Source organism: Schistocerca gregaria, chromosome X, assembly GCF_023897955.1.
Source record: "Schistocerca gregaria isolate iqSchGreg1 chromosome X, iqSchGreg1.2, whole genome shotgun sequence".
Lineage (NCBI taxonomy): Eukaryota > Metazoa > Arthropoda > Insecta > Orthoptera > Acrididae > Schistocerca > Schistocerca gregaria.
This window is the reverse complement of record NC_064931.1, coordinates 275,298,795-275,875,510: the sequence shown is the minus strand read 5'-3', so window position 1 is coordinate 275,875,510 and position 576,716 is coordinate 275,298,795. Positions and strand designations below refer to the sequence as shown.

At 41.3% G+C, this 576,716-nt stretch overlaps 1 protein-coding gene, 1 long non-coding RNA gene, 1 other non-coding gene and 1 pseudogene across 3 annotated transcripts; all 4 read right to left on the bottom strand.

Moving 5' to 3' along the window:
- Positions 1-132,384: 132,384 nt before the first annotated feature.
- LOC126298706 (uncharacterized) lies at positions 132,385-152,653 on the bottom strand. Its single transcript, XR_007552655.1, has 3 exons — positions 152,076-152,653; positions 151,638-151,738; positions 132,385-135,167 (listed from the first exon to the last, which is right to left on the bottom strand). It is a non-coding gene; the product is annotated as an uncharacterized LOC126298706 (long non-coding RNA).
- On the bottom strand, positions 133,067-133,139 carry Trnat-ggu (transfer RNA threonine (anticodon GGU)). Its single transcript has one exon. It is a non-coding gene; the product is annotated as a tRNA-Thr (tRNA).
- Positions 152,654-265,125: 112,472 nt separating the features above from the next.
- On the bottom strand, positions 265,126-574,776 carry LOC126298757 (transforming growth factor-beta-induced protein ig-h3-like). Its single transcript, XM_049990203.1, has 14 exons — positions 574,601-574,776; positions 442,397-442,495; positions 414,868-414,932; positions 370,732-370,877; positions 363,145-363,303; positions 354,203-354,334; positions 349,123-349,291; positions 319,611-319,820; positions 317,024-317,161; positions 316,824-316,939; positions 311,251-311,441; positions 288,483-288,741; positions 279,062-279,184; positions 265,126-265,829 (listed from the first exon to the last, which is right to left on the bottom strand). Exons 1-14 carry the CDS (start codon positions 574,720-574,722, stop codon positions 265,740-265,742), a joined length of 2,019 nt encoding a protein of 672 aa, XP_049846160.1. The 5' UTR covers positions 574,723-574,776; the 3' UTR covers positions 265,126-265,739.
- On the bottom strand, positions 323,184-323,301 carry LOC126299743 (5S ribosomal RNA; annotated as a pseudogene).
- Positions 574,777-576,716: the final 1,940 nt, after the last annotated feature.

The following is a 576,716-nucleotide window of genomic DNA, read 5'->3' as shown; positions in this document are numbered from 1 at the left end:
TCATCTCTTGGTCTCCCTCTACGATTTTTACCCTCCACACTGCCCTCCAATACTAAATTGGTGATCCCTTGATTCCTCAGAACATGTCCTACCAACCGATCCCTTCCTCTGGTCAAGTTGTCCCACAAGCTCCTCTTCTCCCCAATCCTATTCAATACCTCCTCATTAGTTATGTGATCTACCCATCTAATCTTCAGCATTCTTCTGTAGCACCACATTTCGAAAGCTTCTATTCTCTTCTTGTCCAAACTATTTATCGTCCATGTTTCACTTCCATACATGGCTACACTCCATACAAATACTTTCAGAAATGACTTCCTGACACTTAAATCTATACTCGATGTTAACAAATTTCTCTTCTTCAGAAACGCTTTCCTTGACATTGCCAGTCTACATTTTATATCCTCTCTACTTCGACCATCATTAGTTATTTTGCTCCCCAAATAGCAAATCTCCTTTACTACTTTAAGTGCCTCATTTCCTAATCTAATTCCCTCAGCATCACCCGACTTAATTCGACTACATTCCATTATCCTCGTTTTGCTTTAGTTAATGTACATCTTATATCCTCCTTTCAGGACACTGTCCATTCCATTCAACTGCTCTTCCAAGTCCTTTGCTGTCTCTGACAGAATTACAATGTCATCGGCGAACCTCAAAGTTTTTATTTCTTCTCCATGGACTTGGATACCTACTCCGAAATTTTCTTTTGTTTCCTTTACTGCTTGCTCAATATACAGATTGAATAACATCGGGAAGAGGTTACAACCCTGTCTCACTCCCTTCCCAACCACTGCCTCCCTTTCATGTCCATCGACTCTTATAACTGCCATCTGGTTTCTGTACAAATTGTCAATAGCCTTTCGCTCCCTGTATTTTACCCCTGCCACCTTTAGAATTTGAAAGAGAGTATTCCAGTCAACATTGTCAAAAGCTTTCTCTAAGTCTACAAATGCTAGAAACGTAGGTTTGCCTTTCCTTAATCTTTCTTCTAAGATATGTCGTAAGGTCAGTATTGCCTCACGTGTTCCAGTGTTTCTACGGAATCTTCCCCGAGGTCGGCTTCTACTAGTTTTTCCATTCGTCTGTAAAGAATTCGTGTTAATATTTTGCAGCTGCGGCTTATTAAACTGATTTCTCGGTAATTTTCACATCTGTCAACACCTGCTTTCTTTGGGATTGGAATTATCATATTCTTCTAGAAGTCTGAGGGTATTTCGCCTGTTTCATACATCTTGCTCACCAGATGGTAGAGTTTTGTCAGGACTGGCTCTCCCAAGGCCGTCAGTAGTTCCAATGGAATGTTGTCTACTCCCGGGGCCTTGTTTCGACTCAGATCTTTCAGTACTCTGTCGAATTCATCACGCAATATCATATCTCCCATTTCATCTTCATCTACATCCTCTTCCATTTCCATAATATTGTCCTCAAGTACATCACACTTGTATAGACCCTCTATATACTCCTTCCACCTTTCTGCTTTCCCTTCTTTGCTTAGAACTGCGTTTCCAGCTGAGCTCTTGATGTCCATACAAGTGGTTCTCTTATCTCCAAAGGTCTCTTTAATTTTCCTGTAGGCAGTATCTATATTACCCCTAGTGAGATAAGCCTCTATATCCTTACATTTGTCCTCTAGCCATCCCTGCTTAGCCATTTTGCACTTCCTGTCGATCTCATTTTTGAGACGTTTGTATTCCTTTTTGCCTGCTTCATTTACTGCATTTTTATATTTTCTCCTTTCATCAATTAAATTCAATATTTCTTCTGTTACCCAAGGATTTCTACTAGCCATCGTCTTTTTACCTTGATCCTCTGCTGCCTTCACTACTTCATCCCTCAAAGCTACCCATTGTTCTTCTACTGTATTTCTTTCCCCCATTCCTGTCAATTGTTCCCTTATGCTCTCCCTGAAACTCTGTACAACCTCTGGTTCTTTCAGTTTATCCAGGTCCCATCTCCTTAATTTCCCACCTTTTTGCAGTTTCTTCAGTTTTAATCTACAGGTCATAACCAATAGATTGTGGTCAGAGTCCCGTCTACATATTCTAAATTTCGAAGCGTAAATGACTCGATGGTTCCCTTGAAAACCAGCATCCATTTCATTTCCTAACCCGATCTTGCGTTTCATCTGCAATGACCTCGTCATCAATGGAACGTAAAATCCGAATCTTCCTCTTTTTTTTCCTTTAATACTCAAGGATATCTCGAAAAGTGTGTCTACAATGACCAGCACATAATTTTACCAATATTTCTTCCCTCTCATTTCGGTTTAAGAGACAAAACTCTCTCGTTAGTTTTTGATTCCTACCTTCCACCTACGATTGCATTCTGGCCTCCCATTACGATCTGTTATTCCCTATGATATATTTTACTATTTCATGTGTTCTAGTAATCAATCATTCTTCGTACCATAACATGTCAGTGAGGATATTATGCGGCTATGTCATCAGTTCATAATTTTGCGCAGTTTTGACCACCTTTCGGGAATCTACTATTTGAAACATGTTGTGTTTAAATAAAGTGACTTAGGTTTCATACAAGTCTTCCCGATCCTGCGATAAAATAGTTGAGAGAATGTTCCTTTCCTGCAGGGATTTCAATATTTGAACTTAAAATATTCTCTCAAATCCAAGAGCACTCGGAAAACAAAGATAGTCGTCTGTAATTTAGTTAACATACGAGTCGACCGTTTCCAAAGTACCTTATCTCCTTGTAACAAAAATTTCAGAAACGAGAAAAAAACTGTCAGTCGGTAGTTATTTGGTTTTTATTGTTATTCTTTATTTATTACAATTTTATTTTATATTCCGCATTTATGTTTATGCTTCCCATAAATCATACCATAATATTTTTATTTAAAATAAATAGTTTACTTTGAAAATTACGACTTTTGAAACTGTAATCTGTACATAACGGTTTCTGGAAATGTTTTGGTTTTAAAATGAGTACAAATGAAAAATAACGTATATATTTCATAATATTTATTCCAGTTAAAAAATTATTAGTCACCACTAGAAAGAATGATAAATGCATATCTACTAATTAATTTTTTTTTTTTACAGTTGCTGTCAACTTTGCTTTAAAATAGCATGTCATTATGAGAGCACTACTTTTTTTATATCAAGTACTGATTTGGTTGCTCTTCAGCCTCATCAGGTAGGGTTGGGATGGGTTGTTTTGGAGGAAGAGACCAAACAGTGAGGTCATTGGTCTCATCGTATTAGGGAAGGACGGGGGAGGAAGTCGGCTGTGCCCTTAGAAAGGAATCATCCCGGCATTTGCCAGGAGCAATTTTAGGGAAATCACGGAAAACCTAAATCAGGATGACCGGACGTGGGATTGAACCGTCGTCCTTCTGAATGCGAGTCCAGTGTGCTAACCAGTGCGCCACCTCGCTCGATCCTCATCAGGTAGCTCTCCAACATTAGAGTCTGCATCCACTTCAGCTTCAGACTCCTGTCTCAAGACATTCTTGGAGAATAAGAGTTCATTAATGTCCATCTAGCCTATTCCATAGTGGTTCAGTAAAAGGACTGTTACATCTTTGAGTTTTTTTCTGGTTTTACCATAACACCCTCATGTATCTCTCCTGATTTTACTCTTATCCAGCATGTACCCTTTTTGCAGACACTTTTACAACATGCTGTATCAGTGTTTCAACTTTGTTCTCCTCGAACAGTAATAGTGCTCTGACCTTTCTTTTTAAGCAATAAAGTTTTTGAATTCTTGAACTGAACATGCAGGTTTTGTGGTTTCTTTAAGAGACGTCTTCCAGTCAGCAACATCTATGTCTGATCCAAGTTTGTGAATAGTCCCAAAGTTTCCAATGATGTCATAATAATCACAGGTGTTCAAGATAGTGCTTTCTGAACACACTTCGTTTTCAATCCGGCCAACCAGCTGTAACTCATTAATAAGTATTTGCGCCAAAATGTCCGCCCCGGTAGCTGCGTGGTCAGCGCGAAAGTGTGTCAATCCTAAGGGCGCAGGTTCGATTCCTGGGTGGTTCGGGGATTTTCTCCACTCAGGGACTGGGCGTTGTGTTGTCCTAATCATTGTCATTTCATCCCCATCGACGCGCAAGTCGCCGGCGTGGCGTCAAATCAAAAGACTTGCACTTGGCGAACGGTCCAACCGACGGTAGGCCGTTGTCACATGACATTATTATTATTATTATTATTATTATTATTATTACTATTACTATTATTATGCACCACAAACCAACTTGATAGGTATTCCAATGTGAAAAATACATAATACAGAAAGTTAAACAAAATAGTCACAATTACCTCACAAAAAAGTAATATAATGTTTAAAATATATTTTAAATACAGTTTGTGTACTGAGATAATGGGTTTTGGAAATGTATATTTTTCAGAGCATTGAATATAACGGTTCTAGGTCCTATATTCTTGTTGGGATTTATTGTCTACTGGAACTGTAGACATCATATATATAATTGAGTCTGGAACTTCAACTTTGGAACTACTTTTATGACAGAAGTAACATCTACTGGAACTTATATTATGTTCTACATTCAATCATTAATCCTTGTTCCATAGATCATGAATACGACATTTCGTAATTATGTGGAATGTGCCTCTTTAACATAAGTTTTCTTTACACAAAATAATTAATTAATCAATTTTTTTTACAGTTACTACTTCATATCCAAGAATTCATCTACTGAGTAGAGGGAGTTGTCATTCAGAAATTCTTTTAATTCGTTTTTAAATGTTGGTTGACAGGAAAGTTAAAGGAGGGATGTCAGGAAAGTTAGAGATGTGAGGCACCGTCATGAGTGATAAAATCCCAGTGGTTATAGGGTTCAGAAAAGACCCTTTTTTAAGGTAGGGAGGACAGAAAGGAACCAAGCTTTAAGAGAGGTTAAGACTGAGACCAACCTTCAGTTTGAGAAAGAGACCAAAAAACATAATTCTAGCTTATTACATCAGCATAAACAGCTATTGCTTAAGAATGTTTAACATTCAGCAGAAATTTCAACTCTACCCAATTTTAACTCAGTCGATGTGAAATGTCAGCTATCTTTATTGCCTCAAAATATTCGAGGGCTGAGAAATAAAATGAATGAATTAATTATCTGAATAGATAAATTATCGTCCTCAAACTCGGCTGACATAATCTGCCTCTCTGAACATCATGTGACCACTGGTATAGAACTTTTAAGTGTTACAGGATTTAGGTTAGCATCTCAGTTTTGTAGAGCAGAAATGGGGAAAGAAGGAGTTGCCACATTTGTCAGGAACTATCATAAATTTAAGAACATAGACATACATAAATTTTGCCTAGAACAGTGTATGGTAGCATGTTCAACAGAAGTAGAATTTCACAAAAAATCCTTGATAATATTAAGTTATATCAAGCACCTGCAGGTAACATGAATCTGTTCATAAACCACCTTGAAGCTTTACTAGCCCATTTAACAACCAAAAACAAAGAAACAGTGGTTGCTGGTGACTTCAGTGTAGATTTCCTTAAAGACTCTCCCAATAAAAACTTATTGGAGTTAGTAACACTATCATTCAACTTAATTCCCACTGTAAAGTTCCCAACTAGGGTAGCCAATTGTTCAAAAACAGTCATTGATAATATCTTTATAGAAAAGTCCAATGAACAAAATTATATTACAAAATCAATAGTTTAGTGGCTTCTCAGACCATGACATGGAGTTCTTTCTGTTAAATGCTAATACTGAACAGGATATAAAATCTGTTAAATCTGAGCTCAAGAGGGTAATCAATAAGCCAAAAATTGATTATTTTAGGACACTCCTCAGAGACATTCACTGGAGTGATGTTTACAGTACTCATGGCATGAATGAAAAATATAGCACTTTTGCTAATAAAGTGCTTGCCTTATTTGAACTCTGTTTTCCTCCAAAACTAACCAAGGTTAGAGCAAAGTCTACAAAGAAGCCATGGTTTACTCAAGGAATAGAGGTATCTTGTAAAACTTGATGCTATAGTACATTAAAAGAAATACTGCAAAACATTAAAGACTGTAATACGGACACCAAAGCAAATATATTACAAGGAAATAATAGTCATATCAGATAAGAAAATAAAGACAATATGGGATATAGTGAAGGAGGAGACCGGTAGAACCAGACATGAACAGGACTAATAACATAAAGAGTAAATGATACATAGATGACACATGTGTGTAGTGTTGTAGAACTTTTTAACAAACATTTTATAACTGTTACTGAAAAGATGGGGTTGTCAGGTCCTGTAGATGCTGCTATGGAATACCTCAGACCAGACATTTCAAGTAACTTCCATAATATGAATTTGACACTCACTACCCCAGCAGGAGTAATGTCCATCATAACTTTAAAATCAAAAACATCTAGTGGGTATGATGAAATATCAACAAAGTTAATTAAAGAATGTGATTCTGAGTTAAGTAAAATATTAAGCTATGTGTGTAACCAGTTGTTTATCAGTGGAATATATCCTGATGGTTGAAATATGCCGAAGTTAAGCCACTGTTTAAGGAGAGAGATAAAAAATAGCACCAAATTTCTGCCCAATTTCACTTTTGCCAGCATTCTCAGAAATTTTAGATGAGGTGATGGACAATCGGCTTTAGAACCAACTTATCACAAATAACATACTGTCGAAGTTGCAGTTCGGATTTCTAAATGGTTCTGATATCGAGAAGGCTATCGACACTTACAGTGAAAATGTACTTAATTCATTAGACAAAAATTGCAGACAGCTGTTATATTTTGTGATCTGCCAAAGGCATTTGACTGTGTAAATCACAATATCCTTTTAAGTAAATTAAATATTATGGTGTAACAGGAAATGCTGCAAAATGGTTCAAATCTTGTATCCTTGGCAGGAAACAAAGGGTGTTGTTAGGGAAGAGACATGTATTAAGCTATCAGGCATAATCCAAGTGGGAACTAATTACATGTGGGGTCCCACAGTTCAGCATTTGTAAGGAGTGTCCCACGAGTATATGCCTAACAGGCGATGACAAGCAGAAGGTAACAAAGTTGGGAACAGTTAGTCGCTCTGCGTATGGAAATACTGCTTTCTGATGAGAGAAGATCAGTGTAGGTTACAAGCAGTGTTATGGGGAGACTATAGAAACAATCAGCTTGTGTACCCCTTCACACAAGGGAAAACTTAGGCAAATAACTTTAACCCCAAAAAAATCTTGAGGACAGATTTGGATGCTTGCTGAATAAGACAAGCAAGATTGAGCCAATTAGATATCTAATTTTGTAAACTGTACAATGAATGTCACTTGAAAATAAGGGAACCTGCCTTGTAGAGGAATGCTGAAGTGTTGATTACTAGGATAGGGCAAGACAAGTAGTCGATGATACCCAAATCCTACAGACCAGTTTCTCTTCTGAATGTTCTCAGTAAGATATTTGGAAAACAGCTACACACTATCAGCCCTCAACATTATGGATCTAGAAGAGGTAAATCAACTGAAGACACAATAAGTCAATATCAGTAGCAATGATCTCTCATTCTATGCATGCTCCAGCAATGGTGCTCAATGTCATTGGCACTATCAGTAAACTATGGTGGCTGTTTGTTTGGTTGCCTTTGGATATAGAGTGTTCAGAGGTATTGTACGACTGGCCGAGAAACTACTGATGTGGGAGCCATGCACCGTTAATATTCTCAGGAAAGAAAATGTTGAAGACCATACCAAAAGTATGTCTGAAGAGATGAGTGTGTGTGGTCCAGAGTTAATTTTGTGTGTTTCCAGTGAGAAAGGAACTTCTTGCCACTGTTATTAACAAGTACTCTTTGTTTTCTGTTTGCCAAGTATGATGACATCCAACAGAGATTTTCCTTGAAAACGATAGCTAGTCAGTTTTTAAAGAAGCGAGTCATGATTTACAGTGTCAAAGGCTTTGATAACATCACAAAAGATGCCTGATATACACATTCTATTACGTAGACAATTGCCAACCCTTGTGACCAATTCATTCATTGTGTGGGTTGTGCTGCAGCCTTTCCTGAAACCACACTGATTGCATAAAATAATATTGTGGGATGAGTTATAGTTTTCTGTCTGGTCACAGGCAGCTCCTTCAAATATTTTTGAAAAAAATGGTAACATTGAGATAGTCCTACAGTTTCCCATTTCACCTTGTATGACCTTTTTATGAATCGGCTGAACTTCAGAATATTTTAACTGATCTGTAAACCATCCCTCTTCAAATGACTGATCGATTATGAGGGAGAGTGGATGTGCGACACTATGACGTACCGACATTATTTTAGTGGGGACCTCACCACTACCCATAGAGGTTAAATTTTTTAGGGGCATTATGATTTTAATGACATCAGAGCTTTAAACAGGTGAAAAATTAGAACCTGACCAATTTCCCTCTGCCATACTAGAAATTTTATTTGATGGTGAGCATCACCAATTTTGTTGCAACTAATGAAGAAATTATTGAAGGGTTCACATATGGTGTTGGGATCTGTAAGTCTCCTACCTTTTATTATTAGTTTAGAGGGATGTTTTCTCTCCATTTTCTGCGAACCTTACTTCTCATAACAGACCAAACATCTTTGTATTCGTTTTTTGCCTTTAAAATGAATGTATTGTTTGCAGTACACTTAGCTAGTTCAACTACTTTGTCAATTTCTTTTGTGTGTGCTTACATATATAAGAAATTTAGGACTTCAATTAACTTACATGACAGTTCTAACTTAAGCAGACAAGTGAAAGATGATGTGTTGTTCATCATAAGCATTTACTCCAGAAGAATTCTACAAGACAAATGTAATTCAGTGCTCCATGAACTTGATGGACAGTGCTGAAGTGTTTGTCACTAGCACCTTACTAAAATACATACTTCCTGCTGAAAGGGAACCCAGCAAGAAATCCCAAAATAAAATTCAAAAGTTTAACACTGAGAAGAAGCATAGTATTGAGATATCTAGGTGTATTTCTGTACGAATTCCATAATTTTGAACATCATATAGAGAAGGGAGGCACAAAAGGTATGAAAGTTATGTACAAAATTACAACATTCACAAACAGGTAATTTTGACTTACCTTGAGAACAGTCAGAGCATACAACGAGGCCATATTAGTACCAGTTATAGGACGTGCTGAACATGTTTGGCTCATAGATTGCACCTTGTGAAGTCAGCTTCATTAGTCAGATGAGTTCAACAAGGAGTGCTACTAAGATTAAAGGGTACCTACTACACACCTCCAAAGGATGCACTTTCAGTAATTCTAGGAATACGATCATTGGGCTTCAAAATCAGGAGAAGGGAGACCCTCTATTGGTTAAAGAAAGGCAATCAAGTATAAGTACAAAGGACACTTGGAATTGAGGTCAATAGATAAACACAATACGAGATCACATATTACAACTGTGGCAAAATGAGACACTTCACGCACTAGTGGGAGAGCATATGAATTTCTCCCTAATGACATGGAGAGACTAAATATGAGATTTCTTAACCCATCAAGTAGACTGATGCATTACCTGGCCATTCATGGCCCATATGCTTTGTACCTGTACAAAATCAAAAGAAAGGATGATAGTTAAAACTGTGGCAAGGTGGTCACTTCAGAGAACACTCTACGGACATGCAATGGGTAATGGTTGTCAGGCATTAAGGATACTAAATCTGAAAGCAGAGCTGAGGGGTAAGTCAACCTGATGCATCTTGAATGATACAGCAACTTCAGGCCTACCACGAGTTCACAAGGCACTCAGTCACACAATGTGCTGCCATACTGGCTACTCAGTATACTCTGCAAATGGAGAGAAGACAACTGAGGTCAGTAACCACTGAAGAAATAGTTCAAGGCTTTACATCACACCGATGCAGGTGATCACTGAAGTGCGATGGAAATGTGGATAGTAAGACATTATAGTGAATCTTGGAATCACTTGTTACAATGGAAACACTGCTGACATGCTGCCCTGTGCCCAAGGAATCCAGCAGATGATGGCCACTGACTGCTGTAGTATGAGGGCAAATCCAGTAGCAGAAACAACCATCTACAATTTAGATGCACCCCAGTAAATAAACATAAACATAACTGAATCTGTAGTGCTAATAGTAGTCTTGGTAGTTGGGTAATTGGTAAATCGATTTACATTAGTTTTGTAGTAGTAGAAAATATTTTCAGTATTAGCATATTTGTAGCATCACTATTGTACTGTTTATAATGTACCATAAATAAATAAAATGTGACTTATACAGACTACATTAGTTTCAAAGATAACAGCTGTAATTTTGAAGAATAAATAATCACAATGTTTATAATGAACATGATTTATGGAACAATTAACTAAGTAATTAACAAACTTTATCCCTATTAAACTCTTTCAAGACTTACTTATGAAAGCAAATACAGCTTTGTCAGTGGAGAAGTCCTTACACAAGCAAAATGGACAGTCGTTAGTAAATTACTTGCAGAAAAGTAGGTCTTAATTCTATAGTAGGCTTGTTCTGAAAGATCAGAGCAAAAATTTGAAGTAATGAGTTGGGTCGGTAATTGAATGGTACTTGGTTAATTATCCTTTGATAATTGAGTATTACAAGTATACTTCAATCTTTTATAAAATGTGTCTATGGTCATTAGTCAACAGGGTGTCCCATTTATCTTGACCACCCTAAATAACTGTTTGTCCAGATGCAAATTACCAAATGTTTCAAGCAAATGTTCTTTAGCCACCAGGGAATTATCAATCAGCATGATTGCCTTTGTTGTAGCCTTGGTTTTTGCAGAGATATGAACAGTGGTATGACTTTTTTAAATGGCACCCTGTATTTTTTATTTGATAATTCAAATTTAGGGTGGTCAAGTTAAATGGGATGCTCTGTATATGGGTGTTTTCAAGATGACAAAGTATTTCATTTCTAGACTGGACACATTTTCACAACTGAAAACTCATTGTTTTTAAGTGATTTTACACTTGTAGCAATTTCTTTGCTGAGAGTGTACTAGAAGTCAACAACTCTTAATGGTGCTTGCACAGTATGTATTAGTAAATCTATATTTACCCATTATTTTTAGTTCCTATTTCTTCTACCACCACTAAGAAGTAGTCATTGAATTTAATGGTCAATAATTTCATTTCATAGTAATATAACTCATATTACAGTCAAGGACCTGAGTCTCCTTTGAGGTTTTCTGCAAAAAAAAAAAAAAAAAATGTTGTTGTGTAGTCCTTTAACATTTTGGTAACTCAATTAAGGACATTATTAAGGACATTACTTTACTATTCTTAATGTAGCTTCTGTTCTTAATTACAGATAATCTATGAATGAATTTGATTTCTCTTTTCTTGGAACTTCATACTCAGATTCCATTTCTTCATTGTCTTGTCTTCCCAGTTTTGTCTCATTTTAAGCTCATGTGACAAAATCGAAAATTAACTTTAAAACACTGCAAAAATCTTCTCACCTATAGTTTTTGCTTCATTTACTTCATTCTGAAGATTTGTGATATTTCTCTAAATATTATAACTGAGACATTGCATATGACACATAGGAGAATAATTTGCTTTTCGTGCTCAAAATTAATGAGTAGAGTTCTTTTACTACAGTAATGTTATCATTACAATTTCATCTAGTTTATGTATCTTTTGCAACTATATTTTGTCTTTATTTTGCACAAATATCTTGTGATTCATCTCAATACTTTGCTAAAATTGTTCTATCAAGTGCTGGCATTAGTTTTTTGTCAAACATAACATTTAAGTATGTGGTTGCATTGTTTAGCTGAATAATATTCCTGCATAAACAATACAAGTTAAAAACCATCATTTCCAGACTTCAGCAAGGTTGCACACCTTTTTTATGTTTTTTGCATTGTTGTATGCAGTAAAAACTGAATGAAGAGTCATCCACAAACACAAAGGAATTTCAGATGTGCCCCCAGCAAAAGGTGATGATCATTACATGTTAGTGTTCTATATAATGACTTAGCACATATTGTCAGTTGCAATCTCAGACTATCCACAGTGATATGGCAACCTATGATTAAGTATTACCTGATAAAAATTATTGCAGTAGTGACTTTGATGTGGGCAAAATATTAACACACAATAAAGATTGGCAACTATATCTTAATGAAGAGAAGTTTATACTTGTGAGCCTTACAAACTCTAAAAATTTAGTATCCTTTAACTACAAGCTTGATGCATCACAGCTGTAGTCACCCATAAGATACACATAGAATGACAGTGTGAATTATCACAAATCTGGTTACCTTACAAAAGAGGGTAACATAAATTTTTAGAAATCTCATCTGACAGACCCTTGAAAAAAAAACGCATTGAATACCTCACAAAAATCTGCTCAGAACATTCCAGTAACTGCTGTCTGGATGGAACCTACAAGTATCTTCCAATCCACAGGGTTACCACTTCCATAGACTACAGAAACAATGTTATGACTAATAACAGCATACAGGGAGGCATGTAAGCAATTATTTGTCTAACAGGCTATTCAGATGAAATGGGGCAAAAGCTTAATACATGGTACAATAAAAATACTCCATGCATTTTACAGTTAGCCACAGAGTATAGACATATATCTACCCTTATGTACTAATAAATATAATTCACCTGAATCTATACAGTTAATCCTTGTCTGTCTTATTTTGAAAATAAGGCCTTGTCAAAACATTGACAACCACAAAGGCATAAAAAAGTTGTGTTCTGGTTAGTGAATGATTTCGGCAAGTAGTTGTGCAAATAGTCTCAGCTCAGAAGCACTCAAATGCACGCCACAATGAGTATGATGCAAGAGTAAACAGTCACACACTGGTGACAGATTATTCAAGTTCTGGTTCTGCATGTCCAAATAAAAGTTATAACAGTACTTCACTGGTGGAACAAGATGAAATATGTGGTAAGAACACAGGTGAACTTCATTACCATGATTATCTGTGTTGGATGGCTCAACAATCCATGTGTTGGTCTGGATGAAGATGAAGATGACTAATTATTTTCTGAGAAAATAATGTAGACAGTGATGCACGGAGTTTGTCCACATAACATCATTTCTGCAGGGTTCCATATTATTCACGTCGTGCTTTGCTGCCAGACAAATGGGAATACCTGGTATGTTCCCATCAACTTGATTAGGAACTGTGAGCAAAGGTCTGACATATTCCCTGGGATTGGTGGAGGCTGAGACCTCATGCTGGGGCAAAGACAGCAAGAAAAGGCTGTATACCAACCAACAGACAACATCTCCAAATTTTCATAAAAAATATATATAATTTGGTTTCATGTACATGCTTAAGTATTAATGTGAGATATGCTGTGATTAGGTTTTTTCCCTTCGTAAAGAATCCTTCCAGAAGCTCACAGGAAGATAGACAGAATGTGAAATGAAGTCTCAAGTTCCTTATAACACATCCCAATGAAAACCATTTCTTATTACTTTTTGTTAGATGATCACTTCCTGTCATTGTTTTATATGACTTCATTAAAACTAGAAAACTTGCAAAGCACTATAAATAGAACAAGAAGTAATTTAATTATGAACAATGGTTTGACTGAAGAGTTTATATGGAAACACCTCTTCATTACATGTCCATTGGCCTCTGTTGTGTACAGACAACAATGGTGATGGAGCTGTGACTAGGCGGCATCTGTGTAAGTCCCTGTAGTGACGTGGCTCCGAACCCAATTGGGCTGCATCACTACCAGTGGCTGTCCCATATCATGGTCTGGAGCCACTGGAGGCACAGCTCAGTGGGCGCACACAACTGGGTCCACCAGATCCTGTGTGACTGCTGTCAGCGTCTGACTAAAACTTGCACTTCTGTTGCTATGATGCCCATGGAGTGGTATTGCTATGTGATACCACAGCCTCTGTTTCCTTTCTTCTTTTCTCTGTAAAGCAGTTAATATAGCCTGTGCATGTCTTTGTGTAGTCTCCTATTATAGTTGTGTTCCAATGGCCCTGCTACTATATTTCCATCACTTTTATGTCTTGATAAAAGTGCTCAATTTGTTCCTCACTGACATCAAAATTTTCAGGGAAGAAGCAAGGTGGCTTTCAAAAATCTGAAGGTTGATCAATCAGCCTAACTACTTCAACTTTTCTAGAAGGTTCCCTACAGCAAAAATATAATGTGGTTCCTCTTTGTTCCATGAGAACTAAATAACAACCTCCTTGAGTGAGATCCAAGCCTCTCTCACACACAGTCATGTTTGATTCAAACCTAGAATTAAAAATCATTTTTTTAAATGTTGGGTCCAACAAACACACCTTCTTTCAATTTCACTTATGACAGGCAACGGAACTTCTGAAAGAGACATTTGAAACATTTTCTACCTTTGGAAAGGGCTTTCCCATATGACGTCTTTACACCAAGCACAATCTTTAGAGATGGTAATAAGTGATTTCCTTTTATCCATGAGATTCTTACCCAAAAAGAGGAAAACTCAAGTAGTTTGTAATAACAGTTATGATATATATTGACCAGAGCAACCACTTCCACCAAAATTTCAACTACATGTTACCATTAAGTAAAATAGTATGACACACTTTATAATTAAAATCACTAAAACTGCATTTTTAAAAGTATTAAGTGTTAACTGCAATAAATTGTGAGAAATATGGCGTTATTGTTAAAAATGTTTTCATGGTTGCCTCTGTACTTGGTGAAAGAACCCCCTCCCCCCCCACCTCTTATGGGGGAGATATCACTGATATCTTACTAATGACACCTACCATGAGTTGCTCCAAAGAGCCATCCACACTCCTCCAATTATATTCCTGAATTACCTGTCATGGCTTGCTCCAGCATAGAGTTTCATTAGGGTGCCTGACAGTGATGAAGTAAATTATGTACATATAAGCATAACTACTATACTTTATTTTCCCACAATAATCATGGGACAACAAGATGGTCCCATTCACCAATTAATTCTGTGGAACAGTTTTATACTCTTCCCTGTCTTTGTCACTTCTTTTTTATTCCAAGAAGAATTTATGGGGGCACATAAGGACATTCTGAACCAAATATGCCAAACAATATTTTCCAACAATTCTTGGAAAACATGAATCACATTTTATTTAATAATGCACACAACTTCTGTATGAGAAACACACATTTATTTACAACTTCTGTTCAACCAAAACATAATGACAATAAAGAGACAATGACCTTCTTCCTTAAAAATGTATTTCATAAGAGTTTGTTTTTAAGCAGTGATCCATAAATCAAATTATTTTTCAATTTTGTCTTTCGTGAGAATGATTTTGTAATCTTCTAATCTTGGATGAGTTTGATACCTCTTTCCACATGGGTCTCTCTCCTAAAATTTTTCAATTTCAACTTTGCAACCAGGAGCTTTCTTCCATGTTAAAAGGTTTTGTCAAGGAAGTCAATGGTGATAGAAAAATTCTTGATGAAAGTTTTTGTGCCAAGAGCTGGTAACTTGAATTATGGTACCAGAGGACAGTGTAACAGAGCCAAATGTTCTCCAGGACATCAATGTATCTGAAGAGTATAATCCATTGTGGTGTCGCATTATACAATACCACACCAGGTGAAATAAATTGCTCCAGAACCAGCATTTAAGAATAAACTAAAGACATTCCTAATACAACAGTGCTTTTATTCTGTAAAAGAATTTCTAAGCACCAGTATGTAGAAAAAAAATTTTAAAAGTAATTTTTCTTCAACTGTAAAGTGTGTCTCTAATTAGAGTTCACCTCAAAATGCTGTAGAAAGAAAACCTCTGCTCAGAATTATGTCAAATTTGAGCAGCATATTATTGACCCAGAGGGTGACATCACGGGGGGGGGGGGGGGGGGGGGGGGGAGGGGGGGGGGGCACGTAAATTTGACCAATAGATGGTGCTGTAAGCATCAGAATATGCACACCAACAGATGCAGAGCACACAACTGCTCCTCATTTTGTGTCCGAGGCATCAAACATGACTGTCCCCATGAAGGATTTTGTGTTGCTAGTAAAGCTCTTTTACAAGAACAGTGACTCTGCACCAGGAGCCCTTGCGAACTTCTGGACACTTAAGGGTAGGAAAAGAGGGCATTGGTCTAATGTCTGCTAAGGGTCTGGACAAAATTGTTACAAAATTTTAAGACAGGTTCTTCCAATGCGCAGTGCAAGAGAAGGAGGAAAGTAGCTGATCTGACATCTGTCGAGCGGTGGTGTGCAGACAAGTAGTGTACAGAAAATTGCCTGAACTTTTGACATACCTGTGAGTATGATGCATAAAATGCTATTAAACATGTTGCATCAATATCCACACAAAATCACCCATGTTCAGGAGTTGCTTCCTGCTGACCTGCCAGCAAGACAAATTTTTACTCTGGAATTTCTTGCTCACACGGAAGTGGACAATGGATGGCCACGGAACATTCTGTGGACAGGTGTAGCCTATTTCAATCTCCAAGGACATGTGTATACACAGAATCACAGAATGTGGGAAGTGGAAAATCTGCATGCACATCAACCGGTACCGCTTCATTCTGCAAAGGTGACTGTGTGGTATGGATTGACAGTATCATTTATTGTAGGGCTCGATTTTTTCAATGAGAAGTCCTGAAGGTCCTGTTGTATGTACCATCACTCATAAAAACAATGAGAGTCTTTCATACACCAACATCTTTCCAGCCCTTCAACAGTGTGGATGTGACAGTAGGATCACTGTTTCGTAAGATGGTGCTCCTCAACAATTTGCACAGCCAGTGAAAAGGCTACTGCAGAGACATTTCAGAAATCCTAGAATTAGCAGCCATCATTTCCCAACAGCCTGGCCATCCAGATCACCTGCTCTTAATCTGTATGACTTCTGGCTGCAAAGTTATCTGGAAGATGTTGTGTTCAGTTCTCCAATTATGAACATAGCTGAATTGACGGCACACATTGTGTAAAGTATTCTGAAGGTGACCTCCAAGACACTCTGATCTGTTGTGGAACATGCTCTTTCTTGATTTCAGCTTGTGACAGAAAATGGTGGACAGCATATTGAACATGTCTTGCACCAGTCTTGTGAAAATTAGAAACCACTGTCATTTTGTTTTTTATGTGGTTTTTACCCCAGGACAATTAAGAACTGATTTTTCCCATCCGATGTGGTTACAGTCTTGCTGTGGTGGATGGGCTTACCTAATTCACAGTGCCACAACTGTTGACTGCCAAACTTGAGCAGTCATGCACATCAGACAGTACAGATGGTGTAATATGCAACTCACACCATAGCTGTCATATTGCAATACATCTGTCATTTTTAGCCAACCTCATTTATGTTAAGATGCATACAACGCAATCTACTGGCAATTTCCCCCCTTCTGTGACATTCCCCCTGCATCAACAGTACTGAGCGAGGTGGCACAAAGGCTAGCACACTGGACTTGCATTCGGGAGGATGATGATTCAATCCCGTGTTCAGCCATCCAGATTTAGGTTTTCCGTGGTTTCCCTAAATTGCTCCAGACAAATGTCGGGATGGTTTCTTTGATAGGGCATGACCGACTTCCTTCCCAGTCCTTCCCTAATCCTATGAGACTGATGACCTCGCTGTCTGGTCTCCTCCCTCAAACAACACAAGCCAACTGCATCAACAGCATGCTGCTCAGATTTTGCATTTCTCTGAGCAGTGGTTCTCTTTCAACAGCTTTTTGAAATGGAGAATTTCATTATGAACACCCTGTATATCAACCAACTAAATTTAAAATGAAAAAGATGTTAACAGATTTCTATTTTGTGTTTGTACTCTGTGTTAAGTTATTTTGTTTTTTGACTTTTCCAATAGCATTTGTACATCCTGCACTGTATGCAAAAGCTGGATCAACAAATATGCAATACAATACAAGAGAACCAGCTAACATGACTTACTGCTCCTACTACACAAAATAAGTGTTTTTTGGAACCCCACCACTTAACTCCAGACATTATTGCTAATAATCTCCCTGTTGTTTTTGCTTGGACAAAGTAGTGTTCATGTAAACTAGGAATGGTAAAGTGGACAACAGGAACATCAGATAACCAGTCATTTACAAAGTGTTATTGAGTTTGATACAGGTTTCTCTAATTGTTTAGGAATGTATTGTGTCTGAGTGAGACAAAACAGCTCCTCCTCCTCAAAACTAATTAAAAATATAATGGCAGGAAGGGAGATGCAATAGATGATGATTAAACCATTTTTACACAGTTGTACAGGAGCCATTATGTTGATCTGTGTTGCTTACTGTTGTCATTACAAAGTGCCTCAATTTTGTCAATTATATCTTGTTTCTTCAATGTTTGATAGACATGGCTTGTTCAACACCATTGCTAGGTGTTTTGCTACACTGGGTAAGGAGGGAATAATGAAAAACCTTTTTCTTTTTTTCTTTTTACTACCATCAGTCTCCCAAATATCCCCCCTCCATCCACCACTACCAACATCCAAAGGCACAACAACACAAATCTCATATTATATTTTTAATCATTAAACTAAGGTGACAAGATGTCCCCATTTTCTGCAGAGAGGTCTCAATTTTCATAATTTGTCCTCAATTCCTTTAAAACTAATGTTCCAAAATAAATGAACTAGGAAGAATGTACTCAGCATTTTAAACTAGAACTCAACTGAATATACCAGTGCAACCAAATTTGGCATCAATTGCTTATTGCAAGAAAATGGACTAATAAAGATGTGGAGCTATTTTCTGGTGTGAATGCATTTTTTCTTGAATTCAGAAATTATGCAATACTGATGGGAACATGCTGAGGCTTCAAACAAGGTCATCTCGTTAATCATAGAGTTATTTAATTTTTTTAATTGAAATATTTTTTAGAATGAGGGATAACTCTCATCTTTTTTAGCATCAATTTTCATCAAAGTAAATACATACTTATTAAGTAACTGTTCTGTATGCATTCAAAAACAGTTCAGTGTTTTAATTTTTCCTCATTTTCATTTTTTCCCCTCATTTGCTCAATTTTTTCACTGTTTGATTTGAAATTAATTTTTTTCTGCTCCTTGTCACCCTTAAAAAATTTTACCAGCCTAAGCAGCTGCCTAGTCTTGCCTGACGATGGAAATGGCCCTGGGCTTGCTCTTCTCCTGAAGATGTTGGGATTTTGGGGACTGCCATCAAGTGCTCCTTACCGTGAAAAGTTACTATTATTGAGCGTATCAACCTTTTCAACACCTGTGAATACTGGAAGAATCATTCCATTGTAGTGCAACACTAATACTTGGCAATCTTTAATTTAAATGATATGTTTTTTGATGCACCAAGCTGACGTGTGGTAAAGCATTGTTCCATTTCTTCATGAGTCATTTTCCTCTTCCTTGTTTTTAGATTTCCTTGATGTCAGAGACAAGTTAGGCAGTCTATTGGACAGGTGCAGAACAGTCCAGGTAATTCCAGCTGGTATAATTTCAAATTTTTAATTGTTTCATTTTATTAGGAATTTAGGTCATTTCATGCCAGATGAACAAAGTGCCAAACACAACTTTATTGGATTTTCCTGAAATTTTCGTTGCTTATCCCAGCAACATTTGAAATAAAGGAGCCAAAAAATTATTTTTGTAAATCTTTTAATTTCTGATAAGTTCTGTGTCAAAAAAAGGTGTATTTCTTTCACTCGTCATCTTATTTTAAGAAAAAAATGGTGCATTTCTTTCACCCATCATCTTATGTACACTGTCTCATTTCTAAATAAAGCTAGAAATATGACATTTGGTTCAATCTCAGATGAAAGTTCAGGATTGTCACTAGTTGCGTAAGGGAAAAAAGAATAAAAAGAGGGGAGGGTTAATGAGAAACAAATGGGAATAGTAGTTATAATATTGCCCTCTTGGCTTATTCCTTGCCCTCCACTTCACTGTATTTTAAGGAGGCAAGAGAAAGAGACAGGAGCTGCATTTGATAGAAAAAAAGTTTATTCATGCTGGTTTTAATTACAGATATTGGTTGAAAGAGATATTATTGTGTGGGATATATTCAGTGCTGAAGACAATGGTAAGCAGTTTTACTCATATATGAGGGAACTGCTGTGAGCATGGTAAGTCATAAGTTCTCAAATTTTGACTGTTCAAGATCCTCCACAATTTCTAAGAGTGATAAATAATACACGATCAGAGTCAAGTATGTGCTAATGTGTGTGTTGCACCTATGACCCTCCAACATTTTTAGTGACAAAGACTAATAATGTCTTTCCCATAACTAATGAGCATTGATGGGAGTGGCAATACAGTGAATGCTCAACAGATTTTGCCTATACCTAGGTCCGTGTCTTGAGAGTCTCAAGATACAGTCAATGAAGTGAGATGTGAAATCATTTCTAAAGTTAGGGAAGCCACTGAACAGAATTAGTGTGCTATAAAATGTCGTTTTAACTGACAGCTGTCTTAAGATAAAAAACCTATAGTCACAGCTAGCGTTATTATTGATTATGGGGACAGGTGAAAACTTGGAAACAATGGTGGGGGGAGAGATCCCTCAATTGCAAAAATGCAAAATGACTGACTACATGTGAATAATTGCTGTTGAAGTTGTGGAAGACAGTTTGGCAACATACTGGAAATTGGGCAATGAATCCAGTACCAACAATCAAGCCAGCAAAGATGTTCAATAATGTGATTGATCACTGGACAGAAGACATGACACCATGCCAAAGCCTTCATACGAGATGTACGGCAATGCGGTGCATAGGGACTGGAAAATGTAGCATTGATTTTTGGCAAAATTCACATCTTGCAAAATTTGCGTCTATTTTTGTCAAAATTTGCATCTTTTTTGTAAGTGATTAGACACACAAATTTAAAAGTGAAGATGAACAAATCCTTAGTTCTTTGAACAGATTTGTGGATTGGGAACTTTGTGTCTGGAATGCTTGCTTTTGCAAAAACTTCAGCACCATTTTCTTGCAAAATGGTTTTTGTTTTCTGCTTTCAGTTGTACATGAGCTTTCAAGTGTAATTGTTCTGTCAAAAAGCAGCAGCATTTTGCTGCCAGTTAACTGAATGTCTCTGGTGTTTCTGGGCATTATTTGTCTTTCTACACCCAATTTTATAACTACAAAATCTGCAGACTATCAATTTAGACCTTTTGGGGTCATTCATGGCCATGCAACCCATGCTTGACAATGCTACAGATAGAACTGACAAGGTAGTTAGCATAGAAGTAGAACTAAACTTACAGCAAATCTGTTTTGATGTTAGGGAAAGAATTTTGATGCAGTTGAAAAATGTTAAAGATTTTGTTTTCCATTCACAATAGCACAGACTGCAGGTGCTATAGGCTATAGTAGCAGATGGACATGAGTGCAAACAAATTAGAATTTTGACAGCCAAAGGGGAGAGGAGCAGTGCGTGCAAACAAACTCCCCCTCCCTTTCGCAGGACAGCAGCTCACAGCAGAACTGACAGACATTAAGGATCACAGATCTCTTCTGGTGTTGTAAGGGTCATAATCCGAATTCATAATGGACCAGGTTTAGTCACTTCAATTATTTCAAAATAAGAAAAGAAAACAATGAGCAACACAGAATACAAAGCCCTTGGGAACGGTTACCACACAACTGCTTGTTGAGATTTGCAGAGTATTGTTAATGACATAGTTGAGGCCCAACTTCTAGTTATATTAAATGTAACCACAGTTCAAAACATCCGCCACCTAATTTGCCACTTTAAAAGTGCCCACTGAGCTTTACCTAACATACAAATGTACACATTTCTTTGTTACAAAATGCTAGGTCCTATGTCCAAGACACTGGACTCGCTTTCAGGAGGACGACGGTTCAATCCCGTCTCCAGCCATCCTGATTTAGGTTTTCCATGATTTCCCTAAATCGTTTCAGGCAAATGCTGGGATGGTTCCTTTGAAAGGGCACGGCCGATTTCCTTCCCAATCCTTCCGTAACCCGAGCTTGCGCTCCGTCTCTAATGACCTCATTGTCGACAGGACGTTAAACACTAACCACCACCACCACCTATGTCCAAGTACTACATCATATTACGTGATATGTATCTTAAATAGACCATTAAACCACCCACAGTTAACATGGCACCAGATCACTGGGTGCACTGGTACATTGTTGTGTTCATACACTTCTTATTTTGAAAACAGGTTCTTACCCACATTATCTTTCCAAATTGGGCTTTACCAGATGATATAAAATACCAGTAACTGAAAATTGGTTACAGTTTCAATGTTTATATGCAGAAAATAAAGCAATTTCAAACTATCTCTGATAAAATAGTTGATCTGGATGCAGTTCACTATGAAATAGTATCTATTAAGTAATTTGGTTTTTTCGCATTGTGAGGCAAAATTTGCATCTACATTGCATTTATCACGAAACTTTTTTTTTTCCCTAGCAATGCAAAAAGCAGCTGGAGAATGCAAGGACATGGGGCTGTACAGACTATCAATTGGCAGCTTTGCTACTCCATGGCAAGCATGAGGAGTCCCCGGACAATGTGAAGTCAGTCACACATCAGGGAAAATCCACACCTGAAGGAGTGTGCTCGGGCTATCCCATCTGGACTACTGAGATGATTTTCTGGAAAAGCAGGTTAGTAGCCATGGCAGAAGTGACCTCCCAGGCCACCAAAGGAAAATATAGCTATATCTGCTGCAAGGTACCACTCAATGTGAAAATGAGAGCATCTTGTCAATTGGATCAGATCACATTGGCAACCCCAATAGCGCATTTGCATTAGTGTGCTGGGCAGTAATGAATATCATAGTAATAATCACCAACAAAGAAATTTTATTTCCTTAACAGGTTTCAGCACCTAGTGCCCTTCTTCAGAATGTTATAACTATAGCATTATTTGTGAGTGTCAAAAATTAGATGTATGCAGCATATTGATGTGGTCTTGTAGTTCTTAGCCACTATGAACCATGCGACCAGAGCAATATGCTGAATGCATCTTATTTTTGACACTTGCAAGTAATGTGATAGTTATAACCTTCTGAAGAAGGGCACTAGGCTCCTGAACAAGGGAATAAAATTTCTTTCGTGTAAGTGGTTGCTTAGTATTTCAATAAATACAAATAAAGTTGCTAAAGACAAATAAAATGTTATACTGAGAAAGAGTGCCCATCTCTGCAATGAATGTGCAGTCCTATCCTGTACCTTAGAATGAGATTTAAATAATGAAATCAGTGGCTTTTGGTTGGTGATGAGTAGCAACTTTGCCCCATAAAAAAAACTTGAAACTTTTTAATGCTGAAAATGGTAGCCAGTGGCTTCATTTCCACCTGTGAATGGCTAAATTGCACCACTGAAAGTGTCTCTGATGTGTAAGTGATGAGCTTCTCAGTGCCATTTAGGTTTTGATGTGACAGGACCACACCTACGCCATACTGGAATGTGTCAGTGGCCAGAGTTAACAAAATACCTGGCGTAAAAGAAGCGAAAGAAGGAGCAGAGCATGAACACTACTGTTTTAGGGACTGAGAAGCCTATTTACAGTCTGTGGACAATACAACTTACTTAGCATAATAAGATATTTTGCCCAAAAAGGACTCCAGTTCCTTCATGTTCTTCGTCCATAGGGATGAGGTCATCTTTGATAAGCACATGACCCAAAAAAATGTACCTTTCACATAAAAACCATATTTTTTTCCAATCTACAGTTGTAAATCTGCTTGCAGATTTTGCAAATGCTGCTCATGATCCAGATGTCACTGAGTTAATTGATACAAAAGGAAATGCCCTTAATGAAATGCTCCAAATACCTTTGATAAATTCCTGTGACAGACAGACTTCCAAAGGGCAAGTGATTAAACTGGTGAAGCCCAAAGAGAGTGTTGAGCATTAAGAAATGATGAGAACTGGCATCCAACAGGAATTGCAGATACACATCACACAAGTCAATGTGGGAAAAATACTTACCCACTGAAATTTCATCAATAGCTTCTCCAGATGTGAAATGGGATATAAATCTGCAAAACATTGTGCACCAACTGACTGTTTAAAACTGCCACAAAGTCATATGGTCCCATTTGACTTCTGAGTCACCACCAAATGGATTGGCCCACTGACTAGACAAAATAGGACAAATGACACCAAGTTCCTACCAATTCTGTAACTAAGTCTTGACATTGTCACAATGGGGAAGGGAATGGAATGGGGGCAACATAATTTATGTATTGCTGAGAGCTTAAGGACCTCAAAATTTTCTACCAGATCCAAGGTATTCTCAAACAGTGGGCCATATGACAATAGTAAAGAGTCCAGATCTTGAAAGGGGACCAATTGGGATGTCACATGGACTGTCGACGATGTGGAAGCCAACAACAGAAAAAGTGTCTAGCACAAAAATATTCTGCACAAACTGTGAATTGATCACTAACAATGTAATCTACTGTTCCATTTTCTTATAACACTCTAAGATGGAGAACTGCTCCCACATTGGAATATACTGTTTACTTTTATGGGGAAACCGAGTGTCCAAACACTGCATAGAGATCAGTACAAACACCCAGGGTGAAAGACTGAACAACTAGTATGTGGAATCAAGAGCATAGCACAATGCAAAAGCCAGGTCCAAACTGGTCAATGGCAGTGTAAGAATTGATGAGCCCAGCCAATCACTGACAGCAAGTGAACATCTGAGTTGTCTGTTCTGTGTGCACCATGCATGAAAGCTTGCAACACTACTGTTGTGAGACCCAAGCCAGTTCATCTGTATCCATACTGATGTCCGCTGGCAGGGATACTGAACATAATTATGGTAGAAGAGGAAGAATATCCCATGATCTTTCCAGTACAGAAGTTTTAGAACTAGCATTCATCAGTTTATAAATACAAAGATGAACTTCAGACATGCTTAAACATGGATGATCCAGGTGATGAGAGAGAGCCCCTACACAATCCTACCAGTTATGCAAGGAGTGGAAGAAATTTTAGCTGTATTGGCCTAGTTGTATCAGAAAAATGCCATTTAATTTATAACAAGAAGATGGACAAGTGAATTATTTTATAAAGACAATCTTGTCTTAAGATGTAAAACTGAAATTGTCTTTGTAAGTAGTCCACAGTTACATAATATATGAGTGCATGCTGAAAAATAGTGCCTCCAAATTTTTTATATGATAACTCTTAAGGCTCTTTGAATAAAACAGATGTTATCAACATTCTACATCTTTATTCTTCATGTCTACATATTTGTTTATTTCTCACCCTGGTGACAAATACATTTCTCCCTATAAGAGACCAGTTTGTTGATGTCATCACTGTAGAATGTTTGACTTTGTTGATGGAGCCATAACCTTACCTCTGCTTGCATCACTTCATCACTGTCAAAGTGAAGTCCTCAGAGATGTTATTTAAGTATTGGGAACAGATTAAAATCAGAGGGAGCTAATTGGGACTGTATGGAGGATGATTGATGACAGCGAAACCGAGGTGTCAGATTTTTGCAGATCTTTGCAGTGCTTGCGTATGGTCTGGCATTGTCATGCTGAAGAAGAGGGTGCTCCATGTGTGAATGAACTCTTCAGATTTGAAACGTGATTACAGCATACTGTTTCTCATCCATCAACATAGCTATGTCACACACCACCATAGCCCTTCAGAGGCAGTGGGCCCAAGATACATAGACATGAAGAATAAAGATGTAGAATTATAATAAAATTTGATTTATCGAAAAAATTTTAAGAGTTTCCACACGAATTCAGAGGTATTATTTTTCAGCATGCCTTTATGCATGTAATGTACATTTTTGTGTTCTGAAGTTAATTTTACCAGTATATGAGGGGCATTCAAATGAAATCCATACACCTGCCACAGTGGGACCATGGAATAGTTTCATTCAAAAGTAATCACACATTTTAAGACATTAATTCCACTGGGAGAAAAGATGATCAATTCTTGTTTCATAGAATGTGGTCAGCTGCTGATGGGTCCCCAACCCCACCCACTCTTGCACTTCCTTATTGACTGAATCTGATGTCCACATATGTCTTTCTTCAGGTCACCGCAGATGGGAAAATATGACACTGAAAGATCTCAGCTGTAATAAGGATGTTGCAGTGTTTTCCAATCAAATCACTGAAGTACAGTCTTTATCCAATTGGGAGTGTGGGGCCGGACGTTATCATGCAACAGGATGATTCGTGCGACAGCATTCCTGGATGTTTACACTGAATGGCACATCACAATTTCTGCAAAGCATTTTCATAGGACTGCACACTGACTGTGGTTCCATGCTCAAGGAACTCGAACATCAGAGGGCCCATGCAGTTGAAGGAGGAGGTCATCATGACTTTACTGGAACCTGTGTGAACAACTCTGGATTTATTTGACAGGGGAGATGTGGGTTGTTTCCACTATTGGCTTTTGATATTTGCCCTCAGGCTGTCAGAATGCTGTCAGATGGAATCATTCTGTTTCATGATAATGCCTGCCCTCACACTGCCAATCAGAAAAAGGCTATGCTTCAGTGAGTTGGCTGGGAAACAAAGCAACATTGTCTATACAGACCACATCTTTCACTTGTGATTTTCACATCTTTGTTGAGCTGAAGAAAGACATGTCTGGATGTTGGTTTCAGTCAGAAAAGAAGTGCAAGAGAGGGTGCAGTTGTGGATCTTTTAGTGGCTGATCATGTTCTACGAAACAAGAATTGATTGTCTTGTTTCCTAGTGGGATAAATGCCTAAACACATGTGGTGATTACTTCTGAATGGAATCATTCCAAGGTCCCACTTTGACAGATGTTTCATTTGACTGCCTCTCATATAAGTTTTATCTTAGGCACACAGCAGTCATGTAGTATGTTACTTTATCTTGGACCACTACTGTATCTAAATAATGGATTATATTTTGTATTTTAGTTATTTTTTAGTTTAGATACCTTAAAAATATAATTTCTTCGATTTAACAAGCAAGAGATAACTTCAAAACTTGTGTACGTTCACAGAAACCAGAATTTTGACTGTAGACACTTGCTCAATGCACAAAAATGTGGCTGATATTACAGTATTTAGAAACTAGTTGTTGGGCTTTATTTAATGGTAGTGACTGGATGCATGGGGCAGGTTTTACTGTGTAAATTGTTCATGGATAGAAAACTAGGGGTAGGGATCATGGAGTGTGAATTAAACCTCACATGAGTTTCTTCTAGTCAATCAGTTACTTCAAAGACTCAGTTAGTTTCTACAAAGCTGATCAAAGTCACATTTCGTTAATTTATGAAAGTTTGTGTGTAATACAGTTATGTATATCAAAATTGTGCTTTTTATGTTTAGTTAGAATGTAAAATTTGGTTTCAGTCCATTATCCATTTGGAAAGCGATTTGTCTTTTACCTCCAGTTCCAACAACGGCCATTTAATCTGGGTAAATATAAGTACTTTGTAAACCATTATTACTTGCTTAAAAGCACATTTTGTGAATGTGAAACAGTGTTAAGATAACTGCAGTAAACCATTTCTGTGCTAACACAGATAACAACTTCACTGTATGTGCAGACTGTTTAGTTCAAGCTCTACATTAGACTGCAAGTGTAATCAACCTGTGTGCCTGTAGCACATCATTTAAAGCATTGGCAGATGAAAATGAAGTGAAATGTCATGCGACGAGGGCCTCCCGTCGGGTAGACCGCTTGCCTGGTGCAAGTATTTCGATTTGACGCCACTTCGGCGACCTGCGCGTCGATGGAGATGAAATGATGATTAGGACAACACAAATCCCAGTCCCTGAGTGGAGAAAAATGTCCAACTCAGCCGGGAATCAAACCCGGGCCCTTAGGATTGACAGTCTGTCGCACTGACCACTCAGCTACCAGAGGCAGACATTGGCAGATTGTTTACATCTGTTGTAAGGTATATTTATTTTTGAGGGATGCATTATATAATATTTCCCAAGCCTAAAAATTATTTTTACTCCCTATGTAGATTATGTTGAAATGGAAACTGCTTTCTGTTGTTCAAATAAGATACACATATATTTTACTCTGTAATATTTGAAATGTTCATGGACAATACTTCTAATTTATTTATCATGGTGTAACAGGTATGGATCACTTCCACCCTAGATAAGGAATCAGATGAAGATTAATTTTCATTTTTATCCCCTTAATCATTCTCCCAGATAGTTTGCTACATGCTTGGAACACAGTATTATTCAAGAAGCACCAAGAGTGGCAGCGAGGTGAGCATCCAAGCTGGGAACTTGAAATAACAGGAATTAGGTCTAAGAAAAGAGCATATAATTAAGTATACAGGAGACATAAAGCTCACCAAAGGAAATGATTGGGAAGAGGGAGGGAGGGGGGGGGGCTGAGGAGACCAATGGCTTGGTGGGATTATTTGCACTAGAATGTCAAGGAGCAAGGGGAGGTAGCATGCTTTAGTGGCTGGTAGAAGAGAGAGCCATTCTCAGTTCCACACTCTGCCTGTGACATTCAGGGCCTCATTTTACGTTATTTATTTGTTAATTTATTTGCTATTTTTTTAGTCTGTTATCTATAGAAAAGAACAGATCAAGTTCTGCACATTAATTTATATGAATAAAACACATACTATTTTAAAAAATTTCAAGTGTGTTTGTAATAACACACAGGAGTACATATTTCTGTGCTTGCCATGGAGCCTGTGCTGTCCTTACCTTTCTGGCTGTATGAGCCTAAATGCTCAACCCATAGCTCACAATAACGAGAAAGATTGTCTTGTGGTACATTATTATTGCACTTAGTGGCAACTGTAAACGTCTTTGGCCAATTGTTGTTATTTTATTTAGGATTCTAATGCCTCTCTGGCAGGTGATTTCTACATGTGGATGAAAGTTTTGCTTTTTGTTGATGGTAATTCCAATATTTCTATATACATTCTTTCTTTTCACAGGTGGAAATTTCTCATTCTTGATAACATTCCTTTTAGTAACATACAGACACGTGCACTGCTATCATTAGGTTGTTTTCTGTGCACCAGTCATTTAGTCTTTCAAGAAATACCCTACTGTTTTCCTCTAATTTAGCCCTTGTGTTAGCAGATACTATAATTAGCAGATTGTCTGCATAGGCAATGTGGCCTCTGATATTTGTTATACTCTGAAGATAATTCAGTGATGGCTCTATGCCAATATCCCTAAGTTCTGAATGACAAACGAAGCCCTGCAGGCAGCCTTTCTTTCAGAATTTTCTTTCCAGAACATTCTAATTGCACCTGCCTGTGCCTGTGCAATAATCTCATAGACTGTTATAGAGACACCACAGACAGTCCATATGTTTCAGTCTTTTGAACAGGGCAGGCCACAACAATTTATCAAATGCCCCATCAATGTCATCATTATGCCTGTAGCATACTTGTCATCTGAGCTGTTCACAATATTTATCACATCCTTAGTGGATTTCCCTTCCTGAAAGCATACTACATGGAGCTCCTGCCTACTGACTGTCTGTGGTCCCTCAGACAGTGGCAAAGAAGATTTTCCTGTACTTTGACCTGTAGGATTTTGATTGTCTTGGGTCTTCATCTTCTCCTTTTCTTTAGTACAGTGATATTCAAGATTTTCCATATTCTGGGCACTCACCCATGCAAAAGACATTCACTTAATAACACTGTTACAAACCTCACATTTTGGCCCCCTACCTGATGCAACACTTCTGCCAGTATTCTATCAGGTCCTGGTGCTTTCTTCTTCTTTAATTTCATTATTACCAGTCTTACTTCCACCTGGGCAAGTGGTATCACAACACTGTTTTTTACATGCTGCTCTAGTAATTCAGAGTGAAGAGACTTATGTAACTCTGTCTTCCATCTTTGTATTATCTGGAACATAGTTCTGAGTAGGTATTGCACTGCACTGCCTCATGTGACATTCTCCTGTGATTACTACAGAAGGCTACTGTACATGAATTTAGCATACTTACATTGCCACAGGATCCAACTGTGACAACCTCAATACTACAGCTGTAGGAACAAGCTTTACATTCAAAGAAAATTACAATAAATTTTTCCACTGTTGTCCACAGGGGAAGCTGTGCCTGTACACCCTTCCTCCCTTCCACAGGAGTGTGACTCCCAGTGTTTATAAAAGGGTTCATCCATTGCCTGGAAAGATGGATTGTCATGGTGGGAAACTTAGAGACTATTATAGGGTGCATTATTACATACTATGATATTCATGTGTAAACCAGGCTGTTTTCTTCACACTGGTAAAAAGTTAACACCTGCAAGGTGAGATGTGGAGTAATAAGTGGAATTGTATCTTGGCCTTTACAGTTAATTGCTGGAAGATTGTAGCATTGCAGAACAAAGGCCAGATGGCAGGCCTGGGAATAAGCTGAACAGTTAAGCAAGGAACATATGCAATTATTCATCTCTACTTTCCAAATATTGGTATGTAGCTAAATATGAAGTAGTCTTAAGGGAAACTTGACATATCAGGACATCATTTATGTTGTTTGGAACTACCTTGTAGAGCTACAATAAAAAGCTACTTTGCAAAATTGGGGGACCAATGGCCTCAGCAGTTTGGTCCCGTAGGAACTTACCACTTCAACAACCTTGGGTTGATAATGTGCATGTGAAGTACATGAATGGCTGCTGAACTTAACAGTTATTATACACCTGCTTACACTTGTACAAGGAAGGTAGCATCTGTTTGTTTAAAGCATATGTTGTCAGACACACTATTATTTTTGCAGTCTTTGAAAAACCAGTGGGGTTAACATCTGTTGACCTAATTTCTGATGTAAGAGAAATGTTTTGTAATCATCATATTAGTAAATTCATACTAATTAGGGAAATGCATCTGGTTTACAGGTACCAAAATTCTTCTGAGCAAGTTTAATTTCTACCAGCTGTGAGAAAATTGTATAAGAACCTTGAACTCTTTGTTATATGAAAAAACATTTTATTTGGAATTGCAGTTGTACAGAAGCTAAAAGTGGTACTATCAACATGCACTTGGTGAAATAATGAAAGTTTCATGAGAGAGTAATATATTGTTGAATTGAGGTGTTGTGCAGGCTAGTACCATTGCTGTAATATTCATAATACCATTAGATGCTACTTACTCTGACATCAGTTCAATCTTTCTTCTTTTTTGTTTTCTTTCCTTTTCCCTAATACATGCTATGATTATTACACTCTAATTGATTCAGTAAGCCATACTTTATTTCTGAACAGTGGTGACAGAAACTACACCCATATCAAGCACATGCTAAGAAGAACATAAATTCCATTATTCTGTTATTACTATCTACAACACCAAGTTTTATAACAATTACTTTATTGCTCAACTATGCAAATGGAGGCTCATTAAATGTGAAAGTGAGCCACATGAAATTAATCCATAGTGGTTTAAGGGAATGTCAAATTGCAGAATATCACAGGGATTGTAACAGAAAGTTGATTTAGACAAGTTGATTTAGGACTTACATGGCTAAAATTTCATTACCTAATCCAGCAAACCCATCTAAGCTCCATTAAAGAAAATAATTCTAATAATGCTTGTAAGTGTCAGCCAGTTCATAATGGTTCCTATGTTTATACCAAGTTATATTTTTCTGAGTGTATCTTACTATTGGGAATATGAGGTCTCTTCAAAAAATTCTGAAACTTTTTCCACAAAATTTTTCTACACTTATCTCTACTTATATGCATGGTCTCCTTCAAAACACTCTCCTCCACAACTGATATACTGCTCTCAATTCCATTTCCACTTCCAGAAGCAGTCTTGGTACACCTCTTGCTGGATTGTACAAAGTACCAAATTTTCTTTTATCTTGTCTATTGTTGAAAATCTTCATCCTTTCCATTGGGATTTTCAACTTCGGAAATATAAAAAATTCACAAGGGATTGAGAGTACAGAAGATGGGGCAGTGCAGTGATTTTTTTTACTTTTTATTTTTTATTTTTATTTATTACTTTTTTTTTCAAAAGTCATGCACGAATGGGAATGAATGTGTGGGTGTGTTGTTATGATGCAAGAGCCATGAACTGTCTCACCTCATTTCAAGCTGTTTCCTTCTCACATTTTCTCACAGATGTTGCAACATATCCTGTTAGTACCATCGATTAACAGTTTGTCCCTGTGGCATGAATTTTATGAGGAACTAATCCTTCAAAGTCAAAGAAAACTATCAGCATGTCTTTGACATTTGGCCTGGCCTGACAAGCTCATTTTGGTCTTGGAGGACCTTTCCTGATCCATTGCGAAGATTGAACCTTGGTCTCAACATCATAACCGTAGACCCATGCCTCATCACAAGTTATGATTCTCTTAAGGAACATCTCATTATCATTCGCACAGTCCAAAAGCTCTTCACAGATTGTGAGGTGAAGGTCTTTCTAGTCTTGACTTGTGAGCCATGGGACAAATTTGGTGGCAACATGATGCATTGCAAAATGCTAAGTCAGGATTTCATGGTGATTGAAATTTATATTCCTCTGCAATCTCTTGGACAGTCAGCCTTTGATTGGCATGCACAGTTTTGTTGACATTCCTGCCATGAGCAGTGTCAGTAGACATTGAAGGGCATCCTGAACAAGTGTCATCTTTAACATACTTCCAACCACTTTTAAACCATGCAAACCATTCATGAGACTGAGTGTGACTTAAGCACTCATCACCATATGCTACTGGCATCGTTTGGTGTGTCTCTGTAAAGGTTTTCTTTAGTTTCATGTGAAATTTAACGCAGACACATTACTCCTCTAACTCTGCCATCTCGAAATTTGCAAACTGTATGACACAACATTCTACTCAATACTGCACTGAACAATAACTAACTAACATACAACAATGAAACTTTGGGCAGTTACACATCAAAGACAGGCATGTGCAGGTATGCCAACCACATTTCACTCCAACACACCATTGGCACAAAATTATGAAACGTCTGGAATTTTTTGAACAGACATAATATAGTTGAATGCTACAGCACATTATGTGAACTGGTACATTAACCCAACCACTTCTCTTAACATTGGTCCAATAATAAACTCTATAATTTTTGTCCTCCCATTATGGAGTGTAAATTATGCCAAGACAGTGGAATTGATGTTCCATTTGTTACACACAAGAGCATTTCCAAAGCTCTAGAAACATGTAATCAGTGTGACACACACAAAACTTCAAAGTGAAACTTGTCTGTAGACACAAAGTGACATTATAGAGTAACATCACACAGAGTACCTCTACTAGTCACACCAATAACCAAGAGAATAAAGTTAATATTGATTGAGCCTTCACACAGACCCTGTCACCCAGGTAAAATGTAGTTAATATTTACACAAAATTAGCATTCACATTCAGAAAAAATTGAAGGCATTAAAAACACTGTTAACACCACTAGGTGGTCCTCAAATTAAGTAAAAGTTCATGTTATTCATCCTAACATACAGTGAAAAGATACATCATAAGCTTTCATTGTTTGTGTCCATCAAAAATATGGCGAAATAATCAAAATATTAAGTGATTATTAGCTGGTAACAACTGGTATAGTCAAAATGATAACAGGTAGTATAAGGGGGAGTCCTCTGCTCAAAGCATTTTACACACAATTAATTTGGATATGAGGGACTTTCTCTCAATCCTCACAAAACATTATAATTATTGGGGCAGGGAGTCTATGAATTTACTGGCCTTCATATGCAGGATGTAAATAATTCTTCATAAAATGTAACAAACACATCCAGGTGGTCACTCAGAAGTACATGTGGACATAAGTCACATCACAATGATTTATAAACATTAAGTACATAACTATTCAAAATTGCTAGTTGTACAAGCAGTGGCTACTGTATCAAACATCTTCCGGCTTTATTCTACAAGCAGTATTCCACAATACACACTGTCCTTTCACTAACAAAACTGCCTCCTTTCTAAATGCTCATCCACAGATTCACTGTATCACAGAAATGTAGAAGGTTTTTACTTTACACTTTCTGTTTAAGACATTTCAATAATTCTTAAACCACTGGAGCATTTATATCTACATCTACACCTACATCTACATCCATACTCCACAAGCCACCTGACAGTGTGTGGCGGAGGGTACATTGAGTACCTCTATCAGTTCTCCCTTCTATTCCAGTCTCGTATTGTTCATGGAAAGAAGGATTGTCGGTATGCCTCTGTGTAGGCTCTAATCCCTCTGATTTTATCCTCATGGTCTCTTCACGATATATATGTAGGAGGGAGGAATATACTGCTTGACTCCTCGGTGAAGGTATGTTGTCGAAACTTCAACAAAAGCCCGTACCGAGTTACTGAGCATCTCTCCTGCAGAGGCTTCCACTGGAGTTTATCTATCATCTCCATAACACTTTCACGATCACTAAATGATCCTGTAACAAAGCGCGCTGCTCTCCGTTGGATCTTCTCTCTCTTTTCTATCAACCCTATCTGGTACGGATCCCACACCGCTGACCAGTATTCAAGCTTCAAGCTGTGGGCAAACAAGCGTACTGTAACCTACTTCTTTTGTTTTCAGATTGCATTTCCATAGGATTCTTCCAATGAATCTCAGTCTGGCATCTGCTTTACCGACGATCAACTTTATATGATCATTCCATTTTAAATCACTCCTAATGCGTACTCCCAGATAATTTATGGAATTAACTGCTTACAGTTGCTGACCTGCTATATTTTCTAAATGATAAGGGATCTATCTTTCTATGTATTCACAGCACATTACACTTGTCTACATTGAGATTCAATTTCCATTCCCTGCATCATGTGTCAATTCGCTGCAGATCCTTCTGCATTTCAGTACAGTTTTCCGTTGTTACAACCTCTCGATATACCACAGCATCATCCGCAAAAAGCCTCAGTGAACTTCCAATGTCATCCACAAAGTCATTTAAGTATATTGTGAACAGCAATGGTCCTACAACACTCCCCTGCGGCACACCTGAAATCACTCTTACTTCGGAAGACTTCTCTACATTGAGAATGACATGCTGCATTCTGTTATCTAGGAACTCTTCAATCCAATCACACAATTGGTCTGATAGTCCATATGCTCTTACTTTGTTCATTAAATGACTGTGGGGAACTGTATCGAACGCTTCGCAGAAGTCAAGTAAAACGGCATCTACCTGTGAACTCTTGTCTAAGGCTCTCTGAGTCTCGTGGCCGAATAGCGCGAGTTGGATTTCACACAATCATCTTTTTGAAACCCATGCTGATTCCTACAGAGTAGATTTCTAGTTTCCAGAAAAGTCATTATACTCGAACATAATACGTGGTCCAAAATTCTACAATGATCGACGTTAGAGATATAGGTCTATAGTTCTGCACATCTGTTTGACGTCCCTTCTTGAAAACGGGGATGACCTGTGCCATTTTCCAGTCCTTTGGAACGCTATGCTCCTCTAGAGATCTATGGTACACCACTGCAAGAAGGAGGGGGCGAGTTCCTTCGCGTACTCTGTGTAAAATCGAACTGGTATCCCATCAGGTCCAGCGGCCTTTCCTCTTTTGAGCAATTTTAATTGTTTCTCTATCCCTCTGTCATCTATTTCAATATCTACCTTTTTGTCATCTGTGCAACAATCTAGAGAAGGGACTACAGTGCAGTCTTCCTCTGTGAAACAGCGCACACACACACACACACACTAGCACCACTACACAACCAAAGATAACAGATGTCAGAAGTTATTGACAGTGCATATTAATAACAAACAGAGGAGACAGCATTAACCCCGTTCCTCTGTTTTTTGGCATGGGGAAGAGTGGGATCCCATGCAGAATTTAATCAAAAACCTCAACCTTTTTCTGAAAAGGTTACTTGCTAATTTAATTTCAACTGTTGCCTTAATAATACTATCCCAATATCTAAGAGAGGGAGTTAGGGCAGGAGGGGCTGAGCAAGCAAGTGAGGGTGAGTGAGTGAGTGAGTGAGTGAGTGAGTGAGTGGGTGGATGTGTGTGTGTGTGTGTGTTACCTTTCTGCAATTGCTCTGCAAACCAAGGTCTTAAATTTCAATGCCATTACTTGCCCCTGTTTTGCCTTGAAAATGACAGTCGAATGTTGTATATGCTGGGACAGACTTTCATCTCACAGGAGCATTGGTAAATAATAGACCACAGGGTAGCGTCACTGCGCATCTTGGTAAAACATGACATTTGACGGTATTACCTTCATCCATTCATAAGAAAACAAAGGCAGGGAGCCAAAATTGGCCACATGCAATGCTTAGTGCAGAACAGGAGGATACTTTGTTCATGGAGTGATGTGCTTTAAACACATGGAGGTCCAGTTAACAGAACTGATTAAAAAAAAAAAGCTATAGAGCTATGATGTAATGGCTGTTGTGGTAGGTGTACACATACTACCAATTTGGGCTTCTGCTGACACAGCACCTAAAAGTTTCTGTATATCCACCTTTATACAGATGGTTGCAGGACCTTGGCTGTTCATTACAGAATGTCAGATCTAAACACCTTTCAGCCATCTAAATTTCCAAAATGTTATTTATTGAGCAACCTGTTTCAGTGATATATTAAGCCATCTTCAGGCCCCCTGACCAATGTGTATGAAGATTTCCACCTATGGTCAGTCACAATAGGGCTCATTGCCTGTTGGCAGGTGATGATTGAAGTGATCACTGTCTCAAAAATCTACGTATTCCGGTCACTGAATGTTGGCCCCTATTTTGACGGGACCAGAGGTGGGAATCTTCCTACACATTGGACAGGGGGGCAGAAGATGGTATAATATATTATGGAAACTGGTTGCTCAATAAATAACAATTTGGAAATTTGGATGGCTGAAAGGTGCTTTGATATGACAGTTTCATCACCTGAAAGGTTATAGATGGCAAATAGGCCACAACAGGGTGGAGGGGGTGGTGTGACTGTTAATGCAGACTTTGAGTCTGTCTAGCTTCATTCTGGCAAGTGGATCGACCAAGAATGAAATTTTGTTAGGGTCTCACATTCTGATTGTCATCCAGATAATGGTTCCAGTTCTGCCATATACTGTTAAAGGGGAGATTGCCTTTAACACCAAGTTACATGGTGTATTGAAATTTCTAGGAAATAGGCCCCTTACTTGGATGTCCTCGTATCTGCAAGGTGCTGTCATGTCAAAACCATGAAGTGCTCCACTGAATCAGACAGCTTGTAAATGGTGCAGAATCTCCCCAGATAACATCAAAATCTGGCCTCCAGCTCACCGGTGTGCCTGAGTCTACTACCAAAACCAGAGCCAGTTTAACTGTGATTGTGCCAGTCAGTCACATTTGTCATCTCTTGCATGCCTGCTGATGCATGTGAATAGAAGTTATAGTCCTTATTGGGAATGGAAGGAGGCGTGGGGAGGTGGTGACAGGGGGGAGGGGGAGGGAGGAGGGGGAAGCAGTGGGCTACAGCTCTGCACCTTGATTATCTCTTGGATGAACTCTTCAATTGCTGCTACTACTAGAAGGACTCATATGGAAATGGTTTTGTCTATTTCACCTTGTAGTCAAGCAGCAATGCCAAGATTGCTGACAGGTGGGGCAGTATGGGGCCAAACACTCCTTGGCCGTGTGGTCAGCTTTCCTACATAGTCGACATGTACTGTTGTCATTAGTTATGGGGTTGCGGTTTGTTATTCTGAATAGCTGCAGCAACAATGAGTTCTGTTTCTTTGCATAATGAATACCTACTGCTCTTATCTGTGCCTGTTGTAGTGGTACCTCATTCCATGTAGCGTCTCCTGACAGGCATATGTGCAACAAGAAATAGGCCAAATTCTATTGGCAAACACATCAAAGTCTTCTCCTGGCATCTGATGGAGTGTGTGGTGGAGAGGGGGGGGGGGGGGGGGAGGAAGGGACTTTGTTGCAGTAACAGCAGATTGTTTATTTTGTCTGTGTACCACTCTGTTATGCCTTTTGCTAGGATGTCAAATCTCTCAGCATTATACTGTGTGGCAACTGAGTCAACAAAACTTAGTGCACCTTCTGACAAATCTGGTTGTGTCACATCTAATAAAAAGGTATCTGTCCATACTCAAAGGCACCCCTTATTGTGGACTTTTGCAAGAATTTGTTTTCATCCAGTCTTCCTGAAAAAGATGGGATTGGGGCAACAGCTGGAAGGCTGTTTATAATGGCTTGTCGTATTTGGTATAATGCCCATCCCTTGATTTAGCAACAAGAAATTTGTGTTTGTAGTTAATGTTGACAATGTGTAAGAACATTTACTGTTTAACAGGAAATGTACATTCAAGTTCAAGAAAGATGATATCAAACAATTTTTATAAGTCTACTGGGCTGTTTATGATGTCATCTGTATCCAGGGGCATTGAAACTTCCTTTATGTTACATTGATTAAAAATCAATATAAGAAATATGATGTAAGAATATAAATGGTGGCATAGAGTTTCATTTGCAATTGAAATAGTATGTTAAAATTATATCTAAGGTCCAGGATGTTAAATGAAATGGCACAGAGTTGGTTGTTTTAATACAGTAAATGTGATTTATTTATCATTCCACATAAAATTTCACATGTAGTTTCACAGTTCCCCTTGAAAATCTCAACACATAAAACATAGAACTCTTTTCATTGTCTATCTGCCATGCACATTGCAAAGAGCTTCACAGGTGTTAAGTCAATCCATATCAAAAACAGTATAATGCAGTTAGCGTCTGGGAACAGCAGTATGTGATAAGATGTTTTCTCTCAAAACCACTTTCGATAATGTGATTTCTGTTTTTAGACTATTCATCAAATTTAGTTTATTGAAATTTTCTTGAGGACATATATTTATATGAAGATTTTTAGTAGTAACAGTTGATAACAAAGGTTAAGACATGTTCAAATGTTAAAACTGGAAACTTCCTTTATGTTACATTGATTAAAAATCAATATAAGAAATATGATGTAAGAATATAAATGGTGGCATAGAGTTTCATTTGCAATTGAAATAGTATGTTAAAATTATTAATATATAATGTAGTTTTGTTTAAAAAGGATTTTCTGTTGAATTTTTATAAACTAATCCTCAAAGTGGATCTTTGATAATGTGAACACAACGACGCATAATCAAAAAATATATTTAGCATATAATTTATGCTTGACAGTTAGAAAAATTCATCATAAACATCCACAGTTGTGGATTATATACTTTATAAAGAAAAACAAGACCAAATCTGATAAGAATTTAAGTGATATCGCATACTTCACTAATTGAGAAAAGGTTCTATTAGACTCAGTTTTCTTACAGTAGGACTCTCAGACTATGCAGACATGAAACATGGAAGAACTGCACTATTGCCTGCATCATGGACAATTTCACCTTCTAGCAGTTTGCCAGGTAGGTAGGCCCAGTAGTGCACCAGTGAACTAGGTGGTGTCGGGTCGGCCACACCAACCAAATGTAGTTCTGTGTGATCTTAGACTTTCCCGGCGAATTAACTGTTTGTACTGTTGCAAGCTCTGGACCCCATGCCACATGAAGCTGCTACACCAGTTATACCGCCATGTGACAGTGAGGCCAGCAATATGGTGTTGGGAGTAGTGCCAGTCAGCTGTGGCAGCGGCACATTGTAATCTAACACTCCCACACATCACCATTAAATTTTTCAGTCTCTTCAAAAGTTTTGAAAGCTTTGAGCAGTGTAAGATATACAAAAAAAAACTATTTTTTACTTATCTTCATTTTCTTGTTGTTGGCTGTAATACGTCTAGAGGTAGATTCTTGAGGCTGAAATTTTTTAACTTTGTGGGTTCCAGATGACTAGATGAATATTAAGAATATCTGTTGCATGGTTTCTGATTACACCTGTATTTTTTTATTATGTCACATTCTTCTATATCACATTGACTTCACTATCTCCACTTCCATAAAACCAACAATTACATTGTTATCGACAAAATTAAAAACACGTCTGATTCCATTAGAGGTATGCCCACTACTACTGCTTTCTGTGGTACTAACCATGTTCCAAGGAGTTTACAAAACAAAACTGTTTACAAACTCTCTTGACAAAAGAAGAATCTTCACCAAGTTATATCATTATTTTGTAAATGAATACAGAAATAAGTTTAATAATTACCATTAGATTGTGCAATTAATAATATGAAATTTAAGTATGCCAGATATTTTGTACTTTCAAATATTTCTAAAAGAAGAGAAATTTTAGTTATATCAATTGTAACAAATTAATTTCTTTTTATAAATTTCACCATGAAGTATAATAAATCATAAAATTCTTTTAGTGAACAGCCGAGATAATGTTCACATATACAAGATTCAAAATACTTTTTGGTATCAGCTATTTCGACAAGGAAGGGTAATGTTAAAGGAGGGTGTCCCATTATGATGTGCACCTTACATGATGCTGGATTTGGATGGCAGCACATACGTGAACACCACCTTGCCTCACTCTGTGATGCATTATGGATGTACTTTACTTCAGCATGGTGTCAGTTTCCATGCTCGTGCCCAGCAGCAAGCACAGTTACGCTGCTCTGACCATGACAATGGAGTAGGTACTTCAGCATCTAGCTATAAAATAAAGGTGGTTTCTGGACTGTAAGATGGGTCAGATCCCACTCCTGGCACCAATTTGTACAAGAAGGACTGAGCTTGGTGGCAAGGGGAGATGTCTAAGTTGGGAACCTGAAATACTAACAGGAATTTGGTAAAAGAATAGAGCTCAAAAGAGGAAAGGCCACTGGACCTGATGGGATACCAGTTTGGTTTTACACAGATTATGCAAAGAAACTTGTCCCCCTTCTTGCAGTTGTGTACCATAGGTTTCTAGAAGAGCGTAGCGTTCCAAAGGATTGGAAAAGGGCACAGGTCATCCCCGTTTTGAAGAAGGGACGTCAAACGGATGTGCACAGCTATAGACCTATATCTCTAGCGTCGATCAGTTGTAGAATTTTGGAACACGTATTATGTTCAAGTATAATAACTTTTCTGGAGTCTAGAAATCTACTCTGTAGGAATCAGCATGGGTTTCAAAAAAGATGATCGTGTGAAATCCAGCTCACGCTATTCGTCCACAAGACTCAGAGGGCCATAGACACGAGTTCCCAGGTAGATGCCGTGTTTCTTGACTTGTGCAAGGCATTCGATACAGTTCCCCACAGTCATTTAATGAACAAAGTAAGAGCATACGGACTATCAGACCAATTTTGTGATGGGACTGAAGAGTTCCTAGATAGCAGAATGCAGCATGTCATTCTCAATGGAGAGAAGTCTTTCAAAGTAAGAGTGATTTCAGGTGTGCCACAGGGGAGTGTTGTAGGACCGTTGCTATTCACAATGTACATAAATGACCTTGTGGATGACATCGGAAGTTCACTGAGGCTTTTTGTGGATGATGCTGTGGTATATTGAGAGGTTGTAACAATGGAAAATTGCACTGAAATGCAGGAGGATCTGCAGCGAATTGATGCGTGGTGCAGGGAATGGCAATTGAATCTCAATGTAGATAAGTGTAATGTGCTGCGAATACATAGAAAGAAAGATCCATTATCATTTAGCTACAATATAGCAGGTCAGCAGTGCGCTTCATTACAGGTTCATTTTGTAATCGTGAAAGCATTACGGAGATGGTAGATAAACTCCAGTGGAAGACTCTGCAGGAGAGATGCTCAGTAGCTCGGTACGGGCTTTTGTTGAAGTTTTGAGAACATACCTTCACCGAGGAGTCAAGCACTATATTCCTCCCTCCTACATATATCTCGCAAAGAGACCATGAGAATAAAATCAAAGAGATTAGAGCCCACACAGAGGCATACCAACAATCCTTCTTTCCACGAACAATACAAGACTGGAATAGAAGGGAGAACCAATAGAGGTACTCAAGGTACCCTCCGCCACACACCGTCAGGTGGCTTGCGGAGTATGAATGTAGATGTAGATGTAGACATACAAGAAAGCAGCAAGTGAGAGACATTTGGCTTGCAAGACTACCTGAATTTTGGAGATGTTCTTAAGCAATTAGGCTGTCCTATATTTTACAAGAATTGTGTGGCAAGTGCCTAGAGACATACTAGCATTTGATTCTGATAATCTGCAACCAGGAACTGCTTTTACAATGGATAACCATCAAGCAATGTGTGACACTGCCAATGGCCAGTCTGGAGTAGAGCTGATAATGTAAGCTGTGGCCACACTGCCCAGCATCCCCAATGTCGCCACACTCATGAAAACTGAGGTGAGTACTGTGCTCCAGTCACAAGAAATGCTCAGGCTTGCTTTACAGACCATCACTGACGCTGTCACTGCAGCATGGTGATCAAATCACAGGAGACTCTGGAGGTGAATGTGAGTGGGAACCATGTTCTAAACAAATCTTTAAAAGAAACTGACAACAGGACATGGTTTCTTGAACAGTTGCTGATTGAGAAATTTGACAAAGTTGAAAAATACCAAAGATATAGTAATCTCAGACTCTTCAGGATTCCTGAGAACAAGAGAGAGAATACTGACAACTGGTGATCAATCCTGTACAAGACAAGCTAGGCCTGCAGGTGACATTGAATGACATAGACGGAAGCCATGGGGGTGGCAGACGAGATGCCAGGATCACCAAAACATATATTCATAATAGTGAAGTTTGTGTCATAGAGGGAAAGATCTGAAATCTTCAGAGTGAAGGAGAAACTTCTGAAGTCACATCTGACAATACACAAGGATTTCACTACCAAAAGACTAAAGATTTGGGCTACAAAACATGTGGATGATTAATTTATCATCTTAGTTTCATTTTTATTCAGCAGTTTATTATTAAATTACTGTTGTTACTGATCATTAGAACTATTAATAATACACTCCATTTTTATTCTGTTTATCTTGCTTTCAGTACTGCTGCACACAGGTCATTCTAGCTCTGTTTAGTGAGTTTCTTCTCCTGTCTCCATTCAACTGTTCAACGACCAGTGCAAAGCCTGCTGGTCTTGGTCACAATCTCTCTCTTCTCCCTGAAGATACCTTCTGCTTTTCGCATCTGAGAACCCAATTCTTCTACCTCAGAGCTCTCTGGTATCGTATGTCTCCCCAGCCTCATTGGACCAGAGTCACTAATGTCTACCAGTGGCATCCTTATGAGCTTTGTTCCCGAGCACACTATGCTACATACTGCACAAGCAAATGTCCAATTTTTGACAGCTTACCTCAACAAGATTCATCATATATTTAAAGTATTCCCACAAGTTTGGCAAATGAAGACAGCTACTTCTTTTTAAGACACAACAGGTGTAACAGACAAGGGGGTGGGGTAGGGGTGTACATACACTCTGATTTATCAGCTACTGTGCTACATACATACAATATTAATGAATATAAACAAGTGGAACATATGTTCATAGAGATCGAATTCCTTATCAGGAAGTGCCTGATATGTAACCTCTACAAACTGTCTAAAGTGGATGAGTTTGTCTGTTTGAAAACTGCTCTTTCAAGTCTTGAATCAACACATGAGCGTATATTTATAGCTGGTGACACTAACATAAATTTTCTACACAGTAGTTCTTCCAGTGTGAAATTTAAATGGATATTTTCTTCTTAAAATGTGTTGCTACTTCAGCTTGCTCCTACCCACCATATGAACAGTAGTCACACTCTCATAGATATATTTGCAATGAAATCCCCAAACCGAGTAATTTGGACCTCTAAAATATCTGCACCTTGCATGTCCACCCATGACATAATTTTTATGATTTACTCGCTAGAATGTCCCAGAAAGAAACTGCATCTGACTACATTATGAGACTTCAAAGACATTGATTTATCTGAACTTACAACTGAGGTGCAAGAAATAGTCTGGGAGATGTATTTCATTCCATTCTTGGACATAAATGAAAAACTGGCTTCATTTCTCTCCAGGGAAGAGTAAAAAATTTGTCTGATGCATGATGATTATCAAACAATAATGTGGAGGTGGCCAGGTATCAAAGCACATTTCAGGTATGCAGTCTCATGGGTTCATTCGGGAGATGGTTCAGTTACTTTGGACAGATAACCTGTGTGCATATCAGACACCTCTCATCACTATTGTGGATAATTTGAATACTGCATAGTATTGAGATAGAATCCTCCAACCTGTTGTTCAAACCTACAGACAACATTTCAGCAATTAATTCATCTTCCATGGTGTTAGTGAACAAGTATGCCACGTACATCTTGTGGACACCTTCTGCCAGGAGGCAGGTGTCAGCTGAATGTAATTGCCTGAATGGTCTGCAGTATCTGGTGACATGAAACCAGCTGAGCCTTCTTGGAACTAGCTGAAACTTGCAGTGTGTTATTGCAGGAACCCCCGTCACATACTGGAAGACCTCAGGAGGGAAACCATTGAAATGTGGGACAGGCTTGAGAACAGCATGCCAAGTATGATCCAAGCGTATTACAATGCATGAAGTGGAGCAATATGGTACTGAACATAAGTATGCTGGCTTTTGTGGTTGTCATCACTGAAGGTACGATACTCTGGGTTTTCAGGAAGTGCCATTTGCCATTCAAAACAGAACATTATTCGGAAGTTGCAGGATATGAACAGCCACAACTGGATAGCTACAAGTAAGTATCACATTACTACAAGCACAATAAAGGAGGGAGGGAGCAGTTACATGCTCAAAGTGCTGAGTAAATTCCTTGGTTACAGACCTAAATGAGAACTGCATAAAAGAGCTGTATGAGGACTGTATTTCAGTAATAGTCTCAAAAATAAACATGGTAGTAGTTCTGAGTGTACCAATAGGAACTGTTTTAACATTGTTAAGGAATGAGACAGGATTTTAATAACAGTTATTTTTACTGAGAAGTCATTGTATGTGGACATTTCAGTATTGATTTCAATGTAATGCTAGAGGAAACGTAAAGAATTTCCAACTTCCAACTTTAGCTTCTTCCCCACAATAACATTTCAAACAATAGCAGTATATAATGCAATAGAAATTGACAGTTTATTTACAATCCCCATTATCTCCCATTAAAGAGATGCAAGCACATACTATATGGTTTATTTGACCATGATTGTCATATGACAACAATAAATTGTTCCAGTCAGAGTGAGCTAAGAAGAGAAAAGCATTGTTTCACAGAATTATAGAGGCAAAGGTCATGTACTATGCAAAAATAATACGAAATTCCAAGAACAAAGTAAAGGCAGTTTGGTGCATTGTGAGATAAATGAATAAACTCAGTAAGGTAAAAGATATGCAGTTTCCTGATGAGAGATGGTGTTAAATTCAATAAGTTCTTTGTAATATAAGCTGTAAACACAAGGATAAAAAAATTGATCATTTGGAATCCATACAGAGTAAGTTATTAAGTATTTTGCACAAATCTGGTTGACCACTAAAAGATAATTTCCCAGTAGTATTATGTTAAGGACACACTTTCTGTTGTGTTCTTTCTTCACAAAATACCATATAATTGTTATTTTATTTTAAGGGCTCCTGTTTTCTTATGTTGATGAATGGTTTTTATCCTAAGTTATGACAGCCTTCAGCACTCTGCAGTATTATCTGTAGTGGAATTTAGCACTGGGCTGTTACTCCACCTTCATATTATGATACAATTTCTACCTCTTTTTACAAGATTCATTCTATTTGTTGTTCTGATTGAACCTGTACATCATTTCCTACTTGTAGAGTAAAAGTGTTTCAGCAGATGAAACATATACAACACCAAACATATAACTGCACAGTGCTATGTGTATAAGTGCACTAGTGTAGACAGGAAGATAAGAATGTGTTGCAAATCAGTTTTGCACCAATACTGATTATTAGATTTCCATGTACACTAGTAAATTTACTTCCTATTCCTACTTTCTGGTGCAGTGTTCACTGAAGTCTGTAAGAACTGAACACCTACTAAAAACACCTAATAATATTATAATAGCAGAAATATGAAGAACAGTCAAATTTTTGGCACTGCAGTCTGCATGTTTGTTATATGTCTTAGAAAGATAAAATTAAATTTTTTCCGGATACACTTTTATCATTATGAGTGATAAACACCATAAGAAAACATAAGACTTTAAATCACTCATACACATGTTGGCTTTGAAGTATGTACTAATTATTGGACAAAGTGTAGAGATGTGTGTGTTTTTTTAAGGTTTTGTCATATGACTCTGTGTTAACACAGCTTTCAGCTATGTAAGTTTAGTGTATTGCTGTTAACTACAGCAAAATCTCATAGCAGTGCTGAAGTGATTGGGAGTGGAGAAATGTTAACCAAGGTCGCCCCTTTAATACAGGAAGATGTGTGTTCTTGGTGATCACCTCATTCAAAATTTTGAGGGGGAAGGTAAGAAGGTTTGGTGCAGCACCAATATATGAGGCAAAACTGCTGTGTCATAAAAGAAGAGGCCCACATAATACAATGGCTGACAAAAAAGTGAATCACTCAGAAGGGGAGGAGGAAACAAAATGAAACTTCACTGCTTGAGTGGATATGTGACAGTCTTTCAGTAATTACAAAACTGGGTAAAATTTTCAAGGATGTTGACAGTATGAACTCACTTATCTGTATGAAATTGCACCCTCTGAGCTGTATATGTGCACTGATTTGGTTGAGATGAGAGTGATAAGCCTTTGAATCCCCTTGTGAGGCAAGCTGGCCCACAACTGTTGTAACTGGTCAATGATATCCCTCATATTGGCACTGGGATGGACATGACATCTGAGCTGGTACTACACTTGTTCTGTCAGGGACAGATCTGGAGATCTTGCTGCCTACGGGAGTACCTCAACAACACACAAATAGTTGCAAAACATTATAAGAATGAAACTTCTCCCCAGGATGCCACCATATTCCCCATTGATGGTCATGAGGTGCAGTGCACAACTGCAATTCATTGCTGAACAAAATGTGATACCACTCATCAGCAGCCTAAGCTTCCTGGTCATGGCACCACTCCAAACACAACCATTTGTGTTGTCATGTTGCCTACACATGGGATAGTCATTCCCTAATCGGACTACTGCTAGTCTCTGGCCAATGATTCAAGATGACAAAATAATGTTGCAGGGAGTCCATTGCTTGTTCTTCGATGGCAGGCACAGCTGTGAAGGGGTTACGATGTAGTCGATGCGCAATATGGTGATCCTCTCTTGTGGTGGTCAGACATTGTCGACTGGGACCTAGATGAAGAATATGCTTGCCCTCATGTTCCCATGCAATCCTCCAGACCACTGTCACATCTGCATGCTCCACAAACATTGCAGAATTCAATCCACCAGCCAAATGGTGAACAATAATGAAGCCCGCTTGAAGCATGGCCATGACCCAACTGTGCAGTCTGTCACAAGTGTGTGGCATCTCTACCTCCTTCACAGTTATCATTCAACATCTGATGCTGTTCACACCCCTACCACGCCAGGTAACAGTACTAAACATGAACAAAAATAATGCACTCTGGTGGCTGCTCTACTTGTCACAGAGAATTGTAGCTCTAATAATTTATATCCCTGCCAATAGTTTGTATGTGTAGGAAGTTACATTGACCTCCAACCTAGATGATGAGTATCCCTGCTCTCACATTCCTGTGCAGTCCATCAGACCACTGTTACATCTGAATGCTCCACAAATCAGGATATTACAGAATTCAACCTGCCACCTTTGTCAGGTACCGTACATAACAGTTTCTAGAGGTCTTAAGTCTACTTCGTTAATTAGACAAAGGGGATTAAAAAAACAGAAACAAAAACAAAAATAATTGCTTTTTGTAAAAATTCTCTTTGTGGTTTTGATAAGCTTCTGATCTTCATGATTTTTAATTATGAAATGAGCTTATTGTATGTTTAGAAGATTTGTAGAGAACACCAGATAGGGACAGAGAAAGATACAAGTGATTAAGGGCTGTCATTATCACTACCATTATCAAACTACCACCACCACCAAGATCTCCACTGAGAAACTTTCAGTTAGTTATGATAAATCTGGATTCATTGTTGTTGTACATGTCAGACAAGATGAAACAATTCTTGGAGGTTTCAGTGTAGATTTATTCTAAAAAACTTCTGACAGAATAATGAGCTGGGAGCATTATTCAGCTGTTTCAATCTGATTTCAGTAGTGTAAGCTTTGTAACTCATGTGTAATAACTCAAGTGTAGTAACTCATGTATAGTAAAATAGCATTAAAATAACATTTTTATATATAGTTTTCAGCCTGGGAAAAAATTATCCACATTAATAATATGAAAAAATGGGGTTAACAGTTCAGAGTGGGACCAGAAAGGCTTCAAAGAAGAGCTCTAGAATGTACTGAATCTGTGTGAAGACTCATTAAAATACCACGAATAGGGTGGAGATACCAGGTTAAGGATGATGTGAATTGCAGAGGACTGCTGTGGGAGGAGATGCTGAATGATATAGACTGTGGGAGAGAAGAGAAGCTTGGAAGAGGCTCTGTGAATAACTTGCATAATCAGAAATGTTTCAGGAATAATAATAATAATAATAATAATAATAATAATAATAATAATAACTTGTAGGAGCAAGGAGATACATTTAAAAAAGTTACACATGAAACATATGAGCCTCTAAAAGTAGTGCCAATATCATTTACTGAAATAAATGTACCTACCTATAAAAGTTATCAAAAGCTGCAGTGGAGTTAATGGAATTTTAGCAGAATTCTGATGAGTTATTGTGAATTTAAAACAAAAGTAGGTAATGTCTTTGGTGATACATGTAATGCATCACTAAATAAGTTAACAAATGTTGTGTTGCACAACAGCCTGGTGCAAGTGTTTCAATTGGATCCATTCTGCAGCTTGTGTGTCCTGAAAAGCAATGGCACCCAGTTCCTGCCAAACTGTCACCCAGCCAAGTACTAACTGGACTCAACATTGCTTAACTTGTTTATGTAGTACATATTTCACAGCATTTTCCACAGAGATTCAAATATGACTTTGTTTTTCCATATAATAAGTCTTGTCTTATTAGAAATACATAACACGTTACTAATGACTTTTCCAGAGAGACTGAAATATGCTGTTGTTACACCCAGCTTTGAGAAAGATTATAGGAGAGTTAACAGTAACTACTGGACTGTTTCATTACTGACGTTTGTCAAACCTTTTGAGAAGCTGATGTATTCTAGAGTAGTCTCTCACCTGAGCAACAATGTCGTCTGCAGCAAATAATAGTTTGGATTCCAGAAGAGTTGCTCTCCTGAGGATGCCATTTACATGCTCACTCAACAAATTTTACAAGTATTGATTAACAAAATAGTGGCAGTTGGTATTTTTGTGACTTATCTGTAGCAGTTCTGTGAATCACAATATTCTCCTAGGTATTCTGAGGTCTTATAATGTCATATCTATCTAAAAGAATGCAGAAAGTTGTACTTAGATATTCAAAAAATGTAGTCTGGTGACGTTATTCTGATTGAGGAGAAATCATGTATAGGGTTCCCCAAGGCTCAATCTTAGGTCTGCTATTGTTCCTCATATGTGTAACACTACAACAAGCAGAATTAGTTCATTTTGCAGATGACACTAGAATTGTAATCAATCAAAGCATATGTACAGCAATAGAAGATTTGGTAAACCATGTGTGTAAAGGTGTGACTGGCTGGTTTTCTGCTAATGGGCTCACCTTCAGTTTTAAAAATATGCAACATGTTCAGTTTATCTATGTAGGCTACACCAATGACAAGTGTAATTCATGGTTATAAAATAGTAAATAGGATGGAAACTTCAGAATTGTTATTGATGAGAATTTAAACTGGAAAAAGAACATTTTGGAATGACTAAAACAATTTAGCTCAGCTAAAACTTCACTTTGAATCATTGCAGATCTTGGGGACAGATAAGTCAGTAAGTTCACATATTTTGCATATTTTCATTCAATGATGTCATGTGAAATAATGTTCTGGTGCAGCTCAACTTTAAGAAAGTAAGTTTTTATTGCTCAAAAATGTGCTGCAAGAATAATATGTGGTGCTCACCCACAATCATCTTGTAGACATCTGTTTAAGGAGTTTGGCATTCTGACTACTGCTTCACAATATATTTGTTCATGAAGTTTGTTGAAAGTAATCCACTGCAGTTCAATAGGAACAATGATGTACATGATTACAATACCAGAAAAAATATCATTCATTACATCACATTAAGGTTGCCTTTAGCACAAAAAGGGGTGCACAATGCTCCAACCAAAAATTTTTACCACTTACCAGTGATATAAAATGTCTGACAAACAGCAAAGTAAAATTTGAAAATAAAATGAAAAAAGTTTCTCCTTGACAACTCCTCTGATTCCACAGAAGAATTTCTGTTATTGTAATGTAACAATATGTGTATAAGATGATGGGTACTCACATCAATATGACGTCTTTTTTATTGAAAAACTTGTCAATGATCAGCATGTAGACATATTTATAAAATAATTTGCCACATGAATATAAAATGACTCATTCCACATCAGTATGATTTACTTTGCAAATAATCTATGGAGCATGAAACTAACTAACTAAAATGACTAATTACCTGAGAATGTTCATTTATATATTTGATCATTAAATATTGCAAGTGTTACATAGCAAAACAGCACCACTTGACATTTTCTTATGATCTGGTGAAAATATTCAACTGTTTGAATCTTGGTAATTTCTTAGAAAAGCTTCAACGTTTTGGTATCAATGGCACTACAAACAAGTGATTCAAATCACACTTAGCAAACATAAATCCAACAAATGATTTTGTTGATTCAAACAATGCTGAAAGGTGAGGAAATTTCAGTGGATGGGTAAAAAAAATCTTGTCTTGCATTGAGCTCTATATGATTCTATTTTGAGTCCACTCTTCCTCATCATATTTGTAAATGACCTTCCACTTAACATAAATCAAACTTATACTTTCTTGCAAAGAATGAACATACATATTATAAGTACTCCTGCTGAAATCTAATTGAATAAATTGTGAATAATGCCTTGCATGAAATTTACAAGTGGTTCTCAGCAAATGGACCTTCCCTTATTTTTGGAAAAAAAGCACACAGTAAATTCAGTTCCAAAAAACAACTGATTAAATAACATCAACAGTGGAAAAAGCATATGAACAGGAATCAGTGAATAGAGTAGAATGTTCTCATGTTTTATGTGCACACATTGCTGATTATATGAGCCAGAAGAAACATGAATGATTTTCCTCTACAGCTCAAGTTCACCTAGTTTTACTTCTCAAATATTCTCTAGTTTTGCAAATAAGCACATCAACATTGTCCTTATATTTCCACTCAGTGTGTTTTTGCATGATTTTCTATTGCAACTTAGCTATATTACTTACCAAACATTTTATGTTTATGGGAAATGATGAACGATTTTTGTGCCTGCCTACTGAAAACTTTTCTGAGCCACTGTGGGATCTGGTGGTGTGCAGTAAAGGTACTATTTTCTTCAAATGTTGTAGCTGTGGATATTACTTTTATTTATGATTAGTGATTAATAGACTAAACAGTGAAGTCATCAGTTCCTCTTTCATGGGATAGTCCATTTATACTTAATGACGTCAGCCATAAACTGGATCAAATTGTAATAGTATGTAAAAGTGCTCAAATGGAGTCACTAAGTGCAATATTGATGCTAGAGTTGAGAAGTAATTGCACGAGATAAAAATATATAGCTCAGACTGGTCTGCAGACCAGTGGGCACTTCTTCCACATCAAACCCTCACTGACATGGGATAAGGCTATGTCATTGATAGAATAAATAATTCCTTCTAGGTGGGTGGCAAGAATATCTGTGGTAGCAAAAGTGAAAAAGCTGAAAGAATAATGAACACCAATATGATAGACAATAGTAAGAAAAAGGTAAGAAAACAATCAGGTCGGTAGGTGGTGCAGTCGAAAGCCCCCAGAGCTCAGTGTATGACTGGAGGTGTTCTCCCACAACAATCCTACCCCCAATCCAATGTAGTTAAAATGTTAAAGATAGGAACAGTGCCCACTCCCTCAGAGGAGGCATGAATACCTGTTCAACTGTTCTTTCATTGTTGGCTAGTATCAAGACTAATGAATACTCATATGAAGGTACTTTCGTAAAAAAGTAAAATAGGGTGTGATAGAAAAAAGACTAAACATCTAAAAGTAATTAAAAAACAGAGTAAAAGAGATGTTGTGCCATACAAAAATACACTTGCTGGCACAATGTTGAGTTCTTTGTTTTGCTCCAGAAAGAGACTGAATGGAAATATAATACACAAAATATTAATCCATTTTATTACAATACAGAGATGAAGATTTACCTAACTTCATAAAATCCATTTCCACAGGAATGTTCTGGGTATTTATAACTGTCTCCGAATATTAAAGAATCACTTGATACAGACAAATTTGCCACACTTTTCACTTGAAGAATAACTGACATGATGTTCACATTAAGTTCTACCTAAGACATTTAATACCGTGGTGGCCTATCTAAGATGATGCTATCATTTTGATCTTTGACTGTGATCTGGGGAGCGTGTTCCACTATTCAGCCTTAAGTAGACAGGTGGCATAGCAAAGTTCTAGGAGTCATAGCCATGTCTGCATCATCCATTTGTTGGTGTGGCACGCAGTAACTATATTCTTCTGTGGTTTTGTTGTGAGATGCCAACCTTGCTTTGCAGTGCCATCCTTTGGATGATACCAAAGCAACTGGTGAGGAGGTAATGATGAGGACTCCTGTCCCCTACCCCCCCCCCCCCTCCTCCCCACCTCCTCTTCTCAGGCCCAGCATGCAGCTGCAGACACATTAAACCCAACAAAGCTGCAGACACATTAAATCCAACAAATTTGTGCCTGTCCTGAAGACAGTTTAAAAAGCTAGTTCTGAGACTAAGAACCACTTTCTTGGAGAAATGAAGAACCATTTCAACTGTCCATACTTTAGCTGTCAAGAATAGAAGGAATGAAGATAAGAGTTTAAAGTCTCATCCACACATGAAAAAAAATCTGCACCTGCACATGTACAAGACACACACACACACACACACACACACACACACACACACACAGACAGACAGAGACAGAGAAATTGTTTGAGTACTTTGAGGTTTTCCCTTCCTTTCCTTTCTAATTCTAATTATATCTTTATTCTCCACGAAAATACAAGATTTGTCTGGACTGCTGATAGGTGCTACAATTCATGTCTAACCTTTGTCAAAACAGCTACAATAACAGAATATACCTCAATGAGTTATAAATAACATGATATAAATGATGGTGACCTACTCCTTTAAAGAGTTCTTTAACAATATAAAACACTTTTTAATAAAAAAAACTCCTTTCACACCACTTCAAAGTAGCTTCCTTTTAATCTTATTAGTATGAGTGCATTTGTATTCATTTGTACCTTGGCAGTGTGAACTATTGTCCGAATATACTGTTTGTGTTTGGGTACCTGCCTGTGAAGTCAACAGCTTTGATATTGTCTTTGTTGTGACAGAAAAGCACAGCATGCTTACTGCATCTATTTGAGAAGCTATCACAGAGCTGGTAACATTACCAATACCGGCTATACCAGGGGCTGAATCAATGGTATGGTCCTTACACTCTATGCTACAACATTTTATGCCACAAGCAAGATGGCACAAATGGGGACAGATCTTGTATCCTTCTCACACACTCCTTATTTAGTGTCAATGTATAATGCAGAAGTGGAGGCAGAAGTAACAGTGCCAATTGTCAACTGAGATTACTCACTACCTATTGTCAGCAACAGCAACAACATGGATCAGCAATGGCAGTTCCTTGTCAAGCAACCAAGGTGAGCAATGCAACCTTGACAGCTAAGTGACATTCTGAGCATACTGTAACTGCTTGTAGGCCCTTTCTTCTTGTGTTCCAGGTTTTGCATCTGTCCTCTTTCCATCCTTTGCAGTGGTATGCCATAAGCAAATATGCCAGAAATAGACCTAAGTTTATTTCAGTGAAAAGGGCCAAACCATGACATTATGAAACCCAAAATTTGCACTCTGTGTAACATAATACGTCATGCAGTTCCTTGTATGGAGCCCCATGACATAATATGATTTACTTCTTGACAAACAGGGCACTGAAGCCAACACTGCAAAGCGAGGATGTGGATATAGTGTGAGAAGCCATGACCATAGGAAAATGTATACAGGGGTAAGTTATATTTGGGAAAAGTAGAGTTGTCCTGTCAGGCATTATTTCATTTAATTTGTTCCATGGATGTTGAGTTGGATTTTGATAATATGTTAGTTCTGAGTTCAAGAGTTCTTCAGGAATCTACTTTACTAATTATGTGGGTTGACTTCAGCAGTGTGCCAAGTAGATTGTAGAGCTCTTTTATCATTTAGTTTCTGCATTACATTCATTTTACTTATGTCTGTAATTCTTTCCTTTCATTAGGCAAGGAGAAGCAAAATGCAAAATTAAAACTGACTGATGGGCCCTTAATAATATTTAATAATACATGTATACTACTCTAATTGGAACTGAAGGAAAAATAGGCATCAAGAGCATACCAGCATTTATCACAAATGCTGCACAGTTGTGGCATTATGTTCAGATAGGATTCTCTGAGTTCTCATCACATTAGAGCTGGTTGAAAGCAGCACACTGAAGAGCTTGTTACAGTTGAGATACTGAACAAATATCAGGTCATTGCACCATTGCTATACCATGATCAAAGGTCCCCCCAAGTTCAGCTAACTTTATAGCAGAAATCTACCTCAGATGGATGTCAGAAACAGTGTAGTACATGATGAGGAAGGGTTAAAAATCAAAATTGTGCAAACAGTAGAACATTGCATGATGATTACAGATTCAATTGAGAAAGTGCAGGTTCAGGCCAAGAGAGTGCCCCCCCTCCCCATCACTCCCTCCCTCCCTCCCCCTCCCCCCTGCTCTCTCTCTCTCTCTCATACCTGCCCCCTTCATCTTTGTATCCTCTTGTCCTCATATCAGGTGGATCCCTCTCATCCTGGGGTCTGAACAATATGCCCTTGCCTCCTAACTTTCTGAAGCCTATTCCCCTTTCCTCTTTGATGGAGAAACAAACTGTTTCAAAACCCAGGAGCAGATTCTTTTTCTATTTATATTGTGTCTTATCACCAGTACTAGAATTTCACCTTCTGAGGAAAAGTAATGGTCAGCCACACTGACCACTTGTAAAAAAATTCTCAAGGGATTTCTGGCAAACTAACAAACTGGAAGAAAATGATAAGAAGCAGAAGGGTTATGTGTATGTTCTGGCACTACTGCATGTCACAGAAAATAAGAGTCCTGACAGATCTGAAACAGAGATCTTGAAATACAATATATGTGTTTTCTAGGAAGATACAAGATATGTTCAAAGTTGTGACAGTGCAACTCTCCATCAGATACAATTGGAACAGTCAAGGTGTGGATCCAAGGAGGTGGGGGGAGATCTTGAGAGTCACAACTCCTCTCCCGTAATGAACAGTGTTTTCATTTGTACATACACCAATTTCCAAATTTCACTGCAGCCTTTTGGGGAATAAAGTAGTATGAAAACTAGTCTTATATATTTGTTACTGGTACTGTGTGAAATCCGGCATTCTATAGAATTATTCGGTAATATAATGAATGCCTAAAATTGAACATCAAAGTTTGAAAAGATTGATATTTTATACATTGCCTTGGCATTGTATACTTTGCCAGTTCGTCTCTTGGCAAAGTACATAATACACCTAATCCTGCCATTTTTTCCAACACCACTGTTTGCAGTGGTGTTTTAGTCTTTGTTTAATGGTTTCAAAGACAGTGTATTGTTGTATGATGTTCAAATATCATGCCAAAGATGTTGCCATAATAGTTCTCCAGTGTATAGCATCCAGATGAAGTCCCATAGACATTCCTCTGTCATCCTTTCCCATTGTTATTGTATCACCATGTCGGAAGGGAGTGTACTGCCATGCCAATGTCCAACAATAGTTCTGCAATGAATTATCTCAAGTAAGAGCCAATGTTGCTAAAAACTGTGTTTTCCTAACCAAAACCAGTTGCCAAAAGTTAGTCAACAGTGCGAAAAAGGCTAATACGATTGTGAAGAAGGAACCATGGGATTATTGGCAGCTGAAACACTATGGTGTAATGGTGGTAGAGAATAAGACTAAGTTGATCTACCCTGTTAAAGAAGGTATGAGTGGTATCCAATTTTACATCATGGACTCTGAGTTATGTGACATACTCTATAAGGCCCATTTGGCTATTCGTATGGAGGGCAGGACAGGATGTTGAAAGAAATTGCACTCAAGTATAAGAATATTACCCGTCATGATATTGAGTTGTACATTCACCTCTGAAAGCCTTGCCAGAAGAAGCAAAAGGTGTTAAAAAAGATGTTGTGGTCAACCCAGTAGTTTTTTTGGATTTCAGTTCCCCATTTTCAGGTCAATCTCATTGATTGTCAGTTCCATACTGAGAGAGAGTACAGGTTCATAATGGTCTACCAAGATCATCTCACTAAGTTTGTAGTTCTCAGTGCTCTGAAATCAAAGATGGTGGAAGAAATAACCTACAACCTCATCAACATATTTACATTGGTTGGTGCTTCAATGATTCTACAGTCCAATAATGGCAGGGAATTTGCAAACAATGTGATAATGAGCCCAAAGAAGTATTGGCCTACCTTGAAGATCAACCATGCTAAGCCTCGCCACTCACAAAGTCAGGGGAGCAATAAAAGAGCAAATCAGGACATTGAAAATATACTATGTGCTTGGACACAAGATGAAAAAACAGAATGTAGTTCATCCAACTTATGAAAAACAGGGCTCTTAATTCTGGGATTAAGAAGTCACCACATGAACCTCCATTTGACTGCAAAGATAGAGTAGGTCTCTCAATGTTGTCCCTGCCTAATGATGTTTTATGAAACACAGAGTCTGAAAAAGAACTGGAAAAAACAATATACAGCATACAAATAATGAAACATCAGAAAGGAAGATGAGATGAATTGATGCATGAGCACAACTCCCTGTAGAAGACATAGATGAGAATGCAATCCAGGCTGGAGGAAACCAAACCAGTGATGACACCATGATTATCAAAGAGCCTTCCATTTATTTGATTACCAAAATTCTTCCTTTTCTCATATCTGTTGTGTCTGCTTAAACGAAACCAGCAGTGCTCATACATGTCAAAAATGTGGCCAAAAGTTCATGTCATCTGTGGACATTCACCTAAAGACAATGACAGTGACAAAGTAGGTTATGGGGCTAGCATTTTGTGCAGCACTTGCTTCAATATTGAGAAAGCTATCCAAAGAAAAATGGATTCAAAATTCAATCTAGTGATTCAGGCAAAAAAGGGGGGATGGGATTCTAACAAGAACATTCCTCCTGTTCCTTTGGGTGCCACTGTATGAGTCCCAATTCCTGAAGTCAACAAAGGGTGAGGTGACTCACACAATCTGTTGGCAGTTGTTATAAATGTGATGGAAGGTGACTTTTACTGACTTGGAACTGCAAAAGGAATCTTGAAGCAGTTCTATGCAAGATCAGAATACACCATATGTTCAAAGAACTTAATGACCACAAAATACATCTCTGATCTGCAGCTACTTTTACATCCCCAGAAAGCAGCTAAGGATTTATCAGGTGCATGTGCAACATGAATTGCCAAATAAGAAAATGAAGTAGAATTCAAAATTTCACTCTAGCCTTCAGTGCTGAAAGAAGTAGATGATGCCAGCTCTGCTTTGTATTTTATCAGAAACAATATTCCATTCACATTCTTCTTTGAAATGTGAAATTTGTGTACAAGATCAAATTGCCAAAATGTAAAGCATTTTTTTGTGAACAAGAAAAGTGAGTACTTACTGTAACAAGTACTTCAATCCCAGTTCTGCTTTCATTGTCTTCTGGTAAGAATAACCTGTGCTTTATGCTGTAGTTTTGTTCTTTCAGTTTGAAATGCATATTAATTAATAAATGCTTCTTATCTTGTGCCCTTTACACACACTGCGTAAATGGTACTGGCCATTCTGTACAATGCATAGGAACTGGAATTGTATAGAATGCTTACAAAAAGCATGGAACATTTTCACAGAACACTCATATTTCATAATTTGCCAAAAACTATCAAGCATTCTATACATTACATAGGCATACTACAGATTAATAGTATTTCACACACTGCTGGTAACATATACAAGGAATTTTATGAATTACAAGCTATGTTTAATGTAAGATAAATTTCAGTTGCTTGCATGAGGACTTGCCAGCATGGGTGGCCTGATGGCCTGACTGCAGATAACACTCCATCCAGGACAAGGCACCATTTCACTGACTGACGGTATCTACTGTCAACAAGTCTGACATAATTCACAAGTCTGCCATTAGAGCTGGCAAACCACATGAAGCTTAGCATGCCAAGACAGGAATTGACAGCCCTTCCACTAAGAAAATATAACATAAAGGCTTATTTTTCTAAAATGGGCAGAAATGACTGAAATAAACAGCATTCCCTTCATTTACTTGCTAACATAGTCATAGTCAGAACAACTATGTTCACAGTCATGCGGCTAAGTGAAATTCTGACAATAGTAAGAGCACACTTCCAATTTTATATCATGTAAATTATTATGTCAAAGTTTTGAGAGTTTGTTGCTGTTATTTTTTTTAAATCAGCTGAATGACACATGTACTTCACAATTTTTTTACACAATTTTTTTCAAATGCTGTATTTCTCCTTATTGCAATTTCTTGGAAGTTTTCCTAAAGCAATTAACTAAGCACTGATGTAAAAAAATTATATTGAAACATTTTAAATATTTTATTGTAAATCATTAAACATTTTACACATTTTATTGTTATCATTATTAAACGTAGACTTGGGAATATGTGTCATGTTGAAACTGGGGGTGATCAACAATTATATCTGAAGTGATGGTGAAGATTGGGTGGAGGTAGAGGGGGATGTTAGTAAAAAACTATGAACCCCATTGAACCTAACCCTGGAATTTTAGATGGAATATTGAAACAGGCAACAGTATCAATTATCTATATATATAAGCCAATGAACCGAGCAATGCTTCACAGTTGCTAAATGTGAATAGGAACTGCTTATATGTCTTACTCTCCTTCTCCTCCTCTCTTTGTCCATCTTCTCCTCCTCCCCCTCTCTGTTCATCTCATTTCACCCCCCCCCCCCTCCTGGTCCAATCCTCCCCCCTCCCCCTCCCCACTCCCACCCCCTCTCCCACCCGGCTTGGAACTAGTTTAATTCTAACCATAAGCCATAAATACAGCTTTCCTATTTTCAGTGAAAACTAACTCTGTGGAAGAAATCAAAACAGCGCTGTTGTATATACAATTTTTGTTTCAAATTATATATAATAAGAATGAATACACACTCTGACATTTAAAATTCATGTACCATGAGGGAATTATCCATATGGGATGGAAATCAGTAGGTGCAATGCACATGCACAGACAAACAAATGATTACAATTTCATAAAAATTGGATGATTTATTCAAGAGAAAATAGTTCAAAAATTGAGCAAGTCGGTAAGACATTGGTCCACCACTGGCTCTTATGCAAGCAGTTATTCAGCTTGGCATTGATTGACAGTTGTTGGATGTCTTCCTGAGAGATATCATGCCATATTCTGTCCAATTGGTATGTTAGATCATCAAAATCCTGAGATGGTTGGAGGGCCCTGACCATAATGCAGCAAACATTCTCAATTATGGGGGAGATCTGGCGATGTTGCTGGTCAAGGTTGGGGTTTCCAAGCACAAAGACAAGCAGTATAAACTTTCGCCATGTGTGGAAAGGCATTATCTTACTGAAATGTAAGCCCAGGTTGGCTTGCCCTGAAGGGCAACAAAATGGAGCACAAAATATCATTGAACTACCACTGTGCTGTATGGATGCAGCTGATGACAACTGAGGGAGCCCTGCTATGAAACACAATGGCACCCCAGACCATCACTCCGGGTTGTCGGGCTGTATGGCAGGGAACGTCTCCAGACCAGTGAACTGGTCATCGGGGCTCAGTTCAAAGTGAGACTCATCACTGAAGACAATTCTACTCCAGTCAATGAGAGATTCCATGTCAAATGTTCTTAACACCACTGCAAATGGGCTTGTTGGTGTACAGAGGTCAATGTTAGTCAGTGCATGATGTGCCATGAGCTCAGGCCCCTTTCTGTGGGCCACCTATTAATGGTCCTTGTGGTCACTGAAGCAACAGTTGCATGCCAAATTGATTATAATGATGAATCTGGGCTCTGACAATTGCTAAATCCTCATGTTCTGTTATCTCATCAGGTCAACCGCTTCCTTCTTGGTGCTGTGTTCAGCCATGGTTCACACATTCCTGCCAACATCATCAAATATTTAGTGATTTTAAATATTTTTTGGTGGAAATTACTTTTTCTATTGTAGTGAGGGTCATGTTCATATTAGTGAAGTTATTTGTAAAAGTTGTCTGAGATATACAGTACCATGGCAGCACCTGATGAACCTGATAACCCCATCTCCTTAGATATCATTATGAAATGCGATGTAGTCGCGTTATATCAGGTGATGCTGAGGGAATTAGATTAGGGAGTGAAAATTTTGCTATTTTGGCAGTAAATTAACTGATGATGGCCAAAATAGAGAGTATATAAAATGTAGACCGGCAATGGCAAGAAAAGTGTTTCTGAAGAAAACAAATTTTATACACTGACTCAAGATTTAAGTACACACACAAAAAAAAGTTTTGCACCAACCCGTTTTCCCAAGCTCCTGAAGATAGATGTCGGCTCCGGATATTGCATCACAGACACAGTGCTTTTGACTGTTCAGAGATGTCGCTAAACTTGCCCAAAGGTGTAAACAGCCATGCATAAGCAGTGCCTATTAGACAGAGGGGTTCCAATAACTGTTCAGTTCCATTCGTTCCATCAGGAAGGAGGTACACGGCTCGTTTTGTCTGTAGTTCAACCATGCCTAGATGGTCAATACTGTGGTTCAATTGTGTCCACATTATTACTTTGTGCCAGGTAGGGCTCCTATCAAGGGAAGTGTCCAGACATCATGGAGTGAGCCAAAGTTATGTTGTTCAGACATGGAGGAGATACAGACAGACGGGAACTGTCAATGACATGCCTTGCTCAGGCTGCCGAAGGGCTACTACTGCAGTGGATGACCATTACCTATGGATTGTGGCTTGGAGGAACCCTGGCAGCAATGGCACCATGTTGAATAATGCTTTTAGTGCAGCCACAGGACATTGTGTCATGACTCACACTGTGTGCAATAGGTTGCATGGTGCACAACTTCACTCCGGATGTCCATGGCGGGGTCCATCTTTGCAACAACAACACCGCGTAACACAATTCAGATGGGCCCCACAACATGTCGAATGGACAGCTCAGGATTGGCATCATGTTCTTTTCATCGATGAGTGTCACATATGACTTCAACCAGACAATCGTTGGAGACATGTTTGGAGGCAACCTGGTCAGGCTGTACGCTTTAGACACATTGTCCAGCAAGTGCAGCAAGGTGGAGGCTCCCTGCTGTTTTGGGGTGGCATTATGTGGGGCTGATGTACACTGCTGGTGGTAATGGAAGGCACCGTAATGGCTGTACAATACGTGAATGCTATCCTCTGACCAATAGTGCAACCATATTGGCAGCATATTGGCGAGGCATTCGTCTTCATGGACGACAATTCACACCACCATTGTGCACACCTTGTGAATGATGTCCTTTAGGATAATGACATCACTCAACTAGAGTGGCCAGCATGTTCTCTAGACATGAACCCTATCAAACATTCCTGGAACAGATTGAAAAATGCTGTTCATGGACGATGTGATGCACCAACCACTCTGAGGGATCTACACCAAATCGCTATTGAGTAGTGGGGCAATCTGGATCAACAGTGCCTTGATGAACTTGTTTATAGTATGCCAGGATGAATTCAGGCATGCGTCAATGCAAGAGGACATGCTACTGGGTATTAGAGGTAGTAGTGTGTACAGCAATCTGGACCCTCTGAAGGTCTTGCTGTATGGTGGTACAACATGCAATGTGAGGTTTTCATGAGAAATAATAAGGGCAGACATGATGTTAATGTTGATCTCTATACTAATATACCAATATGCTGCCAATATGGTTGCACTATTGGTCAGAGGATAGCATTCACGTATTGTACAGCCATTACGGTGCCTTCCATTACCACCAGCAGTGTACATCAGCCCCACATAATGCCACCCCAAAACAGCAGGGAGCCTCCACCTTGCTGCACTTGCTGGACAATGTGTCTAAAGCGTACAGCCTGACCAGGTTGCCTCCAAACATGTCTCCAACGATTGTCTGGTTGAAGTCATATGTGACACTCATCGATGAAAAGAACATGATGCCAATCCTGAGCTGTCCATTCGACATGTTGTGGGGCCCATCTGAATTGTGTTACGCGGTGTTGTTGTTGCAAAGATGGACCCCGCCATGGACATCCGGAGTGAAGTTGTGCACCATGCAACCTATTGCACACAGTGTGAGTCATGACACAATGTCCTGTGGCTGCACTAAAAGCATTATTCAACATGGTGCCATTGCTGCCAGGGTTCCTCCAAGCCACAATCCATAGGTAATGGTCATCCACTGCAGTAGTAGCCCTTCGGCAGCCTGAGCAAGGCATGTCATTGACAGTTCCCGTCTGTCTGTATCTCCTCCATGTCTGAACAACATAACTTTGGCTCACTCCATGATGTCTGGACACTTCCCTTGATAGGAGCCCTACCTGGCACAAAGTAATAATGTGGACACAATTGAACCACAGTATTGACCATCTAGGCATGGTTGAACTACAGTAGTGAGACAGTGTGTGTTTCAGAAGTTAACAGAAGCCATGAACCCCCTTGAAGATGTCCTCCACAGATGGGGACGAAACGTTGGGCTACAATGCGAAATCCATCAGACCACGGCATAAAAGCCCGGAAAAGAATTTTATTAATCATGAACCATACCTTTCACCAGGGTTTTGATTATCTATCACCTCTCCCCCCCCTCTACCCCCACCCCCCCCAAAGTGGTATTCTATGGCTCACCCAGCAATCTAAACCTACAGAACATCTTAGTCCATCCCTATGCCACTCACACTCCTGAAGTCCTGCCACAGGCTTATCCTATCCCATCAGAGGCTGTGCCATCAGCCATGTCATATACTGACTTTGCAGCAATCATTGCACAATTTTGTTTTGGTATGACTAACAACCAGCTGTCCACCAGTATGAATGGCCACTGCCAAACTTTAGCCAAGGACAAAGTTAACCACCTGGTAGCACAATGTGCACCTGACATAAAATGCTCAATCTCAATGGCTGCTTCACAAATTGGGTTATCCAAATCCTTACCTCTGCCATCAGTTTTTCTGAACTACACAGGTGGGAGTCATTCTTGCAACACATCCCTCACTCTGGTAATCCTCCTGGCTTCAATTTCCTTTAACCAACTGACCCCCCCCCCCACACACACACAATGTGCCCAGCAGATCTGCTCCAGCACCCATCTGTCACATCACTAGCCCAGGCACCCGTTATCCTATCCTCCCACATATCTAATCAGTGAAGCTGCTGCCTGCATGCCAGCTGCTAGCTACCCACCCTAAACCCTCTTCCTGCCTCTAACCTCTGTTCCCCATGCCCATCCTACCCAACACATCCCCATCCCACCTTAGTCTACCTGCCAGGATTGAATTTTGCGTCCAGCCAGTAACATGTGTGGGCACAGTCGTGCACATATGCATTTCTGTGCACTCGTGTGTGTATGTGTGCGTGTGTGTGTGTGTGTGTGTGTGTGTGTGTGTGTGTGTGTGTGTGTGTGTCCTCTTTATTCTTAAGGTTTTCCTTCTCTTTTGTATGTGACAGTGAACTACTCAATGCTTCTGCTATTTGGAGAGTGGTCTCCAGCTGTTCTAAATTATTCTGATGTGATTTGATGTTGAGCTAGCAAACTTGATTCTTGCTTCAAGGGACATTATCCTTTATGAAAGTTTCAACTATTTGTTATGGGACATCCTCCTCCAGCATTACTTTTCCTCAACAGTAGTTGTCGATACCAGTATTTTTTTTAATTTTAGACTGATCACTATTACCTCAGTTGTCTTTCTGAAAACTTTAATATAATTTTATATGCAGTATGTTATATTTGAAGCCAAAATTTATGAAAAATAATTACTTTATAAAATATTTTAGTTTCAATGTTATAATCAGTAAGTACTAGTTTTGAATGTAAAGTAAAAATTATTTTTTTTGGAAACATTTGAAATTACGAATAGTGGCACTTAAAATTTCTATTATTAATTATGCAATCTTGTACTGTTCACTATGTTTATTTCTAGATTCATTTATGAAATAATAATCGAAATTAATAATGTAATGGAAACTAGTAGAAATTCATTTGTTAACAAAAATTGTATACCCTTTGGAATATTGTTATTTCAGCAGTGTGTGGGAGTCATAAGCTTGCCTCTGATGCGATCAGAGGTATTTGTGTGAAAAAATGTAATTTCGCCTTTGTTAATGTGAAAAATCAAAAATACTGTATGCTATACTAAAATGTCAGAAATATATTTACGTAGAAAATGCTGCAACAATCTCCACATTTATTTAGTTCGAACCAACCAAGAAGACCTTATGTGAGATTTTCAGCTTCAAGAATCAGACCCCTAGACAAGAAGAACTGGAGCCATCTCAACATGACAAGCTGAAATTGTTTTATTTCGTTAATTTTTGAAATTTATGTATGAATAAATTTATGCTCACATGGAGCAAAACTGAAGACTGCTCAACAAACAATATTTATACCAACAGTGACGATGCACTGCCAATAATGATGGACCAGATCTAATGAAAGTTAGGAGGACTTTACAGCTACAACCAGGGACATCAAAAAGGAAAGATAAGTGCAAATTATTTGTGAGGTTAATTTGTATGTGGGCTCGTGTGCTTGTTTACAAAATGTATATGGATGAAAGCAAATGTGAGGTGGAAATGAAAGCTGTAGGATCCAGTCAGGACATGTTTGAGCCGAGTGAAACTGTAGACAGTAAAGAAACAGTAAAGACTGATGTTTTGCAGTTAATTTTGGAAAAACCACAGGAAATGAAGACAGATAAAAATAGCAAATTTAGTGCAGTTAATGATCAGTTAACTGAAATAAGAATAGGTAATGACAGCAAATTTCCTTCACTACAAATACAATTAAATGACTTGAAAACTGAAAACAATAGTAAAATGGACAGGATACAAGATGAGAAAGGGCAACTTAGTAATCAAGTTTCAGAGCTACAAATGGGTTGTCAGAATGGTTAAAAAGTGTAAATGAAAATAGTTGATGTTTTAGAAAATAAATTTATTGTTTTTAAAAATAAATTTATTGTTTTAGAAAATTAAGTTGTAGTTAAGTCAGCAAAAGAATCAAAAAATGTTCATGATGTCAGAGTTGAACAGAAGGCCATAGCAGAAAATCTGTGTGAGTTGGGAGCTACCACCAAACAAAATCTCACCAATTTAAACCAAAAAATTTTTAATTTAGACAATCATAAAAAATTTCTGCAGTTTACAAAAGTTGTATTAAGAAAAATATGTGTGCAAACAATGGTATTCCATGGTGCAACACTCCTGTCAAAAGTTTTCTATCAGATAATTTACATCCAGTGGATTTTCTGCACTACTGCAAAGATAGCTTTCTGTGAGGCATGAATGACAATCAAAAAATTAAATTTGTTAGAAGATTTCTTGATAGTGAAGCTCTGTCCTGGGTAAATTTAAATTTAAGTTAGTGGGGAACATATCAAAGTTTCAAGAAAAGTTTTTAAAATAAATTTGGTCAGAAGCAGAACAGAGAAAATCAAAAGTGGATTTTTGAATGGTCCTAATTATAGGAATAGGGATGGCACTTTGAAAGAGTTTTGTAAGAACCAATGTAAAAAATTAACACATCTTGACAAACCACTCAATGAAATGACCTTGACTGAGGCACTTAAAATGACTGCAGTGGGATTTGGTACACAGACATGACGATAGTCTAGTACAGTTTTTACAATATGTCGACAGGCTAGATAGGGCAGTAGAAAGAAGAATGCACCACAATAATAGGAATGATAAAAATAACAATGGCAGTAATCATGGAAACAGAGATAATGGTAACTACCATCAGAGTCAAAGTGTCAATAGAGAGAAAAATTCTGAACATCAGCATGACAGGAATAATGGGAATAATCATCGGCATTTTAATAGAAGAAACTACCCTGGAAATGGCAGTTCGCCTCAATGAAGGTCCATAGTTTTGGGGCGAGAAAACATAACAAGCACAGGACCCCTAAGTTACATTTTGAATTAGACACTAATAACAGTGTTAATGATATGGACCATGTATCTGAAACTGAACAGAAAGAATATCAGTGCTCTTGCCCGTGAAAGGAAAAGGTCCTGAGTTTGTGTCTCGGACCAACATGCAGTTTTAATCTGCCAGGAAGATTCATATCAGTGCACACACCACTGCAGAGTAAAAATCTCTTTCTGGAAACATCCCTCAGGCTGTGGCTAAGCCATATCTCTGCAATATCCTTTCTTCCAAGAGCGCTAGTTCTGCAGGGTTCACAGGAGAGCTTCTGTGAAGTTTGGAAGGTAGGAGATGAGGTACTGGCAGAAGTGAAGCTGTGAGGATGGGTGTGAGTCATGCTTGGGTAGCTCAGATAGTAGAGGACTTGCCCACGAAAGACAAGGGTCCCGAGTTCGAGTCTCAGTCCGGCACACAGTTTTAATCTGCCATGAGGTTTCATATCAGCACACACTCTGCTGCAGAGTGGGAATTTTATTCTATGATCCATAAGTATCTAATTTTGTTTTCTTTCTCGTCTTTCAGGGATTTAGTATGTAAGTTTATACAATTTCTAAAGTTCTGTCTTATCTATTGACTGAGTTTATATCTTTGGTCACACTATATTTGCATGTTCATGCAAGTATATAACTCTATTGTGTAATAGATTTGTGCTTTAGCTTTTGATAAATATATGCCATGTAACTAAATGGGTAAATCTTTTACAGTTTTGAAATGTGAGAGTGCCATTAAACATCTAGTGATAGATTTCTAATTTTAGAATACTATTAGTGTTAATCATTACTATTATTCTTGTGTACTCTGCAGAAGATGATTTAATTTAATTGTCAGGAACTCTTTTGTGTAAAGTCATGAGTGTTATAGTAAATTGAGTGAAAACTCATTTTATTCATGTTTACTGTAAATGTTAGGAATAGAATCTTGAAATTTCATATGTGCAAACCAAACACTTGTGTATGTTAAACACAGAATTCTTTTGTGAGTACACTGTGGACAATGTAAATAATTTCTTTTAATCTGCTAATTGGAAAGTGAATGTTACCTTGAGATATCTTTAGTATATAGGTTTATATTACCTCACTAGTTCATTTTCATTACATTTCACTCTGATTATTAATGTACCATATGTGTTAACAGTTTTTAATCCATTCTGACATAAATCCTGTATACTTATTTTTTCAATATAGACAGGCAAATCATATTCCATGTGATGTAAAGGAGATATTGAACAGCATACTTAGTACATAAAACAATGTTTGAGGATTTGATCTGAAAGCTAGACAGGAAGTTGCCTATCTGTTAGAGTGTGTGATGAGAAATCTAGGAGGCAACTGAAAGATGTGGGTGGATCTGCTCCCACACTACTGTATGGCTGCACCGTTGTTGGTCCAGTCAACTTTCAAGAGATCATAGGTGCTGGGTAACATACTTAAGCATCTGTCAACTACATCAGTCTTGTGATTGAAATTTGTAAACTGTTAGCCAAGAAATTATCCTGTATGGAGAAGTCTTGTATTTATATAAATTTCAAGGAACTATTTGTTTAGAAAAGAAGTCACTGGTATGGACATTATTATTCCACATAAATGGATGTTTTTTCAAGTAGGGGGATTAACTTCCCAACACATTTTGTAACATTAAATCTTGTTTGACTTGGGTATAAATCTGTGGAACGTTTATGTCCTATGACTGATTATTTCTTATGTTTAACACAGAAATGTGAAAACTTGAGAAGTTCAGGAGTATGTTCTATGAACCATGTTATAAACAATTACCTGAATCTGCTAAATTAGCTACTGTTAGGTTAGTAGTCATACAGTTCAATGAATTTTCTTATCTCAACACTCAGCACGTATTTTTTAAATTGTAAATGGCTCTTCTAGGCTTCTATATATGAAGGTTAGTTTGTATGAACAATTAGCAAATAGTGTGGAAGGCATTCACATTTGTGAGCATAAATTGTGGAACCATGGACGTTGCCGTTGGGGGGAGGCTTGCATGCCTCAGCGATACAGGTAGCCGTACCGTAGGTACAACCACAATGGAGGGGCATCTGTTGAGAGGCCAGACAAATGTGTGGTTCCTGAAGAGGGGCAGCAGCCTTTTCAGTAGTTGCAAGGGCAACAGTCTGAATGATTGACTGATCTGGCCTTGTAACAATAACCAACACGGCCCTGCTGTGCTAGTACTGCGAACGGCTGAAGGCAAGGGGAAACTATGGCTGTAATTTTTCCCGAGGGCATGCAGCTTTACTGTATGATTAAATGATGATGGCACCCTCTTGGGTAAAATATTCTGGAGGTAAAATAGTCCCCCATTCGGATCTCCAGGCGGGGACAACTCAAGAGGATGTCGTTATCAGGAGAAAGAAAAGTGGCATTCTATGGATCGGAGCATGGAATGTCAGATCCCTTAATCGGGCAGGTAGGTTAGAAAATTTAAAAAGGGAAATGGATATGTTAAAGTTACATATAGTGGGAATTAGTGAATTTCGGTGGCAGGAGGAACAAGACTTCTGGTCAGGTGACTACAGGGTTATAAACACAAAATCAAATAGGGGTAATGCAGGAGTAGGTTTAATAATGGATAGGAAAATAGGAATGAGGGTAAGTTACTACAAACAGCATAGTGAACGCATTATTGTGGCCAAGATAGGTACGAAGCCCACACCTACTACAGTAGTACAAGTTTATATGCCAACCAGCTCCGCAGATGACGAAGAAATTGAAGAAATTTATGATTAAATAAAAGAAATTATTCAGATAGTGAAGGGAGACGAAAATTTAATAGTCATGGGTGACTGGAATTAAAGTGTAGGAAAAGAGAGAGAAGGAAATGTAGTAGGTGAATATGGATTGGGGCTAAGAAATGAAAGAGGAAGCCGCCTGGTAGAATTTTGCACAGAGCACAACTTAATCATAGCTAACACTTTGTTTAAGAATCATGAAAGAAGGCTGTATACATGGAAGAACCCTGAAGATACTAAAAGGTATAAGATAGATTATATAATGGTAAGACAGAGGTTTAGGAACCAGGTTTTAAATTGTAAGACATTTCCAGGGGCAGATGTGGACTCTGACCACAATCTATTGGTTATGACCTGTAGATTAAAACTGAAGAAACTGCAAAAAGGTGGGAATTTAAGTAGATGGGACCTGGATAAACTGAAAGAACCAGAGGTTGTACAGAGTTTCAGGGAGAGCATAAGGAAACAATTGACAGGAATGGGGGAAAGAAATACAGTAGAAGAAGAATGGGTAGCTTTGAGGGATGAAGTAGTGAAGGCAGCAGAGCATCAAGTAGGTAAAAAGATGGGGACTAGTAGAAATCCTTGGGTAACAGAAGAAATATTGAATTTAATTGATGAAAGGAGAAAATATAAAAATGCAGTAAATGAAGCAGGCAAAAAGGAATACAAACGTCTCGAAAATGAGATCGACAGGAAGTGCAAAATGGCTAAGCAGGGATGCCTAGAATACAAATGTAAGGATGTAGAAGCTTATCTCACGAGGGGTAAGATAGATACAGCCTACAGGAAAACTAAAGAGACCTTTGGAGAAAAGAGAACCACTTGTATCAATATCAAGAGCTCAGATGGAAACCCAGTTCTAAGCAAAGAAGGGAAAGCAGAAAGGTGGAAGGAGTATATAGAGAGTCTATGCAAGGGTGATGTACTTGAGGAGAGCCAGTCCTGACAAAACTCTACCATCTGGTGAGCAAGATGTATGAGACAGGCAAAATACCCTCAGACTTCAAGAATATAATAATTCCAATCCCAAAGAAAGCATGTGTTGACAGATGTGAAAATTACCGAACAATCAGTTTAATAAGCCACAGCTGCAAAATACTAACACGAATTCTTAACAGACGAATGGAAAAACTATTAGAAGCCGACCTTGGGGAAGATCAGTTTGGATTCCGTAGAAATACTGGAACATGTGAGGCAATACTGACCTTACGCCTTATCTTAGAAGAAAGATTAAGGAAAGGCAAACCTACTTTTCTAGCATTTGTAGACTCAGAGAAAGCTTTTGACAATGTTGATTGGTATACTCTCTTTCAAATTGTCAAGGTGGCAGGGGTAAAATACAGGAAGCGAAAGGCTATTTACAATTTGTACAGAAACCAGATGGCAGTCATATGAGTTGAGGGACATGAAACGGAAGCAGCAGTTGGGAAGGGAGTGAGACAGGGTTGTAGCCTCTCCCCAATGTTATTCAATCTGTATATTGAGCAAGCAGTAAAGGAAAAAAAAAAAAGAAAAATTTGGAGTTGTTATTAAAATCCAGGGAGAAGAAATAAAAACTTTGAGATTTGTCGATGACATTGTAATTCTGTAAGAGATGGCAGAGGATATAAAATGTAGACTGGCAATGGCAAGGAAAGCGTTTCTGAAGAAGAGAAATTTGTTAACATCGAGTATAGATTTAAGTGTCAGGAAGTCGTTTCTGAAAGTATTTGTATGGAGTGTAGCCATGTATGGAAGTGAAACATGGACAATAAATAATTTGGACAAGAAGAGAGTAGAAGCTTTCAAAATGTGGTGCTACAGAAGGATGCTGAAGATTAGGTGGGTAGATCATGTAACTAATGAGGAGGTATTGAATAAGATGGGGGGGGGGGGGGGGGAAGAAGTTTGTGGCACAACTTGACTAGAAGAAGGGATCAGTTGGTAGGACATGTCCTGAGGAATCAAGGGATCACAAATTTAACATTGGAGGGCAGAGTGGAGGGTAAAAAAACCTTGAGGGAGACCAAGAGATGAATACACTAAGCAGATTCAGAAGGATGTAGGTTGGAGTAGGTACTGGGAGATGAAGGAGCTTGCACAGGATAGATTAGCATGGAGAGCTGCATCAAACCAGTCTCACGACTGAGGACCACAACAACAACAGTTTTGATCATCATGCAAGTGTTACAGGGATGCTTTATGAACTCAAATGGGAATCCTTTGAGGCAAGACAACATTTTTTGCACAAGACACTATTGAGGAAATTTAGAGAACCAGCAATTGAGATTGATTCCAGAAGGATTCTATAGCTGCCAACATACTGTACATTTCATATAACAACGACAAAGATAAGATGAGAGAAATTAGGATCTGTATGGAGGCTCATAGACTCCATGACCATATTTGTGAGTGGAATAGAAAAGGAAATGACTAGTACTGGTGCGAAGTACCCTCCGCCATGCACCGCACAATGACTTGCGTAGTATTTATGTAGATGCATACAAGGCACCCTCCACCATGCACCATACAGTGGCTTGCAGTGCATGCATGAAGAATTTTTTTCCATTTATCACTTATCTTTAATTACTTTATAAACTTCTTTTTTAACATACTTCCCAGTTTACCTTCTAATTACTCTCCATATTGTTGTAATTTTATTTTCAAAATTATTAATTCATAATACAACCTGCAAGCATTTTGATTTTTTACAAGCCTTCTCACTTAAGAACAAAGATACTGTGAACTAAAAGAACAAGAGGAGACAAGTAAATCATGAACTGTATATTCTGATAGAAAGGCTATTGGATACCAGCAGGAAAAGTACTACTGTGTTATTTAGACACATTAATAGATTGGACTAGGGGAGATTGACACAATAGATACTGCAGTTTTCGTTAGCGAGAAAAATAAAGTATACTGGATTCAAGTGGCGCAAATGGATTTGAAATGGGAATATAGAAAACGAAGACTTACACAGTTTAACTTTCAAATTAAAATCTGAAACATAGGGCTAGGCAGAAAAAATCTTGTACCAGACAAGCAAAGATCATTTCAAAGTGTGGGAATGTAAAATACTGGACAAGATATCTATCCTGACAATTTTGTAATGGTCTCTTTTCCTGTTGCACAATACTCACTTGCGAAATTTTTGCCCTAGATAATTGGTGGTCTATTTCATAGCTTTCATTTGCCTCAGTCATTAAAAAGTACTTATTTTATTTTACATGATCAGGCCCAGAAGACTGTGTGATGGCACAGTCTGCTTTTGTCTTTTTCTATCTGCTTACAATTCTCCAAGCCTACCAGGTGCAGTAAGTCTTTTGTTATTCCAACCATCCATACCTTCCTAGTCTTGTTACTGGTCTGCTGTCTCATAGTTTCCAGTCAATTACAATTTTGGGCCATCTCATTTCTTCCATTCTCACTACATGTCCATCCAATTGAAGCCTTTTGCTTTCAACCATTTCAGTAGTGTTTGGCTCTTTGCACAGCTCTTTCGGTTTGTGATGCCTTGCCCATTCTCCAGTGGTTGGATCCAAGACTGATCTATATATTTTTTCCAGATTACCTTTCTCTGAAATGTAAGCAGTCAGTTAAGGTCTTGCTTAGTGCTCCAGCTTTGACAAAAATATAGTACCATTGGCATCATTATTGTTTTAAATAGTTTTAATTTTAGTTGATGTTTCTGTGTCTTGCCTACTGTCTTGCCTTGATCACCACTTCAGTTGATGTTATTTCAGTTAAAACTGATCCAAGATACTTGAACTGTCATTAAACTTGAATAAATAACTTTCCTTTTTGCAGTTTAGTAGGTCCCTGAAGTAATCCATCCATTTTCTCCCAGTCCTCTGATCTTCCATTACCATCTTTTCACTGTCATCTTTTATGAATTTGTGTTAGTGGTTTGACCCTCTTTTAAACATTGTTATTTTTCTATAAAGTTATAACACCTTTTTTTCATGACATTCTTGCTGAGATTCCCCCATGATACCTTCTACATATCTTCTCTTTGCTTTCGTTAGTGTGGCTTGAGCGTGCCATCATACTTCTCTGAATTATGATTTTCCTTCTCGCTGTATATTATTTTGTACCTATTGTAATTTGGCCTGCCATATCTATCACATAGCTTATTCACATTGCTCATCAAACCACCCTTCTTTATCTTAATTTGGTTTGAAATTATTTCTTGTCCTATTTCTTTAACTGTATCTGCAGTTACCTCTGAATTCTGATCTTATCTCAGTATTTCTGTCATCTTCATTTTCCAATACTTCAATATGATTGGTCAGTTTGATCCAGAAAGTACCTCTTAAATTATCTTTGCTCATGCTGCCCTGATCATATAGAGTGATTTATGTTTTTTTGTATTCCTTCACAATTTCTGGGTTTCCAGATCATCTTCATTGCTATTCTGACAAGGAAGTTGTCCAATCCACGTTCAGCATTGCTTGTCACCTGGACATTCAGTATCCATTTCTCTATTCTTGCCTCTACCAATACATGGTTAATTTGGTTCAATGTTTTCCCAGCAAGGGGTAAACAAGTTCCTTGATATACTTTCTTCCTGTCAAAATCAGTACTACTTACGAACATGCTTATTGCAGTTATAAAATTAGACAACCTAATGCTGTTATTATTGCTCACATCATTTAAGGTGTGCTTTCCAGTGGTTTTGTTGAAGGCTACTTCTTTTCCTACTTTTGTATTAAAATATTTGAAGATGATTTTGTTACATCGTTAAAGACTCTCTCTATCTCCTCAGAGAATACATATTTTTTATCTCATCACTCTCTTTGGTGGGGGTATGAACAATTTATGCATGTGATTGTGTTTACTGGTGTCTATTGTTACAAGTGAGATTTTTAGATTTATAAACGTAAAATTTACAAGACCAGTATGCAATGATTTCTTCACCACAAACCCATGCACCTAGTTCATGATTTGCTTCTTAGACTCCATGGTTGGTTGGTTGGTTGGTTGGTTGGTAGCTTAGTTTCATGTTCCATGGAGCATTTGCATTATAAATTGTAATGATGTGGAACAAGATTTTGCATTCACATAACAAATGATTTTGTAAATATGCCTACATGCTGATCATTCACAAGGTTTGTTTGTTTTATTACTATTATTATTAAATATACATATGTGAATAATTCCCATCCACCACCTTTTACACTTTACTATAACAGAAATTCTACAGAACAGGAGGAGTTTTCAAGGAGACACTTTTTCAATTTCTTTTCAAATTTTACTTTGCTGTCAAACATTTTATATCACTGGATAAGAGATTTAAAGTTGTAACTACATCATTGTCCACACTTTTTTCTATTGCTGTAGACCTGGTTTTAACTATGAAAAATGGGGAGAAATTACTTAGAAATGAATTAAATTTTATTTTTACATCTACTGCATTATGTACAATTAACACCACAAAAACTGACCATTAGCAGCTGCAGCCAGAGTTAAATTCTTATACAATTCTACTTTAAATAAACTGCATCATGTCAGTTTTTTTTTTCATTTATATTGGGATTAGCCAAGTACCTAGCATTGCCCAGGTATGTATTTATTTGTCTTCTAGTAGTCCACCTCCTCCTCCTGCCCCTCTCTCTTTCCACATCATCCTTCCCCTCTCTCTGTCCATTTCCTCCTCCTCCCCCCTCTCTCTGTCCACCTTCTGCTCCCTATCTCTGTTCTCATCTGCCCCCATCTCTCTGGTCCACTCCTCTTTCCCTTACTCTGTCCACATCTCTCTCTCTTGGTGTCCAACGCCTCTCCTCCTTCTCCCCTCTCTCTCAGTCCACATCCTCCCTCTCTCTCCCTCTGTCCTCTCCTTCACGCTCATCCCTCTGTCCACCTCATCCCTCTCTCTGACCATCACCTCCTCCTCCCCCCTTTCTCTGTTCCTCTTCGCCTCGCCCCTCTTTCTGTCCATTTCCAGGTTTCCCATCTTTTTGTCCATTTGCTCCTTCCCCCTCTCTCTGTTCACATCCTGCTCCCTATCTCTGTCCTTATCTGCCCCCTTCTCTCTGTCCACTCCCCTTTCTCTCTCTCTCTCTGTCCACATCTCTCTCTCTTGGTGTCCAACGCCTCTCCTCCTTCTCCCCTTTCTCTCAGTCCACATCCTCCCTCTCTCTCCCTCTGTCCTCTCCTTCACGCTCATCCCTCTGTCCACCTCATCCCTCTCTCTGACCATCACCTCCTCCTCCCCCCTTTCTCTGTTCCTCTTCGCCTCGCCCCTCTTTCTGTCCATTTCCAGGTTTCCCATCTTTTTGTCCATTTGCTCCTTCCCCCTCTCTCTGTTCACATCCTGCTCCCTATCTCTGTCCTTATCTGCCCCCTTCTCTCTGTCCACTCCCCTTTCTCTCTCTCTCTCTGTCCACATCTCTCTCTCTCTTGGTGTCCACCTCCTCTCCTCCTTCTCCCCTCTCTCTCAATTCACATCCTCCCTCTCTCTCCCTCTGTCCTCTCCTTCACGCTCATCCCTCTGTCCACCTCATCCCTCTCTCTGACCATCACCTCCTCCTCCCCCCTTTCTCTGTTCCTCTTCGCCTCGCCCCTCTCTCTGTCCATCTCCAGGTTTCCCATCTTTCTGTCCATTTCCTCCTTCCCCCTCTCTCTGTCCACTTCTTGCTCCCTATTTCTGTCCTCATCTGCCCCCTTCTCTCTCTCCACTCCCCTTTCTCTCTCTCTCTCCACATCTCTCTCTCTTGGTATCCACCTCCTCTCCTCCCACCTCCCTTCTCTCTCTCAGTCCACCTACTCACTCTCTGTCTCTGTCCTCTCCTTCACACCAATCCCTTTGTCCACCACCTCCTGCCCCTCTCTTTGTCTGTCTATTCCTCACCCCTCTCACTGTCCATCTACTCCTCCACTCTCACTGCTTATCTCCTCCTCCCTCTCACTGTCTGCCTCCTGCCCTCCTCTTGCTGTATGCCTCCCCCCCTTGTCTATCTGCGCCCCCCCCCCAACCGTTTGTCTCCTCCTCCCCCTCTAACTGTCTGTCTTGTCTCTTCCTCACTCTCTAACTGTCCATCTCCTATTTTGTCTGTCTGCTCTCCTCCCCCACTCTTTCTTCCTCCTCCTCTTTTATCTCCCCTGCCTCTCCCTGTGTCCATCTCCTCCCTTTTCTATCCATTTCCCTCTACTCTCATCTGTGTTCATCTCTACCTCCTTCCTTCTCTCTCTACACTATCAGCCCCACCCCAATAGGAGGTTGCTTGTTCTTACCCTAATAGTATTTCTTTCCAGATTCTAAGTAATAAGTGTAACAAGTTTGGGTGAAATTGATTGAGGAGTTTAGGAGGAACGTTTTACCCAAGGCTTTTGCCCTTGTACACACATCACATATATTTCACCTGTATCTTTCACAAATTTCACCGTGCATTGCAAACTGCTTAGTGCTCTCATTCTCAAATACTGGATGGATATAGTCTGGCTATTACCCATCATTAGCAACACATTTTTTTCACCCCCACTCCAACTCCTTTGAGAGGTTGGTGTTTGTTAACACACAGTGATTCTTTCCTGAGAGTGAAATATGTTTGGTTGAAGTTTATCCTGTGGTTTAGGAGGATATTTGGAACATAAATACATCTACTTTTATAATATATATGTATTACAAGGAAGACAAAATATAACTTCAAGAATTTTATGAAACTGGTCCTATAAGTATCCTAGACCTACTCCAAGAAGAAACAAATAATTTTCTGGAAATTGAATGTACTTTTATTATTTGTAATAATAATGTGTGGCAACTATATAGAAAATATTCTATCACTGGTTTTGCAACTTAGTGGTCAACATGCAGACATTCCAGATAAAGAGTGCCAGATTCAGCTGTAGATTATTCACCCCTATCCCACCCCACCCCACCCCACCCCACGCCTCCATCCTCCTGCCCTCTCAGCAAGGTATGATAAAACTGGTGCAACTCTTACTTTTAGCAAACCCATACAGGGTTGCTCTGACTTCTGCAAAATAATAATTAAAATTTAAGTCTGTTGCAGTAGAGTAGAAAATTGCAGATGATCGAAAACTGATTATTCAATCTACACAACAACAACAGCAACAAGAATGCTGAAGTTTTCTTATGATTGTGTTACAGAATTTCATTCCTACCACTAGCGACTGGTTTAAAAATTGTTGAACTGGTATAGCCAAGTTAATGAGACATCAATGCCTGGAGAAGACTCTCATTGCCATAATGGTGTCTAAGCCAAATTATTTGCAACCATAATGTTGAAACATGTAATCTCCCCTCCTTCCTAATTCCATCTATTGTCCACATTAAACTATGTCCTGTACAAGTAATTAATAAGCAAAGTCTTTTATGAAGATTTCAGAGGAGCAAAGATTACAATACACTTTCTTGCTTACTTAGCTTGTCATGTTGAGATGGCTCCAGTTTTTCTTGTCTAGGGGTCTGACTCTTGAAGCTGAAAATCTCATATCAAGTCCTCACAGTTGGTTTGAACTAAATAAATCTGAAGATTGCTACTGCATTTTCTAATTAGATATACACTCCTGGAAATTGAAATAAGGACACCATGAATTCATTGTCCCAGGAAAGGGAAACTTTATTGACACATTCCTGGGGTCAGATACATCACATGATCACACTGACAGAACCACAGGCACATAGACACAGGCAACAGAGCATGCACAATGTTGGCACTAGTACAGTGTATATCCACTTTTCGCAGCAATGCAGGCTGCTATTCTCCCATGGAGACGATCGTAGAGATGCTGGATGTAGTCCTGTGGAACAGCTTTCCATGCCATTTCCACCTGGCGCCTCAGTTGGACCAGCGTTCGTGCTGGACGTGCAGACCGCGTGAGACGACGCTTCATCCAGTCCCAAACATGCTCAATGGGGGACAGATCCGGAGATCTTGCTGGCCAGGGTAGTTGACTTACACCTTCTAGAGCACGTTGGGTGGCACGAGATACATGCGGACGTGCATTGTCCTGTTGGAAGAGCAAGTTCCCTTGCCGGTCTAGGAATGGTACAACGATGGGTTCGATGACGGTTTGGATGTATCGTGCACTATTCAGTGTCCCCTCGACGATCACCAGAGGTGTACGGCCAGTGTAGGAGATCGCTCCCCACGGCATGATGCCGGGTGTTGGCCCTGTGTGCCTTGCTCGTATGCAGTCCTGATTGTGGCGCTCACCTGCACAGCTCCAAACACGCATACGACCATCATTGGCACCAAGGCAGAAGCGACTCTCATCGCTGAAGACGACACGTCTCCATTCGTCCCTCCATTCACGCCTGTTGCGACACCACTGGAGGCGGGCTGCAGGATGTTGGAGCGTGAGCGGAAGACGGCCTAACGGTGTGCGGGACCGTAGCCCAGCTTCATGGAGACGGTTGCGAATGGTCCTCGCCGATACCCCAGGAGCAACAGTGTCCCTAATTTGCTGGGAAGTGGCGGTACGGTCCCCTATGGTACTGCGTAGGATCCTACGGTCTTGGCGTGCATCCGTGCGTCACTGCGGTCCGGTCCCAGGTCGACGGGCACGTGCACCTTCCGCCGAACACTGGCGACAACATCGATGTACTGTGGAGACCTCACGCCCCACGTGTTGAGCAATTTGGCGGTACGTCCACCCGGCCTCCCGCATGCCCACTATACACCCTCGCTCAAAGTCCGTCAACTGCACATACGGTTCACATCCACGCTGTCGCGGCATGCTACCAGTGTTAAAGACTGCGATGGAGCTCCGTATGCCATGGCAAACTGGCTGACACTGACGGCGGCCGTGCACAAATGCTGCGCAGCTAGCGCCATTCGACGGCCAACACCGCGGTTCCTGGTGTGTCCGCTGTGCTGTGCGTGTGATCATTGCTTGTACAGCCCTCTCGCAGTGTCCAGAGCAAGTATGGTGGGTCTGACACACCGGTGTCAATGTGTTCTTTTTTCCATTTCCAGGAGTGTATATTCTCACACTGCAGTATATCACACAGTATTTTTGATTTTTCAAGCTGAAGTTACATTGTCCACACAAAAATACAAAAATACAACTGATCAAATCAGAGGCAACCTTATGACTTCCACACGCTGCTGAAATAACAATATTTCAAAGAGTATACAATTTTTCTTCCCACTACATTATTAATTTCAATTATTATTTCACAAACGAATCCAGTAATAAATGTAGTAAACAGTACAGGATTGCATAAATAATAACAGAAATTTTGTGTGCCAATAATTCATAATTTCAAATGCTTCTAAAAAAATAATTTTGACTGTACATTCATCGATTGTAACATTGAAACTAAAATATTTTATAAAGCCACTCCTTTTCATAAATTTTAGCTTGAAATATAACATACTGTGTATAAAATTACATAAAAGTTTTCAGAAAGTCAACTGAGATAGTAATGACCTGTCCAAAATTTGAAAAATAATACTGGTATTGACAACTACTGTTGAGGAAAAGTAATGCCGCAAGAGAACGTCCCATTACAACACCCCCCCCCCCCCCCCCCTCACATAATATGGAAACAATGTGTTGACAACATTTTGTGACCTACAATAAGGTTTGCCAAATGGTGCACAAAATGATGCCAGAAGACAGAATACAGATTGTCAGAGTTAAATTCCAAAAATACAAGAAAATTTTAGGTTGTATAGGTTAGCTTGGAAAAAACTGCAAAAAGCATCTGACAAATTTTTGATTACAACAAACAGAGTTCTTCTTGCTTACAGATTGTCTATAGTCCAAGTGTGAAACCTGGGTAGTGAAATGGCAAAATTGATATATGGTGACAATTTTCAAAATTCCCATGAAGTTGCTCTAATATGTCTAGCTTCATATAGAATGGTCTAATGTAGTGTAAGCTTAAATGTCTGTTAATGTTATGTAAAAAAGAATAATAAAATATTATAGAAAAATGTTACCATAGTAACATAATGTAAATGAATATAATACAAAGTTGAAACATATTAGTGAAAAGGGAAACATAGTAAATACCACAAGTATAAGCATAGTAACCATCATGAAGTAGAATTCAGATATGTAGTAGTATGTGATACATAACATATTACAGAAAACGTAAGAAAAATATCTACTATACTGTTCATAATCTATACATATATGAGGAGATGGCATTCAGGTTTTCAGAACTGTGGAACATAATGCCCAAAGACAAATGATAAAAAGTCAAAACCACAACATTACAACAGTTAACTATAAAAATAAGTGCAGAGACAATGTAAAGTACTGTAATTACAAATTGCAAGTTTACATCTATAAAGTCACACCTTCAAAATCATCAAAACAGAAGAAAAAAAATTTCAGAGCCTAAGTGTATGACAAATTAGCTGACTTGAAAAACTCACAACAATGGGTACTGACCAGAAGAATATATCATTCACAACTAAGAGTATACCACAAGATCAATCAGCCACATAAACCAGAGTATTTAAGAATATTTCACTCATGAAAAGAGAAAATAATGAAAAAATATTAGAGTCTATGCTTACAATGTGGGGAGCGACCCATGAATCCAAACCACACTGGGTATACACCAGTAGAAATGAATATAGTTCATAATCATATATCAATAAGTTCAATCATACGTAAAGAATAATTAGAGAAAGCATCAAGCCTCAATCAATAGTTGCACACTCTCCTCAAGTACACACATGCACAGTTGCGATTACCAGTGGTACCCAAAACAGAGTTAATCATGAGTTTGCACACAACTAGGGTTCCAATGAGATACAATAATGAAGTACACAGGATAAATACAGGCAATCAGAGTCATTAACAGCTTGGAATGTAGACATGATCAACTAGCATGAGGACCAAAATCAGTGTGTGAAATCAGAAATGTATACATCTTGTTATACAGTCTATACACATTTGTTGTTGTTGTGGTCTTCAGTCCTGAGACTGGTTTGATGCAGCTCTCCACGCTACTCTATCCTGTGCAAGCTGCTTCATCTCCCAGTACCTACTGGAACCTACATCCTTCTGAATCTGCTTAGTGTATTCATCTCTTGGTCTCCCTCTATGATTTTTACCCTCCACACTGCCCTCCAATACTAAATTTGTGATCCCTTGAGCCTCAGAACATGTACTACCAACCGGTCCCTTCTTCTGGTCAAGTTGTGCCACAAAGTCCTCTTCTCCCCAACCCTATTCAATACTTCCTCATTAGTTATGTGATCTACCCACCCTAATCTTCAGCATTTTTCTGTAGCACCACATTTCGAAAGCTTCTATTCTCTTCTTGTCCAAACTATTTATCGTTCATGTTTCGCTTCCATACATGGCTACACTCCATACAAATACATTCGGAAATGACTTCCTGACACTTAAATCTATACTTGCTGTTAACAAATTTCTCTTCTTCAGAAACGCTTTCCTTGCCATTGACAGTCTACATTTTATATCTTCTCTACTTCGACCATCATCAGTTATTTTGCACCCCAAATAGCAAAATTCCTTTACTACTTTAAGTGTCTCATTTCCTAATCTAATTCCCTCAGCATCACCCAACTTAATTCGACTACATTCCATTATCCTTGTTCTGCTTTTGTTGATGCTCATCTTATATCCTTCTTTCAAGACACTGTCCATTCCATTCAACTGCTCTTCCAAGTCCTTTGCTGTCTCTGACAGAATTACAATGTCATTGGCGAATCTCTAAGTTTTTGTTTCTTCTCCATGGATTTTAAAACCTACTCCGAATTTTTCTTTTGTTTCCTTTACTGCTTGCTCAATATACAAATTGAATAACATCGGGGAGAGGCTACAACCCTGTCTTACTCCCTTCCCAACCACTGCTTCCCTTTCATGTCCCTCAACTCTTATGACTGCCATCTGGTTTCTGTACAAATTGTAAATAGCCTTTCGCTCCCTGTATTTTACCCCTGCCACCCTTAGAATTTGAAAGACAGTATTCCAGTCAACATTGTCAAAAGCTTTCTCTAAGTCTACAAATGCTAGAAACGTAGGTTTATATTATATTCTTCTTGAAGTCTGAGGGTATTTCGCCTGTCTCATACATCTTGCTCACCAGATGGTAGAGTTTTGTCAGGACTGGCTCTCCCAAGGCCGTCAGTAGTTCCAATGGGATGTTGTCTACTCCCGGGTCCTTGTTTCGGCTCAGGTCTTTCAGTGCTCTGTCAAACTCTTCACACAGCATCGTATCTCCCATTTCATCTTCATCTACATCCTCTTCCATTTCCATAATATTGTCCTCAAGTACATCGCCCTTGTATAGACCCTCGATATACTCCTTCCACCTTTCTGCTTTCCCCTCTTCGATTAGAACTGGGTTTCCATCTGAGCTCTTCATAGTCATACAAGTGGGTCTCTTTTCTCCAAAGGTCTCTTTAATTTTCCTGTAGGCTGTATCTATCTTACCTCTAGTGAGACAAGCCTCTACGTCCTTACATTTGACCTCTAGCCATGCCTGCTTAGCCATTTTGCACTTCCTGTCGATCTCATTTTTGAGACGTTTGTAATCCTCTTTGCCCGCTTCATTTACTGCATTTTTATATTTTCTCCTTTCATCAATTAAATTCAATATTTCTTCTGTTACCCAAGGATCAAAACTACCGGTAACAAATCTAACAGCATACCTCCGAATTGCTACAATATCTTCCTTGAAACAGACATGGTGGGGACCCAAAACATTCAAGCCATAATCAAGAGTGGGTTGCACTTATGTTCTACACAGGGTATCATTTATTGATGAGATACACTTTTTCAAAACTATCCCAAAAAACAAAACCAACTATTCTCCTTCCCTATTATCAATCCAACATACTCCTTCTATTTCATATTGCTTTTCAACATTATGCCTAGATATTTAATCACTGTGACTGTATCAAGCAGCACATTACTAATGCTGTATTTGAATGTTACACGATTGTTTTTCATATGCATCCATTTTTTTCCATGTTTAGAGCAAGCTGTCACTCATCGCACCAACTAGAAATTCTTTCAAAGTCACCCTGCATCCTACTACAGTCACTCAACAATGACAAATCATGCACACCACAGTGTAATCTGCAAACAGTTGCAAATTTCTGCCCACGCCGTCTATCAGATCATTTTGTATGTAGGAAATAAGAGTGGTTCCCTCATACTTCCCAGGGGCACTCCTAGTTATACCTTTGTTTCTGATAAACACTCTTCATTGAGGAAAATGTACTGCTTTCAATTACTTCAGAAATAATTCCTTGACATTGTCAGTGGGGCAACACACAATCTGTTGATTTAAAACATGTGTGGATAAAAATCATACTTCAAGATCATCAAGTTTTTCTTTATTGATTACCAGTTTTGGATCGCTGCCTAGCCATCTTCAGATCTATAATACAGAAAATTGTGTATAAAAAGTGAACGATACAAAATATATCAAATATTTGAATTTCAGTTATGCAATACATATTAGTCTAAAATTTTGTTCGGAGAGTGACAGTCATTACATGTCATCATATTCTTAGAGCTTAGTTGCCCTAGCAAATAAAAAGAAATCATATGGGCATAATGCAAAAAATATTAAAATGTGCCAAATAAAAACATGTAAAAATATATTGTGAGTGATATGAAATTCCTTACCTTAAATAAAAAATGTAAATTGACGGCATTAATCGTAAAATCAAAATTTATTCAGACAGTTGTGCCAGAGGATTAGCACCTATTTTAATGGAAAGCGGACCTCTTGTGATTTACGAGCTTGAAATAGAAGGCACCATTAAATCAGGAGCTAATTTACGAGATGTTTCAACATCAATCAAGAAAGAAAGCCCAGCCCTCGTGGACAGAGAGTTTGCAGTGGTAATGGCCGGAGCAAACGACATCAGCAGAAATGAAAGGATGATAGCTACTGTGACACCGAAGAAGACTCTCAGCATGTTAATCCACACCAACGTGATTGTCATTAATGTGCCTCATCGACATGATTTGCCCCAGTGGTAATGTATGAATAAGGAAGTGGAGCAGACCAACAAGGAGTAAAAAGCTATCTGTAAGCACTTTAAGAACATTTCCTTAATTAACACCAGTAGTTGTAGCAGAGAATGGCATACTAAGCATGGTCAACATTTCAATAATCTAGGTAAATGTGTTTTAAGTGATACAATTCTTGGAATAGTATCTGACCAGGCTGGGTGTTCTAGTAACATAAGGATACAACCTGGTCAACTTTCAGGTGGTAACATTAGGTCATGTCAACTAAGAGAATATGCAAAAAAAGAAATGCCCAAAGTAGAGTTTAAAATATGCTACCTCAGTATTCAGGGTATGGCAGATGAAAATTTAATAGTCAATGAATTTTCAAATGAAAACGTGGTAGATATTCTATGTTTAAATGAACATTGGTGTATAGAGGATGAGCTTGGGTACAAAGTATTGGATGATTACACACTACTTAGTTGCTATTGCAGAAAACAGCACTTACATGGTGGGGTAGCAATATATGCAAAAACATCTCTTGCACCAAACTGTGGTAGGATGGATCTCAATACCGTTTGTGATGAAATGCATTTTGAAATATCAGGTCTAGTAATTGAGAACCTTAAGCTAATGGTAGTAGTAGTAGTGTACAGGCCACCTAGTGGTGACCCCCATATCTTTCTGGAGAAACTTGAACTCTTAATGTACATATGTATACCAAAATGGAAAAAATACAATATTGTCATTGGACAGGATATCAATTCGAGGTTTGATGTCCTGAAGGACAGAAAAACTGTGAAAGAGCTCAAAAATGTGCTTCAACAATTTAACCTGTACTATGTGAACTGCAAACCTACCAGAGGCTCATCCTGTCTAGACAATATATTTACAAATATTAAGAGAACTTGTATGTCCACTGATGTAATTAGTTTCCCTTACTCAGACCATGATATAGTATATCTTAGACTTAATAATGTAACTTCAGACTGCGCCAAACCAGAATCTAAAATTGTGATTACTAGACCAGTGAACAGAGAGAGGATGGATAGGTTGAGACATGCCCTCACTTATTTCAGTTGGGACACACATTTTATTAGGCTTCAACACTGTTCAGCTGATATTGTTTTCACGAAGTTTTTCTCCATATTTTAAAATATTTTTGAAAATAACATCCCTCTGAAAAAATGTACAATGATTATTAGTAGTAATTACAAGAAAAGGAAAATGCAGGAATGGTATACTCCACAGTTAGGGCAACTGAAAAATACTGTTATGCTGTATTCTAGCCTCTAGAAAACCAGTAAATCATAACTGTATAAAGAACTGTATGATAAAGCTAAATACAAGAATAGGAAGGCAATAAATGAAGCAAAGAAACTGCATAACATAGTAAACATTGAAAAATCTAACAATAAATGCAAAAAGGCCTATAGTGTAATAAACTCCATTGCTCAGACTAAACACAAAGAAAAAATCACCATTACCCCAGAAGAATTTAATAAATATTGCATTCAGTCCATTGAAGAAATTAGTAGCTCAGTAAACAAACCTCCTAAAAAATGCATTTAGTATTATGGACAGCTGCTTTGAAAAGCTTCCCCCAAGCACCTTCACTTTCACAGAAGTGAGCCCAAATAACATCCTAAAAAAAGTGAAAAATTTCAAACCTTAAATTAGTGTTAATTGCTATGATATGTCATGTAATTTGTTGAAAGATGTTGTTGATGTGTGATTTATCCCTTAACTTTTTGTATTAACAAATGTCTAGTTGAAAGTAAGTTCCCCGACATACTAAAAATTTCTAGAGTTGTGCCCATATATAAAAAAGGGGAAAAGAACTGTTCCACTAGTTACAGACCTATCTATATCCATAACTCCAGTTTTTTCAAAGTTTTATAAACAATTATGTATGAGCAAGTTATTGCCTACTTGGGTAAAATAAATATAATTAGTGATGAACAGTTTGGATTTAGGAAAGGTAAATCCACAACGGATGCAATGGACTCCCCGTAAAATTAGTACTAGATGTGTTTGAGGCTAAGGACTATGCCCAGGCTACATTTTGTGACCTGAGCAGAGCCTTTGACTGTGTAGAGCATGACACTGTGCTGAATAAGCTAGTTTACTATGGTTTTGATGACAACAGTATAAATATGTTCAGGTCTCTTCCAGAGAACCGTCAACAAGTTGTGTGCATTGGTAGGGAGAAATCAAATTTGGTTAATGTTAGGTACGGAGTGCCTCAAGGGTTGGTGCTTCGACCTTTACTGTTTATACTAATGATTAGTGACCTTCCTTGTTCATAAATTCTCACACAATATTGTATGCTGATGACACAACTTTTATACATAAACACTCTGATCTAGGCACACTGAAAACACTGACCGAAAATACCCTTGCTCAGTCCTCATTATGGTTCAAAGCTAATGGCTTCTTACTAAATTAAAACAAAACCCAGACACTTTACTTTAACCTCAAAGAGATTCCTAACTACCAAGAACTAGAAACTGTCAAATTTTTAGGTGTTACTAATGACAATAAATCGACATTGGAACAACACATTAAAAATATAATGGCTAGGCTTTCAAGACTTATTTATCTAATTAGAAATTAAAAAAGACATGTTCCCAATGGCTATGTGAGAGTGGCATATTTTACCTCCTTCCAAAATATCATCTCCTATGAAATCATACCGTGGGGTGGTAGCTATCATGTTAATGACATCTTACTTTTACAGAAGAAAGTAATAAGAATAATAACAGATTCTGATAAAACAGAACATTGTAAACACCTGTTTATTAAATTGCAGTGTCTTACAGTAGTACCGAGCGAGGTGGTGCAATGGTTAGCACACTGGACTCGCATTCAGGAGGACGACGGTTCAATCCCGTTTCCGGCCATCTTGATTTAGGTTTTCCGTGATTTCCCTAAATCGTTTCAGGCAAATGCCGGGATGGTTCCTTTGAAAGGGCACGGCCGATTTCCTTCCCAATCCTCCCCTAACCCAAGCTTGCGCTCTGTCTCTAATGACCTCATTGTCGACGGGACGTTAAACACTAACCACCACCACCTCTTACAGTAGTAAACTTATTCATCTACAATGTTTTATTGTACATTAAAAACAATGTCTCTAATTTTGTGTTGAGAAGTGATATTCATAGCCACAATACTAGAAACAGAACATCTGTAGACGTGCCATATCATAGATTATCAAAATCGCAGAAATCCTACCTAGTTATTGGACTAAGAATGTTTAACAGACTAAGTGCTGACTTTAAAGAACTGCATGTAATTATTTTTAAAGCTAAATTATACAAGCTATTAGTGAACAATCCGTTTTACATCATTGACGAATTTTTTGAAGATGAGAACACTGTATTCTAATGTGTACCTATTTTATGTAAACCAATTTACATCAGTATATTAGTTTATGTAGAAATATATGCCCTTGACTTTGTCTGTTGCTGTAATCAGCCAAATGACAATAAAATTTTTATTATTATTAGTCAAATATTGTTACAGTGCCCATATTGCCACACATGTGCACAAACTATTAACAGCAATGATGAGTGCATCACCCATGAGTGGACGTAAACAAGATATAACTTCTAATATTCACAGCAGGAAGTAGAAAGTGTCTGTGTGACAGCCATCAGCCAACTGCCAGAAGAGTAACGTCAAGGCTACACGAAAACACTAACTGTCAGATTGCGCTATCATCCACTTAATTTAATACAAATGTGACTCTAATATGACAAAGGATGTTAATACAATAAATTTTTTTATAAATTTACATTGAATAAATTCAAGAAATTATATTCATATCTCTATGTTTGTGGTAAATACACACTGAGCATTATCTGTTCACTGAATAATGAAAAATAAAAAGCAGGAAGTACCAAATGTCACAGAATCATGCCCAAAGGTAGAACTGGAGAGAGTACATTATTTTAAAGATAGAAAATAACAATACTGCTGATCAAAAAACATAAATGTGTAATACTGAATACCAGGACAAAATAATATCAAAGCCCGAGGTATAGGTGCCAGATGCAACCTGCTCAACCAATGGACGTGATAACCACCCAGTATATATGTGGCTAACCAACAGAATTACGGCTGAGACATTAAATGTTACAGGTCATAGAATATGATATCAAAAGTCAAGAATTTTGTCAAAGTGCTCTTATACTTGCGTGTTTGTTATAGAACATAGCATGAACTGCTGCATGTGTCAAAATACAATGAGCCGATCACTAACGAGCAATATTCCAGTTTATTTTGCAATATGTTTGTCAAGTCAATCACATTCGAAGACTGAAATCAGGAAGCCATAAAATACATATACGGAGTGTAAATTTTAAGTTGACAAACCTGAATAACTCGAAAAATAAGCTTAACACGAAAAAATGTGTAGAATCCAAAATTGATTATTTTCGAGGGGGACATCTGCTGCCGATAAAATTAGCCTGCCACCCCAGCCCCCTGGGGTTGGGGCAAGAGGCAACTTTAAAATTTAAAATGGGAACCCCCATTTCTTATTCCAGAATCAGATTCTACATAAAAAAAACTAGGTACATTTTGGCTTAAACATTTATTTTGATTCTTGGTAGTTGGCGCTGTAATTCAAGAAAATCTAGGTTCTCATTTTTGCGTGGAAAATGATTACGGATAAATAAAAATTACTTATTTAATTCATAAATTATGATTCACTAAAACTAAAACTCTCCCTCTCTCCCCACAGGGAGGAGTTTGAGAGAGAGGAATAAGAGTTTTACAAATGTTGACCCAAATATTAATTATGTCTGCAGATTCAAATAAGTTTTGTTTGTTTCATGGTCAACATATGTAAAACTCTAATTCCTCTCTCTCAAACCCCACCCTATGGGGAGAGAGGGAGAGTTTTAGTTTTAGAGAATCAAAATTTATGAAGTAAATAACTATTTTTTATTTATCTGTAACCATTTTCCACACAAAAATGAGGACATGGATTTTCTTGAATTACAGTGCCAACTACCAAGAATCAAAACAAATGTTTAAGACAAAATGTATGCAGCTCTTTATGTAGAATCTGACTCTGCAATAAAAAATGGTGGTTCTCATTTGAAATTTTAAAGTTGCCTCCTGCCCCGCATCCAGAGGGCTGGGGTGGCAGGCTAATTTGAGCACCAACAGATGTCCCCCTCAAAAATAATCAACTTTGTGTTCTAAACATTTTTTTTTGTGTGAAGCTTATTTTTCGAGTTATTCTGTTTTGTCAACTTAAAATTTACACCCTGCATAGTACACATCTCGCTTAAGGTCTAGGTGTTCAATATGAGGGTCATCCACAAAGTAAGTTCTATTTCTATCCACAGCAGAGCTACAATCGAGTTCTGATCATGTGCAGCAGTTACTCTGACTCGAGGAGAAGACATGTACATTATTTTCAGATTGCTGCTGTCAAAGTGTGCTTTGTAGTGCTTCTTTATAATGTCAGCTGTAATTGAAGATGCTGCCGCGTGTGAAATCAGATCTGTGATTCATTTTCTAAATACAAAGAAAGTTAAATCAAAGGAAATTCATTGGCAAATCTGCAAGGTTTACAGACAAATGCTGTGAGTGATTCAATGGTTATAAGATGGGTCAGACTGTTCAATGAAGGATGTGATCAAGTGCACAATGAAGAATGAAGTGGACACCCATCTATGTTTACTGATGAGCTGGTTCACACAATTGAATAGAAGATAAAGCACAATGGTAAGTTTACAATTAGTGCTCTTGCTATGGAATTTCTGCAAATCTCATGATCACTAATTCATGAAATTGTTACTCAACGATGATGACAAGCTGAAAGAACATGTTACCACATGGCTTAATACACAGGAGGCAACCTTCTATGAAGAAGGCATACAAAAACCTGTGCCGCGCTATGACAAGTGCCTACAAAATTTCAGAAGCTATGTAGAAAAGTAGTTTAACAGTTGTAGATTTTTATACAATAAATATTTTTTCTGTATCTGTACACACTTGTTTTATATAACCAAATGGAACTTACTTTGTAGACATACTCTGTACATTGCATGCCATGTAAAGTACTTCAAGAATTTATGCTTCACACACAAGCAGTGAATAGCTAAAATTTCCATAATGAGGTTAGTCACATGTGGGATAGTCACATGCAGCACATTAGTGGATATATATTAGGATGTACTTATACCTTATGTTGCTGGTTTTTCTGTTACACTTTTATGCAAATATTGTAATTTTGTATTAAATCTTAACACAGAGCATCCATTGTTTGAAGCACCTAGACCATGAATTACTACTAGAGGCTTATGCATGTAACATATTGACCTTGAGATACATTTGGCTGATTATCTGCCCTTTGTTTTTTATACCTCCCAGATCTTGCCGTAACTTCAGGATTGAACTAGTTATGTGTTATCCTTTAGCTTACAATCAGCTGATAATTTTTTTTCTGTGTATAAGGCACTGATGTAAGGCTACTTATAATTGTAATTGACACCCAATGTTTTTTCTACCATTTACATATCTATTTCATTAATTATTGCTGTTTTAGTAATGGATATATTAGTGACATTTATACTTCACACCCAATACTCAGGTTACAACATTGTGTAACTTTTAGCTATTCACAGCTTTTATATGAAGCATAGCCATGATGCTACACCTCAATGAGTTGACTGATGGCTGTCATGCACACACTTCCTTGTTCCTGTTATTAATATTAGAAATGATATCTTGTTTACATCCTCTCACAGGTGATACACCTATCACTGCCGTCAACCCTTCACACACATGTTTGCAATATGAGCACTGTAACAATATTTGATTGGAGATTAATGTTGTCAATTTACATTTTTCATATCACTCACCATACATTTTTGCATGTTTTTATTGTGGCACATTTTAATATTTTCCCATTATGCCTGTGTGATTTTTTATTCAACTAAGGCAACTTGGAACATGACAATGTGTAGTGATTGTCACAAACTGAACAACATTTAGACTGGTATGTATTGCATAATGGAAATTAAAATATTGAATGTATTCTGTATTGTTCATTTTTATATGCAATTTTCTGTATTTTAGATCTGAAGATGGTGTGCCAGTGGTTGAAAACTGTTAATTGATAAAGAAAAAATTATGATATTGACGTATGATTTTTATCCACATAGGTTTTATTTAAGAAGTCTTTGAGTGACTCCCATATCAGGGAAACTAATCCATATCCTCAAACCTTCATTAACAGACTGCAGTGGGGCACCATATCACATGTTTTCCAGAAATCTATTAATACATAATCTACCTGATGCTCTTTATCCATGGTTCTCAGGGTATCACGTGAGAAAATGGCAAGCTGAGTATCACACAAGTGATACTTTTTTAATCCATGCTGATTTGCAGACATAAGCTTTTATATCTCAAGGAAATTTTCTTCTATTCCAACTTAGAATATGTTCAAGAATTCAGCAGAAACCAGTGTTAAAGATATTGGTCTGTAATGATGCAACTCTATTTTTTAATCTTTCTTATATACAGGAGTCATCTGCACTTTTTCCAGTTACTTGGGACCTTGCACTGGGTGAGAGATTCATGTTAAATGCAAGGCAAGTAAAGGGCCACTGCTGCAGAGTACTCTCTGTAAAACCAAACTGGGATTCAATTGGGACCTAGAGATGCCTTTGTTTTCAACTCTTTCAGTGGGTTCTCTATGCCAGGTATGCCTATTTTTGTGTGTTTCAAGTATGGGTCTGTGCAACAGTCAAACAACAGTTTGTTTGTATGATCCTCCTGTGCGGATGGTTTCTTAAATGTGAAATTTAAAACTTCATGGTTCCTTTTGCTGGCTTGTACTGCACACATGAAGGTCGATGACTTACTGGATAGAAACCTTTCACTCACTTGGTGATTTTACAGACGAGCACAATTTTCACAGGTTCTTGGCAAGATCTTTCCCTAAGTACTGCTGGTGGAAGTTGTTGTGCACTTTGTGCATTGATCTTGTTATGGAAGCATGAATCACTACTAACTTTTTCATAGCAACATTTGCACTTTATTTTTTAACCTGAATGTAACAATCTCTGATTCCTCAGCATTTTTCAAATTTGTATCACTGCAGTGTACAGGTGAATTAGTACCACAAGCATTCGGTCAATCTGATTTCAACTCCTACTGTGGAAACAAAGAATATAATGAACTCTCCTAAAAGAAAAAATGCATGGAGGTTTATAATATTTCAAACAAAATATTCAAATTTTGTGTTTCTGGTGTAGTTATATTCACAATGTATCTCTGACAACTAAAGTAAGGCATTGCGCATTTCCATGTGGGAGAAAAATGTTGGAAGAGGTTAACATTCAATACAATGATCAAGACTTAATGAGTGTGGAATCTAAAAAAGTTTAGTTCATCCTCTTCTGCTGTCCATATTTTTACTTCTATTTATGATACTGATTCTGTCAGGAACTGCATACTTCAGCTACTTCCACTCAGTGTTACATTATGGCATTATATTCTGGGCAACCCAGCTACAGGCAACAAAAAAATGATGTTCACTACTCAAAACAGAGTAATAAGAATCATGTGCATGGTTCACCACAGAACTTCATGCAGAAACCTGTTTAGAAAATCAGGAATTTTGATGACATTATCCCAATATATAGACTCCCTGATGAGGTGGTTTGTAAGAATCAGTCTCTGTACAAATCAAACATCTCATATCGCAACCACAATATAAGGAGAAAGCTTGACCTACATTGTGAATTAAAGAACCTTAGCATGATGCACAAAGGAGTGCACTGCACTATCACACAAGTCTTCAACACTCTTTCTCTCCACATTACATCTGTTGTCGATGAACAGTCAAAAATTAATATGCCTTCTTAAATAATTCCTAAAAGAAAAATCTATATATACTTCAGATGATTATCTAAACAAAAAGGGAAAACATCTACTAATTGTTGTTAAATCTGCAGTGCTGTACCTCTGAGTAATGTCATCCTCATTAACTTTGTTACCTAATTTTGATGGTTAAATGGAATCAACCTTATGCCAGCACACTTTTGACTATAACCCATACAGTTATTTAATACAATATAATCTAATGTAATTCAGTAGAATCTACTAATTATTGACTAATTATTCATGCTTTATTTTTACAAAGTCTCAATTTTCTTTTAAATGTCTGTTAACCTATCTTATTTGTTCATGTAACACTCTTTATTTCATTATCACTGTGTTAAGTATCTTCTGCCATGTACCATGTTGAATGAACAGTTTCTTACTTTATATTTCTTATATTCTATGTACCTCATAATAATATTTGAAATAATTTTTGTAAGTATTTTTTGACTCTTCCTACATCCAAGTGTCTCACTAACTAAGTAGGTATGCATGACTTGAAATATATAAATCAATAAACATAAATAGACTAATCTTTAAGGCAGTTATAATAATGGATGTTAATAATTATGAACTCTTACCACTTACTTACTCCTCAAAGGCCTTGGAAAAGGTACTTCAGAATGGATGAATATATCGGCAACTATGAAATTCTCAGTCAGTCACAATTTGGGCTACAAAAGAGCGCCTTTGCTGAACATGCCATCTATCATTTTATCAACTATGAATTAAAATAAATGATGGTTAATTGAAATGCTCAGCTGCCAACAGGTGTTGTTGATATACCTCAATGGGGATAGCCGAAAATGTGTGCCCCGACTGGGGCTCAAAGCCAGGATCTCCTGCTTACATGGCAGATGCTCTATCCATCTGAGCCACCAAAGACATAGATGAATAACGTGACTGCAGGGACTTATCTCTTGCACACTTCCAGTGAGACCCACATTCCCAACTTTCCACTATCTACATACATAATGTTCCTAACAGATATTTGCCCATCCACTCATTACTCGCACCAACTATGTGACGATTCCCGTAAGAGTTCAGGCAACCTGTGCGCACTCACACAGATAAAGTTCAATGGCTGGGTAGCCTTTAACTATATATGAAGATAATAACTGTCCTCGAAAGAACAGATACCATTGATGCCCATGCAGTTTCTCTTAGAATAAATGATAATTAATTGAAACCCTCAGCTGCCGGTGCCGGGCTGAGACTCGAACTCGGGACCTTTGCCTTTTGCGGGCAAGTGCTCTACCAACTGAGCTACCCAAGCATGACTCACACCCTGTTCTCACAGACGAAGTACTGGCAGACATAGAGCTATGAGGACGGGGTGTGAGTCATGCTTGGGTAGCTCAGTTGGTAGAGCACTTGCCCGCGAAAGGCAAAGGTCCCAAGTTTGAGTCTCGGCCCGGCGCACAGTTTTGATCTGCCAGGAAGTTTCATTTCCGCTGCAGAGTGAAAATCTCATTCTGGTAATTATCATTTGTTCTAAGAGAAGCTGCATGGCCATCAATGGTATCTGTTCTTTCGAGAACAGTTATTATCTTCATATATAAGTAAAGGCTACCCAGCCATTGAACTTCGTCTAGGCGAATGTGCACAGGTTGCCCGAACTCTTATGGGAATCATTACCTAGTTGGCATGAGTAATGAGTGGATGGGAAAATATCTGTTAGGTACATTACGTATGTAGGTTGTGGACAGTTGGGAATGTGGGTCTCATGGGAAGCATGCAAGAGATAAGTCCCTGCAGTCACGGTATTCATTTGTGTCCTTGGTGGCTCAGATAGATAGAGCATCTACCATGTAAGCAGGAGATCCCGGCTTCGAGTCCCAGTCGGGGCACACATTTTCAACTGTCCCCATTGAGGTATATCAACAACACCTGTCGGCATCTGAGGGTTTCAATTAATTATCATTTATTCTAAGAGAAGTTGCACAGTCATCAATGGTATCTGTTCTTTCAAGAACAGTTACTATCTTCATATGAATTAAAAGACGTGAATGACAAAATTTTTCCTTCTTAGAATTTTTGTAACCTCTCTATGGCACTCTACTACCCAACTGATAACATTCTTTTAGGGAAACTCAATGTGTATCATTCTGAAGATACAATGAGTAAATGGTTCACTTCATTTTAACCCATAGTAAGGCAACAGGTATTCTTATGTAGCTCTTGCAGTTTCCACAGTAAATCTGGGTAGAAGCAAATTACTACTTGTATTACAAGTGTACAACATGCGGTCATAGTAAAGAAACTTCTATGGAAACCGATTACTGCATAATAGATATAAAATATACCATAGAGCTACGGACAGAAATATGCTGAATGAAACATATTTGCCTGCAAGGTGGCAATGCGTGAAGGGTTCAACAAATAATGTAGCAGATTACTATTAAAAAATCTTTCATAACACCCAAAATTAGTGTTTTAGACACTCATGGAGGAGACAGGAACTGCAATTGAGAGCAGCCAAACAAAAGCAAAAATTGTGACCTTTATTTTCAATTCAGGACTTTTGCTAAGTTTAATTCTCACACAAATGAAAATATTAGGGAAATAGGTATTAGTGTCAGCTGTGTTGAGAAATGGCTGATATTATTAAAACTGAGCAAATCTCCACAGTCCAAAGAAATACCTATCACATTCAATACCAAATTTACAACTAATGTAACACCTATTTTAACCACAATATACCACAGATGCCTCAAACAAAAAAACTGCACTCAGCAGTTGAAAGAAGGAATAGGTCACCTTAGTCTACAAGAAGGGTAGCAGAAGTGACCCACAAAACTACTGATCAATATCTTTGCCACCAGTTTGTTGTAGAATCTTAGACCATATTCCAAGCTTAAATGTAATGAGATATCTCCTACAGAATGACTACCGTGCCAACCACAAAAGATTCTAAAAACATGAATCATGTGAAATACAACTCCTGCCTTTGTCACATGACATCCTGAAAGCCATAGATCATGCCAGTCACACAGATGCCATATTTCTTGACTTACAAATGTCTTTGACTCAGTACCACACCTATGCTTATTATTGAAAGTAAAATCATATAGAGTATCAAGTGAAATTTGTGACTGGACTGTGGACTTATTTTTACAGTCAACATAGTACATTATCTGGATGTGTAGTCATCAACCAATGTAGAAGTAATTTCAGGTGTGTTCCGGGAAAGTTTGTTCTGATCCTTTCTGATTATGTTGTTTATTAATGGCCTTGCAGACAATATCAATAGTAGCCTCAGGCTTTTCACAGATGGTGTAGTTACTTCCAATGAAAGACTGCCTGAAAACAGTTGTGCAAATCTTCAGACAGATCTTGATAAGATTTCAAAATGGTGTAAAGATTGACTACTTGCTTAAAGTTTTAATAAATGTAAAATTTTGTACTTCACAAATAGAAAAATAAACAACAACACAGTATCCAGCATCCAGGACTTACAGGTGGAATTGGATGACTTATAAAAACACCTTGGAGCAACAATCTGGAGGGATATGAAATGGAATAATCAAGGAGGCTCAATCATAAGTAGAACAAGTGGCAGACTTTGGCTCATTAGTACAATTCTATGACAATCAGTCAGTCTACAAATAAGACTGCTTACTTAACAGATATGTGACCCATTCCTGAATATTTATCATGACTGAGGGATCAGTACAAATTAAAAGAGTGGCAATACAAATAGTGACATGTTTGTTTGACTCATGGGAGAGTATATTGAGATGCTGATAAACACTGAATAGTAGATGTTTAAAGATAAAAGTATGATTCAAATCATCTTGTGAGAATCTACTTTCAAAGTTTCAGCCATAATCTTTAATTGAGGACCCTAGTAATTTACTATGACCTGCCATGTATTGCTCCCATTGGGATCATGAAGAGAAGATTAGTTACACCATGCAAATAGGGGTTCAAGCAATCTTTCTTCCCATGCTCCAAACCTGGTACAATGGGAAGTAGACTGTGACATGAACATCATGGTGATGTGCAGAGAATGGATCTTGATGGGGATCACTCATGTATTTCCTGTCAAACATGGCCTTCCATCTTGAACTGATGAAACAGAAATATTGCCCTTCATTGAATGATGCAAGCAACATAATCTAGCTCAATAGCAGTGGAATAAAAGGAGGTGTAATAAGAGAAATATTAAGAAAAAATACTGATTGGTTCTCAATAGGTGGCTTAACATCCAACTTAGTTCTGTGTTAGTCAGCTAATACCAATCATCAATAGTAATAGAGCATTAAGAAAATTAAAATTTTAAAATTCAATATCCAGAAATCTTGGGTGTGCACACTAGTCAGGACTTTAATTGGAAAACACATATTAGAGATGTCCTTAAACACTTGTGCTCAGCAACATTTGCTCTGCATGTGATTATAATTTGGATAGAGAAAGCATCAGAAAATTGGTTTACTTCCTTTCATTAATGGCATATGAAAAAATTTTCTGGAGCAAGTCATCACTTATACACACAAGGTGCTACACAAACTGTCCGAGAATTTCATTGTGCCAGTCAAACCAGTAACAGTACGACATTCGGATGCTAGCTGTCTCTAGGTACACATCTCAATTACTGTGGCACACCAAGTTGTGTCATCTGGTGCAGGCAGTTGTGAGTTTTTGTGGTGCATGTCAGCACATGTGTCAGTGCTTCTCCAAATTGTGAAATGGATGATGTGAAGGAGCAACGGTCTTGCCTTATATTCTGTTTCAAGTTGAAGAGAACTGCATCTGAAACCTGCCACAAGCTGACAGAGGCATTTGGTGAGAGTGCAGTGAATCAAGCAAGAACATTAAATTGTTCAAGCACTTCAAGGAAGGCCTAGAATCTGTAGAAATGACAAACATTATGGTTGACCGTCGACATGCACAACACCAGAAATGATCATGAATGTGCGCGACATGAGTCGTGAAGACTGGCATGTCAACAAATTCCAGCTGTTGAACTGAGCTCGAGAGAAATTGCTATGAGGTTTGTCTATCACCTTCTCAGCATTAACCAAAGAAATCTCAGGATTTAGACATGCACTGAGCTACAGCAAAGAGATCGGAAGTGTCCAAAATTCTTATCCAGAGACATAACAGGTGATGAATCTTGGGTTTGTGGTTATGACCCTGAAATGAAGCAGTAATTACCACAATGGAAAATCCCATCCTCTGCTAGACTGAAGAAAGCTTGACACATTCACAGCAACAAGATGTTCATGCTGTTTTTTTTTTTTTTTTTTTTTTTTTTTCATTCGGAGAATAGTCAATAAGGAGTGCGTTCCACCGGTTCAGACTCAACAGGCAATTTTATTGTGAGATTTTGAGGTGACTGAAGGAAAATGTTCAGCACAAATGGCTAGAGTTGTGGAAAAAGAAAGATGAGTGTTGCACCATAACAATACACTCTCGCACATCTCACTTGTTGTGAAGGAATTCCTGGCCAAAATCAACCCCACCCTCCCCACTCACCAAATCTAACTCTGTGTGACTTGTGCCTCTTCCTGAAGATGAAAATCACGTTGAAAGGGCACTGTTTTAACTCGACTGAAGACATTCAAGTGGAATCACAAATTATCATTTGTGGGGATTTCAATGTTGATTCCCTGAAAGAGTGTGATAGGAAGAATGACCTTGTAGTATTACTCAGTTCTTTCAATTTGAGCTCCGTCATTGATTTTCCTACTCGGATAACAAAGAACAGCAGGACATTGATAGATAACTTTTTTATAGACCAAGATAAGTTTAAGGACATAAATGCTTATCCTGTTGAGAATGGTCTTTCAGATCACGGTGCACAGCTAGTTACAGTACATGGCATAGCTCCATGCAGTATATCAAATCAGAATTTCAAAGCACTGCATTCAATTAACAATATAAATACTGCAAACTTTAGGGAAAGACTAAAGGAGCTAGACTGGGATAAAGTGTATATGGAACCCGATGCAAACTTGAAATATAACTTATTTCACGATACATTTTGAAGGGTATTGGAAAATTGTTTTCCCAAGAAAACAGTGAAACATAATTCCAAGAAAACATATAAAAAACCTTGGCTAACTAAAGGAATAAGAATATCTTGCAACCGTAAAAGAGAACTGTATCTAACAGCAAGAGGGAGTACTGACCCCGAAATTGTTCAATATTATAAAAACTATTGTGCAGTACTAAGAAAAGTTATTAGAAAGTCCAGAAGCATGTGTATCATGTCTGAGATCAGTAACTCTGAAAATAAAATTGAAGCAATTTGGAATATTATTGAAAGGGAAACAGGGCAACCAAGAGCACAGGAAGACTTCAGTGCCATAAAACTGAATGACAAGTGTACTAACAAACAATCTGAAATTGGAAATATTTTCAATAATCATTTTTTAAATGTTGTGGAGAAAGTAGGATCTAGATCTTCACTAGAAGAGGCAAGGCTTCTAATAGAAGAGGCCATACCTGTGCAGTTTGAAACAACTGTATTTCCACAAACCTCTCCCTCTGAAATTAGTAAAATAATAAACTCACTGAAAAGTAAAAGCTCTTACGGAATTGATGGCATTTCCAGCAAGATACTTAAAGCTTGTTCCCCACAGATAAGTAGGATTCTCAGCCACATATCTAATACCTCTTTGGAGCAGCGTGTTTTCCCCGATAGACTGAAATATGCCATTGTAAAACCATTGCATAAAAAGGGGGATACGTCGGATGTCAACAACTATCGCCCAATCTCTCTTCTGACAGCTCTATCAAAAAATTTTGAGAAAGTAATGTATTCAAGAGTAGCCTCCCATATACGTAAAAATAAAGTACTAACAAAATGTCAGTTTGGTTTTCAGAAAGGCTTTTCAACAGAAAATGCTATCTACGCTTTCACTGATCAAATATTAAATGCTCTGAATAACCGGACATCACCCATTGGTATTTTTTGTGATCTCTCAAAGGCCTTTGACTGTGTATATCATGGAATTCTTTTAGATAAGCTAAATCATTATGGTTTGAGGGGGGCAGTGCAAAAATGGTTTAATTCATACTTAACTGGAAGAATGCAGAAAGTTGAAATAAGTGATTCATGTAATGTTAATACAACAGCTGATTCCTCAGACTGGGGGGCTATCAAGCACGGGGTCCCACAGTGTTCGGTCTTAGGTCCTTTACTGTTCTTGATATACATTAATGACTTACCATTCCATATTGATGAAGATGCAAAGTTAGTTCTTTTTGCTGATGATACAAGTATAGTAATAACATCCAAAAACCAAGAACTAAGTGATGTAATTGTAAATGATGTTTTTCACAAAATTATTAAGTAGTTCTCAGCAAACGGACTCTCTTTAAATTTTGATAAAACACAGTATATACTGGAGCCCACCCATGGTCATCTTGCAGACATCTATTTAAGGATCTAGGGATCCTCACAGTAACCTCACAGTATATATATTCACTTATGAAATTTGTTGTTAATAATCCAGCCCAGTTCAAAAGTAATAGCAGTGTGCATAGCTATAACACCAGGAGAAAGGATGATCTTCACTATGCAGGGTTAAATCTGACTTTGGCACAGAAGGGGGTAAATTATGCTGCCACAAAAGTCTTTGGTCACCTACCAAACAGCATCAAAAGCCTGACAGATAGTCAACCAACATTTAAAAATAAATTAAAAGAATTTCTATATGACAACTCCTTCTACTCATTGGCTGAATTTTTAGATATAAATTAAGGGAGGGAAAAAACTAACTTAAGCATTAGTGTCATGCAATATTTTGTGTAATGTAATATCTTGTACAGACATCTTCATTAACCTGACACGTTCCACATCATTACGAAGTGTCGTATTCATGATCTATGGAACAAGTATTAATCTAATCTAATCTAATCTGGGTCCTCAACACCCTTCACCTTGTGGACTTCCAAGAGTGATTCCAAATTTGAGAACAATGTTGGGATCATTATATACATGCCCAAGGTGACTACTTTGAAGGTGATAAAGGACATTAGAATATATGTATAGTTTTATGATTTTTAGAATAAAATTCAAAGATATTTTGGGTAGCACCTCAGTAAATTATTAATTGCACAGAAACATGTTGTAAGGTATCCAGCAATGAAGGTTATGCAGGCAAGCTTAACAATACATTTACTCTCTTATGAAATTTACTGAGAAAAATGTGGCATGATTTAAAAATAATAGTAACATCCATAAATACAACAACAGAATCAAAAATGGCTGAACTATCTACAACTTAACCTTATTACTATATGGAAAGGAGCAAGGTACACATTCATAAAAATATTTGAAGATCTCCATTGTAAATTAATGGTAATGAGGCAATAAAAACAATTTTAAAAACCAACTGAAAAAATTTTATCTGAGAATTCCTTCTACTCCAAATATGTATTTATGATTAGACAATATTTACATATGATTGAGTTATATTTTGTAAATTGTTTAGTGGATTAAAATTAAAGTAAACTTGAACCATGCAAATCATCAGCATGTACGCTTCCTTTCACTGAGAAAGATGTATAATGTTTGTGTATCTGCAAACATGTTCCACACTGCAGCAAGTTCTTACACATACAAATATGTATTTATGATTAGACAATATTTACATATGACTGAGTTATATTTTGTAAATTGTTTAGTGGTTTAAAATTAAAGTAAACTTGAATCATGCAAATCATCAGCATGTATGCTTCCTTTCACTGAGAAAGATGTATAAAGTTTGTATATCTGCAAACATGTTCAACACTGCAGCAAATTCTTAGACATACAGTCCAGCATGCAAATTACTAAACACAATGGAATCATCCTACATAAATAATCAAATAACCAAAGGTAACAAATTATGTGATTTAATTAGCAAAAATTTTAAAACTATAAAAGTGACAGTGTCTATGAAAGCAAATTACACAACCATGGTAAGTTGTTTGTCAAATGTGCCATTGCTTTAGAACAAACCCTACAAAACACTGTCAGTACCTAAGTGAACTAGAAATGTCTACAAAAAGCAAGAAAACACTCAATGTAGGAACATATGTATTGGGTCAATGTAATAAAGCATTGTGTACACTCCAGGAATAAAACACTGCAGGAGGCTACTAACATGGACAAAATCTAATACAGGTAGGAACTGGTCAAAATATAATAAAAATATTAGAGAACAACACACAGTGAGTATATACAAACATAATGGACCGAATGACCTGAAACTACAATTATCTAGTAATAATTATGCTGTTTTTCTCCATATGTATGTACAGTCTGTTACAGGAAAACCTAAAGAACAGCAATAGTAACTAGAGAGAATTGATTGCAGCGTCTCTTATAAAATGATGACTGAATGAAAAACATTAGAGTATCTTCTTTGCTACTTGCTGCTGTTAAGTGCTGTAGAATAAGTATCACACATTGTCAGGTATCATTTTGCATTAAAAATGACCTACATTTGCATTATCCAGACATAGGCTTCAGCAGAATACACCTTGAAGGCATATTTTAAGTAGTAGATACAGTAATTCACACACGAAAAATTGTTTTACTTTCTCGGACCATTTTATAAGAAGTTGTAAGACAGTGATGATGAACTGAATACTTTAATATTCCACTTTTTTAAACATCAAGTGCATAAACATATCATTGTGAGTGATACTATCATCAATACAAGCAAAGAGAAAAAAAAGAGATAAATTGCAGATTTAGAAACATCCAACTGTGTACATTACTAAATGAAATAAGAAACTCAGTTCTGACTACAAGATGAAGATTTAACACATAATATTTGATCACATAATAAGGGAGGCCAGTTAATGGTAGTTAGTCAGTATAACTGTTAAGAAAGTGAAGTAGAAGAAGAAGTAGAAGTTTATTGTCTCACAACATGAAGTTTCAAGCCATTGACTTCAAAGTACAGGAGACTCGTCAAAACACAAAAACTGGTTTACAATTTTCCTTATAACACCATTAATATAATATACAGTACTGAATAATTACTTAATTAATCAGTTAATAATTTTTCTTCAAAAGTAACAAACTTTTAAGATTAACAGTCCTAAGCACTTGCACTCTCCTGCTCAAATTTTCAGGTTATCATTTATGAATTCTTCTACTGAATAGTAACATTTCTGCACTAATTTCTCATATAAGGTTTTTTTCAGTGTTTTTAATTTTATGCTGGGCAATTCTCTTCCTTTCACTTTGTTATAAATTTTCATACCCATATAATGTGGAGTTTGAGCATAAAATTTTAAATGGTGGGTGCGCAGCGTAAAATTATTTTGATTTCTGGTGTTGTAATCATGTTGAAAATGATTTGCTACAAATAAATCAAGGTTACTGTGTACAAAGATAAACAGATTTATATATATATATTTGATGGAACACTTAGCATACTCAGATTTTTTAGGAGTGGGTGACATGATTTTCTTTGTCCTACATTGCAGGTGTCAGAGGGATGCCTTTTTTAGGATAGGAAAGGGGGATAGAAAATGAGTTTTAAGAGAGATTGGCAGAAAAGACTCAGTTTGAGAAAATAGATGAACAGAAGTCAGATTTTACCATACAGTCTCCATTTAAACAATGTTTAACAGAAAGTAATCAGAAACTGCCAGTTCATCTTCACCAAAGCAGTTATAATCACATTAGTATGCAGTATCAGTTATCTTTATTACACCAGAACATTCTGGGACTCAGAAATAAAGTTGATGAACTACTCATTTGTATTGATGAAATGAATTCATCTAACAAAATTGACATAATCTGCCTCTCTGAACATCAAGTGACCACTGGTATAGATATGTTAGACATTTCAGGATTTAAGCTAGCTTCCTACTTCTGCAGAGTAGATATGGAGGGAGGAGGAGTTGTCACATTTATTAAAAACTGCCATAAATTCAAGAACATTGACATTAATAAATTCTGTTTAGAGCAGCATCTAGAAGCATGTGCAACAGAAGTAGAGTTCCATAACAGATCCTATATAATAGTAACTATTTACCGAGCACCTGCAGGAAATTATAATCTATTCATAAATTATCTAGAAGCTCTTTTAGGTTATTTAACAGTAAGAAACAAAGAAATTTTGATTGCTGGTGACTTTAATACAGATTTTCTAATTCAATCTTCCAGTAAACATTTACTGCAGTTAGTAATGTTGTCTTTCAATCTAACTGACACTGTAAACTTTCCAACTAGGATCACTAAATCCTCAAGGACAGCCATTGATAACATTTTTATAGACAAATGAAAGGAACAAAATCATATCATAAAACCTGTAATAAATGGACTATCAGAACATGACATGCAGCTCCTTGTTTTAGACGTAAATTCTAAGCAGATTATCAAGACTGCTAAATCTGAGTACAGGAGAGTATTCAATCAACCAAAAATTAAGTGTTTTAGAAAACTGCTCAAAGATATGAACTGGAAAGATGTTTATAGTGCTCATAACATGAATGAAAAACATAACACATTCATGAACAATGTCACTACCATGTTTGAAAACTGTTTTCCTCTAAAAGTTACTCAAATTAAACAGAAGTCTATAATAAAACCATGGATCACCCAAGGAAAAAAGATTTCCTGTAAGAGAAAAAGGAAAATGTATCTCTCGACCAAGAATAGCTCCAATGCTGATGATTTAGCTAAATACAAGGAATACTGTAAAATATTAAAAAAAGTAATTCAGGCATCTAAACAAATACACTACGAGAAGAAGATAGCAATGTCAGGGAACAAAATAAAAAAATATGGGATATAGTGAAAGAGGAGACTGGTAGAACCAGAAAGGAACGGGAGCAAATAGCACTAGGGGTAGATGACACATTAGTAACCGATGGGCATAGTGTGGCAAATCTATTTAACAAGTACAAGTACAAGTTCTAGTACTCCGTTACTGATAGAATGGGATTGTCAGGATCAGTAAATAATGCCCTTGAATATCTGAAACAAGCCTTTACAAATAGCTTTAGGGACATGAATATGTCACTCACATCACCAAAAGAAATAACTTCCATAATAAAATCTTTAAAAACAAAGCATTCTAGTGGTTACGATGAAATATCAACAAAGTTAATTAAGGCATGTACTTGTGAGTTTAGTACAATTCTAAGTTACTTGTGTAACCAGTCAATTATAACTGGGACACTTCCTGACTGGCTGAAATATGCAGATGTTAAGCCTCTATTCAAGAAAGGGGATAAAGAGATGCCATCAAACTACAGACCGATTTCACTTTTGCCAGCATTCTCAAAAATTTTAGAAAAAGTAATCTACAGGCAGCTTCTCAACCATCTGACCACAAAGAACATATCATCAAGAACACAGTTTGGATTTCTGAAGGGTTCTGATATCGAAAAGGCTATTTACACCTACAGTGAAAATGTACTTAATTCATTAAATAACAAATTACAAGCAGCAGGTATTTTCTGTGATTTGTCAAAGGCATTCGATTGTGTAAACCACAACATCGTTTTAAATACATTAGAATTCTATGGTGTCACAGGCAGTGCTGCAAAATGGTTCAAGTCATACCTCGCTAACAGGAAACAAAGGGTATCAGTGCAAGGGACTAGTGAATTAAGTCAACAGTCATCATTGGAATGGGAAGAAATTACATGTGGTGTCCCACAAGGATCCATCTTAGGGCCATTGCTTTTTCTTGTGTACATTAATGATCTCTCATCAGTTACACTGCCAGAAGCAGAGTTCGTTTTGTTTGCAGATGACATGAGTATTGCAATAAATAGTATGTCGAGTGTAGTTCTAGAAAGACTCACTATTTGCAATTCAGAGCCTGTAAGAGCTTTCCACCCAACATATGCATAAAGTACGAAGAAGAGCAGATAGAAGAGGTTGACAGTCTTAAATTCCTGGGATTACAACTTGATAATAAATTCAGTTGGGATGAGCACACCACAGAACTGCAGAAACGCCTTAACAAATCTGTATTTGCAATTCGAGTGTTAGCAGACATAGGCGACATAAAAGTGAAAAAGCTTGCATACTTTGCCTACTTTCATTCCATAATGTCATATGGTATAATATTTTGGGGTAACTCTTCAAGTCAAACAAAAGTTTTCAGAGACCAAAAGCGTGTAATACGTATTATTTGTGGAGTAAACTCACGGACGTCTTGTAGAAACCTCTTCAAAGAACTGGGTATACTAACTACTGCCTCTCAGTATATTTACTCCTTAATGAAATTTGTCCTAAATAATATATTTCTTTTTCCAACAAACAGCTCAGTTCATACAGGGTGTTTCAAAAATGACCAGTATATTTGAAACGGCAATAAAAACTAAACGTGCAGCGATAGAAATACACCGTTTGTTGCAATATGCTTGGGACAACAGTACATTTTCAGGCAGACCAACTTTCGAAATTACAGTAGTTACAATTTCCAACAACAGATGGCGCTGCAAGTGATGTGAAAGATATAGAAGACAACACAGTCTGTGGGTGCGCCATTCTGTACGTCGTCTTTCTGCTGTAAGCGTGTGCTGTTCACAACGCGCAAATGTGCTGTGGACAACATGGTTTATTCCTTAGAACAGAGGATTTTTCTGGTGTTGGAATTCCACCGCCTAGAACACAGTGTTGTTGCAACAAGACGAAGTTTTCAATGGAGGTTTAATGTAACCAAAGGACCGAAAAGCGATACAATAAAGGATCTGTTTGAAAAATTTCAACGGACTGGGAACGTGACGGATGAACGTACTGGAAAGGTAGGGCAACGCGCAGCTAGTGCAGCACGTGATCCAACAGCGGCCTCGGGTTTCCGTTCGCCATTTTGCAGCTGCGGTCCAAATGACACCAATGTCCACGTATCGTCTCATCCGCCAGAGTTTACACCTCTATCCATACAAAATTCAAACGCGGCAACCCCTCAGCGCCGCTACCATTGCTGCACGAGAGACATTCGCTAACGATATATTGCACAGGATTGATGACGGCGATATGCATGTGGGCAGCATTTGGTTTACTGACGAAGCTTATTTTTACCTGGACGGCTTCGTCAATAAACAGAACTGGTGCATATGGGGAACCGAAAAGCCCCATGTTGCAGTCCCATCGTCCCTGCATCCTCAAAAAGTACTGGTCTGGTCCGCCATTTCTTCCAAAGGAATCATTGGCCCATTTTTCAGATCTGAAACGATTACTGCATCACGCTATCTGGACATTCTTCGTGAATTTGTGGCGGTACAAACTGCCTTAGACGACACTGCGAACACCTTGTGATTTATGCAAGATGGTGCCATGCCACATCGCACGGCCGACGTCTTTAATTTCCTGAATGAATATTTCGATGATCGTGTGATTGCTTTGGGCTATCCGAAACATACAGGAGGCGGCGTGGATTGGCCTCCCTATTCGCCAGACATGAACCCCTGTGACTTCTTTCTGTGTGGACACTTGAAAGACCAGGTGTACCGCCAGAATCCAGAAACAATTGAACAGCTGAAGCAGTACATCTCATCTGCATGTGAAGCCATTCCGCCAGACACGTTGTCAAAGGTTTCGGGTAATTTCATTCAGAGACTACGCCATATTATTGCTACGCATGGTGGATATGTGGAAAATATCGTACTATAGAGTTTCCCAGACCGCAGCGCCATCTGTTGTTGACAATTGTAACTACTGTAATTTCAAAAGTTTGTCTGCCTGAAAATGTACTGTTGTCCCAAGCATATTGCAACAAACGGTGTATTTCTATCGCTGCTCGTTTAGTTTGTACTGCCGTTTCAAATATACCGGTCATTTTTGAAACACCCTGTACATACAACACCAGGAACAAAAATGATCTGCACAAGGACTTAAAAGCACTTACTTTAGTTCAAAAAGGGGTCCACTACTCAGGAACACTCATCTTCAATAATTTGCCAGCAAACATAAAAAATTTAGTTACAAATAGAGATCAGTTTAAAAGGAGCCTGAAAGACTTACTAGTGGCCAACTCCTTCTACTCCATTGACGAATTTTTTAATAGAAACAAATGATGTGTTGTATATATTTATACTATTAGTATTGTTATTTCAGCTTAAAAAATAAAATTAAAAAAAAAAAGGTGACATGTTCCACATCCACGAGGGTCTCCTCAACACGGATCTATGGAATGAAAACTAATCTAATCTGCATATATCTCTAATAATGGTTTTCTGAAGTTTTAGTATTTGACACATAGGGTTTGAGGTACCCCAAAATACAATTCCGTACCTTATTACTGACTCAAGTAGCTGTGATATACTTCTTTTCTTATGCCCATACTGGTAGCATTGTACAATATTTTCATTGCATGTGCTACACTATTTAATTTATTTACAAGGTACTGTATGTGTGACCCCCATGATAGATTTTTATCTAGTTGCATTCCTAGGAATTTCACACAACTAGCTTCCTGCAAATCCAGGTTTCTGTCACTGACCTGAATATCATTTAATTTTGCTTGTTTTGTTTTAAATTGCATTAACTGAGTCTTTTCCATGTTTAATTTTAACCCATTTTAATCAAACCAGGTATCTAAGTTTTCTAGAGTATTTAATACAGTTTGTGGAATTTGATCTGTAATGTTACTTTCAATGATTAAAGATGTGTCATCTGAAGAGGTGGCATAAAATAATGTAACTGATAGAAATAACCAGTTATTGAGAAGTAATGGTTACTGCGATAACTATTCCTCTGATACTGGTAGTTATTTCAATAACTGTCAACAGTGCCTCATGCCATCTGTTGACCGAAGATCATACTAAGCTTTCGCATCAACTCATCGGAGATCTGGCTGCAAATGAAGGAGAGGTATAGACCATTTGGAAGGCATTTTATAGGCCATAGGATAACTGTGAGACTGCGTGCCATCTGTTGATAAGAACTGTGTACTATTTCGTGCACCTGCATTACTTTTAGCACAAACAATGAAATAAAGTTAATGTCCGAGTGGTGGCTGATAGGAGCTGCAGTACAGTCATTAACAATTACGGTCGTTCCCATGAGACACTGCCTTATATGTCAATTTAGCTTGGGCGGGTAGTATAAAGAGAGTTACCATAAGGAATTCAAGCGACTATGGAAACAACTGTCAGAGATCGGTATTTTTCTCTGGCAGTTATCATTATTGACTCACAGTTCTCATTCTCTGGCAGTTATCAGTCTGCCACTACAGGTAACCTGGAAGCTGGTAACGGAATAACTGTGTGTCTTTGTTCCTGACTCAGTGACTCCAGTCGTAGGCCCTGGTTATATTTCCAGAGAGGATAGTTACTGGAGCGAACAAATATTTTCGTACTGCTTTGAAACAGCTGCTCGCCATTGCGAATCACAAATAACATGTCAGAAATTATAACATAATACATTTGAATACAATAATTATTATCCTCATCATTTGTCAGGAGATTGTCAAAATATGTGAATATATAACTGCTAATATTTACAGAATTGATACACTGTCAGAATAAAACAAAGTTATGCACTTTTAATAAATTTATCATACACAGAATACCCGATCTTGACTGTTGTGACCAAGTGCTGTCAAAACTGAAATATAGCAGAATTTTTACTTAAGCTGGTCTAACAGTCTCTGTTAAGATACTCATTTACAGAGTAGAAGGAGGTGTTGTGGTGTGTGAATGTTATTATGGCACAGTGTTTATAAGTTGGTTTTGTGTGTGTGTGTGTGTGTGTGTGTGTGTGTGTGTGTGTGTGTGTGTTTGGCGGCAGTAATTGTAGTTCCAAACATAAGATTTGGAAGTTTTTTCAATGAATTATCAAGTTTTGTTGTGTATATGTGTGGCGTTTTCGTTAGGTGTTGTTGGTTTGTTATTTGTAGTGTGGTAAGTCATTTAATGTGAGTGCTTCTGTGTGTGGGGAGGGGGGGGAGAGGGGTTGGGCTGGCTGATCTACTTTGCAGTGCCAGAATTTTCTAGAGGTAACTAACCTTTTTTTTCTACTTGTGATGTTTTGTGTATTTATGGAGTATTGAATGTGTTTTAATTAATCTAGGGATGTTTGATTTGTGGATTTTTGAGGTTGTGGTTTTGGTTTTATTTTTCGAAGTTGTAGGTGTTGGTTTTTTGGCATCAGTAGTTGTGGTGGACCTATATAGGTTACTGGAAATGACCGATTCCCATTTTCATAGTTGTAGGTGTTGATGTTTTGGTATCGTCATCTAAGGTTGACCTATGTACGTCAAGGGAAATGTCTGATTGCAATTTTTGTACTTTTAGTTGTGGGTATTGGTATTTTGGTATGGTCACTTATGGTTGACCTATATTGTTTAAGGGAAGTGTCTGATTCCTGCTGATTTTGTTAGTGTAGCAGAAAGCTGTATTTTTTTTCTTTTTGTTCTTCATTTTGTGTTTTGGGATCATGTGTTGTTTTTATTAACGTGTCTTCACCCTAAAACCCCCAACTTCCCGCAGTTGTCCCAGTGGTTTGATTGTATTCTAGGTGAGAGATGTTATTGTATTATTTATGTGTATCTTCATGTTTGTTGCCATGTGTATGTAGTGACATCATAGACACACTTAAAAAAGCCGTTTCCGGCATATTGATGACTTCCTGCGTCAAAGAAAACAGATGGAATCGGACACTTCTGTATCAAAAAGTCTTTCAAACACTCTGTTAACCGTGCTTTATCCGAAACCAAGTTTTTAATGGTTGCTGACTTCCTGGCAGTTTATTGAAAATGCATTTTCCTGAATATTGGACCCCTTTTGGACCAAGGTAAGTGATTTTAGGTCTTTATGTGGATTGCTGTTCCTATTTCTAGTACTGATATTATGTATTGAGCTATTGGTTGGAAATACTTGCAACAAATATAATTAAGGAATAAATATACTAGGAAGCAGTGGTTAGAATACAAAGTTCCTGAAACAGGTTCCTACATGATGTTCTTGAATTTATACCACAAACAATTTTTATTACACAATTTTACATGCGAAAAACTTTTGCTACATTTGATGAGTTACCACAGAATATCAGAATATGATCCCTTATGAAATAATAGAGTGAGAATATGTAATCTTTTCTATATTTATGTCTCCTACATCTGACATCATTCTCACTGCAAATACAGACTTGGTTAGGCGCTTCATCAATTCTGTGGTATGCCCTTCCCAACTGAATTTATTATTGAGTTGTAGTCCCAAAAATTTAACATTGTCAACCTTTTCGATCTGCATGTCTACGCTATAAAACATGCTGTAGCTGGAGAAATCGAGCAGTTTTCCAAATCTCACATAAAACTTGGATTAGTGTACTCACACTTTCCCCAATAGGACTATCTTGCAGAGGACAAGTGTAAACGAATCTGTCACATTACATATATTTTTTGTTGTATTACAAGGCTGTACACTTATTCAGCACAAGAAATTAAGCTTCAAATCTAACCTACAGAATTCAGTTTACATATTACTTCATACTTAAAAACGCACGCTGTTAACATTTTGCTTAAACAGTGCTGTGGCGAAGTTCTGCGTACTTTCTGTTGCAGCTGCGAAGATAATATTTCTAATAGTGACAGATAACCTACATACATATAAAATGAAACACTAATAATCGTTCTAACATCAACTAAAATGTACCTGGAGTTAATTAGCTAAGGTTATGACACGATTCATATGACATTCCTGCCATTTCACACTACTCACAGTTGTACTGATAACTAAACTGATGGATTCCAACTATGTCGTTATTTAACTGTAACCCCGTCAGAGTATTCAGTATTTGGTAGCGAAAAATAACTTGACAGTTATTGATAACTGTTAAAAATAATGGTTATTAAAGAATAACTGGAACTGTGATAACAGTTACTCCAGAATAACCATTTGGTCCATCTATAGTCATCTGCATATAATACTGAGCGACACTCAATATTAATTGGCAGATCATTTATGTACAACAAAAACAGAATGGGACCTAAGACAGAACCTTGGGGTACTCCTTGTAAAATGGTTGTCCGCTACAAAGTATAAGTTCCTCTCTCTGATATTATAACCACTTTTTGTCTTTGGTTGGTTAGATAGGATTTAAACCATTCTAATACCATGCCCCTAATTCCATACTTTTCCATTTTACAGAGTAGCAATGAGTGATTCACACTATCAAAGGCCTTTGATAGGTCACAAAAAATTCCTGTGGCATGCAGTGAGTTGCCTAAGATGAGCTAATTTTATCAACAAAATTATTTACAGCAGATATTGTGGTTTTGCCTTTCTGAAATCCATACAGATTTTTTGAGTTTATTTTAAATTTTTCTATGAAATTTTGAATTTGTATGGTGACTACCTTCTCAAATATTTTTGACAGTGATGGAAGAAGAGAGACTGGATGATAGTTTCCCATGTGTTCTTTTGTGCCTTTTTTGAATAGTAGCTTAACTACTGCATACTTCAGTGTTACTGGAAAATAACCTTCTTGAAGGGACTGGTTAACTATTGTAGTTAGTGGCTGCGTAATTATTTTAGAGACTGTTTTTAACACTTTTGTTGGTATCCCATCCCATCCTGCTGATGTTTTACATTTTAGTGACAGTATCACATTTTATATATAGTTTACTGAAGTTTTTTTAAAGGTACTCAAAAATTCACCATCAAGTTGCTCACTGTTGAAGAAATTTACCATTACTGGATACTCTGCAACATTGACATTAGATTTGTTTACATTTATAAAGAATTCATTAAACAATTTGGAAATTTGAGCAGGATTTACAATAGTTTTATCCTCTATCTTGATTTCAGAAACATAGTGGCCTCTACCTGTGGCACCGGTTTCAGCTTTGATCACTGATCATAATGCCTTTGATTTGTTTTCACTATACAATATAAATATATTATTTGCCAGTTCTTTGGCTGCCTTTACAACTTTTTTAAAAATATTTTGGTAATCTTTTGCATAGGTAACAAAATCAGGACTCTTATGATGTTTTAGTTCCCTATGTAGCCGTCTTTCTCTTGCACTCGAGATTTTTATTATTTCAGTAATCCACTTTAAAAAAGAAGGATTTTTTCCAAAAAAGTAGCAAAATTTTCAGAGCATGAAATACTATGATCTATAGACCTTACTTAATCTATGAGAGGTTTTTTTTTTTTTGAGCAAGGTTCTATTGTTTTGGCAACTCCATAAACAGAGCACAATGATAAAAAATATATATATTTGCCTCATTATAAGTGTAATTGGTTCAAATATTATCTATACATGTTGCAGACAGTTCGTATACTCGAGTGAAATCAGTAAAATTTGTGCTGTTTGAGTCATATTAATGAATTTTCTTGTGTTATTTGCTTCACTGGCTAGATCTACGTTGAAATCAGCGATTATTATGATTCTTTTCTTGGTTTCTCTTTGAAGTTTTTGCAGCAGACACTGGAATTTTGACAAAAAATGTTTAGTTATTTCTGCGCCTGGAATTCTGTACACAGATAAAATTACAATATTTTGCCCTAACTCTACGCAGCAGCTTTCAAATATACATTCTTCATCAAGGGAATTGAAATCAAGTCTTGCTTTACATTCCACTGATCTTTCCACTAGTATGCATGATCTTGCTTGAGTTAAATTACTTCTACAAAATCTGCTGGCAACATAAAAATTATCAAGGTTATTTAAGATTTTGATCCTATCCTTTGACATTACGAACTTACTAGATGGCACATGTACAAGTGTCACCAAAAAATGTTACATTCATATTGCACACAGACAGCATTGTACCTACAAATGGTACAATCCACAACAAAATGGACATAGGTTGCAGATAATGATTCTGAATGTTATGCCTCAGGGAAGTGGGAAGGACAAAGTAAGGTATATAAATATGAGGAAACAATACTAATCTAAAATTACTGAGTGTGAAGCAAATGAGTATACTTTAAATTCCAAAAACAATTGGAAAGTAGCTTGGAATGTTAAAATGGTAGTGACTATTTCCAGTACAAAACACCGTAGTCCCAACTGTGATAGTCTCAATGAAAACAATGTTAATGCTATCACTGGCAGTGCCACTAAGAGTTACAGAATACAGTTTTCTGAAATTCCTTCACGAAAGATAAAGTAAATATTCCAGAATTCGGATCAAAAATAGCTGCCAATAGGAGTAAGTTAGAAGTAGATAACCTCACGGCAGCAAAGCAGCTTAAATCACTTAATCAAGGAAAATAGCTTCCTTTCACAGTCTGCTGATGTAACACCTCCATACATAGGAATCATAACCGCTCTTTCCACAAAAGATCATTTGCTAAGGAGTGCAAAGTTACAAAGGTCACACCAAAGCATAAGAAAGGAAATGGGAGAAATCCACTAAATTATATACCAACATCACTGACATCAGTTTGCAAGAGGATTCTAGAACATATAGTGTGTTTGATCATTATGAATTATCTCAAAGAAATCCATTTATTCACACATAGTCAGCATGGATTCTGAAATTGTCATCTTGTAAAACACAACTAGCTCTTTACTCATATGAAGTAATGAGTGCTATTGACACGGGATCACAAGTTAATTCAAGCAATATTTTTTTCTGTCGACAAAAATGTGTACCATTTCTGAGAAAAGACATAAATTAATGAAATATTTCAAATATTACATTATAGCGGAGATGCTTAGTCACACATAGGCACACAAAAAGACTCTCACAATTATAACTTTCGGCTGTTAACGCCTTTGTCAACAATAGACAGACATATGCACACACACCCTCACTCAAACACAACTCACTCACACGCATTTGTGTGTGTGTGTGTGTGTGTGTGTGTGTGTGTGTGTGTGTGTGTGTGTGCATGCGCGCACACATATGTCTATCTATTGTTGATGAAGGCCTTAATGGCCGAAAGCCATAATTTTGAGAGTCTATTTGTCAGGCCTGTCTGTGAATCAGCATCTCCACTATATGGTCAGTAGCAACTCCTTCTAAATATCGTAACATTCCATCCCGGATTTTCCATTGTTTGACTCAAACATTGCATTTTGATTTTTAGGCTAATTTTCGTGGGCTTTCATAGTAAATGTAGGGGGTGACCTGCACACCTAAATATCTGCTTATAAAACTAGAGCCTATGTTAGTGGCAGTTAAAGAATAGTAAATCAAAATAACTTACAAGTACTGCCAACAATTCCTGTATTTCATGATATTACTAATATGTAACACCCCTATATTTTAACATTGTGTAAAAACTTCCATACAGTAGTCTTTAATTGTCACCACTGAAAATGCTACATTAAGTCCCTGTTAAGCATTCATTGAATGGTGTTCTGATAGTCACCTGTGGCCATCACTAATCATTCTGTAATGAAAAATCCACAGTTACTCAGTGCCGAGTTACAGATGAGGTCAGGCAGTACTAACTGGACAGTCAATCAATCATGTTTCACAGAAAGTTCTGTTTGACAGTCTGTTTCTTGTGCCTATCTCCAACTCAACATCTCTGTTATATGGTCAGTTGCAACTACCCTTTCCATACTATTGTTATTATTTCATCATAGTTTTCCACTTTTCCATAAATGTTTGAAAAACAGAAGTGAAAAATAGCAATAAATGCTACTGAAATACAACAGAAAATGCTGGCTACAACAATACTAAACTGAAAATCACTTTCAACAATTAAAAAGCCCCATAAGTCTTAAGAATACTTTTTCTTTTCCTTGGTGATCATGTTCTTCTTTTCCACATTGGCTGCTTTTCTCACTTCCTGGATGCAGTTTTTGGATTTCCATACCCCATCCTCTACAGGACTTCCATTATGCGAGTATGATAGTGACAACAATATCTTCTTCTCACCCTTTTCAAAAGCCATCACTTACTGAGCAGTTATTTTGAAAGGTATCTTAGGCTTTTAGTATATTGGACTTGATATCCTGTGCATTCTGATATTTATTTAGTATCTTAGCAATGCCATGTTGTTCCAGCACTTTATAGTATTGTATCAGTGAAAGAATATCTTTGCTCCAGTGGTCTTTATTTGCTCTACCAAACTCTTTGTCAGGAGTAAAGCTATGACCAAGAACATGCAAATAATGTATCAGCTTATTATTATCTGCTTTCTTCCATAAAGGCCATTAGTGTGCACATAAATGCTGTTTATTTATTTTGACTGGTACATGAGAAAGAAATTAAATAAAATTTCATTCAGACCATTTTCTGGCTGGGATACTTCAGGGTTCCTGAGAAAATCCAACTGGGGCTACTTGACTGTATCCTTTCAGCCTTTACATTTTAAGCTAAGTATACAGAACAGTCCTTTCCGTTGCCTGTGCTCTGAAATATATCATAAGGCACAACTTGTATAACCAAACCTTGCTTGAATAGATTGCTTCACCTATGGAGAACTCCAGTATTGGTTGATTCTGTTGTATATCAAAACATACTTTAATGACATTTGGACTTCCCTCATTCATAATTTCATACAATTTTCATGCTACATGTGGTTTGTTATTATCTGATTCTTTTTCTCCAGATCTTGTTCCTTTTGAGAATCTGCCTTTGGATATCCTTCATGTTGCTTGAAATGTTGCAGCACATACAGGTATTGTGAGGCCATCTTTTGTCATTTTGATGTAGATTATTGAAACAATAGTCTTCATTTTTTATTCTTTCTTGGCAGTTCTTCTCCATGAAAAAGCTGGCTAAAACTGGTCAATATGCCAAAGCTAAATGTTCTGTAAACCACTCATTTATTTCTATTGTTGGATCCAGCAGCAAGTACTTGCCTAAAGTTCAAGGTTCTTTTTTTTTTTCCTCTCACATTATCATTGACAATGATGTCCTTAATTTTTATTCTCCCGACAGGTCTCTCAGAAGGAAAGCACAGTCTGCATTTATCGACTTTTGCTTGAAATGGCTGAGGGGAAATATTGAGTTTTGCAAACATTTATAGGTTTTAATACCCTCTACTGACAGCAAATATTGGTTTTTGACAAAATGGTTTACAACAGCACCCACTTGCTACAAGCTTGATTTGTAACTACAAAAATGTAAATTTTGAACAATTGAAGATTTATCAACTTTGGAGGAAATGCTTCTCAATCATGAGTGACAGAAGGTAGGTCCATATAAGTATATCAATGATATGTACAAATGCTCTTCATGTCATAAAATGAAACTCACTGTACAAGTTACAAAACTACTAATATTACATTGCCTGCCCCGTTGGCCGTGCGGTGTAACGCACGGCTTTCTGGGCGGGAAGGAGCGCCTGGTCCCTGGAACGAATCCGCCCAGCGAATTTGTGTCTAGATCCGGTGAACCGGCCAGTCTGTGGATGGTTTGTAGGTGGTTTTCCATCTGCCTTGGCAAATGCGGGTTGGTTCCCCTTATTCTGCCTCACTTACACTATGTCAGTGATTGCTGCACAAACAAGTTCTCCATGTACACATACACCACCATTACTCTACAACGCAAACATAGGGGTTACACTCGTCTGGTGTGAGACATTCCCTGGGGGGGCCCACTGGGGGCTAAACTGCACAATAACCCTGGGTTCGGCGTGGGGTGGTGGAGGGGTGAAGTGGACCGCGGTAGTCGTGGGGTTGTCGACCACTGCAGCTGCGGCAGGGACAGAGTCTCTCCATTGTTTCTAGGTACCCTGTTAACATACAATACAATACGATACAATATCATATGACTCACACAATATGCCTACCTAACATAAAGCGTGCAAGGGATATGTCCCTGCAGTCGCACTATTCATCTGTGTCCTCGGTGGCTCAGATGGATAGAGAGTCTGCCATGTAAGCAGGAGATCCCGGGTTCGAGTCCTGGTTGGGGCACACATTTTCAGCTGTCCACATCGAGGTATATCAACAACACCTGTCGGCAGGTGTGGGTTTCAGTTATTCATAATTTATTCCAGGGAAAAGCTGCATGGTCATCTACAGTATCTGTTCTTTCGAGAACAGTTACTGTCTTGATATATATAAATGATTTCTGTGGGAAATTACTTTTTACAAAGTATCTGACATGCACCTAGTATTAAACCTCTGAGGATGTATTGGGAATTATGTCATTTCCTGACAATAGAACTCAATGTGCCATTTGCAAAACATACATGGCAGGCACCTCTGTTCACTGACACACTTATTAATATTATGTGCTTCTCTCATAACAGAAAAACACAAATCAGTATGCAAATAAAATACCTTGCACCATATGAACACAGTGTCAATGACTCTCAAATTTCACCTTTGTTAAAATGGCCTTCTACCCCAAAACACTAGGATCTGCAAAGACTAGATATTAATAATAAACATATTTTACTCTCCAACCATTCTTTTTTGATAGCTAATTCTCAAATAATGACTGTGTATCACACTTAATAAAGGCAAATATTAAATATCTTCCATGCCTTATTAAACATTACTGTACCCAAGGTATATTATATGCTCATAACTTGTAAGGGCATAACAGCATCACTGAATATATCTAAATTGCTGCTCGTATTGCACATTTCTCAAACAATAATTGAGATTTAAAAAGACAATAGATTTTAAAGTGATCATAAGTGACTTGTGAATGTTACAGTTTCCTATACCATGGACAACTTGTGTACTGTGGAGCTTTTCAAGCTCTGCATTATAGATATGCATAATAATAAGATTATTATAATCATTCATTCTACTTTTATCAGGTATAAAGCTTCAAAGCACCTGGCAACTATTGGCCTTTGGAATTACACATGTGATTTGGGTGATGAAGTACTTGATTAGAGTAGAAGAACAAATTCACTTTTTACAGATGTAACTTACGCCTTGCTTTTCCTCACTTCAATTACAGTATGTACATTATATTCTGAACAGACTTTACAACTCTAGGTTTGTCAATTACTGAATCACAGTGTTTGAGGCAATTAGTTTCAGTTTTATACACGTAAAAAACAACACCAAAAATACCTGCTTTCACTGAACTCAGAATCAGCAATGTTTTCTTTACATGGTTCAGGATCCTGCAAATGTAACATAATAGAATAAAAGATAGCCAAGGTCAACTGCAAAGCCAAACTGGAATTATGTAACAGTCTAGGAACTTGCAAACCCATTGGACAGTCTGTTCTCTATTTGCATTAATGAGGTCAATTACATACCACAGTGTTTCACTAGCATTATACATGAGCATCTCAAAACACCCTATACAGACTGAAATGAGAATCTTTCACTCAGATTCTTGTTTCTGTGTTTGTATCCTTAATGTACAGAAGCTCAATGGATGTAATTTTACATTACACCATGACTAATTAACCTGAAGCACTCATGACTGTTCCTGCTCAACAAGAAGCATACAAGATCTCTTGTGAAGACATATATAAGCACAGCAAACATTTCTTAATCAACAACATAACATACAACATGTAGAAAAACCCAAAAATCACAATTCACGGATGCCAATGCAACATGGCTGGACATTTAAATCTGGTTCAAAGTGTAAGCAGTTGCCCATTTACTGACTGAATGATTAAATATGTGCTTACTTGTCTTCTGGAGTACTTTGGCCTCAGCACATAAGAATATTTACATCATGAAATGACAACTCCACTATAAGCAAGAACAAAAATGCTTGTTACTGCACATCTGTATTATCGTGTAATTAAACCATAAGCTAGACTAGATGTCTGACAATAATTTGATAAGAGACAATGTATTAGCTCAATAGTTATGAGTATATGAAAGATTTTCACAATAGTTTGATAGACGAACAGGGGTGTATTACAATGCACAAAGGAGGAACTAGATAGGCTGAGAAGGGTGAAGGGTAGCGGGGAACGGGAATTGGCGGTTAGCAAGAATGCAGCTAAGAGGAGGAGGTATTCAGACAGTTATACTTTGCGTATATGCAAAAGATTTGACCAAATGTCAGAGTTGAATGAAGAGGAGCCTCTTGTAGCTATAGATGTAGGGCACATGAAACAGTCCTTAGCAGTCAGGAGGCCTAGATCAGTTGCAAAGTATAACAGAAAGAAGAAGGTTCTGTTGCTAGGTAGTCTGCATGGTAGAGTTGTGGGCCAGCAGGTGCAGGAAGTGTTGGGGAGTGAGTGCCAGGTCAGCAGCATTGTGAAGCCTAGAGCAGGGTCAGCTCAGATGACGGACAGCATAGGGGAGTTATATAGGAATTTTAGGAAGGAGGATAGTGGGTGTAGCAGGGAAAAGTCTTGATAGGGGTGGGGAATATCATGTACGTGGTGACCTGGTAAAGATAGCTACTCAACTGGTGGCACTAATGTGCATTTCGTGCAACTGTTTCAGCATCATGACAAGCCTCATCTTGATGTGGCTATTACGTGTTTTAACAAGGGGCTGGAGAGGGCGCTGATGGCAGAGGGCATGGGTCACATTTCGGTGGTGCCAGTTGGGTCTATCAGTAGATCGGGTTTCACTAGGCATGGCCTGCACCTCAATAGGTATGGGAAGGGGAGTCTGGCAAAGCTTATGGCTAAATGTGTAGTGGTTGGTGATAGGATCAGTCATGGAAAAATTCCTGTAATAGTTGGTGTTAGAGCTGCACCTTTTTTAGATTGAAGTCAGCTGATAGGTATACCTGCTTAAAGGAAGACCCTCTAACTAAGGGCTCACCTTCAGAGGACATCATGTTTCCAAGTAGGGAAGATATTAGCATATTTCATGAAAATATAAGAGGTAGTAAGAGATAAAGTTAGTGAACTGCTTATAGATATTGACTCTGAAATTATTGGTATATCAGGGCACCACTTATATAATTTGACAATTTAGAGGCTTCCTTTACCGGGATACAGATTAGCTGGCTGTTTTTCAGGGAGTTCCTTGCAGGGTGGGAGAGTGGCTATGTATGTAAAAACAGTTTTCCATTTGAGCCCATAGACACATCACGGCACTGCACTGAACTGATATTTGAATGATGTTCAGGGGCAGTTGAATTTAGTGAAATTAAACTTCTAATTGTTGTTGTTTATAGGTCCACTAACTCTGACTTCAGAGCATTTCTGCTCAAGCTAGAGAGGGTTCTTGATTCACTTTGTAGGAAGTACAAGAAGTTAGTTATATGTGGTGACCCCAATATAAATTTTGTATATGATGGTGCAAGAAAAAGGATATTGGTAGATCTCTTAAATTCATATGATCTGATGCAGTCAGTGCTCTTTCAAACTAGGGTGCAGGAGAACAGTAGTACAGACATAGACAATATTTTTATTCATTCTTCATTACTAGATGGGCATTCTGTTAGTAAAAGGGCAAATGGCGTTTCAGAGAATGATGCACAAATTTTAACACTAAATGCTTTTGTACTCAAACAAGTGTCACACATAATTACAAACTATGTAGGAAAGTTAATCCAACAGGAATAGAGAGTTTTTTAAACCTCGTCAAGGAACAAGAGTGGCAGTATGTTTATAGTGGTGATAACACAGAAGACAAATATAACGTTTCCCTTAACACATTTCTCATGCTCTTTGAGATTTTATTTCCATTAGAACATTCTAAACAGGGTATTAGCAGTAATAGGCAGCCTGGGTGGCTGATGAGTGGGATAAGAATATCATGTAGAACAAAGTGGGAATTATATCAAAATGTTAGAAGTAATCACAGTAGGCCATTACAAACAGAATTGTAAGGTGCTTAAAAATGTTGTTAGGAGGGCAACGGGTATGTGGTATGCAAAATCGCATAGCTAATTCAAAGGATAAAATTAAAACCATATGGTCAGTTGTGATGAAAGTGTCTGGTCAGCAGCACAAGGTCAACAAGATAAAGTCAGTTCACAGTAAAAATATTTCTGTTACTCATAAATCAGACATATGTACAGTATTTAATAATCATTTTCTGAGCATTGCTGTTGAATTAAATAAAAATTTAGTTTCTACAGGGAATCATATAACTTTCTTGGCTCATGCCTTCCTGAGATTGATGTCCGAAATACTCCTCATAGATACAGAGAAGGGGGAGATTGAGTCAATAATTAAATCACTGAACAGTAAGGACTTTCATGGATATGATGGAGTGCCTAGCAGAATTTTAAAGTACTGTGCTGCACATGTTAGCCCTGTATTTAGCCATATTTGAAATTTTTCCTTTAGGAATGGTCAGTTTCCTGAATGATTAAAGTACTCAGTAGTAAAACCGCTTTATAAAAAGTGTTTGCTAAAGTTATTGAAAAGGCTGTGTATGTAAGGATAATTGATCATTTTATATCACACGATTTACTGTCACATGTACAGTTCAGCTTTAGAAGTTGTTTAACAACTGAACATGCTATATTCTATTTTCTCTCTGAGATACTGGATGAATTAAACTAAAGGTTTCGAATGCTAGGCACATTTTTTGAGTTAACTAAGGTGTTTGATTGTGTTGATCATAAAATATTGCTCCAGAAGTTGTACCATTACAGAATACGGGGAGTAGCTAACAATTGGTTCACCTCTTACTTTAGCAACAGACAGCAAAAGGCCATTATTCACAATGTCGAGAATGGCTGTGATGTGGGGTCTGGTACTATGAGTAACTTTAAAATATTTCTGTTTGATGGTGACACTAGCTTGGTAGTAAAGGCTGTTGTGTGCAACATTGACCTGGCTTTAAATAGTGCAGTTCATGACCTAAGTTCATGGCTTGCAGAAAATAAGCTAATGCTAAATCAGAGTAAGACTCAGTTTTTACAGTTTCTAACTCACAATTCAACAAAACCTGACTTTTAATTTTACAGAATGGGCACAGGGTTTTAGTTAAACTGAACAGTTCAAATTTCTAGGTGTTCAGATAGATAGTAAACTGTCGTGGAAAGCCCATGTTCAGGATCTTGTTCAAAAATTTAATGCTGTCTTTTTTACTATTCAAACGGTATCTGAAGTGAGTGATCGTTCGACATGAAAATTAGTCTACTTCGCTTATTTTCATTCACTTACGTCATATGGTATTATATTTTTGGGTAACTCTTCCCATTCTAAAAGGATATTTTTGGCTCAGAAACAGGTGGTTCGGGCAATAAGTGGTGTAAGTTCATGAATCTCTTGTCGACCCTGGGTTTTTTGTCATTGGCCTCTCAATATATATATATATATATTTCTTACTGTTATTTCTTGTTAACAATATTAGCTTATTCCCAAGAATAAGTAGCCTTGACTCAGTTAACACTCGGCAGAAATAAAACCTGCATTTGGATCAGACTTCCTTAACTCTTGTACAGAAAAGTGTGCAGCATACGGCTGCATCCATTTACAATAAGCCACCACTCAAATTCAAAAATCTTAGCAGTAATCCATGTGCTTTCCAATCAAAACTGAAGAGTTTCCTCATGGGTCACTCCTTCTATTATGTGGAGGAGTTCCTTGAAAATTTAAGCTGATTCTTATAGTATGGTTGATTGCATTTACTTAAACTTATGGCCTGACTTTTTTCAGGTTCATAAACATTTAATTTTTATGTGTTATTACTTTTATGTTGTAATTTCATGTACTGACATGTTCCATGACCTAGGAGATTTGCTCCCCAGTTTGACCCTATGGAACCTGACATGTAAATAAACAATTAAAAACCTTTTGATAAATATACCAACAAGTAATACACTTCCAGTAGAAGGAACCTAACTCACACCACTGAATTTCACACACACACACACACACACACACACACACACACACGCACACACAAAGAAAGAAAAAAGAAAGAGTGACCATGCAAACAATTTGAAGGTACTGATGTTAAATGAATGTGAATAATGTGATGAGAAAGTTTTTGATAGTGTTGACTGGAAAATACTCTTTGAAATTATGGAGGTAGAAGTGGTAAAATACAAGGAGTGAAAGTATGGTGACAGTACTCATGCCTTCAGAGAGTACCACACCATAATCAATAAGCTGTGCTCAAAACACTTGTGGTGCACCAGCTATATGGGTTGGCAGTATGAACTATACCGAGGTCCGCCAGGGGCCACAGCTGCCAACCCATGGGCATCACATGTGTGCATAGCAACTAGTCAGTGGCTCATTAAATACTGGAGCACTGAGTTCTAGCACACAGTTCTCTTCAGTGCTGAGTTGTGAACAGTTTCCAGTTACTGCCAAGTCTAAAATCTGCAGTGTTTGTCAGTTGTCTCTGAGACTTAAGCTCTGTAGGCATCATAGGCCACCTCTGGACTCAGAGGCACAATGACAAGACTTTAATATTCTAGAGAAGATGGAATAATTTCAAACATCTAATGGTACTGGACATTTCACATGAAGAAGCAGTATCTAAGTTGAGTATTTCTTCATATTTAATAACTATCATTTTGTTACTAATTGTTGGCACTCTTCCTGAATGAAGATAACTGACGCCATCCTCCTGCATTCCCAACAGTTTGGATATTTAAAACTTATACAGAAACCAAATGGCAGTTATAAGAGACGACAGGCATGGAAGGGAAGAAGTGGTTGAGAGGGGAATGAGACAGGGGTGTAGCCTACCCCGAATGTTATTCAAGGATACACTGAGCAAGCAGTAGAGGAAACAAAAGATAGATTTGGAGCATGGATTAAAGTTCAGGGGCACGAAATAAAGACTTTGAGGTTTGCTAATGACATTCTGTCAGAGACACCTAAGGACCTGGAAGAGTAGTTCAGTTGAATGGACAGTGTCTTTAAAGGAGGATATAAGATGAAGATCAACAAAAGCAAAACAAGTGTAATGGAACATAGTCAAATTAAATCAGGTGCTGCTGAGGAATTAGATTAAGAAATGAGGCACTTAAAGCAGCAGATACGTTTTGGTGTTTGGGCAGTAAATTAACTGATGCTGGCCAAAGTAGAGAGGACATACAGATTTGACTGGCAATTGCAAGAAGAGCAATTTATTAACATCCATTACGGACTTAAGTGTAAGGATGCCTTTCCTGAAGGTATTTGTATGGAGTGTAGCCATGTGTGGAAGTGAAGCATGGACAACTAACAATTTAGACAAGAAGAGAAGAGCAGCTTTCGAAATGTGCCACTACAGAAGAATGCTGAAGATTAGATAGGTAGGTTGTGTAATTAATAAGGAGGTACTGAATTGAACTGAGGACAAAAGATATTTGTGACACAGCATCACTACAACAAGGGATCAGTTGACAGAGCACATTCTGAAATGTCAAAGGATCACCAATGAAATATTTTATGGGAGTGTGGGGTGGTGGTGTCAAGATAATAGAGGGACACCAAGAGATGAATACAGTAAGCAGATTCAGAAGGATCTTGGTTACAGTAGTTATTTGGAGATGAAGAGTCTTGCACAGGAAAGAGCACCATCGAGAAATGCATCAGAACAGTCCTTGGACTGAAGACTCCAATGACAACAGTGTGCTAATCAGGAAGGTTAACTAGTGACAAAACTTCACAGATCCTTACCCAAAGAATAAGAAGACTAACATTTTGTGCAGGCATTACAAGAATGTATTTCAGCTTTTCAGCTGCATCAGAAATGCCTTTCGCTATGGTGATCAGGGCACCAGCCACAGTTTCATTTCCTGTGGATGTAAATTATATATATATGAATGCCTGAAATATTACTGCAATCAGTAACATTAGTCTCACTAAGTCAAATGATTGTCTAAAACTAGTCCATTAGCAAGAACATGCAACTGAGGGCATACCTAGTAGAAAACATGTGACACTTCATGTTGAAATAATTGAAATGATGCAGTTTACCTGCTTCTTTCATATAATGTCATTTTCCATTTGACACACTACATTGAGTCATTGTTTTATTGTTTTGTCAAATGTTGTTTTACAGCTGCTCAGTGTTTTCTGTAAGATTATACAGCAAAAACACATTATTCTCAGTTATCCACTAACAGAAAAAAACAGAGAAACTAAAAAATAATTAATGTAGAATCAATTGGTTGGTCAATACAAGGACTGTTAGTGCTGGTGAGGCATAGCGCCATAACGATCCTGCCTTGGAGGCGGTTGAGTGGGAGATGTGTCTCAGAGCTGGATAGTGACAGATGATGACGCGAGACTGGATGCGCATGTAGTTTATGTATCAAATGATAGAGGACAGTATTGGATAGGGGCTGATTTAGTTTCGATTGTGCCCAGTAGAGTGCACTAAAGTAATAGAATGTTTTCATAAACTGTTCTAGTATTTTCATAAAGTGTTATTATGTCTTTTTGTGTATGTTAAATGTTATAAATGTGTTTTAGCAGTATGAATGATGTGCGAGTGTGATTTAAAGTTAATATGAATATAATTGTTTAACAAGTTGTGTAGTAGGATTTAGTGTGGGAACATTTCAAAGAAGTATGGATATGAACAAAGGGGATTTTTGTAGAATAGAATTGTAAAGTAAGTTTATGGTAAAGGGAAATTTAAGTCACGTATAAATAACAATAGTAAATAACTTTATGCATAAACAAAACTTCAGCATATTAAATAATTACATTGGTAAAAAGTGCAGTCGTGAGGTTTACTATTTTGCAATTTGTTACGGATGAAAAGCGTGGACTGACGCAGGAGAATGTTGTTGTGCTATTGGCTGTTAAGTAAACTGAACAATGGTAAAGCAATATTCTTTGCACACATTTCTCTGCTGATAGAGAAGACTTAGAGTATTCTAAAGAGAGTCGAAACCTAGCTATGAAAGAGATCGGATGTGTGCAGTAGTAGTTCCGATGGAAATGATAAGTTGCCGGATCTAGCAGTGTTTCATACATCAAAAGTGTTGGAAAGTGATGGTATAATTATTCCGATGGGTGTGTAGAGATTTCAGGATTTTTAAGTGAATTTTGTGATGAGATAAGACATATATTCTGCATGGCATATTGAGCAGGTCGGTGGCTAAAAACTGTGACTGCATTTGCTACCGACAGACTTAATATTTGGCGAGCATTATCGATCGAAAACAATCAGTATTTTTGTAGCTATTACATTTTCAGGAAATGCAACACCATAAAATAGCTAACATGAGTGAAAGGGTTTGTGAGTGACTGTGTTAAGACTAGCACGGGCTTGGCTGTGATACTTAATCACCTAAGTTTCAGAATATATTAATTGAGGACAACATTTCCAAACTTCCATTTCGTGTTTATCTCGAAATGTAGATTAGTGACTTAAACTGCAGCCTGGTTCACTTCGAAGTACAGTAGGTTTCACTCGGCTTTCCTACTGGTGATCTGCTGAGACAATGTTCACAGGTAAGTGCAGGTCCGTCGTAAAGGGACGGAAAGAACCACACCGCTGCACTGGTTGTGGATGATGCTGGAGTTGTCCTATGATGTTCCATATGCACTCAATTGGAGGCAGATCTGGTTATCAATCAAGCCAAGGCAACATTTTGGCACTCTGTGGAGCATGTTGGGTTACAACAGCAGTATGTGGGTGAGTGTTATCCTGTTGGAAAACACTGCCTGGATCGCTGTTCATTAATGGCAGCACAGTAGGTCGAATCATCAGACTGACGTACAGATTTGCCATCAGGGTGTATGGGGTGACTATGAGAGTGCTCCTGCTGTCATATGAAATTGTACCCCACACCATAACTTCAGGTGTAGATCCAGTGTGTGCGCCATGCAGACAGGTTTGGTTGTAGGCCCTCACCTGGCCTCCTCCTAACCAATACAAGGCCATCACTGGCACCGAGGCAGAACCAGCTTCCATCAGAAACCACAACAGACCTCCACCCTCCCGTCCAATGAGCTCTTGCTTGATCCACTGAAGTTACAAATGGTGGTGGTTCAATTTCAGTGCAATGCATCTTACAGGACTTCTGGCTTGGAACTGCCCTTGAAGAAACCAATTTGTAACAGTTTGTTGTGTTACTGTGGTGCCAAATGCTGCCAGTGACATATGCCAAACATGATGGTCTTCCATCTTGGTAGTGGTATGTGGCTGTCTGGATCCCAGTCTTCTCGTGATGGTATAGTCTTATGACCACTGCTGCCAGCAAACATATACAGCAGCTACATCCCTACAAGTTTTACAGCAATATCACAGTAGGGACATTCAGCTTGTCATAGCCATGTTACATGACTTCATTCAAACTCAGTGAGGTGTTGATAATGGTGTCTCTGTCACCCTAAAGGCATTCTTAACTAACATTGGCTCGACATGTACAATCTCAAAGGTAACTTAACACTCATGACCATTACAGTATGTGTTTAAAGGAAACCTAATTTTTATCCTCACAGTGACATTACTAGCGCCACACTTATTTGACTGGTGTGAAATTTGAACAGCCTTCATCTTTCAGGTGTAGTAACACACCTACCAGCTTTTGTTTGAGTTGCACAATTCCTTCTTGATGTTGTGATTTTTTTCTGTCACTGTATCTACCTCAAACATTTGACTTCTATGGAAAAAAATTACTTTTGGCAAAGGACCTGACATGCACCTAGTATTACAACATTGAGGATGTATTGAGAGTGATGTTATTGCCTGTAAACAGAAATTGATGTGTCACCCATAAAACATACATGAGAATAGTGTTTAGCACATCTACTATCCTATCAGCTCTTTTCATTGACACACCCATTAACACTATGCATTATTTCTCTCATGACAGAAAAGCACAAATAACCATGCAAATAAAGAACCTTGCACCACAAGAATGACTTTCAAGTTGCACTGTAGATTGAAATGACCATCTACTCCCAAAAAACAGTATCTTCAGAGAGTAGATTTAATTATACACATATCTGAATGTAAAAAAAAAAAAAATTCACAGATAATTAATAGCTGTGTATCACACTTAATGTAGCAACACAAAATCTTAAATGTCTCTCACACATTAGCAGAAGGATGTTATACTCTCATGACTTATAAGTGACTCTTTTTATCTCGACAACTGCTCATATTGCACAGCTCTCAAAGAATAATTCAGATTTGAATAGGCAGTACATTTTAAAATGAGCATAAGTGACTTGTGAATGTTTCAGTGCTCTACACTGTGAAGAACTTGTCAATGTGGAAGCTTTGGAGCTCTGCAGTGTAGAAATGCATAATGGTGAGACTTTTATTGCTCTCCAGTCAGCTGGCAACTATTGGTCTTTGGAATGGCAATATTGTATGGCTGATGTGCTTGAGAAATGTAAAAGATCTAATACACTATTCCCAGATGTAACTTAAGTCTTGCTTTTCCTATGTTCAAGCACAACATGTGTAGCATATCTGCAACTGACTTTCTACCTGTAGGGGATGTAAATTATTAAATCATCTTCTTTGAGGCAATAAGTTTCAGTTTTACAAGCTACTGTATAGTGCATGGTGGAGGATACCCTGTAACACTACTAGTCATTTCCTTTCCTGTTGCACTTGCAAATAGTCAGGGAAAATGACAATCTATTTGCCTCCATATGAGCCCTAATGTCTCATATCTTATCTTCATGTTCTTTACGTGAAATGTGTGTCAGAAGCAGTAGAATTGTTTTGGCATCAGCTTCAGATACTGGATTCTTAATTTTCTCCATAGAGTTCCTTGAAAAGAACATTGCCTTTTCTCCAGGTTACCCATTTGAGTTCCAAAAGCATTTCTGCGACACTTGCATGTTTTTTGAACCAACTTTTAAGTAATCTAGCAGTTTGCCTCAGAGTTGTTTTCATGTCTTCCTTTAATCCAGCCTGGTATGGATCCCAAACACAGTACTCAAGAATAGGTCAAAGTAGCATCCTATATACCGAGTGATCAAAAAGTCAGTATAAATTTGAAAACTTAATAAACCATGAAATAATGTAGATACAGAGGTAAAAATTGACACACATGCTTTGAATAACATGGGGTTTTATTAGAACCAAAGAAAAAAAAAGTACTGCTAGACACATGAAAGATCCCTGGCGCACGTCGTTTGGTGAGGGCATGTGCTCAGTCGCTACTTTCATTGTACTTGGCCTCCCAGGTCCCCAGACCTCAGTCTGTGCAATTGTTGGCTTTGGGGTTACCTGAAGTCGCAAGTGTATTGTGATCGACTGACATCTCTAGGGATGCTGAAAGACATCATCCGACACCAATGCCTCACCATAACTCCGGACATGCTTTACAGTGCTGTTCACAACATTATTCCTCGACTACAGCTATTGTTGACGAATGATGGTGGACATACTGAGCATTTCCTGTAAAGAACATCATCTTTGCTTTGTCTTACTTCGTTATGCTAATTATTGCTATTCTGATCAGATAAAGCGCCATCTGTCGGACATTTTTTGAATGTTTGTATTTTTTGGTTCTAATAAAACTCCATGTCATTCCAAGCATGTTAGTCAATTTGTACCTCTCTATCTACATTATTCCGTGATTTATTAAGTTTTCAAATTTATACTGACTTTTTGATCACCCCGTATAGTCCAATTTACTGTTAAATCACACTTACCCAAAATTTTCCCAATAAACTAAAGTCAGATATTTAAACAACATGACTGTGTCAAGCAGGACACTACTAATCATATATTCAAATGTCACCATTTTCCCCCTATTAATCTGCCTTACCTTATATTCTTTCTACATTTAGAGTTCACTGCCATTCATCACACCAACTAGAAATTTTGCCTAAGTAATTTTATATCTTCTCACAGTCACTAACCTTCCACATCTTCCCGTACACCACAGAATCAATACCAAACAACTGATGATTGCTGCCAAACCTGCCTACTAGATCAGTTCCCCACATAGAAAATAACAACAGCACTACAACACTTCCCTGGGGCACTCCTGATGATACCCTCGGCTGATAAATACTTATTGTCAAGCAACATATTGGGTTTTATTACTTAAGAAGTCTTCGAGCCACTCACGTATCTGGGACCATAGGCTTTTACCTTCATAAACAGTCTGCAGTGAGGCAACTGTAAAAAGCTTCCTGGAAATCTCGAGATATGGAATCTGCCTGCTGCCCTTCATCCATAGTTCACAATATATCATGCACATAAGCTTTTCTGTCTCAAGGAAATTTATTACATTCAGAATCAGTCTGTGTTCACAAATTCTGTAGCAAACCATTTAAGGAAATTGGCCTAAATTTTGTGAGTTCATTCTTTTACCCATCTTATATATAGTGGTCACCTGCCCTTTTTCCAGTTGCTTGAGACTATGTGATGAGCGAGATATTCATGATAGCTGTAAGCTAAGTGAGGGGTGAATTCCAAGGAGTACTCTTTGTAAAACTGAATTCAGAACCTGTTAACTTATTTGTTTTCAACTCGCTCAGGTGTTTCTCTATGGCGGGGATCCTTATTACTATGTTGTCCACACGAGAGTCTGTTCGATGGTCAAATGATGTTATGCCTTTATGATTCTTTTGCATGATTGGTTTGAAAATGTGAATTTAAAAACTTCATAAAACTTCATCTTTCATTTTCCTACCTTTAGGTGCCTTACCAGACTGTTCAATGAGTGACTGGGTGGAAGCTTTAAATTTGCTTAGCAGTTTTACATAGAACAAGAATTATCTTGGTCTCTCAGCCAGATCTTTTGCTAACGTTTGACAGTGGAAGTAGTTGTACACTTTGCACATAGAACTTTTCTCAGATGCACAAATCTTATCTTTGCCTGTCATCATTTGCATGTTCTCTTTTGAACCAAGAGTCCAACAGCCTTGGCTTCATCAACATTTGCTGAATTTCATTGTTAAATGATGGTGGCTCTTTTCCATCCTTAATCCACTTACAAGACACATAGTTCTGCAGATCAGAATTCACAATCTGATTAAACTTTGCCCATACTTCCTCTATTGGAAATAAGTGACATCAGTTCATTGTATAAGTGAGATGCTAACAGATACTAATCTGCTCTTTCTAATACAAGCACTCTCCTAGCCTTCTTCACTGATTTATCAACTTCTGTAACCATAGTTGCTATAAAGACATCGTAATCACTAACACCCATCTCTATACTGACACTGTTGACAGGGTCTGACTGGTCTGCAGCTGCAAGGCCTAAGATATTTCCATTGAGTTTGTGCTGCTGAACTAGCTTCTCAAGACATGTCCAAAAGTTGTTCACAAGAATTATCTTGGTCTCTCAGCCAGATCTTTTGCTAACGTTTGAAAGTGGAAGTAGTTGTACACTTTGCACATAGATCTTTTCACAGATGCACAAATCTCTACCTATCTTTGCCTGTCATCATTTGCATGTTCTCTTTGGAACAGAGAGTGCAACAAGAGCCTTTGCTTCTTCAACATCTTCTGAATTTTCTTCTTAAACCTTGGTGGCCTGTTATTGACCATGTGTATTAGGGCATTATTAAAGTCAACAAATACAAGTGAGAGACAATTTGTTTTAACTCAATAATTGTAAGACGATGGAAGCTTCTCACAAAATAAATCACACATTTTGATAAAATGTATGATAACAGCAAGTAACCCATTTCCAATAGCTTGGACCTGCATCTTCCTGACAAATGAATCCACATTTCAACTACACAAAGCCATGATAAAAACTATGGAAGATTCCCATCTAACAAATATGGTGTGAAAATTAGGAAATGGATGTCCTATTTTAACCAATAAAATATCATATGTGTAATACTACATACATGTTGGGAGTACTTGCAAACATCTTAAAATATAGTAGAAGTTTTAGATGGATGAAAATTTTCATATATGCATTACCAACAACACTACCCTTTATCTCCTGGAGTATACAGATGACAACACAGTGTATCACCAATTACAGTGGGCGTAGGGTACAAAAAATCATGCACTAAAAATAATGCCACAGTAGCATCTGAGAGTAATATTCCTCAAAATATAATGCATTCTCATGAACAGCATCTGAGGCAACATTTGTGACTGACAGGATAAGTGTAAATATATCAGTGATATCTATAAATACTCTGTGTATCATAAAATGTATTTCACTTTACATGTTACAGGAACTGCTAACATCAAATGACTCACACAAGACACCTACCTCAAATAATTGACTCATTTGGGAAAAGTTACTTTGAACAAAGGACCTGACATGCATATAGTATGACAACAATGAAATGTATTGCGAATGGTATCATTACCTTAAACAGAAATAAATGTGCCATTAGCAAAACATACATGACAAAGGGTTCAGTAAATTCCTGTGAGCAGCGCTCCTCACTGACAAACTTATAAACATTATAAATTACTCTCACAACTGAAAAGCATTAATTACTGTTCAAATGAAGAACCTTACACTACAAGGACACTATAAGAATGACTCTCAAATTGCACCTTATATTAAAATGAAAATATACTCCAAAATATTATATCTTCAAAGACTAGATAGTAATGATAAACATATTGGCTCTCAGACCATTCTTTTCTGATAGATAATTCTCAAAAAATAGCCATGTATCACACTTAAGACACAAAGGAATTGATGACAGTAGCTGCCAGTGGTCGTTGATTTAAATCAATGTGGAAAGTTGAAAATTTCTGCTGGATTGGGATTCAAACCCAGATCTCCTGCTTACCAGGCAGATGTGCTGACCACTGCACCATCCAGACACAGTGGTCATTGTAACTGCACGGACTGCCCTAGCATACCTGCGTCAGATGTAAATTGTTAACTTAAACACACACTACCGATGCAGTGCCCCTTGCTTGTTAGCCTCATTACTTGTGGGAGTTCACCAATTCCCTTAAGGGTTCAAGTGTGGCGTGCATCTGCACTGAAGTGATCATTGGCTGCCCTTATCTTAATTATAAAAGTGGCATGTGTCCTCTTGGTCATGTTTGCAAGACCAAAAATGACATATATAATAACTACCTAATTAGCAGATCACATTCTTTGTGCTCTCACTGAACTCTGCATCAATAGCATTTTCTTTATAGGGTATAGAATCTTGCATCCAAAAATTATAGAATAAAAGATAGTCAAGCTTGATTGCAAAGCCAAACTGGAATTACATAACAGTCTAGTAACTTTGCAAACACATGGGATAGTCTCTTGTCTATTTGCATTAATGAAGTCAATTATATACCACAGTGTTTCACTTTTATTATATGCGTGCATCTCAAAATAACCCATTTTTTACTCAGATTCTAGATTCTGTGTATGTAACCTTTTTCTACAGTAGCTCAATGGATATAATTTTAGACTATACTTATAGCACTCATGACTGTTCCTGCTGAGCACAAAGCATACAAGATCTCTTATGAAACATATATAACCATGGCAAACATTTCATAATCGATAACATAGCATACAGTGTGTTGAAAACCTAAAAATCAAAATTCACAAATACCAATGCAATGTGGCTGGACTGTTGGCAATACTGAGAACAACATGTAAATCTGGTTCCATGTGTTATCATTTGATATCTGACGTGTTACATATGTACTTCCTTGCCTTTGAGTTACTTTGGCCTCATCACATTAGAACACTTACAAGGGGTTATTCCCCAAGTAAGGCCTCCTATTTTTATTCATGGAAACTACAGGGTATACATAAATCACAACAGTATAGCTAAATAGAGCAATATGTCAGCTACAGACTGTCATTTTTCCACATAGACACCACCATTTGTTATGCACTTTTGCATACCAGACTTGTAAAAATTAGAACCACTTGAGGCTTACCACTTCCTTACAGCTTTGACAACAGCATCTGAGTCTTGAAAATGTTCACCATGTAGTCAATCTTTTAGATGTCCAAAGAAATGGAAGTTTGAAGGTGCTAAATCCAGACTGTATGGTGCAGGCGGTAAGACAGTCCAGCCAATTTTTCAGTGAGTTGTGTGGTTGAAAAACTGGTGTGGGGTGTGGTGTTATGACGTTGCAGTTGAAAGCGGTCTTCTTCTCTGACCTCACCCTGGAAATTCAGGCTTTCAGCTTAGTCACTGTCACCCTGTAGCATGCTGAATTGAAAGTTTCTACAGGATCCAGGACATCCAAAAGAACCACATCCTGGCTATTGCAGAAGACTGTGAACATCACTTTGCCTGCAGATGGCTGTGACTCGAATTTCTTCTTTGACAGAGAATTCACATGTCACCATTCCAGGGACTGTCGTTTGGATTCTGGCTTGAAGTGGTGATGCCATGTCTCATCTCTGGTGACGATTCTTTTCAGAAAACTGTCACCTTGAGCTTCGTATTGATCCAGCAGGACGCATGTCGCACAGATCTTGAAATAACCAAGATGTTCCAACACTGTTTCCAAGGCATTACAGCTGACATTCAGCTTTCTACACAATTCTCTGGTCATTAGCTGCCAATCAGCATGGATAAGTTAGTCATGATGCTCTTGTGAGGGATGCGAGCGATGATAGCTGTACAAGGTCGACCTGGCCATTGCTTGCCATGCAAAACCTTTCCACCACCTCGAAAAAGCTGCACCCATCACCTCACATTTTTCACGTCTATTGCATTGTCTCCATACGCCTTTAGCAAGTGTTACTGGATTTCAGTTGGTGTGATTTCTTCAGCAGTGAGGAATTTAATCATACATAGCTGTTTTATATGCATGTTCATATCAGACTCCATTTAGGAAGACTCCTCTGCTGGCGCCCACTACTGCAGGACAACAAAACCACCTGCAAATGAAAGAGGAAGGTTCAAGAATTAACACTATACCAATTACAACTGGCATGGACATCAAAAATCACCAAAAAAATTGGAGGCATATCTTGTGGAACAATCCTCATACATCACTGTCAATTTTTTCAAATAACAATTCCACTAAAAACAAGATCAAACAGGCTTCTTATTGCATATCTGTATTTGTGTGTCATTATGCCATAAGGTAAATTAGATGTCTGGCGATGAATATGAGTTAGAGCCAATGTATTGGCCCAATAGTTATGAGTAGATGAAAGCTTTTCACAATGCAAATCACACCTTTTGATAAAATATATATCAACAAATAATCCATTTCATGTAGAATGAACCTACCTCACACAAAAATTAGGTTTTTTTAAACATATCAGAAATGACAAGCAACCACAATTTTATACTGTGTATTTGTTATTGATGACTACCAACCACAAAACTGAAATCATGGGTTTAAATTAAGAGTGACTGTGCAAACAATATGAAGGTATTTGTGGCAATTGAAAGTGTATAATGTGATGAGAATGCTTTTCACAATGTTGACTGGAAAACTCTCTTTGAAGTTCTGAAGGTAGCAATGGTAAAATACAGGGATTGAAAGGATATTTACACCTTGTACATAAACCAAATGGCAGTCATAGGATTTGATGGGCATTAAAAGGAAGCCACCTATCATAAATGCTATTCAATGCATACATTAAGCAAGCAGTAAAGGAAACCAAAAATACATTTGGAGCAAAGATTAAGGTTCAGAGACAGGAAATAAAGAATTTGAGATTTCCTGATGACATTGTAATTCTGTCAGAGACAGCAGATTAGATTAGATTAGATTCAGTTTTCATTCCACAGACCCAAAACATTAGATGATTCTCATGGATGTGGAACATGACAGAAAGTATACCATAAAAACATAAAGCATTTGAATATAATATTTATTACACTGATCATTTGTCAGGATATTGTAGAAATAGGTGAATGCAATGTGAAATGTGGTAAACTGGAACAGCTAATATTTACAGAGTTAACACGCTGTCAGAATGAAACATTGTTATGCACTGTTAATAAATTTATCATACACAAAATACCTAATCTGGCCTACTGTGATCAAGTGCTATCAAAACTGAAATCTAACAGACATTTTTACTTAAGCTTGTCTAAAAGTCCCTGTTAAGATGTTCATCCATAGAGTAGAAGGAGTTGCCTATCAAAAAGTCTTTCAGACTCTGGCTATTTGAAACCAGGTTTTTAATGGTTGCTGGCAATTTACTGAAAATGTGTGAAAGTTCTTGAATATTGGACCCCATTATGGACCAAGGTAAGTGATTTTAGGTCTTTATGTAGATTGTTCTTATTCCTAGTATTGATACTATGTATTGGGCTATTGGTTGGAAATAAAGATATGTTACTTGCAACAAATTTAATTAAGGAGTAAATATACTGAGAAGCAGTAGTTAGAATACCAAGTTCCTTGAACAGGTTTCTACATGATGTTCTTGAATTTACACCACAAATGATTCTTATCATTGCTTTTGCACCCTAAAAACGTTTGATCAGTTTGGTGAGTTGCTCCAGAATATGATCCCATATGACATAATAGAATGAAATTAAGCAAAGTATGCTACTTTTTTATATTTATGTCTCCTACATTTGACATCATTCTCACTGCAAATACAGACTTGTTTAGGCACTTAAGCAATTCTGTGGTGTGCCTCTCCCAACTGAATTTATTATCGCGTTGTACTCCCAGAAATTTAACACTGTCAACTTCTTCGATCTGCATGTCTTCATATGTTATACACATGCTGCAAGGAAATCTCTTACAGGTTCTGAACTTCATATAGTGGGTCTTCCCAAAGTTTAATGACAGTGAATTAGCTTTAAACCACTTATTAATGTCAGTGAAAATTTAATTAGCACCTATTTCTAAATCTGTACTTGACTTGCTACTTATTGCAATGTTTGTATCATCTGCAAAAAAAAAAAAAAAAAAAAAAACCTTTGCATTTGGCAATGTAACAGATGAAGGTCATTAATGTACACAAGAACACAAGATGAAGCAATGGACCCAAGATGGAACCTTGAGGAACACCACATGTAATTCATTCTGTCAGATGAAGACTGACTGCTTACTTCACAGGAATTTCCTGATGACACCCTTTGTGTCCTGTAAGATAGATAAGACTCAAACCATTTCACAGCATTGCGCGTAACACCACAATATTCTAATTTATTTAAGAGAATGCTGTGGTTCACACAGTCAAAGGCTTTTGACATGTCACAGAAAATGCCAGTAGCCTCTAATTTATTATCTAATGAATTAAGCACATTCTCACTGTAAGTGTAAATAGCTTTCCCTGTATCAGAACCCTTAAGAAATCCCAACTGTGACAAGGACAAAATATTATTTGTAGTCAGATGCTTAATGATACACTTGAACATAAACTTTTCAAATATTTTTGAGAAAGCCAGCAAATAATTGGTCAATAGTTTGATGGTATCTGTCTATCCTCATTCTTCTAAAGAGGCTTAACTTAAGCATATTTTAGCTAGTCTGGAAATGTTCCACTGATAAGAGACTGATAACACGAATAACTTAATAGAACACAATTCACATGAGCACTCTTTGATTAACTTCGTTGATATGTTATCATACGCAGTGGAATACTTAGATTTTAAGCATTTTAGGATGGATAGAACTTATTTGGGAGACGTGAGTGTCATTTCCATTTTACTGAAGTTATTTTTAAAGACTGGTCTCAGATACTCCATTGCACTGGTCAATGAACCTGATTACCCCAAGCTGTCACTGACAGAAACGAAGTTCGTGTTTAAGAGGTTTGCAACACTGCATGCACTTGTTATCAAAGTCTAATTTATTTTTAGAGCTATGTGTTCCTCTTCCTTATTGGCCCCACCTGTATCTGTCTTCACTGTATCCCATACAGTTTTTCTTTTGTTGACTGATGTAATTATCTTTTTTCGTAATAAAGCTGCTTCGATTTCTGGATTACTTGCTTCAATATTATTGCTATATTCTTTGTAATGCTTTACAATTCTAACATCAAAGCTGTTTCTAGAGAGTAGATACACTCTCCTTCTCATCCCACATTATATCTTTATTTCTTTTGTAATCCACAGTTTATTTTTTGCCTTCCTTGTGATTTGAATCACTTTTAGGGGAAAACAATTTTCAAACATGGAGGTAACTTTATTAATGTTCGCTTTGTATTTTCCATTTGAATAAGAAGTATTGCAAACATCCATCCAGTTCACGTCTTTGAGCAGTTTCCTGAATTTCTCTATTTTTTACTTATTTATTACCCTCCTGTACTCAGATTTACTAGTTTTTTTTCCTAACAAGTTTTAACAGTTAACAAAAGATGCTGTATGTCATGATCAGATAGCCCATTTAATATTGGTTCTGTGATGTGACTTTTTTTCCTTGATGTGTCTACAAAGATTTATCAATAGCAGTCTTGTTGCATTTACATATCCTAGTAGCAAAGTTCACAGTAGGGTGGTATGTCTATACTTATTATTATAAAGGACTTATTATGAAATACTGTTTGTGTTGCACAAGCTTCTAAGTGCTGCTCTGAGCAAAATTTATTAATATCAATATTCTTGAAATCAAAACAGTTTCTGACAAATGTGGCAACTCCTCCTTTATCCATTTTTTTTAACAGAAGTAAGAAGCTAACTAGAATCCTGTAACATTTAACATATCTATACCAGTGGTCAGATAATGTCCAGAGAAGTAGAGTGTATCAACTGGTTTGCTCAACTCTAATTCTTCAACACAAATAAGCAACTCATTAAGCTTACCCCTTTGGTCCTCGGATATTTTGATGCAATAATGATAACTGATTTTGTACACTGGCTGAATTACAACTGGATGAACCTAATTTTCCTGCCAGTTTTTAAGTATCTCTAGTTTCAATCAGAGGCATGAATTGTGTACATTAAAATTTGCTTTCTGGCTGCCTGTTTTATCAATGTGAATGTCATTTTCAGCCTGTCTCTGAACATCTTTTATTTCTGTTCTCCATACCCTGAAAAAACTGCTGATCTGTCACTTGTACTCAATGGTACTTTATCACTTGTGACATTAACCCCCCCCCCTGCCCCTTATGTTATTTGCTGTTAGCCCATACAGTTTTCCCTTCCCGTTCCTGTTGATGTGAATGCCATGCCTAGTATAGTCCCACCTGCTGATAGAGTCAGCAGGAACCACATTGATATGAGACCCCATATCTGATCCAAGCAGCCATTCCACCCCCTAAATTAACTCTCCTAACAGAAGAGTTTAAATGAGGCCAGTCATGGTGCCTGAGAACAGTCCCAAGTCCAAACCAGTATGTCTCATTGCTGAAGCTATCTTTACCAGGTTACTCTCAACTGAATAATTATGGTTCCCATCTACGCTGTTGCCTGCCCCACCCATTATTACCATGGTGTCTTCCTTTGTGAAGTCTTTGCAAATTGAACCTACATCCTCTATCACCTGAACCAGACTTGCAATAGGTTTAAAAGAATTTGTGACCTGGTAGTCTGACCCTGGTTCATCCTGCAACAGTTGGCCAACACCTCTACCATGTGAACTACTTAACAACATAACTTCCTTCTTCTTTACAGCTTTTTCTGACTTCATACTTTTCAAACACTTTTTGAAAGTTTGTTGTGTCCTGTCTACTCCTACCTCTATTTGTGGCTCATAAGTTTCCTATTGTGACAACAGATCAAACCTGGTTTCCACATTCACAAACACACTGCCTGAGAATGTCGTATTCCTATTTCTTCTATAATCTCTCCTTTCCCCTTTCCTCCATTAGCATTTCCAAATCTTGTTTTGCCGAGGACCTGGAAGAGCAGTTCAGTGGAATGGACAGTGTCTTGAAAGGAGGATATAAGATGAATACCAACAAAAGCAAAACAAGTGTAATGGAATGTGGTCAAATTAAATCAGGTGATGCTGAGGAATTAGATTAGGAAATGATACATTTAAAGTAGTAGATGAGTTTTGGTATTTTGGCAGCAAATTAACTGATGATGGCCATAGTAGAGAAGATATACAATTTTGACTCACAATTGCCATAAGAAGAGAAATTGGTTAGCATCCAATACATACTTATGTGTAAGAATGCCTATTTTGAAGGTATTTGTATGGAGTGTAGCCATGTGCTGAAGTGAAACTTAGACCATAAATAATTTAAACAAGAAGATAAGAGCAGCATTCAAAGTGTGCTGCTACAGAAGAATGCTGAAGATAAGAAGGGTAGGTTGCATAACTATTGAGGAGATACTGAATAGAATTGGAGCCAAAAAAAATTGTGGCACAACTTTACTAAAACAAGAGATCAGTTGATAGGACACATTCTAAAACATCAAAGTATTACCAATGTAGTATTTTATGAAAGCATGGGGTGCAGGTGTAAAAATCACAGAGGGACACTAAGAGATGAATACAGCAAGCAGATTCAGAAGGATGTAGGTTGCAGTAGTTATTTGGAGATGAAGAGTCTTGCACAGGAAAGAGCAGCATGGAGAGATATATCAAAACAGGCTTGTACTGAAGACCCCACCAACAGTAATGTGGTTGTCAGAAAAGTTAACTAGTGGCACAACTTCAAAGATCTGTACCCAAAGAACAACAAGACAAATGTTCTGTACAGGTACTACAAAAAAGTATTTCAGGTTTCATCTGAATTCTGCTTTGGGGACAAATGACACCAGCCACCGTTTTGTTTCCTGTGGATATAAATTATACTTATGAACACCTCAAATATTACTGCACTCAGTAACTATAGTCTCATAAAGTCAACTGATGGTCTAAAACTAGTCCATTAGAAAGAACATGCAACTGAGGATATACCTATGTGACATTTCGTGTTAAAATAATTGAATTGATTCAGTTTTCCAGCTTCTTTCATATAACATCATTTTCCATTTGGCACACTCCACTGAGGCATTGTATTGCTGTTTTGTCAAATGTTATTTTACGACTGGTCATTGTTCTTTGCAAGATTACAAAGCAAAAACATACTGTCCTTTGATATACACTGATGGGAATAAAAATTGCAAAACAAAAAAAATTGCATGGCCAATACAAGGACAGTTAACACTGGTTGTGAATGTCACTGGAGTTGTTGTCCAATGATGCTGCATATGTGCTTGATTGGAGACAGTTTTGGTGATCAAGCAAGCCAAGGCACATGTGGGCCATGTTGGGTTACAAAATTGATAATGGGCAAGTGTTATCCTGTTGGAAACACCCCCAGAATGCTGCTCATTAATGGCAGAACAATAGGTCGAATCACCAGACTGTCTTACAAATTTGCCATCAGTGTCGTACAAGATTGCATCCTAGACCACGACTGCAAGTGTATGTCCAGTGCTATATATGCAGACAGGCTGGTTACAGGCCCTCAAATAGCCTGCTCATTACCAATACATGGTCATCACTGGCGCTGAGCATCAGGGAATACAACAGATCTCCAATCACACAACAGACCTCCATTCTGCTCTCCAATGAGCTTTCACTTGACCCCATTGAAGTCGCAAATTGTGGTGCTTTGGGGTCTGTTGAAAGCATGCAACAAGGCTTCTGGCTTGGAGCTGCCCTTTAAGTAACTGATTTGTAACAGTTTGTTGTGTCACTGTGGCGCCAACAGCTGCGCAAATTGCTGTTGCAGATACAGTATGATGTGCAACAGTCATATGCCAAAAAAGATGATTTTACCTCTCGGAAATGCCACATGACCATATGGAGCCCAGTCTTCTTGCAACCAAATGTTCCCATGACCACTGATACCAGTAATCATGTACAGTGGCTGCATTCCAGCAAAGTCTTTCTGCAATATTGCAGAAGGAACATCCAGCTTTCCATAACCTTATTACATGACCTCGTGGAAACTCAGTGAGGTGTTGATAATGGCATCTTTGCCACCTTGAAGACATTTTTGACTAACATCAACTCACCACATCCAATCTCATAGGCAACTAATGCTCACAACAATTTCAGTGTGTATTTAAAGCCAACATGATTTCCATTCTAATGGTGGTGCTACTAATGCCACTTTTATGTGACTGGCACCAAATTTTATTAGACATCACCTTTTAGATGTAGAAACATGCCTTCCAACTTTTGTTTATGTTGCACAACTCCTCCTTCGTGATGTGATTTTTTTTTCTGTCTCTCTATATACAACACCTCTTACTAAAAATTAGTCCACATTTGAACTCTTCAATGTCATGACAAAAGCTATAAAAAATATCTATCTAACTTACATGATGTGAAATTTACAAGTGTATGTACTATTCTAACTAGTACAAGACAATAAATGCAATGTCATTTAACTGTTGGGAATTCTTGCAAATGGCTTAAAATCTGATTGCTGTTATAGACAGTTAAATATTTTGATTTCTGTATTACCAACAATGCCACCTTTTATCTCCTGGGCCGAACACCAGACAACTCTGTGCTTCATCTGTTACAATGCACATAGGGTACAATAAATCATTTTCTGCAAGATAATGCTGATGCATTATTTCAGAATTTAAGTTTTTCAAGAATACTGATATCTCAAGAGCAGTATCACATGCAAAAATTGTGACTCACCAGATATGTCTAAGTATAACACTAATATGTACAAATACTCTTCATGTCATAAAATGTATTTCATTTTACAAGTTACAGAAACTACCAACGTCACTTGATACACAAAATTTAACTAACTCCAAGAACTGACTGCTATGGGGAAAAAATCACTTTTGGCAAAGGACCTGATATGCACCTAGTATTACAACACTGGGGATATTATGAGAATGATGTTATTGCCTGTAAACAGAATACAATGTGTCATTTGTGAAACAAGCATGAGAGTAGGATTTAGTACATCTACTATCCTACAGCAGCTCTTTCCACTGAGACACTTATTAATATTGTGCATTACTCTCATGACAAAAAAGCACAAATTACTATGCAACTAAAAAACCTTACACTACAAGAGTGATTTTGAAATTGTGCCTCACATTGAAATGACCTACTACTAAAAAAGAGAAAAGGAGAGTACCTTAAGAGATAGATATTAATTACTGAATCTCAAACCATTGTTTTTTGATAGATAATTGTCAAATAATGGCTGTGTATCATACTTAAGAACACTAAATCATAAATATCTTCCATGTCTTATAAAATATTACAGTATCAGAAGGACATTATACTATCATGACTTATAAGGGAATAACAAACTAATTGTTCTTATCAAGACAGCTGCTCATACTGCACATCTTTCATAAACAGTTCAAATCTAAATAGACAGTACATTTTAGGGTGACCATTAGCGCCTTGTAAATGTTACAGTGCTCTACAATGTTGAAGAACTTGTGCAATATGGAGGCTTTGGAGATCTGCTGCATAGAAATGCATAATGGAGAGATTTTCTTGCTCTGTATTCAAATTTCATCGGGTATAAAGGCCCACCAGCTGGCAACTATTGGACTTTGGAAATGCACATGTAGTTTGGCTGATGAAGTAGTTGAGATGTGTCCAACATCAAAGGCACTTTTTTCAGATGTAACTTATACCTTGCTTTTCCTCTGTACAAGCACAACATGTATCACGTACCTGCAACTGACTTTGGACCTATAAGTTCCTTTTGTATAAGTAAGAAAGCAACACCAAGAATACTTGCTCTCATTGAACTCAGCATCAATAATATTTTCTTTACGTTGGGGAGGATCCTGCAGTCTACATTCACATATGTATTCCACAAGCTAAGATATGGTGGATGGTGGAGGCTACTCTGTACCATTACTAGTCATTTCCTTTCCTGTGGCATTTGCAAATAGAATGAGGGAGAATCAACCATCTTCATGACTCAATATGAGCCCTAATTTCTTGTATCTTATCTTTGTGGTACTTATGTGAAATGTATGTTGGGGGATGTAGAATCATTCTGACATCAGCTTCAGATGCTCATTCTCTAAATTTTCTGAATAGACATCCTAAAAAAGAATGTGCCTTTCCTCCAGGAATATCCATTTGAGTTCCAAAAGCATCTCTGTAACACCAGCAAGTTTTTTGAACCTATCTGCAAATAATCTAACAGCCTGCCTCTGAATTGTTTTTATACCTTCCTTTAATATGACATGGTGTGTATCCCAGACACTCAAAGATTACTCAAGAATAGGTCATACTAGCATGTTACATGCAGTCTCATTTACAGTTGAACCACACTTTCCCAATATTTTCCCATTAAACCAAAGTCAGTCATTTGTGTTCCCTACCACAATCCTCACATACTCATTTGATTTCATATCACTTTGTAACGCTACACCCAGATATTTAAACAACATGATTGTGTCAAGCAGGACACTACTAATCATATATTCAAATGTCACCATTTTTCCCCTATTAATCTGCCTTACCTTATATTCTTTCTACATTTAGAGTTCACTGCCATTCATCACACCAACTAGAAATTTTGCCTAAGTAATTTTATATCTTCTCACAGTCACTAACCTTCCACATCTTCCCGTACACCACAGAATCAATACCAAACAACTGATGATTGCTGCCAAACCTGCCTACTAGATCAGTTCCCCACATAGAAAATAACAACAGCACTACAACACTTCCCTGGGGCACTCCTGATGATACCCTCGGCTGATAAATACTTATTGTCAAGCAACATATTGGGTTTTATTACTTAAGAAGTCTTCGAGCCACTCACGTATCTGGGACCATAGGCTTTTACCTTCATAAACAGTCTGCAGTGAGGCAACTGTAAAAAGCTTCCTGGAAATCTCGAGATATGGAATCTGCCTGCTGCCCTTCATCCATAGTTCACAATATATCATGCACATAAGCTTTTCTGTCTCAAGGAAATTTATTACATTCAGAATCAGTCTGTGTTCACAAATTCTGTAGCAAACCATTTAAGGAAATTGACCTAAATTTTGTGAGTTCATTCTTTTACCCGTCTTATATATAGTGGTCACCTGCCCTTTTTCCAGTTGCTTGAGACTATGTGATGAGCGAGATATTCATGATAGATGTAAGCTAAGTGAGGGGTGAATTCCAAGGAGTACTCTTTGTAAAACTGAATTCAGAACCTGTTAACTTATTTGTTTTCAACTCTCTCAGGTGTTTCTCTATGGCGGGGATCCTTATTACTATGTTGTCCACATGAGAGTCTGTTCGATGATCAAATGATGTTATGCCTTTATGATTCTTTTGCATGATTGGTTTGAAAATGTGAATTTAAAAACTTCATAAAACTTCATCTTTCATTTTCCTACCTTTAGGTGCCTTACCAGACTGTTCAATGAGTGACTGGGTGGAAGCTTTAAATTTGCTTAGCAGTTTTACATAGAACAAGAATTATCTTGGTCTCTCAGCCAGATCTTTTGCTAACGTTTGACAGTGGAAGTAGTTGTACACTTTGCACATAGAACTTTTCTCAGATGCACAAATCTTATCTTTGCCTGTCATCATTTGCATGTTCTCTTTTGAACCAAGAGTCCAACAGCCTTGGCTTCATCAACATTTGCTGAATTTCATTGTTAAATGATGGTGGCTCTTTTCCATCCTTAATCCACTTACAAGACACATAGTCCTGCAGATCAGAATTCACAATCTGATTAAACTTTGCCCATACTTCCTCTATTGGAAATAAGTGACATCAGTTCATTGTATAAGTGAGATGCTAACAGATACTAATCTGCTCTTTCTAATACAAGCACTCTCCTAGCCTTCTTCACTGATTTATCAACTTCTGTAACCATAGTTGCTATAAAGACATCGTAATCACTAACACTCATATCTATACCGACACTGTTGACAGGATATGACTTGTTTGCAGCTGCAAGGCCTAAGATATTTCCATTGAGTTTGTGCTACTGAACTAGCTTCTCAAGACATTTTCAAAAGTACTTCACAAGACTGTCTATTTGTATCCCCCCTCCCCCTAAACAATGAATTTATAGATGTCCCAATCTGTACATGGTTGGTTAAAGTCACCTCCAACAAGTATTCCACAATCTCAGTATTTACGTGCTACTGAGAGTAGAATTTCTTTGAATGACTCTAGAACTGTCACTGAAGAATTGGGTCACTGGTAAAAGCTTCCAACAATTAACTTGGTTTCACCTACAGCTGTTATAAGTGACCAGATAACTTCACTATCACACTCAACTTTGACCACAATAGAGACAATATTTTTGTCATCTGCAATGACACTGAGCCTTCTGTGGTATCTCATCTGTCTGTCCAATATACATTCCATGACTCACTAAATGTCTCAGAGCTTCTTACTTAATGTTTAGGCTAGTTCTCAGTCCTGTGAATAATTTGAGTGTGAGAACTTACCTGAATGGCAGTAAATTCAGAAACTTTGTTGAATGTAGTCTGACTTCCCTTTCTGTGTACCGACTGGTGAGCACTCATCAGAATACCTAAAACTACCACCTAGCCTAAAGAACCTCTGTGTCTTCTCCACAAGTATCTGCTATCCACGTAGCTGCTGTCTTTGTGTAGTGAAACCCTGACATATCAGGGTGAGTCCTAAAAATCCCCGCTCAATAATGCAGGTATAGAAATCTGCAGCCAAGACTCACAGAGTCGATAAAGCCACTGGTTGAGACCTTTCATTTGACTGCAAACCAAAGGTACTGCCCAACTCTGGGAACAATGCTGCAAATTGTGAGCTCTCCAAGCACCACGCATGAGAGACCAGCAGCCTTCACTACCTCCACCAGATTCTTATATGAACAGAGAATGGCCTCAGTCCCCATATGACAGGCACTGTTAGTGCCAACATGTGTAACAACTTGCAAACATATGCTGCCTGCATGCTCAATAGCCACAGGCAAGGCTGTCTTCACATCTCTGATGAGGCCCCCCAGCAGGTGCACTGAAAACACATAGACTCTCTTTCCAGTCCTGAACATTATCTTCCTAAGGTGGCTCCATAATGCACCCGCCCGGACTCTGCTGAAGGAGCAGCGAGCTGCTCACCCACAGGACAAATAGGTGACGACAGATGGCCAACCTCCACATTTGCATTCAGCTGTTTGTGAACTGCAGCCAGCCCCTCCTACCACACCTACCAAAGCAGAATAAAGGGAAGACAAACTTGACTTTAAGCTAAAATGGAATTATGTAACAGTGTAGTAACTTCCGACCTCAAGGTTTGCAGTAGGGTTTTGGAGCATATACTGTATTCAAATATTATGAATCACCTCGAAGGGAATGATCTATTGATATGTAATCAGCATGGTTTCAGAAAACATAGTTCTTCTGCGACGCAGCTAGCTCTTTATTCGCATGAAGTAATGGCCGCTATCGACAGGGGATCTCAGGTTGATTCCGTATTTCTGGAAAGCTTTTGACACCATTCCTCACAAGCGACTTCTAATCAAGCTGCGGGCCTATGGGGTATCGTCTCAGTTGTGTGACTGGATTCGTGATTTCCTGTCAGCAAGGTCGCAGTTCGTAGTAATAGACGGCAAATCATCGAGTGTTCCCCAGGGAAGCGTTCTGGGACCTTTGCTGTTCCTGATCTATATAAATGACCTGGGTGACAATCTCAGCAGTTCTCTTAGTTTTTTCGCAGATGATGCTGTAATTTACCGTCTATTAAGGTCATCCGAAGACCAGTATCAGTTGCAAAGCGATTTAGAAAAGATTGCTGTATGGTGTGGCAGGTGGCAGTTGACGCTAAATAACAAAAAGTGTGAGGTGATCCACATGAGTTCCAAAAGAAATCCATTGGAATTCGATTACTCGATAAATAGTACAATTCTCAAGGCTGTCAATTCATCTAAGTACCTGGGTGTTCAAATTACGAACAACTTCAGTTGGAAAGACCACATAGATAATATTGCGGGGAAGGCGAGTCAAAGGTTGCGTTTCATTGACAGGACACTTAGAAGATGCAACAAGTCCACTAAAGAGAGGGCTTACACTACACTTGTTCGTCCTCTGTTAGAATATTGCTATGCGGTGTGGGATCCTTACCAGGTGGGATTGACGGAGGACATCGAAGGGGTGCAAAAAAGGGCAGCTTGTTTTGTTTTATCACGTAATAGGGGAGAGAGTGTGGCAGATATGATACGTGAATTGGGATGGAAGTCATTAAAGCAAAGACGTTTTTCGTCACGGCGAGATCTATTTACGAAATTTCAGTCACCAACTTTCTCTTCCGAATGCGAAAATATTTTGTTGAGCCCAACCTACATAGGTAGGAATTATCATCAAAATAAAATAAGAGAAATCAGAGCTTGAACAGAAAGGTTTAGGTGTTCATTTTTCCCATGCACTGTTCGGGAGTGGAATGGTGGAGAGATAGTATGATTGTGGTTCGATGAACCCTCTGCCAAGCACTTAAATGTGAATTACAGAGTAGTCATGTAGATGTAGATGTAGAAGGGATGGACTGCTGGCTACATGCATTAATGTGGTCAACTATATACCACAGAGTATCTCTTTTATTGTAACAGTGGACCTCAACACAAGCTATAAAAACTGAAATGAGAATTTTTTATGTCTTGGTCACATTTTTCTGTGTTTGTACTGTTGGAAACTGAGAACAACATCAAAATCTGGTTGAATATGCGCTCAGATATCCTGTTTAATGTCTGCACTGTTAAATATGTACCTCCTTATCTTCTGGAGTACATTTCTTCCAGTGCATTCCAACACTAAAATCATTAGTCAATTGAAAAACAAACTCAACTACAAAAAAGGACAAAAAAGCCTGTTACTGAACATCTGTATGAGTGCATTATTATACCATAAACTAGATGTTAGGCATAAATATAAGTAAGAGACAATGTATTTTAACTCAATAGTTGTAAAAGAATGAAATTTTTTCACAACACAGATCACACCTGTTTATAAAATATGTTTCCAACAAGGAATCCGCTTTCAGTAGCTTGAACCTACCTGTTTCTGACAAATGAGTCCACATTTCAACTATACAAGGCCACAATAAACGTTATGGAAAATTTCTATCAAACACACATGATATAAAAGTTATGAAATAGATGTCCTATTTTAGCCAATAAGATACCCTAAGTGTAATGCTACGTATATGTTGGGCATATCTGCAAAAATCTTAAAAATCTAGTTGAAGTTTTAGTTAGTTAAAAATTTCATATCCACGTTACCAACAATGCCACATTTTATGTCCTGGAGTGTACAGCAAACAACACAATGTATCACCAGTTATAGTGGGCATAGGATACAATAAATCAAATCCCTCAAAATAGTTCCAAAGTAGCATCTGAAAGTTACATTTCTCCAAACATAATGCATTCTCAAGAGCAGTATCCCAGGCAACAACTGAAGGGTCTCATTCGTGCAAGACAGCGACAACTATTTTTTTATTTTTATTTATTTTATTTTATTTTTTTTTTTTTTTTGTGGGGGGAGGGGGTGGCAGAATACTGATTAATGTATTTCATACAGCTGGAATAGTTCAGAGAGATGTATTCTCGAAGCACCTACTTTGAGGTGGTAATGTGAGGGTACAATTTGAAAGTTCAGGCCAATTAGTATTATTTATATTAATATAAATAATAACATGGAGTTACATCTGTCTTTGACCAAAATATTAGAAATATTTTTAAATATTTGATTATCCAAATCATTAAAGTGGAAGATGACAAAGCAAATGTAGAATGAAAACTTATGCTCTTTGAATCCAAATATGCAAACACAATAAAACAAAACTAGTCACCACTGCATGATGAAGGTTATATACTGAAGTGTTATCTTTCTTTTCTGCAAGACAGTCAGTACAGTCTGCACTTCCCTTATGTAATGTACACTTCAGTGCTTCGTAAAACTGCTTGTCATTATGTGGTATGCACTACTCTGCCAATGTCATTATGTCTTTTAGTTTTGTGAGTTTTAATGGCAGTTTTCCTTAATATGCACATTGAGCAGTGAGGGTAATATTCTGAGATTGCTTCAGCAGCTTGAACTTGCAAAAGATAGGGATGCTTGCAGATACACTACATTCTATGACATCACTGTTGTGAATGACACAAAGTACATTACTCAGTAAATAGACACTAGAAATCTATCTTTGGTGTCACCTTTAAAGGTTTCTAGGAACTTAATGATTTTGGTGACTCACAAAGTCACTATTTATAATAGTAGTAGTAGTAGTAGTAGTAGTAGTAGTAGCAGTAGTGATTACATGGGACTTTGATGGTGATGTATTTTTCACTATTTTCTTATATTCCTTCCCCCCCCCCCCCCCCTCTCACAACAGTTGTCTGAGAATGTGTATAGATGTCTAATATCTCCATTCAGTATATTCTCAAAGTAGTGTTTCAGAAAGCTGATTGTCTCATTTGTACTTTTCTTTCCAGTCGATTCATCATACATATATAAGAGTGCTGTCTAATTCTTGGTTCCACAGACATAGAAGTTATACATCAAAAGTTGACAACACTAAAATGCATCAGTAGATGGTTCAAAAAATGGTTCCTTTTGTCCCATCCTAACCTAAAAAGAAACAATATAGAATGAAACTCCACTACCCTACATAGCAACACATAAACAGACATTCATTTCTGAAAATGTTGCATTTCACATGTACCTTAAACTTGTAACTGAAATCTCAACAACCCCTTGCCCTGTTGTTGGTCTACATCTCATGATACTTCATACTGTTATTGAACCACTTAAGTATTGATGTTATTGATTTTCTATTCCACAGAACAATGTGAAGACATCAGTTTTCTCATCATCTGTAAGAATCAACAAGCAGTTTCCCTTGCATCTGCAGTCTTTAGCAGGCTTCCTGCTTAGTAGAACTTTTCCAGTAAAACCTATACATTCTTCACTCCTTGCACTTCTCAGCTTCCTCAGATTCTTTTTCCACGTCATTGGATTTCTCAACCACTTTCACCTGCTTTCATAACTCACATTTACATTTTTCTGTGAAGATTCATTTCCTGTGTCATTGCCTGAATCTGCTCAAGGTTCACTCACATCACTACTCTCCAATATTTAACCAACTACCAGCTGGAGAACTCAAAGCAACATGCACAAGAGTCAGAATGTGCTTCTCTCTACTGAGTAACTGCTGAAACACATTGGGGCAAGTGAGAGGTACATCTTGGAAGAGTCTCTTTTTTGCCCAAAATGCAAAAGGTATTAAAGTTTTAATCACATGTATTACCATCAGTTTCCAGTGAATCTGCCTCATTGTTGCATCAGATAGGCAACTAATTTTATGGCATACACAGATGCAATAAGCAGATTTTCATGACTTTTGGAGTTACCACCCTCTTGCACCAAACTCTTCAATTGTGACTGACTGGAAACATGCTAGTATAACGCTGATATGTAGGAATACTCTTCATGTCATAAAATGTATTTCATTTTACAAGTTACAGAAACTACTAATATCACATTACTCACATAAGATACCTACCTCAAATAATTGACTTGTAATAGAAAAAATTACTTTGGACAAAGGACCTGACATGCACATAGTACCACAACACCAAAATGTATTGAAAATGACATCATTACCTGTAAACAGACATCAATGTGCCATTAGCAAAACACACATGACAGAAGGACTCAGTACATGTACCATACTACAAGCAGCTCTTCTTTACTGACACACTTATTAACATTATGCATTACTTCCATGACAAAAAAGTACAAATTACTATGCAAATGCAGAACCTTACACTACAAGGACACTATAAAGAATGAATCACAAATTGCGTCTTATATTAAAATAAACATATAGCCCAAAATACTAATGTCTTCAAAGACTATATGTTACTGATAAATACATTGGCTCTCAAACCATTCTTTTTTGATAGATAATTCTCAAATAATAGCTGTGTGTCATACTTACGGCGCAAAGGAATTAATGACAATAGCTGCCAGTGATCATTGATTTAAATCAAAATTGAAAGTTGAAAATTTATGCTGGATTGGGATTCAAACTCAGGTCTCCTGCTTACTAGGCAGATGTGCTGACTACTGCGCCATACTGACGCAGTGTCATCATAACTGCACGGACTGCCCTAGGACACCTGCATCAGATGTAAATTGTTAACCTAAACACACAATACTGATGCAGTGCACCTTCCCTGTTATCCTCATTACTTGTGGGAGTTCACTGATTCCCTTATGAGTTCGAGTGTTGTGCACATCTGCAGTGAAGTGATCATTGGCCATCCTTGCCTTAATTATATATATGGTGTGTGTCCTCTTGTACACATCTGCAAGAACAGAAACAACATATATAATAACTACATGATTAGTGAATCACATTATTTGTCCTCTCACTGAACTCAGCATCAATAAAATTTTCTTTACACGGTGTAGAATCTTGCAATACAAACATACTAGAATAAAAGATAGTCAAGCTTGATTGCAAAGCCGAAACAGAATTACGTAACAGTCTAGTAACTTTGCAGACCCATGGGATAGTCTCTTGTCTATTTGCATTAATAAAGTCAACTATATACCACAGTGTTTAACTGTTATTATACGTGTGCATCTCAAAACAATGTATACAGATTGATATGATAATTTTTTTACTCAGATCCTTGTTTCTGTGTATTTAACTTTAGTGTACAGTAGCTCCATGTATATAATTTTACACTATAGTTGGAGCACTCATGAGTGTTCCTGCTGAGAAAGATGCTTATGAGATCTCTTATGAAAATTATATAAGCACAGCAAGCATTCCATAGTAACATAACATACAACATGTCGAAAACCTAAAAATCATGAATGCCATGTGGCTGGACTGTTGGGAATACAGAGAACAACATCTGAATCTGGTTGAAAGTATACTCATTGCCCATTTAATGTCTGAACTGTTAAATATGTACTTAATTGTCTTCTGAAGCACTCTGGCCTCAGCATATTAGAATATTTATATCACTGTCAGTATTTTGAAATTACAACTCCTTCTTTTTAGAAGATCAAAAAAGCTTGTTATTGAACACTTGTATTGGTGAATAATTATACCATCAAACAATGGAAAATTGAGGATGGAATGTAACAATATTATGAGAAGGAAACTTGCTACTCACCATATAGCAGAGATGTTGAGTCACAGATAGGCACAACAAAAAGACTCTGACAATTAAAGCTTTCCGCCATTAAGGTCTTCGTCAACAGTAGACATGCATAGTCACACACACACACACACACACACACACACACACACACATACACACACACGCACACAAATGCACCTCACACACACAACTGCAGTTTCAGTGGACGAGAAATTCGTTAATGTCCAATTTAGACTTTAGTGTTATGATGTCTTTTCTGAAGGTATTTGTATGGAGTGTAGGCATGTGTGTATGTGAAGCATGGACAATAAACAATTTAGACAAGCAGAGAAGGACCTTTCAAAATGTGCTACTACAGAAGACTGCTGAAGATTAGATGGCTAGGTTGTGTAACTAATGAGGACATACTGAATGGAATTGGGGGAAAAACAAAAAATGTGGCACACCTTCACAAAAAAAGGAATCAGCTGGTAGGACACATTCTGAGACATCAAAGGATCACCAATTTAGTATTTTATGAAAGTGTGGGGTGGGAGTGTAAAAATCATAGAGGGACACCAGAGATGAATCCTGTTGGGAAGCTACCCCAGAATGCTGTTAATTACTGGTGCACTACAGGTCAAACCACCAGATTAATTTACAAATTGGCCATCAGCATGCATGGGAGAACTGTGAGTGCACTCCTGCTGTCATATATCATAACTCCAGGTGTGGGTCCGGTGAGCCTAGTATGCAGACAAGCTGGCTGCAGATCCTCAAATCTCCTGCTCCTAACCAATACATGGCCAGCACTGGCACTGAGGCAGAACCAGCTCTCTTCACAAAGCACAACAGACCTCCATCCTGCCCTCCAATGAGCTCTTGCTTGACACCACTGAACTCGCAAATTGCAGTGGTTTGGGGTCAGTGGAATGCACACAACAAGGCTTTTGACTTGTTACTATCCTTGAAGTAACTGATTAGAAATAGTTCATTGTGTCACTGTGCTGTCAACTGCTGCACAAATTGCTGCTGCAGATACAGTATGATTTGCAACAGCCATATGCCAAACACAATGGTCTTACCCTTCGGAAGTGCTACATGGTCATACGGAGCTATCTTCTTTCGATCATATGTTCCCCTGATGACCGCTACCAGTAGTCATGTACAGTGGCTACATTCCTAACAAGTCTTTCTGCAGTATCGCAGAAGGAACATATAGCCTCCCATGGCCCTATTATGTGACCTCGTTCAAAGTCAATGAGGTATTGCTAATGGCGTCTTCATCACCTTGATGTCCTTATAAGTCATGCTAGTATAGCATCCTTCTGCTGCTGTAATCACATCACAAAAACAGAGTTGTGCGATGTAAACGAAAGTTGCAAAATGTGTTTCTACATCTAAAAGATGATGTCTATTAAATTTTTTTCCACTCAAAAGAGTGCAAAAGGATGCAAATCAAGTTTAAACACACACTGAAATAGTCATGAGCATTAGTTGTCTATGAGATTGGATGCAGTGAGTTGTTTGTAGAGTGTTTTGTGTGTACAGGTCACCATGTGGCAATATTAGCATCTTTCTGAAAAAAATTGCTAGCTTATTGAGAATGAATATGAAGAGAAATCTTATTATATGTGGAGACTTCAATATTGACATGGGAAAAGGCACAAAAATAAGACAAGATTTTGAAGAACTGTTAATACAGCATAGCATGAAAGTAACAATAACTGCACCAACAAGAGTGACTTCACACAGTGAAACAGTTATTGACAACATAATTACTAATATGTGTAACTATGAGCCACATGTAGTTCATACAGCAATATCTGATCATCATGGACAACTAATCAGCTTTTGCAGAAGTAATGACACAGTATCAGAACCAAAATGAACAACCAAAGAAATTAGGATCATCAGGGAATGAAATATCAACATCTTTAGAACACTGTTAAGTAAGGAAACCTGGAATGAAACCCTACAGGCCCAGAGTGTAAATGAAAAATATGATGCATTTATTTCAACAATTAAGTACTATTTTAATGAAGCATTTCCCAAAGTAAAGAGACAAGAAAGGCAGCAAGATCAAACACAGTGGATTACCAGTGAAATACTAGAACAGCGAAGGAAGCTTCAGGATCTGAGATGGATGGGCAAAGCTGAAAACTATAAAATGTTAAAAAAGAAGTATAAAAAAACAATAAGAGAAGCCAAAGCAAGAGCAATTGACACCACCATAATGAACTCAAACAACAAGACAAAGGCACCTTGGAATGCAATCAATGCTGAAAGAAAGGAAAAAGATGGGCCAAACAAAGAAGAAGGTATTAGGTCAATTAAAGTAGACAACACAGTGGTCACAGGTGGCATGGAAATAGCAAACATACTGAATAATAACTATATCAGTGTAGTAGAAAACTTAAAATTGGAAAGAAATAGTCAAAAACATAAGGGTATTAAGGTACCAAAAAGCTCATGCAGTACTATGTTCTTGAGACCAGTCACGGAAGATGAATTACGGAAAACTATACAGAAACTGAAGTCCAAGAAATCAGCTCGCGATGATGAAATATCAAATCATGTAATAAAGCTCGTAAGTGAGCAGATAATAACACCACTGCTGAACATGGCAAACTATTCTTTCAGAGATGCAATTTTTCCAAGAAAACTGAAGATAATGAAGATGGTGCCAGTGTACAAGAAAGGGTATAAGGATGACCCCAAAAACTACAGACCAGTTTCACTGATATCAGGTTTCTCGAAAATCCTAGAAATGCTTATGTATACCAGATTAGTTAATTATTTGGACAAACATAACATTCTCATACCCTCACAACATGGTTTCAGAAAGGGTAAATCTACAGAATCAGCAATTGCCAGTCTAACAGAATACATTTTACAGCCCATAGATGAGAAAAAGGTTGTGTCTGCAATGTTTCTGGATCTTTCAAAAGCATTTGACACCCTTGACCATGAAATACTGATACAAAAATTGGGCAACTACGGCATTCGAGGGCAACCAGGTGAATGGATAAAATCATACTTGTGCAACCGCAAGCAGTATGTATCATTAGGAAACTCGTACCAATCAGAACCAAACCCATCAAATAAGGAGTGCCGCAGGGTTCGGTAATGGGGCCATTGTTATTTAATGTGTTTGTTAATGTTATAGGTGTTGAGGAGGAAGAAAAGAAAATATTGTATGCTGATGACATGGCAATAAAAAATAGTGACCAAAATATGGAACAGCTTGAGAGAAGAGCATACATGTCTGCAAATGTCACAGTTCAATGGCTGTTGGAAAATGAACAGGTTATAAATCTAAAAAAGACTATTTATGCAGTGTTTAAAAACAAGGAGAAAGCTGTAGGCATTGATTTAGAGGTTGATGGAACAAGGTTGGAAGAAGCAGAATCTGCTAGATTCTTAGGTATTCTTGTGGATAATGAACTGAAATGGAAAAAAAAAACATATTAATAATGTCTGTAAGAAACTGAGCTCTGTCATATTCTTAATGATGCAGCTATCACAGTATTCAGACACGAACCTTCTGTGTACAGTGTATCATCGACTTTTTGAACCATACTTACAGTATGGAGTGACTGTGTCGGGAAACTCAAACAAACAAGAGACAAAACAAGTGTTCACATCACAAACAAAAAGCAATTAGGACCATTTTAAGAAGAAAGACCTCTGAAATGTGCAGAAACTGTTTCAAGAAGTTAGGTATCTTAACTTTTTCATCGTTGTGTATATACAAAACAATAATGTACATCCCAAAAGTAGTGAGGACTGGATTACAAATGCTAGTGTACACACCCTCAATACAAGAAGGAAGAATGAAGTATGGAGCATACCCCACCGACTGGCAATGCTAGAAAAAGGACCCCAGTACTCTGGTATCACACTACTAAGAAGTCTGCCTAAAAACCTGCAAGATAGTGTACTTGACAATGACTTTTCAAAGATACTTAAAGACCATCTCATTGAAAACGAGTTTCACAGTGTTGCAGAATACTTATGCCATTAAATTTGTATATATTGTTATTCATTATCAATTATGTAAAAATGTAAGATAAAGGTGTAGAAAAATAAGTGATAATGAATGTTAATACTTTGACATGTCCTATATTACAAATACATTTACTGTACACTATGTAATCTTACAGGATCAAATAAAATTCAATTCAATTCAATTCAACAGTTATATCTACTTACATAGCCAGGAGCCTGGCAACAGCATGAGGTCACTGGCTGCACCAAAAAATCACGCTTCCATCTGGTCATGAGACACAAGGAGCAGCACATCCCTTTTTGAAGGGAGACTATTTAAGCCAAACCAGGAACCACTGCAGACAGTTCCTGCCAATGAAAGCTGACCATGTCATGTGCCAACTGGTTACAGTCCAACACTTAAGCTCATGTCAAAGTGCCATCGGGGAAGACTGGGTTAGGAGTTAGGCTTTGTAGTAGGCAACACTTCTTCAAGTGCTTGTTTTTCCTGTACTAGTTCCAGTGCCTGGGAGTTTGTTGGTGACTCTACCACATAACTGTATTTAGTTGTATTTTAGTTTTTTTCTTTTTGCAATGCCAGCTAATAAAGAAGCTGTTTGTAACATTTCAATTAGTAACAAAAAGTAGGATTTATTTAAATTTCATTCCTTGCAAATGTAATGTACATACATGAACACCTCAAATGTTGCTGCACTCAGTAACATTGGGCTCATAAAGTCAAATTATGGTATAATACTGATTTATCAGCAAGAACATCAACTCAGAACATATCTGGTATAAGACTTGTCAAAATAATTGAAATGGTGCAGTTATCCTGCTTCTTTTATTTAATGTCATATTCCGTACTTGTGAGACATTCCTTTGAGGCACTGTTTTGATAATTTGTTAAATGTTCTTTTACAGTTATATACATTGTTCTCTGTACAACTATAAAGCAAAACCATATATCTGTAGATATATATGACATGTATCACTGACAAATGAGTCAACATTTCAATTATACAAAACTACAACAGAAGCTATGGAAAATTCCTATTTAACACATAAGATGTGAAAATTATGAAATGGATGTCCTGTTCTAACTAATAAGAGATCCTAAGTTCAGCATTATGTGAATGTTGGAAATACTTGCACACACCTTAAAATCTGTTTAAAGTTGTAACTAGTTAAATATTTTTATTTTTGCATCACCAACAATTCCGCACTTTATCACCTGGAGTGTGCGACAGACCACATGGATCATTATCAGTAATAATGTCCATAGCTGGACTCTTGAGAATACTGAGAACAGCATCTAAATTTTGTTCAGTGTGTACTCAGCTGCCCCATTTAATGTCTGCACTGTTGAATATATATATTTCCATGTCTTCTGCAGTGCAATGGAAACAGCACAATCCAACACTTATATCACTGGTCAACTGAAACAATAACTCCACTGCAAACAAGAACAAAAACCCTGTTATTACACATCTGCATTACTGCATAATTGTGCTGTAAACTACATGACTGGCAATGATTATGTGTAAGAGACAATGTATTAATTCAATAGTTATAAGTACATGACAGCTTTTCACAATACCAATCACAGCTTTTGATAAGATACATGATACCTACAAGTAATCCATTTCCAGTAGCTTGACCTAACTTGCTCCACTGACTTTCACAATAAAATATTATCCTGACATATCACCAGTTACAACTCGCCTGAATTTTGCACTGAGACTGTGCTATGGGCGACTACCAACCACAAAAATGAAATTGTGGGTTTAAAGTAAGAATTACTGCATAAACAGTCTGCAAGTACTTGTGCTGATTGAGTGCATATAATGTGATACAAAGGTTCACTAGTGATCAACTTCACAAATCCACACCAAAAACATTTAAAAAAAAGATTAAAATTCTCTGTAGGCACTATAAGAATGTGTTTTAACTTTCAGCTGAAACGGAAATTAATTTCATTTCCTATCAATGTAATATATTGCTGTACTCAGTAACATTGGGTTCATAAAGTCAAATGATAGTATAAAACTAATCCACCAGCAGGAACATGCAATTCAGGATGTAGCTAGTACATAAAATGTGACACTTCATGTTGAAATACTTGAAATGATGCAGTTTACCTGTTTATTTCATATAATGTAATTTTCCACACTTGTGACACAGTTCTTTGATGCACTGTTTTATCTACTCATTGTTCTCTGTAAGATTATAAAGCAAAATCATATTATCCTTAGATATATATGAACCTCTTATTGACAAATGAGTCCACACTTCAACTACACAAAGCCGCAATAAGGCTCTGGGAAACTGCTACCAAATATGGTGAGAAAATTATGAAATAGATGTACTATTCAAATCAATAAGAGACCCTAAGTGCAGGCCTATATACACGTTGGGAATACTTGCAAACATCCCAAACTCTAGTTGAATTTGCAGTTAGATAAATATTTCCATTTCTCCATCACCAACAAAACTTCACTTGGTTTTATGAGCTTGGTGTTCTTGAGTGAAGGTATGTTTTAAGTGTTCATATGCATAAAAATTCACGTTCATCCCAGCCAAAAGATGAAATACAGTCTAACAGTGCCTACAAAGAATATGAATCTTTTTGTTCTTTCGGTATGGATCTGTGAAGTTTTGCCTCTAGCTAACTTTCCTGACTATCACATTGTATGATTTTGTGCTGATGTGCTACAGTGCATGCACACTCACCACTCATCTGGTTCAGCAGATGACAACAGCAGATGATGCAGATAGGCCGTGAGCAAAGCGGACTGAAGTAGTGGAACTTCTCTCTGCCATGCTCTGCCTTGCTGCAGCCCGAGGGGTTTTCCTGGAGAGAAGTATGAGACAGAAAGAGCTCCCTGAATGGTACTTCCCATGCTGACATCAAATGATTGACATGCTTGTCCGAGCAAGATAGTGTTTTACAATGAATGTCTTTTGTGCTGTGTGACCTTGAAGATGTGACTTGCCATGATGTGCAGTGACAATATTCTGGACATGTACACTTGCAGAGAAGCCAACACTGGTATGTCTGTATTGTACACATTAGCTGATTGTGGGCATTTACAAAGCCTTAGAATTTTGAACATACAGATCAATTCGACATTGGTGTTTTTCATGCTACCCCCAGCTTCATGGGATCAGTAGGCTGCTTCTGCACCACAGAATTCTCAGTGATGATTGTATCACAGTGGTCAGTGTGCTGTGAAGTGCCTGAGCCATAGTCTACCATGTGCATGTCCACAAACTTTCTTTTCTTGTATTTGCTAGGTATGGAATAGCTGTCTATAACTTTCAACTTTTATGATTCATTACTTGCCAAACCCTGTCTGCTATAGGAACTGTGTCTACTGTGTCCATCTTTACTGCTAAGTTATTTTACTGTGTTAATGTCCCCTGTTAATTTTTATGTAGTTGTGTCCTGCCCCAATAAATAAACTAAAAAGTCAAAGGTACTTTCTGTGTCCTGTTTCCCTTTTTTTCCACTAATATTCAGATGTACAAATGTACTATAGGGCTACGTGTGCTAGGTTAATGAGGAACATATTTTCCACATTGGTGACCCTCGGCTGAACCACTTCCCCCCCCCCCCCCCCCCCCATATGGCTTCCGATCATTGTACTGGGTCACGTGCATTGCACAGCTGCATTGTGCATCCACCCCCACCCCTCTGCCTGCCACTGCTAGTGAAGAGAGCAGTATGCCATGGTACAGACAATTCCACAACACCGCCTCAATCAGGTCCGGCCCCCTCCAATGGCCAAATCCCCCCTCACAAACCTGCACACACAGATGGGCGAAGTCCAAGCATTCCTAAGTCACTTCACACAGCTTGCACATGCTGCCAATGGGTGTGCACATGCACTTTCTCCCACCTCTTCACCTGTCCACCCCACTGTGCACTTGCTGCCATGCAACGTGTGTGACCCACACCTGCGGTTCACTTCTGCAGAGGCAATATTTGCAGGCTCTTCCATTATGAATGATACAACACATTTTGCACTTGCCATAGGGACATGTGACATAATTACAAACCTGACACAATTTGGCAACATCAGTGCCCTATGTGCCAGGCTCACAGAGTGGACTCGCCATGTTGGAGCTGCAATGCATGCGTGCGACCAGCATTCTCATCGAAGCTATGCACTGACAAGTGGCCCTTGCAACACCTCCAGTACCTCCTCACACTGTCTGTAACAACTTGGCATGCTTTTCCCCACCGTAGTATGCATAGTATTAGCCACACAGAAGTTTCAGACTGCTGACACAATGGCCACCACTGCTGACAGGGTTTCCCCGCCCTCGACTCGCACACTGTGGACACCACCCTGCAGTGGCAAGCCCACGCACTGCACCATCCCACACACCTCGAGCTCTTTCAATTAACATAAGGTGTTCATATGTATACATGAAATTCACTTTCATCCCAGCCGAAAGATGAAATACATTCCTATAGTGCCTACAAAGAATCTTAGTCTTTTTATTCTTTTGGTATGGATCTGTAGTTTTGCCTCTAGTTAACTTTTCTGACTATCACATTATATGCTTTTGCGCTGATCTGCTACAGTGCACATGCACTTAACACTCATCTGGTTCAGCAGATGACAACAGCAGACGATGGAGATAGGCCGTGTGCTTTAAAATCATGATATTAGTTTAGTTGTTGGCAGTAATCCATAGCAGTCACAGAGGGAGTTTGTGGAGGTTTTTATCTGCTGATATGTCAGAATAACATTTTATTGTGTAAGTAAGAGGTGCGAGGTAGATTAAAGCTACTGGAAATGATTTACTTGCTGGTATCATATGCTTTATCAAAATGTGGGATTTATCATATATTTGTATTGTGAAAATCTTTCATGTTCTTATAACTATTGAGTTAATACATTGTCTTTTACTAACTCTCATTTCCAGACATCTAGTTTATGATACAATTATGCATTAATGTAGATTTGCTACAAAAGGCTATTTTGATCACGTTTGTAATGGAGTTATTCTTTTAACTGACAAATGATATAAATGTTGGAATACACTGAGGTCAATATATTCCATGAAGATAAGGAGGTGCATATTTAACAGTGCTGACATTAAACGGTGAAGCTGTGCATGTATTGAAGATTTAGGAGCTATTCTCAGCATTTCCAACAGTGCAGCCACATTGCATTGGTGTTCATGAATTTAATTTTTAGGTTATCATCATGATGTAAATGCTCTACACCGTATGTTATGTTATTAATTGTGCAATGTTTGCTGTCCTTGTATATGTTGAACATAAGACACTTCTGCTCCTTCTGGTTTGTTAAAATGCCTAATAAGATTTAGGAGATACTTTTTCTTTTCCTTGCTGACCATGTTGTTCTTTTCCAGAGTGGTTGATTTCCTCACTACCTAGCTACAGTTTCTGGATTTCAGTACCTCAACCTCATCATAATTGTTTGATGCTAACAACAATACCATCTGCTTACATTTTTCTTAATCCACCATATGCTGAGCAGTTATTTTGAAATGCATCTCAGATCATATGGCTTTTAGCGAATTGGGCTTGAAATTCTTTGCTTCCCAATATTTTAAGTATCTTGACAACAACATACTGTTCCAGCAGTTTATAGTATTCTGTTAGTGAAAGAATGTCTTTCTTTTTCTAGTAATAATTATCTATCCACTCTACCATACACTCTGTCTGGATTATAGCTGGGTCCATGAATAGCAAAATAATGTACCAGCTTATAAGATTTTCTGCTTTCTTCCATAATGGCCATTAGGATGCACATAATTACTGTATTTTCATTTTGACTGACATAGGATTTGGGCAATAAACAACTTACATTTGAACCATTTTTTGGTTGGGTCGAGGTTTCTGAGAAAACAGACTACAGTAGAGGCTAGTTGGTTGCATTCTTTCAGTCCTTCTGTTTCAAGCCAAGTATTAAAAGCAATCCTTTCCTTTGTCTATGACTGGGAATGAATCAAATGTACAAACTGTGTATCCAAACCTGTCTTGAATAGAATAATTCAGAGCTTTGGTATTGGCAAATTCTATTGTAAATCAAAACATACTTTAACCACATTTCAGTTTTCCTCCTTCATTACTGCATAGAACTTCTTTTCATGAATTTTTTGCTGTCTTTGGGGCTCTCAGGTGTTTCTTGAAATGTTCTAGTGTATACTGGGACTGCCTAGTCTTCTTTTTTCCTTATGCTGTATTTTATCAGAACAGTACACTTCCTTTTTGATTCTTTCTTAATGTTCTGTCTCCCTGACACAGATGGCTTGAACTGAGCAATAAAGTGAAGTTAATGTTGTCACATAAACCACTAATTTATTTCTACTGTTAGTTCTGGTGGCAAGTACTTGCCTACAGTTTTTTTTTTTTTTTTCAGAAAAATCTCTCTCGTTATCATTGTCAGTGATGTCCTACATTGTTATTCTCCCATCAGGTCTCTCAGAATCAAATCACAATTTGGGAGTTTTGCTCTAATTGACTGACAGCAAATATCAAGTTTTGCAAAACTTGTATTTTTCAATACCTCATAACAACAGCAAATACTGGCTTTGACAAAACTGTTTCAACACATTATGCATGGAAACAAACTTGATTTACAACTACAAAAATATGAATTCAGAACAACTGAGCATTTATCGACTTTTGAGAAAATGCTCATCAATTGCATACACTATTTCTGTTGTCCTGAGACTATGTTGACTCAGAGTCCTGCCCTATCCCTCCTCTCCTGACACAACTATAGGCTGCCTGTGATGAAGTAATTACTATATAAAGATTTTTATTTCTTGTATAGTTGCTGGTGTGATCACATCACCATGCTGCAGGTGCAAATTAGCATAGTCAGGACTCAGATGAACCTGCAATAACATTCACATAAATCAAATCTTCTATTTAAAAACAATTGTTCTATATCAGATACTTTTCACTAACAAGGAGTAGACTCATGGACAATTTGGATGTTTAATGTTGAATTACACTCGTGGGAAAAATTTGCGATATTATGAAATAAAGGAAACCTCCATATATCAATGTTCCAATGACATGATAATCTCTGGTATCAATGTCATCTTTCATGTACTTTTGTAATGAAAGTATTTAACAATATACCTTTTCTTGAGTGCATAAGCATTTAAATAATTCACTTCAAATGCTACCATTAACTGCACCTCATCAGTACAGTTACAAAAGTCACAATAACATTGTGTAAGTTCTTTAAAAATGCCTAAGTGTCATTAATAATTCCATTTAGTTCACTCAGCATAGCTGATATACACGGAATCCACAATCATAGTAATATCATTCACAGATTTTCCTCTAACCATCAAGTCACTATTAAGATGGTTAAACAAGGATTAGAGTTCAATACATATTGAATACTGAAGTGTAAAATAATGTCTAAGTAATCACTATATTAACTGTCAGAGATATTTCTGCAAAATGGTTCAAATGGCTCTAAGCACTATGGGAATTAACATCTGAGGTCATCAGTCCCCTGGACTTAGAACTACTTAAACTTAACTAACCTAAGGACATCACACACATCCATGCCCAAGGCAGGATTCGAACTTGCGACCATAGCAGCAGTGCAGTTCTGAAGTGCCTAGAACTGCTCGACCACACTTCCAGTCTTATTCTGTGTATAGTAACATTTTTTGTCATTTAACTCAGTTTAAGCTTCTAATAAATTCCCTGAGTTATAAAAATAGTCATTTATAGTTGCCTGGCTAATCTTCATGCAACTAGAAAGTCTCAAAATTAAGGCTGCTGTATCAACCAATTCTATCAACTGTACTATCTTACTGTGTCTGCTCAGAACTTATTATGTACAATCAATCACCAGCACATACAGATCTGATATATCACAATTTTTTAATGTTAATAGTTGGACATCAGATACAAAAATGAAACAATTTTATGTTCATTTATTAGCAAGACATTTTTAATAATTAAATTCAGTCTTGACAATGTGCATCCAGGTCATCTGCCACCAGCTCAGCTGGCCAGTGGATGGACCCCTACAGCACCTGCTGCGTCATCAGAACAGCACTGGAACATCTTGCTGAACAGGATCGTGGGTCATGAAACACATACAAAACAAACATTTTCAGTACATTTGCTCATATAATATCGATAATACAAAATTATAACATATATTCCTACTTGGCTTATGTCACTCAGTTGAACATATAAGTGTTTGTCACGGTATACCATAAATACTTCACACTAGCTGAGATACTTCAGTTTTAAACTAAATAAAAGTTAATAGTTTATGTTGGATGATTAATCATCTTGCTCAATTTTATGGCTTTATTTGACTACACAGGTTACGCCATCTCATACTCATTTGCATTACTATATCTTAACTCTTTTACTCACACCATTTGAGCTTATGACATGTACCTCCATATGGCCACAACTTCCTCATTGTACTATCTTACAGTTCCTTTATGTCACTAGGATGTATTAACCATTACTGTTTCATTAACATGAAGACTTATTATTTTTAGGTGCATTAGCATTGCTTTGTGTATTATGTTTGCCATAGTACAATAAATAATTACACACTTTGTTATTCCCTAACAATACTAAATCTAGTTCTGTAATCACCTCTTTCCATACATGATTAAATAATAGCATCTCATTATTGTTTGTAAATATTAAGCTATTTTAAATCATAGCAGTCTTCCCACTGACTGACATTCCCTTAAACTATCTGCCTTTTTATTAGTATTACATAATTGATGAACATTCACATTTTCTTTTATCCAAAGGTCATCTTGTGCTTCTACATTAGTGTTTGGTGAAACAGATGACTTGTCATATTATCCATCACATGATCATCTTCCATGCTCTATTAGGATTCACAGATCCATAGTTTTACTTACTAGGTTCTATAAAGTGTAGTTAAACCTTTGTTTTTCATTATACAGGAATAAAACTTGAAAGCAAAATTTATGATAGACAGACATTTATCTGTGACTTACTGTCAATGCCCGCCATGTGCTATCACTTGTATTGTTAGAATCTCTCTCAAGCAGGGCTATTAGTTTCCCACTGGATAATAATACATCTACCCCCTTTACGTTTTTCTGAGAGAACATGTAAGACATTACTTCCCCTCACATTGTCAGCCTCAAACTACTACTTAACTATTTTCTCTTCATAATATTAACAGAGCTCCAGTTTTTGGTCCTATTTTAAGCATGTTCAATGCTAGATACACAGGAACATTTAATAATACATCCTATGCGATACTGTGACCCCCCAGTATCATATTACCAACAGCTCTACATGAACACAAGGGTCAATGACAACATTACATATGCGCATGTCAATCAGGTCTGTCTACCATACAGCCCTGGTGCTAAGTACCTAAACTTAGAGATTACAACTTCAGTAGATCAGTAATACTATGCTGCCCATGGGATAATAGGATATTTTAAAATCATTTCCTTCTACCACTTAATTTGAGACATACTTTTTTATGGACTACTTCAATTATACCTGCTACTGACTTAAGGTTACTGATTTATATACTTCTGTTGTTATCATAGATGTTTACAGCATCATGGTTCTTTTGTTAAAATGAACATTAGCAATTATTATTGTTCTATACTTGGGGTTTCAACGCTACTTACTACTTACTGTTTCTGTCTACATTTCTACCTGATCATTCAATTGCTATGCAGCAGCTAGTTTACCATGTTGTATCCAAGATAATCTACTACAACTCTATGCATTCCTTTTCCCTCATTAGTTGTCACTAGAATCAACTGTGTTTAACTTGCAACATTCTTCATACATCTACTACTATAGTATTTCCAGGCAGTTAGCTTATTTTAGATGCTTCTTTAAGGTGAACATTACTTATAGTTCCTCATGATACTTACATATCTTTGATATATTATATAAGCTTTTTATTTATCCACTGTTTGGGTCCCACAGCACAACTGCTTTGGGATGGGGTACTTCTAACATCTCCCATGGCACTTGGAAAAGCTGAAAGAATTTCTCAATTTCTTTACATAATTTGGAACTTCATCCACTGGTCTGAACCATCATTTTATCTCCTACTTTAAAACTAAACAGTAGTGCTACTTCATTATGTTTCCTTAATCAGCAAACACCACCATGCTCATTCTCTAGCATGCTGAAGTCAGATTCACTCAAGCTTTTTGTCTCACAGGTAGTCAAACAAGGACAAAAATGGCTCTCCTACAAACTCCTTTGCTATAATGTCCATGGGCACTAATCCTGTATTGATATGAGGTATTTCCTTCAACATGTTCTCAAATTCAGAGACAAGGTCCATCCACGGAATATGTTGTTCAGAGCAATACATCCTGTGGAGCCTTTCCTATGAAGTCTTGCATAATACATGCTGTTGGGTTACTTTGTGAATAATATTTCAAAATCATTACATGTTTGAAGTCATATCTTTCCAACAACTCCTTAAAGTCCTTGCTAACAACTTGGCTAACATTATCAGACAAAATCCATTTTAAACACCATTTACCAAGTAATCCTTTCCTATACATCATACCACACTTTTGGTGGTAACTACTTTTAACAGATATAGCCACACCTATTTAGACCAACATACACTCGTGACAAATATATATTATAATTTTATTGGCCACCCAGTTTCCTTCTCTCACTCGTAGCTCTAAAATCTTCTGTACTAATTTACTCATGTTCTTGAAGTAATGATACTTAATCTTCCTACAATTTAGATGCCATTCAAAGAATTTTCCGAATCCACTCCAACTTCCATAATATGGATTTGGGTCAAGTAATTTTGAAGCCAACTTTTGTTGTTCACCTTCTGATCAAAACTTTCTTTGAACTGTTGGTATAATTCTTCCAACTACGAAACTAATCTGTAACTTCCCATTCAGAGACTTCTTTTTCTAAATGACCCACTGCAAATCTAACTCTCCTCTTATCAGCCCATGAGGTTGGTATTGTGTTCTCAAATGCTCTCACTAAAATAATAGGAGGTACATCACTCTCAGGTTTAAAATTTTGAATTGATTTGCTAAAGGACCTCTGCTTTCTATGCAGAACTCTTTCCACAAGTCTAAAGCAGAAGTAATAGATGGTTGTTCCATGCAACTATACCACCGTCACATTCTATTACCTCCCCCATTTAAACCATTTCCTACTGTTCTTTACAACCCATGTACCTTACCGGTTAGCCATATGATAGGCCAAAGTGAAGGTTTTCTGTTACATATGGGCAAGACCATCTGACCATTCATATTTGATACAACATCTCTGACTTTAACTAACTGCCTTATCACTTTTATTTGTTTGTCTAGGTGCACGTGAACTTGTAGCAAACTGTAAGCCCTCACTAACCTTATTTTGTTACAACTCAGCAATCCTCCTTCCATCTAATTATACCTTCTTCCTTACAGCTTTGATTTATTCATGTTCTTCCTTCATCAAATTTGAAAAGTTTTCTTCCTGTTTTTTTCTGAAGGCTTAACTCCACTTTTGTAACTGATTCAATAAGCCCATCTTGGACTAATTTATCACACATATCCTTTTGGATTTCTCTACTCTCATTACCTAGATCAACAAGTAAAGTGATTCTTAAATTAGATACCTCTGTAGTCAGTATTTGAATTTCCTGGTGCAACTGGTCTTTTTCAGCCTGAGATTCATAAAAATGATCTTCGAGTTTTTACTGATTTCATTCTTTTGAACCATTACCGCTTGCCTTAACTTGTGATTATCATTTCTAAGTTCCTTAGTATCCTTTTTAAGTCACTGACAATACTTTTTAATTTCTGTTACATCATTTTTAGATTACCTATTATCTTTTCTTAATTAACAGCTACTTTTGTCAAATTACTTCTTTAAATCTTTTTAACATTTGGTACACTTAAACCATCCATTCTCAACGCACTGGATTAAAATACTGTGTTATAAAGAAACACTTATTATACGCACCTTACAACACTTCTCCTAAATGACTCACAGTTAAACACCTTATATATTCCCACCGGTTCACGGCAGTGTGATGACCTCAAGTGGATCTCCGTCAACAATGCCCCTGGATGCTTGCCATCTGTACCCAGTTACTGGAAACCTGGCTGTAACTGCTACCAGTCTGCACCTGTACAAATTCAATACATGCAAATGCAAAAGGCTTCTTGACATCCACTGAACTCTTCTTGTTCCTAATCTTCCAACATTGATCAAACGATCATATAAATCTTCCCGGTCTGCTTCCTTTGCAGTTGTGGCAACCGGGTCGACACAATGCACTGGTCCTCTTCTCTGGATGTCAACTACAGGCCACCTGTGATGAATTAATTAATGGATCAGGAAGTTTATTTGTCATGTAATTGCTAGTGTGAATGCTTGTCACCATTCCACTGATGCAATTTGTAGTATAACTAGGACTCAGAAGAATCCACAATAATATTTGTGTAAGTCAAATCTTTTTCTATTTAAATATGATTCTTCTATAACAGATCCTTTTCACTAACTAGGAGTAGACTCACAGACAATTTGGACACATTGTGGTGAATTACATTCACGGGAAAAGTTCACAATATTCTGAAACAAAGGAAGACTCCATATATTGATGTTCCATGTCCTCTTTCATGCACTTTTGTAATGAAAGTATTTAATGATATACCTTTTCTTGAGTAGATATGTGTTTAAACAACTCACTTCCAAATGACACTATTAACTGCACCTCATCAATACAGTTTAAATATCAGTGTCCACGTCAGCAATGAATCAGAGTCAAATATAACACTCTTGTTTATAATTCAGGGGGATTTTTTCAAAAGTCAATAAATGCTTGATTGTTTAAAATTTAGAATTTTTTAATTACAAATCAATGTTGTTGACATGGATGATATGTTCAGAGGATTTTGGCAAAATCTCATATTTGCTGTTGTTATAGGCTGTTGAAACCTATGAGTTTTTGCAAAACTTGACATTTTCTCTCAGGCAATTAAAGCAAAAGTATGTTTGTAGGTTTTCCTTGTTAATATGCTGATTGAAAGTCTCTTGGGCATGTAGCCAAATTGATTGATCATTGTTGAACGAATTGTCTAGGGTGGAATGTACTATCATCACGAGATTATTCCTACCGACTTAAATCCTGGATCATTGGGTGCAGTATACATATGTCTGTCATCTTCCACCTCCACTGACCCCATGTAATGGACCACAAAATGTTCTGGCCGCAGTGATGGGGGTAGCTTGTGCTCAGGAGTTGAACTGTGGTCTCAGTCTGAACACCACCTCCACCATGCTCATTTTTCTGTTTACACTGTGTTTAGTGAATTTCCACTACCTGAGCCCATCCTTGACCAAGTTGAAATCCTTGTCCTTGTTGATGAGGTCCTCGTGTAGCTGGATTTCAATAGCATCCTTGTATACATAGTCCTAACAATAGGATGTGTTGTGCAGAACTTTGTATCTTTGTTTTGAATTTTATTGTTGGTTTCAAGGCAATCTTCAGCAACTGCTGATTTTGTGGACAGCCCAAGGTCAGTGTTCCATTTGTGTTACATGGACCGTTCTTCAATTGTGTGAATAGTTTGTCCGACATATGCATTCCTGCACTCACATGGTATGTAACATACTCCAGATTTATGGAGTCTCAGTTCATCTTTTACTGTACCTAAAAGGGACTAGGTCTTTGCCAGCAGGTGGTATACACAATTGAAGAAATGTGCATGGAACATAAACTGTACACCAGCCTCCAACAGCCCACGAAGTCAGCAACTGTAGAACATTGCCTTGAAACCAACTACAAAATGAAATTCGAAGATAAAAAAATTATGCACAACACACCCCACTATTGGGACTCTGTGTGCAAGGAGGCTACTGAACTGTGGCTATGAAAACCTCATCAACAAGGACAATGGATTTCAACTCAGTCAAGCATGGGCTCTGGCACTGAAAATTATCAAAACACAGCAGAAATGGAACACTGAGCATGGCAAAGGTGGAGTGCAGACTGTGGACCCCAACTCAAATCCAGAGTGCAAGCTATCTCCACCACCAAGGCTGGCATGTTGTGTGGTCCATATGTGGGGTCAGTGAAGGGGTGAGTGAACTGCACCCACTGGTCCAGGATATCAGTCAGCAAGAGTAACCTGATGATGATGGCACATTACATCATCAAAAATTCATTCTACAATGATCAATCAATCTGGCTGCATACCTAAGAGACTTTGAAGCAACATATTTGCTGGAAAAACCTACAAACACACATTAGTTTCCACTATGGGAAGGAAATGCTGCAGCAACTCAAAAAGCTTGATATACTCCAAAACAAGAAACAATGCCTTTTGAGTGCACTTGCCTTTTTGAAAATGTGCTGTGATATCTGCATTGTGTCAACCTTTTCTAAGATTATACATTGTATCCAGACACTAGTAGCAAACCGAATTACCAGAGGACCCACCCTAGCTTCAGTGCACGAACTGATCAGACACACATGGCACCAACTTGACTCCATAAAATGCAAGCTCATTGCCCTACATCTAGAATGCTCACCCCCATTACCTGGAAGTGAGTTGAATGTTCACCTGGGTGCAAGCAGGGGGTACAACAAAAGGCATCTATGAAACAGTCTTCATAATTCAACCGACTGTCAACAAAACAGCCAAAACAAGATACTAGATGATCCATAATGAATCTTGCAGGGAAAACAACCAATAATGCTGCCTTGTCTGTCCTTGAGAAAGGCTTAAACTGTGCCCCTATGGCAGCAGCATTAACTGCCACAGATATCATCATACGGGTGGAACAATTTGCGTCCACTCCACCACCAAATATGGTGGAGGAGATACAGTGGAAAATATGCTGTACTTTCGCCAGGTCTGCACCACCAAGGTATAATATCTCCAGATGAGAAAGTGCTGCACAGCATTCTTTGCGTGATGATCCGTGGAAGAATACAAAGAGAAAATATACAAATTCCTAGATGACGTAGCTTACAAGATGATGACGACATATTCTACCAGTTGGATGCAACACAAGACAATTTAACTTTACTGAAGTCTCACCCTCTTGGGTGAAGAAACTTTGGCAACATGCTGCTGCACCAACTAGTCTCTATGGGCTTCCAAAGGTACACAAAGGGGGTACACCTCTTAGACCAGTAGTGAGTACAATAAGAGTGCAAATGTACCAGCTTGCAAACACTTGATGTTAGTTTTGAGCCTGTTGGTTGGCAAATGTGAGCGCCACATCAAGAACTCAGCTCAGTTTGTGGTATGTGTATGGAAACTGAGATAGGCCAGCTCAGATCTCATGGTCAGATCCAATGTTGTGTCACTTTTCACCAGAGTGTCACTCTAGGAGTTGCTGGAACATATTGCAAAGAAATTTGGGCTCTCATTTACCAAACTTTTCAGTTTTCTGCTCAAGTCCACGTATTTTCTTTCTGATGGACATTACTATGATCAGACCAATGGCGTGTCAGTGGGTAGTTCTCTGTCACCTGTGGTGGCCAATATGTACATGGAAGACTCTGAGGACAAGGCACTAGACTCAGCACCATTAAAACCAATGTTTACAGATATATTGATGATATATTCATCATCTTGCCTCATGGGAAAGATGAGTTTCATTTTTTCTTACAACACCTTAACTCTATACACAACCAAATTCATTTCACCATGGAGTTGGAGCAAAACAGTCAGTTGTCATCCTTGGAAGTTCTGATACAGAGAAAACTGGGCAGAATATAGGGACACAGCATATATTGGAACAACACCCACACACAACAGTACCTTCACGCTTTCAGCTGTCATCACCCATCACAAAGGGAAGGAGTGCTAAACAGGTTGGTCCACAGAGCTTGTGAGATCTCTGACTAAGAAAGCCTTAAACCAGGACTAAATTACTTCAGGGATATGTACCTGAAAAACAGCTATAGTGACTACCATGTTTGACACACCTTCAAGCAAAAGGCCACACCACAGCCAAGACCCAATGAAGAACAGCTGAAAAAGAGAGCCACCAGTTCATACGCAAACAACATATGCAGAAAAATTGGTAGAATTTTATAATGACAAAATATCAAATGTATGTACTACCCACCAGCAATAACCAAATCCCTTTTAAGCACAGTAAAAGATGACCTGTGACTCTGGAAATCTGGAGTCTATTACGTAGTGAGTGCGGGAATGCATATGTCGGACAAAATATGTTACAATTGAAGAAAGACATGGGACACAAATGGCACACCGACCTCCAATAGCCCACAAAATTAGCAATTGCTGAATGTTGCCTTGAAACCAACCATAAAATGAAATACAAAGATACAAAAAAGAAATTTGTGCAACGCATCCCACTATTGGGACTGTGTATATAAGCAGAGCATTGAAATCTGATTACATGAGAACCACATCAAAAAGGCCCATGGATTTCAAATTTGTCAAGAATGGGCTCTGGCATTGAAAATTCTCCAGATGCTATACTAAACATGGTAAAGTGGAGTGCAGACTGTGGACCACAACCCAACTCCCGGGAACAAGCTACCCCCATCAAAGTGGCCGGCACATTGCGCAGTCCATACATGGTGTGAATGCAGAGGGGAGATGACTGGTATATATATTGCACCCACTGGTCCACAATGTCAGTTAGCAGGAATAACCTGATGATGATGACACATTACATTGAAAATTCATTCTACAATGATCCATCAATCCAGCTGCATGTCCGAGAGACATTCTACCAAAGGAAAAGTCGATAAACACAAACTGTGCTTTGATTCTGAGAGACCTGATGGCGAAATGAACAATATAGGATGTCACTGCCAACTGAAAAAGAAGGGGAGGGGGGGGGGGGGGGGGGGGGGGTGAGAAGAAGAAGAAACCATACACTGTAGGCAAGCACTTGCCAACAGAACTAAACATAGAAATAAATTACTGGTTCAATGAACAACATTAACTCCATACTACCGCTCAGTTTGAGCCAGCTTTGTCATGGAGAATGAACATCAAGAAAAAAGCAAGAAGGAACAATACTGTATTGATGAAGAGCAGCATAAGGAAAAAAGATGGCCGGACAGTATCTGTAGGGGTTCCACATTTCAAGCAACATCATGACTGTCCAAATACAGACACTAAAAAAAAAAAAAAAAAAAAAAAAAAAAAAAAAAAAAAAAAAAAAAAAAAAAAAAAAAGGAGAAATACAAAAATACAAAAAAAATTGTGCAAGCATCCCACTATTGGGACTGTGTAGTAACAAACCACATGCTGCACCAACTTCATGCAAAAAATTCTGTGCAATAATGAAGGAGAAAAACCCAAATATGGTTAAAGTAGATTTTAATATACAAAAGAATCAGCCAGTACCAAAGCTCTCCATAGGTGAAGTCATCCATTCAAAACAGGCTTGGTTATGCAATTTGTGCATTATGATTCATTCCCGAGCACATATGAAGAGCAGGACTGCTTTTTACACATGGCTTGAAACAGAAGGACTGAAAGGATGTAACCAAGAAGTAGCCTCTGCTATACGGACTTTCTCAAACTCCGACGCATCCAAGCCAGAAAATGGTCCAAATGAAATTCATTTATTTTCTAAATTCTGTACCAGTCAACATAAAAATCCAGTAATGATGTGTACACTAGTAACCTTCATGAAAAAAAGCAGAATATTTAATAAGCTGGTCCATTATTTCCCCACTTGTGGTCATAGCTGTAGTCTCGACAAAGTGTTTGGTAAAATTGATGAAGACTACCAGAAAAAGGGAGATATTCTTTTACTGACTGAATAATGTAAAGTGCTGGAACAACAGGACACCATCAAGATACTAAATAAAGACAGGGAGGCAAAGGGTCTCAAGTCCAGTGCACTAAAAGCCATACAACATAGAATGTCTTTCTAAATAACTGCTCTGTAACTGATTGTTTTTTAAAAGTGTAAGAGGAAAGTATCGTTGTCAGTATTGTACCCTTATATTGAAAGTTTTGTAGAGACTGAGGTATGAAAATTGAAAAACTGCAGCCAGGAAGTGAGAAGAGCAGCCAATTTGGGGGAGAACATAGCCAGAAAGGAAAAGAAAAAGTATGTCTTGAGACAAATGAGGCATTTTAAAGTACTCAAAAGAGCAAAAGAGTTTTATAGGAACATTCTTGAAAGTGATCAATAGATTTCCAGTTTAGTATTGTTGTAGTTGGTATTTTGTGTAGTATCAATAGTGTTCATTGCTATTTTGCACTTCTGCTTGTCCAACATTTATGTAGCTTTCTTTGTATTTAGTTTTATAGATACAAAAATTTGAATATGTATATCAACAAAACTTTTAATTTCCATCTTTGCATTTATAGACTTTGGAAGCATTGCCTTTCTATTGTGAAATAAACAATAAAAATTACTTAGACAGACAATTGGAATCATACCTACAAATGTTGTATAAATGATACATTATCTTGTTCATGTACTTAGTATTTTGGTATGATATTTAAGAAATGCATATCCTTAAAAATTTAAATTTTTGCATTTACCAAGTTTTGAAAAACCACTTCTTATTCATAATTGTAGATGTCCATTTTCCTTTTTACCATTATATATATAATACTGTGAAATAATACCAAACAGCTTGTTCACTTACAATGTTATTTTTATCCTGTGTTTGGCTCATAACTGATTAAAGTCCAAATGCCTGTTATAAACAGTAGCTTAGACTCCTTTCAGAGCCTTTTCTATGATGTAGTTTGGCATTTACAAGGCAAACACCCATGACTGGTCCTTCCAGGCAGTGAATCAAGGTTGCAATAAGACTTGTGAATTGTACTAACAACTGCATTGTTCTTCTTCAACAACAAAATTATCAGAAAATTTCTGTGTTCCTATAGCTGCTGTTGTGTAGGCTATGATGAGCTTTCAATAAACTGATTACATCAAAATTAATTCATTAGTAGCATATTATCATCACTATTATTTCTTAAAGTTGTTGGAGGCATCCTACAGCAGCAGAATAACAGCAGAAGTTGCTGTCAGTGAATTTCTATCTCAATGTCCATTTTATCATACCTTCCACTACACATAATCCTCCTTGCTTCATATACAAATAATTATCATCTCTGGTGTCAGCAATTAACTTCATGTTATCACAGAAGAGGTATAGTTTCATATAGTATAATGGACAGCAAAATATGCAAGTACAGAAACACACACAAAAATGTGTTTCAATTCAGTTACAGAAATCACTAGACAACACTTTCTTATTAAGTTACTATGTAATATTTCTTTTAACAATGACTGCATATTTTAATGGAAGGAAAACTTTTGTGCCTTTTTTGTATGAATCTAGAATACTATTGAGACCAATTTTCCTATTATTAGATATTATGGCAACAGTCTGAGAAACATACATTGCATTTAATTAATGTAAATTTTTTACACAATATTAATTCTGGCTGAGCTTTCTGCCATCAAATCTGTGTTGTTAAACATACTTAATTCCAACATTTAACTCTGGTACAAGGGAATATTGTCCAGACAAAGTTGCATGGCGCAATTTAACCAATGGGGATGTTTGCCCACAAGTTTACAGTATTCACTGGTGTGCTACTGCTGCAAATTTACCTTTTTTTTTCTTTTTTTTTTTTGGTCACGAGTCTTCTGACTCACTTGACGTGGCCTGCCATGAATTCCTCTGCTGTGCCAACCTTTCCATCCCAGAGTAGCACTAGCAACATATATCCTCAATTATTTGCTGGATGTATTCCAATCTCTGTCTTCCCCTACAGTTTTTACCCTCTGCAGCTTCCTATAGTACCATGGAAATTGTTTCCTGATGTGTTTTTCATACATTCCTTTCCTCACCAATTCTGCGGAGAACCTCTTCTTTCCTTACCTTATCAGTCCACCCAATTTTTGACATTATTCTGTATCACCACATCTCAAATGCTTTGATTCTGTTCTGTTACAGTTTACCTACAGTCCATGTTTCACTATCATACAATGTTGTGCTCCAAACATACATTCCCTGAAACTTCGACTGCTGACCTAAGATGTTAAGTCCCATAGTGCTCAGAGCCATTTGACCCATTTGAACCTAAAACTACTTCTTCAAATTTAAGGCCTATGTTTGACACCAGTACACATCTCTTGGCCGTGAATGCCCTTTTTATGTCTTCCTTGTTCCATCTGCCATTGGTTATCTTGCTGCCTAGAAAGCAGAATTCTTTAACTTCTACTACTTCATGATCCCCAATTCAGATGCTAAGTTTCTCGCTGTTTTCATTTCTGCTACTTCTCATTACTTTTGTTTTTCACTTTCAATACGCATTCTGTACTCATTAGACTGTTCATTCCATTCAGCAGGTCTTGCAATTCTTCTTCTTCACATCCACTGAGGATAGCAATGTCATCAATCAACCTTATCATTGATGTCCTCTCTCCCTGAGTTTTAATCCTGCACTTGAATCTGTCTTATTTCCATCGTTGCTTCTTCACTATATAAATTGAACAGTAGGGGCAAAACACTACATCCTTGTCTTACACTCTTTTTAATATGAGCTCTTCATTCTTGGTCTCCCATTCTTATTCTTTCCCTGTTAGTTCTTGTACATAATATATATTACCTGTATTCCTCTACACCTTACCCCTACTTTTCTCAAAATTTCAAACATCTTGCACCATTGTACACTGACAAATGCTTTTTTTAAGTTGACAAATTCTATGAACGTGTCTTGATTTTTATTCAGGCTTGCTTCGATTATCGACCACAGTGTCAGAACTGCCACTCTGGTGCCTTTACCTTTCCTTTTAACAGATCCTCATTCTTGTCAGCAACTTGGATGCATGAGCTGTTAAGCTGATCATGCAATAATTCTCACCATGAGGATGATATTTTTCTGAAAGTCTAATGTTATATCACGTCTCATACATTCTACGCACCAATGTGAATAGTCATTTTGATGACACTTCCCCCAATTATTTTAGAAATTCTGATCGAAGTTTATTTGTCCCTTGTACCTTATTTGATTTTAAGTCCTCCAAACCTCTTTAAATTTGGATTCTGATACTGGATCCAATATCTGTTCCTTGTGGACTCTGGTTTCTTCTTTTATCATGTCATCAGACAAGTCTTCACCCGCATAGACACCCTCAGTGTATTCTTTCACCTATTCACTCTCTCCTCTGCATTTAACAGTGGAATTCACACTGCACCATTAATGTTACCATCCTTGCTTTTAATTCCACCAAAGACTATTTTGACTTTCCTATATGCCGAGTCAGTCCTTCCGAAATAATTTCTTCTCCGGTTTCTTCACTTTTTTGTGCAGCCATTTCACCTCAGCTTCCCTACACTTCCTATTTTCTTAATTCCTAAGTGACTTGTATCTCTGTATTCCTTAATTTCCCTGAACATTTTTGTACTTCCTTCTTTAGTCATTTAGCTGAAGTATTTCTTCTGTTACCCATTGTTTCCTCGCAGTTAACTTCCTTGTAGCTACATTTTTCGTTCCAACTTCTGTGACTGCCCCTTTGAGAGATGACCATTCCTCTTCAACTGAACAGCCTACAGAGCTATTCATTATCACAGTATCTATAGCCTCAGAGAACTTCAGACGTATCTCTTCATTCTTAGTATTTCCATACCCTGCTTCTTTGCACATTATTTTTTCCTTAATAGTCTCCAGCTTCCTCTTCATCATTAATAAATTTTGATGTGAGTGTATGTCTGATTTAAGACCAAAATTAACTGTTTTTTGTGTACGTGAGTGGTAAGAAGCCACAACTGTGCTGCAGCAGAAGGAAGTTAATAGACTGTGGTGACTTCGGTGTTGATTTTCTAAAGGACTCTGATAGGAAAAACTATCAGGAAACCTTAATTGGATACTACAATTTGATTTTAGTGATTAACATTCCAATATTGGTGGGTAAAAACAGTAGAACCCTGATTGATCATGTTTTCTGTGGTGAAGCTCAAAGTAAGAAAATAACTGCTCACCCAGTAACAAGTGCTCTCTCTGATTACGGTGCACATTTAGTTATGATAAATAACATAGTGTCTTACAGTATGGATACTCTTCAGTGGAACTCAGTTTGAATAATTAATGATTGTAGGTCAAATGTTTTTAAGAATGGTTTACAAGAAATAACATGAGATGACATTTATAATGAACCAAATGCTGTCACTAAATTTAATTTATTCCATGATAGATTCATATCATTATTTGAAAGTAACTTTACACATTAGCTAATCAGAAAGGACATTAAACATCCATGTAAAAACTATGGATCACTAGAGGGACTAAAGCATCTTTTGAAAGAAAAAGGGAAATTCATTTGTTGGGTAGAAGAAGTAGAGATCCTGCAGTAGTTGCACACTACAAAACAACTCAGAATTACTAAGAAATGTTATTAGAAATCAATGAACATGCACATAATGTCATAAATCAGTAATTTCAATAATAGACTTAAGGCTAAAGGTAAGGCAACTAGCATCGCACACAGGGTGCAGGCTAAACTGTTTATTTGTAGCATCATACCCAGGATTGATTCAGATTCCAATAATTATTGTAAGAATAGTTTAGTCAGCAATGGTGGTGGTGGTGTGTTTATTGCAGTAAAGAATTCAATAAAATCCAGCAACGTTATCACAGATTCCGAGTGTGAATTAATCTGGGTGAAGTTAAGTATCAAAGATCTGTCAAAAATTATAATCAGATGCTTTTATATACTGCCTGGGTCAGGAGCTCTAGTGGTTGAACTCTTCAGATAGAACTTGCAGAATATTGTTAGTAATTTTCCTAATCAAGCTGTTGCAATAAGGGGTGATGTCAATCTACCAGGTATAGATTGGGAATATTATGCTATCAAAACTGTTGACAGAGACAGGGGTTCGTATGACATTGTTCTGGATGTCTTGTCTGAACATTACTTTGAGCAGATAGAGAACGATCTTATGAGGGTAACTCCAAGCAACAAACAGAGTAAACTTATCGAATCAGTTAACATAGACGAAGGTATCAGTGATCATAAGGTTGTGATAGCATCTATGACAACAACTCCTACAAAGAATGTTAAGAAAGGTAGGAAAAATTTTTGCTTAGCAAGAGTCACAGGATACAAATTTCAGGGTAACTGAGCAGTCAGCATCAAATACTTGGTGATGAGGACAAAGATGTGGAGAACAACTGGAAAAAATTCAAAGGCATCATGCAAAATGCCCTAGACAAGTATGTTCTGAGTAAGGTCTTAAAGAATGGGAAAGACCTGCCATGATTTAATAGCCATGTTAGAAAACTGCTAAGTAAACAAAGAGCACTTCAGCCTAATTTACACGGCAACACTAGGTTGCAGGCAACTGTGCTACTGGCCACTGCGCATGTGCACCACGTGTTTGCACAACTCGTTGGTGAGACTAAACACTTTTGGCGTGTTCCAACTTTGGCGACACTAGTTGCATGAGTTTTGAGGTTATGTGTGTTCGTAGAGAGAAATATGAAGTGGAGAATGGAAAATAATGTTCACTTTTCAGACATCTATGCTTTGCACAGGTGTTTGTGGAATTTCAGTGATGCTGATTACAAAAATAAGCAACATATTGCTGCCACTGAGACCATCATGTGCAATCATAACGTAGATGGTTTGACAATATTGGAACTGCATGGCAAAATTTATTGTATCAGGAGCACATACACAACTGAATTAAGAAAAATACAAGCAAGTGTAATTCTAGCTGTGGCAATGCTCTCGTCTACGAGACTAAAATCCCATCGTTCGAGTTGCTCAACTCTTTGTCAAGGAATTTTGTTGACAGGAGGGAAGGCTATACAAATTCAAGAAGCTGCATTCTTTATTCAATATTCATCTATTTAAAATGTCGCTGCAGTGCTCCCCATTCAGGTATGTTAGAAGTTTGAAATATTGCCACTGTACAGATCTATCTTCAAGAGAGTAGTTTGCAAACCATTCTCTTCTCAATTTGACCTGCTTCGAATAATTATGGTTGCTAATGTTAATAATTATTACTGTTAATGTTAATAATTATTGGTGTTAATGAAATAGCATCATCACCAACTAAAACCGTATCTTATAGCATGATGAGTGTTCGCCATTATAATGCAGTAATGCATGCAATATGATATGTAATTTCAGTTCTGGTGACAGAGCTTCATGCATTACAGTACCTTTATTCCTTATCACATTATTAACTCTATTTAGAAGAAACGTGAACAGTTCTGGTGACATTCTAAGATAATTGAAAGAACTTCTCGGGTCTCCCATTATAAATTATTTCAGCAAGGATGCTGAGCAACGGAGCTGATGTCTTTTCTTTATCCAGACACAAATCTAAACATTTTTTTCTTATGCAGCGATTCCACGCAACAAGCTTTAACTCCATCACATCTCGTGCGACGTGTAGTTGCCAAAACTTTCATTTCAGACACATCTCAGGCACCCACAAAACAATGACACTGATGTGTATACTGGTTTCGCCGTGTCTACAGTCAAATATGAAACTATTTGTGTGCAACTCATTCCAAACAACGAGTGGAGCAACCCAATGTCGTCATGTAAACTAGGCGTTCATCTCAGATTCAAGGGATGTAAAAACCTAGCTGACAAACAAAAGCTGAATGAAGAAAAAAGGAGTATAAAGAGAACAATGAGAGAAGTGTTCAATGACTTTGAAAGTAAAAATTTGTCAACTGATGTGAGTAAAAACCATTAGAGGTTTTGGTCATATGCAAAATCAGTAAGTGGGTCAAAATCATTTATTCATTCATTCAGTGACCATACTGGCATTGAAACAGAAGATAACACAGAAAATATTGAATTAGGTCTTCCAATATTGTTTCACAGTGGATGATCGTAACACAGTCCCTCCTTTGAATTGTCATACAAACATCAGAATGGCAGATATTGAGATAACCAATTGTGGAACAGAAAAACAACTAAAATCACTTAGTAGAGGAAAGGCATCAGGACCAGACGAGATACCTATAAGATTCTACAAAGATTATGCAAAAGAACTTGTTCCCCTTCTACAGTAATTTGTCACAGACTGCTTGAGCAATGAAGAGTACTTAGCAACTGAAAGAAAATGCAAGTCATTGCCATTTTTAAAAAGGGTTGTACACAGTTATAGACCTATATCATTGACGTCAGTCTGCTGTAGAATTATGGAACATGTTATATGCTCAAGAACTATGGTGTTTTTGTATTCCACAAACTGGGATCCTGTGAAACTCAGCTCACTCTGTTCCTCCATGAGGTCCACTGCACCATAGACAATGGCATTCAGGTTGATGCCATATTCCTTGACTTCAGTAAGGGATTTGACACCACCCCATGCTCCTGTTTAGTGAAAAAGAAGTGAGCTTCTCAAGTATTGTGGCAGATTTGTGAATGGTTTCAAGACTTCTTTGCAGGTAAAACTCAACACGTTGCTCTTAACAGAACAAAATTGACATATGTAAAGGTAATTTCTGGAGTACCCCAAGGAAGTATGATAGGACTGTTACTGTTTACAATGTACATATAAATGATTTAGTTGAAAGCACTGGTTGATCTGTAAGACTGTTCACAAATGATGCTGCTGTCTGTAACGAAGTAGCAACACCAGATGCCAGTAACAATTTGCAGAATGACCTCCAGAGAATTGATGTAAGATGTAGTCTCTGGCAGTTGACTCTGAGCATAAATAAATGTAACTTGTTGCGCATACATAGGAAAAGACATCGACTACTGTATAGCTGACAAACTGCTGGAAACAATATCTACAATAAAATATCTAGGATGAACTATCTCAAGTGGCCTTAAGTGGGATGACCACATAAAACAAATAGTGGGAAAAGAAGATGCCAGACTCAGATTCATAGGAAGAATCTTAAGGAAATGTAACTCATCCACAATGGAATTGGTTTATAAGGTGCTTGTTCAACCAATACTTAAGTACTGTACGTCTATCTCGGATACCTACCAGATAGGACTGATAGAAGAGATAGAGAAAATCCAAAGAAGATCAGCACATCTAATCATGGGATCGATTAGCTGACACGAGAGTGTTACAGAAATGCTCAGCAAACTCCATTGGCACAAGTTACAAGTGAGGCATTGTGCATCACAGAGAGATTTACTATTGGAATTTTGAAAGCACTTTCTGGAAGAATCAGGCAACATATTACTTCCCCCCCCCCCCCCCCCCCCCCCCCCACACACACACACACACACATATGTCTTGTGTAATGATCATGAGGAGAAAATATGAGAAATTAGAGCCAATACAGAGGCTTACCGACAATCTTTCTTCCCACAAGCTATTTGTGAGTTGAACACACAGTTGGAGGGCTCATTTAATGATACAAAATACCCTCTGCCACACATCATTGGGTGGCTTGCGGAGCATGATACAACTGTAGATGAATGTAGTGAAATAAGAGACATGATAACCAGGAACAGAACAGGATAACATGACTACTGAACTAAATGGAAGAAATGAAGAGCCAAAGGTAGCAAATAATCATTTCTTAAATATAGTGCAAAGTATAGGGACAGACAGATCAAAATTACAGCAGTATGTTGAGAAAATTAACTCTCATAAAATTCAGTCATATGACTATATTACCAGCTTCTCCTTCTGGAATTAAGAAAATTATATATTCTCTCCAGAATAAATGCTCAGCTGGTTTTGATGGTGTTTCCAATAGAGTACTAAACATTTTTTCACATACACGTCTTATCTGAAATATGTAATGCATCACGAACTCAAGGCATTTTTCCAGAGACTGAAATATGTCATTGTCAAACGCCTATTTAAGGAAGGAGATGGGGGAGATGTCAGTAACTACCTACCTCTTCCACTGCTGACATCATTATCCAAAATTTTTCAGATGGTGATGTATTCTAGTATCATATCTCACTGGAGTAAGAATAGTATCCTCAGCAATCCACAGATTGGATTTCAGAAGAGTTGCTCTACTGAGAATGCCATTTACATGTTCATTCACCAAATTTTACAAGCATTAAATAATAAAATAGTGCTGGTTGGTATTTTCTGTGACCTATCCAAGGGATCAGACTGTATGAATCACATTATTCTCCTATATAAATTAAAGTTTTATGTGACTGATGGTATAGCCAATTAATGAATACTGCCAGATAAAAAAAAGAGTATAAATATCTGACAGACAACAAAGTAAATTTTGAAAACAAACTGAAAAAGTTTCTCCTTGACAACCACCCTTATTCTGTAGAAGAACATATAGTATTGTAATATGCAAAAGATGGTGGGTAGGAAATTATTACTTCAAATATTTATGTTTATAAATAAATAAATGAAAATAAAAATGAATAAACAGGAGCATAATGTTCAGCTTGTAGCAATATTTACCAGTTAGTTAACAATGTGAATGTAGAATTACTCATTCCACATCATTAAGATTTTTCATGCAGTATCATCCATGGAACACAAAACTGACTAACTAACTATTACTCTAATTTGTGAATCTAATGTATGCCCTCCACGCAGGTCTCAAGACTCTGCTTGCAACAAATCACATTGTTTTGTTTAAACTTTAGTATGAGTTTTTCATTGTATGATGTATACATACATGGTGGGTTCTTTAACAATTTGTAACTGATTTGTAAGTGATAATGTGTTACTTATCAATTTATATGTATTTGTCTACTGAATAGATCAGTATTTTACAACGATATGTCTTTATGTAATCATCTATGGATTACAGTGATCAAATAAGATTGTCTGAGGCCCAAATAAATAAATAATTTAAAAAATGCCATTTCACCTCATGCGAACATCCAGAAATTTAAACTACTTGGACAGGAACACATATGCCTTAGCAAGCGAAGTAGACCCGGGGTGTGGCTGGTGTTGCTCAGATCATGATAAAAATGATGCTGATGATGATGTTGAAATCAGCATCAATCATCAATCATCATCAACATCATCGTCATCACCATCATCTCTGTCACGTCTGCAACTTCTTCTTCCATGATCAACAGTCTTGGGCAATATTGAAGCCAATTAACTCTAGCAATCTTCCACAGATGCCTCATCATTATGGTGTTCTTCATCGTGGTCCATCAGTCTCTTACCTCTTTCACTTCATTCCAGCAGTGCCTTTGTCTATCAGTTATCACTTTTTCTGGCAACATGCCCACCCTATCACCATTTCATAGTGGCTGTTCTCTCCACAATATAACCTGGGGTGTGAGGTGTTGTTCAGATCACGATAAAAATGATGCTGATGAGGATGATGTTGAAATCAGCATCAATCATCAATCATCATCAACATCATTGTCATCAGCATCTCTGTCACGTCTGCAACTTCTTCTTCCATAATCAACAGTCTTGGGCAGTATTCAAGCAAGTTAACTCTAGCAATCTTCCACAGATGCCTCATCACTATGGTGATCTTCATCGCGGTCCGTCAGTCTCTTACCTCTTTCACTCCATTCCAGCAGTGCCTTTGTCTATCGGTTATCACTTCTTCTGGCAACAAGCCCACCCTATCACCATTTCATAATGGCTGTTCCCTCTACAATACGACCTGGGGTGTGAGGTGTTGTTTAGATCACGATAGAAATGATGCTGATGATGATGATGTTGAAATCAGCATCAATTATCATCAACATCATCGTCATCACCATCATCTCTGTCACGTCTGCAACTTCTTCTTCCATGATCAACAGTCTTGGGCAGTACTCAAGCCAGTTAACTCTAGCAATCTTCGACAGATGCCTCATCACTATGGTGGTGATCTTCATCGTGGTCCGTCAGTCTCTTACCTCTTTCACTCCATTCCAGCAGTGCCTTTGTCTTTCAATTATCACTTCTTCTGGCAACATGCCCACCCTATCATCATTTCATAGTGCCTGTTCTCTCCACAATATGACCTGGGGTATGAGGTGTTGTTCAGATCATGATAACAATGATGCTGATGAGGATGATGTAGAAATCAGCATCAATCATCAATCATCATCAACATCATTGTCATCACCATCTCTGTCACGTCTGCAACTTCTTCTTCCACGATCAACAGTCTTGGGCAGTATTCAAGCCAGTTAACTCTAGCAATCTTCCACAGATACCTCATCACTATGGCGATCTTCATCGTGGTCCATCAGTCTCTTACCTCTTTCACTCCACTCCAGCTTACCTCTTTCACTCCACTCCAGCAGTGCCTTTGTCTATCAGTTATCACTTCTTCTGGCAAAATTCCCACCCTATCACCATTTCATAATGGCTCTTCTCTCCACAATACGACCTGGGGTTTGACGTGTTGTTTAGATCAGGAGAAAAATGATGCTGATGATGATGAAGTTGAAATCAGCATCAATTATCATCAACATCATCGTCGTCATCATCATCATCTCTGTCATGTCTGCAACTTCTTCTTCCACGATCAACAGTCTTGGGCAGTATTCAAGCTGATTAACTCCAGCAATCTTCCATAGGTCAATGGTTCATCAGTATGGCGATCTTCATCATGGTCCGTAAGTCTCTTGGCTCCGTCAGCCCATTCCAACAGTGCTCTGGTCCATCGGTTATCACTTCTTCTGGCAACATGCCCACTCTATCACCATTTCATAGTGCCTGTTCTCTCCACGATATGACCTGGGGTGTGACTTGTTGCTCAGATAATGATAAAAATGATGCTAATGATGATGTTGAAATCATCACCAATCATCAATCATCATCAACATCATCCCCATCATCATCATCTCAGTCACATCTGCAACTTCTTCTTCCATGATCAACAGACTTGGGCAATATTCAAGCCAGTTAACTCCAGCAGGTCTCTGCCTCATCAGTGTGGTGACCTTCATCATGATCTGTCAGTCTCTTGGCTTCTTCACTCTATTCCAGAAGTGCCTTTGCCTAATGGTTATCACTTCTGGAAACTTGCCCACCCTATCACCATTTCATAGTGGCTGTTCTCTCCACAATGTGACCTGGGATGTGAGGTGTTGTTCAGATCACGATAAAAATGATGCTGATGATAATGAAGTTGAAATCATCACCAATCATCAATCATCATCATCATCACCCCTCCCCCCCCCCCCCTCCGCACCCATCCTCATCTTGGTCACATCTGTAACTTCTTTTTCCATGATCAACAGTCTTGGGCTATATTCAAGCCAGTTAACACCAGCAATCTTCCACGGGTCTCTGCCTCATTAGTATGGCGATCTTCGTTGTGGTCTGTCAGTCTCCTCTTTCACTTCATTCCAGCATGACCATTGTCCATCAATTATCACTTCTTCTGGCAACATGCCCACCCTATCACCATTTCATAGTGGCTGTTCTCTCCACGATATGACTTGGGGTGTGACGTATTGTTCAGAACATGATAAAGATGATGGTGATGATGAAGTTGAAATCATCACCAATCATCAATCATCATCAACATCATCGTCATCATCATCAGTCACATCTGAAACTTCTTCTTCCATGATAAACAGTCTTGGGCAATAGTCAAGCCACTTAACTCCAGCAATCTTCCACAGGTCTCTGCCTCATCAGTATGGCGATCTTTGTTGTGGTCTGTGACTCCTGCCTCTTTCACTCCATTCCAGCATTGCCTTTGTCCATCATGACCACTCCATTGCCATTTTGTAGAGGCTGTTCTATCCATAATGCCTTTAACATTGGTAATTGATCTGTCTTCTGTCCCTTTTGTCTTTCCTTGTAAATCTTAACACAGACCTTTCCATACGTTGCTGCTCAGTTCTAAATTACTGTCTTGTATATTCATGAAATGTCCAGGTCTCATGGGCATAGGTCAAAATAGGAAGAACACACTGGTGGCAAGATATCTTTAATTATTTTTCAGTTTTGCTGCCACATTTAGTCTCAGAACAGCTGAATGTCTTCCAAATCTTGCTAGCCTAGATGAAATTGTGAAAAGATTTGTGATAATACATCTCCAGTCAAATTTACAAACTGGCCAAAATAGATATACTATTCTCTGACAGTGATAGTAGTCTGGTTTTGAGTTGTACATTTCCTACCATTTGCCACAATGTTTCACTTCCATTACCAATTTACCTTATTTGCATGTAGTTCACCTTAAAGGTGTGGATTTTCTCTCTCTTTCTTTGTAGAAATTTCTACCATCCTCACAATGTTTGGTTGGGACAGACTCACCATTCCCTGTAACACACAACATTCCATTCTAACTCATACTAGCAGTACCTGCTTCTACATTTATATATTTCACAAGTCACCACATAATTTACAAGTGTGTGTATCATACCAGTATGTCTCGATATCGTGCCTCTTCCCCCCTTTCCCTGTTCCATTCAAAGAGGAAGAACTGGATGAACGATTGACTGTATGCTTCCAGATATGCAGTGTTCTAATTCTGTCACCATGCAATCTGTGGAACCCTTATGTAGTTGGCAGTACACATTCTTACGATACTCGGTGAGGGCAGACTAGTCCGTCATGTGTTGTCTGATGTCATTCAAGTTAAAGCACATCATCAGAGTGCTATGTGCAACCACTGGTGATATTATTGTCTTATTAAATGTATGGTGACATACTGAATGCATGATGTAAAACAAACATTATTGGTGGATTATTTTTAATGTAAAGGGATTTCCGAAAAGCACCAACTGGTCTAGACTGTCACCTGCATGCAGAGAGGACAAATTGATTGTTTTGGTGTACACTTGTGTACTTATATCTGCAGTATGGGCTTCCACAGGAATTTATGCAAAGGAGGGGGCAAGGATTGAGTGTGCAAGATTCTAAAATCGCCATTTTTTATATGAATGAGTTGGTCAGATTCGAGAAGCCATAGTGTTGTCTCACTGCAATCAACCATGTAATACTACAGTCAGCTAAATGAGAGGCTTGAGCAGTGTCATGGGGAAAATCACTTTCATAAGTGTATGAGAATTCTGTAATCAATAAAAACTATGTGAAATTGAAACAAATGAGCCCTCGGTCGCTATTACTTTTAGTCTTATTGACAAAGTTTCAACACTTCTAAGAATGCCTTCATCAGAATTAAAACAATTAAAATGGCCTATAACATAGTTACAAATATTTTTATATAAAAAAAGTGTAAGTACTGATTAACAATAAAGACGCGTTAATGTGGGTGCCTCAGTCCGTTACAACCTGTGGCTGTACAGGTACGAGCAGCCCATAGTGGCTCGCCTTCACGCATTCCTTTTTATATATTATGAGACTAAAGCCGATCTGGCCTGTTAATTATTTTATATGTGACATGTAAATATTGCCTCTGTCTTTTATTGTTAGTCAGTACTTACACTCTTTTTAATATAAAAAATGTCTTTTCCTATAAATTTGTAACTATGTTATAGACTATTTTAATTGTTTTAATTATGATGAAGGCACTCTTAGAAGTGTTGAAAAACCTGGTCAGTAAGAGTAAAAATAATAGTGACTGAGGGTTCATTTGTTTCAATTTTAATTTAGATACGGTCACTGAACCAATGAACCAAGCAGTTATGTTTAAAGCTTTGAAAAACCATGTACTCCAGATCATGTGTGTGCGGGGGGGGGGGGGGGGGGGCAGGGGGTGGGAGCACTAGTGCCCCTACTTCCCCACTTGATCTACAGGCGACTAATAAAATTTCTATTGCTGCTTGTTCGTATAGACCATGATTTACTGGTGGTCCAGACCTTCAAAATCCACATCTCCGGGAAATATGCACCAGGTTTCATAATTCCCATGTGCACAACTAGTTTGCCTCTATAGCTGAGTGTTCAGAATAGATGGCTACTGTGCGGAGGACCTGGGTTCGAATCCAGGAACTGCCAAGGATTTCCCTTGATGAGAGGACTAGTATGGTGTGCACTAAGGCTCATGATGCCAACTGAGGGTCCACTTGATTAAGTAGTAGTGGCTACAAGATATGGAAAGCAGTGTATTGACCACATGACCTCCATACCATATCTGCAGGACACCTGATCGCCAAGGATGACATGAAAACTGGTGGCATCACTTGGGCTTTTAGGGCTTAGTTGACGAGTTCGTTTATATCTAGCATTATCTGGAATGTATTCCGTCAAATGCATTAATACTGAACGCAAACCTGGCAGTAGTTAGGCGTATTCTCAGTAGTTGTCTCACAAGCTACACTGGTGTCCAAAATTGAAGTAACAAACCAAATTTTGAAAGGTTGCGTTTATTTTGCCACAAAACAGTATAATCAGGTGATAGTAAACTAGAAACAATGCGAAGAATATAGAACGTAAACAACTGAAACATCCATTATGATAGACAAAAACGTTCTTCGTTTTTTCCAATATAACGGATTTACAGACACATTCTGACAACTGGTTAATGCGCTCATTATGGGATGTGACCGCCTCTGGCAGCAATACACAGCTGGCAAACGGCGTTGCATGCTGTGAAAGCAATCAATCTCATGTTGAGGTAGTAATGCCCATTCTTCCTGCTGCACTGCTTGCAAGTCTTGGAGAGTGGTTGGTGGATGCTGAGGTGATGCAACCCATGACCCTAGTGCATCCCAGACATGCTCTATGGATTTAAAATCGGGAAAGTGGGGGGGCCACACCATGCATGCAATATCTGTCATTTCCAACAAAATGTGAACCACGCATGCTCTACAAGGCCGAGCACTATCGTCCAGCAATACAAATTCTGAGCGCATAGCACCTAGTAACAGCTGCATGTGAGGTCCAAATATCTCTTCATGATACCTGACAGCAGTTAAACCTTGACAATTTAACTGTACAATTTCATGAAGAAGTATTCAAGTGGTCAACCTAATCCCTACCCTCGCCGTTACAGATAATCCTCGATAACAGTCTCTTTCCTTAATGTTTGGGTCCCGAAATAATATTTCCATATTCCCTCCAGATGCGAAACCGTCGAGAATCACTGTCCAGACGAAATCAGGACTCTTCTGAGGAAAGAACTAGGCCCACTGTTCCACAGTCAAGGTGGTATGTTGATGGCTCCACTCTAGACATTCCCTTCTGTGAAGACACGTCAGAGGTAAATATACGGTGGGTCTCTGACAATAAAGGCCACTCTGCCAAAGCCTTCTGTACGCCGTTTTCTCGATATAACACGTCCATTGCATGCTGCGAGGTCAGATGCCAGTTGCAGTGCAGTAATACGGTGGTACCATCGTGCCCTTACAGCCAAATAACGGTTCTCTCTTTCTGATGTTACATATGGCCAGTCACGCTCTGGTCTTTGGGATACAATTTCGATCGCTATAAACTGTCAATACATTCGAAAAACAACAGAATGATTCTTATTAAATCATCAGGCCACATCAGTTTGCGACTGCCCTGCTTCCATTCTTCCCATGGCCCACCACCGCAAAGAGCCTGGTAGGTGTCTTTTCTGTGCCATAATGCACCGTCTGTGTCTGTGTACACAGTGATTGTGGATGTAGGACTATCCGACAAACACTATCCCGTTTGACAGGTGCCCTAACGTCATCGTCGACATGGTTATATGTTAACCAGAATGCTATCATCCATGCAGGACACGATCGTACGGTCATCTTTTGACAGTTATTATGATTATATCGTGAATTAGATACAGGAAGGGGAAATAGTGATTTGTTGTTTTAATTTTGGACACCAGTGAGTAAGTGTACATTATATTATGTTACATACTGGGTGGCTATAGATAATATGCAGCTACTTACAAAGATTCAGTGTGGGCTGTAATTATCGTATGTCAGCGTAACTTGGTGGATATTCTAAAGTATAAATGTGGAGACGATTCACTCTGAAGAAAATTAGAACCAATTTTAGATGTGCTCTGAATGCAGGATGAGCGTATAGAAATGTTTCCATATCCAATGGACTAGGAATGGGATGTAGGCAGAAAAGGTCAAACAAGTGAGAACGGTATAATGTTGATTTCATTGTTAACCGCTACTTACACAATTTGTTCGATATGGGCACCGGAGATGACGTCGGGAGGTTGTACAGCGCTAGATTTTCTCCTGGCGGCCAAAACTGGAACTAATTTTCCTCTACCCTAAATCGATTTCCGTATTAGCATATCTATCGAGTTTCGCTGTCGTACGGTAATTACAGCCCACACTGGACCTCCGTGAATAGATACACTTTAATTATAGCCGCCAGGTATGAGAAATGAGACTTTCCACATGACTAAGCCAACTGATCCAATTTTGTCGTATAAAAATATTTATTGAAAAATGTTAAGATGCAAACTAGTCGCTGAGAGAAATAAGCTCATAACGTAAAAAGCGTTACAATTGTTCCAACTTTATTCAACCTACCATTCATAGTATTAAGTCATTATACGGGAAATGAAAGTTGTTAACCCGTAACTAACGAGGTGACTTTTCAGTAATGTATTCTACGAAATGGAGGTCTCTAGTAACAGAAAAACCTGCGGTAAAAAATTGCTAGTTTCCTAAATCTTTTTGACGTTAATTATAGGCGCTAAAAACTCGAAAATAGAGTTAATTTATTTACGATAAATAAGCAGGCATATAATATATACTCCTGTTGAAAGGGAAAACTAAATGTTGCACAATATGTTAGTTACAATATCTGATACTGCAACTAATCACCAACGCCGATTTAATACCACGAATTAGTTTATGCATAGGACAACGGTAACTTCCGTAAATTGTCAAAAATGTACGCTTATTTGCGTTGATATACGCTGACATACGCGGTGTTCTGTTCTTTTGCAGTAACTGTGAGTCACAAACGCTGATTTACTACGAAATAGAAGTTATCCACACCTCTCGTAACTTACGAAAATTTTCAAAAATATAATTTTGTAAGCGTCAAAAATCAGAAATGACCTATTTATTATTTTCAGCACATCATTCAATTAAATTTTACGAGAACAGCACGTTGAAACAGAAATTTAACACTACGCAGCAGTAATGGGTAATTAAGAAAGTTAAAGAACTGGTACGTACCGATATTTAAGATATTATTTGAGTTTTTTGTCGGTGCCTGGGTGGTAGATTAAGAATAGTGAGAATGTTTGCATGGTTCAGTACAGGTAGACTTGATAATACACACTGATATATGTTTATTCATAATAGATATTGATTGTAAACGTCACACCTGTTAGCAGTTTTTGTAAATCGGTACCGGACTTCTTGGCACTATACCACAACCCGAAAAAAGAACGAGTCTTGGATAGATCTTTAATGCGCTGTATCATTAAAACTACATATTTTCGGAATACGCCCGTATAAATACGAAAGCCACCAAGTACCGCACGACAGTTTCGCAAACCGTGAATCAATACTGCGTGCGTCTGTGCGGTGCGCCCCTGTTAGACAATCAGGGCCAGTGTTGCCAACACGGGAAATCAAAAACGCACCGAATCCTCTCAAAAGTACCAGAAAGGCGCCAGAGATATCAATTAACAAGCGCGGTTAGCATTCGCTACGTCTCCCGCCATGTAAAGAATGTTGACTAGAAAACTAGTTACAAACTTGAATCAATTTAAACGACCCTAGAGGTAGCGTTACAATTATACCACGACACATGACGGGGACTTATCGAATATTATCGCGTACAATTATGTAAGCTGTTTACGCTGTATGCCTACTCAATTTCAAAATCGCCCTTTTCGTCAGAATCTGCCACAAAAACTGCATTATCCTTCGACGATGATGATATGGTCGCAACAACATTTACCTGCATTTATAAGTATATATCTTATTGCCAAACGTGCAAGGTTCTCATCACTTTCAGTCTATTTTTTTGTTTTGTTTTTATTGCATTTACCTGGCTTAAGACCCTTTCAACATCGGCGTTCGGGAAAGGAAAGGATGGAAATTGCGATTTTCACAATTTCATAAAATGGGTTTTCTCCACTAGCACTTCTGTATGAAGCAACTTCACAATAAAATTCTACTGTGTGCATTACTTCGGTCCATTATACGTGGTGTAAATTTTTATACTGATTATATATTAACGTAATGATACCGGTATCCTGAACAAATTGCATTGCCACTTCTAAAACACGACATTTTACTGGTACTTGACACTCGTAAAGGAAAGAGCGACATATCTCAAGAACTTTAATGTTATCAGGAAGCCGTTGCCGCAGTTGTTTTATAAGTTGTGGAAGGAATTTAACACATCTCTGACGCAGCTGTTTAACTTCACTAACAAAAAGCTTCCCTGAAGGAAGTTTTGTCTCGCATTAAAATCCAAGCTAGGGAAGTGCCCGTAGGTGATCATCAACTTATGTTACTTAGTGGGTAAGGTCAGGTCATTCAATGGCTTTGTAGGATCCTGACTTTTCGATTCAAATTTATTATTTACATTCTGAACTTCCTGTACAAGGGGATTAAGAAAAAAAAAAAACAAGTAGTTAGATTGTCCTTACACATAGAAAACAAAAGCTCTGTCATATAATGCATTCTTTCAATCTTGAGACTTCAAAATGAGTTTTAAGCTCCAACCATTGCTGTAATATTCGGGTTACTGAACTTTCAATGGATAACCGTCTCGCGTCACTCATCTGAATTAGTTTTAATGGCAAATCACCGTCATCTGTTGTAGCACATAGTTCCTTATGTGTAATGTCCCCCACATCGGGATGTGTATGTCTCTTTAATTAAGAATACCAAATTCGTTTGCAGAAACTCACCTGCACAATGTGAAACCGCAGGTTTCAAGGAATGGCACATGCATTTAATTAATGCTAGATGGGGAATTTCTCCTCTCAGTTTAGCATAAACCCCATTGTCAATTCCTACCATGACAGAGGCATTATCTGTGCCTGTAGCAATGAGCTTATTTAAATTCATCTCTGTTTTAGGAATATGGTTTTTAAAAACCTTTATAATTCCATTTGCAGTAAGTTCGTCTAACTGTAAAATTTCTAGGTACCAACGGTACTAACGATTATATTTCTTGCAACAGAATAGTACCGAACCACAATTGTTAGTAATTTAGTTCTTGAAGTGTCATTTGTTTCCTCTAAAATTAAGCTATATCCTTGACCTCCTAAGTCACTTACTAACAATTGCTCAAATGTGGTGCTAACACGTTACGGACAATTCTACATCTACATCTACATCCATACTCCGCAAGCCACCTGACGGTGTGTGGCGGAGGGTACCCTGAGTACCTCTATCGGTTCTCCCTTCTATTCCAGTCTCGTATTGTACGTGGAAAGAAGGATTGTCGGTATGCTTCTGTGTGGGCTCTAATCTCTCTGATTTTATCCTCATGGTCTCTTCGCGAGATATACGTAGGACGGAGCAATATACTGCTTGACTCTTCGGTGAAGGTATGTTCTCGAAACTTTAACAAAAGCCCGTACCGAGCTACTGAGCGTCTCTCCTGCAGAGTCTTCCACTGGAGTTTATCAATCATCTCCGTAACGCTTTCGCAATTACTAAATGATCCTGTAACGAAGCGCGCTGCTCTCCGTTTGATCTTGCCGTGCATTGTTGTACTATAGAGTTATCCACTGCTCCTTTACTGCCAGAAAAAGAAGGATTTACACAGGTCACACATGTAGTGCGCGGTCAGAAATGAACAATGTTCTATAAACCGCCCTTCCACCAACTTCGGTGCTTGTCTGGTTGGCTTTATGGTAAAGCACGCTGCCGGATGCCACTGAATTGTTCCTCTGCTTTTATGTGTTTATTTGTTTTACTATACTTCTCTATATGCCCCAGCTTGGCAAGTAATTAGACCTTGCTATATTTGCAATAATATTTAGTATAGCTTCCCTTCACTCTTGTTACCCACCGTTTACATCTCCCTGACTTCGAAATCGTCGAGAATATTGCGGTTTCCACGTGACTGTTAGCTAACTAGTAGTATATATTTAATTATAACGATAATAAGTGTGTGTAGTTTCCTTTCCGCAAATGTCCACTTCACTGCACAATGTGTCTTGCAGACGTATGACATATTTGCGCAAACACCAACAAAAACTGTCTCACTATTCACTTTCCACCACATTCAAATATCAACTCAATAGCTCTGTCACGTATCAACTGATCAAACAATCTCGGGGAATCCCAGTCTGGTGAGGGGGAATAGGGGGAGAGGACTCTATGTCACCAACGTTCCATGTTAGATCACACGAATGTAGGTAATCTTACTTGGGAACGCTCTTCAGTCTGGAACCGCGCGACCGCTACGGTCGCAGGTCCGAATCGTGCCTGGGGCATGGATGTGTGAGATGTCCTTAGGTTAGTTAGGTTTAAGTAGTTCTAGGGGACTGATGACCTCAGATGTTAAGTCCCATAGTGCTCAGAGCCATTTGAACCATTTTCTTGGGAACGCGGTGCGGGCAGCAGATCCGTCGAATTGTGCCACATTTAAAAGTTTGTAACGAATACGCGTGGCAGACGGCGAAGAAAGGTTTCTATAAGAGCTGATTAGCCGTTGTTTTCAGTTGCTTGCAGTATCAGTTTAAATTGTTTATTTGATAATATCTTTTATTTTCAACAGCACCAGGTCCAGCGCTAATTATTTGAAAAAGTAGCACCCGATTTTCGCCATGAAGTTAATTACATAACTCTGGCATCAGATGCATTTAAAAAGCAACACGGAACAGAGCACAGGACAAGTGATCTCGCCAGCCAATCACAGCACAGAATCAGAGCATAGTACACGTTATGTAATCAGCCAATCATATCATCACATTTTCAATGCACAAACACAATCAACGAATAAGTATTAAGCATGAGGCAGAAACTACGTAGGTGTCCCAAAGTGTACAGTACCAACGGAAGCAATGGTATAACATACCAAGGCAATTGAAGGCATCGCTTTCCCCGAAAGGGCTAGCCATGTCTGCAGCATTCTTCGAGAGAATTATTGCATCCCAGTTCCGCCAGGTGGGTAAAGTTTACCCGCTCCAGTGAAACAGTGTTGTAATCTTTCTGTCGAAAGATATGCTCGATGGGACGTATACTCAGCTAGGTAATACACGAAATATTCGGTCTTCCTGCCATATCAAGGGATGGCACTTCTGCCTCTGCCACATTTTCTCCACATTCTGTGTGTGAATGAAACAGTCTTCAGACAATGATTCACTCTATGGTGTTGAAAATCTTCCGTACATAGTAGGCTGTTGTATGAACTGAAGCAGTCTCTGGCGATCGTCGTCCCAGGGAGGATCTTTTCTTTGATAATTCTTATCAACACTTCCTTGATCGGAAATTCAACACAGTAAAGGAAGCATTTTTTCAACCCACTCTGAATTCCATCAGACAGCCAATTTACGATGATATGTGTTGGAATCAGCTGTTCACAACGTCCGACCCCGGCAGCTGCGTGGTAGCCGGCACGGTAGCTCAGCGTGTTCGGTCAGTGTTAGCTGCCCTCTGCAATTAAATAATAATAATAATAATAATAAAACTGAGTTAACGGATCAACGACGAACTTAAACGGATATCTTATGACGTCCACCCCGAGCAGATGCAACGAACGAAAACGAACAAAATGAGATAAAAAAAAGTGGTCAGCGCAACAGAATATCAATCCTAGGAGCCGGGTTCGATTCCCGGCTGGGTCGGAGATTTTTCTCCGCTCAGGGACTGGTTGTCCTAATCATCATCGTTTCATCCCCATCGACGCACAAGTTGCCGACCCGGCGAACGGTCTACCTGACGGAGGGCCCTAGTCACACGACATTTACATTTACCTTTTCGCAACTACACTTCTATCTTCCATTCTAACCTAGACCTCGGGCTACACTACAGATTAGTCAGTCACCGCAGCCAGATGTTTTGCTTTCACTTTCATTCGCTTTACCAACTCACAGCCAAACTTCACCTTCTCGCCTAACTTACGCATCGAGCTAAGCTACAGAACAGTCTGTCACCACAGCCAGATTTTTTCCTTCCACGTTCATTCGTTTCGCTAACTCACGTCCAAACTGTTACGTTCCAACCTAATCTACGCTTCGGGCTACGCTACAGGTAAGTCTATAACGACAACCATATTTTTTGCTCTCACATTCGTTGGCTTCGCCAACTCACAACAGAACTGTTACCTTACAAACTAACCTAGACCACGGGCTACGCTACAGATCACTCTGTGACCTCAACCGGATTTTTTGCTTTCAAATTCATTCACTTCACCAACTTACAACTTTCCAATGTAATCTATGCTTCGGGTTACGCTACAAATAGGTCTGTCACCGCAACCAGTTTTTTGCTTGCATGTTTGTTCACTTCGCCTACCCACAACCAAACTGCCACCTTCCAACCTAAACTTGACGTCGGGCTACGCTACAGATAAGCCTGTCTCCACAACCAGATTCTTAGCAATCAGATTCTTTGGCTTCACCAGCTCACAACCAAACTGTTACCTTGCAACCTAACCAAGAACTCGGGCTATGCTACAGATCAGTCTTTCACTACAACTGTTTCTTTGGGGCACATCAAGTTGTGTACCAGCCTAACTACACCCTCAGAAATTGAAAGGTATTCTGAAAAAACAGCCGAAAACAGCCTCACCATGCTCCTGAAAATAGCGACCTATTCGGAGAATAACAGCCAAACATTTGTGACAACGAAAGTATAAATGTCACTGCTTCGCTCCCAGCAATTTGAGTTGTGTTGTTGTATCCAAGACCATCCATACTGTAGGAAATAAAAGTGTCTCTCATAATACTCCATGCAATATTAACTGCACAACATTTAACTGTTCACACTTCCTCTTAATTTCCAAAGCTGAACGGCTATGTAAAGCGACCATTTCAGTTCAAAATTAAGAAAAGCGTGTCCAATATTTTATAAGAAACAACGCTGAGTTATAAGTGCAAAATTATATGTTAATCACCATATACCAAATGACACACCATGTTTCAAATGCCTTAGTATTCACGACTTAAGACATGGCAAAAAAATCATTTCCATTTCCATTGTACTTACACGTATTTTACACTAGAGACTAAAAGTTAGTTCCTATTCATTTTCTCCTCTTTATGGTGTGGTATTTTGTGCTGACATTTCTGTCGTACCCCCCACATTTAATCTACACTGGCATTTCTGGCTATTTATTGGAACCACATTTGCAGGAGCAGAGACAATTTTATCTTCTGGTGGGGGGCGGAAGGTGATTTTTTTTTGGGGGGGGGGGGGACGGCTGTTCAGCTTTGTTCAATTAAAAGGTGTTCATTACCCCACAATATTAGCAGCTGAACTGGCATAAACTGTTACAGCTTTTAGAATTGGAAAACTTGCTGTATCCACTGAAAGTTCTGACACAAATAAATGGAAATGAAGGCACTGCAGTAGAAAAATTCTGATGCTTATTGATGTTGATGTAAATCGCTCCGTAAATCTCAAGTACTTACCGCCTGCAGGCTGCATTTTATACAACATTCCATTTCAAATTCTTCCTTTCTCAGCATAGTTACCCATATATTGTTTAACATTTCAAAAGCTTCCTTTCTCAGAATAGTTACCCTTGTTGTTGTTGTTGTCTTCAGTCCTGAGACTGGTTTGATGCAGCTCTCCATGCTACTCTATCCTGTGCAAGCTGCTTCATCTCCCAGTACTTACTGCAACCTACATCCTTCTGAATCTGCTTAGTGTACTCATCTCTCGGTCTCCCTCTACGATTTTTACCCTCCACGCTGCCCTCCAATGCTAAATTTGTGATCCCTTGATGCCTCAAAACATGTCCTACTAACCGATCCCTTCTTCTAGTCAAGTTGTGCCACAAACTTCTCTTCTCCCCAATCCTATTCAATACCTCCTCATTAGTTACGTGATCTATCCACCTTATCTTCAGTATTCTTCTGTAGCACCACATTTCGACAGCTTCTATTCTCTTCTTGTCCAAACTAGTTATTGTCCATGTTTCACTTCCATACATGGCTACACTCCAAACAAATACTTTCAGAAACGACTTCCTGATACATAAATCTATATTCGATGTTAACAAATTTCTCTTCTTCAGAAACGCTTTCCTTGCCATTGCCAGTCTACATTTTATATCCTCTCTACTTCGACCATCATCAGTTATTTTACTTCCTAAATAGCAAAACTCCTTTACTACTTTAAGTGTCTCATTTCCTAATCTAATTCCCTCAGCATCACCCGATATAATTTGACTACATTTCATTATCCTCGTTTTGCTTTTGTTAATGTTCATCTTATATCCTCCTTTCAAGACACTGTCCATTCCGTTCAACTGCTCTTCCAAGTCCTTTGCCGTCTCTGACAGAATTACAATGTCATCGGCGAACCTCAAAGTTTTTACTTCGTCTCCATGAATTTTAATACCTACTCCAAATTTTTCTTTTGTTTCCTTTACTACTTGCTCAATATACAGATTGAATAACATCGGGGAGAGGCTACAACCCTGTCTCACTCCTTTCCCAACCACTGCTTCCCTTTCATGCCCCTCGACTCTTATTACTGCCATCTGGTTTCTGTACAAATTATAAATAGCCTTTCGCTCCCTGTATTTTACCCCTGCCACCTTTAGAATTTTAAAAAGAGTATTCCAGTCAACATTGTCAAAAGCTTTCTCTAAGTCTACAAATGCTAGAAATGTAGGTTTGCCTTTTCTTAATCTTTCTTCTAAGATAAGTCGTAAGGTCAGTATTGCCTCACGTGTTCCAACATTTCGACGGAATCCAAGCTGATCCTCCCCGAGGTCTGCATCTACCAGTTTTTCCATTCGTCTGTAAAGAATTTGCGTTAGTATTTTGCAGCCGTGGCTTATTAAACTGATAGTTCGGTAATTTTCACATCTGTCAGCACCTGCTTTCTTTGGGATTGGAATTATTATATTCTTCTTGAAGTCTGAGGGTATTTCGCCTGTCTCATACATCTTGCTCACCAGCTGGTAGAGTTTTGACAGGACTGGTTGTCCCAAGGCCGTCAGTAGTTCTAATGGAATGTTGTCTACTCCGGGGGCCTTGTTTCGACTCAGGTCTTTCAGTGCTCTGTCAAACTCTTCACGCAGCATCGTATCTCCCATTTCGTCTTCATCTACATCCTCTTCCATTTCCATAATATTGTCCTCAAGTACCTCGCCCTTGTATAAACCTTCTATATACTCCTTCCACCTTTCTGCCTTCCATTCTTTGCTTAGAACTGGGCTGCCATCTGAGCTCTTGATATTCATACACGTGGTTCTCTTCTCTCCAAAGGTCTCTTTAATTTTCCTGTAGGCAGTATCTATCTTACCCCTAGTGAGATAAGCTTCTACATCCTTACATTTGTCCTCTAGCCATCCCTGCTTAGCCGTTTTGCACTTTCTGTCGATCTCGTTTTTGAGACGTTTGTATTCCTTTTTGCCTGCTTCATTTACTGCGTTTTTATATTTTCTCCTTTCATCAATTAAATTCAATATTTCTTCTGTTACCCAAGGATTTCTAGCAGCCCTCGTCTTTGTACCTACTTTATCCTCTGCTGCCTTCACTACCACATCCCTCAGAGCTACCCATTCTTCTTCTACTGTATTTCTTTCCCCTATTCCTGTCAATTGTTCCCTTATGCTCTCCCTGAAACTCTGTACAACCTCTGGTTCTTTCAGTTTATCCAGGTCCCATCTCCTTAATTTCCCACATTTTTGCAGTTTCTTCAGTTTTAATCTACAGGTCATAACCAATAGATTGTGGTCAGAGTCCACATCTGCCCCTGGAAATGTCTTACAACTTAAAACCTGGTTCCTAAATCTCTGTCTTACCATTGTATAATCTATCTGATACCTTTTAGTATCTCCAGGGTTCTTCCACGTATACAACCTTCTTTCATGATTCTTAAACCAAGTGTTAGCTATGATTAAGTTGCGCTCTGTGCAAAATTCTATTAGGCGGCTTCCTCTTTCATTTCTTAGCCCCAATCCATATTCACCTACTATGTTTCCTTCTCTCCCTTTTCCTACACTCGAATTCCAGTCACCCATTACTATTAAATTTTCGTCTCCCTTCACTATCTGAATAATTTCTTTTATTTCATCGTACATTTCTTCAATTTCTTCATCATCTGCAGAGCTAGTTGGCATATAAACTTGTACTACTGTAGTAGGTGTGGGCTTCGTATCTATCTTGGCCACAATAATGCGTTCACTATGCTGTTTGTAGTAGCTTACCCGCATTCCTATTATATTGTTTAATATTTCAAGTCGGTCACCATCTCTTAAGTTACTTCTGCCAACAGCTGAAGAATGTCACTTTTTACAGTCGAGTTGCTATTGGACAAACGTTAATACAATAGTACCTATCTTATGAACTGACTACATCAGACTGAGAAGAAGAAGTGAAACTAGAAATATTATCCTCTTCACCACTTTCTTTGAGGTCTTCATCGGATGATTCCAATTTTGCTTCTTTACTTTGAGAAAATGATTTAATTTATGCTTGCAAAGTTCCTTTTTGAGCTGTTGGCTACCGAGCGAGGTGGCGCAGTGGTTAGCACACCAGACTCGCATTCGGAAGGACGACGGTTCAATCCCGCGTCCGGCCATCCTCATTTAGGTTTTCCGTGATTTCCCTAAATCACTCCAGGCAAATGCCGGGATGGTTCCTTTGAAAGGGCACGGCCGACTTCCTTCCCTAATCCTATGAGACCGATAACCTCGCTGTTTGGTCTCTTCCCCCAAACAACCAACCAACCTGAGCTGTTGGCTCCGTGATAGTTCCTCAAAAGTGGCAATGAACAATGTTGTGGCACTGAAGATCTAAAATAATCATACAGGCTGTGTGTTAAGGAAAAAGAATGGCAGTAGTTTAAGGAGCGTGATTTTCCAGAATTTAATCTGAAAACTGTGAAATTTCGGAGAATGAAATGCTTAAAAATTCCACAGACTGACTTTGCTATTCCTCCTGAACAGGGGTCCCCAGACTTTTTGCAACTGCATACCACATATCATTTTTAGAAATTTGGGTCTATCACTGGCTGGTTCACTTTATATCAAACACTGAGGGGGGTAAGGGGTGGGGGTATGGTTGAGTGGCGACTGCGGCAGGGGTGAGGAACGGTACGAGAGTAATAATTTCACGATCTTGCTCATTACTGACAAGAAAGTGTGGATTTTGTGTCATGCTGATCAACCACTATGTGTGGTAGAAATGTGACACGCATTAGAAAGCACTGTTTTACAGGATCGTTCATGCTGGTATGTGGTACTCATTTGTGGCAAATAATATGAAATTAAATCAAGCCGATTCCGATACAAATATTCAATGAGAAAGGGAGGAGTAACATTAAAATACATATTAAACTTTTACATCATAAATAATATAAACCAGATGTTCAAGACAGCAAACTGAACATGGAGTGTGGTAAAACAGATTAAAAAAAATCAAGATCAAATCAAACCTCGATGCTAAATCACACTTCATAATCAGTTTTCTAAATTAGATGCTGATGAAAGAACATCTACTTGTTTCAGTTGGAAGCATGTTGTTCAGAGCTTTAAAGTCTGGCTCAGTTAAGGTCAACTTCACTCCCAAGGCTTCTTCAGCTTTAACACTGTTTCTGTATTTATTTTCAACGTACAAAAACTCAGAAACCCACTTTCACACATGTAAGTAGTAACAAACGGCGCCAAAAATCGGATTGCTTGTTCCATGAGAGAAGGTATCATATTCGGTTTTTATTCCCATCCAAAAAGAAAGCAGAGTTTTCTTTTTGAAAGCACCTTCCGTTGAACTGTCGCTAGTAATGTCGGTGAAAGTTTCTTTCGTGATTACTTCTTCTGATACTTTCCTGAAAATGTATTTCTTATCCAGTCATATTTTATGTAGTCTTCTGGAAAGTACTTTTCGTAACTTTTCTTGAAGGACCTCTAAATGCATAATAATATCTCGACCTAAATCTGCCTTGGAAGCTAGTTCATTGTCTTCCTACACTGATGTAAGAATAGGTAATAAGAAAACGTCATTGTTCATTGTTCAGCACTTGTGAACTAAAAAGAGTCAACTTTGTTTTGGAAGACTTTATTTTGTTATCTGCTAAAAAAAAATAGTTCAAATGGCTCTGAGCACTATGGGACTTAACTTCTGAGGTCATTAGTCCCCTAGAACTTAGAACAACTTAATCCTAACTATCCTAAGGACATCACACACATCCATGCCCGAGGCAGGATTCGAACTTGCGACCGTAGCGGTCGCGCTGCTCCAGACTGTAGCGCCTAGAACCGCTCAGCCACTCTTTATTTTCTTTTTGTTGTTGTTGATCGCTGTGTTTGTTCATTGCGGACGTCATATGACATCCGTTAAAGTTCGTTTGTTGATCTTTCGACTCAGTTTTTTTATTACAGAGGCCAACCAGCTCTCTGACCGAACACGTTGAGCTACCGTGCCGGATATATCAGCGAAGAAAGCTGTTGTGCCTCCTCCTTGTAGTCATATTCAAAATATTAAGCCTGTCAAAGATATAAGTGGAATAGGCCGATATCGATAGCCACTGATTATCAGTGAATAAATTCTTCATACGAGGCTTCGACCATAAATATAATAGACTGGCCCTGACGTCATTTTCGTGGCTCCAACATCTCTGGATCGAGCGAGGTGGCGCAGTGGTTAGCACACTGGACTCGCATTCGGGAGGACGACGGTTCAATCCCGTCTCCGGCCATCCTGATTTAGGTTTGCCGTGATTTCCCTAAATCGCTTCAGGCAAATGCCGGCATGGTTCCTTTGAAAGGGCACGGCCGATTTCCTTCCCAATCCTTCTCTTGCGCTCCGTCTCTAATGACCTCGTTGTCGACGGGACGTTAAACACTAACCACTGTGAACTAAAAAGAGTCAACTTTGTTTTGGAAGACTATATTTTGTTATCTGCTAAAAAAATAGTTGGTTCTGGGTTAAAGTCACGTGAATGTTGGCAAAACATGGTTGTTTCGTGTTGCGCTTATGGCTGTACTCAGCGTTTTGTCGGGGGAAATGACATTAAATTTCACGTGTGTTCCTATGATAGTGCAGATGCGTTTACTGAAATCAGCTGAAGTGACTTTTATATGTTTTTTTTAACACTTGAAATAGAGTATCACGTAAATTAAAGTGTTGAAAGTGATGCCTGTAAAGTCACACTCATATTACATTTTGGAAAGTATCTGTGATAATTCGGTTACAGAAATAAGTATAACTGTTTCTCGTTCCTACTCATAGGTTTCCTAAGGATGAAAACCGAAGGCAGCTTTGGATACAAGCCCTAAAACGGAAAAACTTTAAGCCATCTCCACATACGCGCCTTTCTGTATATACAGGTGAGATTATAATAAAGTAAGAGCACCTATAGTCGACACATTAAGAGAATGTTTTTCTACCTTCTAATACTATTAAATAAATGTAGACTCCAAAATTATTTTCTGAAACTTCAAAGTCTCACCTTTCATCTAAAATATCATTTTTTTTAAACTGATAGTTTAAACTTTTGTAAAAATAGTAGGAAATGAACCTATTAAGTGCACCTAAAATTGATACTCTAAAATGGACCTGCTCCTAAAGTCGACAATTTTGGCACCTTTAGTTGACATAATTCCCATATCCCATTTTCTTTTATAAGTGACTAGAGCTCGAAACACGGCGAATCCAATATTTAAAGTTTTGACACGAGCCCACTCTTACTGTTTAAAAGAATTTTACTTTAGTTGATAGTTTGTAGTAATTTCGTCCCACTGCCCACCAGAGGGGCGTTAGATCTATTTGTTAGATTTTATAAGTTTTGACACGAGCCCACTCTTACTGTTTAAAAGAATTTTACTTTAGTTGATAGTTTGTAGTAATTTCGTCCCACTGCCCACCAGAGGGGCGTTAGATCTATTTGTTAGATTTTATAATTGGTACTGTGAACAAATCCAGGTCAAATGTAGTTCTGACATAATTTTTCGCAAATAAAAAAGTAATTTTTGTTGGAAGCGTTTGGCAGCCAAATGAGAAATGTAGGTAAAATACGATACAAGCATAGGATGGCAGACCGCTGATTTGAAATCTCGCCATGTTTTGCCAACAGTCACGTGGTTTATGTTGGAGCCACACCAGCCCCATAGCTTCTGCACAGCAAGGCCAGTCTACTAGTATCTATGGTCGAAGATACGAGGCTGGTTTGAAAAGTTCTCGGAACCACCACGAGAGGTGAGCGCTAGCGCAACGAGTTGTTCACGTGATATTCATTGGACAGTTGCCTGTAAACACTTGCCACGTCAGTGCTCTTGGAAGAGGGCTGTGGAGGTGACGTGGCTCTGCTGTTGTTCCCGCGTAGTGATGTGCGAGGACGGAAAAAAATAGAGATTCGAGAAGTGATTAAGTACTTTCTAAAGAAAGGTATGAAAGCAAAGGACATTCATGCCGATTTCCACAATATACTGGGGGACTCTGCTCCTTCATATTCAACTGTTGCCAAGTGGACAAATGAATTTAAATTTGGTTGGGACAGTTTAGATGACGATCCGAGCAGTGGTCGACCAAGATGTGTCACTACTTCAGGAATCATAGCAAAAGTGCACAAATTGGTCATAGAGGATCGGCGATTGAAAGTGCGTGAAGTTGCTCACGCTTGCCAGATGCCATCTGGAAGAGTATATCACATTTTAACTGAAGAATTAGAAATGAAAAAATTATCTGCAAGTTGGGTGCCGCAACTTTTCACGCTGGATCAAAATTGCGCGGGAATGGACATATCGGATCAATGTTTGGCCCGTTTTAGGAGAAAGGAAGAAGATTTGTAGCGCCAATTTGTGACCACAGATGAAACTTGGTTGCACCACTATACTCCACAGACAAAACAACAGCCAAAGCAGTGGAAACATGCAGATTCTCCGCCACCAAAGAAAGCAATGACAATCCCTTCGGCGGGAAAGGTCATGGCATCATTGTTCTGGGATGCGAAAGGGATTCTGTTTGTAGATTATCTCCCCACTGGGCAAACAGTTACTGTAGAATACTATGCTAACCCCATTGGTGAAGGCGGCGAGCCTCGCTCGCGGGGTGGAGTATGAGCTAACTATTTGTAGTATCGTTCCCAGAACAGATCGCAGTCCTCTGGTTTGGAGCCGAGTATAAGGCTTAAACCAGAGGCTCAGACGATTCTGCGGAGATTTTGGGTGCAAATTTCTCGACCTCCGCTATCGGTTGGAGAAATGTAGGGTCCCCCTGAATAGGTCAGGCGTGCACTACACGCCGGAAGCGGCTACGAGGGTAGCGGCGTACGTGTGGAGTGCACATGGTGGTTTTTGAGGTTAGAGAATTCCCTCCCTAGGCCCGACAAGACGCCTCCTGAGACTCGGCAAGGTAGGGGAAGGCAAAATGCAACAGGGAATAACAATATTAATGTGCTAATAGTAAACTGCAGGAGCGTCTATAGAACGGTCCCACAACTGCTCTCATTAATAAACGGTCACAATGCCCACATAGTACTAGGGACAGAAAGTTGGCTGAAACCAGATGTAAACAGTAAAGGAATTCTAAACTCTGACTGGAATGTATACCGCAGAGACAGGCTGGACAGTGAAGGGAGAGGCGTGTTTATAGCGATAAGAAGAGCAATAGTATAGAAGGAAATTGACGGAGATCCGGAATGTGAAATAATTTGGGTGAAGGTCACGGTTAAAGCAGGCTCAGACATGGTGATTGGATGTCTCTATAGGCCCCCTGGCTCAGCAGCTGTTGTGGCAGAGCACCTGAAGGAAAATTTGGAAAATATTTCGAGTAGATTTCCCGACCATGTTATAGTTCTGGATGGAGATTTTAATTTACCAGATATAGACTGGGAGACTCAAACGTTTATAACGAGTGGCAGGCACAAATAATCCAGTGAAATTTTTTTAAGTGCATTATCTGAAAACTACCTTGAGCAGTTAAACAGAGAACCGACTCGTGGCGATAACATATTAGACCTTCTGGTGACAAACAGACCCGAACTATTTGAAACAGTTAACGCAGAACAGGGAATCAGCGATCATAAAGCAGTTACTGCTTCGATGATTTCAGCCGTAAATAAAATATTAAAAAAGGTAGGAAGATTTTTCTGTTTAGCAAAAGTGACAAAAAGCAGATCTCAGAGTACTTGACGGCTCAACACAAAAGTTTTGTCTCAAGTACAGATAGTGTTGAGGTTCAGTGGACAAAGTTCAAAAAAATGGTTCAAATAGCTCTGAGCACTATGGGACTTAACATCTATGGTCATCAGTCCCCTATAATTTAGAACTACTTAAACCTAACTAACCTAAGGACAGCACACAATACCCAGTCATCACGACAAAGTTCAAAACCATCGTACAATATGCATTAGATAAATATGTGCCAAGCAAGATCGTAAGAGATGGAAAAGAGCCACCGTGGTACAATAACCGAGTTAGAAAACTGCTACGGAAGCAAAGGGAACTTCACAGGAAACATAAACGTAGCCAAAGCCTTGCAGGCAATCAAAAAATACGCGAAGCAAAATGTAGTCTGAGGAGTGCTATGCGAGAGACGTTCAACGAATTCGAAAGTAAAGTTCTATGTACTGACTTGGCAGAAAATCGTAATAAATTTTGGTCTTATGTCAAAGCGGTAGGTGGATCAAAACAAAATGTCCAGACACTTCGTGGCCAAAATGGTACTGAAACAGAGGATGACAGTCTAAAGGCCGAAATACTAAATGTCTTTTTCCAAAGCTGTTTCACAGAGGAAGACTGCACTGTAGTTCCTTCTCTAGATTGTCTCACAGATGACAAAATGATAGATATCGAAAGAGATGACGGAGGGATAGAAAAACAATTAAAATCGCTCTAAAGAGGAAAGGCCACTGGACCTGATGGGATACCAGTTCTATTTTACACAGAGTACGCGAAGGAACTTGCCCCCTTCTTGCAGCGGTTTACCGTAGGTCTCTAGAAGAGCGTAGCGTTCCAAAGGATTGAAAAAGGACACAGGTCATCCCCGTTTTCAAGAAGGGACGTCGAACAGATGTGCAGAACTATAGACCTATATCTCTAACGTCGATAAGTTGTAGAATTTTGGAACACGTATTATGTTCGAGTATATTGACTTTTTCGGAGACTAGAAATCTACTCTGTAGGAATCAGCATGGGTTTTGAAAAAGACGATCGTGTGAGGCCCAGCTCTCGCTATTCGTCCACGAGACTCAAGGGGGGGGGGGGGGGGGGCATAGACACAGGTTCACAGGTAGAAGCCGTGTTTCTTTACTTCCGCAAGGCGTTCGATACAGTTCCCCACAGTCGTTTAATGAACAAAGTAAGAGCATATGGACTCTAAGACCAATTGTGTGATTGTATTGAAAAGTTCCTAAATAACAGAACGCAGCATGTCATTCTCAATGGAGAGAAGTCTTCCGAATTAAGAGGGATTTCAGGTGTGCCGTAGGAGAGTGTCCTAGGACCTTTGCTATTCACAATATACATTCCTGGAAATTGAAATAAGAACACCGTGAATTCATTGTCCCAGGAAGGGAAAACTTTATTGACACATTCCTGGGGTCAGATACATCACATGATCACACTGACAGAACCACTGGCACATAGACACAGGCAACAGAGCATGCACAATGTCGGCACTAGTACAGTGTATATCCACCTTTCGCAGCAATGCAGGCTGCTATTCTCTCGTGGAGACGATCGTAGAGATGCTGGATGTAGTCCTGTGGAACGGCTTGCCATGCCATTTCCACCTGGCGTCTCAGTTGGACCAGCGTTCGTGCTGGACATGCAGACCGCGTGAGACGACGCTTCATCCAGTCCCAAACATGCTCAATGGGGGACAGATCCGGAGATCTTGCTGGCCAGGGTAGTTGACTTACACCTTCTAGAGCACGTTGGGTGGCACGGGATACATGCGGACGTGCATTGTCCTGTTGGAACAGCAAGTTCCCTTGCCGGTCTAGGAATGGTAGAACGATGGGTTCGATGACGGTTTGGATGTACCGTGCACTATTCAGTGTCCCCTCGACGATCACCAGAGGTGTACGGCCAGTGTAGGAGATCGCTCCCCACACCATGATGCCGGGTGTTGGCCCTGTGTGCCTCGGTCGTATGCAGTCCTGATTGTGGCGCTCACCTGCACGGCGCCAAACACGCATACGACCATCATTGGCACCAAGGCAGAAGCGACTCTCATCGCTGAAGACGACACGTCTCCATTCGTCCCTCCATTCACGCCTGTCGCGACACCACTGGAGGCGGGCTGCACGATGTTGGGGCGTGAGCGGAAGACGGCCTAACGGTGTGCGGGACCGTAGCCCAGCTTCATGGAGACGGTTCCGAATGGTCCTCGCCGATACCCCAGGAACAACAGTGTCCCTAATTTGCTGGGAAGTGGCGGTGCGGTCCCCTACGGCACTGCGTAGGATCCTACGGTCTTGGCGTGTATCCGTGCGTCGCTGCGGTCCGGTCCCAGGTCGACGGGCACGTGCACCTTCCGCCGACCATTGGCGACAACATCGATGTACTGTGGAGACCTCACGCCCCACGTGTTGAGCAATTCGGCGGTACGTCCACCCGGCCTCCCGCATGCCCACTATACGCCCTCGCTCAAAGTCCGTCAACTGCACATACGGTTCACGCCCACGCTGTCGCGGCATGCTACCAGTGTTAAAGACTGCGATGGAGCTCCGTATGCCACGGCAAACTGGCTGACACTGACGGCGGCGGTGCACAAATGCTGCGCAGCTAGCGCCATTCGACGGCCAACACCGCGGTTCCTGGTGTGTCCGCTGTGCCGTGCGTGTGATCATTGCTGGTACAGCCCTCTCCCAGTGTCCGGAGCAAGAATGGTGGGTCTGACACACCGGTGTCAATGTGTTCTTTTTTCCATTTCCAGGAGTGTACATAAATGACATTGTGGATGACATCGGAAGTTCACTGAGGCTTTTTGCGGATGATGCTGTGGTACATCGAGAAGTTTTAACAATGGAACATTGTACTGAAATGCAGGAGGAACTGCAGCGAATTGACGCATGGTGCAGGGAATGGCAATTGAATCTCAATGTAGACAAGTGTAATGTGCTGCGAATACATAGAAAGAAAGATCCCATATCATTTAGCTACAATATAGCAGGTCAGCAACTGGAAGCAGTTAATTCCATAAATTATCTGGGAGTAAGCATTAAGAGTGATTTAAAATGGAATGATCATATAAAGTTGATCGTCGGTAAAGCAGATGCCAGAAAATGCAATCCGAAAACAAAGGAAGTAGGCTACAGCACGCTTGTTCGCCCACTGCTTGAATACTACCCAGCAGTGTGGGATCCGTACCAGATGTGGTTGATAGAAGAGATAGAGAAGATCCAACGGAGAGCAGCGCGCTTCGTTACAGAATCATTTAGTAATCGCGAAAGCGTTACGGAGATGATAGATAAACTCCAGTGGAAGACTCTGCAGGAGAGACGCTCATAGCTCGCTACGGGCTTTTGTTGAAGTTTCGAGAACAAACCTTCACCGAGGAGTCAAGCAGTATATTGCTCCCTCCTATGTATATCTCGCGAAGAGACGATGAGGATAAAATCAGAGAGATTGGAGCCCACACAGAGGCATACCGTCAATCCTTCTTTCCACGAACAATACGAGACTGGAATAGAAGGGAGAACCGATAGAGGTACCCAATGTACCCTCCACCACACACCGTCCGGTGGCTTCCGGAGTATGGATGTAGATGTAGATGTAGACAAATTGCAACAAAAGATACGCGAAAAAATGCCATGTTTAGCAAGAAAGAAAGTCATCTTCCATCTAGATAATGCGAGCCCGCATACATGTGCCGTCCCCATGACAAAATTACACGAACTAAGATATGAATTGTTACCACACCAGCCTTATTCACCTGATATTGCTCCGTCAGATTTCCACCTCTTCCCAAAACTGGAAATTTTTCGTGGTGGACGAAGATACACTGCAAACGAAGAATTGACAACTATTATGCAGGCCTGGAGGAAACACATTTTCGAGATGGGATCAAGGAAATGGAACATCGTTGCACGAAGTGCATTAATCTACAAGGAGAATACATTGAAAAATAAAAAAAAGTTTCAGAGATGTAAGTACTTTTTTTCTATTCCGTTTCGAGAACTTTTCAAACCACCCTCGTATTATATACCAGTGCTTTTGTCACTGGAAAACATAAAAACCTTAGCTCTCAGTTCAAATACTCTGCTTAAAATCTTCCCGCGAGAGCCCCCTTACTTCATTGTGCAGGAGCACTTTTAAATTTACCTCCCACATCTTCATACAATATCATGACTCTTCGTGACTTGAGAACCGTTGACTTGATGAAGTTTGTAATGTTTATAGCGTCTGCTAAAACAATGCAAAGTATAAAGAGTTTGGGGGCTAACGGGCATATACTTAGAAGCCAATGCTTCTCAGCGTATTGCTGTACAGTATGTACTTCGACAATCAAGTGCAACTTTCTTTGCTTTTGCTGCCAGCCCTGTTAAGACTATCCATTGCCTTGGCCCCATCTCTACTAATGCCAACTCATTTTTGTCAAGGAATACTAACTTAAAACAAATAAAGGTCAATCACATTGAAAATGTTTTTTGCTGTATCATTTGACTTAAGCGGTTTGAAAAAGAAAATCTCTTCTCTTTTACCTTCATGACGGTCAAAACATACATATTGTGAAGTCTGTGTTATAATATATCTGAAGACCGAATTAAATACACTCTTGCAGTTGTAATAACAAAATTTCTTCAATAATGGAAGGTATGTCTTCAGTTTACCTTATTGTTGGATAACGGAACTTTTTATATTTCTTTGGCAGCTTTTTCTCCCAGAGCTGTTTGGACTATGTCTCTAGCTCCAGGAAGTGAGAGAGACTCACCAACTGTGTGAGGTTTCCGTTTCCCTTCCTGTTTAATTCTAAAACGGCCCAGGTATGAGGTATTTATCGATTCCCTTGTCACTATCAGTGTTTTTGAAATTTTACATGCATTTGGAGCCTCTTTTACAAACCCCAGATTTATTTTTAAAAGAATTGATGGGTTTACAAACTAACTCACAGTGCTTAGAACTTTTATGACGTTTTAATAAAGAAGGCAACATGCTTTGATTTCAAAGCATCGTTAAGCATTTAACGAATTGGGAAATTAGCTTATCACTGACTTCTGTACCACCATTTACTGTAATGCAAAATTATAAGTAGCTCTCTTCACACTTGTGGCTAGGTGTTGTTTCAGGTTTTTTAACAGCATCCTAGGTGGTAGAAAGAGCTTCCTGGCTTAAACATCGCTTCATGGCTAACTTAAACACAATGACGTATAAGTCACAGAATCAAGCTAAACTTCACGTCACAATAAGAATCAGCTTGTTGTAATACGCACACTCCGGTTCCAGACGCAAGCTTCCTTCATATCACTATACCACTCAATATAAATCCTAAAAAAAGCGACAATGACAACAATAAACCGTTCACTTCGTAATGACTACCGCAGCCCCACAAATTGGTACACCACACAAGTTAGCAGCAGTTGCAATGCGGAACGAAAACTTTAGTATAACCACTGACAACGTTCGATCAAAATATCGCCAACGTCAAAACAAGATGAATAATTCCCGGCCAAAGCAGAGACGACTAACTAAGGGAGGTATGTGTGTGTGTGTGTGTGTGTGTGTGTGTGTGTGTGTGGTTGGGAGGTGGGAGGGATGGGAGAGGGGGGACAGTCCGACCTTCCTGTGTTCTCCGAACAGTCCGAAGCGAAAATTCTGCTGTAAATCCATTTTCTTTAACGTTATACTGCACTTATTTTATTAATCAATTTCCTATTATCGAATATAGTAACGTAAGCGAATAATTTTACTTCTAGCTCTACGTGTTATGCTCACTTTTACCCGAACTACCTGAAACGTCGTTGCATACCACTAGTGCTGAGCGTACCACTGCCTGGAAACCATTCCTCCATAACATAGACCCGTTCAAAGAAACTGCGTCACTGCAATATTTTATTCATCACAACATAAGTATTAACGTTGAAGGTGGTTCAAATGGCTCTGAGCACTATGGGACTTAACAGCTGTGGTCATCAGTCCCCTAGAACTTAGAACTACTTAAACCTAACTATCCTAAGGACATCACACACATCCATGCCCGAGGCAGTCGCACGGTTCCGGACTACGCCTAGAACCGCGAGTCCAACGCGACCGGCTAACGTTGAAGGTATTAATGTTGAAGTCAATAGACTATTTTTTTCATTGATCGATGAGCTCCGTCGCGTAAATTGAAGAGTGTGACTGGGGTGTGGCTAGTTACGTTTCTGATTTACACTTCTATTTTGAAGTTTTTTGGGTTTAAATGAAAAATTGCAGTTACCGTGCCGCTGCTCACATTTAACCCCGCTGTTTTTCTTTATTCATTTTTCTTTACATTCAAAATCAAAAAGCTTCCCTATCTAAGGGAAAGTAGTGGACATGTCACATACCATTCCGATTTTTTTCACGCTCATGTAGCGGCGAACCAAGCAATTGACCCGCATCATACGTAAATGTTTGCGTGAAGTAACCTTGCAGTTTATTACTTTGTCCGCTAAGGGCCACTGCATTCGCGTAATGTGGCTACACCGTACAGCTTTTCCAACTTATCTTGAAGCAATGTCCTCTAGTACAGCTGCGAGTTTGTCGACAGAGTTCGGAAGTTTTTGTGAGGCTTGCCACTGTGCATGCCAGTTTACACAAGCCGACACTAACTGTAAGAGGCATTGCAGCAGCTGTTACTCAGTGAACTCGTTAACTTTAAGCAGCTCCATTAATTTAATTTAATTTCATATTCATAGCTACAAATTAGAACATTGCCTTAAAATGCTTTCGCGACACCTTGTTACTTCCTTGTGTCGTTTCCATTACAAGAAGTGGTCAGATTGCAACGCGAGCTGCAAATGTCAACACTGTGGGAAATTTCCCCCATAACGTTCCACTGAACAGGCTATACTGCTATTGGCTTACGGCAAAAAACAGGTTCACCATTCTGGGGATTTACGTGATTTCGTCGTATTCAACAGTTTTCAGTTTGCAGCCTTCCAGATGGGCACAATTTGAAAAGACTTTCAAAATTGCGTATTTTAAGGCATAATTTGTAGGTGTGACAACCAGAGACAGGTCGGCAGCCCATTAGAGCTGTTTCCGAAATGAAATATTAGGCAAAATGATATATTTAGGTATATTAGGTATATTTAGGTGCCGGCCTATGTGGCCGAGCGGTTCTAGGCGCTACAGTCTGGAACCGCGCCACCGCTACGGTCGCAGGTTCGAATCCTGCCTCGGGCGTAGATGTGTGTGATGGCTGGCTCTGAGCTCTATAGGACTTAACATCTGTGGTCATCAGTCCCCTAGAACTTAGAACTACTTAAACCTGACTAACCTAAGGACATCACAAACATCCATGCACGAGGCAGGATTCGAATCTGCGACCGTAGCAGTCGCGTGGTTCCGGACTGAGCGCCTAGAACGGCTAGATCACCGCGACCGGCGATGTGTGTGATGTCCTTAGGTTAGTTATGTTTAAGTAGTTCTAAGTTCTAGGGGACTGATGCCCTCAGATGTTAAGTCCCACAGTGCTTAGAGCCATTTGAACCATCACCTCAGATGAACTGATCAAACAACACACTCTGTCACGCTAAGTACTGCAGCTCCCTTCTTGCTATCAGTGCAACGAAATTCCGCAAACTGTACTCGTATTTGTCATTTAACCCATAAGTAAGCAAACATGAACTCGATGATTGGTCAGTACCCTAGGAAGCAGACACCGTGTATTGTTATGCCATTGGAAACAGGTCCGGCTTATGTACGTATTAGGTATATTCATGGGCGTTTACAGAGATTTTTTGGGAGGGGCGGAGGGAAGCGGGCAAGACTTTAGAGTTCACATTTTTATATAACTGAGTTGGACAGTTCCGAGTCATGTCATGCCATAAGAGCTAAACTGAATATATGGTACAAAAAACATATAATATCACAGACTATTGACTGTTATCTACTCAATATATGACTAAAATTCCGTACGCCTGTATCCAGGGGAGAGGGGAGGCGCAAGTGCCCCCTATTGCATCCCCTTTCGGACGCCTATGGGTATACTGTTGTTACATCACAACAGATTAAACTCTGAAACGCTCTAAAGTCTAAAGTATTAAAAGCGTTCAAGTTTTTGGTAATCACTATCATGTTTAAACCATGTTTATTTTTTTTTTCAAGTATTATTATCTCAGACGTCATAACTGCGCTCCGTAGGTACCGACACAAGTCCATATAAGTTATCGGTGCTAAGTTAAGTTTCGAATTCAGCGGAGAGAGATATGCGCAGAAAGTAGCAAGGAGAATTTTGTCCCTATGTTGAGAAGCGACGTAAGACGGTGACTGTTACTTATCTGTCATACAATGATGTCGCTTTACGCATGCATGCGCGCAGAAAATCTGTGGCTATGGTGTAAATTACACATGGAAGTAGCAAGGTCATGTGAAGGCATACCGTAGAGTTGTTTGTGTTCAAGCACACCCGTTACCCTATTTCAAACACACAACACTTTACTGTAGAGCCACGACTGTTAGATCACAAGAGTTGCAAGTAGTAGTAGTAGTAGCTTTATTCATCGGTAGATCTCAGTTTACAAGGATATAGGACATGTCAGAGTATTTACAAATTTAGATCAATTTAAAATAAGCTAATTCCTGTACACACATATTTACAGACCTCTAGTTAGAGACAATCATTAGATTTACTCCTGGTATACAATACTTTTTTTACAAATAACTTATAAAATAATGTAATGCCACAGTGTTCACTCATATTTCACTATCAGTCACTGCACACACTATACACACATTGTTTCATAACACTACACTACACACACACACACACACACACACACACACACACACACACACACACACACACTAGTGATCTCTGGGCCATTTTCTGTACCGCAACTTCCCATTTGCTATCCTGAAGAACTGAGTCAGCACCCATCCATAATGAGTGAGATGTTGAGCTCAGAAAGAGGAAGAGGTGTTAGTATTGTGCTATGCATAGCTTGGGGGTAAGTATTTCTAGAAAGGAAAAAAGAAGGAAAAAAACATAAAGTGAAGCGGTTATGTGGAACGTTGGATATTTTATAATCATTATTATTAGTATTTATTTGTATACCATTTTTTGATCAAACCCCTACTCTATTTTAGCTAAGTATTCTTTCAATGTATAAAATGTGTTGCGTAACAGGTACTTTTTAGCTCCCTTTTTAAATGAGTGTATTTTTACAATTTCTTTCATGTCTTTTGGTAATTTATTGTACAGTTTTATTCCGCGGTAGAAAATGCCGTTTTGAGTTTTATGTTTGTTTTTTCTTGGTGAATGTAAGTTGAGTCTATCTCTTGTTGCATGATCATGGGTAGAGCTGTTTGTGCAGTAATTACCAATGTTATTTTTGATGTGTGCAACTGTCTGGTAAATGTATTTACATAGAGCCGTTAAAATCCCCAGTGTTTTGAACAGATCTTTACAATTAGCTCGACTAGTATTATTGGTTATTATTCTTAAGGCTCTTTTCTGGAGTTTGAAAATTGTGCTCATATTTTGTGTATTTGTTAGCCAAAAAAGGATAGTTAAGAATTGAGTGTACATGTGACTAATATGTAACTAAAAGACACTGCATGTTATACACTGATGATAGGCTTCTAAGGGCGTAACATGCTGATTACATTCTGTTTGCATGTACCTTTGCGTGTTCACACCACTTAAACTGAGAATCAATATTCATTCCTAGAAATTTTGCATTTGTTACACAGTCTATAGAGGTGCCATCTACATTTAATCTAACATTGTCATTTTTCCTCTTCAAACAGAAATTCATGGCATCAGTTTTCTTTATATTCAATGTCACTGTATTGATTATTGACCAATCATAAACTTCCTTGAGAGTTTCATTTGCTTTCTCTGCAAGGAGTTCTCAGTGACTATAATATTTCTGTCATCAGCGAAGAGAATTTTTTCACCATGAGTAACACTACTGGGAAAGTCAGTGATGTATATCAGGAACAGTGTTGGTCCTAATATGTTACCTTGCAGAACCCCTATATTTATGTATTTTGGTTCTGATAAATGTTTTACTAAATGTTTAGATCTATTTGAAGTATTTGTTATCTTCACTCTATGTATCCTATCTGTTGGTATGATCGAAACCAGTCATTAGCTACCCCACTTATTCCTAATGCTTCTAATTTATTTACTGTATCAAACGCCTTAGAAAGATCCAAAAGTATGCCTGTGACACATTTATCTTTACTAAGAGCATCAAGTACAACATTTGTGAATTTTACTGTGGCTGACTCCGTATTTTTGCCACTTCAGAAACCAAACTGTGATTCACTTAAAAGATTGTATTTACTCAGGTAAATCATTAATCTGTTTTTCATAATGCTTCTATTATTTTTGAAAAAGGTGACAGCAGGGAAATGGGCTGGCAATTTTCTATGTCTTCTGCATTACCTTGCTTAAGCGAAGGTACAAATCTTGCCTGTTTTAACTGCTCTTGAATTGTCCCTGATGTGAAGGATTCATTTATTATATTTGTTAAGGGGCCTTGTATAATCCCTATGCATTGTCTCACTACACACATTGGTACTTCATTTAAGCCTACTGACTTTTTATTTTTTGAACAGCTTTATTGACTTCATTCTCTGTGGTTAGAAGTAACATCATTGTATTTAGTGCAACATTATTTACAGGCGTTATATTTGTTTGGGGGAATTTTTGCTATAACTTCACTGGAATACTTGAAAAATGCTAGTTTACATAGTTTGCTAAGTGTTGGGGATCATTTATTACCTTATCCTTCTGCCTTAGCAGTATGTTGTTCTGCGTTTGTTTGGCTCTCCCCGTTTCCTTTTTTTATGACATCCCAGACAGCTTTGCTTTTATTCTCTGCATTATATATTATTTTTTCATTAAATGACTTTTTTGCAACAATCAGTCAAAACAGAAAGACAGTCATTAGTAAAACGTATCTACATAACAGCACTTGAATTGGTGATTATTAAATAGCCCAGTACCATTTCTACGAGTACTTTCGGCAACTTAAATATGTACTGTTAAAAATTATAGTGTTCCATTCAGAAACAATAACTGCTTAAACACACTGATGGAAAAAACACAGCACCTAGAAGGACTTGTGCGACATAAACTGTGGTGGTATGAATGGGACAGTGCTCAAATGGTTTAAATCATACCTAACCGGAAGAGTGCAGAAAGTTGAAATAAACAGTTCACATAATATGCAAAAAATTGGTGATGTTTCAAACTGGGGAACAATCAAGAATGGGGTGCCGCAAGGTTCGGTCTTGGGTCCTCTGCTGTTCTTAATATATATTAACGACTTGCCATTCTATATTCACGAAGATGCAAAACTGGTACGTTTTGCCGATGATACAAGTATAGCTATCACACCCAACAGACAAGAATTAAGTGGTGAAATTGTAAACGACGTTTTTCAGAAAATCATTAAGTGGTTCTCTGCAAATGGGCTCTCATTTCACTTTGGCAAAACACAGTATATACAGTTCAACACAGCAAATGGAATGACCCCATTAATAAATATAGACTTTGATCAGAAATCGATAGCTAAGGTAAAATAGTCAAAATTTCTAGATGTATGCATTGATGAGCGGTTGAACTGGAAACAACACACAGAGGATTTTTTGAAACGTTTGAGTTCAGCTACTTATGCTATTAGGGTCATTGCAAGTTTTGGCGACATACATCTGAGTAAATTAGCTTACCACGCCTATTTTCATCCTCTGCTTTCGTATGGCATCATATTCAGGGGTAACTCATCATTGAGTAAAAGAGTGTTCATTGCACAAAAGCGTGTAATCAGAATAATTGCTGGAGCTCATCCGAGATCATCCTGCAGACACTTATTTAAAGACCTAGAAATCTTCATTGTAGCCTCACAATATATATATTCACTTATGAAATTTGTTATTAACAATCCGAACGAATTCAAAAGTAATAGCAGTGTACATGGCTACAACACTAGGAGAAAAGATGATCTTCACTACTCAAGGTTAAATTGAAACGTCCCCTTTGAAAAATTAAACAAGACTGTGCTTAAGCTGACACACAATATTTTTAGCGCAACGCAATCTGACTTCCAAAAATCTCTACAAAAGAATGGCCCTGACTAACATTAACCTATACGTTTCACAAATCACTTACTTCAGAAAAATCTACGTTATTCGAACTACTGCAATACAGCGAGCGCCACTACTGCCAGCTAAATAAAAGACTCAAACTACGGAAGGCACTAACTACTGATAGGTATAGTTAGCAAATGAAAGATTTTAATAGAGAACAAACAGTGTATTTACCTTAATAGTCAAAATATATATATCACTTCATGACACCAATTCTTACAAATTTCAAAACTCCGCCATCTCTCTCCCCACGTCCACGACCGATGGCGGCTCACCTCCAACTGCGCAACGCTACGCGCTGTTAGCATCCATCTGCCGCTGCCCAACACTACAATGGCAGACAACAATGCAAACCAGCCACAAACTGCACACAGCACAACCAGTGATTTTCATACAGAGCACTACGTGGCGGCGGCGTTACCAATAAAAAAAACCTAAACAGCCTACTTACAAAATCTAACTTTGGCTCAGAAGGGGGTAAATTATGCTGCCACAAAAGTCTTTGGTCACTTATCTAATAGCAGAAAAAGTCTGACAGATAGCCATATAGCATTTAAAAGGAAATTAAAACAATTTCTTAATGGAAACTCCTTCTACTCATTAGATGAATTTTTGGATATAGTAAGTGGGTAATTTCCCAACCCCCACAAAAAAATATAAAAAATATTGAGTGTCATGCAATATTTTGTCTAATGTAATATCTTGTATAGACACCTTTTATTAACCTGACACGTTCCACATCATTACGAAGTGCCGTATTCATGACCTATGGAACAAGTACTAATCTAATCTAATCTAATCTAACGAAAGTTGATTGGCGTATTTCTACGTCTGAAAGATGGTGTCTATTAAAATTTTGCGCCAGTCGCATAATAGTGACGCTAGTAGCGCCACTATGAGGATGAAATTGAGGTTTGATTTAAATACACACAATAATGGTCGTGAGCAATAGTTACCGTTGAGAGTAGTCATGGTGAGTTGATGTCAGTCAAGAATGCCTTTAAGGAAACAAAGATGCCATTATCAGAACCTAACAGACTACAAGAAGCTTAATGTTCCTTTTACTTTACTGCAGAAAGACCTGGCAGTAATGTGGCCACTGTAGATGGTTGCTGGCAGCGGTGGACACGGGAATGTACGGCCGCAAGAAGACTCGGCTGCTGACGGCCACGTGGCACTGCTGCAAGGAAAGACCATTGTGTTCGGCGTATGGCTCCAGCGTATCGTACTGCAACTGCAGTAGCAATCTGAGCTTCAGTTGCCACCACAGTGACACAACGAACTGTTACAAACCGGTTACTTCAAGGACAGCTCCGAGCTACACGCCATGTAGCGTGCATTCCACTGACTCCAAATCACCGCTATTTGCGAATTCAGTGGTATCAAACGAGGTCAGGGTGGAGGTCTGTAGTGTTTTCTGATGAATACTGGTTATGCGTCGGTGGCAGTGATGGTCGTGTGTTGGTTACAAGGAGACCAGTTGAGGGCCTGCAACCAACCTGTCTGCTTGCTTGACACACGGGATGTACGCCTGGAGTTAAAACCTGGATACAATTTCGCATGGCGGCAACAGCACTTTCGTGGTTATCCCACCCACCAAGAACTACTGACAGCATTGGGAGAGACAGTCCTGACAAAACTCTACCATCTGGTGAGCAAAGTGTATGAGACAGGCGAAATACCCTCAGACTTCAAGAAGAATATAATAATTCCAATCCCAAAGAAAGCAGGCGTTGACAGATGTGAAAATTACCGAACTATCAGTTTAATAAGTCACGACTGCAAAATACTAACGCGAATTCTGTACAGACGAATGGGAAAACTGGTAGAAGCCGACCTAGGGGAAGATCAGTTTTGATTCCGTAGAAATATGGGAACACGTGAGGCAATACTGACTCTACGACTTATCTTAGTAGCTAGATTAAGAAAAGGTAAACCTACGTTTCTAGCATTTGTAGACTTGGAGAAAGCTTTTGACAATGTCTCTCTTTCAAATTCTGAAGGTAGCAGGGGTAAAATACAGGGAGCGAAAGGCTATTTACAATTTGTACAGAAACCAGATGGCAGTTATAAGAGTCGAGGGACATGAAAGGGAAGCAGTGGTTGGGAATGGAGTGAGACAGGGTTGTAGCCTGTCCCCGATGTTATTCAATCTGTATTTGAGCAAGCAGTAAAGAAAACAAAAGAAAAATTCGGAGTAGGTATTAAAATCCATGGAGAAGAAATAAAAACTTTGAGGTTCGCCGATGACATTGTAATTCTGTCAGAGACAGCAAAAGACTTGGAAGAGCAGTTGAACGGAATGGACAGTGTCTTGAAGGGAGGATATAAGATGAACATCAACAAAAGCAAAACGAGGATAATGGAATGTAGTCGAATTAAGTCGGGCGATGCTGAGGGAATTAGATTAGGAAATGAGACACTTAAAGTAGTAAAGGAGTTTTGTATTTGGGGAGCAAAGTAACTGATGATGGTCGAAGTAGAGAGGATATAAAATGTAGACTGGCAATGGCAGGGAAAGCGTTTCTGAATAAGAGAAATTTGTTAACATCGAGTATAGTTTTAAGTGTGAGGAAGTCGTTTCTGAAAGTATTTGTTTGGAGTGTAGCCATGTATGAAAGTGAAACATGGACGATAAATACACTCCTGGAAATGGAAAAAAGAACACACGCAACGATCACACGCACGGCACAGCGGACACACCAGGAACCGCGGTGTTGGCCGTCGAATGGCGCTAGCTGCGCAGCATTTGTGCACCGCCGCCGTCAGTGTCAGCCAGTTTGCCGTGGCGTACGGAGCTCCATCGCAGTCTTTAACACTGGTAGCATGCCGCGACAGCGTGGACGTGAACCGTATGTGCAGTTGTCGGACTTTGAGCGAGGGCGTATAGTGGGCATGCGGGAGGCCGGGTGGACGTACCGCCGAATTGCTCAACACGTGGGGCGTGAGGTCTCCACAGAACATCGATGTTGTCGCCAATGGTCGGCGGAAGGTGCACGTGCCCGTCGACCTGGGACCGGACCGCAGCGACGCACGGATGCACGCCAAGACCGTAGGATCCTACGCAGTGCCGTAGGGTACCGCACCGCCACTTCCCAGCAAATTAGGGACACTGTTGTTCCTGGGGTATCGGCGAGGACCATTCGCAACCGTCTCCATGAAGCTGGGCTACGGTCCCGCACACCGTTAGACCGTCTTCCGCTCACGCCCCAACATCGAGCAGCCCGCCTCCAGTGGTGTCGCGACAGGCGTGAATGGAGGGACGAATGGAGACGTGTCGTCTTCAGCGATGAGAGTCGCTTCTGCCTTGGTGCCAATGATGGTCGTATGCGTGTTTGGCGCCGTGCAGGTGAGCGCCACAATCAGGACTGCATACGACCGAGGCACACAGGGCCAACACCCAGCATCATGGTGTGGGGAGCGATCTCCTACACAGGCCGTACACCTCTGGTAATCGTCGAGGGGACACTGAATAGTGCACGGTACATCCAAACCGTCATCGAACCCATCGTTCTACCATTCCTAGACCGGCAAGGGAACTTGCTGTTCCAACAGGACAATGCACGTCCGCATGTATCCCATGCCACCCAACGTGCTCTAGAAGATGTAAGTCAACTACCCCGGCCAGCAAGATCTCCGGATCTGTCCCCCATTGAGCATGTTTGGGACCTGATGAAGCGTCGTCTCACGCGGTCTGCATGTCCAGCACGAACGCTGGTCCAACTGAGGCGCCAGGTGGAAATGGCATGGCAAGCCGTTCCACAGGACTACATCCAGCATCTCTACGATCGTCTCCATGGGAGAATAGCAGCCTGCATTGCTGCGATAGGTGGATATACACTGTACTAGTGCCGACATTGTGCATGCTCTGTTGCCTGTGTCTATGTGCCTGTGGTTCTGTCAGTGTGATCATGTGATGTATCTGACCCCAGGAATGTGTCAATAAAGTTTCCCCTTCCTGGGACAATGAATTCACGGTGTTCTTATTTCAATTTCCAGGAGTGTAGTTTGGACAAGAAGAGAATAGAAGCCTTTGAAATGTGGTGCTACAGAAGAATGCTGAAGATTAGATGGGTAGGTCACGTAACTAATGAGGAAGTATTGAATAGGAGTGGGGAGAAGAGGAGTTTGTGGCACAACTTGACAATAAGAAGGGATAGGTTGGTAGGACATGTTCTGAAACGTCAAGGAATCACCAATTTAGTATTGGAGGGCAGCGTGGAGGGTAAAAATCGTAGAGGGAGACCAAGAGATGAATACACTAAACAGGTTCAGAAGGATGTAGGCTGCAGTACGTATTGGGAGGTGACGTAGCTTGCACAGGATAGAGTAGCATGGAGAGGTGCATCAAACCAGTCTCAGGACTGAAGAGCACAACAACAACAACCACGCACCCTGACTACAAATTTGGAAGTCAATCTGGTGATTCGAACTGTTGTGCGGCTATTCCTGAACAACATTCGGGGTATGTCTTCCAACAGGATAACGCTCTCTCATATACCGATGTTGTAACCCAACATGCTCCACAGTGTGTCGACATGTTGTCTTGGCCTGCTCTGTCCCCAGATCTGTCTGGAATGGAGCACATATGAGACATCATCGGATGACAGCTTAAGCGTCATCTACAACCAGCATTAACCGTCGAAGTACCTACCGACCAAGGGCTACAGACATATAACTGCTCCCCACAAACTGACGTCCGGTTCTGTAAAATACAATTCATGCACGTTTGCACGCTTGCGTTCAACATTCTGGAGGTTACACCTGTTATTAATGTACCACCATTTCATATTTGCAACGGCTTCTCTCGCGCTTACATTAACCTGTGATCATGCAATGTTAATCACTGAAATATGTTACCTATAGAGATGTATTCCCGAAATTTCAGTACTCTATATTAATTATTTGTTGGTGTTTGTGTTTCCGTTTTTTCCACCAGTGGATATTCGGATGCAAAGCGTTACTTGCAATAGCAAAGAAGTACCAGTACGTAATAGCCATTATCTGGAAAATTGTCGAAAGTCTTTCCACCTGTAAAACCTATACTGAGACCTAGAATATCGGTAAATTTTTTGTTGGACCAGCACTATCTCAATACTTGACTTTTTTTTGTCAGAAATGTGTATACTCTGGTATTAAATAAAAATGAATGCTAAGTTAAAATTAATGAGATAAGTGAACTTCGCATTCGTTATCCATTACTTCTGATTCAAGACACAAAGAAATTACAGACATTGGCTGCGAGTGGGTATTGATTTAAATCAATGGGGAAAGTTGAAAATTTGTGCTGTACTGGGATTCGAACATGGGTCTCCTGCTTACCTGCTTACTAGGCAGATACTTTAACCGATTTTTTTTCTTTACCATAGTTTGATCGTTATTGTTCTTTGCATTTTTTCTGGACGGACGTCCCACGACACCCGTCCAAGTTCATTGTTGATCCAAGCAACACTGTTTATGTCAAGATGGTCGGCGATGCAGCATATGATACGATTACAGAAGCCGCCAAAAGGGGATTCCAGTTTCGACACTCTTGGTCGTATTAGTGATGTGTTAGTGGTTCACGCAGGCCTCAGCGTGCACACGATTCGAATCTTCGAGCTGCCCTTCGAAGTATCTGAATCACCGATAATTGAATCACTGCAGCCATTAGTCATACAGCCGAATGTTAGCCGAATTTAAGAGCTTATCCAGTGCTCAGCAGTGTTTGTCAGGTGCGAATCGCCCCTACAGGACATGTGCCCTCCTATTTAAATATGGGCTGTTGTAGAGCCGTTGTCATCTGTGATGGGTGGTCCTGGGCGTGCTCTGGGTTTGATGAAATCCTTCGATCTGAGTGCATGAAGAGGAGACTAGGGCACCACACGTCATTACCACTGACAAGGGGACGCTCCGTACTGTAAATCGCGGATTTTGTTGCGCTTCAAATGTTTTATAGAGGCACTTACCCTGAGTACCTGGCTATCCGGTTTTTTAGCGACGGTTTTTTTTTTTTTTTTTTTTAGAAAATCGATTTTCAAGTTCATTGCGTGTTTTGCATATCCATAACATTAGTTGTATTTAGAGCAAGTCAGGGTAGCGCAGCGGTGAAGGACAGTCGGCCTTTGGCTGTGGAGCGGTGCGGTACGTCCCGGCCGCTCCGTGTCGCGTTTCCGGGTGTGTTGTTGTTTACCGCGCCGGCGCGCTAGTGTTACGTATTGCCGTCACGTTCCTGACACACGATGGCTCTTTCGTATCGGAAAGCCACGATCAAGCTGCAGTTCGACACTACGTACTCTAGACCCAAGGCCCACGAAGTAGAGCGTTTTTTACGCGATGTGGTACATGTTGATCCTAACGAGCTGATCGGTATCCACTTATCTATTGTCTCCAGCGTCGTATATCTTAAGTTCACTGACGACGAAGCATGTGACAAACTTCTCAGACGCTCGACGGCAGGTTATCGGTTCTGCCACTCAGACGGAAACGTGGGTGTTGTACGCTTGAACGTGCTGGATTGGGAATCCAAAATGTGCGCGTGTTTGAGCTCCCTTTTGAAGTTCCAGCGGATTTGGTCACCCTTGCTCTTCGACCCTATGGAACAGTTCTCGGCCACACGGCCGAAAAATGGAAGACCTTCGACACCTACCCTGTCCTTAACGGGGTGCGACAAGTCCGTATTGACCTGCATCGCCATATTCCTTCGTATCTCACGATCGCTGGTTGCAGGGCAATAATTATTTACGACGGTCAGCCGAGAACCTGCTCCGGTTGTGGCCAGACGGGACACATGCGTACCGAATGCCTGCAACGCCGTCTCGCGCAGACACCCTCGACCGACCAGATTCGTCCGTCGACACCGACCTCTCTGCCGATTACGTATGTTGCGGCGGCGAGACGGGAGACGCCAGCTGTATATGACGACCCCACTGTATTGGTGCGAGCTTTGGAGGACCCTGCAGTAGCTTCCACGGAGCCCCAAGCGTCTTTCAGTGATGATGCTACTGATGTCCTTTCGTCGGACCCCGGCGCACCGTCACAACGGCTCGCCGACGGTGCGATGGAAGTTGAAGCACAGGATGCAGCGTCCTCCCCTTGCCCTACGTCGGAAACAGAGGCGCGGCAGCGTAAGCAGAAATCACCCAAGCGTCATAAGAAGCGGCGCAAGACAACCGACGACGTAGAACAGCCCGAGGCGACACCGCTGGATGACGAGGTGCCTCAACCGCTCCACCGCGCCGACACAGGCGACCCTACCGTCTCACACGGTTCGACGTCTTGTCCCACTACCGCTGGGTCTGGACCACATGGGGATGCGGGAGATCACCGCAGCTCCGACACCGGGGATGCACCCTTGCCTCCGTCTGCCTCTCGAGATCCAGTGGTGTCAACGTCCCTGGGCGACTGGGCGCAGGAGATGGAGTTGCAGGATGCGTTTCAGAACCAAGACGATGCACCGATGCCGATGGCACCGTCTACGCGGCCGGCGACAGACGCCTAGGACGGCATGAGCACCTCTCGTCGCTGCCTAGCACTTCGCAAGACCGGCGCTCCACGTCACGACTACTGCCCTCCTGTCATACCATGGTCACCTCCCGAGACTTGATGGACCAGGCATACCGCCTCGCCACGATCAACGTCAATGGCATTACATCTGATGTCAAGACCCGTATGCTGAAGGATACGTTACGCGCTGCGGATCTGGACGTTGTTTTCCTTCAAGAAGTCCGATCAGGACTCTGTCTCGATGCCTACGGATATGACGCCTACACTATGCCTGCAGATGTGGGCGGCGGAGGTACGGCGATTCTACTGCGGGAAGGAATAATGGCCACTGATGTCTCCTATTTACCGTCGGTCCGGGGGGTCGCACTCACGATTGGTACAGTACGTCTGGTGAACTTATATGCTCCTTCAGGCACCGGCAAAAGGAGAGAACGGCGCACCTTTTTTGCCGAAGATATAGCCCCGCTCTTCCAGGGCAATACCGACCACTTGGTAGTAGGCGGCGATTTTAATTGTGTGCTCCGCCCATCCGACCAGGAGCCACACTATACCACCTGCCCGGCACTCCAGGCACTTGTACAGGACTTGGCCTTGTTGGACACCTGGATCATCCAACACGGCGACCGTCGAGCACACACCTACTTTACTAGTCACTCCGCGAGCCGTTTGGATCGAGTCTACGTCACCCGCGGCCTACGATCGGCCGTTGTCGACGCTGAGATGTGGCCGGCAGCGTTCACGGATCACCTCGCATATGTGTGTACTCTCACCCTTCCCCGCCAGCGCGTCCGCCGAAGTAGGGGTCCGTGGCGCCTCAATGTGGCCCTTCTTGATGAGATAAATTGCAGACGCGCAGTCGAGTCCACATGGAGCAATTGCCACCGGCGTTTACCCGCCTACCGTTCTGTACTTCAATGGTGGTTACGGTGTGCAAAACCCGCACTGTGCCGAACATTAGTCAGCTATGGACGCGACCGAGCGCGCTGGTATACTGCGACTACTGATTTTTACTATACTGCGCTCCGCGAACTGGCTGTACAACCGCCGTCGCCAGAGCGACAATCAGCAGTACAACGCGTCAAGGCACAATTGCTTCGTATCAACGCCGTACGGCTTGCGGGTGTGCGGGTGCGAGCGAGGACGACTGATGATGTTCGTGGTGAACGACCTTCCCTCCACCATATCATTCAAGAACGCCGAAGACGCAAGAGGCAGCTCATTACCGAGGTTGAGACGGAGGACGGGCGACGCGTTGACGCACAAATGGATATCGTCCGAGCGTTCACACAGTCATATAAACTTCTTTACGAGAGGGAGTCCCACATGAATGTAGGGGTCAGGGAAGTCCTATCTGACCTACCAGTCTCTCGGAACCTACAAGATGATGCTACGCTCTTGTCGGCGGTGACTTTGGAAGAACTGCGAGAGGCTCTGTTGCGTGGCTCTCCCAACAAAACGCCTGGCCCTGACGGCCTCCCTCTTGAATTTTACAAGCGGTTCTTTGATCTCATGGGCCCAATGTGGGTCAGGATGTACAGTGAACTCCTGGACGCCGATTTTCAGGTACCATCTGACTTTACTGAGGGTCTCTTGATCCCTGTGCCCAAACCCGGCGGAGGCCGTCGCCCTCTTGATTTTCGCCCGTTGACAATGCTAAACACTGACTATAAGCTGTTGACACGCATGCTCCGTGAGAGGCTCAAACCTACGGTAATGGCGGCCATTCACACTGATCAAACCTGCCTCGGGGGCGACACTAATGTGTTTACGACTTTAAGCACCTATAGAGACGTGGTGGCGCTCATGCAAACTTGCCGCCTCCAAGGCGCTCTTGTTGCGCTGGACTTCGACCATGCTTTCGATCGCGTTAACCATGGTTTCCTGCGTGCTGTTATGGAACACATCGGTGTCCCGCGTCTGACGACGTCTGTTGTGCTTCGATTGATCCATGGGGCTGTCACGAGGATTATGATCAACGGCTGTCGGTCCGCCCCCGTCCGTGTCAACAGGTCCGTCCGGCAGGGTTGTCCTCTTTCTGCCATGCTCTTCGCCGTTGCCCTCGAACCAGCTCTTCACGGACTACGGCGACGCTTAGAAGGACTTACCCTCCGTTCCGTAACCTTTCGATGTGGTGCATACGCCGACGATGTGATGTTCTTAGCACGGTCTGGTGACGAAATACACACGGCGTTTTCCTGGCTCCACCAGTATGGGGCGGTGGCAGGCAGTGTGCTCAACCTTCGGAAATCACGCTACATGGAAGTAGGACGAGGAATGCCTGCAGGTCTGGCCGTACCTCTGACAAAGGTCCCGATGCTCAAGTGTTTAGGGATATCACTCCATCGACAAATACAACGCACGGCGGCCTTTACGTATCGTATGGTCTTACGACGACTCCGTTTAGAGGCTCGTCTCAATAAATTCAGATCATTGAACATTTTGCAACGCGCCCAATACGTTAATGTGTACATGGCTTCTCACCTTAACCATTACGCCCATGTACTGCCGATAACGGACACGATGGCTTCCAGGATACAGGCAGTGTTTGGACACGTGGTGAACGATGGTGCTGTTTTCAAGATCCGTTTTGTTACGCTTACTTTACCCTTCGACAAAGGCGGTGTTGGACTCACTCACGTCAAGCACAGAGCGCTGGCACTGTATCTCCGTTCCATGAGGCGACTCTGGCTTTCACCAACAGCCAGTCTCCCAGGCCTACTGATTGAAGAAGTGGCCCCACGTACGCTGTACCCACCGGTACCAGTTGGACATTTATCGCCCTCGCTGTCACACATTAGAACGTTTTTCGTAGAGCATAGCTATGTGTTGCGGGTTATATCGGAGACACGGAATCCGACAGCGAAGACTTATTATAGTGCTCTCCAGCACTGGACTCCGGATAACGACATTGTACGGCGCCACCCTACGGTCGACTGGCCACGAGTATGGCGAGCCATCCACGCGCCGTTCCTGTCTACTTTCGTGCGGTCGACGTGGTATGTGGTCGTTAACGAGAAACTTCCAACCCGACAACGGCTGCATGCCATTCACCTAATTGACGACCCTGTGTGCCCCCGTTGCACGACGTTAGACACGGACGAACATAGACTGAACTGTGGCCCCGCGCGTGAGTGCTGGAAACTGATCCGCCAGATCCTGGCTTTTCTGCTCCGCCGCCCCTACGTTTCGATTTTACCCCAAGAACTCTTTCATCCCGACGCTGTCTATTTCCCTATGACCCGGATGAATGCGGTCAATTGGGTACGAGGAATGGCGATACACTACATATACCGCGATGGAGACAAAGACGTCCTCGATTTATGGTACTATATGATCGACGAGTTTCTGATCTTAACGAACAGACAGGATTACCGGAACCTTTTTGCGAACTATTTGGGTTCGTCATTCATGGACCCACCACCCAGCTGGGGTGTGCCGGATGTGAGAAGACATTAACTTGTAGATGTGATCTTTCCACGATTCCCCTATGGTAACAGAAACAGTCTCTGACTGTGTGCAGCGGCCCCGGGCGCTCCAACGATTGGTGGCTGGTGATGTCCAATGCAATGACGACCGCCCGTTCCTGGCCGCCCGCCTAGCAATGTGACCGCGGCGAGCAAGATGGCCCCTTTTAGTTCACTTTATTGGCAAATTTTTCCGCATGGCTGCCTTGTATTTTTTATGCATTCTCAAAAAAAAAATGTAGTTAGTAGTTTGTGAAATAAGCATTGTAGGCTGTGATTATATTTTTTTTGAGCTTAATAATTAGTGTGTGTAGAAACACCATTTTCTTTAAGTATTCATTGACATATTTCTGCACATGTTATTTGCATAAGTGCCTTAGTACAACTTCAGTTTTGTGGCTTTGTCATCGCATTTCCATGAAAGTAACCAAAAAGATGGGAGGTTATTTTATGCACAGACTGATTTTTTCTTTTCTTTTTTTGTAATATTTTTATTTTCCATTTGAAGTGTAAAATTTGAGCTTAATTGTTATGTTCTGCACCACAAAGGTGAAGCTTTGTAAGACTTTTCCCAATAAGTTGTTTTCTTGTGTACTATTTTGTAATTGAATCTCATTTGTAAAAAAAAAAAAAAAAAAAAAAAGGTTCACGACTACGGCGCTGGAGGTACTGTGTTCGAAGCCTGCTCGTGTACTTTTTTTCAAAATAGATAGAAATTTTACAATTTTATTTTAAAGAATATCAACAAACAGTGTAAGGTGTGCGAAATTATAAAGTTGTATTCAGTTATTAATTTTCTCAAATATTCATTCCGTTTGTGGTTCGCAGCTGAAGTTACAAATGAACGTACAAAGGTCGCTTCTTGTATTACCTGAAACCGATCCCCGTCCACTATCGTCCCCTCTCCCGTGAATACCGTTAGACGTAACGGGAACCCCAGCTCCTAGCCCAATGAGGATGCGAAATAGCATCTAACTACAGCGTCAGTTGCTCGCAAAGCTTTTCTAGAGACGTGTGTTAGAAAAAAATATGTGAAATGGAAGAACCAAGTGTTTCTGCAGTAGGGCAGCCAGAAGAAGATCCACAAGTAGACAAGCTGAACAAAGAATTAAAAGGTGAAATCACAAATGCAATTAAATACGCCGAAAATCTACTCTGCGATTTGAATCTCGTAACGAATACACCGCCTAGAGTGATTTCTCCCAATTCCGTTGCAATTTGCGATGAGATATGTATAGCAATAGAGGGTCTCTTGGCCGAACGACAGGTTAATATTGATGATGTATTCATAGATTTCAACGAAGAAGATGAATTGGGAGAATATGATGCGAACCACAGACGGAGTGAATATTTGAAAAAATTAATAACTGAATATATCTTTATAATTTCACACACCTTACACTGTTTATTGATATTCTTTGAAACAAAATTGAAAAATTCGGTCGATTTTGAAAAAAAGGACACAAGCAGGATTCGAAAACAGTATCTCCACTGCGGTAGAGATGAACGTTTACCGCTGCGCTACGCAGACTTGCTCCAAACTCATCTAATGTTACGGGCATACAGAGCTCGCAATGAACTTCAAAATCGTTTTTCTCAAAAACCAAGGCCCGTCGCTGAAAAACCGAATAGCCAGGTACTCAGGGTAAGTGCCTCTACAACATATTTGAAGCGCATCAAAATCCGTGATTTACGGTATGGAGGGTCCCTTTGTGCGTTGCAAGAAATGGCGTCTCGTCTCTGTGGGTTCGCCCCATCCCCATAAAGAGACACCTGATGATTTTGGCAACATGGACCTTTCCGACATGGGCTAGTCGCCACCGGATGTCACTGAACAAATGCATTTGAATAGTCTAAGACTGTCGTGTAGTTCCGACAATCTGCCCTCTAAGGCGTCCATCGATCTTTCAGCAGTAGGGGATGATGCTGCGGAAAGTTCAAGAACACTGTATACCAGTACAGAACCTGGCGTAGTAGAGACCCCCGCTAGTACCGACTGGGCTGAGCAGGACGAAGATATCACCGATGTGACTTCCTGCACTTAGTGGAGACTCGTATCTCTCTTCCACAACTGAGGGCAACTTATGTCATGGGAAGACGTCGAACGGGCAACCTTCTGGGGACGTGTAATGAGACCACCGACTTCGTAGATGTTTGCCAGTTCAGCGTAGTGCGAAGATGGCGGATACTCGGAACCAGGCATCCAAAATAGGGACGGTTAATGTTAATACTATTAGATCGCCTGTGAAGCAACAGCTTTACCGGGAGATGCTGTATTTCTCAGATGTGGAATACTGATGGAGCAGAAGATCTGTACTACTGCGTTTCAGGAAGCATACGGCTACATCTCGTAATCAGAATCGAACTCGGACAAAGATAGTGGAATGGGGATATTGGTCCGAGAGGTGATCACAGTTCGTCACCTGGCTTATAGTCATTATGGAACTACACTGAAGCGCCAAAGAAACTGATATAGTCATGTGTACTCAAATACAGAGATATGTAAACAGGCAGAATACGGCGCGGTCGGTAGCGCCTATGTAAGACATCAAGTGTCTGGCACCGTTGTTAGATCGGTTACTGCTGCTACAGTGATAGGTTACCAAGATCTAAGTGAGTTTGAAAGTGGTGCTATAGTCGGCGCACGAGCGATGGAACACAGCATCTCCGATTTAGGGATGAAGTGGAGATTTTCCTGCATGACCATTTCATGAGTGCGCCGTGAATACCAGGAATCCGGTAACACAACAAATCTCCGACATCGCTGTATCCGAAAAAAGATCCTGTAAGAACGGAACCAACGGCGACTCAAGAGAATCGTTCAGCATGACAGAAGCGCAACCCTTCTGTAAACTGCTGCAGATTTCAATGCTGGGCCATCAACAAGTGTTATCGTAAGAACCATTCAACGAAATATTATCGATATGCGCTTTCAAATTCGAAGGCCCACTCGTGTACCCTTGATGACTGCACTACACAAAGCCTTACATCTCGCCTGTGCCCGTAGGCACCGATATTGGACTGTTGATGACTGGAAACATGTTGCCTGGGCGGATGAGTGTCGTTTCAAATTCTATCAAGCGGATGGACGTGTACGGGTATGGAGACAATCTCATGAATCCATGGGCCCCGCATGTCAGCAGGGGACTGTTCAAGCTAGTGGAGGCTATGTAGTGGAGTGGGGCGTGTACAGTTGGAGTGACATGGAACTCCTGATATGTCTAAATACGACACTGACAGGTGACACGTACGTAAGCATCCTGGGTGATCACTGCGTCCATTCATATCCATTGTGCATTCCGACGGACTTGGGCAGTTTCAGTAGGACAATGCGACAACCCACACGTCCGTAATTGCTGCTGAGTAGCTCCAGGAACACTCTTCTGAGTTTAAACACTTCCGCTGGCCACTAAACTCCCCAGACTTGAACATTATTGAGCATACCTGGGATGCCTTGCAACGTGCTGTTCAGAAGAGATCTCCACCCCCTCGTACTCTTACGGATTTATGGACAGCCCTGCAGGATTCATTGTGTCATTTCCCTCCAGCGCCACCTCAGATATTTGTTGAGTCCATGCCTCGTCGTGCTGCGGCACTTCTGGGTGCTCACGGGGACCCTATACGATATTAGACATGTGTACCAGTTTCTTCGGCTCTTCAGTGTACCTTCCGTACGGCGACTGGCGATAACAGTTCATGGCATCCGTATTGTCTTCGTTTACGCCTCATCCGTCAAAAGAAAACAGACGAGTATGTGCGAAATATTATTCATTTCCAGAATGAGATTTTCACTCTGCAGCGGAGTGTGCGCTGATATGAAACTTCCTGGCAGATTAAAACTGTGTGCCCGACCGAGACTCGAACTCAAGTTTCGCAGAAGAGCTTCTGTAAAGTTTGGAAGGTAGGAGACGAGGTACTGGCAGAAGTAAAGCTGTGAGTACCGGACGTGAGTCGTGCTTCGGTAGCTCAGTTGGTAGAGCACTTGCCCGCGAAAGGCAAAGGTCCCGAGTTCGAGTCTCGGTCGGGCACACAGTTTTATTATTCATTTACTGGCGGATATAGACTTCAACTGTGTTTTAGCTACGATGTATCAAACTCCTTATTACAATACATGTCGTGAACTACAAGCGATATGCTGGGTTATGGATTTGTCCGACACATGGGACACAATTCATGGGAATCGCGATAGATATACCTTTCTTACTGCCGACTTGATAAGATATATTTTTCTGTTGGCCTACTAGATAAGATTGTTGATGCTGAACGATGGCCTTTACCAACCATCAAGCCTACCTGTGTACCATTCTTGATTATTATTAACAGATAATTCGTGTGTTGTCATTTTGGAATTCGTCTCCAGAACATCATGCAGAAGCTCATAGTGTCAAGGCACGGATCCTACAGACCATGCGACGTCGACTGTGAGGCATCCCGTTCCCGGCAAGGTGTCTGGACAACATCACTGGGGAACACATCTCGATGAATCACCTGTCGCGAGAGCAAAAATGCTACCGCCGATCTTTAGTCACAGTGCTTCATTACTGAGAGCGACGTCAACTGATGACAGAAAAGGACATTGCCGCTGGAATTTTGGAGTATTTCCGCCACCTTTTTGGCGGAGCGCCGACGGATCAACGGATGGGGGAGAACATTTTGTAACAGTTGCCAGTGAGACTGACTGAAATGGATAAGGCTGTTCTAATAGAGCCACTCACAGAAGACGAAATAATGGGAGCACTCAAGAAAGGAGCAGCACATAAATCTCCAGGGCCGGATGGGTAACGTTAGAATTTTATAGTGAATTCGCGGAAATGATGACGCCACAGTGGGTGTTGATGTACAATGAGCTGATGCAACCTGACATGCGCGTGCCGCCGTATTTTGTGGCGGGTTTTACTCTTCCCATTGTAAAGTCGGAGGGAAGTCGCAATGCGAACCAATATCGGCCGCTCACCACGCTAAACAAGAATCTTTGCACGACTGCTAGTGTCTCGTCTTAAACTTGCGATATCGAGGACTATCTCTCGTGATAAGGCATGGCTAGAGGTGCGAAGCACCATTCACTCAGCTTAAAGTAAATATGGTGATGCCATAGCCCTTGCAGGGACATGTCGAATGCGAGAAGCTCTAATATCGATGGATTTTGATCGTGCATTCGACAGGGTAAACCATGACTTTATATTGTCAATTATGAGTCGAATGGCGGTTTCAACCGGCTTCGTCTCCATAGTTACGACGCTGATCCGAGGAGCTACATCAAAGGTGATGGTAAACGGCTGAGAAGCGGGCTCAGTTCACGTAAACAGCTCTGTGCGACAAGGGTGCCCGATTTCATTGGTGGCTTTTGTGATAGCACTCGAGCTTCTGATGTATGTTATACGACGCTCTCTCAATGAAATAAAACTACATGAGTCCTCATTCATTTGTCGTGCCTATGCGGACGACCTGATACTCCTCATCCGCTCAGGACATGAAGTGCGTCAGGCTGTCGGGCACCTCAATACTTACGGGATGGCGGCAGATAGTGTCGTTAACATGACGAAGTCCAGTATAATACACATTGGACGAGATCTGGAAGACGTGCCAGGACCTTTCCAGACGGTGGAAAGGCTGCAGTGCCTAGGCGATCACATTTATTCATTCTTTGAGGCGGTCAGCGACGGCGATTTGTCGGCGGCTGCTTCAGAATGTTCGGTTGTCCATATGCAACAATTAGTTTTGAGCCCTCGACACAGTACATCGTGTACCGTACACCAACGGCCACCTCGCGTCACCGCTGCCACATTTAGTACAGATCCTACAGGTACCGAAGGGTTTCGCGGACCGCCTCATGGCTGCCTTTGGATACTATGTCAGTCAAAAGCACTCCGTTTTCAGGCCACAAGAGGCCCATCGGGACCATCCGACTGCCGTGTCATCCTCAGATGAGGATGCGGATAGGAGGGGAGTGTGGTCAGCACACCGCTCTCCTAGTCGTTAAGATGGTTTTCTGTGACCGGAGCCGCTACTATTCGGTCGAGTAGCTCCTCAGTTGGCATCACGAGGTTAAGTGCACCAAGAAAAGTGACAACAGTGCATGGCGGCCCGGATAGTCACTCATCCAAGTGCAGGCCACCTCGACAGCGCTTAACTTCGGTAATCTGACGGGAACCGGTGTATCCACTACGGCAAGGCCGCTGCCTGCTATGTCAGTACCAGGGGTGTTATTTAATATCAAGTATGACACGCTAACCCTATGGTTCCAGAACGGCAGCCTCAACCTCACGAACGTGCTCATCAAAGCTATGGCACTTTATCTCCCAGCAATGGTTCGGAATTGGCATTAGCGAAACAACGCCATACCATCAGCTCTGATAGATACACTTCTTCCGCCATCGTTCGAACCTCCGGTAGCAGTGAGCAGCATCTCTTCTTCCTTGCACAAATATTCTCATTTTTTATGGATTACAGCTATGTTCGTCTGGAACTATCTTCCATGAGAACACCCACGACTCAGGAGATCTATCGCTGCTTGATGAGTCACCAAGACCGCAATGTCATGCAAATCAGACATTCAGCGAGAGATTGGCAGCATGTCTGGCGCCCAATGCCTACGCCAATGCTCTCAACTGCACTTGTAAGTAGGCTGTTTAGGTTTTTATATTGGTAACGCCATGTAGCGCTCTATATGAAAATCACTGACTATGCTGTGTGCAGTCTGCGGCTGGGTGGCATTGTTGTAATATTCGCTACTGTAGTCTTGGGCTGTTGGCTGTTAACAGCACGTAGCGTTGCGTAGTTGGAGGTGAGCCGCCAGCAGTGATGGATGTGGGGAGAGAGATGGCGGATTTTTGAGAGCGGATGATCAGGACGTGTGTCCATCAGAGACAGTACATTTATAAGACTGGATGTCATGAACTGCTATATATATTACGACTTCTGAACTCTATTAAGGTAAATACATTGTTTGTTCTCTATCAAAATCTTTCCTTTGCTAACTATGCCTATCAGTAGTTAGTGCCTTCAATAGTTTGAATCTTTTATTTAGCTGGCAGTAGTGGCGCTCGCTGTATTGCAGTAGTTCCAGTAACGAAGATTTTTGTGAGGTCAGTGATTTGTGAAAGGTATAGGTTATTGTCAGTCAGGGCTATTGTAGGGATTTTTAAAAGTGAGATTGCGTTGCGCTAAAAATATTGTGTGGCAGTTTAAGCACAGTAATGTATAATTTTTCTAAGGGGACGTTTCATATGTCGACCCTTAGCCGAGGATACCTCACTGAAATCTTCTGATTTTTGTTTGTGTAATTAGTGTAGCTTTTGTTTATTGCTAGCGCGCAATCATAGAGAGAATTTACTTTGTTGTTGTAGTTTTTCGTTGTTGTACAGTAAAACATTTGTGGCATGCATGTAGATTTGCACCAAGTATTTCGCAGCTACGCTTGCAGTTAACTATATATTATTTTCAGTGCTATGTTAATGTGTTTTCTTATTTTGCTCTTCAAATTGTGCTTTTCTGTGTTATCGTGTGAAATATTGTGACAACAATGGCGTGTGAAAAACGTAACACTAGGCTCCAAAGTAAACTGAGAAATAATAGTGACGACGAGCATAGCTTACCAGCACCACTGTATAATGAATTAACAGACATTCAAAGTGATAATTTGGTAATTATGCATAGGGAAATGGAGCGGGCGGTAAATAATGGCGTAGACAGTGAAACAATTAGTGAACAGGAAAGCATTATCGATCGATCGGTCGGCAACAGCTCTCCTCAGGAATCCGAAATGACAGGACACAATCTCGCAAATACTGTAGATTCAGGTTTTGGGTCCTCACCGTTTTCTCAAATAAGTCAAGACACATTTTCTGCTTGTCAAAATGTGAATGTTGCCGGTGCAAATTCACTGCCGAATAGCACTGAGGAACATGTTTCAGACACCAGTGCATTGTTATTACAGTAAATGCAACAAATAGGACAAAGGCTACAAAAGTTAGACATAACACATGAACAAAATCAGAAACAAATGGGACAAAATCTTCAAAAGTTAGACACAATGGAACAAAATCTTAACACCACGCTTGAACAAACACGTGAAGATTTAACTGCTGAGTTACATAAAATCGAATCGAAATGTCAAAAAGTCTGTAATGACGTAAAAACATAAATTTGAGAGCATTTCCAACCTATTTTTTCGCAGCATGAAAATCATTACAGAATCACGAAGCAGGCATAAAAGAACTGCAAACTATTGTTCATGAAAATCATGAGACCTTGCAAGCTAAAACTGACTCAGTTGCATCTACCGATTCGGTCACGCAACTTGCAAAAACTCAGGAAAACTTATGGGACACAGTAGATACGATTTCAACACAAATGGACACTCTGAAACTTGGTTCAGGAAAACACACTAAGGAAATAAGTACACTATCGGAGAAAGTAGCCGAACTTTCGGACCAGTTCACTAACTTATCTACAAAGGTAGATAAGACCTGTATCCATCACTGACACAGAAGAGTATGAACAAATTAAGAAATTCAAACAAAATCATAATCAAATTAATGCGCAACCCAAAAGAGAAATCCGGGAATTACAAGATCAGTTGGCACAAGTAATACAAAAATTACAAATTTCAGAGGACACTCGCGCTCCAACACGGGAAGAGGGACTTAGAAATATGGAAAAGCCGCAAAATAATAACACAGGGCATTTCGGAAGTTATGAAAGAAATTGGCAATGTGCACCGAATTCTGAGATGGAACCGCCGACACGACGTAACAATGACCGATATGCGACTCGCCGACACGATGATTTTGACTATAAGCTGTTCTTTACTACACGTAAATTCAAAACATTTAACCCAACTGGTCATTAGAGCACAGATTAGGATTTATGTGTGGCTACTTAGAGAATGAACGAGCTGTAAGAATGCGATCGGTCATTCACGATTGACCCAGTGAAGGAGAATTTTACCATGCCTTCCTCTCAGCATATTGGTCTCAAGCCACGCAAGACCGAGAAAACATAGCATCATAATGATGAAACATTTCAAACAAACTGAACTTTCCAGTCTTGTGAAAATTTTGAAGACATGTTGCACAAGAATCAGTACCTGTCAAACCCTTACAGTCCCTCAGAATCCATCCGCATTTGGTTAATCAAATTGCCTGAACATTTACGTCATATTATTTTGGCAGGACGTTGCAAAAACGACATTGAAGCTTTTCAGGGACTGTTACAAGAATTGGAAATTGACACTGACAATCGCGGAAAGCGAAAACAGGAGCACAACAATTACAGGTCACATCCGTCACAATTCCGCGATGACAGAAATAATAAATGGACACGACAAGGCTATTCTTACAACGCAAATGGTGAACGAAACAGACACCACCCATATGACAACCACTGGCAGAGTAATAGTTGCAGAGAAAAATCGCATTTCCGTAGTAATGAATATGACAGAGAGAACCAAAGAAACAGAACTATTATTGTCATGGGAGACAGAATAACTTCAGAAGTAACGGTCTACCGTGCAGTGATAATTCAGGGAGAAATTCTCCACCACTTAACCGACAAGAAAGAAACTACAGGAACTACCGACATGACGACAGACGATATAATCATTACGACAGACCTGAATTTCATCAGAACTGGCGAGATTCAAACAGGGTTGGGCCCTCTTGACAAGGTGAATTTGTAGAAGTTAAGTCTCTTAATCCTAACAACGACGCGCGCTAACAAAGAGACAATGACTCGCACCGCAGGCAGCCGCGTGCGCCGGCTGGCTCAGAGAAAAATGAAATAGACGCTAACCTAGAGAAAAATTCCAGTGTTCTTTACCGACGTATACCGCATGATAATTGCGTTCAAGTTGAAACTCTGAGCACTATGAAGAGTAAAAGAATGCACCACATTTCACATGTAAAACTGTTAATTGAGAGGTAATCTGCTTTTTAACTTAGCCTTTGCCATAAAATTTTTCACTTCACGCTACTAGTACAATTTGTCACACTGAGAAACTGTTATCATGCAACAATGTTTTGAAGCTAACTACCGAATCTAGAACCTAGGGAACATATTTAGAGAGTAATTACCACTGCATTGTGATAGTGAACAGAGGACACAGTGTTACTGTGTGTGTACGTTCTTGCTTGTTAATTGCACGATTACATAACGACTATAAGGCTTACATACTTAGAACATATACTGATAATGAGACTTTAATGCAACATTTTGGTTTACTTGAAAAGACATTCTTTATTTGAAGTACTTTCTGTGAGATTAAAGATGACTTAGTATTTGGTTTCTTTGACAGCTACACGATTGTATCACAACGCTACTAATGTGTGACACAATTTACATTGTTGTTTTTGCGGTGTATCTGTTTTATATCTGCACAGTTTTTATGTATTTTTTGGAAAGTAAAACTTGTTTTAGCAGTGACCTTTGTGGTATAGCTACAATGAGACAGCCTTTGTCGTAGCACAACAATACGTTACAGTGTAGTACTTTATTGATCACGGTACTATAGGTAATAACTACGATACCTATACACACAGCATTTCGCTTTTGTTTATTACGAGGTAAGTACATTGACTTCCACAGAACTTTGCTTACGGACGACGATAATTACGACACTTGGCACATTTTTTACCCTTAAGTAATGACAGAGATTATGATACAACAAGACGCACAATTTAGCGCTACAGGACACGCATTTGAGTGATTAATTTTGTACTTAAAACATTTATTTTTAAAGATTTTTGAATTACAAAGAAAGTTTTCCGTGATACATTTCATTCCATTGCTGTAATCTGTAACACCTGAGGGTATAATTACATTAATCGTCAGTGGGGTACACGCTTACTTTGTGTATCATGTGTTTGGCAAGGAGGCCTAGCTAATATGGTATTTGCTCATACAACTTTACACATCGGTACCATGGTTCTCTAACCCAGAATTACAGAGCTATCTGATTATTTAACAGAGAGAGACAAAGATTTATTTTACTACATCAGTGAAAGATGTTAACGTAATTACACTGTTGGATAACTTCACACTTATGAAATTGTATTTTGTCTGTACTTTGTGAACTGTTCATGTTTTTTCGAAACCATTGTTATACTATGAGAGCTCTGAATGTCGTATTTGGTATGGGATCATGATTTTTAAAGTACGTTTGAGGCAGATGACACTTTTGAAATGAGCAGAGAATTTTTTTTAGGTTTTAAAATATTCAGAAAGCTACGACGATTTTGAGATGTGATTGATCTGTTATGATGTTATTATTATGACGACGATGTGTATTATGCTGTTGAGGTATGTTTATGATCAATGAGATGATGCTATATGAGGAATCTGATTATGCTAGGTGTTTATTATGATAAAATATTGAAGATGTGTTGATGAATATGTATATGTGTAATAAGGTAAATAATAAGGAGTAGTGGTTAGGGACTCTGACTTGTGAAAAAGGATGATGGAAACCAAGAATCGTACCTTAAAGAGTTATGAAACGTGTGTAAATGCGTGAATCACAATGCCGACGAATATTTTTTGGACACTATTGTATTTAAAGGATTTTGTTTCCACACATTTGTAACTCAAATTCTCGGCCTGTGAAATTTTATATGAGATTGTCACTGTAGTGCAAACTGGTGTAAATATTTCGGTAGGAAAGCTAAGTGACCACCTTCACGTAATGCGTCGTGGGCACCCAGCTGCGCGACAGTCGCCTGGAAAAAAACCATTAGTGTGTGCCTTTCAGACGCACAGGTGGAGAAAAAAGGAGGCTATTATCCTCGCTATTGACATTTCTTTGTAGAAAGCATCGCAAATACGACACGCTCAAACTTGAAAACATATGATTACACTGTGGAGCTCGTAATTTATGATATTTACTAAAATGCCTAATGAAATGATGAGAAACATTTTATATCTATTGTCTTTGTAGTTGAGAGATTGCTCATTTTGTTTAATATCTAGTATCTAGCTCCGCTGCAGCATTGGTTAAAATAAAATTTTATAGATCTACTAATATAAATATTTTATGCCTACAGATCCAGTAAATAATAACTTTATGATCTACTTTAAAAAAATGAAGGAGCACAAAAAGACATTTCCCTTCACAGGAATTGCACACGGAATTTTCTTTTCAACTGCTTGGTAATTTTTTTGGTAGAATAACTTCTTGTGGTGCACCACTTTAATTACATAGACATTAAGATGTGAATAGACATTTCCCTTATCTGCATTGTTGTCTTTAGTGTACTAGCTTTTTTGCTTGTGGGTTTGTCATGTTTAGATATAAGTTATTACATTTACTACTGCTTGCTTTGCCAATTTGCATTTTTTGTCATTGCTGTTTGTGTTAATTGTTTTGTGCTGCTGCATTGCCTCGTCCCTGGTTTAGCATCTGAGCTCAGTAGATTTAAGTTAGCTTAAGATGGGGTAGGCTATATAAGAGAACGAGTTGTGATGAATTGGAAGAAATGCATTGAGAAGCTATAGGAAAATGGTTTGGCCAAAAAAGTATTTTGAAAGAGGATATGAATAAAAAGGTAGGGTTTAAGGACAACCGATTTAGGTAGGATTTTCTTGGAAATAAATGATGAGGTAAGATAATGAAATATAAATAATGAGGTAAGAAATATGTGAACATATAAATACAGAAAGCATGCTTGGATAGGATTTTTCTGATGGAAAGAAATGTTGAAATAAGACGAAAGATCTATGGAATGAAGTTTTGGGTCGGACTGCAGTACCAAATGTCACACTGAAAACAAACCCTGTCCTGTCATTTCGTATTATACCGATATGTGTTTGTATACCCTTGTGTATTTGTGTTCTTCCTGCCTTTATGTGTTTAGCTGATAAGATTTATTTTGTAGACTTTTTCTAATACTCAGCTACATTTACTATGATGAGGAATACTGTTATCCTCAAATATAATTTGCATTTATAATATGTTATTTACTTTGAAAAGATGTTTAGACATTATTTATTCTGTTTTGTTTCAATGTTCATGTGTGAAGTTGATGTTTCGAAAGTTATTCTGATCTTTTATGTATGTACTTATGTCATAATTCCTGTAACACTGTTGTACCTGTTTATTTCTATTCTTTTGTAAAGCTTGTACTACTACAAATGTTATCCGTATTGTTATGTTCTTTAATGATGTATTTTGTACCTTTGTAATTGTGTTCTTATGTTGTAAATTTATAATTGTATAGACACCAGTTCTTCAACTTAAGTATCATTTCACTGCACAAGTTTCTGTTGGTCATAATATATGCACAGTATGTGTGAAGTTGGGACTGTTAGTGCTTGCATGTGTGTCAATAATTCAGCAAGGGACTGGTTAAGAGCATTGCTGGTTCTAAGAAAATTTCAAAAAATTCAAAAAAAAATTTTTTTGTGTGTGCACAAGTAGTGGTTCATGGACTTGCTATATTGTCCACAAGACTCTTCGATGGTGATTGTGCACCTGCACAGTTGCAACGGATGGCTGATAGCCATCTCTACAAGGACTACAGTGGGTCTACACCATTGATGACTCACCAATACCATTATCTCTACAAGGACTGCAGTGGGTCTGCAACTCTGGTGGCCCACCAATACCATAATCTCTACTAGGACTACAGTGTGTCTGCTCAGGAGATCTATCGCTGCTTGATGAGTCACCAAGACCGCAATGTCATGGAAATCAGACATCCAGCAAGGGCTTGGCAGCATGTCTGGCGCCCAGTGCCACCGCCAATGCTGTCAACTGCAGTGCCAGCGACGTTTAAAGACGATAAGGTACACGGTTTATGCATGTTGGCATATTCCACATTGAGAAGACGACTTTCTCCTTGCTGTTTGCCACCACACGTGATTGGATAATGTTTAATAGACGTACGAACGATAGTACACGGTTACGACAACTCTCATAATGTTCCCATAAACGGTCGGCACCCGAAACAGGGATGCCATCCCAATGGCGGCGATAATTAAGTTTATCCGGCTGGACGCAAAATTTAATGATGCAGCACCGCATGCTGCTGGGAATGTGATGCAGATCATTGTTTTCTTTTGATTCCCGTCCGTGACGAAGATTGACTCTTGTCTTTTCTTGCCGGTCGGAGTGGCCGAGCGGTTCTAGGCGCTACAGTCTGGAACCGCTGCGACCGCTACGGTCGCAGGTTCGAATCCTGCCTGGGGCATGGATGTGATGGATGTGTGTGATGTACTTCGGTTAGTTAGGTTTAAGTAGTTCTAAGTTCTAGGGGACTGATGACCTTAGAAGTTAGGTTCCATAGTGCTCAGAGCCATTCGAACCATTTTGTCTTTTCTTTTCATGTACTAAAATAAAATAAAGCAATATAAGGAGTATATGTGCAATAACAACTTAAACTTCCTTCTTTTATTAACATTGAAATATTAAAAAAATTTAAAAAATAAATAATTAGAAAAAGGTTAGCACCTTTGATAAAAAATCCCAGGCTGGCACAACTTTTCACTTTTCCCCATTGAATTAAATCAATTCCCACTTGCAGCCAATTACTGTAATTCCTTTGTGTCTTAATCCAAAGTGGCTGCCGGATCAAAAATGGTGTCTGTCCTTTCGGATATGACCGAAAGAACAGTCTCCGCACATGTAGTTCTGATTCAGTTATTTATCTCTGCTGAGTTCAAATCCATTTTCTTGTATTATACAAGCTCCATCTTACATCGTAAATAATTTTTAGAATGTGGTGGATCCGCTATTCTACCTAGGGATAATAACTAAAGGCACTGTAGACATTTAGTGACCTGTGCTGATGAAGAAAGCCATAGATCGCCTATGTGGATGTCAAGTGGATTGGAAGTATAGCAGTACGAACATAACTAAGTTCTAGGAAAAAATGATGGAAGTAAATAACATGCAGTTGGATGTCCAAAAGCTGGATAGGGGCTGAGAGGGAGCGTGGTCCAAGGGCCTCCAGCAACAGGCTGGTGAGGCATGTAGGACAATGGGACAACAGCACCATTTGACAGCTGTCGAAATGGGCTATCCCTCTGCCAGAGATATGACATACCTAACTGCCCTGGGAGTCTCGTACCTTATCTTGAACAGCAATCCATGGCAAACATAAGAATGAAATGCCAGTGGCATGTGGCAGGCCATAGGTAGAGGAATAGGAAGTGTCTGTGCCATGTATGGGATACATGCCACCAAATATACATTAACATATCGTGTCCATAGCAGAAAATCGAGGCTCATAAGTGATGATCTAGGACCCCAAATCATAGTTGAGACATTAGGTGCTGCCAGTTGAGGGCAATCATGAGTAGTAGGGCAAAGACAGCACCACGTCACGTTGCATTGTTACCAAATTTATTTAAGATGGCGGGTCCTAGATAGCAGCCATAGATGTGGCAACATTGCAGTGACATCATGGCAGGAAGTTCAAATTTTGGCAGGCAAATAGGTCAATTGGCCTACCTCCACTAACTTAACCCCTTCGCCTATCCTCCCCCCATCACCTCCCCTCCCTCCCCCCTCCTCCCACATCTGGAAATTGGTGGGAAAATGACTCAGTATGTGCTGGGCTACTCGATAGGACAGATGTAAGTCTTTATTTTGCATGCATTGTTTATTTAAACAATTTGAGTTGTGATAGGCAGTTGTTCCATCCATTGTGTTCACCATGCAGTCCTGAGTCCAACTGACCTAGTTCTCAGTACCACTACCAGCGGATGCTGTCATCACTGCCCCTCTCTCTTCCCAAGGTGTAATCCAAAACGGCGTTCTGGGGGAAAAATGGCGGGAAAGGAACCGAGACTTCATCTAACTGCTGGACTGGGAGGACAGGCACAATTGATTACAGTGTTCAATGCACGAGATGTCTGTGCTGGAGAAGGAAGAATATATTAGAATCTGAGGACTGTGTCTATAGCATTGATATTTCGTGAAGACGAATACGAGCTAAGTAACGCTTCACAACTCATACTGATAAATGTGTGTGCTATAAATGTACATCATCTGATAAAAGTCCAGTAGCATTGACATTTGGTTCAAAAAATGGCTCTGTGCACTATGGGATTTAACATCTGAGGTCATCAGTCCACTAGATCTTAGAACTACTTAAACCTAACTAACCTAAGGACATCACACACATCCATGCCCGAGGCAGGATTCGAACCTGCGACCGTAGCTGTCGCGCGGTTCTGGACCATTGACATTTGGTGAAGACAGATATAGGCTAAGTTATGCTTTCCAACTCATACTGATAAATGTGTGTGCTGAAAATATAGATGACTCGGTAAGAGTCCAGCCAAACCAAAAGAGGTAAGACGTTCACCCACTCTGGCGTGTGGCTTTTTCCAATAAGCCCAGGGAGTTGGGCAGGCAACGTGCTAGGCTACCTGCCACCAAGTCTCCACGCCAGCTTATGGCATGTTCACTCGGTATCTGCTAACCACTTCCTGTCACGTTGGAAATACCCGCGGTTCCCTCATACCCGTCCTTGGCACACCGATACCCTTTGCCACTGAACAAGAACTGCTTCACGAGTTATTACATCTTGTGTTGCGGAATATTTTCACATATGTAATTTGAAGATATCCTAGGAACTAAATGTACCACTGCTCAAAGAGAGAGAGAGAGAGGGGGGGGGGGGGGGGAGACAGAGAGAACTTTGCAGATGACACATTTTATTCCAAGGAACACGAGCACCGCCACACTTGAACACGGACTCTAAAAGAAAACGACAGTGACACATTTGTGAAACCGTTCCTGAAACACTTCGCTTGCTTTTGTGGCCAAAACACTTGTCTTTGAGCACGAGCTGCTTGAGGAGTTACTAAACCCAATTTAATATGTCTGATGCATAGATTGATGCATAGTAGATTACCTCGATTTTGCGATGTATACCCCCACTGACTCTAAATATAAAGATTGCAGCACACTTGTGAAACCTCCCTGTGACACTTCACACGCTTTTGTGGGAAACAGATCCCGAAACCGATATCAGCTGCAGTACCTGATTTTACAGACCAAAACGATATTTGGAAGTCAACGTAAATATCTCTGTAGCTCTAAAGAAGACGCTCACCTCTTTTGGAGATTTAGCTGCTTGTTTGAAGGCGCTGCCAGAGAGATAGAAAACTTTCTAAGTCCTACAGCTGCTATGGTGTTCATCACTTTTCTGGAATGGTGAGTGGGCTTATTTTATATTAGCTGCTGTTGGAGTCAGAAACGTTATTTTTTCCTCACTTCTCGAAGCACACACTGATGTCTAAGCACATACGGGAAAATCAGAACAATTACAGAAACAGAATTCGAAGCACTCTTGTGCAGATGAGAAAAATGGCTGTAATTTTCGGTGTCCTACAGCCCCTGGTCTGGAGATGCTCCAAACCCATAATGGCGGATGGGGGACAGCATCCCGCCCGAGATGGATGGTCTGCGTGAACTTGTCTCTCAACACTAGGAAAAAGAAGACATCACGTTACTCTCTGAATTTTCCATAGATATCTTTCCCACATATTGTTCGAACCAGTCTGGAGAAGCATCTATGTCCCATACAAAGGATTTCTTGTGAACGAATGGAGCATTCTAAATGGTTCTCACTGAATTTACCCTCCAAACTGCTGCTGCTGCCACTGTGGGAGCACTGTCCGCCATTTTTTTTCTACAGACAGTAAATTACGAGACTTTCAGCGGCAAAATTGTTTTGTACAGATCGATAAAAACATACAGCAGCCATATGGTACTGGCAGTTAAACCTTGCAAAAGTGGTCTACAGATCATGAAATACGGAAAGACACTTCCTCAATTACACTGCTCTGCTACTGTGGATGAAAACTTTAATATTTCAGCGTGAAACCGATCTCCAACCCGGCTATATCACCACACTCCGTATCGATGGTAGTAAACACATAATTCATATCTTGCACAATACAAGATCATCACTTCTGCATCTTGCATATAGAGCTATCGACCACCAGTCACTCGTACATATACCACGAAGACATGTAACATAAGTACATGCACCGTATATACTCCTTGCAGCACTAGATGTATCCCGCGAGGTCATCCACCGCAGCAGTCACCAGTCATCTGCCCCAAAACACACGATGGCCTGACGCATGACCAAAGCGCTCCCCACAGACAGCAGTCACTCTATGAACTGTTTTACAAGGGCTGGGACGGTTTCCCTCAGCACACACCGTCAGGTGGCTTGCGGAGTATGGATGTAGATGTAGATGTAGAAAGACGTTACTGTATCTGGCCCCGACCTGATTGTTTTCTTCACTCATCTCCAGACTCAGGGATTACAAGAACACATTTATTCTCATGTGGTTTGCCAGAATATCATACCATTTACCCGACAGTTCTCGATATCATGCTCATTGCAGTACTCTACTGATCGCTTCCATAGCAGAATTCTGAAGATAAATAGTGGAAATTATATTTCTGGAAACCCGAAACTTTAGTGAGGTGGAATATGCTGCAAGCTAGATCTTTACCTGTAAACTCTGAAAAATAGAGGAGTGATATAACAGCTTCCAAAGAATCCTTCTAATTTAAAAAGTCAACTAAGGTGTTTCTCATGTCTGGAAAACCAGAAAATCTGTCTTTCACCCATCTTTCACCATCTATATGCACACACCACAGCAGATGATCTCTCAACCGAATAAAGACGGAAAATGTGTAGAAGCAGCCAACCAGACAACTTACATAGGAGGGACCGCGCAGTCATCAGATGACTCCGACCTCACGTGTGATGATGATGAAACATACCCATCCTTTTTCGCGCTTTTCTCTAGATGAACGAAGATTTATGCGACGTACTCCATTCCCCTGCCGCATCTTGGGCATAAAATCGAGTCTTCAGTTTCATAACTACGGTGATTCTAAGTTGGCGACAGGTGTTTGTGAGGTACTACAGTCCCTGTGTATACAACTGTTTGACAGATGTCGCCTTTACCAGTTAGTGGTGGCATGACGTGTAACTTCACATGTCAAACACCGCCGCTATGCGTTTGTCTCTTTCCTTGTCAGAGGCATTCTCCATTAGTAAAGATTATTTTATATAGGACTGATGCGAACATAGTATAATTTCTGAACCGTGATCGGGTGTGAACAGTGGGTGCTGTACACCTCTGGAAAGCTATATTGTCACGTACCACAAGGAATCGATGTTTTAAGGAAGAAGTTTTTTTTCTTGTACAGATTGTCGCCATAATTTACCGTAGATAAACTTTCAAGAAGGATGAACGTTATGGGCTGAGAATATATGTCTTACATTGGAATAGTAACAGCATTGCATTAAACATGATTAATACGAGGGCTGTCCAGAAAGTAAGTTACGATTGATCGTGAAATGAAAATCACAGTGAAAATCAGAAATGTTTCATTTGCAACAGTTAGCTACACCTTTCAGTTACTTCTCTACGTAGTCGCCATTCTGACTCAGACATTCGTCGTAGCGTTGTACCAACTTTCCAATACCCTCATCATAGAAGGAAGCCGCCAGTGCTTTCCGTCAGTTCTCTACGCTGGCCTAAAGCTCGTTGTCTGTACCAAAATGTTGTCTACATAGCCAGCGGTTCGTTTGAGCAGAGATGAAACTCAGTGGGAGACAATTACGGGCTGTGGGTAACCAAACATTTCCAATTGAAACGATGCAGGAACATCTTCATTGCCCCTGCAGAATGAGGCTGAGAATTTGCTTGAAGAAGAAACCGCACGACAGTTATGTAATGTTGGTTGCATAGCTTCAGCGGAAAATTCTCACCAGGCCCTCGTACTTGGCGGGAGACACTATTTTCTATAACATCTTTACGCGCTCACTAAGAGCTCAGGAATGAAAAGAGCGACATAATTCTACCTAGAGTCATACTAGAGACACTGCCCAACACATCTTTGCAAAGCTTTATCGGATTTTCACAGTCGTTTCCATTTCGCGACTGATCGTAACTTACTTTCTGGACAGCCCTCGTATGTTGCAAACTGCAACGATCTAACATTATAGCGTGTTTTAAGTGCAAATCTGTGTAGCCTTAGGAGTGCATGTGTTTATGTTCTCTCTTACCAATACTTTCTTGGTACTGACCCCCAGCACTAGAACATTGGTTTAAAATTGAAAGCGCAGTTGATTTACGTCAAATGCTTCGAACTCCGTCCCTCTGGAGCTCCATCATGTATATAAACCTCTCGTTTCTTGTTTTTAACCGTTTATTAAATCATCATAACACTTTCATTTCTACTGCTGTACCGATTGTGGTGCTAATCTCCTCGACATTAGCTTATCTGGAGAAATATTGTACACCAGGATGGGTACCATGAGCAAGATAGGAGCGGGACACTGGTTACAGATTCGGCTAGTCTTATTCCTTCGGCCGGCCGGTGTGGCCGTGCGGTTCTAGACGCTTCAGTCTGGAACCGCGTGACCGCTACAGTCGTAGGTTCGAATCCTGCCTCGGACATGGATGTATGTGATGTCCTTAGGTTAGTTAGGTTCTAGGGGACTGATGACCTCATATGTTAAATCCCATAGTGCTTAGAGCCATTTTTGAACCCTATTCATTCACGAGACGTGGAATGTAGCGGTCTACTTCTGGTCAGCTGCTGATTAAATTGGTGAGAGTGCTGCAGGGATCTTTCAACCTCTAACTTTATCCTAAGAATGCGAGAATTCTCCGTTACCTCCATACACATACAGAAAGATCGTAAATTACGCACTATGATCGAAGTGCTAGAAATATTTAGATTGGTGTCTGGTATACTTTGGTGTACAAGTTCGAGAATCAACAATGAATGGACGCACTACACAGTCATCTATCTACATTCGCAATGGTCCTTGCAAAGTAGAGGAGGACCGTTTAGCACTGATACAGAAGTTGGGAAGCATTCAGCTTAATAATTGGTCGGTGTTGAATTTATGGTAAAATTGCCTGAATTCATCCCAATATTAACTGTGATGCTTATTATTACAGTACATTGAATGTGTCGTTTCATCCCATCTGTCCACTAGTGCTCTGTTGATTACCACATAATGATTGACTGAAGTCGCTTGTTTGAGACAGAGTTTTGGTGGAGGGACGACACCTTCCGGGTATTGCTAGCACCAAAACAGTGTTCGCGAATGTGACTGCAATACAAGGAATAAATCGAAATGAACATCGACTCATCAGCTACTCCATTACTGTGACAGATGAGTTTAAGTGAAAAGCCCGTCAATCACCTTCAGGCAGCCGTTTCGAAACGCTCCACAACGCCGCAAAATTCCTCTAATTTCCATGTGTTGTGACTGTCTTATAATTAAAATTTACCGTGTGTGTGTGTGTCTGTTGTGGAAGCAATAGCAGCAATATAATTTGCACCGTGTGATGTCTAGTTGTCTGTGAGACCCAATGGCTCGAAACATCTTAATGTCAGTTTAGAACCTGACACAGATCTCGAAGTTGTGATGAGAAAAACAAAATATATGGTGGTGTCCAAAACTGTGTCATACGCTGCTTGGGCGTGTTGCAGCAGAAAAAAAAACAATGTTTCAAACAATGACACAGGAACACCGGGACCTTCTCTTGCAAATGATAGTATAGCCTGTGGGATTTGTTCCTCCTCCTACAGTAGAGGCTATGACACTTTACACTGGTTTGTACAGGCGGCTGAGTGTATATTTAATGGGGGTCATTGCATATGCTCGATGCCAGCACATAGACGGTACTTGTTTTCGATATTATATCGAGTTTTTTTTCGAAGTAGCGGGCTTTTATAGTTCTTAGTTTTTTTTCTCTGCTGGTTGGTACATGATAGAGAGAATGTTTGGGTGACAGACGTGGATGCGCCCCGAGAGTCACATATCTCCTTCGGACTGCAGTATGTAGGCTAGAGACACACCGCAATGCAGTAGTAAAATCCTCGTCCTTCTCCCAGGTCCCGTAACTACTTATACTGTCTTTTATATTACCTCATGTTCTACGAGAAAGCTTCGTTTGGCGCCGACCTTACACAACGTAAATGGTTGGCGGCGCTACTATAATATATACCCATTTCCATCAAGTGGTCAAAACACGGTCCCGTTGCCTTAACTCTCAGCTCACCCTGTTTCTGCACTGGTTGCAGAAGGTAGTAGATGGCTCTGAGAACTATGGGACTTAACATCTGTGGTCATCAGTCCCCTAGATCTTAGAACTACTTAAACCTAACTAACCTAAGGACATCACACACATCCATGGCCGAGGCAGGATTCGAACCTGCGACCGTAGCGGTCAAGCGGTTCCAGACTGAAGCGCCTAGAACCGCACTGCCACACTGAGCGGCGAAGGTGGTAGATATAATGCTCTCCGACGTCTGCTCAGTTCCGATTTTAATTGGAACGATGACATGCACAAAGCGACAGTGATGGCGGGCAGAACCTGAGGAACAGTTACAAGATGCATAGGGACTTTCTAAAACCACGCTGGAATTTTATTATAGCAGATAGATTCGAGAAGGGTGAGTCGTTTCGAGATATGGGAGTGCCATGAATATGATTCACTAGTGGCTATAATCGTTAAAAGCAAATACTGATTGAATGGAGTGACTTGAGTCCGAATCACAGACAGAATTTCTACCGGAAAGCGAACACTATAGATCTGAAAAGCCAGAGTATTTTGTATATTTCTTACGAGTCAATCTAGGGTAGCATTTTTTAAAGTGATTCGTCGCATAACACACCGTCTACTGTACATGATCTTTCCCAATCAACCATCGTCTACAACCCAGTGGATATACTGCAGAACCTCTGACATGCCATCGAGATAGAATTAGTTACAAATACTGGAGAAATATCTAGCGGCGGCATGAGAAAGTTGCAAATACCGGCTTCATACGATGTTTCTTTGACTAATCACTTTCGAAAATTGGTGACTTAGTTAGGAGCTTACACCGCCGGCTACGTACACGCGCACTTTCGGTCGGTTAATAAACAGCCCAGAGATCACCATTCATATTCAATGTCGCGGTATATGCGTGGAAAACCACTTCGGAAGTAATACCATATCTCGATTTGTATGGATACTTGAGTGCACTGGTAGAACTAAGACCGATTGTGACAGTAACATAGTCGTTGCGATCGTGTTTTTAACATTTGGTGGCTTGTTAGACGATTGCAACTCTCTTTCTAAGAGAGGCTGGTAACATTCACAAGAATAACTTACGAGACATGTAAATTATAGACAGCAACGATCAGTCGTCCTTTTTAAATTTTATTGTGCAGATATAGATTTCGGCAAGAAACTAGCCATTCTCAATGCACTATTATTTTCACTCAATGCATGCAATTCCCTGTTGGTCGGGATTCATCCACAGTTCATTGAATAATTATGAGACATGTCCATCCATCGCGGATTTTCGCTCAGTATTGTTTGGTATCGCCAGCATTCAGTTATTGGCGAAGTATTATATTTAATCATAGTGGGTGCATGATAGGTTCACTGTGATCAGCGCGCTCATAAAGTATGTGTGCGTTCCAACACGTGCAAAGAAAATGTCTATGTCCTGCCATACGGATTTGACGTGGAAAACTGCGATAGCCGCAAGGGGAAGAAAGGTTTTCTTACTTGTAAAATTATGTCCAGTCATAAGAATGGTACAGATATTTCTATTTCCAGAGCCACAGTCGTCATGGGGTATTTCCAACAATACGCTCATTGTCGAAGATCGTCCAATTGAGGCTGCGATCGTAATATTTAATTTTAATACTGCATCAGATATATGCGGCTGGTTTCCTAGGAATTCTGTCTGGGGTGTGTGGTGCGTGCTGGATCCCAACGGCCTCGTATCACTAGCAGTCGAGATGACAGGCATCTTATCCGTATGGCTGTAACGGATCGTGCAGCCACGTCTCGATCCCTGATTCAACAGATGAGGACGTTTGCAAGACAACAACAATCTGCACGAACAGTTCGACGACTTTTGCAAAAGCATGCAGAATCAGCTCAGAGACCATTGCTACGGTTACCCTTGACGCTGCATCACAGCCAGGAGCGCCTGCGATGGTGTACTCAACGACGAACCTGGGTGCACGAATGGCAAAACGTCATTTTTTCGGATGAATCCAGGTTCTGTTTACAGCATCATGATGGTCGCATCCGTGTTTGGTGACATCGCGGTGAACGGGCCTTTCTGGATACAGAAAATGTTCGACTGCTGCCCTGGCCAGCACACTCTCCAGATCTCTCACCAACTGAAAACGTCTGGTCAATGGCGGCCGAGCAACTGGCTTGTCACAATACGCCAGTCACTACGCTTGATGAACTGTGGTATCGTGTTGAAGCTGCATGGGCAGCTGTACCTGCACACGCCATCCAAGCTCAATGCCGAGGCATATCAAGGCCGTTATTACGGCCAGAGGTGGTTGTTCTGGGTAGTGATTTCTCAGCATCTATTGCGTGAAAATGTAATCACATGTCAGTTCTAGTATAATATATTTGTCCAATGAATACCCGTTCATCTGCATTTCTTCTTGGTGTAGCAATTTTAATGGCCAGTATTGTATATATGTTCTTGTTATCCCAGAGTCAGGAGATGGGTGAAGAAAGCAAGCAGGTCGGGGCCAGAAACAGTAACGTCCTTGCGCCGAGGGGAACCGGCTCAGCCTTTGTACAACAGTTCGGAGAGTGACCGCTGTCTGTGGAGCGTGCTCCGGTCGCGTGTCGGGCCAGCGTGTGTTTGGGGGCAGATGACTTGTGCTGCCGCCTTGGATAAGCTATGGAGGTCATGGGTAATATCTACTACTGCAAGAAGTATATACGGTGTTTGTGCTTAGGCTATCTGTCTTTGCAGTATATGTACAAGTGTCTGGTTGTCGATAGCTATATATGCAAGATGTAGAAGTGGTGATCTTGTATAGTGCAGGATACGAGTTGTGTGTTTGCTACATCGATATGGTATATGGTGATATACCTGTGTTGGAGATCGGTTTCACGCTGAAATATTCAAAGTTTCCTCGACAGTAGCGCATCAGTGTGATTGAAGGAGTGTCTTTCTGTATTCCATAATTTGTAGACCACTTTTGCAGGTTCTAACTGTCAGTGCAATATGGCTGCTGTATATTTTTATCATTCTGTACAGTTTTGACGCTGAAAGTCTCGTAATTTGTCTGTCTGTATAAAAAAAAGGGCGGACAGTACTTCCACAGTGGCAGCAGCAGCACCAGTTTGGTTGGTAAAGTCAGTAATAGCCATTCAGAATGCTCCATTCATTCACAAGACGTCATCTATGCAGGGCATAGGGGCCTCTACACACTGGTTCGAACAAGATAAGGGAAAATTCTGAGAGTAACGTGATGTCTTCTTTTTCCTAGTGTTGAGAGACAAGTTCACGCAGACCATCCATCTCGGGCGGGATGCTGTCCCCCATCCGCCATTATGGGTTTGGAGCATCTCCAGACCAGGGGCTGTAGGACACCGAAAATTCCAGCCATTTTTCTCATCTGTAGAAGAGTGCTTCGAATTCTGTTTCTGTAATTGTTCTGATTTTCCTGTATGTGCTTAGACATCAGTGTGTGCTTCGAGAAAAGGGGAAAAAATAACGTTTCTGACTCCAACAGCAGCTAATATAAAATAAGCCCACTCACCATTCCAGAAAAGTGATGAACACCACAGCAGCTGTAGGACTTAGAAAGTTTTCTATCTCTCTGGCAGCGCCTTCAAACAAGCAGCTAAATCTCCAAAAGAGGTGAGCGTCTTCTTTAGAGTTACAGAGATATTTACTTTGACTTCCAAATATCGGTTTGGTCTGTAAAATCAGGTACTGCAGCTGATATCGGTTTCGGGATCTGTTTCCCACAAAAGCGTGTGAAGTGTCACAGGGAGGTTTCACAAGTGTGCTGCAATCTTTATATTTAGAGTCAGTGCTGGTATACATCGCAAAATTGAGGTAATCTACTATGCATCAATCTCTTTGAATGTGTATTTACAGACATATAAAGTTGGATTTAGTAACTACTCAAGCAGCTCGGGCTCAAAAGAAAAAAAAAAGAAAAAAAACGGGCGCAGTGCTCAGGGACAGTTCACAAATGTGTCCCTGCCTTTTTCTTTTAGAGTCCGTGTTCAAGTGTGGCGGTACTGGTATTTCTTGGAATAAAGTGTGTGTAATTTTTTAAATGCTCTCGCATCGTCTGCAAAGCTCTCTCTCTCTCTCTCTCTCTCTCTCTCTCTCTCTGGGTGTTGTGTGATGTCCTTAGGTTAGTTAGGTGTAAGTAGTTCTACGTTCTAGGGGACTGATGACCATAGATGTTAAGTCCCATGTTAAGTCTCTCACTCTCTCTCTCTTTTGCAGTAGTACATTTAGTTCCTGTTATCTTCAATTTACGCATTTGAAAGTATTCCGCAACACAAAATAACTCGTGAAATAGTTCGTGTTCAATGACAAAGGGCATCTGTGCTGAGGAAGTGTATGGGGAGGCCACATGTATTATCAGCACTACAGGAAGTGCTTTAGCAGCTACTGCAGGAGCGTGCCGTGAGAAGGCGCGGAGACTTGGCGGCAGGTAGCCAGGAGCGTTTTCTGCCTGAGTCCCTGGGCCCGTTGCAAGAGGCCACACGCCAGAGTGGGTGAACTTTTTGCCCCTTGCGCTTTGGTTGGGCTTTGGTCAAATGATCTATATTTACAGCAGACACGTTTATCAGTACCAACTGTGAAGCGCAACTTAGCCCATATTCGTCTTCGCCAAAGATTAGTGCTACCGGACTTTTATCAAACGATCTACATTTACAGTACATGCATTTATCAGTAGGATTTGCGATGCGTAACATAGCCCAGATTCGTCTTCAGCAATATCAATGCTATAGACACGGTCCTCAGGTTCTAATATACTCTTCCTTCTCCAGCACTGATATCTCCTGCATTGAAACAACTGCATATGTCCTCCCTGTCTAGCAGCTATAGACAAACTGGGTTCTTTTCCCACCATTTACCCCCCAAATCGCCATCTTGGATGACGTCATGGGAAGGGAGAGGGGAAGGGACGAAAGCGTCCTCTGGTAGCGGTACTGTGGACTAGGTCAGTTGGACACTGGACCTCATGGTGAACACACTAGATGGAGCTATTCCCCATGGCAACTCAAATTGTTTAAATAAACAATGCATCCAAAATAAAGACTTATGTCCATCCTATCCAGCAGCCCAGCGCAGACTGAGTCCTTTTCCCTCCACTTTCCAGATGGGGAAGGGGAGGGGAGGGGAAGGGGGTAGAGTAGAGAGAGGAGGTGGGAGGGGAAGGGTAGCGGATGGGCAGGGCAGGTGGCTAGGTGGAGGTAGCCCGATTGTTCTATTTTCCAGCCAAAATTTGAATTCCTGCCATGTCCTAAAAAAAATGGCTCTGAGCACTATGGGACTTAACATCCGACATCATCAGTCCCCTAGAACTTAGAACTACTTAAATCTAACTAATCTAAGGAAATCACACACATCCATGGCCAAGGCAGGATTCGAACCTGTGACCGTAGCAGTCACGCAGTTCTGGACTGAAGCGCCTAGAACCGCTCGACCATAGCGGCCGGCGCCATGATGTCATTGCGACATTGCCACAGCTATCGCCGCCATCTTGGATTCGGTATCTTGAATAAATTTTGCAACAATGTGACGTTGGGCGGTGCTCTCTTTGTCCTACTACTATCGTGCACTGACAAACACTTGTGAAATAGAGTTCTAAGCATCAGATATTAGCAGCTACACGCAGTGGAGCAATGCTGACGCAAGAAGCCTGCACCTGTAGCTATGGCGCTCGTTTTGCAGACGTTACATCAGCTACCAGAAGCTTCGCCGTAGGTAATAACCCATGCCAGTGATTCCCTGATCTCAGCACTGCTACGAAGAACAATGATGAGATCGTCTGCATAAGTAGTCCAGCTGAATACATGGGAACTGAGAGACATCCCACACAGGTGTAGATGGAGGCCGCAGAGCAATGGTTCCATGGCGAAAGCGTACAAAGTACAGTGGGCAGGAAGCCTTGACACACCAAACGACAAATGAAGAAAGGAGGAGTGAGGCGGCTATTGCAGATTCATCGTTATCTTTCCAGAAACTGAGCCAAAGGAGAGTCGGAAGACTGCCATAATTTTGGCAGTGTGCTGACGTTGTACAGAGTACTGCATAATATAATGCACATAGAGGTCAGACCTGATATCACATTGGGTATCTAAGCACCGCTCATCAGCAGTCGTAAGAACATTAACCAAAGTGCTCTGTCACTGGCGCTGTTCTGCTTCACATGCTACATGGATGTATGCTCCTGTGATAACCTATCATTTGCGCATGCTCTGACCATAGCTCCTTCAAGGTGATGTCTAGAGAGGGATTTGAGCTGTGCCTTGGCAGATTCATTATTGCGTGATGCTCTGGTGAATTATGCATCATAGTACATTCGTGGAGAATGGTGAAGTAGAGATCCTGTATTCACCGCCACCGTGGTATGACATGGCGTCTACGACAAGCTCTCCACATGGTCTCATGAGCTGCCAGTGGTTAGGTCAAGTAAGATGGATCATGATCGGTTTCCATGGTCCCTGGCCGCACCACAGCCATTGGCGTTAGAGATTGATAACACAAATATGTGCATCGTGGCCAGAGAATGCAACAGGCCAGGCCTCAGCAGCCTGCATCCTACCAACAATATCATGCGAGATATGAAGACGATCGAGGCGACTGGAAGAATGGCTAGCGAAATGTATAAACCCTAGACAACATGAACATGCTCGCTAGAATCCACAAGGTTGAGGAGCTGGAGAATTGCCACTTGCGTTGCACAGATACAGTGACTTAGCAGTTGGTCTTTGGGTGTCTGAGTCGAGCTGAAGTTGCCTCCCTTCACCAGTGCATCCTGTTGACCCAAGAAGAGATGTGCGAAACCTTGCAGAAGAAAGTTTAACGTCTACAGTGGCAACTCGAACCAGATGGCACATAGACATTGATGATTCTGACGTCACTAAACGTGAGAGCTGGCATCAGGAAGATAGCAACTGTATCAGCGAGGATACCGTCATGAAGAACGATCGCCTCCCCGCTATCAGTAGAGGAAGCATGGGAGACTTGTGCCATAAATCCATAGGGAGCACATGCAGTTGCAACGTGAACCTCCTGAGGGAGGGCAACGTCAACGTCTGCAACATACAGCATTTCATGGAGTAAAGCCAGTTTGTGCCATGCACAAATGTATTGGCATTGTCTGTGACTATGCGACAAGTTTGAGAAGATGCCCATCGCCAGCAGGGTGAATGACCCAAACATGAAGGAAGCACAGGGAGTTCACAGCTAGGCCCCTATGGAAGGGCACATCACTGTGACGGGGAGGAAACCGACTCCACCAAGGGGGTTCCATCGCTATGTGTACTTCCTGAACGTCCATCCTAAGCATCGATATCATCCACCCAGGACACAGACGTCTCACTGGGGCGGTTCAGTGAAACACTATCAGAAGTGCTCCCAAAGGTAGCGTCGGACAGAGAAATGGAGGCAAACACATCAGATGCAGTCGGGGGAAGGTCCGCGTCTGTTGCTGAATGTTGACTGGATACAGAAGTGGGGAGAGACATTGCATCATCCGGTGCCAGAGTGTCAGAGGACAGCGCATCATCAGTAGAAGGGCCGTCATCCTGTACCCACATCCAATGGAGGTAGTCATCAGAAGGGGTACGGCATTGTCTCTTCCGTTTACTCTGCGACGATTGCTTCGTAACATGTTCTATGTCGGATGGCGAGCGGCTGTCGTCCGACATACGTCCAGACGACAGAAAAGGGGAGGACAGTACAGCTTCATGATCAACAACCATGAGGTCGGGACAGACGGCTTGTGTCTGCTGACGGCCATCGTCCATTGGTACTGCGTCCGACGGCAGTGTAGGAGAGACAGCAAAACGTCCATCACGTTGTCAAGAGGAGTCGAAGTCGACGCCAGTGCCGACTAATTGAGAGTGGGTGCAGCAGGCAGGATAACGTAGAGGTAACACAATGGGCGCCGCAGGAAGAGCGACGTCTCTGATCAACGTCTGAACCTGTCTACATTGGAGACATTCAGAGCTGACATGGTCTCCCTGGCCATAAACTGAACAAGTACACAGCTGGCCATCTTTCATGACGACAGCCCTACAACTGGCAATAACCAAGTAGGAAGGCACGTGTTTCCTCAGATCAGTTTTTATCTGGAGGACAAAATTGAGGGCATGGTAGGCTTAGAACGTCTTCCACGTTTCAGCAACGTGACTGACGACGTTGCCATAAGGTTTAAAAGTGGCCACCACAACATCAGACGTTACCTCAAACGGGAGTTCAGAAACCTTCAACGTTCGGAGGCAGAAACCAGCGTGATCAACCACGACATTCCCTACGTGGCCGTCAGAGTATCGGAACTTGAGATAATTATCGGGATGCCGCACAATATAGGAGCACAGCTCCTCATTCGTCAGCTTTATTTGCACAATATTACTGAAGATCGGAAAATGAATTCTAAGAACATCTTGCAGCGGGAGACAACTGTATGAACTGTTCTATACTACTGGCCATTAAAATTGCTACTCTACGAAGATGACGTGCTACAGACGCGAAATTTTACCAACAGGAAGAAGATGCTGTGATATGCAAATGATTAACTTTTCAGAGCATTCACACAAGGTCGGCGCCGGTGGCGACACCTACAACGTGCTGACATGAGGAAAGTTTCCAACCGATTTCTCATACACAAACAGCAGTTGGCCGGCGTTGCCTGGTGAAGCTCTGTTGTGATGCCTCGTGTAAGGAGGAGAAATGTGTACCATCACGTTTCCGACTTTGATAAAGGTCGGATTGTACCCTATCGCGATTGCGGTTTATCGTATCGCGACATTGCTGCTCGCGTTGGTCGAGATCCAATGACTGTTAGCAGAATATGGAATTGATGGATTCAGGAGGGTAATACGGAACGCCGTGCTGGATCCTAACGGCCTCGTGTCACTAACAGTCGAGATGACAGGCATCTTATCCGCATGGCTGTAACGGATCGTGCGGCCACGTCTCGATCCCTGAGTCAACAGGTGGGGACGTTTGCAAGACAACAACCATCTGCACGAACAGTTTGCAGCAGCATGGACTATCAGCTCGGAGACCGTAGCTGCGGTTACCCTTGACGCTTTATCACAGACCAGAGCGCCTGCAATGGTGTACTCAACGACGAACCTGGGTGCATGAATGGCAAAACGTCACTTTTTCGGATTAATCCAGGTTCTGTTTTCAGCATCATGATGGTCGCATCCGTGTTTGGCGACATCGCGGTGAACGCACACTGGAAGCGTGTATTCGTCACCGCTATAGTGGCATATCACCCGGCGTGATGGTATGGAGTGCCATTGGTTACACGTCTCGGTCGTCTCTTGTTCGCATTGACGGCACTTTGAACAGTGGACGCTACATTTCAGATGTGTTACGACCCGTGGCTCTACCCTTCATTCGATCCCTGCGAAACCCTACATTTCAGCAGGATAATGCAAGACCGCATTTTGTAGGTACTGTACGGGCCTGTCTGGATACAGAAAATGTTCGACTGTTGCCCTGGCTAGCACATTCTCCAGATCTCTCACCAATTGAAAACGTCTGGTCAATGGTGGCCTAGCAACTGGCTCGTCACAATGCGCCAGTCACTACTCTTGATGAACTGTGGTATCGTGTTGAAGCTGCATGGGCAGCTGTTCCTGTACACGCCATTCAAGCTCTGTTTGATTGAATGCCCAGGCCTATCAAGGCCATTATTACGGCCAGAGGTGATTGTTCTGGGTACTGATTTCTCAGGATCTATGCACCTAAACTGCGTGAAAATGTAATCACATGTCAGTTCTAGTATAATATATTTGTCCAATGAATACCCGTTTATGATCTGCATTTCTTCTTGGTGTAGCAATTTTAATGTCCACTAGTGTATTTCATATGCCTTTGGTCGTTCATGGTCCAAAGGAAAAGTCAATTTAATCGTGGCTTAGCGGTAGGAAAATGCCATGATGGTCGATGAAGAGAAACTGCTATGCGGATTTAAACAAACGGGCGCTCTGTCACAATCAGCACCACAGTGCCTTGGAGACAACAGCACCTCAAAAATTTCTCATACTTTTGAGATGCACAATACGCTACACACAATTTAAAAGCAAAATACTGACCTAGAGCTGCGAGCGATGTAGCACTCGTAGTTCCGGAAGGGATGACGTCACATGAGACTATGTGCAGTAGAATACAAACAGCTGCGTCACTTCTCGGAGTTGATCATAGTGTGGCAGTCCATAATTTCAATACTTGACTATAGTTTCTTGTTATCACGCAGAGAGCTCTACGAAACATGTTTTCCTCCATTATATTAGAATACCAGCAGGTATTTTAATAGAAATGGCATTATTTTAGTGCAAATTCCGGCTCGCATGCAATGAGAAATGGTGTAATTCTAGTGCGATTTCCAGTCCGCATTCGAAGGGGAATTGCGTAATTTTAGTGCGATATTTACAATGTGCTGGAGAAAATTAGCACATGATAAGTACCGGCCGCTACAGTTAACGATCTCTGAAACGTCTTGGAAAGCCGAGTTCAATGATTGGTTGGTTGGTTGGTTAGTTGAGATGGGTGGCGATGGAACAAAACAACGAGATCGTCGGTCCCATCGGATGAGAGAAGGATGGGGAAGTAAATGGGCCGTCCCTTTAAAAGGAACCATCACGGCATTTACCTGAAGTGATGCAGGGAAATCACGGAAAACCTAAGTCAGGATGGCTGGAGGTGGGTTTGAACCGTCGTCCTCCCGAATGCGTGTCCGAAGTGCTAACCACTGCGCTACCTCGCTCGGTAGTTCAACCATATAATGTTTGCTAAGGCTTGGCGAAATTTTCATAAAACCAGCCAAATAACTTCTACACTGACATCTATACTCTGCATTCCTCTGTGGAGAACATGGCACATGGGACGTCCCATTGTACCTGCCAGTTATTATGGGTTTTCCCCATTCCATTCATACGTGGAGTGCGGGAAGAATGACTGATTAAATGTCTCTATGCACGCTGTAGTTAATCTAATCGTATTCTCAAGGCCACTATAAGAGCGATACGAAGTAGAAGCGCCAAAGCATGCTAAAGGGGCTTCCCTTCTACTATTAATTGATCAAAACTTGGTTCAGTGCCGGAAACACGTAGCAGATGAGAGACAGCGCCATGCCTTTTGTTTCGACAGTGGTATTTAGAAAATAATGTTCGTGCTCTGCGTAAATTTTTTTGTAGAATGTAAGAAGCTTTATATCATTGAAACCTCTTTCCAAGGGGTTTCAGGTACTGTTAAAAAGAAAATTTTTCCAATGAAGTACGGGTAAATCAGTAGATTCAAGTGTTACCAACAAACCTATACCATTTCTGTGCTGCCAGTAAGCAGAAGCTTTATTTCGATACCTAGAACTGTTTACGAAACACTCCAGGAATTCAATTTTTTTAAAAATTACTTAAAAATAGTACTTTCATCTGGGTGCATGTAAATATGTCCAGTAAAATGTATTTGCGAATATTGTCAGTGTAAAAAGCATTCCGAAATGGCTTTGCAGCTTACAAGTATCCAAAAACAAATGACTGGAAACTTCAAGTTCTGTGGTTCTTGGTACAACCCCGGTGCTTTGGCACAAATTTTCAGCTCTTTTCTTATGAACAATATAATATGGTGTTTGTTACAGTCTGTGGGGATGTCAGGCATCCACCTCACGGTGTTATTTTAAAGTAGTTTGTGATTCCAAATCAATCTGTAATGACAATCTCAGTTGAATTAGCAAAATATTTCTGTGCTTTTGTGTGCGTTGTGTGTGTGTGTGTGTGTGTGTGTGTGTGTGTGTGTGTGTGTGTGTGTGTAGCAAGAAGAAAATACAAAATTAATGAAACAAATAATATCAAGAGTAATAAAAATACAAATGGAATTTATTTTAATGTCATCACATGATTTATCCACTATAAACTACAACGCATTAAATACAAATGACAAATTAGTTAATTGTGATAATCAGTTGGTCGCATTAAGTGTTATTAAAAAAGTTTAAAAAGTTGAGACGTGGGTCACTTCTCCAGAAAGTAATAATCCGTTGAGATAAATACTGGTAAAGGTACCGGTACATGACCTAACAAGAAACGTTGTACGGTGAAACGCGCTGACAAAGACGCGTCGTCGAGATGAATTAGTGTAAAAACGTAATGTATTCTTCTTACTACTGCCATTCTGCGTTCCACGACTGTAGGTTCTTCCGAATTCCTTGCAGAATGTTTAACGTGGCAAGTCACTCAATACACAGTAACAAGAACAGCCATATACAGCCATACGATGAATCTCGATCTTAGCTGACGTATACGATAGGTAAAATGCAGAAATTCCCGAAAGAACTGTCATTGTGGTATGTAAATGATTTCACTCGTTTGGCTGAAGGATTATTGGATGCATACGGCGAATTATATACGATTTTCTGTCGTGGCGAATTTTACAACGATGACGCGAAGTCATGCAAAACTCCGGTCATTGCTCTGGCAGCAGGACCTCGTTTATAACGTGGATCACACCGTTCGTATTCACAATATCGCAGTTCACCATCGTCGCGTCGTTCACCTGAAAAAGAAAGAAAATAATAAGCTACAAGAAGTTGTAGAGTTTTGTGTAACAGTACACAGTCTGAATCATACTGTTTAATATTTTTAAGTTGGTGGCAATAAGACAAAGTGCGCGCACAAAATTCCACGAGTTGTGTCTTAAAACAAGGAAAACGAGGGATACAATAAAACTAGCTTTGTCCGCCTTCAAAATAATTTAGACATCACACACATCCATGCCCGAGGCAGGATTAGAATCTGCGCCTAGAACCGCTCGGCCACCATGGCCGGCCCAACCAGCGTCCTTGATGGAAAACACATAAAAATTCCTAAACTTAGCCACTCTAGACGTCAGTACTACAATTACAATATCGCTTTTCAGTTGTTCTTCTGACAAAAACATATGCAAGATAGAAATTTCCAGCGACTGATGTTTGAGATTATGGTAAACACGGTGATGCTGGTGTACTGAGAAATGAGGTTTTTCATTAAAAAAATTGATCACATTGGCTTATTTTGCCTGAGCATTTCATCCTCCAAAGTGAGATTTGAAAGTTCTACATGTGTTTGTGAGGCAGGAAGCATTTCCATTAAGAACACTTGTAGAACGATCATAACCTACAAGAAATTTATCAGCTGCAAAACCGTTTCCAACGAGAGACTTTTTCCAGCAAGAGATGTTGTGGAAGACTCCTTCGATATTCCCTAATCAAAGTGGAGAACTTTATTGAAAGTCACAGGCTATGATGTTCAAAATGCTGTAGCAATCATAAAGGCGGCTAAAATTCTGTATAATGTTGCCGTTGATAGCGATGGTAATGAATCTATATTATCTGCTGTCAAAAGCAAGCTAACCTCGGGGACAAACACAAGTCCACAAGTGAAATTAAATTCTTCTCAGACAGAAGCAACGATTAGAACCGCATATTGCAGTTATGTTAATTATTACAAGCAGTAAATTTATAATTAAGTTCATTTAAGGGCGTGTCCATTCAATGATATAAATGTGAGCAGCCCAACAATTTTCTTACTGATTGCTGTATACGCACTAACCTATTATGTTTTACAGAGCGCGTGGCACTGCCTGTCCCGTGTCTAAACGCCTTTTTGTGCGCATTTGTAAAACATACTGTTATTCAATATCGATCCATTCACAGCACATCTTGGGCACCTCTATTAGCATATTAGAGACAGTTAATCAACATGACATAAGCGGACCTAGAGGGCACACAGGCGGAAGTTGTAGAGTGACATTCGTGTCAGTTTTGCGTTGAATGAAGAAACTGTTGTGCAATCTCGTCACAAATGACACTGTGTACAGTTGCTACTGGTCTGTATTCAGTATACGAGGGTTGGAACTTAAATAGTGGCAACTATTTAGTCCCAACCGCTACAAAAGAGTTACATGTTTGCCGGCCACTGTGGCCGAGCGGTTCTAGCCACTTCAGTCCGGAAGCGCGCTGCTGCTGCGGTCGCAGGTTCGAATCCTGCCTCGGGCATGGATGTATGTGATGTCCTTAGGTTAGTTAGGTCCAAATCTAGGGGACTGATGACCTCAGATGTTAAGTCCCATTGTGCTTAGAGCCATTTGAACCATTTAGTTACATGTTTGCACCTGTTACTGTCCTTCAAAGTAGTCACCGGCGTTGTAAAGAACCTGTTGCCAGCGATGTAGAAGGTAAGTCCGGGGAGTATGGTGGATGGTACAGTGCTTCCCAGTCCAATCGACCCAACAGAGCAGCCACAGCTTGCGCTGTATGCGCCCGTTCATTGTCGTGCAAAATGATGGGTGGGTTGCGCAGAAAGTGTCGCCGTTTCTTTCGCAAAGCTGGGTGCAGGTGATGCTCCAAAAGCGAACAGTAATACTGTGCATTGACGGTGTCCGTTGTTCCTGTTCCGAAAACATAGTGACACCGTTATGTTAGACCGCTCGCTCACAAGTGACTGTTTCCCTCGATTGTGCGCACGCCGGTGACGTGGGATGGGCGAGTCCATTTGTTCGCAGGTAAGGTAGGTATATCAACAACGTGTGCTATAAGCGACAATAATAGATTCCATTGCATAGCGTTTGAACAGTAGTGTTGCCACTTCAAAATGGTGCAAATGGCTCTGAGCACTACGGGACTTAACATCTGAGGTCATCAGTCCCCTAGAACTTGGAACTACTTAAACATAACTAACCTAAGGACATCACACACATGCCACCGTAGCGGTCGCGCGGTTCCAGACTAAAGCGCCTAGAACCGCTCGGCCACACCGGCCGGCTGTTGCCACTATTTCAGTCCCACTATTTCAGTATGTTCTGACCGTCTTCAAACTGGCACAGAACCTATACGTCCGTCTGTTTAGCGGGGAAGGATATGAGTTTAATTTGTGAAGATTTATTTCTGGTGAGAGGATGGGGGAAGGATTCTCCTGTACTCAATATTATAGCCCAATGGCTGAACGACAGTTTGCTACCATAAGCTATTTTTATTGTTACAAATCTCAGAATACGAGACAGCAATATTAGACTCCTATGCAAAATGCATATGAACAAAAACTTTGCAATTTGGCGTATGTGACTATTCCAACTCTCCAATTTTCTATGTGTAAATATTTATAACAGCCCTTTCCAGTAATCAAATCTATTCGGCGTAGCTGATATATGGTGAAAGTTGAGACAGAGCTACTTTGCCTTATAGAAACACTAAGTGAAAGTTATCTTACACAAATTTTTTGAGATTACCGATGTTTAAAATCTAGCTGCTCGAACTCTTCGAAAGAAGGAATGATTTAGGAAAACTATGTAAAACGTAAATCTGAATGGCCAAATGAGAAACTGAACATTGCTCCATCCGAAAACGAATCCTGTGCTTTAACCTCCGAGCAACTTTACTCGATTTTCGACATCGAGATCATCAGAGAGAGAGAGAGAGAGAGAGAGAGAGAGCAGAAAGTGAGAAAGTGATGGGGAAAGGCCGTAAGCATGGGGAAGGAGTCATCATGGCATTTTCATGAAATGATTTAAGGAAGGAGAAAGGGAAACGAGTTTTTAACGTCTGTTCGTTAGAGATGGACAACAAGTTCGAACAGGGAAGGCAAATGCTGTATCTTAACACTGGACCATCTCTCTTGGCAAGTTTTTTGGGAAACCACGGGCAAACTACATTGGGATGGTCAGACATGGATGTGAACATTGCTGCTCTGGAATGCAGCTCCAGTGTCTTAGACACTGATCCACTTCGATAGACAGTTATTTGGCATCAGGGGAACCATGAAGACTGTTGACATCGCCTAGACATACTGATAATTGAAGACAATTGAATCTGTGGTGTCACCGCCAGACACCACACTTGCTAGGTGGTAGCCTTTAAATCGGCCGCGGTCCGTTATTATACGTCGGACCCGCTTGTCGCCACTATCAGTGATTGCAGACCGAGCGCCGCCACATGGCAGGTCTAGAGATACTACCTAGCACTCGCCCCAGTTGTACAGCCGACTATGCTAGCGATGGTTCACTGACTAAATACGCTCTCATTTGCCGAGGCGATAGTTTAGATAGCCTTCAGCTACGTTAGTTGCTGCGACCTAGCAAGGCGCCATATTTAGTTACTATTGATATTGTGAATCATGTACCGTCAAGAGCGACGTTCACCATTAATGGATTAAAGTTAAGTATCCCACCAGCTACTTCCGTTTTTCTAAATTCTAATTTCCTTGTCCTGTTCCAGACCTCACGCCAGCGTGCGTGAGCTAAAACGCGTGCATTTCGGCCTCCTCTAGTAACACGGTGTTGGCTCTCCTGTCAACCACAACAGAATCACTGAGTTGGAAAAGGGATCATTTCTCAGAAAGTAAATCTTCCAGGGGACACAGAAAACTGTTTTACTACACAGTGGGTTTAAACATGGTGTCATGTAGTTGTTATGTTGCAATGTGAGACGGTATACACCATTTCAACATATTTTAGCCATCGAGTGTGATCAGTAATCGAGTTTGAATGTAGTTCAGCTGACCCCTTTTAGAACCTGATGATGGTGATGAGGCAACTACCGTTCTGATTTCAAATGGCTCTGAGCACTATGGGACTTAACATCTATGGCCATCAGTCCCCTAGAACTTAGAACTACTTAAACCTAACTAACCTAAGGGCAGCACACAACACCCAGCCATCACGAGGCAGAGAAAATCCCTGACCCCGCCGGGAATCGAACCCGGGAACCCGGGCGTGGGAAGCGAGAACGCTACCGCACGACCACGAGTTGCGGGCCGTTCTGATTTCTGCGAAGGATTGTGATATGCAAGTTTATATTATTCATATTCATTATTGGAGTAAAAGAGTGTGCTCCGAGTGTACAGATTTATTCATCAAGTACGAAAATATTGGCCACAAACAAAATACAGCAAAGCAGACAACTGTGGGTATGCTTCATTTTTATCTTGTCCATCCTTCTCTGCACAGTGGCAGATGCTGTTATAAAATGGTCAGGTATGTATTGTAAAATTTTCTTTACATCGTCAAGTTTCTTCTTTTTTATTGGAACACGTCCACTATAAGTCTTTTTTATATTAACCTAGCCCCCTTCTCTACCTCAATACTCTTCTAAAGTGCGCTTCTATCGATGAAGCATGAACCCCTGTTACCACCAAACGATGCGTACAGATATAAAGATCTGTTATCTTTGGTAAACGTAATTTGAAAAAAAATGGACAAGACCTCTTTTTCAACCCATCGCAAGCACTATGGAATGCGTGAAACGTTTGTGAGATCCACGATCTGTTTGATAAGCAACAGAGCGATTTTGCGTTGGAGGGAGCTTTAATTACCGTGATGTCTGCTGCCATGAAGTCCTTCATGACGTTAAAACATAACATAAAGCAAATTCTAATGCTGTTTATTAAACAAGGCTAACGCACGTAACTGGTGGTTCAAATGGCTCTGAGCACTATGGGACTTAACATCTCAGGTCATCAGTCCCCTAGAACTTAGAACAACTTAAACCTAACTAACCTAAGGACGACACACACATCCATGAACAAGGCAGGATTCGAACCTGCGACTATAGCGATCGCGCGGTTCCAGACTGAAGCGCCTAGAACCGCTCGGCCACTTCGGCCGGCTAACGCACGTAACTACTGTATAGTTTTTCAGGCTACAGAGTGCACACGCCGGCTCTGAATATGTTGTAAGCTGAGACTTGAAATATGAAGTTCAACACAATTCTGTGCTACACTGACAAAAAATGTAGTTGTACAGTATTTTAAGACTATAGAAGTAACTTATACCACAGAAAAATTACATTTATGAGAACGTATCAACACATATTGCCTATTTTGTAAGACTTGATTACTGCACAAAACATACACCATTTCATACAACTGTGGTATAGATTATTTTTATTTTCTCTCTTCATAATCTATTCAGGAAATATATTTCTGTCATTCATCGTTTATCATGATTACGCTATTTTGTTCTATTTTGTTATTTCTTTCAAGACATTTATGTTGTCCTGTGAGCCATTGTACTAGAATATAACTGTGGCCACACTACTTTCGACTGTCTCTTACACAAATAACTTGTTACAAGGAACAGACAAGTTCTGTGGCGTTATCAGGATGCTCAAATGTTCAAAATTTACGCAATAGCTCGCAGACATTGCACATTTTTTGTCATTGAATGAGTGAATTCACCTTTCAGTTGCAGGAACGCATGTGTAATACACACTGGTGAGTCAAAACTATACTTAATAGCGTAATTGTATGTCTTCGGAATTCTATGTGACGTGCATTCGACAAGTCCTTAGTAGAGTTTCGAAGGTATGTGATACCAGATGTCTACGAACAGATCTTTCTGAAAATTGCGGGCGGATGGTTGTGACAGCAGCGCTGATGGGCGATAGCGCCCCAAATGTGCTCCATAGGGTTCGTGTCAGGTGAATTTGGTGGCCATAAAATCAGTGAGCATCAGCTATCGTGCTCTTCAAACCACTGTAGCAAGATTCTGGACTTGTGACACGGGAAGTTATCCTACTGGAAGATTCTATCGCCGTCGGAGAAAACAAGCATGAAGGGAAGCAGGTGGTCATAATAATAACTTGTTACAAGGAACAGACAAGCAGTCACGATACCTACGATTAATACCACAGGCCCCATGGAAGCCCAGGAGAATGTCCCCCATCGCATAATACTGCCCCATCCCGCCTGTGTTTATAGCACGATCCATGTTTCCACCAGCCGTTTGTCTGGATGACGGCGTCTCTGGACACGGTCGCGGACCTCGTTAACAAGAAACGTGATTCATCGGACCAAGCGAGACGGTTCCATCGATCCACGGTCACAGCTCGATGATCCCGTGCCCACAGGAATCGTAAATGACGATGTCGCCGAGTCACCATGCGAACTCATAGGGGTCGTCCGCTGCGAATCCCCGTGTTCAAAATGAGCGCCGATCAGTGTGATCTGAAATACGCCTCCCCGCACCAGTAATGTACTCAGTCATCGGATTTGCTACAGATCGTCGCCTATCCTGCTTTACAGAGAGGAAAAGCCTTCGACCTCCACGTGTTCTGGTGAGGCTCGAAGTGGCCAACTCGTGGTTTCGCTGTCCTCCAGCCAGTTTCCATAGACGCTAGCATGCGGACAGCCGACCAGTTTCGCCGTTTCCAAGATGCTCGTTCTCAGTCGCCGGGCCACAACAATCTGCCCTTTGCTAAAATCTCTAATGTCATTGCATTTCCCCATTTGTAGTCCATATGGTGGCTAGAGTGATTCCCCCCCCCCCCCCCCATTTTTTTTCTTTTTTTCCCTCCCTCTGTGCTACAGGCTCATTGCCCATGCGATTTGCCGTGGATGAGTGAATCACGTTAGGACAAAATTTATTTATTTCTTGATTTCCTATTCATATCTGACCTGCTTACATACTTTCTTTACCACATTACGTGCTCGCAACGTCAACAGGCGCATTCAGTATCGCAGTGGGCAGCGGTCTTTTTTTTTTGTGGTCTGTGCATAGTCATATTCAGTGGTCGTACATCCCTATTCAGAATGATAAGTAAGGAGAACATATTTGGTTACTATAAGTTTGTGACGACTTTGATTTTAAGCAGCGCTCCTACGACATGCATTGTACGATACAATTTCGTAATCGATCATCGAAGTAAAGTCGATTGCGACACCTAGCAACAAACTGTTCGGCCATAACCCCATTTTATATCAAATGAATTACATTTTATTTAATACATATTTATAACAACAGCATAACCTTCCTGATTCCATAGGTACCACACGATCCCTTTGAAACTGTGTTTTAGAATTCCTCTATGAAATCCATATTTCGAATGTTGAAATCAGTTTAATTCATCACCCCATAATTTTCTACCATATTTTGAGGATCCATGGCAACTAAAGATCGTAATATCATAATTGTGTTCATGAGAGACCTGTTCAATTGGTTAATTCCAAAATCGTATCACGTATTAACAAATGGAGATGTTCCATGCTATTAAAATTCAATTAAACAACTGTTTTGAAAAGTACCTTTTATTCAGTTGATGCCGGAGGAAATAATATAGCGTTTTAGACATACAACGGTAACCCAAAGTATCATCTGAACCAATATCACTAAAATATAAGTAATAATATTAAATTCTCGATAACTTCGAAAATACTACAGATCCACAAAATCTAAGATTAGTTTTGAAATCAATACGAAAATTGCAATGAGACGAGATACTTTACACATCAATTCTAAGTTGTTTTAAGTTTCGTAATTATTTAATTTATTTTGTGTTAAGATGGCAGATAAGATTGAGGAAATAATAGTGGACTCAAATATGGTTGATACTCCACTGATACACATTCAAACAAGCCCCCAGGGGCTCAGCATTCATTTGCTGGGTACGGGCTTGGCGACCATGGGGTTCCTGAGCTGGGGACTGGTAAGCGCCGCCAGTCCCCTGTCACCGTAAGCTCTGGGCGTACTTCAACGACCACCGTGTGGCGCCGCGGTGGAATGTTGTGTGTCTCAGGGAGTCGGGATCTTGGCTTGACAGCCCGGATCGCGAAGATGGCATAAACCTCTATAAACAACCCTTCAATCTCATGGTGTGCTGCGCGCTGATGAGATACATGGCTGTTGAGGTGGAACAGTCGTTAGCGGACAACCTCTGGGGAACCTGCCGCATCTTAGTTGTATAAGGCTTACCTAGGCACGCGGGGCTCTGTCTAATAAGGACTTGTAGTTCCCTAGCTGCTCGTGGGACCGAGATGGATCCTTCGAAATCCTCTTTTCTTCCTCACAGCGGAAAGGGTGGGCCGCTGGAAGATTCTAACACCCAGTCTCTTAAGAGGGCTCGTGCAGTCAGTCCCCCTGACTCCGGCACTTCTTCGAAAAGTCCAGTCTTAGGTAGCAGAATGCATTCTGGTATTCCGAATGTGTTTCTCATTGTGAAACGGAAGGAGGGTAGTTTCGAGAAGGTTTCGCCCTTCTATATACACTCCTGGAAATTGAAATAAGAACACCGTGAATTCATTGTCTCAGGAAGGGGAAACTTTATTGACACATTCCTGGGGTCAAATACATCACATGATCACACTGGCAGAACCACAGGCACATAGACACAGGCAACAGAGCATGCACAATGTCGGCACTAGTACAGTGTATATCCACCTTTCACAGCAATGCAGGCTGCTATTCTCCCATGGAGACGATCGTAGAGATGCTGGATGTAGTCCTGTGGAACGGCTTGCCATGCCATTTCCACCTGGCGCCTCAGTTGGACCAGCGTTCGTGCTATACGTGCAGACCGCGTGAGACGACGCTTCATCCAGTCCCAAACATGCTCAATGGGGGACAGAGCCGGAGATCTTGCTGGCCAGGGTAGTTGACTTACACCTTCTAGAGCACGTTGGGTGGCACGGGATACATGCGGACGTGCATTGTCCTGTTGGAACAGCAAGTTCCCTTGCCGGTCTAGGAATGGTAGAACGATGGGCTCGATGATGGTTTGGATGTACCGTGCACTATTCAGTGTCCCCTCGACGATCACCAGAGGTGTACGGCCAGTGTAGGAGATCGCTCCCCACACCATGATGCCGGGTGTTGGCCCTGTGTGCCTCGGTCGTATGCAGTCCTGATTGTGGCGCTCACCTGCACTGCGCCAAACAGGCATACGACCATCATTGGCACCAAGGCAGAAGCGACTCTCATCGCTGAAGACGACACGTCTCCATTCGTCCCTCCATTCACGCCTGTCGCGACACCACTGGAGGCGGGCTGCACGATGTTGGGGCGTGAGCGGAAGACGGCCTAACGGTGTGCGGGACCGTAGCCCAGCTTCATGGAGACGGTTACGAATGGTCCTCGCCGATACCCCAGGAGCAACAGTATCCCTAATTTGCTGGGAAGTGGCGGTGCGGTCCCCTACGGCACTGCGTAGGATCCTACGGTCTTGGCGTGCATCCGTGCGTCGCTACAGTCCGGTCCCAGGTCGACGGGCACGTGCACCTTCCGCCGACCACTGGCGACAACATCGGTTCACGTCCACGCTGTCGCGGCATGCTACCAGTGTTAAAAACTGCGATGGAGCTCCGTATGCCACGGCAAACTGGCTGACACTGACGGCGGCGGTGCACAAATGCTGCGCAGCTAGCTCCGTTCGACGGCCAACACCGCGGTTCCTGGTGTGTCCGCTGTGCCGTGCGTGTGATCATTGCTTGTACAGCCCTCTCGCAGTGTCCGGAGCAAGTATGGTGAGTCTGACACACCGGTGTCAATGTGTTCTTTTTTTCATTTCCAGGAGTGTACAAAAGGGATTGGAGGGAATCTGTGGCTCCTTAAAATCGGTGAAGCGCTTGCGTAATGGGACCTTGGCAGTGGAAATTTCCACTTCCCAGCCAGCAACTAACCTCCAATCTGCTAAATTCCTTGGCGAGTATGCCATAGACTCTGAACTGCACAGCACCCTGAACTACAGCAAAAGTTTTGTGACATGCCGGGATTCCCAAGGAAGAACTGCAACGTGAGTGGGCTCCGGAAGGTATCGTTGATGTCCAACACATCATGAAGAGGGTTGATGGCAATCTTGTCAAATCCGACTCCTTTATTCTGACCTTCAGTAGCACGAAACTTCCTGAACATGTTAAAGCTGGCTTCGTTCGCCTTAGTGTGAGGCCTTATTTCCCGACCCCAATGCGCTGTTTTAAATGCCAGCGTTTTGGGCATACCACCTTAGGATGTAAAGGCGAAGCGACTTGTGGAAACTGTGGTAAGGCTGCTCATGAAGGAGTTGGTTGTTCGTCTCCGGCTAAATGTATTAATTGCTCTGGGAACCACCCTGTTTGGAGTAGGGACTGCCGAATATTTTTAGAGGAACGCAAAGCCCAGGAAATCAAAACAACCAAGCGTATCCCCTATGGTGAGGCCAATAAAATCTATAAGTCGATGCAACCTCCCACATTTGCTACATCTTTTGCATCCCTGGTTCAGAAGCCTACTCCAAAAGTCGATGCCTCAACGCAGACCGAGGCGGTGAGTGTTGGCACTAACACCTGCAGCTGTCAGTGCACTTGCAACGCAGCCAGTGTTTCAGAGCCAGTAGCCCCTACTCGAACGGCAGACAAAGGTACAGTGGCGAACTTGGGCCAGCCCCTGGTTCCTCCAACAGCTGAGTCTGTTCCCAAGCCCAGTGCGCCAATTACCACTCCCACATCAGCTCCCCCAAAGCCCACCAAACCACAGAAAGCTCCTGTACAGCAGCAACAGCGGGTCAAATCCCGTGGTAGTTTCACGTGAGGTGTCATCTGACTCTTCCCGAGTTGATGGAATACAACGTATGTGTGGGGCAATCATCTCGCCCCACGCCTGCCCCTCCACCTGCTGCGGTCTCCCCGCCCCGTCGGAGAGGCAGGATGAAGGTGCTACCCCCAACATAGATGGCTCCCATACTTCAGTGGAACTTGCAAGGGTTCAGGACGCATGTGGAGGAACTTCGTCTACTCTCTCAGGGTAGACCACTGTGTCTCTGTCTCCAGGAGACTTATTTCCATCCCTCATACTCCCCTGAGCTGCGAGGCTACACACTCCACAAAAAGGACGACCTGCGTGGAGAGAGTGCTAGAGGAGGTGTAGGTATTTTCGTCAGGACGGACTGCCACTCCTCGCTTCTCTCGTTTACGACGACTTTACAGGCTGTCGCTGTGTCCGTGCACGTGCGTCATCCATTGACTGTCTGTTCACTTTACTTGCCCCCACATGACGCACTTGATGAAGTGGCCCTCACCGACCTTCTTACACAGCTCCCCCAACCATTCATTATTTGCGGTGATTTTAATGCCCACAATGTGCTTTGGGGCTCTGCAATTACCTGCCCCAGGGGTAGAGCAATTGAGAGGCTTCTCCTGTCACCCTGTGCCTACTTGTTCAATGGAGGACAGAGTACTCATTTCTGCACAGCGACTGGGTCGTTCTCTGCCACTGATCTCTCGGTTTGCTCTCCAGCTCTTGCCGCCAGTGCTCACTGGGAAGTGGTCGCTGACTTGCACGGCAGTGATCATTTCCCAATCTGGATTCACCTGCCAGATGGCGTGGGCCCCGAAAGGAGACCACCACGATGGATGCTCAGTGGAGCTGACTGGACACTTTATAGCCAGTTGGCCCAATTCGAACACTGTGCGACTGTTGAGGTGTGGGTGGATCATATTACCAAAGCGGTCCACCACGCCGCTTCAGCATCCATTCCACGGCGCACAGGCCTCCGGAAGAGGCCACCTGTGCCTTGGTGGAGTGCCGAATGCCTCTCTGCAATCAGGACCAGGTGTGCAGCTCTGCGTCGGTTCAAGTCTCGGCCGACTGCTGAGAATCTTGCAGTATTTCGGGTGGCGAGGGCAAGATGTTTCCGCATTATTCGTGAGAGCAAGAAGAGGTCATGGCACCAGTTCCTGATCACCATTAATCGTTCCACCAAAAGTTCCATTGTGTGGGAGACCATCAGGAGAATTTATGGCAGAGGAGGGAGGTGCCCCATAGCTGCTATAATGAATAACAGCACTCTCCACACGGATCCGCGAGACATTCACCAGACTATGGCAGCGTATTTTGCCACAGTTACTGCAACAACCAGTTAGGATCCAGGTTTCCAGCGCCATAGAACCGTTGCTGAGAGATGTAGTCTGGACTTCCAGTCCGCCTCTCATGAAGTTTACAGCTGCCAATTTTCTATGTGGGAGCTGGATTCTGCATTGTCTGGAGCTCGTGACACATCCCTGGTCACGACAGGATCCATTACAGTGATATGATACACGAGTTGGGATGGAAGTCATTACAGCATAGACGTTTTTCGTCGCGGCGAGACCTTTTAACGAAATTTCAGTCACCAACTTTCTCTTCCGAATGCGAAAATATTTTGTTGAGCCCAACCTACATAGGTAGGAATGATCATCAAAATAAAATAAGAGAAATCAGAGCTCGAACAGAAAGGTTTAGGTGTTCGTTTTTCCCGCTCGCTGTTCGGGAGTGGAATAGTAGAGAGATAGTATGATTGTGGTTCGATGAACCCTCTGCCAAGCACTTAAATGTGAATTGCAGAGTAGTCATGTAGATGTAGATAGAATTGGCGTCGTGTGTAATGGCACCCATGAAATAAAAGCTAGCCTTCCATCCAGCTGTACAAAAAACTGAGCCAGACGGGAATAACGCACTTGGAGCCTATGGCTCAGTAGAACTCATGCTTCTCACTAGACCACCTGTTCGTTTAAGGAGAAGGAATTAAACGAAAAAAGTGGGGAGGGGGGAGGGGGAGAGTGAGGTCAGTCAGTAACTAACGAACAGAGCGGTCCTGTTCCGTATCATTACAGTCCGGAGCAATCAAATTATGAGGATTCCGAGGCCTTAATGTTGTCTGATAGCAACGCCGTCCACTAGATCAGGATAGTAGGACCCAAAAGTAACATCTGCTCAGTATGCTGATGAGTGGACGAGCGGTAAAAGCCTGGTTGCTGTCAGAACTGACCAACATATTATCATTACTGTTAACTGAAGGCTGTGATCGTTGCACACCTATACGACTGTGAATATGTACTCGTAGTAAAGTGTATAGTACTTCGAGAGTGACCTGTGCCGCGAATTTTAGACTATGTTGTATCTTTTCTTGACCTCCAGTACTTAAAATGAGACATGTTTGAAGCTGCAATGTTCTTTCATAATTTTACGTAGTGGTATGTGAGTTTAAGGATGTACAATATAGGATGCAGAGCGGTATGTGTATTTCTTGCCTTAAGCTTTCCATTCTTCTTTACGACATCTACAATATCCTGCCGCGTTGGGACGTCGTAGAACAAATCGGGCTTGAAGGCTTCTGATGCCATCATCTTGTCCACCAGGTGGTTCTTGATAGTCTGAAAATGAAAGTAATATACCAGTTATACCACCAATTTATACTAGATGATTGAAAGCATTGTTAGCTGCTACATGAATATCAAATACGTGGAGTGATAACTCTATGGATAGGCAGGCTTAATAGCTTTGTAATCTGAATTAACATTTGTGCAAACGGAAACACCCAGAATGAATGGTTTTAATGAAACAATGTACCAAAAATAGTAACTTTTCCGGCGTGCATCCATGATCCAATTGTTTGCTCTTCCGATATTTCGGATGGGAACTTTCCACCCTTGGTCGGTGACTGACTCCCGAGTTGAAAACGTGCTATTTATGTACTAAGGCGCCAAAACCACAGAACCACTTCAGTGAAAGCTATACTGGTATGTATTAGAGACGGAGTAGTAAGCGTTCCGGCTGGACAAAAGGACCAGGCGCGACCTTGTTCACGCAGCCAACGCGATATTCAGGCAACTGAGTTAGAGGAACCACCTGAAACTCATATTAGGTTGACTAAATAGTTGATTTCAAGCCTGCCGTTTTAGAATGTAAATGAAGAATCTTAGCTGCTGAGACACCACGCTTGGTAAAAAATTATGAGAGACGTGGAACTCGCGTTGTGAACAGTTTTCAGTAGGAAAGATTAACTGACATTTCATTTTCTTTGCCTGAGTTGCTCTAGACAAATGATACGACAATTTTTGTCCAGATAAAAATTATTTTCCGGAAAATTTTGAGATATAGACTGAATTACACTATATATAACCTCTACAAAATTTGTAAAGGAACAATAGTACTATTTCAGGTTGGAGCTCTTATTTGACACCTTTAATCAATGATATTCCAGCTGTGAGCATGATGCAGGAGATTATGGGGTGGGAATGACTATATAGTTGGTATGAAAATTCCACTTTATGGCGGATACTACTAATTCAAACTTCTTTTATCGATACACGTATCAGCAGCTCATGTGCCATGTTCTGTGCGTTGTTAATTTATTGCACTTCCTGAAAATTTTATGAAAGGGTAGAAGTTCTTCAAAATATTCATAAAATCATACTTAGGGCAACATATACGTAACTAGGGACCGTATTTACAATTCAGGTTTCACATATACACTGACGAGAAAAATCGCAACACCAAAAAATAATTAATGTAAAGTAATGAAATTTCTGGAATAGATTTGTCTAGGTAACATATTTCAGTGATTAACATTGCAAGATCACAGGCTAATTCAAGCGCGAGATAAACCATTTCAAAGGTGAAATTCTGGTAGTAGAATGAAGGCTTTCACGACCGGGTGACATGGCTGTTGATATACTTTCCGGGATGTGAGGTCGTGGTCCAAGAACTTTTCTGCTCCTTACGTTTCGTCCAGGACTGCGCTGGACTTCCTCAGAGGCGCTGCTCCGCTGAGCCTTGCCGACTGACTGGTCGGGTGTCTTGGCCGCAAAATTCTATTTATCTTTTTTTACAGATATTTACATAAAAATTCTAATCATCATCCACAACAAAGAAGGGGTGTCATAAAAAGTCTTGTCGATCGAGCGGAACGGATATGTACACTTGAACATTTGGATGCTGAAGTGAAACATCTGAAGCAGGCTTTTGAGAAAAACGGCTACTCAAGAAAAGAGATAAATAGAATTTTACGTCCAAGGAACAGAAGACCAAAAGATAAGAATGAACCACAACGACAGAAAAGTAAAGTAGTTCTCCCTTTTATTAAAAAAGTATCAGATCGGATCGGTAAGATTTTACGAAAACATGACATAAAATCGGTCTTTAAACCAACAAAGAAAATAAGTCAAGTAGTACGATCTATGAAGGATAAATGCCCTCCCCTGTCGACATGTGGTGTGTATAAAATCCATGTACCTGTGGTAACGTTTATATTGGTACAACCAAAAGAAGCGTAAATACGCGACTGAAAGAGCATAAAAGTCTTTGTGGACTTGGAAAAGTAGAAAAATCATCTGCAGCGGAACATGCTCTTCAACCAGGCAACCACCAAGTGAAGTTTTCGGATACCGAAGTTTTATCTACAACGTTAAATTACTGTTTGTTGTTGTGGTCTCCAGTCCTGAGACTGGTTTGATGCAGCTCTCCATGCTACTCTATCCCGTGCAACCCTCTTCATCTCCCAGTACCTACTGCAACCTACATCCTTCTGAATCTGCTTAGTGTAGTCATCTCTTGGTCTCCCTCTACGATTTTTACCCTCCATGCTGCCCTCTAATACTAAACTGGTGATCCCTTGATGCCTCAGAACATATCCTACCAACCGATCCCTTCTTCTGGTCGAGTTGTGCCACAAACTTCTCTTCTCTCCAATCCTGTTCAATACTTCCTCATTAGTTATGTGATCTACCCATCTAATCTTCAGCATTCTTCTGTAGCACCACATTTCGAAAGCTTCTATTCCCTTCTTGTCCAAACTATTTATCGTCCATGTTTCACTTCCATACATGGCTACACTCCATACAAATACTTTCAGAAATGACTTCCTGACACTTAAATCTATACTCGATGTTAACAAATTTCTCTTCTTCAGAAACGCTTTCCTTGCCATTGCCAGTCTACTTTTTATATCCTCTCGACTTCGACCATCATCAGTTATTTTGCTCCCCAAATAGCAAAACTCCTTTACTACTTTAATTGTCTCATTTCTTAATCTAATTCCCTCAGCATCACCCGACTTAATTCGACTACATTCCATTATCCTCGTTTTGCTTTTGTTGATGTTCATCTTATATCCTCCTTTCAAGACACTATCCATTCCGTTCAACTGCTCTTCCAAGTCCTTTGCTGTCTCTGACAGAATTACAATGTCATCGGCGAACCTCAACATTTTTATTTCTTCTCCATGGATTTTAATACCTACTCCGAATTTTTCTTTTGTTTCCTTCACTGCTTGCTCAATATACAGATTGAATAACATCGAGGAGAGACTGCAACCCTGTCTCACTCCCTTCCCAACCACTGCTTCCCTTTCATGTCCCTTGACTCTTATAACTGCCATCTGGTTTCTGTACAAATTGTAAATAGCCTTTCGCTCCCTGTATTTTACCCCTGCTACCTTCAGAATTTGAAAGAGAGTATTCCACTCAACATTGTCAAAAGCTTTCTCTAAGTCTACAAATGCTAGAAACGTAGGTTTGCCCTTCCTTAATCTAGCTTCTAAGATAAGTCGTAAGGACAGTATTGCCTCACGTGTTCCAACATTTCTACGGAATCCAAACTGATCTTCCCCGAGGTCGGCTTCTACTAGTTTTTCCATTCGTCTGTAAAGAATTCGCGTTAGTATTTTGCAGCTGTGACTTATTAAACTGATAGTTCGGTAATTTTCACATCTGTCAACACCTGCTTTCTTTGGGATTGGAATTATTATATTCTTCTTGATGACTGAGGGTATTTCGCCTGTCTCATACATCTTGCTCACCAGATGGTAGAGTTTTGTCAGGACTGGCTCTCCCAAGGCCGTCAGTAGTTCCAATGGAATGTTGTCTACTCCGGGGGCCTTGTTTCGACTCAGATCTTTCAGTGCTCTGTTAAATTCATCACGCAATATCATATCTCCCATTTCATCTTCATCTACATCCTCTCCATTTCCATAATATTGTCCTCAAGTACATCGCCCTTGTATAGACTCTCTATATACTCCTTCCACCTTTCTGCTTTTCCTTCTTTGCTTAGAACTGGGTTTCCAGCTGAGCTCTTGATGTTAATACAAGTGGTTCTCTTATCTCCAAAGGTCTCTTTAATTTTCCTGTAGGCAGTATTTATCTTACCCCTAGTGAGATAAGCCTCTACATCCTTACATTTGTCCTCTAGCCATCCCTGCTTAGCCACTTTGCACTTCCTGTCGATCTCATTTTTGAAACGTTTGTATTCCTTTTTGCCTGCTTCATTTACTGCATTTTTATATTTTCTCCTTTCATCAATTAAATTCAATATTTCTTCTGTTACCCAAGGATTTCTACTAGCCTTCATCTTTTTACCTACTTGATCCTCTGCTGCCTTCACTACTTCATCCCTCGAAGCTACCCATTCTTCTTCTACCGTATTTATTTCCCCCATTCCTGTCAATTGCACCCTTATGCTCTCCCTGAAACTCTGTACAACCTCTGGTTCTTTTAGTTTATCCAGGTCCCATCTCCTTAAATTCCCACCTTTTTGCAGTTTCTTTAGTTTTAATCTACAGGTCATAACCAATAGATTGTGGTCAGACTCCACATCTGCCCCTGGAAATGTCTTACAATTTGGTTCCTAAATCTCTGTCTTACCATTATATAATTTATCTGAAACCTGTCAGTATCTCCAGGCTTCTTCCATGTATACAGCCTTCTTTTATGGTTCTTGAACCAAATGTTAGCTATGATTAAGTTTTGCTCTGTGCAAAATTCTACCAGGCGGCTACCTCTTTCATTTCTTTGCCCCAGTCCATATTCACCTACTACGTTTCCTTCTCTCCCTTTTCCTACTACCGAATTCCAGTCACCCATGACTATTAAATTTTCATCACCCTTCACTATCTGAATAATTTCTGTTATTTGATCATGGATTTCTTCAACTTCTTCGTCATCTGCAGAGCTAGTTGGCATATAAACTTGTACTACTGTAGTAGGTGTGGGCTTCATATCTATCTTGGCCACAATAATGTGTTCACTATGCTGTTTGTAGTAGCTTACCCGCATTCCTATTTTCCTATTCATTATTAAACCTATTCCTGCATTACTCCTATTTGATTTTGTGTTTATAACCCTGTAGTCACCTGACCAAAAGTCTTGTTCCTCCTGCCGCCGCACTTCACTAATTCCCACTATACCTAACTTTAACCTATCCATTTCCCTTTTTAAATTTTCTAACCTACCTGCCTGATTAAAGGATATGACATTCCACGCTCCGATCCGTAGAACGCCAGTTTTCTTTCTCCTGATAACGACATCCTCTTGAGTAGTCCCCGCCCGGAGATCCGAATGGGGGACTATTTTACCTCCGGAATATTTTACCCAAGAGGACGCCATCATCATTTAATCATACAATAAAGCTGCATGCCCTCGGGAAAGATTACGGCCGTAGTTTCCCCTTGCTTTCAGCCGTTCGCACTACCAGCACAGCAAGGCCGTTTTGGTTATTGTTACAAGGCCAGATCAGTCAATCATCCAGACTGTTGCCCCTGCAACTACTGAAAAGGCTGCTGCCCCTCTTCAGGAACCACACGTTTGTCTGACCTCTCAACAGATACCCCTCCGTTGTGGTTGCACCTTCGGTACGGCTATCTGTATCGCTGAGGCACGCAAGCCTCCCCACGAACGGCAAGGTGTATGGTTCATGGGGGGGGGGGGGGGGGGGGGGGGTAAATTACTATCCACGGCTATATAGAGAAGCTATTGAAATTTATAAACATCACGACAATTTTAATAGGAAAGAGGAGGCTATGAAAATTAGCGATATATGGACAGTGGCTCTACAAAATTGCTAACAATTTTTATCTTTGACAAGGTGGTAATCGATATTCAACCTTATTTTTGCTATGGATTATCACTGCTCATCACGTGTGACCTGAACCACGCCCCCCTTTCTCACAATATATAAGTCGCTCTCAGACACCCGACCAGTCAGTCGGCAAGACTCAGCGGAGCAGCGCCTCTGAGGAAGTCCAGCAGAAAAGTTCTTGGACCACGATCTCACATCCCGGAAAGTATATCAACAGCCATGAAATTCTGGTACATTAATAATCGCCAGAATGTTGACTGAAAACATCTAACGTGCATGCATTGTGTTGTATAAGTACCGGATGTCAGTTTGTGGGATGGTGTTCCATGCCTGTTGCACTTGGTCGGTCATCACAGCGACGGTTAATGCTGTTTGTGGATGACGCTTGAGTTATCGTCCAGTGATGTCCCATATGAGTTCGATTTGGTGATAGAGCAGGCCAAGACAACATGTCGACATTCTGTAGAACCTGTTATGTTACATCAGCTGTATGTGAGAGAGCGTTATCCTGTTGGAAAACATCCCATGGCATGCTGCTCATGAACGGCCGCACAACAGATCGAATCACCAGAGTGCTTGGGATAACCACGACAGTGCTCTTGCTGTCGTACGAAATCGCACCCTAGGACATAACTCAAGGCGAGGTCTACTGTGTCTAGCAAGGAGAGGTTGGTCGCAGGCCCTCAACTGGCTTCCTTCCACCCATTACACGGTCATCACTGCCACCGAGGCAGAACCAGCTTTCATCAGAAAACACAACAGATCTCCATCCTGCCTTCCAATGAGCTCTCGCTTGACACCACCGTAGTCACAAATGACGATGGCTTGCGGTCACTGGAATGCACGCTACAGGGCGGGTGGCTCGGAGCTGCCCTTGAAGTAGCCGATTTGTAACACATCGTTGTGTTACTGTAGTATCAACTGCTGCTCAAACTGCTGCTGCAGAAGCATTACGATGCGCCGAACACGATGGTCTTCCCTCTCAGTAGTGCCTTCTTGCGAGCGTACATTTTCCTGACTAAACGTTGCCAGCAGTCATGTACAGTGGCTACATTCCTGCCAAGTCTTTCTACAATATAGCAGAAGGAACTTCCAGCTTCTCGTAGTGCTATTACATAATCAGGGAGGTGTTGATAAAGGCGTTTTTATCACCTTAATGTCCGCCTCCGGTAGCTGAGTGGTCAGCGCGACAGACTGTCAATGCTAAGGGCCCGGGTTCGATTCCTGGCTGGGTCGGAGATTTTCTCCGCTCATGGACTGGGTGTTGTGTTGTCCTAATCATCATTATCATTTCATCCCCAACGACGCGCAAGTCGCCGAAGTGGCGGCAAATCGAAAGACTAGGCGAGCGGTCTACCCGACGGGAGGCTCTCGTCACACGACAGTAATTAATTAATAATCACCTTAAAGGCATTTTTGACTAACATCAGCTCACCACATCGAACCTCAAAGGTAGCTAACTCTCATGACCGTACAGCACACATTTAAAGCAAACCTGATTTACATCCTCATAGTGGCGCTACTAGCGCCCCTATTATGCTGCTGGAGCGAAATTTGAACAGACATCATCTTTCAGATGTAGTAACAGACCTATCAACTTTAGTTTATGTCGCACAGCTCCTTCTTGGTGTTCTGATTTTTTTTTCCATCATTGTATTTTAAGTCTGTGGAATAAGGCTAACCAATTTTATCGTCTTTTTAAAGTACGTTTGACACAGATTGTTTTAAAAGAAATAACAGAATAAAACAGTTAGTTGCTTGAAATAAGTGGAACTACTGTTTTGTATCGATAGTACGGCAAGGTGAACGCTTTTTAGTTAGTCGTTGTAAGAGTTAAATATCTTCTTGTTCTTTTTGCGCTCGTAGTTGAAGAGATTTCTGTTTAGCTTGGTCCAGATTTAAACTTATTTTCATGTGACACTCACGGCTTTTTCCGATAAAAGAACACGGAAAATTTTGTTGTTGCAGGTTTTAAAGTGTAAATATCGTGGCATTATCAGCACAAGGTTGCAGCTGCTTTCATGTGGCGTCACTCTTAATTGTGTAATTCTGGTACGCCCAAAAAGAGTTTTCGTGGTATAATACTAGTGAAACCAGAAACCTAAGATTGCATAGCTTAAGTCGGAACGAGTCTCACAGATTTAAGACACTTGTTAAGTGACAAATGTTACGACCAGGATTTGAGAAACAGATTTAGTTATAATTTTAGGTTCGAAACCAAATACCCAGTTTCTGGTGGTAAAATAAATAAAACCTTAATCGAGATACCACATAAAGTTCTGGAAATAAGAAAAAATACACTACTGGCCATTAAAATTGCTACACCAAGAAGAAATGCAGATGATAAACGGGTATTAATTGGACAAATATATTATACAAGAACTGACATGTGATTACATTTTCACGTAATTTGGGTGCATAGATCCTGAGAAATCAGTTCCCAGAACAACCAACCACCTCTGGCCGTAATAACGGCCTTAATACGCCTGGGCATTGAGTCAAACAGAGCTTGGATGGCGTGTACAGTTACAGCTACCCATGCAGCTTCAACACGATACCACAGTTCAGCAAGAGTAGTGACTGGCGTATTGTGACGAGCCAGTTGCTCGGCCACCATTGACCAGACGTTTTCAGTTGGTGAGAGATCTGGAGAATGTGCTGGCCAGGGCAGGAGTCGAACATTTTTGTATCCAGAAAGGCCCGTATAGGACCTGCAACATGTGGTCGTGAATTATCCTTCTGAAATGTAGGGTTTCGCAGAGATCGAATGAAGGGTAGAGCCACGGGTCATAACACATCTGAAATGTAACGTCCACTGTTCAAAATGCCGTCAACGAGAACAAGAGTTGACCGAGACGTGTAACCAATGGCGCCCCATACCATCACGCCGGGTGATACGCCAGTATAGCGATGACGAATACACGCTTCCAATGTGCGTTCACCGCGATGTCGCCAAACACGGATGCGACCATCATGATGCTGTAGACAGAACCTGGATTCATCTGAAAAAATGACGTTTTGCCATTCGTGCACCTAGGTTCGTCGTTGACTACACCATCGCAGGCGCTCCTGTCTGTGAAGCAGCGTCAAGGGTAACCGCAGCCATGGTCTCATAGATGATAGTACATGCTGCTGCAAACGTCGTCAAACTGTTCGTGCAGATGGTTGTTGTCTTGCAAACATCCCCATCTGTTGATTCAGGGATCGAGACGTGGCTACACGATCCGTTACAGCCATGCCGATAATACGCCTGTCATCTCGACTGGTAGTGATGCGAGGCCGTTGGGATCCAGCACGGCGTTCCGTATTACCCTCCTGAACCCACCGATTCCATATTCTGCTAACAGTCATTGGATCTCGACCAACGCGAGCAGCAATGTCGCGATACGATAAACCGCAATCGCGATAGGCTACAATCCGACCTTTATCAAAGTCGGAAACGTGATGGTACGCATTTCTAGTCCTTACACGAGGCATCACAACAACGTTTCACGAGGCAACGCCGGTCAACTGCTGTTTGTGCATGAGAAATCTGTTGGAAACGTTTCTCATGTCAGCACGTTGCAGGTGGCGCCGCCGGCGCCAACGTTGTGTGAATGATCTGAAAAGCTAATCATTTGCATATCACAGCATCTTCTCCTTGCTGGTTAAATTTCGCGTCTGTAGCATGTCATCTTCGTGGTGTAGCAATTTTAATGGCCAGTAGTGTAGACTCAGTGTGCGATACTTTGGCTCTGTGAGTCAGTGGGTACGTGGAAAATTACAAACTCAGAGGTCTGCGGGTCAACCTCCAATATTTTTTCATGATATACTTACCCGCTGCAGGTAGGGAAGGTCGTTCATTATACGCTGGAGCCGGGTAGAGCCCAGCTTGTTAAACGCCTGGTCCGTCGGCACGAAGAAGGTGTACGATGAAGACGACGAGGAGGACGAGGACATCGTCGACGTCGTCGAGGATGACGAAGACGAAGAGGACGACGACGAGGAGGAAGAAGAGCTCGAGGACGTGGTCTTCTCCAGCTGCAGGAGGTCAGGGTTGGACTGCATGACACGCTCCATCGCTGACAGGAAGATGCTGCAACACACACGCTTTTGGTAAAGTATCTCGACGTTCATCAGTTTCCTGGTTTTACTTTTTTTAGTACAGATACAGCGCCAACCCTGCGCCTCTGACGCGAGGCTGACTATCTGGCCTAGAGCAGGATAGTTTCCTTTCCTTCTCAATTTCTGCAACTCTATTTTGAGAATACTGAAATTAAGTTCCCATCTCCGTGGTCTAATTACAGTTACTTCGACATGTACCCGTGTCTATCTGGATCTGATTTAGTCGTCCAGCTAGCCTTCCAGTGTTACATTATGCGTCCGCAGCTCGTGGTCGTGCGCTAGCGTTCTCGCTTCCCGCGCCCGGGTTCCCGGGTTCGATTCCCGGCGGGGTCAGGGATTTTCTCTGCCTCGTGATGATTGGGTGTTGTGTGATGTCCTTAGGTGATTTAGGTTTAAGTAATTCTAAGTTCTAGGGGACTGATGACCATAGATATTAAATCCCATAGTGCTCAGAGCCATTTGGACCTTTTTTTTGTTACACTATGCGGTGTTGGCAGAAACATTTTATCGTCACTACAAATTTTAACTGTTACGCAGTTTCAGTTACAAGTAGTTATTTAACTGGTTAATTTGGCCGAGAAGGATAAGAAAAGCGTCAGAGTGCATTCAAGATTATCGGACGTTTTGCCAATGTCTTAGGTTGCTTACATAGCGCCATATTTCCCATCGTTATTTATATACACAAACGGCACGCCCCCGATCGTCTTCCCATAGACCGGTTCATTGTAACGCCTAGATGATTACCGCACAACAGACGACACAGTGTTACAGACATTGATACGTCTGGGAAAGTTACGTATAACCGACAAAATCCAATGTGGCCTCAGGGAGGCCACCCACAGTCCAACGAGGCAGACGCCCCCGACCGCCTACCACAGCCAGCAGCATTCGTGCTGTCTCTTCCCAAGTAACCCCTCCACGAATTTAGCGTGTCGCCCTACGAATTGAATGACTAAATAAAATGTAGGGTCTACTTTAACGGGTCATTCACCATAGGCATCTCCGACGCAACACTCCTGACCACGCGCCTCGCCTAACTGATGACGTCGGTGGTGTGCAGCCGGTGTTCGGGCCTCTGAACTCCTCAGTCCACATGACAGGGTCCAGATGAGCTTTCTGACACTCCCGCCTCCTCTCTGGGACTACCCCACGAGCGGTCAGCTACACACTCAGGTGATAAAAGTCATGGGATAGCAACATGCATATATACAGATGCCGGTAGTATCGCATATACAACATATAAAAGGGCAGTGTACTGGCGGGGTTGTCATTTGTACTTAGGTGATTCATGTGAAAAGGTTTCAGACGTGGTTAAGGCCGCATGACCGTTATTGGCAGACTTTCAGTGCCTAATGGTAGTTGGAGCTGCACGCACGAGACATACAATTCCGGAAATCGTTATGAAATTCAATATTCTGAGATCTCCATTGTCAAGAGCGTGCCAATAATACCAAATTTCAGGTATTATCTGTCTCCACAGACAACGCACTGGCCGACGACCTTCACTTAACGACCGAGAGCAGCGGCATTTGCTTAGAGTTGCCAGTGTTAACAACAAGCAACACTGCGTGAAATAACCACAGAAATCGATGTGGGAAGTACGACGAACCTATCTGTTAGCACAGTGCGGTGAAACGTGGCGTTATTGGGCTATGGCAGCAGGCGACCGACGTGAGGGCCTTTGCTAACAGCATGGCATCCCCTGTAGCGCCTTTCGCGGGCTGATGACCCTATCGATTGGACGCTTGACGACTGGCCTGGTCAGATGAGTCAAATGGTTCAAATGGCTCTGATCACTATGGGTTCAAAATGGTTCAAATCTGAGGTAATCAGCCCCCTAGAATTAGAACTACTTAAACCTAACTAACCTATGGACATCACACACATCCATACTCGAGGCAGGATTCGAACCTGCGACCGTAGCAGCAGCGCGGTTCCGGACTGAAGCGCCTAGAACCGCGCGGCCTAAACGGCCTGCTCAGATGAGTCCCAATTTCAGTTGGTAAGAGCTGATGGTATGGTTCGAGTGTGGCGCAGACCCACACGTTGTATCGTTCTTCTTAACAACACGGCCACTGCAATATCGTATTTATCCGCTTATATCAGTCAGCAAGTTTCAATTGAAATGTCCTCCTCTGTACGGGAATAACCTAATACGTGTACGAGTGTAGGTTGTGACACAGGAATGACGACATATGGAAGTGTTGGTCCGGCTGTGTCTCGTGCATTGATAACCAAAGCGGCTAAGGCGACCGCTCGCGTAAAGCAGTATATCGAGGTTCGAGTCGCGGTCCGGCACAAATTTTCATTGTCGTCATTCCCTTATACAGCTGATGGTCGCAGCTGCGAATTAATTTCATGTACTACATGTTTCCTTACTAATTAGCGAGCTAATGTCTCTAAGCAAAGTCTGCATAATATGCCTCAGTGTTACGATAAACAGTAAGAAAGCAGTTTTCACTGAAGCTAAAAGAACTCTCAGAAAAATCAGCCAAACCGGATGTAAATGATTATGACCGCTTTGTACTCTGCTCAGTCACACTGAGAAAAAATATTTACTTTAATCTACCGTCACACCTACATGTTTTCTAATGACTTACTTGTTTGGTACCAGGTACCATCATCAGGCGATTCTATGGTCAAAACCCCACTGTACGTAGTTTAAATATTCCTTAAGAAACATTTACATAACATTTGTCTCCATGCTGGCTAACTTATGGCATAAAATACACCCTTAAAATATAGGCAGCTGCATACCCCTGGCATGCAATCGTCAAGCTCGTTTACCCAACCATGTAGGTGTATCATAGACTAAAAGTAAACGTCAATTCTATACTTTAAAAGACGCCAAATGCGGCCAGAAGAGATAGGAGTGCCATTACGTGCAGGTGTGTCTTGTATTTCTTTGAAAAATCGAAATACGAAAGATATATAAAAATAAAAGTCTTACAAAGTATAGAATGTAAGACGGTAAATAATAAATCATAACGAATGAAACATTTCCCACAGTAATATAACATTAAAGGCAGAATAATACATCTAAATTGCTACGTTTCTATCCACCGTTTGTATTCAGTGCGTAGAAATACATCGATTTGAACGTGAATATTGTAATCATGTGTGTGTATTATCCATAATAATCGCATTATTAGGTGAAAACCGACATAAAATGGACTCGAGCATCCAGAGGGAATACTGGCGCAGTGTGGCTATTTATTGCTCCGCAACTGTCAGTTAACGCTGTTTGGCTGCATTGCCAGTTTCCTGTTTATCCCAACAGTGTCACGCGTGTCCTCCACACGACGCCGCATTTCAGCAACCCGCCACAGCCGTGATAGCCACTCCTCCTTTGCAACGTGCAGTTATGAGGGGCCGCATCCATCAACATCTACATGACTACTCTGCAGTTCACAATTTAGTGCCTGGCAGAGGGTTTGTGGAATTACCTTCAAGTTACTTGTTTACCGTTCAACTCTCTAAAAGTGCGTGCGAAAAACGAACGCTTAAATCTTTCGAATCAAATCACCCTTTCAGCCGTCTAAATTTCCAATTGTTATTTTGTTTGAGGTACCAGATTCGGCGCTACATTACGCGATCTTCATGCCCCCTGGCCGGCGTGTAGGAAGATTCCCACCTCTGGTCCAGTCAAAATAGGGGCCAGTGACGTATTCGTGGATTTCTACTTGACACAGCGATCCCAAGTGGTCGGCAATTGGTGATCGAAGGTATCGCTGTGTCAAATACAAGTCTAAGGATACCAATCACTGAATGCTGGCCCCCATTATGACTGACCAGAGGTGGGACTCTTTCTAAACATCGGACAGGCTGCCTGAAGATAGCGTAATGTAGCGCCGAAACTGGTTGCTGAAATAGAATAACAACTGGAAATTTAGACTTCTGAAAGCTGTTTTGATTCGACGTTCTATACTGAACAGCCAAGGTCCCGCAATCATCTCTATAAAGATGGACTTACAGAGACTTAAAAAAATGTTCAAATGTGTGTGAAATCTCATGGGACTTAACTGCTAAGGTCATCATACCCTAAGCTTATACACCACTTAACCTAAATTATCCTAAGGACAAACACGCACACCCATGCCCGAGGGAGGACTCGAACCTCTGCCGGGACCAGCCGTACAGTCCATCACTGCAGCGCAAGACCGCTCGGCTAATCCACAGATACTTAAACCTTCCCATGAGAGCTCTGCTTTCTCTCATTTTAAGTGATGATTATTTCTCCCTATGTAGGTGGGCGCCAACAAAATATTTTCGCACTCTTGAGGTGAAAGCAGGTGATTTAAATTTAATGAGAAGATTCTGCCGCAACGAAGAGCGCCTACGTTTTAATAATATCCACCCCAGTTCGCATATCATACCCGCGATACTCTCTCCCCTATTTCGCCACGATACAATACGAGTTTCCCTTATTTGAAATTTTTCGATGTTCTCCGTCAGTCATATCTAACGCGGATCCCACACTGCATAAGAATACTCGAGAAGAGGACGGACAAGCGTAGTGCAAACACACTCTTTAGTAGATCTGTTGCTTCTTCTAAGTGTTCTGCCAATATATCATAATCTTTGGTTTGCTTTCCCTGCGACATTATCTATGTAATCGTTCCAATTTTCGTTATTCGTGATTTTAATTCCTATATTAAGTTGAATTTACAGCCTTTAGATTTGTGTGATTCTTTGTATAACCGAAATTTAGCGGATTCCATTTGGTACTCGTGTAGATGACTTCATCCTTTTCATTATTTAGAGTCAATTGTCACTTTTCGCAACTAACAAATATCTTGTCTAAATCATTTTGCAAATGGTTTTCATCATGTGCTGATTTTACAAGAAGTTAAATGATAGCTTGATCTGCTAACAGTTTAAGAGAGCTTGCTCACATTATCTACTAAATCGTTTATGTAGATCAGGAACAGCAGCGAGCTATCACATTTCCTTGTGGAACGTCAGATATTACTTCTGTTTTACTCGATGACTTTCCGTCAGTTACTATGAATTGTGACCGTTCTGATAAGAAATCACGCATCCAGTCGTACATCTGAGACGATAATCCACAGGCACTTAATTTGAGGAAAAGTCGCTTGTGGGGAACGGTGTCAAAAGCCTTCTGGGAATCTAAGAATATGGAATCAATTTCACAACCCCTGTCGATAGCACTCATTACGTCGTGAGAATAAAGAGTTAGTTCTGTTTCACAAGAACGACATTTTCTGAATCCTTTCTTTGGTACAGGTGTGACTTGCGCAACTTTCCAGTCTTTGGGTAGGGTTATTTCGAAGAGCGAGTTGTGTATGAAATGAAAGTGTGGCACTGATAGTCGGGACGCCCCATCCGGGGAAGTTCGGCCGCCGGTTGCAACTTTTATATCAGTCGACGCCACATTGAGCGACCTGCGCGTCGGTGATGATAAAAGGATGATGAGGATAACACAACACCCAGCCCACGAGCGGTGAATATCTCCAACCCGGCCGGGAATCAAACCCGGGCCCGCTGCACGGTATGCAAGAACCTTACCACTCACCATTTTTTCATCTCAGTTTGTTCGTTATTGATCGTTCTGTTTGTTCGTTGTGGACGTCCCATGTTTAAGTTCATCATTGATCCATTAACTCACTTTTTTTATTACAGAGTGCAGCTAACCCTCTGACCGAACACGCTGAGCTACCGTGCAGGCTACACATTACTTAAACTACCTTACGCTAAGAACAACACACACACACCCATGCCCGAGCGAGGACTCGAACCTCCGGCGGGAGGGGCCGCGCAATCCGTGACATGGCTGCTTAAACGGTGCTGCCACTAAACGCGGCTAAGCAGGCGGACAGCGGTTGTAGCAGATTGCTAAGTATGGAACTATTTATCAGCATACAACCTGATTCATATACAATCTGGATCTTGGCTTCATTATGTGATTTAAGCAGCTGTGCTACAACTAGGATATCTACTTCTCAGTTAGTCACTCGAATTAGTTGATTCGAGTGCCGAAATATTTACTTCGCCTTCTTTGGTAAAGGAATTTCAGAAATTCTGCTTTAGTGGCTGTGTCATCAGTAATATCGCCATTCTCATCGCGCAGTGAATATATTGATTGCGTCTTGCCGCTGGTGTACTTTACATACGACCAGCAACTCTTTGGGTTTTCTGCCAGATTTCGAGCTTCTGTAAAACTTTACCAATATTGGAGATTTTGCGTTATTTTAAATTCGGCACGCAGTTTTCGTTGCTTCTGCAACAGTGTTTTGACCTGTTTTATGTACAATGGGGAATCAATACTATATTTTATTAATTTATTTGGTATAAATCTCTGAGTTGCCTCAGATACTACACTCCTGGAAATGGAAAAAAGAACACATTGACTCCGGTGTGTCAGAGCCACCATACTTGCTCCGGACACTGCGAGAGGGCTGTACAAGCAATGATCACACGCACGGCACGGCGGACACACCAGGAACCGCGGTGTTGGCCGTCGAATGGCGCTAGCTGCGCAGCATTTGTGCACCGCCGCCGTCAGTGTCAGCCAGTTTGCCGTGGCATACGGAGCTCCATCGCAGTCTTTAACACTGGTAGCATACCGCGACAGCGTGGACGTGAACCGTATGTGCAGCTGACGGACTTTGAGCGAGGGCGTATAGTGGGCATGCGGGAGGCCGGGTGGACGTACCGCCGAATTGCTCAACACGTGGGGCGTGAGGTCTCCACAGTGCATCGATGTTGTCGCCAGTGGTCGGCGGAAGGTGCACGTGCCCGTCGACCTGGGACCGGACCGCAGCGACGCACGGATGCACGCTAAGACCGTAGGATCCTACGCAGTGCCGTAGGGGACCGCACCGCCACTTCCCAGCAAATTAGGGACACTGTTGCTCCTGGGGTATCGGCGAGGACCATTCGCAACCGTCTCCATGAAGCTGGGCTGCGGTCCCGCACACCGTTAGGCTGTCTTCCGCTCACGCCCCAACATCGTGCAGCCCGCCTCCAGTGGTGTCGCGACAGGCGTGAATGGAGGGACGAATGGAGACGTGTCGTTTTCAGCGATGAGAGTCGCTTCTGCCTTGGTGCCAATGATGGTTGTATGCGTGTTTGGCGCCGTGCAGGTGAGCGCCACAATCAGGACTGCATACGACCGAGGCACACAGGGCCAACACCCGGCATCATGCCGTGGGGAGCGATCTCCTACACTGGCCGTACACCTCTGGTGATCGTCGAGGGGACACTGAATAGTGCACGGTACATCCAAACCGTCATCGAACCCATCGTTCTACCATTCCTAGACCGGCAAGGGAACTTGCTGTTCCAACAGGACAATGCACGTCCGCATGTATCCCGTACCACCCAACGTGTTCTAGAAGGTGTAAGTCAACTACCCTGGCCAGCAAGATCTCCGGATCTGTCCCCCATTGAGCATGTTTGGGACTGGATGAAGCGTCGTCTCACGCGGTCTGCACGTCCAGCACGAACGCTGGTCCAACTGAGGCGCCAGGTGGAAATCGCATGGCAAGCCGTTCCACAGGACTACATCCAGCATCTCTACGATCGTCTCCATGGGAGAATAGCAGCCTGCATTGCTGCGAAAGGTGGAAATACACTGTACTAGTGCCGACATTGTGCATGCTCTGTTGCCTGTGTCTATGTGCCTGTGGTTCTGTCAGTGTGATCATGTGATGTATCTGACCCCAGGAATGTGTCAATAAAGTTTCCCCTTCCTGGGACAATGAATTCACGGTGTTCTTATTTCAATTTCCAGGAGTGTATTTCTTTGAATTTAAGCCACGTCTGGCCAAACTTACACAGTTAGTTACGAAGGTGTGGAGACTATCCCTGAGGGAGGGGTCAAGCGAATTTTTATCTGTTTCTTTAAATGGATTTATTTTGCGTTTACTTTTGGCAGGTTTGGATGTTACAGTATTCAGTCTTACTACAGCAACCTTGTGGTCACTAATCCCTGTATCCCTTACGACGCTCCTTATTTGCTCAGGATTATTTGTTGCTAAGAAGTCAAGTATGTTTTTGCATCCATTTACACATCCTGAAGTAATTGTTCAAAATACTTTTCTGATAAAGCGTTAGTATTAGGAAAAGATCACAAACGACTACAACACTAATCCTTCAAATCGTGTCCTGATGTGAATATTATCCTCCTACCACAAGCGGTAGACAAAACAAAAATATGTATAAACCGAATCAAATATTTTTTTCTGTTTGTGTTGTCACTATTCCAACCAACTGTACGGCATGTCGGGAATATGCTTATCATACTGTTCCTCATCAAAAAGTATTATCTAAAATTTTATCGGAATTTTCGGAGACACTCGAGATACATCGTTACTCTATCATAACTAGATTGCGACTCCTCAGTACCTGAGTCCATACTGTCAATCTATCGGCTCCAAGAGGTTGGACTGCTCTCTTCTCTGATTGCCTGAGACAAAAGGTGGCCAATTAGCTATTCTTGTATCACAAGACACATCGCCTGCTTGAACAATAGCAAGCTTTTAATGAATTTGCATAACCTGCCAAAACATATTCCTCTCTAAAAATGCCAGACAAACTTTAACTAAAAATATCTTTACTTGTCTGAAGGACTGAAGTAAATCTATTACTTTCTCAATAGAGATAAGAGCTGTTTTTACATTATCTTTCTTACAGTATAGGTGATCCACTACATGAGTGCACAATATTAGGTGTGCCCTCACACACAGTGTGTATGGAGTGGTGGAGGGGGTCTGTGTGTGACAGTGACACATGCATGAATAAAACTGCATAGGATCCCTCTAAGAATCTTCAGTTCGGCAACACCCACAGTGCCACTCACTCACCTCTGTTAGGCACCAATGTTCCTGTATAGACACCCATCCATCTATTCCTACCGCCTTGAGGGGTGGGTAGCCCATTCGACACTACCGACTGATGGTCACATGCTAAATGTGAGGGGTGTCGAAACGGTTACCTATCCCACTGGTAGGTAGGAATCAGCATTGTGTGTGTGTGTTTGTGTGTGTTCAGAAACTTTATTAAAGTTCCCAACAAAGATGAATGCGTAGCACCGAGGGTATTTCCAAACTGAGGGGTCTTAGGAGGACTTTTTATTCACATGTGCGTCAGTGTCGAATCCCCTCCCCCACTCACCAATCCCCCATGCACACGCCACAGGAAAATGGAAAACAGTAGGAACGAAAGAGCGTAAACACCCCTTTATGCTTTTAATCACGTTCACATTTCGTCGAATGGTTTTGAACGGTCTCTAGTGTTTGCACATTGTATACTAGAGCAAAAATTGCGGTCGCTATACTCCAAAGGGGCGGTATCACGTTCAGTGGGGCTACAGCCCCCAGCGTCCTTAGAGTATGGTTCCATCGTCAAAGCTTGTCAAGAACGTCGTCCTGTTGCACATCGTACTGCAAACTGTCATTTTTGACAGCAAAATGTGTGAAAATCAACGCCTCAAGGAAAGGGATAGCTTCATTCACGCCATTTGTGACACCTCATGAAGCTTCTTCGTGACAGTCCTGAGCAGCTGTGTGTCCGAAATGATTTCTTCGGCCGCCCGTAGAGATTTGCGTGATTTCGACACTGGACGTCGTGCTTCTGACCTCTGTCGCAGAAGCGTCAAGAGAAGGGGTGGGATGTGGGTGGAAAATTGTAGGGGTGAGGAAGTTTGAAAGCATTGGGGAAGAATGGGTAACAAAGACAATGCTGGGTAAGGTGGAACAAAGAATGGGTAACAAAGACAATTCTGGGTAAGATGGAACAAAGAAGGAAATGGAAGACAGTTGGAACTGAGGAAGGAAAAGGGATGTACAGGAAGCTGAATAATGAATTGAGGAGAGAAGCAGAACAGGCAAGGTAGACATGAATGAAAGAGAGATGTAAAGAAATAGAGACATTAGAAAAGGAAGGAAAATATGAAATAATATATAGATTAGCTGTTGACCTAATCTTTGAAGCAACGAAAAGGAATACAAATGTGGGAATAGAAAGATGTGATGGTGCTATGGACCATATACCAGAGGAAGTGTTGGGAGGATGGCAAGAATATATAGAGTCCATTCAAAAACCAAACAATATTGAATTAGAAGAGGTGATGAGACATATAGAAGAGGACAAAGGATGCTGCATCTTGGGAGGAGAAGTAGAAATGGCTTTAAGACAGATGAAAAATCATAAAGCAAATGCAATTGATGTATTACCAGCAGAGTTGTTTCAGAGCCTTTGGAGTAGTGGTGGGTAAGAGTTAACATATCTGTGTAATAAGATATGTGAAAAAGGTGAATGGCCAAATGACTTTCTATCGGCAGTAATGATACCAACTGAGAAGTAAAGGAATAACAAGAAATGTGAGAATTTTAGAAGTATAATTTTGACTTCTCATGTGGCAAAAGTTTTATTAAGGGTGATAAACAGAAGACTTCACAGGAAACTGGAAAAACATATTGGAGAGAATGAGTATGGAGTTAGAAGAGGGAAAGGTACAAGAGAGGCAATTGGACTGCTGAGAATTATAGATACATTGAAAGAGAAATAGAAGTTTATACTGTTTTCATTGATTTGGAGAAAGCCCTTGATAGAGCACAGTGGAATAAATTAATGGACATTCTAAGGAATAATGGTGTTGACTGGGGGTACAAAAGACTGACTGAAAACTAGTACTTACAAGTACAATCAGAAAGGGGGGCAGGGGGTAAGGCTGCTGCTCTCCCCAATACTGTTTAACATATCTTTAGAGCATATTATTCAGATATGTCTGAAGCAAAATAGAGGAGTGCAAGTTGGTGGTAGGAGAATAGAAAGTATTCAATTTTCAGATGATATGATGTAATTGGCAGAGAGCAAAAGAACAATAACCAGAATGCTAAAAGAATTAAATAAGACCTGTGAGGAATTTTGAATGAGAATTAATTTAAAAAATCAAAATTTGCTTCATATAGTGCAAGAAAAACTATAAAGTTAGGACAGGAAGATATAGAACAAGTTAGTGCTTTCAAATATCTGGCAAGCATTATTATGGATGACATGAGATGTGATAAGGAGCTAAAACACATACAGCAATTGCCAAGGAGGAACTTCATAAGATGAGATGGCTTCTATTTGAGAGCATGCACAGGGACCTGAGGAAGAGACTGATAACGTGCTTCATATAGTGCATGGCATTATACACAGCTGAGACATGGAAACTGAGGAGAGAGGTAGAAAGAAGAATAGAAACATTTAGGATGTGGATTTGGAGGAGGATGCAAGGGTTAAATGGATAGACAAAGTGAGAAATAAGGAGGTGTTGAGAAGAGGGGGGAAGAGAGAAAATGTTTAAAGGTAATCAGGCAGAGGAAACGAAGTTCACTTGGACACTGGATGAGAACAGATTGTTTGCTGATAGATACTATGGAAGGAATGGTGAATGGAAGAAGAAGAAGAAGAAGAAGAAGAAGAAGAAGAAGAAGAGGATGCAGAAGATACAAAATGGTAGATAGTAGAACAACAGGGAACAATTATGAGAAAATGAAAAGGGTAGCAAATGGCAAGACTGCATGGAGAGCTACATGTGAAGACCTGCCCTAGGACAGAACACTGCTGCTACTGCTGATGATGATGAACAATAATAAAACAGGTAAACCAAAGCCTATGACCCTGTCAGTCAAAAAAAAAAAACTGCACATGAAAATGGGACTCATTTACCAGAAAGCATCATGTGAAAGATAAATAAAAAGGAAAGCAGGGTTAGCAGCAGAAAGTTATTTTGCACACAAACTTATTATTAATTTTATGCAACAACAGATGATACAAAGATCATTTTTCTGAAATTATTATTTTACAATGATTGAAATTTTTATACACATTTTTAAGGCATACTATGGTTTCACAAGACAGGTTTACATAGTAAAGTTCTTGTAAATGAGACATTCAGTATTGTTAATTTTAGAAGTGAACACTAACAAAATTGAATGTTAGGTATTTATATTAAATAATTATACTGTGCATGTATGTAGCAAATATGAAATTTTGCTGTCAATTGGCAATCTATATTCATTTTAGTTGGTGTAAAATAGTCCAGTGGGGAGAGATGTTGCTGAACTCGAATGTAATATTGAGCCTCTGACCTGCATACAATTGGCTACTTTGATACGGTACAGTTCTTTGCATTATAGGATGACATTAACCTTTGTTTCTGGTATTGTTTGGGCAGGTCACATTTAACACATTAAGTGTCATGCCCCCAAGAACAATTTACATATATACATGGTTACTATACCAGCTTTAAGTAAAATGATCATAAGATGAGTCTTTTGGGTTTGCAATGGTTTGCTTGTGTTATGGGTCTCTATAATTTTGTTACATAGTTTGTATTGGATGACATAAATACATAACAAATGATCTGTAATACATGTGTATTTCTGTGGTATTTAAGTGTATTCATTGCAAATATATTTCAATTAATATGCTTGCCAGAGAGAGAGCATGCATATTGCACTTAAATGTATCATGTCTTGTTATTCCCAGGAATTTCACACAGGTATCCTTAATTTACATTCAGTTCCAGTGCACAATTCTGTTCTGCTGTTTTCTTGGTGCTATCACTGAGGAACTCTCAATCACTGAGGCACTCTCATTGAGGTATTGAGTATAGAGATTATCTAGAAAAATGCCTATGCAGGAACACAGAGGTCTCTGTACTCCAATGGCTATGAATGTTGCTTTTCTCATAGATAGATTATTAAAAAAAATTCAGTGACACCTTCAACTATGAAAGAATTTACATCTATACAACTGCAGCATAATTACTGCCACCTCTTACAAGTGGGGCAACATGGTTGCATGGTTTGATGCTCTCTAAGCTGCGTGGGATTAGCTGAACGGTCTAAGGCACTGCAGTCATGGACTGTGCGGCTGGTCCTAGCGGAGGTTCGAGTCCTCTCTCGGGCATGGGTGTGTGTGTTTGTCCTTAGGATAATTTAGGTTAAGTATTGTGTAAGCCAAGGGACTGATGACCTTAGCAGTTAAGTCCCATAAGATTTCACACACATTTGAATTTTTAATATGCCCCCTAATGATATCTGAGCAATGTTTAATGTTAATGGGTGCTTAGTGAGAACTTTTTCCTCATCATACTATTGCTTAGTAGTAACTAAACATCAGGTTTATTAATATGTGCTATGATAACCTAATCATTATGGTTGTTTTATAGGCTTCCAAAGTATGCGTAGATAACGTTGAAACTGTATTGACTGCTGGATCATGTCAGTGGATCGAAGTCCATGCTTCCCAAGTTTCTCAGCTCCACACTCAAGTTTTAATGATAGTGTAAGCTGGCTTCGTATGTAGAAGTTATCACTGGTGAAGATGAGTCCTCATAGGACTATTCCACTCCCAGTCCCTTACTGAAGGGATCACATCCCTGAAGAAGACTCAGGTACAAGATCTACCCAATCCACGCACCCAGCACTTCCTATTGCAGTCCTGTCAGATGCTTGTCCTACCCCATCTGAGCCTGAGTCAACTGTGAAATCATACACCAGCTCTGCTGAACCATTGCACAGTTTTTTATGTTGATATGACTACCAACCAGCTGTCTACTGCCAAACTGTGGCCAAGAGCAAAGTACACCACCCTGTGGCACAACATGCAGCTGAATATAACATGCTTGATTTCAATGTCTGCTTCACAACCCAGGCCATTTGGATTCTCCCCTCCACCATCAGCTTTTCTGAGCTGTGCAGATGTGAGTTATCCTTACAACACATCCTCCACTCCTAAAATTGTCCCGGCCTGAACTTATGGTAACATACTGTCCCCACACCCTCCACCTAACAGTTTCCATCCTGTCTCTCCTGTCACCTCCTACCTATTCTCACCTCCCACTCTCTTTGTACATCACCCTCTGCCAACACACCAGCCTCTCTTTCCCCTTTCTTGCTCCTCTACTTTTCTACCCCCCCACCCCCACCCCCTCCCCATCTCACTACCATCACAGCCTCCTGGCACTGCACCTGGAGGTAGTCTTGCCATGCCTCCATCTAGTCCCTGCACACTCCACCAGACATCGCTCTTCTCTGCCCCCACTTCTAACCTGATATCCCTCCCCCCCCCCCCCAACTCCTCCAGATTGCTGCATTCATTCCATGTGACAGTTGCATTCTGGTCCTAGCTGCCAGAGGCAGTAGTCGTGTGCATGAGGTGTGTTTGCTTGTGTGACTGAATGAATGTGTGTGTGTTTATCATTTTCTGAAAATTTTTCTTTAATTTTTCATGACTTTCATATCTAGATATTTTCCATATTGATCTGCTTAATTTCTTCATTCTCTTTTGTTAATCTAGCTTATAATTAAGACATTTTAGATGAGAGTGTGTAACTGAACCTTTGCTTTATTTTTCTTAGTGTTTTTTCCTACTTGCAGGATAGGATGTGGGATGAAATCAGTTGTCTTCTGGAGACATTACCTCAGTTCTTTTTCCACTAATTTTGATTTCTTAAGAAGGCAGAGGAATGTTTAAATCTGCAGTTGTAATCTTCTCAGAAACATCAACAGTGCAAATAGATGGCAAATTATTGTTATGGTTAGATTCTGTCAGCAAAGATCAGTCAGTCAAATAAGTCCTTAACTGCTGTATTATTTCCATTGGTTAAGCCAATGGGAAATTATATACCAACCTGTACAGAAACTCACAGATTGTCATTGATCTTGCCATAAGATCATAACATATTGTATTATGGAACAACCTGAGAGAAGGAAGGACTCCTGAATCTAGAAGTAGATTATTGTTTGTGTGAGGTAGCAAAGTAAGCAAAATTATACTATTAGTATTTTGCACTGATAACTGTGCAGAATCATGGGTTTAGGATGTTGTAAATTGTCAAAGAAGACTTCCATATTTGCCCTTGTGAAGTAAGTGGTCCTCCATAGACATGGCTGTTGTACAGTCTTGTGATGTTCTCCTTCTTGTATCTTCATTACAGATTTTCCATTTCCCTTTGCAAATTCATATGCCAGAATGCTTGCAGTTTTTGTGGTTAAAACATAATGGATATTGCTTGGAGAAGTAATATAATCAGGAGGTTTTTTTCTTCCACTTTTGTTAAGACATTTGACAACCTGAAACATATTTTCAAATCTAGAAGAAAAAACTCTTCTGTGTATTGTTTAAGGGTTGACCAAGGAATTCTTACAACTCCTTGTAGTTTGATCATTCAGCAGTTCTGCAGAGAGAGAGAGAGAGAGAGAGAGAGAGAGAGAGAGAGAGAGAGAGAGAGAGAGAGAGAGAGAGATCTACTGCTTTAATGCTGAAACTTGATACAATTTCAATTTTTGATGACTATTGTCCGTTGAATTAGTCAAATGTGAATTATTCATTTACACAGATGAACCATTTTAAGCAGTTGATATCTAATGTTCATTTGATACTTTTAACTATGATTATGGTAATGTGTAATCATATGCAAATACCATAGAAAAATAAACTGATTTTCATAATTTTTGTCTGTGTATAATAATCTGGTAGTTTGTTGACTTGGATTATGTCTGTATAAAGTATTACCATTTTATTGGAAATGAGGCAGAAAAAAATCAGAAATTGTATACATAAGGTAGCTAAATTTGTAAGGCCTTTATTTAAGATTACTCACCTCCCACAGAACTGAGGCAGCATTCAATAGTGCTACGTGATGGTGATGCATCAGTAAGGCAGGTACAAACCTTGAGCTTTTGAGATAGCTTTACAACCAGAAAATTAGATTCATCAAAATGTATTTTCACATTAGACTAAGGAACCTTGTATGTCTCTTGGCCTTGAATTTCATGTAATTTTGTGTTATCTTTCCTTAATTTTTCCTTTTAGATTTGTTATATTGTTTAGAGAGCCTGCTGTTAAAAACATTAGCAATCCACATAGAGTTGCCATATGTAACTGATACTGCTTATGTGTCACAATTTCTTATTTCAGTTTTACTCTGTGGTTGCTGGTAACTTTTACCATGCAAGAGTAGATTTGTTACTCCAAATATTGGCTACCTTAAGGCAGATTCAGAAATATATCATTTACAAATTAGTGAAGAAAGGGGCACAGTTTTCCAGAAGTATCAAGGGAAGCCCGAAGTAAACACTTTTATTAAATTAAACTATTTTCACATCCTTCCTGGAGATTTCAGTCTCCTGCCTCCTACTGTAGAGATATGACAAACCATTGGTTGCCTCTAATGTCATCAACCCAATTTGCATAACAGCAAAGTATGACAGATTAACTTAAAAGCCTTGGTGTACGTGTCCAGACCAGAAACAAACTTTTTATTAAAAGCACTAAGGATCTGTTCAATAACTACATTTGTTGATGGTTCTGTTTCCATAACTTACATTTTGTGTCATGGCATTTTATAAATATTTTTAACAAGCAGGAAGAATGGGAACTGTTCAGCTTACATTTATCCTAAGCCATATTGCAGATTTTACGTAATTTTACATGCAAAACAATCAACAGTAATTGAATAAGAGCTCTTAGTTCACCTGATAATTATTACAAGGAAAATTAAATTGAAAACAATATTATAGGAAACATATGAAGATGATGATGGGAATGTGATACTACAAGAATAATTTCAGCAGGCAATGAAAGACCTAAGCCAAGAGTAGTCCCCTGGGGTAGCTCTCACTTTTGTGTAGACCCTCAGACAGACAGACAGGACAAACTATTCCACTTAGTATGTAACGTATGAGACAAGTGAAATACCCTTAGATATCAGGAAGAATGTAATAATTCCTGTTTGAAAAAAGGCACGTACTAAAAGTCATGAATTGCACAGCTATGAGTATGGCATATCATGGTTGCAAAATGTTGACAGTAATCAACCACAGATGAATGGAAAAATGGGTAGAGGCTGGCTGACCTCAGGAAAGATAACTTTTGGATCTGGAGAAATGTAATAACATGTAAGGCTGAAGTGACTATGGCTTATCTTGAATACAGAAGCTGAACATACATTTATAGCATTTGTGCATATAGACAAGGCTTTTGACATTTTTGATTGAACTATACACTTCAAAATTCTGAAGGTAGGAAGGGTCACATACAAAGACAACATTTTGTCTAAAACTTCCACACAAATGAAATACAGTTATGTGCAATGACTTGAAAGCAATGGAGTACCTGAGAAGGGAGTAAGAGGGAGAAGGAGGGATTGTTGATGGGAAGATCACATCTTCAATATAGCATGCAGTTTCAAAGGGATGTTGCTCCAAATATAGTCTAATTTTTGTCGCACAGAAGTTAATTATTTTGTATGCAGTCCTTCCTGTGCTTTGTGTTACTAATATTTTGAAGAGAATGACAATATTAAAGTAATTGTATACAAATCAGCTATGATATTTTGACTCATCAGTGTCATCTTCATCAAGCTCTGATGCTTCAACACACATTTAAATTGCTTGGATGTATATTATGACACTTGACTGTAGCTCAAGACAATTCATTAGAAAAAAAAATTGAAGATTCAGTAAACTTATAAAAGTAGCATTCATTGAGCAACTGCATATGACAGTGATCCTACCCTGACAATATTTTACATATAAATTATAGCCATAGGTGTTACGTCCTTTCAATTCAGTTGGGTGCACAGTGGTAAAATCTACACAATAAACCCACAATAAATATATGTTTTTTCTTTAAGTACGCAACTTAGCAACTGTAATGGTATCACATCCATGCTGTTCAGTGAAGCCATGTTTAGCACACACTGATAAATTCTATTACGTAACGTTACTAGAATTTTCAAAATGCAGAACCTGTATATATCTTTGCATCAACAACAAATTTAAATAACACACAGTTTATCTCACTGATTAGGAAGCAGCCTGCTACTTACTTTACTGGTGATAGCAGAGGCAGCAATTTGATTTCACTGTCATTTGTATGGTAAACAGTAGCCTGTCTTCCTAATCACAGTTATTGTAACATAGCTCATAGTCTGCAGTCTTTTACATTTAGTCATCTTTTCAGACAGTAGCACATCATATTTTATAATTATTTACAGGATATCAGATACAGTAGCATTATATATACACCTGAAAGCACAAAAGCAAATGTTTTCCTGGAGAGAATGGACTGATCTTAATTAATAAATATCCTACAGATTCAGGGAGCTTGGACCATTGCCTACTTCTCTCTCCTTATTTGCACCTCTGAATCAAATGCACGGTAACTTTGAATTACATGGCGCAAATTGGAGATTTCCATGATAATGAGTGGTGCAGACAAAGTGCAAACATAAAGCTTGTAGGAATCTCACACTAAGATTGGTTACAACAGTCCTTTACTGATCTGAAATTACAGTAAGGAAAGCTTCATAGTGTTTGGTTCTTTGTGCTAAAAAATTGCAATTTTCATGAATTGAACACTTACAGGCATATGAAAAGAAATTCCACATGAATTGGATTCATATACATAATGGACTATTTCATTTAGCTGTGTGGCATGTACAGTCATGTTTGCTAATAATTAGAAATAATGTGCAAGGTTTACAATGAAATGAGTGTATGGCGTTGCTGGCCAGGAGGCCCTGTCCAGGAAAGTTCGGCCACCAGGTGCAAGTCTTATTGCAGTCAACTCCACATTGGGCGACTTGTGTGCCAGTGATGAGGATGAAATGATGATGAGGACAACACAACACCCAGTCCAACAATGGAGAAAAATCTCCAACCCAGCCAGGAATTGAACCCGGGCCTGCTGCATGGGAGACAAGCATGTTACCACTCAGGCTAAGCAGGCAGACAGTTTACAATAACTCTCTTTGTACAGTAACATAGTTTCTGTCATTTACTCTTTATTTTCCTGCAGAGGGAGAGATGTGCACTCTATAGAAAACTGTCTTGTAGCTTGTGCTGCCGAGATATTTGCCTATTCTTTCTACACCTATGTATTAGTTCTTGTGAGGCAGCACTGAATTTCATTATTGTGGAATACAAGTATTTTTACCAATCTGACTGTGGTAGAATGAGCACAAGAAAAAAACAATAATTTTATAAGATTTCTTTCATGATCTTTAAAACCCATTTTTGTATACTCGAAATTTGACTCTATGAACATAAACGCCATTAATATATGAGAGGAAAAGAAGTTGTTCTGTGTGTAGCCAAACATCCACTACTTCATCAAGTGTATAACAACAACTGCTCCTTCTGAAAAGTAATTTGATAATTAATGGAGAAGACTGTAAGGGATTAAAACTTCCTGCCAGGCATATACCAGAAAACATATCTAGGTATATGTTAAAATATGCAACAGCTTTTGGTAAACCAATATTTAATTATAACTACCCTGGAATCGTATGTTACCCAGCAAGCAAAAATTAATGGCATTACGATGACACTCTTCCTTAAAGTTCATTGTATATTTTCTGAAGATGGGCTGTCTACTCAACAACAAATTACTATTTTTCATATGCAATGACAATATTGGTTCAAATGGCTCTGAGCACTATGCGACTTAACTTCTCAGGTCATCAGTCACCTAGAACTTAGAACTAATTAAATCTAACTAACCTAAGGACATCACACACATCCATGCCCGAGGCAGGATTCGAACCTGCGACCGTAGCAGTCGCGCGGTTCTGGACTGCACGCCTAGAACCGCTAGACCACCGCGGCCGGCAATGACAATATTAAACCTCTTTTTATAGTCCTACATAATGATTTCTGGAACATGTTGTTATTATTTAGGTGTATACTAAAGTACACATTATGCTACATATTTGGTCCTCAAAGGAATAATCAGATCAATCAAAACAGAGTTTAGGGACAGGTAAAGCCCAGTAAGATGGAACACCACATAACTTATTGTCTTGTATGTAATCTACATTTGTTTCCATTTCTTCACTGTAGTGTAGTGTAAATGCAACAAGTACATCAGACACAACAAACACTTCTTCCACACTACACTCAGATGACATATAGCGGGCATCGAGCAGCAACTAAGCCACACACACACACACACACACACACACACACACACACGCAGATACTCTGATTCCATCATGAAAATCGATAGCAGTCAACTTGTATACATCATTTTGATTTTGACATCACTTCTGAGTGATTCTGGATCACACTGCTGTGTGTGTGTGTGTGTGTGTGTATGTGGAGGGGGGGGGGGGGAGGGGACGTTGTTGATGGTGATCTGTCCATTGGATGGCAATGTTAAGTTTTCCCGCCCCCTTGGTGCTATTGGGGAGGAGTAGGCAATGGGTTTTTCCGTCTCCCTTCTATCATCATCATCATCATCATCAACATCATCATCAAACAACACAAGCATTACAAACACACACACACAAAATACGTACATGTGGTATTGCAAATGAACAAACAAAAAACGTATGTGTGTGTGTGTGTGTGTGTGTGTGTGTGTGTGTGTGTGTGTGTGTGTGTGTGTCCCACACCTAGTGGCCTGACATCGCTCAGAACATCGAGAGGTCAACTCGCTACTGCAATGTCTGCATGCCAATCCAGTCAACGGATCGCCCCACTCCTCTTGCCCTTTTGTCCTTCAGAGGTTCCACGTCTGGCCAACACCGCAGCGTCTATCTGTGGACTTCGCCAGTCCCTTCTTCAGAGAGATCCAGTTCATCGTCACAGACTGATTTTCCACGTTACCTTGTGTAGTTCCAAAGTCAAAGACCACAGCGAGGGAGACATAAGCGCCTTGCAGAGAAATAGTAGCCATTGAAGGCTTCCCAGAAACAGTTGTTCATACAGTGGGTTTCAATTTTCATCCAGTATATTTCAGAAAATCAGCTCTCGAAACACCATAAAACACCTGACAACTGCGCCGTTCCACGCAGCCTCAAATGAGGATGCCGAGCAGTTCGCCTCCAGATGCAGAAGATGCTGTCAGCCATACCCGAGGCCGAGATTTCGATCCAGTTCCTGGTCTCCTAGAGGACCACATCGATACAAGGGCGCATCCCAGCAGAACTGCTGTATGGCCGCCAATCGAAGCGTTTGGAACCTTTGGGGCCTACAACACGCCGACAGCAGCCTAGCTGTCGTCACTGCTACACGCCAGGCTCAGAGGTTTGGGCTTGCACCTTCGAGAGGGTACCAGAACGGCTTACAGGCGTCATCAGAGTCACTCGCAGAGGACAAATGTAAACAATGGCGCCATGCTGGTACTATACGCTCACAAGCTGTGTCCTCGCTTAGCGGCTGACACGTGCGATCGACGTTTGACCACGCTGTGGAACAGGAAGGCCGTCAGGGTGCTGCAGTGTACGGCAGCATGTGCCAGTAGCTGTCTAAGCTTACTAGAACAATGAAGTGTTAACACGCACGCCGTCTGTCTTTCTGCAAACACTTCGATGGATTCCTGAAGCCTTCGCCAATCCACCGAGCCCATTGAGTCATTTTCCTTGAAACAACCGCAAAGAGCCGCATTGCAACTTCCTCACTTACAGACTTCAGTTTCGACATCGTGCAAGAAATATGCTGTCGACCAGACATTCTTCATATTCGTAGTCTTCCATCTGACCACAAAAAGGAATGTCACATTTCTCAGCTGGTACAATGTTAGTATTTTTAAACCAGTTTGAATTCATGATGCTAATGAAAATCTTGTACAATCACTTCTCCCAGTTAACAGCCGCGACCGTGGCTCTGTCTACAGCCGCCCGCATATTCCAATTGATTCAGGACGTAGAACATGTCAGAAAAGCAATAATACATGACAAATATTTACAACAAGCAAATAAGCTAATGTACTTTCCACAGCTCCCAGGTGGAATGATCGTCATTTTTTTTAATGAACACTATACGAAAGAATCATTTTACGAACACTAATGCACTGAATTTAAAATAAAAAAGTTTTATTTATTTATGAGGTAAGAAACATGTAACAGAACTACTACAATACTTATTTACAATGAACACATTACTGCACTGAAATGGTGCAGAAGTTATATTGTTTCTACTGAGAAATCCATCAATGGAGTAGAAGGAGTTGGCCACCAATAAATCCTTTAGGCTTCTCTTAAACTGAATTTCATTGCTTGTTAAGCTTTTTATGGCTGCTGGTAAGTTACTGAAAATGTGTGTTCCTGAATAATGCACACCTTTTTGTACAAGAGTAAATGACTTTAAATCCTTGTGAAGATTATTCTTATTGCTAGTATTGATTCCATGAACTGATTTGTTGGTTTGAAAAAGTGATATATTTTTAATGACAAATTACATTAAGGAATAAATATATTGGGAAGCAGTAGTTAGTATCCCTAGTTCCCTAAACAGGCTTCTGCAGGATGTTCTTGAGTTCACACCACATATAACTCTTACTGCACGTTTTTGTGCCGGAAAGTGGCTTTAGTTTCGAGCAACTTTTGGTAAATATGAAAGAATAAAATTTCTCCAAAGTCTTTACCATTAATAGCTCGAAGTGGTCGTATAATTCTTAACGTCTGTAATGTGGCATGCATAAGCCGAATGAGAAGCTGTCTGTGCCTTACGTGAAGTTTCCGTCGCGGCGCAGGATGTCGCCGGCCGAGCTGTTGGGGGGCTGGAGCGGCTTGTTGATGACGTGTATGCAGCCGTTCATGCCGTGGATGTCGGGCCTGCGCAGCATCGCGTCCTCCACGCCCAGCGCCTTGCGGTAGACCTGCAGCCGCAGCGGGTGGGTCTCGTCCAGCGACATCAGCACCTGAACACAAGCTCGGTCAACAATCTCAACCCTAAAGCAGCGCAGTCAAAGGACCGAAACTATATGCCCATCAGTCGTATTTTGTGTAATGCACAGTGGTTTCAAATTAATGGACGAGTTCGTGAGGCTATATTTTCATCAAAAGAGACTAAGTTTCACATTAAACTTTCAAGGGGAGTCCTCAGATTAAAACATTGACTTTCAAATCGCACAAAAACCTCTGTAGAAGCTCTCGAACGTAGCGTGCAGCAAAAACTTGTTGGCATTCCCCATTAGCACTTTGTTTACAAATTGCGTTTAATTGTTCAAATTCAAAAGTGATCGTTTGTGTGCAAGTATATTTCATGGAAAATATAATAAAATTATAGTGTAGGGTGAGTAACCCATACAAATTATTAAAAAAATGGTTCTAATGGCTCTGAGCACTATGGGACTTAACTTCTCAGGTCATCAGTCCCCTAGAACTTAGAACTACTTAAAACCTAACTAACCTAAGGACATCACACACATCCATGCCCGAGGCAGGATTCGAACCTGCGATCGTAGCGGTCGCGCGGTTCCGGACTGAAGCGCCCAGAATCGCTCGGCCACCAGCGGCCGCCTACAAATTATAAAAATTTAAGTATTTGTGTATGTATGTATCACATCTCCTCCTAAACCACTGGACCGATTTCAACCAAATTTGGTTCACATATCATTTAGTATCTGGAAAGAATCACTGTGGGGGAAAGAACCACCGTACTATCAAAAGGGTCGGAGAGAAAAAGCAGTGTAGCTCACGACTCGACGTTACCCGTACTTTAGTTATCCAGTATCTGAGACTGAGAGCATTTTGAGACTTGCAACAGCATTAGACATAATTTCAGACAGTCACGAAAATTTTTCTCGCTGACGACCTCCACAAAAGGATGAAAGGGAAAAAAATTGCAGCTTACTTCATTTTCGCTCTTCATGCAGTAAAGCTGCCACATGACGTTTTAATTGATTACTTTAGTATTCCTGACATTTTGCAGGCAGTATTCACATATAACAGTGAATGTACCAGAAAAATTACGTCATTGTGCGACACTTAATTCGGGAGATACGACCTCATGAACACTGAATGTTTGAAAAACCATTGCATCATGCAAGATGTTTGAATTTATTACTTCCTTGCTTCAGCTCTATTCGTAACACTTTTGTCAGATGGTACTCACATATGCCGCTGAATGTACGTACAGAAATATATCATTGTATGACTCATAGTTCAAGAAATATGGCTTCAAATACTGAGATGCGATAGAAATCTACATCATCATGCATGACGTTTTAATGTATTACTTCTTTGCTGCTAAATCTATTAACAACACGTTTCTTAGACAGTAGGCACATACACACTGGATGTACCTGCAAAATTACATCAATTCACAGCACATAGTTCAGGAAATACGACTCGTGAACAATGAGCTTCGAGAAAATGGAACTACACGGTGAAGTTCGCTCGACATATAGGTGGGAATTTAAGGAGATGGGACCTGGATAAACTGACTAAACCAGAGGTTGTACAGAGTTTCAGGGAGAGCATAAGGAAACAATTGACAAGAATGGGGAAAGGAATACAGTAAAAGAAGAATGGGTAGCTTTGAGGGATGAAGTAGTGAAGGCAGCAGAGGATCAGCTAGGTAAAAAGACGAGGGCTAGTAGAAATCCTTGGGCGACAGAAGAAATATTGAACTTAATTGACGAAAGGAGAAAATATAAAAATGTAGTAAATGAAGCAAACAAAAAGGAATACAAACGTCTGAAAAATGAGATCAACAGGAAGGGCAAAATGGGTAAGCAGGCATGGCTAGAGGACAAATGTAAGTTTGTAGAGGCTTATCTCACTAGGGGTAAGATAGATACTGCCTACAGGAAAATTAAAGAGACCTTTGGAGAAAGGAGAAACAGTTGTATGAATATCAAGAGCCCAGATGGGAACCCAGTTCTAAGCAAAGAAGGGAAAGCAGGAAGGTGGAAGGAGTATACAAGAGCGATGTACTTGAGGGCAATATTATGGAAATGGAAGAGGATGTAGATGAAGATGAAATGGGAGATATGATACTGCGTGAAGAGTTTGATAGAGCACTGAAAGACCTACGTCGAAACAAGGCCCCTGGAGTAGGCAACATTCAATTAGAACTACTGACAGCCTTGGGAGAGCCAGTCCTGACAAGACTCTACCATCTGGTGAGCAAAATGTGTGAGACAGGCGAAATACCCTCAGACTTCAAGAAGAATATAATAATTCCAATCCCAAAGAAAGCAGGCGTTGACAGATGTGAAAATTACCGAACTATCAGTTTAATAAGTCACGGCTGAAAAATACTAACGCGAATTCTTTAGAGACGAATGGGAAAACTGGTAGAAGCCGACCTAGGGGAAGATCAGTTTTGATTCCGTAGAAATATGGGAACACGTGAGGCAATACTGACCCTACGACTTATTTTAGAAGCTAGATTAAGAAAAGGCAAACCTACGTTTCTAGCATTTGTAGACTTAGATAAAGCTTTTGACAATGTAGACTGGAATACTCTCTTTCAAATTCTGAAGGTGGAAGGGATAAAATACAGGGAGCGAAAGGCTATTTACAATTTGTACAGAAACCAGATGGCAGTTATAAGGGTCGAGGGACATGGAGTGAGGCAGGGTTGTAGCCGATGTTGTTCAATCTGTATATTGAGCAAGCAGTAAAGGAAACAAAAGAAAACTGGGAGATGAAGAGGCTTGCACAGGATAGAGTAGCATGGAGAGCTGCATCAAACCAGTTTCAGGACTGAGGACCACAACAACAACATAGTTGAAATATGAGTACAAATGAGATATATTTTACACATATTTAACAGATTTCACGCTCATTTGTACTCATATTTCAACTGTGTTGTTGTTGTGGTCCTCAGTCCTGAGACTGGTTTGATGCAGCTCTCAATGCTACTCTATCCTGTGCAAGCTTCTTCATCTCCCAGTACCTACTGCAATCTACATCCTTCTGAATCTGCTTAGTGTATTCATCTCGTGGCCTCCCTCTGCGATTCTGACCCTCCACGCTGCCCTCCAATACTAAACTGGTGATCCCTTGATGCCTCGGAACATGTCCTACCAACCGATCCCTTCTTCTAGTCAAGTTGTGCCACAAACTCCTCTTCTCCCCAATTCTATTCAATACCTCCTCATTAGTTATGTGATCTATCCACCTTATCTTCAGCATTCTTCTGTAGCACCACATTTCGAAAGCTTCTATTCTCTTCTTGTCCAAATTATTTATCGTCCATGTTTCACTTCCATACATGGCTACACTTCATACAAATACTTTTAGAAACGACATCCTGACATTTAAATCTATACTCGATACTAACAAATTTCTCTTCTTCAGAAACGCTTTCCTTGCCATTTCCAGTCTACATTTTATATCCTCTCTACTTCGACCATTGTCAGTTATTTTGCTCCCCAAATAGCAAAACTCCTTTACTACTTTAAGTGTCTCATTTCCTAATCTAATTCCCTCAGCATCACCCGACTTAATTCGACTACATTCCATTATCCTCGTTTTGCTTTTCTTGATGTTCATCTTATACACACACGTGAATACCGAAATGGACGTTCACCGAGCGGCGTTAGGTGGCCTTTTCAAATGAATCTCGTTTTATGCTCCATTGGAGAGATGGCCGTTGGGTATGGTGCTTTAACAATCGTCGTAAGGAAGAGGGACCATTGAGATCTGGGGAATGTTTTCGTGGCTTTCCCTTGGTGATCTCGTCATAATAGGAGACACGTTGAATCAACTCTAGTAAGCATCTATGCTTGGGGAACATTTCCACCCCTACATGCAGTATGTTTTTCCTCGGCACGATGGAATCTGGCAGCAGGACAATGCAACGTATCGCACAACTCGCAGTCTACGCGCTTGGTCCGAAGAGCACCAAGATGAGTTTACCATACTCCCCTGGCCACCAAACTCCCCGGATTTAAATTCAGTCCCGAACTTGTGCGACTACCACGATGTGGCTATTTGCACCGTGGATTCTCAACCGAGAAACCTAGCTTAGGTGGCCACAGCACTGGAGTCGGCACCTTCTAGAGTCTCACCGGCTCACGTCAGCGTTGCAAAAGGTGGTTATTCAGGTTTTTGGCAGGTGATCACATTAATGTGATTGGACAGTGTATAATGGTACCCACGTTTCAGTCGCAACAACTCTTGCCTATCTAGCGACTCATATGACAGTTGGATGCTAACAAGGGAACCTCCCCATCGCACCCCTCTCAGATTTAGTTATAAGTTGGCACAGTGGATAGGCCTTGAAAAACTGAACACAGATCAATCGAGAAAACAGGAAGAAGTTGTGTGGAGTTATGAAAAGAATAAGCAAAATATACAAACTGAGTAGTCCATGCGCAAGATAGGCAAAATCAAGGTCAGTGTGAACTGACGAGCGCCGTGGTCCCGTGGTTAGCGCGCGCAGCTTGGTTCAAGTCTTCCCTCGAGTGAAACGTTCAATTTTTTATTTTCAGTTTATGTGACAAACTCTTATGTTTACATCACTTTTTTGGGAGTGATTACCACATCCACAAGAAAACCTAAATCGGGCAAGGTAGAAGAATCTTTTTATCCATTCGCCAAGTGTGCAAGTTAGGTGGGTCGACAACATATTCCTGTCATGTGACGCACATGGCGTCACCAGGGTCGTATAGAATATATCAGACGTGTTTTCCTGTGGAGAAATCGGTTGACCTATAACCTTGCGATGTTTTCGGTTCCCATTGGAGAGGCACGTCCTTTCGTCTACTAGTCGGACGGTTTTGGGGTGCGGTCGCAAAACAGACACTAAACTTATTACAGTGAACAGAGACGTCAATGAATGAACGGACAGATCATAACTTTGCGAAAATAAAGAAAGTAAACTTATCACTCGAGGGAAGACTTGAACCAAGTCCTCTCGTTCCGCAGCTGCTCATGCTAACCACGGGACCACGGAGATCCTGAGCTCTGACTATCCTTGATGTTGCCTCTCTTGCGCATGGACTACTCAGTTTGTATATTTTGCTTATTTTTTTCATAGTTCCACACAACTTCTTCCTTTTTTCTCGATTGATCTGTGTTCAGTTTTTCAAGGTCTATCCACTGTGCCAACTTATAACTAAATCTGAGGGGAGTGCGATGAGGAGGTTCCCTTGTAAGCTGTAACCCGTCTCCTGCCGTTTCACAGCCTGTTGCCCAGAATTAAGTTACAGGACATCCAGCCTATGGGATTCAACTCAGTCATACGAATTTTTGTACTTACTCAAAGTGGAGGCCCAATTAGCATTTTTGAAGCACACATGCCTTCAGAAGCACGGGTAGTAAGCTCTTACGAGTTCTGTACAAACCTGGTTGTCGGTGAAGTCGTGGCTGTTGATGCGGCCCTGGGTGGCGTGGAAGAGGACGAACTGGCGGGCCTTTTCCCGCTGTGTGCGGAGTTCCTGCAGGCGCTGTGGGGGCAGCGCTGCACACAACACACACGCACGTCAGGGTCTGTCATTTCCGTGTCCGTCTGGGCGGGCAGATAGGCAACCTAGGCACCACTTACCTTCCATGGCCTGGTCGTCAGGGGCAAAGACGGTGTACTCGCCGTAGTTGTCGAACGCGTCGTCCAGCCCGGCGGTGCCCACCACTTGCATGAAGGAGTACAGCCGCTCCTGCTGCAGCAGCTGCAGCAAGCTCTTCGCTGCACATCACGTAGATTGAAAATATCTAGTCTGGTATCGTATGTAAACATGTATGCGTAAAAATGTATTGCTACGAATTATACTTTTAGAGCAGAGCCAACCAAATTTATCCTGGATTCGAGTATTGCCTAGTCACACAAAATCGGTGATATTTTATATCGACGATGTATTTTCAAATGCTCTAAGACACGTACCAACTCTTACGTGCTATAACTAAGTAAATAACACGTGACTGATACAAGTTTAGCAAACCTACAGCTCTAGCATATTCAAAACTTAGCTCTCTTTCTCGAAATCGTTTCATACTCTATCTCTGAATCTCAGCCAAAACTGTTATTTATTTACAATTTTACCACCGTTGCCAACATAATGGTTCCACTTAATATTTGCAACATGCCTCCCGGTTACGAAAAGGAGTACAAAAGTTGGTCTATATAAACTCATCAGGAAATGACTTGTATACCACTTGAAATATCTACTCTAACGTATGTATTAATCAAATAATCAAAAATCTCCACAATGCTTTAAAACGTACTTTGAAATAACTGTGTTGCTTTGTTATATGTTCTTTGTACTTCAAAATAATGTTTCTGTTTTTGTTATAAGTTCTTTGCATCTAGTAATTTCAAGGTACCATCTTTGTTTATAAAATGTAGCCGTTTATGTTCTGATGTACACTCATGCTCATAAATTAAGGATAATGATGATACATGGTGAAACAACGCTCTGATGGGCACTTTGCGGGTTTAAATCACCTCAGGGTATGACCATGCGGTGCATTTGACCTGGTGTCGTCGCACGGTGGTGCTGGTAGCAGAGGTGTGTTGGTGCATGTCACAGTACGGTGCAGCGAGCAAGTGTGCAGAAGTTTTCAGACGTGCTAATGGTGGCTGTGTGTTGAAAATGGCTCAAAGAAACCATATTGATGACGTTATGAGGGGTAGAATACTAGGGCGACTGGAGGCTGTTCAAACACGACAGGTCGTAGCCCGGGCCCCCCATGTGCCACAAAGTGTGATCTCAAGATTATGGTAACGATTCCAGCAGACAGGAAACGTGGCCAGGCATTACAGTACGGGACGTCCACAGTGTACACCACACGAAGACCGACATCTCACCATCAGTGTCCGCAGACGGCCACGGAGTACTGCAGGTAGCCTTGCTCGGGACCTTACCGCAGCCACTGGAACAGTTGTCTCCAGATACACAGTCTACAGACGACTCAATAGGAATGGTATTCGCCCGGGGACCTACAAGGTGCATTCCACTGATCCCTGATCACGGGACAGCCAGTAAAGCCTGGTTTCAAGACCACAGTACATGGTCATTGGAAAAGTGGTCCCAGGTTATGTTCACGGACAAGTCCAGGTGTAGTCTGAACAGCGATTCTCTCTGGGTTTTCATCTGGCGTGAACCAGGAACTAGATAACAACCTCCTAATGTCCTTGAAAGGGACCTGTATGGATATCGTGGTCTGATGGCGTGGTGTGGTATTACGATTGGTGCACGTACACCCCTGCATGCCTATGACAGAGGAACTGTAATAGGTCATGTGTATCACGACGTCATTTTGGACCAGTATCTCTGCCTTTTTAGGGGGCGTCCAACCTTCCTCCTGATGGATGATAACGCACGGCCCCACCGAGCTGGCATCGTGGAGGAGTACCTTGAAACAGAAGATATCAGGCGAATGGAGTGGCCTGCCTGTTTTCCAGACCTAAACCCTATCGAGAACGTCTGAGATGCCCTCGGTCGACGTATCGCTGCACGTCTTCAAACCCCTTCAGGAGCTCCGACAGGCACTGGTGCAAGAATGGGAGGCTATACCCCAGCAGCTGCTTGACCATCTGATCCAGAGTATGCCAACCCGTTGTGCGGCCTGTATACTTGTGAATGATGATCATATCCCAATGTCGGGTTACATGTGCAGGAAACAGCGGCGTTTTGTATCACATGTGTTTCGGGACGGTTTTCTCAACTTATCACCAATACCGTCGACTTCCAGATCTGTGTCGTGTGTGTTCCCTATGTGCCTACACATTCTGCAATTATCCTTAATTTATGAGCATGAGTGTATTACGACAGAGAGAGGAGCCTGTGGCCACTAGAGGTATTCTATTTCAATTGTTTTATTTTCATGTTTATCTTTACGCTTAGTTTTTAGTGAGAAACATCCCTAAAACCGTATTGAAATAATGTTTTGTTTCTCCACTAGACAATGCCACAGGTTTCCCCGAAGTCTTAATATAGCAGACACGTGTCGTATTAACATATATAAATCCACCTGGTGATGGAGGCTTAAACCATCGAAACGCGTTGCGGTTACAGAGAAACAGTGGCTGGTAACAGTAACCTTGTTGTTTCATTGGGCACCAGTAACAGTCACGGTAAAGTCTAACCTAAAATGTTCCAATTGAAAGAAAAAGTGAGTTAGTGCAGGTGTCTGACCCCTGTCAGGCAGCAGCAGGTCGTCAATCATGTAGAGGACGCCGTTGCGGCCGATGGTGAAGTCTGCGCGCAGCCGCTTGCCCTCCACCTTGGCGCCGTTCTTGTCGCAGTCGAAGGTGAGGTGCGGCTCGCCCAGCGTGCGCAGCTTCTGCTCGCCCAGCACCGCCGCCAGGCACACCGGGTGCGGCAGCACGTGGTTCGCCAGCAGCGCTGCACAGTCACACCGGGTAATCACAGTACACAACTCACTCACTGACTCATCGTCGCCCAGCCCAAACCACTAAGGATAGGAACTTGGAAATTGCAGAAGGTATCGATCTTATACTGCAGGCGTCGTTTAAGAAGGGATTTTTTGAAATTAAATCCCAAAGAGGGTGAAACAGGAGATGGAAGGTATTTTGAAAATATGTCGCTATTACGAAAATTTTGAAGCTAGACCTACGAAAATTAGTATTTGGTTTCTCGGTCAGAAACAAAGAAGTCCGTGTTTCAGCATTTTTGGAAGTTTGACTTCTATGGGCGTGAAACAGCGAGTGAAAGAATTTTTTGAAAATAAATTATCAAAGAACTACTAAATTATTTTTAAAGCTACATCTATGAAAATTGGTATTTGACTTCTTAATTAGAAATAGAAAAAACATGTCTTTCAATGTTTTTGGGAATTCAACCACTAAAGGGGTGAAATAAGGGATGAAATATTTTATGAAAGTATTCCATTATGAATGCATTTTACAGCTAAATCTACTGAAATTGGAATTTGGCTTCTCGATTAGAAATAAAAAATACGCATTTCACTAGTTTTGGAAATTCATCCACTAAGGAGGTGAAATAGGGGTGAAATGTTTTGTGAAAATGTTTCACTGTGAAAACATTTTTGCAGTTAAATCATTCAAAATTGGTATTTGGCTTCGCAGTTAGAAACGAAAAAATACGTGCTTCACTGTTTTTGCTAATTCAGCTCTCAAAGGGGTGAAAAGAGGATAAAAATTTTTAAGGAAATATTTTGTTATATTGAAAAAATGCTAGATCCATGAAAATTGCTGTTATACATCTCGGTTAGATGTTCCACTGCAAGTACTATGACAGTTAGGCGGGAGGTGAGAAAACTTGGATTTCATGGTCGAGAGGCTGCTCATTGGCTATACATCACGTAGGTAAATACAAAACGATGCCTCGCTTATTCTAAGGAGTGTAAACTTTGGTCGATTGAACAGTGGAAAAACGTTGTGTGGAGTGACCAATCACGGTACACAATGTGATGATCCGATGCCAGGGTGTGGGTATGGCGAATGCCTGGTGAACGTCATCTGCCAGCGTGTGTAGTGCCAACAGTAAAATTCTGAGCCGGTGATGTTATGGTGTGGCCGTGTTTTTGATGGAGGGGGCTTGCACCCCTTGTTGTTTTGCGTGGCACTATCACAGACAGGCCTACATGTATGTTTTAAGTACCATCTTGCTTCACACTGCTGAAGAGCAATTCGGGGATGGCGATTGCATCTTTCAACACGATCGAGCACCTGCTCATAGCCGGCCGCGGTGGTCTCGCGGTTCTAGGCGCTCAGTCCGAAACCGCGCGACTGCTACGGTCGCAGGTTCGAATCCTGCCTCGGTCATGCATGTGTGTGGTGTCCTTAGGTTAGTTAGGTTTAAGTAGTTCTACGTTCTAGGGGACTGATGACCTCAGATGTTAAGTTCCATAGTGCTCAGAGCCATTAGAACCATTTGAACCTGCTCATAATGCACGGCCTGTGGCGGAGTGGTTATACGACAATAAAATCCCTTTAATAGACTGGCCTGCACAGAGTCCTGACCCGAATACTATAGAACACCTTTGGGATGTTTTGGGACGCCAACTTCGTGTCAGGCCTCACCGACCGACACCGATGCCTCTCCTCAGTGCAGCACTCCGTGAAGAATGGGCTGCCATTCCACAAGAAGCCTTCCACCACCTGATTGATCATATGCCTGCGTGAGTGGAAGCTGTCATCAAGGCTAAGGGTGGGCCAACACCATACTGAATTCCAGCGTTACCGTTGGAGGGTGCCACAAACTTGTAAGTCATTTTCAGTCAGGTGTCCCGATACTTTTGATCACATAGTGCATGTTCATGAAATTGTTTTGGATGTAATTATTACATAAATGTGGGCGAAGCAGCGGGTGCTAAGCTAATAACAAGCTAAAGTGGAGTCAACCCATTGATAAACTAAGAATCTACACTCAGGGAGTTATGTACCTTCAAACATCTCTCACTGCATTGATCTACAGACAAGTGTGTTGCTTATTTTCACTTTTCATTGTCATGTAGAATTATATTCTGTGTCAGTGGACCTAAAGTGAACGAGGTGTTTATTCGGCATCAGCGAGTAGGAAGAATAACGTCTAAAGCAGAATAACCGTACATCATGTAGATGCCTTTCCAAGGAGCTATGGGATTCGCACATTCACTTCACAATACGTTTATTCCTGAATGGTTTTCGTTTGAGCTCAACTGTGATTTTCACAGTCACCATATAAGGCACAAAAGTAATTCTGATGTAGACTTTACTTTAATGCCTAAGATTAAGGACAGAGCTATGTACTCCGGTTGGAAGATATTCAACAAGCTCCCACCTAACATAAAGCAAGAAATTGCAATTCCTACGAAAGTTAAATCGCAGCTCATCAGCCGCTTTTTACACCAAATTATCTGAATATCAAGGTGCAGGGATTCAGCCCCAGTGGTTGTTTGTAACTCTAGTGACCTTCTTGGCGATACCATCTCTAGAGACGCTGATGACCTCATAGATCACTTTTGATACCTTGCAGCTCATTTGAAAACGTATGTAGGTCTTCAGTTACGAGCAGGAGAACCGCGTTTTGTTCGACTGTCTCTAAGTTTCACTGATGTGATTGGTTAACGTATCCACTTTCAATGCTAAACCCATTCGAATGGTTCAAATGGCACTGAGCGCTATGGGACCTGAGGTCATCAGTCCCCTACAGCTTAGAACTACTTAAACCTAACTAACCTAAGGACATTACACACATCCATGCCCGAGGCAGGATTCGAACCTGAGACCGTAGCGGTCACGCAGTTCCAGACTGAAGCGCCTAGAACCGCTCGGCCACAACGGCCGGCTTAAACTCGTTCATCTATAATAAATCATGATTACTGCAAAAGCAGAGGCCCTGCTTCAGAGGTGAATTGCGCATGTGCTTGAAATAAATAGAACTTGATTGTTTAGCATTTTCTTAAAGCAGACGGATGTGAGATGTGATTCATGATGCAACTTACAACTTTCCTAAAATGACATCGGAAATTTTTAGTTAAAAATCGCTTCTTGAGCAGCAATTAGGATTTATTGTAGCAAAAAACAACTAAAGAAACGCCTCCCGAACAGGTCATGAAGGCCCAACGGCACCGACAGGCCACCGTGTCATCCTCAACATAGGCGTCACTGGATGCGAATATGGAGGGGCATGTGGTGAGCATACCGCTCTCCCAGCCGTATGTCAGTTTCCAGGGCCGGAGCCGCTACTTCTCAATCAAGTAGCTCTTCCGTTTTGCCTCACAAGGGCTGAGTGCATCCCACTTGGCAACAGCTCTCGGCAAACCGGATGGTCACCCATCCAAGTGCTAGCCCAGCCCAACAGCGCTTAACTTCGGTGATCTGATGGGAACCGGTGTAACCACTGCGCCAAGGCCGTTGGCCCATTTTAGCATATAGTAGGGAAGAAAACTGGAACTATGCCAGCTGGAGGAATTAGAAGAGAAAGATAGTTGAACAAGGGAACTAGCGTCCCGCCGTATCCCGCCCTTCATTGTCGATTTGGAATATACTTCGAGTTTGGCACTCTGCCAGTCAGTTACCTTTAAGTTAATCTATGCTAATCCATTTCTATACGTACTTTCAGGCATAGCTAGCCCTTTGAAATGACTGAGTCTTTGCTGCCCTTGTCGGATCGGTCCTTACCGCTCCAACAGCTGAAATGGTGTCATGTTATTGACATATATTTAGAGTTGGTGAAAAACATATTATTTTCAAAATAAATCTAGTGTCAGAGTTTGCTTACAGAAAATATATTTTTAATTGGCTGTTCTGGGTTGGCCTCGAACGCCTGTGGTCTGATGCGTGGTGACAGGTTTGGCTTCTCTAGTGTGCGTTTTCTGAACTCCCCGCAAACCTCTGAAGGTTCTCCGTTAGTGAAACATGATGTGTGTACTTCACTTTTTCCACTGTGCACCGATATGTTGCAGGATATGTGGCCTGCAACACTGTGTGTAACACAAATATACATTGTGGCAAACACGTGCCTCGCCACGGTCGGGCCGCTAAGTGCCCTTAACGTAACTGACGTGGGAAATAAGCAACCTTCCAACGCATGCGTCGCAAAATAGACTCTTTAGAGCAAACAGTGCATTCTATGCCGAGGTCACGTTGCGCGAGACGAGTAAAAAGTTGACAGGAATGTGACGTTTCACTGGCAACTGCTATGTTATTTTGAGCGCAGCTGTAAAGCTCTGAGCACACAGTAAAGCTATTAATACAGTGGCATTAAGCGAATTGCACGTAGCCACTTTGTTCGATTTATTTAGTTGTTTTCTTCTTCCCATTAACCTTCTCTCTCCCATCATCTACTTAGAAGTGTTTTATTACAAATTTATACATTTTTTAGTTTAGAGGGGCTATTCAGGATGCATAAAATAATTCACGATAAAGGACGACAGCCAAAACAGTTGCAGGATAAAAATTTTATTAAAATTCTTGACCAAGGTTTTGCTAAGGCTTTTCTAATGAAAGTGTCTTTCTGTTCAGGATTTATTACTTCTGATGAAGATATATTTATATGTACCGAAACCTTAGTCAAGAATTTTAATAAAATTTTTATCCTGCAACTGTTTTGGCTGTCATCCTTTATCGTGAAGAATTTCAACAGTTGCTGTTGCAGCCATGTTTAAAATCATAAAATAATTGCCACAATGACACGCTTTTAATTACGTGATTTTTACTATAACTTTTAAAGAGCCACTGCCATTGATCTATCTCTAGAAATGTTCGAGTCGACGTGTCGCGGAACTTCTAGGAACTGCATAAATCTCACATTTCGGCTTTGTATTCGGCAAAACAAGAAGTCGAAGGTAAGTGTGCTGATGTCGAAAAGGATGTTCGGAGGTTCTCATTGAGAAGTTTTTTAGTAATGACAACGCAAAGAAATCGAAAGTAATGTAAGCAGTATACATTTTGCCTAAACACTAAATATTAAAACTGCTACCGAACCGATTTTCTGCAATATTTAGTTACATTCACAATGAAATGATGGTTGCGCTGATCTCCGTAAGTCGGAGCCAAATGGTGAGTACACTGAAAGATACAGTTCCTGTGTAGAATGCTTGTCGTTGTGCTAAAGGTGACTGAAAACATAGCCAACTCAGTTAGAATGTGGAAAGCTCATTCTTGTTGAATGTAGTCACGAGTGAACGAGACTCTCGCCACAGGGCTCTCCGTCATGGACACTTGTGACTGGAAAGGATAATTCCCTCCTTCCAGTGGCCAAGTGACTCGGAGATTAAATAGAGCATTAGACCCACTACGTCTACCTCATGTGTACACTTTGACTGTGTACAAACGGCAGTCTCTCGGTGAAGTAATCAAAATAATAACGCAATGGCGACATTTTGACGCTATGTTATTGGTAGACTCCTCGTATGCCTTGAAATAAGTTCTACAAAGCCGACAGCTCCACGACACTGAAACTCATATCATCTTTCTGAGACACAGGAACTCTTAGTCATAGACCTGTAAAATCTCTGTCGGGAGTAACTTATCCCAAACTGGCCAGTATATGGAGTTAACTGCGTTACAGTATACAGTGATACTTGCAGAACGTATCATTGTCGCATGGAATGCATTCAGTTTTCAGCCAAAATACTTCTGTAAAAAACAGTTTGAAGCCATTTTAAGTGTTTTTCGACCGTGACTGTCTCAAGAAATATGTAAAGGTTTTTTTAAATTACCGCTGCAAGTTACAAACTTTATCTGCTATTGAATTACTTTTTTATTTAGCGACATGTTTCGAGGGTTAAACCTCATCTTCAGGCTAAATGGCACTACAAAAACAACTCTACATTAAGGTCATACTGATGTTACATAGTCTTTTCGTAAATGCTGTGGTCATCTTTGTTCTTCTGGCGTGGCAGTCTCGTTGTGATGTGTTGCGCTGTTTCCATTTCCGTAGCTCTCTTGGTCACTGTTTTTTAGTAACTTGGGAACACGGTCGCAAACAGTTCTGTAGTGCAGTGGACAAGATGGCGGTCGAATTACAGCTGGTTTCGATTTGACAATCGATTTGTCGATCTGTGTGGTGTCAGATGTTTACGTGTCTCCTGCACGTCTTATTATCGTATTACAGATGTAGGTTAACGAAATAGATTACAAATTGAGCACCTGTTACAATATTATTGAACACATCATGATATAAACTATTTATTTTACATATTTCTAAGCTATTGCTGGGGCTAGAGTCAAACGACAGTCATGTTATGTATCTTTTATTCTAGGAGTACTGTAGTGAAATTGGAAAGGAATTGTGAATTTTTGAGGTCTGTCATTGTGAACAATGACCAAGAGAGCCACGGAAATGGAAACACCGCAACACATCACAACGAGACCGCCACGCCGGAAGAACAAAGATGACCACAGTATTTACGAAAAGACTATGTAATATCAGTATGACTTTATTGTAAAGTTGATTTTGTAATGGCATTTAGCCTGAAGATGAGGTTTAACCCTCGAAACATATCGCTAAATAATTAAGTAATACAATAGTTGACAAAGTTTGTGACTGGTAGCGGTAATTAAAAAAAAAAAAAAACACCTTTACAAAATACGTCTGGCCACGTGTGCCTTGATCTTGGCAATGCAGAGACGGTCAGGTTTTTCTTTCTTTCTCCCACATTGATGCTGTCTGGGTGTGCGACAACCGCTAGTGAGAATGTGGGAGAAACCGACAGGCGAAGCTAGAGGTGCTAAATGAGTAAACAGAAGAGATGCAAACGCTTTTTCTGTTGGCATCACCGAGTATAATTTCATCCTTTGAACTACTATGCTGGATCGCCCAGTCGAAGCCACTGAAGACAACTGTTACCTTCAGCGATGGATCTCTGCCGTTTACGTTCAGGTTTCCGGTGAAACAGTTGTACTAGACCTTGTGTAAGCAAGTGGTCGCTTGCTTCCACCAACAGTCTTCTAGGTTTGGGAAAGCTGCGCAAAGGCATTAAGGCAAGTGGGTCCCCACTCAGGGAAAGAGAAGTAACAATAGTTGCCCCGCCGTTACCAAACGCCGCATAGGCGACAGTTGTTAATGTTATCTATAACAAAAAAGCAAGGAAACTTCCCCCGCAGTGACACATGAAGGGAGACGCGCATACTTAGAATGGTTCCGTGATGCTCTCGGAAATCCATCAGGCGAGACTGGCCGCCAGCCACACGTCAGTGGAATCTGAAGAAGAGAAACCCTGAACTATAAAACCCCACGATTATTTTTACCCGGCTGTTCTTTCGGTTTCATTCATAAATGAGCTTAACCTGTGGCGGTCGATTTACGACCAGTGATGTAGAACTTATATTTCTTTCTGCGTCTCGTGTCTCCACATTTGACACTAGGAGCACTATATCTCTCGTGGGACTTGAATTTTTGTGCACTTCTACACCAGCTGGTACTACTGAACTTCAATGTTCGTTCCTTGGGCTTTCCCTTTTTCCCGAAGGACTCCTTAATTAGCTGAGTCCGATACAAGTGTCATTGCCATAGGGCACATAGCCACCTCAATTTATAGCGTTAACCTTACATCAGATTGAAGTTGACTGCTCGTGACATCTGAAGGCTCTTTACAACCTTTGACAGCAAGTTTTTAACATTGAATCAATTCGTCTTCACGAAGATTTACTCTCGCTGCCTAGGAAACGCCTCAAATCCAGAAGACCAGTATATGGAAGAGTCCAAATGTTCTCAATTGTGTCCAATTGCGCAGCTGAATGGAAACATGAGTGAAAAGCTACGGAAACCCGGAATCACGAACTTATTAACAACCCATATGTTAAAGTTCCAGGCTTTAATAATTCGAGAGAGGTGTGAGTATAGCTTAACAGATATCGGACTGCAGAAGGTATGTGCAAATACAACATTAGCAAGTGGGGCTTTTGCACTGGCAGTACACGTGACTGTGCTGACATCCATACAACGAGCTTCATTGTAAATGAGTATCCTAACAGACGTTTCCCAGGTGGCATCAAGAGTCTACACGAAGCATCCAACGAGGCGCTCCACTGGATTGAGTCTTCCGACATTAGTGCTTAGCCTGGGCTGTTTGATATTTATGCAGTTTAAATAGTTGCAAGTGTGTATTTTTTATTTAAATGTGTATTGGATTGGTTGTAATTGATGCATACGATAATAATAATAATCATAATAACCTAAAGTTGATGCGCAGACAACAATGTGCTCTTTACTGACAAATTCTTTTTCAATACGCAAAATTATACTCGTCGTACACTCGTCTTGGGGAACGCAGAAACTAGTAAAGAAACAGGAATATATTGGAAAGAGACGAGTTTAGTGACGGTAGGTGCTTGATGGAGGACATGTCGCTTTTCATCAGCGCGTGCAACTTTACATTTTTGTTCGTGGTCGTAAAGTAAAGAAATGTGTGACTGGTGCCACAGCTGCGATTATTTAGAGCTGCAGTTGGTCTAGACGTTCTCTGACCGTACGATAAAACCCATCTACTCCGAGATGCTTAGCTAGGTGAATTTGTCACAGTTGAAGGAACCCATTCCATGGACTCGCTAGCGAGATCTAGGGATCTGTCAATAAATTTAGATCATAATACTAGAAGCCAGTCACACGTTCCATACAGGTGCAAAAGGTTCCAAGTTTTCCCACCTAGTGATGTCTGATACAGCGCAACCACTACAACAGGTATGCACCATGGACAGTATATATTATAGGTGCCTAACTGTCGTTCGATTGAAGCCAAGCATTCCCTTAGTGACCTTATAACTGTACACAGTATGTGTGTTATAGGCGTAAACAAAATGTGTGACCGCTTTTGAAGTCTGATGGCTTCATATGCGTCTAGGGGCCATGCCACACATCCGACGCATCATCCGGTTACAGTTCTGATGGTTACAGGAAATTAATTAAATTACAGGCACGATGGGAGTGGAAGAAAATAATTGTCCATAATACCGGAGTGGTTATAGTTTGGTAAATAAATCATACATTAGTAACGTTTGCACGAACTGGGATGCAACAACAACTGTCATCAATTCTTCAGCATTAGAGTTATATTTGCGGTTCTTTGAAAATGAACTGAACTTCTAATCACTCGATGTTTTCCATGAAATAATCACAAGTCTATTAAGTGCACTGAGGAAAATACTACGCGTCCGGAACTCGTGCAAGGATTTACTAAGTCTTGAACAACGCGCTTCAGCCAGAGTTAGAGCCCGTACAACATAATGCAGAAATTTTTACTAAGTCTGCGAACACATTTAGAAATTTTAAAAGTCCCTAGATCTATCGCATGAACTTTTCAGACATCTTTGCAACTGACCGATATGCCACAAAATTCAGCTGGCTATCGAAGATCCCTCTTCGTCGAACACGCACGCAAGACTGCCCCGAACGAGATGGCTGCATCGCTTAAAAATCCGTCAACCTTTCAAAATCATTCCGCCTCCGTAGCACAGTGGTCAGCGTGACTGACTGTCATGCAGAGGACCCTGGTTCAATTCCCGGTACTGTTAGGGGTGTTTCTTTGGTGGGATGACTGGAACTGGGTCCATCAACGTCGTGATGCCAGTTAAGGAGGTGTGCGAATGAGAAGCAGCCGATACAAGGTCCTCAAAGTCGACAACGGTTGAGAGAGCTGTATGCCAACACCATGCCACTTCATGCAGCGTCCAAATGATGCCATTGGCTGAAGAAGACACGGCAGTCGGTAAGTCTCGATTGCCCTGTTTGAAGCCAGAAGTAAGGTGATTTGCTCTGCTTCTTCAAATGCAGGAAAAATTATTTATTGTATAACTACAACTCAAACTGTATGTCTAAACACGTCACACAATTCGTACTTAAGCGTTGATTTCAACAATTTGCCAATTTCACATAGATTATTTGCGAAATTTGGGATACAATCTGTCGGCTGACGTACGCGAACTTTTTCGTGAATAAAGACTATATTAAAACTTAATGCTACCACAAGCGTAATACAGGGTTATTATAATTAAAGCTCCACTTCCAAAACGGTGTAAAAAAGGAACGACTGCTCTTAATGACGTCAGATTTAAACAGAATATTATCGAACAAGGGGAAAACATTATGGAAACAAAAAACAGATAACGAGAATTTTACGACTAGATGGTGGTGTAAGCGGCAGAAAATGCGAAATAAAAGACCCAGGATACATGGCTGTTTCGCAGTTTGTGCCTGAGACGCTCGGCACTACTGTCTCAATGCGGGATCGCGCGCTGCTGATAAAGCTCTTTCAACGAGAACGGTGCCTGTACGTCAGTATGTCTGCTGTAGTTCGGGACTCTTAAGGGAATAAAAAGAGGCGTTGACCTGATATCTGCCAAGAGCCTGTAGAAAACGATCGCGAAATCTGAAAAAACAGGTCCTTTCAAAGTGCAGTGTGACACAGACAGGAAAACAATTGATCCGACGTCAATAGAAGATGTGGCCACAGCACTGCAGGGGGCGAGCGGTGGCCTGCAAACACGCAGTGCACATGGGATTGCTCGGACTTTGAACGTGCATGTGAGAACGACGAATATATAAATTCTACGAACAATTCTGCACACGTACAAAATTACCCATGAAACTTCCTTGCACATTAAAACTGTGTGCCCGACCGAGACTCGAACTCGGGACCTTTGCCTTTCGTGGGCAAGTGCTCTAACGTCTGAGCTACCCAAGGACGAGTCAGCCCTGTTCCCACAGCTGTACTTCTGCCAGTACCTCGTCTCCTACGTCCCAAGGAAGTTCGGAAGATAGGAGATGAGGTACTGCCAGAAGTACAGCAGTGAGGACGGGGCGTGAGTCGTGCTTGGGTAGCTCAGACGGTAGAGCACTTGCCCGCGAAAGGCAAAGGTCTCGACTTCGAGTCTCGGCCGGCACACAGTTTCAATCTGCCAGGGGGTTTCATATTAGCCCAAACTCCGGTGCAGGGTGGAAATCTCATTCTGGAAACATCCCCCAGGCATGTATCCGCAATATCCTAGTGCTAGTTTTTGAAGGTTCGCAGGAGAGCTTCTGTGAAGTTTGGAAGGTAGCAGACGAAGTACTGGCACAAGTAAAGCTGTGAGGGCGGGGCGTGAGTCGTGCTTGGGTAGCTCAGACGGTAAAGTACTTGCCCACTAACGGCAAAAGTCCCGAGTTCGAGTCTTGGTCCGGCACATAGTTTTAATCTGCCAAGAAGTTTCATATCAGCGCACACTCCGTTGCAGAGTGAAAATATCTTTCCAAATTACCCTTGGCCATCAGTTGCTGCATGCTGACCTCCCAGTAAAACAAATGTTTACTCGCATGGAAATGGACAATGAATGGCAATGGAACATTCTGTAGACAGAAGAAGCCCATTTCCAGTCCCAAGAACACGTAAATACACAGAATTGCAGTGGACGGGCAACGGAAAATCCGTTCGCACATCAACAGGAACCGCTACATTCTGCAAAGGGAAGCATTACATATGTGGTGCAGTTTGACGATGTCGTTTATCGTAGGACCATAATGTCTCGAGGAGATGGGTCCTGGGGATGCCGTTAGCTGTACCGTCACTGATTAACGTCATGAGCGTCTTTTGCGCACCAACGCCTTTCCGACCCTTCAACAGCGTTGATGCGTGAGTAGGATCATTCTACTGCAAGATGAGACTCTTCCGCACACGGCACAGCCAGTGAAACAGCTGCTGCAGTGGCATTTTGGAAATGCTAGAGTTATCAGCCGTCATTTCCCTACAGCAGTGGTCCCAACCTTTACGAGACCTTTACCACTGTGTGGAATCACGTATTAGGCACCACCATCACTATCATGAATATTAGCACCCACTGAACTTCAGAACGAAAGAATTTGATATGAAAACTAGTTTTTAAAATGACGAAAGATAATGGTATTTAGTTTTGTAGGCGTTTTATTAAACTAAGAACTAATGAGTCAATGAGGCAGGTGGTACTGCTTGTTTCTAACAATATTTTTTCATAGAATGATGAAGGAATTCTCAGTGCATCGCGAGTGCTACCTACAACTCCTCAGAAAGTGTGTGTACTATACTTATTGTTTGTAAATTTCTGGATTTATTAGGCTTTTTACTTCTGTGTTGGCAAATGGTAGATACTAGGAGACTTCAGACTGCCTACGTTTCGTCTCTGACCACTGCCACTAATAATAATAATTATTATTATTACACTTAGATTCTACATCAGTGTAGTAGCCATTACATAATTACTGGTTGGTTCTGCTGTGAATTAGTTCGTTTATTTGTTGCGAAGTGAACAATGAAGCGATTTCTGGTCCATTGTGAGAACTATCAGCATCTCTGAGAAGGAATTTTCAGGAGATATTTAAACATAAGTGATGTACTCAGTATGTGTCTCCAGTTTACTAACCTATATACGTGATACAAGGAACAAAGCATGTGTGTACCGCGTTGACTATGTGAAGATGATGATGTTCACACATTCGTTTCATAATCTGTTACTTCCACCGTATTGTTTCGCACGATAAATGTAGTATTTAAAAATATGTAATTATTTCTAACTAAGGTAATCGGTATTATAGTCTTACGAAATAGCGATAAGAGTAACAATCTTTTAAAAATAACTTAGTTTCGTCACCGAAACACAATCGAACCCTTTGGTTTTAGCCTTCAGAAAATTTCTTTTTAGCCCTCAGGTTGGAACCACATGTCTACAGCCTGACCGTCCAGATTAGTTGATCTTAATCCTTGTGACTTCTGGCTGTCAGCTTATCAGAAATATGTTACGTTCAGTACTCCTGTTACAAACATAGCTGAACTGAGGGACTGCACTGCACATTGCATTCTGAACGTGACTTCTGAGGCACTCCGATCTGTTGTGGATCATGCTGGTTCTCGATTTTAACTTGTGGCAGAAAACGAAGGACAGCATATTAAAAATGTTTTGCGTCAGGCTCACGACAGTTATAAATCGATTTCATTGTAGCTTTTTATGCGTTTTTCGGTCTCAGGACAATCAAAAACCGATGTCATTTTCGCTTTTTATGCGGTTTATGGTCTCACGGCAATGAAAAGCCGATTTTTCCCATCCGATGTGGTGCGACCTTATCTTAATGGATAGTCTTACATAACTAACAGCGCCACAGCTGTTCAATGCCGAAGTTGTTCACTCATGCAAAAATATTCAAATGTGTGTGAATTCCTAAGGGCCCAAACTGCTGAGGTCATCGGTCCCTAGACTTACACACTACTTAAGCTAACTTATGCTAAGAACAACACACACACCCATGCCCGAGGGAGGACTCGAACCTCCAGTGGGAGGAGCCGCGCAGTCCTTGACATGGCGCTCTAAACCGCGCTGCCACTCCGAGCGGCTCGGTCATGCACATTATACGGTTGGTGTAACGTGCAACTCTCACGTGACTCGTATGTCACTCATAGCCGAACCATTTACGTTATGACGCTTACAGTGCAATCTTGTGGAAAATTTTCGTTCAATTTTTTCTTCTTTTCACACGTTCCCTCCTTCGGCGATAATATTCCGTTCGTATTTGAAGTCGTTGTGAGCAACGTCCCTTTTTTAACTGCGTTTTGGATCTGGAACATTAATTATACTCACTATACAAAAATTTTACATTATGTCTTTGGTTTTTGATTGGAAATGATTTGGAATTTATTTGCATTTTATTGCCAATAATTATTAGAAATTATTGTTACTCCCTATAAACCATTTAAACCTAACAAAATTAGGTATCTACAGTTTGTTATGTTGATTTACTATCGGATGCTGCCGTTAAACTCTCATTATTTTTTAAAATTTAAATTTACTTAAATTAGTTTTTAATTTTCAGAAATTCCACCTTATTATTAAAACTGAATTTAGTTAGTAAAAAGTATTATACTCTTTCTCTATAGCTATATGTCGTCCCAGAGTGGCCAGTTTGAGAAGCAGAAGACACTATAAAAGGCGACCGATGTATTCGACTTATACCGGTGTATTATGCAGGCATCTACTCCATTATTAATACCGTCACATGGTGCTTTCCTAGGCTATAATCAATCTTCTAGAGCTGTATTGGTAGTCTGTTTTTTCCTTAATGCTGATACCAGTTTTGATACATTCTGCTTTCTGCGTCCAACATTTGTAATACTGGTCACGGAACGTTGGAGGAACTTTAGCGTCATTTCACTCGGAGCCTCGGAGTAGCTTCTGTTGGGTACTAGGTAAGAGAAATGAGATGAACAAAAATGACACTTTTATTCAAAGGCAATAATTACACCGAAATCACCGCAATTTATGATGGCCTCCTGTACATTATAGAAGGCGGACCGTGGTTCTCAATTGGACGCGTGATCACCATAGACGGCAAGACATGATCTGTAACTTACTCTCATGCTGGCTATAAGGTTCTTAAAGAGCTCCTGTGGTGGTGGGTCCCATTCCTCCACCAGTGCGATTGTAAACTGTTACTGCTGCATGGTCGTTGGTGCATACGCACGTGCTACAATACGTCTCCACAACACATCACACACGTGCTCGATGGGATCTAAGTTGGGAGAACGGGCAGGCAAGTCCATTCGCCGAATATCCTCTCGTTCCAAGACCTCCACGTGCGCAGTTTGATGCAGTCGCGCACCGTCATCCATAAAAACGAAGTCGGGACTGAATGCACCCCTAATAATACCCACATGGAGAAGGAGTAGAGTGTCACAATGACGTTGACCAGTGAGGGTATCGTGTTCAAAGATTTGGAGGTCAGATCGCCTATGCAAAATTATGCCTCCCCGCAATATAACAGTCGGACTACCAAAACGATCATGTTCGACAATGTTCCTGGAGCATTACGTCTTCCCATCCCTCGTCATATGAGTCTACGTCCAGAATCACTACTCAGACTGAATCTGCTCTCAGGCTTGAAGACCATGCGACCCCACTTCTCCTTGGACCAGTTCCCATACCTTGGCACTATCGCAAATGCTGTCGCCGATGTGTGGGTGTCAACGGAACACAACGTACTGCTACTTGGGCAAAGAGACCAAAACCAAACAGTTGCTCTGATACTGTGGAGCTTGCGACTGCATGCCTTGCAATCCTGTTGAAGGTGACTTCAATGGCACCCACATCGATGTGGGTACCTTCTTGAGTGTTGCACAATGTAGCGCTCACCAGCTGCTATACTCGACCACCATCGACCACCTCGCCTCTTTCAGGCAGCAGTGCCTGTGATTCAGAATACTCCTCATGCACATGAAACACTGATATGAGCATTACCATGTTCCTGGACTACACACGTCACACTTCGTCCGTCTTCCTATTTCCCGATGATTCTTCTCTATATTAAGTATTAAGTTATCCAAATGTTGTTTCCGGGTCGTACCGTAATGAAGAACACGACCAGAGTGCACCATAACTGCTCGCTAATTGACACACGCTGTCTTTTCCCAGTTTTTGAACTGCCTCGTGTTACGGGGCCAGCTCCATTTGTCACTACAGTCACGCTGATCTTACGTCATGTGATGTCCAACTTCTTGTGCACGACTGGGAAACCTCTGGCAACATACTACTGCACTTTGCCACGCGTTGTGGCCGAGCGGTTCTAGACGGCAGTCCAGAACTGCGCTGCTGCTGCTGCAGTCGCAGGTTCGAATCCTGCCTCAGGCATGTATGTGTGTGATGTCCTTAGGTTAGTTCGGTTTAAGTAGTTCTAAGTATAGGGGAGTGATAACCTCAAATGTTAAGTCCCATAGTGCTTGGAGCCATTTTTTTTAACTACTGCACTTTCATTTGTTTCCATCGAGTAGTTAATATAGTATGTCACTTTATTTATCTCGTCCTTAAGCATTTCAGACCAGTATATATACAGTGTGATTCAACTACCTATGAGTTTTATGCAACCCGGAACTCCTTCAAAAACGATGCTACACACAAACTGTTAGTCTTACGGGAAAAATGCACAGTGCCTTTTCGTAGAACATTTAATGTAGTAAAATTTCGTACTGAGATACGTTTTTGCTCGATGTCACGGTTTTCGAGTTATTCAAGAAAAACGCGCCTGAAGGTCATTTTTTATGTTCTTCTTGAATAATTCTAAAGCGATGGCCACTGGCAAATATATATCCCAGAGCAATATTAAATTTCCTACATAAAGGTGCTGTTCGTTTTTTCTGTAGAACTAACATTTTGCACATAGTGAGGGAGAATATGAAAATATTGCGCATGGTATCTGAAAGTGTTGCTGGTTGCACAAAACCGATGGGTAGGGGCAGCTGAATCATCCTGTATAGTACTCCGTTCCCCCCCCCCCTCCCCCTCCCCATGAACCATGGACCTTGCCGTTGGTGGGGAGGCTTGCGTGCCTCAGCGATACAGATGGCCGTACCGTAGGTGCAACCACAACGGAGGAGTATGTGTTGAGAGGCCAGACAAACGTGTGGTTCCTGAAAAGGGGCAGCAGCCTTTTCAGTAGTTGCAGAGGCAACAGTCTGGATGATTGACTGATCTGGCTTTGTAACATTAACCAAAACGGTCTTGCTGTGCTGGTACTGCGAACGGCTGAAAGCAAGGGGAAACTACAGCCGTAATTTATCCCGAGGGCATGCAGCTTTACTGTATGATTAAATGATGATGACGTCCTCTTGGGTAAAATATTCCGGAGGTAACATAATCCCCCAATCGGAACTCCGGACGGGGACTACTCAAGAGGACGTCGTTATCAGGAGGAAGAAAACTGGCGTTCTACGGATCGGAGCGTGGAATGTCAGATCCCTTAATCGGGCAGGTAGGTTAGAAAATTTAAAAAGGAAAATGGATAGGTTAAACTTAGATATAGTGGGAATTAGTGAAGTTCGGTAGCAGGAGGAACAAGACTTCTGGTGAGGTGACTACAGGGTTATAAACACAAAATCAAATAGGGGTAATGCAGGAGTAGGTTTAATAATGAATAGGAAAATTGGAATGCGGGTAAGCTACTACAAACAGTATAGTGAACACATTATTGTGGCCAAGATAGATACGAAGCCCACACCTAATACAGTAGTACAAGTTTATATGCCAACTAGCTCTACAGATGATGAAGAAATTGATGAAATGTATGATGAGATAAAAGAAATTATTCAGGTAGTGAAGGGAGATGAAAATTTAATAGTCATGGGTGACTGGAATTCGTCGGTAGGAAAAGGGAGAGAAGGAAACGTAGTAGGTGAATATGGATTGGGGGGAAGAAATGAAAGAGGAAGCCGTCTGGTAGAATTTTGCACAGAGCATAACTTAATCATAGCTAATACTTGGTTCAAGAATCATAAAAGAAGGTTGTATACGTGGGAAAATCCTGGAGATACTAAAAGGTATCAGATAGATTACATAATGGTAAGACAGAGATTTAGGAATCAAGTTTTGAAATTGTAAGACATTTCCAGGGGCAGATGTGGACTCTGACCACAATCTATTGGTTATGAACTGTAGATTAAAACTGAAGAAACTACAAAAAGGTGCTAAATTAAGGAGATGGGACCTGGATAGACTGAAAGAACCAGAGGTTGTAGAGTGTTTCAGGGAGAGCATAAGGGAACAATGGACAGGAATGGGGGAAAGAAATACAATAGACGAAGAATGGGTAGCTTCGAGGGATGAAGTAGTGAAGGCAGCAGACGATCAAGTAGGTAAAAAGACGAGGGCTAGTAGAAATCCTTGGGTAACAAAAGAAATATCGAATTTAATTGATGATAGGAGAAAATATAAAAAGGCAGTAAACGAAGCAGGCAAAAAGGAATACAAACGTCTCAAAAATGAGATCGACAGGAAGTGCAAAATGGCTAAGCGGGGATGGCTAGAGGATAAATGTAAGGATGTAGAGGCTTATCTCATTAGGGGTAAGATAGATACTGCCTACAGGAAAATTAAAGCGACCTTTGGAGAGAAGAGAACCACTTGTATGAATATCAAGAGCTCAGATGGAAACCCAGTGCTAAGCAAAGAAGGGAAGGCGGAAAGGTGGAAGGAGTATATAGAGGGTTTATACATGGGCGATGTACTTGAGGACAATATTATGGAAATGGAAGAGGATGTAGATGAAGACGAAAGGGGAGATAAGATAATGCGTTAAGAGTTTGACCGCGCACTGAAAGACCTTAGTCGAAACAAGGTGCCGGGAGTAGACAACATTCCATTAGAACTACTGACGGCCTTGGGAGAGCCAGTCATGACAAAACTCTACCATCTGGTGAGCAAGATGGATGAGGCAGGCGAAATTCCCTCAGACTTCAGGAAGAATATAATAATTCCAATCCCAAAGAAAGCCGGTGTTGACAGATGTGAAAATTACCGAACTATCAGTTTAATAAGTCACAGCTGCAAAATACTAACGCGAATTCCTTACAGACGAATGGAAAAACTGGTAGAAGCGGACCTCGGGGAAGATCAGTTTGGATTCCGTAGAAATGTTGGAACACGTGAGGCAATACTAACCTTACGACGTATCTTAGAAGAAAGATTAAGAAAAGGCAAACCTACATTTCTAGCATTTGTAGACTTAGAGAAAGCTTTTGACAATGTTAACTGGAATACTCTCTTTCAAATTCTGAAGGTGGCAGGGATAAAATACAGGGAGCGTAAAGCTATTTACAATTTGTACAGAAACCACATGGCAGTTATAAGAGTCGAGGGGCATGAAAGGGAAGCAGTGGTTGTTAAGGGAGTGAGACAGGGTTGTAGCCTCTCCCCGATGTTATTCAATCTGTATGTTGAACAAGCAGTAAAGGAAACAAAAGAAAAATTCGGAGTAGGTATTAAAATTCATGGAGAAGAAATAAAAACTTTGAGGTTCGCCGATGACATTGTAATTCTGTCAGAGACAGCAAAGGACTTGGAAGAGCAGTTGAACGGAATGGACAGTGTCTTGAAAGGAGGATATAAGATGACCATCAACAAAATCAAAACGAGGATAATGGAAAGCAGTCAAATTAAATCGGGTGATGCTGAGGGAATTAGATTAGGAAATGAGACACTCAAAGTAGTAAAGGAGTTTTGCTATTTAGGGAGTAAACTAACTGATGAATGTCGAAGTAGAGAGGATATAAAATGTAGACTGGCAATGACAAGGTAATCGTTTCTGAAGAAGAGAAATTTGTTAACATCGAGTATAGATTTAAGTGTCAGGAAGTTGTTTCTGAAAGTATTTGTATGGAGTGTAGCCTTGTATGGAAGTGAAACATGGACGATACCTAGTTTGGACAAGAAGAGAATAGAGGCTTTCGAAATGTGGTGCTACAGAAGAATGCTGAAGATAAGGTGGATAGATCACGTAACTAATGAGGAGGTATTGAATAGGGATGGGGAGAAGAGAAGTTTGTGGCACAACTTGACTAGAAGAAGGGATCGGTTGGTAGGACATGTTTGAGGCATCAAGGGATCACAAATTTAGCATTGGAGGGCAGCGTGGAGGGTAAAAATCGTAGAGGGAGACCAAGAGATGAATACACTAAGCAGATTCAGAAGGATGTAGGCTGCAGTAGGTACTGGGAGATGAAGAAGTTTGCACAGGATAGAGTAGCATGGAGTGCTGCATCAAACCAGTCTCAGGACTGAAGACCACAACAACAACAACAGTACTCCGTCGACAGAATTTCGGAGCCGTGCCTTCGTATCAGAAAGATCACAGTTCGTAGTAACTGACGGAAAGTCGAGGAGTAAAATAGATGTAATATCCACTTTCCCAAGAAAGTGTTACAGGACCTCTGCTTTTGCCGGCCGGTATGGCCGAGCGGTTCTAGGCGCTACAATCTGGAACCGCGCGACCGCTACGGTCGCAGGTTCGAATCCTGCGTCGGGCATAGATGTGTGTGATGTCCTTAGTTTGGTTAGGTTTAAGTAGTTCTAAGTCTAGGGGCTGATGACTTCAGATGTTAAGTCCCATAGTGCTTAGCGCCATTTGAACAAAATTTCGGAGGTTGTTCTGGAATATTTTCTTCACATTTTCGCAAAATGGACTTGTGGTTGCCAGTGGCACATTACAGAGTAATTGCATTTCGTTTGATTATTATCCCCATTTCCCCATTTATCGCGGTATTTGTGTGTACCAAAATTTCTATACAACAGTGCAAATGACGGCTGTATGCGATGTGTATGTTGTTTGGGAAAAACTTTTTCAGATCACTCACAGTGCTTATTGTTGTCAACAGTAATGTCAGCTTCACTCTTCGCCATAAATATTGATTTCGGTACTCTGCGGTTCGGTCTCGGGTTTGTTCGTCTAACAGCGTTAGTTGTACACAGCGGTATGGGTAGATCTGCTGGTGAACAGTTGGCCGATACGCACTGCAAGAGCGACAGAACGACGCTATGCTGAGCTCTTCCCGTAGCAGTAGCAATCACATCTCACTACTTTTGCATCTGAGAGTTATTGCACTAATCTGTGCGTTGTGTTGTGCGTTTTGGTGATGGCATATTACAGGCTTTCTGGCTGTTGTGAACGTGTTTTCACTTAAACAAAAGTAATTTGTGAAACGAACTCAATAAATTGTAATTACATTATTATTACTCTGCAACGAGCAGTCGACAACCATGTGTCCCTTATACCAAAAAATAAAGCATCCCTGAAAAACCTTAGTAGAATTGTCGGTAGAGTTTGTGTGTGTGTGTGTGTGTGTGTGTGTGTGTGTGTGTGTGTGTGTGTGTGTTTCAGAGATATAAATATTTCCTATCTAGGTCTAGGAAGAAATTATGGAGGAAAAGATATTTAAAGTTATTTTTTCCATGTGTTCATATTTAATACGTACTACCCCGAATTTCATGTTTCTCTCTATGATAAAATTCTTCGCTGTGAGCTGAGGTTCTCGATTAATTGTGTATTGTCCTTCTGACGGTGATGTATGCCCAAGCTGATTTAATTAATGGTTCTCGTAAACTATCTGAGGTCGTTCCTTTACAAATCTATAAACAATTCTTAGGTCTGCAATGGCTTTTAGTAATGAAAAAACAGCTGTCAATGTTAATTTACGGATAATGCATAGAGATTAGCAGAACTGATCTAGAGCTACTGTTCTGAAGCCAAAAAGCTGCATAGTTTCATTTGGAAAAAACAAATTTGATGCCTGCATCTCGATGTGTGATAAGGTTGCGAAAAAATTTTTATTTTTAGACATAGTCTCCTTTTAGACTTAAACATTTCGTCCAACGCTCTTCTAATTTGTTGATCCCTACGAAATAATAGGAACTGTGCAAGTCAGCAAAATTGCTGGAATCACCTCCTGGTTTGAATAAAATCTTTGTCCCGCCATCCATTTCTTCAAATTGGGGAACAAACGGTAATCCGTGGGAGCCAAGACTGGAGACTAGGGGGCATGTGAAACGAGTTGGAATCCTGTTTCCACTAATTTTGCGACGACAACTGCTAAGGTGTGTGCTCGTGGATTGTCGTGATGGAAAAGGACTTTTTTACGGCCCAATCGCCGGCGTTTTTCTTGCAGCTCGGTTTTCAAACGGTCCAATAACGATGAATAATATTCACCTGTAATAGTTTTACCCTTTTCCAGATAGTCGATGAGGATTATCCCTTGCGAATCCCAAAAGACAGTCACCATAACCTTTCCGGCGGAAGGAATGGTTCAAATGGCTCTGATCACTATGGGACTTAACATATGAGGTAACCAGTCCCCTAGAACTTATAACTACTTAAACATAACTAACCTAAAAACATCACACGCATCCACGTCCGAGGCAGGATTCGAACCTGCGACCGTAGCGGTCGCGCGGTTCCTGACTGAAGCGTCTAGAACCGCTCGACCACCAAGACCGGCGAAGGAATGGACTTCACCTTTTTTGGTGCAGATTCTTCATTGGTAATCCATTGATTAGATTACTGTTTGGTCTTAGGAGTATAGTAATGTTTCATCCACAATGACGAAACGACGCTTAAAGTCCTGCAGATTCTTCCTGAACAGCTGCAAACCATCCTTGCAACACTTCACACCATTCCGCTTTTGGTCAAGCGTGAGCAATCGCGGAACCCATCTTGCGGATAGCTTTCTCATGTCCAAATGTTTACGCAAAATATTATGTACCCATTCATTCGTGATGCGCACAGCACCAGAAAACTCACGCACCTTAACTCTTCTGTCATCCATCACCACATCATGAATTTTATCAATGATTTCTGGAGTCATAACCTCCACAAGTCGTCCAGAACGTTCAGCATCACTTGTGCCTATATGGTCACTCCGAAAATTTTTGAACCACTTATAAACTGTTCTAATCAAAGGTGCAGAGTCACCGCAATGTTTATCAAGCTTCTCTTTAGTCTCCTGAAGCGTTTTGCCTTTCATAAAGTAATGTTTAATCACCACACGGAATTCTTTTTCTTCCATTTTTTTACAATCATTCGACTTCCTTGATTCACACGAATGCCAAACACAAAAAATAGACCAATATGGCTGAAACTTGGTGTGCTTTCTTTCCAAAGATGCTACTAACTAAAAATGACCTCGATACGAGCCGGTGGTGCCATCTCTCGGACTTGGACTTTGCACGGACTTTTCAAACGACCCTCGTACTGTAACAGTTGTTTATGTGTGTGGTCGATGTTTCATCGAGTTACGTGACTTGGCAGTGATACGTCTTGCAAAAGTTACTTTCGTCCTTAAGTTTTGCACACCACTGAATTTAAACTTAAACTAACATATTCCTCCTTATGATACATTAAGCATATTAGAACACACAGTGTCAATTTTTACATCCTGTGTTTCAGCAAATAATGATATCATATATTTCCTCGTCGACTCGATTGTACTGTAGATAACCGGAGGGAGCCCACTAGTCAAAAGCTACGGTTTACTCCCCAGTTAGCTGGCTTCGCTAACTGCTGTATCTATAGTTTGGTCAAATGATTGTCCTCCGTTTGCTGTGACTGCTCATGGACTCGTATGGTAGTACTGCTGGGCGCTACCCGTAGCTCCGGTTAACCTTCACCGCTCATCTGCTCGGGCTACTTGTAACAACAAGGCATCAACCCATCTGATCTCTGACATCAGTTATTTACCAAATAATGGTAGGTCCATTGACATATCAACATGGGAACATTACTTGCTTTGTAATATTACTCTCTTTGCTTCAAGTTAAAAAACAACTATTACGGATTTTTCATTCTGTACCAGTAATATAAAATAATACCTTACCAATACTTGCAGCTACGCCTAGCACTGCAGACTGCAAATATTATAGCAAAAATCCTATATTTAGGACAGAAATTTCATATATCGTCCTAAGACAGTACCGTTTAGCAGCATCCCATTGTCCGTTGAATACTAATAACACAACGAAAATTCGAAACTGTAATCTGATGCTAATTCTATGACTGCTTCTCTTTATTGTAACATTCTTTCAACGTATCTTCGTTCATAGACGGGGTTGAATAATTCTCAGTCACTAGTTTCATTTTGCTCAAATCCCTGTCTGGCCGTCAGGATTTATGTTCTGCACCGTTTCGCTTAATAATTATGGTACATGTGACATCGATTTTTTCATGGCCGTACATATTTATCTTATGTAACTAAGTCGACACGTATAAATCACAAGCTTTCTTACAGTGTTAGGAGGAGGTTACTTCGTAGCGTAGTGGCCATTCCTACTGCTGTTTCGTTCGCATATGGAATACGAAATAAAAATGACTATCTGCCTGCCTCTGTGCGTGATCTACTCTCTGATTGTCATGCGAAGTATATCAAAGAGACACTAGAACTGTAACGCTGTCTATTTCCAATACCGATTGTCTCAGCTTACACAACAGGATCTCACGTGAATAACCACTACTATCATCTAACGATTCCCATTCAAGTTCCCTACACCTCCCTGAAACACTTCAGATATGCTAACATGTTGCAATCTTAGCATTGTGTCTCTGAATGTCTTATATTTCTGCTGTTATTCCCGCTTCATTGAAGGCTTCAAACATTGGAGAGATCCTCTTTAATGCTATGGCCTTTTTTGCGTTTTCTTTAGACGATGCATTCCCTTTACCCTTGCTCCGCCCACTATTAGCCAAGTCTACTATTCGTCAACTCCAAAACTAATGTCTTGAACGCTTTCCATTCCATATTGATTTGTAATAGTATCCACAGCTTTTTAAACGATGTGGCATGCTTCCACATTTTACCACTAATCCTGTAACCGGAAGCTGTCGGAGTTTCTTGTTTATGGGCATTAACTTACATTCATTCATACATTTTAAAGAAAGCTTCTATTCGGTACAGCTGATGGAAACACTGTCTGAGCCATTTTGCGTCGTCTTTAAACTCAAGCAGCGATTATAATTTCCTACAGACAACAGTTCCGCCAGAGAACAATCTGGGTAAGTCAGTCTTATCTTGAATTAGTTCAGTTTGTGTTTCTCTATTTTAACACCAGGTGAATAGAACATATCGCTTCAGGAACAGGTGTAGGCAACGACAGTGGTTATAGGAAACTTATTTGAGTAAAACGTCAAAGAAACAAGTTTAACGAGCGTCGAGTCGAGATGAAGAGTTCATGCTGTGCTAAAAGAGACTTAAGGTGCTGAGGACATCTGATCAGTTTAACAACAAACGTAATCATTGGTAGCTGAGTGGATTTTCACAAGTCGGAAAGTAATAACGATATGGAAATCAGTGCTGATGTTCTTCCACCCGTCCAACGTAATGCTAACCAATAAAACAACACCAAAAAAGGCTTGTCAAATGAATGAGACGGGGAATTGGCACGTTTCCTTCTCGCGTGTCAATACTCGGCAACAGTGAATAACGATATTTATAAATTGCTTGTGGTATTCTTGTCAAATGTTCTATTGAATTATAGTCGATGAGTTATTCAGTTAGTTAATGCGTGTCAACCAAACCAGATTCACGATAAACGTTTTAATGCGGAGCATATCAATTGAACAGGAATCTTAAAAAAATAATACTTGTATGGGTACATGCTGGCTAGTTACGGATTTTTCTGTATTAATTATTAATCATTACCATTCAGGAATTTATCTGTGGTATATAAGGAGTTGTTAAAACACTCTTGCTGTCAAATGTTCGAAAATTTTCAAATGTGTGTGAAATCTTATGGGACATAACTGCTAAGGTCATCAGTCCCTAAGCTTACACACAACTTAACCTAAATTATCCTAAGTACAAACACACACACCCATGCCCGAGGGAGGACTCGAACCTCCGCCGGGATCAGCGGCACAGTCCACGACTGCAGCGCCTTAAACCGCTCGGCTAATCCCGCGCGGCACTCTTGCTGTCTGTCTGTCGTTTTATTCCAGTTGGTAGATCATCAAAGTGTTTTATAGATATATATTTCACGGCGTTCTATGCCAGAGTTAGAGCAATTAATATGTAATTACGTTCTCTTGAACAATGAATACTTTTAATGTAAGTGAGGAATCACCCCAGGATATTATTCAATAAGACAACAGGGAATGAAAGTGTACAAAATATATTAACTTACTGACTTCTTTATGCTCAAAGTTGACAGCTGTTCTTATGAAAAAAATAGCCGAACCTAAACGCTTTAGCAGGTCTAGGATATGGTTTTTCCATTTAAGTTTTCATCAATACGCACAGCTAAGAACTTAGTACTTTCTACCCTTTTATTTCTTCTTGGTATTCTAGTTTAATATAAGGTTAGATATTTTTGGTAGTACAGAACTCTGTTAATTGTATTTTTTTAAAGTTTAAAGCCAATTTGTGAATATACATGAATTCGCAAAACGACTTAAGTCCTTAGAGGTAAATTTTGAAAAACAACAAAAAACAGTTTATTATCTTCCTGAAGCGAATAGTGCACTAACGTATTGCACGACGTGATACAAAACAACTGTCATTAAAGAAACCTAACCTTATACCCTGTTCATGTTCAAATTTTGTTTTTAGAAAAACAGGACTTTTATTTTGTTTATTGAAAAACACATTTACAATACAGAGAACAGTAAATCATCAAAAGGCAAAAACATAACGAAGAAACTTTCCATAATGGAATTGCAATTACACTCACTATCTTTGTTGCCCAAGCTGCAATTTTTTCATGATATCCTTTGGGTTTAACTTTGTCGGGAATGTACTTGAGCATTTTGCGAATATCTTTAGTTTTGTTCTCATTGCATCATTTGGATAAACATGTCTGGTTAATAGTTCTGGGCTACGTGGATATGTTGGCCTGAGGGCGAAAGAATGTTGAATTATTCCAGCTATGAACGGTTTTGTCACAACTATTCGTATCTGTTCAGCAGATAATCAGAATCAGAATTCCTTAGAAGTTGGAACAGTGCACACCTTTTTATCCCTAGTAACGCCCTTAACAGAAGTCTATGGGACTGATCTCTTTTTGTAATAATATGGCCACTAGTTATTGTAATCATAATCATCTTCACTTTCAATGATAGCAACTGTATAACTTCCTTTACTACTAGAGCTAACTATGTGTTCATACATGTCCTTCAGTGTATAGAGTCTGTCCACTGTCTCAGTTTTCTTTTCACTACTGCAAAGCCATTATCCGACGGCAGAAAGGAGTGACCTCTGACAGGGAAAATAAATATGATGTTCAAACAATGCCTCTGAGCACTTACAACAATTAAAAGCCCGATAAGGGTGTTGTTCTTATTCTGACCTGGACATCCCTCACAAAACAAAACAGATTTCTTTAGCACCAGATGAAACACAGGTATTTCAATAATGGAGAAAAAAGCTGCATATTTAATAAGCAAAACAACTTAAGTGCTGGACTAAGGCTGTTTGCCGGATGACACCAATATCTCTTTACTAGAAGTGATGTACAGAAGATGCACGTGATATTAAACTTCAATGACCTTTTAAAGGGCGTGGGGCGAGATCAGGACTACAGGGCGGGTGCTCGAGTGTCTCCCACTTGAGTTGTGAAACATCTGTGTTACGATACTTGCGATGTGGGGACGTATGTTATCATGAAGCAGCAGCACCTCACGTCGCACGGAATTTGGGGCACCATTCCACTACGGCTGTTTACGAGGGACATGGAGCCTCATATATATTCTTCATTCTCTGGTGGATGTCTGCCTGTATTTGTCTTTCTTCAGCCAATACAAGAATAAAAGCACGTTAGTCCTCTTTGGAAGCATATGGTAATAATATCGCCGTAATTCACGTTTCCGCATTTATTGCACACACATCGGAAAGACATGAATGCTGCGATATTCACTTGCCTTTTTTTTTTAATATTGTGATTCCATTCCCCTGCCCCATATGGGCAGGGGAGGGATGTAAGTGGCACAATCTCCCGCTCTTCAGCCAAGTGAGATGACAGCTAATACAAGAAGAAAATATTACACATAAAGGCGATAAAAAGGAGGACAGAAAACAGAGTAAAGGGAGATAATGGAGGTAAAAATACACTGAAATGGAGATGTTCATGGGGGGACCATTAAAAAAGTCGACATAAAGTTAAAAAACACAGTTGGCGATTTGTAGAACACAAAAGGACACTGACGTCACATGCACAGGTTAAAAGTTGGCCACAGTATTAAAAACACTCCAGAACAACACACTTTAAACCCACTTGGAGCACACACGATGAAGAATAAAACTGCTAGGTGGGACCTGCCGAGGGACAGGCCTGAGAGGATGGTAAGGGAGGGGAGAGCAAGGTGCAGCAGCGGAGGGGCTGAAAAGAGTAGGGGCATCAGTGGGTGTACTAAGAGGCAGGAGACAGATGGGGTGGGAGATGGAGAGGGAAGACAAGGCAGGAGGGAGTGCAGAGACACTGAAAGGAGCACAGGAGAGGAAGGGGGCGTAGGAGGGGAAAGCCACTTAGGAGAAGGGAGGAGGAGGACGAGAGGGAGCCCTGAGGAGGAGGCAGGAGGAAGGTGAGGTTAGAGTTGGTAGGAAGGGTAGACGTCAGGGCGAAGCTCATCATCTGGGAGGGGTAGATGCTGGAAGTTGCGTTGGGAAAGGTGGTGGAGGGTGTGGAGATGGAGAGAGGGTGGGACACAATCGTAAAGGCGCGGCAACACTCTGGGGATGGTGAGGAGGGGAGACACCAGAAGGTGAAGGGGATCGAGGCGGCGGACAAAATACTGGGTGCACATGTGTTTAAGGAAAAGGAGAAGGTGGGGGAAGGGGATGAGGTCATAGAGGATGCGCAAGGCGAGGCGGGGTGCATGGCGTTCGAGGATTTGGAGGGCTTTATAGAACCTTGGAGGGGTGGAAATCTAAGCAACGCTGGCATAACAAAGGAATCACTTCCCCACATGTGGGTGTTTATATACCTGTATCAGTCTCACTAAGTGGCATATCTGCTGCAGCAACGCCATCAGGCGGAAAATGTTTGATCGTTCCTTGTGTGTGTGTGTGTGTGTGTGTGTGTGTGTGTGTGTGTGTGTGTGTGTGTGTGTTGTGTTTTGAATGTTTTAGGTTCAGCTTGTTTATTTAAAAACTATTACAAATCAACATGGAATGGAAAGCGTTCAAGACATTAGTTTTGGAGTTGACGAATAGTAGACTTGGCTAATAGTGGGCGGAGCAAGGGTAAAGGGAATGCATCGTCTAAAGAAAACGCAAAAAAGGCCATAGCATTAAAGAGGATCTCTCCAATGTTTGAAGCCTTCAATGAAGCGGGAATAACAGCAGAAATATAAGACATTCAGAGACACAATGCTAAGATTGCAACATGTTAGCATATCTGCAGTGTTTCAGGGAGGTGTAGGGAACTTGAATGGGAATCGTTAGATGATAGTAGTGGTTGTTCACGTGAGATCCTGTTGTGTAAGCTGATACAATCGGTATTGGAAATAGACAGCGTTACAGTTCTAGTGTCTCTTTGATATACTTCGCATGACAATCAGAGAGTAGATCACGCACAGAGGCAGGCAGATAGTCATTTTTATTACGTATTCCATATGCGAACGAAACAGCAGTAGGAATGGCCACTACGCTACGAAGTAACCTCCTCCTAACACTGTAAGAAAGCTTGTGATTTATACGTGTCGACTTAGTTACATAAGATAAATATGTACAGCCATGAAAAAATCGATGTCACATGTACCAGAGACTTTTGCCCACTGTCATTATTAAGTGTTAAGAAAAATTTGTTTGCTATGTGAATGCTCCTTTTGAATCTCTGCTATACAGCGACGAAATTAACACTCAATGTAGTACAAGCAGCAAACGAAATTAGCTCTCCATGTTTGTTTGCAGGAATGTTTCTCGGCTGAAGCGTCGAGCATTTTTTAACGACTAAGCAGTAGCTTTGCCAGAGTTTAACATGAGAAGCAGTGAAGAACTCACCCTCCCTGGCGGCGTCGTCCTGCAGGATGCGGTCGAGGCGCGACTTCGGGATCTTTTGGAAGGCCTCGTCGGAGGGCGCGAGCACGGTGCACGGCTGGTGCGAGCCGCGCAGCCGGTTCACAAGCCCCGACTGCTCCATCGCCTTCGCCAGCTGCCAGAAGCGCCCGTCCTGCCGAACACACATGCTCCACATAGCTTACGTCGCAAGCCACTGTTACGGCCGAGACTGATTATCTTCTGTAAATTCGAGTACTGTGTTTAGCCAAACTGAAGAAAAGATGAGTACCTCTTTACTAAGTGCTAATTCATACTATGCCTCTGTACTCGCACTTGACGATTTTCGATGGAATTATTTGAAATGAGTACCAGATGAACATTTCTCGCGTCCTTATCGATATATACAGTCAAAAATTGAGAATAACTATGTACGCATTTCAGCAAGTCAAATTTGTGCTCAACGACTGTAGCTACCGCCAGTTAAGATACCACTATGTGTTAACGAAGTGTGTATGAGAATTCAGGTTTTCTCGCCGAAATTTAAGCAACATTCCTAGTAGTTATTTTCGTGTGCAACGTGGAGACACCATAGGAAGTGGTTCTTTGTGGGCTCTGCACTACAAACTGCCTCTCTCGATGAAGTATCCGGTGCACCAATCGCGTATTTGGAAATGAGTTTCCCGTCATTGATGGGGATTGTGGTGGTAAAAGCAAGAAGAGCATGTCTCGGCCAGACAGACATGTCTCCACTATCAGATGATAGGTTTCATTTCGGAAACGGATACGTGTCGGAGGGCTTCGTATAATATATAATGATGGATTTGTGTTGTAAATGATAAAAATATTTTCCTCACAAGTTACGGCTTTTTCTATTAATGTGTTGCATGTTCTGAAAATAAACGCAGTGCGTAGTGCTGTGAAGTGATGCTTCGGCACAGAGCCTGTGATTTAAAGTGGCTGAACCAAGGTTATGGCATATCACGAACTCGTCGTCCACAAAGATTGATTTTAAAGAGAGGGTTGTAGGGTTTCGGAAATTTTTAACGATTGTTTTTGCAGTTATCTAGTGACCGCCATTATAATTTTATGTTTTGAGAGAATGGTTGGAAAGAGAAAAGCGTAGTTAACTGCACATTTCGTCGTTCTTAGAGTAAGGAATTTGCCGAAGAACTGAGTTAATCAATAAAACATTGTCTTACAGAGCATTAAAACGATGATTTTAGTCTGCATATAATGAGAACTTGCTGAGTTCATGAGTTATAATTGCTTTGGTGCAACAATGCGAGAAAGGTTCAGGATAAAAACTTACGCTGGACACAGGGTAGATTTGCTTTTCTGCTAGAAGAAAATGGCAGAAGTGACTAGAATTTATTTTTAATTCTTTTAAAGAGGCCAAGGTTTGTGTAGGACTTGAATGGAGACAAGTAGATATTGATGATTTATTCTACTGCATCATCTTCAGAGCTATGCGAAAACAGAAGCCCATAGTGGCATTGAACGTTTTATTGATCAGTGTATTTTTATAGATAGTGTATTCTTGTACTTGCATACTCAAATTTTGCTTTAAATTGGGCTAATCGTTAAGGTTTCATCGGCATTCTTGATTATAGCGCAGTGATTATAACTAGAATAGTTTTTCCGAAGTTCACACACTAGATACAAAGAGAAGAAACACGACAGAAGAATTTGCTAATAATAGCCAAAGACGTATTACCGAAAATAATTTATTTAATTTATCGAACAACTGGAACAGAATCAAAGAACCAAATCAGTAAGGAATTGTAGGGGATTAAGAAATTATTGGAATCGAAATTGTACTGTTCTTGGTGTTGAACAGGAATACCCAAGTTATGGCTGGTGTTGAGATTAATCTGTATATAATGCACAAAGAAATCATTTCTCTTTCTATGAGTAACACGGAATCACGCAAAATGGCTAATTAACGCCATAAAATAATTCATTTTACAATAACGTACGGAGCACCTCCTACGAAGCTCTTATATCGCTGACGAGCATGACAAACCACCCCCACCGAGAGAATTTTGAAAGCAAACACAGAATTTGGACGTTAAAATATACTGAGTGCTTCAATGAAGCCAAAGTTTTAGGAGTATGATGTTGAATGCCATTAAAAAGAGGGAGACGAGGCGGTAAATTCATGTTTCGTAGAACGCGGTCGGCCGCTGACGGATCCATAACCGCCCCCACTCTTGCACTTCCTCGTCCGACCGAAACCGACGTCAATGCGTGTCTCTCTTCAGGCCTTCAAAGATGTGAAAATCACACCGTGAAAGATCCGGACTGTACAGAGGGTGTTTCTGTGTTTCCCAACCAAATCGCCGAAACGTTGCATTCTTCCGATTGGCAGCGTGGGGTTGTTTCCGTCCGACAGAATTCCTGCGCGTTTTGACATTATTATGTGTGGTAGTTTCTTCAAAGCGTCTTCATAGAGCCGTGCATTGAATGTGATTCCACGCTCGAGGAACTCCATGAGCAGAGGAAGCATCGTAATGTACGAAAACGCTCGCTCCACACTGCCAATCGGACGACGGCTACGTTTTAGCGATTTGGTTGGAAAACATAGTAGTCCTACCTACAGACCGGATCTTTGGCCGTGTGGTTTTGACATCTCCGTCAGCGGTCGACCGCTTTCTACGAAACAGGCAGTTATCGCCCCGTCTCCCAGTGGAATATAACGTCTTAACGCGTGTGGTAATTGCTTTTTAATGGAACTATTCCATGATCCCGTTGTCGGTTTTCGTTTGATTGCCCTTATAATACACACATCTAAAAAAAAAATTTGCATCACACCGGTTCTCAGAACTTCTGAAGATAGACGTTGACTGTGGATATTCTATCACAGACTGTTCAGAGATACCACTAAAATCGCCCAAAGATGTAAACAATCATGCATGAGCAGCGCCTATAAGACGGAGGGGGTCCGACAGCCGATCAGTTCCAGTCACTCCACCAGGAAGGACGTACATGCCTCGTGTTGTCTGTAGTTCAGCTATGCCTAGACGGTCAATACCTCGATTTGATCACGCCCGCATTCTTACTTTGTGCCTGGAAGGGCTCTCAAGAACGGACGTATCCAGGTGTCTCGGAGTGAACCAAAGCGATGTTGTCCATACACGGAGGAGATACAGACAGACAAGAACTGTCGATGACATGCCTCGTTCAGACCGCCCAAGGGCTACTACGGCAGTGGGTGACCGCTAGCTACGGATTATGGCGTGGAGGAACCCTGACAGCAACGCCACCATGTTGAATAATACTTTTTGTGCAGCCACAGGACGTCGTGTTACGACTGAAACTGTGCGCAATAGGCTGCATGATGTGCAACTTCACTCCCGACGTCCACGGCGAGGTCCCTCTTTGCAGTCACGGCACCATGCAGCACGGTACAGATGGGCCCAACAACATGCCGAATGTGCCACTCAGGATTGGCATCGCGTTTCTTCACCGATGGGTGTTGCATATGCCTTCAACCAGACAATCGTCGGAGACGCGCTTGGAGGCAACCCGGTCAGGCTGAACGTCTTAGACACACTGTCCAGCGAGTGCAGAAAGGTGGAGGTTCCCTGCTGTTTTTGGGGTGTATAATGTGGGGCCGACGTACGCCGCTGGTGATCATGGAAGGCGCCGTAAGGGCTGTAGATACGTGAATGTCATCCTCCGACCGACAGTGCAACCATATCGGCAGCATATTGGCGAGGCATTCGTCTTCATGGACGACAATTCGCGCCCCCATCGTGCACATCTTTCTCCAGAATAACGACATGCTCGACTAGAGTGGTCAGCATGTTCTCCAGACATGAACCCTATCTAACATGCCTGGGATAGACTGAAAAGGGCTGTTTATGGATGACGTGACCCACTAACCACTCTGAGGGATCTACACCGAATCGCCGTTGAGGAGTGGGACAATATGGACCAACAGTGCCTTGATGAACTTGTGGATAGTATGCCACGACGAATACAGGCATGCAGCAATGCAAGAGGAGGTGCTACTGGGTATTAGAGGTACTGGTGTGTACCGCAATCTGGACCACCACTTTTGAAGGTCTCGCTGTATGGTGGTACAACATGCAATGAGTGGTTTTCATGAGCAGTAAAAAGGGCTGAAATGATGTTTATGTTGATCTCTATTCCGATTTTCTGTACAGGTTCCGGAACTCTCAGAACCGAGGTGATGCAAAACTTTTTTTGATGTGTATATAATACGTGCATTTGTATCAAATCTGCACCGTACGAAGGTGTAGTACTAGTATTTTACATCGGTCTGCGACTATACTACAGCGCTTGTGCCCTTATACGGTGAAGCTGATAATTATTATGTGGAAGGAAAAGTTTTAGGAGGTGAACTTTTCTACTGCTTTGGCTGTTGTTCGTAAAGTATATATACAATTAGTAACCGCTTCTCTGCGACCCTTACATACTGGCAGAATGTGTTTGTTAATAAAGATAACTGACAATTGTCAGAGTGTTTGCACTACTGAGCCTATATGAAACACTGGCCAGGGCGCAGTATCCTTGAAGGACAGCTGTTGGACGTAAAGCAAAGAATCCTTGTCCTGTCTATAGATTCTGAGACTTTGTAAACAAAGAGACTGTGGAAATACAAGTGAATGACAATTTAGTCAACCGGAACAGTGGTTTCCATCTGAGTTACACATGGGATACTACATATCGCCGATTCGAGACGAGCGTTCCCTGAGAGCTATGCATACAGTAGGAGTTACGGAGTGGTGTCATCTGGACTCGACGTCTGGTCCACCTACTACCACATCTCCACCAGACAGCAACACTCACTTTACAAGTCACGTCTATATAAGATGATTTTCCTACATGATTCCGGCATTCTGTCAGAAGGTGACGAGTAGAAAATTTATCGTAATGTTATTTGAATATGACGTTGATACTATTAATGAGCATAGACATGTATTTAACATGTCCCCTGGTAAGACAGCAAATGTCTTTTCAGTTTGCGTTTCCAAACTGACTGTAACGAATGAAGATATCGATAGCGATGACGAGAGAAGGTGCCTGACATTAAGCAGATCGGTGATGGGGGTCTTACCTCCATGATGATCTCCGCGACGTCCCTCTTCTCGACGAAGACGGGGTCCAGCACGCCGTCCACCAGGTGAACCACGCCGTTGGTCGCCTCCAGGTCGCGGCGCGCGATCCGCTTGCAGTTCACCGTCTCCACCTGACGCACACCCCGTACTCGGTTGGAACACACTTTTATCACCAATACAGAGTTATTAAAATGTACCTCTGTGGTTTTAGAAGATGACTGAGTGGAACATACAACACAGACAGTAACATGACACGTACCGGTAGAGAAAGCATTTCTCCATGTTTCGATTCGTAATACGCGCTGTGGCATAGTTGCTCTAGTGGGTAGGCATGTAAGAAAATGTAAACAAATCATCCGCCCCGTACTATCGCATCGAATTAGTTCGTGTCTGCGTATGGGCAAGCCAATGAAAAGATTTACAAAGCAGAGGTCGTTGTCACGCCTTCCCGTGCAGTTCCCGCCAGCGATTTCAGTGAAATGCTCTCAAGAATTGCTCTTTACAGGGTCACAGACGGTGCCCATATTGAACATCATAATGTGAGTTAAAAGCTTTGAGAGATGCTCTGTCCACTGACATATGTCTTTGTTGTGTATGTATTGAAGTTTTCACACAGTCCCCTTCGGAAACTCCGAAGAGTATGCTGATACAATAGCTCCATATTTAGCAATTATATACAACCACTCGCTCACAGAAAGATCCGTACCTAAAGACTGGAAAATTGCTCAAGTCACACCAGTACCCAAAAACGGAAGTAGGCGTAATGCGCTGATTTACAGGCCTATATCACTAACGTCGATTTGCAGTAGGGTTTTAGAACATATAATGTATTCGAACATTATGAAGTACCTCGAAGAAAACGATTTATTGACATATAGTCAGCACGTATTCAGAAAATATCGTTCTTGTGAAACACAACTAGCTCTTTATACTCATGAAGTAATAAGTGGTATCGACAGAGGATGTTAAATTGATTCCATATTTTTTGATTTCCAGAAGGCTCTCGACACCGTTCCTCACAAGCGTCTTCTAATCAAACTGCGTGCCTCAGTTGAGTAAAACAGAAGTAATATCCGACGTTCCCCAAGAAAGTGTTATAGGCCCTCTATTGTTCCTGATCTATATTAACGACAAAGGATTGTTTGCAGATGATGCTGTCATTTAGCGTCTTGTAAAGTCATCAGATGATCAAAACGACCTGCAAAATGATCTAGATAAGATATCTGTATGGTGCGAAAAGTAGCAATTGACCCTGAATAAAGAAAAGTGCGAAGTTATTCACATGAGTACTAAAAGAAATCAGCTAAATTTCGATTACGCGATAAGTCACACAAATCTGAGGGCTGCAAATTCAACTATATACTTAGGGATTACAATAACAAATAACCTAAATTGGAATGATCAAATAGATAATATTGTGGGTAAAGCAAACCAAAGACTGCGATTCATTGGCAGAACACTTTGAAGGTGCAACAGGTCTACCAAAGAGACTGCTTACACTACGCTTGTCCGCCCTATTCTGGAGTAATGCTGTGCAGTGTGGGATCTGCATCAGGCGGGATTGACGGATGACATCGAAAAAGTACAAAGAAGGGCAGCTCGTTTTGTATTATCGTGAAATAGGGGAGATAGTGTCACAGACATGATACGTGAATTGGAGTGGTAATCATTAAAACAAAGACGTTTTTCGTTGCGACGGGATCTTCTCATGAAATTTCAATCACCATTTTTCTCCTCCGATTCCGAAAACATTCTGCTGGCACCCACCTATACAGGGAGAAATGATCATCACAATAAAATAAGAGAAATCAGGGCTCTCACGGAAAAAATTAAGTGGTCGTTTTTCCAGCGTGCCGTTCGAGAGTGGAACGGTAGAGAGACAACATGAAGGTGGTACATTGAACCCTCTGCCAGGCACTTTATTGTGAATAGCTGAGTAATCACGTAGATGTAAATGAAGTGCTTATAAGTAACTCTTTATACGGCTGGCAGGAAAAGGAAAAACTGTGGAGTACGTGCCTGTGTATGAGACTGAGCCAATGTCCTAGGGAAAAATCATAAAATTTCGCAGTTTCTCAGATTTAACTACTAGGAACTGCATTCCCACTTCAAAATATGTCTTCTGTTTCTAAGGCTTCCTACATCTCATATGGGGAATGGAGTGACAAGAAGCTTTGATTCAGATAAGCCATTCACACGTAGTTCAGGGAAAGGAGACTAACGAAAGTAAGTGTTTAACTTTCCATCTATAACGAAGGCATTTCAAACAGAGCACAAATTCGGGTTGACGAAGAATGGGGAAGCAAAACGGACGTGAACTTTTTAGTGGAATCATATGGGCATTTGCCTAAGTGATTTAGCCACTGTAGCCTGCTACCAGAACACTGAGGCGACAAAGTCATGGGATAGAATTATGCACAAATACAGATGCCAGTAGTATGTCGTATACAAGGTATAAAAGGGCAAAGCATTGACGGAGCTATCATTTGTACTCGGGCGATTCATGTGAAACTGTTTCCGACGACGAATTAACAAACTTTGAACACGGTATAGTGGTGGTATTTTTGTGGTAAGTTCATATGCGACGAAACTGCTGAGGTCATCGGTCCCTAGGCGTACACACCACTTAATCTAACTTAAACTAACTTACGCTAAGGACAACAAGCACCCCTATGCCCGAGGGAGGACCTGAACCTACGACGGGGTGAGCCGCGCGAAACGTGGCAAGGCGCCTGAGACCCCGCGGCTGCGGAATGGTAATTGGAGCTTGACGCGTGGGACATTCCATTTCGGAAACTGGAACGGGATCCAATATTCCAAGATCCACAGTGTCAAGAGTGCGTCGAGAATACGAAATTTTGTGCATTACCTCTCACCACGGACAACACAGTGGCCGACGGCCTTTACTTAACGCCGACAGCAGCACCGTTTGCATAGAATTGTCATTGCCACCAGACCACCAACTCTGCATGAAATAACCGCAGAAATCGATGTGGGACGTAGGACGAACGTAGCGTTAGGACAGTGTGGCGAAAGTTGGTTCTAGTGAGTGCCTTTGCTAACGACACGACATCACCTGCAGCACCTCTCCTGGGCTCGTGGCGACATCGATAGGACCCTAGCCGACTGGGAAACCGTGGTCTGTTCAGATGAGTCCAGATTTCAGTTGGTCAAAGCGGATGGTAGGGTTCGAGTGTGGCGCAGACCCCACGCAGCCTTGGACCCAACTTGTCAACAAAGCACTGTGCAAGGTGGTAGTGGGTCCATAATGGTGTGAGCTGTGTCTACGTGGTCCTCTGCTCCAAATGAGCAGATCATTGACTGGAAATGGTTATGTTCGGTTACTTGGAGACTATTTGTAGCCATTTATGGACTTCACGATCCCAAACAACGATGTTATGCCACTGGGACACAATTATCCGGGATTGGTTTGAAGAACATTGTGGACAATTGGAGTGAATGATCTGGCCACCCATCGAACAATTATATGACATAATCGAGAGGTCAGTGAATGCATATAATCCTGTACCGTCAATACTTTCGGAATTATGGACCTCTATAGAGACAGTGTGGCTCAATATTTCGACACGAGACTTCAAACGACTTGTTAAGTTAGTGCCACGTGGAGTTACTACACTACGCCGGGTGAAGGAGGTCCGAAGATATATCCAAAGACTTTTGTCGCCTCATTTTACAAACAGCACAGGTTTTTACTTCAGTCACGTTTCAATACAAGCCTAGGACAACGGGTTTCAGCTGCATGATGCTCATCTATTAATTACACATAATTTTCTCGTGCCAAATTAAATACTGATATTTAAACGTGACTGAGAAAGAAAAGTGTGCTTTTATATAAGCCGCAGGCAACGTACAGTTTTATGTAGTATTTATAATTTTAAGTTTAATCAGCAAGTCGAACCAATACTTCAATATTTATAATTTTAAGTTTAATCAGCAAATATGGAGTCACGCAAATGTGTAACCATAACTAAATGCGGTTTCGGTGGCGAGGCATATGTAAACATTTCTACGTCCATGAAAAACAAACAAAAAGAAAAAAGCAAAAAGAGCCTCGATTATGAAGAGACAGCTAATTCACTTTTTCTTCATTTGTAAAAAAATTTAGTTTTCAATTTTATTTTTTTCGCGAAGTCGGCACTATGGACATGCCCAACTTTGTATGGATACCTCATATGATGGTTATATGTGAGCGCGACATAGTTCCGAATGAATTATTGGTTCCACTTGCTGATTAAACTTAAAATTATAAATACTACATAAGACTGTACTTTGCCTGCGGCTTATATAAAAGCACACTGGCTATACGCTCTGCCTTGAGGCCTTTTTTTACCGAACAAGTCCACGACTAATAATCTAAACACTCGACGAGAAAAACAGAAAACTACGAAAGCAGAATTCGACGTCCGTATATAGGAACGCACTTTCGAATCCTATGTAGGCTTTCCGTGCGGGAAAAGTTACTTCGTTGATAACGAACGACTACCAGAAAAATAAGAACCACTTTCAACACTCCGGCGCCGAGAGCCCACGACTTTCCGCCTCCATCCCACGAGGACTTGCAGCCGACTCTCGGATTTCGCCGAGCTACAGATCTCTCGAAGAAATTATTTAAATTCTCGCCTACCAATTAATATACATCGGGAGTGAAAGAAATGCAGCATTTTCATTGGCCATTTCCTGCTCTCACTTACAGCACTTATATAAGATGCGGCTTTCTCGTGGGACTTTTAGAACTCACTTAGCAATGAGTGTTGGTAAACCCAGCAGTCCTGGACAAACTACTCTTTCCCAAAATCCGCCTCGTGTCCGGGTCGTGCAGTGGTTAACGCAACTGCCCAGTAAGCAGGAGAACCCGGGTTCGAGCCCCAATCCAGCACACATTTTCACTCGTCACTGCTGATTCCGCATAAGCTCCTTTTCTTTCTCCTCCTTCCACCTTCAATTACATAACATGTATTACAGCTGCAGATTCCTTGTGGTGTCTGTTCTTTCGGATGTGTCCGAGAGAACAGACAACACGCATTCAAGAATTTAAAGTGATAAGTTAAATTCGAGCACGAATTTTTATTAGTTGTGGAGCTGGAATCCAATTCCATGGATTAGTTTCCGCAGTCAGTCCAATAATAAAAGTAGTAGCCTGCTTAAGGCGAACTTAACAATAAACAGGCAATACTTAGTTATTCTCGCTCGTACTCGATTGTTTACATTAGTCTCGTGCGCCTTGGCCAGCTTCTCAGAACATGATTTCCGTGGGCGGTGCGGCGTCATCTTTATCATAAATAGTAGGTACCTAATTAACGATTAAAGTTAACTAAAGTTAAAGAATCCGTTACTCGAAAAGTTAACCTCGTTAATTAACGATTAACAGGTTAATCGTCTCTTGAAACTTCCTGGCAGGTTAAAACTGTGTGCCCAACCGAGACTCGAACTCGGGACCTTTGCCTTTCGCAGGCAAGTGCTCTAGCATCTGAGCTACCGAAGCACGACTCACGCCCAGTACTCACAGCTTTACTTCTGCCAGTATCTCGTCTCCTACCTTCCAAAGTTTGGAAGGTAGGAGACGAGATACTGGCAGAAGTAAAGCTGTGAGTACCGGGCGTGAGTCGTGCTTCGGTAGCACAGCTTTACTTCTGCCACTATCTCGTCTCCTACCATCAAAAGTTTGGAAGGTAGGAGACGAGATACTGGCAGAAGTAAAGCTGTGAGTACCGGGCGTGAGTCGTGCTTCGGGAGCTCAGATGCTAGAGCACTTGCCCGCGAAAGGCAAAGGTCCTGAGTTCGAGTATCTGTCGGGCACACAGTTTTTATCTGCCAGGAAGTTTCATATCAGCGCACACTCCGCTGCAGAGTGAAAATCTCATTCTGTAATCGTCTCTTGTCCAGTTATGTCGAGCAGAGGAACGAGCGAGTGGGTGTAGTTGTTAGCACAATGGACTGACATTCCGGAGGACATTGGTTCAAATTTGCGTCCGGCCATCCTGATTTAGGCTTTCCGTGATTTCCCTAAATCGTTTCAAGCTAATGCCGGGGGTAGTTTCTTTGAAAGGGCACGGCCGACTTTCTTCCCCATCCTTCACTAGTGCGATGGGACCAATGACTTCGCTGATTGGTCCCCTCTCCCAAATCAACCAACCAATCAATTTGGCACAAGGCGGAGGAGGGTAGCGTAGGTAGTCTGTTTAGTGTATTTGTTGCCTCTTCTAAGTGCTCTGCCAATAAAACGCAGTCTTTGGTTCTCCTTTCCCACAACATTATCAATGTGATCATTCCATTTTAAGTTAAACATCATTGTTTTCCCTAGGTATTTAGGTAATCTGACAGCTTTTAGAATTGTGTGATTTATAGTGTAACCAAAATTTAACGGATTCCTTGTAGAATTAGTGTGGGTGACTCACGCGCTTCATTATCTAGAATCAGTTGCCACTTTCCGCACCATACAGATATCTTGTCTAAATCATTTTGCAATTGGTTTTGATCATCTGATGACTTTGCAAGACGGTAAATGACAGCACATCTGCAAACAATATAAAAGGACTGCTCAGATTGTCTCCTATATCGTTTACGTATGTCGGGAACAGCAGAGGTGCTGCCACGCTTTCTCGGGGAACGCCAGGTATTACTTCTGTTTTACTCGATACCTTCGCGTCAGATAGTACGAATTGTGACCTTTCTGACAGGAAATTACGAATCCAGTCACACAACTAAGACAATACTCCATCGACACGCAATCTGAGTAAAAGTCGATTATGGGGGACACTGTCAAAAGCCTTCTGAAATCTAAAGATATGGAGTCAATTTGACCTAAGGAGATAATTTCAAGAGTGAGAACTGCAAGAAACAATTTTGAACAGGCATTTGTTGCAGTCCTTTCTGAATGGGTGTGCGTGAATTCCTGAGGGACCAAACTGCTGAGGTCGTCGGTCCCTAGACTTACACTCTACTTAAACTAACTTTTGCTAAGAACAACACACACACCCATGACCGAGGGAGGACTCGAACCTCCAGTGGGAGGGCTGCGCAATCCGTCACATGGCGCCTCAAACCGCCCGGCCACTCCACGCGGCCTTTTCTAAATACAAAGTTATTTGAGACAAGAGACATGCGATCACCGCAGCTTCATAATGTACAATTTTATTTGGTAAAATACCAGGATTAAAATATACAGCTAGCAGTTGTAGGTCATGAAGCAGATGTCCAAGAAAATGTTACAAAATTATACCTCAGAGTGAGTAAGCCTACTAATGTGTCTTGCATAACATTTGTATTAGTGATGTTGGGCTTCATCTCATATATCTGTTTAAAGTTCAGAAATATTTAAAATAAAATAGAAAATCTAGGTAAGCTATCAGACAAACTAGCCAAAACACTGAAAGCTCAAAACTATAAAGCATCATTTTTTGTAAGAGGGACTACAGCTAATCTCCTATTCAACAGCAAGGCAAAACAGATAAATTAAGCATCAGTGGGGTCTACAAAATAACCTGCATTGACTGCAATAAAGTGTACAGTGGTCAAAAGGGCCGAGCCATATCAACAAGGCTGAAGATGAACGCAGCTGAAGATTAAAGAAATCAGACTCCACCTTTGTTGAACATGTGCTCAAAGAAGGACACAAATATCTAACACACACAGAAGTGCTACATATAGCCAACAAAGGAAGAAAACTCAGCCTACTAGAAGCCCTAAATCCCCAGCTGGTCCTAAATGACCAATTGCAACTGAGCACATCACCACTCTTAAACTTTACACAATAAAGTAAACCTGCTGCTAACCACAAAGAGTCCCAATAGCACACAAATTCACACCTCAATATCATTTAATATCCCTTATGTGAATACATTCCTAACTGTTACAATGTAATATTTGGTTTATATTAATGCACAGTTTTCTAATAACAAAACGTACCGCCAAAGAAAACGTTGCTGTTGTACAACCAACAATTAATGTCCAGTGCAACTGTTCACAACAAATACCAAAAAATTGTAAATTTGTAATAATGTGTATTCTAAATAATTCTAATTGTTGTCATACATGGTAGTGACAAACCATAAAATGTGATTTATTATGTGAAAGAACAGTTTTACAAAATAAAAAGTCAAAAGACCCGTTTGACAATTCCAAAGACAATACCACAACTAAAGATCGTATGCATGTGCATTGTATCTTAGTCCAGAATGTTTGGTTCGAAAGAACACAAGCTCCTTCTAAACAATAGCCAGTAGTTATCTGAAGATGGCCTAATAAGCCGAAAACTAGTTCATACAAATAAAAATCAGTAGAACAAAAAACCGCCTAAGTGTTATTCAACCGTGAATAAAATAGAAAACTGGATTCGACATTCGAATCTGAAAAAATTCTCTCGAGGACTTTTTAGCTGTTATTGACAAATGGTTCAAATGGCTCTGAGCACTATGGGACTTAACTTCTGAGGTTATCAGTCCTCTAGAACTTGTAACTACTTAAACCTAACTAACCTAAGGACATCACACACATCCATGACCGATGTAGGTTTCGAACCTGCGACCGTAGCGGCAGCGCGGTTCCAGACTGTAGCGCCGAAAACCGCTCGGCCACTCTGGCCGGCAAAGTTGTTATTAGAACTAATGAAAGTTTCTACAATGCCTGCATTCGAAGGGACCACCCACACCTACTTTTCTGTCGCTTGCCAAGCGAACGAGCGACTGTTACTGTCATCAAATGACGTATAGTTTTCATTTCACATCAGTACAAGTAATCCATTCAAAAGAGCGATGCTGAAGACTCCCGGAGAGCAGAGAGATGCGATGTTTAATGGTCAGCGAGGCTGCAGAGTAAACGTACCCAAAGATCTCGTGTACGACACATTTTGTGTGCAACAGGAGTAGTAACTAACAGACATGGAAGGTAGATACGGTAGCATTTGATGTGTCAGAGTGCTCACCCCGCTGGCGTACTTGTTGACGCGCAGGTGGTGTCCGGTGTAGCGCGACTCGAGCAGCAGGTCGGCCCGGAAATGCTGCGACGGCACGCGTCCGGACACCATGTGGTACAGCAGCAGCGACTGGTCCGTCAGGCGCGCGCGCTCCTCCCGGGACAGCTCCTGTGTAACAGTAACACCCTGTAACAAAACTTCGAGTAGTAACAGAAACGACTCTACAGATCGTCGAAGATATAGGGCAAAAACATTCCGCTATGCCACCCTTACGGCTGAAAACGAGAGTTTGTACGATGACTGATTGCGCTTGGCCTTCTCAGCAATGCTGTAGGATGCGTGGATGCATTCGATGCAATCCGACGTCCTGAATGCTGTCAGGCCCACCGACAGAGCCCGCAGCTCGTATTATAGTGCCTAGCGTTGCTCCCTCTGGATTACGGGGTCCCGGGTTCGATTTCCGCCCGGGTTGGGAATTTTTCTCTGCCTGGAGACTGGGTGTTTGTGTTGTTCTCGTCATTTCATCATCATCATTCGTCACAGTGGCTAGACTGGACTGCGTAAAAAGTTGGACTGTGAAAAAAATTGGGACTTGGTACGACCGCTGATGACTGCGCAGATGAGTGCACCAAAAACCAAACATCATCACCCACTGACAGACTTTCAGCTTTCGGTCCATCAGGGAACAAACGCACGTTTGCTGCCAAAAGGGTGGCCCTATATTTTCAACATTCTGTACTGTTGGCGCATAAATACACTCCGGAAAAGAATTAAAGGGTAATATTTTTAAGCCAGTAATTTCCCCCCATTGTGAAGCAGAATTGTGAAACTCGGCTCAAAGGTGCCTAAAGCTTTCCTCTGTAATAGGTGAGAAAGCGTCACCACCTGGCTAGGCGATGAAATCACACAGTTTTCTTATGGGTGTCCGATAAAAACGTTTCATACACATCGCCACTCGGAACTGATAACAAAAAGGCCTCAGGAGCTGACAGAAAGAGTGTCAACGAAACCAACCAATCCTTTGGGGCATTCATTTTAGACACATTCCGTAGACGAAAACGACAGTTTTTAGTTCGATGTGCAACAAAACGAGATTCTTGAAAGCCTTTGACACCCGACCCTCCCCCCCCCCCATCCCGACAATACATCCCTTCTCTAAGGACAATGTAGGGCAATTTTAGCTATAGAATACAGGGTGTAGCCGGCCGCTGTGGTAGAGCGGTTCTAGGCGCTTCAGTGCGGAACAGCGCTGCTGCTACGGTCGCAGGTTCGAATCCAGCCTCGGGCATGGATGTGTGTGGTGTCTTTAGGTTAGTTAGGTTTAAGTAGTTTAAGTCTAGGGGACTGATGACCTCAGATGTTAAGTCCGATGGTACTTAGAGCCATTTGAACCAGGGTGGAACCACTTGGGACAGTTCAAAACCATTCCTCGCAATGCCACCTCCTGAGGCCTTTTAGGGTGACTCTTAGCGGCGGTATCTCTGAATTGTTTTCCTTGGCCTCTCACAAGCAAACTACGTGATTTCCACGCTGGCCGTCTCGTTTTTGACCACCATAGTAGAGACGTCAAGAAAAGGCGTGAGATGTGGTTAAGGGGGAGGGGGATGACGACCTCCCAGCGTGTGACACGTCTAGGCAGGGGTTGGGTGAAATGTTATGAAATTTGATGCCACTGGGATCTCATTGACCCACCTGACACCTCACATCAACTTCTGAGCTCTGGTCTTTTTTTATGCATGTGTTGACACCTCGCCGAGCCTACGGGTGGCGTCGCAGGGCGCCATAAATGGTTCAAATGGCTTTAAGCACTATGGGACTTAACATATGAGATCATCAGTCCCCTAGACTTAGAACTACGTAAACCTAACGAACCTAAGGACATCACACACATCCACGCCCGAGCCAGGATTCGAATCTGCGACCGTAGCAGCAGCGCGGTTCCGGACTGAAGCGCCTAGAACCGCTCGTCCACAGCGGCCGGCGCAGGGCGCCACACTTTTGTACCATTGCAGAAGAAATTCGTAGACACGTTTGAGCCAAATTCCACACTGCTGCGTGAGCCTGGGAGAAAACGAATAGATTTCAAAAGAGTGAGTCTTTAATTCTTTTGCGCAGTGTATTTCTGAATAGGTTCTTGTCCTAAATCTGATCTTCAATACTTTCTGTACAACCACTCGACGTTTGTCGGTAACATTTTGTTAAACGCTGTATATCACAATAGTTCACTACATTAAACTTAACAACACTTACATAAGTATATATGAAATCGTACACACTGAATGCAAATTCCCTGTATGGAACAATAACACACAGACAAAGCTGGGAAATATTAATGGGAAAGTTAACCTCGCTAATCGTTAATCCGTTAGTAAAAAGGTAACTTCGTTGAACATTAAAGCTTTACTTTATAGGAGATTTATCAGAAGTTAATCATTGATCGCTAACTCGTAATAGGAAACTTTAAGTGAAATGAGCAAGTGAATCAAACGTATTACCGTTGCTTAAACAAAAATGTTTTGATTGGAAAGTAGATAGTACATCGAAGGCACATAAAAATACAATTTAATGATTTAATCATTTAGTTTTATGATTATTTAGTTATGAATGTTAAGTCACGGAAGAATCAAAATACAGGAGAATCTGAAAGTATATGACATAACCTGCATATTTCCCTTCACGAACATCAACATGTTATAGTTTTCATCCGAGAGCGAGGCTCGTTTAGGAGAAAAATTATCTTTGCCTACATAAAATTATATTTAATAAATACATTTATTAAAATCTGTTCCCCAAGAAATACCGCATCATGAGTTTCTTGGCTTTATGTCCAGTGACATTTTTACTAGACTCTGGGCTTCACTTTTTACAGATGTCTTTTTCCTAGGCTTCCCTTTAGATGGTTGTGAGAGCTCGAATGCGATGCCATTATTTAGTTTCCACAGTCAATCCACTAACAAAAAGTAGTAATTAATTATTAGTGCGCACTCAGTAAACAAACAACGATAAACGGCAAACATCCAGTTATTCTCGCTGGCACTCGATTGTTTAGATAAATCGCGCAAACCCCGGCGTAGCCAGACACCTACACGACCCAAACTTGTCAGAACATGATTTCCACGGGATGTGCTACGTCATTTTTGTCGTAAATAGTAGGTGCCTAATTACCGATTAACGAACAGAAAGAAAGTTAACGGAAGTTAGAGTCAGTTAACGTTTTCTAAACTTAAAAGGTAACCCGTTACTCACAAAGCTAAGTTTGTTAATTAACGATTAACAAATTAACTGTCTTGTGCCCAGCTATGCACACGGAATGAAAAAGATAGCACTGGAAATGGATAAACTATTTCTGCTAAGCCCATTTCCAACATTCTGCAGTGGTGCAGACGTTATAACGAATATTGATATGGTTCTCACGAGCGGCATCTTCATGAATAGATTACCAAAGTGCTGTAGCAAATGCGACTGATAGTGATCATAGCATAATAAATTTAAAAGTTTGTAATCTCGTGTGTGTTCTGTACAGAAATAGTGGAATCAGAGAAACTGCAGTAAGACAAAATAGGAGGATGGCATCTTATCCATGGATATCAGATAGTGACTGTAATACTAGTGAGAGTGCACAGCCCACAGGGAACTCTCTTCTCAATATGTCATTTAGGAGAAGGGCTGTTACTTGTCGCTCTCTACTATGAGCGGCAGTGGAGTATCTTTACGGAGAAAAGAGCAAATTTAGAAAGGTACACATTCTTAAAATAGTGGAGGAAATTTTTATTCTGAATATAACAAGGAAGTGGCGAACTTTTGTAAATAAGTACTTATCCATGTTAATGGTAACAGAGGTCCGTGACTGGATTCAGTTACTAAGAAGAAATACAGCAACCAGCCACATTTTGTGTAGTTTCGGGCCGACAGCTTTTTGCACGTTGCAGCTGCCTTTTGCCCTGTAATTAATGGCTCCTTTTGCTCCTTTGTATGCATAGCACACACACTTTAAGGTTCACTGATGCTCTGTTGTAGCGCAGTATTCGCCTTGTTGCCGCCTACACCAGCTCGAGATGGGTAAAAGCCCGAAAATCGTCTGCGCAGCTGGTTACTGTATTTCTTGGGTTGCACCACAGAAAATAATTAGAGAGGAAATATAGTTCCGATAACTCTTTCCGTGATGAGAGAGGCTTGAAGGTCTGCAGAGAGACAGCGGTAGTCTTCCTCAGAGACCACTATTACGAATTTTTTGTAGTTAGAAGGCATATAAAATGTACCTTAGAAGAAACCTTGCTTGATTAATAGCGAAGCTTTTGTATTTTAGACTAATTCACCAATTCTGAGCAAACAGCTCCACTCTTTTCCTCAATTCGTGTTATGCTGCTACCCCTGACATCTGCAACATAGTTCTCCAATGTGATGTATAGCCGACCATACCGTAAGCAATATCTGGCGGCCACATAAGGTTGCTCAGTGGACCTGATAATATTTTGAGTGGAAAGGCTCAAGGGCGAAACGCAAATTCAGGAGAAGAAATGCAAAAGTTGTTGCTTGCAGTAGCTGCTCCGTTGTCCAAAAGAATGCCTTGTATAGGACACACTTCTCGATTCTTTGGGGTACTACCGTGTATTGCAAGGCGAAGGGTACTCCTACTAATATTAGCCACTCCATGTCCATTGTACTCAGTTACTGAGAGAGGGAGAACGATAGTACGCCTCAGTACGTGCTTTGATCTCTCATTTCTGATACAGACAGTAAAACACTAGTCCTCTAATATTATCTAAAGTGTTTCGCGAGAACAATATCCGGTTCCTTCCAGAAATTCTTTTCGGTTTACAGGGCATCTCTGTTCAATTTTTAATGAGCTGTACTGACCTTTTACGAGGGTAGAACCGCTTTTCTGCGTTCCTTTAGCGTTTGTGGAAAGGACTGCTTGATTAGGGCTTCGAATATTCAAGCAGTATTTTAGAATAAGTCTCAAAGGAGGCTTGTATGAGGTTTGTCTTCCACTTGCACTGCAATTTTCCATCATTCCCCTAACAAATATAAGCTCCCATTTGCCTTCCGTTACTTTTTTTTTCTATAACAGCAATGCATTTAAAACCAATGAACAGTGAACAGCAGCAGCTCCACATAAGGCGTATACAAACAGAAGTCGTATTCTATAGCGACTTGTAACATCATAATGTGGAAAGAAACTAAAGTAGCATGACATCGAAAAATTACCATCATCGTTTGAAATACATCATAATCGTAAAATATTTAATCAGAAACAAATCTAACAGAATATATCATTATAAAAACCATTTTAAATGACATTTCACAAGTAAAGATTTAAATTTCCGCTGTTTTTGAAAAAAATTCAAAGAACTTAAGTGTGGTAGTTACTTGTACTTTTATTGCATTAACTGTTTTATCCTTGACGAATGGAAGTTGTAATAAGCCATCCTCTACACACAGGAAAGTCGCCCTCTACCTGAGAATTTCTTGTGGCAACAGAGGTAGTGTATTAGTAATTATATGTATGTTCTGTCACCGTTTTCTGTTATCGTGGCTTTGTTATAGGTATGTATAAAATCTTGACATAGTTTACATTCTATTTCGGAAAATACCATATTGCCTGTCTGGTAAGTATGTACCGGTACGATATATTATGTGTCTTGTCAAATGCACTCAGTAATTTTTGTAAAAGTTTATCGAATAAATTGTAATTTTAATATTCGGTCCAGCTGGATGATTTGAAAATGGTTTCAGGTGAATATAAAGTTGTCGCCAGTAAAATAAAAAGCAAATCTTGCAACTTTGGCTATTTCTATATCGAATTGGTTAATGCAAGTTGCTATCCTGGAGATAATCAAAATGTTCAATTGTGTGTGAATTCCTAAGGGACCAAACTGCTGAGATCATCGGTACCTAGCCTTACGCACTACTTAAATTAACTTATCCTAAGAACAACACACACACCCATGCCCGAGGGAGGACTCGAACCTCCAGCGGGAGGGACCGCGCAATCCGTGACATGGCGCATCTGACCTCGCGGCCACTCCACGCGGCTGCAGTTAATATACGAGGGTGAGTCAAATGAAAACCTTAAATATTTTTTTAAATATTATTTATTGTGCAGAAGTGGTACAAAGCTATATGACTTTTCAACATAATCTCCCCCCCCCCCCCCCCCGCTCAATGCAAGTCCTTCAGCCCTTACAAAGTGCATAAATTCCTTTAGAAAAAAAAATCTTTTGGTAGTCCGTGCAACCAATCATGCACCGCGTGGCGTACCTCTTCATTAGAACGGAATTTCTTTCCTCCCATTGTGTCTTTGAGTGGTCCAAACATATGGAAATCACTTGGGGCAAGGTCTTTTGAGTGTGGTGGATGAGGAAGACACTCAAAATGCAGGTCTGTGATTGTTGCAACTGTTGTACAGGCAGTATGGGGCCTTGCATTATCATGTTGCAAAAGGACACCTGCTGACAGCAATCCACGTCGCTCTGAATTGATTGCACGCCGCAGATGACTTTTTAGGAGATCTGTGTATGATGCACTTGTGACAGTGGTCCCTCTAGGCATGTAATGCCCCAAAATGACGCCTTTTTCGCCTCAAAAGAGAGTCAGCATAAAATTCCCTGCTGATGGTTCTGTTCGAAACTTCTTTGGTTTTGGTGATGAGGAATTGCGCCGTTCCTTGCTCGCTCTCTTCGTTTCCAGTTGGTGGAAGTGACCCCAGGTTTCGTCCCCAGTTCAAAGCGCCGGAGAAGTTCTTCACAAGCATCAACACGTCGTTCTCTCATTTCAGGAGTCAGCTGCCGTGGCACCCAACTTGCAGTCACTTTGTGAAACTGGAACACATCATGCACAATGTGGTGTGCTGACCCATGACTAATCTGTAAACATGCTGGTAATGTCATTCAGTGTCACTTGGCGGTTTCCTTCACTACGGCTTCAACTGCTGCAATGTTCTGTGGAGTCACAACTTGTTATGCCTGACCTGGACGAGGAGCATCTTCAACTGAAGTCATACCATTTGCGAACTTCCTACTCCATTCGTATACTTGCTGCTGTGACAAACATGCATCACCGTACAGGACCTTCATTCGTCGATGAATTTCAATAGGTTTCACACCTTCACTACGCAAAAACCTAATAACAGAATGATGTTCTTCCCTGATGCAAGTCGCAAGTGGGTCGGCCATCTTTATACTGATACTGCGACGGTATGTGTGCACCTGCACTATGCTGCCACCTACAGGCCATTCTGCACGCTGTTTGTAGCACGCTTACCAACTTATGGACAACGGCGCGAAATTTCAATTTGTTATTACAAATTTAAGGTTTTCATTTGACTCACCCTCGTAGCACGCTGGAAATCCACTAATATTTTAAGTTACCGCTAATGTTACAGTCAGATAATATCAGGTTCTTTCTTTCGTCTGTTGTTATCTCCCATTTTCAGCATTTAAAGAGAACTCTCATTTAACACCCGAGGTGGAAACAGTAAGGCGTTCACTCAGCCAGTGACGACACGCTGGTGACAGGTAAACGTTCGCACGGTTGTGTCTATAGTAGCGAGGTAAAATAAAATTCCAAAATAGAGGCAGAGCAGCGGCGACTTACGTCGAAGGTGTGGTCTAGCGGCGCGAAGAGCGTGACCGCGCGGCCTCCGGCAAGCACGTCGGCCAGCCCCGCCTGCTCCACGTAGCTCACGAACTTGGCCGCGCCTCGCTCGCGCGCCGTCTCCAGCACGTTCTTCAGCGGCCGCACTGCACACAACACAAGCGCTTCAGGCTACTGCCCACACACAGCAGCCCACGGCTCACACTCTATCCGTGGGGCTCCGGAGCAAGGCTGCAATCACTCTTTCAAAGCAAAAGTATAACACTAAAACAATTGTGAAGTCTCTAGATGCATACACCGAAGCGCCAAAGAAACTGTATAGGCGTGCATATTCAAATACAGAGACATGTAAACAGTCAGAATACGGCGCTGTGGTCGGCAACGCCTATATAAGACAATAAGTGTCTGCCGCAGTTGTTAGATCGGTTACTGCTGCTACAATGACAGGTTGTCAAGATTTAAGTGAGTTTGAACGTGGTGTTACAGTCGGCGCACCAGCGATGGGACACAGCATCTTCGATAAATCGATGAAGTGGAGATTTTCCGTACGATCATTTCACGAGTTTACCGTGAGTATCCGGAATCCGATAAAACGTCAAATCTTGGACATCGCTGCTGCGGTAAAAGACCCTGCTAGAACGGGACCAACAACGTGTAAAGAGAATCGTTGAACGTGACGGAAGTCCAACCTTTCCGCAAATCGCTGCAGATTTCAATGCTGGGCCATCAACTAGTGTACCCTCGATAACTGCACGACACAAAGCTTTACGTCTCGCCTGGGCCCGTCAGCACCGATATTTGACTGTTGATGACTGGAAACATGTTGTCTGGTTGGACGAGTCCCGTTTCAAATTGTATCGAGCGGATGGACGTCACAGGGAATGGGGACAACATCATGAATCCATGGCCCCTCATGTCAGCAGGGGACTGTTCAAGCTGGTGGCGGCTCTGTAATTGTGTGGGGCGTGTGCAGGTGCAGTCATATTGAACCTCTGATACGTATAGATGCGACTCTAACAGGTGACATGTAAGTATGCTTCTTGTCTGATCACATGCATCCATTCATGACCATTGTGCATTCCGACAAACTTGGGCAATTCTATCAGGACAATGCGACACCCTACGTTCCAGAATTGCTGTTCCAGAATCCCTGTCAGTGTTTTTCATATACTCCTTTTCTCGCCATTTCTGCGGAGAACCTCCTCTTTCCTTACCTTAACAGTCCACTTAATTTTCAACATTCTTCTGTAGCACCACATCTCAAATGCTTGATTCTCTTCCGTTACGGTTTTCCCGCAGTCCATCTTTCATTACCATACTATGTTGTGCTCCAAACGTAAAGTTCCATAACTTCTTCCTCAAACTAAGGCCTTTGTTTGGTACTGGTAGACTTCTCTTGGCCATGAATGCCCTTTTTGCCAGTGCTAGTCCGTTTTTTATGTCCTCCTTACTCCGTCCGTCATGAGTTATCTTGCTGCCTAGAAAGCAGAATTCATTCCTTAACTTCGTCTGCTTTGTGACCCCCAATTCTGACGTTAAGTTTCTTTCTGTTCTCATTCCTGCTACTTATCATTACTTTTGTTTTTCTTCGATTTACTCTCAATCCATATTCTGTACTCATTAAACTTTTCATTCCATAGAATAGATCCTGTACTTCTTCCTTACATTTACTCAGTACAGCAATATCACCGGCGAATCTTATCTCTGATATACTTTTACCTCGAATTTCAGTTCTACTCCTGATCCTTTCTTTTATTTCCGTCTTTGCTTCTTCGTTGTATAGATTGAACAGTATGGGCGAAAGACTACATACCTGTCGTACACCTTTTTTAATCCGAACACTACCTTCTTGGTCTTCCAGTCTTATTGTTCCCTCTTTGTTCTTGTACACATTTTATACAGTCGATGCTGTTTATAGCGACATCCTCTTAACGACGAATCGGGTATAACAGTGAACTCCAACGGTCCCTTCTAAATCATGTGTAAACGCTATATACAGGGTGTCCCATTTATCTTCACCACCGTAAATAGCTGTTTGTCCAGATGCAAATTACAAAATATTTCAAGCAAATGTTCTATAGCCGTCAGGGGGACTTCAGTCAGCATGATTGCCTTCGTTGTAGCTTTGTTTTTTTACAAAGATATGAACAGCGGTATGACTTCTTTTGAATGGCACCCTGTATGTTTTATTCAGTAATTCATTTCCTCTACTAAAGACCTATTCAAAAAGGTATCACAGTGTATCATTCACTGAAACACAACGTTATTAATTACATAACGCAACATTGACTTTGAACCCGGGATCACAAACTCGTCCACTTGCTAGAGTTGTCAGAAAACAAATGAAAACCAAGTAAAAACATAACACAAAATTGACTTTGACTCTCCTGTATCATTGCCCAGGAGAAGAACTTTCAAAGGTGCTCAAAATGGTGACCCTGGACACCGATACACTGGTGCACTCGTTGAAGGAAAGAATTATTTACTGCTTCCAGAGTTGCCTGCTGAAGAGAATTACAAGCAAGCACGATGCGTTCCTGCATGTCCTCGGGTGTTGTTGGAATATCGCGGTAGACAACGTCTTTAATGCAACCCCAAAGAAAAAAGTCCAGAGGATTTACATCAAGAGACCTAGCAAGCCAAGTAACTGTTCCTCCCCGACCAATCCATCTGGCAGGATACCTTCGGTTCAGAAAACGACGTGCACCAAGGTATTATGTGCTGGACATCCATCGTGGTGATAACAAATAAGCACTCTTGTTCTTAGCGGCACTTCATCCAGAAGAGGAGGAAGAATTCGTTGAGGAAGTTGGTACACACTGTGCCGTTTAGACTACCATTGATGAAATAAGTGCCAATAATTGTAGTACCAAACATCCCACACCAGACGTTAACTCTCCACTGACGCTGATGTTCCTCCTGTCTAAGCCATCGTGGGCTGTCGCTGGACCAATAATGCATGTTCCTCGTATTTATCTGTCCTTTGTTTGAGAAGGAACATTCATCGATAATAGAACATTGGAGAAGAATTACGTGTTGGCGAGGATTTTCTGCTGTGCCCACTGACAGAACTGTACACGATTCTGGAAATCATTCCCATGAAATTCTTGATGTAGGTGTACATGGTAAGGATGGAACCAGTGACGTGTGAGAATACGATGTACACTGGTTTTAGGAATGCCAATCTCGTGTTCAAGCTGCCGCGTGCTCACATGTGGATTCATAGCAACGGAAGCGAGAACAGCAATTTCGGCAGCTTCGTCTGTGCGAGTCCTACGACGATTGCTTTGTCGTGGGTTCAAACTTCTCGTTTCCTAAATCATCGCAACAAAACGAAAAAACATCCGTCGGGAAGGTGGGTTCCTGTCAGGATATCACTCTCTGTCCAGTTCCGCTGCCTGCGTAGCATTTCGCCTACCTTCAGCAACAACAATAAAAGAAACGTAATGTCGATGCAGTTTCTAGGAAGGACACCCTTTACTGTGCGCTTACTCTACACAACAGTATTTAAAGGGACTAAACTACTGTATTAAAATCTTGTACAATGCTGCACGTTCAGAGGCCGTGAATAGTTACAAATGAAAGAAAATCAGCCTTCGGTCACTATTTTTAACAAATTAACCTGGTTTCGACACTGCTAGGAATGCCTTCCTCAGAATTTAAAGCTAAGAATGGTCTATATTCTATAACATGGTTACAGAACTACGACTAAAAATGTATGATAGAGTGTAAGTACGGAAAGAATAGCAGTACTTATATGTCATTTATACAATAATAAATATGCCAAAAGAGCATTGGTCACGGACTCCGTTTCGCAACCTGCACCACGCAAGTAACGAGCAGCCCTTAGTGGCTCGCCATCACAGTTTTCTTCATCTTAATATATCGTTGTGACTAATGCATCCAAGTTGCTGACAAGAATAGTATACAGAAGAATGGAAAAGAAAATTGAGGATCTATTAGATGACGATCATTTTGGCTTTAGGAAAGTTACAGGCTTAATTAGATGAAATCTTGAAGCGGTATTAAACTCTGAAATACTGAGATGCAATACGTAAATAGCACGGCGAGGCACGTGAGCGCATTTTAGTAAGTAAAAGGGGGCGCCGAAGTTAATGCCTATTGAGATAAAAGATACGATGAATAGTCTCTGAACTTTGGCGAAAAGTCCCACTGCTCATATATCACAGTACGCGGAATACTCTCATTCATTCATTCAAAATTGTTAGGTATTGTGCTTGAGAGCTATCGAGTTACAGGCAGTTGATTTGTTGCGGTTGTGACGGCATAAATAAATATATTAAAAGTGTAACATCACCAAGCCGCAATCGTACAAAAGTGAAACCGTGCACTGAAGAACTGAAAACATTTTAGTGTGGAGTTACTTTTTCTCAGACAAATAACTTGGAATTTTATATTAGGTTGTTCGTGACAAAAAATTTCCTTCGATGGTCTTCACAAGGCTACGAATGACATAAGCCAAAATAAGAACTTACAAAGAACAGTGCAGCGTTCGACCTAATCTATCAAGAAAGTGTCACATTGAAAGTCAGTGATATCGCACACTTCTGTTGCTGCAAGCAACTGAAACATTCTACAACAGGTTTCCCACTAGTAGCCAGCACTCTTCACATAATATCAGTTTGGGTTCAGCATGACATCAACATTTTCTTCCCTGAAAACGCGTCTAACTTGGTACTGGCTGTGACGAAAAGTAATGCTTCCGAATTTTTACTTGAAAACTCTTAAACATCTTGAAATAAAACAGACGTAATGAACATTATACACATTTATTCTTCGTGTTTACGTATATGCTGTGTAACACCCAAAGAAACCAAAAAACCCAAATAAGAATGTCATGATAATTTAAAGTAGGGAACAGTGTTATCCTGAAAGGTACGACAACTTTGACAATAATATAACACCTTAAAGTCTTGATGAACACCAATTTCAATAATTACTGAGTATGTCATGATATAAAGGCAGAAAGAAAGAAAGGTTACTTTCAATTAGCTATCAAACATCTCAGTAATAACTGCAAATCAGTACGACGAAAGTTAAGTCCAAAGTAATATGTCGGTCAGAGATAACATTTATTGTGAAAGAGAGTTGTAAACGCAGCGAAAAGGAAATGCAGTGCGTCCGCAATGCTCGATCATGGAAAAGTTAGTCGCTTGCTAGCTTGCTTGCTATCAAGTCGAGAGAGAGCACCGTTTGTCATAGTACTGAAAACGGAACGCTACGATATTGTTTCTACTCAAAACAAAGTAATATTGTGTGATAGAGATGGTCGGACTTTGTTCTCAGTTATTCTGACTTGAGAACTTGAACAGAAGTGACATTCTGATAGTGAACGACGAGTTAATGAACTTTAATTATTGGAGATATTATTGTTGGACTCAACCTTCATCAAAGTGAACAGTTACAACGGAGAATGGATATAGTATCGAAGACTGCAATACCTGATTAGCCTGGAATAGGAAACATTAATACGACCACACGAAAATAATACAAATACGCCGATTGTAAAAGTTGTCGTAATTGTCACGTTCACCGAATTGAAAAGAATCGTAATTGATCTGATCCATCGGTGTGCGTGTGGTGTGATGATTATAAACTAATTGCTAAGAAGGAACAATAAAATTGTTCGTCAGTAATGGAAATCTCACGTGTTGGTTCCATCATTAATTGAACTGGGTGATAGTTGATAATCAAAATTTGTTAACTGTGAACATTTTAATTGAAAGAGTGACTTGATGAACATTGACCATCGAAAGGAGTGTTTTACCGAAATAATGTCACGACGCACGAAAGCAAGGCAGCATTGTAGATTATCTCTAGATTTGCGTCGTGCCGTAGTGAGAAATTCTGCCTAGCAACCTAACAACTACTGATAATCAACCGAAATTTATTTTTCCTCGCTTCAGTGGTGTGAAACGACGCCGTTGATGAATGATTCACTCAATACTGCAATAAATATCTAACCGCGCATAACAAATCATCATAAAACCATAATAGTCAATTAAAATCAGTAGTTCGCATCGCTGAGAAGACTGTGTGGACTCGCAAACGGACTTTCATACATTACGCGAAGAACAATTTTATTTAGAGATTTTGAGGTGCTGTTCCACGTTATCCGACGGGGACAACCACCACTGCGCGTCACGTCTCCATTCCACCGACCGAGCTGTAGCAGTAGCGGCTCAACATCAACAGCGACAACAAAAGGAGAGAGGGGACGTCACAGCTGCCCTGTCCGTCCTCTTAGCTGTGTTGTCAGAGCATCTGACAGCCATGCAGCGCCCCGGGTTCGATTCCAGGCCAGGTCGGAGATTTTCTCCTTGCGGGGGCTGGGTGTTGTGCTGTCCTCATCGTCATATCATCACTATCGATGTGCAAGTCTCCCAGCGTGGCGCCAACTGAAAAGACTTGCAACTCTGCTGACGAACTTCCCCCAGGTGCGAACTGCCGGCCACAATTCTTTCATTTTTTTCTTCTTTTTGCTGGCCTCTGCCGCTAGAGGCTGCGGACTGTAGCATGTAACATGGCGGTGTGTAACGTAACTACGTCCGTGTGTGAGAAACAACATGCTGTAATCAAGTTTCGAATTCGAAGAGTTCGTCCACACATGGAACACCCCCTCCTTCAGTATGACAATGCCAGACCACACACGACCGCTGCGACATCTGCACGAGTCCGGCGCCTTGTGTTCACTGTCGTCGATCATCCACCACACATTCCCGACTTGGTCCCATCCGATTTTCATCTGTTTCCAAAACTTAAAGAACACCATCGATGACTTCAATTTGATAGTGATGAAGCGGTGCAAGCGGTGAAGTTGTGGCTCCGTCAACTAAGCCACACATCCTACAGTGACGGAATCAACAAACTCGTCTCTCGTTGGGAGACATGTGTTCCTCGCCAGGGTGACTATGTTGAGAAACAAATATGTAGACATGAAGACTAAAGATGTGGAATGTTAACAGCATTTGTTTTATTGAAAAAGCTTTAAGAGTTTTAACATAAATAATCCGGAGGCATTACGTTTCAGCACGCTCTCGTAGGTTGGTTGCAGCAGAATCGTTCTTCGTCTGTCATAAATGCGGTTCTCTAAGCTTTCTCAGTAGTGTTTCGCGAAAACAAAGTTCCATGGGTTCCCATATTATATTACGAAGCCTTTTCGTAATACTCATTTGCTGATCGAACCTCCCAGTACCAAATCTAGCAGCCCGTCTCTGAATTGCGTCTGTGTCTTCCTTATATCCGACCTAGTGTCGATTCCAAACACTCGAGATGTAAACAATAATGGATCACGCAAGTGCTTCTTACGCGCACTCATATGTAGATGAGCTATGCTTTCCTAGAACTCTCCCAACAAACCGCAGTTGACCATTGGATTTCCCTACCTTGGAATTAACGTGATCGTCGCATTTCATATCCATTTGCAACGTTACGTCTAGACATTTAACCGACGTGAGTGCGGCAACCGGCATGCCACTCATAGAAATTTTTATAAATGATCTTGTATCCTCCTACGTTCACTCATCGACGACACTTTCCCTTACACTACAGAGGCCGGTCGGGGTGGCCGAGCGGTTCTATGCTCTACAGTCTGGAACCGCGCGACCGCTACGGTCGGAGGTTCGTATCCTGCCTCGGGCATGGATGTGTGTCATGTTCTTAGGTTAGTTAGGTTTAAGTAGCTCTAAGTTCTAGGGGACTGATGACTTCAGAAGTTAAGTCCCATAGACCATTTGAACCAACACTACAGAATCATCAACAAACATTACAGTTTGCTGCTCGTTTCATCCGATAGATCGTTTATGTATGCAGAGAAGAAGAAAGATCCTGTCACACTCGCATTCGGTAGAACGGCGGTTCCCAATAAATCAGAAACAAGCTTTCTGTTGTTCCGCTTTATTGCGAAAAACAAAGAACGGGATGTTCCCTTTAAAAAGAACCGTTACAAATCTGAGCTTGTGCTCGACAGTAAGTTAAATCCTATTCTGATTTCTTTTTGTCGGACGCTACTTCCGCTTCTGGCGCCGCTTCCGCCACAAAGTCTTCTATCTATGATAAGAACGTTTACTATGAGACGATACAGACCTATAACGAAGGATTCCCGAAAGACAAAAAATGGACCAACTTGGGATCTGCAGTGTTAGGTCTTCTGGATCTCATGGACGACTAGAGGAAGATGGGTGCTTGTGGAATCCTCGTTGAGTCTCATGGAGGAATGGTTTAGTCTCCAAAACGAGTTATCATACACAAATACCAGATACACTGGCGGAAAAAGGAGTTATAATACCAAGAAGGAGCTTTGCGATACAGACGAACGTTGATAGGTGTGTTTGTACATCTAAAATATGATGTCTGTTCAAATTTCACGCCAGTCGCATAAGTGTGGCGCTAGTAGCGCCACTATTACGATGAAAATCAGGTTTCTTTAAATACACGCTGTAATGGTCCTGAGCGTTAGTTACCTTTGAGACTGGACGCGGTGAGTTGATATTAGTCAAGAATGCCTTTAAGGCGACAAAGACACCACTATCAACACCTCACTTAGTTTGAACTAGGTCATGTAACAGGGCTACCAGAAGCTGGATGTTTCTTCCTCTATACTGCAGAACTACTTGGCCTAATCGCTGACAGCAGTGGTCACGAGAATATAGTGTCGCAAGAAGACGCGTTCTGGATGGTAACGTGACACTACCGAGACGAAAGACCGTCGCGTTCGGCGTATGGCTCTAGCGCATCGTGCATCTGCAGCAGTAACTTGAGCAGTAGTTGGAGCCACAGTGACGCAACGAACTGTTACAAATCGGTTACTCAAAGGACAGCTCCGAGCAGGCGCCCGTAGCATGCATTCCACTGACCTCAAACCACCGCAGTTTATGACGCCAGTGATGTCAAGCGAGAGCTCATTGGAGAACAGAAAGCAGGTCTGTTGTGTTTTCTGATAAAGCTGATTCTGCCTCGGTGCCAGTGATGGCAGTATGTGGGTTATGAGGCCAAATGAGGGCTTGCAACCAACATGTCTGATTTCTAAGCGCACTGGACCTGCAACTGGATTTATAGTGCGGGGTGCAATTTCGTATGACAGCAGGAGCACTCTCATTGTTATGCCACGCAGCCTGACTGAAAAATTGTACGTCAGTCTGGCCATTCGACCTGTTGTGCTACCATTCATAAACAGCATTCCAGGTGGTGTTTCCGACAAGATAACGCTCGACCACATACCGCTCTTGTACCCCAACATGCTCTACAGAGTGTCGGCATGTAGCCTTGACCTGGTTGATCCCCAGATCTGTCTCCAATCGAGCACATATTGGAGATCAGACGACAACTCCAGCGTCATCCAAAACAGCATTAACCGTCCCTGTACTGAACGATTAAGTGGAACAGGCATGGTACTCCACTGCACAAACTGACATCCGGCACCTGTACAACATGTACAACATGTTTGCATGCCTGCATACAACGTTCTGCCTATTTCACCGGTTATTAATGTGCCAGCATATCACATTTGCAATGGCTTATCTCGCGCATGCATTAACCTGCGATCTCACAGTGCTAATCACTTAAATGTGTTACCTAGACAAATGTATTCCCAAAATTTCACCACTCTACATCAATTATTTTTTTGTGTTGCGCTTTTTTCCGTCAGTGTATATTTCATAATTGTCTAACAATTAGACTCAACGTAAAAGATGTCCAATTCTTCATCTACATACTTATATGGATATGGTGTCTGTTCTTTCGGACATGTCCGAAAGAGCAGACACCATATCCATGTAAACATATAGTTCTGGCAGTACCGGCCGTGACCCTCTTCTCTGCGGATGCACACATATTACGCGAACTCTTACGGGACTTGGTAAGACTGTCTTCCACAAGTAATGAGTGTGTTGGTAGGGACACTACGAATGTAATGTGTGAACATATAAGGTGAAAATGTGGGTCTTGCGGGAGGCGTGCGCGAGATAGTCCCTGCAGCCGCACTATCCTCTGTGCCCTCGGTGGCTCATATGGATAGAGCGTCTGCCATGTAAGCAGGAGATCCCGCGTTCGAGTACGGACGGGGCACACAGTTTCACCTGCCCCCGTTAATATATATCAACGCCCGTCAGCAGCTGAAGGCATTAATATATAATTCTAATAATTCTTCATCTGTCCCGTGACCCTTCTTAAAATCGCAAACGATGTGCAGCACGTGGGACGCTGCATAGTTACAGCGACTTACGAGAAACTGTTATCAGAAGGCGGACCAGTTCCTCCACGTATTCTACATGGACCCTTGCAGTTCCTTTTTCGGACTCGCTCTTTTGCGCTCTATCGGTCGACTTTAGTCGTAATTCAGTTCCGTATGTCAGTTTTACACCGCTAAGTAAAGTAGGACAAAATTTCTTACAGATTCTCACAAACCTACAAGTAAGATCGTTCTTTCAAATGTATTGAATACCTGTTGTGTAGTTTAATCATGCTTGCTCCGAGATTGTTCAGCGTTTGTTTGTCATCAAGGAATTGCTTTCTTTAATTCTACCATGAATCTCTCACTTTTTCCGTACATACTTTTTCATGTTTTTATTAAACCCTGGTGGGTTTTAGCATCACTGTCGGTCTTCCAAGGCCCAAAGTTTTCTGTTACGTATCCTAAACCACTTCTGAATTTCAATTTATAAGTTCTCCATACTCTCCACTTTAGTATAATCACAGAGTACCTGTACGCCATTCCTAAAGAAGTGCGACTCATCCTTTCATTTACTGAACTTCAAGTCTCGCTCACTAATGGATATATTTAACTATGAATTAATTAACATTTAGTTAGGATAGTCTAAGTCATCTATATGCTAATTCAACTTAAGTAATTTACTATGAACAAATAAAGAGGAAGGGACATATACACTGCTATGCAGAACTTAGGGACGACCCAGATAAAGTAACATAATACATTAACATTAACTGCTCGGTGAAGATGAATTAAAGTGCAGGACCAGTTTGGCGAAGGATTACAAGTCGTGCGCAGACAGTTGGGCGTCACATGGCGTGAGTTCGGAGTGACTGTAGCGCCAAATGGGGCTGTCCCTGCAACACGAGGCAGTTGAAGGAACGGGGAAAGGCAGTGTATGTCTGTCATTGAGCAGTTATGATACACTCTGGTGGTGTTCTTCATGACAGTGTGGCTTAGAGACAACACGTGGATGACTTCACACGAGGAAGAGTGTCTGGGAAATTGGACGGAGGACGAAGTGTGGTGAACGTAGCCCAGGAGATTGGTATTGCTGAGAGTATTGTTTCAATTGCATCGTGAGCGTTCCGAACCAAAAGTACTTATGCTCGGAGAGGTCAAGTACAAAAGCAGATGTATCCTAAATTTTGCAACAGGCGTGAAGGGACAATCGTCAAACAGCGGCTGCAGTTGAAACCACATTTAACAGGACTGCATGACACGCAATGTCACGTTCCACAGGGGCACGGAGACTGGGGTGCTCCCTTTATCCGACGACCTATACGTTGTATTTCGTTTGCACCTTCACACCGGCTTCATCGTTTTCGATGGTGCCAAGAGCGTAGCGACTGGAGCAAAGATGAGTGGGGTCGCAGTCTTTCCTCGGACGAGAGCAGATTCAGGCTGAGTAGTGATTCTAGACGTACCCTCCTATGGCGAGAGGTGGGAACACGATATGCATCTAGGAACATTGCGAACATCATTGTTTTGGTGGTACGGTTGTTAAGGTGTGGGGAGGCTTAATATTGCATGCGGGTACTGACCTCTAAATCATTGAACGTGATACACTCACGGGTCAACGTCATGTTGACACTGCATTTCGACATCTACATCTACATTTATACTCAGCAAGCCACCCAACGGTGTGTGGCGGAGGGCACTTTACGTGCCACTGTCATTACCTCCCTTCTCTGTTCCAGTTGCGAATGGTTCGCGGGAATAACGACTGTCTGAAAGCCTCCGTGCGCGCTCGAATCTCTCTAATTTTACATTCGTGATCTCCTCGGGAGGTATAAGTAGAGGGACGCAATATATTCGACACCTCATCCAGATACGCACCCTCTCGAAACCTGAACAGCAAGCTACACCGCGATGCAGAGCGCCTCTCTTGCACAGTCTGCCACTTGATTTTCCTAAACATCTCCGTAACGCTATCACGGTTACCAAATAACCCTGTGACGAAATGAGCTGCTCTTTTTTGGATCTTCTCTATCTCCTCTCTCAACCCGACCTGGTACGGATCCCACACTGATGTCCAATACTCAAGTATAGGTCGAACGAGTGTTTTGTAAGCCACCTCCTTTGTTGATGGACTACATTTTCTAAGGACTCTCCCAATGAATCCCAACCTGGTACTCGCCTTACCAACAATTAATTTTATATGATCATTCCACTTCAAATAGTTCGGCACGCATACTCCCAGATATTTTACAGAAGTAACTGCTAGCAGTGTTTGTTCCGTTGTCATATAATCATACAGTAAAGGATCCTTCTTTCTATGTATTCGCAATACATTACATTTATCTATGTTAAGGGTCAGTTGCCACTCCCTGCACCAAGTGCCTATCCGCTGCAGATTTTCCTGCATTTCGCTACAACTTTCTAATGGTGCAACTTCTCTGTATACTTCAGCATCATCCGCGAAAAGACGCATGGAACTTCCGACACTATCTACTAGGTCATTTATATATATTGTGAAAAGCAATGGTCCCATAACACTCCCCTGTGGCACGTCGGTGGTGACTTTACCGTCTGTAGACGTCTTTCCATTGATAACAACATGCTGTGCTCTGTTTGCTAAAAACTCTTCAATCCAGCCACACAGCTGGTCTGATATTCCGTAGGCTCTTACTTTGTTTATCAGGCGACAGTGCGGAACTGTATCAAACGCCTTCCGGATGTCAAGGAAAATAGCATCTACCTGGAAGCCTGTATCTAATATTTTCTGGGTCTCATGAACAAATAAAGCGAGTTAGGTCTCATACGATCGCTGTTTCCGGATTCCATGTTGATTCCCACAGAGTAGATTCTGGGTTTCCAAAAACGACATGATACTCAAGCAAAAAACATGTTCTAAAATTCTACAACAGATCGACGTCAGAGATATAGGTCTATAGTTTTGCGCATCTGCTCGACCACCCTTCTTGAAGACTGGTACTACCTGTTCTCTTTTCCAATCATTTGGAACCTCCCGTTCCTCTAGATACTTGCGGTACACGGCTGTTAGAAGGGGGGCAAGTTCTTTCGCGTGCTCTGTGTAGAATCGAATTGGTATTCCGTCAGGTCCAGTGGACTTTCCTCTGTTGAGTGATTCCAGTTGCTTTTCTATTCGTTGGACACTTATTTCGATGTCAGCCTTTTTTTCGTTTTTGCGAGGATTTAGAGAAGGAAGTGCAGTGCGGTCTTCCTCTATGAAACAGCTTTGGAAAAAGGTGTTTAGTATTTCAGCTTTACGCGTGTCATCCTCTGTTTCAATGCCATCATCAACCCGGAGTGTCTGGATATGCTGTTTCGAACCACTTACTGATTTAACGGAAGACCAGAACTTCCTAGGATTTTCTGTCAAGTCGGTATATAGAATTTTACTTTCAAATTCACTGAACGCTTCACGCATAGCCCTCCTTACGCTAACTTTGACATCGTTTAGCTTCTGTTTGTCTGAGAGGTTTTGGCTGCGTTTAAACTTGGAGTGAAGCTCTCTTTGCTTTCGCAGCAGTTTCCTAACTTTGTTGTTGAACCACGGTGGGTTTTTCCGGTCCCTCACAGTTTTACTCGGCACGTACCTGTCTAAAACGCATTTTACAATTGCCTTTTTCCATAAACACTCAACATTGTCAGTATCGGAACAGAAATTTTCGTTTTCATCTGTTAGGTAGTCTGAAATCTGCCTTCTATTACTCTTGCTAAACAGATAAACCTTCCTCCCTTTTTTATATTCCTATTAACTTCCATATTCAGGGAGTCAAGCAGTATATTGCTCCCTCCTACGTATATCTCGCGAAGAGACCATGAGGATAAAATCAGAGAGATTAGAGCCCACACAGAAGCATACCGACAATCCTTCTTTCCACGTACAATACGAGACTGGGATAGAAGGGAGAACCGATAGAGGTACTCAGGGTACCCTCCGCCACACACCGTCAGGTGGCTTGCGGAGTATGGATGTAGATGTAGATGTAGATGTAGATGCTGCAACGGCCTTATGATCACTGATTCCCTGTTCTGCGCTTACAGAGTCGAAAAGTTCGGGTCTGTTTGTTACCAGTAAGTCCAAGATGTTATCTCCACGAGTCGGTTCTCTGTTAAATTGCCCGAGGTAATTTTCGGATAGTGCACTCAGTATAATGTCACTTGATGCTCTGTCCTTACCACCCGTCATAAACATCTGAGTGTCCCAGTCTGTATCCGGTAAATTGAAATCTCCACCTAAGACTATAATATTCTGAGAAAATTGATATAAAATGTATTCCAAATTTTCTCTCAGTTGTTCTGCCACTAATGCTGCTGAGTCGGGAGGTCGGTAAAAGGAGCCAATTATTACCCTAGCTCGGTTGTTGAGTGTAGCCTCCACCCATAATATTTCACAGGAACTATCCACTTCTACATCACTACAGAATAAACTACTACTTACAGCGACAAACACGCCACCACCGGTTGCATGCAATCTGTCCTTTCTAAACACCGTGTGTGCCTTTGTAAAAATTTCGGCTGAATTTATCTCTGGCTTCAGCCAGCGTTCTGTACCTATAACGATTTCAGCTTCGGTGCTTTCTATCAGCGCTTGAAGTTCCGGTACTTTACCAACGCAGCTTCGACAGTTTACAATTACAATACCGATTGCTGCTTGGTCGCCGCATGTCCTGACTTTGCACCGCACCCGTTGAGGCTGTTGCCCTTTCTGTACTTTTCCGAGGCCATCTAACCTAAAAAACCACCCAGTCCACGCCACACAACCCCTGCTACCCGTGTAGCCGCTTGTTGCGTGTAGTGGACTCCTGACCTATCCAGCGGAACCTGAAACCCCACCACCCTATGGCGCAAGTCGAGGAATCTGCAGCCCACACGGTCGCAGAACCGTCTCAGCCTCTGATTCAGACCCTCCACTCTGCTCTGTACCAAAGGTCCGCAGTCAGTCCTGTCGGCGATGCTGCAGATGGTGAGCTCTGCTTCCATCCCGCTAGCGAGACTGGCAGTCTTCACCAAATCAGATAGCCGCCGGAAGCCAGAGAGTATTTCCTCCGATCCATAGCGACACACATCATTGGTGCCGACATGAGCGACCACCTGCAGATGGGTGCACCCTGTACCCTTCATGGCATCCGGAAGGACCGTTTCCACATATGGAATGACTTCCCTCGGTATGCACACGGAGTGCACGTTGGTTTTCTTCTCCTCTCTTACTGCCATATCCCTAAGGGGCCCCATTACGCGCCTGACGTTGGAGCTCCCAACTACCAGTAACCCCACCCTCTGCGACTTCCTGGATCTTGCAGACTGAGGGGCAACCTCTGTAACAGGACAAGCAGCCATCTCCGGCCGAAGATCAGTATCAGCCGGAGACAGAGCCTGAAACCGGTTCGTCAGACAAACTGGAGAGGCCTTCCGTTCAGCCCTCCGGAATGTCTTTCGCCCCCTGCCACACCTCGAGACGACCTCCCACTCTACCACAGGTGAGGGATCAACCTCAATGTGGGCAGTATCCTGGGCAGCCACAGTCGTAGTCCAATCGGGGGATGCGTGGGACGAGCTGGCCGTCCCCGACAAACCCCATCCGGACCCCCACAGTGCTGCCCACTGGCAACAGCCTCAAGCTGTGTGACCGAAGCCAACACTGCCTGAAGCTGGGAACGAAGGGTATGCCAACTCAGTCTGCATACGAACACAGAAGTTGCAGTCCCTATCCATGCTAAAAACTGTTGTGCAAAGAACGTCTGAATTAATCTACAGAGAGCACAAACAAACGACACAAAATTTAAACGGTTATTAAAATACAAGATTGCCTAGTAAATGCAGTAATGCTGCTACTTTCTCACTGCTGACACACTGCTTGGCGGCGGAAGGAGACTACGCGATTTTACACTATTCAGGTACTAAAGCGCGATGCTACAACTCTCAAATACTATAATACGCCAAAAATTTATGAATTAAACAATGCAAGTACCAAAAACACGCAAAGGAATTAAATTATGTAACAAATGAGTGAGCTAGGAGTATACGACTTTCTGCTGGCAGCTGTTTATCCAACGGCGGCAGGGAGCGCACTGGCTGTGACCAACCGACATGTGAGTCTTTTCAGGGGTGCATTCGGTCCTTACTTCGTTTTTGTGGATGGCACCGAACTGAGCAGGTGGAGGATATTCGGTGAATGTACTAGCCTGCCCGTTCCTCCGACTTTGATCCCATTTAGCACGTATGTGATGCTTGAAGAGACGTATTGCAGCCTGTCAACATGCAGTAACAAGCATCTAGCAATTATCAACCGCGCCGGTGAAAGAATGGAACATTCTGACACAAGAACCCGTTACGAACAAGGGAGCACGTTGTAGAGCATGCGTTGCTGTCCTTGGTGACCACACACCCAATTACGAACAACCTTCTGCCTTTTGTAGTGTACAAAGAGGCCATCATGAACCGCTGTGATCGATCTGTGTTACTTGGCAGTCATACACCATACGAACGTTATTTTAACCCGTAAGTTCTGTACATCAGTGTACACTGAAGGATCTAAAGTGATTTTTGAGGTTGCTAGTCTCCCTGAAAGGTACAACTTCAACCGTATAGTTCAATTAAGTCGGAAATTACTAGGGATATAGGATAGATAATTGACGTAATGACATATGCTCGAAATTACTTAGAACTTTGTAACTCTTGACTTCAAGCAAGTATTAGGAAGCAGCGGACTGAAAGCAGAGAGAAAATACCACCATTGTATTAAATCTCATCGTTAACACACAAGTCAAAGTTCTTTAGGGGAGAAGCGTATAGCATGTTGCCTGCGTGTTAGGCAGCCCACACTGCTGTCGTGCATACCGTTTGATCTACAACCCGGACTGTATGTGGTAGTGCGTTGGAGACACAGAGAACCGAAACCTGTTTCATGTTTTGAACCAAATACTGATAACTAATCTCGATTTAATGGTGATAATATAGGATGACCGATAAAAGAATTTAAGAAATTACCAAACAAGTGCGTTATGTGGACTACACTCTTTCATGCGTTGGGATCCTGATCTCCGGCATATGCTGAACGTGTTTCTTCCATATATTTTTGTTATATGCAGCTTTCCTTATTGTGTACGTTATACCGATTTCCAGATTTATGTACATGTCAGCGATTTTAACTCCTCTGTTGCAACTTTTTGCAGAACAGAGGAACTTCAACGTTGTTTATAAGGTCTATGATGTAAACAACAACCAGCCACAAGCATGGTTTATAAAAATTGTTTGAACCAAACAGTTACCGGTTTCGGAATAATCAAAAACACTCCACAAGATGGCTCTAACAGATTTCCTTGTTTTCCTGCTGGGTCTCATTTTGTACTCGGTACTGGTTTTGTGAGCTAATATAAACAAAAAGTTGTCGTTTAAAATTAGATAAACTTACAAGATTTTTTCTTTTTGACCTTCACAAAAACCTACAGGGAATGACTTTAAAGCACATAAAACTTGAAAAGTGGCGAAAACTTTCATGGTGTATATTTCATCTCGACGAATTCGTCGTGCATTTACGTTATGCATTTTAAAGTTCACACATGTTTACACGTACACTGTGTGAGTGCAGTTAAATTCTCTGGAAACTACTTCGACACACACCAATGCATGACGAATTAGTCACACAGAAATAAACACCACGTAAGTTTTTGGCACATTTCAGTCGTAAGTTTACCGAATTTTAAACGACAATTTTTTTATCGTAGTGCACGAAACCAGTAACCAATACGAGACCCCAAAAGGAAAGCAAGGAACTCTGTAAGAGACATCTGAAGGATTATAAGTTTACTACAGCCACGGTTCTCATTCGAAAAGACAACATTCAATGTTGATGTTTCCATTTTCGTAAGATATTTCTTTCTTTGTTCAAAAAATTATGCTACATACAGCAAGATGGAGACTACCACTTCTTTATAACATTTTATTTAAATATATTTCCTCACTTTCACTCTGAAAGTTCTTGCAATTGTTCCATCCATTTCCTAACAGATATTTGTTTTTACTTTTTTACCTCTTTGTCGCAGCCGATGTACTAGAAATAAGAATACCGCCCCCATGTTTTACCATAAATATAAATTGTTTACTGTTGGTACCTACCATACGTTAGGCATCACATTAGCTTTAGTAGCTGAAACCTTTAGGCTATATACAGAGCTCAAGCGAAATGAATTGCATACTGCCCTTTGCAAGATTATTGTATTTTTTCAGCGTTATTTCTGGGAGTAATAACATTGCTTATATAAACTACAAGTGCGGATAATGAATATAGAGAAACGTTGTTTTTACCTGCCTGTTTTTTCGGTGAAAAAAGACCCTCGTATAGTGAGGATTTTAGCTGCCTTGTCCGTAAAATCCGTCTTTCCCGAAAATTATTCCGTTTTCATATTTTGGTCAGTTTGAAGTCGAATGTGATCAGCCATCCTTCCGTTCATTGTTTAAATATTAGAGTAATAGGGGAATTTCTCTCTTTCATTCTTGATTCATTACCTCAAATGTTCTCACACTATAGCTCATATAGGAAAACTATTGAAATAATTTATTTTTGTTTATTAAAATATTTAAAAAATTAGTGCTCAAAGGACAATGGTTTTCTCCGATTTATGACAAATTACAATACGTATGAAAGCCTTATTACTACGATCGCTTACAGACAAGATAATGAAAAATAATTGTGACTAATGACTAGTTTTGTATTGGAAGCAGAATTTCAAAGAGTAGAAGGGATAGATAACATTGCATCAGAATTTCTAAAATCATTGACGGAAGTGGTAATAAAACGACTACTCACGCCGGTCGCGGTGGTCTCGCGGTTCTAGGCGCGCAGTCCGGAACCGTGAGACTGCTACGGTCGCAGGTTCGAATCCTGCCTCGGGCATGGATGTGTGTGATGTCCCTAGGTTAGTTACGTTTAAGTAGTTCTAAGTTCTAGGGGACTAATGACCACAGCAGTTGAGTCCCATAGTGCTCAGAGCCATTTGAACCATTTGACTACTCACGTTGTTTTGTAGAATGTGTGAGTCTGGTGAAATACCATCTGACTTTCGGAAAAATATCGTCCTCACAATTCCGAAGACTGCAAGAGGTAACAAGTGCGAGAATTATTATCGCACAATCAGCTTAACAGCTCATGCATTTAAATGCTGACAAGAATAATACAAAGAAGAGTGGAAAAGAAAATTGAGGATGTGTTAGATGACGATCAGTTTGGCTTTAGGAAAGGCAAAGACATCAGAGAGACAATCCCAACATTGCAGCTGATAATGGAAGCGAGACTAAAGAAAAATCAAGACCCGTTCATAGAACCTATTGACCTGGAAAAAGCGTTGGACAATGTAAAACGGTGCAAGATTTTCGAGATTCTGAGAAAAATAAGGGTACTCTATATGGAGATGTTTGTAATATCTTGTAATACACAATATGTACAAGAGACGAGAGCGTATATACGACCAAGAACAAAGTGCTAGGATTAAAAAGAGTGTAAGACAGGGGTGTAGTCTTTCACCTCTACTGTTCAATCTGTATATCGAAGAAGCAATGATGGAAATAAAAGGAAGGTTCAGGGTGAAGGGATATCAATGATACCATTAGCTGATTATAATGCTATCCTGAGTAAAACTAAAGAAGAATTGCATGATCTGCTGAACGGAATGAACAGTCTAATGGGTACCGAAAACGGATTGAGTGGAAAACGAAAAAAGACGAAAGTAATGGTAAGTACCGGAAATGAGAACAGCGAGAAACTTAACATCAGGATTGATGGTCGTGAATTAGATGAAATTAAGGAATTCTACTACCTAGGCAGCGAAATAACCCGCGGCGGACGGAGCAAGGGGGACATCAAAAGCAGACTAGCTATGGCAAAAGAGGTATTCCTGGCCAAGAGAAAGCTACTAGTATCAAACATGGGCCTTACTTTGAGGAAGAAATTTCTGAGAATGTACGTTTGGAGCACAGGACTGTGGGAAAACCGTAACAGAAGAGAATCGAAGCACTTGAGATGCGGTGCTACAGACGAATGTTGAAAATTAAGTGGAACGATAATGTAAGGAATGAGGAGGTCCTGCGCAGAATCGGAGAGGAAAAGAATATGTGGAATACACTGACAAGAAGAAGGGTCAAGATGATAGGACACCTGTTAATACATCAGAAAACAAACTCATTTGTAGAATAAAAAAACATACTTTTATCACAGACTCATAGTTAAGTTATGTGTGTTATCCAGTATTATTGATACCATTGGTGGTGCGCTGTGTAACAGTACGAGATCAGCAATATCATTTTCTCAGAGGTCTACTCTGTCAGAATAGATGCCTTTGGAATTGAATATAGTCAGTTAACTGTGTTACTATATGAGTTAATAGTCATGAATCTAGTTGAGCCCAGGTATTCCGTTTGAGATTTCAAGAATAATACTTCAGCGCTCATGGAGCTGATGCTTTGCTCTGCTGTTAGTGATACAGGATTTACTGTCGTAATTAAAATTTCCATGATATTATACGACTGCTACTTTTTTTTAGTGTCCAATTGGTCACAAAATGGACGCCATAGTGAAATTAAAGAAATGTTTTATTTGCCACATTTCGCTGCACCTTCCAGCTACTTCTCTACATCGTCGCCCCTACGACTTAGACATCTGTCTGAACTTGGTACCAACTTGCCAATGGAAGGCATAGAAGGTAGCCGGCTGTGCTTTACGCCAATTCTCTACGCTGGTCTACAGCTCGTTTTCTGGGTCAAAATGCTGTCCTGATAGCCACCGGTTCCTGCGAGCAAAGTGATGAAAACCAGAGGGAGCTAAGTCTGGGCTGTATGGTGGATGATCAAACACTTCCCTCCGAAAACTCTGCAGGAGCGTCTGTGTAGCAGCTGCAGTGTGCCGCTGAGCATTGTTATGAAGAAGCACAATGCCTGATGACAACATTCCTCTTCACTTGTTCTTAATGAAATTTTCTCGAATCGTCTGATCCACTGGCGGAGTTTGTTTGACACTCGCTTCCTTCCCTGACCGCCTGCATCGTCAACGTCTATACATGCTGTCCCAAAGTTTCTGCTCTGTTGCACTTTGCACTTACGTGATTTGGGCTGCATTAAATGAGACGGAAGCCCTGAAAGGGATTGACTGTACGCACTTCGCCCTTTGCGGGACACTCTTCTGTGCTAGGCATCTTTACGTGCTCACTCTGCGCTCAGAACTGAAGTGCGATGTGACACGATAAACTGGCATACTAGAGACACTGCGCAACACATCTGTACAAAATTTCATTGGATTTTCACAGTGGTTGTAATTTCACGTCCAATAGGACCTTGAAAAAAAGAAGCCTTCGTATTACCAAGATCAGAGTTCTTTTTATTAAGGACAAGACAAGTAGATGACTTACTTGTCGGTCAGTGCAGAGTGGATCCTCGAGAGAATTCTACATTTGTTTGTTTATTTTTAGGAAATGTTGTTCCAAGTATTGGGACTGGTTAGTGAAATTACAGTTTTTCATTCTGTGCAGCGACATAAAAGCGGTTTTTTGCCGTACTGAACCTGGCGGGATAAGAAATGCCTTTGAGCAGTTTGCCTGCCTTCGCGACTAGGCTGCAGCTGTGCCAAGATTTTCTTAGGTGGAGAAGCAGCAATATAGTCCGATATCTAATTTATACTTCGTATGAGGATAGGGTCAAACAGGTGAAACTATTTAGTAAGCATCGCCACATGGAAGAGGTGTGCTCCCGCTCACAATAAAGGGCTTCTGAGTCTGCTGGACCTTCCCACCCAGGACAAGCCCTCTGAGGAATATTTATGTGAAGGGAACGCACTGCGTGTTTTAGCACATGATTGGTTAATATTTTACACTTTGTCAAAGAGCCGATGGAGGCAAAGTGTCTGATGTGTAGGAGTTCTGTTTCTTATCGCGGTTTCAACGTCGAAGGAGCAGTCTCGACAGAAGCAGTTATTATCTTTCATGCTTAACACTGTGCCTGGAGTGTGATCCTCGGGATCGAGTAACAACACCATGGCCAATCAAGAGACAAGAGAATACCTGTACTAATGGCAGTCTGATGCTGCGGTCTGCCAACATGTCGAAAAACTTAGGAATAACGGAGTAAGGGGATGTAGTCAGTTCTACTTGCTGACATCACTCCCACAGAACCTACACAAAACGCTCCTAATGGATATTAATGGCCAGAGGTGGGTGGAGCAGGGAGGGAAGAGGCGGAGGTGGAAGGCGGGGGAGAGTTAGCAGCATAACGCAGCTGCTACCCTGTGAGATGAACGTCGAAGGTGAACATGGACTTCGACTGGACTACCTAGGCAAGATCAGCGAGGCATCCGACCTTCTTATCTCTAGAACTTCCGCCACGACGGATCCAGACGCACAGCTTCCTCGTACTTCTTCAGCGCTAGGAGAAGTTCCGCCTCGACTATCTAGGCGGACGCTTTAGCGAATTCCTCTCAAAATTAGTGTGTTGTGCAATGCAGTGCCAATTCTGTAAAGTAAACTGTCATGGCAAAATCAAACGTGACAATTAAATAGAGTGCTGTTTCGAATGCAATGGCCCAGTTTCCCAAACCAGTCGCTGTGTGCAACAAAGTATAGCGCCTCGTTGAGGAATACGTGAAAGTATGTTCAAGAAAGAATTACCGACTTAAAATAATACGATATGTCATAATACTGCGAGACTTCTTCTTAATAGTCATTATATCTTTCATTATTTGTTTTGTAAAATTAATTTATTTTCTAACATGAATGCTTTACATAAAAGCTAAAGCTACCATTTTCGAGTACATATTTCTGTAAAACTGTCTCTTAGCTGACTATAATGGTTGGGCTGTGTGAAGAATTATGTATTTACGGGCATTATAAAATTATTGGCAAATAATTATGTACAATGTGTTCTATGGCTTCTGTGTCACACTTATAAAGGCTTTAGATACGACTCCGTGGACTACGTTTCACTGAGAAATTAGCTTGTAATAATAATTGGCTACGTTACATAATTAACTACAAAAGCTGCTCTATCTGGCTAACTGTACGTTCTCTACGATAGCTGTATCTGCGTTTTAACTTCTGATACGTTGGGTCGAATATACCTAGTGTGTGTTGAATCATTTTTGCGTCACCCATAACTGGTGCAAACTGGCATTTCTTAGACTGCACAGCAGCCTATTCTAGTCTCACAAGAAAAAAAGTATTAAAAATTAATTCGGGGGACCTTGGTTGTTAAGCACGTCGTTCATTTCGACGCGTCCACCTTTCCCAATTGTTGATGATTTATACAGCTACTTGGATTATACGTTTAGTGCTGCGTGAGCCAGCATTGTGACGAGATGGTCTCGGATTGGAACTACAAAGGGTGCCAGCACCCCGTCGTTGCTGAATCCACAACGCTTCACGAATCGCCTGCGGTACAGCTTCAGGCAACACCATCAGTACTTCATACTAAATGGTCAGATAGCTTGACCCGCTAGGCGTGGCGGATGGATGTACGTCTCAATTGAAACACCATTGTTGATTAATATTCATATATATGAAGCAGCATGTTAAACGAGGGCACCATGTGATGTCAGTTGATCGTGTTACGTAACTGCTGTGTGTTGGTAACCTATCATACTGAAAAACATCGTAAGTAAGATTGACATTAGCGCAAGAGGTTTTTTTTCTTAAAAAAAGGAGAACATGAGTCGGTTTCGTTTTACGTATGTCATTGAAATCGACCATTTCCTGAAATATGTTCATACAACTGGAATTGACATGTTTAGTACATAGCATGCTTCGGTCATCATCTTAACTCAAAGACTGAGGTAAATATCCTATTTCGGTTCCCACAGCTTCTTGACTTTTCTGGAAGGTCGATATCTCCAGCAGTGGCTCGACCCAAGACTGGTGTGGCCTAAACCCAGGCTAGATAAGTCGAGCAACAAGACTTTCACATTGCGCTCTGTCAGAAATTTTTCTGCCAGGTCCATGAAGGCAGAAGCTACATGCTCCGCGGGAGTGTAGCGAAAGGAATAGTGCGAGGGAAGCCCATGGCGACTTAAAACTGGATTTCTCGACTAAGAGAGAAACAGTCCATCGAAGGAATCGGGGATTTTGTGGGGATCAGTAAGTGACTCATCCGCATCAAAATCATAGGACCAAGAATAATCTCAGAATCCCTGCCGACTTCAAGATGACAATAAAGAGAGAAGCGATTTCGGTGATATAGACATCTTAAACATATTTTGCATTGTACTTCCTACCCGTAGAGGTCCTACCGTAGCTCAGTTGCTTTTACAAATGTTTAAAATGATTTACCCTTTGCGTTGATGTAATAGGACACTGATGACTGCGTTAATTTTGTGGAGAAATAGAAGTCAAATGTAAAATTATCTTTGTTTCGAGGTAATCCTGTTTATTTCTAGGGGCCTTTGACGGAGACCATTTGTGAGGAAAGCTGCATTAATTATGGTGGATTGCCTTTCGTTACCCTCATTTAAAATCTGATTGACGTTGTCGCATCAGTTCTTCTCCTCTGCCACGTCTTCAAAATCTCAAGCGCTTATGTCTCCTTCTGTACAATTAGGGAACCACAGTGAGATTTTACAACCATAAAATATCAAAGAATACGCAGCTTACAACGCAAAATAACTTCTGTTGTTTGAATCTTTCGTAAAAAGAGCAACGGCCAGTAAATCACGTGTTTGTTTTTCATATTCATTGTGAGCAGAAGGTTCTTGCGAGTTCTAGAGAGTGAAGTGTAATGAGTACCCACTATTAGTTTGCTGTCTGTGTAACATACCTTACAGGAAGTCTATTTCTGCGTAGAACGTTGTCTTATTTTTAAATAAGCACTTTATTTCATTATTTAGCAATTAGCTAATTTCGCTCCCTAAGGCATTATCAACGTACATCACAATAAAAATTGTTACGCTTTTTTAATAGATAAGGAAGATTACGTAACATATAGCAGCTCGGCAATAATTGGCGAAGCCAGTCAGGCTCAGATTCACATATGCCCATGCTCGCACAACTCGCTATAGAAGTTATGAAAATGGCAATATTCAGAAAGTGTACAAACTCGGAGAGAATTGTTCCAGCGATATATATTTAAGGTTGCAGGGAGACGAAAAACTTGTGTGAAAAGCTAAGTTCTCTCTTGTGTAAACGGAAATGTCGGTGTTGCTCAAAGTTAAGACACGAAAGTCTCGTAAAATGAAATGGAAACGTGGAAGCATCTGTGTCTACACCTACATGACTATTCTGCAATTAATACTTAAGTACCTGGCAGAGATTTTATCGAACAACTTTCACACTATTGCTTTACAGTTCCACTCTCGAACAGCGTTCGGAAAAATGAACACTTAAACCTCTCGGTGAAAGCTCTGTTTTCTCTTCTTTTTTTTAACGATAATCATCCTTCCCATGTAGGTGGGTGTCAGAGAAGTATGTCCGCATTCGGAGGAGAATGTTGGAAATAGAAATTTTGTGAAAAGATCTCGCCGCGTCGATAACCGCCTTTGTTTTTGTGATTACCACCCAAACTCGCGTAACATATCCGTGACACTCTCTTCTCCGCTGCGAGGTAGTACAAAACGAGCTGACCTTCTTTGAACTTTCTCGATGTCCTCCGTCAGTCCTATTTCACGCGGATCCCACACCACGCAGCAGTACTCTAGCAGCATAACTGAGTAACGTTAATAAAAATGTTGACTTCGTTAATCGTCAATCCGTTACTAAAAATGTTAACTTCGCTTAACATTAAAGCGTTACTTTACAGAAAATTTATCAGAAGTTAAAATCAATCGTTAATCGTTAACTCGTAATAGTAAACTTTGTCGTAGTATAGTGAAATGGCAAGTGAGTCAAACGTATTACGGTTACTTAAATAAAAATGTTTTGGTTGGGGAAGTTTAGGGAGGAAGATAAATAAAAACAGTTTAATCGTTCAATAATTCAGTTTTATAATTATTTAATAATCATTGTCAAAACACAGGAGAACAAAAATACAAGAGAATCGGGTAGTATCTTTTAATACGATATTGCTTTAATCGAATATGCTCATCAACGATGCGTCTACCAAGTTTTGTCTTCGAAACTGAACTTTTTCTGAGGTTTAAAGTTTTTATCGGCTTCTCAAACGACTTCTATTCGACGACAGGTAAAGGAATCATGTTCGTAACAAAAAAGTTTATTACGCATTCGTCAACACTATCTTGAGACATACCACTGCCAATTGCTGCATTGCCAAAAGACTCTCCAGGGCTTCTCTGTCGTATTCTTTCAATCGGTTTTTTTTGCTACTGGCACCACCGTCGGTAACTGAATTCCCAAGGCTGATTTATCTTTTCGATTTTCCTAGACCACATCGTGCCTTCTCTGTTTCTTCCAACTGTATGTATCGAGATTCATGTGCTCTCCTAATGGGTTGTTTCAAATTGTTAAGGCGCGAAGTGTTAGCCATTAAGGCTAACACAATGGAGAAGTATTTGTGCTCCTGATCAGGATCAGTTTGCGGCTAGGTGGCGCTAGGTAGGAATGTGAGCCAGCCAGGAAGCGTACCGATACCGTTCGCGCATTTGCGGTAAATACCGTATCAGGGTGGTGCAGTGGTTAACGCAAGTACCTAGCAAGTAGTAGATCCCGGGTCCGAGATCTGATCCGGCACACACTTTCACTCGTCGCTGCTGATTCCTCACTAAGTCCCAACACAGCTGATATCGTAAGTCCCTTTCCTTTCTCTTCCCTCCACCTTCAATTACATAGCATGTAGCAAAACTGCGGAAAGAACAGACATTAGGGATTCATAAAATTAAAGTAATGATTTAATTGCGGGCACGGATTAATTTTTTAGCTGTGGAGGTAGAATCCGATTCCATGGGTTATTTTCCACAGTCAGTTCAATAATAAAAAGTAGTAGCCTACTTAAGGCGAACCCAGCAATAAACAGCCGACACCTGGTTATTTTCCCTGGTACTCTGTTTTTTTACATCAATCGAGTGCACCTTCGCGTAGCCACACACCTACATGACCCCAGCTTGCCAAACATGATTTCCGAGGGCGGAGCAGCATTATTTTCATCATAAATGATAGGTACCTAATTAACGATTAACGAACCAAAGAAAGTTAACAAAACATTAAGATTCCGTTAAAGTTTTTTTTTTAAATTAACTTAAAAGTTAATCCGTTAATCGAAAAGTTAACTTCGTTAATTAACGATTAACGGGTTGACAGTCTTGCGCCCAGCTATCTGTAGCAGAAAACAGACAAGCATAGCGCAGGCAGTCTTTGGTGGATTTGTTGTATCTTCTAAGTGTTCTGTCAATAAAACGCAGTCTTTGGTTCGCCTTCTCCACAACATTACCTACGTGATCGTTCCAGTTTAAGTTGTTCCGAACTGTTATTCCTATGTATTTACAGAGTTACAATTACACAGGCCTGAGACATAAATTTTTTTCAAATTTTTAAAGTGATTTTTATAGTATTTTCAACGCTGATTTCTGGAAAAATAGTGAAACAATTCCATCACGTACAGTTATTTCACAAACTGATTGTCTAGTTTTACCTTTTTTCGATATTTCAGCCTTGTAGTGAGTTTGAACTTTGGGTTTTAGGAACTCCATAAACTGTTATATAGCCGTTTTTGTACTAGATATACGTAAAATAAAGATTAATTAGGAGAAACCAGCAGTATTTTCATGTCAGTGCCTGTCTGTCACGCTGCTCTTTCCCCCGCCATCACCAAGCAGTGAGCTTCTGCTATTAATACTGGCAGAAGTACAGCTGTGAGGAGGGGGCGTGAGTCGTGCTTGGGTAGCTCAGATGATAGAGCATTTGCCCGTGAAAGGCAAAGGTCCCGAGTTCGAGTCTCGGTCTGGCACATAGTTTTAATCTGGCAGGAAGTTTCATATGGGCGCACACTCCGCTGCAGAGTGAAAATCTCATTACAGCTTCTGCTATTGTCCTTAGGTTAACAGTACCTCTTCACTCTGTGCTGTTTACGTGCTGTTGTTATTAGTGATTGTTTTCTTGTGTTGTGAAGTTGTTTTATGGACAATGGACAGTGGCTACCAGAGGATGTATAAACTCGTCAGATAGCTTCTCCAACATTTGTGGCAACTATACCGTTAAAAAGCAACAAATAAACAATTTCGATTTTGTTGAGAAAGTATATTTCACCTATTTTGGTATAAAGTTAGGCGATCAAGATAAGTCTTCGGCCCCACACAAAGTTTGTTCAGTGTGTGTTGAAGAACTGAGGCAATGGTTTCAACGTAAAAAGGAATCCTTACGTTTTGGAATACCAGTGGTTTCGAGGGAGCTCAAAAATCATAGTAATGACTACTATTTTTGTTGTTGCAACGTACGACGTTTCAATTTGGAAAACAAAAAGGATATTTCTTACTCTAACATTCAATCAGCCATTTGCTCTTTCCTCGTGGACCTGAAGTAACGGTACCCTCTCCTAAAGATTCTTTGGATGATATAGATGATCACGATCCATTGGCTCAGCAAGGTGATAGTGAAGAAGACACGGACTGCTACGATCCTGGTACAACCGATCCCATTCAAAAAATGGCTCTGAGCACTATGGGACTCAACTGCTGTGGTCATTAGTCCCCTAGAACTTAGAACTACTTAAACCTAACTAACCTAAGGACATCACACACATCCATGCCTGAGGCAGGATTCGAACCTGCGACCGTAGCAGTCGCACGGTTCCGGATTGCGCGCCTAGAACCGCGAGACCACCGCGGCCGGCGATCCCATTCCATTCTCACAATCTGAACTGAACGATTTAGTTAGAGACCTAGGCCTTTCTAAAGAATCGGCAGAAGTTTTAGGATCTCGAATGAAAGATAAACATGTGGTGGCTACGGGCACATCCTTTTCTTGGTATCGATCGAGGGAAAAGGAGTGTGTATATTTCTTCTCTCAAGAAGGGGACCTGGTGTTTTGCAGTGATGTTCCTGGACTTATGGTACGTTTCAAAATAGAATATGCTCCTGATGAGTGGAGACTTTTTATTGATTCTTCAAAAATAAGCATTAAAGCAGTACTTCTACACAATGACAATAAGTATGCTTCTATACCAGCTGGACACTCGGTGCACTTAAAAGAATGTTACCAAAACTTTGAACTGGTTTTAAGTAAACTGTGTTACTCAGACCACAAATGGACACTATGTGGTGATTTAAAAGTGATTTCAATGCTGCTTCGTCAACAAAGTGGCTATACAAAATCCCCTTGCTTTCTTTGTGAATGGGACAGTAGAGACAGAAAGCAACACTACATAAAAAAAGCTTGCCCCTTGAGAAAAAAATTACCGGTAGGGGTTAAAAATGTTGAGAGGAAAAGCTTTGTGGATCCCAAAAAGGTGCTACTTCCACCATTTCACATTAAGTTTGGGCTGATGAAACAACTTATTAATGCATTGCCAGAAGAAGGGGAGTGTTGCAGATATCTTTGTGGACAGTTTCCTGGTTTACCCGAGGCAAAGCAAAAGGAAGCAATCTTTGTCGGACCAGACATTAGAAAACTAATGACAGATCCGAACTTTGTGGACAAAATGGAAAAGGAAAGAAAACGCGGCATGGACATCTTTTAAATTAGTTGTTACGGGTTTCCTAGGAAACAAGAGATTCAAACTACAAGAAAATCGTCGCAGACATGGTCGACAACTTTGAGAAGCTGGGCTATAACATGAGCATTAAAGTTCATTTCCTCAACTCACATCTTGACTACTTCCCTGCAAACCTTGGTGATGTAAGTGAAGACCAGGGCGAAACATTCCACCAAGATATCAAAGAAATGGAAAGAAGATATCAAGGAAGATGGAACGTTAACATTGTAGCGGACTACTGCTGAATTTCACAGCCGGAAAATCAATAAAAGAAGCTTCGACAGAAAGTGAAATCGTTATTATAAGAACTTATGAGCTTCAAGAAAAATGGAAGTGTACTGGAAATGTAGTTTACAACATGATTTATAAATAAAATAAAATTTTATAACGTAGGAAGAAATGTGATAAGTGCTTAAATTTTTTTTATTATACCCAAAAATACTCCCTTTTTTGTGAGAAAACCTGACCTGATAGAAAAAATGGATTGCATTTTTGAAATCAGCGCTGAAAAGTACATAAAAGTCAGCTATCAATTTTGAAACAAATTTTAAAAAAATATTTTTTTGCAGACCTGTGTTACTGAACTATATGAAATGAAACCGTCATAACTTCTGAACGACTTGCGTTAGGATGTTCAAACTGCACGGTTGGCCGCGGGGCGTGATGGGAATTAGTATGCGCATGCATGGTTTGGTTTAGCGACGAAGCCCTCTTTCATTTGGATGGGTTCGTCAATAAGCAAAATTGGCGAGTTTGGGCGATTGAGAATCCGCATCTTGCGATCGAGAAGTCTCTTCATCCTCAACGGTTGACTGTGTTGCGTATAACGTCCAGTCACAGAAAAATCGGTGCCATATTCCTCGATGGCGCGGTGACTACCGAACGGTACGTGAAGGTTTTGAAAGATAATTCCATCGCCATTATCCAGAATGACCCTGATTTCGAAAAGATGTGGTTCATGCAAGACGGAGATCGACCCATCGTAGCAGGGGAGTATTTAATGTCCTGGAGGAGCACTTTGGGGACCGCATTCTGGCTCGTGGGCACTCAGGGGCCACTGGTATGAGTCTCGATTGGCAACCATATTCTCCCCATCTGAACGCATGCGACTCCTCTCTTGGGGCTATATTAATGATAATGTGTACTGAAATAACCCCAAAACCATGGCTGAGCTGGAAACAGCTAATCAGGACGTCGACAGCATCCATGTTACTACACTTCAGCGGGTCATGCAAAATTTCACTATACGTCTGCGCCACATTATTGCCAATGATGTCAGGCATATTGAACATGTCATAAGCTAAATCCGAATATCCGGAGCGACGTGTAACCGGAATTTAACAGATTCCTTTTGGAACTCATGTGGATGACATCACATTGTTCATTACGTAAATTGCCACTTTTCTCACTGAAGAGATATTTTTGCATTTGGCTTTGATCTTCTATTGACTTTACAAGACAGAAAATGACAGCATCATCTGCAAACAATCTAAGAGGGCTGCTGAGATTGTGTCCTATATAGTTTACATACGTCAGGAGCAGCAGAGGTCCTATCACACTTCATTGAGGAATGCCAGGTGTTACTTCTGTTTTACTCGATTTCTTTCCGTCAGTTAGTACGAACTGTGACCTTTGTAACAGGAAATTACGTAACCAGTCTCACAACAGAGATAATACTCCGTATGCACGCAATTTGAGTAGAAGTCGCATGTGAAGAACGATGTCAAGGGCCTTCTGGGAATCTAAGGGTATGGAATCAATTTGATATCCTCTGTCGATATCACTCATTGCTTGATGAGAATAAAGAGCTAATTGTGCTGCCCAAGACCGATATTTTCTGAATCCGTGGTAACTGTTGTCAATAGATCGCTTTCTTCGAGGTAATTCATAATGTTCGAACACAGTATATGCTCCAAAATCCTGTTGCAAATCCACGTCAGCGATATGGATCTGTAAATCATTGGATTACTCTTATTTCCTTTCTTAAGTATTGGTGTGACCTGTGCAACTTTCCAGTCTTTAGATACTGATCTTTCGTCGAGCGAGCGGCTCTCTATGATTGCTAGGTATCGAGGTACTATATCAGCATACTCCGAAAGAAATCTAATTGGTATACAATCTGGGTCGGAAGGCATGCCTTTATTAAGCGATCTGAGTTGCTTCGCTATATTGAGGAAATCTACTTCTAAGTTAGTCATGTTGCCAGCTGTTCTTGATTCGAATTCTTGAATATTTAATTCGTCTTTTTTGGTGACGTCATTTTGGAAAACCTCATTTAGTAGCTCTGCTTTAGTAACACTGTCACTGGTAACGTTATCATCGCTATCGAGCAGTGAAGGTATTGTCTCTTGTCGCTGGTTTACTGCTCGTAAGACCAGAATGTCTTTGGATTTTCTGCCAAATTTCGAGCCAGAGTTTCGTTGTGGAAACTATTAAAAGCCTCTCGCATTGAAATCCACACCAAATTTCGAGCTTCTGTAAAACTTCGTCAAAGGTGGAGATTTTGGGTTCTTTTAAATTTTGTATTCTTTTTTTCGTTGCTGCTGCAACAGTGTTCTGACCTGTTTTGTATACCATGTGGGATCAGATCGCCTCTAAATGAGTTATTCGGTATAAATCTCTCAGAATAAATCAGAATGTGAGTGAGTTTGAACGAGACAGAATGAATTGTTTTCGGGAAGTGAGTCTGACATACCCAAACATTTCGGCTCATAAATGGTATGCAGCTGGGGCAGTAATGCGAATGTGGAACTAATAGATACAGACGGGTGCTCGCAACAACTAGTGGTTACTGAACCACGCAGAGCGAACACAGCGTAATATGACCACTGGCTAGTCTGCGTATAGTAACGGGCAGTGTGCTTCTGTTTTCATAGTTGGAGCGATGCGTCTACGTCGAAAGTTCAATATTGTCTGCAGTGGGCTGAACCGGTGGCACATATGTCATTGCGTATCTATTATCCAGACACTATATATGACTAAGACTGTAATGGGAATATGCACGACGGCGTGCTTAGTGCAGAAATGTAGTATTTCCATACAGCTTTCGAATCGACCTTCTCAACGGTGATTGCTACGAGAGGACTTCAAAAATTAAGTTACAAATTATTATTTCAGGCCAGATATCTTTTATTGAATACTGCACTACACCTCAAAGTGACATAGAAACGTAAATATTTTTCGACATACTCTACAAGTCTCTGCAAAAAACGGTCGGAACGTTCTACCAATCTTTCGCCGGCCGCGGTGGTCTCGCGGTTCTAGGCGCGCAGTCCGGAACCGTGCGACTGCTACGGTCGCAGGTTCGAATCCTACCTCGGACATGGATGTGTGTGATGTCCTTAGGTTAGTTAGGTTTAAGTAGTTCTAGGTTCTAGGGGACTGATGACCACAGCAGTTGAGTCCCATAGTGCTTAGAGCCATTTTTTTCTACCAATCTTTCGATTCCTCGACGATAAAAGTCTACTCCTTGGTCACGCAGCCATTCGGGAACTGCTGCGTGAACGATCTCATCTTTGGAAAATCTCTTTCTCCCCAGATGTTCTTTCGGCTTGCCGAAAATGTTGCATGATCGTTGTCATCTCTTGGCGATGTCGATAGCCTTCCTTCCCGATCAAAGTCACCCACGTCTGTACGGCCTTTATCAAACTGGTCAATTTCATTACAGCTCGACGAGACATTACATGTACTCCATATACCTTCAGGATTTGGAGTTGAATCTGCGTGTAATATAGACTTCTGCACACAAGAATCATACCGTCCCGCTCGTTGCAACATTGGAGTACGTTTCCAGTTACCGTGCAGCTTCACTCGCACACTGTGAGACACTTGTTATCCGTACCGTAGCAGAACTGTGTCTGCAGGAAATCTGGTACATGTACTCACTTCTGACAAGGCTGTACGCTTGATTCACAATGGTCTTAGCGTGGGGCGACAAGTGAAATTTGCTTTTGGAAGTCCCTATTTACATTTGTGTAAGACCGCAGCTGTCCACCCGAATTGTTAAGCAGCGTAGCCGATAAACATTGCGTGTCATGTTTTGTGGCACTTGTAATCTTCACTCCCACCCATCACTATTAAAATTCTCTGTCTCTGCACAAGCTTTGGAAACTTCGTGAGGCGTAAGATAGAGAAAAGAAAAAAATTTTTACTTATCTTCATTTTCTCTTGTTTTTAGCTCCAGTTCTTGCGTCTAGAGGTATATTTTTGCTGCTGAAATTTTGATTTAACGTTGTGGGTTCCTGATGGCTAAATAACTGATGCCGCGATTTTCTTTTATTTTATCCCATTCTTCTATATCACACTGATTTCACCATCCCCATTTTCATACAACCGTCAATTACATTGTTGTAGACAAAATTAAGAAGCACGTGCGTTTCCACCAGAGGCGCGCCCACTACTCCCAGCATTCTGCAGTACTCACAATATTCCAGAGAGTTTACAAAGCGAAAGAGTTTACATACTTTCTTGACAAAAGAAGAATCATCACCAAGTTGTAACATTATTTTATAAATGAATCCAGAAAAAATTTAATAATTAGTGTTAGATAGTGCAATTAATAATAAGAATTTTAAATATGCCAGGTATTTCGTAATCTCAAATATTTCTAAAAGAAGAATCATATTTACTGTATGTACAGAGTACTAACAAATTAATTTCTTTTTATACATTTTAACCTGAAATATAATACATTGTATGCAAAATCAAATGAAATTCTTTCAGTGAAACAGCCGAGTACGTTCACCTATACCAGATTCGGGATTAACCTGGTATCGGCTACTTCTATAAAAAAAGGTTACGTTAGAAAAGGGTATCCCATTACACACTGCTGGCACAACATGCAATCATAGCCACTTCGTGTTGAAAGCTATCTACCATTACATCAAAGAAGTTGTAGTACCTGAATTGCTTTCTCTCCCTCAGGGCATTCGGCAATAATAGTTGAGTGGTATTTATGATGCAATCGACGTCGTATGCTTCTGGCGATTCAAGATGGCTGTCATAACGTCACTCCAGCCATCTTTCAATACTTTCGGTAAAAAATGCGGGAAAAATCCGAGATAGCGTAAAAATTCCACTTTTAATGTGGAAAAATACATGATGGCGTAAGTACGTAATTTAGTCTACGTAAAAATGGTGCAATACAATTTTGCAAGACAAAATAAGTCAACTAAAAACAACAAGAAATTTAAATTGCGTCAAGTGCTAATTTATAAGGCTTCGAAATATACAATATTGCGGAAATGGGCTAATTGCCTCACGCAAAAACTACTCCGCCCCAGCACTCTTTCCAATTTTAACTCTGGACGTTCTCACACAAGTTCCCGCCGGTGATTCAGGAAGTTCGACTTACGGTAACAGCATTGTTACGCTCTTGTCAGTAATTCGACCTTTCCGGGTTTTTACTCTTCGCAAGTGTATGACTTCACATTTTAACATCAAATTACTCCCACCTCATTGGTTATAGTCCCAGAAACAGTACCTTTAAACGTATATTTCTAAATTCACTGTTGTGACATAGTGCAAGTATTGTGAATGTACATGTAAGCTGCCCAGTAGAGTTTACTTTTATTTATTTATTTACAGGCTAGTATCGGCAGCATCTTCATCATCAGTGGCACCTGCATTACAGAAGACAGAACTGTACCAGTTTTGTGATTTCATTTACTATATCCTAAACAGTAAGTTACAAAATTATTCGAACAATTCCATTCTTAATTGTAAGATGTTGTTCTTGGTATCTAATTTAAAGAATGGAAATTCTGAGGAAAACAAACACACTACGCTTAATTTTCTAAACATGCTGCAAGTAGTACAAATTAGGAAACTGGTTTCCTAATTTTTCCAGTGGGTACATAAATTGTAACACGCTCATAGAGCATGTTCCTAATCTGAAAGATATGTAATAGCTTAAGTTTAAGGAAAGTTCCTTATTTTAGTTTGTTCATATTTCAGTTTTTACATCACTGTTTGAAGGCACTACAATATAACTTTCTCACTCCTTTCCTTCTTCCCCCTTTGCACATTTTGCATGAATCCACATTTTGCATTTCACTGCATAAGATAATTTTTTTTCCCATTCGACCTTCCTCGCATAACTCGCTGTACTGCTTTACGAATGAGTTTCAGTGGTAACTTGCAGAGTCTCCAAAATGCTGTAGTTCTGCATTTATTCTCCTGTGTTTTAGTTTTTTTTTTGTTATGCATGGGCTCTTCGTCAGTTCACGAACTTCATAGCTACACCATAAAGTTCGGTTTGGAGCTTTCTTGAGTTCTCTTGTATTCGGCGATATCGCTTGGATGGGCACCTAAAGCTCACATTTTGCCTGCCATGGCTTCTTCTGCATTGAAATTATGGTTTAGTTGTCAGTTTCCTACAAACGGACCACAACAAATACAGATTCATGACTTCCTGAAAATAAGATAATTTCATGTATATTCGCCCTCATTTAGAACATTATATTGCCCCTTAATGTATAACAGTAATTTTCTTTTCAATGTACACAGAAAATTGGGAGATAAATATAACAAAATCAACACTGGCCTCAGGGGATCTGTTCCTCAACACACCGAATTGGCTGACAATATGCGTCCAGGAAGAACGTAGAGTCGGTATAATATACACAACTCTACCCTACATGTATCTCTAGTACACTGCGTCTCGTATTACTTAATGTGACTGCTACTTTCCATATAATTTAACTCATATACGTTTTCTCAGTACCTGCCGAAGATTTTTGCCAATAACAGTCATATAATTATCTAACTATATGGGTTTTAATCAGCACATTCGTTTTGCATAAGTGTAGTCATGTACCTGTCAATGTCGATGTGATTAACATCGAAAGATGCTAATTGAGTTAGTGAAATCATCTCGGGATTCCGTGACGTTTCGATGACTGTCATCTCATCATGTTCTGGTGAAGTGACGAGATTGGATGGACATGTCTCCCCACCCTTTCCCCAGACGCGGAGTTCGTTGCATTTATTCTTACCCCTACTCGCGAAGCGTGAACTGCTGGGTCCGGTCTTGGTGTATAGCTGCTAGTGCGGGGCTTCACGCCGAACATAGCTGGTAGCCCTCGCCCCTGTTGACAAGATTGTCATGGAGCCTTATCTCAATTGATTCTTTGATGGTGCTCGCCGAAAAGTATCTAGCTTGGGAAAACGTGTTTGATTTTAAAATTAGAACATACGTCCCTTGTTGAGGCTGTGCTCTGTCACTACTGATTTACCTTTATGCCCCAGACGGACACAACTAATGTGTTCAGTCAGGCAGCAGCGACCAGCTGAGACGGACGCAGCAACAGGGAAGTAACTGATTTTGTGACTTGTACGAGTTCCTGGCCAGGAGCGAATTGTGTAATTTAATCTGTGTGCTTTGATAGTTTAATTTATTGAGTTTCTGATTATTAATTTACTATCTAATAGCCACAGCTCACGTGTTTTCGTTTGCGTCGGAAAGTAAAAAATGGTTCAAATGGCTCTGAGCACTATGGGACTTAACATCTATGGTCATCAGTCCCCTAGAACTTAGAACTACTTAAGCCTAACTAACCTAAGGACATCACACAACACCCAGCCATCACGAGGCAGAGAAAATCCCTGACCCCGCCGGGAATCGAAGCCGGGAACCCGGGCGTGGGAAGTGAGAACGCTACCGCTCGACCACGAGATGCGGGCCGTCGGAAAGTAGACCGATTTTGTGATATATTACAAGTTCCTAATCAAGGGCAAATTATTTAGTCTCACCTGAGTGCTTCGGTAGTTCAGTTTTTGAATCTTTGCGTATTAATCTAATTTTGTCGCGTTTTCGTCAGCGTCTACAGTCGAGGTCTGTAGCGCGAATCGATCGATAGTCTGTTTATCTGGGCAGTCTTTAGTATGGACAGGGAATGTGATTGTTGTGTGCGGATGTGAGCCGAGTTGGTGACTCTTCACTCTCAGCTCCAGTCTGTGATGACTTCAGTTACATAGCTTGATGCTGCTGTGGATGGGCACCACTGTTGTGGGCCGGCCGTGGGATCCAACGGACGTCCAGCACGTCCAAGTCCTCCAGTCGGTCCTCACTGGCGCCAGCCCAGTTCCTACTCGCTCTGAGGTTGACCCCTCACCTGTGGTTCAGTGGGAGGTCGCCTTGGAGTGTGGCAGGTGGCAGACTTCCCAGGGCCCCACATGTAAGGCCTCCCCAGTTAGTCTGACAAACAGGTTCCAGGTGCTGTCTATGGCTGACACAGTCGCTCAGCCAAATGCAATAGCCTGCTCTGTTTGAGAGGACGACTCTCGGCCTGCAAGATCCGGGCAATCAGAGAGGATGGGATTATTGACAGCTGGGAGCTCCAACTTCAGGCGCAGTATGGGGCCCCTTAGGGACATGGTTGCCACGAGTGGGACGAAAGTCAATGTCGACTCTGTGTGTATACAGTGTGGTGCTATTCCAGACGTGGAAAGGGTGCTTCCGGATGCCATGAAGAGCACAGAGTGCAGTTAACTGCAGGTGGTGGGTCACATTGGCACCAATGGTGCGTGTCACTTTGGATTAGGATGGTTTCGTGTGGTTAACAAAAGTGGTAAAAGCTGCCAGTCTTGCCTGCGACATGAAAGCAGAGCTCACCATTTGCAGCAAAGTCGACAGCACCGATTGCGGACCTCTGGTACAGAGACGTGTGGAAACTCTGAATCACAGGCTCAGATGGTTCTGCGACTCTGTAGGCCGCAGATTCCTCGACTTGCGCCATATTGTGGTGGGGTCTCGGTTTCTACCGAATAGGCCAGGCGTCCACTACACGCAGGTGGTGGTGTGGACTGGGCGGTTCTTTATGTTAGAGGGTTTCGGGAAAACAGGAAAAGGGCTTCAGTCACACAGGGTGCAGACCGAACACAGGAAGAACGAAGAAGCAGGAAGCATTGGTATAACAGCTGTAAATTGTTGTGTTGAAGTACCAGAGCTCCAATCGGTAATAGAAAGCACTGATGCTCAAATCGTTATAGGCACTGAAAGCTGGAGATCAGTTCAGCCGATATTTTTTTGCGTAGAGTCTAACGGTGTTCCGAAAGTACAGGCTAAACACAGTTGGCGGTGGCGTGTTTGTTGCTGTTAGAAGCAGTTTTTACCTTGTTACGAAATGGAAGCAGATAGTTTCTGTGAGTTAGTATGGGAAAAGGTCATTCTTGGCAACCAAAATAAAATAATAATTGGATCCTTTAACGACCTCCCAATTCAGATGATACAATTGCTGAAAGGTTCAAAGAGAACTTGAGTTTGAATTCGATACATTTGTAGTTGGTGATGGCTTTAAATTAGCCTCGATATGTTGGCGAAAATACATGTTTAATTCCGGAGGTAAACATAAAAAATCACCCGGAATTGTGCTAAACGCATTCTCTGAAAATTACTTCCAGCAGTTAGTTCAGGAGCACATGTGAATAGTATGGCCTCTTAGCAACAAATAATCCTGATCTAATAACGAGCATCAAAACGGATACAAAAATTAGTGAACATAGAGTTGTCGTAATGAGACTGAGTATTGTAACCCACAAATCCCAAAAAAATAAACGAAAAATATACCTATTCAAAAAAGCAGATAAAAAATTCACTTGTCGCCTTCCTGAGAGACAATCTCCACTCTTTCCAAATTAACAAACTAAGTGTACACCCGATGTGGCTTGAATTCAGAGAAATAGTATCGGCAGCAGTTGAGAGGTTTATGCCAAATAAATTAACAAACGACGGAGCTGATCTTCCTTGGTGCACAAAACGGGTCAAAACACTGTTGCACAAACAACAAAAAATCATGGCAAATTTTAACAGACGCCAAATCTCCAAGATTGGATATCTTTTACAGAAGGTTGAAATTTACCGCGAAATTCAATGCGAGATGCTTATAGTAGTTTCCACAACGAAACTTTGTCTCGAAACCTGGCAGAAAATCCAAAGAGATTCTTGTCGTATATGAAGTATGCTAGCGGCAATATACAATCAATACCTTCTCTGCGCGACAGCAATGGAGAAGATAGTACTGCCGAAGCAGAGTTACTAAACACAGCCTTCCAATATTCCTTCACCAAAGAAGACGAAGTAAATAACCCAGAATTCGAATCAAGAACAGCTGCCAACATGAGTAATATAGAAGTAATTATCCTCGGAGGAGTGAAGCAATTTAAATCATATAACAGAAGCAAGTCTTTCGGTCCAGATTGTATACCAGTTAGGTTCCTTTCAGAGTATGCTAATGCATTAGCTCCATACTTAACAATCATATACAACCATTCGCTCGACGGAAGATCCGTACCCAAAGACTTAAGTTGCACAGGTCACGCCAATATTCAAGAATGGTAGTAGGAGTAATCCACTACATTACAGGCCCATATCATTAACGTCGATATGCAGCAGGGTTTTGCAACATATATCGTGTTCGAACATTATGAAGTACCTCAAAGAAAACGGTCAAACGGTCAATTGACACACACTCAACACGGACTTGGAAAACATCGTTCTTGGGGAACACAACTAGCTCTTTACTCGCATGAAGTGTTGAGTTCTATTGACAAGGGATTAAAAATTGATTCCGTATTTCTGAAATTCCGGGAGGCTTTTGACACTGTACCACACAAACAGGTTGTTCAATATCCTCTCAGATAGATGAATGGATTCGTGATTTCCTGCCAGAGAGGTCACAGTTCGTAGTAACTGATGGAAAGCCATCGAATTAAACAGAAGTGATTTCTGGCGTCCCCCAAGGTAGTATTATAGGCCCTTTGCTGTTCCTTATTTGTATAAACGATTTGGGAGACAATCTGAGCAGGTGCCTTATGTTGTTTGCAGATGAGGCTGTCGTTTGTCGACTAGTGAAGTCATCAGAAAATCAAAAGAAATTGCAAAACGATTTAGAATAGAAATCTGTATGATGCGAAAATCGGCAATTGACCTCAAATAACGAAAAGTGCGCGGTAATCCACATGAGCGCTAAAAGGAATCCGTTAAACTTCGGTTACACGATAAATCAGTAAAATCTACAGGCCGAAAGTTCAACGAAATCCCTAGGAATTACAATTATGAACTACTTAAATAGAAAGGAAAATGTTGTAGGGAAGGCGAACCAAAGACTGCGTTTCATTGTCAGGACATTTAGAAACTGTAACAGATCTACTAAAGTGGCTGGCCTACACTACGCGTGTCCGTCATGTTTTAGAAGACTGCTGCGCGGTGTGGGGTCCTTACCAGATAGGATTGACGGAGTACATCGAAAAAGTTCAAAGAAGAGCAGCACGTTTTGTATTATCGTGAAATAGAGGAGAGAGTGCCACTGAAATGATACTGGATTTGAGGTGGACATCGTTAAAACAAAGGCGTTTTTCGTTGCGGCGGAATCTTCTCACGAAATTTCAATCACAAGCTTTCTCCTCCGAATGCGAAAATATTTTGTTGAAGCCGACCTGCATAGGAAGGAACGATCACCATAATAAAATAAGGGACATCAGAGTTTTTTCAGAGCGCTATACGAGAATGGAATAATGGAGAATTGTGAGCACATAATGTTTTAATGTTAATACAAACAAGTATGCTTAAGCGATAAATGGATGTTTCGTTATGTTTCTTTTCGAACTTTTACCTAATAATTGTATTGCGTCAAGCCTAATTCAACTCCTCAGCAGAAGTCGATGAGTTAAACACCTGAACTGAGACCATCCTAGAACGGAAATGCTACGTTTCCGGACAAGGGGTTCCTATGCAAAATATTATGTACTCATTCCTCTGCACAAGTCCCATAAATTAGTAACGGGAATTTAGGAACACTATGTATAAGGCAAATTAACTTGTATGAAAAATTAGCAGTCACATTAAGTAACAGGAAATACTGCACACAAGAGATAATGTATATTTACAGATATTTTGCCCTCTGTAATGCAGACGCCAGTGATGATTGGCATGGGCCAGATACTATTCTGTCATTAAATAAATAAATAAATAAATAAAACAAATATTTCTTGGGCAGCTTACTCGTGTGTATTGTTGTAGCTTTTGTCGATTACAAAAAGATTTATTATTTCATATATATCCAAACATTATTCCATATTTTCTAGGAATTCACAATTGACAGGTAATCAATGGCAGCTATACAACTGATATTAACAGCTACAGCCTCCAAAGTTAAGTTCATGGGAGAAACTTCATAAGCATTTCAAATCCATACCAATGTTCGAGAATCAGACGCACTGTCCCTCTCCCATTTAATACAATCCTGTAAAAAATTGTGAAACCATGGGAAAAAGAAATAAAGCGACTCCAACTCGGGATTAAAAAACAGCAGAGAATCAATATGAAGTGTCTGGATTTAGCAGACGGTATCGCTGCTTTACAAACACTAGAGGAGAAGCCAAACTTGTCCTGGAAAAGTGTCACGAAATCTCACAGCAAATTGGCCTACGAATTTACTACGTGGAAATTCAATAAATCGGAGGAAGCCTGCAGGTAATTTTTCCATTATAAGTCGGTGAGGGGAAGTGTCCCAAGTTACACACTTTAAAAAATCTAGGTATCTAGGAGAGACCATCCACACATCAGGACTGATCACAATAGTCCCAATCAAGGAAGAATCTCAACATTACAAGAAGCACACAAGCTTACTTTGCGTCATTTCAGTAACAAATCTCTTTTTGTCAATGAGAAATTAAGGCAGCACAACACAGTAGTTCTAGCGGAACTCCACGCTGCAGAAAATACGACGATTCTTGGTCAAACAAACACAAGAGAGACTGAAAAGTAAGAAAGGAAATTTTTGAGGAAAATGGTTCTGTGTACTATGGAACTTAACATCTGAGGTCATCAGTCCCTAGAACTTAAAACTAGTTAAACCTAACTAACCTAAGGACATCACACACATCCATGCTGAGGCATGATTCTAACCTGCAACCGTTGCGGTCGCGTGGTTCCAGACTGAAGCGCCTAGAACCGCTCGGCCACCCCGGCCGGCCATACTGTATCGATACATTCCAAATGCCTCCAGTCTTTATTACATTCGTCGCTTCTTTTCCATGCAATTTCATATTCCAGAAATAAAGTCTCTTCAACATTTCCATTAATTCTGTATTTCATACCACTGCAACTATTCTTCCTTGCTTCATCCACCTGCTTGCTAGGTTAAAAAATCTTGCTATTAATTCTATTTTACCATTCCTAGTTTCGATGTTAAGAGGGACAGCCTTTGAGGAAAGTATTTGGACCTAGTTTTCGCAAGGGAATTTGGACAAAGAGGTCGTCGTGAAAGCTCTACAAACAGACAGAAACAATAACGGACATCTCTGGAAAAAGGATGAAATTCTATGGACATATTCACAGGATAAACAAGAACAGGCTCACTATGGAAAACTCGAAATTAGCAAAAAACACAAAATATGCCACTAAAACAGAAGAATATGTTAAAGAAGAGGGAATCATACAAGGTAACATAACGACCTTCCACACCTAAACAAACGTATATGCACACATACAAGTCTTAACGGGTTCAACTACACCAGCACACTGACCATAAAAAATTGCTTGCCTTTCACATAGAACACCTCATCGTAGCACATAACTTTATCCTCTCACATAATATCGACGCTAGATGTTCCTAGAATATCAAGTACGTGGTGCACAGACGTGGAGAGGCCTGTTTCGGGCGCACGTACCGCCGGCAAGCAGGAGCGCAGCTTGCGGCTCGCTGCCACCGCGGCTTCAAAGCACGTAACGGCGTGCCGGCAGCTGCGGTCAGTAGGCCCAATTGGTTTGCGGACGTGCCGCGGTTTGTGGCAAATGACACCTGGCTTTGCCCTGGTCTTTTTGCGCTACAAAGCCCATAAACACTTTGGTGGTCCGATCACCAGCTAGAAGTACCCTGGTTCACTTGTGGGAAATGTCGGTCAGGCTTTGCTAGTCCTGTTGCCTCCAGTCAGCCCACCGAAAAATACCATCGCTCAGTTTCATAAAATTATTAAAATTTATAAGCGTTTACCCCTGGATCCCTTCGGGGCGGATTATATGTCTTCATGAAGTTTTTGCTTCAAATGATCATTTATAGTATCTCTCAGAATATTGACATTTCCTGATAGGGCATCCTGTACAGCATGTGACAGGTGATATGAGGTTGTGCAGCTAGCACGAAAAGCGTGATGATCACCATATCAGTGTTAGCAAGCTGAAATCCTAATAAGGCATACCAGGAATGTATGTGACTGTAGCAAGTTAAACTTTTCGTGTGAGCTTAAATAATCAGTAAGTAGTGTAAAAGTAAAAATTAATACTGGCTGGAATCGGAAGATAAGAGATGATAGTAAGAAACGTGGCTTACCTCCTGCGCAGCCTGGCTCGCGGGCGACTTGCTGGTAGCCTTCACAGCACTCGTAGCGGATCACCCTGCAAAACACAACACAGCGTTTGCTCATACTCTGCACTTTCATTATACACGTTTTGCTTTTGTTCTGTGATATACGACGCTGGTTAGAGGCTTTAGTACGCAATTCTGGTGACAGATATAACGCTGAGTACGATGCTAGAATTTGGTGGGGGGGGGGGGGGGGGGAAGGGGGTGGAGAGAGGCCGGGATTAGTACGGACAATAACGGGAAGAATATTTCCGGAAATTATGAAATGAGGATAGAGAAGAGTATACAGAGGAAGGAAAGGAACAGGGAGGGGAGAAGATCCAAGTTTTAGAAAGCGAGGTGAATAAGGTATTAAGAACAGGGAAGAATGGTAAATCACCTGGACCAGGCAGTATCAATTCGGAGCTTTTTCGAAATAGTGAAACTAATAACACGGTTATTCAATAAAATGTTACGTGGAGATACAATACCCAAGGAAATCAAGCTGGGCGATATTAATTCTATTTTTAAGAAAGAATATCGCAAAAGATGCTCGAATTATCGAGGAATTTGTGTTATAAACACATTAACGAGAATTTTTGGGAAAATCAGCTGGAAAAAATTTTAAAACCCAGTAGAAAAATGTGGTTTTACAGCTGGTAGATCAAGCCTAGACAATATTTTTACATTACGACAGATCTTAGAGAAATATAGCGAAAACAAAAAAAACATAGGATTAAATTTCATAGATTTACATAAAGCATATAATAATGTCCCAAGCAAACTACTTTGGAGAGCATTACATACGACAAACATATGGGATAGGTTAATTAAAATAGTACAAGAAATGTATAAAGCTAACATATGTCAAGTGAAAATTGGTAGCACACTTTCACTGAAATTTAGAACAAGCAAGGGTCTGTTACAAGGCTGCACCATTACACTAACATTATTTAAAATCGATACAGACATCAATCTTAATACATGGTCTCGTAAATGCAATGGGATGGGGCTATGAATTGCAGAGGGAGTTTACCTGCATCACCTATTATTTGCTGATGATCAAGTAGTTATAGCAAAGGTTATATATGTAACCAATTAGCAATGGAATACAGAAACTGGGGATTGAAGATTATTTACCACAAAACAGAATACCTCACTAATGATCCAGATGTCTTATTGATAGAGGGAATGGAAATTAAGAAGGTCAATACTTTCTGTTATTTGGGATCCATTTTAGAGATGGAGGGATCATCAGAGGTAGAAATTAATAAAAGATTGCCAGTGGAAGGAAGGTCACTGGGATGCTCAACTCAGTCTTATGGAGCAGAAATGTAATAAACCAAAACAAAAAATCATATAAATCGATACTAGAGAGCGTAGTTATGTACAGAGTGGAGACTTGGATTACTAATCTGAAACACAAAAAAAGCTGCAAGCAGTAGAAATGGACTCCTAGAGATCAGCAAGTATTTCTAGAAAAGAGAATGTAAGAAACAACGAAATAATAAAGAGAATGAAAGTAAGAGAAAGAATACATGACGTGGTGGATAAACAGAAGTTAAAATGGTACGGGCATGCAAGAAGAACTGAGGAAGCTAGAATTCCGAAAATGATCCTGGAATGGGAACCGGAGGGAAAGAAGAGAAGAGGACGCCTTATGATCACCTAGCTCTACAATGTACGATTAACAGTGGGAAGACTTGGCGCAGAGGAAGAAGATATACAAAATTGAAACACCTGGAGGGACATCCTGAGGAGATAAATTAAGATCTAATAATTTCTGTGTATTTGTTATGTTGGAGAAAAATCTTTGTATAGAGAAAAATCTCGATAAATAAAAAATAATAAAAATTCCGTCTTTTCCAGGTGAATCTTTTTTCTGTGAACCAGACACGTTTCGCCTATTCATGTTAGGCATCTTCAGTGGTCTATAATATGTAAGAAGATTATTTAGTTACACATATCTTGTTATGAGATTTTTACAGCTTTTATTTAAATCTGTTTCTATTCATAACTGTATGGAATGTAAGTAAAAAACTACAGTCACATAACTATAAGTAGAAATAGCTAGATTTAAACAAAACTTTCAAACAATTACTACATATCTAATATAAAGATATGTCTAAGTAAATAATCTTTTTGTATATTATAGACCACTGAAGATGCCTAACATGAACCGGCGAAACATACCTGGTAAACAGAAATAAATTCAGTTGTAAAATACGGAATTTTCATAATTTTTATGATAAAGAAGAACTTATACCGGCTCCTTCCCCCTCCCCTCCTTCTCCCCCTTCTCCGGCAATGTACGTACCTGCTGCGCAAAACGGAACACAACTAGTAGTCTAAGATCTCGACTTAAGCCAACCTTCCCTCATCCAGTTTCCTAATAAAACGTGTATTTCATATATTATAAAGTATAAATAAACGAAACACGATAGGATTGCCGCCCCATGTCGCTGCACCGCTATTTTAATTAACGTTGTTTAATGAAATGTTTTTCGATATTTGCTCTCATGCAGGTTTTTTAATTACCATCAAAGAGGAGTAAAACATGTAAATTAAACACCAAAGTAAGATTGCCTGTCTTTTTTCCCGCAGTAATGGATGTAGCTAGGTCCAAACAGGCAAACTTGTAGGAGTAAATTATTCTCATTGAGTTTCCTTATACAATCATACGTAAAATGTAGATAACTTTGTTGCAAACACGACAGCATAGCGTTGTCTTAGAAAAACTGGGCCTACTTTAGGGTTGCTGCAGTTTCAAGTTACAGTAACTGAGTACGAGAGCTTGTCGCGTAGAATCCAAGAAATTCCCACAGTTTTCTTCCAACCTCTACTGCAGCACCGCCAAACGACTTGAATGTCTAAACACACTGCGAAATGATTGTGTATTGGAGCGTAGAAGCACCCTCAAAACCCATATCTACACTCAGCTAATAAACTTACCATCGACTCCATAAGTTCGCGTCAAAGATGGACTCTCACAATCAGCTATAGTATGAGAACGAAAATATTGACAGCTGTCAAGAAGAATCTAACTTTGTCGCAACAAGATGAGACATATTCTTTGCAAAAAAGCAGGTTAAAAAGGACAAAATATTATTATAACGATTAAAAATAACATATCCATTTGATAGTAGTGTCGATAAATAGGTTTTATTTAACCTTTCTACATGTAAATCAGCAGCATCCGCTGTTACTGATTTCTTGCTTGCTGTTGAGTCAGCTGGAGGTTAAAAAAAGTTAAGTTTTATTTCTAAAAGCAACTTTGTTACGGGAAAGTTTGAGAAACCGATATTACGAAACAGAATTTTTATTTCCGTATCACAATGCACCTCCAGAGCTCAGGTGAATAAAAATAAAGAGGCAGTACTGAAGACTAAACGTCAAAATCGACAAGGATTTGAATTTATAGGATTACAGAACCTTTACATCCCAGGTCTATTGATTTTTTGGATGTCTTAAGAATTATCGGTTTAAGAAGGCTTTGGTACAGTTATTAGCCGATTACTGGGAGAATGACTATTTGGCATCAATAATGCAAACTAAGGAAGTATTTATAGCCTTTGGAAGTCACAGGTACTCTTATCAAATTAAGAAAATAATTTCGTAAAAACTGAAGAAATTGATGAAGAAGCGGACATGGGGATTATTATTCATATTAGCAAAATGCCACTAAGTTCAAAAATTTTAGTAAAATTCTCTGATACTAATGTTTTAATAATTTTGCTGCCCAATATGCATAAAGCCTCTGAGTCTGAAATTTGGTTGGCAGTTTCAGCAACTAAGACAAAAAAACAATGAACATATTAATTCTATCAACTGCGCAGAATTAGCATCGATGTTGGAACCCGATTATGTCTACGTTTACCAGCATTCCATGCATTTACAAGCTGCGATTACAGCTCTGCTTTCTGCAATAAAGGAAAAGTCACAGCGTTTCAATGTTTTGCAAAAATCTGCAAAACAAGTTTTTTGTCATTTACAGATGACAGCGACGTTTGACGAAAAAAGTGAAGTGGTTCAGGAGTCTGCTGTTATGTGTGGCATAAAGCAGTAAGAAAGTGTTAACGACGCGAAATTTCGTATGTTCCAAACGAATTATTCAAACTAAAAAGGTAATGAGCAATATGTTAAAAAATTAAAATCTTCAATTCAAATATAATACCACCATATTGGAAATCGTTAAACAAAAAATGTTACGCACTATGTATGTAAATTCAATGTGGCTGTAGCGTTCTCGCTTCCCACGTCCGGGCTCCCGGTTTCGATTCGCGGCGGGGTCATTTGAACCGTCAATGTGGCTTAATGCTACCGACCCGTATTGTAAACCTACAGCCTGAATCTTGTGGCTGGTACACGAATGGCTATTGAAAGCTAATCCTCGGGGACCCAACACCCTTTACAAATTGACAAAATTTTACGGGTTACACACAGGGATAGTAATGATGACAATCCCTCAGAATTTGATTTCAGTATCTCAAGTTCTGATGTTCAGATTCTAAATAAATATTAGTATTTGAAATCTTTATATTTTAAATTGTACTATATACTACAGTGTTTTTGCAACAGCAAATGTGTTGATAGGTTTTTAAGGTGTTGATTTATTTTCTTCATTTATTGACCATACTTTATAAATAAATACGTAAAATCTGAAAGGTGAGTGAATATTTCTTATTATTAGTATATTGTGAATTTATATAGTGGAAATTATTAGGTGCTTTAAAACGTTAAACGCTGAGTGTAGATTTGCGTTTTGAGCGTGCTTCTACACGAAATAAATACAATACACAATCATTTCACAGAGTGTTTATTACACGCCAGTCGCTTGGCAGCGCTGCAGTAGCGGTTGCAAGAAAACTGTGGAAGTTTTGCGATTCATTATCTTGGAGTCTGGTTACACGGAGAAAAGAGCATGCCCACTTTCCTTTACTCGGCGACTCACACACATCTATTATTCTGCGTCTTTCTCTATCGCACAGATTTGTACTTTCAGTGTTTCTCTGTTATTGCAGCCTAAACCACAGCAGTCCTAGTTCCAGTTTTGCTAAGTAAACCCTGCACCTTCGTGTTCGAAGTAAAAGTATCTACATTATGTATGTTATTGTACAAGGAAACTCAATTAAGGTAATTTACTCCTACACGCTTACCTGTTTTCTCCTAGCAACCTTTCATTACTGCCTGGAAAAAGGTAATTACTTCAGCGTTTTCTTTATGTCTTGATTGCTGCTGATTTTTTCAAGAATCTGCATCAGTGTAAATATCGAAATAATTAAACTAACACTTTTAATCAGAAACAGCTGGGCAGGGATATGGAGCGGCATCCCTAGTACGTTTTGTATATTTATTATATACATTATATAGTATATATACATTATATATATATATTTTATACTACAGGATCTTAGACTATAGTCTCCTTGTCGGCCAGGAGAGCAGCCGAACGCAGGAAGTAGTGGCTAGGGAGTCGAGCTAGAGCAACAGGTGGCTGCAACCAGTGGATGACATGTGCCACCTCTCCGTTGCTCCTGCTACCCTGGGCGCCAGCGCGGATGACGTAACACGGCGCTCCCAGCGGTCCATAGGGGGTTGGCAACACTGTTTACAGTGATGGCTGTTGTGGCTCAACGGTTCTAGGCGCTTTAGTCCGGAACCGCACGACTGCTGCGGTCGCACGTTCGAATCCTGCCTCGGGCATGGATGTGTGTGATGTTCTTAGGTTAGTTAGGTTTAATTAGTTCTAGGGGGCTGATGACCTCAGATGTTAAGTCCCATAGTGCTCAGAGCCATTTGAACCATCTGAATGCCGCATACAAGAAAAGCGGAAATCAGTATTCACTAAATCACAAGGCAAACGATAGCGTGTGTTGAGTGATCGTGACGGACAATCATGGTAGAGGATTGTGACGAAAAATAAGAGGAAGAAAGCTGCAAAAGTCGCGGCAGAACTGATCTGTCATACAGATGCCCATAACGAGAAAACGTGTTGGCGAAGCCATAGAACCTCGACAATGGAGTAAAGGAAGAATGTCATTTGGTCGGATGAGTCTTTTTTCACGCATTTTCTAGCTTCTGGCCGAATTTACTGGTGGTGTAAGCCGACCCAAACCGACGATGCACACTGCTTGCTGTCAAGAGTGAAACATGGCATAGTTCGGTGATGATTTGGACAGACATATCGTGGTATTCCACGGACCAATGGTTACTCTGCGAGGTCGCATTACTGTCAAGGATTATGTGACCATTTTGGTAGACCTGGTCCATCACATGGTACAATACTTGTTCCCCAGTGCTGATGCTGTGTTCCAAGAAGACAGGGCCTCTGATCGCACAGATAGCATTGTCTAGGGCTAGCTTTGTGAGCACAAGAATAAACTTCCGCATCTCTGCTGGCCACTACAGTCACAACTCAGTGTAACTGAGCCTTTGTGGTCTACTTTGTAGCGAAGGGCGTGTGATCGCTATCCACCTCCATAATCGTTACCTGAACTTGTCACTAATTTGCAGCAAGAATGGTATAAGATTCTCTTGCAAGTCATACAGGACATGTATTTATCCATCCCGAGACGACAGAAACTGTATTGAATTCCAACAGGTTTCTTGCACTGTATTAGACGTGATAAGGTGTTATGCTTGTGGTGTTTCCGTATTTTTGTCCACCCCTTGTGGTTAGGATAAGAAACACAGTCGTCATTAAGAAGAAAAATGTTTCTGAGAAGGAAGTCTGTAGCATGAAAAATAAGTTGAGTGTTAGGAAACCTGTTCTGAAAGCAGTTATCTGGAGTGTAGCCTCATACCGACGTGTAACGTGGGCGATAAACACACAATAAGAGAATTAAAGCTTTTGAAATGTGGTTCTACAGAAGTATGTTAAAATTAGGTGGGTAGATTGAATAACCAGTGTGGTGGTTCTGAATCGAATTGGGGAAAACATAAAATGGCTGTAGTCTTTTCTGTTGTTGGTTAAATTAAGAATGTTTCAGTAACGCTGTAATGGAATGTGTAGGAGTAGTGCCTAAGAGCTGTTTCCATTTTCTGTATTACATTTAATCCTTTCAATATCTAGCCCTCGTTAAATATTCATTACATACCGAACAAAAAAATCATTTATACGTAACTCGTAATCTGTCTCATTCAACAGCATTTGGTTAGAAAATGAGAAAAATTCTCTATAGTAGATAGAATTAAGCGTCTGAGATACGTCAGGATAATTAAAATTCAGTTGGCAATCGCTAGAGCAGATAGCAAGAGGTTCAAACGCAACACGATTTCTGACTAAACATAGCTGAAAACGTAACTCATATATAATTTACTGAACCTTCCAAAACTCTCTTGATACTCTTAGCAGATGACATCGGAAAGTGTAGTGAAGAGACCACGACAGAGACAATCTAAAATGCAGAAGTACGAAGAAATCAAAATAGACAGCTATAGTTTATGGACGTCGCGTCCCATCGGTCAGGGTGTTATGACACCATTACGTCCAACGGGAAGCGAATTTGAAAGTGTTCAAAGATATCGCAAGAGCATTGTTCACGTTTTATCCATCAAAACCAAATAAAGGCAATAAGACGAGTGTATCAGTAAGATATTGGATAGAAGCAGATAGAGGCATTCTCATCACTGGGGAACGGAAGTCTTGTGGGAATGTCGGGGTAACTACACGTAAGGTAAAAACAAGGGGAAACATTCAGAATTAATCACAGTACGTTTTCATAAGGAGATCGTATCCCTTATTCAGAAGGCCACCGTAACTCACAACTGTTTTCAACTAGCTGCAAAGTCATTGCAGTAAACCTCCATTATTATCAACTTGCGTATGACACGAGAAACAGAAGGGAGAAGATGCGTGAGGTAATTGACTTTTTGTTAGTTGAATACAAGTTTTATCTAATTTCTGACTAAATAACAATAAGAAATACATCGTACTTTACCTAGAGCAGAAATCAAGTTGGTTGCAAAAAACTGAGCATCTCAATGGTATAATCGCAAGTTTTAAACGACGTAACAGAAGCAATGAGTGGGTGTTGCCACTTCGGATGGAACTTATGATTCTGGCAACGTTATTCGCCACCCTTCAACAGAATACGTGCTGACAACAGTTGAGAAACGGGGAATCTCATCTTCAGGGCGAGGTGAGTAGTGGTCACATCACTGGGAAATAGTGGTGTTCAAATCTTCAATAGGCCATCCAGGCTGTGCTTTCGCCTTCATCGTCTACGGCGAAAGTGGGAGTGGTTCTTTTGAAAGTGCGCTGCCATTTTCCTTTCCTTTCCTGGTACTATAGAAACGTTTGCTCTCCCCCAGTGACCTCGCTGTCTGCGGGTATTAAACACTAATTTCCCTTGCTTTACTTTCTCCGTTAGATCAAGAGAGTGAAGAATTTGAAAGGAATTAGGGAGTGCATGTACTGCAGTCTTAAGACAAATGTTACGAATCTCTATGCTGGGGTAAAGAAAGTGTTTACACCAGTGAATCTACCTTAAACAATTTTCAGGCTGCAGAGATCATTATTTCGTTTGCTTGTTATAAGCAAGATCATCAATGAAGAATGAATGAACTGAAATAGGACAGTGTAAGAGTAGACCAGAAAATTAAATACGGTTAGACCTAAAAATTACCAATGTGCTAAAAGGATGACAGTTAAGCCTCACAACGGTGGTAATGAGATTTTTGACAAGTCAGTTACTTAAGCTACCTGAAAAGAGCGAGCGGTTGGAGACCAAAAGAAATAAACCAAAAAATAACATCCACTTGGGAAATTAACTGCCGTACTTAAAAGTAAATTTACCGTTTGTTTAAAAAAAAGTTAGTAGCCAGCACATACTCTGAGTTACAGCCCATGGCAGTGAGACATCTACATCTACTTTTACATCTACACTCCGCAAGCCACCTTACGGCGTGTGACAGAGTAGTTTGTGAACCACTGCCACTTTCTCCTACGATTCGCGGAACGGACGATTACTGGACATGGACGATAAATGCGCAAACTTTTCCAGCAATGAGGTTAGCTCGACGCGCCAAGGAAAGAAGTATATTACGAATATCAGTGTTTCTCAGGAATATGAACAGATGGTTCAAATGGCTCTGTGCACTATGAGACTTAACTTTTGAGGTCATTAGTCCCCTAGAACTTAGAACTACTTAAACCTAACTAACCTAAGGACATCACACACATCCATGCCCGAGGCAGGATTCGAACCTGCGACCGTAGTGGTCGCGCGGTTCCAGTGCCTAGAACCGCTCGTTCACATGGGCCGGTCATAAATATTTAAAACATAATAATACGCAGAACGAAATTTACATATTCACAGGCACTTTGTGCACACGACTTCAGGAAAGGCATCCAGCAACAAAGTTTAACGATAAAATAAAATTTCCCAAATCCCGAAAAAGTTGCCCCTACTGAACGGGATCAACGCTAGAGAAAGGAAGGAGACCGTAGACAGTAAGCATTCAGTGTAATCTTGCAACTCTTGATTTTGGTTTTATGACAAGACCAAGAGAATTTCTCATCTGCTGGCTAGGATGTTAAGATGAATTGTTAGGTATCTCGAAAGAAACACTTCATATTCGCATAGGAGTTCTGAAATCACTCGGAAATTACAAAGGAAGTATAATTTTTAACAAAGAAAGGAAACTCTATCCATTGGAATCTAGTGGCTGGTAGGCAGCTGAGACAGGAAATACGAATTTACAGCACAAGCTGTTAATATCTACGCCAGACAGAGGAGTTAAGTTGTTGCCTGTCAGAGGGAACTGGATGGGCCTCAAGTCGAAGTTTGAAAACAATATCTAATCTAAGGATAGACAGTGAGAAGCTACGTTCAGTTCTGGTCAAGAGTTACGATACGCATCGATAACTGATTTTTGCTGTTATTCGGTCAAAAGGCAAGACTCGCGACACCATTCGAGGAAATGAAGTGCAGCTTCACGGGTTGAGAGAGTAGGTTATGTTACATCAGTGATTGCAATATCGAGAAAAATGTACAAAGAATTCGACAGTATGAGCAAGGTCATCGCCATATTAGCCGACAATGGTCATCCGGTATAGTGCACAATCGCGATTCACGCTGAACGCAATGAGACACCATTCACCAGTAGTCCATGCTCCAAGGTCACGAGTCCGCTCCAAATGCAACCGTTTGCGTTGTGGTTTTAATGGTAGCCTACGCATGTGACGGTAAATCCACTGTCTGGCTGCAGGATGATACAGAACGTTGCAGGAAGTCCATAACTTGTTCTCGGAGGGCAGGCGAAGATGTGAGGGCTTTACTATGTTCCTGATGCACTGTACGATGATCATCCCTTGTGGCGGTCGGACGCGGTCGACTGGAAACTTGACGATGAGTATGCTTGCTCTCACGTTCCCTTGCAGTACAACACGGGGCCAATGTCAAATCTGAATGCCCCACAAACCTGGATCTTCCACACATTAGACCATCAGGACAAATGGAGACTCACAATGAGGCTGCTTTCAAACCCTGTCGGGTGCCGAGAACGCCGTCTCACATTGTTGTGCGGCATCTCCGTGCCCTTCGCAGTGATCACTCGACATCTGACACTGTTCACGCCCGTTCTATACGCTACCACGTTTGGTAACAAAACCAAAAACGAAAAATACTAACGCACTCTGGTGAACTTTCGACCTGTCACAGAGATGGCAATTGTTACCTTCACAACCAAACATGTCTTCTGGGAGCTTCACTTTTTTGTTGGGCAGTGTATGAGACGGCCGATCAAATGTTTATCGCCCATCAAACGTAACAGGAGGAACGTTTTTAACGAGCAGTCGAAGATATATACTGGACTGCACTCCAATGAAAGACCATTTTCGTCATTGTTAGGTAACGGTGACAGCGAATTTATTTTGATGTGCCAAGAAGCCTAAATGCTCCCGGTCGTGACAGCATAAGTGTGGGATATTATACCTTTAGGTTGTTGCACAAACCTACATATCCTTTAAATTTTGAGTTAGTTATTTACATGTTCCATAGGCCATTTGAACGATTCTCTTACCGAAATGATGTGGAACGAGTCAGTTTACAGGATACGTATGCAAGATTAGTGCTAATATGAATGAACACTAAATTTTTTAGTTCTACTCGTTCAACTAAGCTTAAAAAAAGGTTTTTTCTCTTCGTTGCTTGAGAAGATCTGTAATATGCTTCTTCCCGTCCAAGTTTTCGTCAATATATGCACCCAAACATACGGGACCTTCTCCCTTACTTACTGACTCCTACTCATCTGCTACATTAACTATAGGTATGACTATTTGTTGTACAGAACAGAATATAATGTGTTTTTCCAGAATTTAGAGAGAGTCTATTTTCAGACAACGACTTATTACTTCTTTGAAAAACATTAATAACAATCGTTTCTGTGGGATTTAATATAACAGTCGCATCACCTGCAAAAGTACCAACTCTGCTTGTTGAATGTAAGGAGAGGCCAGTCACATATATATATTTCTTGTTGTTGTTGTGGTCTTCAGTTCTGAGACTGATTTGATGCAGCTCTCCATGCTACTCTATCCTGTGCAAGAATCTTTATCTGCGAGTAACTATTGCTCACCACATTCATCTTAATCTGTTTAGTGTATTCACCTCTTGCTCTCACTCTACGATTTATGCCCTCTACGCTGCCCTCCAATACGAAATTGGAGTTCGCTTGATGCCTCAGGACATGTCCTACCAACCGATCTCATCTTCTGGTCAAGTGCTCCTCAATTCTGTTCAGTACCTCCTAATTAGTTACGTGATCTACCCATCCAATCTTCAGCATTCTTCTGTAGCACCATATGTCGAAAGCTTCTATTCTCTTCCTGTCTAAACTTTTTGTCGTCCATGATTCACTTCCATACAAGCCTACACCCCATACAAATACTTTGAGAAGACACTTCCTGACTCTTAAATCTATACTCTATGTTAAGAAATTTCTCTTCTTCAGGAACGCTTTTCTCGCCATTTCCAGTCTTCATTTTGTATCCTCTCTACTTTCACCATCATCAGTTAGTTTGCTCCCAAAATAGCAAAACTCATCTACTACTTTAAGTGTATCATTTCCTAATCTAATTCCCTCAGCATCACCCGACTTAATTCGACTACATTCCATTATCCTCGTTTTGATTTTGCTGTTCTTCATCTTATATCCTCTTTTCAAGACACTGTCCATTCCGTTCAACTGCTCTTCCAGGTCCTTTGCTGTCTCTAAAAGCATTACGATGTCATCGGCAAACCGCAAAGTTTTTATCTCTTCTCCATGGATTTTAATTCCTACTCCAATTTTTTTCTTTTGTTTCCTTTACTGCTTGCTCAATATACAGATTGAATAACATCGGGGATAGGCTACAACCCTGTCTCACTCCCTTCCCAGTCACTGCTTCCCTTTCATGCCCCTCGACAGTTATAACTGGTATCTGCTTTCTATAAAAACTGTGAATAGCCTTTCGTTCCCTGTACTTGATCCCTGCCACCTTCTAAACGCAAAACAAAGCGCTTCTTGACAGCCATTCAATGGTTTATCTTCGTTAAATGATTAGCATAGCGGTTAAATGATGAATGTTGTATGATGCCCCCACATCACTAATCACGCGAAGGCTATGCTTTTGTGATTTGTTGGGAAAACACTGCAGCATCCTCAGTACAGCCCGGCTGTTTCACAGTGTGATTTTTACATGCTTGGCGACTTGAAGAAAGACAAGCGTAGACGTCGGTTTCAGTCCGACGGTGAAGTGCAACAATGGATCGTTCAGCGGCCAGTCGCTTCCTACGAAGCAGGAATTGATCGAATTGTGGTGACTATTTTTGAATGGAACGATTCTATGCTCCCCTTGTGACGAGTGTTCGGTTTTCATTTCACTGCCCCTCATATTGTGTAACGAACCGCCGGAAACTAGTCTCTTATACCAGAAAATGTCCTTGCCAATCTCCGAAACTATGTCAGTGGAGATGTAATTTACTACGTATAAGCCACGAGTAGTAACTAACCATTAGGTTGCTCGCTGAGCACACTACTTTAAATTACATTCCACGTTTATCACAATGATATTTGTATGATATGCATAAAGGAAAATGATCGGTTAATCTTTTATGTGCAATGATAGATGTTTGACAGCCAACGTCTCCTCACTCTTTAAGATAAAACTGAGTACTCGAAGACGTGACAATAATGGTCGGAAATGAATATTTAGTTTTTTTTTTTTGCTGAAACAACTCAAGCCTTGTAGCAACTAAAAATACTAAATTTTTTATTATAGGAACTGGTTCAAATGGCTCTGAGCACTATGGGACTTAACATCTGAGATCATCAGTCCCTTAGAACTACTTAAGCCTAACTAACCTAAGGACATCACACACATCCATGTCCGAGGCAGGATTCGAACCTGCGACGGTAGCGGTCGCGCGGTTCCAGACTGAAGCGCCTAGAACCGCTCGGCCACACTCGCCGGCTATTATAGGAACTGTACAGTGTGAAGTTCGCTAGCGTAATAAATGCATTACAATATAATATATAGAAAAAAGAGCTGGTGATTTCATTAGTTACCACAATAGTTATGTTAAAGGTGTCACCATTAGTCTCCAAGTAGTATTCTTAGATGTGTGTATTTCACTGGTAAGGAGACACGTACTTATTGTTGGACCTTCTCCCAGATGATCTACCACCACTGCTTCTGTTTACCTGTTTACTATTATATTTTTAGATCACAGTGATAGTACTTCGTGGAGGCCACGGAAAGTGGTCCCTAGGATATGAAAATAAGTCAAAGCTGTGTAATTTAAGAGCAATACAGTGAAATAATACTATGTTACTGTATTAATGTGCTAATTTAATTATAAACGAACATAAACCATGAAATTTAACAGTTTGTGTGAACATACTCTTCACTGGAGTGGAAGGAGTTGCCAAAAGTAAAGTTCTTGAATTCAATCTTAAACTATACCGCATTATATGTTCATAATATTTAGTGTGCTCTATAGGCTGTGTGTTACCATGTATCAATGTCCTTTCTGTACTAATTTTAACCACGTGAAGTCTTTGTAGAGGTTGTTCTCTGTCCTGGTATTACTCCACGCTTTTCACAATGTTTTGTCAAGAAAGAGATATAAGCAATGACAAGGAACGTTAATGGATATATGTGTTGTGCAGTAGTTGTCAAAATAAATAGCTTTTTGAAGAGGTAATTGCAAGATGTCTAGAACCAACGCCAAACATAATTCTAATAACGCACTTCTCTATTCCGAAAATGATATTTCTGTAACCTGAATTTCCCGAGAAAAGAATTCCGTAACTCATTATTGAATGGAAATATGAAAAAAATCTGGTTTTCATCATTTTTAAATCGCTTATGGCAGCAACCATGTGTACCGAAAACGTACAGTAGAAGAACCGAGGCGCGTCGTTAATTCTAGGCAGCAGGTATCAAACTGAGAATGTGATCTGTCTGTATCCCCAAAAGCTCAACACTTTGAATTCCTTTATTTCACTGTTTATTAAAATCTATTTTTATAGCTCGTGGAGTTCTATGAGAAGTACTGAACTGTATGCACTGAATCTATTCCAAATTCAGAGATAATCCATCTGCGCTGAACCATCTGTTGAAGTTCTCGCGTAGATCATTAGCTGCCTTTTCATTAAGGTGGTTTGTGCTATTTTATATTCCTATTATCGTGTCATTTGCAAAAAGGAACAAAATAGATCTTCTGAAACTGCAAGGTTCAAAATGGCTCTGAGCACTATGGGACTCAACTTCTGAGGTCATTAGTCCCCTAGAACTTAGAACTACTTAAACCTAATTAACCTAAAGACATCACACACATCCATGCCCGAGGCCGGATTCGAACCTGCGACCGTAGCGGTCCCGCGGTTCCAGACTGCAGCGCCTAGAACCGCACGACCACTTCGGCCGGCAAACTGCAAGGAAACGATCATTTCTGTACAATATGCGATTTTTTTTATTTTTCTATTGACAGAATTGGCCAGTTCCCTGTGACTCTAATGAGCTAGTTTCTCTAAGGTTTGTGTTCACGTTCACGATGTTTTCCTACTTAAGACGAAAATTGTTACGAAACACTTTCTCAAGATCTTTCAGCTTTCCACATAAAACACTCCACTACACCATACATTAATGGCACGTCTGCAATTTCTTGTAACGAGTAATGGTTTACTTTCGACAAACAGTCATGAACTGCAAAGAGAGGTGAACTCCACCGACTATCGTGTATTGTTTATCAACATGAACGCGGCATGTTATGAATCATAAGCAGTTTGCAGATACTTAACACACCCACAAGACCTCGAACTGCCTGAAGCATTTATTTCTGACCTGACCCGTGTCGCTCTGTGCGACTGAAGGAAATGAGTATCAAGGCAGCCACGGATGCAATAACGGAAAAAGACCGATTATTGAGATAGCTGAACTGTCTATCAGGAAGGATGGCTACTAGCTGCCGAGGTCCTGGCTGTTCGTGATTCCAATCCAACGGACTGCATGTATTCAGCAGGCACCCGCTTCACCAATGGCAGATAGACAGGAATATAGCGAACTACCGCACAGTACTGACGTCCTTCAGTTATACAATAGTGTCCGGGTACATGCTTCCGAGTCGCTGTTGCCACCTAGTCACCTGTTACAGTCTCATATAACACCGGCATCTAGAATTTAGATAGCTCTCTCATGAAACTAAGGAAAGGGTCTGAAAAAAGAAAGCTCATCATCAAATACCCATGCGAGTGACAAAATTTTAGTGCGCAAAAGTGAGCAAGAGATTTATTGACCCTGTAACTGGGCGCATAGACTTTTGCACATAACGCCAGCACGTACAGTTACCAGTGCCCAGTGTGGAACATTTCTTTTGTAAAGGTAGGATATTCGTACTGTCAGTCGAGAAATCAGAGATAATAAATACTCTGTTACTCGGAATACACTGAGGAAACAAAAGCTATGAGATAGCGATGTGCATATGTACGGATGGCGGTTGTATCGCATGCAGCTGTTGTCGTCTTCAGTCCAAATACTGGTTTGTTGCCGCTCTCCATGCTACTCTATGCTGTGCAAGCTTCTTCATCTCCAAGTAACTACGGCAACCTACATCCTTCCGAATCTGCTCAGTGTATTCATCTCTTGGTCTCCCTCTACGATTTTTACACCCACGCTTCCCTCCAGTACTAAATTAGTGATCCTTTGATGCCTCAGAGGGTTTCCTATCAACCGATCCCTTCTTCTAGTCAGGTTGTACCACAAGTATGTATTTTTCCCAATTCTATTCATTACCTCCTCATTAGATCTGTGATCTACCCATTCTATCTTTTGCATTCTTCTGTAGCATCACATCTCAAAAGCTTCTATTCTATTCTTGTCTAAACTGTTTATCGTCCATGTTTCACTTCCATACATAGCTACACTCCATACAAATACATTCATAAAGGACTACCTGACACTTAAATCTATACTCGATGTTAACAAATTTCTCTTCTTCAGAAACACTTTTCCTGCCATTGCCAGTCTACATTTTATATCCTCCCTGTTTCGACCATCATCAGTTATTTTGCTTCCCAAACAGCAAAACTCATCAACTACTTTAAGTGTCTCATTTCCTCATCTAATTCTCTCAGCATCAACTGATTTAATTCCATTACGTTCCATTATCCTCGTTTTTCTTTTGTTGAGGTTCATCTTATATCCTCCTTTCAAGAAACTGTCCATTCCGATCAACTGCTCTTCCAAATTCTTTACTATCTCTGACAGAATCACAATGTCATCGGCAAACCTCAGTGTTTTTATTTCTTCTCCCTTTTCTTTAATTCCTACTCCAAATTTTTCTTTTGCTTCTTAATAACATCGGGGATAGGCTACAAACCTGTCTCACTCCCTGTTTCCTTTTCGTGCCCATCGGCTCTTGTAACTGCCATCTGGTTTCTGAACAAGTTGTAAATAGCCTGTCGGTCCCTGTATTTTACCCCTGCCACCTGTAATATTTGAGAGAGAGTATTCCAGTCAACACTGACAAAAACTTTCTGTAAGTTTACAAATGCCATAAACGTAGGTTTATTTTTCCTTAACCTATCTTCTATGAGAAATCTTAGGGTCAGTATTGCTTCGTGTGTTCCTGCACTTTTCCGGAAGCCAAACTGGTCTCCCCCGATGTCGGCTTCAACCAGATTTTCCATTCTTCTGTGAAGGATTTGTGTTAGTATTTTGCAACCGTAACTTATTACACTGATATTTCGGTGATTTTCACACCTGTCGGTGCCTGCTTGCTTTGGAATTGGACTTATTACATTCTCCTTGAAGTCTGCGGGTGTTTCACCTACCTCATACATCTTCCTCACCAGACGGAAGAGGTTTGTCATGGCTGCCTCTCCCAAGGCTATCAGTAGCTCTAAAGGAATGTTGTCTCCTCCCGGGCCCTTGTTTTAACTTAAGTCTTTCAGTGCTTTGTCAAATTCTTCACGAAGTATCATATCTTCCTTCTCATCTTCATCTACGTCCTCTTCCATTTCCATAATATTGCCATGAAGTACATCTCCCTTGTATAGACCCTCTATATACTTCTTCCACCCTTCTACATTCACTTCTTTGCTGAGGACTGGTTTTCCATATGAGATCTTGATATTCGAGCAGGTGGTTCTCTTGTCTCCAAAGGTCTCATTAATTTTTCTGCATGCAGTATCTACACTGAAGCGCCAAAGAAACTGGTATAGGCATGCGTATTCAAATAAAGAGATATTTAAACAGCACAATACGGTGCTGCGGTTGGAAACACCTATATAAGACAATTATCGTCTGACACATTTGTTAGACAGGTTACTGCTGCTACAATAGCAGGTCCTCAAGATTTAAGTGAGTTTGAAAGTGGTGTTATAATCGGCGCGCGAGCTATGGGACATAGCATGAAGTGGGGATTTTTTCGTACGACCATTTCACGAGCAAGGAGTCTGGTAAAACATCGAATCTTCGACATCGCTGGGCCGGAAAAAGATCCTGCAAGAACGGGACCAACGACGACTGAAGAGATCGTTCAACGTGAAAGAAGTGCAATCCTTCCGCAAATTGCTGCAGATTTCAAGGCTGAGCCATCAACAAGTGTCAACGTGCGAACCAATTAACGAAACCTCATCGATATGGGATTTCGGAGCCGATGGCGTACCCGTGTACTCTTGATGACTGCACGACACAAAGCTTTACGCCTCGCCTGGGCTTGTCAACACTGAAATTGGGCTGTTGGTGACTGGAAACATGTTGCCTGGTCGGACGAGTCTCGTTTCAAATTGTATTGTGCGGACGGACGTGTACGGGTATGGAGACAACCTCGTGTCCTCCCTCGGGCATGGGTGTGTGCGTTGTTCTTAGCATAAGTTAATTTAAGCTAGTTTAAGCAGTGTGTAAGTCTAGGGACCGATGACCACAGCAGTATCATCCCTTAGGAATTCACACACGTTTGAACGTAATTCCTCTACGTCCGTCTTACTGGAAGTAAGTGATGTCAGTTCACTGTCTAAGTGTGACTTTAACAACTGTTTATTTGATCTATCTGGCACAAACACTCTCCTAGCCTTCTCGACTTCTTAATTAACTTTCATAACCATAGTTTCTATAATGACATCATAATCGCTAATCCCCGTTCTATACTGACACTGTCGATAAGGTCCAGCCTATTCGTAGCTACAAGATCTAAGATAATTCCATTACGTGTGGGCTGCCGAGACAGCTGCTCAAGACAGGTTTCAGAAAACTTGTTCTAAAGTATTTCGCACGATTGTCTGTCTGTACCCCTAGCAGTGAATCTATAGACATCCCACTCTATACTGGGTAGGTTAAAGCCTCCTCCAACTAGTATTGCATGATCTGGGTATTTACGCGCTACTGACAGTAAACTATCTTTGAATTATTCTAGAATTGTCACAGCTGAATTGGGTGTCCTGTAAAATCATTCAAAAATTTACTTGTTTTCACCTACACCTGTTATTCGTGACCAGGTAACTTCACTGTCACACTCAACTTCTACCTCGATAGAGACATCGCTTCAGAAACGGGTTAGATAGCTCGACACACTCTATCCGCTGTGCTATGGGCGATTTTGACGTAAGACCGAGAAGCAACACGGCGCAGACATTTGAGACCAACAACTCCAGTAGCTGGACAGCTAGCAGCGCGCAAACTGCCCAGTCAAATCGAAAATAGGCTCCTCTTGTCAACAGAGACGACAATGATGTTTCTTCCAACCGAGGGAGTGGTACTCTACAATCAGATAGCCAGGAGATAACGCTAGACGCATATGTCATTGCTAATAAGTAATGAGGTAAAATCTCCGGTACCTGGCCGCTAACTTAATTACCCGTCTAGATTGATCAAGGATTATTATACAAAAAAATTAAGAGACCTAGACGGAATTATTAGTAAGAATTACAACGGCCTTGGCAGCGTCCAAGGAACCTACAGGCAACGTCTATGAACTGGAGAGCGATGGAGTTTCTTTCTTGAAACTAACGCGCAAAAGGCTGTTGTTGTTAATTATTGTTTACAAGTGATTTCAAGTAGATATGGTGAAGACCTGACCAGTAATGAGACTGCTTATAGTACACTGAGTAACTGCATTTTATTTGATTTCCTACCCTCGTTTATCTTTGTATCTGCGTTGCAGTAAAAATATTGACACAACACTGCAAATGCCGTCGGTATACGCCGTGTCTTGCTTGGAAACACACTTGTTCCGTTCACTCAAGAAAACTGCTGTTGACAAAAGGAATGCCCACTTTACTCTTCGTCCTCAAACTTGTATTGAGTGCTGCGCGGGTCTGTCCCGAGTTTGCTTTTCCTGCAGTGTTAGTTGTGCGTTAAGAATGATACACACCAGTGTAGGCAGGTTTACTAATGAAGAGTGGCCAATGTGCAGCTTGACTGTGGGTTCACTGAACGCAATAGAAAGCGAAACAGCGACGTTATGCTGAATTGTTTCCGCAAAGACAGTAACCACATCACAGTGTACGCGATTCGTCTGAGAGTTGTTGCATTACTATATGTTTAATGCTGTTATGGATGGTTGTAACTAAAGTGCAGCTACTCTTAGAAAGTGGGGGATGTAGTTAGCGGATGACAGCGAAACTTGGTAGATATTCTCATGCGCTAATGAGGAACCGATTTGCGCTGGAAAAAATTAGTTTGAATTTGCGCCACCAGGTGCAAACCTGGCTCTGTGAAAGCAAGAAATGTGTCCATACATAATGGATTAACAACAAGACGTGTGCAGAAAAGGTCAAACAAGTGAGAAAGGCACAATGTTGATTTTATTGTTAACCGATGCTTACACAATTTCTGCAATATCAGCACCGGAGACGTCGACGAGATGCTGCCCACATCCTTTTCCTAATACATTACGTATAGAAACATTTCTATTGTATTATGAAATTCATTCGCAAATTGAGATTAGGACTCTACAACGGCTGCACAATTTACTTGTAACATTCGAAAATTTGTGCCAGACTGGGGGTCAAAACCGGATTTTTCGCTTTAGCCGACCAGTCTCTTTTACCGGTGTGGCTATACGTGCACGACTCAATGTCCAGAGCCAAACTTCCAGACGTCCCAGTGTCTACATCCCATAGAGCTCGCAAACAAATTGTATGATTCCCGCACAGGGAGAGACAGTGTTTTGATTGTCAGATTTCCTTGCTTTTGCATTAAATAGATTAGGACAGTGTCTGTATTTTACAGTGTGTATATAGTTCGATGCAATGCTCCTTCGGATATGCGTGCTCTACTGCATTTCTTTCGTCTTTCACAGCACAAGATTGGCACCTGATGGCCGGAACTGGAACTAACTTTTTTTCAGTGTAAATCGATTCCGCAAGATCGTATTAACATACAGGGTGTTTAAAAAATGACCGGTATATTTGAAACGGCAATAAACACTAAACGAGCAGCGATAGAAATACACCGTTTGTTGCAATATGCTTGGGACAACAGTACATTTTCAGGCGGACAAACTTTCGAAATTACAGTAGTTACAATTTTCAACAACAGATGGCGCTGCAAGTGATGTGAAAGATATAAAAGACAACGCAGTCTGTGGGTGCGCCATTCTGTACGTCGTCTTTCTGCTGTAAGCGTGTGCTGTTCACAACGTGCAAGTGTGCTGTGGACAACGTGGTTTATTCCTTAGAACAGAGGATGTTTCTGGTGTTGGAATTCCACCGCCTAGAACACAGTGTTGTTGCAACAAGACGAAGTTTTCAACGGAGGTTTAATGTAACCAAAGGACGGAAAAGCGATACAATAAAGGATCTGTTTGAAAAATTTCAACGGACTGGGAACGTGACGGATGAACGTGCTGGAAAGATAGGGCGACCGCGTACAGCAACCACAGAGGGCAACGCGCAGCTAGTGCAGCAGGTGATCCAACAGTGGCCTCGGGTTTCCGTTCGCCGTGTTGCACCTGCGGTCCAAATGACGCCAACGTCCACGTATCGTCTCATGGTCCAGAGTTTACACCTCTATCCATACAAAATTCAAACGCGGCAACCCCTCAGCGCCGCTACCATTGCTGCACGAGAGACATTCGCTAACGATATAGTGCACAGGATTGATGACGGCGATATGCATGTGGGCAGCATTTGGTTTACTGACGAAGCTTATTTTTACCTGGACGGCTTCGTCAATAAACAGAACTGGCGCATATGGGGAACCGAAAAGCCCCATGTTGCAGTCCCATCGTCCCTGCATCCTGAAAAAGTACTGGTTTGGGCCGCCATTTCTTCCAAAGGAATCATTGGCCCATTTTTCAGATCCGAAACGATTACTGCATCACGCTATCTGGACATTCTTCGTGAATTTGTGGCGGTACAAACTGCCTTTGACGACACTGCGAACACCTCGTGGTTTATGCAAGATGGTGCCCGGCCACATCGCACGGCCGACGTCTTTAATTTCCTGAATGAATATTTCGATGATCGTGTGATTGCTTTGGGCTATCCGAAACATAAAGGAGGCGGCGTGGATTGGCCTCCCTATTCGCCAGACATGAACCCCTGTGACTTCTTTCTGTGGGGACACTTGAAAGACCAGGTGTACCGCCAGAATCCAGAAACAATTGAACAGCTGAAGCAGTACATCTCATCTGCATGTGAAGCCATTCCGCCAGACACGTTGTCAAAGGTTTCGAGTAATTTCATTCAGAGACTACGCCATATTATTGCTACGCATGGTGGATATGTGGAAAATATCGTACTATAGAGTTTTCCAGACCGCAGCGCCATCTGTTGTTGACAATTGTAACTACTGTAATTTCGAAAGTTTGTCTGCCTGAAAATGTACTGTTGTCCCAAGCATATTGCAACAAACGATGTATTTCTATCGCTGCTCGTTTAGTTTGTATTGCCGTTTCAAATATACCGGTCATTTTTGAAACACCCTGTATCTACCAAGCTTTGCTGCAGTAAGATAACTACAACCCACTCTGGATCTCCGTGAGTTGCTGCGCTTCAATTATAACAAACCAGTACGTTCTGATGTTGCATGTTATAGGCTTTTACACCATTGTGTCGGTATTTTCACAGAAAAAGAGGTAACTGGAGTAATTAATTGAATAAATCATAATTACACAATTACTCTGTAATGAGCCACAGAAGACTACTATACAAAAACAGTGTCAAAAAATGTGTCCCTGAACAACAACCGAAATTTTGTGAATGGATTTCGGATTCACCCCCTAGTTAGCCGTGGTAGCAGTAGCATTAGGTTAGCAGTAGATGTACATACAAACACACCTGACAAAATGTTTGTCACTCCCTGGAGATAACACGCGAACACCGTGTAACACCGAATCTAACTTTGGTACTGTACGTAGAGCCGACCGCTGTGACCGAGCGGTTCTAGGCGCTTCAGTGCGGAACCGCGCTGCTGCTACGGTCACAGGTTCGAATTCTGCCAGTGGCATGGATGTGTGTGATGTCTTTAGGTTAGTTAGGTTTCAGTAGTTCTAAGTTAAGGGGACTGATGACCTCAGATGTTAAGTCAAACAGTGCTTAATCCCATTTGAACCATTTGAACCAGTTCGTCGAGGAAAATAGTCTACAAGCTTCTTCAGGTATACCATATACATTCATTGATGATTATATCCCACAAAGCTACCAAATGCTGGTTGCCACAATTGACGTGTTGTTCCAGACAGTTCCAGGCGTTTCTTCGGGATTATGATCTGGAGGTTTAACGGACCAGTCGAGGTGAGACATGAAGCCTGAATGCCCATCAAACCAAGAACGTGTGCGTGCAGCTCTGTGAAGATGGCTGCTGTCATCTTGGAAGACCTCCACACACTCTCTGTTTAACGCCTTGTTGTGCCGTCGGTACACTCGACGCCTTGTATCACTGGAAACCAGGTAAACTCGCGACTCGACGTCCAGTCAGCTACCTTCTAGTTTCTGTATTGTTTGCACCATCAGAGACGTGAAATTTCATATGTCGCCGTGGGGATGGTCTTTTGAGAGGTAACCGATTCCAGAGATCCGGTGCAAGCAGTTTCATTATCAATGTTCGCTCGAAAATTGGTTGCGAAAGACATGGCTTTTAGCTCTGAGAACTATGGGACTTAACATCTGAGGTCATCAGTCCCCTAGAACTTAGAACTACTTAAACCTAACTAACCTTAGGACATCACACACATCCATGCTCGAGGCAGGATTCTAACCTGCGACCGTAGCGGTCGTGCGGTTCCAGACTGAAGCTCCTAGAACCCCTCGGTCACTCGGGCCGGCGCGATAGAAATGCTTTCACTGACGGCGATAATTTCTGACGTGTTTGAAACCGGTTGTCACTGACAATGCTTAACACTTGTCTTCTCGCACTGTCGGTAAGGAACTATTTACACCCACTGTTCTAACGCCGAGGCTGCGAGTGGTACACTACTCCCAGTAGACACGTTGGACAATCCGCATTGATACGCCAGAAAATCGAGTAACTTCATTCTTGGTGTGGTGAAGGGCGTGTCCAAACGCGGTAGCTCCTTTCTGCAATTCTGTCAAGTCTCCAAGTCGACCCAACGTAACTGCGTTGATTCATTACAACCGATTGGCACACACACTGAAGCCCCGAAGAAACTGATATAGGCACGCGTTTCCATATACAGATGGTTCAAATGGCTCTGAGCACTATGGGACTTAACTGCTGAGGTCATCAGTCCCCTAGAACGTAGAACTACTTAAACCTAACTAACTTAAACCTAACTAACCTAAGGACATCACACACATCAATGCCCGAGGCAGGATTCGAACCTGCGACCGTAGCTGTCGCGCGGTTCCAGACTGTAGCGCCTAGAACCGCTCGGCCACTCCAGCCGGCTCATATACAGAGATATGTAAACAGGCAGAAGGCGACGCTGCGGTCGGCAACGCCTACATAAGACAGCAAGTGTCTGGCGCAGTTGTTAGATCGGCAGCTTATCAAGATTTAAGTTAGTTAGAACGTGATATTATAGTCGGTGCACGGCCATGGGACACAGTATCTCCGAGGTAGCGATGCAGTAGGGATTTTCCCGTACGACCGTTTCGCGAGTGTACTGTGAATATCAGGAATCCGGTAAAACATCGAATCTCCGTAATCTCTGCAGCCGGAAAAAGATCGTGCAAGAAAGGGACCAACGACGACTGAAGAGAATTGTTCAGCGTGACAGAAGTGCAACCCTTCCGCAAATTGCTGCAGATTTCAATGCTGGGCCAGCAACAAGTGTCAGCGTTCGAACCATTCAACGAAACATCACCGATATGGGTTTTCGGAGCCGAAGGTCCACTCGTGTACTCTTGATGATTACACTAAACAAAGGTTTACGCCTCACCTGCGCCCGTCAAAACAGAAATTGGACTGTTGATGACTGCAAACATGTTGCCTGGTTGACGAGTCTCGTTTTAAACTGTATCTAGCGGATGTACGTGCACGGGTACAGAGACAACCGCATGAATCCATGGCCCCTCATGTCGGCAGGGGACTGTTCAAGCTGGTGGAGGCTCTGTAATTGTGTGGGACGTGTGCAGTTGGAATGATATGGGACCCCAGAGACATCTAGATACGACTTTGACAGGTGACACGTACATAAACATCCTGTCTGATCACCTGCATCCTTGCAACGTGCTGTTCAGAAGAGATCTCCACCCTCTTGTACTCTTACGGATTTATGAACAGCCCTGCAGGATTCATGGTGTCAGTTCCTTCCAGCACAACTTCAGATGTTGGTCGAGCCCATGCCGCGTCGAATTGCGGTACTTCTAGGTGCTCGGGGGGCCCTACACGACATTGGACAGGTGTACCAGTTTCTTTGGCTCTTCAGTGTATACCACTGTATTCCTATGTCTTCCGTCAACGGTGGAAGATCACACGACCACATGGTACCAGTTCTGCAACGATACTGTAAAGCGAATATCGCGCCCCTTAAAAGGAGATGTCTAAGATTTTGTCTAGTGAACTTAGGCCGGTATTACATTATCATATTTCTTTGACAAAGATTTGGTCAAAGATATGACCAAATATTCATCAAATTTGTTTGACAAAGATATCTGACGTGGCGCTGGAAAGGGGTATTACACTGTCTTTATATTTTTCATCAAATTTCAAGATGTCGGACAAAAACTTATTATTATGCACTGCAGTTGCTAGTTCCACAACTGCACTGTGTGTGTGTTTGGAAGAAAAGCGGTGGAAAAAAAGGAAACCTACTTAAATGAAGCCATAGCTGTTACGTCGAGATAGTAAAAGCATTCAGCAAAATGTGTTGCGTGAGCAGCTTGTGGAGGACGTAACATACTTACGAATGGATCAAAGTGTATCTCAATATCTGCTTAGTAATGTGGCTTCTCACATTACAAAAGAGAATACTCTTTTGAGAAATGATATAGGTGCATAAGACAGGCAAACTGTGACACCGGGATTTCTTGACACAGGAGAGATCAAAAAATGGTTCAAATGGCTCTGAGCACTATAGGACTTAACATTTGTGGTCGTCAGTCCCCTAGAACTTAGAACTACTTAAACCTAACTAACCTAAGGACATCACACACATCTATGCCCGAGGCAGGATTCGAACCTGCGACCGTAGCAATCGCGTGGCACAGGAGAGAGCTACTCTAGTTTACCATAAAGCACTCGAATATCACATTGCCCATTAACCAAAACAAGGTCTACTGATCCAAATTCACAAAGTTGCAGAATCCTAAGCGATTATTTTTGCTGAAGATGAACTGTCTGGTGTTAACTTTGAGGATAACATGTAAGGTAGATTAGAATATCTCACCCCCATTATACTAAAGTGAAGAGACACTTCAAGTTGAAAGTTGATTTCCCTGACGTCTGTCTCAAGGAAAATTGAAAACAAATTCTCCCTGAGCGTACAGAAGAAATTTCCTACAATAGGAAGAGTTTATATCAGGGTAACACCTCACGCGAGATTCAAGTCCTCTCCTTTTTTCTGATGAGTGGATGTTGTTGAAGGAATAGATCATCTCATTTCTAAAATTATTTAATGATTCCTTCGTTACTTTACGACACATAATTTCCCATGCGACATCTTCGTGCATACATCACCTCGTAGACGGTTTGTTACAGACTGAGCCTATAAAGTGTACACAGTATGAGTTTAGAGATAGTGTGGCGGACCCATCAGACACGGTATGTGCAACAGCGTTGCCAAAGGAGTGAAGTACCCAAAAATGTTTCGATAATGTGGTGAACTCAGCTTACTGTAATCGTAACACTGAATAATACGGCACTGACTGCACTAAATGTTAAGGAGGAGAAACGTAGTTGCAAATATTACTCAATTGTGTTACTCTAATGAAGCAGATCACGTGAGTGAAATATTAAATATTTATCATCACAAGAAGAGGTATGAACTGGATACTATGTATGACACCGGCTTGACTGAACTGGAGGAAACGCGGAGAAGGTAGGTTATATAGGAAAAATTGTACGCGCGTAACGAACGGGAAAAGGTGTGGCGGGTTGTAACGCCTAGACATAGCACACTAAAAGCTAAGATCGGTGTACATTTGTTAGGGAATAAATAGGTCATACGATGAATGTTGTCTTGCTGGCTAATCTTACTTTTTTCAGGTTTTTCGAGTAGTCTTCCCGTGGACAAATAACAAATAAAAGACAGACAAACGAGTCACCAAAACGAGGTACTTAATTTTGCTCATTGAACAGTTTATTACCCTTTCTTATCATTTAATCATAGTTCTTGTACCCTGAAAGACAGAGAAGAGAATTTGACGCAAAATATTTTCAAGGTACGCTGCCTCTGCGACATTTCATAATTGATAGAAAATCATTTCCATTGTCACAAGGATAAAATATTATCGTCTTAAATAGTAAAAAGTTTTGGTATTAGGCAATAACCGAAAAGAATTCATCCGAGTAACAGCGACAATTTTTGCCTGCGTATGTCTTGTCTGCGTTATGTAGCATATGGTTAGTTACATCATTTGTAAATGAGCTAAACACGAGGACTGACACTTCAGAATAACTTACGTTTTTTGTCCGCAGATGTCTCTGTTGCGCCAGTACTTGCACTCTGTGTAGAATCGCAGCTTCGTCCCGGGTACTTCCTCCACAACACAAGCGTTGGGCCTGAAACGAAGTGTGGGAAGCATATTTAGCGTATAGCTAAAGATAAGTATAGAATAATATCAACACTATTTCCACCCATAAAATAAGATCATCTGTAATAAAATGAAGGCCAAAGATATTTTAAAGAGAAATCTCGAACACATTTTCTCCATATAAACCAAAACATGTGCCTAATATATTGATTTGTGTAATATCTGATATTTTGAGAAAAAACTGTAGTTCAGATGATCGTTTACGTAAGCCTCTAACTGCGTATATTAAATGAAAAGTTTCGTTAATTACATTTGGAGTCAATGAAAGGCCCGTTCGTTTCCGGAAAAGATCGTGGTGAAGGTGGTTTACCATTGTCATCTTCCAACTATATATGACAAGACAAAGATTCTTTCAGGTAGATCACCTGCTTCGCTTCTTTTTCTTTCTTGTCATTTCATCGTACTGCACAGCATTAGACGCGTTTGAAGGAAGGAAGCATATGGCTTTTGTATGTAATACGTAGTCTTAATGCCACAAACACCTGAGGGAGAAACTGTTGCAGAGAATGGACACTTTCTCATGGAGTGAAATTTAGGTCGAAGGGAGAAAGTATCGATGATAGGAAACGATTTCAACCTTAGCGAGTCATCCACACCATTACCGAACGTTCCGATACGTCTCTTGAGAACAGGTAGTGTTCTTGCCTTCGTTTTGAGAACAGCTGTCAGGCTTCGCACAGCTGTCTGATGACGTCCCGTGATAAGCCTGAGCGTTGAACGTGCTTTCCGGAGGTTGCTTCTAATTTCACCCTGTAAGCTTTTTATTGGGGAGAGATCAGGAGATCTAGCCGAATGCCAGGCACTTTAACCCGAGAAGTAATGGCCAAGACAGGAACTCCACTGAAAGAGCCGACTGTAAGTACATTGCGGAAACCATTCTTTTTGTAACAATAAAAGGCCATTCTTTAAGAGGTGATCTTATTGCCAGTAACTGCATTAGTACAGAAGACATAGAGACGCAATTTATAACGTCAACATCTAAGGGCAGTCCTCTTGGATTTCCTACGAGAGGATCCTCGTACTTCAAAAACATGAAACTAGTATCCAGAAGTTACGCATAACTGTGAATAGTGCCTGGTGAAATTTACAACGTAATGACCCAAAGACTTCATTTGGAATCCTTAAGTGCCTTAATGCCGATTCCCCACAAACGAACCCAACTGAGTTCGCATAATTATACACTCCTGGAAATGGAAAAAAGAACACATTGACACCGGTGTGTCAGACCCACCGTACTTGCTCCAGACACTGCGAGAGGGCTGTACAACCAATGATCACACGCACGGCACAGCGGATACACCAGGAACCGCGGTGTTGGCCGTCGAATGGCGCTAGCTGCGCAGCATTTGTGCACCGCCGCCGTCAGTGTCAGCCAGTTTGCCGTGGCATACGGAGCTCCATCGCAGTCTTTAACACTGGTAGCATGCCGCGACAGCGTGGACGTGAACCGTATGTGCAGTTGACGGACTTTGAGCGAGGGCGTATAGTGGGCATGCGGGAGGCCGGGTGGACGTACCGCCGAATTGCTCAACACGTGGGACGTGAGGTCTCCACAGTACATCGATGTTGTCGCCAGTGGTCGGCGGAAGGTGCACGTGCCCGTCGACCTGGGACCGGACCGCAACGACGCACGGATGCACGCCAAGACCGTAGGATCCTACGCAGTGCCGTAGGGGACCGCACTGCCACTTCCCAGCAAATTAGGGACACTGTTGCTCCTGGGGTATCGGCGAGGACCATTCGAAACCGTCTCCATGAAGCTGGGCTACGGTCCCGCACACCGTTAGGCCGTCTTCCGCTCACGCCCCAACATCGTGCAGCCCGCCTCCAGTGGTGTTGCGACAGGCGTGAATGGAGGGACGAATGGAGACATGTCGTCTTCAGCGATGAGAGTCGCTTCTGCCTTGGTGCCAATGATGGTCGTATGCGTGTTTGGCGCTGTGCAGGTGAGCGCCACAATCAGGACTGCATACGACCGAGGCACACAGGGCCAACACCCGGCATCATGGTGTGGGGAGCGATCTCCTACACTGGCCGTACACCTCAGGTGATCGTCGAGGGACACTGAATAGTGCACGGTACATCCAAACCGTCATCGAACCCATCGTTCTACCATTCCTAGACCGGCAAGGGAACTTGCTGTTCCAACAGGACAATGCACGTCCGCATGTATCCTGTGCCACCCAACGTGCTCTAGAAGGTGTAAGTCAACTACCCTGGCCAGCAAGATCGCCGGATCTGTCCCCCATTGAGCATGTTTGGGACTGGATGAAGCGTCGTCTCACGCGGTCTGCACGTCCAGCACGAACGCTGGTCCAACTGAGGCGCCAGGTGGAAATGGCATGGCAAGCCGTTCCACAGGACTACATCCAGCGTCTCTACGATCGTCTCCATGGGAGAATAGCAGCCTGCATTGCTGCGAAATGTGGATATACACTGTACTAGTGCCGACATTGTGCATGCTCTGTTGCCTGTGTCTATGTGCCTGTTGTTCTGTCAGTGTGATCATGTGATGTATCTGACCCCAGGAATGTGACAATAAAGTTTCCCCTTCCTGGGACAATGAATTCACGGTGTTCTTATTTCAATTTCCAGGAGTGTATTTCCATTCCGCGTCAACGGACGGAGATATCGAGTTTTCATGGAACATGTGTCGTCAGAACTGCTGGAGGACGTACTTCTCAATGCTAGACAACGTATGTACTCCGGCACGATAGCGTGCCTAACCGTTTCAGCACTACTATGGGGGATCATCTGAAAGCCACCTTCGGGAATCGATGGATCGACAGAGGTGGCTCTTTGGCGTGGCCATCAGGGTCACTTAACATCGTGTGTTTAGATTTCTTTTTCTGGGGGCATATGAAGCAGCTGGTGAACAGAAGATGACCTCTTCACTTGAATTGCGGTCGCTCCTGGTGCTATTACGGACTTGCCAGCAGTCTTCGAACGGGTAGGACAATCAATGGTCCGACGATGTACTGCGTGCGTGCAGGCTAATAGTAGCGCATCCGAGCAGTTTCTGAGAATGCCACTGCTGTAAATTAGCATGTTGAACTACCTCCTGTGTAAATCGTCCATAGCATCAGAAATTGCGGTCACTCAACATATGTACCGCAAATAAATATATTTGTTTTGGTGGTTTTCTTTGCAAGGCCATGTTACGCAACAGCTGTTGACATCAGTTATTATTGGTTTCTTCGTCTTAAGCTTAATGCAATTTAACTGAATAGAGTTTAACATTATACGGGTTTCGCTTGTATTTATAAAGCATCTTCTGTGGTTATTGTCTTGATGTTCTCTACCTCCTGTAGGTGTGTGGAGAATTTAAACAGTCATTCATCTCTGTACAGCGAGTAGTCATCATTATAAACAATGTAACAATAACGTTCAACATTTACAAATTAAAAAAAATTAAACTGTATTTCTTTTGTATAGATCTGAAGACGCTGGATGTCTGCTGGGGCAGATTGTTTCTGTGAAATACTTCGTGATTTTCCAGTAAATAAACATTTTAAACATTTTGTAAGTGTTTCTATCCACACAATGACAAAAACGTAATATTTTCATAAAACATGAACATTCGTACACACACCGAGTATGATCTCTGTTCACTCCTATTGCCACCAGTCTGCTTCCTGTCCACGAGGTTCCCGTGTCTGCACTAGTTACCATTTTCCCTGCTGATGCTTGTGCTACTAATACACTCCTGGAAATTGAAATAAGAACACCGTGAATTCATTGTCCCAGGAAGGGGAAACTTTATTGTCACATTCCTGGGGTCAGATACATCACATGATCACACTGACAGAACAACAGGCACATAGACACAGGCAACAGAGCATGCACAATGTCGGCAGTAGTACAGTGTATATCCACCTTTCGCAGCAATGCAGGCTGCTATTCTCCCATGGAGACGATCGTAGAGATGCTGGATGTAGTCCTGTGGAACGGCTTGCCATGCCATTTCCACCTGGCGCCTCAGTTGGACCAGCGTTCGTGCTGGACGTGCAGACCGCGTGAGACGACGCTTCATCCAGATCCAAACATGCTCAATGGGGGACAGATCCGGCGATCTTGCTGGCCAGGATAGTTGACTTACACCTTCTAGATCACGTTAGGTGGCACGGGATACATGCGGACGTGCATTGTCCTGTTGGAACAGCAAGTTCCCTTGCCGGTCTAGGAATGGTAGAACGATGGGTTCGATGACGGTTTGGATGTACCGCTCACTATTCAGTGTGCCCTAGACGATCACCAGAGGTGTACGGCCAGTGTAGGAGATCGCTCCCCACACCATGATGCCGGGTGTTGGCCCTGTGTGCCTCGGTCGTATGCAGTCCTGATTGTGGCGCTCACCTGCACGGCGCCAAACACGCATACGACCATCATTGGCACCAAGGCAGAAGCGACTCTCATCGCTGAAGACGACACGTCTCCATTCGTCCCTCCATTCACGCCTGTCGCGACACCACTGGAGGCGGGCTGCACGATGTTGGGGCGTGAGCGGAAGACGGCCTAACTGTGTGCGGGACCGTTGCCCAGCTTCATGGAGACGGTTGCGAATGGTCCTCGCCGATACCCCAGGAGCAACAGTGTCCCTAATTTGCTGGGAAGTGGCAGTGCGGTCCCCTACGGCACTGCGTAGGATCCTACGGTCTTGGCGTGCATCCGTGCGTCGCTACGGTCCGGTCCCAGGTCGACGGGCACGTGCACCTTCCGCCGACCACTGGCGGCAACATCGATGTACTGTGGAGACCTCACGCTCCACGTGTTGAGCAATTCGGCGGTACGTCCACCCGGCCTCCCGCATGCCCACTATACGCCCTCGCTCAAAGTCCGTCAACTGCACATACGGTTCACGTCCACGCTGTCGCGGCATGCTACCAGTGTTAAAGACTGCGATGGAGCTCCGTATGCCACGGCAAACTGGCTGACACTGACGGCGGCGGTGCACCAATGCTGCGCAGCTAGCGCCATTCGACGGCCAACACCGCGGTTTCTGGAGTTCCGCTGTGCCGTGCGTGTGATCATTGCTTGTACAGCCCTCTCGCAGTGTCCGGAGCAAGTATGGTGGGTCTGACACACCGGTGTCAATGTGTTCTTTTTTCCATTTCCAGGAGTGTATGTATGATCCAATTAGCCTACCACTGAGAATGCCGCACACATATTAACACCGAATCGCATTAATGAGCACGAGATCGAGTACGTCGTGGACCCACATGCAAATTGTTGATATTTGAATGGCAGTACACATTTCCAGTCAGCGAAACCGAGACAACAACTGACGTCAGTACCACTAACATTACAAGCTGACTTCGGAGACCATACTTCCCTTATTGAAATATATTCCTTTTAATGCTCTCTATCTCCTGTGTTAATTTGAAGGAATAGTTTCGGAACATCCTGTATATAGAAATGTTGTTTATCGTTATGCTACTTTAAGAAGGATAAAAAAACTTTTTTAATAAAATGTTTGAATATATTTTTGCTATGTATGTAATACCCATATTTAATATGTAGTACACATCTTACCTCGGAAAAGACTTTTTAAAGGACGTAAACAGTTACGATGTAGATATTTTCAGGTATTATAAGTGACAAAATTGTAGTTCGAGTGAAGCAGTTACGTCATACAGTGATGTAGATCAGACACGTAGCTGTTTAGGTGTAATGAGGGCAGGTTATATCCATTTGTTTGTAGGAAAATGTTCTTATATGACCGTCTTGTTTTCTTTTCTTTTATTTTATTATGCACTGGTCTTGTAAGATCATTGTTTTCAATTCTGTATACCATCGAATGTTTCACGCTGTGGCAACTCCAATGCGTCAATGCTATGAAAATGTAAGATTTTCTCACCGTTTGTACTGGTTAATAATGCTGTTACATGTAACACTGAGATTATCACTGATTCTCACTATGGTGTGACAGACTCGCAAGATTTAAATTTCACCAATGTTCCATGTTAAAATATTTAAAATTGTATCTGAAATTCACTTTCATTTGGTTCTTATAGATCTGAAGAGCGCCTGAAAATCATTAATAATGTGAATTATTTTGTTATTATGCCAGAAAATTGATATTTAAAAAACCTTCATATCTTCGTTGGTAGTCGAGAACGCTGTTAATCCTAGAGGCGCGCAGACAATGTCCTGTAGTCGTACGTGTTATGTCTCGAGGGAGAGGCTGGTGCATACTACCACGCTATGGATAGTGTTGTCTGTCCGCAGTCACCTTCTGTAGTGGACAAATTTCTCGAAGGTGAAGATGTCCACCACACTCATTGGCCAGCGTCGTCTAGCTATCAGAATCCTGTACTGTAGTGCTCCATCCATTTTCAGTATGCTACCACTCGTTTTCAAACAAATCGAAACTGAAGAGTTTCCTCATGGCTCACTTCTTCTGTTCTGTCGAGGATATCCTTGAAGAATTAAGCTGATTCTTGTTGTATTGTTGACTGCGTTTACTCAAACTTATGGACTGACATTTTTCGGGTTAATAAACATTTTATTTTTATCTGTTATTACTTTTATGTTGTAATTTCATGTACTGAGACGTTCCATGACCTTGGAGATTTGTTCCTCAAATTGGTTCTACGGAACTTGACGTGTAAATAAAAATAAAAAAAATATTAACGGAAGAGCTGATATGCTATTATTCTTTCCACCGAACCTAAGTGAGTTGGCCTTCAACACTGCGTAAAAAATCAAAAGTTTTACACATATTTTTCAATTTGCACATGAATTAAAGAATTACCATAAACATTTAAATGTACACATACTGAATTCCAAAAGATAGTTTCAAGGCTACTGTAGCCAAGCATCGTCAGAAACAAAAAACAGAGTTGGATGGTTATTTACACAGATCGCTTTACTGGACTCATGCTGAGCCGAAGTCAGATAGTGCACTGTAGTCAAGTCATGAGATACAGTAGCTATATAGATTTACAAATGAAATGAAACGTCGTGTTTTGCAGTAGACAATACACACACACACACACACACACATACACACACACACACACATGCTGACGCAAAAGCACTCAAAACGTATTTTAGTTGACAATACGAGTAAAATTTTTCGTTGTAAGTTGCTGACTGCTACCATCATGTATGCATGGGCAACTATGGCAGATTGGCGCCTCGGTCGAATGTTTTATTGGAGGCCACACTTGGTTCATCACCAGTTACTGGTATAGAAAACGAATCGTACGACCTCTGACAAAATACCATGAATGTCCTGGCACTGAGAAGAAATCGTTAGAATGTTGTGCAATGTGGAACCATCTGTCAACTTTGGAATATTCTCATCGTCCTTGAAGGTGTATCTCCATTAATGTCGATGTATATAAATCAGCGTAATAATAGCTCAGAAGGTTAAATTGCAAACCGAAAAGTCCGGGGTTTGATTCCCATTCCCTTCTAGGATTTTTTTCTGTTATCGCTTCTTTCACCCCTGGCAATTATATTTATGTGTGAGATACATCAAATTATAATATCGTTAGGAGTCCACGCTGAACTGGAGGACAGCTGTAACTAGCTGGGTAAACCAATTCAAAGATTGGCGGAAGGCAACGGTATGCAACATCAAATAGGACCATACCTAGTAAATCTCTGTCGTATCCGAGCGAATTTTCAGGTGGAAGGCGACTTTGCCTTACCTCTGCCGAGATGTGAATAGAATCAGATTCGTCATTTGATTACTTCATGAAATTTGTGAAGTATTACTAGTAGCCAACGGCCATCTCTCGTTGAATATACCGGTTCTCGTCAGATTCCTCATGTTAAGCAACATCGGACGTGACCGGTACTAGGAGGGTAACCGGCTGGGAAAGGCACGTGCTGTTGGCTGTTTTTCCTTTGCCTTTTGGGCAGAGGGGAGGAGGGTTGGTGGCGTAAAGTCCCTGATCACTAGTCTTGTACTAAAGCAATAAATACTTGAATTGACGAGATAAAAGTCAAAACAAGGAATACCGCAAACACAGTAATTCTTGAGACTGACACACCAGCAGACGAGAGGAAGATTACTGAAAAAACATCACACTTAACGGACGTTCGATGCGAAGAGCCGACGAAACTAAAACCACTGCTGTCAGTACGCAGCGTTCCGACAACACTTACAGATCAAGACATTGTAGAAGAACCGTTGAAAGTAACAAAGAGGAACTTCAGGAAGTCAATATACGATTGAAAACATGTCCGAAAGGGAAAATAACGATAAATAATATTCTGGAGGTAACACCAAGGGTCAAATTACTGGTGTTACAGAGGGATAGGGTGTAAATACAATCTGAATCACCACGCATTAGGAACTACGCTTCAGAGCAAAAGTACCTCAACTGTTGGGGTTCTGGCCATTCGTCGAAAAGAGTTGACAAGGAAGCTATCTCCGGAAAATCTGCGACACATGGTCACAAAAAATTCTAATGTAATGAAGAAACAACCGTTGGCTGTATTCGGAAAAGAACATTTAACAAAGCGGTTGGAGTAGAATACCCTACTTACAATGAACTCTACTAAAGACAAACAGAAAAAACGGAATATGATGTCCCCAACAATGTCAACTAACACTCACCAAAACAAAAACGGTGAGATAACACTCTTTGGAAATCTAGGTAGGGATACGAATACAGATACCAACAACGGAAATGTACAAACGTCTTCTCAACAAAACAGATATGAATACCAACATTCCTCATCGCAGAAGCAAACACAAATCACCAGCAACCAAAACAAGAGCATGGCGACGTGCAGTAGCCTGGAGGAAATAACGCTGCTGATCACAGACTCTCTAACGGACATGAATCCCCTCAAAAGTTGTAACATTGTGCAGATATATATTAGCCTAACAGATTACTTCGACGATGCGTGCTTCTACGGCTCCATAAACTAGAATGTGGGGAGGCACATCAAACATTAACTTTTCCAGTGGGCATCTCTCCAAACGGTGACATTTCTTAGAGTAGAATAACTGGAAGAGAACCCCTCAGTAAAGAAGACATCAAAAACAACACGCTACACTCAGCAGAGATGCATAAAAATGACAAAGACATAAGAGACACTGTCAAACCCATCCAGAACAGGGTCATAACACAGACGAAACACCAGTACTTCTGGACACATCGAAACAACATAAACATAAATTAACCCTTCCCCAACCAGAGGACAGGTTACTAAACTAAACTCCACCATAACAGGCCATGACGTCCCAACGGTACCGACCAGCCACCGTGTCATCCCAAGCCCACAGGCGTCAGTGTGTGCGGATACGGAGGGGCATGTGGTCAGTACACCACTCTCCCGGTCGTATTGCAATTTACGAGACCTCTTCCTCTATTTCTCAGTAAGTAGCTCCTCAGTTTCCCTCACAAGGCTGAGTGCACCCCGGTTACCAACAGCGCTCGGCTGACCGGATGGTCACCCATCCAAGTGCTAGCCGAGACCGACAGTGCTTAACTTCCGATGATCTGACGGGAACGGGTGTTACCACTGAGGCAAGGCCGTTGGCAGAGGACGTGTTACAGTATAATAAAATAGAAACTACAGAAAAATGTGAATATAACACATCAGAATATAAACAATGCATGCAAACTATATGTTTCATCCACGGCGGGAATACGCACGAAAAGACACCTCAGGTGCAAGAAACATTTATCAATATGAAATGAACGCAAACAAAAAACTTCAAACAAGACGTGACCATACACCATACGGGCACTAAAAACAACATTAATACACTACTGGCCATTAAAATTGCTACACTAAGAAGAAATGCAGATGATAAACAGGTATTCATTGGACAAATATATTATACTAGAACTGACATGTGATTACATTTTACGCAATTTGGGTGCATAGATCCTGAGAAATCTGTACCCAGAACAACCACCTCTGGCCGTAATAACTGCCTTGATACGCCTGGCTTGAATGGCGTGCCCATGCAGCTTCAACACGATACCACAGTTCATCAAGAGTAGTGACTGGCGTATTGTGACGAGCCAGTTGTTCGGCCACCATTGACCAGACGTATTCAGTTGGTGAGAGATCTGGAGAATGTGCTGGGCAGGGCAGCGGTCGAACATTTTCTGTATCCAGTAAGGCCCGTACAAGACCTGCAACATACGGTCGTGCATTATCCTGCTGAAATGTAGCGTTTCGCAGGGATCGAATGAAGGGTAGAGCCACGGGTCGTAACACATCTAAATGTAACGTCCACTGTTCAAAGTGCCGTCAATGCGAACAAGAGGTGACCAAGACGTGTAACCAATGGCACCCCATACCATCACGCCGGGTGATACGCCAGTATGACGATGACGCCAAACACGGATGGGACAATCATAATGCTGTAAACAGAACCTGGATTCATCCGAAAACATGACGTTTTTGCACCCGGGTTCGTCGCTGAGTACACCATTGCAGGCGCTCCTGTCTGTGATGCAGCGTCAAGTGTAACCGCAGCCATGGTCTCGGAGCTGATAGTCCATGCTGCTGCAAACGTTGTCGAACTGTTCGTGCAGATGGTTGTTGTCTTGCAAACGTCCCCATCTGTTGACTTAGGGATCGAGACGTGGCTGAACGACCCGTTACAGCCATGCAGATAAGATGCCTGTCATCTCGACTGCAAGTGATAAGAGGCCGTTGGGCTCCAGCACTGCGTTCCACATTACCCTCCTGAACCCACAGATTTCATATTCTTTAACAGTCGTTGGATCTCGACCAACGCGAGCAGCAATGCCGCGATACGATAAACCGCAATCACGATTGGCTACAATCCGACCTTTTAACAAAGTCGGAAACGTGATGGCACGCTTTTCTCCTCCTTACAAGAGGCATCACACCAACGTTTCACCAGGCAACTCCGGTCAACTGCTGTTTGTGTATGAGAAATCGGTTGGAAATTTTTCTCATGTCAGCACGTTGTAAGTGTCGCCACCGGCGCCAACCTTGTGTGAATGCCCTTAAAAGCTAATCATTTGCATATCACAGCATCTTCTTCCTGTCGGTTAAATTTCGCGTCTGTAGCACGTCATCTTCGTGGTGCAGAAATTTTAATGGCCAGTAGTGTACAAAAAAGCTCACACTGAAAAATCACAATACTCTCCAACTGACGAGACGCCAAAACTACATCTACATCTACATACATACTCTGCGAACCACCGCACGGTGCTTGAGGGAGGGTACCCTGTATCACAACTAGTAGTCGTTTGCTTCCGTGTTCCACTTGCTGACAGAGGGAGGGTAAGGCGATATGCCTATATCAGCACTAACCCTAAACCGAAAACTATAGTAAGAGATAAACACCATCATCTAGTACAACACATAGAGTTACAAAGCGATGAAGTAAGAAACAAAATAGACTACGACGACATCGAAAAGAACTTGCACCTCAGTCGACTGGGAAAGAAAGAAGTTTTCAGACTTCACTAGAACTAGTAACAAGTATGAATCGCCTACTGGACAACAATATATGCTACCCCAGCACTGAACGAACAGACAGAATGATTCTACGAACCGAAAACTTACACACATATAAATGCGAACTCTGTCAATTTTCTACGCAAATCATGTGGACGAAGAAATAAAGGCCTTAATCTTAAGTATGTCTACAAGGACCTAGTAAAGGCGCATGGACGCGTGTACCTCGATAACATCCAGAACGCGAGGAAGTGCTTTGTTCATATACACGAGGTGGAAGATTTCCAGGCCTTCCGAGGCAGTACATGCAAACCACAGGTGCAAACAAGGCCATGGGTGCAATCGTTGTAGTAAACACTAACTTTACAGTAACACAAATAACGCAACTATGCACACAACACACGCTAACAGCCGAAATAGCTTCAGGCAGGAAAACATGAATTATCTAGTCGATCTACGCCAAGTACTAATTGATATAGAGCCTTTTGCTGACGTAATAAAAGAAGTTGCGCGATTTTCAAATGGTAGACGACTACTTATCTTCCTAGACATAAACTTAGATCAACCCTCTGACAGAACGAATGTCAGAGAACAAATAATAATCTACGTTATAAATGAATGTAAACTTTTAGTTTGGGCAAACTAGCCCAGCCGCGAACTTAACAGCGGAAGTAGTGGAATAGGCAGCAACATAGACATTTCTCTGGCAAACGGCGCATCATTAATACAGTTAGCGGACTGGCAGGCGGTCGATAGGAGAATACTCAGTGATCATAACGCAATTATTATTTTCACTAAAACAGGCACAGACACATCACAACACCGAAGGCTGCTGCTGCGCAAAGCAAAGTGGCAAAAACTATGGCACGTGACTGAAGAGTTTACTGTATGTGTCACCCACGGAAGCATAGATTACAGAGGTCACATTCTAACAGACATCCTACAGAGAGCACAAGCTACAGAAATACCTCCAGAAAGCGACGTAGCCAAACAATGGCCACCATGGTCAGCATTATTAACAAGACTAAGAAAAGACCGTCGTGATAAACGACGATATTACTAAAAATCCAAGACAGCACAGGAAAGAGAAATTAACATTCAGCACAACTGCGACGCTAAAATACTATACAAAAAAGAATTACATAGGACTAGGAAAGAACACTGGGACACATCTGTTAGGACAAACTTACTGCGATATCTGGGGGGAGCCAATTAAACTGCAGACTCCGACAGTGTGTTCAACACTGAGGAAACCAAATGGTACTAGCACAAGGGGCTGGAGATGCACAGCACAATATCTCCTCAACAAACTACTTCCTGTCTATGACTACACGCAGGACAACTTCACACCGACCTTCGCAGGCTACTTGATGGTTCAAATGGCTCTGAGCACTATGGGACTTAACATCTGAGGTCATCAGTCCCCTAGACTTAGAACTACTGAAACCTAACTAACCTAAGGACATCACACACATTCATGCCCGAGGCAGAATTCGAACCTGCGACCGTAGCAGCAGCGCGGTTCCAGACTGAAGAGCCTAGAACCGCTCGACCACACCGGCCGGCGACTACTTGATGACAAATACGAAAACGGTGGTATCACCAACCCCTTTGCTCGCGAGGAAACTGCAGTACACAAAATAAAGAACAAAAAACCTCCGGGCCCGAATGGCATCCACCCGAAACTATCAAAGAAGCTGCTCCACTTATCGTACCATACCTGACAGACACTGAATGACGCTCTACAAGAAGGACGAATACCGAATATATCGAAAACGGCAAATGCAGTTATAATCAAGAAAGCAAAGACCCGACTGACCCTAAGACATACAGAGCAATATGCCTCATTAACATTCTGGCAAATGTATCGCAGATATTGCCGTGCAGCCGGCCACGGTGGCCGAGCGGTTCTAGGCGCTTCAGTTTGAAACCGCGCGACTGATACGGTCGCAGGTTCGAATCCTGCCTCGGGCATGGATGTGTGTGATGTCCTTATGTTAGTTAGGTTTAAGTAGTTCTAAGTTCTAGGGGACTGATGACCTCAGCTATTAAGTCCCATAGTGCTCAGAGCCATTTGAACCATATTGCCGTGCGACAGACAAGTCATGACAAGCACATAGTAGGAATACAAATTGACATAGCTGGTGCTTTCGACAAACTTTGGTGGCCGGCCCTGTCTGCAAGACTTAGAGATATTAGTACTCCGCTGGCTCTATATGACAGCCTTAGAGATTGTTGTAAAAACAGTATAGCGCAATGGAAGACTGGTCGCCAAAAGGCTATAAAGAGAGTAACCAGAGGTTGTCAACAAGGGTCCATATGCGGACCGCTATTCTGTGACATCTACATCTACATATATACTCCGCTAGCCACCAAGCGGAGTGTGGCGGAGGGCACGATTCGCGCCAAAGTCACATTTCCCCCTCTCTGTTCCACTCGCGGATTGCGAGAGGGAAAAACGACTGTCTGAACGCCTAAGTAAGAGCTCCAATTCCCCTTAGCTTTGAATAGTGATCATTACGCGATTTGAAAGTTGGTGGTAATAATACATGCTCTACATCCTCGGCGAAGATCAGATTTCGGAATTTAGTGAGGAGCTCCTTCCGTTTTGCGCGTCGTTTATCTGCAAATGTGTCAAAAAATGGTTCAAATGGCTCTGAGCACTATGGGACTTAACATCTTTGGTCATCAGTCCTCTAGAACTTAGAACTAATTAAACATAACTAACGTAAGGACATCACACACATCCATGTCCGAGGCAGGATTCGAACCTGCGACCGTAGCAGTCGCGCGGTTCCGGACCGCGCACCTAGAACCGCGAGACCACCGCGGCCGGCAAGTGTGTCCCACTTCAAACTTTCTATGAGGTTTGTAACGCTCTCGCGATGGCTAAATGTACCAGTCACGAATCTTGCCGCTCTTCTTTGGACCATCTCAATCTCTTGAATCAGACCGAACTGGTAAGGGTACCATACAGAGGAAAAATACTCTAAGACTGGACGAACTAACGTATTGTAAGCAATTTCCTTTGTTGAAGGCCTGCATCGCTCCAGGATTCTACCAATAAACCGCAATCTAGAGTTCGCCTTGCCCGTTACTTGTTTAATCTGACATACCGACAGAAAGACTATTGAATGCGCTAGAAGACAACACATGATAAACAAAGTGGTTGCGTACGCTGATGATCTTATGGTTATGGTATCTAACTCCAGGTCCCAACTAGAGAGTAAAGCCACGCAGCTCCTCTCGTTCATTGGTGAATGGTGTACGAACAGCAAAACATAGCAACTAATGAAACTGTTTACCTACTTCTAAGAGGCACACAGAAAAGAAATTCAGTTATAAATATAAACAAAGTATCTAAAAACAGGCATTTGTTCTGATGAACATTTACGTTTTAACGAGCATGGCAGACTAACAATTAGCAAAGCGACGAAACTCGTGCATGAACTTGCAAGACTGAACACTATACGATACAGAATACCCCTACAGACAATGAGGACATATTACATAGTGCTCTTTGGGTCAATAACTTGTTTCGCAGCTAGTGCTCTGGCACATCGATTATGCTTAGGTGCTTACAAAACTATTGTGAGGCGCGGCCAGAGAACTGCTCTTCTCGGAATCTCGGGGGCTTTCGGTACGACCTCGATTGTGGCACTGTGTGTGGGACCGGGAGTTTTCCCTATAGCTATTACAAGTCGCTACAAAGCAGCGGCCTACTGGCTGAAGAGGGAAAGATGCAACAAAATAAGAGAAATAACTGGACAAGACGTAACAGAGAAACGGAAATTAAGCAAGTGGAGAACTGGTGCATGGCAAGCAGAATATGACACAGATGATAAGTGAAGATGGGTCTACTCTTCCTTCCCCAGTATCAGAGAGGGGATGAATTTGAAGTACATAAACCCAATACGTAGCATGTACGAGTCACGGTCCGTATCCTGTGCACCTTCACAGGTTTGGTCTGAAACAAACTCACACCTGTGCCTGTGGTGAGAGTGGCACACCTAAACACGTGGTGCTCATCTGCGGTTCCCTAGGACATTAAGACCGACGATAGGGAACGAAGTAATAGGACACTTAATACGCATACAGGATTACTCGAACTCTATGAACAACATCGCAGACGAAATATCGAGAGTGCTACATCTACATCTACATCCATACTCCGCAAGCCACCTGACGGTGTGTGGCGGAGGGAACTTTGAGTACCTCTATCGGTTCTCCCTTCTATTCCAATCTCGTATTGTCCGTGGAAAGAAAGATTGTCTCTGATTTTATCCTCATGGTCTCTTCGATAGATATACGTAGGAGGGAGCAATATACTGCTTGACTCTTCGGTGAAGGTATGTTCTCGAAACTTTAACAAAAGCCCGTACCGAGCTACTGAACGTCTCTCCTGCAGAGCTTCCACTGGAGTTTATCTATCATCTCCGTAACGCTTTCGCGATTATTAAATGATCCTGTAACGAAGCGCGCTGCTCTCCATTGGATCTTCTCTATCTCTTCTATCAACCCCATCTGGTACGGATCCCACACTGGTGAGCAATACTAAAGCAGTGGATGAACAAGCGTACTGTAACCTACTTCCTTTGTTTTCGAGTTGCATTTCCTTAGGATTCTTCCAATAAATCTCAGTCTGGCATCTGCTTTACCGACGACCAACTTTATATGATCATTCCATTTGAAATCACTCCTAATACCTACTCCAGGTAATTTATGGAATTAACTGCTTCCAGTTGCTGACATGCTATATTGTAGCTAAATGATAAAGGAACTTTCTTTCTGTTTATTCGCAGCACATTACACTTGTCTACATTGAGATTCAATTGCCATTCCCTACACCATGCGTCAATTCGTTGCAGGTCCTCCCGCATTTCAGTACAATTTTCTATTGTTACAACCTCTCGATATAGTGCAGAATCATCTGCAAAAAGCCTCAGTGAACTTTCGATGTTATCCACCACGTCATTTATGTACATTGTGAATAGCAACGGTTCTACGATACTCCCCTGTGGCACACCTGAAATCACTTTTACTTCGGAAGACTTCTCTCCATTGAGAATGACATGCTGCGTTCTGTTATCTAGGAACTCTTCAAACCAGTCACACAATTGGTGTGATAGTCCATATGCTCTTACTTTCTTCATTAAACGACTGTAGGCGACTGTATCGAACGCCTTGCGCAAGTCAAGAAACATGGCATCTACCTGGGAACCCGTGGCTATGGCCCTCTGAGCCTCGTGGACGAATAGCGCGAGCTGGGTTTCACATGATCTTCTTCTTCGAAACCCATGCTGATTCCTACAGAGTAGATTTCTACTCTCCAGAAAAGTCATTATACTCGAACATAATACGTGTTCGAAAATTCTACAACTGATCGACGTTAGAGATATAGATCTATAGTTCTGCACATCTGTTCGACGTCCCTTCTTGAAAACGGGGATGACTTGTGCCCTTTTCCAATCCTTTGGAACGCTATGCTCTTCTAGAGACGTATGGTACACCGCTGCAAGAAGGGGGGCAAGTTCCTTCGCGTACTCTTTTTAAATCGAACTGGTATCCCATCAGGTCCAGCGGCCTTTCCTCTTCTGAGCTATTTTAATTGTTTTTCTATCCCTCTGTCATCTATTTCGATATCTACCATTTTGTCATCTGTGCGACAATCTAGAGAAGGAACTACAGTGCGGTCTTCCTCTGTGAAACAGCTTTGGAAAAAGACATTTAGTATTTTGGCCTTTAGGCTGTCATCCCCTGTTTCAGTACCATTTTGGTCACAGAGTGTCTGGACATTTTCTTTTGATTCACCTACCGCTTTGACATAAGACCAAAATTTCTTACGATTTTCTGCCAAGTCAGTACATAGAATTTCAATGAATTTCGAATTCATTGAACGCCTCTCGCATAGCCCTACTCACACTACATTTCACTTCGTGTAATTTTTGTTTGTGTGCAAGGCTTTGGCTATGTTTATGTTTGCTGTGAAGTTTTCTAACTCGGTTGTTGTACCGCGATTGCTCTGGTCCATCTCTTACGATCTTGCTTAGCACATACTCATCTAATGCATATTTCACGATGGTTTTGAACTTCGTCCACTGATCCTCAACACTATATGTACTTGAGACAAAACTTTTGTGTTGAGCCGTCAAGTACTCTGTAATCTGCTTTTTGTCACTTTTGCTAAACAGAAAAATCTTTCTACCTTTTTTAATATTTCTATTTACGGCTGAAATCATCGATGCAGTAACCGCTTTATGATCGCTGATTCCCTGTTCTGTGTTAACTGTTTCAAATAGTTCGGGTCTGTTTGTCACTAGCTCATTATGTATCTTTTTATTATCTTTATCTAAGTTAGCAACAAATTCAAAGAAAATTGTATATACATAAATTCGTCTTTTCATACTTTTTATTTTCATCCTTTTCCAAAATTATCAAAAGAAATTGTAATAAAACTGAAACTGTGTGATATAAAATGTAAAAATCACAAAATGTACGACGTGCTATACAACAACAGGCAGCAGGTCCTTACTTGAGGAATAAGTAAGTAAATTAATTAAATTCCAGGACTCTACGCAGCGTATTACGTACTGAGGACATGTGATGTCGTTGGCGATGATCCGTCCTTCACATGGGGATGTTAAGCTCGGTGGCCCCCTTGCTGCTATTCGAGGGGAGTAGGCTGTGTGACGGTTCCGGGTTTCCCCTTTCCACTTTTCTCATCATCATCCAAGACAAACATGGCACCACACTACATGCACCCATTACAGTCACCTACACGTATCAGATACACTTAAACACACAACTTTCGCACTTCTCGAAGGAAAGGTGCTATTGTGCGCGAAGGAAGAAAAAGTGTTCGAGTTAGGATTGAACCTGCTTTTCGGGATGTCGCAGGCAACAACGCCGTGCGACTTTACTTTATTAGCTGCACTAACATCACTTGGAAGTTGCAGAAACAGGCTAATTATTGGCGTTGTTTTAGCATTCGACCTACTTACAAGAAAGGATTCCCCACGCTATTGTCCTTTCCTGAATAATAAGCGAGAACATCTTGACATCCCCTTTTATCTCTTCTCCCGTCTTGAATGATGCCTTTGAGGTTCCTTATAATCTCTACATTGACCGTTACGAGCTCTCCAATTTGCCCCGTTGATATAAATCAATGACCACTGCCAGTTAACGGCTTCAATTCCTTTGTATCTTGTTCGGTTGTTTCGCCAGCGCGCCGGGACTACTACTACGTCCCTCCCCCTCCTCCGCTCCCCCTCCCTCCCTCCAGGAACTTAAACGGAAAAATAGGTCAGGGGGAGAATCTGTACTCAAGCAGATGCTTAGTTTCGTTGGCCACACCGCCACGGGTGAACAAAAAGGAAGGGCTGGACATTTTCTATGATATGACAATTTCTACCCGTAGGTGCACAGAATGTGAGATGCATCATCGGTTATAAATACTGGTTTTCACTAATTTTTAAGTAATTCAGTTAATTTTCGATAACGAGAGATGAGTGGAAAGACATAAAATTACCTTTGTACCCAATTAGTTTAATAAGAAAAACAGAATTATATGCGGAAGAGCACCATTTGCATTTTATACCTCACGCAGTAATCCTCTATTCCGTAAAAAGCGAGAACTTGCTGACATCCTCACTAGTGCCGGTATCCCTGTTTGCCTATTAATATTAATTGTATACGGTTGCTTGAGTTCAGTCTGTTGCCATTCTGCAGGGAGCAACGAGTTATTGTTTACAATCTGCCTTAGGCATTCGTCTGCATAAGATAACCAGATAAGAATGGTTGATTGCCCTTAGTGAAGTTATCACCGAGTTTGTTAGCTAGTCATTATTGGTATCCGGAATATTTTGTGAATGATCAACCACTAACCAATCCCTAAACGAAGGGCAATATTACGGATGTGGTACCTGTAAATTGTGCAGCAAGAATAATTAGGAAAGCAGTAGCAGAGATGAAGGTCGGTAAATCGATCTGAGAGCTTGCCTTGTGTGTGAATAAACAGTTGATTGCTTATCCCAAGAGCTCATAACGCACGAACTGAGTACTTTCGCCCTGGCCAACACAAGAGCTGCTTTGACGGGTACGTCAGTTCACGACGAGAACACTTCACAGAGAGAGATATATCCCCCAGTCGCAGACTAGGATGTAGCTATACTCTCGCAGAAAGATCACGACTTTTCCAATTACGGCTATATGAAAAAATCCCATTGTCATTGGTACAGTATGTAATACTGTCCTCTATATTATTTTCTATCTCCTTATTCCGCCTGAATTACACTATGTCGGCGTTTACTGCGCAAACACTGTCTCCACGTACGTGTGCCGGCTGCGGTGACCGAGCGGTTCTAGGCGCTTCAGTCCGGAACCGCGTGACAGGTTCGAATCCCCCCTCGAGCATCGATGTGTGTGTTTTCCTTAGGTTAGTTATGTTTAAGTAGTTCTACGTTCTAGGGGACTGATGACCTCAGATGTTAAGTCCCATAGTGCTCAGAGCCATTTGAACCATCCACGTACGCGTACACTATTATTACTCTACCACGCAAACATTTGGGATTACACTCGTCTGGTATGAGACGTTGCCGGGGGGAAAGGGGGTGGGGGGGGGGGGTCCTCTGGGATCCACTGGGGGCCGAACCGCACAATAACCCTGGGTTCAGTGTGGGGCGGCGGTGGGATGGGTGGATTGCAAACGAGACGGCCACAGCGGGACGAAGCCTCTCCGTCGTTTAGCTCCCCGGTTCAATATACACAATAACGATACATAAATGAAATGTAACCTGCGAATGTGACTGCGAGATCGCCAACGGATGATACACATTTCCTATCTTTAAATCATCGATTTTCAAAATTTACTACAAGTTAAAACTGACATTCTGAGGGCATTGGCGCAACACCTATAACAGCTGATATTACAGTTCAGTTTGTGCTCATTGGGAAACAGCAGAACGTTCGTTCTCTTGAATGAACAATGAAAAAGTGATGGAAAAAATTGAGGTACGTGGTTCTACTTCAGACAAGAACTTGTGTGGGAGGGGGAAAGGAGGAGAAGAAAGGATCCTTGTGCAATTTTTAAGAAGTGCAGAGCTACGTTCTCTGAGTTCAAACACAAAATTATGAGGAGCAAACTTACATACAAGAGAGGTCTGGGTAGCGATTCATAAAAGATACAGACTCTGGAGCTCAAATTCATCATTACTAATAAGTATGAAGTTTTGCTAAAATACGTGAAATGTGAGAAACTGTCATCCCTCGGGCTTGCACTAGGCATAGCTCAGCAGACAAAACAAGGATAACAGGATTTAAACTAGAAGTGGCAATGGCTGGACTTTTCTGTAACACTAAGAGGATGTAAAATAATGACATTATAACAGGAAGAGCATTTGGTACATTTTAATCTAAAATAACAAAAAATATACCGATTTGAGAACTCGAACACACGACCTAACAGAAAAAATGAGGTACGGAAAGGGTAGAAACTCAAACAAGACAGGAGTTTAGTTGCAGGAGGTAGGAGTCCACGGGTAAGTAGCGGTCCTGGCCTACTTTCAGTTGGGAATTCACTTAACGCTGAGAGATTTTCATCTTGGCTTTGTCAGATTTGTCACAGTTTTATGATTAGCCTGAATTCTAAGGTAATTATCACTGCCACCACTAACTGACCTTATACTGTATTAGGTTATTCATTTAGGATGGTCGACTCGACCAGTACTGATGCTGAAGAACTACAGCGAAAATGTCGAGAATTTATGACAAAAGCTCGAAAAGTAATCCAAAACTATTGAGAGACTGGTCCATATGGGCATCAACTAGCAGTCACGGAAGTGTTATACTACTGGTTGACACTCAGGCAGCTGTTCCCAGAATCTTTTGATTCCAAGGTTGCTTCGCAGAACCAAGTGATTGTAACAAGAAGCTATCTAGAGACTCTTCTAGTATAAAAAAACTGTCAATATGGTATGCAATGCTCCAGCGGCCCACAACAGTCCTTAAAAGTATGAATGAAAAAGAATATGAGATATGATTCAATAACAAAAGTATTGCACCAGTAACCTGCACTGAAACATTAGGTAATTTCTGGTGACGAACAGCCATGTTTGAAACAGGAATGTCAAGGCACTTTAGAAAATGACCAGCAGTGAATATATTTGGAGCAAACGCTATTGACAGGTCGTATATCAGTAAATCGCCCTGCATAATTGTTCCTGGCTACATCTAACAGTAATGCATGACTAACAGACATCGTATTTCATAATACGGACAACCTTCATAAAAAGTATAAGATATATATTCCTGATCTGGCCAGTCTTGGAGCGATCTGCAATATATGCTAACTGAAAAAAACTTCACAAGCCGAGATCGCTAAAAAAAAAGCATTTTATTGCATGACCGGTTTCATCAGAGCTGTGCTGTCATCATCGGATCGTATGCTTTTGAATTTTTGCAACATATTATCAATCAGTGTTACAATGCAATGTAAAGAAAACCTATTACACTGATAGATAATATGTTATAAAATTCGTAACCAAAAGGCCCGATGATGACAGCATTGTTCTACTGAAACTAGTTATCTGATAAATTTTTTTTAGCGATCTTGGGTTGTAAACTTTTCTTCAGTTACCACCAAACATAAGAGTCATAAATCACACTCTTTGAAGGTCTAAATGGTCTGTGCATGCCAATAAAATTCAAGGTGTAGTTGCACCCGTTTGCTTATTTTGTTATCAAGATGATCTTCCTCCCATTTTTTGAGTATTTATAATCTTGCCAGCGTAGGAATGGAACTCAAAGTTACTTTCTGCGTTTAGGGATCTGCGTAGTTGTATTTATCTATTTCCTCACGGCGCACTCGATGGCAGTAATAAATAAAATAAGTGAACTTCAATTGTTATGTAAATTAAAGGTTGGAATGGGGGGGGGGGGCAGGAAAGGAAAGGAACTGATGACATCAGCTGCATTGGGAATTCATGCAGAATCAGCGGCCACGGTTGAAAATGTGTGCCGGAATGGAACTCGAACCCGGGATCTCCTGGTTAGCAGGCAGTTGCTTTAACTACGGAGCCACTCGGGTACAGTGTTAAGCACAAATGCGCAGACTATTTCGGCACGCTCCAAGTCAAGCAGCGCCACCACTTATCCGCAGTCCCCGTCCCTGTCCTCCGTGCTCGCTAATTTTAGATTCCCGCCTGAGAACGAACGTATTTGTGCATCTGCGCTGAAGATTGTGGATTCATAGCGCATCGAGACATATCAATTATATGAATGTGTGGTGTCTGTTCTTTCACATTCATCTAATCATATAACATCAACTATAGTTCTTTCCCTTGATTTTAGTCTTTTTGGCAGACAGATCTTACCCAAGTGTTTCAGAATCAAGTTCGAAAGGCAAGTATTGACGCCGAAAGTGTTTCATATGTGCAATTAAAATTCGTGTAATTACAAATTATATCGCAGAAATGATCATACTCTCGCATATGGAAGACGGCGCATTTGCCGTTCTGCTTTGGCGTATAAATTGAGTCCTCCTGAAAGTATAAGTGTGTCGTGGCCTTTGCGCGCCGCCTTCCACGGGCACCAGTCATGAAACATCTGCCCGTGGCGGTGACATGCCGTGGCTATTACAGCTGCACCGCTCTGTAACCTTTGCAGGAGCTGTTAAGCTGTCACAACTTAATTACACAACACCGCAGAACCTACTTGCAGCGTAATTCTGGGAAACACTACGTAAACTTCTGTCCGAAGACTGGAACTCCTGCGGCTTCTGTTCTTTTCTCTAACTATGCTCAGTATAACCTCTACTTTGGTCGTGGAAGTAGACTATTTTATTGAGATTATTAGTACTGCGAAAGAAATAATATCCTTAAGTGCAGCTACTGCTGGATAACATAACAAAAAAAAACTGTTGGACTCCCAAGGATTTGCTTCACGTTTTTAGTCAATGTGTGTCTTGTGCGTTTTTAGTCACAATGTTTCTATGGAAATTGTATACAGAATCGGCTGTTACGAGTAACTTTATTCGAAAGATGTAAATGTGTAAGAGGAGCTGTGAAACGAATCTGCTTATAACTTATTATCTAGCTCAAGGACACGGCGAGAAAAATCAGTAATGGCTAGTAAGATTATGCTGTTTTTAATAATAGCACTGGAAGAATCATAGCACAGTTTATACCCCAAGATAGTAAACAAAAGATTTAAGGATACAGGTCCACGTGAAAAACTGACGTTTAAAACTAAGAAGGGCATTCTTGGCAAAAAGTCTAAAATACATCCAAGTTAATGAAAAGTATATACCATCATATTATTTCATATTTCTTTTCTATCAAATAAATGGCTAAAGCATATAATACAACGATGGGATTCGGAGATCTCAGAACATATTATGGCCAGCTGTGAAAGAAGTATTAGGGCAGAAGATGAGCGCTCAACATATTAAATCTCCTCTATGGGAGAAGGACAATACAGTCACAGTTTACCTGAAGGATGGTGGAAGACTATAAAGACAAACGTGGATTGAAAAGAGGTCCCATCAAAGAAGAAAGAGAGAGCGAATGAAATAGAACTTTGAAGAAATGGAACTTGTGAGGACTAAGAGGGAGGCAAGGAAAATTTGCAGAGAAGTAAATGCATCACAGAAACCCTGTGGTGGTAAAATAAGTCTGATAGAAGATGAAACGGGAAAAGTTTTAAGTGGCTGGGAAGAGATATGTGAATGATGGCGCCGACAGTTTGACAAATTCTTCAACCCCAGTACAGTAACATAAAGAGATCCAACGTAGGTGCACGAAGGAAATGACTGATTAGACAGAGCTACCAAACCCAGAAGAAATAATAATTGCCACTAAGAAACTGGAAAAGAACCAGACGGCAAGAACAGACTGTATCTCGACAGAGCTGATAAAGCAAGAAGGTAGCGAACTGGAACAGATCTTGTTAAAGATGGCTTACTTTAGAATAGAAAGAGGAGGCAATGCGCCTTCAGTGGAAAAAGGAATAATATGCCTCACATACAAGAAGGGAGATCAGTTAGAATGTGATAACTAGAGGTGGAGCACATTACTTAATTTGGGATATTAAGTATTCTCCAACGTAATATTCAGTCGTCTCCTCTCAACAATTAAGAGACGGGGGCACATTCATGTGTATTTCCTTTAGCAAAATCATCTGTAGATCAGATCTATACTATAAGGCAAATCCTAGAGAAGACGATCGAATTTGGCTTTGGCACGTATCATCTCGTTATAGGCTCTAAATCGGCATCTGATAGTACAGAGAGAGCAATTATGTCATACCATGCCTGAAATGGAAATCCCTAGAAAATTATAATGATTAATGACAATGACAGTGAGGAACACACAATGTAGCATAAAAACTGGAAGAATGAGGCCTGACACACCAAACATCGCAAATGGGGCACGGCAAGGAGACGCGCTGGCTTGTCTCCATTTTAATGCTGCTCTAGAAAAGGTGGTGAGAGATGTAAAGCTTTTGAGCAGGAGAACGATCTTCCATAAATCAGCACAGATACCCGATTAAACGAATGATATAGATACAGTAGCAAGAACGCGAAAGACAGTGGAAGAGACATTTATCAACCTTCACCAGGGTAACATCAACCAGCAGAAAACAAAATACCATGGCTCGTCAATAACGGTGGGAAACTATGTCTTTGAAAGAGTTAAGCAGTTCAGGTATATGAACTCGACAGTCACATACTGAAACACGTTTTTTCCGGAATCAAACAGAGGCTAATAACAGCCAATAGACCCTATTTTGCTCTAACAATACTCTTATCATCTTGGTTCCAGATCCGGACCACCATGTTACCCATATACAAAACTCTATAAGCAGTGCTCAAATATGCCTCCGAAAGTTGGACCCTAATAGCAAAGACATCGAAATGTTGAGCGCACTCTAAAGAAAGATTCTTCCAAGAATAATCGCTCCAATTTTTGAAAGAGGAATATGGAGGAAATGATACAATCATGAGTTGCTCATCGTTTATAAAGACTCACCTATCAGAATAGTGAAATCATCCAGATTGGATGGTCTGAGCATGCAGCACGGACGAGTGATGCGGAAGTACCTAAGAAGGTATTATAAGAAATACAGGATGACAGAGAGGCCGTGGTTGGCCGAGAATCATATGAGATAATGGGGTCACTGAGGATCTACGGAAAAGATGTTATAGAAACTGGAGACCCCTGCAACGGACCGAGATAAATGGCGGAAAACTGTTAAAGAGGCAAAGACTCTCAGTGACTGTAGTGCCACAAAAGAAGAATTTCCGATGTATCTACGTCGACTAAAGATGCATAACACAAGTAAGGAGGAAATTGCATAAATAATGAGATCATTCGTGAGTTGGCCGGGCAGGATTAGACGAGCGGTCTAAGGCGCTGCAGTCATGGACTGTGCGGCTGCTCCCGGTGGAGGTTCGAGTCCTCCCTCGGGCATGAGTGTGTGTGTTTGTCCTTAGGGCAATTTACGTTAAGTAGTGTGTAAGCTTAGGGACTGATGACCTTAGCAGTTAAGTCCCATAAGATTTCACACACATTTGAAAAAAATTTTTTTTGAGCATTCGTGAGGTGACACATCGGTGTGATGAAAACACATCTACTTATGAAATCTAGTTAGAAAACATATATACTTAAATCTGTTACCTATGCACACTAGGGGTTAGAAAGGTTTGGAGAGAACTGTGCAAGAGAGTAATAACGCGTATCAGCATGCGAAATTTGTTGTCAGACTCGCAGTTAGATTACATGATTTGTGTAAACCATATCGTTCTTTTGGAGTCGTGAAATTAAGAGAATAGCTCATCACTGATTAATTTCATGTCTAATGCTCAAAAATTAGCAGTCGGAAAACTTCCTCTTCTATATTAATGGGCAACCGTTGGCATGTGGGTCAGATAGAGCTCGCAATTGGTTTCAGTCAGACCCAAAGAAAAAAAATCATGACGACATGTCAAGGTGCTTGGCATCCTACTTCCAAAACTGGTTCAAATGGCTCTGAGCACTATGGGACTTAACATCTGCGATCATCAGTCCCCTATAACTTAGAACTACTTAAACCTAATTAACCTAAGGACATCACACACATCCATGCCCGAGGCAGGATTCGAACCTGCGACCATAGCCGTCGCGCAGTTCCAGACTGAAGCGCCTAGAACCGCACGGCCACACCGGCCGGCTCATCCCACTTTCGGACGTTTATATTTTTCTACGTGTCCTGAACTTTTTTTTCCTTTTATAACGGCTTTGCAGAATTTTGCAGCGGAATTTTTGAACGTAAACATAAAATGAATGTACTCTCAAGAAGCACGTGCTATGGGGCATAAATTGTTGGCGTGACGTATCGGGGAAGGGGTGCCATTCACACCGATGTGTCGCGCCATTAACATTGTGACGAGCGATAAAATTTCGACTTTATGCGCCAGGAGAGCTGCTGTTGCGTCACGTGAAGAGGCGGCCTGTGAGCTGTAAGTATGCGAATCGGGGCCTGCAGGTAATCAAAGATTTCCCATGTCTGCTTTAGTGTCACCAAGCAGGGATACATTTGAGTCTGACTGTGGCGTTATAAAGCGGTGGTGAGGGGAAAGAGGAGGGTAATTTCCTCAAAGATGTTATGGGCCCAAGGCTTTGGTTAAAACGTATCAATAATTAACCACAAAAGTGACAGGTTATTAAAAACAGTATCTTTTTTGTAGAAGATACAAGTATTATCGTGAAAGACATGGAATGTTATGTAACTTACAAGTAGGTTCGGATGAGGAACTCTCGTTAAAGAAAAATGCTACCATCATAGAGCGATGAAACAATCGGTGATGCAGAAGATTTCAAACTGTTACAACTGAAAATAGTTTTAAAAAATTCCTTAGACGTGTTATATTCAGCGTAGTTTGTGGAAACTGAAAGCTGCCTGCTCCACTATAAGCATAGTCTACACTGTCACTGGCTATGAAGTAGGAAAACCAGCTTACTAATGTTATTTTCGCTCTATTGACTTACCTGTTACCATATTTTGGCAAAAAGCATAGCGTTCACAAATGCATATTCGTATTGCTGAAAAGTGTGGTCAGGAAAATCTATGGTGTCAATTCTCGTACATCGTTCAGACCACTGTTCAATAATTTCAGAATAAAAACTCTACCACCCCTATACATATAAGGTCCCTTGGGATTTGTAGTTAATAATATGGACTTATTAAAATGGAACTGCCGCATTACATCAGTCAAAAATCGAGTGACAAGGATTCATATTTGGATAACACTTCCGTACTAATTTTACATAGGGAAGTGTACTTTTTTGAAGATTCTATTGTTATTATTATTATTATTATTATTATTATTAGGTTTCGAAGAGAAATTAAGTTCGCAAATTCAGACTCTCAAATCAATTTTGAAAGGCTTTCTTGCTGCAAACAGATCTTATTCTTTGCAAGAGTTCCTCTCCGCAGTTCAGAATCTTTCATTAGACTTCCATTTTTTTTCAATTTGAGACATTTGTAACAGTGCATGTGACCAATTTATTTTTGTATGTTTTTGTTCACAATCCTACCGAATATGTAGTAACTTGTTTCAAGACCAAGTAATGTTTGTTTACTCGGATTCTAGGAGGAAAAATTAAAATGCAGTGCAGCCGTCAGTTTCTGGAAGAAAACTGTTCACAGTTTGGTAAAAATGACTGCTTCCGTCCGTATTTGAGTGTTCAAACGCAAACTAATATTTTCCAGTATATTCTAACATCACATATTAATTGTTTAATTGTGGAACAAATGACTAACGCAAGGCAAAAGATTTTCATATTTGAGATGATGTAAAAGCAAACATCTTGAAACTACTGATTCGGATGTTTTGTTCTCCATATTATTCAATCGACATCAATAGCCGTATCTTCGACGGCATTAATGTCCGCACTATATGACAACTTCACCGTTATAGCGTCATTAGACGTTTATAGTATCCTGCGTTCTTGTTAACATTGTCTGAATCTTAAAACTTCTCTCGCCAGAGCTTAAGTATCAAGAGATTTCTCAGATAGAATTTACCAATTAGTTAAGGTTCAATGGTGCTCTGTCAACTAAGCACTCCCTTTTTACCATCTGAAACGAATCTGTTGCGGATTTATCTAAGGAATCAGAGCGTCGTTAAAGTGGACAGTCCAGAAAACTGTGAAAACGAGAAATATAAAATTGTCGATCGCAGGACCACCGTATGACCTCGCTGGACTATATAGTTAACTGAAGTGGAAGACGAGCACATGAGTGTTTGAGGAATAATGAGTACTCTGGTACTTTCAGTGATGTACGTTGCGCACGTTTCTTGTCAGCGAGACGCCAAGGTATGTGGCGCACTAGTCAGGAAACTGGACCTACATTCGAGAGGAGCGTCGGTACAGATCTCGTCCGACCATTTTGTTTAGGTTTTCCTAGGCTTTTTTAAATCACTTGAAGTCAATGCCTGAATTCCAGGTGGTTTCTTCTAAATGAACGCCACCAATTTCCATTTCCATAATAGTCCAATTAAAGACTATCTCCGCTACGTACATCCTCATCGTCGACGGGAGGTTAGACCCTAACCTTCCATCTTACTTCATTTATCTCGATGCAAACACAGATCTTGCAAACTCATCTCGTTCTGTTCGCCCATGAAATGCAGAGCGCCACAGACATCTGCGTCCAGGTTGATGCCGCGTTCCTTGATTTCAGGAAGGCATTTGACACAGTTTCGCACCGTTGTTAAATGAACAAAATACAAGCTTACCGAGTATTGAATCAAATTTTTGACTGTATCCAGGACTTACTTGTAGACGAGCAAAATACGTCGTTCATATTGGAACAAAATCGACAAGTATATAGATAATATCAAGAGTATTCTAACGAAGTGTGATCTAACAGTTACATTTTACAGTCCATACACATTATGAAAATTGAAGTATGTATATATCTATCTATGTACGCACGTTCTACATCTCCTCATAAATCACTGGACCGATTTCGACAAAACATGGTATATGTCTGAATTACTATCTGGAAAGAATCGCTGTGGGGTAAGAACCACCTGCTTATTAAAGGGGTGGGGGTGAAAAGCAGTGTAGCGCACGACTCGTGAGTACCCACATTTTATTCATCCAGGTTTTGAGAATGAGAGGACTTAAAGGCCTGCAAAAAACAGTAAACATTATTTTAAACCTGTACGAACCTTTGTCTTGCTTACAACCACCACAAAATGATGAAAGGAAGAAAGTTAATCGCTTACTACATTTTCGCTGTCCACGCAGTAAAACTGACGCATGATCGATGACGCTTTAATTTATTACTTCTCTACTACTGACTGTATTCGCCACACTGTTTGCTTACGATAATCACATATATCACTGAATGCCGCAACAAAATTATATCGCTGTACGACACACAGTTCAGGAGATATGACATCATAAGCACTGAGATACGTGAAAAACTACCGCATCAGGCAAGACGTTTTAATTTATTACTTCTTTACTACTAACTCTATTCGCAACACATTTTGCAGGCAGTAGGCACATATATCACTGGATGTACGTGCAAACCTGTATCATTGTACGACACACAGTTCTGGCGATTAGACGTCATAAATATTGAACTGTCTGAAAATGAAACTGCAGGGCAAAATTCGCTAAGGGTACAGGTGAAATACGTGTATAGATACATGTGAAATACTTGAAATATATGTGAAATATGTTTGTCATGTACGTACGTGAGCAAATTCACAGGTAAAAAGGACATTCTAAATCCCTGGAACAATCTGAATCAAATTTGGTACTAACCCTTTCAGACCCTCTGGCTACAATTGTGTACATTAATTTTTGCAGTCTGTTAGCTGCAACAAAATTATTTCCTTCATAAGCGAACCTGAGCTGCACACTTGTAAATGTTCAACCTTTTCATCACGTGCAGTTGCTGCCAACCGTTGGGCACCACTATAAAAATATCAGCAAGTCAATGTGGCAGTGCGCAGCAACTCGTGACCACCAGAATACATTATTGGCTATATTCCAGTGTATAATTGAATATTGCTGTTGTTATTTTACATGGAAATTATTGAATGATCATTTTAGTATTTATTACAACAGAGAATATTTCAAAATTAGTTATTTTAGTCCTTAAAGTGAAGCCAAGTGAACAAAGTACTTTTGAAAACGGGTACATATTTTTGTATAAATCTTGCTCCTAAAATCATTAAAAAATCACATAAGACCACTACCACATAAAGAAAAATTTTTCTTCCTTCAGAAAAATTTCGGGCTTGAAAGGGTTAATTACCATCTGGAAAGAAATTCTGTTGGGGTAATAACCTCCAGCCTCCTAGTGGGGTGCAGGTGATAATGTGGAAATAGAAGAGGGGGAAAGGAACCCTACCTTGGGCAGCAAGGTCACCGTATCCCTCCCCAATTGAGAACATTTATGGCATTATGGCCATAGCCCCCAAATAAATCACCTTATTTTTCTGAAATTGTAATCATTCGTTTCTCTGTACATGTACAACACACCTACCAATTTCCGTCCCATTCGGATAATTTCTTCATGGTGAGTCTGTTTTCGTCTTACAGTGTACAGTATATATAAATAATCTAGTGGATAAAGGGGACGCTCCGTGAAGCTATTCACAGATGATGTGGTCGTCTATAAGAAGATAGAGAAGCCAGAGGACTGTATTCTGCGGAAGATCGATGATTGGTGGAAAGACTGACAGTTAACACTGAACGCAAATAAATATATTGAGTACTGAGTATTCCAATTCGGTTTTACAGAGAGTACTCTACTGCACTGACTCCAGAGAAGTTGTTGTCCATGCATCAGCACGGCTTTAGAAAGTATCGCTCCTGCGAAACGCAACTCGCCCTTTTTTCACATGATATCTTGCGAACCATGGATGAAGGGTATCAGACGGATGCCATATTCCTTGACTTCCGGAAAGCGTTTGACTCGGTGCCCCACTGCAGACTCCTAACTAAGGTACGAGCATATGGGATTGGTTCCCAAGTACGTGAGTGGTTCGAAGATACCTTAAGTAATAGAACCCAGTACGTTGTCCTCGATGGTGAGTGTTCATCGGAGGTGAGGGTATCATCTGGAGTATCGCAGGGAAGTGTGGTAGGTCCGCTGTTGTTTTCTATCTACATAAATGATCTTTTGGATAGGGTGGATAGCAATGTGCGGCTGTTTGGTAATGATGCTGAGGTGTACAGGAAGGTGTCGTCGTTGAGTGACTGTAGGAGGATACAAGAGACTTGGACAGGATTTGTGATTGGTGTAAAGAATGGCAGCTAACTCTAAATATAGATAAATGTAAATTAGTGCAGATGAATAGGAAAAAGAATCCTGTAATGTTTGAATACTCCATTAGTAGTGTAGCGCTTGACACAGTCACGTCGATTACATATTTGGGCGTAACATTGCAGAGCGATATGAAGTGGGACAAGCATGTAATGGCAGTTGTGGGGAAGGTGGATAGTCGTCTTCGGTTCATTGGTAGAATTTTGGGAATATGTGGTTCATCTGTAAAGGAGACCGCTTATAAAACACTAATACGACCTATTATTGAGTACTGCTCGAGCGCTTGGGATTCTTATCAGGTCGGATTGAGGGAGGACATAGAAGCAATTCAAAGGCGGGCTGCTAGATTTGCTACTGGTAGGTTTGATCATCACGCGAGTGTTACGGAAATGCTTCAGGAACTCGGCTGTGAGTCTCTAGAGGAAAGGAGGCGTTCTTTTCGTGAATCGCTACTGAGGAAATTTAGAGAACCAGCATTTGAGGCTGACTGCACTACAATTTTACTGCCGCCAGCTTACATTTCGCGGAAAGACCACAAAGATAAGATAAGAGAGATTAGGGGTCGTGCAGGGGCATATAGGCAGTCATTTTTCCCTCGTTCTGTTTGGGAGTGGAACAGGGAGAGAAGATGCTAGTTGTGGTACGAGGCACCCTCCGCCACGCACCGTATGGTGGATTGCGGAGTATGTATGTAGATGTAGATGTATATGTAACGTGTTGCGCATTAAAGGGTGAAAAAAACCACTACATTACGTGATTAATCACTGGAAACAGTAACTAACGCAAAATACATAGGCATAACCATCCGGATCGACCTAAAGTGTGACCGGATAGTACAAATTGTAGACAGGTTAACATTCATTGGAAGAATCTTAAGGAAATATAATTTGTACACGTGTTCTACCGTTTCTTGAGTATTGCTCGTCGGTCTGCGACCCTTACCGGGGTGAATTAATAGTGGAGAGAGAGAGAAAAAGAGAAAGAGAGAGAGAGAGAGAGAACGAAGATGCAACGAAGAGCGCCGCGGTTCGTCACGGGGTCTTTCAGTCCGCGCGAGAGCGTTAAGGAGGTGATCACCAAAAGGGGCGCTGTGCATTACAGAGAGATTTATTACTGCCGTTCCGACTGAGCAAGTTCCGTAAGGAGTGGGGCAACATATTACTTCCCCTCACATACGTCTGGCGAAATGACCTCAACGAGAAAATATGAGAAATTAAAGCCATACGGAGGTTTACCGACAATCATTCTTCCCACGCACGTGTCGAGAGTGGAATAGGGAAGAGGGAAAAAGCTGGTGGCATCAGAAGTACCCTCCACCACAAATCGTAACGTGGCTTGCGAAGTGTACGTATAAATGTAGATGAAGATGCCAAATGCGATACTGACACCCACGCAGACCCAATGACGCACCCGCTGTGAATGCCATATGGTATTTCACAATCATCTTCGCGCACTTCTGCATCTACATCTACATGATTACTCTGCAATTCAAAATTAAGTGCCTGGCAGAGGGTTCATCGAACCACCTTTAAGAATTTCTCTACCGCTCCACTCTCGAGACCGCGTGGGAAAAACGAACACTTCAATCTTTCGGAGCGATCTCTGAGTTCTCTTATTGTATAATAATGTTTATTTCTCACATATGTGACTGAGCGCCAATAAAATATTTTACATTCTGAGGAGAAAGGCGGTGACTGAAATTTCATGAGAAGATCCTGAGCAACGAAAAACGCCTGTGTTTTAATGACTGCCACCCCAATGCGAATATCATATCTGTGGCATTCTCTTCTCTTCTCTTTCGTTCTTTTGCTTGTGCCTTTTCCCGCAAGGACGCAGGGTCGGCATGGTTAATAGGATTTGGCAAGGTTAATTTAAGGTGTGGGAGGATGCCCTTCCTACCGCCACCCCGTACCCCCACAGGACGGAATTAGTGTACCCCAAATGTCTGTGCCCAGTGTAATCCATGGTATATACATTTTCAGATGTCTGCGAGCCGTGTAACTGAGGCGGGACGTGCGGACCAGCCCAGTATTCACCTAGTGGGATTTGGGAAACCGCCTAAAAACCACATCCAGGCTGGCCGGCACACCGACCTCCGTCGTTAAGCCGCCGGGCGGATTCAATCCGGTGCCGGCGCACCTACCCGAGTCCAGGAAGCAGCGCATTAGCGCTATCGGCTAACCTGGCGGGTCTAGCATTCTCTACTCTATTTCGTGATAATACAAAACTAGCTGCCCTTGTTTGAACTTGTCCTCCGTCAATCCCATGTAATGTCGATCCCACACCGCACAGCAGTACTTCAAAAGAGGGTGGACATGCATAGTGCAAGCAGTTTCTTTAGTAGACCTGTTGTATTTTTTAAGTGTTCTGCCAATAAATCACATACTGAGGTTTGCTTTCCCCACAACATTATCTATGTGAACGCTCCAATTTAAGCTATTTGTAATTGTAGTTCGTAAGTATTAAGTTGAATCTACAGCCTTTAGATTTGCGAGATCTATCATGTACCCGAAATTTAACGAATTCCTTTCAGTACTCATGTGGATGACTTCACACTTTTCCTTATTTAGAGTCAATTGCTACTTTTGGCACAGATATCTTGTCTAAATCGTTTTGTATGTTGGTTTGATTATCTGATCTGAATCTGTAAGACGGTAAATGACACCATCATCCGCAAAATATCTAAGAGGACTGCTCAGTTTGTCTCCTAGATCGTTTATGTAGATTAGGAAAAGCAGAGGTTGGTTCAAATGGTTCTGAGCACTATGGGACTTAACTTCTGAGGTCATCAGTTCCCTAGAACTTAGAACTACTTAAACCTAACTAACCTAAGGACATCACACACATCCAGGGCCGAGGCAGGATTCGAACCTGCGACCGTAGCGGTCGCGCGGTTCCAGATTGTAGCGCCTAGAACCGCTCGGCTACACCGCCGGCAAAAGCAGAGGTCCTGTAACACTTTCTTGGGAAACGCCTAATATTACATCTATTTTACTCCTCGACTTACCGTCAGTTACTACGAACTGTGATCTTTCTGATACGAAAGCACGAATCCAGCCGCACAACTGAGACGATACACCACAGGCAAGCAGTTTGGTTAGAAGTTGCTTGTAAGGGACGATGTCAAAAGACTTCTAGAAACCTAAAAACATGGAATCAATTTGACATCTCCAGTCCATAGCATTCATTTCTTTGTGAGGACAAAGCTAGTTGTGTTGCACAAGAACGATATTTTCTGAATCTATGTCGATTAACAGTCAATAAATTTTTGTTTTCACGGTAATTCATAATGTTCGAATAAAGTACATATTCTAAAATCTTACTGAAAATCCACGTTAGTGATATGGGTCTGTAATTCAGCAGATTACTTCTGTTTTCTTTCTGGTATATAGGTGTGACGTGTGCAACTTTCCAGTCTTCAGGTACGGATCATTCGACGAATGAACGGTTGTATATGATTGTAAGTATGAAAAGTGTGGAGCTGTTGTATCAGCACACTCTGAAAGTAGCCTCACTAGAATACAGTCTGGCCAGGAGGTATTGCCTTTATTAAGTGATATAAGCTGTTTCGCTACACAGTGGTTATTTACTTCTAAGTTACTCATATTGACAGTTGTTATCGCTACGAATTGTGTATTTACTTCGTCGTCTTTAGAGAAGAAATGTCTGAACTCTGTGTTTAGTAACTTAGCATAAATGGCACTGTCATCCATAACGTCACCACTGCCATTGCGTAATGATGGTATTGATTGCGTCTTTCCGCTGGTGTACTTTACATGCAGATAGAATCTCTTTGGATTTTCTGCTGCCGGCTGCTGTGGCCGAGCGGTTCTAGGCGCTTCAGTTCGGAACCGCGCTGCTGCCACGGTCGCGGATAGATTCGAATCCTGCCTTGGGCATGGATGTGTGTGATGTCCTTAGGTTAGTTAGGTTTAAGTAGTTCTAGGTCTAGGGAACTGATAACCTAAGATGTTAAGTCCCTTAGTGCCTAGAACTATTTTTTGATTTTCTGCCAGAGTCCGCGATATTGTGGAAACTATTAAAAACGCCTCCACTGAAGTTCACGTTAAATTTCGAGCTTCTTTAAAACTTTGTCAATCTTGGGGTTTTTCGTTATTTTAAATTTCGAACGATTGTTTCGTTGCTTCTGCAACAGTGTTCTGACCTATTTTGTGTGCCATGGCGTATCAGTACTCTCGCTTATTAATTTATGTGGTATATATCTCTCAATAGCCGTCGATACTGCTTCTTTGAATTTAAACCACATCTGCTCTATGCTCACATACTCAGATTGGATGGAGTGGAGACCGTCTCTTAGGAAGGTGTCAAGCGAATTTTTATCCGTTTTTTTTAAATACATGTGTTTTTAGTTTTTTTGTAGTTTCGGATGTTACAGTATTCAGTCTAGCTGCAACAATCGTGTGGTCACAAATTCCTGTACCTGTCAGGATGCTCCCAGTCTGCTCAGCATCATTTGTTGTAACGAGGTCATCTATGTTTTCGCAACCAGGTGCATTTCGAGTTGTCTCCTGAACTAAATGTTCAAACTAATTTTCTGAGAACGCACTCGGAACGATTTCGGACATTTTATGTTTATCATCGACTCTGAACATGTCGAGAGTAGAGTGAAGTCATCACCAACTATAACTGTATGTGTGAGGAACCTATTGTGATGAGATTCAAGCTTCCTTTGAACTGTTCATTAAGTTTTGGGAGAGGGGGGGGGGGGGCGGGAGGTCGGTAAAAGGAACCAATTATTGATTTATACAGGTTGTCAAGTATAATCTCTACCCATACTAACTCACAGGAACTATATACTTCAGTTTCAGTACAAGTTAAACTACCTCTGATATCAATAAGCACTTCACCATGAACTGCACTTCATCTATCCTTTCTGAACACGGTTAGGTCCTTTGTAATGCTTTGGCTGAACTTATTTCCGGCTTTAGCGTACCTGTAACTATTTGAGCTTCAGTACTTTCTATTAGCGCTTGGTGCTCTAATTGTTTTCCAACACAGCTACGACAATTTACAACTACAATTCCTGTTTTTGCTAGGTCTTGAATCTGGATCTCCAGTTCTTTATCACATATTCCACCACTAAACTCTAGTTTAAGGCGCCTAAGCACTCGACAAAGCCTCTCGTCACACTTTCACTTTCTTCTGCTGGAGACAGAAATATAATCAGATATTAACGAAATCAGTGGCACATATAAAACTTGACATGAGTAAAGTAGCAGCTCAGTTATTTCAAGAATTCGTTTGTGTACACCTCACATGAAAATAAATTTTCGAATTCTTCACCCCCTCACCATTACGTCTGTCACTCGAGTATTCGCTGGAGTCAGGTAATATATAATTAAAATCTACTTAGTGTCCATACGTTTGTGGCTGGTTTATCTCTATGGTGCTGATTCAACGTGCAGGGAACAGGTCTTGCAAGAACTCTGCGTTATTTAATGAACTAGCTTGTTCTAACGAAACAGCTTATGGGACTGCGGGGAGGAGTATACAGTACATCAGTGAACTGTTCACCGCAGAACGAGAAGCTGTTCAGAACAGAGCAGTGTGTAGTTACCAACATTGCATATCGTCCATCAGATTTATTTCGTAGATTCTCTGACAAGCGGAAAATAGTGTGCAGTGTGATTTGTAATGTAGGCCTAGATGGCAGACACCATTTAAATGTTTTTATAAAGGAAATTTTTTGTTCATTCTGTAGCAAGGAATTGTTAACCCAACATTCACTGGTCGCTCTGTGATGTCGGAGTCAGTATGAGACGTGGCAGTGGCATGTCCACTCATTGATGTCGCTCAGTTCATAATCCCCAAGGTTTGGTATTAAAGCATTTAATTAAGATAAGAAATCAATTAGAAGCAAAAGCTGTGTGGATGCAGATTTTTATTTATCAGAGAGTGATGTAAAGTACATCATGATACGAGCTTGTAATCACGATATATTTTAATTTTGATTGATCGCTATAATCATAATTGATGACAGTGGGCAAGCAGCAGTTGTCGCGTGGGGTGAGGGTGTGTGTGGGGGGAGAGTGGGAAATGGCCAAGTAGCCCAAATACAAGATCTGGAAGGCTGGCGTAAGAATACAATAGGGTTAAGAAGATGGCCTTCTTGTCGCAAAGGTGGGTTTAGGTTATTTTGTTCCCTAGAGAAAATCATGTGACTTATTGCCAATATAATGAAAACTATCCTGGCGTTTCGTTTCTAAGTCCCATGTGGCAGACAGCAGAAACTGTTTGGTAGACAGTGACACAATGGTATTTTATACACGAGTAACCATTTCGCTGGAGACAGAAGGGAGTAGTATTTGACAGCGTAAGCTTCTTGAATTCTAATAGGCACACTTATAACCTTGCATAATATTGTTGTAACACATGTGCACCTGCCAAATTGAAGGACGCAGGGCCTCGGCAGATTAGTTTGTTCTTTATATGATGTTGTGCCAACATCTCCTGGAGATTTTTTAAAGTAAAGTGAATCAGATTTCACATATGGGGGTGCAGAGAATGAAAACCTGCGTAACAGGTAAGGGCAGGTATGATTAACACGTCGAATATATACACCTGGACTTGGAGTATGCAGCACCGGAAGGTCTGTGTGGTAACTCAGACACGCGCATCTGTTAGCTCTCCACTTATTATATCTGGCACTTTGTACTATATTATATGGTATGTTAATATTCTGGCTTTTATTTTCTCTTCATATAAACCAATGTATAAATAAGTCAGTTCACGTTCCGATTAGAACAAAAAATACTAAAGTCAGCTCTCGTTCCGATTAGAACAAACAATGCTAAATTCAATTAATTTCAACCACGGGTGGGAATTCAGACCTTCCAAGCAGAGCAGGGTTGTAGCTATGCGGTGAGCTGGAACCACAATATTTCGTATGCCTCCAAACCTAGGCTCTCTGCTGGAGTTCATCGTTCTAAGAATCTTCTGAGGTTTATGAACACGCAACGAATAGAGACAAAAAAAAAATTAATGAACAGTCACATTTAAAACTTGAAACGTTTCCTATGAGCCATCTATCTGACACTAATTTTAAGTTGCGAATATACTGAAAAATATTGGGAGGCACTACAGATTAGTCTTTTATTAGTAAAAGTGAAAACCTAAGGTTGTACCACTTACCAATAATTGAAAGCAATATATTTCATGTGATGTTATACTGGAACACTGTGTAATTAGTGTGATTGGAATTGTAATAGTCTGAAGCATTTTGACTATAAGAACAGTAATGAAGTAGTTAGTTACCAGGGTATTATTTGGAAGGAGCAGGGCTCGAATCAGTATTTGATCACCATAATTTAGACTCTCTGTATATTTGAAAAACATTTGTGGTGAATACTGAGGTGAATTTTTAAACTAGAAAACTGTCGATTTGCTTGTCCGTCTTCGACCAAAACGAGCACACAATCCAGTCTGTCTCTAGAGATCCCGGTAATGGTGTGGCAACCTGATATTTTGATGCGTGACTGGGAATATCCCTGCAGTCACTGTACTATAACAGTGCATCAGTGGAGTTAAGTATTGCGACCTTCAATTGATAAACATTTTTGAGATTTTATATAGCAGATAAAGCGAAGAAATTACAACGAAACTCATCATACTATTTAGTCCTTTGCAGATTTTAAAAATCTTTGGACTCAGTGGCCCGTAAATCTCTATTCCAGATTATGAAAGAACAAGGTCTGGACATGACATCAATACTACTGCAGTTATTAGTGAAACAATAAGTGGAAAATACTTAAAGTAAAATTCGGGGAAGAAATTTCTGAACAGTTTGAAATTGAAAGAGGAGTGAGACAAGATGGTGGACTCTCTCTATTATTTTTCAAACTAATACGAGACTGGCGGAAACTAAAATCGGAGATTCAAATTGGCGAACCAATCAGATTACTACAAACAAATATATAAAAATACATTTTTAAATATAAAAAACGAGAACACCACAACACAGCAAAAATCCAGAACGTCTTTATGAAGCTGAATCGCAGTTTAAACAGGGGCAGAAATATTGAAAATATCCAAAAGAGAGAACGAAAAGTAATTAGGAAAATCTTATACCATAATTATACTGAAGATGGAACTCCAGACTAAGAACAAATAAAGATATTGAAAATTATACCAACATTTATTCGAATATGTGAAAACGAATTCCAAAATACAGTGGGAATATTTAAAAAATAAAAGCAACCATATTAACAAGACTGGTTGTGAAGTTCTACGAAAGTTACAGTAAAGCTAAAATTAAGAAATAATTATGAAAAATCCGCCTCGACTGTACAAACTACCTGGTGTTTAACTAGGCTTCAGCGTGTGTAACCACGCATTCTTTAGAACAAATACACTCCTGGAAATTGAAATAAGAACACCGTGAATTCATTGTCCCAGGAAGGGGAAACTTTATTGACACATTCCTGGGGTCAGATACATCACATGATCACACTGACAGAACCACAGGCACATAGACACAGGCAACAGAGCATGCACAATGTCGGCAATAGTACAGTGTATATCTACCTTTCGCAGCAATGCAGGCTGCTGTTCTCCCATGATAGATGCTGGATGTAGTCCTGTGGAACGGCTTACCATGCCATTTCCACCTGGCGCCTCAGTTGGACCAGCGTTCGTGCTGGACGTGCAGACCGCGTGAGACGACGCTTCATCCAGTCCCAAACATGCTCAATGGGGGACAGATCCGGAGATCTTGCTGGCCAGGGTAGTTGACTTACACCTTCTAGAGCACATTGGGTGGCACGGGATACATGCGGACCTGCATTGTCCTGTTGGAACAGCAAGTTCCCTTGCCGATCTAGGAATGGTAGAACGATGGGTTCGATGACGGTTTGGATGTACCGTGCACTATTCAGTGGCCCCTCGACGATCACCAGAGGTGTACGGCCAGTGTAGGAGATCGCTCCCCACACCATGATGCTGGGTGTTGGCCCTGTGTGCCTCGGTCGTATGCAGTCCTGATTGTGGCGCTCACCTGCACGGCGCCAAACACGCATACGACCATCATTGGCACCAAGGCAGAAGCGACTCTCATCGCTGAAGACGACACGTCTCCATTCGTCCCTCCATTCACGCCTGTCGCGACACCACTGGAGGCGGGCTGCACGATGTTGGGGCGTGAGCGGAAGACAGCCTAACGGTGTGCGGGACCGTAGCCCAGCTTCACGGAGACGGTTTCGAATGGTCCTCGCCGATACCCCAGGAGCAACAGTGTCCCTAATTTGCTGGGAAGTGGCGGTGCGGTCCCCTACGGCACTGCGTAGGATCCTACGGTCTTGGCGTGCATCCGTGCGTCGCTGCGGTCCGGTCTCAGGTCGACGGGCACGTGCACCTTCCGCCGACCACTGGCCACAACATCGATGTACTGTGGAGACCTCACGTCCCACGTGTTGAGCGATTCGGTGGTACGTCCACCCGGCCTCCCGCATGCCCACTATACGCCCTCTCTCAAAGTCCGTCAACTGCACATACGGTTCACGTCCACGCTGTCGCGGCATGCTACCAGTGTTAAAGACTGCGATGGAGCTCCGAATGCCACGGCAAACTGGCTGACACTGACGGCAGCGGTGCCCAAATGCTGCAGAACATTCACCACTGGACAGCTGGTCTGGCAGAAAATCCAAATAAAACCACAACAACTTGCTCTGACGAGCAGAAAAGAACCCGTCCTGAGAGAATTAAAGTCATATGGGCACAAAGAAGAGCTAAAGCAAAATTATGGATATGCCCTTCCTTATGCTTCGGGTGGGCGAATTCAAGGAATTTAGGGAAGATAAATAAAAAGTGCAAGGAGAAGCAATCCAGGAACCAAATCAACAACGTTTATTGGTGTGAAGTAGGAATGTGGATATCAGTGAATGGAATGATTCGTTGTATGTCGACAAGCGAAAATAAGAATTATAAAATCATCGGATGGTGCTGTCAGGGACTGTGCTTTTTCTGGTAGCCTTGCATTTTGCCACACTACTAAAGCAAGGTCGCAGGCAAATGCTTGTGTACTTCATAAATAAACAGATTGTTTCGACGACGAAGTAGCGGAGACAAGAGGCAGTTGTGGTATTCAATTGCACTCGATGTCCGCGCCGGTAGCTGAGTGGTCTTCGTGACGGATTGCCGTCCTACGGGCCCAGGTTCGATCCCCGGCTCGGTTGCTGATTTGCTCCGCTCAGGGACTGGGTGTTGTGCTGTCTTCATTATCATTTCATCCCCATCCGGCGCGCAGGTCGCCCAATGTGGCATCGAATATAATAAGAACTGCACCAAGGTGGCCGGACCTGCCCCGTAAGGGGCCTCCGCGGCCAATGACGCCTACCGCTCATTTCATTTAATTGTTTTCGATGTATGAATATGGGGGAAATGAGGAAGCATGGTATAATACAGATAAGGGGAGACAGTCGCCAATCGGCTGGTGAAGGTGGTGCAATGGTGATGGGAGGACGCGGTAAAGTAGGCATATTTCATCAGATATAAATAAACTTTTACTTCGGAGAGCGATGAGAAGAGATCCTGTATAGAGAATGAAGTACAGAAGAACTAAAATGTGTGTGTGTGTGTTACACACGGAGTGAGCTTTCTTTCTAAATTTTTATGAAACGCTTTACAGCACTTCATAGTGCATAGGAACATCTGGTTAAGATTTTCTGCTATAACGTGTCATTAATGGCTTTGTTTTGATTGTGACCAACAGCAGATGAATGGAAACAGATGTATCGAGCTTCTGGAAGAGAGATTGCTAACGTTCTAAGTGATTTCTCTTCTGGATGTGTAGTGTTCGAATTCTTGTCGAATCATCCACGGATGATTTATCTAAATCAATTTAGGCGAATGTCGTAATGGATCCTTCAGAAAGACCACGGTCGATTTCCTTCCCCTGTTCACTCTCCTTGTACTATAAAACGAACGAAGTTATAGCAGAGACAAGGGGATCCTTGGTACTATAAAACGAAGCGTCAGTTAACTGAAGAAACATTGTCACGATCCACCGACTAACACTATGACCATGAAACCGAGGGCCAACGACGTTGCCTGCTTGAATACAGCGGTTCACGTCTGATGACCGAAGTTAAGCACGTAGAGACGTGGCCAGTACTTGGATGGGCAACCGCTTGATTACGCCACATGTTACTGCCTGATTTCCCTTTTCCTTTACGGCAGAGGGGGGGAGGGTTTGTGCTACACGTACCTGATGTACTTAAACACACAGCCAATAATGCCATACGACTACTTTTTACCATGAGAAAGTGTCTGGTCCCCTTACTGGGTTAACTAAAATAGATAGAAACGTTCGGTACTATCGTTACCTAGTCCTCGCACAATCCGTCAAATAATATCTGAAACGTGTTTCAACTAGGCATTACTACGAATGAGGCCAAACTATCCCCATCCCTAGTGCAATTCTGTCGAGTAAATGACTAACATATGTGAACTGGGACTTATTGTCACTTCTGTTTCATTTATTGCCAATCTTTGTTAGCCCAGCAGGCTGCAAAACGCAACAGATACGAGTAATCGTGATACAGGCTGACGGTCGCGACACGGCGATCAATAATGAGTTGTCCCGTGTCACATGCGTGCAGTGTTATGATGCTGCTTAATGAGCAATACATTACGAACTGTCCAACAGTAAGGGCTATGTATTAAAAATTGTAGAGGATATATTTGCTATAGAAATTAAATGACCCTTCTGAAGCAATATCTATTTACATCCGCGATGCGGAGTGTGTACTTTTATAACTTCAAGGGATGAGTTTAGGTCTTTAGTTAACAAAGTACAGCCTGCAAACGCCTAGATGTTTCTCTCTGGGCTGTTGTTCTCCTGATAAGCAGATTCGCCTGTAGCGAAATACTTACTGTAGGCCCAGCTTTCATCGTTCGTATTTTAGCTGTTTCAAAATAGAATCCTCGGTATGTTTGACGAAGTCCAACAGTTCCTTCTAAAGACATGCACTACCTGTTTGAATTCCGAAGGAGGAAATGTTCAACCATTTCTACTGTATCGCTCTGTCGGCAACAAAACGTACTAGGACTGTAACGTTTAGCGTCGTTTCACTCTCCTCTACAACTAGGACATTGAGTTTCCTGGAGAAAAAGGTTAACCGTTTTTAACGCTCCGTACCTCAGACATGTGTAGCAGCCGCGCGGAGTGGCCTCGCGGTTTAAGGCGCCATGTCACGAATTGCGTTGCCTCTTCCACCGGAAGTTCGAGTCCTCCCGCGGTCGTGGGGGTGTGTGTTGTTCTAATCATAAGTTAGTTTATGTAGTCTGTAAGTCTAGAAACCGATACCCTCAACAGTTTGGTCCTTTAGGAATTCACACACACACACACACACACATACACACACACACACACACACACACACACACACACACACACACACACAACTGTGTCACAATGTACACTCCTGGAAATGGAAAAAAGAACACATTGACACCGGTGTGTCAGACCCACCATACTTGTTCCGAACACTGCGAGAGGGATGTACAAGCAATGATCACACGCACGGCACTGCGGACACACCAGGAACCGCAGTGTTGGCCGTCGAATGGCGCTAGCTGCGCAGCATTTGTGCACCGCTGCCGTCAGTGTCAGCCAGTTTGCCGTGGCATTCGGAGCTCCATCGCAGTCTTTAACACTGGTAGCATGCCGCGACAGCGTGGACGTGAACCGTATGTGCAGTTGACGGACTTTGAGCGAGGGCGTATAGTGGGCATGCGGGAGGCCGGGTGGACGTACCGCCGAATCGCTCAACACGTGGGGCGTGAGGTCTCCACAGTACATCGATGTTGTGGCCAGTGGTCGGCGGAAGGTGCACGTGCCTGTCGACCTGAGACCGGACCGCAGCGACGCACGGATGCACGCCAAGACCGTAGGATCCTACGCAGTGCCGTAGGGGACCGCACCGCCACTTCCCAGCAAATTAGGGACACTGTTGCTCCTGGGGTATCGGCGAGGACCATTCGAAACCGTCTCCATGAAGCTGGGCTACGGTCCCGCACACCGTTAGGCCGTCTTCCGCTCACGCCCCAACATCGTGCAGCCCGCCTCCAGTGGTATCGCGACAGGCATGAATGGAGGGACGAATGGAGACGTGTCGTCTTCAGCGATGAGAGTCGCTTCTGCCTTGGTGCCAATGATGGTCGTATGCGTGTTTGGCGCCATGCAGGTGAGCGCCACAATCAGGACTGCATACGACCGAGGCACACAGGGCCAACACCCGGCATCATGGTGTGGGGAGCGATCTCCTACACTGTCCGTACACCTCTGGTGATCGTCGAGGGGCCACTGAATAGTGCACGGTACATCCAAACCGTCATCGAACCCATCGTTCTACCATTCCTAGATCGGCAAGGGAACTTGCTGTTCCAACAGGACAATGCAGGTCCGCATGTATCCCGTGCCACCCAATGTGCTCTAGAAGGTGTAAGTCAACTACCCTGGCCAGCAAGATCTCCGGATCTGTCCCCCATTGAGCATGTTTGGGACTGGATGAAGCGTCGTCTCACGTGGTCTGCACGTCCAGCACGAACGCTGGTCCAACTGAGGCGCCAGGTGGAAATGGCATGGCAAGCCGTTCCACAGGACTACATCCAGCATCTCTACGATCGTCTCCATGGGAGAACAGCAGCCTGCATTGCTGCGAAAGGTGGATATACACTGTATTAGTGCCGACATTGTGCATGCTCTGTTACCTGTGTCTATGTGCCTGTGGTTCTGTCAGTGTGATCATGTGATGTATCTGACCCCAGGAATGTGTCAATAAAGTTTCCCCTTCCTGGGACAATGAATTCACGGTGTTCTTATTTCAATTTCCAGGAATGTATTTTAACGGGAGGAATTATTTCGATATTGGATAAAATACAGCTTCTTGAAACACATAGCAAAGGTATAGGGATAAAAATTCAACGTTTTCGCATTGTTAGTTTATCAGCTGCTTTCGTACGGTCTTCCACAGCTTTCTTCTTACGGTAGGTTTTGGGCTGTTTGCACTTGGTATAAGAATGATCTTCAGTCAACAGTAGCGAAAAAAAAAAAAAACAATTGTTTCTCACCTGCGCAACTATAATTACTATGAAGTGAACTCATTCTCGATAATTCGTGAGTGTATTATAATCCTGCCTCTCTTTGAGACATTTCCACGTTGTTTTGCTTATATCATTTGCCATCCGCGATCAAAGTCTGTTAATCCCCGTCGTGCGGCCATAATGACGTCGGAAATCTTTTCACATGAATCACCCGAGTCCAAATGACAGATCCGTCAACACAATACTCTGCCTTTTACACCTTGTGCACGCAATACTACTGCCATCTGTGTTTCCGCATATCAATATCCCATGACCTTTGTCACCTCATTGTATCATATTGTAAATTTTAGTATAATAAAATATGAGAGGATACTAATTAGAAGGATTACAAAACAATTAAAAACCTTCTGGCACAAAACAGTGTCCAAAACACGTATGTAATTAGAAAAATCCTGAAATCGAAGACACATTTTAACAGAAAATTTCTTCCACACAGCGCAACACTGAACAGGAAACAGGGTTACCTCTGGCTGCCACGTACACTAGGCAGTCACTTGCTACGTTCTCTGTGAGTGCTGCAAGACCTTTGCTGCCAGTCGAACACATTCCTGAGAAACAGCTCTTTGGATATCTGGAGATGCCCTCGTTTGGTAGCTAGCGAGCTGTGTTTTGTCTCCTTAACACATACTAGACAGACTCTCTATGGTTCAACTAGATGATACACTCTGCCAACAACAAAAGTGAAAACACTACTGAAATATTTAGGTTGTAAGAAATCGATTTTTGTTATGTTTGTCTGTCGAAGTTATTCGAAGGAAGAAATTATTCTCTCTTATGCAAGTAACACAATTACGAATTGTGGCCAAACACTCAAAATCAACTCCTTCGTCAGTGAATTGAATTCTGTTTGGTTTTTACCCCCAGTACAAAACGTGTCAGTGAATCTGTTACGATCATTCGACGTTTAAAAGCCAGTTCAGCATGATCAGTTCTAGGAGTACAAAGTTCGTAAATTCATTCTGTTCTTTATTTGTGCTAGGAATATTAAAAGAGTCCATCTCATGGTTTTGAGACTCGTCGGATGTTGAAAGGAAATGGAAATTCTGATGGGAGACTAAAGAAGTTGATCAGCTACTCTTCGGTTTCCGTCTGTCGTGGTTAATCAGTTACCACAGTTTCAACAGAAGAAACCATTTTTTACACGCATTAATATATAGATATTGGTCAATACAGCGATTGCTTTTGGTTCTTGACTTTCCTATACCAGCTTCTTTCAGCTGAAGAGTGTAGCCACTGTGGCTACTCATTTCCTTCATTTTACATTATTGTTCATATGTACTTTTTCCATTCGTGCTTCAAGGATTTCGTGCTTTGTGCAGACTTTGAAGGAAGATCTATACACCATCAGGCAGGAGAATGTCGTTTTCTGTCTCTAATCGTAACATTAACCAGTAATCTTAACGACTCCTATACAAATAGGACTGATTTCGTGAAGAAGATCCAGCAATAGAAGAAGTTCTACTATCGACTATTGGCACAAATTTACGCGTACTAAAATCTCATACCAGTATAAATTATGGAAATGAAGTGAGTATCGTATCATCACATTTCATGTATAATTCACGTGCAAAATTTTCTGATAGGTGAGAGATCCACCGACATAGTTTGCGAATGTCCATCTCCACCCGTCGCAGTCATCTGTTTCCTTCCTCATCAGATTCCGACAAGGCGTTAACAACGTACTCTATAAGCTGACTTTTTGTGTGTTTTTTTTTTGAGGATTTTTACCTGCATTCGTTTGATCTGAAATATATTCAATGTGTTTAGTTTTTTACCATTGCTGTTTACGTGTGATAGTTTACCGGAAGAGTAACATGTATGATTTTTTTTTCTGTTGAGTGATGTATTTGCTTCAAAACTTCCGTTATTTTCTTTGTATATTATGTCAGTAGTTCTGCTGGGCGTTTCGTCTCTAACAATTGTGATTGGTTAATGGTAGACAATTGACGCCTGGGTTTTGGTGCTTGTTTCTGTACCAAAGTGCTACTTCTGTAAGCTGTGCCAACGCCTCATTATCTCACTACATACCCTACTTTGTCTGTGTTTTGTTCTTATATGTTGAAGTGTGTCTTTTTTATGTTTTTTTTGGTGTGGGATGATTCTTTTTATGTGCCTGAAAACATGAATAGCCGTTTTTGCTGTTTTGTCGTAATGTAGTATTAAGTAAGATGTGTTAACAAATGGTTGGCCAGATGGTGTATGGCAGCTACTAATCTGATAAAAGTGTCCTGTATATAGCTATCTTGATACGTCATTTTTTTTATTCTCTTGTATAGTACTCACTTTTTTGTATTTGTACGAAAATTCTACCTGTTTTCCTCTTCAAGGTGCATTCAATTTTTAGTGGATATGAGTTTCACTAAATGTTGCTTCTACCAATGAAAACCACTTTTCTTCTATATATTCTGCTTTGCTTATTAGCTCAAGTGAACATTTCACTAAGCCGAGCTATTTGCGCAATGAAGCTAGCCGAGTAACAATATAAAACAGAATCTGTGGTGGTAACTATTCTTTCTATGCATGCACCAGATGTTGAAAGACTCTACCAACAATGAGTACGTCTGTGAAAAGGGTATACTGAAACTCTGTGGCAGATTAAAACTTCGAGCCGGACCGAGACTTCAACCTGGGACCTTTGCATTTCACTAGCATTATGTACGGGTTTTTTGATACTTTTGATTAGACAGTGTACATTGAAGCTTATTACATCATCATTGTTAACGGCCATTAGAAAAGCATCAAGATAGCGTTACAAATATCAGCACGTCCATGTACTGTTGGTTTTAATACCTGATTCGTAGTAGATCTGTCCACAAATATTTCACTATAGTAACAGAAACATAAATTTGTCTTACGCTTTGCTGGTAGAATATAGTTTCAATGTCACTACCAACTACCAGCATGGCATAACACTGCGCCTTCTTCAGTCTACCAACCCACGAAAAGTCAAAGCCACCAAGTCTCCGCTAGAAGTGAACTCTGCAATGTCCCCCTGGGAAGTAAAAGAGAATCCAGGCTAGAGGGAACGTTCTGCTATCTCAGCACTTTTTCAGATTCGCCAGCCAATTACAGGGCAGTTATCGTCCCACGCTGTGTCCTTTTGTTATTGCTTTTTAATCTTTGGTTATTTAAAATACCATAGAACAAAATCAAACTAGTGCTTTTCATTTATTTTTCAAAATTCTGTTGTTGTTGTTTTTGTCTCAGTTACACTTCTTTCTACAATAAGGTACTGTTTCTATCTCCCAAAGGTTAGTTTTAATTGTTGGTTTACTAGATGAGTCCCCAGCGTTGATGGGGTGTGTATTTATTTTCATCTTCTATTAGTCCGCCTCCTCCTTCCCCCTCTCACTCTGCAGCTCCTCCAACGCCCACTCTGATAATCTCCTCCTCCCTCGCTATCTATCCACCTCCTCCTCCCCCTTCTCTCTCCACATTGTCACTCTCACCCAAATGTGAGGTTGTTTGTTCTTATCCCCAAAGTATTTCTTTCCAGATAGTAAGTAACATGTGTGCTAAGTTTGGTTGAAATTGATCCAGGGCTTTAGGATGAACTTTTCACCCGAGGCTTTGCCTGCATGCACACTTGTCACAGACACTATATATTTCACATATATTTAACACATTTCACCCATATTTGTACACATATTTCACCTATATCTGTAGCGGATTTCACCCTGCAGTTTCGATCCCATGTAACTCAATGTTTATGACATCATGTCTCCTGAACTATGTATTATACAGAGATATAATTTTACAGTTACATCCAGTGGTATATGCGTATACTGTCTGCGAAATGTGTTTCGGTTAGAGTTAGTAGTAAAAAAGTAATAAATAAGAACGTTATGTATGACACGGCAGTTTTCACGCATCTCAGTGTTTATGACGCCGTATCTCCTCAACTCAGTGTCGTTCAATCATTTACTTTTGCAAGTATATTCAGTGGTATATGTGAATACTGTCTGCAAAACGTGTTGCTAATACAGTTAGTAGTAATGAAGTAATACTGTTAGTTCAGTGATTACAATATACAGGGTGGTCCATTGATAATGACCGGGCCAAATATCTCACGAAATAAGCATCAAACGAAACAACTACAAAGAACGAAACTCGTCTAGCTTGAAGGGGGAAACCAGATGGCGTTATGTTTGCCCAGCTAGATGGCGTTGCCATAGGTCAGACGGATATCAACTGCGTTTTTTAAAATAGGAACCCCCATTTTATTACATATTCGTGTAGTACGTAAAGAAATATGAATTTTTTAGTTGGACCATTTTTTTCGCTTTTTGATAGATGGCGCTGTAATAGTCACAAACGTGTAAGTACATGGTATCACGTAATATTCAAGCCCCGGATCGAATCCACTCGGCGGATTAACGACGACGGCTGGTGTGCCGGCCAACCTGGCTGTGGTTTTTAGGCGGTTTTCCACATCCTACTAAGTGAATACCGGGCTTGTCCCCATGTCCCGCCTCAGCTACACGACTCGCAGACACTTGACACACATTCACACTCTTTCACGATTTACACTAGCCGCAAACAGCTGGGGTACACTAATTCCGTCGCCGGGGGGTATGGGGTGGCGGCAGGAAGGGCATCCGGCCACCCCTTCAAAATTAACCATGCCACATCTGTCCTTAACCCTGCTGACCCTGCGCACAATGCGGGATAAAGGCAGTAGCGAAAGGAAGAAAGAAAGACAGAGACAGCATAGCTAAACATTTCTGCAAGGCACTTGCAACAACTTGTAGAGTCCATGCCACGTCGAGCTGCCTCACTAAGCAGGACAGAAGGAGGTCGGGCACGATATTGAGAGGTATCACATGACTTTTGTCACCACAGTGTTATGATGACTGGAAAATAAGTAGAGCAATAGAATTTTACGATATGACAACCATAATTATTCTAACACATTTACATGTTTACTGACTTGCAAAAAAATGGTTCAAATGGCTCTGAGCACCATGGGACTCTACTTCTGAGGTCATCAGTCCCATAGAACTTAGAACTACTTAAACCTAACTAACCTAAGGACATCACACACATCCATGCCCGAGGCAGGTGGTGGTGGTTAGTGTTTAACGTCCCGTCGACAACGAGGTCATTAGAGACGGAGCGCAAGCTCGGGTTGGGGAAGGATTGGGAAGGAAATCGGCCGTGCCCTTTCAAAGGAACCATCCCGGCATTTGCCAGAAACGATTTAGGGAAATCACGGAAAACCCGAGGCAGAAATCGAACCTGCGACCGTAGCGGTCGCGCGGTTCCAGACTATAGCGCCTAGAACCGCTCGGCCAACTCGGCCGGCTTACTGAATTGCAACATTAGTCTTATACGATATCACAGCGTTAGGTTTATTTGATATTACAGCGTTTTTCGTAGAATTTGGAAGAGCAAAACATCACTATGTTAAGTGAGATTTCTTTTTCTATTAAAGTGCATGTCGCAACTTCTTTGGATACAGTTTGACCATTGGGCTGCGTAACATGAAATGGTACACAAGATTCGGAAAATACTAAAAAATATATCGTAGACAGTGTGGTCAGTCTCATTACCAACACTCCGTACGTGGTATGGCACGGTGAAGTGATGTGAGAGTTCTTAAAAATTAGGGAAAAGAATTGAGAAAGAATATTTGTATGCTTGTTGCTGTTTTGGTCTTCAGTCCAAAGACTGGTTTCATGCAGCTCTCCATGCTACTCTATCCCATACACTATTATATACTTATAGACTATAAAAGCTTGTAACTGTAATTTAGAAATCGGGAATATAAGTTGGAATATAAAGATTTCTATTTATTATGGGTAAATATACAGAAGAAATATTGCGAATATTCGCCAGAAGAAAGCAGATGTGCAATGAGCTTAGTGTGGCGTAATTGTAATTTGGAAGTAAGGAATTTGTGAAATTAGCAATTTCCTTAAAAAGAAGGCTTTCTACAGAAAAAGTTGCTGCAGGTCACACAAAAAGTTGCATATAGTCTTACTGCAGGGTACCTTTGAAGTTTCTGTCACGTTGCAAGGTCACTCGATTTTGTTTAAATCGCAGAGCAAGTTTTTTACAAGTCAGCATAAACTGGGTCGACGAGGTCACTTTCTTAGACAACCAGCACATTCACGACAGACATCGGCACCAGTGTACACCTGTTGACTAACGTATTTCCACAACTCTGCAATGGAACTTTGTGGTGTGTGTCCACTAGACACAAGTATCACACATCCACAAAAGTCACACCAAAAGTAATGTTTCGGTTTCTGTTAACTGACATATGTCAGTTAAAAGAAAAAAAAGGGCAACTAATTGAGTATCTATTCTGTATTTAATAAAAGAGTAACAGTTAATGATTTTGCAAAATTAAAACTGAAGTCTCTTCATCCATTTAGGGTCTTTGTGGCAATGATTTCCCTAAATTGGATAAAGAACTAATGTATTTAAAAGTATTCGATTCTTCTCTCGTCAAATTTCAATTTCTTGCAGTGTTACATATGTTCGATAAAATGCAAAAATTCTGGCGTTTGTAAGGAAAGTACTGTTTTTGTGATTTTAGGGGACGTTAGACACTTACGACTTTTTATAACTGTATTCATCTTGGAAAATAGGTCTTATGTATCATAAAGATATCGTTTGTCGCTCCCCGCGGCATAGTGATCGAGTCATTCTTAAGGTTACGCGTTAAAATCTGTTATCATAAGAGACGAATAATGAGTTCCTCCTGACTTATGATGAATCTTTCTTCCTAAAAACTTCGGAATGCGGTAGTAAGTCTTTGAGATACAAACAGCAAAATATGTGTGATCAGTAACGCGGAAAGAAGGCAATGGAATTTCTCGCATGCGTTATATTTAACGACACTGACCAATCTCTCAAAAAAGCTCTACTAGGCTAGTCCAAAATCAAGGCCATGCGTTTTTTTTGTATTAGAGGCATCATTCACAAAAATTTGTGACTCTTGTTTAAACTATAAACCAGTTATTTTATAAGAGGGTTTTAGATGCCTCTGTATAGCAGATTTGTAGTAGACCGTACACTGCAGACATTTGGATTCTACAGTATGGCCACTCTCCCTGTTGTACGGTCCGTTACGTCAACTACTTTTTGATGAAAAAAGAATTTCTGTGACTCCGCAGCCCCATATGCACCGGATCTCTTTTTTTTTTTTTTTTGCTTTTGTTTCACCTGATCAAAGATCACTCGAAAAGTGGTTACTTAAGTACTCTCCATAATATACAGACACGTCTCGCGAAATGACCGTGACTGGAGAAATTAAATAAATTCAAATTCGTACCTAGACTTGTCCGCAGTCGCTCTTCCAGCGAATGGACAGGTAATGCTGCTCCAAGTCCACGGTGGCTTGCGGGCTATAACTTAAATATGTATCATTTTTCAATTTATTATACTTAACGTTCAAAAAATGTCGCGCAGGTGCTTTCTAAATGATTCCAGCAAAATAGGAATTATCAAGTCGATGTGAGAACAGAACATCGCTTCTCTCAATGACACTCTTACCGGTATAAACACATGGGAAGCACGAGAGGCGGGGTTAACAGACTGTGGTGGCTGAGGGATACTCTAAACATAGAAATTCTTGATACTTTTCACAGCTGCTTTATCTTTAATTTATTTATTGAAGTTTATTGAAATGTGGTATACGTTCCGTGCATCCAGCAAAACAATATACAGAGTAGCCATAAACAGTCTGAAAAGCTTGTAAGAGTGTTGCAGGGTAGGTTACGCTAAGAAATGATGGTTAAGAAAAAAATCGATACGTTGTGTCGCTTCCGATTTAATTAGCGTTGACGTTAGCCAGTCACGTCGTTGTGCGCGCTATTTCAAGCCCTTGCACGCGCTAAAATGAGGCAGTGCACAGACATCTATCGATCCGCGAGATATCAATTGTTACCAATTGAAAATGAATCTTTTTCAGAAGTGATAAATTTAAACTAGATGAGCAAAAGCTACGTTTGTTCGCTTTGAGGGATCCAATGATGAACACGTTTGGCGACTATTTCTCTGTCAGGCTGTTTGAATTTGCTCGCTCAACGACCTGACTGACTGACTTCAATACTATTTAAATCGAAAACAGCGCAACGTATCGAATGCTTTCCCCAGTAATTGTTTGTCAACACAGCGTACGCTGCAACACCCTCACAGGCTTTTCTGACAACCCTGTGTATTGCAACATCTGATAATTAAAGCAAATTTGTGTAGGTACATAGAAAGGAGCTTGTAATGGGAGACCCTTTTCTAACATAACTTTTTTTTTTATAGAAGTAGGAGACACCAGGATTTATCTGGAATCTGATATAGGTGAACATTCTCGGCTGTTTCACTGAAAGAATTTCATTTTATTTTGTATTACTAATATGTTTAAAATGAAATTAAGTTGTTAAAATCGTTACGTACTAATCTGTATGTGCGACTAAAATTACTTTTCCTTTCAAAATATTAGAAATTACTAAATATCTGCCATACTTAAAATTCAATTTAAAAATTGCACAATCTAACGCTAATTATTACATTTATTTCTGGGTTCATTTATAAAATAATGTTGCATCTTGGTGATGATTCTTCTTTTGCCAAGAAAGTTTGTAAACTCTTCATGCTTGGTAAACTCTTTGGTATATTGTGAGTACCGCATAATGTAAGGAGTAGTAGGTATGCCTCCGATGGAGACAGGATTTTTTTTTTTTTGGATCCACGCTAACAATGTATTTTGGAATATTAAGTGGAAATTGTAAAGACGGCGTGATATTGAAAAATGTGACAAAGAATAAAATTCAAGAAATATACAGGAAAACCTTCATCAGTTATTTAGTCATCAGGAACCCACAACGTTAAATCAAAATTTCAGCCATAATTATGTACCCTTAGACGCAATAAGTGCAGCCAACAACAACAAGAGAAAATGAAGATTAGTAAAAAGGTTTCCTTTTATATATCTTACGCCTCTCGAAGCTTTTGGAACTAGTGAAGACACTAAGAAAAAATTAATAGTGATGTGTGGGAGGGTAAGATTACAAGCTAATAATCGATAACAAAAAATGTACGTGAAACAAAAAAGATAAAGAACGCTACAAATACAATAATTTGTTCTGAAGTAATAACGTGTCATCATCTTCTGTTTATACGGTGCTTTCCTAAAGGTAAAGATTAAGCAGTGCGTAGCTATGGCACTGTTCTTGACAGACAGAAGCTCTCCACATTAGCAGACTCTTAATTATATCTGCAGGCTACAATTTCTTAAAAACTCCACGCTTGTCCTGTAAGTTGTTGCATTTTCTGATGCCAGGATAGTGGTGTTATTAGTGGTGAATTAGTGTCTCAGCTTTCTTAGTTACTTGCTGATCGCGGTATCACCCACGCGAAAAGAGCACGTAATTAAAATCACGTTCTGATGCTGAGTCGATCAAACCTTTGCTATGGAGGAGATAAGTTTCTGTACGGGAAGTGCATCCTTATGATGGACGTTAGGCGTCGTCTATCGAACGTCTGATTAGTAAACCACCGTGTTTTGGGGAGAGAAGGTTGTAGTAGTCGTTTTTCTCACCATTCCATTATCCGAATGTGTCCTCAACTAGTGTGAAGTAACACATAGATTGCCGTGACGAATGGCTCTCGAATTCTAAAAGTGCAAATCTTGTATATTTGCATAAGGTTTTCACGTCGTTGTACGCAACTGACATATCGATTAAGAGTACACCAAGGACGCTACGTCACATGCACGTGGCTAAAAATTCGGTCGTTAATACTTCATTATTATCATAAGTCGCCCTTACGTTGCTTAACTGATTTTTGGGGCTTGGCAGTAATAAATAGCAACCCAGCCACCATTCCAGCCGTGTTTTAACAATGCGTTCCAGAGTTTAGCTGATGTTTGACCTTTTGGGCAGGCAGTTCGTGGCCTTCAATTATAATGTACAACATGACATCCAATTACAACAGCCAGAGTGCAATTCATTTCAGAATAGGACATGAAGAAACATGCATGAGAAGTCTTAATATGACGAAATAGTGAAAGTGTCCACACCATTATTATGCCCTGTTTATCACACAAAAAGGGTCGTCATTACCTTCGTTGCAGGAATAGATGCTCAAAACTTTTGCATTGTTTGAGAAAAATGACGGCGTTTCTTGGTACCTCCTTTTGATTTATGGTATTTGGTACTGTATTTCATCCGCAGAAAACACTCCTACCAGTCACACGTCAATTTATTGTTCAAAGAGCCGCAAAAACTCTTCGCACACGTTCACAAATCGCTGTTTTAATTCTAATCCTGGAGAGAGAAATGACCAACATCAGCATTCGCTGACCATGAGGAGAAGAAGTGTTTCGTGTAGTTCCTAACAACCAGGCCTCGCTCTAAATCCTATGTAAAAATCTGAAACACAATTATTGTGTCTCATGAATTAAGGACTTCGAAGAGTGCTAATCGGTGGTGATCAATCGGCCAGGAGGAAGCGTTGCTCTCGGCGGAAATTTTGATTCTACTCAAAAGGAAAAGGCTATGTGATGCCACAGGATTTGCCCCTCTCCCTTCTCTCTTCTCTCTTTCACGTCATCAACAACACGGACAACACACTAAAACCTACACACACTCACCACAGCCAAATAGGTGAGAAGAATTTCGCTTCACACATAACAGTTGCAATTTGCAAAATAAAAGTGCCAGTGAAGTATGAATGCATAAAACGTTTCTCAAGTAGGTGCGTTAACTCCTAGAGGAAGTGTCAGACAATAATACAATGTTTCTGATGTGTTGTGCACAGCCTGGTGTACTGTCCCACGACCTACGTGGGTCCAACTGCTTCATTGTTATCACAAACAAAAAGACGATGTTCTAGAATAGTTCGAGGAGTCTTTGCCACTGAAGTCATATCATTCTCAAATTTCCTAATCCATTCAAAATTTTAATATGTTTTTCTTCTGTAGCACCACAGTTCAAAAGATTCTATTCTCTTCTTGTCTAAACTGTTTATCGTTCATGTTTCTTTTCCATAAATGGCTACACTCCACACTTGACTGTATAGTCGATGTTAACAAACTCCTCTTCTTCAGGAACGCTTTTGTTGTCATTGCCGGTCTACATTTTTATCCTCTCTACTTCGGCCATCATTAGTTATTTTGTTGCGCAAAGAGCAAAACTCATCTACTACTCTAACCGCCTCTTTTCCTAATCTAGCTATCTCATCATCACCTGATTTAATTCACCTACATTCCATTATCCTTGTATTGCTTTTGTTGATGCTCATCTTATATCCTCCTGTCAAGACACTGTCAATTCCATTCAACTGTTCTCCTAAGTCCTTCGATGTCCCTGACAGAATTACGTCATAGGCAAACCTCAAAGTGTTCATTCCTTGTGCTTTCTACCTACTTTTTTTTTTTTTTTTTTTTTTTTTTTTTTACTGCTTGCTCAGTGTACAGACTGAATAACATCGGCGACAGGCTACAACCCTGTCTCACTCCCATCTCAACCAGTGTTTCCTTTTCATGACCCTCGACTCTTAAAACTGCAGTCTGGTTTCTGTATGAGAGTACAAGAGAACGGAACGATAATACAAGGATCCTGGGGTCGGGTCCCCGTGTGGAAACTTTTTTTTTATTTTCAATGTTTACTTCGCTTACACTGCATATAAAGCGAAAAATGCACACTATATTGTTTTTATTAATATTTCAAAGAGAGAGGAAAATTTGGAATTGCAAATAAATTTCCGAGAAGGGATTTCAGGCGTACGCGAGAACTTCGTATATATAATTAGATACTTTTTTTATTGTACAGCTGATGATTTATGCGTGCTGTGTGATATAAATCGTCAAAACAGAGGAAGCAGGAATTGTCTTGGCGGGAATATATAGATCGTGTGCAACTACGTAGGGCTATTCGAAGGTCAGAATGAAACTTACGGCACACGGTGTCCTGTATGCTTTAATTACAATCCATTTTTCAAAAGTTATTTGCAGAATCCTCGTGGATGCTGTATACACAATCCTATCTTGGAAATTTATTTGCAATCCCAAATTTTCGTTTCCCTCTCCTTTTCATGCCTTCTGTGATAATATTAATAAATACAATATATTGAACATTATTTCGGTGTACTTGTAGTATAAGTAACGTAAAAATTCAAAATAAAACAACGTTTCCGCATAGGGACTCAACCCCATGACACTTGGATTATCGCTGTGCACTCATTCCACTGCGCAAACCGCTGCCTGGAAAATAAGCTAATATAAATGGCTCATGTCCCGCACGGCCCGCGCCGAATATGCTATTTTTTGTAAATGCTTCATCATCTGTAGCTCTCACTTCTGTCACTTTCGTTTGCTGCCTAGCCCTGCATATACCACCAATCTGGACGAAATCGGTGATGAATAAGTGCGGCCCCCTTGTGAAATCCATTCCACCTTAAGAATTAATAGAGATCTGCAGCCGGCCTCGGTGGTCTAGCGGTTGCAGGCGCTCAGTCCGGAACCGCGCGACTGCTACGCTCGCAGGTTCGAATCCTGCCTCGGGCATGGATGTTTGTGATGTCCTTAGGCTAGTTAGGCTTAAGTAGTTCTAAGTTCTAGGGGACTGATGACCACAGATGTTAAGTCGCATAGTGCTCAGAGCCATTTTTTTTAGATCTACCAGCATAAGGAGACTGACTTCCAATTTACAATGGAAACTGGTTAAAGCGAAGGTGTTCTGTATCAAACGATAGTGAGCTTCTGTTGAGAAATACTTCGCTGAAGAGTACCTTCATGAAATCAAGAACAAAATAAAACCAGGTTACTTTCGAGGCATTATTAAAGGTAAGGTCATGGACATTCACAGACACAAAGTTCATTAACTGATTAAATGCGTGATCAATAATATTGAACAGAAAAGTATCTCCAGAATATTGTGCAGCATCCTCATATTTGTTCGGATCCAGCACGATCATATTTTCACATAATCCGTCCATCATGGAAACTCTTGTCAAGAACGGCATAAATAACCAGCTGCACAGACATGGGAGGAAATTAGTCGAGATGCTGCAGTTGTCTGCACGACAAACGACGCTCAAATCTCCGTCAGGCTGTACTTATGTTTATCTAAGTCGCCCCAGGAGACTACACCAGCTGGTATCTTTCTATGCTTTATTCAGATGACGCCAACGTCAATTTAAGCTCTTTCCAAATCACTGCTCAATTACGTAACCGTGTTATCGGTGATTTTTATGCGGCACAATATGGTTAATGTAGTCGCTAGGTGCTGCAACATATGCTTGAATGCATAGGGTTTTTGTGCTACCAAACTGAATTATTGCACCCTTGGAGGACGTGTAATTTGGATGCGTACGACACTATCTGAACAACATCTTTAACATGAATGTTTTGATTTATGAGTTCCGTTACATTCTCCAAAGAAAGCTAAAGAAATTCTCCGAGTAACAAATTGTTTATACACTGTTCAGTCACATTAATGCGACCGCCTGTCAAAAGCCTGAAGAACCTCCTCTTGCAGCGCACGCCGCTACGAGATGTGCAGGAAGACAGTCATTCGGGTTCTGGAAGGTACTGACAGGGATGTGGAGCCATGCCGTGGCCAGCTGCGCCAGGTTTTCCGGTTGAGGATCTATGGAGCGAACAGACCAACCGAGGTGGTCCCGCAGATTCTCGATAGGGCTTAAACCCGGGGAGCTTGGTGACCAGGGGAGGGTGGTAAACTCATCGTGGTGGTTTTCGAACCAAGCACGTACACAGTAAACTATGTGACAAGTTGCACTGTCCCGCTGGTACGTGCCACCGTGCCGAGGAAAAACAAACTACATTTAAGGGTGTAAATAGTCCCCAAGAATAGACGATTACTTGTGTTGATCCATTGTGCCTTCCAGAATGACGGGATCACACAGGTAATGCCAAGAAAACATTCCTCAGACCATAACGCTGCAAAGATTGATGCAGTGTGTTTGCTTTCGGATATTTCAAGCCATGCACGCCAACGGCGACCTGTCCGATGGAGCATAAAACGTGATTCATCTGAAAAGACCGCCTGTCACCATTCAGTGGACGCCAAGTTGCGGTATTGGCGATGTTGGAGTGCATATTCCAGCCTTCATCACCGATGAACAGCAGGGAGCATATGTGCATGAAGCAGACGCCTGCTGCCGAAGCCCGTACGCCGTTCACCGGACAGTCGTTGAAAAGCCCCTTGGTTCCTATGGCCGGTCAATTGCTCAACAGCTACACACCTATTCGCCTGTACACATCTCCACAATCGTCGTTCATCCCTGTCATCTTTGGCTCGTTGTGCATCACAGTCGCCATGGCGCCAGTTTTGGATAGTGCCGTTTTGCCATGCACGGTATACTTTAACCATCGCGGCACGCGGCCTAATATTCGTGGATGTATTCTGTGTGTATCACTATGACCAGGGACAAAGGAGCAAAGGTAAGAAGTGGGGACTTGTGGATTCACAACGGTCAAAAAATGACAAGATACGGCTGTCATCGGTGAAGCTGATACTGAGTACTTTTGGGACTGCCACGGTGTGGTGCTAACAGATTCTCGAAAGAGTCGGACTATTGCAGCAACAAAGCCTCCCGTAACCTCGTAAGATTTCGGTGGTGTCAAAACGAAGCGTCGCTGGAATCTGTCCAAATGGATGCTTTTGCTCCACGAAAAAAACCCCGGCTAGTTCTGCACTCGATAGAATCACACATGTTGTTTCCGTTGTCTTCACTCGACCTATTTTCCAGAATGACGACGAAGTGATTTATAACGTGTAACGTTTTCTAAACAACCAAAATGCGCACTTCTACAACTTAGGTCTTTGCCAAGCCATCCATTGTTTGAAAAAAACGTCACATTGGAGTGTGACCAACACCATTACCAAGTTTCATGGTGACAACTTGCTTTTTGTCGAAGTGATGATTAATACTTTACGACTAGCCTCCTATAAGGAGTAATAAAAATATGTTACTGCCATTTATGGAAGAGCAGCGCACATCAATTTGCGCAGTTAATAATATATTGTTAGCTACACCCGATGACTTCTCCCTGTCGGGTTATAACATTGTCCATGGGGAACGATTGGACGGTTATGAGCGGATAGCATTTTAAAATAAATATGGCGGTCAATACAAAAAAATTTCGATTCAGCGCTTACCGATGCAGAATTTTCTTTCAGAAACTGGGAACGCTGATATAATCACTGTATACAGAGCACCAAATAATAAAATAAAGATAGACTGGAGGCATGCTCACAATAATACCAGTATTAACCAAAAATTAATAGTGAAGAACTTAATTAGGCACCAACCTGTATTGGATCTAGGTCGAGATGAAGGAACGAGGAAGTTAACTGCAGAGTTCATCGGTGAAAACAACTTAGAAATAATCAATGCTGGGGACGAATGACAATTAGTCAACATTAGCAACGGATCAGTGCAGCTGACCTACGCTTTGCGTTTTCACCCACAGTTACAACTTTCACGTGGGAGGTGTCGGAGGAATTACTAGGCTCGGACTATTTACCACTTATCCTCAAATTTATACCATGAAATCACGTAAAATCGATTATATGCTCTAGCTAGCTCATCACACAGAATGGAGGTCAGAGGCTTGCCTGGTCGGTAAAGCAGTTTAGGCGGCGGTCTGTTGCAGATCTGATGGCAAAAAATGGCTCTGAGCACTATGGGACTCAACTTCTGAAGTCATTAGTCCCCTAGAACTTAGAACTAGTTAAACCTAACTAACCTAAGGACGTCACACACATCCATGCCCGAGGCAGGATTCGAACCTGCGACCGCAGCGGTCTCGCGGTTCCAGACTGCAGCGCCTAGAACCGCACGGCCACTTCGGCCGGCGATCTAATGGCAGAGTACACTGCTGTTGCAGGCGCAAGTGTTTCGGAGCACACCATTCAGCGCACATTGTCGAACATGGGGCTCCGGAGCAGACGACGTGTTCCGATATTAACTCCACGTCATTAAAAAATGGTTCAAATGGCTCTGAGCACTATGGGACTTAACATCTGAGGTCATCAGTCCCCTAGACTTAGAACTACTTAAACCGAACTAACTTAAGGACATCACACACATCCATGCCCGAGGCAGAATTCGAACCTGCGAGCATAGCAGCAGCGCGGTTCCGGACTGAAGCGCCCAGAACCGCTCGGCCACAACGGCAGGCTCCACACCATCGTAAACTGCGATTGCAGAGTGCACGGGCTCGTCAGACTGGACGATGGACCAGTGGAGACATGTTACCTGGTCAGATGAATTATGTCTCGTTTTACATCATGTCGATGGCCGTGTCCGGACACGCCGTCGTCCAGGTGAACGACTGCTGGTGACATGCGCCATGCCACGGACGCACGCCGGTGGAGTCAGTATTATTGTACCGTCATGACCATGCTTATCACACGCTGTGCTTTTGCGAGAGGCCGTTATCAAAGAAAGAAACCGAAGAAAATTAAAAATCAGTACATGTCGTTGCATATTCGGGAAGATTCAGAAGGTTTGAAATTTCCCTTATGAATTTGTTACACTGGTGACATCTAATGACTAGTCCATTTTCGAAGTCAATGTATTTTCCAAACTGACCCATTCTGCTGTTACTGCTTCCCTACTGACAACAAATTTGCTAGTCGCTTATCTGACGCGCTTTCCTGTCTCGACGTGTAAGCAGGTTAAACATAAAAATTTTATGCTGGTTGAGCGTCTCGATGTCGTGTTATGATTATCTGACGTGCAGGATTGGCCTCAGGTAATGTGGATATGCTTGTCCTCAAGTTGCTGTGAAGAAAATTATTCTCGCAGCAAGGTTGGCCTGTGGTGATGTGGAGGTGAGATGCCCTTAGGCTACTGCGGTGTTGTTGTTGGCCCAGTTCTAGGACGAGCCGACTGCGGTATTGACCTGACTTCTCGCAAGAGGCGCGAGCACTCTGCCGGATTCTGTCTCGCAGAGGCAGGATGCCCATTTATTTGTGCACCAGACAAGTTGTATACAGTCTCGGGTGGCACAGAGCGAGTTTCAGAGCCCGTTTCTGCACCTTCTGCAGCGTTGCGACGCATTCCCCCACACCAGGGCCCGGTATTCTAGCAGTGGTCTGACCAGTGTTAGAGTCTAATGCTGTGGTACCGAGGCAGCGACGACGGGGGATTTAGCAGAGGATACACGGCGCGGAGAAGCCCCACTGCTCTGCTTCTGATGTCACGAATATGCTGCGCCCATGTGAGGCCCTGGTCGAGGACCAGACTGACAAAAAAATATTTTTTTTTCCTTTATTGATTTTCGATTCCTCCCACCTGACAGCAGCTTAATACGGCTGCTCTACAGCCGAGAGAAAAGTTAAGCAAACAATGGTTAGAGAACAAACAATATAAAAAGGCGATAAAACGGTGATTTTGTTGATAACAGTAAAATGGCGGAAAGTTGCGGAACTTAAAATACAAAACACGGCGTTGACGATGCGGAGGAAGACACACAGGAAGGAGACATGCACAATTAAAAACACAGCGACAGTCTGGATTCTGTTAGTACGAGATAAAAACATAACAAGCGACAGTATGGTGGCTGTTCGCAACACTGACAGGGGACGCACAACACTAAACACTATCTTATAACAGCACTGTAGAGGTGAAACGGCGGCCGATGGGGGGGGGGGAGGGGGGGGGAGGACCTGGACCGATGAAGATAAAGGGGGAAAAGGGGGGAGCCGATGGAGGGAGGGGACATAGAAAAAAGGGGGGCGGGGCGGACGCTAGAAGGAGTGGGAAAGACAGTGGAGAGGAGAGCAAAAGGACTTGTGGGAGAGAAGGGAGGCAGAGGATAGGCGGGGAAAAAACACGATGGAAGGGGGAGGGGAGGGAGCCTGGGCAAAGGACAGAGGAAGGGAGGGGCAGGTGAGGATCAGTGTTGATAGGAGGGATAAATGGTGGGAGAGAGAGCATAATCCAGGAGAGGGAGTCGATGGAAGTCACCTTGGGAAATGAGATGAAAGGTGGAGAGGTGGAGGGTAGGGGGGACACAACGGTGAAGACGCGACAGAGGGCGGGGGACAACAACATACTCCCTGTCTCCTTTTATACTGGCGGGTCCGCCTCTGGTAACATATGTCTTCCAGTTCCACATCACGTAGGAATGTGTGGATACTTTTGATCAGATAGTATTTGTTATTTAAATCTGCTTTTATATCATCAGAAAGCGATTGTTATCAATTACGTAAGTTATATCAATGAGAATTAGTTTAATTTTATGTCATATCTAATTGATCTATTTATTTTTAATCTGCTATGTACGCAGTCAATAGATACACAGCGATATCACAAGAGGGCGCCATGAAGCGGACACTGTTCACACGAGGCGCCTCAGAGTTCCGAGCAAACCTCTCGTTGGTGGCGCTTTCATACTGGAACTAATTTATTCTCCGCTACGGCCTGTTTAAAGCGTCAGACCTATCCGCCACTAGTTCCGTCAGCCGCCACAGGCGACGCTGAAACCCGGAACTACCTTTCTGCTATCGCCATCGAGATCGCAGATGGAAGATTATTCCGCTGGTCGCTGTTAAATGGAGAGGTGGTACCATACTCAGCCTGTTCCTGCAGTTCTACAGTTACTGATCCAGTTGCGGTTGACCATTTCGTCCGTTCTACAGTCCAGTTTATAATTACAACCGCACTGATCGCCCATTGCTGCTGTAAAGGCAAGCCGCTATTTCCGAGCGATCATCGGACAGTTGGAAGCCGGGTGTCTAGCGAAAACTGCTCAATAATTGCTACAGACAGTTGCCAAAACAGGGCCCTATAGATTAGACAGTTAACTTTCAGAGTGTTAGGTTAGTTATAGGATAGGACGTGAACCCCAGTGTCACACAGCTATCCGCACACCGAGTTGAGTGTTGTGCATATGCATTATTTTAATAAATGTTTATTATATATTTTATATTGTATAGCCGATAATAACTGATTTAGACTTTACACCCTGTGATAAAATACGTTGAAAAGCGTGCAAGCCAACTACCTTTTACAGCTAAGAAAGTTCTGTGTTAGCAGTTTCGCTTTCTGCTACATTGGATGTTTTAGTGAATACGACATATTGTGGGTGACATGACATGAAGTGGATTGCTGTGTAGGATGTTATCAAACGCAAAAGCAAAAAAATTTACACTCCAGAGGAATTAAACCAGATAATGCTGCCGCTTTGGTGGGAGAGGTGGCGCTTACTTCGCGACAGAATGTAATAGTTCTGCTAGACACGTGAACTTACACCAGCTACTGGCGTTACAATCTAGTGCATTATGAGCAAGAAGTGCGTTACATAGGGGCAACATAATGGGGACACGACCAAACGAACACCCAATCCCCGTGGTTGTACACATAACATATCTTCAAGTGTCATAGTGTCAAGAGTGTACCACTTGCATCTCCAGAGGGATAAAACCACCGCCACCTGCGTCAGCTGACGTGGACGACAACGTATTGATGATAGAAGTGGCCGTAGACAAAAACCGATTGTAACAACGTGTAGACGGGTCACAGTGCGGCAATTTAGTTGTCAGTCAATGATAGCCAACAAGACTGAGTATTCATACCATCTAAAGCCGGACGCTGTGGCCGAGCGGTTCTAGGCGCTTCAGTCCGGAACCACGCTGCTGCTACGGTCGCAGGTTCGAATCCTCCCTCGGGCATGGATGTGTGTGATGTTCTTAGGTTAGTTAGGTTTAAGTATTTCTAAGTCTTGGACACTGATGACCTCAGGTGTTCAGTCCCATAGTGCTTAGAGCCATTTAAACCATATTTGAAGCATACCATGTAAAACAACCACTGCACGACACACGAACCAGTTTGGGCGCACTACCACCGCAATTACATACTCGAGGCACGATAACTGGATGACTGGATTGATAAGTTTCGGCACACATTGACACACAGTGATAGTAGGGTACGAATAAGGTGGAAACCACGTGAGGCGATGCATCCTGTTGCCGACAAGACATCGTACAGGAAGACAGTAGATGCATTCCTGAGTGACGTTGTTTACATGGTTTTAAATCGTATTCTAAATACACTACTGGCCATTAAAATTGCTACACCACGAAAGTGCCGTGCTACAGACGCGAAATTTAACCGACAGGAAGAAGATGTTGTGATATGCTAATGATTAGCTTTTCAGAGCATTCACACAAGGTTGGCGCCGGTGGCGACACCTACAACGCGCTGACATGTGAAGTTTCGAACCGATTTCTCATACACAAACAGAAGTTGACCGGCGTTGCCTGGTGAAACGTTGTTGTAATGCCTCGTGTAAGGAGGAAAAGTGCGAAACATCACGTTTCCGACTTTGATAAAGGTCGGATTGTAGCCTATCGTGATTGCGGTTTATCGTATCGCGACATTGCTGCTCGTGTTGGTCGAGATTCAATTACTGTTAGCAGAATACGTAATCGGTGGGTTCAGGAGGGTGATACGGAACGCCGTGCTGGATCCCAACGGCCTCGTATCACTAGCAGTCGAGATGACAGGCATCTTATCCGCATGGCTATTACGGATCATGCAGTCACGTCTCGATCCCTGAGTCAACAGATGGGGACGTTTGCAACACAACAGCCATCTGCACGAACAGTTCGCCGACGTTTGCAGCAGCATGCACTACCAGTTCGGAGACCATGGCTGCTGTTACCCTTGACGCTGCGTCACAGACAGGAGCGCCTGCGATGGTGTACTCAACGACGAACCTGCGTGCACGAATGACAAAACGTCATTTTTTCGGATGAATCCAGGTTCTGTTTACAGCATCATGATGGTCGCAACCGTGTTTGGCGACATCGAGGAGAACGCACATTGGAAGCGTGAATTCGTCATCGCCGTTCTGGTGTATCACCCGGCGTGATGGTATAGGGTGCGATTGGTTACACGTCTCGGTCACCTCTTGTTCGCACTGACGGCACTTTTAACAGTGGACGTTACATTTCAGATGTGTTACGACCTTTCATTCGATCCTTGCGAAACCCTACATTTCAGCAGGATAATGTACGACCGCATATTGCAGGTCCGGTACGGGCCTTTCTGGATACAGAAAATGTTCGACTGCTGCCCTGGCCAGCACATTCTTCAGATCTCTCACTAATTTGAAACGTCTGGTCAATGGTGGCCGAGCAACTGGCTCGTCACAATACGCCAGTCACTACTCTTGATGAACTGTGGTATCGTGTTGAAGCTGCATAGACAGCTGTACCTGTACACGCCATCCAAGCTCTGTTTGACTCAATGCCCAGGCGTATCAAGGCCGTTATTACGGCCAGAGGTGGTTGTTCTGGGTACTGATTTCTCAGGATCTATGTACCCAAATTGCGTGCAAATGTAATCACATGTCAGTTCTAGTACAATGTACTAGTCAAATAAATACCCGTTTATCATCTGCATTTCTTCTAGGTGTAGCAATTTTAATGGCCACTAATGTATGTCTCTCTTTGGCGAATGGTACTGAATCCTGATGTCCGACTTTGTTTCCATTTGTTCGTCTGCAGCTCCTGCACGCGACTTGTAATAACAGCAAGGGAATGCAACACTCCATTGGTCTTTCTCTCTCACACATGGAAAATAATTTGTAAATTTGTGGTAAGGATTATGGGACCAAAGTGCTGAGGTCATCGGTCCCTAGGCTTACGCACTACTTAATCTAACTGAAACTAATTTACGCTAAGGACAACACACACACCCATGCCCGAGGGAGGACTCGAACCTCCGACGGGGGGAGACGTGCGTCTCACACAAGCACACAAGGAAGCCAACCTCATTCCTCTTGAGCACATCTGGGACGCATCGATTGAGATGTGCTAACCTTGGACTCAGCTCTGACCAAATGTGGTGTGCTGCATGATGGGGTTTTGTCGTCATGCGTTGGGAAAGTTCCCCAGCAGTTTCAGTGTCACGCTGATTCAATGGCACGACATATCATTCTTCTGATGGCAAAAGAATGTTATGTGCTACTAAGCGCTTTTGAAAAAAAGAAATAACAATGATTACGATATTGGAGTGCCTGTGCTATTGCGAATTACGACGCAAAGTTCCTTCGGACATGTATGGATGCATGTCGAAGCAACCTTGCGTCCTAACTCACAACAATATAGGCACTGCAATATCGTATCATCCACCGACACCGGGCAGGCGACTTTCAAGTAAAAAATCTCCCCTGTACGGGAAAATATATAATGGATATACGGGTGCAGGTTGTAGACACATGGCTGACGACATATAAACGTTGGGGTCTCGTCGTGAGTCGTGCTCGGATAATAGTCAATTGGTAGCCAGCACGGTAGCTCAGCGTGCTCGTTCAGAGGGTTAACTACCCTCTGAAATAAAAAAACTGGGTGAACGGATCAACAAAGAACCTGAACGGCTGTCATCAGACGTCCGCCACGAACAGATTCGTCGACCAACATAGAGCAAAATGAGATATAAAAAAAATAATTAAAAAAATCGTAAGGCGACCGCTAGCGATAAACGGAGAATCCGGGTTCGATTCCCGGTCCAGCACAAATTTTCATTGTTGTCATTCCATTATACTCGTACAGCTGATGGTAGTCCATATTCGCAGCTGCGACTGTATTTCATGTATAATTGTCACTATGAGGAGGAATTTAATTTACGAGGGAGACCCAAAAGAAACCGGACTCCGAGGGCGCTGCCACTCGTAGACGTAGTGCAGGATTCTCACGCTAGATGGTGTTAGTAGAGACCTTCATGAAACAGCTGTGCAGACGGCGTCAGTGTAGAGCTGAACGTGCAAGTGTGGTATTGTGTTTATCTGACTGTTGGCGGGTTACCTCTGCGAAGTCGTTATGGCAACTTCAAAAGAATAAAGACTGTGTGTGAAATTTTGTTTCCTGCTTTAAAAAAACTGCAACGGAGACACGCCAAATGCTTCAGGAAGCTTTCCAGGAAGACGCTATGAGCCGCACATAGGTTTTCGAGTGGTTTGGGCGCTTTAACGTGGTGAGATGTGTGTGTTAAAGACCAAGCTCGTTCTGGACGCCCTTCAACATTGCGAAATGAGGAGAACATTGAAAAAGGTCCGCCAAAAGATCAACGAGGATCGTCGCCAAACAATCGACCAAATTTCAGCAGAGACAGGAATCAGTTGGAGCTCGTGCCAGCGGATTTTGAGTGAGGATTTGCACATGAGACGTGTTGCTGCTAAATTTGTTCTGCGCCTTCTCACACAGGAGCAAAAAACCATCTGCATGAATGTGTGTCAGGACTTGAAAACAGAGATTGCACGTGATCCAAACGTCTTGAACAAAGTCATTACAGGGGATGAGAGTTGGTGTTACGGGTATGACTCAGAAATCACGCAAGTGTCAAGCCAGTGGAGGATTCCCAACTCTCCCAGACCAAAAAAATCAATGCAAGTGAGGTCAAATGTGAAGACGATGATCATTGTCTTTTTTTATGTTCGTGGAATTGAGCACCGGTAATTCGCACCCCCTGGCCAGATTGTTAACCAGCACTTTTACTTGGATGTTTTAAGGCGTCTGCGAGAGGATGTGAGGAGAAGACGCCCGGAACTTTGGCGATCGGGTGACGGGTTTCTGCATCACGACAACGCTCCAGCACACAAGGCCTTACGAGTGACCCACTATTTGGCATCTTAGAGGTGGTCTGTCATTCCTCACGCCCCGTATTCGCTGGATCTAGCCCCATGCGACTTTTTCCTACTTCCAGTAACGAAAAAAAACGCTAAAAGGGGAGCGTTATGACGATGTTGAGGCGGTAAAAACAGCCTCGCAAAGGTCATTGGACGATATCGAACTTGAAAAGCTCTAAACATGCTTCCAACAGTGGGAAAAGAGACTTGATAAGTGCATAGCATGTAATGGAGAGTATTTTGAAGGTCACTGAAGTAATTTTGTGAAAAGGTTCATCAATAATTTTTTTATGGCAACAATCCGGTTTCTTTTGTGTCCCCCCTCGTATTTGCACTCGTAACGTCACGATGATGAACCAAGAAATGCAAAATACTGTGATGTACGATATATCAATTACTGTGTGACATTCATATTACTTGCTAAACGTTCCGTAATTAGTTGCTTGACAAATGGTAGAACTCATCACTCAGTGATTTGTGCTGCTCTGGCATCATTCCTCTCAAGGTTTATTAGTGGCTCCTTAATTTCAACACTGAGAAAAAAGGTAGTAAATGAGTCCCAAGAAAACATAATTCTCCACGCGAAAGCTGCAGACAAGACTAGACTTGTTCTGAGACAGGTTTTCCTGACGTGTAATGATCAGTACTAGCGTTTACGGCCAGTATCTCATACGCATTCCGGACGCGGCTTAAGAAACACGAGATGACAGAGTGAGCACCTCACGGCTCCGCTGTGCTCACATGACGTAAGCAATTATCCTGGTGTGTAGCGGGTACTTCGTGAACATCACGACTCTGTAGTCAATTAATTATAGCTGAGCCCACTCACCCCATAAAGAACTCGCATCAATAATAATTTCGCGCCATTTCTCAGTCATCTCCAGACTGTTAATGCAAAAGGCTTGTATGCTGTCATTAAATCATCATAAGTAATCGAGTTTAATAAAACCGACGCACTGCACATTGTTTACTTAGATTTGACTGAAATTCGTGGATACAAAATCTGTTAACGAGAACGGAACACTCGTGTAGAAGAAGTGTATAAATCAGTAACAGAACTGATTGTAGTCAGCTCTTGTAAGGGATATCATCACTCACAATATTCACATAACTCGGTACTACTGAATAACGTTAATATAGATGTGAACGTTCGAGGCATCGTCATCTGTGTTCGAAAAGCAGTTTGAAAATTTTGCTGGACTCGCAAAAGCGTTTAAAGAATACGAAGAATCACTCTAACACATCTCACGAGTTCCTGATTGCTTTGTGTAGACGGTTATTATCGAATTGGCCCGTGTTTTTCCTTCCCATTATTATACTGTCTAAGAATTTCGTATCTATCACCAGGTATATTTATCATCTGACAAACATATACTTTCCATTGACTAGTTCCACGTATAAGTTGTAACTGACAAGTTGTTTTCCTTTGTTTCCTGCTCAGTCTTCTAGAAGGAAAATTTAACATCCCACTGTCAAAAGAGTCAGAACACAAACTGAAACTCGGGAAGGGAAAAAGCCGTGTTATTTTAAGAGGAACCTAAACCTGGATGGATTTGACCTTGTGACCCCCCTCTTCTCTCTTTGCTCCGTTTCTTTCGCCGATCTTTCCTCTTCTTTCTTCCTTCTTCGTACAGCGGCTATATCACAGCGTTTTCAATGCAGAAATGTAGTGAGAAGGGGGCATATGTGTGTGGTGGTTCACGATATCGTAGTGCTGTGAGGGAGCGTCACTCGTGTCTCTGCTTTGAGAAGACTGATGACTGAAGTACGAACATTTCTCAAAAGAAAACTATAAATAGTAGCGTAGCTAGTACTATTTATCGTTCTACTAAACTGAATGAGCGCGACACCACTGATGAAGTTTCAACCTAGAAAGAAGTTTATTAATAGCAATTAGCTGAAATAAAAGAAACTCATCCAATGCAGAAGTCACTGACAAAGTAATTAGTTTCTGATGTGTTTGTAGTGGTCATTGATACTTAAAAGATCGTTTCAGTAATTCTATTACTGTCCGTTTATGAGTTGCTAAGCAACGTATCAACAAGCTGACTATGCAATGATTAATATTTGTCGTATCCCGACAGTAAATCGCTTCTCGCTTGCTTTAAGCATTAAGACGATTTCTATGCCGCTCATATAAGTCTTTGATAGTTATTATCAAGCTAATGTCCGTAAATTGCGGTTAATGTTATTGAATCCTACACGCGAGGATAACGCCCGATATCTAGCCTCGTATCTTAAACTCCACGCCGATTTTTGAGAATTCGCGCGCGATTTGTTTGCACCAAAGTCGGGCCGTGGTTCCCTAGAATAATTTTTAAATCAACTCCGGGTTGTAAATTAACATTTCTATGCACATTCATGAAAGTTACAGCAGATCCGCACTCGACGACTACTTGATCGCGCACTCGAGCAACACGGAAGTTTTTGTTCTTACAAAGAGAAAACATATCATGCATAATGCAACAAAGTGATTTGCTATGTCAAAACATATTTATATCTATTTCATTAAAAGTCATTACCTATTAAATGTTGTACATAATTACATTTTTTAACTCTGCAAATAATCAATAAAATTTAGCAATGAATTACGTGAATAAAAAAAAAATTCAAGTTGATATAACATCATGGGTCACTACTTGCTTCGACTTCCCTATACTCACGTGACGCAAAGTAGATCCTACTACATTGGACATACTCATGTAATGTTACAACCTACCATCTTCTCAAATGTGAGTCTAGTGTGCCAATCTCTATCACTTTCCAGTCTTCGTCGAGAATCATTGTCTAGAGAGAACTGGGAAGAAGTGTGACAGTGGCTGCTCATGCGTCCATTTCGTATGTGGTGCAGTTCAAATTAATCGCTGGGTTATCAGTGTTTTTACCAGTTGTTTTCGAGCACACGGTGAACGTTCGTGTCCGTACATGTGTCTGGGATTAGTACTTGAAATTTGAAGGCATTCCAAGTTTGACTGGATTGTTGCGTCATACTCGACAATTAAGAGAAAATTAGGGTAGAGTTTTCCCGTTTTTGGAGTGTAACTGCTGCAAATATACGCATGGATCATTTAGGTTTGTAGTTCCATGAGTTGACTAGATCAGACTAATTATAACCATAACTGAATTACACAGGTCCGGTTTTGAACATCGTCTTTAGTAATCCACATCTTCCTCACTAAGATTTTGATGTTCATCGTCACTTCCCTTTCAGCAAATGAAAAATGAAAGTACTAATATAAAACGTACATTTTCTTTCGGTAGTAATGATGTTCTTAGTAAAAAGTGAATTGATCGTCGTTCTGCTTTTTATCAAAAGTATGCACACTTTTATAAGTACAGTATTCTGTTTTACGTGCAACTACGAAGAAAAAACTTTCAAATGTAAAGCAAACACACGGCCACTCACACAAACATAACGTCACTTTATAAGTAAAGAATAAAAAAAGTCAACTGATTACGACAATGTGTTTCATTTGAAATAGTCACGTAACATGCATAATGCGGAAGTTAATGTCGCTAGAAGCCGCGTTCTCACTAGCAGGTAGCTATCGAGTTCTGCGTAATGGAGCAAAACGGCCTCGGGGAGTTAGAACACGATTGGGGGTTACATGTGCAATAAAAGCACGTGGGTACTGGTTTGAGTGTGGAAAGAGCAGGCGGGATGATAAGTGGAAGCTAAACATAGATCTTCCGGGGTCATGCGGCGCGGATTTAGGCGGAGGCGGAGGCGGTGCGACCGAGGTCGCAAAGCGTTGCGCAAAGCAGCTTTCCCTGCCGCGGACCCACTTTCTCCCTGCTGTCACACAACATCTATTTCCAAGTCCCGTTTACGTCATAGCGAGCATTTCTTCGAAAACACCCGTGTCCATCATACCCTACATGAAAAAATTACGCCATCGTCTACAAGGTGATTTTTTTGTACCAATCAGAGGCATTATGCCGCGCTGTCAACACCATTGCTATATGAAGATGGAAGTTCCCATTAATTGCGAAATTAGACCAAAGATCAGGATGAACAAAACGGATTCGATTCAGCACTATCTCATTATTTTTCGACTTCGGAATGAAAGGTATTCATTAATACGTCATTTCCTACGTCAGACGGCGGTCGTTTTACTCAGCTCGAGGTGGTACTGGTCCAGTGTTGACACGGTAGTGCGTACGTCCGCGGTGGTCGAGCTCCCTTGCTTCGGACGCCCACCATATGTCCGCGATCAAATGCACTTTATGCCTATCATGAAGTAGAATGCAAAGCCCACTGTCTGTACAAGGTCACACGTTTCGCGGAACGATTCCATTCGCCTCAGCGAAATAAGCGTCCCCTCTCTCACCAACGCAGCAGCTATATCTGATTTAACTTTTCTCGGGCGTGTAGTTTTTCGAAGCGAAGCGATCCAGCACCTCTGAAGAGTTCAAATGGTCCAAATGGCTCTAAGTACTATGGGACTAAACATCTGAGGTCATGAGTCCCTTGGACTTAGAACTACATAAAACTAACTAACCTAAGGACATCACACACATCCATGCCCGAGGCAGTATTCGAAACTGCGACCGTAGCAGCCGAGTGGTTCCGGACTAAAGCGCCTAGAACCGCTTGGTCACAGCGGCCGGCCCTCTGAAGAGTAGCGGGAGTCACTTTTTAACTTATTTACAGGATTCCGAATGGCATGAGCAAATGTATGGTTTACCAATTTATGCAATAAATTACAAAAACCGTCGAAGTTGTAATATTGCTACTTTGACGATTTTTGTGCAGTTTATTGCAGAATTTGGTAAAGAAGTATCTTTACTGGGTCTTTGCTACAGACAATCTCTTTAGAAATTAGTGGCCCAAATATTTTGTCTTTCGGCCTCCAGTGCTTCACAATGGAAGGTGAAATCTGCTACGGTTTCATCGCCTTAGCCACATAGTCTACACTTACGGGCTTCTTTCTCTATTCCCACCGTGTGTAGATGTTTCTTGATGTTACCGTGGTCAATCATTAAACTTACTATGAGCTGCCTGTGTCTTCGTTCAAGCCCAGGATTTCAGAACTCGTGGCATCATTAACTTGGCATGTTTCTGTTTTTCACCGCGTGACTGCTACGGTCGCAGGTTCCAATCCTGCCTCGGGCTTGGATGTGTGTGATGTCCTTAGGTTAGTTAGGTATAAGTAGTTCTAAGTTCTAGGGGACTGATGACCTCAGATGTTTAGTCCCATAGTGCTTAGAGCCATCTGAACCATCATCTGTTTCTGTTTTCGTATTTTAGTCAAAAATTCTGCGTTCTGCTTTCTGAACCAGCCACGTAGTTTAGATTTTGTCATCAGCTTGCTGATAGGATAGGTTCCGGTCAAACAAATGGGGTTGTTGCCCCTGTTCTGGTTAGCCTATCGGCTTATTCGTTACCAGTAGCACTGGAGAGACCAAAGAGCCACAGCAGATTTACTCTGTTGCTTTCCCCTAGCCTCAAAAGTTCTGACGTACTGTGACGATCAAAGACTTTGTTGCAGAAGCTGACAGGCGTTGCCGGAGCTGATGGAGAGTAGTATAGTGCTGCTTGGCTGTCTGAATGATGGAGAAGCTACGATCCCTGTAGCATCTACTACGTAAAATCTCCTTCGTAGACCTTGACAGCAGATACCTCCGTCTGGAGTCTCCCCTTAGAGAAAATGCGCTTTCATAGTCTAGTCTGTACATCACATACCCCGGCCCCAGCTCCGTCTGTTTTCGACCCGTCAGTAAAGCAGAACATGTGACCTGAGCGGTATCGTAATCATTCTTCCAGTGCTCCCAACCTGGTATTGTTACGATGAAAGGTATTTTGAAGCAACTGGAAGCTATTGTATAGGCAGCCAGAATTTCTCCACCCACTTTTATATTTCCGAAATTCATTACATTTGTGTGGGATTCTGGATATCCTAAAGATTTCCAGTTTTCTTTCACATTTTAGCCTGTATGCCCCTGCCGCTGTATCCATGCTCTATCTGCATCAACATATATATCAAAATCAACACTCAGCAACCCACTGCGAATCGCATGGCAGAAGGTACGTTCCATTGTATCAGTTATTAGGACTCTGCGCGCTGTATTTCATCTTGTTTTCACGATCCCTCAGGGAGCGATAAGTAAGGCGTGCAGTATGTTCCTGGAGTCACCATTTCAAGCCGTTTCTTGAAACGTTGTAAGCACGCTTCCTCGGGATGGTTCACGTCCATCTTCAACAGTCTGCCCGTTTAGTGCTTCCAGCACTTTTCCACGGGTCAATCAAACTGTAGGTCACTCGTGCTGCCATTTATCCCCTGTTAATCCTACTTGATACGGGTCCCACTTACTTGAGCAATATTCTAGGATGCGTCTCACGAGAAATTTGTAAGTAATCTCTTTTGTTGATTGATTGCATTTTCCTAGTATGGGACCAATAAACCGAAGTCTACCACATCTTTATCTATGACTGAGCCTATGCGATCGTTCCATTTCATATCCCTACAAGGTGTAACAGCCAGGTACACTGACGGCAAATAAAAATCGAAACACCCACAAGGACTTGTGTGACATAAACGAAAGTTCTATATCAACATCTACATTTATACTCCGCAAACCACCCAACGGTGTGTGGCGGAGGGCAATTTACCTTCTACTGTCATTACCTCCCTTTCCTGTTCCAGTCGCGTACGGTTCGAGGGAAGAACGACTGCCGGAAAGCCTCCGTGCGCGCTCAAATCTCTCTAATTTTACATTCGTGATTTCCTCGAGAGGTATAAGTAGGGGGAAGCAATATTTTCGATACCTCATCCAGAAACGCACCATCTCGAAACCTGGCGAGCAAGCTACACCGCGATGCAGAGCGTCTCTCTTGCAGAGTCTGCCACTTGAGTTTGCTAAACATCTCCGTAACGCTGTCACGGTTACCAAATAACCCTGTGACGAAACGCGCCGCTCTTCTTTGGATCTTCTCTATCTCCTCCGCCAAGCCGACCTGGTATGGATCCCACACTGATGAGCAATACTCAAGTATAGGTCGAACGAGTGTTTTCTTAGGCACCTCCTTTGTTGATGGACTACATTTTCGAAGGACTCTCCCAATGAATCTCAACCTGGTGCCCGCCTTACCAACAATTAATTTTATATGAGCATTCCACTTCAAATCGTTCAAAACGCACACTCCCAAATATTTTACAGAAGTAACTCCTACCAGTGTTTGTTCCGCTATCATATAGTCATACAATAAAGGACCCTTCTTTCTATGTATTCGCAATACATTACATTTGTCTATGTTAAGGGTCAGTTGCCACTCCCTGCACCAAGTGCCTATCCGCTGCAGATCTTCCTGCATTTCACTACAATTTTCTAATGTTGCAAATTCTCTGTATACTACAGCATCATCCGCGAAAGCCGCATGGAACTTCCGACTCTAGCTACTAGGTCATATATATATATATATATATATATATATATATATATATATATATATATATATATATATATATATATATATATATATGCACTCCTGGAAATTGAAATAAGAACACCGTGAATTCATTGTCCCAGGAAGGGGAAACTTTATTGACACATTCCTGGGGTCAGATACATCACATGATCACACTGACAGAACCACAGGCACATAGACACATGCAACAGAGCATGCACAATGTCGGCACTAGTACAGTGTATATCCACCTTTCGCAGCAATGCAGGCTGCTATTCTCCCATGGAGACGATCGTAGAGATGCTGGATGTAGTCCTGTGGAACGGCTTGCCATGACCACCTGGCGCCTCAGTTGGACCAGCGTTCGTGCTGGACGTGCACACCGCGTGAGACGACGCTTCATCCAGTCCCAAACATGCTCAATGGGGGACAGATCCGGAGATCTTGCTGGCCAGGGTAGTTGACTTACACCTTCTAGAGCACGTTGGGTGGCACGGGATACATGCGGACGTGCATTGTCCTGTTGGAACAGCAAGTTCCCTTGCCGGTCAAGGAATGGTAGAACGATGGGTTCGATGACGGTTTGGATGTACCGTGCACTATTCAGTGTCCCCTCGACGATCACCAGAGGTGTACGGCCAGTGTAGGAGATCGCTCCCCACACCATGATGCCGGGTGTTGGCCCTGTGTGTCTCGGTCGTATGCAGTCCTGATTGTGGAGCTCAACTGCACAGCGCCAAACACGCATACGACCATCATTGGCACCAAGGCAGAAGCGACTCTCATCGCTGAAGACGACACGTCTCCATTCGTCCCTCCATTCACGCCTGTCGCGACACCACTGGAGGCGGGCTGCACGATGTTGGGGCGTGAGCCGAAGACGGCCTAACGGTGTGCGGGACCGTAGCCCAGCTTCATGGAGACGGTTGCGAATGGTCCTCGCCGATACCCCAGGAGCAACAGTGTCCCTAATTTGGTGGGAGGTGGCGGTGTGGTCCCCTACAGCGCTGCGTAGGATCCTACGGTCTTGGCGTGCATCCGTGCGTCGCTGCGGTCCGGTCCCAGGTCGACGGGCACGTGCACCTTCCGCCTACCACTGGCGACAACATCGATGTACTGTGGAGACCTCACGCTGCACGTGTTGAGCAATTCGACGGTACGTCCACCCGGCCTCCCGCATGCCCACTATACGCCCTCGCTCAAAGTCCGTCAACTGCACATACGGTTCACGTCCACGCTGTCGCGGCATGCTACCAGTGTTAAAGACTGCGATGGAGCTCCGTATGCCACGGCAAACTGGCTGGCACTGACGGCGGCGGTGCACAAATGCTGCGCAGCTAGCGCCATTCGACGGCCAACACCGCGGTTCCTGGTGTGTCCGCTGTGCCGTGCGTGTGATCATTGCTTGTACAGCCCTCTCGCAGTGTCCGGAGCAAGTATGGTGGGTCTGACACACCGGTGTCAATGTGTTCTTTTTTCCATTTCCAGGAGTGTATATATAGTGAAAAGCAATGGTCCCATAACACTCCCCTGTGGCACGCCAGAGGTTACTTTAACGCCTGTAGACGTCTCTCCATTGATAACAACATGCTGTGTACTGTTTGCTAAAAACTCTTCAATCCAGCCACACAGCTGGTCTGATATTCCGTAGGCTCTTACTTTGTTTATCAGGCGACAGTGCGGAACTGTATCGAACGCCTTCCGAAAGTCAAGAAAAATGGCATCTACCTGGGAGCCTGTATCTAATATTTTCTGGGTCTCATGAACAATTAAAGCGAGTTGGGTCTCACACGATCGCTGTTTCCGGAATCCATGTTGATTCCTACAGAGTAGATTCTGGGTTTCCAGAAATGACATGATACTCGAGCAAAAAACATCTTCTAAAATTCTACAACAGATCGATGTCAGAGATATAGGTCCATAGTTTTGATCATGTGCTCGACGACCCTTCTTGAAGACTGGGACTACCTGTGCTCTTTTCCAATCATTTGGAAACTCCCGTTCCTCTAGAGACTTGCGGTACACGGCTTTTAGAAAGGGGGCAAGTTCTTTCGTGTACTCTGTGTAGAATCGAATTGGTATCTCGTCAGGTCCAGTGGACTTTCCTCTGTTGAGTGATTTCAGTTGCTTTTCTATTCCTTGGACACTTATTTCGATGTCAGCCATTTTTTCGTTCGTGCGAGGATTTAGAGAAGGAACTGCAGTGCGGTCTTCCTCTGTGAAACAGCTCTGGAAAAAGGTGTTTAGTATTTCAGCTTTACGCATGTCATCCTCTGTTTCATTGCCATTGTCATCTCAGAGTGTCTGGATATGCTGTTTCCATCCACTTACTGATTTAACGTAAGACCAGAACTTCCTAGGATTTTCTGTCAAGTCGGTACATAGAATCTTACTTTCAAATTTACTGAACGCTTCACGCATAACCCTCCTTACACTAACTTTGACATCGTTTAGCATCTGTTTGTCTGAGAGGTTTTGGCTGCTTTTAAATTTGCAGTGAAGCTCTCTTTGCTTTCGCAGTAGTTTCCTAACTTTGTTGTTGAACCACGGTGGGTTTTTCCGTCCCTCACAGTTTTACTAGCACCTACCTGTCTAAAACGCATTTTACGATTGCCTTGAACTTTTTCCATAAACACTCAACATTGTCAGTGTCGGAACAGAAATATTCGTTTTGATCTGTTAGGTAGTCTGAAATCTGCCTCCTATTACTCTTGCTAAACAGATAAACCATCCTCCCTTTTTATTATATTCCTATTTATTTCCACATTCAGGGATGCTGCAACGGCCTTATGATCACTGATTCTCTGTTCTGCGCGGCCGGCCAAAGTGGCCGAGCAGTTCTAGGGGCTACAGTCTGGAACCACGCGACCGCTCCGGTCGCAGGTTCGAATCCTGCCTCGGCATGGATGGGTGTGATGTCCTTAGGTTAGTTAGGTTAAAGTAGTTCTAAGTTCTAGAGGACTGATGACCACAGCAGTTAAGTCCCATAGTGCTCAGAGCCATTTGCACTGTTCTGCTTACAGAGTCGAAAAGTTCGGGTCTGTTTGTTATGAGTAGGTCCAAGATGTTACCTCCACGAGTCGGTTCTCTGTTTAATTGCTCGAGGTAATTTTCAGATAGTGCACTCAGTATAATGTCACTTGATGCTCTGTCCCTACCACCAGTCCTAAACATCTGAGTGTTCCCGTCTATATTTGGTAAATTGAAATCTCCACCTAAGACTATAACATGCTGAGGAAATGTATGTAAAATGTATTCCAGATGATCTCTCAGTTGTTCTGCCACTAATGCTGCTGAGTCGGGAGGTCGGCAAAAGGAGCCAATTATTAAACTAGTTCGGTTGTTGAGGATAACCTCCACCCACAATAATTCACAGGAACTACCCACCTCTATTTCACTATAGGATAAACTACTACTAACAGCGACAAACACGCGACCACCTGTTGCATTCAATATATCCTTTCTAAACACCGTCTGTGCCTTTGTAAACATTTCGGCAGAATTTATCTCTGGTTTCAGCCATCTTTCCGTACCTATTCGATTTCAGCTTCGGTGCTGTCTATCAGCGCTTGAAGTTCCGGTACTTTACCAACGCAGCTTCGACAGTTTACAATTACAAAACCGATTTCTGCTTGGTCCCCGCATGTCTTGACTTTGCTCCGCACTCTTTGTGGCTGTTGCCCTTTCTTTACTTGCCCGAGGCCATCTAACCTAAAACACCGCCCAGTCCACGCCACACAACCCCTGCTACCCGTGTAGCCACCTGCTTTGTGTTGTGGACTCCTGACCTATGCAGCGGAACCCGAAACCCCACCACCCTATGGCGCAAGTCGAGGAATCTGCAGCCCACACGGTCGCAGAACCGTCTCAGCCTCTGATTCAGACCCATCACTCGGCTCTGTACCAATGGTCCGCAGTCAGTCCTGTCGACGATGCTGCAGATGGTGAGCTCTGCTTTCATCCCGCTAGTGAATCTGGCAGTCTTCACCAAATCAGATAGCAGCCAGAAGCCAGAGAGGATTTCCTCCGATCCATAGCGACACACATCATTGGCGCCAACATGAGCGACCACCTGCAGATGGGTGCACCCTGTACCCCTCATAGCATTCGGAAGGACCATTTACACATCTGGAATGACTCCCCCCGGTATGCACACGGAGTGCACATTGGTTTTCTTCCCCTCCATTGCAGCCATATCCCTAAGGGGACCCATTACGCGCCTGACGGAACTCCCAACTACCAGTAAGCCCACCCTTTGCTACCTCCCAGATCTTGCAGACTGAGGGGCAACCTCTGGAACAGGACAAGCAGCCATGTCCGGCCGAAGATCAGTATCAGCCGGAGACAGAGCCTGCAACCGGTTCGTCAGACAAACTGGAGAGCCCTTCTGTTAAAAATCTGTACCTTCAAGGGAAGGAGGCTAGTTGGGGGCCAGCAACCAACCCGTCTGCGTGCTACACAAGCTATACCTACACCTGGAGTTATTATCTGGGGTGCCATGTCCTATGACAGCAAGAGCACCCTCGTGGTTACCCCTCGCCCCCTGACTGCAAATTTGTACGTCAGTCTTGATTCGACCTGTTCTGCTGCCGTTCATGAACATCAGTCCAGGTGGTGTTTTCCAACAGGATAATGCTCGCCCACATACCACTGCTGTAACCCAACATGCTCTACAGAGTGTCGGCATGTTGTCTTGGCCTGCTCGATCATCATATCTGTCTCCAGTCGAACACATACGGAACATCATCAGATGACATCTCCAATGCCATCCCAAACAGCACTAATCGACCCTATATTGACAGTCCAAGTACGACAGGCGTGGAAATCAGTCCCACAAACTTACATCCGGGACCTTTAGAACGCAATACATGCACTTTTGTATGCTTATATTCAACATTCTGATGGTTACATCGGTTATTAATTTACCAGCATTTCATATTTGCAATGGCTTACCTCGCGCTTGCATTAGCCTGTGATCTTGCAATGTTAATCACTTAAATGTGTTCCCTAGAAAAATGTATTCCCGAAATTTCATTACTGTACATTAATTATTTTTTGGTGTTACAATGTTTTTCCGTCATTGTATTTGTATGTACTGATCGATTCCAACTGTCACTCACTGATGTTACAGTGATAGAATACTACTCTTTTTCGATTTGTGAAGTGCATGCAAATGGCTCTGAGTAGTATGCGACTTAACTTCTGAGGTCATCAGTCGCCTAGAACTTAGAACTAATTAAACCTAACTAACCTAAAGACATCACACACATCCATGAACGTGGCAGGACTGCTGACCACACGCCCCTCAACTGAGGATGACACGGCGCTCGGATGGTCCCGATGGGCCACTGGTGGCCTGAAGACGGAGTGCTTTACTTCTTTAGCTTGTATTATCTCGTTAATATTTGATACTGCAGGAATTTGAAAATGCCCATAGGCTGAAAATGGTCAGTGATGTAATACAACATGTAATAAAGTTCATCTGTATGAAAAAGGTCCAACAGCTTACGATGGGCATAAAAAAAATGGTTTAAGCGTTCAGAAATCACGTCGAGGTTGTGGACTCACACATAAAGGAACTAACAGGGAAAAGTTCTTGAAGGTGATGATATTAATTGCTAGAGCTGATTACAACATTTCTTTTACAGTTTTGTAAAAAGTTCTTTCAAACTTCGGAACGTATTGACCAAGAGATGGTATAGCTACAGTGTTGATTCACTTCTCTGCAAATCACGTAGATCGGTAATATTATACTCTATTATCTGTTTTCGGCATGATGATTTAGTTACAGAAATACAAGCATTTAATCCGCCCATCTGAGCGTGAATGATAAATGGTGTGAAACTAATTGTATAAATAAGAATTTTACGAGGCGATTGTATGCAGATATAATTAATTGACTACATAGTCATGGCGTACACAAAGGACACACTCCACTCGTGGATAAATGCTCGTGTGATGCGGCCGTGAACCGGTCACTCAGTCAGCCCTTGTCTGAGTGGCTCCCGCAAAGCGTCTGAGTTATTGGCCATAAACGCCAGCACGGAGCGTTATGTGTCTGGGAGGGATTTCTCAGAACAAGACGCATCTTGTCTCATCAGACACTTCATGTTGGGTTCACTGGCTTTTGCTCAGAGAGTTACGTTTTCTTGGGACTGAGCTGCTTCTTACCATGTTCCTTGATGTTGAGACGAAGGAAAGGGTAACAGCCCTTTACAGAAATGGTCGATGTCCTTCATAAGCAACCAGAGCAGCACAGATCGCCAAGTGGTGAGTCAGTCTGATTGACATTAATCATCGTGGGTTCACCACTATAAATCATTTTAAATGAGTTTAATGATCCTTCTGAATATGCCAAGTTACTGGGATGTCCCAGTCATTGTTCAAACATAAGAATACATAGCATCCGGTCATTTTTCTCAATTTGAAACTCCATCTTGAACAGTCTATAAGTTACCCTAACTTTATTCTAACCTCAGAAATAGAATGCACATTTATGATCACAATCATGTAACCTTAAAGACAATTGTTTTTTCAACCTGTGTGCAGCGAAGCTACGCTACGACAAATTGAATTACAGGAGAGTGGAAATATCGTTGTTATTAGTATCACTACTTTATTGTGTACAAAGTGATTCACGCTACGGAAAACGTCTTTTGCTGTTCAGCTGATTGCTTTTCGAAATTAAATTCCTCCTACTGATAACTATAAAGCTATTCGTTATGTATGTCTGAAACAATGTACGCTTGTTAGTGTAATGAAGCGATCATCCATTGTGCTCTTGAAGCTCCAAGTTTTTGAAGCGAGCCAGGTGTTCACCGTGTGCGGAAATGTACACGAAGTGCCATATGTCGTCCACTTTGGACCAACTAAATTTTATAAACGGCGACGTTGTAGATTTCCTCGGGAATAGGTACCACCCGCTAGTTTTTGGTGAGAGAATTTGTAACTCATTCGTTGGATACTATAGAAGAAGCCCGTTAAAAGGATGGTTCGATAATCAAGAAACAGATCCGAATCATATCTTTCCAAACTTATAATTTGGTACAACAGCCGTACGTCACTTCCTTACTACAACAAAAATATCGGTCAAATAACAGACCAACCCCACGCAGATGGTGGCCTAGTGCTCCGACCTGACAACGCCTTCATGTGTAACGCTGTTGCTTCCCTACATTTTACAATTTTGAAATAGAAAATTGATAACTATGAATTCGAAACTAATTATCATATTTGCACGTATGAGCTGTAATGAATCTTTTTATTAATGCCTGAACATGGTCTGTTGCGTGGCCTGAAACGCCCCCTTAGAAAAATTATACAAGGCTGTTCAAAAATGGCTCTGAGCACTATGGGACTCAACTGCTGTGGTCATTAGTCCCCTAGAACTTAGAACTACTTAAACCTAACTAACCTAGGGACATCACACACATCCATGCCCGAGGCAGGATTCGAAACTGCGACCGTAGCAGTCGCACAGTTCCGGACTGCGCGCCTAGAACCGCGAGACCACCGCGGCCGGCTATACAAGGCTGTGCTTAAACTGACACACAAGATTTTTAGTGCAACGCAATCTGACTTTCAAAAATCCCTACAAAAGAATGGCCCTGACTAACTTTAACCTATAAGTTTCACAAATCACTTACCTCAAAAAAATCTTGGTTATTCGAACTACTGCAATACAGCGAGCGCCACTACTGCCAGCTAAATAAAAGATTCAAACTACAGAAGGCACTAACTACTGATAGGGATAGTTAGCAAATGAAAGATTTTAATAGAGAACAAACAATGTATTTACCTTAATATCATCAAAAGTCATAATATACACAGCAGTTCATGACATCCAGTCTTACAAATTTCAAAACTCCGCCATCTCTCTCCCCACATCCACCACTGCTGGCGGCTCACCCCCAATTGCGCAACGCTACGCGCTGTTAACATCCAGCTGCCCAACACTACAATGGCGAGTATTACAACAATGTCAACCAGCCACAGACTGCACACAGAACAGCCAGTGATTTTCATACAGAGCGCTATGTGGCGTTACCAATATAAAAAAACCTAAACAGCCTACTTACAGACCGAAACTGCTATTGCTTCAACGAAGACGTTATATGCAGATATTGTGCCACATTACGATTTTTGAAAAGTATTTCAAAACTGTAAATCGTCGCTTTCTCAATATCATGTGCAAATTGTAATTAATGCTCAGTGTATACCAATAATATTGTTGTTTATCTGGTTACATACAAGTCTTCCAGCATTTATTCTGGGGAGTTAGGACCGCAAGTATTCCTGCCCTGGAAAAATGATGCAGATCTGCATAACATTACCGATAATCTCATTAGCTATTAGAAAGCGAACTGTAGTTAAATGTTGACACCGACACGCCTTTAATGACGTGCAGCACGATATCAGTTGTATTACTCTCCTCAGGTGATTTGGGAAAATATAAAGCAGTCCAACCTGGTGAGGATTTGAACCTCACTTCTGCCGCAGGGGGTTAAAAAGTCAAGGTTAATGCGCTGCTTGATTTCGGCTGTTCACGGTGGGAGCTTCGTCAATACGTAATGCTTTCTGGTTGAGACTTTTTTGTTTAAATGTGTGATGTGCTATCGCATCACACAGAATTCTCAGTCGTGGACCTTTGCCGTCAAATGGAAATACGAAATTATAAATCATTGTTAGTAGTGTGGGGTACTGATAGTTTGCTTCCTCTTCCATTGGAAGAAACTTGCGCAACACGAGGTGACAAGAGTACAACCAGAGGATTGTCACCATTTCATTTTAGACGGGTGCTATTTTTATTTTTTGTCGTCAACGAACATGGAGATTCCTCGCGTCATTAAATATCACTTAAGAGCCTGGAACTCACCCGTAAGCCAATGTTGCATCGCCAGATAAGATCTTTTCCGAAGTCAAATCTCCTTTCTCTCTCGCGTCTCCTCGAGTGAAGATGAATGGGCACATTCATCACAGCAGCAAAAACGGAGCTCATGTCATTTTTTTTTTCCTTCTTCAGCCAAGCAGAATGAGTCCATTCATCACAGCGACGAATAGCTATCTAATGTCACTCTGCAGGCCTAGTGTTGCTTATTACTTCAGAGAAGGACGTTGACAGCACTTGATACCATTAAATCATTATTCTTGTCATTATAATGCTGCGTAGCATTAACAGCTATCACTTTTTTCCGTCACGATCAATAAAATAGAGCCAGAAATTGAAAAAAAACTTGTTTTGTGTTTCTCAGTAACAACAAGGCACTAAGATCTGCGATTATGTGATGAAAAGTATAGAAATGTAATATGTGCATTTTGTACGTTTTATAAGGCCCGTCAAAGTAAAGTGGCCTCTTGCTTCATGGCTAAATACGGAACTACGTCAGATAATGAATACACGAGTCTCTGTATAGCGAAAAGTCAAGCGAAATCCAACACGTGAACTATGTGAAGTATATAGGGACCTGCCGAATACAGTGGAGCAAAACAAGCGCAACGTTAACATAGGCACACCCGGTCTGCTGCATACAGTGAGTCGAATCCCGCAGTACCGTAAAAAAAAAACGAAGATTCTTCTGGATAGGAAAGATAAAATTTGGTGCTATTTTTCAAGACTCTGCAGTCTAATTAAACGACTATTTTTCAGCAGCAGTCAGTTCTCAAGTTGCGATAAATTATTAATTACAAGAAAGACTATACTTTCTTCACAGACGCGATTTTCTGTAACCTTGTTTCTACACAGGGTACGTAAAGTCATCACGAGAATCTCTTCAGGATACTCTACGTAAAGATGGAGTGAGCGTAGATATCATTAAAAAGTTCCCAATACTTATATTCTGGTTCTCACAGATAATTTCAATCTCTCTGTTGCTAGTGGTACATATTATACTGAGTGGAAGCTTAAAGTAACCAACGCCTTGAACAGATAGATAGAAACCCACACAAAATGGGAATATTTTTTAGACTTTGTAGTCACAAGCAGGCCTGACCTTAACGACTGTGTCAGTATAGGGACAGGGAATAGTGACCATAATGTCGTTATAGAGACGGTGTTCACTAAAGTTAATAAATCAAGAAGGCTAGGAGAGTATTTATACTAGAAACAGCAGATAAGCAGTTATAGCATCCTTCTTAAGCACGGAATGGTCATCACTTATTTTCAATGTAATGGACTCAGAAGACTTGGCAAACGTTTAAATTGACTGTAAATCGCGCTCCGGAGAATTATGTGCCGCGTTAATGGGTTATGGACAGGAAACACCCACTATGGTTTAAGAACAAAATTCGGAAAATGTTGAAAAAAGAGATATTGTTGCACTCTTGGTTCAAAACAGAACGCAGAATTGTCTACAGGCAAAAGTTTGTAGAAATTCGTGTGTCTATAAAGAGACTAATGCGCGAAGCTTACAGCTTTCATTGTCACAAGTTAGAAAAAATCTTCCCGAGAACTCGAGAAAATGCTGGTCCCATGTGAAATAGCTAAGAGGGTTAAAGTCTTCAATCCAGTCTGGCGTGACAATAAAAGAAAGAAAGAGGAAAGCTGAAGTTTCAACATTCTCCTTAAAAAAAATCACGCACACAGGATGATTGTGGAGGCATACCATCGTTTGACCGTCGCACAGACTCCTGTATGGAGCAAATAGACGTAGACATCCCTGGCGCTGAGAAACATCTAAAAGAGTTGAAACCAAACAACTTTCCAGGTCCGGATTCTGAATTCGGTTTTACAGAAAGCATTCTTCGACATCGGTCCCTTTCTTAGCTTGCATTTATAGCCAATCTCTCGTCCAGTTCGAAGACCCAAGCCACTGCTAATAGGTGCAGGTGACTCCTGTATACATATAAGAAGGGTAAAAGAACGAAACCCTTAAGTTACAGGCCAATATCCTAAACATCGGCTTGCTGCAGAATTCTTGAGCATATTCTAAGTTCAAAAATGGTAAATTTCCTTGAAATAGAGAAAAACTTCTGTCCACAGATAAGCACGTATTTAGAATGTATCGCTTGTGCGAAACTCAGGTTAACTTTTCCTTGTGTGGTATCCTGCGAACCGTCGATGAATGGCAACACACAGAGTCCATATTTATAGATTTTCGGAACACGTTTGACACCGTAAAGACTGTTAACGAAGGTTCGACTATACGGAATAGGTTCTCAGATATGTGAGCGTCTCAAAGATATCTTAAGTAACAAAACCCAATGCGTTGTTTTGGGTGGCGAGTGTTCTTCAGAGACAAAGGTATCTTCACGAGTGCCCCAGAGAAATGTGACAGGACCGCTTATGTTCTCAACATACACAAATGACCTGATGGATAGAGTGAGCAGCTGTCTGCGACAGTTTGCTGATGACACTACAGTTTTCGGGAAAGTGTTACCTTTGAGTAAGTGTAGGAAAATATACTAGCGTCCAAAATTAAAGCAACAAACTGCTTTACCCCCGTACTGTGTCTAATTCACGATACAATCATACAAACTGTCAACAGATGTTGTTACGATCGTGTTCTGCACAGAGGATGGCATTCGAATCAACGGACAACTACTCTAGCAATGACGTTAAGGTACCTACCAAGCGGGGTAGTGTTTGCAGCGTAGTCCAATATCTACAATCGCTCTGTAGACAGTCACAGACGGTGCAGTATGGCACAAAGAAGACGCCTACACTGTCTCTACGGTGGAGGGCCATAGGAAGAATGGAAGCATGAGAGTCGCAAACTGATATCGCCCGATGGCTTAATGTGAATCGTTCTGTTTGTTTCTCGGATGAGGCGACAGTTCATAGAGACCGAAACTGTATCCCTGAGACAAGGACACGGCCACGTGTGATATCGGAAAGAGTGGATCTTTATTTGGAGGTAAGAGCACGACGGTACCGCCTTAGTACTGCATTGCAACTGGCATCTGACCTCGCAGCATCCCCTGGACGTGTTGTATCGAGGCAAACAGTGTGCAGAGAGCTTGTTCAGAGTGGCCTTTATTGTTGGAGACCTGCTGTCTGTTTATCTCTGGCGTATCTTCACAGAAGGGAACGTATACAGTGGAGCCTTCAGCATGCCACCTGAACGGTCGAACGGTGGGCTAATGCTCTTGTCTCAGATGAGCCCCGATTTGGTCTGGAGAGTGATTCTCGACGGATTCGCATCTGGAGGGCACGTGGAACACGATTTCGGGACCCAGAAATTGTGGAAAGAGACAGATATCGAGGAAGCTCCCTAATGGTGTGGGCACGGATTATGTTGACTGCTCAAACACCTCTTAATGAAATTGTACATGTGAATCAGCGAGGTGCTGTGGACGATAATACATTACCTCATAGAGCACGGGCTGTTGATTTTTTTTTGGAAACGGAAGCTATTGTACGCACGGCGTGGCCTGCTCGCTCTCCAGATTTGAATCCCATAGAGCATGTCTGGGATGTACTAGTGAGACAGGTTGCATCACGTCAGTATCCACCAACCGCTCTCCAAGACCTGTGAGCAGTTCTGCAGGAATAATGGGCGTTATTGCCTCAACATGAGATTGATGACACCATTCACAGCATGTCCCATCCTTGTCAGGGCTGTATTAATGCCAAAGGTGGTCACACCCTATGCTGAGCACATTAACCCGTTGTCGGAATATGTGTGTGCAAATCCGTTTAGTTGGAAAAAAAAACTAAGAACAGCTTTGTCTACCAATATGCATATTGCTGTTGATTACTTTCTGTATTCTGTATTCTACTTTGCTATCACCTGTTTATAGCGTTTTTTGGCAAAATAAACGCAATCTTACAAAATTTCCGTTTGTTGCTTTAATTTTGGACACCAGAGTACAAGATGATTTATAATTTCTATTAGGTGATAGGAACGGCAGCTTACTCCAAATCTTAAAAACAAGTAAGGTACAGCAAATGAGTAGGAAAAATAATCCTGTAAGATTAGAATACAATGTTATTGGTGTGTTGCTTGACACAGTCTCGTCGATTAAACATCTAGGCATAACGTAACAGAACGATGTGAAATGGAATGAGGAAGTAATTTTATAGGTAGCTGGGAAGGCAAATCATAGACTTCGGTATATTGGGAGATTCTAGTAAAGTGTAGCTCATCTATAAAGGAGACCAGGTATAGAAAACTAGAGCGACCCATTCTTGAGTACTGATGGCGTGTTTGGGACCCCCAACAGGTCGGACTTAAGGAAGACACTGAAGCAATTCAGAGCCATGCTGTTAGATTTGTTACCGATAAGTTCGATCAGGACACGAGTATTACGGAGTTCCTTTATGAACTGAAAAGGAGTTCCCTGGAGGGAAGACGATATTCTTTTCGCGAAAGACTATTAAGAAAATTTAGAGAACACGCAGTTGCAGGTGACTGCAGAACGATTTTACTTCCGCCAACGTACATTTAGCGTAAGGATCGCTAAGACAAGATAAGATAAATTAGGGATCGTACGCGTCTTTGCCTCGCTCGCTTTGCTAGTGAAATAGCAAAGCGAATTGACTGGTAGTGGTACAAGGTACCCCCCACCTCGCACCATATCACGGCTTGTGGAGTATGTATGTAGACGTAGACGTAAAGCCTTGGAGCACATTTTTCATTAACAGCTGACGGTTTATCTGAAAACACCTAAAATTACGATAAATATGAACCAGGCATCCGAAAACACCATAGCTCGGCAATTGCACTATCAAAGTGAGTCATTAAATATGCTATGGACGGGCTAGAAGCGGCCATGTTAGCATTTCTTGATTTCAGCAAGGCTTCTGAAGCAACTGATTCCGATATAATAATCATGAAAATGAAGCAGTGCAATAATGTGTTTGACAGTCTTTCGGTATAAACTGCTCACCAATTAGGAGTCTTTCAGCAATAGCTCCATACTTAACAATCATATACAACCGTTCGCTCGACTAAAGATCTGTACCCAAAGACTGGAGCCGGCCGCGGTGGTCTCGCGGTTCTAGGCGCGCAGTCCGGAACCGTGCGACTGCTGCGGTCGCAGGTTCGAATCCTGCCTCGGGCATGGATGTGTGTGATGTCCTTAGGTTAGTTAGGTTTAATTAGTTCTAAGTTCTAGGGGACTGATGACCACAGCAGTTGAGTCCCATAGTGCTCAGAGCCATTTTGAACCAAAGACTGGAAAGTTGCACAGGTCACACCAACATACAAGAAAGGCAATAGAAATACTTCACTAAATTACAGGCCCATACCATTAATGTCGATATTCAGCAGGACTTTGGAACGTATACTGTGTTCCAACATCATGAATTACCTCGAAGAGAACGGTATATTGACACGTAGTCAACACGGATCTAGAAAAGATCGCTCTTGTGAAACATAACTATTTACATAGCTATTTACTCACGCTAAGTGTTGAGTGCTATTGACAGGGGGGATTCAGATTGATACCGTATTTCCAGATTTCAGAAGGTTTTTGACGCCCCACCTCACTAGCGGCTTTTAATCAAACTGCGTGATTATGGAATATCGTCTCAGTTATGCGACTGTATTGGTGATTTCCTGTCAGAGGGGTCACAGTTTGTAGTAATTTATAGAAAGTCATCGAGTAAAACATAAATTATTTTTGCCGTTCCCCAAGGTAATGTTATAGGCCCTCTGTTCTACCTTGTCTATATAAGCGATTTAGGAGACAATCTGAACAGCCGTCTTAGGCTGTTTGCAGGTGAGGCTGTTGTTTATCGCCTAGTAAGGTCATCAGAAGATCAAAACCAATTGCGAAACGATTTAGATAAGATGTCTGTATGGTACGAAAATTGGCAGTTGACCCTAAATAATAACGTGTGAGGTCATCCACATGAGTGCTAAAAGAAAACTTCTAAACTTCGGTTACACGATATATCAATCAAATCTAAAGGACGTAAATTCAACTAGATACCTAGGAATTACAATTACGGGGAAAGAACACATAGCAAATGTTGAAGGGAAGGCGAACCAAAGACTGTATTTTTATTGGTAGACACTTAGAGGATGTAAGAGATCTACTAAAGAGACTGCCTAGACTACGCTTGTCCGTCCTGTTTTGGAGTACTGCTGTGCGGTGTGAGATTGTTATCAGATAGGATTAACGGAGGACACCGATAAAGTTCAAAGAAGGGCAGTACGTTTTTTGCTATCTAGAAATATGGCAGCGAGTGTGACGGAAATGATTCTGAATTTGGGGTCGACATCTTTAAAACAAAGGCGTTGTGATAGAAATTTCTCACGAAATTTCAGTCACCAATTTTCTTCTCCGAATGCGAAAATTTTTTGCTGTCGCCGACCTACATGGGGAGAATCAATCATAATAATGAACTAAGGAAAATCAGAGTTCACAAGAAAAGATGTAGATGTTCGTTTTTAGCGCTCACTTTCGAAAGTGGAATAACAGCGAATTATTGTGACGGTGGTTCGATGAACCGTCTGCCAGGCACTCAAGAATGTTTTGCAGTGTAATCATGCAGAAATAGAAGGCAACGACTCGTATGTGAGTCAGAGAAGTGAAGATGGAAACATATACTCTTTAAAGGAGCAGTCCTGAGAACACTGCTGCTGCGGTGTCAAGTACGTATGATGCTCTTTGTTCAATATCAAGATAAGCAGAAAACATGGGTCTTAAACTAAACCCTAAAAAGTCACAGATAATCTTCGCATCTTACCGTAATTTGAGTCACGGATATTTTCGTGAAAGACTTCCTCCAACGCTTGTTGATTGTATCCAAATACTCAATAGAAAACGGTGAAAAGGTAATCTTGGTTGAGCATCTAACCTGGTAAATTTTGGAGCATGCAGGAAATCTCTCTCTTGCTTCCATGTCACCCAAAAATTTAGAATAATATCTGCATTTCCGACATACGATTTTGGAATAAACTGCCCTGTGACCTGAGTACTATCAAAAATAAATTTGCATTCAAAAGAAGATTAAAACTTTATCTGTTATTATCGGCCAGCTTTTTCCTTTTGTCTAACAAGGAACAAGTATGTCTGTCACACTGAAAACTATCCGTATTTTCTCATAGCTTACTATCTCTTATTCTTCCTTCCATCTCATCTGCTAATCCCAATCTATTATTTTGTACTGCTACCATACATTTCTGTTACATGTCACAAATCACGTTTGACAAGTTCACAATGACGTTAACTACTACACGATTTTGGATTCAATAATTTTGGGTATCAGGCCGCAGAATTGTAAACTACTAAAACAACTAAATTACCGAAGTTTCGTCCGACTTGCTGCGGTTCACTGCACCAGTGAACTGCCCTGAAAAAGGCCGCAGTTAGTCGATCGAAACGTCGGCAAATTAGCTGTTTGAGAAGTTTACAATGACGCGACCAACTACCCAAAATTATTTAATCCAAAATAATACTAGCCGTGGAAGCCAACGAACTTACATGCTTATCACGATGTTAATAAGACTGACATTTCTTGAATTCCATTATTTTTATTATTATTATTATTATTATTATACATTGTTCATGTACTATACAACTTGTAGTTTTAGCTCACTAAGAATGTCTGGTTAGATGTAAGACAAGACCTGAAGGCCCTAACATTTCTAGGTAAAATTTATGCGTTCACAAAATTACAATTCATAAACTACGCATAGTTTTTATCAAGATCCGTGTTTTAAACTATTGGTGACGCTATGTTACCGGTTTTATCGGCATGTGGCAACATAGAAATACGGTAAAACTACACTATGTGATCTAAAGTATCTGGGCACCCACAAAAGTATACGTTTTTCAAATTAGGTGCAGTGTGCTTCCACCTACAACCAGGTACAGCATACCAGCTGCATCAGTAGTCATTAGACATCGTGAGAGAGCAGGATCGGGCGCTCCGTGGAACTCACAGACTTCGAACGTGGTCAAGTGATTGGGTATCACTTGTGTCATACGTCTGTACGCGAGATTTCCCCACTACTAAACACCCATAGGTTCACTGTTTCCGATGTGATAGTGAAGTGGAAACGTGAAGGAACACGTACAGCACAAAAGCGTACAGGCCGACCTCGCCTGTTGACTGACAGAGACCGCCATCAGTTGAAGAGGGTAGTGATATGTAATAGGCAGACATCTATCCAGAACATCACACAGAAATTCCAAACTGCATCAGGATCCACTGCAATCACCTATGACAGTGAGGCGGAAGGTGAGAAAACTTGGATTTCATGGTCGAGCGGCCGCTCATAAGCCACACATCACGCCTGTAACAGCCAAACGACGCCTCGCTTGGTGTAAGGAGCGTAAACATTGGACGACTTAACAGTGCAAAAACGTTGTATGGAGTGACGAATCACGGTACACAATGTGGCGACTCGATGGCTGAATGTGGGTGTGGCGAGGTATTCTGGTTTTTCAACCTAAAATTTACAATCTGTATATAATGTAATGCTACATATACTATTTAAATCTAGTCTCCTTACTGGAGACCCATATAGTGGACATCAGTGTTGCTGTCTTGAGTTAACGAACTCAGCAACGGAGGCAGATAGCTAAATATAGAATTCTGAGCAACAACTGCACTATTGCCTGGAAGTAAACAATTCCTTCAGTAGTTAATACGATAACAGAATGACAAGCGATAATCAGTTGTCCCTGAACTTTAAACACTGACTGCAGACGTGTTGACATGTCTTTATCCTACCTATTACACTCCACTGTTAATTAACACAGAGGACGATTCAAACGATTGCGCACAAACTGAAGGAACTGAAAGAGAAGTTGAAATACATCAACTTTGGTATAAGGACTTATGGTTTTGGAAGTAACCCTGGACCAGTGAAAGTTTTGGAATGTTAGGAAGAACTAGGACAATTAATGTAAATGCCCCTTAATTTCAAAAAAGATAATTGAAGGAAGATGGGGTGTAACGTCCCGTCGACATCGTGGTCGTTCGAGACGGAGTACAAGCTCGGATTGCGGAAGGATGGAGAAGAAAATTGGCCCTTCCCTTTTCAAAGGAACCATCCCCTCATTTTCCTCTGGCGATTTAGGAAAATCACAGAAAACCTAAATCTAGATAACCGTACAAGGATTTTAACCGTCGTCCTCCCGAATGCGAGTCCAGTGTGCTAACCATTGCGCTACCTCTCTCGTTCAAAGATAATTTCCTTTTTACTCAACAATACTGTAAATTATAATTGTTCAAAATCGTGACCACCATATTCTATACTGACATAACATCTTCGTAGGAAATTCTGGCGCAGTCTATCACGTACACCAAGCTTCCCAGGAAGCTCATCAGATGCTGCAAGTATTCTGGCGAGAAGTGTTTCTTCGTCGGGGGCTGGTGTCACGTACACGAGGCTTTTGATATGTTCCCGCAAACAATATCAAAGGCGCCAGGCAAAGGGTGCGAGGTGACCATACAGTTGGACCTCCCCTTCCGATCAACGTCCGGAATATGTGACACTGAGCACATCATGTACGTATACGTCTGATAAAGGCTCCTAGGTGAGTGAGCTATGCCGGATTGCATTCGTCTTCGTGATATGGGCCCAGCATTTGACATGATTGTGGTGGCATCCAGATATCGAAGGGCAAGTCTCACACATGGCTCCACCACCGACACCACTAGGAGGGAAGTCACTGCCCGCCGGAATGATCAACCATGACGCGGCCTACGATCGCGCCTTCAGGGAAGATTCAGTGTGCCGCCGCTGCCGGCTAGCATTTATTTCCGTCCGCAGAGCTGAGTGAGCAGATCCACAAACACATCCCGTCATACCTACACCTACACAAACTCCATATCCTGTCTCCACGCAACTTCAACCAACTGCCTCTTGCAAACAATGAGATGCGCTCCTATATTTATCCCTCCTACCCACATTAACCCTTCCCCACCTCTCCTAGTTCACAACAGGACTCCACTCTCCTTATGCCTCTACACCCACCCCTATCCCTTTCTTATTGTGCTACTACCTTTCCCACACACCATTACTCCTCCTCACCCTCTGTCCTTCCAACTATCTATATTTACCTCCTAGGTACCTTTCCCACACACCATTACTCCTCCTCACCCTCTGTCCTTCCAACTATCTATATTTACCTCCTAGGTACCATCTCCATAGTTTCTCCACCTAACAGGCCTCTATCTCCTTACTCACTTAACCCAAACCTCTATGGAACATATTCTCTCCTCTCAGAATCTTTTTCACCCAGTGCAGGTCCTTCAGATGTTAAGTGAAAGTGTAATGCTACACTGTTTTTTCATGGAAGAATTCCATTTCGTCGCAACTGTGTTTTTAAATTGTATTGATTGTTCGGTCTTTTAGCTGTCCGTTATTAATCATTTTGAATTAGAACGTAAACAGTCCTCATATTTTTATTTTTCTATCACCTTTGTTATCTCTTATGACTTGTCTTGCCTGAAGACCGGAGTCTCGTACTCCTGACAGCCCACCCCCGCTCATAAAACTTGCCGGCCGGAGTGGCCGAGCGGTTCTAGGCGCTACAGTCTGGAACCTCGCGACCACTACGGTCGCAGGCTAGAATCCTGCCTCGGGCATGGATGTGTGATGTCCTTAGATTAGTTAGGTTTAAGTAGTTCTAAGTTCTAGGGGACTGATGACCTCAGAAGTTAAGTTCCGTAGTGCTAAAATCCATTTGAACCGACCATAAAGGCGTGGGGGATGAATTAATAATAAAGGAAAAAAAGCTGAGCCGGCAGACTGTATTCGGCCTCGTGTCTGATTAAGGCAGAGCTTATTGAGTGTGCTACAGACTTGTCAGCAAGCTACAGTGGACTCAGTACAACCCGTTTATTCCCCACAGAAAGACTCTGCATATTATTGAACAGTTATCAGTGACCTGGACACTACGTCCTTTATATAACGTATCGATGTACTGACCCATAAATATATTTCAGTTAAGATTGTGTCTACATTGCTTACTGATTTAGGACTGTCCTTTTCTTCCTCCAAGCAGTGTTGTGTCATTGGCTGCACGAAACGGTCATCTCTTGTTCTCATATTTGTCAATTAGGTCAGGAACCGTTACATTCCTGGCCAGTGGCTGAGGTCTGTCTTCGAGGTGTGTGATGTCATCTTTCAACAAGATAACACAAGACCACATGACCGTGTTGTCCATCCTTACCTAGATACATAGGGTACTCGACTGTTGCCCTGACAAGCGTTTACTCCAGACATGTGACCCGCTGAAAACATCTACCCAGAGACTGGCACTGCACCACACACCAAGCACTACGATTGATAAAACTCTAGCATACAATTTGAGCAGCAGATAGAGTCACAAGAAAATCCGGTTATAGACCACGAAAGACATGCCGTAGGCGTATTTAGTATATTTTGAAGTTACTCGTAGTAACTGTTTTTTGATTATTAGCACTGTATGATGTCTCAGGTAACCGTTACAATGAGGCGTGATCTGAAGATGGTTGTTACTCAATTACAACCTGTAGTTTAGAGACTACTGGATTATTTTCTGATTTTGCGATCAAATTTGTAATTCATAATAGAGACTGCTGCGTCTCCGACGCCTGTTGATGTCAGGGTTGTAGCCACAGTTGAACAAAAAAATATCGGCAAAAAACGTCAACGATCCTTCGTTTAAAACTCCTAAAGAACTTATAAGGAGCAGCATAAAATAAGTAACTATGCAAAATTGGACTCATGCGTGTGCATGCATTAAAATTTTAACAAGGTTTACCGACAACATCATGCTTTAATAGAGCAGGAAGTTGGAACTATAGTACATGTTGGACTTCAAATTAGAGACAATTAAAATTGCCATAACAACAACATTGGACTATCCAGCGAATAGTAAGAAAGCTCTACCTACAAGTCAACAGAAGCTACAAACGCAGCCGACAAAACAACAATTTAAAGAATTGAGATTTACTACAGAATTTTCGATTCTGTACGGTACTAAATAAGAAGTGTTATAGGTAATTAATAATTATAACTTAGAAGTTTGCGACGTATTTTCTGTGGCCCAAGATGTTTTGAAACTGAGAGTATCTATCGTCAACGGTGACACGATTTCTGCAACTAACATAGCGCCTCCGTTGCCCAGCATTACAGCAGCCATACGGGAAATAACATCTCTGACTAAAGAGTTTGGTAGCTTACCATTGGTTTTGTTTATGGTAAAAATACAGTTCCTACAACGGAAGAAGACGTCACAAAGCTGATGCCCAAATACTTTTTGCGAATGTTCTCATATTTTGTGTAGACCAGAAATTGGCGTATATTCGCATCTGTGTTTCAACAGATATGTATATAACAGCTACAACAATTTTCAATCAGTACACATTTTTAGCACATTTGCGTGATGAATCACAAAAGCCAAAATATCTAAGCATCCCAATACTTCAAAAAAATGTTCAAATGTGTGTGAAATCTTATGGGACTTAACTGCTAAGGTCATCAGTCCCTAAGCTTCCACACTATTTAACCTAAATTATCCTAAGGACAAACACACACACCCATGCCCGAGGGAGGACTCGAACCTCCGCCGGGACCAGCCGCACAGTCCATGACTGCAGCGCCATGGACAGCATCCCAATACTTCCTACACTCACTTTACACTACAGTCGGCGACTGAGAGATTCGTGGTCACACGAAACACACGTTTACCTGACTTCGGGCTTTGTACATGCTACACATTGTTAAAGAACTCTTAGTCCTTTTCTGAAGCCATTATGGGGCTTGTCGTTTGTTTGTACTTGAGCGAAGTAGCGCAGTGGTTTTCTGATCCCTACCATGTTTCAGCTATCTTTGTTACTTTTTAATCACGTCAAGCGTAAGCTGTAAAGGTAAGACAAAAACCAAGTATCTGTCAAGTACCTCTATATCTAAATGTCTCGGACTGGTTCCAGTAAATTTTTCGCATATACAAAAATCTGTGAAACATGCCCAGTATTCCTGGTAATCGTCTTCTCACCATCGTGGCATTCATGCACCCTTACAGACCATGTCCACTGGAACCGCTCCTATCGCCGCTCTGTGATTCTGTGCCGTCCTGTCGGAGCCGCGTCGACGTCGCCATGCAAATGACCAACAACATAAACGCCCTGCTTCCGGACCAAGAGCACCACCAGTGCTCGACATGCCCTTTAATATATACATATTGCACTGCTTCTAGTTTTTTTAACGTTTAAATCCCACTTTTCCTTCTTGTATGATGAATATTGTGTTCTAATATGAAAAATCACGTTACGTGTTGCCACTTTAAAAAGTCAGCACCTCGTGGTCAACGTAGATGACTATCGATCATGAGGCCCCGGATTCCCGGTCGTGTCGGGGATTTTCTCCGCTCGGGAGTGTGTGTGTGTGTGTGTGTGTGTGTGTGTGTGTGTGTGTGTGTGTGTGTGTGTGTGTGCGTGTGTGCTAACGCGCTTTGTCTTCATCATCAGCTCATCATCATCGACACACAAGTCGCCGAAGTGGCATCAACTAAAAATATTTGTATTGTGTAGACGAACTCCCCAGAAGGGGATTCCCGACCAAATGTGCCATACATACATTTCATTTCAACTTTAAAAAAATTATTATTATGTAAGTTTTTTTAATGCTTGCACTGTCTGTTTAAAGTATAGCTTACTTACTATACAGTTTTATAATGTTCATGTGTCACTTGCCAATAATGACAATCATATGCATCACTATGATGAGAAAGAAAACAATTTTCGTCCTTTCAGTCCACATTTGATGGAGAGAGTGTCCCGTGTGCGGATGAACTCTTCGAATTGAAAATTCGTTTAGAGCATGCCGTTTTTCACGCGCCGACATAGTTACCTTACACACTGCCATGTTACTCGTTGTTAAAATATGGAGCCATCTAGCGGCAGAGGGTTGCAAATGTGTATGCATGAGTAATAAAGATGTACAATGTTAATAACATTTGTTTTGAAACGTCCTGGCAGATTAAAACTGTATTCCTGGAAGTTTCATATCAGCGCACACTCGGCTGTAGAGTGAAAATTTCATTCTAGAAACATTTGTTTTATTTAAAAATCTTTAAGAGTTTTCACGTTAAAAATTCGGGGGCATTAGTTTTCCGCACGACCTCGTACATTATATGTGCCATGTACTGATCCATGACTATGGTCGATATCTAATTTGATATTTTTTAAATTCCGTGTTTGTATTTTGGTTTTCATGTTTTACAGTGTAGTTTCTGAAGATCTGGTCATAAGTAAACACCTTTGGTGATTGCGTCTGACAAAAAATGAAGTAAGTTATTACATCGAATGTAAGAGTTTTAAAATTTGGGCTTTATTACAGTTCTTGTTCCAGTATCTCCAGTACCCTTCACCAGTAGTCATTGTAAGGTAACACACCACGGAAGAGTCCGCCGCTCTTCTACCTGTCGGCAGCGTAGTGAGTTCGGACAATGAGATTATTGGATCTTTCGTGGACACAGTTTACAGTTTATACTCCTCCACATCTTCCTCAGAGGATTCAGCCGCCATACATGTCATGGTTGACAAGTGTAACATGTGGAGTTTCTAATGCACAGGAATCGAGTTTTATTGAAGAAAGCAAATGGATCACAGCCACTTCGCAGCCGTCAGTTTCGGCCTAGGGACGATCTGGTCACGGGACTTTTGTGTGAGCATCAGTGGCTATCGCTGATGGAAATAAGAACCTAAGAAGAAAATTATAAACTGTCATCACAATGAGGGTTTTGCACGACAGCATCTGTCAGAATGGTGAATATCGAATATCGAATTGAATGTCCATTTATTCTTGAAAGACGAAACGTGAGATATTCAGTTGCCTTAAATAACTGTACTATGCACCTGAAGAAACAGAGAATTATTGTTCTAGAATATTATTAAACTTAGACAGAACGACATACACAAGGATTAGGTTTTCCTATACAGCGTAATGTCTTGCTGAATGCTGCGTTACCTGCCTGCAGTGAGTTTCCTGTCCTCAAGCTTCTTCTACTGCTAACATTAGTACGAAATATGTAGATACGAGAAACGAGATAAGCAGCAATTCCTGGTTCCTGTCTTCTTTGCCCGATCCTGTACAGTGCACCATCATAAACTTATTTTAATTATGAAGTTAATAAGACCAGATACTGGCTCTTAACAGTGTTTTGGAAACAAAGACATTTCGGTCCTAATGGAGGCGAATTTGACTGATAAAATTATTTTTAATTTGTTTATTGTCCAAAACTGTCACATAAAATTTCAGAAAGAAACTACCTGTTTCGGGAGTCATCGATTATTCTGATCACGTGAGGAAGTAGTAGTGTATTCAGAACTATATTGAGAAAATCACAATCTCAAGATGCTTATGAGTGTCGTATTGCTTCCTTTCACGTATTGAAGATAACAGATGACGTCCTAAATCAATGATTTCTTTTTGAAACCTTATGTGGTTCAAATGGCTCTGAGCACTATGGGACTTCTAAGGTCATCAGTCCCATAGAACTTAGAACTACTTAAATCTAACCAACCTAAGGACATCACACGCAGCCATGCCCGAGGCAGGATTCGAATCTGCGACCATACCAGTCACGCGGTTCCCCACTGTAACGCCTAGAACCGCTCGGCCACACCGGCCGGCCGAACCTTATGTGAATGACTCTGTCCGGTAACGACCGACCGCCGTGTCATCTTCAGCCAACTGGCGTCACTTCATGTGGAGTCCGGGCATGTGGTCATCACACCGCTCTCCCGGTCGTTGTCAGTTTTCATGACCGGAGCCGCCACTTCTCAATCAGGTACCTCCCCATTAGGTCTCACAAGCGCTGAATGCAGTCATCTTGCCAACAACAACCGGAGGACCCAGACGGTCACCCATCCAAGTGCTAGCCAAGCCCAGCAACGCTTAACTTGGGTGATCTGACGGGAACCGGTGTTCCCACTGCCACAAGGCCGGTGGCTGATGTGACTGAGCTAGATAATAAACTGTTTAAAAATAGAGGTGTACTGAATCATGTTCGCCGTAGCGACAGCCGTGCGGACGAGATGGCAAAAATGCGCGACTACACACTACCCGCGCTCAAGCCGCGTATGGAAGTAGTCTCGCTGGAGAATTTGTTTACGTCTGTCGCGCCGTGGTGACTAGTTGTGTGACCCGGATAATCACCGCTAAATAGGGCAGGAGTTCAAACCGAGGGAGCCGCCAGCTGTTTCCTGTTACTCAGCGCACTGCATGACGTCACAAGCTATTTGTTGCTACCGCAGACCGTTTTTGTGCGTGCTAGCGGACCTTGCTGCGGTATGATCACTAAAACTGCACATCGCGGCTGCTGGCAAAGGGAGCCTTCCCTAGCACGTGTACAGCTTTCGCAATACAGTGACAGCAGTACCGAGATCGTGTAGCGATAGCGTTGCCTATGGGAAAGCAGTCTAATCTAATAAGAGAAATCCGTTCTAGTTGTCACTGCAGTACATCTACATCTGCGTATTTACTCCAAAAGACACCTTACGGTGTGTGGCGGAGGGTATTTTGATTACCACAGTCACTTCCCCCTTTTCCTGTTCCAAACGCTTACAGTTTGCGGGAAGAACGATCGCTGGTAAACTCCACTGTGGGCTCGAATCTCTCTAATTTTATTTTGACGGTCTTTTCGTGATTTATACATGAATATTCCAACACGTCTGCAACATAACTTATTATTCCTAAACACGGCAGTATTGAAGTGAAATCCTCCTCCACAGCTTTTATGGCAGTATGGAGTTCACATTCTGAAATTTTATCCTTATTCGCAGACATGGGTAAATAAAAGTTCATGTGATGAATATTGCAAAAGTGGCTATATTCGGCCGCAGCATTTCTTTAGAAATTTCGGCAAGCAGCATGCCTGTAGATGGTAATCAAACATCCACCTTAAAATGAAACTGAAGCGACATTGTTTTTGCCGAATAATGTCTTTCTAGCAATAATAATGAAACTGAACCAAAACGCTTTCTAAAAAAAGCTCAGGGACAAAAATTGATATTACGAAATTTAGCAGCCTCGGAGGAAGCATCTGGGCGTAACGTTGATAAGCGATATGATATGGGAGGATCATGTGAGAACTGTGGTAGGGAAGGCGAATGGTCGACTTCGGTTTATTGGGAGAATTTTAGGAAAGAGTGGTTCACCTCTATAGGAGGCCGCATATAGGACGCTGGTGAGTCCTTTTCTTGACTATTGCTCGAGTGTTTGGGATCCGTACCAGGTCCAGTTGAAGAAAGATAGCCGGTCACGGTGGCCGAGCGGTTCTAGGCGCTTCAGTCCGGAACCGCGCGACTGCTACGGTCGCAGGCTCGAATCTTGCCTCGGGAATGGATGTGGGTGATGTCATTAGGCTAGTTAGGTTTAAGTAGTTCTAAGTTCTACGGGACTGATGACCTCAGTTGTTAAGTACCATAGTGCTCAGAGCCATAAAGCACTAGGAAGGATGTGTCCTACGAGCATATACAGGTCCTCCTTGACTCCATGCCATGACGGTTAGACCTTATGATTGCAGCACGGGCTTCACACCACGCTAAATTATCAGACCTCGTACAGCTCTGTGGCTCAAATGGCTCTGAGCACTATGCGACTTAACTGCTGAGGTTATCAGTCGCATAGAACTTAGAACTAATTAAACCTAACTAACCTAAGGACATCACACACATCCATACCCGAGGCAGGATTCGAACCTGCGACCGTAGCGGTAGCTCGGTTCCAGACTGTAGCGCCTAGAACGGCACGACCACTCCGGCCGACTACAGCTCTGTAAACCAGACATGCGTAACCTGTCACGTAAAAGTTAGTTTCACTTAAATACATGGTGGTCAGAAACAGTCTGAAAAGCTTGTAAGTGTGTTGCAGGGGAGGTTGTGCTGAGAAATAACTGATAAAAAAATCGATACGTTGGGCCGTTTTCGAGTTAATTAGCATTGAAGTTAGCCAATCAGGCCGTTGCACGCACAAATTCAAGCGGCCCGCCAGAGACGGTGTCGCCAAATGTCTCCTACATTTGGTTTCCTAACACCCAACAAAAGGGTGATACAAAAATTGGACATGTAAGGATCGAACCCGAGCCAAAGGCTGAGCAGTACCGTGCGCTATTATCTACACGATGAGAAAAACTGAGAGTAATTGTTTCTGTCGGGCCACTTGGATTTCCGCGCGCAACGGCCTGACTAACTAATTTCAAATGGCTCTGAGCACTATGGGACTTAACATCTGAGGTCATCAGTCCCCTAGAACTTAGAACTAATTAAACCTAACTAACCTAAGGACGTCACACACATCCATGCCCGAGGCAGGATTCGAACATGAGACCGTAGCGGTCGCGCGGTACCAAACTGTAGCGCCTAGAACCGCTCGGCCACCCCGGCCGGCGAATAATTTCAGTGCTAATTAATTCGGAAACGGTACAACGTATCGAATTTCTTTCTTAATAATTATTTGTGAGCAAACCCTACCCTGCCACACCGTTACGTGCTTTTCAGACTATTTCTGACCACCATGTATATCCTGCTTGACGTTGTAATTTCAAGGAACGGTACATTATTCAGATAAACTCAACATTTTTAAGTTCGAAAACTAACGACTGTGTCGGGTTATGCACACTGCAATCGTATTTATTTTCTAGTTCCAACTTATTTCGAATTGTTACTGAGTATTGCTCATAAGCAGCGAAATGGAGAATGCAATTCAACATCTTAACAACTATAATCTTTTGGTGTAGACGGCATATCTGGGGAGATGACTAAACAATTGAGGAAGGAAGGTGTCGATGTGCTACATTATTTGTTTAAAAAGATTATGGGAAACAGGAGAGTGGACAGAAGAATGATTGCAGGCTGTTTTCATTCCCCTGCACAAGAAGGGTCAATCAGAAATTGCTCCAACTACGGAACGATTGCTCTCACGTCCCACTCAAGCAAAGTTTTGCTCTACGTCTTGAACCACCGCAAGTAGGAGTTCAATCGGCCTGATATATCCATAGAACGAGCGTGTGTTCTGGGAGGAAAAGGAACTCGTGAACAGATTCTCAACATGCGGCAGTTAATTGAGAAATTGCAAGAGTTCTGTGTTCCTGTTAACATCTGCTATCTTGACCATAGTGAAGCCTTTAACTGTGGTGTGTGGGAAAAGATGTGACTGGTGTTTACAGAGTTCAGTCTCCCACAGCACTTGATAGCACTAATCAATAAATGGTTCAAATGGCACTGAGCACTATGGGACTCAACTGCTGTGGTCATCAGTCCCCTAGAACTTAGAACTACTTAAACCTAACCAACCTAAGGACATCACACACATCCATGCCCGAGGCAGGATTCGAACCTGCGACCGTAGCAGTCGCGCGGTTTCGGACTGAAGCGCATTCAAGCTTCGGACCGTAAGAAGAACTAATGTGTCCATTATTGAGCAACTCAGTATCTCCCAGGCGTCTTTCTTCTCGTGTAACCAAAATATTCTCAGGTTCTTCGGCCTTGTTTTAAGAAGAGGTATAGAAAATCTAGAGCAAATAATCATTTAACGAAAGGCCGAGTGGGAGAGCAGCGAGTAGACGTACCTCTTCAGTAGGCTCTAAGTTGGTAACCATACTCGACGAAAACGCCAGTGGCACGCTATAAGAGACGGTTGTACATCACGGAGAGATTTACCTTTGAAATTCTGAGAGTGTACGTTCAAAGTGCAGCCAAACAACACTTTCTACCTCACATGTACGTCTCGTGAAATGATAAATCAGTGGAATTTGAGCCAATATGGACGCCTACCGTGTATCGTTCTTCCAATGCACAATTCGCGAAAGGAACAGCGACATGGGGAAACGTGATGGTATCATAATGACATTCTGCCAAATATCATAAGATGCCGTTCAGAGTACACGCGTAAATGTGAGTCATTTCAGATAATGATGTCGATGAAGTCAAGACGATATTTGTACATCAGGAACCATGTGTAGAAAGATGACCTATTCGAGCTGTGACGGATTTCACAGGGCAGACCACATTACACTGCTGCTAAAATGGGAACGAGTGTTACATGTGCACGTCACCACAGAGTACAGGAGAAGACGCGGCACGTCAGCGCCCAAAGCTGCTGTTTTTCAGGAAGCCACACTTCACCGCAGATTTCAGAGAGGCGGCGAGTTAGTCACCGGCACAGTAAAGGCACCGAGCGAAAGGGCTTCCTGTCAGCCGGGATGTGTGCCGCCACAATTTTTCTGCCACAGTTTTTATACTGCAGCAGTTCCTTGACATTAACCTCGGGGTCACAATGGAGTACTCATCATTCACAAAATTTTCTTTATTAGAATGAAGAAATCTTATTTATGTAACCTTACTTATTATAGTCTTAATGCAGTACTAACATCGATATATCATCGTACATCTTGCATCCTGTTGTAGTCCATAATACATACGGTTTACTATATTATTTAGAAGTATTTGCGAAAACTGGAACAGAATCAGAGTAAGATTATGTTGTTGTTATGGTCTTCAGTCCAGAGACTGGTTTGATGCACCCGTCCATGCTACTCTATCCTGGGCAAGCTTCTTCATCCCCAAGTAACTACTTCAACCTACATCCTTCTGAATCTGCTTAGCGTATTCATCTCTTGACCTCCCTCTACGATTTTTACCCTCCAAGCTTCCCACTATACTAAATTAGTGATCTCTTGATGCCTCAGAACATGTTCTACCAACCAATCCCTTTTTCTCGTCAAGTTGTGCCACAAATTCCTCTTCTTCCCAGTTCTATTCAGTTCCCCCTCATCAGTTACTTGATCTACCCATCCAATCTTCAGCATTCCTTTGTAGCATCATATTTCGAAAGCTTCTATTCTATTCTTCTCTAAACTAGTTATCGTCAATGTTTCACTTCCATACATGGCTACACATCATGCAAATACTTTCTGACACTTGAATCTATACTCGATGTTAACAAATTTCTCTTTTTCAGAAACTCTTTCCTTACCATTGCCAGTCTACATTTTATATCCTCTCTACTTCGACCATTATCAGTTATTTTGCTCCCCAAATAGCAAAACTCATCTACTACTTTAACTGTCTCATTTCTCAATCTAATTCCCTCAGCATCACCTGATTGAATTCGACTACATTCCATTATCCTCGTTTTGCTTTTGTTGATTTTCATCTTATATCCCTTTCAAGACACTGTCCATTCGGTTCAACTGCTCTTCCAGGTCCTTTGCTGTATCTGACAGAATTATAATGTCATCCGAAAACCTCAAAGTATTTATTTCTTCTCCATGGATTTTAATTCCTACTCCAATTTTTTCTTTTATTTCCTTTACTGCTTGCTATCATCAGCAAGTAGCCCATATATAAACCAGAATGATACAAAGAATGATTACATATACACAACAATAAATCGAAGAAAGGTGTGTATGGCATATTTTGGCCGGGGGTCCGCTTTTGGGGATTTCGGCCGTCTGGTGTAGGCCTTTTTATTTGACGCCACTTTGGGAACTGACGCGCCGATGGTGACGAAATGATGATGAGGACAACACAACACCCAGTTCTCTTGCGGCGAAATTCTCCGGTCCGGCCAGGAATCGAACCAGGACCCTTCACATGACCACCCACCAGCATAAGCAGCACATTACGCAATAAGAACCGTAGTTTTGTTTGGTGACTCTTTGAAGCATCTGCCCCATCTGATTAAGGGGAACTGAATGAGAATAGGCAGTCACGAACTTGAATCCCGATTTTGCCAAATTCCAGTAAAATGTCTCCATCGTCATGCCGTGCATGGAAGAATAATGTTCACACCTTCAACTGCGTAACAGACATCGCTCAAGTGTCGGGGAAGAGAATAGTGGACGTTAGGCAACCTTCCAAAGTTACACCGACATTTTTATGTGCTCCGTCGCTGGAGGTATCTGACCCCAAACAAGGACATTACTCTTCCAGGTTTACGAGTGTTTGGAGCTCTTTGGCCCATGGGCTGCAAACACCCACCTACACGGCTGTAGGTATGTAATTTCACGATACGGTCAACGACATTCGCGAACGCCGACCATTCGTTCTGTTCAAGCTCCGTCACTTGGTAACATGGCGCCTTCTAACAACTTTTACTGTTGGCTGACAACGATGCACAACTCCTTACAGCACTTTCTACAGGATGTCCATAAAGCTCTGCTATCATTTCAAAAAATCGTGATTTGTAAATTATTAGAGAAAGAACATCCTGGGTTGTATAACGTTTAGCAGGTCTCAAAGTTTTTTTTTTTCAGTTATGCCAGAATTTCATTGTGTACGCCACTCATCGCTCGTAGAGCATCAAGGCGATATTCGAGTTCTGCCCATGTATGGGTCAGCATTGTTGCATCAACTGTTCTGATTACTTCATTGATTCGTGCACGAAGGGTAGCAAGTCATTCACATTATGTACACACGACCCTTGACGTAACCGTACAAAAAGCGGTCACATGGCGTGGCACCTGGAGAGCGCGGAAGCCATGCGATTGGGACGATTACGGCTTATCCACCTCCCAGGAATTGTGTCATTGAGCACATCCCACACGTTCAAGCTCCAGTGAGTGTGTGTGTGTGGGGCGGGGTGGGGGGGAAGGGGGGGGGGGGTGCTCCATCATGCTGGAAGATGATGGACGGCTGTAGTTCGAATTCAAATGTTCAAATGTGTGTGAAATCTTATGGGACTTAGCTACTACTAAGGTCATCAGTCCCTAAGCTTACACACTACTTAACCGAAATTATCCTAAGGACAAACACACACACCCATGCCCGATGGAGGACTCGAACCTCCGCCTGGATCAGCTGCACAGTCCATGACTGCAGAGCCGCAGACCGCTCGGCTAATCCCGCGCGGCGACGGCTGTAGTTCTTCGATACAAGGAACTGTTCGAGCATATCCAGATAAACATTTCCCGTTATAGTTTCCTCTCCGAAAAAATTGACCTATCACCCTATGATTCATTATGCCACTCCAAAGATTAAGCTTTGGGCTATCGTGGATGTGTTCACGTGTGTTGCGTGGATTTTCCGAAACCCAAAGCCTAATGTTGTGGCGATCCACATGCCCAAAAATATGGAACGTTGTCTCACCTGAAAACAGGCACTTTTTCAGGTAGTCGTCATTAGCATCTATGGAGACAAGCTTGGAACATGCGAGTGCACACTGTAGAGGGCGCTCGTTTGGCTGCAATGCTTGGGCCACTTGCGGTTTGTATCCGAAAAGGGGTAACCGCTTATGTAACACTTTACGGACAAGTGATCTTTCTTCCTGCAATTCTTTTGGTGCACAACGAATTAACTTCTGAGGGATGTGTAGAAATGCTGCTTGCACTTTGTCACGACGAACTTGAAGCACAGGGGGCATCCACTTCGAGGAAGGTCTTTCACACTGCCTCTCTCTTTAAATTTTTTGATCATTATGCTTTTCTTTGCTGGTGGCGTCCTCCAATACTGCTGTCGATAATTCCGCAGTACCTGTGTCACTGACTTGGATTCTGCATTGCAGATGACACACTGTGACTTCTCTTGATCTGCCGCCATTTTGATGCACTCCAAGTCAAATGTTCAGCAAACGACAAAAGAAAAATTTTTGAGAGCTACTAAATATTTTACAACAAACCGTGATTCTCTCTCATTCTAATAGTTTCCAAGCTATGATTTTTTGAAATGATAATGGGACTTTGTGAACACCGTGTACACATACATCTAGCGTAGCTACTGAAGAAGTGTTGTTCGTTCATACACGTGTTATCGTTACGTAAGTCTAATTATTCACATGCTGTTGTCAGATGCGTGTATCTTTTAAGTGTCGTATGGTCTGTACGCTTATCGAATGAAGCTGCAGTTCTCCAAGTAATTGATGTGTGAATAGTTTTGAACGTATTAGCTAAAGTTTCTTTCTTTGATTAGTCCATTCTCCAGTTCTCTAGACACCAGCTAATATAAGGAAACTATACAGTGAGTCGTTGAGGCATAGCAAATGGAAAAAGAACCAACGATCCCAGATTGTTCAAACAGTAGCAACAAAATAAAAGTAAAAGTGTCGTACATTGTATAGAAAATAATGTTCCTATTATCACTATACAGGCAGTGGGCAAGCTGTTAGAAGGAGATGAGATTTCCGCCCAATTACACGACAAAAATGGAAGTCACCTACAGTCCATTCACTAATGTATAACTGACAGAGCTACTACCTACACTCCTGAAAATGGAAAAAAGAACACATTGACACCGGAGTGTCAGACCCACCATACTTGCTCCGGACACTGCGAGAGGGCTGTACAAGCAATGATCACACGCACGGCACAGCGGACACACCAGGAACCGCGGTGTTGGCCGTCGAATGGCGCTAGCTGCGCAGCATTTGTGCACCGCCGCCATCAGTGTCAGCCAGTTTGCCGTGGCATACGGAGCTCCATCGCAGTCTTTAACACTGGTAGCATGCCGCGACAGCGTGGACATGAAACCGTACGTGCAGTTGACGGACTTTGAGCGAGGGCGTATAGTGGGCATGCAGGAGGCCGGATGGACGTACCACCGAATTCCTCAACACGTGGGGTGTGAGGTCTCCACAGTACATCGATGTTGTCGCCAGTGGTCGGCGGAAGGTGCACGTGCCCGTCAACCTGGGACCGGACCGCAGCGACGCACGGATGCACGCCAAGACCGTAGGATCCTACGCAGTGCCGTAGGCGACCACACCGCCACTTCCCAGCAAATTAGGGACACTGTTGCTCCTGGGGTATCGGCGAGGACCATTCGCAACCATGTCCATGAAGCTGGGCTACGGTCCCGCACACCGTTAGGCCGTCTTCCGCTCACGCACCAACATCGTGCAGCCCGCCTCCAGTGGTGTCACGACAGGCGTGAATGGAGGGACGAATGGAGACGTGTCGTCTTCAGCGATGAGAGTCGCTTCTGCCTTGGTGCCAATGATGGTCGTATGCGTGTTTGGCGCCGTGCAGGTGAGCGCCACAATCAGGACTGCATACGACCGAGGCACACAGGGCCAACACCCGGCATCATGGTGTGGGGAGCTATCTCCTCACTGGCCGTACACCTCTGGTGATCGTCGAGGGGACACTGAATAGTGCACGGTACATCCAAACCGTCATCGAACCCATCGTTCTACCATTCCTAGACCGGCAAGGGAACTTGCTGTTCCAATAGGACAATGCACATCCGCATGTATCCCGTGCCACCCAACGTGCTCTAGAAGGTGTAAGTCAACTACCCTGGCTAGCAAGATCTCCGGATCTGTGCCCCATTGAGCATGTTTGGGACTGGATGAAGCGTCGTCTCACGCGGACTGCACGTCCAGCATGAACGCTGGTCCAACTGAGGCGCCAGGTGGAAATGGCATGGCAAGCCGTTCCACAGGACTACATCCAGCATCTCTACGATCATCTCCATGGGAGAATAGCAGCCTGCACTGTACTAGTGCCGACATTGTGCATGCTCTGTTGCCTGTGTCTCCGTGCCTGTGGTTCTGCCAGTGTGATCATGTGATGTATCTGACCCCAGGAACGTGTCAATATAGTTTCCCCTTCCTGGGACAATGAATTCACGGTGTTCTTATTTCAATTTCCAGGAGTGTACATTGTAACATACGCAGTTTTCCTGTCATTATGTTGCCTTCGATGTTTATTTGTAGTTTTTTGTTAACAATTCCTAATAGTGAGCTCAATAGAACGTGATGCCATCGTATCCAGTTCATCTGATATGTCACTAAACTGCGAATATGAACTTCACGACACTGGGAACAAACAGTCTGCCGAGGTTACTTACACGAAGTTACAGAACTTTGCGCGCTAGACGCCCATCTGTGTGGAGGGAAAGGACGTTATAATGTAGCTGAAAAAAAGCACGAGTGTATCTATTTGTAAAAAACGCCATCTCCAAGTACGAATTACAAGTGTAGGTAGCAATGTATCAGTGTTTGGGCCGGCAAGAGTGGCCGAGCGGTTCCAGACGCTTCAGTCTGGAACCGCGCGACCGCTACGGTCGCGGGTTCGAATCCTGCCTCGGGCATGGATGAGTGTGATGTCCTTAGGTTAGTTAGGTTTACGTAGGGGACTGATAACCTCAGATGTTAATATTCCCATAGTGCTCAGAGCCATTTGAACCATATCAGTGTTAGACGTTCTGGAAAGCAAACCTGCGGCTACTAAAATTTCCGCTTGAAAGCGTTGCTGAAGCGTATATGCAACGCAGCGCGACTCGGATGTGGGTATATATGCACCGACAGGTAGCCAAGGGGTTAGTGTGGCCTTTTTCATCGCCGCTTTTAGTTTAAGGGCTCTGAATCTCTAGCGTTGACATATGCTACAGGGTAATGTAATCTAGATGTTAATGATATTTCGAGATGACTCGCATCTATTGATTTAGAAAGTCAACACTAGTATTGTGTTATTCGAAAGGAAGCTGAATTAAAGAGAAAAAAAAGAAAATGCTTTTTCCCTGGAAAGAAAGATACCGAATCACTGTCGCTCTTCCACACTTGCCTACTCATTCTCTTACTCGTTTTCTATAATATTTCATTTTATCAAAAGCCATTTGCTATTCTTTCGTAAAAAAACTCTTACTGGCATACAAGAGTAACTGGGAATTCGATCACTGGAGTTTGTCTGTCTCACATGATGGCAGGTAACGACGCCGAGGCTGCAAAATATCTCCTCAGTGCGTCATGACCTCTCCATCAATAGCTCACTGTGCCTAGAATTACATCACGATCGCGAGTGGCGTGCCGCTGAAACGTTGCGTAATTTCAACTTGACCATTCGGTAACCTTCCGAATGAGGCGCGGGGAAGGCGACACGTTGGGCAACATCGGTGGTGGGCGAGCAGCGCGCGACTTTAACACAGCATCCGTGTCAAGGACGTTCTAGTTTTCTCTTGCAGTAGGTCACCGAACACGTAAAGCATTTGGAATTCGATCAAAATCGCTACGCTTTGAACCCCAGGGCGTGCACCCCGTGCGTTGTCGTGCAGCGTGGATTGCCTAAGTGTAACAAACAGAGGTCGCAGTGTCGCCGGAGCCGTAAAAAGTGTGCGAGAGTGCGCGACAAGGGTTCGCTAACCGAGGAAGCTCCACTTCCCGAGATACGGCTATCTGCAGGCCGGAAACGAGACGGGGATCTGTGACGGCGCGAGAGTGGCGCTGCAAGATCGCGTACACTCACCTCGGCTTGCGCAATTCCCAGCAGTCTTCTCCTGCACGACCACAGATAACGTTGCCACAGAGTTCAAGAATCTTAGCGGGAGCGTGCGAGTCCGTACCCCGTTTCCTGACTCACGGCCGTCTTCGTGCTGTTACAGGTCGCACTTAAAAACGGCTCAGGTTTACGGGAGCCGCATCAGGGGATACGAGGCGTATACAAAGAGGGTGGTACAGGTAACGGAGGCAAGAGACTATGTACCACAAATGTTGATCAATTTTAACTGGAACACACGCTGCATCTCCCAAAAAATTACGTAGGAAACCATAAGAACGGTCTTTCTGGACAAAAGGTACGAATATTCTTCAATCTCCTACATATCTTAGAGACCGTACACATAACATTTAAAATCAGTCAAGAGTCGTACAAGCATACATTCTTTCCACGCTCTATCCGTGAATGGAACAGGAAGAACTGCTAACATATGATATAATAAAAGGAACACTCCTCCAAGTAATTAAGAACGATTCACAAGGTATCGATGTAGATGTAAATGTAGATGTAGAGCATATTTTACGGGATGCCGACAGAATGCCTATGGTACTGCTCATATTTTAAGCCTGTCACCAATTACGTCATTTATAGAGTCACAAGACGCGTTTCGAAAAAAGAACTTAGAATTACTTAAACCTAACTAACCTAAGGACATCACACACATCCATGCCCGAGACAGGATTCGAACCTGCGACCGTAGCAGTCGCGCGGTTCCGAAGTGAAGTGCCTAGAACCGCTCGGCTACCGCGGCAGGCCACACACAATGTACGTCAGACAACACTTACTTCTAGGTACAAGGGCGAAAACAAAAAATAAATAAATAAATCTTTCCGCTGTCGTACTGCAAACGTGCTGCAGCCATATGAGAGCATCCCGTTTCATTTATTATTCGTACTAAGTGTTCCAAGCTTAGTAGCTCGTCGTTGCGTGTAGTTTTAGTTTGTTCTTACTCACGAACTACGTGATACATGAGCCAAAAAATTCTAAAGATGTTGCACATTAATAAATAAAATATAATTTTCAGGCCATGGCCAGTAGAGGCTTGTTTAGCTGTGTAGCCATATTTTAGCAGCACATTTACATAGTAATGACAAAAACGAGCACGAAGGTTGGCTGTGGCCAAGAAAGACAGCACTGCTGGCAAAAAGAATCTCTAATAGCCTGGAGGAATCAGCAAAAAGAGCTAATATTTATCCTGCAGATAACTAACAGTTTCATAAATAAACGATTTAAGCTTCAACACTGTTGCGAAAAAACTGATGTTTTTAAATGTTTCTCCAACCTTCAGCCCAAGGCACCAAACCAGAGGTGGACTTGGAGTATGAGTGGGCCATTAAGACGCATTAATACTCGTGCACCTACTTGTTGTAATATATCACATTTTAATTAAACTGTATGTATCGAAAAATTAATACTTTCTTCAGCCCAAGGCACCAAACCAGAGGTGGACTTGGAGTATGAGTGGGCCATTAAGACGCATTAATACTCGTGCACCTACTTGTTGTAATATATCACATTTTAATTAAACTGTATGTTTCGAAAAATTAATACTTTGAATTATGTTTGAGGGTTGGAATTTTAATAGTTGCAGCTATTTATGTACAAGTAAGCAAAATAGGTATATGTTTTCAAGTTTTACTATCCTTCAAAGGAGTCACCACCGACGTGGAAATTGTGGGACACACATAGAAGCCTCAATTGTGTTGATAGTTCGAGTGGAGCGATCTACTGTCCGACGAATCTTTGTAACAGTTCTGTAGCGAATGCCATAAAGTGTTTCATTCAATTTAGGGATCACGTTGACGTCACAAGGGTCTAAAACAGGGAACGTGGTGAGTGGTAAAGAAATTCCCAGACCAATCAAATGAACAAATCAGTCACAACTTGCGCCATATTCGCACGAGTATTGTCCTGCAAAATTAGGTACGGGTCCTGCAGAAAGAGTCGCCGCTTCTTTCTCTAAGCTGCTGAGTTTTGAAACACAACATGCGAACAACTTATAGAAAGAAGTTCGGCGCTTATGGCGCAAGTTGTGACTGATTTGTTCGATCGATAGGGCTGGGAAGTGCTTCAAAAATGGTTTAAATCGCTCTGAGCACTTTGGAACTTAACATCTGAGGTCATCAGTCCCCTAGAACGTAGAACTATTTAAACTTAACTAACCTAAGGACATCACACACATCCATGCCCGAGGCAGGATTCGAACCTGCGACCGTAGAGGTCGCGCAGTTCCAGACTGAAGCGCCTAGAAGCGCTCTGCCACACGGGCCGGCTTGGGAAATGCTGTACCACCCACTACACTCCTCGGATTTAGATATTACTCGCAATGGGTTATACACAATGCTAGTGACTCCTTTGAGGGACAATAAAAATGTGAAACATATATTTATTTAGTATTATTTTTAAGTAAATAGTTGCCACAATTAATGTTCCCACCCTCGTATACAGGTGTCTGCAAGTCAGATGGCCAGATTACTGCCCATGCCTAGTTTATCTTTTTGTCTGTTTTCTTACATATCACGTTAGACAAAAAAAGAAAAAGGAGGCTTCTTGCTTTGCTAAGGAGCTATTCATTATGTCGAGTAAGAGGGTGCAGTTTCCTGATTTTCACCTGCTTCCTTACGCTGTGACAAGTTTCACCAAATTGGATAATCTCGCTGGAAGTGGATGAACACTTTACAACAGTCTGTTCATGCGCTCCGCTGAAAATGTGTAGGACGTCAAAAGAAACAGTTCTGATACTGCAGATTTCTGATCATACCAAATATGTTCGATTTATGGCGATTACCGTCAAGGTACGAGGTTTTCAACCTCCGATTGGTTGCGATATTAAAACCACAGTGAAAATCCGGTGCAGCTTTGCGCAGATGTGTCGCGCAGTGTCTCTAGTATGCCCGTTTATCGCGTCATGACGCCCTTTTCAATTCTGAGCTCACAGTGAGCACGTCAGGGTGCCTAGAAGAAGAGTCTTCCGCCAAGTGTTAAGTCGCACTGATTTCGCCTGATTTCATGCTTGTCACATAACAGAACTGTCATACGTTTCCATCTTCATGACAATTCTCGGCCGCAAATGCAGCGATTCCGATGGGAAGTCTCTAATCACCCACCACATAGCCTGGAGTTGGGTTCTCCTGATTTTCATCTCTTCGCTCACATGGACCGTTGGTTATGAGGGCAACATTTTGACCCAGACGACTTGCTGCCGACCAGCGTAGGGAACTGGCGGACATCGCAGTTGGCTGCCTTCTGTGATGAGGGTACTGGAAAGTTGGTACCACGCTATGATAAATGTCTACGTCTGAGCGGAAACTATTCAGAGAAATAGCTGGAAGGTGTAGCTAAAGGTTGCAAATAACAAATTTTGATATTCACTTTGGTTTCCCTTTCGCCATCGATCAGTGTTTGAAAAAAAGAAAAAAAATGGACTTGGTATGACCCACTTGAATTCACTCACGTCTGTATGCGTTTTCCCCGTTACTCACAACATTATTGCACATCGTCACATGCCAGCTTAAGAATCTGATCATAAGATTCAGCTATGTAGTTATAGAGACCAACTAAAAACACGTCGATGACATAGACATTATGACCACATGCTTGATAACGTGCAGCTCCACCTTTGCAGCGCAATACAGCACCTATTATGCGTAGAATGAGTTCGACAAGTTCTTGGTAGGTCTCCTGAGGTATGCGGCACCAGACGTTGACGAACAAGTCACACAGCACTCGTAAATAATGGGCTTGTGGTTTGTGAGCCCGATAAGGTATCAGATGTGTTCCATAGCGTTCAGGCCAGGCGAATTTGATAGTCAACATATCAACATGAGTTCACTACCAAATGGATCAAATGGCTCTAAGCACGATGGGACTTAACATCTGAGGTCATCAGTCCCCTAGACTTCGAACTGCTTAAACCTAAGGACATCACACACATCCATACCCGAAGCAGGATTCGAAACTGAGACCGTAGCAGCGCGGTTCCGGACTGAAGCGCCTAGTTCACTACCATGCTATTCAAACCACAGCAGCACTATTCTGGCCTGTTGACGCGGACAACTATCCTGCTGGAAGAGCCCGTCGCCTGCTGGGAAGGGATGCGAGTGGTGAGCAGTAACGTTCAGGTATTCCACAGCTACCATGCTGCCCTCGATTACTGCCTCACGTCCCACAGAACCCTAGGTGAACGACCCCCAACAGCATAATATCGCCCCCACCTTAGGTTAGTTAGGTTTAAGTAGTACTAAGTTTTAGGGGACTGATGGCCTCAGGTGTTAAGTACCATAGTGCTCAGAGCCATTTGAATCATTTGAACCTGTGAGGGTGTGTAGATGATGAACACGTTGTTGCCTACTTGTGCTTACACTACCACTTTCCGTAGATGCTCATGACAGTAGCAAGAGCACTGCAGCCAGCTTCACAGCTTCCGATATCCTCATTCCCAGGCGTCGGACCATAACGATCTGCGCTTTGTCAAAGTCGCTTATCTTTGTAGATTCATCATTTGCAGCCCTTATCGTCGCTAGAATGATTCCCCATTTGTCTCTGTTCTTCTTATATACTTTCCTTACCGTGTCATATTCCTGCAACGCCACAATGCAGGATTCAGTCTCACTGTGGGCATAGGTCATAATGATTTGACTCGTCACTGCAAATCAATAGGGCTGAATATTTGCATCCCACTCACTGCTCCTCAATACGTATTTACTACTACACTCACACACTCAGTCTCCTCCTGGTTAGTACGCACGGTGAAGCGTGGAATGAAGGGGTAAGGATAAAAGATTAGGGTTTGCCATCCCGTAGACGACTAGGTCAGTAGAAACGGACCGGATCTTTAATTGGAAAAGGATTGGGAAGGAAACTGGCCGATATCTTTATCATAGGAACAAACCCAGCGTTAGGATGAAATATGGAGGTTTACCGCATTCAATAAATATGTTCTAAAAGTCTGCGGAAATTCTCACTGCCATTAGGCCAAATAACAAAAGCGCTGTAAATACATGCAAAAAAGCACGCAAGTTTCAACGTCACCGACCGCAGAACTCATTCTTCGAAATCTACTCTAAAACAGTATTTCCATTAGATTTGTCATTTTGTGAATAAATACTATGCGAAGTGCATTTTTCGACCACAGTACGAAAATGTGCCTCCCTCCACCCAAACTGACGTCCAATGATGCCATTGGGACGGTGTGTACCAGAGCTCTGTCGGCATCGCGTGGTCGTCTGTACCTAAGCCCTGGGTTTAGTTTAGAGCAGTTCATCGTCGATCACGGAGAGCTTATTTTATTTTGTCTATAATAATTACGGTACATTACCGCTATAAGAAATTATCCTACTATAAAACCTACAGATCTGAACTGAATTTAATGAACTGAAATGAGATGAATGGATTGAGGGGGATGAAGATGGAGATTAGAAAAGACGCGTCATATATTGCCACATGTGTTTGCGGATACGGATAGCATGGAACAGTCCACAATCTGGTACTGGTTCCCACACGTGCTGCTGTGTCACGGGTGTACCAGAAATAATTCAATACGGCTGTAGACGCCGCGACCTGAGTCAACTGTCGCAGGCAACAAACTGTTGATAACAGGGTCGCTGTTGAATACTGCGGGTGAAGTCACGGCGCAGCTTGCAGCAAAGCATTCGTCGATTCAGTGCTGGATAGTAACAACTGGTGAGCGGCCTGGCCATCACGTGAACCGCTGCTCACCGCATGTCATGGGGACAGGGTGTAGGAGAACCAACAAGGGACACTTGGAGTATGAAAAACGGTCACCTGGATTGAAAGCCGGTGTACACGTTGGAAGTCATATCGCGCTAGCCAATATGGCTATGTTTGGAAATGTTATCATATGGAAGAAGCTTACAAGGGATTCAGAGGGGTCCGCCATCGTCTCTCACCACCAAAAACCAACTGGCCAATAATGTGGGCTTTACACCAAACCGCAGATGCCTGCACTACCCCAGTTCTACCGAACTGTCTTAAAATTAACTGCAGAACTCTCCACGGCCATTAGGTGCACGTGTGCCCACAATGGTAACCTGACCTCATTCCTACTGATCGCATCTGGGATACCATGGGGCGTGCCTTGTGCCTATTCGATTTGTCTTCGAACAATGAGCTGTGAGCGTCTGTTGAGTGATAATGGATCGTGGTGGTACCCGACGCTTTCGTTGTCCCATGGAGTTTATGTGATAACACACCGATGTCGCCATCAGGCCGCAAGAAGATGCTGTTCGTTACAAGGTGTGCGTTCGTAATTCATTGTGTATCTTCATTATGATTCACTAGAACTTCATTCATCAAATAAAACACAAGTTGTTTAGAAAGATCGGAATGCTCCAAAGAAGGAAGCAGAACTTTTTAAAAATATGTATTCTTGTACACAGTCAAGAGTAAAATCGATACAGTTAGTAATAGAAGACATGCAGATACTGCATTGCCTGCCCTTTGGGGTCTTTCAGTCATGCCATACGACTTTTCTTTATTGCCACACCACATTCCCCGCGTCCACTATTCTTACAGAATGCTAGAGGCTAATTTCAAAAGTTTGCACCTATTGATTAAGAAACTAGGGACGACTAAGAAAAATAAAACTCTTATATAGTTCCCAATACACATACCCTCACGTTATTCCTGTATGTATTCTTAATTTCTTGTCGCTACATATGATATCGCGTATTAGTTTTGGAAAGAAAGGAAAGAAGGCTAGAGTTAAACGTACAGTCGACATCGAGGTAATTAGAGACGGAGCGGCAGCTCCGATTGTTTCAAGGATGGGGAAGGGAACAGACCGTGCTCTGTCAAAGGACCCATCCTAGCATATGTCTGGAGCAGTTTTCAAAAATCACCGGAAACCTTAATCTAGATGGTCGGACGCGGATTTGAACTGACGTCCTCCCGAATAAGCTAGAGTTCAGCCAATTGTGAACTACAGGTGGTCTGATACGTAGAGGTACAATCCCGTTCATGTGGTGCTGGCAGGTGATAGCTATTATGGCGCGACGCCATGTGTGCGGTGGCTGATCACGAAATAAAGCGGCCAGCAACGCCAATGAAAATATGAAGGCGACCCCACATTTTCAATTTTTTACTTTGAATAGCAAGCCCAATTTGTCATCGCTCTACTATAAGCATGAATGTGACACAAGCGGATTGTAACTCAATTCCCTTGTAAGGTCTTCTTACACTCATGATTTCCTTAATCAAAGAGGAAAATCAAAATATTTTACATTACTGAAGGCATCACTACGTAGTTTATCGTAGTGATATCTAACCCCTTACCAGTCTAAACATCTAGCGGGACTTCTTAGTTTCACACTCATCGTAACCTAGTTTTACTCAAATCCAGGCAACAATAAACTGTATGTCATAGACTGTGCGGCTGATCCCGGCGGAGGTTCGGGTCCTCCCTCGGGCATGGGTGTGTGTGTTTGTCCTTAGAATAATTTAGGTTCAGTAGTGTGTAGGCTTAGGGACTGATGACCTTAGTATTTAAGTCCCATAAGATTTCACACACATTTTTTTTTAATAAACTGTAGCTTATATCGTCCAAGTTGGACTGTGGTTCGGAAACTGGGCTTATTTGAAACTTAAAATATGAATTAATACCACTGCCTTTGTCAGTCACTTTTATTTTCTGCCACGAGGCGTTTCGAGGTCTTGCACCTTCATCTTCAGGTCGATAAGTGGATTATATTACATTTTTGGTTGCCGTGTGTAGCCAGTTGTCTTTTCTGAGTTTCTTTTCGAATATGTTCCAGCAGAAAACCCTGCGGGCCGTCATAAATATAAATTTTTTTTCCCCCCCCTTTTGTTCGTTACTGTTGTTGTCATTTAGTCTGGGCGGATGTCACATGACACCCCTTCAAGTTCATCGCTGAATATTTTACTCAGCCATCCCTCTGACAGAACACGCTGAGCTTCTGTGCCGACATCTTTAGATGGCATGCAAAGAAGAAAGATGTAAATATATATTTATGTCGATCGCCAGGGTTCTTTCACCTGTAACACAGTCGAAATAAAATTCAAAACAGTCAATTGGCAATCTCCAGCACACAAAAAAGTAATGTAATCCCGTAATCTAACTGACGATGAGGGGGTAAGCCTTCGAAAAGCGACGTGGAAGAAAATGAAAAGTTGCTGCCACAGATAATTGTTTTAATTTATATTTTAATTATTTAACAGTAAACTAATACCAAGAGACCTGTTAAATGTCTGAAAAGTCCATCCAACTATAGTGCATGAGCCATTTAAGATCCGTTGCCTTTCATGCAACTTCAATACGAACAGATTCGTTGCTTTTCGCGCAAAAATAGCATTTTATTTGACGTATCCAACATGTATAATAAAGGGCCCCAAAAATACAATGTTATATTTTGATTTTATGAGCTAGAATAATTCCTTTTTTTCTCAAAATTACGCGCTTTAAATAATTACATTGTTTCATCACACCATGATTTCTTCATCGCTAAAAGTAAAGAACAATTTTCTACAATTACACGCATCAGTATTAGATGAACCTGTTTGAACTAGACTTTCTATGCTCACATTTATGTGACCAATGTCTCAATCTTTTATCAGCTGACCTAACCAAATACAACGCCCAACGTTGTATTCTAGAGAAATCAATTGTTTTTTCTCCACACTCTCTGCTGGCTAAGAAGGCGTGTCACAAATGTGATTTTAAATGTTTCAGTCAATGGTTATTAACTACTAACTGTGAAACTTAAAGCTATCACAGATTTTCTTTTTATAATTGCTGCGTTATGACCGCTATCTATGATTACGAGTGGCATCGCGAGGTCATAAGGAATTCCACACGTGCCACCATTGAAAATAACGCTTCTTACATTGTCTGCTCCGAACTTATACTAGAATTTGCACACGCTTTTCTGGTGCAACCCGCGTTTCGGAATCGCTCAGCCAAAAATACTTTTGTAACACGATCCACTAACTAGAATACCTACGTTAAACAGCTCTGCTTTAAGCTTAGCCGCTGTGCCACCACGAACTCACCAGTTCATCGTCTAATTTTGTGGAGGAAGGAAAATAGACTATAAATGTTATGATTTAACTCTTCGTCCAGGTCGAGCTCATTAGAGATTCTTTACTAGCGATACTGGACGAGGATGAGGGAAGGATTAGGACGTGGCTTTATTCATGAAACCATCCAAACATTAAACTGGAGCGATACAGGTAAACTATAGCAAATGTAACTCAAGATTTCCCAACGGACACTTGATGCACGCTCCTGTCGTAAGCGAGTCGTGTCGTAAGCATTCATTTGGCCCACAGAGAAAAAAAATTAGTATGAGATTTAAAAGGGATAATGCCGTACTTGGCACCTCACTTTAAATTGTTGCACGATTCAAATAAATAAAAATGAGAACCACTTCAACTCTTTTGTCAGATTTCCTACTAATTTTGTCAGAAAGCTTCTCATTTGGCTCTACGCAGCAAAGTAAACCCCGTTTGAGTCCTGCCTACCTCACGAAAATTCGATATGGTCGCGCCCAAATGTAACCTACACCTTCGCTTCAGCTACCAGCGAAACTAACAACTAGTCCGCGGACACTGTGTATTTAATAGACTACTTCCTGATATTAATATTCCATATTTGTCTCAAATTATTACTGTGGTAACGCCTAACTATCTCAGTCTGATAGACAACGATCAACACCTGTCCCTTCCCTTTCTCGTTGCTAAACTTCGTAGAATAAAGTAAATTCTTAATCTTTATATCTCTTATGATTATTATTGTTCCTCTTTTCATTTCCGGTTTCATTTTGGCATTTCATGGTTCAATGTGCTATTAACGTGATTTTTAATTCCTTAAAAATTGTGTTTATGTTACATTCTGTTGCGACGGACTGCTGTTCCATCTTTCTATGGCTCACTGGACGACAACAGTGAACAGGCCGTGGTTCACGTCCTCAGTTATCCTAAGAAGCTGAGTGCCTTCCGACCCCCCCCCCCCCCCCCCCCGACCCTCCTCTCACCATCCCCCGTCCCCATTTGCCAACTAATCCCTCTACAAAGGAAAAATACTTTTCAACGTCTGGATCGTAGCCACATTCTCGTGGGAAAGTGAGACGACAAGGCATAACGGTCCGTCAACGACGAAGTTTTTGGAGAAAAATCGCGAGTTCATTTTGGACTAGCATTGCGAATAATATTTCAGAAGCCTTTTCAAAGGAATGATTCTGATGTTCAGCTTAATAGATTTAGGAGAACCACGGAAAACTCAAATCTGGACAGTCGGACGGGTATTTGAACCTCGCGTTTCCCAGAGATGGGTACAGAGCCTTAGCCACTGCGCCACCTCGTTCGATCGGGTCTTTCACATGTCGTTCTGCTGTAGTAACCGGTAATTGGGATTTGCAGAAAATATCTTAATCCTTGTGAAGTCATCCCGACTTACTTATTGCTCTATATTACTCTACTTATTGCAAGGTCCGTAACTGTCACAAAAGTATAAGGTCGTCACTGACTAGAGCGAGAGTCTTTATAAGAACAATCAAACGTAAGAATACAGTCCGCGTATCCTTGTTCGTTCACCCTTTCAAGGTAAAATAAGTAAAACAAATACATCGAAATTTGTTCGTCCACGTTTTTGTCTCACTTTAGTCTGTAGTGAGCTGTGTTTCGTCTTCCATATACATCAAACTGAAAAGAATACTTCCCGAAGTCGAAAGTTTTAGATTTCAGCTACTGTGCTACGCTGGTCGAGATTTTGCTGCTATTTTTTAGGGTAATCTACAGCTTGGACCAGAGCGGATGTATTTTTTCTACTATCTGAAATGCAGAACTAGACGCGGTCACCCGTCGAACGTTGTTGTAGGTAGTGAGGAACAGAAAATAGAAATTAAATCATATTTGGTGTTTGGTTATTCATTATAGTGTAATCGTACGATTATATTTTATTTGTCGTATCAGAAGCAAATAATATCAAATACAAACATAGACATTATAACTGAGAAGGATCAGAGAACTGAAGCGCCAGAATCTGACAACCTGAAGATTACTAATGCTAACTTTGCCTTCCAAGGTGATGAAAGTAATGCCTCCGAGTTTTTTATTCTGTTCACAATATCGATTCAGGTATTACATCTCGTGCATATTACTCGGTCGACTTTTCCGTTTCGATGACACAAGTTGCAACCCTCTGCCGATAGAGGGCTCCTCATTGTAGCGTGTAAAGTGGCAGTGTGTAACGTAACTACTGTACGTCGGCGCGTGAGCTATCCTCAGAAAACTGAAAGCACGAATTCGAAGGGCTGTTGCACATAAAGAGCACCCTCTCCTTCAGTATGAAAATGCCAGACCACACACAAGCGCCGTGACGTCTGCAATAATCCGACGCCTTGGGTTCACTGTCATCGAGAATCCTCCATACAGCCCTGACTTGGCCCCATCCGATTTTTGTCTATTACCGAATCTTTAAAGAACACCTTCTAGAACTTCAGTTCGATATTGTTGAAGCGGTACAATCTTGTGGCTCTGTCAACAAAGTCAAAAATTCCACAGCGACGGTATCAACAAACTGGTCTCTCGTTAGAAGAAATGTGTTTTATCACCGGGGCTACTATGTTGAGAAATATATGTGTAGAGATGAAGAAAAAAGATGTAGAATGTGATTTTCACTCTGCAGCGGAGTGTGCGCCGATATGAAACTTCCTGGCACATTAAAACTGTGTGCCGGACCGAGACTCGAACTCGGTACCTTTGACTTTTGCGGGCAAGTGCTGTACCATCTGAGCTACCCAAGCACGTCTCACGCCCCGTCCTCACAGCTTTACTTCTGCCAGAACCTCGTCTCCTACTTTCCAAACTTCACATAAGCTCTCCTGCGAACCTTTCAGAGCTAGCACTCCTGAAAGAAAGGATATTGCGGAGACATGGCTTAGCCACAGCCTGGGGGATGTTTCCAGAATGAGATTGTCACTCTGCAGCGGAGTGTGCACTGATATGAAACTTGCTGGCAATAGGAGGCGAGGTACTGGCAGAAGTAAAGCTGTAAGGAGGCGGCGTCAGTCGTGTTTGGGTAGCTCAGATAGTAGAGCACTTGCCCGCGAAAGGCAAAGGTCTCGAATTCGAGTCTCGGTCTGGCACACAGTTTTAATCTGCCAGGAAGTTTCGAGATGTAGAATGTTAGTAGCGTTTGTTTTATTTAAAAATTTTAAGAGATTTCATATAAAAATGCACAGGCATAACTCTGCAACATACCCTCGCTTATTCTGTACGATCTCTGATGAGGAGTGAATATCGTTTAATGTCGAACACATACCACGTTACAGATAAATAACAGTGGAAACATGTATACCTGTACTTCCAAGCACTCAGTCTGAGGGAAGGGACACAAAATACGCACAACCCAATCTGCTCCCACTGCACGCAACTGTAGTGTAAATTGCTTTGAGCCAATGGTGATCGCTTTTAGAAGAATTACCCTGTGTTGATACTTTCTGTAATTTTCCACTTTAAGAGCACATCAAACAAAAGCAGAATTAGAAACGGTGGACGAGTGTCTCTTCCCGAAATTCACCCGTTGATGCATTTGTTTCCTGTTGATGACGACATTATTAGGAATGAAACACTAGCTCATATTGGGGAGTGTTGGGGAAGGAAATCTGAAATCCCACCAGTACTGTCTAAATTATCATTTGAGATAAATAACGACTCCACTTCCCCAATAAAGAATGCCTGACCGACAACTCCTATCACCTAAATGCTACCTTCAATTTCTGTTTGGGATAGGCTACCGCAAAGACTTGGAACGATACTTTCAACAACGTGCCATATTCGAGTTCGCTACCATCAGTAGCACATCTTCGAGGCTACAGACTACTCGTTCTGGCAAAGCGTGCGGTACGGCGATATCCTAGGGTAACATATCGTCAGTTTATGCGAATCATAGTTCACAGGATATGACTTTGCATTCTAGGTGTGTGCACAGATGTATGCTTCTAACTGTTCTTTATTGTTACTTTGATCCCATTACGATTGTGAAGATTATATGAGAGACCTTGTTGTGAATGTGCCATTGTAGACACTATGCGAAATTGAAATCTAGGAGAAATAAATGACTATCAGGTGATGATAGCACAGGTGTACCGAAATGTAACAATAGTAATATGGGAGAAAGTGTTTTATGATCGGAGAAACATAACAGTAGGAAAGAAATTAGCTTGTTTTCAAAACCATGAATGTATCTAGAAAATATATGCAACCCAAAAGTGAGTCTAAGTTCTAAGAAGTACAATTTATGCCTTAGCGAAAAACTATTGATGCTCGGAACCAAACAAGTGGGATCGGAGAAAACCCAACAGTTAACATCTCCACAGTAATGTGCATATTCGCATGAACGCGCAGCGTCACAGCTTGTATGTTGACTAACTTCCCTGCAACATCTCACCTGTCGCGTGTCAGAGTCTCGACGCCACAGTATCTGAATAATGTGGCTTCTGAACCGAATATTACGTATTCGTAAAATACTGAAATTCGCATGGTCTCTGCGTGTCGTTATACTGACCCGATGATGAGTTTAAGATGTGGACAGTGCACGTGGCACTACCGGGCCTTGGAACATCAGTTAATGATAACGAGCTAATTTGTCGAAAGGGTATTCCACCGTCGACTGCGTAACTTAGAACTCGTCATGTATGTAGAACGCAAGAGAAAACAAAAGAGTAATAACAATCTTACTTTCATCCCAAAAAATATGAACATGTAGAACCGAGTAAGAGAAAGCAGCTGTGCTGAAGATAAAAATGCTCCTGCTAGCGGACGAAATGATTAGGCGTTCCACATTACTCGAATGTCGCAAGACCTTGTACCAGCCGTCTGCACAGCGTGTACGAGGCTCTCTCTGAGGACTTCACGTACCATCGTCTCATGTGCTTACCGTGAGATTCTCGGGAGCCTGAGCCAGCTGCCGCAGGTAAGAACGCACGGTTGATAGCGATCACTCTCTCAACTAGCGCACAAAATCATTCAGAAGCTGAGTGCTGGACACGCTGTCCAGAAACGCCTCCTTGTTGTGATGCGCAGAACTCGTTTGCCGTCACGCAGCATGGGCGGAGAAATACTGCCATTGGACTCTCGAAGCATGGAAGGAGATCGCTCGCACTGATCATTCGTGGCAAACGTTGGTATACGCGAATGACAGTGCGCGAGTAAGATGACTATCACTCGAGGCGATGTATCTGATGTGCCAACAGGGCGCTCTTTAGGCAGATGCTGAAGGTACTCTCGCGTGTGGGACGTTTATATCGGATGAAATGGAGCTCCACATCTTTCTCATACGGTCTTTCATCAGCGATTCAAGGAGGCATCTACTATCTGAAAGTCATCTGCTGTTAGACACCTTTTACGCCATTTATTCATGCACGCATCTACAAGCACTTCTCTGTCTTAAAGAACCTCAGTCACTTATCCGTGTGCTAGAGTAGTTTATCTTTAGATGGGAACTGCAAGGCATGTCTCAAGCAATTCGCCTAAACTCCGAGATGAGCTAGCCAGTATAAATGCTAGGAGGGCAGAGTTGGTTAGCATGGGCCGCATGATCGGACGACAAATCGAATAATTTGTTTTTCCGCTTGGTGGTATGAGGACGTGTCGGTCTCTTTAGTACAGACACCGTCTTGTGATAAAGAAATGGGAACACTGAAGTGACATCTCTCTGGATTATGGTGAGATGGTTGCTTGTTTGCGCTGCATTTGTGTAGTCGTGCATTGTTGAGCATCAAATTTATCAAAAAAACGGCTCTAAGCACTATTGGACTTAACATCTGAGGTCATAATTCCCCTAGACTTAGAACTACGTAAACCTAACTAACCTAAGGACATCACAAACATCCATGCCCGCGACAGGATTCGAACCTGCGACCGTGGCAGCCGCGTGATTCCGGACTGAAGCGCCTACAACCGCTCTGCCACTCAAATTTATCCACGCGAGATATTTTGCAGTCGTATGTATTCAACGTGGACAACATTACTTCTTTATTGGAACTCACTGTTTCTATATAACACGTGGGAATCAGTATCCAGTTTCCATCCAGTCATCTGTGCTTGCAATTTTATTATCTCATTGCTTTCAGCCGCCCGGTCTGAGGCGGCTTGCCACGGTTCGTGCGACTCCCTCCGCCGGAGGTTCGATTCCTCCCTCGGGCATGGGGTGTGTGTTGTCCTTAGCCAAGTTAGTTTAAGTTAGATTAAGTAGAGTGTAAGCTAGGTACCGATCATCTCAGCGGTTTGGTCCTATAGGTGTTCACCACAAATTTCCAAAAAAATTTCATTGCCTTTCCGCTATTAAATAACATCATGGGCGCTAACACGAACACACGGTGATTTTCTTGGTCTTTTGTATATGTATGATCATGTGAAACCACATGGTCCATTGAAATGAACATGCATGTGGTATGAGTTCACGTTTTCATTTTCTGAACAGTATACTGTGTTACATTCTCATGCTTAGGGTTTGCAATCATGTAAAACGTTTTAAAAAACATCGTCGTCGCCATTTACTGTAGAAATTATCTATTTTCACTAATACAGTTTTTGGCCTCATGGTTATCAGCAAGTGATACGTTGCAAAAGGCTGTGATTTACTAACACTGAAATTTGGAAAAAATCTTCTCGCATGTACACATGCGATCGTCGTATCTGAGCTCTTTAACAATGCTACCATCTTTATCATAAATCCCAACAAGCCACTCTTCTTGTACACTGTTTGCATGAGGACTGAGGCAGTTGGAGTGAAAATTTTCGCGAGGTTCGAACCCCAGATTGCCCGTCCTCATTTAGGTTTTGTCGTAGCTTTAACTCACATTATTCGAATGGTGAGATATTTCCTTCAAGTAAGACGTGGCATATTTTGGCGTCGTTTGCGTCCAGATGAACCACTGTGCCGTCTCCATGATCTCTCCGTCGATGAGTCACTAAATCGCAGAAAGAACAAGAAGAACAAAAAAGAATAAAGCAGAACGAGTTGTTACACGTCGTAGTGAATGTGCAGCATTCTTAGGAGCCTGATGTACCAAAAAATAGTGATACGCAGAAATGTCCTGAATCTTGAAATAAAAAAGTAAGTTCTTCCGGAGTACGTAAAAAGGCTGCAATAGATTTGCGGCTAAGGAACGCTGATACGGAATATTGTATGTGAACAAAACATTGCATCCTTACGTCATCAGACGTAGTTCTCGACGATAAAGAGAGCGGCGAGTACTTGCCTTAGACTTGGAATACTAATGGGATCCAGGAAAACTGCAAATATCTCACGATTTCAAAAGCTTCGTTATGCTACCACAAGACCGCTGCGTTTTTCTGATTCTCTCCCCTATCTTAATGGGACTTCTCGAAACGAACGGGTCATGCACGAGAAACTCCTTTTATTGGTTCGGCAGACCGACTTATGGCCGACAGCTCTTCCTTGTTCCAGTTTACGCAGAAGCAACGACGATGATTCACGCTGCAGATTTTTAGCAGTTCGATTAATTTATCTCAATGGCGCTAAAAGTAACTTTTAGCGAAGTTCGTTAAGCAAGCGGCAAATGACAGCTAAGTGTTCAGATAGGCGGAAGAGGAATTACATTTTAACAAAATGAGTGAAATGGTTAGCTTCAGCTTTCCGACCGTCAAGTACCACGAGAGAATACATCCTTATTTGAATCGTACCACGTGTGAATTTTGGATGGTTGCCATCATTCCCAGCTCAAGAATATGATATATGGGACTGCTTTAGGACAAATTTCTCTCTCTATATATATTGGGGTATTAAAAAGTTTTCTGGCAATCAGCTGTATACAGCGCTTTCGAAAATTCCTGTTACGATCTTCTAGGACTTGTAGAGGGGAGTGAGTACATAGTAGGAACTCAGGTCCGTCAGACGTATAACTAGTTCATGTCTGCTGAGGGAAAGAGAAAAATCTCAAGAGTTACTTGTCCTGGTATGCAATAGGATAGACAGGATGACCGGTTCTTGGAAGCTGTGCCACTGAATGTCCGTTAGGAAATGTGGTTTCAGCACGATGGTGCACCACATCTTTTCTCACGTGCGGTCCGGAGGCATCTCGAGGGACGATATGGTGAAAGATGTCTAGGCCAGGCGGTCCATCCGCGTGGCTGCCGTAATCGACGGATTTAACTCACCTAGTCTACTTCTTGTGGTGTCGCATGTATAGTACAATTTAGGAGACTCCTGTCTAGACAGAGGAAGATCCGCTTGCACGAGTTCTGGCAGCCACACTAGAAACTGAAGAGACACCAGGTGGGATGGAGAGTGTGTATCACAACATGCTTGTTAGGTACAATGACTGTAACAACGTTGGTGATCCCCATATCGATGCGCTGTTTTAATGCAGTACATGAAGCTGGGATTTTTTTGTTTTGAAATAATGGGCCGGCCAGAGTGGCCGAGCGGTTCTAGGCGCTACAGTCTGGAATCGCGCGACCGCTACGGTCGCAGGTTCGAATCCTGCATCGGGCATGGATGTGTGTGATGTCCTTAGGTTAGTTAGTATTAAGTAGTTCTACGTTCTAGGGGACTGAAAACCACAGCAGCTAAGCCCCATAGTGTTCAGAGCCATTTTTTTGAAATAATGTAAACACGTAATGTTTAAGTGTTAATATCAACAATCCAAAGACGCTGTACGTGAAACTGGCTACATTGCAGCATTGTTCGGGAAGGACGTTGAATTATAGGTCACCCTACAGTTGTCTGGGTATACCAGTCCACAGGTCAGAGAAAGGGAATGTCGTACCGTGTGGAAGGGTCAGAGCAGTGAATTGGTCAGTTCCTGGTTGGGCTGACCTAGCAAAGCACTACGTGGGCAAAGGCAGTGAAACTGTTGTTACTGCAGCAACACTGTCGGGTCTGGTTCAAATGGCTCTGAGCACTATGGGACTTAACATTGGAGGTCATCAGTCCCCTAGAACTCAGAACTACTTAAACCTTACTAACCTAAGGACATCACACACATCCATACCTGAGGCAGGTTTCGAACCTGCGACCATAGCGGTCGCGTAGTTCCAGACTGAAGCGCCTAGAACCGCTCGGCCACAACGGCCGGCACTGTCAGGTCTACAACATTCTGATAGTATCTTTCCAACAATGATATGATTTAGTAAATTACAGTCTGTATTAGCGGTATATCAGACGAGGAATTCTCTAGCAGGAAGAAAGACTTTACTGTGCACGTGGCTTAGAAGTCTCACGGGTAAATTTGAAGGCGATAATATTAAATGAAAGACAAATTGATGGGAAGTTATAACAGATATATACATGCCGAAGTAAGTAGTTTCTCACTGGCTCGTCTGAGGCATAAATATTTAGTACGGGCAGACTTGGGAACCTGAGTAATGTGATGTATTTCAGAGCAATGTGAAAAAACCATTATAGTTGCTGCTGACGGAACCCTCCGTAACAAACATAATTTGCAGAATATTCTGGATTTCATTGTTAATTTTCGTATTTCCACATACACGAACGATTGTTTAAGATTTGACATACGCAGCTGCAGAAAACGGCACGGCGGAAGTTAAGAACCCACAGCATGTTTGTCTGTATCTACAGGAGGTATAAAACTTGATGACCTGAAGAACAATTCTACCACTCCAAGTCCAGCAACTCCATGTCTTAAATATGCAGTGTGCTAGTATGAGATGGAACGTTGGTTGTAGCCTCAAAGGAAATGAAACTCCGGTGTTAGAAAATACTGGATATAAGAAGATATACGGATGTATACTTCACAAAATATAAGACGTTAAAAATTAGCTGTTATAGGGCAATTAGACCAAAATGGGAAGTCACGATATACAGTAGTGATAGTCCGAGGCGTTACAAAGTGTAATGACCTCACGAGATTCACGTGCCGCATAATATGTGACTAGATTTGATCTGTTTTGGAATAGTTCATAATAGCTGGATGTCAAAGGCTCTAGAACAGGTTGTAAATGTGGTAACTTAGCTGGTCAGCAGTAATAGAAAAACATCGGCTACTAGTGACGAGAGTCTAATTGTATCCGGAGAAAGAAGTAGGGAAATTTAGGGAAGGGCGAGGCAGCGCGTGCGTGCGACTTACCCCTGCTCCTGAGCGACCTTGATGTTCCACCAGGGGATGCGCGACTGCGAGCGCTGCCTGGCGGCTCCCAGGGCGAGCGCGAGCAGCAGCGCCAGCAGAGAGAGGGCGGTGCGCGGGGCCATGGCTGCCTGCTCACTGCTCGCCGCCGCGCACCGCCGCCGCCGCCGCCGCCGCCGCCCGCTGGCCCCCACCCACACGCCCACGCCCTCCAACCAGTCCGGCCTCCAGACCGTCTTTTTGGCCGTCACTTGCACCCATTCGCGAACGCTTTTTTCCTCGCTCTTTCGGCTGCCGTCTACGTCGAGGTCGTTAGAGTTAGAGATCTTGCTCCGTCGGTGGGAACTAGTAAGGACCACACCTTCAGCACAAAACTCGAAACTTGTACCTCTTTTATTTCGTGCAGCGTTCGAGACATCGAAGCGAGGTTTCCGGCAAATGGCTGAGGACAGAGGGGCGCACAGTTTGGTTCTACGGGTAATCATCTTTAATCAGCATATATGGAACGATGTACTCTTTAAAGGCATTCGAAAGTTCCAGAAATCACGAAGCAACACAGACAGTAATGAGTAAAATTATATCATAAGTATGCATAACTGTCATTAAAATTGCTACACCACGAAGGTGACGTGCTACAGACGCGAAATTTAACCGACAGGAAGGAGATGCTGTGATATGCAAATGATTACGTTTCAGAGCATTCACACAACGTTGGCGCCGGTGGCAACACCTACAACGTGCTGACATGTGGAAAGTTTACAACCGATTTCTCATTCACAAACAGCAGTTGACCGGCGTTGCCTGGTGAAACGTTGCTGTGATGCCTCATGTAAGGAGGAGAAATGCGTACCATCACGTTTCCGACTTTGATAAAGGTCGAATTCTAGCCTATCGCGATTGCGGTTTATCGTATCGCGACATTGTTGTTCGTTTTGGTCGAGATCCAATGACTGTTAGCAGAATATGTAGTCGGTGGGTTCAGGAGGGTAATATGGAACGCTGTGCTGGATCCCAACGGCCTCGTATCACTAGCAGTCGAGATGACAGGCATCTTATCCGCATGGCTCTAACGGATCGTGCAGCCACGCCTCGATCCCTGAGTCAACAGACGGGGACGTTTGCAAGACAACAACCATCTGCACGAACAGTTCGACGACGTTTGCAGCAGCATGGACTATCAGCTCGGAGACCATGGCTGCTGTTACCCTTGACGCTGCATCACAGACAGGAGCGCCTGCGATGGTGTACTCAACGACGAACCTAGTTGCACGAATGGGAAAGCATCATTTTTTCGGATGAATCCTGGTTCTGTTTACAGCATCGTGACGGTCGCATTCGTGTTTGGCGACATCGTGGTGAACGCACATTGAAAGCGTGTATTCGTCATCACAATACTAGCGTATCACCCGACATGATAGTATGGGGTGCCAATGGTTACACGTGTCGGTCACCTCTTATTCGCACTGACGGCACTTTGAACAGTGGACGTTACATTTCAGATGTGTTACGACCCGTGGCTCTACCCTTCATTCGGTCCCTATGGAACTCTACATTTCAGCAGGATAATGCACGACCGCATGCTGCAGGTCATGTACGGGCCTTTCTGTATAGAGAAAATGTTCGACTGCTGCCCTGGCCAGCACATTCTCCAGATCTTACACCAATTGAAAATGTCTGGTCAATGGTGGCCGAGCAACTGGCTCGTCACAATACGCCAGTCACTACTCTTGATGAACTGTGGTATCGTGTTGTAGCTGCATGGGCAGCTGTACCTGTACACGCCATCCAAGCTCTGTTTGACTCAATGCCGAGGCGTATCAGGGCCGTTATTACGGCTAGAGGTGGTTGTTCTGGGCACTGATTTCTCAGGATCTATGCACCCAAATTGCGTGCAAATGTAATCACATGTCAGTTCTAGTATAATGTACTAGTCCAATGAATACCCGTTTATCATCTGCATTTCTTCTTGGTATAGCAATTTTAATAGCCAGTAGTATAGAAATATATCGCTTTTCAATCTCGGCATATAAACTTTTCGCAAAATTATAAGAGGAATGTGTGAAAACTGGAAGACAAGGCGGCCGGAAGAGGAAGATGCGGCGTATAGACGTCCAAGTGA

What these genes read in the sequence shown, in the direction of transcription:
- LOC126298757 (XM_049990203.1), bottom strand. Translation starts at nt 574,722, where the DNA reads ATGGCCCCGCGCACCGCCCTCTCTCTGCTGGCGCTGCTGCTCGCGCTC. An exon ending in TGACGACCAGGCCATGGAAG is followed by an intron (nt 316,940 to 317,023) that starts GTAAGTGGTGCC and finishes TGTTGTGTGCAG; the next exon opens with CGCTGCCCCCACAGCGCCTG. An exon ending in ACCTTCCCTACCTGCAGCGG is followed by an intron (nt 279,185 to 288,482) that starts GTAAGTATATCA and finishes TTTCATTTTCAG; the next exon opens with ACTATCAAGAACCACCTGGT.